This window comes from Balaenoptera acutorostrata, chromosome 17 (genome assembly GCF_949987535.1).
Source record: "Balaenoptera acutorostrata chromosome 17, mBalAcu1.1, whole genome shotgun sequence".
NCBI lineage: Eukaryota > Metazoa > Chordata > Mammalia > Artiodactyla > Balaenopteridae > Balaenoptera > Balaenoptera acutorostrata.
The window spans coordinates 72,832,579-73,402,801 of NC_080080.1; the positions used below are offsets into that span (position 1 = coordinate 72,832,579).

Genomic DNA, 570,223 nt, shown 5'->3' on the forward strand with positions numbered 1-570,223 from the left:
TTTACTTTTGAAATAAATCAGCAAAGGGAGGCCCAATCTGCCATGCGCTCTGAGGGCCCTGGGATCCCACACTGACTGATGTGCTGCTGCCCATTTTGATCTGCACCGAAATTAACAATCAGTCAGCCGCTTTATGAAATATTATCTTTGTTAGCTTTACCACTAACAAAAATACACTTCCAATTTTTCACCCCCACACACTACATCTATTAAAGCAATCTGGGAAATTAGTTTGAGATAAACTGTACAGCAATTTTATTCATAGCTTCCCCGTATCTCACACTGTTAATCTGCATCACAGCTCACTAAATAGTGCCTAATGTTTATTGCATTTAACTGAATGTATACAATTCTGAGGGTACGCCAGGGACCGATTATCATAATTATACATGTTTCTATGGAAACCCACAAGTCTATCAGTTTTGATTCATTATATTGTTATACCTTCTAGCACTTTCTAATTATTAGGTGCCCATAAAAAGTCTCCGTCTTGCTGTTACTATAGAAATGAGCTATAGACAGGCCTCAATTGTTAACCCTTAAAGGACCAAAATCTATAGACTCAGACAGCTGGTAGCTATTCACATAACTGATATAGCTAATAATTTCATCTATTACTTAAATTCATAATTGATTTTATGTAAATTTCTGAAAACATTTCACATGGATAACTCACAAATGATTATCTCAGATTTTATAAAACTGTCCTGACTTTGAGGTTCCCTATCCTATCAGACAGACCCCTTCAGGTCTGACAAAAGACACATGAGCGCTAATGCAACCTGGAATTAGCATACGCCAAAATCTGGAGTCTTTCAGGACCTATTTCTTATTTCATAGTAAAGATGCATTTGCTGGTGTAAACTTAGAATTACATGCTAAGTGATAAAACAGATAACTCAGGGTATTACAGCAAAAACTCAGATGTACTGAGACCCTTTAAATCAAACATCTAAAATGGCTTCAGAGCAATATGGCTATTTAGGTATAATTTAATATTGCTACTTAAATTGCAATTTGTAATTTAATATTTTCATTTTACTTTTTCTCCTATATTCACTAACAGAATCCTGTGAAAATTGAAAGGGACTGAGCAGTTTCATTGTCTCTCTAACCCTCCTGCTATTATAGTTTTCAATTAGAAGTGCCTTTTAATTTAGATCAGGAAAGCTCTCCTAAAGTGACAGCTCGCCCTTCACACTGCATATCTATTTATTTCGGAAGTCAACACACCATTCAATAACCTGAGAACAGCCCTGATTGCTATGCTAATAGTATTCAGAAATATGTCGACACAGATCGAAGCAAGTAAACTAAGGCTAATTCATAAAGTGAATAATAAAAGGCAAAGGAAAGCCTTTCATACCTTCTACTACTACTACTTCAGCTGGAATCTTAAGCTTACAAATTTAATTTTTTTTCCTCCCTTAGGGAAATGAACACTATATGGTAACCAAACTGAAATTAGATTTTACCTAATATTACAGCCTTACCTCTTTGACGCGGCTTGTTTTATTATATAAGGCTGCCATGGGAAGCACAGAGACAATGACCGGGTATGTTAATGTTTGTGTGATCTAGGAGATGCTTTCTTCAGCAGCCTCTTCAGCTCAAAGCTAAATGCATTTTGCTTTTTGAGGTAGTGGGAGGAGATGGAGAGCCATGAGAATTTTAAACGGATGCCCACATGAAAAACAACAGCACATGTGAGGGAACAATTGTCTTCTTATTCCACACCCAAGCCACCAATGTCCATAGCAACTCCCCGCCAATTAGGAATAAATCAGACTGTATAAAGAACAAAAGGTATGGACATTTGCGTGTTGACATTCAAACTCTTAAAAAACAGAGAAGCGATCACAACCTTTTGTTCCCAACTCTTATAACGCCATTAGCCTCTGAGAAAAGTAGATTTACCATTAAATAGAAAATTTAAAGTCAATTAAGAGTAAATTAAATCAGAGAGTTTAAAAACTCCATTCATCAGTATGTGCATATATTACTACTTACATGTATGTGGCCTGAAATTGATTATATTTAATTCACATTAAAATTCGTCTCCTCGCCATAACCAGTTATTGGTTATCCAGAATAATTAAAGTATGTCTGCGTATTTTTTTTACTTACCCATAGAAATTAAACTAACCTTCAATAATAAACATCTTATTTTTCATCTTGTTTATACTTTCATCCCCATGATTATTAGTTCCTCCACCTAATTCAGTAGCCCCCTGCAAAAATCTAAAGAGCTTTTTCATACATTTTAAACCAAGCAAATACATACACTCATTGAAAAAATGTAACAAAATATATGTGTGCAGAAAATATATGAACATTTCTAGATGAGTCAAAGAACTATATGAGAAGAACAATGATACTAGGGCCAAGATTTCACACACTCGATTAATAAGCCTTAAAAGTGACAATAAAAGCTTCTGAAAGCAAGCACAAACCGTTGTGTGTTTTTTGAGAATACCTTAAGATCACTGTTAAGTTAGTGAATCCTGAGGTAAGATGGGGGTCAGATACTGAGGTCAGGAGGGTGATTAGGCAACAAAAGCAGAGACAGTAAGTCGTTCAAGCAGCAAGCCTATTGCCACCTGGGATGTCATTTATTTCCTAGAGATAGAGTTGGGTAAAGTCCCTGCATGGTAAAACCATGAATTAATTATATTCTGCCCCTCCCAGTGAGCATAGAGTGCTCAAATTTTCTTTTGGGGGGGATGGGGGAAAGATGGCTTATCATTCACAGTTGGATGTTAAAATCCCAGAGGAGAAAGCCAATAAAAGCAGCTCCTAGTGACAAAAATCCAGGAGCTGTACCATCACTATCAATCAAACTGAAATGTTTTAGGATTCATATTTATTTTCACCACTTTGTCACTGAAGAAAATGTCTAGTCAACTAGAGAATGTATAAATTCTAGTTTTCTGATGCTTAAAAGAAAGGTGAAAAGACATTAGGGAGCTGTGATTTCCTTCAGTGGAGGGGATTCCTTTGCAGAAGGCAGGTCCACGGTGAGGGCGGCTGATAGACGCCACGGACACTGTTTCTAGCCCCCAGGGTCAGTCTCAGGGGGCCAGCATCAGCCAGGCCCCAGGCGGAGGCCGCCAGCCAGGTTCCGCTCCGTGAGGTGTTCAGGATGAAGCAGGAAGATAATATTTCTGTGGGGCTTAATCAGAGGCCCTTGGGCAGTGGCTCTTTTTCCAGTTTAATTACAAGAAATCAGAGAAGGAAATAGATGGCTTGCTCCCCAATTAGGAACTAGCCAGTAAGTGTAACAGAGTGAGACCAGATAAAACAAATTCTGATCCAGCTGAAGGAAGATGTTCTGGGGAGAAAATGTAGGAAGAGAAAGAAGCCAAGGAGAGACTCAGCTAAGCAGCCAGCACAAGCAAAAAGTGCTCACCTACACTGTCGCTTCCAGTACCCTTCTTGGCCGTTTGTCTTCCACGTCCATTTAACATAGACACATGTGCCTCTCAGCCGTGGATTGCCACATCGCTAGGAGCACTAAGGATCTGGGCAGGAAGACTGGGCACCCAAAATCAAGCCATAAAGGAGCCACTCCCACAGGAGATAAAATGTAATCACTACACAAGAGTATTACAATACTATCAAAGTGTTTTAATGTGTTTATTTTTCTCAGGCCCAATGTGTTATTTCAGAAAATATTATATTGCTTACGCTTGAGGAACACAAAAAGTCAAATATTCTAGTTTCTCCTCTTTAAGCAAATAAAGAATATAGTTCTCACTTTCTCTTTCTCTGTGTCTCTCATGTTTCCTCTCTCCCTCTCTTTCTCCCGCTCTCTAGCGCTCTCTCTTTCACTCTTTTACTTTATCAGTGCATCAGCAAAACACTCATTATTATTCACTCTGGAAGACAGTCGTTTTAAGAGGCTAATCAGCAATGCTCGCGGTTTATGTTTAGTTTTGAATGCTACTTGGAAGTTTAAAAATGAAAAACCACCAGTATCAACACGTGTTTGTTTGAGTCTCACTGTCTGGCTGATAGAAACCGTTCCTTGGATGTTCCACACATAGCATACACGGCACACACGTGTTCCCTACCAGCAAGTAGCTTGCATTCTGTCCCAAAGGCAGGACACAATACTAAACAATTACATATACAAGGGGTTTGCTGCAAACCAGTGTGTCAGCCAGTGTGTGCTCTGTGACTCAGGTAAGGATGGGGGGTTAGTGAGGGTTGGGACTACCAGGGACTTGAGCATGAGCTACAAGGAAGGGTAGGTTTAGCTCGTGGAAGGGAGATGCAGAAATGTATTTGACAAATATGGAAATTATAATCACCTACAGGAAATGGACAGTTTGTTTAGATGGAGAAGAAGCAGGGAAACTAGAGGGTGCTGACTGATGGGTACAGGAGTTTGAGGATTACCGTATTGTAATAGAAAGTCATTAACAATACTTTTGAATAGAAGATGTAGCTGGTGTAGCAGAAGAAAAGTTGGAAATCATGTGCCAGAAGACTAAAATGAGGAAAGATTTTGTCTAAGAAGCCTGTTAGAGACTCTTATACAATACTTCTATAGACATGAGTTTTATACTAGAGTATTCCTGGGGAGAGGAAAAAGAAATGAGCATGATGAAAGAGAAGTAGGATGAACACATTATGGGCAGAGAGGAAGAGATAAGGGGTGAGTCCAAGCCACCAAGGCCAGTCACAAAGGGACGATGACATACTGGCAGAAATCAGTTCTAGGGGCAAGAGAATTCGCTTGACTGTTGACATATTGCTGGAAACTGTGCTGAAGTCCAGCAGGCAGCAGGACTAAAGAGCAGAAGATTATCTTTAAAGAGAGGTCACTAATTTTCACTCTCATAGTCATGCACACATTTTGTTTTGTGTTTTAAATGAGCCAGTAGGTAAATGAATATGAATAAGTAAAAAATGAACAGTACATGTGATCTGATAGCTGGTGTTGTAAGAAAGAATAAACTCTACAAGAAGACATGGAGGGGGCAAATTAAATAAATAAGAACTGAATCTTTTAATTTTCATCCAACTATGGACAAAGGAAGAAGTAAAAGAAAGAAAGGGAAGAGAAGGAGTCGTAAAAATGAAGGGAAAATTTGCAGCAACATGGAAGGACTTGGAGGGCATTATGCTAAGTTAAATAAGTCAGACAGAGAAAGACAAATGCTGTTGTTATCACTTAGATGTAGAATCTTAAAAAAATACAACAAAGTAGTGAATATACCAAAAAAAGACACAGACTCACAGATATAGAAAACAAACTAGTGGTTACCAGTGGGGAGAGGGAAGCAGGGAGGGGCAAGATAGGGGTAGGGAATTAAGAGACACAAACTATTATGTATAAAATAAGCTACAAGGACATACTGTACAACATGGGGAATATAGTCAATATTTTACAGTAACTATAAATGGAGTATAACCTTTTAAAATTGTGAATCACTATATTGTACACTTGTAACATATAATATTGTACGTTAACTATACTTTAATTTTTTTAAAAAGTGAAGGGAAGACAAAGACAAGAGGATGTCAAGAAGAGAGGAAAATAGAACAGTAGTCTAAGGTAGGTATCAAGGCTGAAAGAAGTTTTAGTGACGTTGAATTTGTGTGTGTGTGTGTAAAATAAGAGAAAACTAGACACATATGAAGGCACAAGAGGAGACACCAATGAAAAGGTTCAGGTTAAATGTTTCATTCTTATAAGGACCGGTTGATACTCTCAGGGGCGAAGGCAGAGGGGAGAAAATTTGGGAGAGTTCCAGGAGGACTTTAGACCTGGCAATGGTAGGGGTGGGGGGAGGTTTCATCTACTGAAAAGGAAAGAAGAGAAAATAGGTGATGATCCAGAGATATTTTGAGGTTTGAAGAGATATGTGCACAAAGATATAAGTAGGAAAGAAGAAGGAATACATGCCAGATGGTCTCAAACTAGGAACAAAATGGCTGGGTAAACCAGGCTTTAAAGAACCAACTGAATGAAGCCAAAAAGTAAAATTAATATTGAAGAGTTGAAGGGGCAAGGCCCTAGTATTGCTACTGTGACCAATAGTCACCAGGATTTTTACTGCTAAGTAAAACTTCCATCTGCAAATCTTGGAAGACTACCAGGTGTAACAGTGAGGCAAACAAAACTGTCAGCAAAAAAAAAGGAACTATCTTAAAACTCAATTCAATTAAAAATATATCTTGAGCATTGATTACATGCCAGGCACTATATTAGGTAAGAGCAGGAAAATTTTAATGGAATTCTAGGACCTGGAAACTTGCAAAAAGTGAAAATAAAATTTGTGCTAGTTTCTTAAAACTCTAAAAATGAGCTTCCTCTAACCAGGATGACTCAAGATGACATGAAACTGGCCTCAGATGACCCCTCCATTCTTTTCCATATCAGCTTGTTGGGAGAACTCTGCATATCTAGCAAAAAAAAAAAAAATTTAACGGAGGATTAGGTAAACTAAGATACTACCAATAATAATGCTACTGTGCCACCAAAGCCAGAAAGAAATAGTATTAGTCCATTACTCACTAATGTCCCTCCCATCCATCCCAACGGCTGTAGGTTTTCTCATGACCTACAACAAAGCATGAAAAGATGCACACTGAAATGATGTACAAAGATGTAACAGGCGTCAAGTATTGAATGACCACTGTTTCAGGAACACTATCCATGTCATCTCATTTAATCTTTATATCTTTATGAAGCAGGTATTATCATCCCCATTTTACAGGTGAGGCAATTAAAGCCAAGAGACAATAAGTAACTGCCCAAGGTGACTAAATCAGTAAGTGGACCATCACCAGTTGAAACATAGCTGCATCGTTTTCCAAAGTCTGTAATTTTCCCCCCTATCCTAGTGACACTCAATCTTGGTTGCAAATCAGAATAAGGTGGAGAAGTTTCAAAACATATCAATGCCTAAGCCTCATCACAGGCCAATTAAGTCAGGATGTCTGTGGGTGTGGAACCGGCATCTGGGTGCTGAATGATCTTCTGGGTGACTCTCACGTGTGGTCACCGCTGGGAACCACGCTTCTACATCAAGCTGCCATCATTCAGTCATCTTTCATCCCTCTGTCTTTCTCTGACTTCCTCAGAGTCAGCCTACTCTTTTATTAGTGTTTACACTGGACAATAAGAGCAAATACTATGTCTTAGTGACCTTATATTTTCAAATTCCTGGTTTTCTCATCTGCAATTGTCCCTTCTAGCTGAGACTTTATGATTCTATAATTAATATGGGTAACATGTCTTTTAAATTTTAATGAGTTATATTTATGTCTGTTACACACATAATATGCATTATTCTTAGAAAATTGTTTATCAAGTATTTATTTTTCAAGCACTATTCTAGGGTCTAGGGATATGGTAAGGAAAAGAAAACACAGGCTAATAAAGAGTCAGAATTTGAATTCAGCCATTTAATTATAGGTTTAGTCCTCTTTCTACTTCCTTTTACTCATACAGAGTATATTTATGTAGCTATCGTAAAATTATTAAGGGGGAAGCTAATATAATCCAAGGGTTGCCTATGCAAACATTACGTTTATTACAATATATTCTGTATATGACTCCATCTACTCCAAAACATTTTCCCCACTATGCTCTCTATTCTAATTCTTCTTTTACTATAAAGCCTGAAATTCCCACCACTCTTTAGAAATAGACGTCAAATATAAAAATGATGATACTTCAGTAAGGGTTATTATCACCTGCCAGTTACAGAAGTCCTGATTAAGAAGAGCTTAAACCAATCAGTTCTTTACTACCAAGAAGTCTGAGGACAGGTGGCTATTAACATTGGTTCAGTGGCTCACAGATGGCAAAGCCAGTATCTCTGTAATTCTCATGAGCAGAGTGACAAGATGGTGGCAAGATGGATGCTGCAGTGCAATCATTCACCTCTACGCTAAAGGCAGGATAAGAGAAGAAGGGGCTTTCTGTGTCAGCTGTCTGTCCCTTCCATCAAGAAAGCAAAACATACCCTGAATCCCCAGCTCACTCCAGCTCATATCTCTACAAACCTTGTTACATGATCATCCCTAGCTGCAAGGGAGACTTGGAAAGTGTGTCTTTTCTTGTCTCTTTAGTGATGACTTGAGAGACAACTTCTAGGCTCTAGTCACACATTATTTAGAAGCCATATTTAAAAGGTACTGCATTTGTGAGGGTATGTGAACCATAAGGAGCCATTCAAATTAATTGATCAAATACGCTGAATGTTTCCTTGGAAAGCTCAGAGCTTCAAACCAAGGAAACCCGGAGTTTTTAGACAAGAAGAGGTCGAATGTCAATGATAGCTCTATACATCTGGAAACATCAAAAGGGACTAAGGATTTCAGCACCTGTGACGGGTGGTAGGGGAGGCGGCTGCTCATAAACACGGGAGATCCAAAGAAGGGGTCTGTGGAAAGGTCGTGGAAACATGGACACAGTTTGGATGAGAGCTGGTCCTCTCTCCATGTAAACTGATCCTAATATTGTAAAAGTCATTTCATTTTTAACAGCTTTATTGGGATATAATTTAAATACCATATAATTCACACATTTAAAATGTACATTTCAGGGCTTCCCTGGTGGCGCAGTGGTTGAGAATCTGCCTGCTAATGCAGGGGACACGGGTTCGAGCCCTGGTCTGGGAAGATCCCACATGCCACGGAGCAGCTGGGCCCGTGAGCCACAACTACTGAGCCTGCGCGTCTGGAGCCTGGGCCCCGCAACGGGAGGGGCCGCGATAGTGAGAGGCCCGCGCACCGCGATGAAGAGCGGTCCCTGCACCGCGATGAAGAGTGGCCCCCACTTGCCGTAACTAGAGAAAGCCCTCGCACAAACTGAAGACCCAACACAGCCAAAAATAAAGAAATAAATAAATAAAGTAGCTATAAAAAAAAAGACCTTTAAAATGTACATTTCAATGGTTTTTAGCATATTCACAGATACGTGCAAACGTCACCACAGCCAAGTTTAGAACATTTTTATCATCTCAAAAGGAAGCCTGTAATATCACCTGTCTATCCTTCATCCCCCACCCCTGTCTTAAGCAACCACTAATCTACTTTGTATCTCCATAGAGCTGCTTCTTCTGGATGTTTCACTTAAATGGAATCGTATAATACGTAGCCTTTTGTGACTGGCTTCTTTCACTTAGCACTAGGTTTTCAAGGTTCATTCATGCTGTAAATGCATCAGTACCCTATTCCTTTTTATAGCTGAATAATATTCCATCCTATTATTTTTGTTTATCCATTCTTTAGTTGATGGATGTTTAGGTTGTTTCCACCTTTAGGCTACTCTGAATAACGTTGCCACAAACATTACTGTACAAGTTTTTATGTATATTTTGTATATTTTCATTTCTCTTGGGAATATACCTGGGAGCAGAATTTCCAGATCTATATTAACCATTTAAGAAATTGCCAGAATGTTTTCTAAAGTGGCTGCATCATTTTGCATTTCCACAAGTAGTGATAAGTGTTCTGATTTCTATACATCCTTGCCAACACTGTTCTCTGACTTTTTTTATTCTAGCTCTTCTAGTTGGTGTGAAGTAATATCTCATTGCAGTTTTGATTTGCATTTTCCTGATTACTAATGCTGTTGAGCATTTTTTCATGTGTTTATTGGCCATTTTTATTTCGTCTCTGGAGAAATGTCTATTCAGGTCCGTTGCCCATTGTTAACTGGGTTATTTGTCTTTTTTATTATTGAGTTGTAAGAGTTTTTAATATATTCTAGATACCAGCCTAATGTTAGATAGATGATTAGTGGATATTTACTCCATTTTTTTGTTTTTTCACTTTGTTAATAGTGGTTTTTGAAGCACAAATATTTTTAATTTAGATGTTGTCCAATTTATCTTGTTGTTGTTGTTGCTCATGCTTTTAGTGTCATATCTAAGAATTCACTGCCCAGTCCAAGGTCCTGAATATTTACTGCTATGTTTTATTCTAGAGTTTTATAGTTTTAGCTCTTACATTTGAGTTTTTGATCTATAGCCAATTGATCTTTGTGTATGGTGTGAGGTAAGGGTCCAACTTCATTCTCTTTCATGTGGCTAATCCATTTATTCAAAAGACTATTTTTTGTCTATTCAATGGTTTTGGCATCCTTGTTGAAAACCAGTTGACTGTGGACACATAGGTTTACTTCTGGACTCTCAGTTCTATTCCATCAATATATATGTCTGTCCTTATACTAGTACCACACTGTCTTGATTACTGTTGCTTTGTTGTTAACTTTTGAAATTAGGAAGTGTGAGTCCTCCAATTTTGTTCTTTTTCAGGATTGTTTTGGCTATTTTGAATCTCGTACAATTCTATATGAATTTTAGAATCTGCCAGTTGCTACAATGAAGCTAGCTGGACTTCTGACAGGGATTGCATTTTATCTGTAAGATCAGTTTGGGGAGCATGGCCATCTCATCAATAGTAAGTCTCCTGATGCATAAACTGGTTCTTACCTTGTCAAAGACATTTCTTACTGTCTCTGTGTTTGCCATTGTTCAGTCCCTTTTCACTTTATTGGTCATGTGTAAGCAGAGTATAATAAGGAAACAGAGAATCGAAGTATAGTGGTATGGACAAGGAACCATAATTAAGGAATAGAACATGGTTCCTGTGAATAAATCCAGGTAGAACAGTTTCCGGCAAGATCAAACTTTTGTGTTTGAAGGGAAATCCTAGAGGCATTCCATTCCAGCGCCTCATTTGGGGTCATCTCTTTCTTTCATATGCTGCAGCCCTGGGCTCCCTTTTTTTTCTTTCTTTGTTATTGCTGTGGCTGCCATGGCAACGGTTCACATGGGCTGGAAGAGAGAAGATGAGGCCTCTGTGGAGCCATCATTAGTGCTACTCTGGCCAGCAGGGGGTGCCAAGAAGAGCAGCCACTTGCACCTCCTGCTCGTAAGTGCTCACACCCACACCCAGGAGAGCAGAGGACCTGGAACGAACTGAGGGGTGATGTGTGTACTACTACAAAAGGAGATCTTGAACTCTCTGGAGAGGTTTTTAAAGATTCGTGAGGATTTCACTAGGAATTCATATCAGAACACAATGTATGAGTGATTAAATAGCTAGGAAAATTGAAACTTAAAAAATTTTCACTGCAAAATATGACCTTTCCGGAAATCAGAGATCATCTTCTTATTTTTACTTCTTTTTGCTACACAGATTTAATTTTTACGTATCCTTCACTCAAAAGATTCCCACAGGTTAGCTTCTCTTTGTGCAGAGTGGTTAGACATCCTAAGGAATTAACAAATGTTTATTAAGTTGAATTCAAATGCCTGTTCTCTAGATGCTGAAGGAAATTCTGTTTCCATTCAGTATAGAGCAGTGAATTGATCACCCACCAGTGCTTTCCTAGAACCACAGAATGAAATTTCAAGAGGACACCTGGTCGTTATTTTACAATTCCATTTCATGTATGCATCAGAATATCGTACCCTCACACACGTAAGCAGGCAAGCAGCTATTAAATTAAAATGTGATGCCAAATACACTTTAAAAGAACTGTGGAGAACAAGGTAATGGCCTCCTATCACCCTCCCCAAAGTATTGTGTGGATAGTTATGGATTTATATTTTGGGGTTTATATTATGTGGAATAATTTGCACATCTCTGACTTGTGAGCTTGAAATCTTCAGATCTTTGATGCCTATGGCTGGCAGTTTCTACCTTTGCAAATTCTTTGGTATGCAACCAGTGCTGCCTGATACCCAGAGTTGACTAAATATTTAGCAAATATTCATACAGTTACTCAGCGCATTAATTATTGAACAAGTTTCCACTCGATCATCCTTCTTTTTGCTACAGCTAATTCTCCGTTGCTCCACTGACATCTGTTCTGGGGAGAGGCAGAGAAATAGCCAGCTCAGCAACTTTTATTCCTTTCAAGGTTATGCATTAAAGTGTGAGAAAGCAAAACACCCATGAAAGCTACATCACTGGTTTGGCTGGCTTAGAAGTTTAAATATATAGATGAAACTCCTAATGGGTTTGTGTGTTTTGCTTTTTGAACAAATTTATTTTTAAAGTAACTCTTTAATAATCTATTAACTGACAAAAAAGAAATTCTTTTTTTTTTTTTTTGCAAAGCTAAAATTTTTTATTACAGAACACAGAATATTTTCCACTGAGTAACATTCATAATAATAATTATGAATTACAACAGAAGCCCTGTTCTTGATGAAAATATTCTAATTTTAATGGCTTATTAAAAACATTTATTTAGTTATTGAATATTCAATCTAGTTTATCTTATAGACCTTAGATATTTCTAAATAATGAAAGCCAATACGTTTATAACCACTTAAACTGAAATGTACAAATTCTGTTTTCAGTAGCTTTTTCGTTTTTTTTTGAATTTTTGAATTTTTTTTTTATACAAAAGTCTCTTATTAGTTATCCATTTTATACGTATTAGTGTATATATGTCAATCCTTTAAATAGCTAAAAAATAATTATTTCCATAGAGACTTATTATAGTATATTCTCTTGTGCAGTATTTCATTTTTTTCTATAGCAAACCCAGGCTAACTTCTCTATTCCCATTTTACAGAGCAGGCAGATGAGGTTCTGAGCTACTCACTGATGTTTCCCAAATTCACACAACTGATAAGTGGCCAAATGGGCACTGGAACTTGTGTTCTGTTTTATGTAGTGTAGCATAGCTATGTATATTAAAGGGAAAAAATGGAAATATTTGCTACTGGGATCAATAGGTTTTTATTTTAGCAATGTTTTCATCATTCTCTGTATTCAGAATTGAAATTACATTATGCACAATTCTTCTCTTGTTTTTGATAGGCTATACCCAAAAGAAGTTACTGTTTCCATAAACCAGATCAGAAGAAATGGGGGAGAAGGCAGACCCGGGGATCTCTGTCCCCTCGTTGAGCAGCTGTGCTACGGCACTGGGATAGTCTGGGCCAGGATGAGCAGGTGTTCGGGGATCAAGTGATTGCATCATCACCGCCAATCAGTCATCCAAAAATTCGTAACTTTAGAGAAGACAGTAGAAATAAGATAGGTCGGCGGGGTGGGGTGGGGGGCGGAGGGGCGGTGCAAAGGAGGAAACCGATTACTGTCAATATTCAACTGAGGCATAGTCTTCAATAACAGGATTCTCTTTTGGATCTTTAACATAGAATTTGCACTCCTCGGAAGAATATCATTTGCATCACAGAGTTTGATTTCTGCTTTCAGTTAGATCTAGGTAATTTATATCTCCTTCATAGAAGAACAGATCCCAAGCTACCATGCAGGCATCAGGCATCTCAGCATTTCTATATTCAAATCCAATGCAGAGTTCTCATTTCCACACCCTTTAATTGGGTCATCAAGATTTTTTTTTTCCATCAAACATTCTCAACAAAACATTATAATGTAATATTATATGCTACATCTCTTCACTTTTTCCCTAATAACATTATCATAATCTACCCATTTTGGCAGTCTACTTAAAATCTTAAAACTAGGAATTTAAACAATATTTTTGGGATCACAGTAAATAAAGATTTTGAAACAAAACACTTTAACATGCTTCTAAAGTATCCTTTTGTGAAGAAATGTTTAAAAACAAAAGATTTGCTATACATGTGATAATTAATATCTATTATAAATAGGTCAGGATTTCAAGGTTACTGACCAACCGTTAATTACTAGTGTATTGTTTCAAATAAATAATAATACAGATTATTTACAACATTATCAGCAGATGTGTTCATGTTGTAAAACACGGATAGTATATTTAATTAGTTGTAAGTAATACAAATGCTTGACATAAACTCTTGAGACTTCAGATGTGGAGATGGTTTGTGAAAAGCTTTGAAATCCACTGGCACACGCCATTCTTTCATTCAAGACAAATATGTGGACGAATCAGCAGGAGTCCATTCTGGCTTCCAGAGAGTGCCCTGGAGCTGTCCACAGGAAGGTGCTGGAAAAGGCAGCCGCAGATGGTCCAGGTACACAATTATTTCAGCCTGAAATGCAGCAGAATAATCAGACTCATGTTAGGGTATTGCTACAATGTACATGACCTGGAAACGGCTTCATGAAGGTTTTCAGGGCCACCTTCAATCTCCTCTGATAATTATAAAGAAAAGATTTTTTTTTCTAAGAAATAGGGAGACGATTCACGTAAGACAAGGAATCATTTATTTAGCCTCAGAGATTTAAATGACATTCCTAATAGGTACCTGGCTGAATTGCTAAATAACTGGTATTTTATTCCAGAATATTTAAGTTCTTTATTGAAGAATGTTAAGTTCAGACTCTCTGGATGTTCCTAATATTTCCAAATCCATATTGGCAAATCAAACATCATTTAAAAAATCAGCTATTTACCTCCAACAGAGTTGCCCTCCTAGCACACTGAAAAGAAAGGGGACAAAAGGATTTGTAGTTTTAGCAATATACAAGGACTGACTTTCAGATCCGTGGTAAAGGTCAGGTGTAATATTCAAAAACAAATTAAAAGGCAGCCATTCTATTGGACTCAGAAGATTCCAGCAAGCGTTGGGTACCCATGGGCATTGGCTCAAAATGTGTTTATTGTGATCACACCCCAGATGATTCTGCAAGCACTATTAAGGACCCTATTCACCACCATCCTTCTTGCATTATGTATGCAGTTATTGTTTTGCATTATGCACTATCTAAAATGATACAAAAACATTTTGCTGAAAAATAAACCACTGGTTTTATGCTTAACACCAGGATTACAAAATGTGATGTCATGAATTATTCATATCATTCGATTTAATGTAATCATTTTCTCCCCAGCGCTAAGCCTCTGTGAATGGTGTCCTATGCAGCCACTGTTTTGAAGAACTTAATACGAGGGGGAGAAACACCTGGCATTAACTGACAGTGAATTAGGCTCATTGTCACTTTGGAAAAAAAAATTGTGGTTTAATCTTTGATCTTCTGTACATCCTAATTCCAAGGAGCATTTATCAGCACTACCAAATGAACCAACCTTAGGAATTTATGGAAATACTGACCTCGACGTTTAGACACAGACGTATATAAAAGTGAACATACACATTTGAAATTTGAACTATAGAATGGAATCCATCTTTGTTTCTTTCAAAGCAATAGTGGGATCTATTCTGAATGTGTTTACACTAATAGCAAATAGATTTTGATACACATTTATAATTTATTTAGATCAAATCTTTCAGAGAAGAACTGACCTTAGGACAAAGCATGTTGAGAAAGATAAATACATCAATGCAACTTAGCCTGCAGATTAAAGTAATTTATCTTCAAGGCAGCCCCCCCCTCAAAAAAAAAATCAAAACCGAGAGAAAAGAATGCTTCTGAATGTTTGAAACTCTTTAGAGAAAGTACAAGCATTGGCTTAAAACTGGTAGAAGAAACTTTTAAAACTTTCAGAATCTCCTTCTGGTGGCCTATCTTTGACTTTGAATCCATGTTTAATGAGAAAAGTTATACCAAAATGTTTCTATTACTCTTAAATTAGAAGATGCTTCGTTCTGGGATTGAATATATGGCTATGTTATTAGTGAGAAGAGCAGAAATCCAGCCAACCTGATTCCTAATCCCCGCCCCTTTCAAAGTCCACCTCCCGGACATCTCAAAGTGGTGCTCTCACCTACCCTACCACCCACAGGATGGGGTAGGGAGACCCAAATGATGTAATGAGAAGTAAAACACATCCAAAACTCTGAAGTGATCCACAAATATGAGGAGTTATTACTTAAAACCAAAAATGTCTGTAACCCGTACATGTTTGTAATCTACAGAAGTGTTGGAATGGATACTGATACTTACAGGTATCAGTAAGAAAGTAAGAAAGGTTTAAAAAAAAAAGGAATTGACTTAACAAAAAGAAAAGAACAACATGCATAGCAATTTAAAAATTAAATGGTACCCAAATCTATATGGAATAAGTCACCCAGATAATTAGGAAAAGGAAGGAAAGTTTGTACATAGTGTCAGGCAAGATCACAATCACATTTCCAGAACAATTTTTATCTCTCGCGGCACCTAGTATAGCATCTTGCACATAGTTGGGACTCAGCCAGTGTGGCCTGATTGAAAATGAAGATAGCTACCATGGTCAACCAGTAATTGAACGTTCAGTTTTTATAAGGTCAGTGTAAAATCCGTCAACTGCTCCTCTGTGATAACAAACGCCTGAAAAACTTGAAACTTGGGCTTTACCAAATAATAATTGACAATGTTCGCCGCTTTTCAAAACAGCAATGGGGTATTTTAAGAGGTGCCAGGGTGGGGAGCTGGGGAGTAGCAAGAGAGGCAGAGCAGTGGATGGAAAGTATTCCTTAGACTAATGGCTTCTTTGATTTGTTTCTGTAACATACTCTCTTTTCTACTTAATAGGTAAAGGAAAATTTCTCTTTCCCCTAAATAAAAATTATTAGGCACTTTGTCTATCAATCTTAGAAGCAGGCTTCAACTAGTCTCATTAACATTGTGAACTGGGCCAGAAGAAACCGTGTCATGTTATAAGAGCAGCCTTCCTTTCATTTCAAGAGCACCTTGACCTTCTCCAGCATCCTGTGCTCCTATCATGGTTCTCACAGCTTCCCAGGGGGGCTGTCTGGTCTCCCGAGGGTCCGTGGGTACAGGGTGATCCCCAGAGACAGTCTGCACAGGAAGCCTTAGGGTCAGCTTTTCATTTGCTCACTTACACACTCACGGTTTTAAAACATTATCATGGCTCCAAATCCAAAAAATGTTTGTGCTTTAAAAAAAAAAAAAATCTGGAGAACTGAGAACCAGAGCCGGTGCTTTAAGCCTCTCCGTGAAGCTACAGCCTAATTACTGCCTGCTGCGTGGCGCAGTTAAACACAATCAGTCAGAAAGCCTTAAAGATACAATATCCCTTTTCACAAACTGTCTGCTTGTCAATTCCAAGTCACCCCCCTGCTTTAAATCAACCAACCACAGAGCTGTTATGAACAGCAACTGATTTTCCATGCGGTGCTGCAAAACAAAATCACACCGTATCCTATTTTTAATGGCCACAGTTTTTCAACTACATAACAAGAGTTAGCTGGCACTGCTGAGCTGAACGGTATCAAAAAAATGGGTTCAAGTAGAAATAGCATGGAACCCTTGAAGTGAACAAGTACAGACCCAATTACAAGCACATTGTGATGCTCAGTACCAATTACATCCAAATAACAGTGGAGCAAATTCCCCCTTAACAGTTATATTGTAGACATCAACTTCTTTTATTTTTGTTCCTCTAGGTTACAGCTTGATACTTAAAAGGAAAGAAAAAGGCTGAATCATAAATATTATTTTATTAATACATGGTCTATTTATGCACAAAGGCTTTTCTATGATGTCAGCTTAGAGACACGGTACCTTGGTCACCACAGAGAGAAATGCTCTGCTTCTTTCTTGTAGAGTTCGTGGTCTGTCAGGAATTTCACTTGGGAAAATCAGATTTTCTTCCTTGTGTATTGCTCATTAGAAATGATCTTCCCTCAAACAATACTGTTTTCAATTATTTGAGCCTTAGAGATATAAACAGACACTATCAGGGAATTTTTTTTCCTTTTTAAAGGAAACCTAGCCCCATCTCCACAGTAGTGGGTAAAATTAGGCATTCCATGAAATAAGGAAGCTGCCACTTGGGCCCCTGGGGGTTGATACATGACAGGTGCCTTAATAGCTAGAAAGAAAAAAGAAAGAAAGGGAAATAGAAGAACAAATGAGGCTGAATGGGAGCTGAAGAGATGGAAAAGAAGGTGCAATCCCCAAATAGGTCCTTAAAACCCAGAGACAAGGTATGAGAAAAGGAGAAGCAAGGGAGACCAGATTAAACCAAGCAAACCAAGGAAATGTAGCGCTAGCGTATGTGTGGTGTTTTGTTGACTATCAGAGAATCAGAGAAACGAGGTCCCTTCAATGTCATCCTGTCTACATACTGGGCCACATACTACCCCAGTGGTCACCCTTGCTCTGCTGGAATGTTCTGCTACAGCAGCCAGCGTTCACTTATTCCTTGGGTATTAACTTCACTTCCAATTTCTTCCAGGCCAGTATGGGCTCTAGAGTCGTCTGTAACAGCAGAACACCGGCTGCATCTTTCCAAGACTGGCCACTCAGGCTTGAGGAAGGTAGTAAGAGAAATTAATGATGTCTCCAAGGCTTCAACAACATGCTTCAGAGGATAGGAACACAGTTGTGAGCAAATAGATCCTTCTTTATTTGCCCCGTTGCTCTGCCCATTTTCTCTTTATTCGGAACCATGAGATAGAGCATGTGGCCCAAAATTTCCCACCAGCTTGCTATCCTTTGCTCTTTCCTCTTTTCCCATTCAGTGTGAGCTTCATCCTGAAACATAGCAAAACAGAATATGCACTTTGGGGTGTAAGATAAAATGTAAGTTCTTGAAAAGTTTTCATTCAGAATAAAAGATAAACAAGAGACATGCCACTGATACCAAAACAAGTGTTAGAAAGCTACCAACCATCTCACTTTTAGAGACGAGGAAACTGAGGCCTCGGATGACCATGAATTCTACGGCACATTTGTCATCAGCAAGCAGGGGTGTCAACAGCAGTGACACCTGGCATTGATTCCAAGCCTCATGGTAGCAGGGGGAATGCTATTTATTGTACATAGTGACTCACAAATCTAGGTTATGTGAACTATAAAAAGCCTGACTCAGAACTCCAGAGAGCAAGGAGGTAATACTACTTGAAATATAGGCCATAGATTGCGGTATGAGGATGTTTGTTGGATTATTTTTCAAGGCAACATGATCCAGGCAGCATTGAATACAGTCACATGTCCACTAATGAATAGGTGTCAGGAACTTTATGACATTAACTAAAATAACTTGTGATGACAATCAGCATATATACTTCAGGGCATTTCTGGTGAGAGGGAGGGAGAATCGGGGTATGGCTGAGGTGGAGGCTGTGAGGAGATGAACCTGTGATGGAAATGGGTCTGGGGGCGGCCAGAGAGGGCAGGGGAAGCCAAGGCCCCAGACCCACCAGCAACCCAGGACCGAGTCTCTGTCAATCCCTGCTATCTCTTTGTCCCTCTGGAAGTTCAGGGAGAAAAGTTATAAACGTTTCCATGCCCAACTTCAACATCTCCCCCAAAGTGTTAAAGCAAGTCTACCTTCAGGACATTTGAATGATTTCAACCCTTCCTCCTGCCTTGCCTCTGATTTCCCCAACCTTTGTCAATAACTGACGTTCCTTTAGACACTGAGAGCTGAAATGACCTAAAATGCAAATGCTTGGATGAAGTAATGTTTAATCAGTGAAATAAAAAATAGAACCAATCCATCAGAAGGCAAAGCCTGACTTGTGATCTTTTCCTGTTTTGACGGAGGAGAGAGTCTGTAAACAGTAGGAGGATACTGGTTACCTCACGTACTGGGGAGAAGAAATCAGTTTTAAAAGAGAGAGAGACGAAGACACAGAAAGAACATTTCAACGACAGCCAACACAGCAGGGGTGTGGAAGGAGGCTTAGTATCAAGTGTATTTTAATCTGCAGCTAGGAAAATGGAGTTTTATCCTCAAATGATTTAGGGAGATTTTTGTGGGGATGTTTTGGAGATGTTATGGGGATTTTTATTGTTTGCTGCTTCTGTCGTTTTTAACATCACTTGCTTCCTATAAAGAGAAATTTTTCCTTCAGGGGATTCTATCCCTGTAACTATATTGACTTAATTCTGAAGCACCAATGCAATTAAAAGATGGTTCTAATTAATAGGCAATAGAATGGTTGTATGTGAAAGATTTAAGCAGTTTATGCTTGGTGCACTAAACGAATCTGAACAAAGTCACAAAAGGCATCGGAGCTCCATTAGAATTTATCAGCTGAGATGCTTGGAATATTTTTCACACTGGGTAGTCACACTGCTCCCTGCATTTGGGATTGGACTGAGAGGAAAAATAAGGTCGACATATTTTTCTGTACCGGTGGCAGTAAAACGGCTTCTCATTTCAGCTGAGAAGTGCCAACCACCAGAGCAAAAGTACCTTTACTGCAGGAATGCTACTTCTGACCCGCCAAAGAGAAACCTGATAGCATCACTGTGTGTGCTTTTCTAACAGGCAGCTAGACTGAGTGGGTCAGGCTCTGGGCTTTGGGGGTCAGACTGCCTGCTTTCCAATCTGGCTCTGGCCACTGACGAGATGTAGAAGCCTGGGTGGGTAACCTGCTCTCTCTGCTTCAATGTCCTCATATGCAGAATAGGATAAGAACAACCTTTCTTCTTAGGGCGGTTGTGAATTACATAAGTTAATTGACATAAAGGACCCGCAATGATGTCTTATGGTACCGTGAGCGCTTGATGAATTTTGCATTATTATTATCTAAGTCTGTCGTCACAACTCTGTGATGGTCTTGTAAAGAAGCTGCATGACTAAGCATGTTCCATATTTCATATGATTATATTTTGTCCTGTGGATCTTATAATGCGTGGTCAGGTATGAAGGGAAAGAGGTTCTAAACTCTTATTTCCTAAATAAAGAAAGTTCCCCAATGGAATGCTGTACAAAGCATTACAATTCCACTTTCTCTTCTGTTAATGCCCATGATTTCTGAGCACTTGAAAAAAGATGACCCCTGGTTACCCACAGAGGCTAAACACAGTAAATCTTAGATACTGTGTCATTATCACTTATTTACTTTTAAAAATAACGTCCTTGATATTCTTTCTCCTGCGTGCAGTCTGTATTTAAAATAGCAAGAAAAAGTATTATTTAGAAATGGAAGCATTTAATCCCCTACCTACCAGAGACCATCTTAGAAAAGTAAAAATGGTACAGAGAATTTTGGTCTTTATGTAAGTCTAAGATGAGAAGGTATAAAGTAAGGAGGTAAGAGGGCACCAATGGTAATTTTGCCAGTCTTGGGGCTGCCCAGCTTCTGAACCCTCTGCTTCTGTTTCGAGAAGTCTCCCCTTATTTGGTGCAGTTGTGCCATTTTCGCAGCCATTGTACTGACATGAGTCCTAGGCATTACCAGGAGCCTGAATAGGACGGGTTAGCCAGCGGCTCTGCAGCAACCAGACAGTGGCTGCTGTCATTCCAGGGGCAGCTCCAGGCTCCAAGTTCTGTGGGGTAGGAAGTAAAGCTCGGGGGTACGGTCCCCGGTGGCAGTGGTCTCTCCACCAGAAGCCAATTGAAATGTCACCTTGGGCTCCATTCCTGGCTGCTTAAGCTCTGAGGCTAGTTCTCTGGCCCTGGTGGAGATTCTGTAAACTCCCCAATTATCTTTTTAGTAAATTTCTTTCCACCATACATCAGCCACTGTAAGTTTCTGTTGCTTACAGCTAGGAACTCTGGTGGACTGATAAAGTGGCCAGCGGGGTTTTTTTGAGCCAAACAGTCTCATAAATCTTGAAAAGTATGAATTGAAGTGAAATAACATAAGCAGCTTTCCCTGGACTCTTCTTGATCAGGGCACACTGGAAATCGCACTACTTTCTGAGTGCCAGGTATCGGGAAAGATATTGTCAAACTAGAACTTGATCCTAGTAGGGCAAAGCTAGGATAACAGTGTGGGAAAACCTATCAGTTAAGGAAGGTTCCGAGGCTATTTCTCCAGATTGCTGATTCCAGGCTGGAATAACACAGACCAACTGCAAGCTCCCTTTCTTTCAGTAATCCAACATGATTCTTACGAAAGGGCTACCTTTCCTCGAGTAAATGTCCTCAGGGATTTCAGCATGGGGTAGCAGGTGAGATTAGGTTACATCTGAGGTCCCTTCCCAACACAAGATGCTATTCAAGCTTGGGTGACCTAAGGTGCAAAATATTGTCTGACATCCACTAGCAATAACTTTTCATCTTCAGTACCACCATCTAATATGAAGGAGAGAGAATATTTGACATCACAGGTAAAATATCATGTGTGTTCACCAATTTTTCTTACCTAAGTTTTCAAAATGGACTACATTCAACACCTAGTAGGAACTCAATCAATGCTGCTCTGAATTGAACTGAATTATGTCCACGGCTCCATCCAGCCAGAACATTTTTTCCAATTTTTCAGCTGATCATCCTTACTGGTTCCCTGACTCTGTGTTCACCTTCTCCCTAACCCTAAATTCATTGGCATTGCTGAAATCACTGTGTCTTCTTGGTCTATCCCCTACAGACAAGCACATCTCAGCTTCAGCCTGACCCTGATCACCAACTTTCTTTACCAACTTTTTTTTTCTTCCTTTTTGCCCATCTAGTCCAAAAACCCACTAGTCTCCCTCTGCCCAAGTTCCTTTCTCAGAGTAGAGACTCAGAAAATATTTGTTGTAAAAGAATAATTCACTATCTCATAATGACTTTTTTTTAACACTCATTGGCTTAAAAAAAAGTTTATCATTTTCTGATATTTCCTGATGTTAATGAGCACATATTTTAAACTCTTCTTGAAAAGAAAAAAAAAAAAAACTGATTTAAGATCTTTCAAACATCACTTACATTTGTACTTATTTTTATTTGGGGTCAAAGAACATGCCTAGAAATAAGACTTAAAAGGCTATCTGTGGTAAACGTTCTATAAACTTTGAAAATGATGGCTCATTTTCAACGCTATCGTTCATAGCTTATCATATTCCTAAAATTATGTGATATAACAGTGAGAATTAGCATTGCTCTAGGCAAAGCTTGCAAATAAATGCCTCTTTTCATAACGCTAAATAAATGTGGAAGACTCTGCCCTCTTTATTTAACAAACCAGGGCCACTTTGACCTTACATGAAAAGGTACTGGTATTACGCGATTAAGTAGGGACTTTCCCAGTTTGCACTTGAACATTGGAAGTACTAGTTAAGTGAGGTGTAAGTCTCTCATTTTAAACATTCCATCACAAAATTTAGGTAAAGCTGCCTCAATTCTCCTCACAACTTCCCAGCAAGTAGACTTTAAAAATTTTAGCCACTAAAAAAAGCATTTCTATTAATTTTTATCTTTCTTCCTTCAAATATTAATGAATAGTTCCAGTGATAATTAGCAATTTTCCCTAATTACAGAAAATTGGCACTTCACAAATAGCAAACTCTGATATCTACTATTGTGCCAGTTTTCCTATTAATTTGGAAATTCAGCAATTATCACCAGAACTATGTAGGTTAAAGTGTGTCGGATTCTGGATAAACAACTTAAAATACCCAGCAATACAAGGTTCAGTGTCAAGGAAAGTTCAATATCGACATTTAAAGAAAAAAAAAATATTAGTGACCACCCCTGCTATTACAGCTCTGTGGGAAGGCTTTCCAAGTTTGTTTTCTTTCAGCCCAGCCCCTCAGATGACATCAGTGGCAGAACCTGGACATCTTGCCTCATTGTCAGTTGGAAGAAAACAGCAACAAAAATGTAAATTCTCAAATTGGAAAGCAGCATATACAAAAGTGCTGTATCAGGTCTCAAATGGACATTGTTATTAATTTTCTTTTCTGGAAACAGAAATTCTCCAAGACCTTTGTTGGGTGAGAAATAACTAACACACTCATGCGCTTAATTCCTAACATGTAAATATTTTTACGGAATGCAAACCAATCTTTATATGAACTGTGTTCTTGAGGTTCACCTTGCTGTTAAGAAGTCAGGTGTTGGAGAAGTGCAGTATGTCTCAGTTCACTTTGGAATAGCTTGTTTCATGCTGGCCTCTCACAAGCCCCTAATTAACTCTGGTTAACACTAGGAGTCAGCAGATCGACTCTTACTTTTTCATCTTAATGTGTGTCAGATTACTCTCAGCACAATGTCACTTAGCTTTATCTAGAACAGATCCTCATAAGTTCAACAGCTGAAAGCAAATGCTTGACTAGGCTTCCCAGCTTTCAGCAGTCTTTCCTGAACTCAGCAATTCTGAGACCAAAATTTAGGCTGCATTTGCATGTCATAAAAATAACTGGTTTTTCTGAAATGTGGAAAATTCAGTCAACTGAATCAATCCACAGGAAGCCAAATCAGTTTGACAGATATTTTTTCATTAAATTGATAGTGTTATGTGTGTTACTCAACCTCCTCAAAAAGGGAATACAAGGTCAGGCAACAAGGGTGGTCAGATTTCTGTTAACGTGATAAATAAAACTATGGTTTCCAATAATGCCATTCAGAAATTAAGAACATATTAAAAATCAAACTATGACTATGTTGAAAAACATCGCAATTGATTTTCCACCCTCAGGGAGGGAAGACAAGAGAGGAAATGGACTAAAATTCCAATAAAAAAGATTTAACACACATTACTATATATAAGATAGACAACCAACAAGGGCCTATGTATAGCACAGGGAACTCTACTCAATATCCCGTGATAACCTATATGAGAAAAGAATCTAAAAAAGAATGAATATATGTGTATGTGTAACTGAATCACTTTGCTGTGATTGAAACTAACACAACATTGTAAATCAACTATACTCTAATAAAGTTAAAATATAGAAAAAAGAGATTGAAGTCAAACCAAAACAAAATCTTCCAGTCTTCGGGGGTTAGGAAATGAGGAAATGTATTAGAGAGGGTGAGATAATAGAAGACGTTCTTTCCTGGGATATTGTTTCCAGTCCGCCAGAATTTCGACGTGAGGCAGATTATTTCCTGTATCACACCCTATGAAGAAAAGGAAATCACAGTGGTTCTGCGTTTTCCCTCAGGCCAAGTCCAAACCTTGACACCCTGTAACCCATTCAACCCTGCCTCCTGCAGCTCCTGGTGCCCCCTCCACTCTTCCTCCCCACTCCACCGCCCCCAGACATCATAGCTATTCCTATTCATTGCGCCTTTGGCCAAGACAGCCCTCTCCCCTTTACTCTACTTAGGCAAATCCTGCCATGCTTTCAATCTGTCGGCTAAAATTATGCAGACTATATCAAGCAATGTTTCCTTCAGTGGGACAGTCCAGTTGAACATATTTCCTCTATTCCTGAATCCATTTAAATCCCACCTCTTCCTTGAAACTTTTCCTAAAAACTGCAGGTAATGATGGCCTCTCCTCACTGCGAGTCTTATAATACCACAGGCATTGTACTAGATACTTACTTTGGCACATGAATTTTGTGTTAGAACTTTATTAGTTCACTAACTAGTCCCATTTTCTAATTATTTTTAGGACATGAGACATGTGTCCCTAATCAGATGACAGTGTCCTTCCTTGAGAGCAGGAACAAATCTCACCTTTCTTGTGTCATCCACAAAGTCTAGCAAGTACTTGACAGAAGAGGTTAATGGTTTAGAGAAAGGTTGTGGGGTTGGACCAGAGGTCATTCTAGTCCTTTGTCACTGACCAACCAGCTTATGTTGTACAAATTGCTAAGTTCTTACTAAGTAAGTAGCATTTGTGAAAGCGGTAATAATTTCCACCTCATTTATTTGTTAAGAGGATTAGATAAAATAATCTATAGAAATTCCTAAATGTTGTGGAATATGGGGTATAATAGTCTATGATCATAGTCTATGTCTTATAACTTATATTTGTACTACAAATATTTTTGGTCTTACCTGAAAGCAGAGGACTCACTCCAAAGCCTATTTTACTTTTAAAGTAAAATACTAGAAACTCTGTTTTATTCTTTAAACTAAACACTTGACTCTGGTCTTTCCCTGTGAACTGCCTTCCTCCTCCTTCAACCTCTGTTCTTCCTTCACCTAGGGTGTCAAATCATCCTGGTTTGTCTGGAGTAATGGGGAGTGTCAACACCATTAACCAGCTTGATCTAACTATACTCAACAAGTAGAGAATTCATATTTTCTCAAGAAAACCTGACACATTTAAAAAACTTGATTATCACTAAGATTACAAAGCAATATTCAAAAATTTCAAAGGTTAATACTCCAATCACATATTCTGATCACAATTCTAAAAAATCAATAACAAAAAGAAATTTTAAAGCACCATACATTCGGAACTTTTTATAAAACACTATTAAATAACCCATGGTCAAAGAAGAAATAAAAATGGAAATATAAATGAAATTGTAATAATTAAACTATAATTTTCTAACTGAAAGATAACTTTGGATATAATAAGTGTATCACAAGTTGTGCCATATAATAAAAACAGTGTCTACAGGAAAATTTCGTTTTAAAATTTTTACATTAGAAAAGAGAAAAGCTAAAAACTAGTGTTTCCAATTTAAAAACTTTTAAGTATAATGAAAGATAAATTAAAAAGAAGAAAAGATAAAGTTAAAATTATTGGGTTTCCCTGGTGGCGCAGTGGTTGAGAATCCGCCTGCCCATGCAGGGGACACGGGTTCGAGCCCTGGTCCGGGAAGATCCCACATGCCGCGGAGCAACTAAGCCCGTGCGCCACAACTACTGAGCCCATGTGCTGCAACTACTGAAGCCCACGCGCCTAGAGCCCGTGCTCCGCAACAAAAGAAGTCACCACAATGAGAAGCCGGCGCACCGCAACGAAGAGTAGCCCCCGCTCGCCACAACTAGAGAAAGCCCACATGCAGCAACGAAGGCCCAAAGCAGCCAAAAATAAAAATAAACAAAATAAGTAAATTTTAAAAAAAGAATCAATAGGCTAATTGTTAACACCAACAACCAATATTTAATAAACAAGTAATAAAAGTATTAATCAGTGTGAATATAAAAATAAAAAGATTCAATACAGAAGGTGAACCAAAACAATTTTTTTTAAAGGCTAATAAAGTAAAAAATCTTTACTATGCTGTTTAAGGGAAAAAAAAGGAAAAAATAATAATAAACAAAATTAGGGATAAAATAGTATAGATACAACAGGAATTACAAAGATACTAATGCATAAGAGAACATTCTGAGGGTTTTTTGCCAGTAAGTTTGAAGCTTTTTGTGAAATGAACAAAATCCTAGTGAGATATAATGTATAACTGATTTAGGAAGAATAAGAAAGGCTGAAAAGTCCTATAGCTATTAAAGAAGTTGAAATAGATGTTTTTACAGGTTAATTCCACCAAAGTTTAAAGGTGAATATCTCTTATGTTATGCTTGCTCTCCCAGAAGATAAAAAAGGGGGGATGCCTTCCAATCCATTAATGAGGTTAGTGTAACCTTAATATCAGTATGAGAAATGCAAATTACCTGCCAGATGCACTCACCATTCCGATAGTTTATGTGAGTTAAATCTTTATCTTGCATCATGTGGCATCATAGGACAGTATGCTATTTAAAAATCAACAAGTAAGAGTATAACAATACTATTTAAAATTATGGGCATACAACTGATGAAGCTAACAACAGACACAAAAAAATATCACCTCTGGGGAGTAAGAATAGAGTTGGTGGGTGGGAGAACTTCTTCAGAAGCACTTTTGAACTGTTTGACCTATAATCAAATGATAAATTAAAATGTGTGTTTTACCAAAAACAGAAGAAGAGGATGTATGTATAAGAAGTAAAGATAGCAATTGGAATATAACATATTTCCAGGAATAGGAACAGGTTAAGGAGTGTCTGAAAGTTTAGATCTTATTTTCTTCTTCCATTACCAGGCTGCCTTCTTCACAATTGGCTGGGACAGGGTTGCCATGGAACCAGGGCTTGTATAGTCACAGCATCATGTTTGTCATTGTTCAGACATATCACCATTTTTTCAAAATAGTTATCAAGGCTTTGCCATAAATTGTTACCTCCTTTCCCTGTTTTGTTTTGTGGTTCTTGAATCACTAGAATTATTTGGATTAATGCACGTTTCCTCATTTGCTTCTATAATAAAAAATATAAATATAAATGAACTGATATGTGTAAAGTACCTAAAACATGGTAGACATCTAATAAATATAAATTTTCTTTTCTCTGCTTGGGCTTCTGGACCCACTCATTACTTCTCATTGGAAGATTTAAGGGGGGAGATAGGATCAAATCGTATTTTGTAGACTTCAATTAAGCACTGCCATTTTCTTAAAACTGATGTCCTTTTATTACTAGAGCACATAACTGATATTTGCTATTCCAGAATTTTCATGAATACATAAGCACTCCTTTTCATTTGTATATCCTTAAAGAACTAGTATGTTGGCATTATTTTAAGATAAGATTCTTGAAAGCACATTCAATAGTTTTTGTGGAGTATTTAAGTGGATACAAAGATTGAGAAGCACCCAAATAGTTACCATCACCAAGGATCAAAGTCACATCATCATATTAGGACAACTTGAGAAAATAAGGGATGGGAAAACAGAGTTCTTGAATACTTTTGTTTGGTTGCTCTTATTGCATGCAGTGAAAAACAAATCCTCTTGTGATTCAAACATGAATAAAACATTCTAGATAGCTCTCAATGTCTTCATTACGTATATTGCTGACAATATTAAGTTTTTGTAGCTATTTTCTTAGCTACATAGACGTCTTATTCTTAGCAATGACAGCTAACAACACTCTCTTTTGCAGGGGATAAGTTAAATCCAAAAGGGTCCTGGGACACAAACGATCCCTGCAAATATTTCCTGATGTCAGAAAGATACTTCTCTTGCCCATTTATCCTTGCAGTAGCAAAGTGATCTTAAGTTCCTTAGTTTGACTGGAAAAAAAAATCACCAAAGTAGGGCTCAGTCAAGGGAAAAAAATCATTGTATGTTCAAATATAATACTGCGGTTCAAAACAAAACAGCAAATGTTGGAGCCAGTAACCTTCAGGTCAGATGAAGGAGAGCTGAAGATGAAGAGTGATACTCTCCTTTCTTGCTAAGATTTTGCTATTGCAGAAGATTTGGAGGTGGGATATTAAATTATTTGCTCTACTTTATGACCACTGCATAGTATTCTAGAGCCTCCTATGTGAAGAAAGCTCATGAAAATAAAATATAGAGAAAGAGGTGGAAATGTTGAAGCCTTCATTGAGGTTCTTTAGACTAGTGACCACAGAAGAGATCCCATAGTATCTAGAATTCAGTGCTGCCTTAAGATTCAATGAATAAAGATGTAAAGACAAAAATCCTTATGCCTTCCATTACTGAAGTATTAGCTAATAAGTGAACAAAGACATCAGGATACTCGGCTGAATTTTCCTCATTTCTTCAGGATTTCTGGAATCATACAGATGTTGAAATAACCCTTTTGAATCAAATGTATTCTACTCTATGGTAAATGAACTTCTGCTTAAGAAGTTCACTTGAAAGAAATTTGATGAAAGGCTTGATGTCTTGGTCATCTGCAATCTTCCTCAGTTTATGCACATTGGGCTCTGGATTGGAAAGAAGGACTTTCACAGAGCATGAATCGGGCATCTATACTGTTTTTCACACCCACCTCAGATCTGAACCCTTTGAAAAATAGGGGTTTAAACTAACTTTGTGAAAAAACTGGTCTCAGTAGTCCATAATTTAAAACACATTGTGCTGTAGGGAAATAATATCCTGAGGATTTTTTTTTTAAAGGAAACACACTTCCCAGAAGCATTAGCATTATGCTTGGTTTCCTTCAACGTCAGGTGTCACACTTTATAACGTGGGATATCTCTGCTTACACAGAGCTATTTCAATAAAGTTGTTAAAATTCAGATTGTGAACCCCACTGGTTACTAGCTTATGGAATTTTTATATTTATGTATTCCTCTACAAAAAAAGCGCTTTATTTGTGGATGGAGTGAGTGCTGCCTATTTGTAAAGTCCCAAATGGGTCTTCTTGTGCCAAAGCCTATTATCCTACCATTATAATTCCATGTTTTTGAGTCCTGAAAACTTTTTGTATTCAGAAGTTCCCTATTATACTTGTGTGCACAGCTCTTCAAGCTTATGTTTCTAAAATTGCAGTAGATCTACCACCTGGCACACGCAGAATTGTGTCAAGGGAATGAGAAACTATATAATAAATATGACATCTCCTCCTGGAAAATAAATTTTACTTGAAAATTTTGAGGCAGAAAGTGAAGTGATTTAAATGAAAATTTAAATACATTTTCTATTTAAATATGTATATATATTTATATTGTTGAGGAGAATGCTAAGTGTGTGTGAATTGTTAGGCTGAAACCCAAAACTTCAAATAATTTCAAGGATATGGAGTTCGTGCTAGTGATTTTCATTTGTTTGTTTCAAATGCCACAAAGTACCCAGGTGGCTTAAACACACACACACAAAATATTTGCTTAGATAAATGAAAAGTCCAGGAACGGGACTGGCTTTGGATACAGCTTGTCCAGAGACTCAAAAGATGTCTCCTAGACTTTGTTTTTCTTCATCCTCTCTCAGAATCTTCTCTCCTCCATACTGACTTTATTCTTATAACCAAAAGATGAGTGCCAACCCTTCAGATTTTATATCTTCTCTGTCTTTAATCTCAGGGGGAAAAAAGCAAGAGTCTCTTTCCTAGAAATCTCAGGAGAAAAGAAACCTTGAATCTCACTGACTCCGGTTGGGTCACTGAATGAATCATGGTGGCCAGCTATAGAATTAGCCAAATGTCACACCCACCCTGGAACTTCAACAGAAGTCTATAAATTGAGAGTGGAAGAATCCCCTCCCCACTAGGTAAATTGTGGGATGTTTCCCAGAATAAAAGTGAATCATACCAGGTGGCATGTTTTACACACACACACACACACACACACACACACAAGCATTGCTGTCGCCCTACCTCACCTCATACACACACACAACACCTTCCCAGGTTTAGTTCCATATCTTAAGGGTACGCTGGTGGAAAAGAATCGAGACACATTGCTTTAACTTATCCACCAGCACTTTAGCAGGGATTAACAGCTGGTGAAATCCAGCAATGCTCACTGGCGATAGGACAGAAGTACCCGGATCAGAGGCTTCCGATGCACTGACAGTAGATGCACCAAAGATCCTTAAAAGATCCTTAGCTCCTGAGTTCCTTTAGTGCTTTTCTCACCTAATGACTTGCGGATGGGAGATAAACCTAGCTGACTTAGTCAGCGTAGGCAGAGCTGGAGGAGTGTTTGCAAGACAAGACCTTTTTGAACTCATCTTCAAGGTTGGCCAAGATAGTTGCAAACAGTATAATGAACCATAATAATGACACTGCAGAGAGCTGTAAAGTGCGGGATGATCAATGCTGAGCTCACAAAGTATCTGATCCTCTGGGCAAACCACACAACTGGGAAATTCCTTGTTAATGGATGAACTTTATTTCCCTTCAAATTTCAACAACAAGGGGTTTTGTTTCACGTGCTATAGCACTGCACTATATTTTCCCATGCTCCTTTTTCCCCAAAAGCAGATATCCTGCTCTGCCTCAAGAGATTACATTGAGTTTATTATGAAATTTATTTTCATGTAACTACTTGTTAAATATACATGAGGTAGTGGATTTTGCTCGTTGCCTATTATCCATTCTCCTTTTCTCTTTTCAGGAGAGAATCCAGATTTTATTTAAGGTGGAAATGTGCCCAGAAAAATAAACCCTCCATATTCCAACCTTGATCACAGATAAGGGTGACCTTGGGACATACTTCTGACCATTGAGATATAAGCAGAAAGCTTCTGTGGATTTCTTTCCCACTTCAGTGACTGCCTGACACACAGACACGAAGGTTGAGCTGAAGCAGCCATTCTGTGACCATGTGGTGACACACATGAGGGTAAAACCATGTGTCAAGGAAAGTACAAAGGAGGAAAGAGCCTGGAACAATGATAGAATGTGCTGTACCACCCTGGGTCTAGGCTTAATTGTTAGATGAAAACCTTAACGTATGTTGTATGAAGCCGCTATAATTGACTTTCCTTCTGTTGCAGGCAGCCAAACATGTTCTTAATCAGTAAAGGCTGCTTTTCAAAATTCTGCAAAATCTATTGATTTCTCACAACCATAGCAGAAAATTAGCCCAAAATAACTCATTCCACTGGAAGTTCAGCCAGTTAAATTTCTCCCCATTTTCTTTTTTTCATTTAATTGATTTTATTGTAACTGGATCAGGTCTGGGATGAGGGAAATGGAAATAGCCTTGTTATAGAGAATCAAACATTATAATGGTTCTAACTGAAATTAAGCTTTTCTTATAGGAGAACTATAAATATATGAGCATTACAAGAGCTGACTATACACTTTCAAGTTCATATTTCCTGCCAACAGATTTGATCTTTCACCATCATATAATCCAGATGAAAGGAATCACTTGTCCCATATCAGGCATAATGGGAAATTGCACAATCCCAAGAATATGGGGGCAAGGAGTGCTCCTCTTGGACCAACTAGCAGGTCAAAGGTGACCTATATCACTCCTATGAAAAAATGTGCTTCTCCATGACATGGAAATCAAACTTGATTTTAGACCACATAGTAGGGCTTTCCTCTTGATGTGAAACTAATAACAAGAGCAGCAGTGTTTTTTCTTTTTTCTTTTTATTCTCAAACTGATTGTTAATGAGAAAAAACGCGGAGCAGTTAACAATGCAGCTCGAATCTTTAGTCTTCTCTTTCCAACTCAATCACTGAAATATGACACTCCTTTCATAATATTCTGGCCACCACATTCTCTCTTTTCTTTTTGGCTTCAGAGTCCTTTCCAAAAGGAAACATGCTGCCTGGCATTCTACACTACTCCTAATTTCCAGGTGGAAAAATGAGACAGATGAAGTGACATCTAAAAACACCGGGGATTATATTTTTAAAAACAAGACAATAATTCAGATCTTCTTGCTTTAATTCTTCTCTATATTACCATGACAAAATATTTATCAAAGTTCAAGAGATTACTGATATGCAATAATGACCAATGACTACACATTAATGGAGCTATTCATAATTAACTCATTAGTGAAGTAACTGGAAAAGAAGTTTAAATATAGTGATTTTCACTATTCTGTTTATACAGTATTGAAACAACCATAACTTCAAACACCCATAAAAGTGCAAAACTCTAAGCAACATTAAATAATAATTGATAACTCTGAAATACTGAAACATCCTGAAGTATCTTCCAAATGACCAAAAACAGATGAAATTTTGTTCAGTATAACTTCAGTTTTTTTACACAGAACTGTGTATTTTAAAAACTGTAATCCATGTAAGATATACACAAAACCCTGAACTGACTAGATTGTTCAATGAAGAATACTCCACACTGCTTTGTTGTTATGGACAAATGAGCTTATAATTCAATGAAACCCATTTAAGAAATTCTAATCTATAGAATGACATGTTGAAATTGTTTGTTTTATTAACAAAAACCTCCTATTCCTTTGTAAGATGTTTAATTCCTCTGAATATCATCTTTAAAAGGCCTGACTTGATTGTTGTCAAAATAAACCACAGGTCAAGTGCAACCCTCCAGTGTCCAGCCTATGGGCTCTTCATGAGTTTTGGTTCCGTGTAAGCCACACAATGACCTTCCCATGAGTCTTCCATTGGAGATTTCACAGTCTAATTTTAACAGTCTCCACAAAGTATCCCTCCCTTCTCTAGGCTTTGGGTAGAATGTCAAATTAATAACGGCATGTGGGTGCTTGCTTCGGCACATATACTAAATTGGAACAATACAGAGAAGATTAGCATGGCCCCTGTGCAAGGATGACATGCAAATTCGTGAAGCGTTCCATATTTTTAAGCTGGGACGCAGTGAGAGAGTGGCATGGACATATATACACTACCAAATGTAAAATAGATAGCTAGTGGGAAGCAGCCGCATAGCACAGGGAGATCAGCTCGGTGCTTTGTGACCACCTAGAGGGATGGGATGGGGAGGGTGGGAGGGAGACACAAGAGGGAGGAGATATGGGGATACATGTATACGTATAGCTGATTCACTTTGTTATACAGCAGAAACTAACACACCATTGTAAAGCAATTATACTCCAATAAAGATGCTAAAAAAATCAACAAAAAAATAAATAAACACTGATATAAGGGGAAAAAATGGCAGGTGGTGTTCCTTAGCATAGCCTGCCAAAATGTGATAATTTCCTTGGAAGAAAAGCCATGGGCTGCAATCATGCATCTGATTTGACAGACATTCAAATGGATCCTATATAAAAAGAAAAGGTTGGTGTCTTCTGGAATATGAATGTCCACTTTTAATAAATTCAAACAGATCCCAACATAAACATCTTCAAACTTGATGGGTTTTACGTGACTCATCATTTCATAGATTCTTGGCACCAAATTTCTGGATATTATATAACCCAACCCGCTGCAGTAGGGAGGAAACACCTTGAAGGGATACCCCTGGTATGAAATATGGGGTTTTTGTTAAAATCCTCTATAGGAATAATTATCAATTAGAGGATAACCTGTGAAAAACTCCTCTGAGTGGTTTAAATTTAAAAGATACTTCACTAAATTGCCAGTATTGATGAAAACATCAGTGTCTGTCTTCATGATGTACCTTGCATTGAGGCAAAACTCAGTTACCCACTTAAATGCCATAATTGTTTTCAAGGTCAGATTATTGTATGTGTCTAAAAAATCTTGTATTATTTTGCCATAAAGGAGGTGTTCATCCTCTAAGGATAATGCTAATACTTTGCCTTCCCTTTCAGCCTATTGGGCTAATAAGAAAAATGTAAGAACCTCATATCTCCACCAAGACTTCTTTTCACCCCAAGTAACTCTAATGGCCGGTCTGGCTTTCACATCTGAGGGGTGTGAGGTCACCAGGATGACAAGACGTGCGTTTTGATGAGAGCAGTTCCAATGCTCTCGAAGTGTGAAGTGGAAGTCTTGTCTGTAAATGGGCTCATAGTCATAGAAGTACACCCAGTTCACGCGTTCTATCACTTTGTAGTGGGGAAGACTGAGGTACCACATCACCAGGAAACCCAGGAGAGACAGCAGCAGGAGGCTCCAGGGATCTCAGTGACATCCTACCCGGAAGGGTGGTTAGGAGCGCTGGGGCCATTCACAGAAGCTCAGGAGTACGGGAGCCTCGGGTTCTGGATTTACTTCTTCTGAGTGAAAGACCTTCAGTTTCATCAACTGAACGTTCCGTAGCAAGTGGTAGTCAAAAATAATGCTTGAAATTTCTATTGAAAAACAGACTCTCAGATTGGCTTAAAACTCTGTCATATACTGCTTATAAGATACACGCCTGTAGAATTTCAGATGAGACTAAAGCACTAGCTGAAGTCTTCTGTTTTCCGTATTCCATGCTTTAATTAAAACATTTGCCATGAACTCTCCAGCGCGCCGCGCACCCTGCTCCAACGCGGGCAGAGGGCTGACCCACCCCTCTCCCCACTTTCCAAGGCCATGTTAATACTGACACCTTGGACAAGTCACTTAACATTTCTGAAACTCACCTTCTCTATCTCTAAAGTGGTATTAACATATCACCTATTCCCTAGGTTTGTTATGAGGATTAACTGAGATAATCTGTAAATATTTCCTGGTAAAATATAAGCACTAAAAAATGGAATCCATTATTATTAATTATTATTTAATTGTATAATCTTGACTGGAAAGAAACATATCAAAAGGCACATAGTAAACCCCTAATAGGCATTTATGAATGAATGGTTAACAGTGGTTGTCTAGTTGTTGGGAGTAAGAGAGTTGGTGGTTCTTTTTTCTCTTCTTCTGCATTTTCTAAATTTTATTGAATAAACATATTTATTATTTTATAAGAACATTTGTTCACCTCTCCGTCCACCCTAAATACCTAATAACCAAAATTATATATATTATATAATATTTCCTATAATTTGATATAATAAATATATTTAATACATGTTTTAATATATTTATTTCATATTTAATTTATAAAGTATAGATTTATAACATATCTGAGGCTTTATTTAAAAGACTAAGAGTGTTAGAATGAGGGGGAAGATGCAGTGATGCCTCTGTGAATACAAACACATACGGACGTATACATGCATAGACAGACACAAATTATAACAATAAGCTATTTGAACAAGACACACCTAAACCATGGCATCAAGAGTTTAAAAATAAATATGTAGTCTATAAATAAAGCAAGGATAACAATATTATTATCTGACATATAAAATTCAAGGTGACAAGCATCAAACAGTAAGAATGCAAAGAGCTTGAATTATATTATTAATAATGTGGCCCATTTTTATATGGTAGAATATAGCAAATATGTAATTATGTTGTTGTGTTAGGAATTAAGAATTTCTGTGTACGAAAATAAGGGATAAAAATAAAATGACACAGCAAAAACTTGTAATGCTAAATCTGAATTGGAAATACTATTAAATCATGAACTTTTTCTTTAAAAAGTATGTATTCCCTAGTGCTGTCCACTTAAAATGCCTGAAGGCAATGACACCCCCAGTAGCAATGAGTGCTCCTATATGTAGACTGTGCTCCGTAAATACCAGGGTTCTTTGGATAAGTGGCTGATTACAAGTCTGAAGCATAACATATAGACTTGCCTGAGACATCTTGTTCCAGAACTCAAGGACACTATCACAGACTAATGGGGTTACAACCAAATGACACAGGAATCAAATGAAGGAAGAAGGGACACATGAACACCAAAGAGCGCAAAGTCTACAAATTATTAAATCTACGGAACAGAAAAGCTATGAGTTAAAAAAGGAAAAGAAAAGAAAAGAAGAATTTATAATAGTACTTAATAAAGAGAAAGCCAAAATAAACTCAAATCCTGAACATTATTGCAAATAACTATTACAACAAAGAAATCTAGCTAATAAAAGTGAAAGAGAAGATAGAATTTTAAAAATAATTGGACTTCTGGTTTCCAGTTCCATATGCAAGGAGCCTGGAAGTCACTCCATCATAGCAACAAGTAAAAAGCTGAACAGACTGAAAAATCAACAATTCCTCATGGATTCATAAGAGAGGTTGAGGGCACAGGGGCACAGGACAAATCCCCAACATTGGAGAGACAGATGGGTGAGCATAGGGAGTCACATATAGTCAAGAGCATAAACTGCCACGGGGACCAGTGCCAGGGTGGGAAAACCTCAACTATAATTAAAAAGTTGCTGGAAGCTCAGTGTGGACAAGTCTGAGAGTTAAAAACTTTGGGCAGACCCTATCACAGAGGGATCCCCACACATTTTGTGAGTTTTACCCCCAGGAGCTCAACCAGATTCTCACTGTAAATACTGGAGAAAAATCCCCTCTTGCTTCCAGCGGGGGGAGGAGAAAAGAAAGAAACTGGAAATGAACCACAGTACTCTGGGGTTTTTTTTTTTTAATGGCTAAAACAAACTTTATTTTATTTAATTTTTAAAAATTTATTGTATTGAACTATAGTTGATTTACAATGTTGTGTTAATTCCTGTCATACAGCAGAGTGATTCAGTTGTATATATATACACATTATGTATATATATGTATATACATATACACATTATATATATATGTGTGTATATATATGTATACATTCTTTTTCACATTCTTTTCCATTATGGTTTATCACAGGATATTAAATATAGTTCCCTGTGCTATACAGTAGGAACTTGTTGTTTATCCATTCTATGTATAATAATTTGCATCTACTAATTCCCAACTCCCAATCCATCCCTCCCCACCCCTCTCCACCTTGGCAACCTCAAGTCTGTTCTCTATGTCTTTGAGTCTGTTTCTGTTTTGTAAATAAGTTCATTTGTGTTGTATTTTAGATTCCACATATAAGTGATATCATATAGTATTTGTCTTTCCATTTCTGACTTACTTCATTTAGTATGATAATCTCTAGGTCCATCCATGTTGCTGTAAATGGCATTATTTCATTCTTTTTTATGGCTGAGTAGTATTTCTTTGTATATATCTGCCACATCTTCTTTACCCATTCATCTGTCAATGGACATTTAAGTTGTTTCCATGTCTTGGCTATTGTAAATGGCACTGCAATGAACTGTGCTTAACAAGGCCTATCCTTAGGAGAAAGTACTTAACCAGCACTTAATCTGCTGAGGTATTACCAGACCATAATGGACCTAGGGGAGGAAAATAATCAACTCCAGTCAGTTCTACACTTACACATGGAAGAAGGGAAACACTGAACTCCAGCTCATTCTAGCCATCCTGTCCGACTTAAGGGGAGAGAAAAAACTGAGAAATACTTGTGAGGTTCACAGTCTAGAGGCATAGGCTCAGGTAAGACTGAGACTTAATCATAGGACTATAGAATTATTCCCCTGCAAACACACATTATCACCACATTACTAGGGAACTCTTTACAGCAGTTCTTTTACCCAGTACATCATGTCTGGTTATCAAGAAAACATTACAAGGCATACTAAAAAGCAAAAAACAAAATTTGAAGAGAAAGGGCAAGCGGCAGAACCAGACATGACAAGGATGTTAAAATTATCAGACCAGGAATTTAAAATAACTGTAGTTAATATGCTAAGGGCTCTAATGTAGACAGCATACAAGAAAAGATAAACAGGGGAAACAGAGAGATGGAAATCCTAACAAAGAACTAAAAAGAAACAAAATGAGGAATACATTAGATGGGCTTATTAGTAAACTGGACACAGCTGAGGAAAGAATCTCTAAGGATATCTCAACAGAAACCTCCAAAATTGAAAATAAAAGATAGTAAAAACTTTAAAATAAAACAGAATAGACTATCCAAGGACTGTGGGACAACTACATAAGGAAACCGAAGAAATATCTAGAACAATAATGAGCGAATTTTCCCAAATTTTCAAACTGGTCAGACACCAAACCACAAATCCAGGAAGCTCAGAGAACACCAAGCAGGATAAATGAAAAGAAAATATATCTGCACCTAGGCATATCATTTTCAAATTACAGGAAATCAAAGATAAAGAAAAATTCTAAAAGAAGCCAGAGGGGAAAAAATGTAAGAAAAGAATTATGTTCAGCTTCTCCTCAAAAAACATGCAAGCAAGAAGAGAGTAGAGTGAAATATTTAAAGGGTTGAGAGAAAAAAACACCAACCTGGAATTCTGTATCCTACAAAATTATCCTTCAAAAGTGAAAGATTTCCTCAGACAAACAAAAAATGAGGGAATCTATTGCCAGTAGACCTGCCTTGCAAGAAATGTTAAAAGAAGTCCTTTAGAAGGAAGGAAAATAATATAGGTAAGAAATTCAGATCTATATAAAGAAAGGAAGAGCATTGAAAAAGGAATAAGTGAAAGCAAAATAAAAACTTTTATTTTTCTTATTCTTGGTTCTTAATAGATAACATTTAAAAAAAATAATAATAGCAACAATTACATATATATTTGTAAATGCTTATGTGTAAGTGAAATGAATGACAACAATGATACAAGGGATGAGGAAGAAGGAATTAGGGTAATTTTCCTATTATAAGGTACTCACTACAAGTGAAGTGGCATAGTTTATTTAAAAGTGAACTTGGATTAATTGTAACTATATATTGCAAACTCTAGGGCAAGAACTAAAATAGGAAAAAAAAATGAAGTATAACAGATATGCTAAAAAAGGAGAGAAAATGGGGTCATATAAAATACTTGATTAAAACCAAAGGCAGAAAAATAATGAAAGACAAAAAGAGGAACAAAGGACAAGAGCAACAACTAGAAAAAAGTAACAAATATGGTAGTTATTAATGCAAGTATATCAATAATCACTTTGAACACTGATGGTATAAAAGCGCCAATTAAAAGACAGAGATTGTCAGGAATTCCCTGGTGGTCCAGTGGTTAGGACTAGGGGCTTTCACTGAGGGGGCCCAGGTTCGATCCCTGGTCAGGGAACTAAGATCCTGCAAGCCGCATGGTGCAACCAAAAAATAAATAATAAATAAAATAAAAGACAGAGATTGTCAAAGTGGATCAAAAAACAGGACCCAGATATATGTCATCTACAAGAAACCCAGATTGTATATATTGGATATATATAGATTAAAATTAAATGGATGGAGAAATATCTACCATGCTAACACTAATCAAAGGAAGCAGGAGTAGTGTATCAATTTCTGACAGAGCAAACTTCAAAGCAAGGAAAGTTACGAGGGATAAAGAAGGGCATTACATAACGATAAAGGGTCAATTCTCCAAGAAGACATAACAATGTGTATGCACCTAATAGCAGAGCATCTAAATATGTGAGGCAAAAATTGATAGAATTGCAAGGAGAATAAATGAATCCACCATCATAGCTGGAGACTTCAACACCCTTCTATCACAGATGGAATGATTCAGCAGCCAAAAAAAATCAATAAAGACTTAGTTGAACTCAACAGCACCATCAATCAACTGGATATAATTAACATCTATTGACTGCTTCATCCAACAACAGCAGAATACACCTTCTTCTCAAGCTCACATGAAACAATCACCAAGAAAGACCACATGCTGTGTCATAAAACACACATTAACAAATTTAAAAGAATAAAAATCATACAATGTCTGCTCTCAGACCACAATGGAATTAAGCTAGAAATCAATAACAGAAAGATAACTAGAAAATCCCAAAATATGTGGAGATTAAAAACCACACTTCTAAATAACATGGGTCAAAGAAGAAATCTCAAGAAAAATTTAAAAATATTTTGAACTAAGTTAAAATGAAAACATAACTTATCAAAATTAGTAGGATGCAGAGAAAGCAGTGCTTAAAGGGAAATTTATAGCATTGAATGCATACTTAGAAAAGAAGAGGATGGGAGTGAGGAGGGGGGGAATTGGATGAAGGTGGTCAAACAGAACAAACTTCTAGTTATAAGATAAATAAAGTCTAGCGATGTAATGTACAAAACTATAACTATGGTTAACAATGTTGTATGGTATACTTGAAAGCTGTTAAGACAGTAGATCCCAAGAGTTCTCATCATAAGAAAATTTTTTTTCTTTTTCTTTTGTATCTACATGAAATGATGGATGTTAACTACACTTACTGTGGTAATCATTTCACAATATATATAAGTAATACCATTATTCCATATGCCTTAAACTTACACAATGCTGTATGGCAATTATATCTCAATAAAACTAGGGGAAAAAAGAAAAGAAGAAAAATCGAATATCAGTCACCTAAGTTTCAACCTTAGGAAACTAGGAAAAAAACAAAACAAAACAGCAAATTAAACCCAAAGTAAGCAGAAAAAATAATAAGTATAGCAGAAATCAATAACATTGAAAACAGGAAATCAATAGAGAAAATCAATGAAACCAAAAGTTGATTGAAAAGATCAGTAATCTATAAGTCTCTAGCCAGGAAAACTAAGAAAAAAAGAGAGTGGACACAAATTACTAATATCAGAAATGAAAGAAGGCAATGACTTTTTAGATACAATACCAAAAGCATGATCCATGAAAGAAATTACAGATAAGCTGGACTTCATTAAAATATAAAACTTCTCAAAGTTAGCAGAAGGAAAGAAATCATAAGGATCAGATCAGAAATAAATGGAAAAGAAATGAAGGAAACAATAGCAAAGATCAATAAAACTAAAAGCTGGTTCTTTGAGAAGATAAACAAAATTGATAAACCATTAGCCAGACTCATCAAGGAAAAAAGGGAGAAGACTCAAATCAATAGAATTAGAAATGAAAAAGGAGAAGTAACAACTGACACTGCAGAAATACACAGGATCATGAGAGATCACTACAAGCAACTATATGCCAATAAAATTGACAACCTGGAAGAAATGAACAAATTCTTAGAAATGCACAACCTTCTGAGACTGAATCAGGAAGAAATAGAAAATATGAACAGACCAATCACAAGCACTGAAATTGAAACTGTGATTAAAAATCTTCTAACAAACAAAAGCCCAGGACCAGATGGCTTCACAGGCTAATTCTATCAAACATTTAGAGAAGAGCTAACACCAATCCTTCTCAAATTCTTCCAAAATATAGCAGACGGAGGAACACTCCCAAACTCATTCTATGAGGCCACCATCACTCTGATACCAAAACCAGACAAAGATGTCACAAAGAAAGAAAACTACAGGCCAATATCACTGATGCAAAAATAGAACCCAACAGCACATTAAAAGGATCATACACTATGATCAAGTGGGGTTTATCCCAGGAATGCAAGGATTCTTCAATATATGCAAATCAATCAACGTGAAACACCATATTAACAAACTGAAGGAGAAAAAACATATGATCATCTCAATAGATGCAGAGAAAGCTTTCAACAAAATTCAACACCCATTTATGATAAAAACCCTCCAGAAAGTAGGAATAGAGAGAACTTTCCTCAACATAATAAAGGCCATATATGACAAACCCACAGCTAACATCGTCCTCAATGGTGAAAAACTGAAACCATTTCCACTAAGATCAGGAACAAGACAAGGTTGCCCACTCTCACTGCTATTATTCAACATAGTTTTGGAAGTTTTAGCCACAGCAATTAAAGAAGAAAAAGAAATAAAAGGAATCCAAATTGGAAAAGAAGAAGCAAAGCTGTCACTGCAGATGACATGATACTATACATAGAGAATCCTAAAGATGCTACCAGAAAACTACTAGAGCTAATCAATGAATTTGGTAAAGTAGCAGGATACAAAATTAATGCACAGAAATCTCTTGCATTCCTATACACTAATGATGAAAAATCTGAAAGTGAAATTAAGAAAACACCCCCATTTACCATTGCAACAAAAAGAATAAAATATCTAGGAATAAACCTACCTAAGGAGACAAAAGACCTGTATTCAGAAAACTATAAGACACTGATGAAAGAAATTAAAGATGATACAAATAGATGGAGAGATATACCATGCTCTTGGATTGGAAGAATCAGCATTGTGAAAATGACTCTACTACCCAAAGCAATCTACAGATTCAATGCAATCCCTATCAAACTACCAATGGCATTTTTCACAGAACTAGAACAAAAAATTTCACAATTTGTATGGAAACACAAAAGACCCCGAATAGCCAAAGCAATCTTGAGAAAGAAAAATGGAGCTGGAGGAATCAGGCTCCCTGACTTCAGACTGTACTACAAAGCTACAGTAATCAAGACAGTATGGTACTGGCACAAAAACAGAAATATAGATCCATGGAACAGGATAGAAAGCCCAGCAATAAACCCACGCACACATGGTCGCCTTATCTTTGATAAAGGAGGCAAAAATATACAGTGGAGAAAAGACAGCCTCTTCAATAAGTGGTGCTGGGGAAACTCGACAGCTACATGTAAAAGAATGAAAGTAGAACACTCCCTACACCATACACAAAAATAAACTCAAAATGGATTAAAGATCTAAATGTAAGGCCAGACACCATCAAACCCTTAGAGGAAAACATAGGCAGAACACTCTATGACATAAATCACAGCAAGATCCTTTTTGACCCACCACCTAGAGAAATGGAAATAAAAACAAAAATAAACAATTGGGACCTAATGAAACTTAAAAGCTTTTGCACAGTAAAGGAAACCATAAACAAGATGAAAAGACAACCCTCAGAATGAGAGAAAATATTTGCAAACAAATCAACTGACAAAGGATTAATCTCCAAAACATACAAGCAACTCATGCAGCTCAATATCAAAAAAACAAACAACCCAATCCAAAAATGGACAGAAGACCTAAATAGACATTTCTCCAAAGAAGATATACAGATTGCCAACAAACACATGAAAGAACACTCAACATCATTAATCATTAGAGAAATGCAAACCAAAACTACAATGAGATACCATCTCATACCAGTCAGAATGGCCATCATCAAAAAATCTACAAACAATAAATGCTGGAGAGGGTGTGGAGAAAAAGGAACCCTCTTGCACTGTCGGTGGGAATGTAAGTTGATACAGCCACTATGGAGAACAGTATGGAGGTTCCTTAAAAAACTAAAAATAGAGCTACCATACGACCCAGCAATCCCACTACTGGGCATATACCCTGAGAAAACCATAATTCAAAAAGAGTCATGTACCACAATGTTCATTGCAGCTCTATTTACAGGATCCAGGACATGGAAGCAACCTAAGTGTCCACGGTCAGATGCATGGATAAATTAGATGTGGCACATATATACAATGGAATATTACTCAGCCATAAAAAGGAAGGAAACTGAGTTATTTGTAGGGAGGTGGATGGACCTAGAGACTGTCATACAGAGTGAAGTTAAGTCAGAAAGAGAAAAAACAAATTCTGTATGCTAACACATATATATGGAATCTAAAAAACAAGAAAAGAAAATGGTCAGAAGAACCTAGGGGCAAGACGGAATAAAGATGCACACCTACTAGAGAATGAACTTGAGGATACGGGGAGGGGGAAGGGTAAGCTGGGACAAAGTGAGAGAGTGGCATGGACATATATACACTACCAAACGTAAAATAGATAGCTAGTGGGAAGCAGCCGCATAGCAGAGGCAAATCTGCTCGGTGCTTTGTGACCACCTAGGGGGGTGGGATAGGGAGGGTGGAAGGAAGGGAGATGCAAGAGGGAAGAGATATGGGAACATATGTATATGTATAACTGATTCATTTTGTTATAAAGCAGAAACTAACACACCATTGTAAAGCAATTATACTCTAATAAAGATGTTAAAAAAATAAAATAAAATAAAACTTCTGCTCTTTGAAAGACAGTGTCAAGAGAATGAGAAGACAAACCACACACAGGGAGAAAATATTTGCAATATACACATCTGATAAAGAACTGTTGGCCAAAATATACAAAGAACTCTTAAAATTTAGCAACAGAAACCCAAACATCCCAATTTTTATAAAATGGACCAAAGACCTTAACAGATATCTCACAAAAGAAAATATACAGATAGCAAATAAGTATATGAAAAGATGCTCCCCATCATATGTCATCAGGAAATGCAAATTAAAATAGCAATGGGATACTACTATACACCTATTAGAATGGTCAAAATCTGGAACAGTGACAACTCCAATTGCTGGTGAGGATGTGGAATGACTGGAGCTCTCATTTACTTCTGCTGCAAAAGCAAAATGTTGTAGCCACTTTGGAAGACAGCTTGGCAGTGTCTTACAAAACTAAACACATTTTTATATAATCTAGCAATCATGCTCTTTGACATTGCTGGTGGGAATGAAAAATGCTACAACCACTTTAGAAATATGTTTGGCAATTTTTTATAGTTAAACCTTTACTTAGCATTCAACCCAGAAACTCCACTGCCAGAAATCAAAAGACAAAAAAATGAAAACTTACATTCACAAAAAGGCTTGCCGAATGTCCATCAACTAGTGAATGAATATACAATTGTGGTATATCCATACAATGAAATAGTCCCTGTCGATTAAAAAAATGAATTAGCGATATATGTAATAATACGGATGAATGCCAAAAGCATTATGATAAATGAAGAATCCAGACACAAACGACCACATAGTTTATGATACCATTTATATGACGTTCTGTAACAGTCACATTTGTTCCCCAAGCACGTTTCCATGTCTCTACATGAAATGCACTTTTCTTCCTCACCTGAAAAGTTCTACCCATTATTCATGGTACAAGCCTCCACCAAAATATATCAATCATTTGTTCCTGATGCAACTTTTTGGAAGTTTCAGTTATAGAAATTACTTTTTCAGAGGTTTTTTTCCTCTGTTTTCCCTAGAAAATATAAATTCCTCAAGGACAAGGATCCTCTCTCCTTTGTATTCCTAGTGTTTGGCAATGACTGATACATGGCAGGATCTCAATCCATGTTGAACAATGTGTTTAGTTTTCTGTCTTCCAGATTCCCTTTTGGCCAGCATTTCTATAATGAAAAACAATTCAACTTCAACTAAGTTGACTCTATTTTGATTTATTGGTGGTGTCTAATTATAGAGAATAATCCAAAGAAACAGAGAATATCTTATTTTTTCATATAAAAATATAGTTTTTAGTACACTTTCTTTTGGTCATTTGATAGCAGAAACTAAGTCCTTTCTTCTTCTTTCTTGTTTTCTTGTTTCCTTCCTTCTTCCTTCCTTTTTTTTTGATTGTCAGTATTTCCCTCTAAGGAAATAAAATGAGGTCATATTTAAATAAAGACAGGAAAGATAGAGAAATCTATTTAGTGGACACTGAGAAAATTCTGACAGCTACTGTATGATGGAGTTGGTGATAATTGTATTATCACAGACACATTGCACTGATATTTGAGCCAAATACACTGAGAATAAATACTTATAGAAACATGGTACTTCATTTCTATTTTCAAGCAAATTACAAACTCCAAAAACTTTTTAAGAAAACACCACCATGAATTCTCATTCATTTGTTAGGCTTGATTGCTCCTGAGAAAATAAAGGTTTTGTTTTTTAAGATATAAACATGTGTCTACCTATATAGACATAATTAAGAAAAGTGTGCATACTTAAAACAACATTTATAGGTTAATAAAAGATACTTTCATTTAAGAGCCTTAAGGTAGAAAGACGATGAAATATAGAGCTAGCGACAACATTTAAAATGACCAAGAGGAACAAAAAGAGAATAGAAAACTAAGATCAAATGAATATAAAATGAATTTATAAATACACACACACTTTCAGGGGAAATCTATTTTAAAGGGTAACTTTAATACTGCATAGCACACAGTTAACAAAATAAAATTTTCACTATGAGAATAAGCAAGGAAATCTGAAAATATGGCCTCCCCACAAAGTCTGCTTTGCTAACACTAGTCTTCACTCAATCCATGTGTAGATAGTCTTGGACTGTGGTCTCATAGGATGAGAGGTGAGACCACTAAGGGGAGAAGATTGAGAAACACAGCCTAATACTCATGATCCAAGGCAGCCAGCAATCATTTTTCCCAGGGCCTCCGGAATCCACCACCTCCAGCTTGTCAGTTCAAAAACGTTGCCTTCCGTTTGTTTGCCTGGGCTTTCCCTGCTCTCAAGGACCTACTGCTTCAGCTCATTCCTTTCTTCCTGCCCCCAGACATCTAAAATGTCACTGAACTTTTGCTCTGTGCTCTATAATGGGCTGTTGGAATCTACTTATCTTGCAGCCACCCAAGACAAGCCTCTATGTAAGTTCCCTTGCTTCTTAAACCTGCCACCCGCCAAGCTAGAGTGGTCTGCCTCTTTCTTGGGTCTCTCTTGCCCTTTGGTTCAGAGACTGGTTTCACATGACACCAGGAAGCTCCCGAGGAGGTCGCACAGCAACAGGGGGCAGTTTAACCCATTTCCTACAACTCAGCTGAAATTTCTGGAATGCCAGTGTGAGCCAACCTTGAAGGGCTGGGAAGGTCAGACATAAAGACTGTGATACTTCACTCAACAGCAGGAATCAGACGTTCCTCTAGGAAGTAGGAAGGGCTGGTCCCCTACTTTAGTCATCCAACTTCTTCAGGGAAGAATTCTAAGGAACAGAAAGAATCAACACATTGGAGCTCAGCAGGAAGACTGGGGAGGGGAAAACAAATGCCAAACACAACAGAGAGGATAAAGCCCCAAGGAGGCAGAAATACTGGCAGAGATGGTCACAGATATGCCTATGCCTCATAGAAAATTCTCTTTCTCCACTTTAACTTCCTTCAAAATAAAATATTTGTAGATGTGAAGAAATTTCAAAGTAGCCTGGAGGGGCCCTTGAGATGTTTGGGTTCTTGAGAGGTTCGAACTTCAAGGGCTTATGGAAAGGATTTCAATGACCTGAGGTCTCTGGGTCTCCTGGAACATTTGGGTGAAAAGGAGGTAGAGGCCTTTCTATGGCAGTGAGCTCCAAGGAACATAGTACATCCCAGAACAGAAGCTGGGGCTAACTGCTCAGGATTGACTCTGGTAAAGGGAGAGGAGTTCTCTGAGTTCCTTTTTCTGCTACTCCTGCTTATCTAGAGGCAAAATTTCAAGACAAAAGTCATGTTTATCAATTAAGAAGATGATTTCGGAGTTACCATTTATCATTGCTGCATCTCTTGGGGCCTAACCCAAGGAGAGAGGAACACTGTTTGGGGCAGTAAGGCGCTTTAATAGTCTCCATGCAAATAGTCTCCATTAATAGTCTCATGCAAATAGTCTCCATTTAATAGTCTCCATGCAATAGTCTCCATTAATAGCTTTAATAGTCTCCATTACAAATAATGAAAATGCACAACTTGAATCCTTTAAAGGCCTAGGAGATACATAAATGAACAAACTTAACAATGAATAAAGTCCCCCCAAAATGCCATGAAATGTGTGTTTAAGTTTCTAGTATAAACAAATTCACCTCAATACAAAATACAATGCAGAATATGAATTAGTCACCATTAATCTGGTAACTGAATTCTCGGACAAACCAGCTGCCCAGATGTGCAGCTCCTTCTGGAATACATAACATTCTAACATGAGTTAGAATCCTCATAAATGAGGATGGTGATGAGAAACTGAAAAATGTTCTTCTAAATTTTAAATGAGATAATACAGTGTCTGACATATAGGAAATGCTAAATAAATGGATTTCATTTTCTATAAATTTCTATTCCCCATCACCCTGGACTTCTCCTTTTTGCACATTATTCCTTAATGGCCCCAAATTCCTGATGGCATCACAAACCAATGTCAGAAAGACCCATCACTGGATTATTAGGGACAGTACTCTCTACACTGCTCTTAATGTTGCGCAGGTGGGATACAGATCAGCTGGGGTTACATTTGAATAGGAATGGAGATTCAGAGCACAGATTTAACAGCAAGTCAAAGAATGTCTACCAGAGTAGCTCGTTAATTACATGTACCAAACACTATAATAAAATAGCATCTATCCATCCAGGAAATGTTCCTTTACTTGCTGTTTGAAAGCAATGATTTCCATAGTTGACTTGTGTACAATTATTCCTTCAGTGACTGAATGTCTGTTTAAAGCAGTTCAAGAGCTCAGAAAATTCCCTCTGATGTGACTATAAGGCAGGAATAGTATTTAGGATATTATAAAATTGCCTCTGGTATTCAGGTTCGCAAGCATTTAACAAGCACCCTCTGCAGAGTCAGGTACCACTGGGTGCTGGGAGAATAAAAACAAACAAGACAGGGTAGAGTTTACCTTTAAGGAGCTCAGAGACAAACAAGCAGGTGACTTCAGTACCATGTGAAATGAAGTGTTATGATAGAGAAGGGGCACCAGATCCAGCTATCCTGGGAGCGAGAGGCTGGAGAGGCGACTGCTTATAAGAGGTGATGTATAAGAAGAGTCTTAGACAGTGAGTGACACAGGCCAAGCAAAACAGTTTGGAGCAGAGTAGAGTGTCCCAGGAGGGAGTGGGGCAGAGAGCGGAAACTGGCTGGGGTCAGAGGAAGCTAGTATTATGTAAAAGAGCTTAAAGCTCAAACTAGCTTTAAAGCAAAGTCAATGTAACAAAGGACTTTAAAGGCAGCAGATAGGTACACAGTGAAATATAACTTCTCATCCTCTTCTTCAGATGAAGCTCTACTGTGTTTTGAAAGCAAAAACTATGACTACTTCTCTCTTAGATGTTGTCAGTTCCATTTCACCAAACCAATACAAGGCATAAGAGCAAATGTGATTTGGGACAACTGGCTAACTATTTAGGAAAAATAGAAGACAACTAAACTGGATCCCTATATCACCCCTCATATCAAAATAAATCTCAGGTGCGTCAGAGGTTGGTATGTAAAATACGAAGTCAAAAAATATAAAAATAAATTCATAAACATTTTGTAATCTAGGGGTGAAAAAGTATTACCCTTAAACATGATGAAATGTTTAGACACTACAAAGAAAATGCTTTACAACTTTTCTATGGAAAAAAATACCATAAAGAAAAATTTTAAAAACACGATGATACGAATATTTGTTGACTTATTTGAACAATAATATGGCCAAGACTCTAATATTTGAAAAAATATGTCAAAAATGTAACAAATTTATAAGACCACAATCCCAGTAGAAAAACTGGCAAAGAACATGTGCAACTCACAAGAAATGAAAAACAAATGAATAATAAATCATTGAAAATATTCTCAATGTAAATGTGAATTAAATCTATAAAGCAATTCTATTTATCACCATCCATGTGGGCAAAGGTTGATAAGATAAATATCTTCTAATGTCGATGCTGTTAGAAAAAATAGTCACTAATTTTTACTAGTATTTGGAGTATAGATTATTAAAACATTTTGGGCGTCATTTAGCAATAACTATTAAATTTTAAGTGCAAACATCAATCCATCCACCCTACAAAAGACCTGGCCAGTACTCTTTCGAACTACCAAGGTGATGGGAAACAAGTGAGAAATAGTCACAGACCAGAAGAAAGAAGAAACACAATGACTAAATGCAATTGGTATCCTAAATTAAACTCTGGGACAACAAAATTCAGTGGGAAACATCCCACTGAAATCTGGAATTTAGTGAATAGTAATGTACAAATATTGGTTTTCTTACTTTTGACAACTAATGTGGTTTATTGTATTACCATGCTAATATAAGATGTTAATTTTAGAGTAAACTGGGTGAGGGGTATATATTATCTTGCAACTTTTCTGTAAATCTAAAATAACTCCAAAATTAAAAGTTTATTTAAAAATTTGATTAACTAGCAATTTCATTTCTAAGAAACGTATCCTATAGAAATGCTGCAGCAGGACTTCCCTGGTGGCTCAGTGGTTAAGAATCCGCCTGCCAATGCAGGGGACACGGGTTCGAGCCCTGGTTCAGGAAGATCCCACATGCCTAAGCCAGTGCACCACCACTACTGAGCCTGAGCTCTAGAGCCCATGAGCCACAACTACTGAGGCCACGCACCACAACTACTGAAGCCCACGTGACTGGAGCCTGTGCTCCGCAACAAAGACAAGCCACCACAATGAGAAACCCATGCACAGTAACGAAGATCCAACACAGCCAAAAATAAGTAAATAAATAAATTTATCAAAAAAGAAAAAAAGAAATCTTTGCCATAAACGTCCTGAAGAACATTTAAGAAAAAAAAAAAAAGAAATACTGCAACCAGCATAAAAAAATAAGTATATAAGGATATTCAGTACACATTAATTGTAACTGTAAAAAAAAATGTAGAAAAGAAGATTAAATAATTGAGCTGTAACTATAAAGTGGAATGTTATACATCCATTAGAAAGGATGTGTTCTAGACTTAAAACTACTGGAAAGAAAGTTGTCTATGGTATATTGTTAAAAGAAGTAAAAGCAAGTTGCTGTATACAGATACAGATAGAGAGATAGAAATAGATATTTACAGTTAAAACATACACACACACACACACACACACACACACACACACAGAAGAAATCTGGAAAAATCATGTAATTGGTTTTTGAGAGATAGGAAAGTGGAGGACTGACTTTCTCAGTTTTTCAAATTTTTCCCCTTGAACATTATTAATTTAGTACAACTGATATGTTTCTTTCCAAATGTTGTAATGGAAAAAATAGTGGACAATTAAGAATTAGAAAATTTAGGAAATATCCAGTTTTGCATTGCCATTATATGATCTCGGGCATGTGGCTTAGTTTATCTGGGCCCACCTTTCCCCAGATAACAGGAAGAAGTGAGATTTGATCACCTCTTGATACCTTTCCCAGACCTAAAATTCTATTAGTTTATTGTCTTGAGGATCGGGTGATCCTGCCACTCTAACATCTGTAGAAATTGGTTTAATTAGTTTTACAATGTCTCTTTTAAGAGTTAATAAACATTATCTTTTAGCTGATGGAGGAGGAGGTATGGGGTAGGTAAAAACAGATATATTAACTCATTTACTCAAAGAGTTTTATAAAGTAACTTGGGACTCATGGCCAATTCATAATGAACACAACTGGTTTGTGGTTCATTACCTAATAGTAACATTAGGTTACCTGGAACATTCCTCTTTTACAGAATGGTTTTGACCAATTATTGGACACCATCAGCCTGAGAGACTATATATATACTTTCAGCGGTTAATGGACATTTCAAAGGCACCATGATTCAAACTTTCTTTAAACTCTTTTATACACTTTAATGAGTTGCTCCTAGTCAACCTTGGGCACACACATTACTAAGAAGTCAAACATATTCTTTCCATTCCTAACAATTATATATTTTTCTGAAATCTATTCAGTTATTGCAGGCAGTGTAGGTTTATCAATTACCTCTCCAAGCTGTCCATTATCTATTTTGAGAGTATAATTTGTTTCCCGCATAGAGTATGTGTTAACAGCATGATGAGTTTTACATTTGTAATTAATTTTGAACTGACAAAGAAGGTAGGAAAAATTCTCCCATAAATAAAAGTAATGAATGCAAGTATTTAAACAAAAGGTCCTAGTAACTTCCAGCAACTAAAAAAAAGAAAAAAACTCAATCTTCTCTATCTTTTAAATTTAAAATACCAAGATATTTTGTTCCTTCTTCACGATACTCCAGAGATTTTGAAATTCTAATACTAAAAAGGATAATAAATGACAGGCAGGCACACTGCATTGAATCTGTGAGCAAGAAATTGTTTACTTCTCAATAAAAGTAATAAGATTAGTTTTCCTGTACATGACCAATTGGCTTGTTCACACAAAGTTTTATCAAAAAATCATTTTTCTAGACATAAATTCCTACCCATGATGAAACTAAATATTTTGCTACTCTTAACACTTTTAGAATGATAGAGAGCTTGAAATTAAATTACACTAAATGCCTTTATATTTATTCGGCATTAAACCTTATTTTCTTTACTGTCATTCTGCCAGCGTGATATCATCGGAGTTGAAGAGAGATGCTAATGCTATTTATATTACACTGCACTGTCCTCTAATTGACCTTGTTTGTGCAATGGAATGGCTGCTTTTCTCAAGCTGCCAGCCCTTTATTGCAGCATTTTGACCATGCACTGGTGGCTCTTTGTGCTACTGCTGAGTTCAAGAATCAATACTGCATTCCCCACAGCCAATAAAGGCAGCTGACAGCATGAATTAACTGAGTGTGGCCAGTTGCATGGAGGGCCATTGTCTTTAAGGAAAATCTGGACGTGATTACCAGCCTCCTTCTCTGAGTGAAGGTTTTAATGCAAAGTGCGAGGTTGCTATAATTTAATTTTGGCCTGCTGCTCTGACACGCTCCGCTTTGCCACCTCTTCACAGAATCCAAGCTATAAATGGCTGCAAACCAAAACACATACAGAGACAAAGGCAAATACTCACAGTCATATGATAGCAGTGGTTTCACCTGACTTGGCCATTCTCTTCTGATAGTATCCTTATAACAGGTTCTATTTCTTCAACCCAGTCTACCTACCATAGTCATAAGTCAAGCAAAAGTTAAAAATTAAACTTGTTATAACCTCTATATCTAAATGAAATTTTCCTATGTGGCAAGGTGGAAAAATCTTCATGAAGAACCCATTGCTTTCAAATCGACTGTCAAAATTATAGAAAAATTTGTCTATACTTCCTCATCCACCACCCATGGCAAGATGACTTCTGTCCCCTCTATTCCATTGACCTATTTTCCCTTACAACAAAATCAAATCAATTATTTCCAACTCTTATCTTCTCCACAGTATTTACTATCAAAGACTTCCTCCTTCGTCAAACGTTCTCATCTCTTGGAATCTTGTTGCTTCTCAGTGTTGGTGTTCCTCTCATTTTATCCTTCTTCTCTTCTGACTTTAATGTGGCCCCTCTGTGTACAACCTCATCCTTTTTCATGCCTGTAATTACTTTCAGTTTCCATGTATTGACTCCCAAGTATTGACTATCATCTTCATCTCCAACCTGGTCCTCTTAAGAATTTTGATTGTCCCATCAGTATTTTGAACTCCTCATCTCTCAAACTCAGAACATTATCTCCTTTTGGGTTTTCCAGTTCAGTAAATGACCATCAGTTTCATATGCAAGAACCTGGACCTGTCCTTCACCTTCCACACCGAATCGGCTATCAAGTCCTCCTAATCTACCCCTTATTCTTGCAACCAAGCCATCCCCTCACCTCCATCGTTTCCACGGCCTCTATACTAGTCAGGCTCTCCTTCAAAGGCCTTTCTCATCCATCTCCCTGACTCCATACTTGGCCCTGCCCCTGCCATTGAAATATCCACCCTGAAACTAACCTTATCTTTCTAAAACTCGAATCGGTTCACATTACTTCTCTGTTAAAAAATTTCAAAGACTCCACATTAAGACTTTAGTTACCTCTTTAGCTTCAAGTTTTACGGGGTGTTGTCTTTTGCCCTTTCGCAATGACATGTATTTTGGTCCCATAACTACTAACTCAATGATTTAAATACAAGGACAAGGACCATGGCAAAGACTTACTTTGCAACCAGAACAAAGGAAAACACCTATTAGACACTTGACTGCAATCATTATGCTCCAAGGCTGCAGTTATTGTCTAAGCTTCCACAAGTATGTTAGACAAAGGGAAAACCCACAGAGTAACAAAGGGGGATTTATGTAAGCCTTTAAAAGGGGAAATGACATGTCATTTCTTGCTTTATCAAAAGACCTATATTTCCAGAGAATTTTAGTATTGAAAACATCAGTTCTGTTTATAATAGGCAATGCTCTTGGTTGAAATTAATTCAAGCAGAGTTATTCAAGGGACAGTGTATTATATACAAACCATTTAACTTGAGCTTTAAAACGATTTTTCATGTCTGAGAATTATCAAGATACCGGTCTGGATCAACACTTTCCATAAACTGGAATAAAACCTGTGGTTTTAAAGGCTTTTATTTTAAAGGCAGACATGTGTGAGACTCTTAAAGGCACAGTTTCAGATCTCTTCCCACTCAAAAATTCTGTTGCTATTCATTTTTTTCAGGACAGTTTTATTTTACTTCCATTGTCCCCAAATATCCTACCCATTAAAAAACAAATTAAAGTATAGAATTCTTATATTCCCACTTCCAGAAAGGCTGAAATGAAGTTGGTAATGCTACAGCTACCTAAGCTGCCTCATTCTCCCCAGAATATGTAGCCATCAGCTAAGAAATAGGTGTGTTCAACTTCAAGTCAGCACGTGATGCTCCTTCCAGGATATCTGTAGAAAACATGTTTGTTGCTTTCCTACCCTTCCTCCCACCAGCTCTTTCATCTCTCATATGAGGCACTTCCCTGGCCTGAGAAACTTCAAGGGTTTATGGCTTGGCGGCTCAACACCATTTGAGGGTTCTGTTGAGAGTGCAAGAGGCAGATAAAAGGAAAGCACGCACGATTCTCTGTCCTCCACACCTCGCATGGAGGACAGAGGATTATAGCGTGGAAGGAGGCTCAGGCTGCCTCCATAATGACCGGCTTGCTGCTGCTTGTAATGTAGGAAGAGTTAGTGAACAGCAGTGGGAGGGGCATTTTGTGATACATACGTACATTCACTTTGCCATTAAAAGAAGAGGTAACGTGGTCCAAGAAGCCCAAGGAGTAATCACCAGGTAATGTCTCTAACTCACCCTCCCTTATTATCACCAGGTAATGTCTCTAACTCACCCTCTTGGCATTGAAGTATGGCTACTAGCAAGAAAGAAAGTGGACACAAAGGAGAAAATGTCACACCCCCTTTATATTTGGGAAGGTACATTTGTGTAGCTGCTTCCGAGACTTCAAAGTGACTGATTAAAACCATTAAGTACTTTTGCTCTTGATTTAGTTTACCTAAAATGATTCTTCTGAGCAGCAAGATGATTTTTACCAAGTTCCCTTAATCAAAGGCAACATCCACTGTATTAGATCTGCCTTAAAATATATTTTATAGGATTCAGCATACTTTACACCTTCCTGAAATAACCCTACGTTTTTAACGACAATTGTGGTTGCCCGGCCTTTTGACCTGATGGAAGAGTAATAGCAGCCCAGTTCCCTGAAGTGGTGCAAGTCTGGATGGGAGCGGGGGAATGGAGAGCCGTTCATTAAAGCCTTCGCTGTGGGCCTGTCCGCGAGAATCGCTGTACATCAAAGCCTGAAAATATATACGCTTTTTCTCTCTCGTCGGTAACGTGCAAAAGCCATGTTTATTTGTTAATCTAGTCTCCATCCCCTTACCCTTACCCAAAAAGTTCTGTTTCCATTAATTAAAAAATGTGGCTGCTTTTTGTTTTTCGAACCAAGCCTCCGAGTGAATTATCTGGCCAAAGCAAAAGGCCAGGGGGCCCTCTGGATAATATACGAGAAGGCTCTATGGCATCAGCTGGGAAATCTGCAGCCAACATTGGAATAATCAAAAGTGACCCATATGCAATAATAGCCTGTGTGACAGTGAAGAGGGGACATCAGGAAGCAGGTGGTCTATATGACAGAAGATCAATACTCCTGTAGAGGGGATAAAATAGATTCCAAATGGAAAATAAACTCGTGGAGGATACGTCCAGGAAGACAAGAGAAGAGGAAGGAAAATAAGCCAAACGTGCAGGAAACAACACAACAAAGAGAAAGTGAGGGCATGTGTGAGGCCCACAGCTGATGTGACGATAAAAACTGACTGTGTGAGAGTCGATAGGAATTTGTTTCCCTGGCAAAGAAAGGGGGCAATGCAGGCATTCAGGAGCTCAAGCCACCCAGGTGAGCCAGGATCTTCTCTATGCTAGTTTAATATGCTTACAAAATATCATCATTTGTACAAAGTGTTTACAGCCTCAAAAACTTGGTTTCGTTTAGTGAGGCCTAGTTTTTAGTAAGGAAATGAGGACAACCCAAATTTCACTTCTTTTGAAAATATATTTCAACAAAAAGGGAGATGGATAGAGGTAAACCTAATTTGCATTATTTAGTTCAAAAGAAATGTTGCTTTGATGCCACTGCATATATTTGCAGTGCTTCCTTGCTCTCCTGGGAGCTGGTTTGTATTAACATTCCATTCCTCTTTTTCATTATTGCTACCACATATATTAAAACACACGTGTGCCACACACACACACACACACACACACACACACACACACACAATTAGCTGATAAAACCATAACAGCAACCTCCAGTATGAGAACTTTCTCCAGAATTCAATTCCAAACATAAATACAACTAAAGACTCTGACAAATGTTAATAAAATTTCATTAGCTTAAAAGACAACATTGGAATTTCATGATTCTTTGTTCCTAACGTGGGTCGCGTGAATCCGTGCTTCCAGGGACTCACATTATTCTGCAGTTAGGCCTGGAGAATATTTCAAATCTCATTCAAATGGTGGAACATTGCATTATCTACAGCATCATCTTGATTTCTTCCTTTTATTTTTTTGTAAAGGAAACTCGCAATGCGTTGTTCCTCAGATGCTGGGAGAGGAGTGGGGTGTCTCACTTCCCATCTGCTCATGGGTACCCGAGGAGGGTTTTCCTCCCAACTACTGCAAACCTATATGGAATTCAGAAGTCAAGAACTGTGATCTTCTTACAGAAACAGCTTTAAAAATCTCCAGCTATTCCCTCAATGCAGCAGATGCGTGGGCTACTGCCCAGCTCCGGCTGGCTCTCAAAACTGCTGACACCAAGCCTGAGATTCTGTAAGGAAGCAGCGTAATGTTTACACAGAGCTGCCAGGGTTGATGAGATGCCCTCCTTGGCACGCTCTTCAAGTACATCTTTCGTTCCTGCATCCCCACGTTGCTTGAAACGGTCTTGCTTTCCGTGGCTCTGGGCTCACTCTGCCTGGATGGTGAGCTCCATGAGGGCAAGTCTGTGTGTAATAATTCCGGTATCATCTCTCACAGGGCATGGGACATGGTAAGAACTCTGTGATCACTTGCTAGATGAATAAATAGAATGAAGAATCTTGAAGAAGCCTCCTAAAGGCCAATCACTTCCTGAATCTGGCAGGGAGCTCTGTGTCCCTAAAGGAAGACACATAACTGAGAAGAGCCAACTCCCTTACTGCCTGGAGGGGAAGAAAAGCCAAATAAGCCCTGATGCTGAGGACCCATTTGGACCAGCACAGGGTAGACCATAACTGAGGGCTGTGCTGAGAAACACAGGCTGAGCCCCGCGAGCAGCTCATTGAAAGGGAAGGAAGGTTTTAATGAACTGCCTGGAGGGCTCAGCCTGTGTTTCTCAGTACAGCCCCCAGTTATACCCCGCCCTGTGCTGGTCTTTCTTTCCTGACTGGAACTCCTTCGCTCCTAAGGCTGAATCTCAGCAATGGTGAGCCCTCTCCATGCCTGGAACCCAACCAGGGAGCGGGATGTTGCTTCCAAAGTCAAAACCAGGGTCAAGCTTTTGCCTTTTGACCCTATTATTTTAATTTTGGGTGAGTCTTAAAAAGTCGAGATGATACCTGGATGATTACAGCTCCAGCTCCAAGTTTATCGCAGCCCTAACCTCCATGCCTGATATAAGAGGCCCAGGAGACTGTGGGCCCCTCCTGCCCCTGCCTTCTTCCTGACTGCCCAGCCCCGCTGGCCGAGCTGCCCTGCTGCAGTGTGACAACGCCTGATTCATGGCTGTCTGCGCTCAGGCAGGCAGGGCTTTCGCTGGAGCCTGCACAGCTGCTGTATCCTAAGAAGAGCCCACGTTTTATCAAGTCTTTCCCTCAGGAAGATCACAAACCACGTGATGCCCGAACATCTCTTCATCCGGCCCCGTCCCTTGGGAAGTGAAGACTACACGTAGCCTTAGAGAAAGAGGCTGTCAGAGCTCTAACTAAAATGTGGTTGGCATGTGGAGGGTTACTCTGCCCTCCAACAGAATGCGCCACATGTTTTTCTGTAAGCACAAGTGACTGAATTTATTCTTTATCTGAAAGATAGTTAAAATGAGTTGTCAAACACTTTCGGTTTAGTACCATATTCAAGACTTTTTTTGTTGTTGTTTCAAATGGCTTTTTGCGTAATTAGGACATTCTTAAATATATTAAAAAGACCTTTTGTCTATTTACCTATTTAATAATTTTCCAATTGAACTGTGAGGGGCAAACTAAGGAAGATCTAATATAGAAATGCCTTCTGTATTATTAAACAATGCATTTAATCTCCAGGACTTCCAGATGAATATTTCAGTCTGGGGCAGGTGGATAATGCTAGCAGCCCTCCCTACAATGCATAAACATACATGCATGTGCACATATATGTGCACATATATGCATGCACACACACAGTTATCTCTCTGAGGAGTGCTACAAACTCTGTTTTTTATGCCACGGGCTACAGGATATAACCAAGTGAGAATTATAGTCTTCTGTGGTTTCAGAACAGTATGGAGGTTCCTTAAAAAACTACAAATAGAACTACCATACGACCCAGCAATCCCACTACTGGGCATATACCCTGAGGAAACCATAGGTCAAAAAGCGTCATGTACCACAATGCTCACTGCAGCTCTATTTACAAGAGCCAGGACATGGAAGCAACCTAAATGTCCAATGACAGATGAATGGATAATGAAGATGTAGTACATATATACAATGGAATATTATCAGCCATAAAAAGGAATGAAATTGGGTCATTTGTAGAGATGTGGATGGACCTAGAGTCTGTCATACAGAGTGAAGTAAGTCAGAAAGAGAAAAACAAATATCGTATATTAACACATATATGTGGAATCTAGAAAAATAGTACAGATGAACCTATTTGCAGGGCAGGAATAGAGACACAGATGTAGAGAACGGACATGTGGACACGGGGGGGTGGGGGAAGGGGAGGGTGGACGAAGTGGGAGATGAGGATGGACATATCTACACGACCACACGTAAAATAGATAGCTGGTGGGAACCTGCTATAAAGCACAGGAAGCTCAGCTCAGTGCTCTGTGACGACCTCCTAGATGGATGGGATGGGGGGGAAGGAAGTCCAAGAGGGAGGGGTTATATGTATGCTGATATGGCTGATTCACTTCATTGTACAGCAGAAACTAACACAACATTGTAAAGCAATTCTACTCCAATTAAAAGGGAGGAAGGAAGGAAGGAAGGAAGGAAGGAAGGAAGGAAGGAAGAAATGAAGGAAGGGAGGGAGAGAGGGAGGGAGGGAGGGAGGGGGAGGAAGAAGGAAAGAAAGTCCTTTGTGGTTTAATAAGGTGCTAAATGAGAAGAATCAGAATGTCCCCCTTGATCAAACCCCAGCCTCTATTTGCTCATTCTATCTGGGTTTCAAACGACCCCTGCTTCCCAAAGCCTAACCCCATTCTCTGTGAACCACCTGTGAGGACTTCACCGTGGGGACTCGAAGACTTTGTGGGAAGTGTCAAATGTATTTTATAAGGAAAACTATGTTTTACTCTTTTGAAGCTATCAAACAAAAAAAGAGTGCTTTGCGGTGTCATTTTAATATATGAGCCTAGGGATAATTTACTTAGCCATGTAAGGGAGCTCTCTTGACTTGATTTCCGTGCACACTGATGTTTGCTTGAACCCACCCACCTGCTGGTATATACAAACGGGTAACTTGGGAGATTTTTTTTCTGTTCCTTAATCTATCAAACCCCAGCCTGATTCTTGAAAAAATAAATATTCTAAGAAAAAATTAGGGGAAATATCTGCTTATCTCTCCTTTTTGAATAAAGAACAACAAAAGACAGCATGAGCAAGGGACTGGCGAAATGAAAATGTGGATTTAGAAAACGTTATTCACAATCTGAGTAGCAAAATTCATCCCAGGTGAAATCTTTTCTTTAGAGAAGTGGATGATTTCATTGATGCTCTAAATGCAAATGGTATTAGATATTCAGGCCCTTGATCTAGCCGCCTGGATGGGCTTTTGGATTCTGTAAAATTCATTTTTCTTTACTCTTAAAACATCATTTATTTTCTTTATCTAGGTATGTAAAGGGAAAGAGAAACAAACAAACAAAAATAAAAATTACTGAAGAGGGAACAAAACAAATCATTCCCTAAGCAATAATAGTTGCGGAAAGCGGCCTTTCACATTCACTAACTTCTTTCTCTGAGTGAAAAACAAAAACAAGTTGAATATATTTTCCCTTGAAAGCTGCAAAATGATTTGTATTCTCAGAATTATCAAAGTGATTCTGTGTTCTCAGAAGTATCAAACAATTCACAGGAAAAACCGGAACTACTAACCTATTAGTAATGACATCTTAAAGCCTGAAGGAGAGAAAACTGAGGAGACAATTCTTCTAAACATGTCAGTGTAAGAAAAGAAGGAGACTTAAAATGACCTGTCCATCTTAGAGCAAGATTTTTGAAATGATAATCTCATTATCTCAAAAGCAACTCCGATCTCTAGAGTTTTGCCTTTTTATGCTAAATGTATCTATTTTCACTTAATCTTCCTTTTTCACAAGGTTTAAAGTAAATCTTCTGATATAAAACTGCTGAATTAGACAAATGACATTTGTTTGATTAATGTCTCTCATAAGCAAGGACTCCATGACCTCTGCATGTTTCTGTCAGGTGTCATTTAGGCTACATTTAAATTCAGGCTAGGATCACGGAGACACTGGATAAAGGGTTGGTTTCGCTGTGATGATGTGGCTTTCCTATAGGCAGATAATGAGTGTGAAGTAATTTTTCATATATATGGGATGGGAGAAGGAACAGTGTCAACTCAGAGAATATTTTATTTCAAAAATAAAATAGAATAAGTTTGAAATAAATTCCCCAAGGCTTGTAAGTAACTTTCACTCACCTAATTTGGCATCTGTTTACTTGCATTTATGTACCACATTTGTATTACTATGTGACCCATATTAAACCAATTTAGATTATGGTTGGGGGACGTTGAGCAGACAATTTAGATTACCACAAATATCCTTAATGTGATATTTTTAATCACTAGCTAATTTAAATAGTAACAATTAAGATTGTAGTTATAATCTTTACCTGTTAGGAATGTATTTAGCTGCAGGTAATGAAGTACTAAACTATACTATCTTAACAAAATAGGTATTGGTTTTTTTCCGACAAAAAAGCAAGACAAGATGATGAACTCTGATGTGAGTTGGATAGCTCTAGGATGTCAAGCCAGACATGTTTTCTCTCTTATAGTCACAAGATGGCTGTACAGCTCCAGGCATCACATCTGCATTCAAAGCAGGAAAAGAGGTGAAAAGTGGTGTGAACCACGTCTATTCTTCTATACAAAAAAGGGAAAATCCTTTGCAGAAACAATCTTAACAGACTTCTTAGATTCCTTTGGCAGAACTGAGTCTCACGGCCACCCCTAATGCCCTGGAGACCAGGAGAGCAAGGAAAATGATTGTCGTGATTGGCTTTGGCTAATTACAATCTATATCAGATCCAGGGTGGCAAAGTACATTGCCATTCTGAACAAATGTGGGCTTCTGTTAGAAAGGAAAAAGGAGAATGGATGTTAAGTAGGCAATAACATTGTCCTACATCCATAAACAGAAATCAATAGTTCTCTTGCTTATTTGCCAAAATAGGCAACCTTCAGTCTTCAAACTCAAAGTGTTTGTCCAGCTGACAACAGTCAAGCACATCATCTTGGTATGGAAAGAAGCATACTTCCTACTAATTTCCACAGGGTCCTTAATATCTATCATCAGAACTGATGTTATATGACAGCAGAACTTAACCAAAGTTCAAATAAAATATCTTTCTTTTCCTACTGTTGTTTGAAAAGTGCTTCCTATAGGCCTATGTGTGTCTTCACGCTCCATCTTCTCTACATTTGCTATCCAAGGCAATAAGGAACAGGTTGCTTGGTTTGTTGTAAGATGCCCAGATCATCCTCAAGGTCTTTAAGCGAGTTGACAGAGCATAACGGAAAGTTCACAGACGCTGGTAAAAGACAGACCTGAGCTTGCCCCCAAGTTTCTTCTCTTACTTGCTGCCTAATCTTTGGTAAGTTACTTTCTACTTCATTTTTCTCATCTGGACACGAGTGTAACCATCCCCAACTCATGAGCAGCCACAAGGATGGAACGGGTCACGTAGACCAACGTTCAGGACCCACCATGCTGTGCCTCAACCTCTCCCCCTTAAAAGTGTCACCTCTCCTGGGAGCCAGCAGAGGAGAACCACTGCCCGCTGAGAATTTCAGGATTGGTTTTAAATCTCGCCCTTAAGTCTGCAGAGAAAAAACTTTCATTTCCCAGATTACAAAAGGTCTTTTATTTTGCTGAGATGAAAAATGGATTCAAATCCTTCCAAGTTTAAATCTGCAGTCCTAGAAAACAGAAACCCGACTTGACAATTCTTGGAAGTTGGGGTCTGGAGGCTTCTGAAAACAGAGATCCGGGTCGCTGGGGACGAGGGAGGGGAACAGAGTGACTGGACAGAGGAAGGTGGGGAGGTTCTGAAGCTGTAGTCAAGGCTTCCTTTCCTGCAACCTTCAGCCCTCATTAAAGTAGCTGATCTCTCCTCTAACCGCTTTTTTTTTCTGAGTTTATTTTATATCCAAGCTAACATCAGTTTTACGATTATGTAATAAATGTTATCTGCTTTCTCAAGTGTAAAAATAGGATAATAATAATATCTTTTTCAGTGGAATTATGTGGGGATTAAATGAGCTAATGTAGGTGAAAGTGCCTAGCACAATGCTTGACTCATGTTTGGTCCTTCAAATATATGCATTAAGCATGCGTATGTGTGTTTTCTGACTAGTTACTCATCAGATCTTTCCAAAGTAATTTTCATCATTCTTTGAATAGTTTGGGTTTTTTAATAAATTTCCAACTTTCTTCATTTTATTCATTATAGTCTTTCAGAAGTCTTCCCAAGGGATATAACATACTAACTGATGCTCTGCCTACACTGAATAAACATTTCCAAACCATTACATTTATATTAAAAATCTTTTTTCATCTATCTGCAAATTTTCATTTACAGCGCAGACTGTTAAAATTAAGTCAGTGAGGAAGAGACTTGATGTGACTCTTGTCTAGAAATCATCCCTAAAGACAGCAAAAGCCACTCCTCTAAAGGGAAGTTTTGATGAAGAGACCTGCAGGGCAGAACTGATTCTCATATTAGAAAACTAACACCCTGGGACATTCCGGGTGGCACCGTGGTTAAGAATCTGCCTGCCAATGCATGGGACATGGGTTCAAGCCCTGGTCCGGGAAGATCCCACATGCCTCGGAGCAACTAAGCCCATGCGCCACAACTACTGAGCCTGTGCTCTAGAGCCCACAAGCCACAACTACTGAGCCCGCGCACCTAGAGCCCATGCTCCGCAACAAGAGAAGCCCCCGCTCGCCCCAACTAGAGAAAGCCCACGCACAGCAACAAAGACCCAATGCAGCCAAAAAAACAAAAAAACACAACCTAACACCCTGCCTGCACCAGTAATTCCTTTCCAAACACTCATTCCATGATGGGTAGACACAGCTTTAATGGCAAGTGAACGCTGTATTTGAGGGATTGTTTTTGAAAATTGGAGACCCATTAGGCATGAATCTCATTTATGTAGAACTAGAAAGAGCAGCTCTGCTACTTGCAAAGCATTAGAACAAACTCCTGATCATAAATAAAATAAAAAGTCACACGTAGTGTTTTAGAGCTTAATTGATTATGCTGATTTTGGTATATCTTCTTTCCTGTTCTCCAAACTATTTAAGTAATAAAGTTTTAATTGCTATCTGCACCAATTAAGAGTCCTTGGCAAAATGCTTGAAAGCAAATAATAAATGATTCAAATGTATAAATAAAATGAAAATATGCTAACATAGGAATGATAGACTGTACCTACAGCACACGGGGGGCTTCCCTGCAGGAGAATGGAAGAGTCCCCCTCTTTCTAATATTACCATTTTTTTCTGTAGCAAAGGAAAAGGCAGCACTAGCAAACAAAAATTGCTTTTCACTTTGCCAACAAGCTAAATAGAATGAAATTTCAATGAAAGTGACTGGAAAATGTACATGGTTGATGCTAAATTTGCAAAAATTCCAAAGATATGGGTACAGTTTGTCACAAAAATGATGTTGAAATCTTTTTGTTTTGTCAGAAAAATTATGCAAAGGAAAAAATTGCCAATTTTCCTCCTCCAGCTCTTGTCCTTGCCTATTCTAGAATCTGTTGGCTTTCTGAAGAAAAGAGACAGGAATATTTGTACTTTTAAATCTTTTATTTTGCTAATCGCTAAGTGTCTGCGGCAGCCATGTTTCTTCAGGAGCTTTCATGAAGGTAACAGGCCTGCATCTGTCCCTCACAGCATCAGGGGACGACCAGAGACGGAGCCTTACATGAAAGCCCTTTTTAGACTTCAAAATGCCCCCAAATGTTCATTTCCCTTATTAGCTAAATGCTGACTTAGATACATTTAAATACTGTTTGTGGAAAAGAAAATGAGATTCTAAACTCAGGATCAAAGGGAAATTAGATAGCCTTAAAAGTAAGGATGGAAGATAAGAAAAAACAAAACATTCTTTTACTAAGATTGATAGACCAGGCCTAGATTCAGTCCTTATCTTTCATTAACAACAGCAACGCACCTTTTTTTTTTTTTTCACAGATCAGAGGAGCACAGACTCTTGTCTGAGTCTTCTCTGAACACCCAGCCTTTAAAACGTAGGAGGTCTATGGAAGAAGGTCTGTAAACACATATTCAATGAATGAATGAATGTTCACTAATGAACAGGTACAGGGGCTGAGGTTTTGTGAGTTTTTTTAACTTGCCATTGTTTATTTGTCTTTACGTTAAACGTATGAAATAGGTTTGGTCCTCCATTTTTTATAAGAAAACTAAAAATCGGAAAGGTATTTGCTATATGCTTAACTCTTCCTAAGCATTTCACATAATTATATCATTTAACGTTCCCTACAGCTCTATGGGGTGAGCGCTATTATCCCCATTTAAAAGTAAGAAAATTGACATAGAAAAAAGTAAAATTACTTGCCTAACAAATGAGGCCCACCAAGCAGGATTCTAATCCAGGCAGTCTGACCCCCAAGACCTCACTCCCAGTGTGAATATTATTCTGCCTTCCCTGCTGAGGGCACACAGCAAGGATGCAGTACAGACAAGATTTTGTATCTGACTCTGCTTGATTCCAAAGCATGATCTCTTTGCATTCCACCTCCTGGAGAGTATTTCAAAAGTTGCCAAAATAGAACATTGGAGTCAAAAAGAGTTGGAGGATTGGGAGTCTTGGTAGGAAAAACTGAAGTTGATAAGCCCTGTTTTGGGGTCAGTTTTGCTAAAGAGACAAAGAGGAAGACAGCATTGATGCATTGATGTGAGGGGAGCTGACCAGATCCAGGAGAGAGTCTGAATTCCATCACTAATGAGTGGATGACACTGAACGCTTTAATGCAACTGATCTAAGACTCAATTCCTTAAATGAGAGAATCAAGTAAAAGAGTGAAGCAAATGTTATGCAACTTGGGTTTTATACCAAAGTAAGCGGGACTATGAAGTTAGAAAATGCCACTGTTAGAGAGTGACAGTATGTCTTAACTCTTTTATAGGAACTACTGGCTGTAATTGAAAAGTAATAGACCAGGTCTGGTTTGGTGGGAAGGAGTATATGATGCTCAATTCTGTTTCATTTGAAAGCTCTTTTGAAAGTTAGAATCTTCAGCTGGACCTTAGGGTCAGCTTATTTTTTTAAATTAAATACAGATTGCTCTAGAGTAAAGATCATTCAAAATCCAATCTATTTGTTTTCAAATCAGATACAAGGTATTTTTTAAAGAATGAAAGAATGATAACAATGAAAAGGACTTCAGAAATGCATGTAATCCAACCCTGTGTATTTAAGCCCTGTTTCCTCCAAATGTCTTTGAAATGGTTCAACCATGAACCCCTTCAATTAACTAGAGTCTACTGAATACTCTTTGTGTAACAATAATATTTATTGAACAGTGCTCTGTGTCATATACAGTGCTAAACTTCATTTGGATTATCTCATTAAATTCACACAGTAACCCTTATAAAGAGTGCTTTTATTATTACCATGTCACAGACAAAAGGCCTGGAGCATATAAGGAAGTTAAGGTAACACCCAAGAGTACAGAGGTAATAAGTGCTCAGGCCAAGATTAGAACTGGGTGTCCATAAATCCAGAGCCCATGAAGCTAATCCTCAAGTCGCAGAGAAACTGTACTTGGTGCTGTGTTAATTTGGAAAATTTTGTTTTTGGAAACAATATTCAATTTATGGAAAACTTGAAATAATAAGATGAGTAGCATAAGAATAGTACAAAGAACATCATTATACCCTGTACATGATTCACCCATTAAAATTTTACCCACTTGCTTTGTCATTTGGAGGATAGATAATAGATAGATAGATGATAGATAGATAGATAGATAGATGGATAGATAGATGACAGATTAACAAATTGATATTGTGAAAGGAAAAATCAAAATTGAGTCAGTATTGCTAAGAGAGCTCTCTAAAATGGAGCCAGGAGACCATTATAGAAGTGAGACTTTGCACGTCTCAGCCTAGATGGAATCTGATCTTTTGACTCTCGTTGTCCTAAAAAAGTCACCCAGAACATCTACCAGAAACTCAAGATACTTATCCGACCCTTATCCTAAAATAACTCACAACAGCCTATCTACTTATTGGACCCCCTACCCTCTAATAACTCATGATTCCTTAAGGACAAATGTTTCCCAACTCGAGTCAGAGTTAATCACAATTCTCAGGGCTCTTTGTCTTCATAAGCCCCTCTTTCTCTTCCCCAAGCACTCTTTTGCTTTTACCCTAACCTATGTCTCCTGAATTGCAATTCTTAAGACCCCAAATAAACTCTTTTTTGTTATCTGCAGCTTTCTGAACTGTTTTTTGGTTGACATTACCAATAGATCTATAGATTTATACAGATAGATAAATTAGGTAGGAAGGTAGGTTAGCAGGTAGATGGATAGATGGGTGGGTGAATAGAAAGATAGATATTACTTTATAGATATAGATATAGATACGGTTGTGTACCATTTTTTTCTGAATTCTGAGAGAGTGAGCTGTATATGTCAGGGTCCATTATCTCTATATACTTCAATATCTAATTCTTGAGAATAGGATATTTTCTATCATAAACTACAGTTATCGACTTCAGTATAATTAACATTGGTAGGATACTTTTTTCTAATCCTCTGTCCTCTAATTTTGTCAGTTGACCCAGTAATGTCCATCACAGCATTTTTCCCTCCAGTGCAAGGTCCAGTCTCGAGTCAGTTAATGCATTTTATTATTGTCTCTTTTGCTACGTTTAATCTAAAACATCCTACAAACTTTGTTTTTTATGACATTGACAAATTTGAAGAAAATAGCCCTTTATTTACATTGGGACATTCTTCATTTGGGGTTTGTCTGTTTCTTTATAATAAAATTCAGCTAATGCATTCCAAGTTGGAATAATTCGTAAGTGATATTGTATCTTCCTCAAGTTATCACACCTGGAGGCCCACGATATCCGACTGCCCATTGTTGGTAAAGTTAAGTTGGATCAACCAGAGAAGGTTTGTCTTGTTTCATCATTATATATTGCTACTATATATTTACTATTATACAGAAACTAAATTGTACATAACTATATATATATACATATATATACACACATATATAATAGTCAATATATAGCTATTATGGAGTTAGTATTATACTGGTACTATTTTTCCCCTTACAACTGTAAGTAATCTGTGGGGAGATACTTTAATACCAAATAAATATCTTGCTCCATCAAAATTTTCCCCTGAATCAGTAATTCTTAAATGATCCAATCTTTAGCAAGATGGTTGCAAAATGCTGATTTTCTAACTCCAGCACTTCCTCTATATTTACCAGTAGGCACTTGGGATTCTACTGTAAGCAACAACCCTCCCTTTTCCCTCTTTTATTTGTTTATCCCTATTCTTATTTTTCAGTGGTCTGTTACTGTGCTTAATTGTTTTGGTGCTCAGATTGTCTTAGATGTTACCAGTAGAGGTCCTTGGAGCTGTTTCTGTACCCTTGTAATATGTCCCATCATTTTATTAACTGGGGGAAGGGGGGGAGCTTACTTTGTGGAATAAGAAGATATTCCCAACTCATTTTGTACCCATTGTACCTCAGCCCTAAAAACAAACATTTCTTCAAGGAATCCTAATTCCTTTTCATAAGGGAACAGTATCAGGGACAAGATGCTAGTATGGTAAGCTTTATTTTTAATCTTTTATCATTCTTTAATGTAGAACTTCTAAACTTTTTAGAGCTATCAGAAATCTTCCACTAATTAGAGCATGAACTCTTTCTTATGTATGTGGGATTTTAGTGGGTCTTGAAGGAGTTATAGGAGGATAAGGGAAGGGAGAAATATGGGATAAGAAAGTAATGAAGAGCTTCCTGAATTCCACCCCTAAAATTTTTAAGTGGGAAATACTCAATCTTGAACATCAGGGAACTGGTTTTTAGAATGGTTAAGCTAAACATATTATGAAGAAATGTCATCCCATCTGCTTTTGTTCTATAATTTGTATCAACATTTCCCCAAGTTTGTTCAGTGGAAATTAGTTTTATAAGTTCCTCTTTGAGAAAGGCACTGTGGTCAAGTTTAGGTAATGATGCTTACCAAATATTAGCAAGTTAAAGGCTCTGTTAAGTCCTGCATCAGAGAGACAACTGGTTAACTTTAACCCAATATTGCCACATTTATTTGAACCCCCCAATAACACTTGTTACCATCATTCAGAGCATTACTTGAAAATGTTAATTTGTATATTTGAAGTATAATGCTATTGAGCTGCCTTTAAGGTCCCTCCTCTTGTCCTTTTCTCTTCCGTAGCCCTCTGAGCAGCCTTCTATGATAGCTCTTAGTAAATTGCTTTGCAACCAGTTATTTGCTTATCAAACAGTTCCATTTGACAGAAAGGTCCTAGAAGACAACAATTTGTTGTCCTCAATATTTGCCATTTCTGCTACAGTACCTGGTACTTCATAGGCATTCAAAAAATATATATGCTGTTAAATTGAAGCAGTGACTTGCCTAAGAGATATCAAATTCACTCGAAATTTTATCTTAGCCCAGAAGCTTCTCTTCCTTCAGCTCTACCCCATTCAGTGAATTATTATTAAATTAATTTTACCCTGGAAACTTAGGAATCACTCTCCTTTATCCTTAAAGAATAGATGTCCAGTGGAAAAACAAAGCAATACATAGCCAGTGAGTGTAAAAGTTCATTTACCACTTGGATCAATGACGTTTTAAGTGATGGGTGTGGCCTCCATCTCCATCTAGCCCAGGATGAAATTGAACCCGCTGGGCAGAGCTACTTGTTCATCACTTCACGGTCCTTTCACACTCTTCTAGGGTGAATAAGACAAACAAGGTCCCTCCTCTCATGGAGCTATATTCTAGAGGATGAAGACAAATGAAAAAGAAGTGAACAAATAAATAAACAAGAAAATTCCCCAGAGCCCTAGGCACTTTGAAGACAATAAAACAACATAATAAGATAGAGGGTAAAGCGAGCAGGGCTAAAACTTTGAGGATGAGAAGAAGAAGCCAGGCCTGTGAAAATTTAGGGGCTGAGAATCTGAGAAGGAGGGAACAGCAGGTGTAAAGGCCTTGGGGCAGGATGCAACTTGGAGGGCTAAGCACCAGAACTGGCCCAGTGACAATGAAGCATAGGCATCATATGACATTCTATTGCTGCAGCATGAGACTATCCTTAGCAGCGTCTTGTGAAGGAGGGGGATGAAGGAGTAAATGATAGAGAAAGGTCTGAAAGCTGTTAACAGCAATAAATAAAGGAGGCAAGGTTTTAAAGTTAAGTGATGGACGAAAAGTACAGAATCTAAGTGAGCAACACAGTGGGAAAACAGCACCACTGCCTTCGCTGCTTATCCCTCAAGTCTCCTTGCTGCCTTTCCTTTGCATTCCCACTTTGTTTCTTTCTCTTCTGCTATCAAAGTCTTACCTTCTGTATGTGTCTCCCCCAGCCCATCAGCAGATCTCTCTCCTTTTCTACTTTCGTTCTCCCTTTACCTTTCTTATTCTTCCTGTGTGTCATAGCTTCCCCTTCAGCTAGCCCTTCTCATTCATATTAATTTATTTGACAAACCTTCGCCAAATTACTACTTTAACCAGTCACTCTTCTGAGTACCTGAAGAAAATACTAAGATGAATTAGCTTTAGTGCTCCCTGCCCTCAAGGAACTCGTGGGCTTCTATGGGAGACAGATGAACACATTGTTACAATGCAGTCTGTGCTATATACATGTCCAGACGCATAGACGGCCCCTCATCTTCATATGCCTTCTTCCCTCTGCCTTAAGCAATTATAATATAGCAACAGCCTCCTGCCATTCCTGCTTTTACCTCTCTGCCCTAAAATCTGCTTCACATGCTGCCGTAAAATTAATCTCCCTGAAATACTGCTCTTGCCAATTTTGGAGTAAGACAGAAATGGGTTCAAAATGTGCCCCCCAAAATAAAAACTAAGTGCAATGTTGGATCCTGGATAAGATCCTGGAACAGAAAAAGGGCATCAAGGAAGAAACTAATGAAAGTCAAAGAGGCCCACCGATTAGTTATAATACTGTACCAATGTTAACGTCCTAGTTGTTAACTGTTCTACGGTAAAGTAAGATGTTGACATTAGAAGTAAGATGAGTGGTCTGTAGGAACTCCCCGTACCATTTTTGGAATTTTCCTGTAAGTCTAATATTCATTTCAAATATTAGTTAAATGTTAGTTAATATTAGTTAGCTAATACTAGTTAACGTTAGTTTTTTAAAAAGACAATAAAGAAAGAATACACATCCCTGAAAACGTTCAAGAACGGGAAAACATAGAGTATTTCTAGCAGTGCTGTTCTTAATAACAAAAAACATAAAACCACCCAAATGTCAAACAGAAAAATGTCATCCAAAATAATATTCATACCATAGAATTCAGGATGGCAGTGAAACGAGCGGACGGCAACCACACCCATCGACACAGATGGTTCTCGTAGACATACACCGGGCAAGAGAAGCAACCATGGCGGAATCTGTGTGGCGTGAGCCCAGTTGTCTAAAGTCTGAGAACAGGCAAGCAGAATACCAAATGTAAACCTGTTTAGAGAAACACAGGTGGGTGGCACGTATAGAAAGAGAAGAAATGGGATGACGATCACAGAAGTCAGGCTGGGCTACCTCTGGTACCGAAGGGCGGAAGCGCACTCAGAGAGGAAGTACGTGCTCTCCTCCTCATGGTGCTCACGTAGGTATTTGTTTCATTATAATCCTTCAATTGCACATATACCCTTTATCATCCTTCTGAATGAGGATTGTGCCTGACAGTTTTAAATATATACAAAAATTATATATTATTCAAGATTACATATATTCTCAGTAGGGGAAGGGAAGAATTCTCCTCTAACTTTCTAGGTTCTTCTGGCCAAAGAATTAAATTGACATGAGTCAAATCAACAGGAGAAAATCAAATTTGATTTTGTACGTACGGGGGCTTCATGAGAAAAGACCCAAAGACAAGTTAGGCAAGTGAGGCTTATAGGCCGTCTGAGAGGAGGAGAAGGGGGAATGGGGCTTGGGACTTCAGAGGGAAGGAAGGTGATTCACGGGAAGATGGAAAAGAGCAAATGTTTGGTTCACAAAGGTTTGCTGGGCCACATAGAAACAGTGAGACTCAGAGAGGAATTTTAAGAAACAGACTTTACGAGGTCCCATTCCCCCACTACCCTCCAACTTCCCCACCTGCAGTCTACACACTGAGTTCATATTATACTATAGTTATCTATGGCATCTATGAAGATAGTTCCCTTCCTGGAACAGATCCTCTATCTACATTCCTTTAGGCAGTTAAGGGGAAGGTAAAAAGAATAACTTCCTGAGTCTTCTCTTTCTTAAAACAATCAGCCCCAAATAATCCTCATTATTATTTAGCTCCCCTACGGGTCCAACATTACTGTGTGACTCCAGGCAAGTTGCTTCTCTTGCTTATTTGTTAGTCAATTGATTGTGATGATGACTAAATCAAATGATGTGTAAAGCACTTAACACAAGCTTGGCCAATAGTAAACACTCAATAAATGCTAGTTTACAAGTAAAGATATATATAAATACATTTTTAAGCATATAGCATTAAAAATAATAATAAAAAAAGAAGAAATGGTCTCCTCAAGGCAGAATTAAACCACTTTATTATCATTATTATTATGCTTGTTATTATGGTGTTAAAGTAATAATAGCTAACATTTATTGAGCTGATACTATGTTTCAGGAGCTGTGCTACTTCTAAGGGGATCCTGGATTCTGGATGTTTAATTTTGTAGGTGATTCTACCACAGGTGAGAGTGGATCCCCACTTGGAAAAACAGAGCTCTAGCAGTACTGTCCCATAGAAAGAGGACACAAGTGTTTGAAAATGTAGGTCTTATCATTACTCAATTATGGCAAGGCAAACAGATCCGAAAATGACTGCCATTGAATCTGTTATATTCACAGATCCCAGGAGGAGGGGCAGGTCATTCCATGGGGAGCCACCTGGGGAAGTACCAGGGTCAGTCAGGAGGCAGGGAGTGAGGGGAAAGTGGGTGAGAGTCTTTATTGTGGGTTCCACAGGGAGGAATGGGTGAGGCAGGGCAAGCGGGTTTGGGATTGGCTAGTTTGAATAATTTCAGCTGGCTCTGGGGCATAAGGGCTGTTCCTAGCTGTCTGGTACCTGGCCCTAGGATGATTAGGGCAGGTGGATACCGGCCTGGAGTGTAAGAGTCCAATGAAGGAGGTAGCTGGGGGGTATGGGCTCTGGATTCGTAGCTTTGTATTAATATATGGAAGGTGCTCTTCTCACATGCCAACTTTTACTATCTAGAAATTGGCGAACCCTGGGAGACACAGCCCCTTCGGGGTCAGCAAGGCCCCAAGATGTCAAAGCATCAAATACAGAAACTAGAAAAGGCAGTTGTAAAGCTAGCCACAGATGTAAATTTACATTTCCTAGTAACCAAGAGTAAAAAAAAAGAAAAAAGAAATGACTTCTAAGGAAATGTCTTAAATACTATCATTTCCACATGTAATTGATATAAAAATTATTAATGAACCATTTTACCTTTTTGATACTAAATCTTTGAAATCCAGGATGTATTTTACACTTAACACAGGAGGCGATTTTGACGAGCCACATTTCAAGGGCCGCATGTGGCTAAGGGCTACTCTGTCAGACAGTGCAGCACTAGAGGACCACAGAAAAATTCAGTGAGGTTGACAGAGACTTCAGAGAAATCTCTGAGCATCTGCGGGGGCAGCCGTGTGGCTCATTAAAGTGATCTCTGTTCTCTTACTCCCAACCCCGCCTCAGCACATTATCAACACTGCTCTTGTCTTTTCGGAGCTCCCTCCCTCTGCCCTCCCCCTCAGTACCAGGTCCCCCATCATCGCTGCCATCTCCTCTTTCCCTGTCTCCCTGTGAGTGGTCTCTCCTGGCTTGGACAAAGGAAAGACGCTGCTACGGCTTTTCTCGAGTTACTAGCATAGAAATCACTGCTCCTGGGGAAGGGACTGAGAGTGACCTTGGTGGGGAGAAGGATGCCAGAAGAACTTCCTGAACAGGCTTTGGCTGCCAAAAAATAAAAATTTAAAAAAGATAATCACAGGTTCTGTATTCACTGCTGTATGCACAAAACAACCCTTACCCAACAATAAAACTTCTTTCTTGGTGATTTGGATATAAAGAAAGAAAACTGATGTTTTTTTTTTATTTTTGTTATTGCAATCTATATGTCAGCTTAAGGATCACAAAAGAAAAGCCATAAAATAACAATTTATATTACATTAAAGGGTAAAATTTTTTAAAACAAAGTAGTTTGCTAGTCTCAGAAAACAACTTCAAATCATGTCTGCTTTTTTACTTTTGCCTCTGATCATTTGCAGTATTTACGAGCATTCTTGGTGACATTTAATACAGTTCAAGCAGTTTTAATGCCGAAATGAGCAAGGTCCATGTAGCACTTCTCAACCTAGACATCACATGACAAGCTAAGTTTCTCAAGATAATGTTCCCTTGGTTTCAAGCTCATTCGCCTTTGATCTCTATTTTTTTTTTTAAATAAATTTATTTATTTATTTATTTTTGGCTGCGTTGGGTCTTCGTTGTTGCGTGCAGGCTTTCTCTAGTTGCCATAAGCAGGGGCCACTCTTCCTTGCGGTGCGCGGGCTTCTTATTGCGGTGGCTTCTCTTGTTGCGGAGCACGGGCTCTAGGCATGTGGGCTTCAGTAGTGGTGGTATGCAGGCTTCAGTAGTTGTGGCTCGCGGGCTCTAGAGTGCAGGCTCAGTAGTTGTGGCGCACGGGCTTAGTTGCTCCGTGGCATGTGGGAATCTTCCCGGACCAGGGATCGAACACGTGTCCCCTGCGTTGGCAGGCAGATTCTTAACCACTGCACCACCAGGCAAGTCCCTGATCTCTATTTTTAAGGTATAAATATGACACGCAGGAAAGTGAGAAATAAGGAGCGTTGTCCTGAGCCAGGAATCCTGTGAATACATCTCAGACAGGTTGATTCACAGCTCAGCACACAACCTGAGACCTGAGAGGTGCCCTTGTCTTCACTGTGTTTCCTATAAATAGTGGTTGACTACAGATCTTCACAGAAAATGTCAGCTCCAGTGACATTTCCAGGACTAAGAATTTAGATCTACCTTAACGTCTTCTTGAAATTTCATAAAAGATTTATAAAAATATAGCTACGTCTGGTAATGGCCACTCTAACTTTGGCTAGCATGTTGAAAAAAATTCTTGTTTACATTGTTATTTTCAATCAAGTTACTCCTCATGAACATCTCTGGTAAAACTCTCTGAACTTGAATGAGAATGAACTTGAACTTTAAATGGTCTTGAAAAATATGCATTGCTTTTTCTTATAAAGTAGTACTTAAAAGGCGCATGGGTTATACAATGACACGAAGCAAAAAATAGGGCTTCGTTCTCGGTCTCAATTACTCAAGTGATACAGGACAGAATGCTTCAAGAGATTTCTCAGAAACCCTCCACATCCATGATTTCAAGGGAAATCACTAGTGTGTCTTCAAAACACTAGTTTGCACTGGTGGAATATCTGTCTGATAAAAGGCCACAACCCAGTACAAGGTAATCATTAGGGAGACATTATTATTATTTTGCTAATTAGTCAAAAATCATTGGCTTTCCCGTGGCTTCTTCCTGCTGAGCAATCATTTGATCTCGCTTATGTTGACAAACACGCACGTCACCGATTCTGCTTCATTTATCATTTGACAGGGACAATGTTTGCTTCTTCGTGTGTGAAAAAAGGAAAACTGAGTGTAAGCAAACAGGCAGCAGGAACCAGGAGATAACTCAAACTCGTTTTCTTGTTTAGAAATAAATTTATAAATAAATAAATAAACAAGTAAACAAACAAATAAATAAAAGGGTGCAATTGCTTGCTTCCTAACAAACTAGTTTTTGTGTGCTCTGGCAGGTGCTGACAGAGATTTCATACCTTTAAGAATAAACCAGATGAGAAAGTGAGGAAAATCGGTATACTTAATATTGAGAGAGGGAGTAAGTGAGAACCTAACAAAAGACTGAAAAATCTTAGGAAAGAGTCAAAGATGTGGGATATTCTTTTTTCTGTTTGAATTAATAATATCGAACATACGTTCAGCTAGAAAGAAAGATGAAAAGGACCTTCCCTTTGCCTCTACTTGGTTAAAATATAAGAAAAATGTTACATGCTGTGTAAGACAGACTTTCAGATTCAGTGTGACAATCATTTGAAATTCCAATCAGGCTGCTTAGATTCTGTTACTAAAAAAAAAAAAAAAATTAAATCAGGAACTAAAATAAAGTGTCTAATAATTGCTTTGGGAAAAATATATTTGCTTCTATAGAGGAATGTGTCAGATAGAGCTTAGTCAGTGCAGCCCTGGCCAGTTAACGGGATCAAATGCTTGACTGACTGGTTGATTATTTATGCAGAAATCATCATTATGATAAGAAAAAAGAAGTGGATGCAAGGGCTTCAAGTAAAAGGGCATCTGGAGGTGGCTAAGGGGGCAGATTGGGACAAGAGTGAGGCGAGGAGGGGGCCATACATCCCAGGTTAGAATAAACTGGGAAGACTAGTCGGTTTCTACAAGGAGCTGGTTTGGGAGCCTGATGTTCCCAGACAGTGTCCAGGTTCTATGTTGCCTGTAATCTCAGGTGGATTAAAACTCACTTTCTTCATCTGCAAGACAAAATAGCCATTTCACCCAGATACTGCAACTCAGTTTCAGACCCCAAAATTCTTAAAAATGCAGGTGCTCTTATATGAACATTGAAAAAATCTTAAATAGAAGATTAAGTGGTTGCTGAGATGTGAGAAACACAAGTCAAGGAACATTCCCTATATGTTCTTACGTTTGTTTTTAAAGCATATGTTCAATGACATGGATGCGATAATCTATTAAAGGATCGTGTACTTTTTACTGGCCATGAAAACTCCACTTATATAAATTCCTTTTAATTTTTACTAAATTTTACTCATGGTTTTCATTTGTGAATGTAATTTGTATTAGGGAAACAGTACCAAACTGCATTTCTAAAAAACCTTTCCTGCTACTGAAATTTAATATGTTATAGCTTAACTTCTGTATTCGTTAAGAAAGAGGCATTCAGAATTCAATAGTTTAAACCCTTTCTTTACCAGCATCCCAACAAACGTTAGATTTTTTCATCAGACAATAAAAATATTATTTAAATAATAATAATAGTCCACAGATAATTTGCTTGGCAAATTTTAAGATGTTAACTATGCCACTGCCCTTTTATACAGGAATTTTTTAAAGTGAGGCCATTTCCAAGTTTATGTGATAAGTGCAATCAAGGTGGCCTGGATGTCATGCTTTAAGTTAGAGGAAAGTTATTAGCTAAAAAAGAAAAAAAAGCTCCAAACTTTATTTAAAGTACTTTTCTAAGCCATTTTAATAAACAAAAGCAAATTTACCATGATGAAAGAGTAAGCAAAAACAAAAACAAAGATCTTCCTTTTATTCTCCAGAAGACACAAAGTATAATTTGTTTAGGTACACAAACAACTTATACTTTGTGTCCAGAAGACACAAAGTATAAGCTGAGCTAGCATTTAACTGCTAGCTCAAATGCTTTTGATCTTTGTTAAATGGTGGAGGTTGGCTTGACACACAATTTGTGTATGTATCTAATTCCACCTAAACCTTTTGCCAGAAAAACAAAGTGCCAGGGCCCTTATTTTGCCAGCTAACTGTCCAGAACACATTTTTCCCCTTCCTTTTAACCCATGTTTTTAGAGATAAAATTAACTCCTGAAGAATAAAATGCTTTCTTCAGAATGCTTGACAACTTTACAAAGAGAAAAATCAGTATTTTAGTCACTATTTGCAAATAAAATATTATAATAAAATGCTTCTTCTCATCTTAAATGGATGCAGGATATTATTAGCAAATAGAATATTCAAGGCTTAACTCAAATGATTAAAAACTGTAGCTGTCTCATTAATATAGGATTTTAAGGTAATGGCACAATGGCTCATTGGTTCTTTGTGTGAATAATGTGATCAAATGAAGCGGGGGAGGGGAGGGAGGCTAAAAGACTACAGAATCATAAGAGCTGATTTCCACTGGCCACGAGGAAAACATACGGAACAGTATCCCCACTCTCTTTTCTTCTCCCTGACAATGATTTTGAAACGTTGAAATACAACTTTTTGGCCTACTGTTTGTCAACAATGACGGCTAAGAGGTACCTGGAAGAAGAAATCAAACAATGTGCGTATTAACTTGGATTACTAACAATTTGCCCACATTTCTTTTCCACTTGAAATTATAAGGGTTATATTTTGAGTTTGATTATAACTGTTGTATGTCTCCAGGTATGGTGAGAAAAGGGACACACACACACACACACACACACACACACACATATCTCTGACCTACTGCCTTTGGTTTCTTATCTATCAACATATCATCTCATGTTTGCCCATTTGAATAGCATCTTTGTTCCAGACCCATGAAATTATTTCACACACTATACCAATTAAGTCCCATCACAATTGTTCTTTTCTTAGGAATTATCCCATATTCCAGATCCAAAAGTGAAATCACAGGGAAAAATGAATATTCCAAACAAGAACTAAAAGTGATTTGAAAAATCTCACTCCTTACTCATTATTTTTTCTCAAGTTTTTGGACCATTTTTATCTCTCTCAAGAGTAATGAAAATCTACACACATGCAATAGAGGCTTTAAACCAAGTTACATGAACATGGAATCTGCTTTGTGCAAAAAATAGAAATATCATACCACATTCATTTTAGTAATAATTTCATGCTTTGTCAGCATGTCATCTGTTATCAAAATTGTGGACAAATATCCAGATTAATTTGTTAATCTGTATAATACAAGGCTTTTCTTTTCATTCTTTGTGTCCCAAATCCTATAAAATAGGGCAAAAATAAACAAAAGAAATACACACGTTCTGTACACACAGTGTACAATCTATGTATTTAAAGAGGCAGGGTTTGTCACATAAAGGTAACCATGAAAAACCGACTCAAAGAAAACCAAATCAATTTTCAGTAGACAATGGAACAATTAAAAGGCATCATGACTGAATATGTCTTTCCCACTGCAGCTTGGGATGTATTTTTAGGGTTAAGTGGGCCGCAGTCGAGCCTCCTGAAATCCCCTCATTCTGGAAGGCAGCTTGCTCCAGGGCCTGAGCTGGTTCTTCTTCCCTAGCTTGGTCTCTGCCACCGCTTCGCCCGCCTCCCTGTGTCCAACATCAAAATCACACACCGTCAAGAGGAAGAAAGCCCTCTGCTTCAGCAGTCATTGTGAGTGACGGCAACACACCAGGACGATGGCGAAAGTGCCGGAGAGAGTGTGTTACCTCTAATCACCGGCAATTATCAGCGAGGCCCCCTGAATTCCGCCCTCTGTCCCAGGCCCTGGGAGGGAGCTGCGGTGGTGAACAGAACAGAGGCATTCTCAGGAAACCATTTCATCTTAAGATTTCTATACCATGCATTTTTAGTCTCTTTTTCATGAGGGCTAGAAAGATACCACCTCACATTTGTTTCCCAGTGAATGTCACAAATCTGTTCTCAGACTAAAGGATATCCTTGTCAAGAGAGGCTGCTAAAATCCCAAAGCAGACAGTTAATATTTTTGTTCCATTTTAATTAAATGCTTAAAACCCTCAAGGTACCCACAGTATTCATTCTAAGAGTTATTTATCTAGATAAACTGTATTAGTGTAGGTGAGAGATTATCATTTTATCACATTTTATAAATTACACGTGGCTATATGCCTGCATACCAGTTTCCCCTTCCAGGAGATACTGTATTTGTTAAAAAAAAAAAAAAAAAAGACAGCATTTTATTTTTTTATACAACAGCTTTGAAAACTATGCATAGCACATTTTATTTACAATATAGGTTATGTACATAATTCTGCTGGGTAGAGGTATAGCTGGACAACAAGTGCTATTTCTAACTCACCTGAACAGGCTTAAAATTGCAAAAAGCTGGACTTATGCTTAAAGTTCTTGATAAGGAACTAAATATATTTTCACAGCCTGCGTGCACTCTTAAAGGCAGATCCCGCTGTGGCCTGCTCCGTAAGCAATGCAGTAGGTGTTTGCATATCGGCATAAGATGCTGCAGTGTGGTGGAGGGCTTGAATACTTTCCAGAACGAGGGAGCCTTCATGATTGGTCCAATTGATCACTGCAGTCGCTTGATATTACATGAAAGATTGGTGTTGAAGCATATGGATTGGATAATAATCAGAGTTGTTCTGACATGGTCTATTTAATAATTCAAAAAGGAAAATTTGAAAATGATTCTGCACAGACCTGCAGCACCCAGTTGACACTTTATTTGTAGCAAATGCTCTTTGTGTAGTTTGTGAGCTGTGCAGATTTTCTGTTCGATGTAGTTCTTTTTCTGAAGCATCAATATTCCAAATCACCATCAGCAAACAATCAGACACATCACCTGTCACTGTGTCAGGGGTTGAAATGTTCAGCTTCTCTATACACTGATGTAGCAGAAACCAACATATAGGAAAATCACCATTTATGAATGTGTCCAAAATGCATAGAATAGAGTTAAAGGCTTTGTGGAAGTGATTAGTCCACCTGGAAAGAAATACTTACTGGTAACATTCAAAGTGGTCAGAGTGTTTCTATTTAATGTATCCTTTGTACCACTGGAAAAATCCCGGGTGGGTGGGAATGCAGCTAGATGAGTGACGCTAACCTGCTCTCAGGTGAGCACACAGTCAGGCTGTTTCAATAGTTGGGAAATAAGAGCCAGATGTTCATGGTTCCACATGAACATGTGGAACCTATAAAAAGGGCCTGAGCACGATGGGAGAGGGACAGGCGTGTTTCCACACCCCCCAACTGCTAGCTCCCCCACTCTGCTCAAGACCCCCTTGGCGGGTGCCCTTGCTGGTCACCCTTTTGGCCCCCGTAGCACAACTGCTCTCTCTCCATCTGTGGACCACATTTCCCACACCTGTGACATGGAAATAGCACTACAATACATCATGGGCTTTCTTTCTGACTACTCTAGCCAAAGAAATGATTCAGATGGCCCTGAGGAATTTTTAACATATGCTTTGGAAATACTAAATGGTAACAATTTAAGTTTTCAAAAGCAAAGCCAATCGTTACTGAAGTGCAAGAAATATATTCTTGTCTTACATTATACTGCTGTACTTTTAATTTTAGTCTCAAAAATTAATCACAGCATATGTGCAAGTGCACAATTCAGAAGAGCAACCCTCGCCAATAGGTTTTGACTCCACAAACAAGGGCGGGTCGCATGTTGCAATAACCAAATACCATTTTTAAATGCTAAATTTGTCTCTTAAAGGTTTTGCTCACTAAAAAAATGATCTGAAAGATTTTAATCTTGGAGGAAAGCTGCAATCTTCAGTATGTTTTCTAATCTTTTGTATTTCATCCTAGTAAGAATCAGTACATGCAGTGCTGACGTATACCCAGCCTCAGAATGAGCTAATTTAAATAGACACGCCCCAAATTCTTAGCAGCCACGTCAAAATGCACTCATCAGACACCTGGTTGTCAAAGGTACACGTTTTTCCATGTACAAAATAATCGTATGAACATTTTCTCTTCCCTGAACATGAATCTAAGAAAGACAGATGACAATCAACATCCAACGGAATTTTAAATTGAAAATAAAATTAGCTGATACGAAAAGATAATAAAGTAAGAAAAAAGGTCTATCTTTCTTGGCCTACATGTTCTTCATTCCAATCCCCAAACTACTTATAACCCATCACTATTGTTACTGGCTACAATCAATATTTGAGATGAGGCAATATGATGTGTAATGCCATTTTTTTTTTTTTTGGCTATGCCACATGGCTTATAGGATCCTAGTCCCGACCAGAGATCGAACCCAGGCCCTCGGACCCGAGAGCACAGAGTCCTAACCACTGGACCGCCGGGGAATTGGGACGCCACTTAACATCGCCCAGAGTTATCTTCATTGGAAATAATAAATAAATATATCCGGTTTACATACAGCATGAGGAGCTTCAAAGCATCCTAGAGCACCCCCAGGGAAAGGAGGTGAAATCTGTGCTCCTGAATAAAAACATCCACTTTTTTTCTTGCAAGTATTTCCTACCATCATGAAGCAGTTACATTATGCTCCATCACCACACATGCAAAGCTGTCCTCATGGACTTTGATTTTCTGAAGAACATTCTGGGAGAATTTAATGAACAAGAAGGTTAGGGACACATGGCATTATGATAAATTAAGAAGCCTTGGGACCTGAAATCATAGGTTCTTCCTTTCATTTCTCATCAAAACTTTTACCTCCTGCAAAAGAGAATGTAATCACATGGCCAGATGAAAGTTCACAGATGAGGAAAAGACCACGACCTCTGTATGTACACAGGTGACCTTTATTCCGGGATCTGGGTCCAAATATCTAGATGCTAACAGGAGAAGCTGATTGCATCCTTTCATGGTCTACCCCCCGTCTATCCTGTTCCCTGGCCACTGACAGCACCCCTAACTTGGTCTGCTCGTCTCTCAAATGCATAAGGCAAAGAGACAAAAAAAATCCCTGCATTAGTTTGTTTCATATTTGCAATCTAATTTCATCCTGAAAAGTATTTTATAAGTCAAGCATCATTAACCCCATTTTATTGATGATGACTGTGAACCCTAGAAAGTTAAAATAACTTACCTGGGGTCAGACCTCTGATAAAGTAGTGAAGCTGGGGTTTCAACCTTGAGCTTTAGAATCCAAGTTCTGTGACTTGTCCCCTAAGCAAACAACAGATAATAAATGACAATAAAAGAGCAATGCACACGTCGTAAATTTGGCTAATCAGCATCTTTTGCTTATATATAGGGCAGTCCACTCAATTATCTGTTATCTAATAATTGATTTAAATAACGATTAATAAGTACCATCATGTTGTCAATTATGATTCATAGAACCGAGCCCATGCCGTGAAATAATAATCACAGGAAAAAGACAGAAGAGACAGGGGATTCGTCAAAGGCTTTGTAAACCACTCTCCCCAAGACAAAAGTCAACAACATGGGGATTATTTAATTACATCATAGTATTTCTCTATAGGTGCTTATCTCAGGGGCGGGGCTATTGTCACTTTTCCTTAGAATGCTATTATTTTTATTTTTAGCCTGGCTTCTAAAGTAGGAAATTAGAGATCTCCCCCTGCCCCCAAGATCCAGCCCATCTCTAGCTGTTTCCGGGACAATGAGAAGCATATGAGGCAGCCCATCTGAAACCTTTCTCAATTCTCTATGGGCCACAAGTATGGTGTCTCTAGAAGTTACCTCAATGTATTCAATACAGACATTCCTGGAAGTTTGGATAAAGCGTGAGGTTTTTTTTAATTGAGCACCTTTTTATATTTATTGGAATAGATGACTATTTAAAGAAAAACCCTGTGAATGCTTTCATAACATCAAATACTGGATTTCAAAGTTAGTGGAAAGAGCACAGAGTTTATGGGGACAAGATCTGAATTCAATTTCTGCCTTTGCCATGTACTACCTTTCCAGAATGTCAGTGGTCTCATCCTTATTTTGTTATAGGACTGCTTCAAAAGTTGATTAAAACAGTTTGCATTAATGCACAATATAAACTGTAAATGTACTATGCAACTTAATTATCATCAATATGTCCTAATTTTAACTCATGCAAAAGAGATTGTAATCAAGTGGCAATATGAAAGTTAACATCTTTGATAACTCAGATATTTTTGCGATTATTTTCTCATAGAGAGATACAACTCTTCTTTTGAAATGAAATTGTGTCCTCAAGACCTGAAAAAAACAAAAGGTCTTGTCTAATGCCCCTCTCAACCTCAATCTAAACTAGAACCCCTGTTGTACTCTTTCATAGTGCCTGTAATTTATCTTCACAGCACTTACTGAAGACTCTTTCTCAAAAATAAAGAAAATTAAAGACTATTGGCTTGAGCCCCCAAGTTCCTAGCCTATAAGAAGCCAAAGTATTCCCCATACTTTCTGCTAATCTCAGAGTATTTAATAAACCACAGCCCTTCTGCCCCCCTTAGGCCACCTCGATTTAACCTCTCACTGATCAGGGCAAAGAGAGCGGCACTTTTATAATTTTTCCACAGATGATCCACTGTATCAAGCTTTTCATGAGTTTAAAGGATCGCAGAGCACCTCACAGCTTTCAGCGTTCTTCCCATTTTTTAGTTCTACCTCAACTGTCTCTTCCCCTTCCCCCCATACAGGAAAACTAGTCAATCCCTCCCCTAGTATCCATATACAGCCCCTTCAGTATCTTCAACACCCCCCAAACCAAGGTCTTTTCAGTATTTTTCCAAATAATTCTGATTCCATTCATAGAATAATTTCTACTCCCAGCTATTAATGTAAACTTTTGTGTCCCTGTTGTATTCATCTTTATTTGTATAATCATTTGTTGACCATCTCCCGATTTGGACTGTCAGTTCCATGAGGGACCATATCTATTTTTCTCATCACCGAATTCCTAGCACCTATACATAAGTGCTCAGTAAATATTTGTTGATTGAAATTAATAAATGAGAATGAATAGAATCTAAAGGGGAGATGGGAAAGCAGTAGAAAATACAGTTAATTGTAGATTGACATTGATTTCCAATAAAGTTCTCTTTAGCTGTCTATGCTTCACAAGTGGTTTCCTCCCCATTTTCCATCCTCCTTGAAGAAAGAGGAGGGAGGAGAGGAGGAGAAAGAGGAGGAGGCGGGGAGGAGAGACAAAACAATTTAATGGTCAATATTTAGACTGCATTGGGTTTTTTAACGAAATATCTACTATTTTCCTCAAAGAACTATTAAATGTCATTTCTATTTAGTCTATTTAGGTATATAGCCAATGAATAGGCTTCATGATGGGGATACATTAGCAAGAAAACACTGAGAAAAACTAAAATAATTATTTACAGTGCTGGCATTTCTGAAAATATAGTCAGAGCCTTTTATCATTTTGTGTTAAGCTTTAACAAATAAGAATAATATTTATTGGCCTGAATGCGGAAATCAATAAAATCCCTTTTGATCCCTGTTCTGTTTTAAAGAATTTCCCAATTTCTGGTTGGAATGAAATCAAAATCTGGAGCGGGAGGTGTATGCCCTTTCCCTAGATGATAAAGAAACCTACCAAATGGCACAATAGATTTTAATATTACGGGGAAACGCATCTGCCATTTGGTCGACTTTCATTCTGATGAAATGGTTTGGGGTCAGCGCACAGTTGCAGCTCTTAAATGCAAATGCTGCCTGATCTGAGCACATGGAATGACATCAGCGCCTTTGATGAGAGGATAGAATCAATACAGAGGTCAAAAGTGCACCTTTGGGAGGAGAGCCGCAATCAGGCACAGGGATTCCCCAAGATTACAATTCCCCCGACCAGACAGCGCAGTTGCAAGAGCCTCCTTCACGTACGGGGGCCTCCCTATCTACCACGCAAAGGACGGGCTCGTGAGGGTTTCTCTCTACTCACACTCGTCTCTGCCCCGACTTGATTGGATGATGTTGCAAAGTTTGCCAACAAAATGCTGACATGTAAGACCAAACTTTCAGAAAATCAATACCAAATAATTGCCCAGGCCATGCTGGAAGATAAACTTATCCTGCATATTATGTACCTTCAGTTCTAGAGTGTGGTAAGCCTCAGAGCCCAGGGAGCTAAGCTGTTCTTATTGTGCATAATATACCTTTATATATCAGCAGGCAGCACAAATCATTTCCTTCCCTGCTGCTCAGTACCCAGTGATTCCATCTCGTCTATATTCATTTTTTTGTACAGACTGATGCCCTGAAATGCTACGCTGCTGTCAGTTCTTGGATATCCCTTACCTGGCAGCCAAAGGGAGTACTTAGGAATAAATCTCTTGTCCTCACGGTAAACGTCTCAGGATGGTGGTACAGTTTGATAAGTTTAAGAAACAGATCACAATATCAACCATACTGTATTTCCCATAAAATCCTATCCTACAGAATGCACTTCTCAATTTTTCTACTGAATGGGTAAGTGATGAGGTGAAACAGATACCAGAGGCCCTTTGTTATTGCAATGTTTCAGTAAAATGATTTCTGCTTCCAACAATATTAAAAGTCAAGATATCAGACCAATTATAATACAGCATATACGTTTGTTTATACTTCAGTGACAAGAGCTGTTTTGTTATAAAAATTAGAGCAAGAACCATATAATTCTTCACATTTCTCAACTTAGTTTTCCCCTCCTCCAATTAAAAAAAAAAGATTTCTCTTTTGGGTCATAGCTGTGTGTCTTCTATGCTATTGGTTCCAAAATGTGATTTCAAGCTTAGACAACAAAGCAATGACCTAGGAAAAAGCAGTTCAGTTGCCAAATGTATGAACGCCTAATTCCTACCCCCATACACTCTTGTTTTTATTATTGTGTTAAGAAAAATAGATAGCTAAAAATATTTCAATAAAAATAACAGACATGCCTATTCAAAACTCTTTGGATGCTAAATTCCTGCCAACCTTGTTCATCTCAAAGATATCATATTCCCATTTATAGAAAAATCTACCACAAAATATAATTTGGAGATGCAGGCATAGAATGGGGGGGGGGGGAAGCCAGGAATAAAAAAGAAACTATGTCAGGGTATTTTAGCATGAAATTGGCTTGAACAGGAGGGAAAAAAAGAGAAGGGAGTTTATAATAACTGGCACTGGAATGCATATTCACCTCCTTAGAAATATATTAATTTTACGTGATTGTTCCTTTGCACTTTATGACAGAAAGCAAGGCCCTGTTAACATTAGTCCAGCACCATCTTTAATCACATTAATTCAGTAACATTCTAATTGGAAGATGAAAGACTAGTGTTTTATTTACATAAATATAAATGATAAATGAGCAATTCCTGGATTGAATCAAATCAATACACACTGCATTGTCATGTTGACCTCACTAGCCTTGAGGTCAATGAATGTGTGAATCCTCAGAATAATATCCCATCAAAACCAGAGGCAAATCTCCGAGTCTCCAGGGATGTTTCCATCACTCCTTTATCTACTAGTCTGAGGCTAGCTGATGAATATGTGACGATGTTAGTTGGATGAAATGCAATATTTAGAACAGAAAAGAAGACCCGCCCGGGTGACCCCCTGGCTGGTATCCAGCATGTATTGTCGGCTGCACCTGGTAGGGGTTACTTAGCCGGCTCGTACTCACCAAGTGAGTGAACCACAGATGGGCGTGCTCACACTGATGTGTCAGCTTAGCGTCCTGACTTGAAGGACAAGAATGTAATTTATTAACAACTGGAAACCTGGCACAAATATGCCATATCTACAGCAATTCACTAGAATTTCCTGTTTTGCCACCAAATTGTGCCTTTCTGCCAGGATACTGCAAACCTGTGAAAAATATGTGTTTCTTGTCCTTATTAACAACTCACAATGCAATGAATTAGTGAACATTACCTAAAACGGCCTTAAGAAACTGGACCAGCCTAAGGTATACAGAGAAAAAAATTATACTTACAGAAGCTTATCGAAAAAGAAAGATTACTGTTATATAGCAACTCATAAATTATTATCAAAACTATGCTATCTACAATATCCAAATATCAGAATAAAATTAAATCAACAAATACGTATTGATTATCTACAAATCCAGACTATTCATTAGAACGAAGTTTCAGGATCATTTACTCTCTGAAGGCAATTTATCATCTGATGGCAGATTAACAAACTGCAAAGACTGAAAGAGAGAAAAAGATTCACGGGAAAATACACCAAAATATATATATAATATATAATGCATAAGAAAAGACTGTTTTTCTATCTTATCCCTGAGGCAACTTGAAAAGTTCACTTTTGAAAGCTAAAGAACTATCCAAGTTAAGAGAAATAGCCTATATTTCTGACTGCATGAAACCTAAGAATTAAGGATTAATTTTTGAAAAGATGGGACATAGAAGACGGTTCAAGAGCAGTGTTTTAGATGAAAAGAAATTTTAATATACATTTTTGAAAACACGATGTTTAAAATATTAAGGTATTATTATTAATTTTGGTACAATAGTGAAATTATAGTTGTTTTTATCTTTTTAGAGTATACATTAAAATTATAGGAAAAAATAATATGTCTGGAATTTGCTTCAAAACAATCCAGATGGAGAGAAATGAGGAGTTCTGTTTATGAAACAAGAATAACCATGAATTGATAACTGTTAAAGGTGGTTGATGAACTCATGAAGCAGATTCATGATACTATTCTCTCCACTTTTGTATATGCTTGAAATTTCATACAATCTTTACATGTGTATACAAATATATTTACAAATGTTTTAAATATGTATAAATTATATATGTATGTATACAAATGTTAAGTTTGTATATATGTATATACATATATAAAATTTTATATTTATATAATACACATTCGTATTAGTAACACCTTGAAGTAGGTTTATCTCTACCCAACACTGAACACTGGTTCTCCAGCTTTTTTGCTGAAAGTCTTAATGTCTGTCCCTCTTGCTAAAGTGTTCAAGAGTAATCCATCCTATATTCACTATATGTCAGGCCCAGTGTTAGGTTTTGAAGATTCAATGATCACTGACAGGTTTCTGATTTCATGGCACTTACATTCTGGAGGAGACAGGCGTTTATCAAACACACAAATGACTAAGCAAGAGAGCTACAGATTGTGATCAATACTCTGAGGAAAATAAGCAGAGAAATAAGATAGAGAGAAACTGGAGAAAGCCACTTGAAGGATGGTGGTCAGAGAGTCCCTCTTTACAGAGGTAACATTGGAGCCCAGTCCTGAAAGATGAGAATGGACCAACCATGTACATGCTGGAAAACATTTAAGGCAGAGGGGTTAGTTCAACTGATGATCCTAAAATAAGAATAAGCATGATATATTTAAAGAACCAAAGGTCAGTTTGGTTGGAACACAGAATTGACCACACTTGGTGATGGACTACATATGGGGCATCAGAGAAATATAGACTCTATCTTTATTTCATCTATCTATCATCTATCTATCTATCTATCTATCTATCTATCTATCTATCTATCTATCTATCTATTTATATAACTTTAAGTAACATATATCCTTTATACCCATAGCTATAATACATATATTACCCCTAACACAAATATGTATATTTTTTATCCTAACTATGCAATACATAATTTTAAATTTAAAATACATTTTTATTATTACAAAGGTAATACAAGTTCACTGAGGAAAAATTTTTAAATAAGCTAAAATAAGAAAATTAAATGAGAGACCCATAACCTCCCCATACAAAAAGAGCCACAATTACCATATTATTCTTTTAATCTTTTCCTTTCATATTTTTGAGTAAAATAATGTAAAAAAATATATATAGACAAATTTTAATCTGATTTATTTCACTTAACAATATAGTGTGAATAGCTTCCATCTCAACTATTTATTACAGATTACATTGTGTGGATAATTTATTTAACCCATCCTTCAACATTCAGCAAGTAGATTACTTCTATTTTTTCACTATTATCAGTAACACTGAGATGAACACCCATAGAAAGCTGCGTAAATCTTTAATGATTTCCTTATGATACAATTCTAAAAGTGGAATGACTTAGCCAAAAATCATGCGCACCTTTCAAGGCAAAGTGCTTACTTTTGCTGGAAGAAATGTGCATCAAAAGAAAAATTATTATCTCCACATTATTCAAATCTCCTTTCTGTTTTAACTCTAGATCTTCGAACTTCTACTGTCTGCAGACTTAAATCCTTATGTAGGACTTATTCCCCCAGGATGGTATTTAAGTACAAACTCACGCAGACAGATTTTGATATTTTCTTTTAATAAGATGTATTGAATTCATCCTTCACATTAAGAAAAAAGAGTGTGGGGGGGGGTGAAGGTGTTTGTTTTCTTCTCTTTTATTTGGGGATCATATTTAACCTATGTGATAAATCCTAAATTAACTTAGACTCCTACAATTAGAATTGGGAAGAAACTTAGAGTTTCCTTATTCTTGTTCTTCTCCCCTATTCAATGGAATTTGCCAACGTCCCAGTTAAAATATGGTGCTCAGAAATGAACATGACTTTGTTTCCCGTGATCTGAATATTGTATTTCAATTAATGCTGTCTACAGTGCTGAAATCTTTGTCTACATCCTGCCCTCAAAAAATAAAGGATTTTTTTTTTTTTTTTTTTTTTTTACTGGTTGGCCTTCAATTTTCTCCTAATAATTTCATCTTCTCGAGATTTCTATCCTTGGGTCTGCAGTACACACACTCAAAGCTTACTGCCTCTTATGTATTTTGAAATATTTTGGAATTCTTTCTCTGGTTAACCCTTTGTTTCTCTCTCCTTTTTTCTTTTTTCTTTGTTTCTTTTCCTTTTCTGCAGCTACTCACATGTTTTACTTGTGTTAAATGTGTATATTTGGGGCCATGCTCTCTGGAAGGGTGAAGTACATATGAAATTGGACAGGAAGAGAGTGAACCATCCATTCTCAAGGTTTGTTCAAGACTCTTCTCTAGGACTTGCCCAGAGAACCTTGCCGTTGTTCACCACGGATGAAGCAGCCCTAGTATCCACTTAAAAGAAGGGTATACACTGGCTTTTAAAACAAAATGTAGCATTTTGTTGGGACCAAACCATCTTAAAGTTTGTCATTTGGAACAAAGTTAACTGAGCTCCTCAGGCATGGAGAAAGGAGTTATATGTATTTACATGCCTAGCACTCTCACTAGACAGTGAGTTCCTCAAGTCAGGGGTTCTAGTTTATTGATTCTTCTTCCTCCAGCACCTGAGAAGTGCCTGGAACAAAAGATTACTAGAAATATTTGTTGACTGGGCAATTCATAAGTAAATGGATGGGTAGATTTCACGGCACAAATCATTCATAGTATTTGTAAGGTATGAAGATTCTTTTTCAAATTTGCAATTTCAGATTAAATTAATACATGTACAAACTGTCTGACTCTGCTTTTTACACAGAGAGAACCCCCCACACAATTACCTTTAAACAGTTTACTTTTTAAAATTTTTTGAATTTAAATATAGTTTCTGTATGATATTATATAATTTACAGGTATACAATAGAGGTATTCACAATTTTTAAAGGTTATACTTCCTTTATAGTTATAAAATATTGGCTAAATTCCCCTTGTTTTATAATATATCCTTGTAGCTTATTTTAAACAGTTGAAATGCACAAGCCTACGCTTACTTTTTTGTGACTATCTAAATTTCTCTAAAAACAATCATTGTTATACAAAAGTAACATGTTCACAATGGCTGCTTTGTTACTTTAACAATTTACTTTGAAATCCAGAAACATTTCCTCAACTATTATTTGCTATAAACCATTTGACCTGTTAAGCATGAAATAATTCTGATTTCTTATTTTCAAGTTGTAAGTTTTTTCAATAAATTAAGTAGAAGTACTCTCTATTGTTATTTTTTCTCAAAATTTCAGGTCATATTCAAAATGAGAATGAAAACAATTGCTTTTGAAATTATTTGTATATACTTTTAAGAACATTCTAATAATTCCATCTTAAGTAAAATTTTCTATTTTCTTCAAAGGGACACTTTCCGCACTGCAGAAAGGTTTAGTTTTGTTTTGGTAGGTACTTCTGCCCACTCTCTGATTGTTCTTTCATAGACAGGAACTTAATCTCTTATAAATTTACAGCAATCAATTAATCTCCTCCACCCTTCTCGGTTTATGTGAAGTGCCCCCCAAATAAACCTTTGCTTAGAGTGCACTGTGATACACCTTCTCTCAGGGATTTTTGTTCACAACCCAGATCTCTGTTTCCCAACTCCGAAAGCTTACCTTGGTTATCTATTTCAAAGTCAGTGCATTCCTCCGCACCATACTTTTTAAAATTATGAGTAGATTATGTGCCATCTCATTGTTTATTCACATTTCCAAAGTTTCACAGCCCAAAGATGAAGGATGCAAAAGAGCATATGGTATCACTCTTCGGAGTTGCCGTTGCAACTTTATTAATTATGTTGATAAGTGTGGCTAAGATTTGAAGCTTGGCCGTCTATCTTTTCCATATTTAACACAACGCAAGACGATAGGTTTACAATTCAGTCATGCCATCCTCACCAGGAAGGTTCACAATTCTAAATACTGCTGTATGATCTTAGTGAACTCCTATTCAACCTCTGCTGTCCAGCTCACCATGAAGGATTCTTTGACTCCTGAAGGAAATGTCAGCCATTGATTCCTTCCGTTGTTGAGGTGCACATCTGCCGGCTGGTCACCTTGATATCATGGCTTCTTTCTTATGACGACTGCATCCTGGATAAGCGTGCTCCTTTCCATGCTTCAAGTCCATGTGGTTCTGCTGGGACCCATCACATTTCTTCAGCTGTTCATGACAGACGCCCAAGTCATCGGCATATTCCATTCCCATGGCCTCAGTGATTGGTTCAAGAAGGGGCACAAGATCTAAACCAGGCCAAGGTGAAGGATTTCAGGAATTTTATTGGAATTGGTGAGAAGGAGGTGCGTTTTCCAATGGGATTGCTAAACTGAGGACGATAACAGCCTGGAGCTGCCGGGAACTATGTTATTTATGAAGAGTGCCAGCTGGATAAAGACGCCAAGACAGAGGAAAAACAACCTGAGACAGAGCCAGAGACAGACCAGAAGCTGCCTTGCTTAGCAGCCCTGATACCTTCTGGTTGTCCACAGTCATTGTCAGTGTTATTTGTTAGCAGGTCCATATTATACTCTGCACTGTGAGCTCCTCAGTACTATCACTGACGCTCCCCAGGGTCTTGAATTTGGTTTTCTTTGCACATCTTTCTCAAGCAGGGTTTCTTACATATAAAACACAAAACACACACGGATTTGATGACTGTTTTTCATTTCACCCAAAGATGATGTGATGGTTAATTTTAATATGTTAACTTGAGTGAAGCACGGGGTGCCCAGTTATTTGGCTGAACATTATTTCTGGCTGTATCTGTAAGGATGCTTCCAAACAAAATAGGCATTTGAAGTAGTGGACGCGGGAAAGCATTTTTCCCTGCCCAGTGTGGTGAGCGCCATCCAATCCACTGAGGGCCTGAACAGAACGGAAAGGCGAAGGAACAAGAATTCATCCCTTCCTGCCTGACTGCTTGAGTTGGGACATAGATCTCCCCCTGTCCTTGACACTCTTGCTTCTCAGAACTACTTCAGATTGAGACTGAGTTACACCACTGGCTTTCCTGGGTCTCCAGCTTACAAATGGCAGATCATGGGATTTCTCAGCCTCCATAAAAATGTGAGCCAATTCCTTATAATAAATTTCTTTACATATATAGATAGGTGTATATATATATATGTGTGTATATATATATGTGTGTGTGTATATATATATATGTGTGTATATATATATCTCCTATTGGTTCTATTTCTCTGGAGAACTCTGAATAATACAGGTTTTTTTTTTTTTAATAACTAATACCATTCTAGATGTCCAGGAATGACACTAATTCATTACATACAATGGATGCCTGAGGGCAATCAGGCTTAATTTCCTCACAGATTCTCCCCCCTTGAAAAGGCCTTAATTTTTTTCTGTGGTTTCTAATGATTTCTGTATTTTCATATATAAAAATTTCTCTTTTCTCCCTATACTACCCAGCTCTTGTTTCTATACTCCAGACGCTAGTAAATATATTCAATTGGCCTTTCAAACCCTGGATGTGCAGGTGTGAAGTCATCACACTTGTCCCCAAAAGTGCTTCTCTCCCTGGATTTCCCTTCAGTCAATGTCACCAGAAAATGGCAGTCATTCTAGACTACTTCTTCATCCCATAAATCTCAACTGTATTTTTTCCTATAGATTCTAACTCCTCAAATATTCCTTAAATCTATATTCCCAATTCAATCTCTATTGCCATTGCAGGAGTTAGGCTCATTATTTTATATCCAGACTATTTTAAAAATCTCCTAAAAGTTTTCCTGCTTCCACCCCCTATTTCTTCACACTTATCCTTTATAGCCCTACCAGGAATGTCTTTCTAAAATAAACTCTCACCATGCATTTCTTGTCTTCCCTACTCTGTCAGAGACAGAGTTAGAATTCAAGTCAGGTTTGCCTGTTCTATAACCTATCTTTTCTACGTATCATACTATACTTTCTGAGTTCACCTAGAGTAAGATTTTTCAAACTTTTTTTTAGCTTTGGAGCCCTTGGTTTAGAAAACATCATGCGCAGGTCAAAAATGGAAAACACAAATTAGAATTATTCTGGTTAAAGCAGGGGAAAAAAATACCTCGGAACCATGCCTGTCAGCCCCTTCATGACCTCCTCACATCTCCGCAGAATGGTTTTTTTGCAAATCAGTCACCCGTTTTACAGATGAGCAAACTAAGGCCTGTCAGGATTCAATGTTCTGCCCTGGCACCATCTCTCTTGCCTGCGATTCAGCTTCCTTCCCACTCTATCAATCTGCCTCCCTGAAAGATGACGTATAGTCTATTATTTTAAAGAATTTTATATCATATGTTCATGAACAGGGGAACTAATTTTTTTTAATTGAAAATGCTGAAAAACCTTTAATAAAGCATATAATTCTTTGGTAATGCCAAATGGTCATCTTTCTGATTCATCTGTTTGGGAAGTTTGGTTGGCACTTATCAAATTTTCTCATGGTCTAGATTTCATTATCACTTAATCTACCTAAAGCTTGCTGCTACATTCCACCCCTCTGTAACAGCTGGCTTATTTGTAATGAGCTATTTGGCCTCTGTCTATACCATTTCTTATAGATAAGTATCCTTGAAAAAGCAGAATTTGTTGGTGGCCTTTACCTCTAAACCTCCTTTGAATAATTGTGATTTTTTATTGAGGTATAATTGACAGATAATGTTATTTAGTTTCAGGAGTACAGCATAATGATTTGATATTTGTATATATTGCAAAACAATCACCACAATGTCTATGATTATGGTTATTTTCATGGCTTTCCAGACCTTTATCTAAACTCAACTAATTCTGCCTGATGGGTTGTATTCCATTGCATAACTTTTTTAAAAGACCAAAAGTCTGAATCAAATACAGTTGCCTGTAAGTCTTGAAATGGATTATGTGTGTGGAGAGAGATAGATATATTTCCCACCTGATCTCCTCCACGCCCCAAATTCATTTTATATGCAGAGCTTTTCTGCCTCTAAAATGATCCCTGTGCAGTAAAGGATGGTGAGATATGTAACACAGTATAACATAAACGCTGGACAGTCATGGTTTGTGTGGAGCACTGAGGAATGGAAGGATCCAGGGACAAGACAAAGAAAATGAGGGCCATGGACCAGGGAGATTAGGAGCAGGATGCTAGGAGGACAGGGATGGTCTCCAGGCACCCCTAATCCAGGGTGAGAGAGCAAATGATGAAGGTTCCAGAGCGTGGGGTTAGATTAGCTTAAAGCTGTGAGAGAAAGACCTCGGCAATGAGGATGATTGAGAACTGCGTCAGGTGTGTTGCGCCCTGCAGGGCACCAGCGTCGGTTCTGGCCGCTATGGGTGGCTAAGCACTTGTCTCCTCATCTTCCTCACTCCTCCAGGTTCACCCTGCCGACGCTGTGGGCTGTGGAAGGTAGGATGGCTCACTCAGACTTGGCTCCAAGCGCAGAGTCACAACATTCTTAGGTGAAATGATTACATTTCCAGATGTGAGTCTAAAGCAGCCTTTCAGTAAAATGATGTTTCATTGCAACCCCGGGTTCTGAGGAAATTTTGCCAAGTTCTTCTCACAAAAAGAACAATTTGGCAAATATTTTTCTGTTCGCATCAAAATAAAGTTGCCTATTACAGGAAAGTTTTTTCCTTCCAAAATCTCCTAGAGTGAAAGACCAGCATCTTCTTTTTTTTTACACTGGGAAAGGGAAGACAAATGTAACCCATTTTCCCCCATTCCCAACCTTGGTCAAAAACAACCCCTGGTGTTAAACGTATAGAGGTGCCGTGATAACCAATTCAACATTTTCTTTAGTCTGTGCCTTTGGGGTCAGTAGCTACCAACCACAATCCCTGAGAAATAGCCTGTCAGCGCATCTATTCCAAACCTCAAGGTGTGGGGAGAGGGGGCGGGGAGGAGGGGCTGGGATGAAAATTGAGAGGATGGGCATTCGTGATAACCCTTGATAATACAGTGTTTCATATTTTCTATACAAAGCTCTCATACCCAAAACCAAACTAAAAACCCACTGAAGGAAAGACAAGCCTTCAGAGTGTGTACACAGCACAGGAAATCAATACATACTTCTCGAATCAAAATTTAAATTAATTCGCGCTTTCTTTTAAGACCTAACCAAAATCAAATGAGAGAGAAATCCAAGCTATAATTTAATCCAAGAGGAAATCTTCAACTTTTTTAAACCAACAAAAAAAGAGCATTTCAGAAAAAGGCTTGTTACTAATTATATTTTGCTGACATATGCCAATTACATTCAGCAATATTGTTCTCGCAGCCTGTTGGGTCACGTAACAGCCTGAGAGAACAATGATGCTGAATTAACAACTGGAGTGAAAGCTTTCAAGAATCTCTTACTCAATTAGATGCTGACAAATTTACCTGTAAGTCATAAAGTTTTTTATGCAATTTAAATAGTTTTATAAAGTACATTATTTCACACAGTTAACACAATAGCTCTGAGATATGGAGTCCATTTTTACATATTTAGAACGTTCCTTTCTTATATTTAAGTGACTTAGTCAAATATTTAAGCATATTTTTAGCCATTTCATCACATAATGTATGTATTAAGTTGTCTCTACAAGTCATTTGAAGCTAATGTAGAAAATGTAATTCACCAATTCAATGGCCTTCCAGTGATGTCCTGTTACGAACAAATTATTTAACCTTCAGAAGGCCGGTGGTGATAGATGCTAAAGCAAAGATTAATCACAAATACCAAAATTAAGCCAACAGATAAATGTTTTTAAGCATTCATGACTCATAGAAATATTAACAGTCCGATTGAGGTACCAGAAATAAGCACTACCATATGCATTACAATGTCATTAGGAATGCAGTTTGCTTTTGGAACACAATCGCTTTGTATTAAATTATTATTTTAGAAAAACGGGAGAATGTTTCCACAGCCATTGTACAGACAGAAAAGTAGAGGCAAGAGTTAGGACTGCACGATAAAAGTATCACATAGAAAGTCTCACACAGACTGAAATGCGCTCTAAGAACTTCACCGGACTCTATGCTGACCTCTCCCTTCCAGCGGGGAGTTCAAAGATTGTTCAAACCTCGAGAACACACAGTGACAACAATCTTAAAAAAATATAAGATCAGGATCTTAATACCTATATCTTAGGTATTTTTTGGACTGATCGATTACCTGAATAATCTCCCCGTAAGTACATATATAAGTACAAACTCCTTGAGAAAAAGAGTTATATTTAGCTTGTTTAAATTACAGACAGCAAACATACAGGTTTCCACAGCTATCCGGAAGCTTCCTACGAAACCTTTCTTAAGCTGAAATGGTGAAAGCAAAGAAGCAATTACCTCAGGCCACATCTTGCTAATGGATGCACAAAATAACTAGAGTTAAAGCACAAATGCTCCCAGACCCAGTTCAAAACTATGGCGGCTGGACGCTGAGATGCTGAGTTAGTTTCCCGGGGAAGCAGCTTGGCCGCGCCACACTCGCCGCTCAGGGTGCCCGCTGCCTCTCTAAGCGCTGGCCGCAAAAATAGATGCTAAACTAGATTTTTGCTTTTTTGCCTTTTTCATAGAAGCAAATGTCTTCTTCCAATTTCTTTTATTTCTTTCAGTTAGCAAAAACAGGTACTAATGTAGTTCTTCCGTAAAAGAGAACTTTTGAGAAGCAAGGCATGCCTACACAACATCTCTAATTGAAGCAAGCTTTACCGATTCCATGCGAAAATAATTATGGCAAATTTCTGGTCCTTAGCCTATAGGCTGACTTCACTTACCATAAAAACCATGTTGAGCAAGACATATTCTGACCTTCCTTAAAATTTTATTTTTTAATTATTTTTCTTTTAATGTTATCAAACTTAGCCAACTTTCAAATAATTTTCACATGTTATAGAATATTATTCAAACAAGAATAATTAGAGTCATATTATATATAAAGTCTTCAGAATAGCATAGGATTCCTTTCTAAAACACTCTTGGGCGGCACCAGGAAGAACTGAATAATTTAACAGGAAGTTTGGGAAAATCCAGGGTAGTGATATTCTTTCCCTTTAAAATAAGCATGTCTATATATTCCCCAGTCTCATAAGCCCTTGTAAGTTTTCCTAGATACTTTCTATTTTTAAAAATATGTCGTGTCAAAATCAGCTGAGATTTCCTTTCTATAATCATTTCTCAAAACAAGGATTCTGGCTACTGGTTCAGAAGTCATGTGGATTGTGGGTACCCTCCGCTTAGTCTCATTTACAGGCTCTCTTTGCCCTCTGGTAGATAGGAATAGCTTATGGAGTCCTTACTTGATCGTGTATCTTGACCTTGACCACTGAGGCTTTAGAAAAACACTTCTTGCTTGTGCAAGGCAGCCATTGCTCTAGCAGTTCCTCTTTGCCGCTTGAGAAGGCTTAAGGTCATGAGATACGGCCCCTTCTCTGGACCACTATCTTTGTTTGGCTTTTTCTCTTGAAATTATCTTGCGCTGACTTCCAGACTTGCACTATCATTCATTCTTTTTTGCTCTCTTCTCTCTCATTCCCTCCCTCTTCCCCTTACTTGCGTGCACACACACACACACACACAAACATGCATACACACACAGAGGAAAATCTATATGTGTCAGACATTCAGCAAGGGAAAGACAAAGGCACTGAGTTAATTACCCATCATTTACTGCTGCTGAGAAGAGCAGATGGCAGCAGACGATATGTAAATGGCAAGGGGCAGTGAATTATTCGATTTTTTTAGATTAATCGTCGATGACAAAGGAAGTGATTACAGGCTGTGACATTTATACAAATGTATAAAGTACATCACACTAAAAAATAGAGCTTAATATTATTATGAGGATGTCAGGCATATGAACGCTATTGTCATAATACAAAGCAACAAATTTTACAAAAACCTAAGAGTAGGCTCTCCTTTTACCTTAAAACTTTAGGGAGCCCCCAGATTCTGAAAAAAAAAAAAGAAAGATGAAATCAAGTCTAAATATCATGAAATAGTCCCCCAAAACCTAACCAGATGAAATAAGGTACAAGATATAGGGACTGCACCACAGAGTAGAACAATGTTTATGGGAACATGAAACAAACCGTACTGTTTGCTCACAACAGATCTGGTGCCACATGAGGACAGAAAAGGTGCTAATAAAATACAGGCTAGACGCACAGCACAGGGAGATCCGCTCGGTGCTTTGTGCCCACCTGGAGGGGTGGGATAGGGAGCGTGGGAGGGAGACGCAGAGGGAGGGGATATGGGGATATATGTATACGTATAGCTGATTCACTTTGTTATACAGCAGAAACTAACACACCAGTGTAAAGCAATTATACTCCAATAATGATGTTAAAAAAAAATACAGGCTAGAAATGGAAATTAAAGTTAAAGGTGATGTTTGGCTGTGAGGCCCATTTAGGTGGTGTGGAGGAAGAACAGATTAAAAGGGAAAAGAAAAAAGGATTGTGTTCCTATTGTATCAAAATACTACCTTATCAGACACACACAATCTCCCAATAATTTTCAAGGTTAAAATGAAGAAATTTCTGACCAAGATTCCCTTCTAAGTAATATACACATATGTATAAACATGAGCCCAAGAGCACAGACGACGGGACACACACTCACACACACACACACACACGCGCGCACTGCAGCCTCTTTGCAGGAGGGAAGCCCAGTAGGCTGTATTTTCTGTTGCTTCCATAATTAATTGGTACACGAACAAATCAGATGCTTTCAGATGCTTTCCTTTGCAGATCAGAGAAACTGCCCCATCATCAAAATGTTTTCAATCACCCCGTTATTAAATCTAGATGGTGCTAATATTCTTGAAAAGAGAGGAAGTCGCTGAGGCACATATTTGTTCCCTGAAAGCGTCTGGGCACTGCGGTTCTGAGGCTGCCCCTTTGGAAGAGAGCTTAGCTCCAAGTATCAGCATAGAGAAAGGGGGAGAGTTTAGGGCACATTTATTTATACTCTTCAGAAATACTTTCAAAACATGCAAGGCAAAACAGCACCAAAATTGCCACTAAGTACTTCACCATTATTTATTCTCTGTGGACAATGGGGCCACCGGTGCCTGTGAATGAATGTGTGTGTGTGTGTGTGTGTGTATGAGAGAGAGAGACAGACAGAGAGAGACAGAGAGAGGGAGAGCGGATCAGAGGAAGAGAGAGGGAGAGAGAGCGCGATCGCCCGAGTGTGATGGGGTGGGAGCCGCGGGGGGGGAGGGGTGTTATTAGTCAGCAGCAGCGGCCCTGGATAGAGCATTTACGTCTGTCAATCCATTTCGAATGAACGTGGGTTCAGGAATAAAGTGCAGGCAGAACCGATCTGCCCTGAAGAGAAGAAAAACATAAAATATTGCACAAAGAAAGGAGAATTTCCAGGGTGGCTTTAATAGCATCCCAAACCGGCAGGTGCATGAAGCAAACCATTAGCTTTGTGGGCTGCTTTTAGAAAATATTATTGTTTTTTGGGTTTTTTGTTTTCATTTAACCATACAAAGCAATACTCACAGATGCAAATAATGCTGACGTAGGCCTTGCTGTAAAGAGGATGGGTACACGGCTTCACGACTTCCGTTTTGCATTTTACCTGTACAGAGGCCTTGCTGATATTATATAAATGTATGCTTAGATATAGGTGATTGTTACCTTTAGTGGAAACGGAGCCTAAAATGTAGCCGCCTTATCTTTACTCAGCATTTCATATGTATTTCAATGTAGTCATCTTTTAAATAAAAAGACTGAAATATTAGTCAGGGTTAACCACCACCTGGAAAAGTTATGTAAATATCTGGACCCCACGACAGAAAAGGACAATTATTTTAGCCAAGGCTACTTTTCTATATGTGCTTCACATGCACTCTGTCTTCTGCACCTTCAGGGCACCCAGCCTGTGACTTTAAGTTCATCATTGACAAGTAAAAATAAGCCAAGCAAAATAATTCTCCCTATATGTGAAGAAGGAAATATTCTGGAAAAATTCACATGTAAGAAAAACTTCTAGAAATATGTGTAAAATCGTACAATATTAAAATAGCAGCCCTATGAAGCCAAAGTTATTTGCTGCTACTGAATCGTTATTAGAAAATCCATGCAAAATAATCATTCTTGCTCCAGATAGTTTTGTTTTAAAACAAAACAAAAATTAGAAAACATATTTACCCACAGTGAAAACTGTATCAAAAAGAACCTTTATTTTTAAAAAACCTCTGAAAGGAATATAAATAATTTTTTAATCTTCCTTGGATTTTATTAGAAGTCTCTCTTCCCCAATTCATAGGAAAAGAAAACAAAAGACAAACAGAAATCTAATTGGTAATCAAACCCTTCTACATTAACAGTCAAGTTGCCATTGTGTTTAAATATTTGTTTTAGCAAAATATTTTGTAAATTAAAAAAAACTATTGAAAATGCTTTTATAGATAATCAAACCAAATTGTATTTGCTTGATAACAGATTATAGTAAGGACATATGTTATGAACATAGTATTCATAAACAAGGATTTAGTATTCATAAACATACTGTAAATAAACAAGGATTTGTCTATTAATGTAATCAGATCAAAGTATCATATATAGAAAAATCTTAGCAGGTCAAAGCCATTATAGTGAAAATAACTATAAGCCTTTTAAAGAAATACAGATTATAAATACAGACTATATTAATATACTATTACATAAAAACATATATTCATTATACATAGGTTATATACTAATGGTTAACTTGGAATATTAAACTGTAATCTGCATTTGTATTCAAGAAGATCTAGAACGAAACATTTAGATAGTGAATACAGGCATTTATTAAGATGCCAGCATTTCTAAATGACATTTAGAGAATATTTTAAAAGGGTAATTTTGGAATTTAGGTAAATGCATTTTAGGAAATATAACCAAACTTCAAATTATTTATTTAAATTGAATGTTAGTTATGCCAGCTACATCAAATGAAATAAACATTTTTCAACTAGACATAATAAGATGGGTTAAAAATTTTTAAAGCTGTCTGCTCATGGAATGTAATGAGCCCATGCATTTCAAAGAACACTGAAAGAGATGAGATTAGAACATTAGGAGACAAAGATGTATAGTCCAAAAGTAACTTATTGTTTTAGTTTATTCTTTGCTTTACTTTAATGCATATATTGCAAGCTTCTTCGATCTGAAAATAGAATAAAAAGCTAGGCCTAACATGAAAAAGTAAACTGCATAATATGCATAGGTAAAGAAATATATTTCACTAGAGCTTATTCTTATGCCTTTGTACTTCACCTTTCTAAACAGTATCACTTGTCTTTGTAAAATATTTTACTAACATTTTGCATTTTGCATGCATACACATATATATGCTGTGCATTAAATATTTACAATGCATTTTATGTACATACCACATCTCCTTACACCAACACTAAATCATTTGCCAACAGCAAAGACAAAATGTCTCCAAAGAGAGAATGAATGCAGTAGCTCCTCTTTTCTTTTAAAATGTAACTGAATGAGGTAATATTAATAGTACTTCAAAGCATGGAATATCTCTAATTTGCCTACTTTCTTATTTAGAGATGGTAAAATGTATTTTGTCTTTTGAAAAGAACATCAATTCAGAGAATGATGAAATTCTGTCTCATAAGAGGAGACCTTACATTTAATCTTTGGATGATTCTTCCAGTTCAACTCAACTGACTCCATTTTTATCAGTTCTATTTTTAAGGATAATACAGCATTTACTATAGCAACCTAAACCCAAGTAGTTTTTTCTCACTTTCTTTCTCCACCTAAATCAAACCCATGGGGCCCTCTGCTGGGAGGATTTCAGATTGCATTGCGTTGCCTTCATTTGGAGCACAGGAAATGTTTGGAATGCTAACCTTTTTTATTTTATGTTAACAATTTTTATTTTAGAAGACATAGGACACCAGGTTACATGCAGCTTCCTCAACACAACAGAAAACATTTTGTGTCAAAATAGTAAAATATATAAGCACATGATACCTTTGTTCCAGAAACTCCAATCTGTGCTGCATTAGTTCGGCGGGAATGATGTTAAAGCAGCAGATTCTACTCACTACATTCTTCAGTCTGTAAAACACTTGGATGCTGTTTTCACAAAATGGAATTAATACAGGCATCCTTTGGTTTAGCCTGTAAGAGTGATCTAGAGATGAGAGATACACTCATTCGACAAGGAATCGTTTAAATGGGTTCTAGGAGGTTTTCAAAGTATTAAAATTTTTATACAGTCATTTGCAACAGCAATATTTTCCTATATTTAAAAAAGATATAATCCAAGGAGATGAGCTGCTAAAGGTTATTTTTTTAATATAAGCCTTTGTGTTTAGCACATTGTTAATATCAAATTGAGGAGGAAGACGGTTGGCATACCAGGGTGCCACCTTTCTGGGACAGCTCGGGGCTCCCATATGCTATAGACACCCTCTGGGTCTCCTGTAGGTTTCCTCAACTTATCCGGACTCCTATTTGGTTTCAACAGTGGCACGTTTCTTAACACTTCCCACCGTCCTTATGGCTGCTACCCCGAGCTTCAGCCTCATCTCCCAGAGAACCAACCTCCGGATCTAACACAGCACTGCTTTCTCTAACAGAAACATGACAAATTTTACTTCATCTTTTATAAAGACCATTGTTGCTCCACATGCTAATGGAATGACTTTTATGGGTAATGTGGCTGACCTCTTGGCTGGGTCAAGAAGCATCTTAGTTGGCAATGAGTAACTAATTTTTTAATGCACTGTGTTCATGAAAGTTCCCGCTCAACGCATGTGGCAGACTGACAGATTTGGAAAACCCTAAAAATTACCCAACAATTTACAAAATTCTCAATTTATATGAAATGAAAATGCATACTTCAATCACACTTGGGGGCCAAAAACAAGGTGTGTGCATGTCAGTTTGTCTTTCTCAAGGACCCTTAGCTTATATGATATAGATTTTTAAAAGTCAAACTAATTCACCTCAAAAAAGGCTTTTCGCTAGCCCCAGGCAAAGGGCACTAGGTCTATTTTTTAAAAGACTCAATCATCCCACATTATTTAAGAAGATATCAGAAAGTAGGCCTTAGGAATCTTCTCTACATGAAAGGAAATGTTGATCTTCTTACCCCTGAGCCAACCTAAAGCTTTTCTTTAGAACTTATCCCAGCACACCTCGTCTCTAATAAAACTAGTTGAAAGTTTATAAAATGCATACCCAGATAGATAGATAGGTAGATACCAATACATATTGATATATTTTGAGGGAATGAAAGAAGGAACTTAAGCCAGGGAAACAAAACTTAGGTAGTCATGAAAATAAGCAATGGCCCCTAAGTCAAAATTTGGGAAGGGAATTTGGGAATAAGCTCAGAAAAAAATCAAGACGGCTGCTTTGCTTTATCCTTCTGGCTTTAGCTTTCATGGGACTCTGTCCTGGAATAACTCTTGTGTTCATTTGCTACAGGCATTTATGTATTTTTACCTCATTCTGTAAGGGGAAGGGGAGGAAGTAGAGGGGATGGCTGTGAAGGAGAACGTGACATTGGTAAATATGGGCAAAACCAACCCAAGGTGTTCGAGACAATGAAATTGCAGTGAAGGAAGTCAAAAGAGTAAAGGGCATTTCAAAAATAATTCCAAGACAAATCCATAGAATTAGAAATGGGATTTGGAAGGATGGCCAATTTTCCTAAACTTGAATTCATTTGCATAATCCTGAAGAATTTCCTTCAGTAACTATACGATAAGGATTCCAGCTATACAGAGAAGGGTACTCAAAATTCCAACCAAATGAAGGAGCAAAATCTTCAACCAAAATTAAACTCTGGGGGTTAGTATATATATCTATCAGCCGATTCTGGTCTCTTGGTCTCAAATTCCTGAGCTCAGAGCACAAAAACTGGGAAAAGTGCATTTCCCTGGTTAGCAGATTCACCCCTGCTATCTCCTGGGTGATGAGAGAGATGTGTCCGTGGCCAGCACTCAGCACTGGCAAGTCACTGCAGCCAGTAGATTTGCATCAGCACCTTGGCAGACTTGGGTGTCATTTTTGAACTAGATGGCGCATTCTGAACTGGTGGGCCTTCTAAGTTAGTCCTCTAGAAGGAATGTCTGCAGGCTCTGCGTGTCATTTTTTACTGATTAGGTTTCTTGTGTTGATTTTTAGCCCGACAGTCAAATGGAGGTGCCTTTTTATCGTCTGCATCTTTGCATCTGAATGTCCTCATTTCAAGAAACAACATCACCTTTGGAAGGTAAAGTAAGTAGTTAAAGAATCAGGTTTCTTTTGGGGACACACATTAAGTGTTTCTATGTGAGAAAGCATCACATGCTAAAAACAATTTGCTTAATGCTGCCCCAAACTTCAGATACTAGGTATCAAAGACTGCTCATCAATAATCAAAATAAGAGTCACCAGTGCTTCTAAAGATATGGTTGCCAGGTATAGGCACCTTGTGTCCTCATTAAAACGTTTTGAGAATAAGATCTCAACTGACCATTGTATCAGAGCATCTGATATTAATTTCTACCTGTCCTTGCACCTGGTGACAAAGGTAAGCACTTGAATTTTCCATACTAACAGGATTCTGCAAATACATATTTTAATGTATTTAACTAATGAAAAAAATTGCATACACATACATATTTTCAGCATCTTTAAAATCAGTTTCAGGATTGGAAGAGTTGCCTGGGTCTCTTCTCTTTCAGTGAAAACATTTAGTAAAATCACTTGAGGAAATAAACCATCAACAAGATGTATAATACTGTAGTTTTCAACAGGCTGAATTTCAGCAAATTAGATCAAATTCCATAAATTTGATAAAACATGATAAAAAGAGAAAAATCCATTTTGAAAATTGTCTTAAAATCATAACCTTAGAAATTACTTTATCCAGAAAAAAAAAAAAAACCTAAAGATTTGCTTTCTTCCACTGAGAGTAAAAAGGAATTCGATAGGGAAACCTAATTTTAAATGGCAACCAGATAAACCTCTAAAAATGAATAAAAACATGTCCTAGTGTTTTTCTAAGTTTGTCTAAAGAAATATCCAAGGAGAACATTACTATTTAAACTTCTTCCTTGTCTTTGTGGACTCTAAATCAAACCAAAGCAATAGCATCCCAGGAAAAATCTTCATCACTAAGATTCACCAACAGAATTCTAGAAAGAGCTGGGAGTGGTCCCCCTCCACTGATGGTGTATGATGGGCTCCTGATGCCAGCTCTTTGCGGGTTGTATTAATAGTCCTCAGAGCCTGGATTAATGTTAATTAGAAACACTTTCAGGTTAGGCACTAAACTTTCATCCAGCACCCTCCCATTTTGTAATTTTCTAAATTGCAGAGAAAACAAATATATCTTTGGCTTTTACGCTATCAAGAGAATTTGGTATGTATATATGAGAGCAAGGGTTTAAACTGGAAGAGAATCCACAAGGGCCAACCTTCCTGCCTCTAAGCTCGCTCTCTCTCCAAGCCATTCTGGCATTTTACCAAGCAGATCTCTGTTAAAATGCTTTATTCATCAGTTCACCTTTCTCTTTAAAACCCTCAGTGATGCAAGGTCAAGGGCAGAATCCTTGGCTTGGCGTTTAAGGTTGGGTTGCCAGGTAAAATACAGGATGCTTAGGTAACTTTGAATTACAGATAAATAACAAATACATTTCTTTTATTATAAGTATGCAGTATTTGGGACATAACTTAGACTGAAAAATTATTTGTTGTTTTTCTGAAATTCACATTTAACTGGGCATCCTAAATTTTTACTTGTTAAATCTGGCAAAGAAGCCCTGTCCCAGTACTACTGTCATCTAATTTCCCCACCGCTGCAGAAGCAACCCTCTGTTCCAGACAGAATAGGGCCTCCGTGCTACCGACACCTGCACACTCCCGACTCCGTGCCTTTGTGCAGTGTTGCTTCTGCCCATCACGCCCTCCTTTCTCCACTTGATTAAAACTCTGCTCGTCTTGAAGACCTAGTTTAAACTGCATCATTTCCATAAAATCTTTCTCAATCATTCCAGAGTCAATTCCTATAACACACTGTCTTTCACGTTAATTCGTCAATTGTCTCTGCCCTGTGGTAGCTTTTTTTTTTTTTTTTTGTATCTATCTTTTTCTTTTTCTTTTTTTTTGGCCATGCGCAAAGCTTGTGGGATCATAGTTCACCGACCAGGGATTGAACCCGGACCCTCGGCAATGAGAGCGCAGAGCCCTAACCGCTGGACCACCAGGGAATTCCGTTATCTTTCAAATTTCATTTAAAACCTGGAGTCAGTTTGAGCTTTTCTCCCACTTAGGCTCACATCCTCAAAGAGTTTATACCTGCTGTTTATCTTGTGCATTTGCTCACAGACCCCAGAACCCTGCCTCGAGCAAAGCATACTTTCAGGAAGGGAAGCAGAGGTGAAGAGGGACGCTGGGAGGCGCCACGATGGACTGGAAATTTTCGCATGTTATTTTATTTCATCCTTACAACAGACTGACATTATCTTCTCTTTGCAACTGAGAAACCCAAGACTCTCAGAAGGGGCGAGCAGCTTGCCCACGAGAGCAATAACAGAGGCAGAATCTGAACCCAGGTCTGACTCCCGTGTCAGTGCCCTGTCCCCACCTCCATAAATGCCCTTGTCACTCGCTGCGGCTGCTCTGGCTGCTACCGCTAGGTGTTCAGGGAGGGTTTGGAAGGCTTGGGAAATGAAAAATCTAGGCAGGGCAGCCGAGGTCAAGCAGGCAACTAAGGAACCTTGTAGGAAGCACAGATTGCAGCAGGGGCGGGCTCTGCCATCCTGGGAAAAGCAAGAACAGCTGGGGCAACAGAAGAGAAAAACCCAGTGCATGGGGTGAAGAAAATTAAGTGGAACAGGAGCAGAGCTGACTCCACATTTCCTGGTAACTGAATGTTTGCAAGCAAACAGCAGTCCAGAGCCAGCCCAGGCGAGGGGATCGCCCCACACTCTCCCTGTGGGCTGAAGCAGTTGGGGTCTTGCCGCAGAACAGGGTTGCTGGGGGAAAGGCGGAAAGGGGAGAAGCAGCAGGCAGAAGCCTGGAGTTGAATTCCCAGCAGAAGCTAGGCATTTACGTGCAGTAATTTCCTGTAGGTCAGTAGATTCTTAAACAGCATGAAAGCTCCCGAAAGGTCAGTGAACATTTTAAAAAATTTCAGTCCACATTTGTGCATCATTGCATGCTTTGCTGTGCAAAGCTCAGCAAGGGAGAAATGCAGTGATTCTAGGGTCTGGGAGCCTTACCCTGCCCTATGGAAAATACCATCTAGTAGAGAAAGACACTTTCCTTCACCCACCTGGTCTTTTGGAAGGCTTATCTAATGATAAATTTCATTTCTGTCTCCTTACTGTTTGGAGTCCTCTGCAGTCAGCACGAGTGAGATAAGAACAGAGGAGTTGGATTTTCTCCCTCTTGCTTTTGTGGATTTCTGACATGGAGGCCTCTCATTTTAACATATTTCGTGTAGTTAAATGTGAGCCATTTGGAAGAAGAACATTCCAGAGAACACTTGCCTGCCCATTGAATAGCCTCAGTAGCTAAGGTGAAATGCAAACTGTGGTTGTCAGGATAAGCAATGATTCCCCCACGATGCCAAAGACATTATCATCAACTCAGGATCAATAGACATTACAAAGCAGCGTTGCTTTTATTTTCAGCTTTAACCTTTGAGAAAATCAAGGCTTTGGAATATCGAATCAGATCAGGGCATCAGCTATTGCAGACACAGATACAATTAGGGCATCTGGCCAAACAACTATAAACCTTCTTCGTAAGGTGCCTTAGTTTCCCATCCTGTGTGGTGTCCACACAAATAAAGCATCTCACTGAACAGAGCTTTGGCCTTAACACATACCAAATTGCGTTTACAGTTCACGATTATGGGACATTCCATTTTACATGTGGGAAAACTAAAGTCACAGGATTTATAAACCCTAGATGTCAATTAACCTATCAGTTCTCTAGCCAAGAGGAGTGGCCAAAACTGAACTAAATGCATGAGGTATTATTAGTGTCAAAAGATGTAAAATCTGTAAAATCTCAACCAGCTAAACAACCCTCTGCAGTTGATGAAAGCTTGGTGAGTTAGAGGCCTCTCTTCAGCCATAACCCTGCAATATCCTTACGAAGGAGACATTCAATTTCTGAAGCACCTATAATTTTGCTTACTTCCCTGCTAAGGTTGTTTTTCTGCCCACTTGTCACTATTTCTGATGGCCCAAAAGTTCAGACTTGGGGGATAGATAAGGGATGTTTTGGAAGTAGGACAAAAGTGAATAGCAGTTTTAGGAAGCCAAGCTCCTTGGACAAAGCTCCAGTTTGTTATCTGTTTTGGAAGCAAGACAAATCCTTCAGACATTTCAAGGGCACACAGATATACTGAAATACAAAATCTTGCTAATAAATGACAGCAGCCAGCCAACCACGCTGGCTGGCAAGGGGCCACCAGAGGCGAAGTGATTCTCTTTGAGCTAAACTGTAGGTCAGGTCCTCCCTCTCTCTCTCTCTTTCACTGTCAGTACACACACACACACACACACACACACACACACAGGCACACACAGACATACACATATGCACTCTTTGCGTGTGTATACCACTGAGGTCAGGTCTGTGACAGAATCTGAGATCCAGAGGAATTCATTCTTTTGCCTCTTCTAAGTAAAGATATGGTCATGGATTATGCATATCATAAATAATTTTGTCTGCAGGCCTAGGGGGCAAGAAGGCCCCGAGGAGACCATACTAACCTAACATGCGATCTTCAAGCACATGGAGAGGGGAGAAGTAGGGGTTCTCGGAGAAGATGAAAGGCAGCCGTGTTGTTTATCCTAAAAAAGGGCAGGTGAGTAGGTGATCTTGTGTCTGGTCTCGAGGACACAAAGGGCATTTTTTGGAAGGTGGTGGTGATTAATGGCGCCCCATATTAGCAGAGGGCCCAACAGGAAGAAATGGGCCTACAGACAGAGTTCAGTTAAACATAAAGAAAAGTGTCTTCAACTTCAGGTTGATCAAACACGGAAATGGCTGGCGGGGAGTTGCTCATTCCTGAGTTCTTCAGAAGAAAGTAAGCACTTATCTTCCTGGTGTCTAAAATCATGCCTGTCTGAGAGGACCTCCCAAATGACCACTTATTACTTATTCCAGGTTAATGGTTAGGAAATGAGAATGTGGAAACTGAGTGCTATAGGAAATTGTATTACAACGCCTACAGTATTGACAATATATTTGGTACTCATTTAACACCAGAACAAATCCCATGAGAGCTACCACTGAGCTCCATGCTGTCACTTGCCATGTCAGCTACACTGGACACAGCTCTTCACTTCCTCCTTCTTGAAATCTATCCTTCACTTGGCCACTGGAAAGGCACTTTGCCTCCACCTTATTGGTTCCTCCTTATCGGCCCAGACTCCACATGTGGTCATAGACCCAGTCCTTAGACGGACCTCTTCTCTTCTCTGGCTATACTCCCCTCATAGGTGGTCTCTTCCAGTCCGGTGGTTTTAAGTACCACTTACACTTCCAAGACTCCCAAATTTATATCTCCAGCCTGGACTTCTCCTAACTCCAAACTCATATACCCACCTGAATACCCTACACCTCCTCTTGGATCCCTAATAGAGAGAGAGCTCATAAGATCAAGCTCCCAATATCCCTCCTCCTTTGTCACTAAATTTGTTCATCTCACCATCTTTGCCTTCTCTCTAAATGGCAAATCCATTCTTCCAGTTGCTCAGGCCCAAGATCTTGGAGTCCTTCTTATTTCCTCTCTTTCTCTCCATCCCACATTCAATCCACAGCAAATTCTGTCAGTTATACTCTCAAAATATGCGTAATTTAACCTTGCTACCACCCTGCTTCCAGCCGCCATCATCTCCCGCCTTGATTCTCGCAACACTGTCCTAATTCATCTCTCTGCTTCCACCCTTGCCATCCAAAGATAGTACAGGATCATTCTTTTAAAATGTGTTAATTCATATCACTCTTCTACACACATTTTTCATTGGCTCCAAATTCATTCAGACTAAAGCCCAAGTTGTTATGCTCTGTATTTACCTTGGTCCCCAAGGACGTAGGTGATTGGGTCGGTCTGACCTCATCTTCTATTATTCTTTACCTCACTCACTCATGTCCAGCCATGCCAGCCTCCTTATTAATCTCTGACCATGTCAAGCATGCTCTCACCTCAGGGCCCCTTGCACTTGCCTGGAAATTTCTTTTCTCAGATATACAAATTGCTCACTTCCTCCCTCCTTGCTCAGAGGACATTTTAATAGTGAGACCTTCCCTAACTAACCATTGTATAAAATAGTAACCTCCACCCCAGACCTGCGCCAGCCTCTGCCCAGTCGTTCTCTCTGTGTGGGTGACTGTATAATTTACCAGCCAAAGAGACATTTACAGGACTGAAAGGAGGCACTATTGTGACTACTACATGTGACACATACACCAGGACTTTTCCAGGCAAACACACACAGATGGTCCCTAGTACCTATCACCACCCAACATAGCATTTACTCGCGTGCTTGCTCATTGTTTGACTCTCTCCAGTGGACCATAATCTCCAAGAAGTCAGAAACTTTTTGTTTACAATTACATCCCCAATGCCTAGAAGGTAACCGGCCAAAGTAGGTGGTGAATCACTTACTGATTAAACGGATAGCTGGATGAATCAATACGCCCTATACTGAGTCGAATCTATCAAAAGCTGTGCTATATCAATAATAATTTAAAATATTAGCTAAAATTTTGGAACGCTTACTAAGTAAATGCCAGGCACATATGTGATGGCTACTGTATACACATCCTCATTTACCCTCACACCCACTCCTTTAGCCCCACGTTACAGGCTGAAGGGTGACACTCGGGTTCAGGATCTGCCTGAAAGCACTGACCAGTCTCTGCCTGCGATCCGTCTCAACTCCATCCCTCCCTCCGTCCTCAGGGGGCCTTCCTAACATCCACACGCCACCTCCCAGGCCTTTCCATTGACCCTCCCGCCTGGCACTCAAAGCCCCCGGGGATGGCGCGAGCCTGCCTGCCTCTGCCCGTCACCTGGTGCTCCTCCCCCTCCGCCCCACCCACTCTGCCTGAGACGCTTCCAAGTGGCAGCGGCTGCAACTCTTGCTTTCCTCGCTGATCCTCAGGCTGTGTGAGCTTTTCAGCCTCCTTTTTTTTTTTTTTAACATCTTTATTGGAGTATAATTGCTTTACAATGGTGTGTTAGTTTCTGCTTTATAACAAAGTGAATCAGTTATACATATACATATGTTCCCATATCTCCTCCCTCTTGCATCTCCCTCCCTCCCACCCTCCCTATCCCACCCCTCTAGGTGGTCACAAAGCACCGAGCTGATCTCCCTGTGCTATGCGGTTGCTTCCCACTAGCTATCTATTTTACATTTGGTAGTGTGTATATGTCCATGCCGCTCTCTCACTTCGTCCCAGCTTACCCTTCCCCCTCCCCATATCCTCAAGTCCATTCTCTAGTAGGTCTGTGTCTTTATTCCCACTTTATTCCCACCACTAGGTTCTTCATGACCTTTTTTTTTTTTTCCCCTTAGATTCCATATATATGTGTTAGCATATGACCCATCAATCCCACTACTGGTCATATACCCTGAGAAAACCATAATTCAAAAAGAGTCATGTACCACAATGTTCATTGCAGCTCTATTTACAATAGCCAGGACATGGAAGCAACCTAAGTGTCCATCGACAGATGAGTGGATAAAGAAGATGTGGCACATATATACAATGGAATATTCCTCAGCCATAAAAAAAGAAACGAAATGGAGTTATGTGTAGCGAGGTGGATGGAGTTAGCGTCTGTCATGCAGAGTGAAGTGAGTCAGAAAGAGAAACAAATCCAGCCTCCTTCTTATGCTAAGGCTCCTCCCTTCCCCCTCCCCCTCTTTCCTGCATCTGTCAAAGTCTGCCCTAGTCCATCCTATTTGTCCCATAACATTTCCCAAATCCCCCCAGTAAAAGTCAGGATCTCTCTCTCCCAAATCGGAAAACACGTAGTTGAACCCATTCATTGTTTATTACAATGTGCCTTATGAAAGCTCTTTATATGTGGTTATTAGAGATTCACAGAAGGCAGGGCCGTGCCTAATTCCTCACTGTATCTTAGCAGGGCCTAGCAGAGTACTTGGCTCCTAGGAGGAGCTAAAAACAGTATTGATTTTGCTAGATGTGCTGTGCGTGGATTGTTTAAGAAGCAGTTGGAGATGCAGAGCTGAAGCTCTGGATAGAAATTGTAAAACATTCACATGTAGATGAAAAATACATGTGTAAGTGAAAATTAGAACTTTAAGAAAACAAGTGACAAGTCAGAAAGCTTTAAGCAATGCCATATTTAAGGTAGATGTATAAAAAGTGTGAGTAATTTTTAAGAATGACTTGGTATTCATAATTCTATGTAAATATATACAATATGACAGAGAACGGAATGAATGAAGTGTGTACTGATAGAAATCCCTTCCCTTTTCATGGCATACCTGGGACTGATTTCTTAGCTTTGATCATTTGGTTTCCCCATGAAGTTAGATTTCAGAGCAGACCTCATGAGGCCATCAGAATTCGTATGTAAGAAATATGGGTGCTATTATGTGTAGCTCTAGACCAGCAATGTAAGGGGGAAAACTATACATTGGCTCAGTGAAATCATTCCTTTAAGCTATTGTACAAATTTGTTTGATGCACAGACCTACTTGGGGGAGGGGGGAAGGAGGCTGGGTCTAAAACAAATGAAAAATGAAAATTTAAATAAAATGTTAAAATGCAGCCGCACACAAAATAAATCAATTTGCTTTGGTATATTAGCGGGCATTGACACAACATGTAGCATTATACATAGCTTTAGGATAAGTTGTAAAAATCTTGCAAGTGAATGCATTTTATTTGCAACTTATTTGCAGATCAAATGTGAGAATAATTTCCAAATTTTTGAAAACAGACCACACAAATCTCCATTATGTCGGGACACAGGCAAAGTTTCCAAGGACAAAAAACACCACTGTTAGCCTCACTTGCACCAATACCTGAGCTATAAATTACTTCACAGGCAGTTGTATCATTGAGTTAGGCTGTCCTCCCGCAAGGTTACCGTTACAGTATTGTCCCACTGATGAAGCCAAGGTTTAAACTGGGAAATGTGTGTGTTTGACCAGGTTGATGTGTTCGGGTATTAGCGGCCTTCTCAGCATTATCACCACAGGAGCAGCTGGTGCTTTTCTGGTGTCTCTGTGAAGACCCCATCGCCTGCGTTTTGTTCTACGCATCACTTTCATTAGGGAGCGTATGGCGGCATTTCCCAGGTGTGTTGCCTGTACAAAGGGCATTCATTCTACTGGTGCCCAGGTATTAAAGATAAAGGACCCAAATTACAGTCGAAGCTGTGTGCATGGATAAATGAGTCAGGGAGAGGATAAAGTTCCTGTGCTTCCTGGGTAATCCTACCCTGAATTCCTGAGATGCTTGTATAGACGTTTTAGCCAAGAGGGAAACAGATCGTTGGGTTTCTTTGCCTTGAGAGACATGAGATGCCCCATGAATGTTCTGCCTCCTTCTGTTTATAGGAGAGCCTTTAAAATGCTAAGTTCCCAAGCCAATGCTACAGTGATGCTATTTAGAAGTATATCTAGATGGTAGATGTTGTGGGAAAGGACAGTCTACCCTTTCCCACCCTGGAACATTCACAATAGCCTTCCTGCTTCCAGAGTCTTGAGAGGGAGCAAGAGGCAAATTAACAGCAAAAGCCAGCCCATAGCGAAAGCTTACTGTGGTCCATGAACTGTTGCGAGCTTCGTCCTTATTAACTTATTTAACCCTAATTCAGCTATTATTGTCCCCATTTTACAGAAGAGGAAACTAAGATACATCGCAATTATATAAATGACCCAGGATTACATAGTGAATGGCAGAACTGAGATTTAAAATGCAGGTCGTCTAACTCTAGAACCTACCTCCTGAGCACTTATACTCTGAAGATATTACATCTCCCTACTTAATAAAATTTCAATTAAAATGCAGTATGTTCATCTGCACAATAAAAGCTATTACTTCCTCCTTTATTAAACCATTTTACCCTTCCTCTTCCTTAGTAGGTTATTTGAATTCTCACCTGGATCTGTACTGAGGCATCCTGATGCTTTTAAAATGTATTTTACTTTTGAAAAGGGCAGAGAAGGACACAAATCTTGTCAGCAGTTTTCCAGACTATAGAACAATAAGGGAAAGAGGTAAAGGAAGAAGAGAGGGATTTTTAAAGGTGCTAATATTTACTGAGCGACTCTACAAATTGAAGTAAGATGTTCAAGGCTGTATTAATTTCCTAGGACCACCATAACAAAGTAGCACAACCTGGGTGGCTTAAACAAAAAGAATGTATTGTCTCAAAGTTCTGGAGGCTAGAAGTCCAAACTCAAGGTGTTGGCTGCATTGGTTTCTTCTGAGGGCTGTAAGGAAAGAATCTGTTCCTGGCCTCTCTCCTTGGCCTTGAGATGGCCGTCTTCACATCACCTTTCACCTGTGTGTGTCTGTCTCTATGTCCAAATTTCCCCTTTGTGTCAGGCACCAGTGATACTGGATTAGAGCCCACCCTAAGGACCTCATTCTAGTTTAAAATGAGGGTCTCTATAAAGACCCTATCTCCAAATACGGTCACATTTTGAAGTCCTGGCAGTCAGACTTCAACATATGAATTTGGAGGGACACAATTCAACCCATAAGAAAGGCCACAGAGCTACTAAGAGGTACGGCTGGGATTCTATTTCAGGTTCTTTGATGCCAGAAGATGTTCTATTCATTATCATGCTACCTTGCATTTAAAGACCCATAAGTAACTTCCAACACCAAATTCTGGGGTACTCAGTAATTCACACGAGGCTCTAAACTGGTAAAAATATGCAAAAGGTTTTCTTTCTGAAAGTAAACATCTTTAATTTCTGTCTCTCCAACATCCCTTCCTCCCACTGGAAATAGCACCTCGTGTACCTTCCACTGGGGAAATGACCCTCCCCCCATGTTCTGCTGGCTAAAGACCTCAGCACCACCTCCCACTGCCAGACACAGGGTGAACTCAACTCTCACCAGCATCTCTTTCCCTTCGGTCTGAAGACTGTAAAGACCTGATCCCAGATTTCCCAAAGTTAATATTCCCCCCCCAAAAAAGAAGCCTGAAATCCGATACCCTGAGTACCAGCACATAAAAGCCAAGTAAAGAGACCTAGAGATGGAAAAACAAACAGATCAACAGATAGAGTGACTGAAGTCAGTTACGCTTTCAGGCCCTGGTTTTATTTACCCTGAGACTAGATCTACCCCAGCCTGAGCATGGATGGGTTATATGAGTCAAGAAATGATCCCTTTCTTTTCTTTTTCCTCAAGATAGTTCGATGAGTCTTTTATTCACTTGCCCCCAAATAGTGGCTGGAAGTGAATAAATCCTGGATCTCATTTTTATATATGTAATTGCACCACAGAATTTATAATGTATGAAGTACCATGATATGAAGAAACATTTCAGAAGTAGAATTCATACAGTCCTATTTCAGAAACTAGTTTAACTGTTTGAAAGGTCATAAACTCTATGTTTTCCATTTGCACCATAATCATTTTGACTCATAATTTCACACAGTAACCCCTAGAGCAAACCATCAAGATGGTTAATTCATTTTAAGTTGAAAAAGTGAAAATTAATAAAAATAAATATGGGGGCTACTATCAAACTGCTGCTACTAATGGATATGTTTTTCATCTCATCATTACAGATCATGTGTTAGACCGGAGACTCAAACTATTCTGTATAACGTTTTAAATAAAACTGTATTGCATTCTCTGGAATAAAAAAAATTTCAGAACCCATTTCCAAATACAATAAAACAATTGCTCATTACATAAACATCTTTAATACTTAGTCATATTTTTCTACATTAATCTTGAGCTTATTTACCAGACTCATGCTTTAAAAATTAGTTGGATAATCTGTATCTCAGCAAATAAAGTCAACAATATTTTCTGGAGGAACGGCATCTTCCTCAGTAATGAAAGGAAAACCAACGGCTAGAAACACCAGCTTTAAAAAATTGAAAAGTTCAGATTTCAGGTGAGAAATTTTATATCTGCAATACAAGAACACTTTAAATTATATAAAGTGTCACACGTCTTCTCCCAGGAGTATTCCTCCTGCCAATGTCATATAAAGAAAAAGTTCATAAATCATATGTGCATACCGTGTGCAAAGTGTTGTAAGAATATTTCACCTGCTTTGAAGCAACATTAATTCTAATGGTTGAGGGAAAAAAATAAGACATAGAGGACAAGAACCGTTTGAACCTGATATCTTATATTCTTGGAACTGTATATACTGTCAGTGTTCAATAAATATTTATCCAGTGGCTACATTCAAATAATGGATCATCTTTAACAGAAACATATTCCAAGGTGCTATAGAATAAATATTACATAGACAATAGGTGAATATAGATACAGACAGATGTGGATATTGACACATATATAGATATGTAGCTGCAGATATAGGTATAGCTATAGAGACGTGGGCGTAGATGTACAAGGTTCTAGTTATGTATAGTTTTCTGCGTGGAGTAGACATCTGTTATTTCCGTCTCTCCAGCATCCGTTTCCTCCCACTGGAAATAGCACCTCATTACCTTCCATTGGGGAACGGAGCCTCTCCTCCACTACATGTTCTGGTCAGCTGCAGATCACAGGACCTCCTCCTCCCACAGCCAGACACATGGTGGATTCATAAAGTCTCACCAGCACCTCTTTCTCTGGGGTCTAAGAATTGTAAATATGTGATCCCAGATCTCCCAAAGGTAATGCTCCCTCTTCCCCAAAGAGAAGTCTGAGATTCTGAGCACAACACTCAAAAGCCATATGGAGAGCCTGAGAGATGGACAGACAGAGAGACAGACCTGGTGTGGCTTGAGCTCCATGGTATGCATCTGTTACACTTCCCAGACTGTAGCAAAAGATAGGAAAGGGAAGAGAGAGGTGATGTTTGCAAATGCCAAAAAGGGAATTTGAGTCTTTATGTGAGAGAAAAAAATGTTTTTCCCAAAATTTGGATTCAAGAGTCTTCTACGAAGCATGGAGGGTGTTAAACGTTGAAATGGGACACGATGAAAATTTTTTTAACCAGGAAGTCTTTAAATAAAAATACACTCTTCCTCAATCAGACTTTAGATAAAATAAGGAACAAGATGTGAAAACAGAACTTAGAATTGTAAGGATGGGACGGTCGGGGCAAAGCTAGATACATAGAGGTCCCACGACTCAGTACGCTCTCTATGGAATTCTCCTAAAGCACGCGAAGATACAGGTGCAGCTAATTTAAAAATAAGATGAGTGACCATGTGGATATCTACCTTGCAAAACACAGGAAGCAGAACTGCTTTTTAAAATAAAGAATCTCCAGCATTTGATGTTGGCTAGATATAAATAAGGAAGGAGAAAAGAACTGAGATAATTCACACAAACTCTCGGGAATAACACAAGTGACCAAATAATTCAGGAATGAACTCCCTTCTGGGAACCAGCTCCCCCCCAGATGCTCCCTTAGCCTCTGAAAATAGCACTCTAATTGAGACTGTGAGCCTTCATTTTAAGATTTAGAGATACTTCAACAATATGCTTGTGCCTCTGCCTTTTCTATCAAATGCAACAACATAAAAAAAATAGTTGTTCAGAGTTAAATTATTTTACATAGAGTTAAATCATTCTAACCCCCAACTCTCTAATGCTAAGTAGGGCAATCAAAATACAATTTAATTTTACCAATAATGGCTGTGGTTTGCTATAGCCTTAAAGAGTTAGACATATTAAAGGAACCTAGAGACACGTAACTCTAAAATGTTTAATTATAATATGTGTTATAATTGTCAAAGTTTAATGATTCATATTAAAAAAAAATAAAGTGTCTGTTGCTTCATGGTTTTGAAAGGGAGCCATTTACTAAGTCCCTCTTCTGCCACGTCTATTGATTTATTCCCAGTACACTAGAGAAGAGGCCTTTAAACTGGTTCAGATGATTTTCAGGGGAAACCACCCCTTAACAAACTCCCAACTCTTCCTTCCAAGCACAACACGAAAATTACCAGAAAGAGCAGATTTACTTTGAGGGAGACAACAAAAATATCAGCATGCATAAAATATTCATTTATACCAGAAACCAATGACACTATTCTCACATGATAAAGAGTTGCACTATCAAAAGTTGAGACATTCTCAGTAACCAAGAAGATTATTCAGGATAGAAATTTAAGACCCTTATCTATTCATGAGAAACACACTCGCAAATTCAGAAAACATTTTGTTATCCTTCAACTATAGAGGACAGGTAAATATCACTTTTAAGGTCACATATATTCTATAGGCTGGCATAACACACCATGGTCCTAGTTCCACTACTATTTTTCAGACACTTTTTATTATTTATTTTTCTTTATTCTTTAAGATAAAAATATATAGAAAGACAAGGCAAAATGAAACGAATCCATTAGATTTAAAGAGGTGGTAAAAAATACTTCCATCAAAGAGAGAACTAGAGTCTAAGTAATTGTCATAAAACTGTTCCACATGTTGATAAGCTTTCTTTCTAAACAATTTTTAAATCCTCTTCTAAAACATATGCCATCAGAACCATTTTCAAATCTCCACTAAATTTTAATAATGTGCTTAAGTGTTTAAGAATACTTGGATGTTCTTAGGTAATTATTAGGATTTGAAGGAAGGTTTCTCTTTGCTCTTAGGTCAAACAGAGACATATTTAAGCTCAAAATATGAATATGAAATGGTGATGGCTAGGAATCTGCAAGTAACTTCTCTTTTGAAACAACCTCACTATCCCTGCCAGAGATGGCAGAAATTACACTACCTACCATTCCCGTTGGGCCACTGCTACACGCGGTCTGCCGGTACACAGTGGACCTTAGGAGAGCGACTGACAACACCTACCACTCCTGAAGCCACATACAGGACCTCACAGGTCCCAAGGTAGGGGTCCCAGCCACCCATGAATCTATCCCCCAAAATTCCACAAGGACAAATGACTTCACAGCACAACTCTGAACACCTGCCTATGACAGTCTCATGAAATCCAGTCTTGCTCCTTATATAGTTTAACTAATGATAGAAAATGCAGCATAACAGGTCTTAAACAAGACAAAAGTCTATTACTATCTTAGGCAAACAAAGTCCAGCAGTGGGCAGTTCAAGACTGGTAGGTGGGGAATTCCCTGGTGGTCTGGTGGTTAGGACTCCACGCTTTCACTGCTGTGGGCCTGGGTTCAATTCCTGGTCGGGAAACTAAGGTCCTGCAAGCTGTGTGGCATGGCCATAAATAAATAAATAAATAAAGTCTGAATTCTGAAAAGATATTTCAAAAAAAGAACTTAAACCCAATAACAAAAAAAAAAAATAAACATTAAAAAAAAAAGACTGGTAGGTGGATCCCCCTTCTATCTTTTAGCTACTTATTTCCAGCACATGACTTTACCTCATAGTCCAAAAGGGCTGCTCCAGATCCAGCCCTCCTATCCACATTCTAACCAGGAAGAAAGAAGAGAGTTTAAAACAAAGTTTGACCCTTACTCACAAGGATACTTTATGGAAGTTATATATATGACACTTCTGCTTACATCTTACTGGCCAAAACATAATCATTTGGCCACATCTATCAAGGAAGCCTTGGAAATGTAGTCTTTATCGAAGGTAGCCAAGGAAAATCAGGGGATTCTATTGCTAAATTAAAAGAAAAGAGCTAATATTGAGGGATGAATAGCAGTCTCTGTCTCTTTCCTCTCTTCTAAAACCCTTTAGAATTTAAAAAGTTAAAGGGAGGGTGCTATTACACAATCAGATATCAATAGCCAATGTAGGAAAAATCATAAATACAATGATTTCAGTTTTCTCATTTGAGCATCACGATACACTGTGAAATTATATTTAAATAAACAAAAAAGTCTGTAAAAATCTATTATGACAGATACTTTCCAAAAAAAAAAAGAATCTGTCAAGAGCAAAACTCCACTGAATATATGTGAGTAGGATGGATTTCTAAAAATTGTATACCCAGGAAATTATAAATTATATCCCATTAGAAAAGACCCAACCACATCTAATGCTATAACCAAGAACAAGATATTTCTACAAATTATTTATTGAATTGTTGCTTAATATTAGAAATTACATTTCTGTGAAAATAAGTATATTTTAATTTTATCTGTTTGGTGATCAACTTAAGATCTGGGGCAGATAGCAACACTGAATTTACACAGTGACCAAAAACTGCATTTTTTTCTGGCCTTGCAGTTTGGCTTCATTAAAAAAAAAGTCTCTTCATAAGTAAATCACTTGAGCAGAAATCCTTATGGCATACGATGTATGTAAGATGGATAGTGCTGACGGTTTATGAGAAAATTAATTTGCCAATCCAGCTATGTTCTCAAATTCAGAGTTTAAAAGCCAGAGAGCAAAATACACCAAATTATAAGCCAGAGCAAATAAATATTAAGACATTAATATGGCTGAAATATTAATACCAGCTAAGGTTAGGATCTTTCAAGACAAAATTTCCACTGAATATTCCAAGCTTGATTTATTTCCAGTCGATGCCCCACTAAGGTATGACCTCTCCTAGCCTCCCTTCTACATCCCTAATCTTCAGTCCAACAAATGAATGCTCTTAGACATAAAAATTGTAAAACTCATGGAAGGAGTTAATCTGGAAATTTTGATCAAGAAGAAATAACTTTTCTCGTGTGTGTGATCACTTTGGATTTCTCTGCTTCAAAAAGGAAAAAACAACATTCACGGCAGCACCAGGAATATCCAAACTCAAGCCAAGGCAGGGTTAGAGCAGGTCAATTTCCTGCAAAAAACTTTCAGAATAGGAGCTAACAAGCAAGAACCAGAAGCCAGAGTAAGCACTTTCTGAGCCCCTCTAAACGAAGGAAGAAAATGGGTAGGGACCCCGCATTTGACATATGTCTCTCAAGAGCTAGAAAAACTGTGTCGAAAAGACTTAACTCACTTTTTAGCTGAGGCAATACATTTTGTTTATACATTGCTGTTAATCAATGAACACTTCTGGGTGACTGCTGCTAAAGTTGATTCCCTCACTCATTTACTCCTCCGACAAATAGCTACAATTTGAACACTTAAAATTCTAATCCCCTGAGAAACAGCATGAATGAAACACACCATCCTTGCCTCCATGGAAATTACTCTGTGCATGTGTCTGTCTGTGTGCACGTGTGCAAACGCATACTGCAGAATCTTAGAGAGGAAACTGATATAAGCATTACAAATACTGTATAAAGGGAAAATATGGAAGCTAATTAATCCCTCAAAGGAGCGCCAGCCTGACTTGGTGGTGGTGGTGGAATAGGACAGGGGGAGAGGAGAGACTTCTCAACGCAAGTGACATATACACTGAGACCAGAAGGTGAATAGAAACAGAGAAAAAGAGAAGACAGTTTCAACGTGAATGCAGAGAAACAGTTTGAAATCAATTCATGGTCTGGTGATCCAACTGGTCAATAGAATTATTTTCCCTAACTACTGATAACTGAATATTAAAGGCATTCTTTGCATTCATTCAACAGATATTTTCCTGAACCTTTGTTGTACCAAGCACAGTTCTGGGCAGTGGGTGTCCATAGAAGCGAGAGGAGGAGATGGGACCCAAGATCCTGTCTCTAAAATGTTTCCTGTTGATTTTGGAAGTCAAATTAAAAACATTAAGCATTTAGACAAGGATGAAAGCATTCCATTACTATTCATTAGCGTCACTGACTCACAGGGACACCATATCTCCCAAGAGGCAGTCACCTCTGGTGGTTATGAATACGGACTTAGGAGCCAGGTTGCCTCGCTTCCAATTTTCACTCTGTCATTTATCAGTTATGTGAGCAAGAGCGGAATAATTAACCTCTTTGGAATTCAGTTTTCCCATCTGTAAAATCAGGGTAATAATAATCGTTCCTACCTCACGTGGTGGTTTGAGGATTAAATAAGTTAATACATGTAAAGCACTTAGAACAGTGTCTGCTCCATTGTAAGCAGTCAGTCAGGGTTGCATATTATTACAGCGAAAATTCCAGTATAATCATCCTGGAGTTCAATTCACTCTATGTTACTCTGAATAAAGAGCATTCTGTCAGTCTCGGGGCTTTTATATAACCTTAGACAAGTCACTTTAAACATCATTAGCCCAAGTTTCCTCCTCTGCAAAGTGGGAGCAATAATACCAGCTTCAAAAGATTGTCTTGAGGATTAAATGAAACAGCAGATTGAAGGGCCTGTAGGCTGCAAATTGCTCTGCAACTGTTGCTTGTTGTTATTATCTTGCTCTTTTTTAACCCTCGTCCCCAAGTTGGTGTTTCTCTCCTTAGGAGGAAGACGAAAACAAACACATATACGACTTTGACATAATGTCTCCTGCTTTCCAGATAGGAGAGAGCAGTTAAAAATGAACGCCTGCAAAGAAAGACTGGAAACTAACTTGACATCAATTTATAAATTCAAAAGCTGATATACCTTCAGGGATGAAGAGTAGAAGCAATACCTTTTTAGTGATAGTTTCTGCTTTCCGCGAATGCTGCATTCTGTCTTACGTGAGTGGACATCTGCGTTGTCCTTTCTTCAAGCAGCGTTTGGATAACTGAGAAATCAACGCACCAGCAGCCCCTCACCTCCAAGCTTCATGTGAGCCCCACCTTGCTCCCCATCTGAGAGCTTTCTGTGTGTTGCTTTCCTACGAGGTCTGCCACACCCACCCTTCCTTTGAGAAACACACTCCAAAGAGAGATGCTTGGAGGAGAGGAGAGGGTTGACCCGACAGGCCCGGGAATTGCCTTGGATTCACTTCACTGCCCCATATGGTCGTTGAACACTGACTGTGTGTCTGGCAATGTTTCTCGTCTCTGTGGAATGTGCCAAAATGAAGTTGATAGAACCCCAAGCCCCAAGGGTCTCACAGACTCTAGTGGGAGAGATGTACAAAAACACAAATTATGCAAGTCAGAATTTGGAATCAGTGCTAAAAATAAAAGCGCAAATGAAGTATGGAGGCTCAGAGATAGTAGGGATTTAATCAGACTGGATCAGTGAGGATGGGGCATTAAAACATGGTTCTGCCTTCCCAGAAGAGACGGCATCTCAGCGGAGATGTGAAGAACGAGTAGGTTTCTCAAGTGGAGAAAGGCATAGACAAGAACGCCAGGTTGAGGAAAAAGACTGAGTACATAGACATGTGTAAGAACAGCTTGTGTCCCTAAAACAAGGAGAAGAACAAAGGGACTGGGACATGGGATCTGATGGGGACAAGAAGGAAGAAGGTAATTGAGGGGAACAAATCTTAGACCCAAGATAGAGAGAGCCATAGAGAGGGTCATAAGAAGAAATTGGAATTTTCTGGGCAGATTTTGCCATATTATTTTCTGGGCCAATTTTGGAGCAGTTGTGTGGATCACCCACACCCGGGTCTGCAGAGCTAAATCCCTCTACTCTGGACAAGAAGCCCCAGGGATCCATTTCCTTCTAGAGAAAAAATGCCATCAGCAGAGAGGCTACTGTGAGCTTACCAGCTTGTCCAACACCTGCAGGCGGGACGTGTCCAAATGCTGCAGTAAAGACACTGCACGACTTGGGACCTGGAGAACACATTAAAAAATCAGACTGTTCACTCACTAGGGACAGTGTTACTACCTAGAAAACTGATGGTATGAAGATACCTGGTCATTTAATTCCATGTTAACTAATAACACTTGATTTCTCTGGAATATACATATATACATGTATGTATGTGTATTCATATTTATAAGGGGGCCGGTGGCTGCATTAGAGTATGTTTTTTCTTCCATTTCAGGTGAAGTCTCTGTATAAAATGGAAACAATTACTTTCAAATGCCTCAGTCTCCGAGGAGGAAGGCCGGCTTCCTCCGATCAGCCCCAAGGGGGTCGCTGGCTCCACTGTGGCATTTGACAGTTTTTACTGTTCTTTCCCTGCCTATTCCTACCCCCAAGAAGTTCTAGAATTTGCCTGTGATTTCCTGCCATCTATTCCCCAGGATTCCTTCCCAGAGGAACACACAGAGAGTGGGGCAGAATGATAGGCGAGAAACAGATTGCTGAACTGGCTCATTCCACAGCTGTCCTATTTTTTTTCAAGTAGTTTAGACAAGGGTAAAAGAAGGCAGTCACAAACTAAACACCCACACAGCTTTTTATAATCCTCTGTTCACACTCTCTTCAGAAGCAGGCGAAAATTAAGGTCCCAGTGATTTCAGCTGAGCCCGAGTCAGGCAGGCAGATGTTGCCTGATCAACGGTGTTTTGAGGATTCTGCTTTGAATTTAGAGCCGGAGAACAAGACCTGCCTCTCCCAATCATCGATGTTCTTTTCAAGTTTGTCTTATTCATTTTTGAAATTTGGAGAGGAGGAATTATTTTCATGCCTGTTTTACTGACTGGAAAATCGTAGTCCTAGACGGTGGAGCCAATGATTGACAATTGGTATCCTTGGCACCCTTCCTATTTTGTCTAAGAAATTGGCACAGATCCAGAGGAGTGGGGACATCTGCCGGCCATAACCCACGACAAGATCAGTACATGTTTATTGAGCAGCTATTATTAGGAATCAGAAAGACACAAACCAGTATTTTTTAAAGCTGCTGTATTTGAGGAACTTTTATTCTAGATTAAGAAATAAAACACACATTTATGAAAATTTAAAAGCTAAATAACAATGTATGACTGAAAAATGCTCTCTAGGGCCATCTTTCAGGTGTTCCTAATCACTCAACGTGGAATGTTTCCAAAGTCTCCACATGGTCCCTCTGCTAGCAATATGCCTCCAACGCGGAATGCCTCCACGTTGATTCAGAGGGGTGGTCCCATGAAACAAAGCTGACCAGGGGGGAAAGGCGTTCCCCATTTCTGGAAGTTTGGGGGCCAGATTGCTAAGCGTGGTAATAGGGTCTTCACTCTGGTTCCAGTTTACATCCCATAACTTCATTTCTGTATTCCTTTCCTACTGCTGCTGCTATAACAAATTACCACCAACTAGCAGCTTGAAACAACACAGATTTATGATCTTGCCATGCGTTCTGGAGGTCAGAAGCCTGAAATGGGTTTCACTGGGTTAAAAATCAAGGTATTGGCCGGACTGTGTTCCTTCCCGGAGGCTCTAGGCAGGAATCCATTTTCTTGCCTTTTCCAGCTTCTAGAAGCCGCCTAGACTCCTTGCCTCGTGGTCCCCTTCCACCTTCAAAGCCAGCAACAAGGTCAAGTCTTTCTCACATTACATCACTCTGATACTGACTCTTCTGCCTCCTTCTTCCACATTCGAGGACCCTTGAGATCACATGAGGTTCACCTAGAAAGTCCAGGCTGATGTCTGCCTCTCAAGGTCAGCTGATTAGCAAACCTTAATTCTCAATTACATTTGCAACCTTAACTCCGTCTTATGTAACCTAACAGCGCCACAGGTTCCAGGGATTAGAACATGGACATCTTTGAGGAGGCCATTACTCTGTCTCAGGAAATATTTTCTCCAATTTTCTCAGGCAAAGCCCTCTTTGAACAGGAATTCATTCCTACCACTTTTCATTCAACCAATATTTCTATGGCTATGGAGCAATAACTCTATTATGTTTTGAGTAGATAATGATGAACAAAACAGACAAGATTTCTTCTCTGAGGGAGTCAAGTGGAAGGTCTAGAAATGAAACAACGAATCACACATGTAAAAGTAGGTCGTAAGCTGTGGCGATGCCGTGCGAGCAGGAAGAGCTGTGTGCACAGGAGACGCTGAGGGGGGAAGGGTTGGAAAGGAGGGCTCAGGAAACACTCTTCTGAGAAAGGGATGTTTAACCTGAGGCACAAGGGGGGTTAGTCAGGGGAAGGGAAAGAAGCAAGGGTGGCAGCCAAGCGGGGACAGAGGTTGGTGTGATCAAGGCGCTGACAGCAGCAGTGGACCTGGCATGAGAGCGCCTGAGACACAGCCTTCTGGCTAAAACACAGCCAGACGCGTAAGCTGCAGCCAGACCTCGTGGAGGTGTTTGCACTTTGTTCCAATACAGTGGGACATCATTTTAGTGGTTCCAGTAGGAGACAAATGTAATCCATTTTGCATTTTAAAAAACTCACTCTGGATGCTGTGTGAACAATGATTGGAGGAATCCAGAAAGGGAGCAGGAATACCAGACGAGAAACGTTTGGGGAGAGGAGATGGAGACCGCATTGAAGAGAGAGGAAGAGATAGGAATGGTCTTTCAGGGCACACTTATGAGAGAAATATAGATTTCTGGCCCATGTTAAGTATTCATTTGAAATGATATTGATACATTTGGAGGCAAACCTGTCTGCCCAGTTTATAACGTTCACCAGCGACAATCAACTGCTCAGATGTAGCCACGGGGGAGGCAGATGGTTGGATTTATCCCGGTTTGGGGTTTGGCCAAGAAATATTGTGGATGGAAAATATGGTGGATGAAAACTGGGGCAAAGCAATTGAGGGCTTTTGCAAGGAAGTGATTATAATGATTTACCACTGAATCCTCACCAGATCAGAAGGCAAGGAGAAAATGGGGAGGAAAATAGATGGTAGAAATCTATGGAACGATGCCATCAGGGTATATTTCAACAAGTGAATTAGGAGGAGGTTGATGGGAGAAAATGGGCTATTTCGTTTTGTTATTTTATATGTAGTATCCTTCCTGATTATGGCAACTTCCAGGGTGTGACTATGGGAGGGAGATGGAAAGCAGGAAAGAGTCACTGAAGATGGGTGGTCCAGGAACCGGGAGTTCAGCGAGGGGAAGAGGTCATCTCTGTGGCTGTCTGTGTGATCCAGAGCTCGTGATAAACAAGGAGCTGGTTACCAAGAGATTATTGGCAGACCACACACTGAGAAGAGACAGGTGGTTTTACCAGATGGTACAGGATTCAAAGTAATAGGATGGAGTTGGATTTTTATAAGGTGGAGCAGAAATAATGGCCAGAATTGGCAGTGGGGATCGAGGAGGGCACTGACTCCACACCTCAGCCCTGAGTTACTGTATTTTGAGAAAATAAGCAATGAACCTCTCATAAGAAAACCACACCTTTATGGAACAGCTGGGTGCCAATTAAAGATTCAGGAGGTGGAAGCAGCATTCAGATAAGAGTTTGGGAATATAGGGAAGATTACTGAGTGTGGATAAGAACTCCTGAAGGCAGATGGTAAGACTTGGGGATAAGCAGGGAGAGAGGATTGGATTAGACCAGAGGAAGAAAAAGGATATGACTGAATGATAAGGTTTTTCTGTTTACATACCTCCTTCCCCACTAGACAGTAAGTGTTTGAAGACCAAGGACTTTGTCTTATTTCTTTCTATATTTTAGAATAATACTTGAAATATCGGGTGCTCAGGAAATGTTTGTTGAGAGAGTAAGGCATAATCACTAAATGGCAGTTACAGAGTATAACTTTGATGCTATTCAGAGTAAATAATCCTATGGCTTAGAAAAGCTATGGAGGCAGTGCATATGTACTGCATGATTTTGAGCAAGAACGCATCTAAATGAAACAGCATGAGAAAAACTTTTGAGGGAGGAACATCTGGAAGTAAAAAGAAGTATTCTATGGTCATCTAAGATCTGGTTTAAGAAGTAAAGTTCTTCAACACCTAAGTGGAAATTTCCACGTATTTGATGAAAGAGGAAAAACGGGACACTCAGCAAATGCGAAATCTATTTATTTCCTTATCCATCTTCGGAAGGCTGGATACAATTCTGATTTATTTCAGCGTCACTTCCCAGATCGTCAGAAGGTTTGTGCAGAAGCGGGTTTTCTCCACCACTGATGGAGTACAACGCGGAAAACTCCTCCCTGTCTTAGGCTGTAGGCTTCTCTGCCCCATAAGACCTAACAGGACATTTTGCTCATGAAGATAGCTTCACAGTGACTGGCTGGCCTCACGGATGGGTCACTCAAAAGATAAAACAGAAAATGTCATTGGCTAGGTTAGTACAAAGAAATTAGTGCCAATGGATAATCTGGCAAAGTGTTCAGTGTTGTGGCGATTACAGAAGGGATTAGCATCCACAGTGCAACCTGCAGCCATGTGTCCCTGTGCCCACAGATCTGTGCAGGTTCTTCCAGAACCACAGAGGAAGACAGGCTGCATCTCCCCTCAGTGAGTTTGCACTCCGCTGTGGGAGGAAACAAATGAGAACAACAAGCTCTTAGATACTGAAATAAAGGGAGTGGGTATGGGCTAGAGTGGAAAATAAGTCAAAACTCAAGAATCAAAAGACCTGAGTGCTGGTCTTGCTATCATGTTAGGTCTTTGAACTTGGTCTTGACCAACACAAACTATTTCAACTTCAAAATGAAGTGGTTGCATGGAATGATTTCCAAGTTCCCTTAGAGTTCTAAACTTCTATGAGTTTGAATGTATACTGACAAAGACATTCCTTATTTCTTAGGAATGTTTAGAGAAGCAGGGGTTATCAGAGCTAGGTGGGTTGGTGGAGGTCTTCCCGTCTGTGAAGAAGAGAAGCTGGTGAGAGGGAGAGTTTCATGTGGGCAGTCATGCATGAGCGAAGACTTGAAGCCAAGAAAACTCACGCACAGAAAAAAGTGGAGAGATTTGTGTCTGAAGAGATGCGCGCAGCCTGAGAAGTTGTGGGAACGGATTAGTAAGGGGAAAAGAGTGGCTTGCCTAGTAACTTAATTCTGCAGGTGTGATTCCGTGTTGAAGTTGATTTTTGAAGCAATTCGGAGCCACTGTTGATTGTTGAGGAAGGAAGTGACTGAAGGAAGGAAGAAAGGAAGTGGAAGAAGCTGCTGAGGATGAGAAAAGCAAGGGCCCTTGGGGAAGCCCTGGGACAGGAGAGAGAATCCTCCCCTCCTATCCCCCGCCCTGTGTGACCTTGTGTCCCCTGTCTCTCACCTCCTGCAGCCTGACGACCTTCCTGGGGGAATAAACAGAGGCTGGGGAGCGCCTGTGCACAAGGGCACAGGCTAGAATTCGAGCTTCCTGCCACCTGGACCACAGCTCTTTTCCAGTAAAGCCTGCCCCCTGCCACTTCCCTCACGGAGGCTCTTTCCCCCTTTGTTTCCACGTCTCCGAGAATAGAACGTGTCTACATTTCATGGGTGCTGCATCCTAAGTGATCCAAATAAAGGGTTGGGGAAACGGGTGCATATCACAGCTGATAAGTGTCGCGTGTCGCCGGAAATAATAGAAGGAGAGAAGCAAGAAAGGGCCCGTCTTCCCTCCCTCCCTAACAGAAATCTAACGGGGCTTTGGGGGAGGAGGAGGGTGAAGTCGCCGTGCTGTGCTCCATTAGCATTCTAGCCACACGCTGTCCCATCAGGGGCAACGCTTCCCGCACACACACGTGTTCAGGATATCAGTGTGATGGATCTGAGCAAGGGCCCCTCCAAACACAGTGACCATCTGCTAGGCAAAACATAGGGGTCTGACAAGCAGAAGCCATTCAGACCCGTTGTTGGGCCACATTATTACAGATTTGACAAGGGTAATGAGGGGCTGTCATTAACCTTACATGACAGGTGCCACAATGACACACTAAAGCAAGGACAAAGAGCCCAACTCAGTAAAAAGGCACCTACTTCTCATTTAACCCTGGAATTATGTGATGCCATTATTCCTGACGGAGGCTGGCAGGCCTGGGGTTAATTTCCATTTCTGTGTCTGCTTGTTCTCTTTTTAAAATGTACTCCTCGTATGGCTAAGGCAACTGTTGGGAAGGCGCTGCATTATTTATCACAACACACTGAGTTAGACGCAAAGAACAGAAAGGAGCTACTGGAAAAAAAGGAACAAATAGATTCCACGAGCCCTGGCGTTGGCCGGAAATAAGGCTTCTGAACTCTGCCTGTGATAGTTAAGGTCACTCTCACCTGAGTATGACATTTCTTGGAATTTTCTGCTGGACTTTTACCAGACTTAAAGGAGTAGGAAATAGGAATAGATCATTACTATGGCTTTTCAGGCCATGGACAAACCTGGGGTTGGGGGATGCAGGAGTTAAGATAATAGTTTTGACCATTAAAACATTTAATTTTAGAATCTAACCTTCGGGATCTTATTGTTGGAAATATCCTTAAGAGCATCCCGTGCTTCTGTTCTATTTTACGGAAGGGGAAGCCAAAATCATGAGACGACCAGGTCCTCCCAGCCCCACAAACCCCCAAGGCTGAAGAGGTGACGGCCAAACAGCCCCTACGCTGTCCTGCTTTCCAGAGTCATGCTTCATCCCTGCTTCCTCTTTGATCATTCTGCTTTCATTATCAAAAGGAAAATCTTTTTCATTTGATTATTTAAATCTGCTACTCCTCTGAAAAGCATGCCGGCATGCGTGGAGTTTGCCATGCTACTGTTCGTGAGAGTTCTGTTTCCTAATCCGGGAAGCGGGTTCTGCATAATCTGGCCACTCAAAGCGTTTCTCTCCTTGGTGCGTTCTGTCTGCCTGACGCCAGGGAGCCACAAAAGTCATGACAGCCAATCAGGACGCTTTATTTTAAGTTCAGAAACTGTAATCAAGACGGCCCAAGCCATGAAGCAAAAAAAAAAAAAAAAATTTAGTGGAAAATAGAAAGATCTAGTTTGGGTAAAAGATCTTATTGCTTTAGGTACCACCTGCCTAAATGACACCAAACCAGGGCAGTCCCAGAGTCTGTAACAGTCAAAAGACTCCAAATATCTAGCTATGTTGGTCTAAGATTCAATCTCTCCCTTCTGTCACATGTCCCAACTAGAAAGATGGATGATTTAATTTTTATGAAAGGTACCCAACTTTTATATGGCTCAAACCTCAGCCAATGCCATCAGGTGGGCCTGTGCCTGCGACCGAGGGGTCTGCGGTCCTGCTCTGTCCCTCAGCTAGCATGAGATACCAGGAAATTACTAAATTTCTCTTGGTTCAATTCCCCCAGCTGCGGAGTGAGGAGATTAGATGTGATACTGTCAAAGGTCAAAACTAGTTCTCTTTTGGCCAAACACTTCCAAGTCCACAGCAGAGAAAAGGTTTCTGCTGTTCTTCCAGAACGTTCCAGCAGCTCTTTCTGAATACAATCAACTCAATACGTGGATGAGTTTGAGTGATTTGGGACCTAGGAACAAAAGAAAATGAAAAGAATAAAAGCCATCCCATACCCCTGGGATTCATGTGCATCTCACATAAAAGCATAAAGGCTCCAGAAAGTTCATAAATGGACCAAGTTAGGCAAACGCACGGGCAGTGGGAGTGGATGGTTGTAGAACTGGCACCCTTTGGCTGAGGGAGGACTGGAGTGGAGGCAGAAAGGAGAAATGGGCGTAGTGCTAGAGTAGAGGGTATCCTCTGTAAAGCCACCTCATACTCTCTATTATCTGCCACACAGGGCTCAATAAATCAGTGAGTGAATGTGTGGAAATGTGAGTGTGGGAAATACACACAGAGACCATTAAAACACGAATCTTCTACCTTTCTAGATACCAAACTTCATGACAGCAGAGTATCAACTCTTCCTCAAAAAATTACCAGTGAAAAGTAGGAAGATGTTTGGGAAAAGCCAAGAGAAAGGAAAAATCCAAAATGGGCCAATCTGGACATCAAGAAAAGAAAATATTTAGATTTGACCTTGAAAGTTTGTTGGTATGTTAATATACTTTTTAGCTAGATTGGTGGTGATGTCTTGGTAAGATCTTTGGCTCGGTTAATTATCATAGTTACTGATTCCTCATAATTTCCCTGTGTGGAATCCTGACACACAACTGCAGTTTAAAAATCAAAAGGAAAGAGTTTAAAAACACTGTGAATTTAAAATCAGAGCACTTGTAAGATGTACTGGTTATAGTTAAAAGTGTTAATTTTTACTACAAAGAACACCTATTTTTACTCTTAATTCATAATTTTTAAAGAGTTAAAGCAAAGAAGTGGCAATTTTAGAAGGTACTAGAATAAAATCTCATATAGAAAACCAAACCAGCTGAGTGTAACTTTTTATCTTCTATACAGCTGTATAAATGTCCAAAATTTGTTGTCCTGACCTAAACTGCTAATTTAAAAGTGTTACCTGACAGCCTGTAACACAGAGTATTTTAACAGTTTTCCAAATAACATACTTGTAAATAAAAATTATAATGCACTAGGACAATATTATAATGAAATTTAGCTAACACACTTAAAAATGTACACATATATACTACACAATAAAGCTCACATATTCCAATTGTATGTGTGTTACCTATACACCTAATGTTTATATACCTAATGTATATAAACAATACATTAACTATCTTTTCACTATATTCCGTACGTTAAATGGGACAAACGTTATTCTCAGAATTTGAGAGTGTCAAGTGAAAACAAATCTGGACTTATGTAAGGAGAGACGACTCGAAAGTCTATTGCAGTGGGTGTGGGGGAGGTTGGGAGACTATTGCAACAGGGAGAATGCTCCAACCTTAGGACCTACAGGCTTCTCAAAGTTAGGCAGAAAGGGTTTTTCTTTTATAAGGAGGAGTAAATAAGGCCAGAAAGAACTGGGTGTCAGGAAGTGGGATAAGTAGGTGGCATGATTAGAGAATTGAGCAGGAAATGTCTCTGTGATCAGCCAATTTTCAGGATGGGTCATTAGGAGGGGCTGCTCCACATTTCCAATGCTTGTTTAAACTCAAGGGCAGGCCAAGCTCTAGGGGATTGTAGAGAGGGGAGAAGCCTGGCTAAAGTTTGGTCAAGTTAACAGGTATTTTGTCCAGATTGATCAGTGGGGACAAATCCTTAGCTAATCATTTATAAGACAAAGAATAGGTATTTGGAAGATCTACTTCGGTCTTTGTCATAGATAAACAAAGAGATCATCCCTTAGCTTATCTAAGTCTTATGAAGAAGGAGGATTCTTTGCAGCAACCTCAGGAATGCAAAAGGATAGAGACATTTCTTTTTCTTTTCTTCTTTTTTTTTTTCATTTTTTCATTGTGGTAAATACACATAACATGAAATTTACCATCTTAACCATTTTTATGTGTACAGTTCAGTAGTGTTAAGTACATTCACATTATTGTGCAACCAATTTCCAGAACTCTTTTCATCTGTTGAAACTGAAATTTTATACTCATTAAACAATAACTCCCAGTACCTCCCTCCCCCAGCCCCTGGAAGCCATCATTCTACTTTCTGTCTCTATAAATTTGACTACTCTAGGTACTTGAATAAGTGGAATTATATAGTATTTGTTTTTTTATAACTGGCTTATTTAACCTAGCATGATGTTCTCAAGTTTTATCCATGATGTAGCATGTGTCACAAATCCTTACTAGTTAAAGCTTGAATAATGATCCATTATATGTATATACCAATTTCTGTTTATACCTTCATCCATTAATGGACATTTGAGTTGCATCCACCTTTTGACTATGGTGAATAATGCTGCTATGAACATGGGTGTATACAATAAATATTTCTTAGAGACTGTACTTTCAATTCTCTTGGATGTATACCCAGAAGTGAAATTCCTCAATCATATGGCAATTCTATTTTTAATTTTTTGAGAAACTGCCATACCATTTCTCATAATGGCTGCACCATTTTACTTTCTCATCAACAGTGCACCAGGGTTCTATTGAAGAAAAACAGAGCCTGCTAATAGTTAAAGTGGTAAAAATACATTTTATTTGGGAACTATCACAATAGGGGAAAAAGAGACCTCGGTATAGAACTGGGCTTAATTCTAAACACAGTATGTACAAGTGGGGATTCATAGCCAAGGAGCAGGGTGGGGTCAGTAAATGGAAAATTACTAAGAGGAAAACATCAGGAGAAAGGGAGATTCTGGCTAAACTGACTTGACACAATTCTTGCTGAAAGCTGGCCAGGGTTTTCAGATATCACCTGGGAAATCATGGGGGTTAAGAAATTTGATCAGATATTGAGGGTGATCAGATATCAAGGGTGGGAGATTCCAACTTAACTGATTTAACAAGATTCTTGCTAAAACTGGACAGTGCAGAGATAAACACAGAAACTCAGAAGTTGGAGCCTAGTTGAGTAGAGGCTTCAGAGGAGCCTGATTTTAGTCAAGGAGAGGCTCTTTGTCAGTTCCAATTTCTCCACATCCTCACCAACACTTGTTATTTTCTGGGTTTTGATAGTTGCCATCCTAATGGGTGTGAGGTAGTATCTCATTGTGGTTTAGATTTCCATTTTCCTAATGATCAGTGATGTTGAGCAACTTCTCTGGTGCTTGATGGCTATTTCTATATCTTCTTTGGAGAAATATCTACTCAAGTCCTTAGTCCATTCTTTAACTGGGTTATTTGATTTTTGCCGTTGTTGTTGAGTTATAGTTCTTTATATATTCCGGATATTAACCACAAATAAAGTGTATTATTTGCAAATATTTTCTCCCATTCCATAGGTTACCTTTTCAATCTCTTGACTGTATCCTTTGATACACAGAAGTTTTTAATTTTGATAGTGCAGTTTATCTATTTTTACTTTTGTTCCTTGTGGTTTTGGTGTCATAAGGAATAGGGGGATTTCTTTTTTTCTTAATAAGTCTTTATTGGAGTATAATTGCTTCACAATACTGTGCTAGTTTCTGTTGTACACCAAAGTGAATCAGCCATATGCATACATATGTCCCCATATCCCCTCCCTCTTGAGCCTCCCTCCTATCCTCCCTATCCCACCCCTCTAGGTCATCGCAAAGCACCAAGCTGATCTCCCTGTGCTATGCTGCTGTTTTCCACTAGTTAATTATTTTACATTTGGTAGTGTATATATGTCGATGCTACTCTCACTTCACCCCAGTTTCCCCCTCCCACCCCGTGTCCTCAAGTCCATTCTCTATGTCTACATCCTATTCCTGCCCTGCCACTAGGTTCATCAGTACCATTTTTTTTTTTTAGATTCCATATATATGCGTTAGCATACGGTATTTGTTTTTCTCTTTCTGACTGACTTCATTCTGTATGACAGACTCTAGATCCATCCACCTCACTACAAATAACTCAATTTCGTTTCTTTTTATGGATGAGTAATATTCCATTGTATATATGTGTCACATCTTCTTTATCCATTCATCTGTCAATGGGCATTTAGGTTGCTTCCATGACCTGGCTATTGTAAATAGTGCTGCAGTGAACATTGCGGTACATGACTCTTTTTGAATTATGGTTTTCTCAGGCTATATGCCCAGTAGTGAGATTTCTGGGTCATATGGTAGTTCTATTTTTAGTTTTTTAGGGAACCTCCATACTGTTCTCCATAGTGGTTGTATCAATTTACATTCCCACCAACAGTGCAGGAGGGTTCCCTTTTCACCACACCCTTTCCAGCATTTATTGTTTCTAGATTTTTTGATAATGGCCATTCTGACCAGCATGAGGTGATACCTCATTGTAGTTTTGATTTGCATTTCTCTAATAATTAGTGATGTTGAGCATCTTTTCGTGTGCCTCTTGGCCATCTGTATGTCTTCCTTGGTGAAATGTCTATTTAGGTCTTTTGCCCATTTTTTAATTGGATTGTTTGTTCTTTTGATATTGAGCTCCATGAGCTGTTTGTATATTTTGGAGATTAATCCTTTGTCTGTTGTTTCATTTGCAAATATTTTCTCCCAATCTGAGGGTTGTCTTTTTGTCTTATTTATGGTTTTCCTTTGCTGTGCAAAAGCTTTTAAGTTTAATTAAGTCCCATTTGTCTATTTTTGTTTTTATTTCCATCACTCTAGGAGGTGGGTCAAAAAAGATCTTGCTGTGGTTTATGTCAAAGAGTTTGTTTCCTGTTTTCCTCTAAGAGTTTTATAGTGTCTGGTCTTACATTTAGGTCTTTAATCCATTTGCAGTTTATTTTTGGGTATGATGTTAGGTAGTGATCTAATTTCATTCTTTTAAATGTAGCTGCTCAGTTTTCCCAGCACCACTTATTGAAGAGGCTGTCTTTCCTCCATTGTATGTTCTTGCCTCCTTTGTCATAAATTAGGTGCCCACATGTGCGTGGGTTTATATCTGGGCATTCTACCCTGTACCATTGATCTATATTTCTGTTTTTGTGCCAATACCATACTGTCTTGATTACTGTAGCTTTGTGGTATAGTTTGAAGTCAGGGAGCCTGATTCCTACAACTCGGTTGTTCTTTCTCAAGATTGCTTTGGCTATTCGGGGTATTTTGTGTTTCCATACGAATTGTAAAATTTTTTGTTCTAATTCTGTGAAGAATGCCATTGGTAGTTTGATAGGGATTGCACTGAATCTGAAGATTGCTTTGGGTAGTATAGTCATTTTCACAATATTGATTCTTCCAATCCAAGAACATGGTATATTTCTCCAACTGTTTATGTTATCTTTGATTTCTTTCATCAGTGTTTTATAGTTCTCTGAGTACAAGTCTTCCACCTCCTTAAGCAGGTTTATTCCTAGGTATTTTATTCTTCTTGATGCAGTGGTAAATGGGATTGTTTCCTTAATTTCTCTTTCTGATTTTTCATTGTTGGTGTATAGGAATGCCAGAGATTTCTGTGCATTAATTTTGTATCCTGAAACCTTAACAAATTCATGGATTAGTTCTAGTAGTTTTCTGGCGGCATCTTTAGGATTTTCTATGTATAGTATCATGTCATCTGCAAAGAGTGACAGTTTTACTTCTTCTTTTCCAATTTGTATTCCTTTTCTTTTTTTCTCTGATTGCTGTGGCTAGACTTCCAAAACTATGTTGAATAAGAGTGGCGAGAGTGGACATCCTTGTCTTGTTGCTGATCTTAGTGGAAATGCTTTCAGTTTTTCACCATTGAGTATGATGCTTGCTGTGGGATTGTCATATGCAGCCTTTATTATGTTGAGGTAGATTCCCTCTATGCCCATTTTCTGGAGAGTTTTTAACATAAATCGGTGTTGAATTTTGTCAAAAGCTTTTTCTGCATCTATTGAGATGAGCATATGGTTCTTATATCTTAATTTGTTAATGTGGTGTATCACATTGATTGATTTGCGTATATTGAAGAATCCTTGCATCCCTGGGATAAATCCCACTTGATCATGGTGTATGATCCTTTTAATGTGTTGTTGGATTCTGTTTGCTAGTATTTTGTTCAGGATTTCTGCATCTATGCTCATCAGTGATATTGGTCTATAATTTTCTTTTTTGTGATATCTTTTTCTGGTTTTGGTATCAGGGTGATGGTGACTTCATAGAATGAATTTGGGAGTGTTTCTCCCTCTGCAATTTTTGGAAGAGTTTGAGAAGGATTGGTGTTAGCTCTTCTCTAAATGTTTGATAGAATTCGCCTGTGAAGCCATCTGGTCCTGGACTTTTGTTGGTTGGAAGATTTTTTAATTACAGTCTCAATTTCATTACTTGTGATAGGTCTGTTTATATTTTCTAATTCCTCCTGATTCAGTTTTGGAAAACTCTACCTTTCCAAGAATTTGTCCATTTCTTTGTGGTTGTCCATTTTATTGGCATATAGTTGTTTGTAGTAGTCTCGTATAATCCTTTGTATTTCTGTGGTGTCAGTTGTGATCTCTCCATTTTCATTTCTAATTTTATTGATTTGCGTCCTCTCTCTTTTTTTCTTGATGAGTCTGGCTAAGGGTTTATCAATTTTGTTTATCTTCTCAAAGAACCAGCTTTTAGTTTTATTGATCTTTGCTATTGTTTTCTTCATTTCTATTTCATTTATTTCTGCTCTGATTTTTATGATTTCTTTCCTTTTACTGACTTTGGGTTTCCTTTGTTCTTTCTTTAGTTGTTTTAAGTGTAGGGTTAGATTGTTTATTTGAGATTTTTCTTGTTTCTTGAGGTGAGACTGAATTGCTATAAACTTCCCTCTTAGAACTGCTTTTGCTGCATCCCGCAGGTTTTGGGTCATCGTGTTTTCATTGTCATTTGTTTCTATGTATTTTTTTATTTCTTCTTTCATTTCTTCAGTGATCTCTTGGTTATTTAGTAGTGCGCTGTTTAGCACCCATGTATTTGTGTTTTTTACAGGGTTTTTTTTCCTGTAATTGATTTCCAATCTCATAGTGTTGTGGTCAGAAAAGATGCTTGATACAATTTCAATTTTCTTAAATTTTCTGAGGCTTGATTTGTGATCCAAGGTGTGATCTATCCTGGAGAATGTTCCGTGTGCACTTGAGAAGAAAGTGTAATCTGTTGTTTTCGGATGGAATGTCCTATAAATATCAATTAAATCTATCTGGTCTGAGGACACAGGGAGGGGGAAGGGTAACCTGGGACGAAGTGAGAGAGTGGCATGGACATATATACACTACCAAATGTAAAATAGACAGCTAGTGGGAAGCAGCCACATAGCACAGGGAGATCAGCTCAGTGCTTTGTGTCCACCTAGAAGGGTGGGATAGGGAGGGTGGGATAGGGAGGGTGGGAGGGAGACACAAGAGGGAGGGGACATGGGGATATATGTATATGTACAGCAGATTCACTTTGTTATACAGCAGAAACTAACACACCATTGTAAAGCAATACTCCAATAAAGATGTTTAAAAAACCCCAAATCTATCTGGTCTATTGTGTCATATAAAGCTTGTGTTTCCTTATTTATTTTCTGTTTGGATTACCTGTCCATTGGCGTAAGTGGTGTGTTAAAGTCCCCTACTATTGTGTTACTGTTGATTTCTCCCTTCATGGTTGTTAGCATTTGCCTTATGTATTAAGGTGCTCCTATGTTGGGTGCATAAACATTTATAATTGTTATATCTTCTTTTTGATTGATCCTTTGATCATTATGTAGTGTCCCTCCTTATCTCTTGTAACAGTCTTTATTTTAAAGTCTCTTTTATCAGATACGAGTATTGCTACTACAGCTTTCTTTTGATTTCTATTTGCATGGAATATGTTTTTCCGTCCCTGCACTTTCAGTCTGTATGTGTCCCTAGGTCTGAAGTGGGTCTCTTGTAGACAGCATGTATATGGGTCTTGTTTTTGTATCCATTCAGCTAGTCTGTGTCTTTTCGTTGGGGCATTTAATCCATTTACATTCAAGGTTATTATCGATATGTATATTCCTATTACCATCTTCTTAATTGTTTTGGGTTTGTTTTTGTGGGTCTTTTTCTTCTCTTGTGTTTTCCACCTAGAAAAGTTTCTCTAGCATTTGTTGTAGAGCTGGTTTGGTGGTGCTGAATTCCCTTAGCTTTTGCTTGTCTGAAAAGCTTTTGATTTCTCTGTTGAATCTGAATGAGATCCTTGCTGGGTAGAGTAATCTTGGTTGTAGGTTTTTCTCTTTCATCACTTTAAGTATATCCTGCCACTCCCTTCTGGCCGGCAGAGTTTCTGCTGAAAAATCAGCTCATAAACTTATGGGGATTCCTTTGTATGTTATTTTTGTTTTTCCCTTGCTGCTTTTAGTATTTTTTCTTTGAATTTAATTTTTGTTAGTTTGATTAATATGTGTCTTGGTGTGTTTTTCCTAGGGTTTATCCTGTATGGGACTCTCTGTGCTTCCTGGACTTGGGTGACTATTTCCTTTCCCACGTTAGGGAAGTTTTCAACTATAATCTTTTCAAATATTTTCTCAGACCCTTTCTTTTTCTCTTCTTCTTCTGGGACCCCTATAATTTGAATGTTGGTGCATTTAGTGTTGTCCCAGAGGTCTCTGAGATTGTCTTCAATCCTTTTCATTCTTTTTTCTGCTCCTTGGCAGTTATTTCCACCATTTTGTCTTCCAGCTCACTTATTCATTCTTCTGCCCCAGTTATTTTGTTATTGATTCCTTCTAGTGTATTTTTCATTTCAGTTACTGTGCTGTTCATCTCTGTTTGCTTGTTCTTTAGTTCTTCTAGATCTTTGTTAAACATTTCTTGTATTTTCTCAATCCGTGCCTCCATTCTATTTCCGAGATTCTGGATCATCTTTACTATCATTACTCTGAATTCTTTTTCAGGTAGATTGCCTATTTCTTCTTCATGTATTTGGTCTTGTAGGTTCTTACCTTGCTCCTTCATTTGTGACATATTTTTTTGCTGTCTCTTTTTTTTTTTCTTTTTATGAGTGGGATTGTGTTCTTGTCTTACTAGTTGTGTGGCCTGAGGCTTCCAACACTGGAATTTGTAGGCTACCGGGTAGAGCTGGGTCTTGGTGCTGAGATGAAGACCTCTGTGAGACCTCATTCCAATGAATATTCCCTGGGGTTTGAGGTTCTCTGTTAGTCCAGTGGTTCTGACACGGAGCTCCCACCGCAGGAGCTTCAGCCCGACTCCCAGCAGTTCACTTGGGGGTTACTCCTGTCTCCTTGGGTGTCAGAGTCCCCCACCAGCGACCAGCAGACACCCTAGTTGTGGGGAGACACTAACTCGGCGTCTTCCCACACCACCATGTTGACTCCCAACCGGGATTTCTTAACTATTGCTGCTTTCTAGGAGCAAGGGGACTGAGGTAAAGTTTGACATTGTCAAGAATAATGCTCATTCTTAACTGTTATCATCAATTATCATGGGAAAAGATGTAGCAGAGAATCTTCAACCCCTAACTATAACCTTAACATTCAAAGAGCAGAGTGACATGGTCCATTGCAGTCCAACATGAAGAATCCAGGAGAGCATGCAGGAGGGTTCCCCTGACATCCAGTTCAAGCCCCCGTGCAATCCAATCAGAGGACATGGTCAAGAACTGGGCAAGTAGTTGGGAGTCTAGGAAAGCATGTGATTCATGTGGCTCAGCAACAAACCAGAGAAGAACCACGTGGGCAGGGAAAGCAAGGAGCACCTGGAAACAAGAAGTCACGAGATAGGCAAGATCTAGGCCGAAAGCCAGGAAGTCACAAAAATTTGAGAGCAAAGAAAGGCTGGTGATGTGGGACATTGTCCTACAGGTGGAAACAAGATGAGTAAACCAAAGGAGAGGTCCCCAAATCTCAGCCAGTTCATGTTTGAAGCAGAGACCCAGAGAATCTCCAGGAGGTAGATAAACCATGAAGTCATCTCTTAAGTCCCATCATCAAACAGATGCCCAAATACTTTCTTATTTTTCTGTAATATATTTTAAAATATTTAATTTTTCATCTAGAAATTTCAGTAATACATAAACATGACTTTTTTAAAAAGTTAGGGAGTGATAAAGATACTGTAAAAAGTAAATCACTTTCCCCTCTCCAATCCACTTCCCCTTATGTAGATTCAATCACTAGTAATAGATTCTTGTGCATCCTTTCAGAAAAATTTGAATGCACATATCAGTGTTTCCAAAAGGATATATTTTATATATTACCTTGCATCTTATTTTGTTTATTTAATAATATTTCTTTGAGAATTTTTCTTCATCGTCATATTTGAATCTCCCTCATTGTTTTAACAGATTTTAATCTCCTCACAGTATTCCACTGGGTTTATCATATTTGTTTAACCAGTTACCTATTGATCAACAATTACATTGTACCCATTCTTTTGTTATTGCAAAAGTACTGCTAACTTATATATATATTCTTAGGAACACATGAAAATATGTCTGTATAATAAATTCTTAGAAATGGAATTTTCTTGTCAAAAACAGGTAGATTTAAAATCTGGATAATACCAAACCATCCTCAAAAAACTTTATACCAATTTGCAGTTCCACTAAAAGGGTATGAGTGATTATTGCCCCATCCTGTGTCTATACAGTGTAGTATCAAAATATTTGATCCTTGCAAACGTTATGTAAAACGCATCTCCTAGATTTATTTCATTATGAGTGAGGTAATGCCTCTTTTATATTTATAAAATAACCATATTACTCTCTATTAACTATTTTCTGCCCATTTTAAAATTAGGTTTTTTATTATTGCTTTGAAGGATTATTACATATTAAGAAAGTTAAAAGTCCTATATCTTACATATCACAAATATATTTCCCAGTGTGACTTTGTTTACAGCATTTGTTTAAAAAATTTGTTTTTAATTTTATGTAATTGTTATTTTATGTTTTAAAACTAACAGCATTTAAGTTTTTATTGTTTTTAGAAAGAAAAACCTTTCCCTTTCTATTATTAAGAAAAATGTTTTTCCAAATTTTTAATCTACCTAGTATTGATTTTAGAGTAAGGGGGGAGGCAGCAATTCAAGTTATTCTTTTTTTTCAAATGGATAATTGATTATCTCACACCATTTATTTAATGGTCCAAATTTTTCCTATTTCTGCTTCTATCACATGTCCAGGATCCATGTATATACCTAGCACTGACCAGCTCTTCCAATACAATGATGAATAGAATCAATGATAGTGAGCATCTTTGCCTTATTCCTGATTTTAAAGGAAATGCTCTTATTTTGGTACCATCAAAAACGATGTCTACCAACCGAACTTTTTTAAAAGGTCAGAAGATTTGAACAACTATTTCACCAAAGCAGATATATGAATGGCAAATAAGCACATGAAAAGATTATCAACATCACAGGTAATCAAGAAAACACAAATTAATACAAAATAAAATACTACTATACCCACTAGAATGGCAAAAAACCATCTTACAAATTTGTTACAGGGTTATGTGGAACACGTAGCTCCTGTTATTATTTTTATTATTCTTGAACTTATTCTGAAGACAAGAGAGATCCAATAGAGGTTCTGGCTGAGATGCAACATGGCAATACTTGCCTCTCAAAAAGATAATCATGGCAGCAATGTGAAGGGGACTGGAGTGAAATAATCTTAGAGGTGTAGAGGCCCCAGAGAAGAAAGCTATTAGAAACAGTCCAAAGAAGAGAAAGGAAAGTTTGAACCATGGCAGTAAGTAGTGAGGAAACAAATTAAAAAGTCATTACTAAGACAAAAATTGATAGAGTCTGGTGTATGATTAAATGTAGGATACCAGGATTCCAGAATTAACCTATTGGTAGCACTGTTCTAAAAATCAGATATTGAAATATACATTTCAAAGTGGCAAAATTGTATAACTCTCACATGAGGGAAAATATTAATGAGGTATAGTTCCAATGAATTTTGAAAATTCTTAAAAGATAATCTTGAAGGTTTTTTGTTTTGCTTCATTTAATCAAATATTCAGATAAACATAATTACATCTATTGACTTTTTTCCATTTGTAGTATGTATCACACAATACACTTACAATACAAAATAAACACACTGGCTCAGGAAAAAAAATGCATGAAGGAAAAGAAATTACAGGAAACAATTTTTTAGTTTAAACAGATATGTCAGTTATGTGCAGATACCCTAAAAATGGAATAGAAATTTCATACATTTTGAGCAGGAAGACTGGGTTTGTTTAATATGTTTAGCATATCTTGGTAAATTGAAAAATATATAAAATGGCTCTCCACACGTGCTTAGTGTTTTAGTCTAAAACACTAAAATTTGGAGGGAAGGGGAGACTTCTGTATCTGAAGAAAATAGGCCTACGGGGATAAGAACTGAATTTGTGATACAAAAACCTCCTTGGGACTGATATTTATCTTTTCTGAATTTAAGTTTCCACTTATAAGTGAGAATTATAGTCCCACCCTTCCAACACACATACAGGATTTTTGTGGAAAACAAACAAGTTAAAAATTGTGAAAGCATTTTGAAAATAGTGAAGCATTGGTAAAAGCAAGAATGGCATATGAAGCACTTCTCCAAAAGCGATGGCACCTGTGCATGCTCTTTCTGACTTCAGACTAGCAATAGACTGGCTCTTGGCATTGGATTTAAATGGATCTCCTCAGTTTAAAAGAAGAACCATCAAGGCTGGTTCAATCTTATTTCCTAAGAACTTAAAAAAAAAAATTTTATCCTGTAAAATTATGATAGGATAGAAGAAGTTCACAAATAACCAAACTGCACATGTACTGCATATGCATTCCTTTAAACATGGGTTAAATTCACACACACACACACACACACGATTCCAGATGATCATATCAGAATGAGAAAAGTCATTGTTGAGAAACTTCAGTCTAGACTGTTTGCTTGGCGTGTTCTTAAAAATTCAAAGGCCTTGTGTGTGTGTGTGTGTGTGTGTGTGTGTGTGTGTGTGTGTGTGTGTATGTATTTGTGTGTCAAACGTTCTCCAAATCTGATGACCACAATCAATAGTTGAGCATTAATTCTTTCTGCAAAACTTTCAGGTAAAATATTATGTTGCATTGCCCCACACGCACTCTCCTATATAGGGCCCACACCAGGGGAATGGAGTTACCCATCCAAACGTTTTGAGATCCAAAGAAACTACTGTCCAAGAATTGATTTCCCTTTCTAAGGAATTGACTTTGTCCATTTGAAAATTGCCATGATAGGAATGCTCACTCTGGAATTTGGCCAGGGTAATAGTTTTCACAATTCATCGTCCTACTCTTATGAAATCTGACACCTATTTTGTTAATGAATAAAATAGGTCAGAACCTGAGCATTAGCGCAAATTCAAATGCCAGAACTTCCAGTAACTCAGCATGTTCTTTATATTATTGCTCAGGACTCTGTTTCTAGAATTCTCAACATCGGGACATAAGAATATCTATCAAATCAGCACATGCTACTTTAACCATAATAATTTTAGAAAGTAAAGTCGCCAGGGATCCCAGTCCCATGCTAAACAAGCAAAGCCTATGAAAGGAGTAAGATCAAGGTGCCCAGGAAATCAAGGTGGATTAATTGCCCTAAGATTTGAGTCCTATTCTTAGTTATACAACTTACTGTGTAACCTTTGAAACTTCACTGAAACTTCAGTTTCCAGATCTGTAAAATAGAGATAACATCTTTCCTGACTGCTTCACAGAACGAGGAATGCATCTAAATGCCCTTCGTAAACAGTAAAGCCCTATCTAGTCACAATTACAGTGTATTATTAATGGAAGATCATGGTAAGAGGTGTTTTTGTGCCTCTTGGCATCTACTTGCAACTGTTACTGTTACTTTGTAAAAGGCACATTAGGAAGTGTTTTTTTTCTGGAAATCTGTAGACGTGATAATTTATCCACATCCCCATTCTTCACACTCTGTATGAACATTGCTCAATGTTTCTTCGCATGCTCTGCAAGACAGACTTAGAGCTGTAAATGTGAAACAAAGTATAGGCTTGGGAGATGGAACATCATCCAGACTCCCTCCGATGTAACAGTACAGTAAGTCCCCTGCATACGAATGAGTTCCGTTCCTAGAGTGCGTTCGTAAGTCCAATTTGTTAGTAAGTCCAACAAAGTTAGCCTAGGTACCCAACTAACACAATCGGCTATACAGTACTGTATTGTAATAGGTTTATAATACTTTTCACACAAATAATACATAAAAAGCAAACACAAAAAATAAAGAAAACATTTTAAATCTTACAGTACAGTACCTTGAGAAGTACAGTACAGGACCAGCTACATCACCGCTGCTTTCACGCTTGCTTCCGGACATCCTGGGCTTGAAATAAAGATACTGTACTACTGTGCTCTACACAGTACTGTACAGTAAAGCACACAAAAGCACAGCCACTTGTAGAGGATGCACGCACGTGACAATGTACGCCAGACACGTGAACTTAAGTGACTGCACATGCAAATGCATGTTCACATTTTGAAAGTTCGCAACTTGAAGGCTTGTATGGAGGGGACTTACTGTGTTTATGTTAGGTATCAAACAACCAAATGGATAAGCAGTAGAGCACAAGTTCCTTATTTTGTGCACTGCTGCCTCCAGCATGTACAATAGTGCCTGGCACAGAGAAGGCAATCAAATTTTTCCAAATCAATTCATTAACGCTCTTTTAACTAACGCCGTTGGTACAACCATCTCTAAAGGTCAAATATTTTTTGTAAGCACCATTATATGGCTCTTCTCAGAGCTGTTGTATATATAACATCTCAAGTCTGCCAAAATTCAGGGTTTCCAAAGCAAGAGCACAGGGACCAATCTGCTTGGTAAGTGTTGCATATAATATTTATATATGTTTTATATATAGTCATATATATTTTTTATACATTCTCATATATATGATTTGGTACTTATTGGTACTTAGAAATAAAAACGCTTTTATTAACTAAAAGGTTCACAGCATAAAGTGGCACAATAACTGGAAGGTTTTCTTAACAATAACTAAACAGTAAGAATTGTTAATTTCAAGCTTTATTGAGATCTGCCTGATTTGAATTTGAATTTATTTTTTCCACTTCTTTAAGAAAATTATGCTATAAATATAATGAAGTATTTTGTGTTTGAAAATCTTACAGTGCCTGAATATTGTCAACTTGAATATTGGCTTTTTTGTGGAACAGAATAAATAAGAATTTGGGTTGATTTTGTTTTGATCCCAGAATGTACACTAAACTTTCTTTTGAGAATAAACCCCTTTTATCAACTTGTTTATGGTATTTTGCCTCTTGTTTTAAGACTGAAACTGCAGGGTATGGAAAAAAGAAAAGGAAGAAAACCTTTCCTCATTGTGGAGACTTCACTGAAATGATTTTGATAAGTATACATTTTACTTAGTGCATTTTTGTAGCTCCATAACAAACAATTTTTGTTTTCTCTGTACTCCGTCTCCTCATGTTACAATCTGCAGGAAAGAAAGATGAACCTCAAATCTCCTATTTCTGCGTTACCACCTAATTGTTTAGAAGCTTCAGGACTCACTTACCAAATTAGTATTATTTTACTGTATTCACTGCACTGGAACAGCCAGGATATTTTAATGAACATCCACGAGAGACAATATGGTTTACCAACAGAGTAAAAATCTGGAATCTTAGGTGAGATGCTGTGGCTTTTGAAGCATCGCACTGTACCAATGGCAGGAATTATTTGTGTCAGCTCTGCCAGGTCAGAACATACTTTCCTTTTTAAGACTGGGATCTTGTGGTGATGGTGTCTTTTTTACTTTTAAACTGAGATTAAAATGTTATATTCTCTTTGGGATTGAATCTAAAGATATGCTTGTTCAAATATATGTAGCCCAACTAATCCAAAATCATTTACTTAAATTCCCCCCCCGCCCCACTCCCAGATTGCCTGGAAGTCCAATCTGATTTGTATCTGCTTCTTGAGCAATAGCATTGGGTCTGATTAACTAGGGAACTGGTAGTCTGCCTGTGTGGATGAACAGCTTTTCCTTCATATGTTCAAGAATCAAATCAGAACCAAAATTCAGGTTTGGTTTAGTGACCAACTATCTGAAACTTCCATGAATTAAAAGTGACAAATTATTTCTTCCTTCTCACTGCAACCACTCTGGTCCAAACCTTTAGCATGCCATGCTAAAGAAGTCTGAAAGCATCCCAGCTGGGTCTCACCAGGGTCTCAGAGCTCTCGTATCCATGTGCTAGATCATTTATTCTGCAAACACTCGTGGAGTCTCAAAGAACATGAGGGACTTTAGGGACACAAAGATCACAAGACACAGTCATTGCCTCGTGCCTATAATAGACTGCAGAGAAACGGAGTATGTACTCAAATATTTTTTGAACTGGATCTTCAAGAGAGGGAAAGTGGAAAGGGAATTCCAGGGGAAAGGTACAAAGTGAGCTAAAGTATGAAGGCAGGAAAGATGGGCCATCACTGTAGACAGTGTAGCCATGAAGCCCAACATCACCCACTAGTGATACAGAACCCTTGCTTACATCTGAGAACACCTAGCTTTGCCATAGCCCTGGTGCACAGCAACACAGTGACAAGAAAATCTTACATAAAAAGAACGCAGAGCACTTGCTCAGAGTTGAGTCATGGTGATCTAGTGCTCAGAACTACTTGACATGATCTTTGATATTGATTATTTAATAAAATAAAATTGGGATTTCACAGCTGGGATATGGGGAATGTCTTCCACCTACTCTGGGAAACCTCTTCTTGGGACACTGAGGGAAATTTATTTGCTAAGGTAAAAAAGGAGCAGCTCTGCGTTGGGTCCCCCAGCTTGGCTGTGATGCTGGTTCTCCTCAATCTTCTTGTACCCTTTTCTGTAGAATAAATCTCGCTTTGCAGAGATTTTTGGAATTGTGTTAATGACCTTGTGACAAACAGTGAGTTGTCCAGATGGACTGTATTTATTCCTACCCACCTTCAATCCAAGCAAAATTGAAAGCTCTCTCCTTTCCCTTTTCCTAACAGTTTAACCACTGATTTAATGCTTAACAACTAGGATTGGTAATTTGTTTATGAGTTTCTCGCTCTCTAATAAAATGTGAGTGCCTCCAGGCCAGAAGCTATGTCTCTTCATCTCTGTATCCCCAGAGAATAACACAGACACCATGCACAACACATTATTAAATGTAACTAGTGTGTGCAGAGAACATGTTGGGCATTAGGGGTTAGGAGAAGAAGGTTGGACTCCACCAGAATTCAGGTCTTGCAGGACCCTACAGGCCCTGTTAAGGCATTTGTGGATCCAAGGAAAGTGATCTCAATGGTTCTTTCCGTACATCACCTTATTTCATGTTTCAGTAACACTTTCAGGGAGGTATCATTATCATCCCTTTGTTATAAATGAAGAAGCTGAGCCTCATCAAAATTAAGTCAATTGCCCGAGGTCTCTCATCCAGTAAATGGGGAGTCAGGGCTGGAATGCCGTTCCGTGATACACCAAGTCCATGCTCTTAACTATTACTTAACACTTCAACTCCAAGAATTTTAATTTATGTCATGATGAAGGCCAGCAGGTGAGTTAACTGTCCTCACATGTCAACAGGGACATCTATCTAGATCACACCAAGAATCGGATGTCTCGAGTTGTAAATCAGTAAGTCTCAGCTCTGTTGGATTCTGAGAGCAAGACCATTAAACAGACTCTAAATGCCTCTTCGTACAAATTGGCCCCAGGGCAGCAGAGGAAGCTCCATTTGTTCCTGCCTCCTTGCACATTTCCCATTGAAAACGCACTTCTGACAAAGCCCATAGGTTGTATTACATGTCTATATGGAAGTATAGCATCTTGCCTGACAGAAACAAATGTATTCAAGTATAAGCTCGCAAAACCTTTCCCCTTACTCACCTCCTGAAAGAGATTCTGTTTGTGCTGCTGTGCCAGTGTAATAAGTTGGGAGAAGGAAAAAACAAACTGAGAGGAACTTCACCGACTAAACAAGAAAGGGCGCGATGTAACAGGAGGGCAGGAGGAGGGGATGCATAGTGAGTGAGATTATAGCAGTAGAGGCATCTAGAAAGGATACTGAAGAAACTTTGGTATTGGGTTGAAAAGTATCATCTATCTTACAGCCCCTCAAGAAGAAATTTACCATGTTCTTCAATATTTGGTGGGTAGAATGTTTTTCCTTTGTATATGTCACCTTGGTCAGATGGGACTTAAGACAGATGCAAGAATCCACAGTCTCCATGAACTTCACTTACATCTGGCAGGACCTTAAGGATCTCTCTCATATTTTACTTTAATGAAGCAAGTATGGATTGGTGAAAAAACTAGTCCAAAGTACCACAAACTCAGTGGCTTAAACAACAGAAATTAATTTTCTCATAATTCTGGTGGCTAGAAGTCCAAGATCAAGGAGTCACCAGGACTGTTTTTTTTCCTGAAGCCTCTTTCTTTGACTTGTAGATGGCTGTCTTCTTCCCTCTGTGCTTTTGTGTGTCCTGATTTCCTCTTCGTATAAAGACATTAGTCATATTGGATTAGGATCCATGTTAATGACCTCATTTTCACTTAATAATCTCTATAAAGATCCTCTCTCCAAATACAGTCACATTCTGAGGTACTGGGTGTTAAGACTTCAATATACGACTTGTCGGGGGGACACAACTGAGCCCATAATGCAAAGGCAGAAGCATGACTCATTATATGGGTCTCTGTGTCTGCAAGACAAAAACGAATCAGATGCTCAGGAAAAGCACACGTGCTCCTCCTACTAATGACTGAAAATATATCTCCTGTAGATTCTCAGAAGGAGGTTTCTGAGTAACAGGTGGGAAATTTCTTTAGCAATATTCTTAAGAGTAAATACAGTGCATTTCATAGCACTGTTTCTTGTAACAGTCTTCAACGTAGGTCCGTGGCATAATGCTAAAATGCAGTTTAGTGAAAGTATATCTACAAGCATGCAAATTCACATGATGTGTTGGCTTGATCCCAGAAGAGATTTTAGAATATCCAAGAGAATGGATTAATAGTTCTTGTTATGGAAAACCTCCATAAATGTTTCTCTCACAAGAAACATGTTTCTCCTTTCAGAAGTCTTAAGAGAGAGGCGGTTTGAAGTTTTACTTCCAAAAAAGAACCTGTAGTCCAATTATTCTCTGTTGCTACTTTCAGCGTAGATCCAAATACAGTCAGGTCGTCAGAGCTGGGGTGACTTCTCCTTCTAAGAGGACAGTGCGCTTAGTGGTACGAGCAGGTCCTCTGCAAACTGCCTTTGATCTGCTCCTCGCTAGAACTGTAACAAGGGGCAGACAGCCTCACCGAGCCATCTGCCATTGTACCTCAGCTGTAAACTGGGGACAGCAGCACATACAGGCTAAGCTACTGTGTGTGAACCACGTACAAGAGTTGTAACACTCCACAAGTATGAGTCTTCCTTATGATGAAAGCTAAGGGATTTCAACAATAGCCTTGATACAACTTCCATGCGCTCTGTATATAACCAGTGCCAAAGCAAAGATTCGAATTCAGTTTTCCCTGACTGTACTGCACTGTCGTGGTTCTCAACTGTGAGCCCTGTGACCAACATCACGCGGGGGGCTTGTTAAATTCACATCACAGGATCCCTCCCTGGAGTTTCGGGTAAAGGAGGTCTGGGACGGGGCACAAGATTTTACATTTCTAAAAGTTCCCACACTCCAACCAGTGCCGTGGTTCCTAATCCACCCCCACTTACAGCTGGTGGACCCCAAAAAGTTATGTCACTTCTTTCAGTCTTGTTTCCTTGTCTGTAAAACAGGGATGAAGACCGTCTGTACCTACTTAGTCTGCCTTGGGGGAATTAAAGAGTGCAGAGCCTGGCATGGCCACTTCTAGATCATTCCAGTGCTCTCTCCAGAGCGCCAAGCTGCCGACCTCAGTTTTTGTGTATAACAGAATATTAATAGGAGGTTCTTTCTCTCTCAGTTTTGATTCAAGCCCAGAAAACGGAGCACAGAATGATAGATGCCAAGGACCCCCTCTTCTCATTACAAAGTGGGGTGCTGGATTAACTACTCAGAACTTGTAAAGGAGATGACCAAGCACTCCTTCAGGCTGACCCTGCACAGCAACCCCCTTCAAGGTGTTAAAAGCCTTGAGTTGAAAGACCAAGAAGTACAGATGGCTGTGGGATGTCTCTGTGGATTCCAGGAAGTGATCTATGTATGCATTCCTGTACTTTGCCTATTGTATTCACCAAACTGAGAGACCATCACCTCCAGATCACAGTGGTACAAGTCAAGGAAGGCTTTCCAGGGTTCTTACCTTGCCTCCTCTGGCTCCAACCCTGGAAGAACCAGAGTCAGTCCCAAGAGGGGCTGGTTACCACAGAGAAGAGGAGCACCAGACAGAGAAAGGGAGGAGAAGCCCAACTTCCACTTCATCATGCAGCTTCCCATATGCCACACCTCAAACTGGAGGAGGAAACAGCTGTAACCTCCGATAAAGTTCTGAGTCGTCATCACTACAATAGATTAGGTAATTTCGCTACTAAAATAAGACTTCTTTTATAATTAGAAATACTGGGAGACTTGTGATTTGAACGAGTCTAGAAAACTAATAGACTTACGCAGAATTTCATCCAGGGGCAGGAAAGGGACTAGCTCTCAGAGCATATTTGATGGGAAAATGGGGATGAAAAATAGGCTTCTTCTGAGTTGCACCCTTAAAGTTTTGGTCTTTTAATGAACCACGTACATACATACACCTGCACATCCCATGTCACCGAAGCATACTTCTTGGTTCTGAGACTGTGCTTCCTCTCAACATATACCAGATGAGGAAATATCTTTATTTTAATGCCACTTTCAAAGAAGAAAGACAGGATCATTTGGAGCAGCTCCCAGAAGCCCAAATATAACACCTTAAAAATACATATTCTTCAGTGGCTATTTGAAATATTACGCAGACAAGCAAAATATGTACTGTTTATAGTCAATAAATATAAAAAGTACTTTTTAAAAAAGCTCTAAGAGACTTAGCTTAGTCTAGATCAATCAATTACCGTTTTTAAGAAAAACGTTTTGCTGCTATTGGCTTGTTTTTCCAACCCAAGTCACTAATGTTCCTATTCGCAATCCTAGGAGATGCACAGCTGCCAGAAAACATCTGAACTTGTCAATATACAGAGCAAGGTTTATATTCTCCTTATGCTTTTAAATCATTTTTCATGCCCATCAGTGACATGGTGTAGGTAGTATTGTGAAGGATTAAGTTATGAGAAGCCAGTATTCGAGCACACTCTGAATATTTTACAGTGAGGATATTCTTAGGGCTGGATTGCTACATTATTTCCTGCTTGAAAACATTCCAAACTGCATTGTTTCTCAGAAAATTTTTATTAAAAATCAAGTGCTATTTGTCGTTTCTAACAAAAAAGCATCCATTGTAGCTTTAATTCACCTCTAAACTAAGACACATTTGTATAAAACATAGCATTTTTATCTAGCTTCATAATTGAAATAACTGTTTTTCCAATGAAAAGCAATTCACTGGACTTCCAAAAGCAGTCCAATGAAATTCACACACACACACACACACACACACACACACACAGTGATTCCCAAACTCAATGTGTGATTCTGGCAAATAGTTTTAATAAACACTTTATCACCTGTAAAGCCCATCCCTACTCTACATCAGGAGTTATCTGTACAGGAAAAAAAAATCAAGAAATTCCTATTGCCTCAAAATAAGTAAGAACTATTTCTTTAAAGGGGCTGTCCATCCTCATCCTTTCTCCTTAACTTGGGTCTAATACAATGGTCTATATCTACCCCACTGTTTAAGCACAATTAATATCACAGCCTCGTACATTACAAAGAACGAGAGTAAGGGTTATAGAGAGAAAAGTAGTAGAATTAAAACTAGAATTCCAGTCACTGATAATGAATTTCACTTCCAGAAATTCACTTCCAAAGTTACTGAAAAAAAAAAAAAAGTATAAATATTCCAGAACTGTAAATGTAGATTGTAACATTACATGAGAGGTGATATAGTATGTCAAGCAACTTGGGTGCTAATCCTCACTCTGCCATCATCCACTTGTGAGCCCAGAATAGGCTGTCTATCTCCGCAGAGGCTTTAGAGTTAACAACAATAATGGCTTATCCACTGAGCAAAGCTGCTGAGAGAATCTGGCCAGTTAAGAAAGTGTGGGGTCCTTAAAAAACAAAACAGAATCCGCCCAAACAACAAGGTCCTACTGTAGAGCACAGGGTACTATACTCAATATCCTGTGATAAACCATAAGGGAAAAGAATATGAAAAAAGAATGTCTCTATGTGTATAACTGAGTCACTTTGCTGTACAGCAGAGATGGGCAGAGCACTGTAAATCAACTATACTTCAATTAAAAGACAAAAAACAAAACAAAACAGAATCCGCCCTGGGAACCAGTCAGACTTGAGTTTGAAATCTGGCCGTGCCTCTTCCAGGTCAAGACCTTGGACAAATCATTTCCTCCTGTGCCTTTATCTCATCTAAAAATTGGATCTGGAAGTAATTTAAAGTTTACAGGGTTCTTAAAGGGATTAAATGTCACAATATATGTTAAAGATGCAGTACATAATAGATGTTCAATAAGTGGCAGTTGAATTTATGACTCATCTATGTGAAAGTGTTTGGGGAATATGAAGGCATCTGCATATGCAAATCCTTAATATCACGTAACACATTCATGTAATTAGTCGAAGAAGGACTTCAGTCAGTATAGCTGCACAGCTACATACACTTCTATTCTTATCCTTTCCCATAAACTCTTTCTAGAAGGTCCACTTCTTACATTTTGTAAAAATCCACGATTCCACTTAGTGTTGACCGCTAAAACAATAATGTCTGTCATGAGCTTAACACTCCTTTTACAAATAAAGATGACTATTAATTTCATACAGTCTATCATTATACGCAAACATTTCCTTTCTCTAGCTGCTTCCCTCATAGGTTTCCAATTCAGGGAAACCTCCTTTCCAAACCACAGTGTTGCTCATACTGAACTTTGTCCACAGCTATACTGTGGTTAACATAGTTTCCCAATCAAATGTTTATTTTTAAAATGAATCACATAGACTTCTAACCTCTAAGCAATCCTAAGTAACAGCATGAATGATAATAACTCCCCAAAACTTGTAAGAATCATACACTGCAAATGATGTCTCACAGGGGCTGGAAAACACAACTCGAGCCCATGCCCTTCCCTGCACTGCCTGTTACAGTACCGAGCATTTTCAGGTTTCCCTGTGCCAGTAAAACACTGGAAGGAGGCAGCTTCTGTAATAGGATCATTGGCTAAAATGAAATGAGTCAATCTGATCAATCGAAATTGCACATGCAGCAGAGAGCTCTTAATGGATCTTAATCTCCATTAGGCTGAGCTGGAGGAAGCTGCATCACATTTCAGCCATTTATAGTAGCATCGTGGTCCGTGAGCAGCTTTCAGGGAATGGGAGTACTCATCCTGGGGTGCTCTGGGACAACCATCAATGGGATGGTAAACTCTTGCATCATCGGTGTCCAGGAAATGCTCTGGGGGATACTCTGGAGAACTGTCTCCAAGGCTTATGAAAATTTTAGCAGGAATTCGTGGTGGGTCAACCAGAAGAACATTAGCACATGAAGCTTTTCTGTCATGTGTAATTAAATGTGGTTTAGAATCCCTTAGACATGATTTATAAAACCAAAAGGAACAGCTCCAAGTTTGTTACCAGAGGCCCATAAAGGGTAGGCTATGAGGAAAAGGACAAGGATGAAGCTTTCCAGAAGTAGGCATACTTTGCACATGACACATGGAAATATAAAAAACCTAATGTTTGGATGCCCAGAATGTGAAACTAACTGCCTCTCAATTTAATATATAATAGGGAAAGCTCCATGTGGAAATTCGAAAGAAAAGGAAAATTGCACACAATTTAGAAGACTACCCATTGTACATGCACTTGGAAATTACAGCACAATATCTCCTAATTAATGTTGATTGAGTACTTTGATTTCAAAAATTGAAAAGCATAATACATGGACATTGCATTACACATTCACACACCCTCCCCACAAAGTCCTCGAAGTCAGAGACCAAAATAGAGAAGCCAATAGCAGATTACTTCATTGCTTTTTTTCTTACTCTAAGTAAAGCTTTATGATTATAAATTCCAAAGTCCAGAATTAATAAAAACTGAACTGTCTTGTTCTATGGCACAAATAATTTATCCCAAATGTTTGGGCTACTTAATTGGAAATGTGAGGATTTTTTTCCATATCATATCAATAATTAAGATTCTGTAACATGTCACTACTACTTCTATTATGATAGCACTTCATCACTATAGAACACGGTTGCTCATTTTCACATCTGACTCTCAGCTTGATTGTGCCTAGATGAATTGTGAATCCCTTGAAAGCCAAAATGTCCCTTTTCATCATTTTATGCTCTGTGCCTAAGACAATGGTGATATAAAATAAATACACAATATATTCAATTGACTAAATCTGAGAACAGTAAGTAATTTTATGTACCATAATCTTTCAGTGAGGTAATTAGAAAATACTATTTTTTTTAATGTTTATTGGAGTATAATTGCTTTACATTGTTGTGTTAGTTGCTGCTGTATAACAAAGTGAATCAGCTATACGTATACATATATCCCCATGTCCCCTCCCTCTTGTGTCTCCCTCCCACCCTCCTTATCCCACCCCTCTAGGTGGACACAAAGCACCGAGCTGATCTCCCTGTGCTATGCGGCTGCTTCCCACTAGCTATCTATTTTACATTTGGTAGGGTATATATGTCCATGCCACTCTCTCACTTCGTCTGAGTTTACCCTTCCCCCCACCATGTCCTCAAGTCCGCTCTCGATGACTGCATCTTTATTCCTGTCCTGCCCCTAGGTTGTTCAGAACCATTTTTATTTTTTAGATTCCATATATATGTGTTAGCATATGGTATTTGTTTTTCTCTTTCTGACTTACTTCACTACGTATGACAGACTCTAGGTCCATCCACCTCACTACAAATAACTCAATTTAGTTTCTTTTTATGGCTGAGTAATATTCCATTGTATATATGTGCCACGTCTTCTTTATCCATTCATCTGTCGATGGACACTTAGGTTGCTTCCATGTCCTGGCTATTGTAAACAGTGCTGCACTGAACATTGTGGTACATGACTCTTTTTGAATTATGGTTTAGAAAATACTAACTATTTTTAAAGGTCTGAGAGACCTTTAGAGACATGTCAAAAGATCACCTTGACATGACAAACTTAAGTAGGAAAAAAGCCAGATTTGTGGATCATCTGGGTACTTCCACCATAGAGAATATAATGACATCTTATGAACTTTTCAGGTATGCTGCTTTATTGTCTTCAGTTACAAACTTTAAAAACTAAGTCACAAAGTCTTAATGTGTTGGATTTTTCTAGTAAATAAATATGCTGAGAATGATGAAAAAAAAAAAAGAAACCTAAGTAGCCAAATGTGTTTTATTTTCTTTGCAACTGAACACAGACAGGAAAGAAAGTGCGTTACATAAATCAATTATTGGTGTCAGAAGGACTACCTAATAATTTACATTTTTAATTATCTTATTCTTATCTATTAATTGCTGCTACCCATGGCACTTTCAAAACAGACAGTCTTATATAAAGTGCCTACCACACACAGTAGGGACTCGAGATGCACTGTGGAAAGAAGACATACGTGAGTCTCATTCCAAGAAAATAATGGAAGCAAGCACCCAGCTTCCTTAGGTGCCAGACCGTAAACAGTCTGGGTCCCGACACTTCAGACAACCTTTCTTTCTGTTTTAAAAATATCACTCTGACCTCCCTGGACTATCAGAATGTCTTTACCTGCCTCTAACAACTTGCAAACATGTTGTTCAGTCATCTGAGAATTGAGGGCAGACAGGAGAGAAAGTGCTTTTGGTAATGAAATTATTGATGGCATAATACATTTCTAATAATTGTCATTTTAAAGTATCTTATTATTTATTACAAAAATACCAAGGTTAAGTCAAGTGAGAATTTTCCAACTCTTTAATTAATCTACTCTACTCGATTTGATAGTACTTAACTCATCCTGTCTTTTGGGAGAAGTTTCTTCTTTGTATATAATCTTGATCTTAGATAGGCTTAAATTGGCTTTATTATACCACTACTTGGAAGAGGGGAAAAGAGAATTTGCCAGTGTATGTCCAGATTTAATAAATATGATTGCCTAAAACCTAGCAAATGTACATTTTATTTGATACCACCAAAAGATCCTTTAACCAACAATTTCTTTCAGTAAAAAGAAAAAAAAAATTCTAGAGTGCAATAATTACAATAGACCCCAGTGGGAGGTTTGGGCTCAGCTGTAAGGAGCAGTTAAGTGCAGGTTCTGAGATACTGCGTGACTTTTGTGAAAGGAATGTGGAAGTGCCTGTCTCTATCAATGACTGGACAAGTCACTCCATTCAGCCATCATGGTCTCTGCATTTTGCAGGTTCCAGGAACTGGCCCAACTGGGAGCCTGGAACTCCATCCACTTTAAAATATCTGATCAATCATTATCTATTAGAAAAGATGACCCCAGGAGAAGGTCTCTTATCAAGGAATCTCTTAAGAATTTATCTTAAGTAAACACAATTTTTAAAAATTATGTATTGTAATTAGCTCCAGAGGCATAATCCCTTTAGGAAGAGCGTGAAATAGAGTTTGCCTTGTCTTCCAAAAGAAAAATGCTTTATCTGTTCAAAACAATAGGCCTATTAGACTACTAGACATTCTTTTCAAATGACATGGCAGATTAATTCTAAACAAATGTTAGGACATTTTTTTTCCCGAAAGGAATAACTTTATGAGGAGGAAGAGGGTTTTAGACATAATTTTCTCACTGTGATCAGTTTTATAGAGTGTTTTATCTCCATGAAATATCAGATCAAAGCAATTTAAGACAATTTATGAAATTTACCAATCTATGACAGCAGCAATATTACCTGGTGGTTATGGGCAGAGACTCAGGAGCCTGATTGCCCTGCTTTGAATCCAGAATTCTGCAGTTACTAGCTGGGTTAATGTCTCCATTCTTCAGTTTCCCATCTTTAAAAGGAGAATAATAATAAAAAATATGTATCTTCTAGGTTTAGGGTACATAAGATCAAATGAGTTTATATGTATAAAGTCCTTAACACAGTGCCTAGCAAGTTATGAGTACTATTCAGAGTTAATCATGATTATTATTGTGAATAATAATGCCAGTGGGTATACAATCTGGGACAGTCATGATTTTAGAGGCTACTCTATCTTGGTATTAAAGCCAAAGTCAGAATCAACAAGAATGTTTTCAAATACATGTAAATGTTAATGTAAATGATATTAACCATGGTTATGTCTGATTTCCTCCCTGTCTTATTAATTTATATCCAACAACTTGGTACAGCTAACAGATATACTGAATATATGACTTACTGCTCCCCACATACACATATGCTACAAGAGAGTATACTTTGATGGGGTTCAGGGTAGGCCACCCCAGAATGTGCCACTTTGACATGTGGATTATTTTGAGCTGAAGACAATCAAGGCCCAGAAAACTGAGGAAGAGCTTTTACCTCCCCCATAACTGCCTAAAAGAACTTAGATAGAGGGACTGGTCCAGGAAGAGAACTATCACCAGAGATAACTACAAAAAATATGGACTAGGAGTGGTGAGCCGGGGGAAGCTTGGCAGGGCCTGGAGACCAGTCCTCTCTGTGTCCCACTGTCTCTGTATAGCACGGCAAACATTTGTTTACAAAACATGTGCTCTTCCCATCTTCCCATAAATTGCCCTCCTCCCTTTTGAAGTCCCAGACCTCCACCCCTCCTCCTGAGCTCAGGATGGCATATAAGCCTCTACTGTCTGACTGGCCTTTGGATCTCATATTCTATGGGGCCCCTGTATGTACATAATTAAATTTGTGTTTCTCCTGTTAATCTGTCCATGTTAATTTGATTCTTAGGCCAGCCAAAGAACCTAGAAGGGAAGAAGGGAAAAGTTTTCCTCCCCTACAAGTTCTTTTAAAAATATTCTAGTGATATGTTTTAATTATCCTACAAAAGCGATCCACTTCCTACTTACTTTCAGGAAATGCAAATCAGTACCAAACATCAAAGATAAAAGCAAACTCACTGAAGTGAAAGGCATTTCCTAACATTAATTACATTTCAATTAACTCCATCAATTTTAAGTGACTCCACACAGCGCATTAATTCTTTCAACTATAAGAAAATGCCTTTTACAGTTAATTTTATTCTGTCTATCTTATCAGGATGTAGTTCCTTCTTGGACAAGATGGTCTGTTGGTAACAAATGTCTTTAAAATTGTTTCATGCTAAAATGAATTCCCTCATGCTCTAAGGACTCTAAGATCCAAACCAAGGGGTTGTGCAAAGGCTGGAGAAGATTTACGGCTCTTCTTGGGGAAATCACTACCCTTACTGCAGGTGTCTCTGCAGCCACTGGGGTAGGTTCAAGGGGCTAGGTCCCCTGCTTAGGAGAAAATAAGAACTGGATTCTTAAGCAACTAGATGAGAATATCCACTTTGCTGCCTACACATTTAGTACATAAAGTATATGGCCCTTGGTTAACCACAGAAGCACAGAACACCTGCTCTACGTTTAAAGAAATTGATCATGATCTAACTGTAAGCCAGGACTGCCCAATGGCTTACTCAAGTCATCTGGTACTAAAGAGAATGTTCAAATGGGCATCCAACTCTCTAATCAATATTCCCTAAATTCTATCCCTATATTAACGTACATGATCACAAGAGAAAATTACTCAACCCTTGATGATGAATTCAAATATTCTGCTAAGTTACAATTTTATGTTACCACCAAAGCTTTTGTAGGTCAAAACAAGGAGCACTCTTTTGAAAACTGTCTGTGGCTTTTACAGAATTATAATTGAAAAAAGCCTTCCGCATTTCATCCAGAGTGCTTCAGGAAAATACACACAAAATAATACTCTCCCTTGAATTTAGCTCAGGAAAAAGTTGCTTTCTACAAATCCATGTACATATTTTCTTTGATCAGACAATGAGAGCCATGTGCCTCAAGTGTTTCCCTGGGTGCCCTGACCACTGGGAAACAGAGACTTAATTCATGAAAAGTGCCAGTGCTGGGCATAGTAAACACTCCGTGACATCCACCTCCTATTATTAGCTATTATTAATCATTATAATCTTAGTTTAAGTGCCAGGTGACATTTCCTACTTGCTATAGATGGTCTCTGTTCTAATTTTATACCTGATTACCCTGTTTTGTATTATTTCATTGTATCAGCCACCTCAAAATAGACAAAGTGTAAGTTCAAATTAAAATTTTTAAAACAAGTAGGAATTCAACACAGTATTTCTGATTCCAGTAATGGTATTTGTGAATCAAGTAATGTGATCCCAATAATTTGTGATTTCAATCATGTATTTAAAACTTACAAATTAGTGCTGATGACGGAAGTATAAGTAAGGCTGAGATTGAAGAGGATGTTAATTTTCCTACCACAATGAGAATACTGGCCCAAATTCAGTGTGTAACTATAATTTTCCATTTGTAGTTAGGTATAGTAAATTCTCAGTAGGTCAAATTAACTGGGAGTTGTGGAGAAAGGCTAAAGTAATGAATGGAAAGTTTAAACTATAGAACACATAAATAATGTAGTCATATTATTTTAAAAATCATGAAAGCAGAAGCCAAGTGAGTCCAGGTGGGAGATGGTGACAGGCTGGATGCAGGTCATGCGGTGGGAAGGAGGGCTGAGTGCAGAGGAGAGTTTCAATAAACAGAGGAGGGTACCCGCGTGCAGGAGGCTGAGTGGCCTTGCTCTGAACTCCGGGAGGCGATGGCAGGCAGATGCAATAGTACAGGCTGGTTGGAACTGAGATGGAGTCAGTCCAGATTTCTAGGAGGGGGGCAGTCTCTATCCAAGCTGGAAATACAACCTTTTTAGGACATTATATAAATCTTTATAATTTGCTCCCATTTCAGTCACTGTAAATAGTCCTGAAATCATGGGCTATTGAAGCAGGAAGGAACCCCATAGACCAAACAGCTAGAAATTTCGTTTGGCAGCTGAGAAAACTGCAGTTCGGAAAGGTTACCCAAGGCCACACAGCTGGTCAGTTAAGCAACCAATACTTAATATCAGGGTTTCTAATTCTCAGTTCACTGTTCTACACCCTGCTGTCCTCCTTGATAGGATAACCGAACGTCCCTATTTGTCTGGGACTATCCTGGTTTTAAAATTGAAAATCTCATGTCCCAGGAAACCCATCAGTCCCAGGCAAACCAGGATGGTTGGTCACTTTAATGGAGGTATGAATTATGATTCATATTCCTAGAATTTCAAAAGAGTAGTTTTCATCACTCATCTTACCAAAATTCTCCATGCAACAGCTTGTCCAAAACAGCTCCAGAATTAAGAGTGGTGACTTTATGTCATCATGTAGAAGAAAGAGTGGTGAATTTATGTCATAGTGGTAGAAGAAAGAGTGGTGACTTTTTGTCATCGTGGTAGAAGAAAGAGTGGTGACTTCTTTTTGTCATCGTGGTAGAAAGGAGGAGGAAGAACCTCTTCATTTCCAGTCTCACTTGTGGCTGGAATACCTGCTGTTAGTCCCAGGTTACGCTATCAACAGCCTCCCAACCCCTATCTTTTTGGGGCTACCAGATCAGGTAAAATTTATGGAGGGTCTGCTTTTCCCAACACCAACTACATCTAGAAAAATATTTCAAAAGGTAAAGACAGAGTGGGATTGGATACAAGCCAATATTTTGCTCCCCTACCCCAGCCCATTACTGCAGAAAAGCGCGGACTGGTCTAAAAGCATCAGGCAAACAGACGTACAGACTTAGAGAAACTCAACTGTCTGCTTCCCTCCAAAGTCACCCAGAAGCAAAAAGTAAGCCCTCTTGAACACTCCAGTTGGGGCACACAGGAAAGCAAACTGCACGGGCATCTGCTTTCCTGGGAAAAAGGCACAGAGGACACCTGGAAGAGCAGGCTCCTATCACCCAGCAGCAAAAGACTCGAGCGGAGCACTGTGATTTCCACCCTGAAGGCCTTTCAGGCCACTCTGTGCTGGTCTGGCTCTGCCCCTCCTCTGAGTCACGCTGGCCGGCACCGTCCCTGGCAGCCCAGCTCTGCCTCAAAGTCACGGCTTCCACCAGAGATGCAGCCCCTACAGCTGCGTCCCAGGCAACTCCAAGGATCTGAGCATCCACTTCCAACCCTCGTGTGGAGGGTGGGAGGAATTTTAATTTCAGCTTAAGCTGCCCTGAGTTTGTCAAAAAGAAATGCCTCCCGAGAAGATAGACAGTGAGGGGAATAGCACGTCATGCTTGTTCCTGGATTCACCACCTGACACAGAGACCTTCCTCCTGTAGGGAAATGGAGAGGTTGTTTTTTCTTTCCCCCTTTTCCCCTTTGATTTTGTTCTGAAGGAGCTTATGCAAAAAAGAATTTTTTGAATCAATTCCATTCACACTAAAGGAACCATGATATCTTACTTTTTCCTTTACTTTTTTACTTTTTTTTTTAAAAAGAAAAAAACCTCTTTTACTGAGTCTACATGAAGCTAAAGGATATGGAATCAAGCCTTCTCTCTAAAGGTTGCTTCTCAGAAAAGTTTGTGATTCCTGGCAATGATTCAGTAAAGGTGCAGCACATCATATAGCTTCCTTTAAATTTCTTTTTTTGAAAGTCCGTGGGAGTGGGCAAAACACCAAAGCGTGGATCAGCCTGGCTCAAAATAACATGAATTACAGCTAATGCACTTTCTGTGAATTGGAAAGATAATAAAATTTCAATGGGAAGACTCTGGCTCCATCCCCCCTAGATCATTGTCAATCTCCCATCTGAATACTCGCATCTCTGAAGCTTCTTCTTCTTTTTTTTTTTTTAACATCTTTATTGGAGTATAATTGCTTTACAGTGGGGTGTTAGTTTCTGCTTTATAACAAAGTGAATCAGTTATACATATACGTATGTTCCCATCTCTCTTCCCTCTTGCATCTCCCTCCCTATCCCACCCCTCTAGGTGGTCACAAAGCACCGAGCTGATCTCCCTCAGCTGTGACAAAGTGAGAGAGTGGCATGGACATATATGCACTACCAAACGTAAAATAGATAGCTCGTGGGAAGCAGTCTCTGAAGCTTCCTGGTTGACTCAGAGCCACAGAGGCTGCCTGCCTTCCCCTGCTTTTGCAGACTGACTTTTCTACTGAGCACCTGATGTGATACATCAACATTATCTCCCCCCAAGGGTTTAATTCTGTGTTTTTTGTTTGATTTTGTTTTGTTTTAGGAAGTCTCTCTGGAAAGAATGCTGAACTTAAAATGTGAAGACCTGCATCCAGTTCTGCCACTAATTGCCTTGAATTTGAGCAATTTCCTGAGCCTCTCTGCATGCCAGTTTCCTATCTAGAAAATAGCAATCATGACATAATTATACAGGTTTATTGGAGACTCACAATGGCACAGGTGAAAGCGCTGACACACAGTAGGTGCTTAGATATTTATGCAATGCTTCAGAGAAACAATCACCTGAATAGAAAATATTTTTTGTGCCTATCGCCATAATAGGTCCGCAGAGCAGGGCTCAAAAACAAGACTTTGACCTCAAATAGACTGCAATCTCAAAATAGCTGCCATCTATTGAGCACCTGTTAGGTGCCACAGGCTAAGTATTTTAACATACATTGTCTTATTTAGTTCTCATAACAACTCTATGAGGCAAACATTATTATACCCTTTTTGCAGGTGAGGAAAAGAAAGCTTAGAAAAGTTAAATATACATTTCCCGAAGTCACACAACTTATAAGTGGCAGTGCTGGGACTAGAATAAAGGTCTGTCTGTTTTCACACTGCCCTCCAGTGCAAGCTGAGAAATCCTCAATCACATGCACACACAGAGAGACGTGATCATATTCCAGAATGTTCCCCGTTCTCACTCAGGACTCAGAGGGTTAAAGAGAAGATTACAAAATGGCATAAACAGCTGGTTCCAAGGTGCTAGTTGCTCTTCTGTGATACCATTTTATTTGTCCTCTGCAGCTGTACCAGAAAGTTTTTGTTCTCTGAAGGAAATACTGAACTGAAAAGATAATTGGTATTCAAGACACACATGTTTTCTACCAGCAAATAAGAAGAAAGCACAACAGTATTCTTGAAGGATGCTGATTTTTTTGTGTTTTGCAATTCTGCATTTTCAAAAATGACATCTGTTTTGCGAGTGACTAAAATCTCTGGAGGAAGAATTTGTAAAAGGAAATAAAATTGTGTTTCTGAACAGTTTACTCCTTACTGCCTTCAAATGATATTTGTTTAGTTGGCCCATTTTCCCCAAAACATTGTCAAGGCAGAAGTTTTTCTATTTCCTCGCCACATTTCTGACAGGTATGAAATGAAGTTCCAGTGGCAAATGTTTTAAAAGTTTCTTTTAGCACTTTTTTGCCATGTATCAAATCATCCTTTCTTTTGAGCTTTCCAAAAAAAAAAATGTGCCTCCTAGGAGCATAAATGAATATAATGCATTGCATTTATATCACACGTTCTAGGAGGAACTCAAAAGTATTTTACTGTCTTCACTTTTCTAGGCTGTTTATTTTTGCCAGTGCATCAACAAATACAAAAGTTTGAGAGAACCATTTCTTATTCATTCCCATCTCTTGATTTATCACTTCCTATTCCATAAATTTCCAGTCTCTACGGCACACAAATAAAAAGATGCAGTAGCTCATGTAGTTTGTCAGACAAATCCCAGTTTTAGAGAAGAATGAATATTAACTAAGGTCATCTAAGGAAGCACCCACTGCAAATGGTGCTGTGTCGGGTTGAACCCTCACCCTCCCAGATCAAATTGTGGCCACTTTGCAAGAATCGCCTTCCTAACCCCAAACATACACCACCTTCCACGTTGTAAGTGGCAGAATCAGCACCCTTCAAGGTGGGCAGGAACTCCTCGGCGGTAGGTGTGAGTCTTCCTCCTCCTGCCTTTGCCCAAAATTTATGGAGCCGTCCATCGCAGAGAAATGAAATACAAATGAATCTTTGGGAACATCCATGAGGCAGAAATCTCCCAAGTTGTCCTGACAATTTAGTTCTCATTTATCTAATCCCATAATTCACAAACTGTAAACCCTGTTTGTTCAACATTTCTTTCTCCAAGTTTATATGTGTCATTTTTGTTGTGATATCTTAGTCATACACACTTCAACTTGCCTTGGATTTTAGGCCTTGACTAGCCAAGCACACCTGCCTCGGTATTTTCTTTCTTGCGCAATCCTTCTGGCCCTTTGGTATCTACTGACTTTATGTTTTCTCTGTGCAAGTACTAAAGCAGACATTCCCAGGCTACTTCACATATAGGATGGCTCTATCATTACAAAGCGTGAAGAGATCAAAGCTACAGATAGGGAAGAAATAATATACCTCATTCTTGGAGTCAAAATTCTCACTGGCAAAGGCCAAACCGAATGCAATCACCAAATGAGGCTCACAGATACAGAAATTTATATACAAATAATAAAAGTAGCATATTTGTCAGGAAACTCCTAGACATAATAAGAGTTCTGCCATGCCTGATGATCTGGGGTCAGGACCCAGGTTAGGCATCATTCTCCACCTTTTTAATCAGTTCCTGATGTCACCATGAGCCCCTTCACATGACAAAATAGACTCCACTAGCTCCCCATCACTAAGATGGGCCTCCCCACAGAGCTGTTCTGCTGGAGAAACCCCTGAGATTGGAAGCTCTGGTACAGCCTAAAGGACAGGTCCCACACGTTCTAAGTCACTGTGAACCATGGCAACAGCTAAAATGGGTACAGTGAACTTGTTCATTTGTTACCTAATGAAACTGGGGTCTGCTTACCTGTGTGCAGGAAAGCCAATCTACTGACACCAGGTTCTGGTGCAGGAAAATGCAGTGTTTATTGCAAGGCTACACAAGGAGCATGGGCAGCTAATGCTCAAAAGACCTGAATTCCCCAGTGGATTTCAGGGACGGGTATTTAAAGGCAAGGTGAGAGAGGCGAGTTGCAGTGTGTGTGATCAGCTTGTGCACAATTCTCTGATTGGTTGATGGTTCCTGATTCAAGACTGACTTCCTTGAGGAAGCGATGACTTCACTGGGTTTTGAAAAAAATGAGTAAGATGGAGGAAGAAAAAGGGAAAATTTTCTGAACAAAAGGGGCAGTTTAAGCAAAGTCAGGATGAAATGTTAACAATCTGCAAAGATACTAAATTAGTAAGCATGAGGTAGTACTGGGAATTAGCTTATTTAACAAGCATCCCCTGAGTAATTCTGATGGTGGTAGATCCATACTTTGGTTCTATGGTAGAACCATACTTTGAAAAAAATCATTCCACATTCTAGTTCTCGAAGAACTTACTCAGAAATATTTGATAGTGGGTAAAATGCATCATTCGGCTTGGTGAGAGAGGACAAGACTCTTGTGTGGACAGGTCTTTCCTCTACACCCCTACCCAAGTGATCTGTCCAAAATATGAATCTGATCATGTTACCTCTCAGCTTATAAGCCTGCAGTGACAGACCACTGCCCAGAGAGGAACACCCACAGCTTTAGTGGAGCATCCCTGGCCTCACATGAATTGACCTTCCTCCCTGGCCTTGCCTCTGGCTTACTGTTCAAACTCCACCTTACAATTACATTAAACTCCACACCTTCTGCTGCTTTTTATAATTGTTACAAAATTACTAAAATTTAAAACATACAGAAAAGGCTTTCTATGGAAGCTATTCAATTAAGTAAGATTATTGTTCTTATAGAAACATAGGATCAATTCAAGTGTTAAGAGTGGAATACCAGAGCACTTTCCTTCCGTCTGTGGAAATGTTAAATGGTCTCATAAATAGAAGTAAACCAAAAGAGTTCAAAATTCTGAGAGAATGTTAGAAAATATCTCATGAAATGATGAGACATTCTATGCAATGAAGTAATAATGATGAACACAGAAACAAAAAGCATGCTAATCTCCCACCCTAATATGTACACATACATACATGAACAGACACACACACACACACACACACAGAGATGTCTTATAACACTGGAGGGCATCCTGGAATCTATGCATCACCAAAATATTCAGTGATAAAGACATTTTCTTCCTGGCACATTAGAGAGAGAAACTGAGACCAGACAGCTAGTAAGATAAGACACACTCTCCCTTCAGGAGCACATGCCGCTTTGGCAAACACAAATATCACTCACTCACACACACATGTACTCAAGCCTGTGCATAATTCTCTTGACAACTCCAACTTATAACATTAGCATATGAATGGCGAGGCTTACAGTGATATTCACCCGCCAAATGTAGTTTATAATATAAATGCAATGAAAAGTATCTGAAAGATTACTCTTTGCTCTGAATTGAGTCTGTCAGAGCCTGTATGTAAAATATATGTAATATCTGTACAGAACCCAGTGTAAATATATTCTTCCTGCATGCTCCATGGAGAAAAGCTGAGATGGTTAGGACAGTACTAAATTCATACTTCCTTTCCAAATAATGCATAAAATAAATGGTTCCAATTTCCTAGCTTTATGCATGTGTATCTTCCCCTGTTTCCAATATTTCATGTTTATTAGGCTAAATGTGATTTTTTTCAAGGTCTCTCTGTCTTCATTTTGTTTTTGTTAGATGTCCTTTTCCTAGCTGCCAAGAATTATTCACAACTGTAGGAGAAAGATTTTACAACTGGACCCATAATCTACTCACATGAGAACCAGAAATTACTTAGTGTATGTGACATGTCTTTGCCAGCAGATTATAAGCTCCTTAAAGGGAACGACATTGACTTGTTCCTCTTTAAAGTCATGCCATCTTTTAAGTCGTGTGCCTAAAAAAGCAGCAGTGTGTCATCTCACGTGACTCCGCAGGTTGTCTGGGCGATTCCTCTCATGCCCTCACCTGGGTTTGCTCATATGGCTCCATTAATCTGGAAGGGCTGGCGGGGCTCAACACTTCCGGCTTCACTCACAGGTCTGGCAGTAAGTGCTGGCTGTCAGGTGGGCTTCCTCGGTCCTCTTCCTCATGGCCTCTTGGTCTCCAGTTGGCCAGGCAGGCTTCCTTACACGCTATCTGAGGGCAAGGACGCAAAGCCTCTCACTGCCTTCCCCCAGAGGTCACACAGCATCACTTCCACCAATTTTTATTGGTCAAAGGGAGTCAGCGGGCCCAGGTACGGATGAGAGGAAATAGGTGCCACCTTGTGGTGGGAGGACTGGCAGTTAGCCGGCCGAGGGGCAGCATCTGGGACGAGAGGAAGCTTTGTAGCCATCTTTATAAATAAGTTACCACACCAGCACAGGCCTAGGACACATACAGTGATGAAAAACTACTTGGAGAAGCGTTCATTCATCCATTTCTTCACTCACCCATTTAACAAACAGTTCTCAAGTGCCTACAGTGGTAAAGCCATAACTTTGGTAGGCTCTGGAAACAGAAGGAGCAACAAGGCAGAACTAGTTCCTTTGTGGAATTTATAAAGAATAAATGAGGGCTTCCCTGGTGGCGCAGTGGTTGAGAATCTGCCTGCCAATGCAGGGGACACAGGTTCGAGCTCTGGTCTGGGAAGATCCCACATGCCGCGGGGCAACTGGGCCCGTGAGCCACAACTACTGAGCCTGCGCGTCTGGAGCCTGTGCTCCGCAACAAGAGAGGCCACGACAGTGAGAGGCCCGTGCACCGCGATGAAGAGTGGCCCCCGCTTGCCACAACTAGAGAAAGCCCTCGCACAGAAACGAAGACCCAACACAGCCAAAAAAATAATAAATAAATAAAATTTTAAAATATATATATTGTTTAAAAAAAAAGAATAAATGAATGAGTGAGTGAGTGAAAGAAAGGTGATAGGCAGCTGAGTGGAGCTTGCAGATATATGGCTTCAAGTTCTAGGATCCCTTCTTAGTTAAAGGTTTATGAACTTTAAAATGTCTGAATCTCTTATTGGAAGTGGGGAACCCCAGCCAGGAAACTATCAAGGGGCTAAAGTCAGAGTTGGATCCCAAGAAGTTGGGGCTGGAGCCATGAATTTCTATTGACGGCAACATTGGCTACAAGAGCCAGAGGACCCTGCTTGGTTTTAAACATGAGAGACTCCAGTACCACTGTATCAGTCAAGGTCTGGCCAAAGAAGCAGAGTAAACTATAATAGAGAAAAGGCAAGGAGAAAAGTCTTAAGAGAACCAGAAAAGAGTGAAATCTGGAAATTCAAGGAAAAGGAGTGGTTTTTTTTTTTTTTTTTTGGCCACACCATGGGGCATATGGGATCTTAGTTCCCCAACCAGGGATCAAACCCACACCCCCTGCATTGGCAGCACGGAGTCTTAACCACTGGACAGCCAGGGAAGTCCCAAAAAAGAGTGTTTTAAGAAGTTAATCACCAATGTCAAATGTGATAGATCAACTGGAAAAGAAATTACTGAATTTGATAATGTAGAAGGTGATGTACAAAGGTACAAAATAACGTCCTCCAAGAGGCTGCTGCAGCTAGTATTATTTGACTAAATAATATTTAATTTTTAAAGATTTTTTTGATGTGGACCATTTTTAAAGTCTTTATTGAATTTGTTATAGTATTGCTTCTGTTTTATGTTTTGGTTTTTTGGGTTTTTGGCCTAGCTCCCCAACCAGGGAGAGAACCCACACCTCCTGCATTGGAAGGCGAAGTCTTAGCCACTGGACCACCAGGGAAGTCCTGACTAAATAATATTTAGAATGTGTTCATTATATCCATAGAGGACTCCATGTTGAACAGGACTATTAATAATTTAAGACAGCTCATAATGTAAAAGTAAACAGTACGTTTAAAAATGGCCAGCTTAAAAATACATACATACATACAGACATATATATGAGACAGGTACAAGGCATACACATAGGTACCAAACATAAATATATAACTGTGGGAAATAATTAGATAAGCATAAGTAAAGGAAGAAAAATATTTGGGAAATATATCATTTTCAAATCAATAAAACTGTTATTCTCATAGCTATTGCTCTCACGTTTTACTAGGATGATTTACTAGGATATCAACATATGACCCCTAAGAAAATAATTTTTTTACTATATGTTAATCAATGCACAGTACGTATAAGGGAAAATAAAGTGGCTTAGGATCAGTTAACTGCTTTTATTGACTATGTAGATTATTACATCAGGTCCAGTGTCGTACACACAGGACACTGCGGCCATTTCCCGCCCTCCAATTGTTCATACTCTATTAGTTGTCTAAATTTTCCAAAACTTTCAAGTTTAATTTCTCTGTCATCTTTGAATTTTCCTCCAAATAACTTTCTCTCTACAAATTTTAAAGGCCTGGAGTTTTTGGTTTGGGGGGGGGGGTTCTACATTTTGAAGACCGATGGAGAAGGTGAAGAGATAGGAGGGATAGGAAAGAAAAGAGGAGATGCCACATCAATGTAGAGACGTCAGAAGAAGCCCTTTGGAGACTGAGGCTTACTTGGCCTGGACCCCAGCCCACCCTTCAGCTGCTGAAAGTCTGATGATTGCCCCACATTCCTGCCAATCTCCAGAGATTATAGCAGAAGGTCCACTTGCATCATTCTTACAGTCTGTCTTGTTTTCTTCCACGCATCACTCTGGGCATGCAGCTCTGCCCTGTCACCGGTTTCCACTATTCCAAGTCCTTCGTCAGTTTTTTAAAAAAAATTATTCAAGATACATGTGGTTGTTGGGATGTGTCACAGTCTCCAGCCATCATCTCCCTCCCTCCGCTCTCTTGCTTCCTCTCCTCTCTGGAGCATATGCTGGACCTTAACTCTCACCCTGCAAGTTCTTCCAGGCAGAGCAGACTCCCTTTTCTTCCGAAATCCTAGCACCAAAAGAGGGGTGGTATTGTGCTTCTCCCAAACTTTCTTACACAAACTCATTGAGGCCCTTAGCAGAACCAAGGCCTGAACACCAACAGGGCCCATTCTCCCTAGAAGGCAGATAAGTTAGAGGTAACATGTTCGTCACAGTTAGTCTTTTGCCATAACAGTATGCCAGAGTTCTGTGGTTACACACCTCACTCCAGGTCAAATCCTCTCTCCTAAAATGTAATAAACCCCCAGAGTGAAAATCTAGCAAGAAGAAGTTAGTCTTTATAAAAAGCATCAGACGTGTTCTCCACGTGTGTCTTTTATAAGCATTCCAATGCAATTTCTCCAAGAAAATATACCTAAGCAACCAGAAAATGTTGGAAATCTGGAAAGGGAAATTAAAAGGTCATGTGCTTCTTACATTTATTTCCTGAACCCTCAAGTATGTAAATCAGGCAAGAAGTGAAAAACAGCAGGTCAGGCTCCCACTTCTTCTATTGAAATGTTATCACAATTTAACAAATTAGAAAAGGGGCTTGCCATGATATGCTAATGACTTCAAACTAGGAAGTGTGTGAGTTTCTAGACTTTGGGAAAAGCTCATTACGCCTTTAGCCTAAGAAAAAAGGTCATTTTCGTCTCTCACATGAACTAGACCGTTCCTTATCCTTGCCCATGTCCTGTTCTTGTATGCTTCAGGAGCTCTCTCTACAGCTTGGTCTTATTTTCTCCTGTAAGCCAAGCTTTGTATTAGCTTCCCTGCAGTACATTTTTTTACCTTTGTCTTTTGAAAAAGAGAGAACGTATCTCCATAGTCACCTTTCCCTACGCTCTAACGCTCTACCTATTAGGATCATAATGGTTTGGGACACTACGATATAAGATGTGATTTCGAAAAGGCTTCTATTAGGGTAAGAATTGCTGCCTCAGCCACATTTTTTACATGCCATTATTTTGGGAAAGAGTGATATTACAACCAGATAATAAGTATGTATTTGGGCAAACACCTGTGCTGTTTTTTGAAGCACTAATCCCTTAGCTTTCTGAAAATGAAAAGTGCTTTCTTCCAGTCTTTCATTGTGTCCTTAGTTAGACCCCCTTCTTCCTCCTGAATATTAGTGTTTCTAAGATTGTAACCACAGGGAAGTGGGCTTCTCACTCAATGCTCTATCCTTCTATAGTCTTATCTAAAAGTGTGTGTGTGTGTATGGGTGTGGGTGTGGGTGTATGTGTATGTGCTGTGTTGTATGTGATAAAGTCTAAGGCTCAAGGGAAGTAAAAGGCTTGAGAAATAAATTTGAGAAGCATCAACTGAAAGAATTGAAGTTAAATAGACTGTTTCCTCTAACAACAGAAGAAAAATACATGAGAAATCAGTAACAAAGTATATTTAGAAAATTCTAAAAAAAATTAAAAATTAAAACACTTTTAAATAACCATGAGTCAGGTCTCTAATATGCCTACAAGAGACTCACTTTAGAGCTAAAGACAGACACAGACTGAAAGTTAAGGGAGGGATAGTTCATGCAAACAGAAATCATAAGAAAGCAAGGTAACAATACTCATATCAGACAAAATAGACTTTAAAACAGAGGCTACAACAAAAGACAAAGATGGGCATTATATAATAATAAAGGGATCAATATAAGAAAAAGATATTACACTTGTTAACATATATGCACCCAATACAGGGGTACCTAAATATGTAAAGCAAATACTAACAGACACAAAGGGAGAAACTGACAATAATACAATAATAGTAGGGGACTTTAGCACGCCACTTACAACTATAGACAGATCCTCTAGACAGAAAATCAATAAAGCAATGGTGGTCTTAAATGACACAACAGACCAGCTGCACTTAATAAATATCTATAGGACATTCCATCCAAAAACGGCAGAATACACATTCTTTTAAAGTGCACATGGACCATCCTCCAGGATAAATCACATACTAGGCTACAAAACAAGTCTCAACAAATTTAAGAGAACAGAAATTATATCAAGAATTTTTTCTGACCACAGCAGTATGAAACTAGAAATCAATTACAGAAAGAAAAATGAAAAAAGAGCAAACACGTGGAAACTAAACAACATGCTAGTAAAAACGAATGGGTCGGGCTTCCCTGGTGGTGCAGTGGTTGAGAATCTGCCTGCCAATGCAGGGGACACGGGTTCGAGCCCTGGTCTGGGAAGATCCCACATGCCGCAGAGCAACTAGGCCCGTGAGCCACAACTACTGAGCCTGTGCTTCTGGAGCCTGTGCTCCGCAACAAGAGAGGCCGCGATAGTGAGAGGCCCATGCATCGTGATGAAGAGTGGCCCCCGCTTGCCGCAACTAGAGAAAGCCCTCACACAGAAACGAAGACCCAACACAGACAAAAATAAATAATAAATAAATAGTAAATAAATTTTTAAAAAATTATTAAAAAAAAAAACCAATGGGTCAATGAAGAAATCAAAGAGGAAATCAGAAAATAACTTGAGACAAATGAAAATGGACACACAACACTCCAAAATCTATGGATACAAAAAAGACAGTTCTAAGAGGGAAGTTTATAGCAATACAGGCCTTCCTCAAGAAAAAAGAAAAATCTCAAATAAACAACCTAAAATAGAACTAGAAAAAGAACAAACAATAGATATTTTTCTGGAGAAGATATCTTTCTTCTCTTCTTGAGAAGATATTTTTCTTATAAGCACATGAAAAGATGCTCAGCACGGCTAATTATTAGAAAAATGCAAATCAAAATAATGAGATATCACCTCACACCTGTCAGAATGGCTATCATCAAAAAGTCAACAAACAACAAATGACGGCAAGGATGCAGAGAAAAGGGAACCCTTTTACACTGTTGGTGGGAATGTAAATTGGTGCAGCCACTATGGAAAACAGTACAGAGTTTCCTCAAAAAACTAAAAATAGAACTACCATATGATCCAGCAATTCTGCTCCTGTGTATATATCTGAAAAAAAAGAAAACACTAATTTGAAAAGATACATGCACCCAAATGTTCATAGCAGCACTATTTACAATAGCCAAGATATGGAAGCAACCCAAGTGCCAATCAACAGACAAATGGATAAAAAAGATGTGACACACACACACACACACACACACACACACACACACACAGGAATATTACTCAGTCATAAAAAAGAATAAAATTCTACCATTTTCAGCAACATGGATGGACCTAGAGAATATTATACTTGGTGAAATAAGTCAAAAAGAAAAAGAAAAATCTTTAACTTGAAACCTTTCTACAAAGAAAATTCCACGACTAGATGGATTAACTAGTGCATTCTTCAACATAAGGGGGAAAATGCCCTCATTTTACACTGATTTAGGAAGTAAAAACGAGAAAACACTATTCACTATATTTTACAAGGCAAGCATAAATTGGATACTGCAATCTAACAAAGACATTAAAAGAAAGAAATATCATAGACCAATCTCTCTTCTGAACACCTGTGTAAAATTTATTTATACTAACAAATAAGTCACAGCAACATACAGAAAGGATTACATATCATGCCAAAGGGTGGGGGGGGGTCATACCAGGGATGCAAGGTTAGATTAACATCATAAAATTAATCAGTAAAAATCACCATCTCAATAGAATAAAGAAAAATTACATGGTCATCTCTAAATATGCATTAAAAACACTTGACAAAATTAAACTTCCCAACAGTTACATTAAATTTAAAAATTGAACTGAGTAAAATGAAAAGAAGTCTTAGCAACTAATTATAATATGATAATATAATGTGAAAAGCACATTTCCAAAAAAGCAAAGATCATAATAATGATAAAATGAAAGCATTCTCTATGCAATCAAAAATGAGACAATGATATCTTCTGTCACTTCAGTACAATCATTCACTGGAGGAATTAACTAGTGCAATACGACAAGAAGAAGAAATACACATATAAAAATTTTTAAAGGAGTAATAAAACACTAATTGTTGAAAAACATATTATTATATATTTAGAATACCCAAATGAATATACAGATAGTAACAACAACAAGAACAGCCAATAGCCACAATAATCCCTGGGGAGGGGAGAGAATCTTATTTCCAGAGTTGCCATATTATATCATTTTAAATATCCAGTTATAAAGAAATAATTATATCACATGCAAATAAATAAGAAAATATGGTCCATATGTGGAAAAAAGTTGTCAATAGCAACTTTCTCCAAGAAGACTAGTTGTTGTACTTACTGGACATCTTAAGACTTTAAATCAGCCATTTTAAATATTATCAAAGAACTAATGGAAACCATGTCTAAACAACAAAAGGAAAGTATAAAAATAATATATCACCAAATGGAGAATATAAGTAAGGAGCTAGAAATAATTTTTTAAGTAACCAAATAGAAATTCTGAAGTTGAAAAGTGGAATAACCAAAATGAAAAATTCATTAGAAGGGCTCAACAACAGATTTGAGTGGGCAAAAGAAAGAATCATTGAACTTTAAAACAGGTCAATTAAGATTTTCAAATCTGGGGAACAAAAAGAAAAAAGAAAGAAAAACAAATAGTCTCAGATACCTATGGTGCACCATCAAGCGTATCAACATATGCTTAATGGAAGTCACAGGAGGAAAGGAGAGAGAGAAAGGAAAGAAAGAATACTTGATAATAATAACCTCAAACTTCCCAAATTTGATAAAAAATATATAAATCTACATATCAAAAAAGCTCAACAAGCCCAAGCAGGATAAACACAAATCCCTACCTAGACACATTATAATCAAACAATTGGAAGGCAAAGAAAGAATCTTGAAAGTAGCAAGAAAGAAGTGATTTATCATATACAAGGGATTCTCAATAAAGTTAACAGCTGACATCTCATGAGAAACCATAGAGGCCAGAGGACTGTGATGATGACATACTCAAGCGCTAAAAGGGAAGGACTGTCAACCAAAAATTTTATAACTAGCAAACCTATATTTCAAAAATGAAGGAGAAATTTAGACATACTTAGATAAATAAAAAATGAAATAATTCATCACTAGAAGACCTCCAATATAAGAAATTTTAAAGGGAGTTTTCAGGTTCAAATGGAAAGACTAAAGAGTAATTCAAAATCACATGGAGAAATAAAGCACACCAATAAAGGTATCTAAATAGGTAAACACAGGAGTCAGTATAAATTTATTATTCTAACCCTTTTTTTCTCCTTTCTTACTTAAAAGATTATTGCATATAGCAATATTATAAATCTGTGTTGAAAGGCACACAATGTATAAAGATGAACTTGTAACAATAACAACACAAAGGTGGGAACAAACTTCTACAAGAACAAATTTCTTTATATACTATTAAAACTAAGTGGTATTAATCCAAATTAGATTATTATAAATTAAGATGCTAATTGTCATCTCCTGGGCAGCCACTAAGAAAATAATTCAAAAATGTATAGCAAATGAATGACAAGGTAATTAAAGAGGTATAGTATAACAGGCTAGAAAATATTTAACACAAAAGAAGGTAGTAATGGGGAAATAAGGGACACCAAAAAAAGATATGAGACATAGAATTCAAACAGCAAAGCAGCAGAATTAAGTTCTTTTTCATTAGTAACTACTTTAAATGTAAATGGATTAAACTCTCCAATCAAAAGGCAGAGATTGGCAAGATGGATTTTTTAAAATGATCTATATGCTGTCTATAGAGACTCACTTTAAAGACTCAAACAGATTGAAAGTGAAAGGATAAATAAAGATATTTCATCTAAGCAGTAAACCAAAAGAGAGTTGGTATGACTGTATTAATATCAGACAAAATAGATTTTATGAAAAAAATTATATGAGACAAAGAAGAATATTATATGATGATGAAAGGATCAAACCATTAAGAAGATACAATTATAAATGAATATGCACTTAACGAGATATCCCCAAATCACATGTAACAAAAACTAATAGAATTGAAGGGAGAAATAGACATTTCAACAATAATAGTAGAAGACTTTAATATCCCACTTTGAATAATGAACAGAATAACTAAACAGAAGATTAATAATGAAATAAAAGACCTTAACAACACTTTAAACCAGCTTGAGCTAATAAACTTCTATAGAACATTACACCCAATAACAGCAGAATACAAATTCTTCTCAAGTGCACATGGAGCATATTACAGAGTAGAACATACTTTAGGCCAATAAACAAGCCTAAATAAATTTAAAAGAATTGAAATTATACAAAGTACAGCTCTGACCACAATGGAATGAAATTTACTATTAAAACAGTAGAAAATTTGGGAAATCCACAAATATATGAAACTTGAACAGCATACTCCTAAATAATCAATGGATCAAAGAAGAGATGACAACGAAAATTAGAAAATACTTTGATATGAATGAAAACAAAAACACAACATGCCAAAACTCATGATATGCAGGTGAAGTAGTGGCTAGAGGAAAATCTATAGCTTTAAATGTCCATATTTTTAAAAAATAAAATCCTAATTCATAACCTAATTTTCACCTAAAGAAATTAGAAAAAGAAGAGCAAATTAAATCCAAATCAGACAAAAGAAAAAAAAATAGTGAAAACTAATGTAATACATAATATGAAAACAATTGAGACAATTAATGAATCCAAAAGTTGATTCTTAAAAATTATCAACAAATTTGATAAAACATTAAAAATGTTGATCAAGCAAAAAAGAAAGAAGATGAAAAAAACCAAAAACTGGAATGAAGGAAGGGACATTACTACCAACCACAGAAATGAAAAGGATTATATGGGATTATTATAAACAACTCTATGCCAATAAATTAGATAATCTAGATGAAATGTTAATAATCCTAGAAAGATGGAAACTACTGAAATTGGGAACAGAAATAGAAAATCTGAATTAACCTGTAACAACTAAAGAGATTAAATCAGTAACAACAAAAACACACAAACAAAAAAACAGAAAACAACAACAAAAAAACCTTCCTACAAAGAAAAGTACAAGATAAGAAGTCTTCACTGGTGAATTCTACCAGACATTTAAAGAATACCATGCTTTAATAAACCTCCAAAATACAGATGAGGGGGGGATGCTTCCTAATTCATTTTATGAGGCCAGTATGTATGACCTTGACACTCAAACCAGACAAAGACATCACAAGAAAAGAGAACTATAGAACAATATCCTTTATGAATATAAATGTAAAAAATCCTCAACAAAATCTAAATCCAGCAAACTATAAACAGGATTATATGCATGACCAAGTGCAATTTATCCCAGGAATGCAAAGCTGTTTAAACATATGAATATCAAGCAATGTAATACACCACATTAACAGATTAATGGACAAAAACCACATGATCATCTTGATAGACAGAGGACAAGCATGTGACAAAATCCAAGGCCCTTTCACGCTAAAAGCACTCAAAAAACTAGGATTAGAAGAGAACTTTCTTGACGTGATAAAAAGGGATCTACACAAAAATCCACAGATAACATCATATTTAACAGTGAAAGAATAAAAAGTTTCCCACTAAGATCAGAAACAAGACAAGGCTAGCTTGCCATACCCATTCATCATTGTATTAGTTCTAGCCAAGGCAATTAAACGAGGAATGGAAATAGAAGCATCCAAATTGGAAAGAAAAAAATAAAATTTTCTCTACTTGCTGATGAAATATACGTACATATCCTAAAAAATAGAGAATAATAAATTTGTTTAGCAAGGTTTCAGGATACAGGATCAATATACAAAAAAAATCAACGGCATTTCTATATTCTAGCACTAAACAATTAAAATGATGTTAAGAAAATTCCATTTAGGGCTTCCCTGGTGGCACAGTGGTTAAGAATCTGCTTGCCAATGCAGGGGACATGGGTTCAAGCCTTGGTCCAGGAATATCCCACGTGCCGCAGAGCAACTAAGCCAGTGCGCCACAACTACTGAGCCTGTGCTCTAGAGCCCGTGAGCCACAACTACTGAAGCCCATGTGCCACAACTACTGAAGCTCGCACGCCTAGAGCCCGTGCTACGCAACAAGAGAAGCCAGTGCAATGAGAAGCCTGCGCACCGCAACAAAGACCCAACACCACCAAAAATAAATAAATAAGTTTTAAAAATAAATAAGCAAAAAAGAAAATTCCATTTATAAAATATAAAAAATAAAATACTCAGGAATAAATTTAACAGAAGATGTACAAGGTTTGTACAATGAAAATTTCAAAACACTGTTGGAAAAAATGGATATTTTGAGGAAGGTAATGAGTGATAGAGTGCACTTGGGCAACTTCTGGGTTGTTTGCAAGTTTTTACACTGTGATATAAATAGTAGAAACACAGGTGTATTTAATTTGTAAAAATTCATCGAGCTGTACACTTAAGATTTGGGCACTTTATTGTGTGTATGTTATGTTCCATTTTAAAAGGGTGATAAAAATAAAGAACTAATCAAATCATAGTTTATTTCTATTCCCATTATTAAACACAATGCATTTAAAACAGGAAAGACAGAAAACTACACTGCAAAGAAGATATAGAATTTTTAAAAAGATGGGCTAATAAAGTGTATCCCACAATGGAAAATGAATTCAAGTCACTGGGTCAAAGTAAAATACATCTTAAACTAATAAAGGGTCTGTTAATATAAACTTGGAGAATGATAGTAATTATGAAGAAGTTGTAGAAGACTTGAATAAGGGAGAGATTCTGATTTTCAAAAGGAAAAAAAGGTAGAATCCAGGAATAATTCATTTAGAAAAGTGATATTGGTCTCTATCAAAAATCAAAAACATCTTGGTCTCTAATACCATTCTTTACCAAATGGAAGTAGTTCTCTTCAGAGAAATGGCTAACTCCAGGCCTGTGGCAAGCTGGGAACAAAATCAACCTGGGTTACCCTGTGAGTCCCCAAATGTTCAATGTTAAAACAATCACCACCAACAACAAAACAGTAGTTATATGTCATGAGGATATGAAGGAGCGCCCACTGGCAAATCTTGGACAATTTAAACATCAAAATAATTAAGGACAGTAATTAATTATAGACCACTGCAAAAACAGAAATTCATGAGTCTATTGATAACAAATAGACAACTAAGTATCTAAACAAATAAATAATGGAGAAGACAAAGCTCTTGCTTACAGTACAATTTCAAGAGCCAATAGGTAAATGTGATTGGAAAGCTGTAGTTAGAAAATTACAGTTTAGCACCATTGGAATAAAGATTGTTTCAAGCAAGAATTATCAACGGATGCTAAATATAGGGGAAGTTTTTGATGAGGACCAACCACAATAGTTGCATAACCTTACAGTGCCTCCCTATAGATTTCTAGTAGTTGCAAGAGAAAAAGTAGTAACTATACAGTGACAAAGTAAGTAACACCTTTACGCAGTAATCAAAATTAACATCACCAATGAGGGGCAGATGGACATTGTGTATGTCTAGAAGCAACACTCTCAGAAGGACACAAACATCTCTTCTGTTGCATCCTGGAAAATGTAACCTAATTTTAATCATGAGGAAACTTTGGGCAATCCCAAAATAAGAGAGGAAAGGATGTCGAATTCTTTTAAAACTGCCAATGTCATAAAAAATTAAAAAAATCTGTGGAAAATTTTCCAGATTAAAGTAGATTAAAGAAATATAACTAAATACAATAGCTGATCCCAGATTGGATTCTTTAATAAAAGGAAAAAAAATTTAGTAAAGGACCTTACTGGAACACTTAACAAAACTGGAATAATGACAGTAAAATAATGGTATCAACGTTATTTTTACTAAAATTGATAGTGTGCAAGAAACACAGAGAAAAATGTTATTTTTACTAAAATTGATAGTGTCCAAACAACAGAGAGAAAAAGAGAGAGAGGGATTGATGATTAAATAATAAAGCAAATGAAAGCAAATGGGGTACAAGAGTAAAAATAGGTCAGTCTTACTAAAGGGTATACTGGTATTCTATGTACTATTTCTATTGTTGTAATTTTTCTATGAGCTTCAAATTGTTTCCAAATAAAAAGTTTTAACACTTAAAAATCAAAATAAAATCTATAAGTTATAAAACTAACATTAATTGAGGGCCTCCACGTTCCAAAAATTATTTAAATATCCTTTTATTTAACCCTCACAACAACACTGTCCAAATAATTTAACAGGCTTAGAAAAATTTGGCCTTGGTCTTTTTTTCTCAAAATTTTATTTAATTCCTTGATTAAATAAGTAAAAGGAACACTGGTCAAAGTTCTTTGTGATATTTGATTTTGGTTTTGAGTGATGGATAGTTTTTACCAACAGGATTGCTGCAGATAGGAGTGGATCCAGATTTCGTGGGACCTGAAACCTTTAGAAATGACAGAAGAAAAGACTCTTCCAGAGTGCAAAGTTACAACACAAAATTAAGTATTCATTATTCATTAAATAATAATTATTTGCTAAGTAATCATATTTAACAAGAATGAAAAAAGAAATCACAATAAATAAACTTTAAAAAACTGGTAACTACCAAAAATATCACAACAACCAGAAAAATAACATAATATTTATATTAATTTGCTACCTGACATAGCTGTGTAATACGATTTTCCTACAGGTTTTTTGGCTACGTACTCTTGAATCACTTCTTCATATGATACTAATTTTGCAATATTTTTCTAGAGAGAGCAGAAAGATATTTCAATCTTCTATTGATTTAGTTGATCGAAATTTGTTTTTCATTATTTCTAGTGTAGAAAGATTCCTTTGATTTCATAATTCCTTTGACATCATTACTCTTTATGTCACATAAATTTTCAGTACTATTGCCAAACTTGGGGAAATATCTTTCAACTTATTTTCTTATGGAAGACCTACTCACTATAGTACAACTACAAGTTTGTATCTTAAAAACACAGGAAGTCTGATAAATTCTATTTTGTGTAAGTCCATCAAAAAAGACAAAATATATATGTTGTCATAATTGTATATATTCTATTATCAAGTATATATCTGACAACAGTTTCTGGTTTTTTTTGTTTTTTATTTATTTATTTATTTATTTATGGCTGTGTTGGGTCTTCGTTTCTGTGCGAGGGCTTTCTCTAGTTGTGGCAAGTGGGGGCCACTCTTCATCGCAGTGCGCGGGCCTCTCACTATCGCGGCCTCTCTTGTTGCGGAGCACAGGCTCCAGACGCGCAGGCTCAGTAATTGTGGCTCACGGGCCCAGCTGCTCCGCGGCATGTGGGATCTTCCCAGACCAGGGCTCGAACCCGTGTCCCCTGCATTGGCAGGCAGATTCTCAACCACTGCGCCACCAGGGAAGCCCCAGTTTCTGTTTTTTTTAAAAATAAATTTATTTATTTATTTGTTTTTGGCTGCATTGGGTCTCCGTTGCTGCGCGGGCTTTCCCTAGTTGCGGGCGAGCGGGGGCTACTCTTCATTGCAGTGCACAGGCTTCTCACTGCGGTGGCTTCTCTTGTTACGGAGCATGGGCTCTGGGCACATGGGCTCAGTATTTGTGGCTCGCGGGCTCTAGAGCGCAGGCTCAGTAGTTGTGGCACACGGGCTTAGTTGCTCCGCGGCATGTGGGATCTTCCCGGACCAGGGATCGAACCCATGTCCCCTGCATTGGCAGGTGGATTCTTAACCACTGTGCCACCAGGGAAGTCCCAACAGTTTCTGTTTTAACTGTGTCAATAAGAACAAAATCATTACTGCAGTTATACATGGATGATTGAAAGAAATTTCCACAGTGTAGCTTCTAGGTCTAGGATCTATAGTATATGTCATATTGATATACAATCTCTGACCTTACAATTGTGTTTTAATGCAGGTGAGTAGGCCCAGGGGAAAGAAGAAAGATTTCTGGAACTCATTTCTACATTGGTCAGCTTGAAACAACTATACATATATGTGTCCAGTTGTAATGCATGAAATGACTCTAAACCACATAATTGTCTCACTGAATCCAAACTAAGTACATTCCCAACTTAGTTCCTCCTTAGCTCAGTTCCAAAAACATCCACAGCCATTCCAAACATGAGGAAAAACACAAAGGTTAAGACAAAGGGGAAAAAGACAGTAAAACATCTCACTTTTGTAAAATTACAAAGTGATATGACCATATGAATATACTGCTAAGGCCCTCCCAGGGCCTTGAAGGGGCCCATGCAAGAGAGGGCCTTGAAATTAAAGCTTTATTTAATATATACATCCCTGGCTTCAGGGCATCTCTTGGCAGAAGAAATTGACAGTTTCAGCCTGAACCCTTTCATTGAGTCTACTGTCCGATCTAGTAAACTATCAACTTGGTCTAATAGCTTGTTGCACTATTAGGGGCATAAATTCAGCTCAAGGTGGGTGACCGTCCCATTACACTCATAAGACCAATTCTGAGAATCAAACTTTTGAAGGTTACTTGTTTAACCCGGAAGACATCCAGAGGATAGTGACCAGGAAAATATAAAGACTCAGAAGAAGAAGAGTTATTAGAATTTGGGTATTTAGTATGTCAGAGATGACTTAGGGAGGAAAGACCTTTTGCAGAATGTGATAGGGGCTGTCATACGGATGAGGAATTGAACCTGCTCTACATTCTTTGGAGCAGACGAAGGACTAGGGTGTGGTTTGGAGACTTAGTGCAAAAAATATATATAGAATATCTCATGAATAATGCTTACGTTGATTACATGTTGAAATGGTAATATTTTAAACAGCTGGGGTTAAATCACATGTATTTTTTTCACCTGTCTCTTTTTACTGCTTTAATTTGGCCACTAGAAATTCTAACAGTATATATATATATATATATATAGCTTGCATTTGTGGCCCATGTTATGTTACTATTGGATAGCACTGGTCTAAGCTTTCAGCCCCACCAGGATAATCCCTAAGCCCTCAAAGCCATTGCAATTTTACCAAGAGCTGAAGCACCAAAGCCGTTTCATATTTAGGCAGCTTTGACTTGAAATTCTCTTTTCTTGAATTTACTGCATTTACTGTACCTGGTTCATTGGTGTCACTTGGCTTTTTCTTAAATCAGGAAAATGAGCTCCTATAGTGTTCAAAAATAGTCCAATAAAGATATATTACTGCCTCTTTGCTCAGTAGGGGTAGATGGGGCATAACAGGATGTCTGACACTAGCAGGTTTATACAGTAATTTTTTTCTTATCAGCTACTTAATGAAATGAATTTCTATCATAGCATCTTTTAAATGTTAATACTCTTACAGCTGTCTTCAAAGACCTATTTTGAACTAAATATGTTATCAATCAAAATACTCATTAAAATTCGGTGCAAGCTTATGTGAAGAGAGAGATTAAATCATTGAGGCATCTGGGCCTCTTATTCCACTAATGTGACCTCATTATATCGTAATTTGTTATTACAGAAATTTAATTTTCTGATGCCATAGAATTACTAAGGGTCTTCACATTTCCCAGATTTTCATCCACCCTAAGTGCAAACTTTTTCAGCATTTACTGGTTGGGTCCTTGGGTATTTTCAAGATTTGTGCTTCTGACAGACAACAATGTGTAACCAAAGCAAGCAGTGCTCCCTGGTGCTGGAGGGAGGTGATGGTTCCAATCCCTAAAGGCGCCTGGAGAGGGTGTTCTCTCTAATGAGGCAAGAAAATACCTTGAATTAGCATTTCATTGTAGCCACCATTAATAGATGTGGATCCTTATTTTCACACCTTTGCACTTTCTACCTTATCTCTTAATGGAATCTTCCTTCCATGGAGGTGTGATGGAGTCAGAAGCACAGAGAGGGTTGCTTAGAGGGCTGAGCAGTTTGCCCACCCACCTCAGAGAGTCTGAGGACAAAAGAAGGTAACGTGCAATTCCTAGTACAGTGCCTAGCCAAAGTAAAAACCAAAACAATCCAAGTTCCCTTCCTCTCTCCCCATCACCTTAATCTAATCATTCAACCAAACATGCTACTCGGTTTTCCCTGCTGTTTAAGGAGAACCCAAGAAAAACCAAAAGGAGAGACAGAACACCCTGAGTGTCAGGAATCAAGAATACGATATTCAAAAATTTGGTCCATTTTTCCTATGAAGACAATTACCAAAATACCATAATGTAGAAGAAAACTCAGAATTTCATCTGAAAACCCTGTCACCTTTAACTCATACACCTGTACCTATGTCCAACACTGCTTTCAATTACAACAAAATGGTCATTCTTTTCATCTCTAATATTGTTTCTCCTTGTTACCTTCTCTCTTAAAAAAAAATTACCAAGTTGCCTAATTGCCATGGCCAGGGATGAATTCTGACCGGATCCCAGAACCCAGAGCATTCCCTTGTGATGGTCATTGATTTAGTGGCTTAGTTCCTAGTGCTCACACAGAAAGACTCAGAAAAAAGGACATAAGTTGCCCATCAGATCAACAGCCTCTTAGCCTCAAGTCATTACATCTTTTATGACAGATGTGAGCTGTCAGGAAGTGGGTGTTTCATTTTACTCTCCAATTCCATCTACTGTCTCTCCTACTATTCTCCTCCTCTGGCGCCCTGTCTCAGCTACACTGGCCTCCTTCTTCTGCTTCCACAGCCAGCCTCCCACCACAGTAGGGTCTTCGCACATCCTGTTCCCGAGGCTAAGATGCTCTTCCCCCAGATTCCCACATGGCTCACTCTCACACTCTACAAGGCTTTGCTCAACTGTCTCAGCAAGGCTTTTCCGATGACCTAATAGCAAACGAAACTCCTTCCCTGTCCAGTCCCACCCCCCCATCCACTGCCCTGTTTAATCTTCTGGATAGCGTCTATCACCATCTGACACCCTCCATACTTCACATGTTGTTCATTATTGTCAGTCTCCTGGGCTCAAGGGTGAGGTCCACAAGGTAGGGGCTTTGGGCAGCTTTTTTGCTGTCGTGTCTCAAACACCTCCAAGAGTGTTTGGGACAGAGGACAGTGGGTAAGTGAATGGAGAGAGCATATTGTCACGGATTTTTGTCATTTTGTTGGAGTACATCAAATAAGAGTTAGTCACACAAGGACATTATTTTTAAATCCATGCAATGCATAATTTGGGTGACTTGATGTGTACACACATGTCTGTTTGTAAACGTGAATATACTGCAGTCTACATTGGTGGGTTGTCGTGGTGCCCCTTCTTTAGGCCCTGAAAAAAAACAAAGGGCTCTGAATTCACACGACTCTGAATAACAGATGACAGACTACTTTCCCACTGTTTTATGTGAAAGAATAAAAGAGAAATATGTAGGAGAAAAAGCCATTATAGAGTGAAAAGAAACGCCTGAGTCTGCTCGGCACAACTACCACTAAGTGCAGCAGGATCCCAGGAAAACAGAGGAACTCTAGATGGCTGGTGATGACAGCTTCAAGTCCCTCCCAAACAACAATGTCTGGCTCTCACCTCCCAAAACTTCAGCTTTGGAGATTCTAGAGCCAACACAGGAGGGAAACTGTGGCTTCAACATTAAATAAAGAAAATGAAATCCCTCAAAGCAAAAGCATGACATTTCTTCTCCACACCCTCTGTTTTTTTGTCCTCTATTATTTGAGATCAAGCCTTAGCGCGAAACCAAAAAAAAGAAAAAGAAAAAAGTAAACAATTCTTTGCAGATAACTTGCAGTTCAATAACCTGATAATTATTCATTTTGGCTTAAAGCATGCTTGTAAATATCATTTCAAATGAAGCACTGACGATTTTTAATCAATGAAAACTGACATTTGTTGAAAAGGCTTTCTGAATAATTACCTTGCATTCTTATTACTAAAGCAGATTTAATGGAAAATCAAAACAAACGATATTAATTACATTGTAGCCTCGTTATGTATTAATAGGTTCAGAAACCAAACACTGAGTGTCTTATAGAGCTGGGTGTAATATTTATATGAAGCTTTATGATGGAAGCCAGCTTAATTCTAATGCTTCCATTTTAGTGCTCTGACCTTCTGCTCTCTGGAAGTGTGAGTTTGATCTCAACTAGGAATCCATGTTTCTGGCATCAACATTTTGGGCTCATGCCTGAGAACCCAGAATGTCAAAGGAAGTTGACTTTCTCATGCCAAGAGACATGAGTTGCATGATTGATCACCTACCTTTAACTCAGAGTCATTATTGAAACACTTCCCTTCTGGCTGATGAATTTATAACCTCAAGCAAAGGAATCTCACCCTGTGACTATGCACTGAGATCTGCTATTATCTTTGTGTCCAGCAAGCAACTGAGCCAGTACCAGCAGGAGCCTGAAAATGAGGACAGTACCACAGGAGAAGGGATTTCCTTAGGTCTTCATCTCCTGTACTGGCTTTTAGACCATCATATCTTTACATTCATGTTCAGCTCTTTCATTGTAATTAGAAATCAGCAGGTGGGTTTCCTAGCTGGGGAAACTTTTTAAGTTGTACAATACCTCTGAGAATCAGTTTTTGCATCTGTAAATTGAAAATAAAAATAATGGTTGCTGTAAAGATTATATAAAACAGAATTATTATGAAGATTAAATGAATAATCCAGAAAGTGCTCAGCAGACATGTACTAGGCTGTCAAAAAATATTAGTCACTGCGGGGCTTTCCTGGTGGCACAGTGGTTGAGAATCTGCCTGCCAATGCAGGGGACACGGATTCGAGCCCTGGTCTGGGAAGATCCCACATGCCGTGGAGTAACTAGGCCCGTGAGCCACAACTACTGAGCCTGCGCGTCTGGAGCCTGTGCTCCACAACAAGAAAGGCTGCAATAGTGAGAGGCCCCCGCACCGCGATGAAGAGTGGCCCCCGCTTGCCACAACTAGAGAAAGCCCTCGCACAGAAACAAAGACCCAACACAGCCATAAATAAATTAATTAATTAATTAATTTTTTAAAAAAGGCAGATGCTTGCTTTTAAAAAATATATATATATATTAGTTATTAGTCATTATTATTAAAGGCCCCTTCCAGTCTCGACGTTCTGTGACTACTCAAATGCAATATGGAAACCCTACTGTGAAAGTCTAAGGAGACTTATTACCTCTTCAACGTCTTACTCTGGCACAATAGCCTTCTGACCTCTAGGCTTGCAGTAAAACACTAACATGAACAGTATGGACAAGTACAGAGAACTGAGTAAAGTTTAGACATAAAAGTCCTCCCTACCAGAATGTAGACCACACACAAAGCAGGGAGAGTTCACCAAAGTAGGTAGAGTCAAGACAATACCATCATCCTTGAGGGCGACTTTTGCAAAATCTGAATCATTCATTCAGCAAAAATTAAATGCGCCAGTAAGTGTTCTAGGTACTGACGACTCCGCAGTAAACAAAAAGCCAAGGCTGTCTCGGGAAGCTGATGTTCTGGTTGGGAGAGAAAAATGGGTGGAGAAGAAAGGAGCGGGGAGTGACACAGCGCCCTCCATCCTCCTAACAGCCTCCTCGGAGCCTTCCCTGAGTTCTCCGTGTCTCCACTGCGCGTGTCAGTCAGCATCAAACTGCCGTTGACTTGTTTCTTTCCTATAAATCCTCAATCATCCCCCTCCTCTTCAATTCCACCGACACTTTCCTCAGCCAGGTCTATATCCTCTCTAGTCTTGGTTACAAGACCAGCGCCTTAGCAGATCTTCCCGCCACCAGTCTCGACAACCACTGAAATGCCCTTTCCTCTTTTGAAAAAATTCTACTCAGCCTTCAAGTCCCAACTCACATGTCACCTCGTCCATGGAGTCTTGCTCAAAAGCCTCCTCACCTCACATTCTAACACAGGCAGAACTAATCATACGTGCTCTGTAATTTCTTAATTTGGTCGCCCTTCCAGTTGTAGCTCTGCTAGGCTGTAACAGAACCCGTTCACTCATTTGATAAATACTTATTAAAATCTGTACCCTAGATCTGGTCCTGTTATAGGCACTGGAGTTAAAACACTAAATGAGACAAACTAGGCCCCCATCTCAGGGACCCAGTGGTTCGACCTCCCTCTCCTTGAGGTTGGAGGTCATGTCTTATTACCTGAGTGCCCTTGGTGCATGTCCTGCATTCAGGACTTGCTGAACGTTCGCCTCATCGCCAGAATTTGATTCAGAGAGAATAGGTGTTGGCCAGGCCCAGCCCACCAGATTCTATGCCAGAATATGACACCGAATTCCCCAGTGTGGGGGAAGGTCCCTCATTCCTTTCTCTAAAACAGAGAGGAAACAATACACCTCCCAGAAGAGTTCTTAGTGTTTACCCTTTCATCCCATTACTTTTAATTATATGGGGAAAAAGACATCCACCTCCTTTCATAGCAAACCAAAATTCCTTTAATCTATAACTTAAGGTAAAATTGATCATTTTCTATCATCTACAAGTATTTTCTTTAAACATTATCCTATTAGTCATTCAAATAAAATAATCCCTAAATTTTCCTGTCAGAAGAATTGCTATCATCATATCAGATAATACAAGCACACAAGTGTGGCAGAATGAAAGAGGAAGGCAAGATCACAGAGCTCTATAAGGTTTAAAATTTTCATTCATTCAACTTGAAGGCTTCTGTATAACCAGTACCATTGTCAGATACTAGAAAGAATGGGTGCTAGTGAGGGAGGAGCTACTTTCAGGGAATGTATTATTAATGAGATAATTATTATTACTAAAATGAGATACATTAGTGTTGTCTTAGTTAGTTTGGGCTGCCATAAAAGAATACCATAGATTGGGTGGCCTAAACAGTAGAAATTTCTTTCTCATGGTTCTGGAGGCTGGAAGTCCAAGAACAAGGCCCTGGCAGATCCAGTGTCTCGTGAGGATATTCCTCCTGGTTTGCAGATGGTCATCTTCTCATTGTATCCTCACATGGTGCAGAGAGAAACAGCAATCATTTCTCATGTCTCTTCTTATAAAGGCACTAATCCCATTCATGAGGGCTGCACCCTCATGACCTAATTACCTCCTAAAGACTCCATCTCCAAATACTATCACATTGGGGATTTAGGCCTCAACATACGAATCTGTGGAGGACTAAAACATTCAGCTCACAGAAAGTATTATTAGTAACATAATAAAATGAGCATGAGAAACTATAAAAGGACCACATACACTAAGAGAGTTAGGCCTAAACAAAACTTAGAAGTAGTGGAATAATAATGTCTTACATTTCAAATATATCATCTTTGGCCAGACCATCAGTTAAGTGAGTACCTGAACTACTATACGCCTCACCTGAACTGTGCTTTAGCATCATTCCATAAACAAATATTGAGAGAACTTACGAGAAACAGGACTTTGAATCTGGCTCTTCTATTTATTTTAGGATTAATTCGTTCATTCCATGCATTCATTGGACATTGTTGACATTGATTATATGCCAAACATTGTATCCAAGGCCCTGGGAATAAAGAATTAAAGTATCATCTGTTCCTTTAAGGAGCTTATAGTTTGGCGTGAAGTCAGACAAGCAAAGTATTATAACCCAATGTCACAAGAGCTATGCCAGACTTCAGTTCTGAGGACTCTGTAATCTCTTAAGACAGGCACCAAGCCTTGATGAGGGGATCAAGGAAGGCTTCCTGGAAGAAGGGAGAGCAGCATGGAAGGAAAATCAGACAGAAGGAACCAGAAGAGTGAAAGTACAGAATCCTAGAAAAGTATAAAGCAGTTATACCAAATGGCTGTTACAGGTGTAAACGAGGAAGAGAGAGGTCAAGGATGAGAGAACCAGTCACTGCATCACATGGTTGCCCCTTATGAGAATCCTCAGGAAGAATTTCAACCCTGATATCAGGCAGTTATACCTCTCCTGAGCTATTGATTGACGTCATCTTGGGAACATGACAAAGTCTGCATGCTCTCTGTCAACAGTACAGAACATTACTGGCGTGCTCTGTTCAGTACCTTGCCTGGGACTTGGCATAAAGCAGGCACTTGACAATTTTAGTTGAATATTAAAATAAACTTTGGGGCTATTAGTCTTGGTTTCATCTTACCTTCCAACATGATTTTCTTACCTGATGTTTGTATTTTTATCTCTATAAATCTTTGAAAGGAGATGAGCTATAAAGAAGATAATTACATTTAAAAATACAACTTACTTTCTTATGTAACTCTGTAGGTAAATCCAAAATTAAAGTATCATTTTAAAGATAAGAAAATTAAGGACTTGTGATTCTGGCCAAAAAGGTATAACAAGGACTGTATTTACTTGAAATGCCTCCTACCCTAAACACCAAAAATACTGGAGAAAAAATATGAAACAACAGCCTTTAAGGCATCGGCTATCAGGCAGTGAAGGGCAGTGATCCCTGGAAGACTAGAAATTAATGAGGTGAGCCCCACCACTGCTTGAGGTTACTTCCTTGAGAGAAATTTCCAGGTCATGGAGAAGGGAAAGGGAATCAGGCAGAACCCAGCAAACTCCCTGAGTTGAGGAGATGGAGATGAAAGTCTAGAGAACAAAATGGCTAGAATTCGAAGAACAGAGCACAGGCGAGGAGAGAGTTGCACAGAGAGAAAATTCCAGTGATCTGCAGAGGCAGGGTCCCCTTGATTATTCATCAGAGCACTGCTCAGCTCACGCATGGAAGGAAACTACTCCAGACCAGGGAAAGAACCAGTCGAGAGGATTAGAGGGAAAAGTACCCAGAACTTGCATAGAGCCAAGAACAGTGCCTGTCTCCCTTCCCCACCCCCTCCCCCAGTCCGACCGGAAATCCTCCTGATTCACAGGACATCAAGTAGAACACTCAGAAGGGTTTTGCTTCAGTAATGAGGTAAAATTAACTCTAGACAAAATACAGCTGTGGACTCACCTAACAAAGCTTAAAAGCAAGACCTGAAAGGATCAAACTGCATCTAAATAACTTAAAGGTGTCCCAGAACAAAGCTCAAGATGTGTAGGAATAAAAGACTTGGAGCCCCAAAAAGACAAAATTCACATCCCATCAAAACTGAACAGGCAAAAAAAAAAAAAAAAAAAAAAAAAACTGAACAGGCATGCAAAAAAAGCTAGAAAACAGAACTCATAATGAGGAGAAAAATCAATAATCTAAAGTGACCCAGAACTGACACATGTCAGAATTAGCAGACAAGGACGTGAAATCAGTTACAACAGTATTCCATATGTTCAAGCAGCTATAGAGAAATAAAGCGGGATGGACAGAAAAAGATCCAAATCAAATTTCTAGAGATGGAAACTACAATGACTGAGATAAAGAATATAATGGGTGGGATTAACAGCAGATTTGAAAATGGAGAAAAAAATATTTTCAAGAATTTGAAGACACACTAATAGAAACAACCCAAAATGGAACACAGAGAGAAAAAAAGACTGACAAAAATATGAACAGAGTACCAGTGAGCTGTGGAACACCTTTGAATGGCCTCATATGTGTGTAATTGGAGTTCTCAAAAGAGAGGAAAGACAGCAGGGAGCAGAAAAAATATTTGAAGAGATAATGGCCAAATTTTTGCCAAACTTGAGGAAAATTATAAACCCACAGTCACAAGAAGCTTCTTGAGACCCAAGCATAAAAAACATGAAGAAAACTACATCAAGGCATATCATAATCAACTTGCTAATGAGAAGGCAACTAAAGCTCAGAGCATTTACCTGAAGTCCTTTTCAATGGACAAGATTGCACTGGGTCCCTTCACATTGAGCAGATTTTAATCATATCTTAAAGAGGTCACAGACATGGATTGGCAAGGAATAGATCAGAAGTGAAAGCAAGAAGGAAAACACTACTTGGGAATGAAGGCAGAGATGCTGCCATAGAACCCTTAATAAAATATGTAAACACTTCATGCACTTAGTCAAGGTAAGGAGGCCTTGCCTCTGCAGGCAATGAGCTCTGCCAGCCACACTGGGTGTAAAGCCAGTGCCAAGGGCCACAGGGTATGTTTTCATTTCACTATGTCATTACCCCATTTCTTCAGTCTGCCTTCTTGTTCTCAGGTCTTAATTTTCAGCTTCTTGGGATTACTGTCTTATTCATTGTGGTGGCTGTTTTTTCTTTTCTTTTTCTTTTGGTCACTGGATTTTCTATTGTTGTGAAAAATAAATGCTAGGTAAATGGGCTGTGTATGCTGTGTATCATTTCCAAAGCTTATAAGATAAAGAGGTTTATCAATTATCTTTCCTCTTCTCTTTTTGTACTTGTAAAGCAGAAATTCCCCTACTCCTTTACATACTTGAAGATGCTGATTCTTTCAGTATTTGCCTGATGAGAATCCTTGTTCCCTTGTGTTTCATAAGGAGTCTTTTAGTTTCCTAGCTTCATTTTGCTTATTTTGTGATTTCATCTATCTTCTCTTCTAAATAATAATAAATTAAGAGAACAAGTGGTAAAATTTGGAATTAAATTTATTATTGGACTAAGCACACTTCTAGGAGTTTACCTTCCCATCTTCCCTTCCCACTCGACAACTCCGAAATATTGTTTTTACTTAAGTTGAAGCACTTAAAATATGCTTCAGATTTTATTCAGCTAACAATTATTCTACCCTATTATGCATAAACACTGAGCTACAACTATGTAGCAGGTATGAAGATGAATGGCATTGATCCTTCCCATAGGAAGTCCATAACCTAGAGGCAGTGAGACAAGACAAAACTAAACAAAACCCAAACCAAATAATAATAAGTACTTTCCTTATCAATGGGTTTTCTTCTGAGTAGTTTGTTCAGATACAAAAACATACACGGCAAGTTATAAAATCCTTGTTCTAAACCAACTTAGTGTTGGTTGGGGCAGAATTCAGACCTGTACTCATGAAATCATGCACATATGTGTGTGTTTTCAAATAGTGTTTCTGAAATTTCAGTCTTTTTTTTTGCATATAAACTCTGTAACCATACAGCAAAAGTATGATATACCCAAAACAAGGAAACAAACCAAAAAACCCTTTATCAGGACTACTTTAAACCTATAAAACTTAGAAACCTGGTAGTAGTCAGCAGGCCATGAGAAATGAACATCTGATAGTCCAGAAGTTTCTAATTCTGGAAATAAACTTGGCTTTAAGTAATGCAGGTAATACTTGTGTATCTGCTTATCTTTTTCTATTTATAAAAAAATTTGAAAGGATGGTGGCGCCCAGCAATTATGAACACTTGTTCATAAAAACATGAACATAATTCATGGTATTGAGATAGATGTGGTTTGGAGGCAGACCATCCAGAGAAAGACAGGACAGCTTGCCTTAAAACCCCTTCTTGATCGCCTCACTTCCTGAAAATTGCAAAGACCAAATAAATAGCGGGAGTGTGCACTAACTGAGTATAGAAAGTGAGGAAGGTGTCAAGGAGGGCGTCTCCATTTATTTCACAGTCATTCATCCTTCCCATTCCTCTGCAGAGGCCCCAGGCAGGTCGATAACACAGCCATCAGAACCCGCGTGAAGATGGCTGAACAATCAGGACGGGTGATGCCAGTCCGTTTGTGAGACTCAGCCAGGAAAGGATGGAGCCTGAGAAGCAGGGCAAGAGAGTGTGCACGAGGTCTGTTCTCTGGCCTTGGAAAAGGAGCTCTCATTTCAAGGTGCACAGGGATGTCTGGGAGCCGAAAGAAAAAAGCCGCCTAGCCGGGGAAAGAGCCGTGAACAATGGGGTAACTAGGAGGTGCCTGGGGAAATTTATTTGTTATTTCCTGAAGTCAGAAGAAAAGGAGTCGCAGGAAAATAGCTTTATTTCAGCTCCTGAATTGTTTTATGGGCGATTTCCCTAGAAAGATTTTCGTTTTCTCCTTCGGAACTGTTCAGCACCCAAGCTCTCCCAGGATTTTCTCATTTCCATCCTAACAGGAGTGGATCCTAACACTCCTGCAGTTAAAAGCCCTCTCCTCTCCGCTTCAGCATCTAAGTCTTCTATCATTCTTTTGTTACAAATGCTCTGCCAGCAACAGAAAAGAGTCTTTCTAGAAATAGCAAGGGGATGAATATGGGGGTGGGGTGGAGGAGTGCGGGGAGAGAGACAGAGACAGAGGCAAGACAGAAGGGAAGGGTAGACGGAGAAGAAAGCAGTGCAGGGAGAGCAAGTGGGAAGCCCCAGCCTCTGAGGTCTTCCTCGGGCTTTTGTTGCCTTTCTCCCCGGCTGGCCTTCCTGAGAGCCGCAGCTCAGGGGACGGCCGCCTGCTGCCGCCAGTGCTGCCAGAGCTGCTCTTTCTTTCCTTCAGGCTCTCCTCACCATCGTGATGCAGTCAGGAAGTCAGGCTGCCCTGTCAGACCTCATCTGCAGTCCTGTGAAGACGGAAGGAAATCACTTCCATTGACCCCCTGGCATATTTATAGGCTCCATCTTTTTGCTGAGGCTGCTGGTCATCACCTGCCCCTCCCCGTGTTGTGCTTATTCACACCCGTGTGCGACGGGAGCGTTCATCAGGGACCACGCGCCCCGCTCCCAGGCTGCCAAACCTACCCAATTACTGAGGCTGGAAGGGACCGGAAAAAAAAAAAAAACAAACACAACTCTCTGCTGGGCCAGTTCTCGTTTGTACCCTCTAAAAATCAGACCTTCTGACTCTGCACGCTTCCCCTGTCCAATCTGCACGCTGACTTTGAACCGGCAGAGCGCTCATTATCCTCCGTTGGCTGTGTCTCCGAGATCCCCCTTTTCTTGTTAAACAATGAGCCAGAGACGCTGTGTTTCTTTCTGGAGAAGCGGGGGAGAGGATGCGAGTATAGCTGCTACTTCTCGCCCTGCTTGGCTTCCTCTTCAGATGTGCAAGTTACGCAGCCCTGTTCTTCTGAAGGGCGGCTAGCGCTCTGATCCCGTGCTGCCCTCTATCTTTCTGATTCTTGCTAAAGATGTTGCAGTTTCCTTTAATAAGTGATTTGGAAGAAACCATTAAAATTAGGAGGAAAATTGTGTCGTGTGATTTAAAGCCATGAGAGCTAGATGCAGACATTCCCTTAAATGTTGACGGACGAGAATGGCAAATTGTTTAAAAGTATGTGTCTCTTAACACATTAATTTATTTAGAGCTTTTTTTTTTACCAATACTTTTATAATTTCTATTTCTCTTGATGTATCTCATTCTTCAGATTAGAAAAGGAAGCAAAGATTAATATTATTAGACCTACTACCTTAGCCTGCAATGTTTTTTGAAGCTCATTACAATAGAACATTTATGAATTAGGATTTTTTAAGTTATGGAAAGCAGAGTTGAAGAAAAGCAACAAAACCTGCCTGGGACACAGAAAACCTGGATTCTTGGCCCAGCTTTGCTTCCACCTAGAATCATGACCTTGTAAGTCATTAATCACTCTGGGCTTTAGCTCCCATATCTGTGGTTCTGTCTAGAGCTAACACTTCCATACTTACAAGCAGGGGACTGAACAAAGGGAGCCTGGCCAAATGACCACTTGATTAATAACCAAGCCATTTGTGAGAACGGGGGCAAAGGTTGATTTCTTCCCTTATCCCCATGGACTAATGCATAATAGCTAGTGAGGCTGCAGCAGCAACATACAAAGCATAAGAAAGACACCTAGACCAAGCATCAACTATATAGGGTGTGTTGGTCCCTACTTAACCATTTCTCAAAAAAAGAGAGAGAGAGAGAGAGAAAGGGGAGACTGATTTGTAGCTTTAGCCAATTTCTGTGGTATAAATACCCCCATCATGGTCAACTTGAATCTATCAACTTGATTTCACTGATGGAAGAGTTAGGAAGAAATGCTGAAAACTTGACTCAAGAGCCCTTACAATGGTGCTCCAGCACAACGCAAGTTCCACCGGTGCACACTGCTACATGCTCAGCCCATCTACCCCCAAGCCCCACCTACCCCTATGCTCCCCACAGATCAGCTGGGCTTTGAGTAGGGAACTGGGAATGGTGAAATTCCAGTGAGAGCCTGAGATATAAGATGAAGACAGTAAAATTGCAAAGAAAAGCTTGTCTTCACAGAGAGGTTTTGAATACTTCTCAAAAATGTGACAGAAAATCCCCAAAAACAGAAAAGAGAAAAGGGATCTTATGCCTCCAGTCTTTCTGGACACATAGTCTGAAGATACCTTAGAAGAAAATTTCTTCAAAGGTTTATGTAAATTTTGCATTCTATTTTGGAACTATCTAGGACTATTTTAATATAAAACTAATATAAACATTTTAAAACAAACAAAAAAAGATTTTATATACCCCCTAGTGTATCAAAACATAAGTCAATAAAAGACTCTAAAATCAAACCACAACTTGAAGGGCTTGGAATGGCTTTCTAAATGAAGGAAGGAAGAGAGGGAGAGAAAGAGGAAAGGCAAGAGAAAGAAAGGGGAAGTGGGCAGACAAAACAAACTACAAACTCGATAAAAACACTAAAGCATGGAAGAAGACTTGGCTTGGAAGGAGATACCACAGTTGTGAAATTCTTCTTATGACTCAGCTCATCATCATTCTCCATGACAAAAAGGTTCCAAATTTCTGTGCTCTTTAGCTCACTAGAGAAATGAACACCTTCTTATTTAGGCTAATGCCTATTTAAGCAAAATTTGAAGGTCAGCAGAAGAGGTGTTATAACAGCCACCAAAATGGGTGTGTTAACAGGAGTAAGTTGAGAAAGACCACGATGATAGAGACCAACAAGCACAGACACTGAATTATGAGGACGTAATAGCTTTGGTTTAGAAGAAATTAACATCACATGGGTATTGACTCGCTTAGAGGGAAAGAGTGAGCAGTAATCCAGAGGCTCCACTACCTCAGTGGGAAAGGGAATGTTTCAGATTATTTGTACAAATGGGTCAAAAATTTCCTGAATTGATATCGGACAGCTCAATTTAATCTCATAAATATTCATGGTGTACCTGTGAGTACAAAAATCCCAAGTGGAGAAGAAATTGGTGCAGGAAAAGGGACACAGACCAGGAAGTGTGTCCAAAGATAAATAAAGACATGATACACACCCCAAAGAAGTGAAGACTATAGCAGGGGTTGCTACCTAAAGCACAAGGAAGAGTGACAGGTGTTATATGAGAGGTAAAAACACAGTGCTTGTGTAATAACTTCCAGTGGGGAATAAAGAAATGCACTGTGAACTGATTCTATTTCTATTTCATAAATTCTTTTTTTTTCCTATAAGTGGTATACTTTGCTTATGCAGAAATGAGGAAGTCATTTTTATTTCAACTAGATATACCCAGTTCACCACATTTTTTCTTTTCTCAAGTATCTTTCAGCACGGAAAAAGGACTTTTTATGCATTGCTAGCTAAGTCAAAAGGAGTTTACAAATAGCCTGCCTCTCTAAAGACCTTGCAAACCAATTTTCAGTGATGAGCTCACAGAGCTGTGTGGTCAGAAAACTCTTTTATGTACCTCCCAGTGCTGAAGGGAAGACTTTGCTTTCAGGTTCTAGCCAAGAGTCTAGAAACAGTTATTAAAGAATTATTTTTTACTAAGGGATATAATTCTGAACTTAACTTTAAAAACTTGTTAACATCCTATTAAATTTACCTGTCATTTTAAAATTTAATAACGCCAATCTAGTGTTTACTATCAAGGATAGAGGACCATATGGAGGCTGGTAAAGAGAACACTACCTGGTCCACAACTTGGTTGACCTGGGAATTCTAATACCCTTTATGTAATGCCACCTACACTACTCAAAGCCCAACACCTCACAGAAATCTAATAAACCTGATTGATTAGTCAGATGTGCAGCCAAACATCTAGATATTTTGAAATTTCAGGTAACTGAATTTTGAATTTTCTTTACTTTTAACATATTCTTGGAACTGCAGCTAAGAGCCAAATTCCAACCATCCATAGCAGATAAAGTAGCAAACGCATTAACTGTGAATCAAAACATGCGCTTTGAATCAGCCTAGAGAGGCCTGTAGTGTCATAACAAACATAGACTCTGGGACTAGACTCCTTGGGTTCAAATCCTAGCTTCCCCCATTCTTTTTTTTTTTTTTTTTTTTAAACAATATCTTACACTGTTGTTTTCAACTTTTTTTTTTATTATTATTTATTTATTTAATTTTTTTATTTTTGTCTGTGTTGGGTCTTCGTTTCTGTGCGAGGGCCCTCTCCAGTTGCGGCGAGCAGGGGCTACTCTTCATCGCGCTGCGCGGGCCTCTCACTATCGTGGCCTCTCTTGTTGCGGAGCACAGGCTCCAGACGCGCAGGCTCAGTAGTTGTGGCTCACGGGCCCAGTTGCTCCGCAGCATGTGGGATCTTCCCAGACCAGGGCTCGAACCCGTGTCCCCTGCATTGGCAGGCAGATTCTCAACCACTGCGCCACCATGGAAGCCCGCTTCCCCCATTCTTGAGCTGTAAAGCCATGGACGGCTTACTAACCTCAGAACTTTCCTGCAGGGGAGGCTTTGAAGATTAAGTAAAGGTCTGCCATATATGGAAACCATCCTTCAGCAGTATGTATGTGCAGCTATTGCTATAGCCCTGATCCACAGCATTTCCAGATCTTTCTATTCCCCCAGTTACACATTTCCCTAAACATGTACCCTGCTGTAGTTAGGCTATTAATGAAAGATTTTTTTACGTTTCCAAGCCTTGTGAAATTCCAAAGAACAAAGTTGAGTCAATATTTTAGAGAACGACATCTGTGATAACACTTAACGAAGTTTTCCATGTTGACCCATGGACCTCAGGCAAAGGTGAAAGAAGGAGGTCATTGATGAACTTTAGGCAATCTGTGACCCTCTCAAAAAAATTTTATGCAGAAATGACTATGCCTCCATGGACATTGGAGGAAATTTCCATGGCTTTCAGCAGATGTGAGAAAAGACCCAAAAGATGACTAAAAAGCCCCTGTATGTAAAACAAAATACCACTGATTTTTTTGATTCAAGGCAACCTTAGAATTCAAATAGAACCTAATCCAGGTATTTACCCCTGATCTTTATGTGCTTGCCACCATTTTATGTTAGATGGCAATTATTATATTTACGCAACTTGTTTTCTTTAACTTGCAGTTAAAACATAGATATGCAAAGTACTATCACACCCCATCTTAAAACGCAAGGTGGGCTTCCCTGGTGGCGCAGTGGTTGAGAGTCTGCCTGCTAATGCAGGGGACACGGGTTCGAGCCCTGGTCTGGGAGGATCCCACATGCCGCGGAGCAGCTGGGCCCGTGAGCCACAATTGCTGAGCCTGCGCGTCTGGAGCCTGTGCCCCGTGACGGGAGGGGCCGCGATAGAGAAAGGCCCGCGCACCGCGATGAAGAGCGGTCCCCGCACCGCGATGAAGAGTGGCCCCCGCTTGCCGCAACTGGAGAAAGCCCTCGCACGAACCGAAGACCCAACACAGCCAAAAATAAATAAATAAATAAGAAAAAATGTTAAACTTTAAAAAAAAAAAAAAAAAAAAAAAAAACGCAAGGTTATTTATACTATGTTGAACTTAACGGTTACTTTCATTTAGAATTTTTATTACTCCCCTTTCTACTTCAAATGTTTTTAGAGAAGCATCCCATGAAGACATAGAGGGATAGTAGGAAGAACAGGGGCTTTGGCATCAAACAAATGTGGGTCTGAATTCCAGCTTTCCCTCAGAGGAGAGACAAGAAACCTGCCCAAGAAAATGGCTCGGAGGAATGCTGTAAACTACGTAACAGACAAAGTACAAGACCCAGGGACACAGTGGACATGCAAAGGTGGTTTTCTTCCCCTTTCCTTCCTCTTCCTGCCCTCTATCCCATAAGAGGAAGTATTGCAAGTTTGAAAATGGCACTTACACCACAGACTCCGACAAACTGAGTATAATCACGTCTGGTTTTATTCATTACATTCAGAAGCATACATCCCCTGGAAAAAGGATGAGTGGTAATAAATAAATAAATAAATAGCTTTTAATGTTTAAGTGCAGTAATTTGTTCTATAGTGAATTCATGTTAATAAAAAATTTTAAGTGTACATGGAGATCATAAGAATTATCAGTGTAATATTACTGAAAATGACCAATTCTCGGCCAATTATTTTGTGTGCCCTCAGTGAAAAATTTTATATATTTATTTTTAAGTTATTTCTACATAAACTCATATCTTTCCCATAGGTGCATTTTTTTTTAAGAAACAGATCTTTAGTACAAAAACATTTTCAAAAATATTTCTAACACTTGAGTATTGGGAAAGATACATGGTAAAAAATGTCAGTGACTCAAGGCTTCATTTCCTGTTTTAAACCCAACTCTTGTCTCCTCAGGACCAAACTTTTAAAGCTGCCTCAAAACTTAAGTCCATAAAGGAAAACTGATTTTTTTTCCATGAATTTATTTATTTATTTATTTATTTATGGCTGCGTTGGGTCTTCGTTGCTGCGCGTGGGCTTTCTGTAGTTGCGAGCAGGGGATATTCTTCGTTGCGGTGCACAAGCTTCTCATTGTGGTGGCTTCTCTTGTTGGGGAGCACGGCCTCTAGGCGCGTGGGCTTCAGTAGTTGTGGCGCACGGGCTTAGTTGCTCCGCGGCATGTGGGATCTTCCCAGACTAGGGCTCGAACCCATGTCCCCTGCATTGGCAGGCGGATTCTCAGCCACTGCGCCACCAGGGAAGTCCAAGAAAAACTGATATAAAAATTTTAAACTATCAACAGTATTTATTATGATAAGATAAAGCAAAAACAGGGGGTACTAATTACCACAGTGACACATTCTGAGCTAGCCGATAAGTAGAATTCAGATTTCTGGTTCTCGAGGAAATAGACATTAGATTTACTGCTGTTAAGGAAGCAGTTTCCAACGTTATTTACATTGAGGGATCAGTGACAGTAGCATTTTATGGCTCCCTAAGACGAGACCAGCCCAGGACCTAGCAGCAAAGCAAAGTATAGTAATGGGTCTTATGGGGATGTTCAAGGGACTAATAACTCCAGGTGGTCTTAGAGGTCGTGGAGAATATCGCTTCAGGCACTCTTGGGAGGAAGCAGGGCTGTGCAGCTGGTCCAGCGTTCAAGTCCTCTTCACAAACTGCACCAATACGGGTCCTTGTCACCCCTCAGGGCAGCCCTGTGGTGAGCAATTATTACATCCTGTTCTATGGATTATCACCCTACAAGTAATTTCTCAATGTTCTCATTAAGTGGTATCTTGAAAGCGACAGACTCCAGCTAGGAAGGAACAATGAGAGGCACTACCGGCAAACGGGGGCGGGGCGGGGACAACAGTTCAGCAGAGGCCGCTATGAGCCCCTCACCCACCCCATCCCAGCCATCCCTCCCCTCCCCCTGCCCTTCAGGGAAAAAAGCCTTTGGCTACTCTTAAAAACTCGTGAATGTAAGAGTAATACCAAGAAATACCAATGAATTCTTCTTTCAACTTCTAGGTTCCTGCATGTGAATTCTGGTTCTGCCTCTCAACAATTACATGACTTTCAGATTATTTTTCTTTGGGTCTCAGGGAAAAGAAGACCTGCTTCTTAAGGCTGTTGCCATGATTAAATGAAGTAATGTATATGAGGTACCTGGGCCAAATGCCTGCACATGGAATGGACCCAAGAAACGGTGGAAATGTGAATATTTTACATTGACTGAGTAGCTTCTCCAGGCTGGACCCTTTGTGAACTTTCTCAGCCGTCCGACAGGGAGTGTGAAGGAGCTTCTAACTAATGGCCGTGTCTGACGTTCAGCCTTCAGAATTCAAAACATAGAAGTGCCAGCCCAGCCTTTCACTTATTCTTGAACTTTTTGTCTGTCGGGCTGCATGTTAGGGGATGGAGATACAAAAATTAAAAAGGAAATCCTATATGTATATGTATAACTGATTCACTTTGTTATAAAGCAGAAACTAACACACCATTGTAAAGCAATTACACTCCAATAAAGATGTTAAAAAATAAAATAAAATTACAAGGGGGAAAAAAAAAAGGAAATCCTTGCCCTCATATTTCATAAGCAAATGGAGGAAATGTATATACTAACTGCAAAAAGGGATCAAATGAATAGGAGAGGAGATTATAAAAGAGGAATCATAAACATTATCTCACATGTGACTGTTTTCTTTTCCAAATGGATTTCCTCTCATGTTTGTTACTCTATTATTTAACACACGATTCTGTTAAGTGGCTGCATTTTGCCAGCTCCATAAATGGCATTAGCCTTGGAGCAAAGTGGAAAATGCCAGCCCCATGCAGTTTTGATCTGTCCCTGATGGTGCGACCCATCCGTTTCCAGCATTTCAGAAGGCTGGTAGGGTCCCTCCATTGTTATGGTAGACTAATGGTACGGAACTGGTAACAGGACAGCAAGAAGAAAAACCCCACACGCACCGGCTGTGGTAGATGGGCACTGCCAAGGCCCCATGGTACTGCCTCTGACACCCGAGGGAACAGATACAGGAGGGAAGGATCTGGGGGGTGGCTCAGCTGTACCATGTAAAGGAGATGACGGGGAGAGAGACCCGTCCAGCCATATCCCAGTTCAAAGTCAGTTGCTCCCTGACTGAAGCACAGTCTAAGGAACCTGCCTGAGATCTCAGCAACAGCTTTCCCAGCTCCGCACCAAGTGGGGCTAAGAGCTTAGTCCAGACGTTCTACATCAACCTCAACTCTGATTATGCTTCTCAGAGTGGGTCTGTAATGACATGCAGGTCTAAAGAGTAGCCAACTTTTAAAATCAGAAAGCACTTCAGTCTCAAAGGCTTAAAAATCGTGTGATACAACTGTTTACTCAGCACACATCAGGTTTATCCTCAGGACAAGGCAATGACCTGCCATGAAAGACACGATTTAAACTGTTTCTTAGGCCCAAGTACTGTTTGCAAAACGCTTTGGAGACTTCCTTATACATATAAGCTGGAAAGCCAAGATAAGCCCATGTTTATAGCATCCGAAATCTTAGCAAATATTCTAGCCTGTGAATTACGAATTAGCAAGATTTCATTATTTTTCTTTAAGAAAATGAGAGGCATCGGGTCCTGCAGAAAACCTTAACAAGTCCTTGGAACTATGGCATTAAAAAGCTTCTCAGTATTTATAGAGCTATATGTGGAGAAAGATCAAGGTCGTGAGGAAGCACACCATTTAAAGGAAAAAAAGCACAGAGAATAGCAGCACTTTCCTCTGAAATATGTCCTATGCTTTGTCCCCCAGTGAGGAAGCAATTATCTCCATCACCTATGATGTAGCATGTTCTACTTGCCCTTCTAAATAGAGGAAAAAAGTACTTAAATCTGAGGTTTATCTTCAGCATTCTTTCCCTGCCCCATTTAGCATCCTTCTGCCACCTCTTGGAACCCCGAGTCTCTGGAACTACTTTGGTTTCCAACAACCAGACCTTTTTCCTCAACATCCTCATACCTGCACTTGCTTTTGTCCCATTCTGCTCTTCTAAAGGAGCTTAGAATACAGAGGAAAGGAGGAACCGTGGGCTTGAGATCAGCTGTCTGAGTTTGAGCGGTGTGAGGCCATAGATGCAGTCCAAGCATCAGTAGTTTCGAAGGCTTCCCAGGCATATTCAGCTGCGTTCAGAATTAACCTGGTGCTAACTGACGGTGTTAATACTCAGCTAGAACTCCTGCTAGAAAGCAAGTACAGAAATCCCTACTTTCCATCAACATCAGTTTATTGTGCCACCCAGTCTAAAGACGAAGTGTCCAAGGATGAAGGTTAGCACCTCGTGGCAAAGCTGCCCATGTGTTAGTGAGTCTTCAGGACATTCTCAGACCTCCTACTCCATACACCCAGCAACTGGTCCTAACTCGGGCAATACCTGAACTTCCTCTTGTTGCCAGTGAGACTAAGGGACAGAACAAGATAATTCAGATGCCACAGGGGCTACTCATTTAATATATGCAGAGTTGAACTCAGGTATGATCTCATAGATCTAAACCTTTTCCAACTGACTAGGAAAGAAGAGTCCAGTAAGCTAGGTTCCTCCCTAAAAGTAGGGCACTTCTGTTTTCAAAGGACAAAAATACTATTCAACTCGCAAAATAATATGCTTAAATAATTTAGATGAAAAAATAAAGCTACCCATATCACCCATATGAAGCCCAAAGAATCACTTGAGAGGAGACTGGTCAGTATATAAATTTCCTGATATTGTGTCTTATCAAGAGAAACATATTCAGGCAAATATATCACCAAGCCACTTCTGGAAAACAGCTGCTTCTTCCAAATAAGGAGTAGGCTTCCAGCCAACCATATGGAAAACATTCATTAAGAAAAACAAAATTCTCTCACCTTCACCTCCAGACTGAGCCTTCTTGCTATGATTTACAAATATGGCTGCACATCCAAATGAGCTGGGACTTTCTTTTGGTGTCCCACCAAAATTTACTATATAATAACAATATCTGAGTGTGGCTTTTGGGAATCTGTATTATTGAAAAGTTCTTCATTCATTCAAGAACTAGAATTGGGATAACTGAGAGGATCTGAGGGGAAAAAATTAAGTTAGGTCCACACCTCACATTGAAACAGGCTGAAGTCGATGGATGCCAAACTAAAAAATAAATAAATAAAACCACAAAGGAACAAGCAAGAAACTATGTGAGAATTCTTTTACCATTTCAGAATGGGAATAGCTAGAAACTATGAAAGAAAAGATTGGTTAATTCAGCATTATAACATATTTTAAATGTTGTTATAAAAACTGTTGAGAGAGATAGATAGACCATAAGAAAGTCAAAAGATATACTGGAAAAAAAAGTTTAACGTATATGACTTTTAAAAATTTGGTCTTTCTAATGTAAAGGATTCCAACAAATCAATAAGAAAAAGCCCAACAACCCAGTAGAAAAATGAGCAAAAGATTAGAATAAATAATTCACAGGATAAGAATAGGAAATGGCTCATAAACATATGAATGTATTATTTCTATTTTTCATAATAACAAAAAAGTAAATTAAAACTACACTGAAATATCTTTTCATAGTCAAGAATGGTAAAAATCCCAAAGTTTGATGACACTGTTACTGAACAAGGCATGGGGAACCACTTTGCTCTCTCAAGTGGAGTGTAAATTAAATATCTGTGGAGAACAAGTTAGCAACAGTAGTTGATGTCATGTGGCCTAGCCACTCTCTTCTCTTCTATAGGCACACTTTCAGGCATATGACAAGATATATGTATAAAACTGTTACTGCAACATTGTTTGTAATAGTAAAATATTGAAATTAACCCAAATGTCCATCAAAAAAAGGGTCTGTTTTATTAAATTATGGCTTAACCACACCATGGAGTACCTGGCTGCCATAAAAGAAGATCAGTGAAGTTTCTTTATGTACCAACATGTAATGACATCTAAGGAAACAAATAAAAACGCAGCACAGTCTGTATACTGTTGTACTATTTGATTTTTTTTAAAGCAGAGGGAGGGGTGCACTGCTTTTCCTTGCTATCTGATCTTTCAGTCTCTGAAGAGTCACTATAACAACTGCCAAACTGTTTTATTCAACATTCCCTATCTAAATTGAAAAGCTGCTATAATGAATCCATACACAAGCACCCACAAACATTATGCACGATTCCAGGCAAGATTAGAGCGAGCGGCAATCATGTCTCAGGTATACTCCAGATAGAACGGAGTCTCAGCTGATGCTGTCTAATCAAGTTCTGCTTTACTGTCATTATCTTCCCCCACCTGAAGTAAAAAAATATCTCCTAAAAGTAGAGAAGGAGAAAATAGGTGAGCCAAAGAGATATAGAAGTGTCCACACATAAGAAGAAAAGTTTGAAGTGATAAAGCAGATGGAGAGAGGAGATCTCAGCAAAATGCAGGTTCTGATTGACTAGGTTTGGGTCTGGGTCTGAGATTCGACAAAGCTAACAAGCTCTCAGGTGACGTCAGTGCTGCTGGTCCTTGGACCATATTTCGAGTAGCAAACTTCGTTATTGTGTACTGCAAGTAAACATACTCAATAATGAGCTCAGTAAGTGTTAAACATTTAAGTGCTTGGTGTTTTATGACGCAGACATCCTTGCTCAATTAATATATAACAATTGGATAAATAAATTGAGGTTTCTAATTGCCTGGGAATATATTATTTTTTCCTTTTAAAATAATGGATTATAAGCTCAAGTTATCTAAAAATTTGTAATCCAATAGGTTTTCAGAAATTTATATGTATATGCACGCCTGTATGTTTATTCGCTCTGATGTGAGTAAAATAACTCTGAAAGGCTCTGGAAGAATAACAGGTTTAACACTGAGTACGTGGGAAACATGAATAGTATGTGAACTTTATTATATTTCCTTTTATGCCTCTTGAATTTGAGTCATATAAATACAATATTTATTATTGAATAATTTTTTAAAGTGCCCCTCCTGAAACTGATGACCTCTTGAAGTTGAATGGAAAGGAAGGAGAATTCATGCAGGTCTAAACCTACAGAAAGCTTTTCCAGGAAAGACATGGCGCTGAACTGACCCTGACCAATTTGGAATACTTTCAATCTACACACAGAAGGAAATAAGTGTACAATGGTTGTGAATGAGAGTTTTGTATTTTTCCAATAGCCTTTTGAAAGACACTCGTTAGAGTTATATAAATATTATATAAATTTTAAATCACTTTATAAAGAAAGATATAATGAAAAGAAATGGTACTCTATCCACCACCTATCCATCTAGGATGGATCCACAGGGGAAACCATTTCTAATATTTTCTTCCTATGATTACATCCATGCTGACAAATAGTGTGTTTCCACACCTATTTATAAATTCAGGAACTGTACGCATTAATCATCACTCCCTGCTATGATGAATTAGGATTCGGCTCACCTTCCATCACTCCTCACCTCCTCCCATCATCACCTTAAAATGGTTATATCACTATTTTTTTATGCTTTCCAGCTGTTACGTTCATAACTGTAAGTAATGTTTCCATCTTTATTTTGTACTCTATCGACTGATACAGTGTCTCTTGACCCCTCCCTCTGTCTTATGAAAATATTCCTGCCTCCATCCTTCCTTTTAGCTGTCTCTCCATCTCTGGTCCTCCAAACACTGGCATCTACGTTTTACATCTCCGAGGTGATCATATTTACGTTCCGTTTTCAATCATAAATATGTAGTCCATATTTTACCCTAAAAGGGTTATCCTACACATTGAAATTTAATGCAGTGTTTACTTAATTATGAATAAAACTATCATTTGCCGTAGAGCCAACAGCATAATATAATTATATTTTATTTCTTGAGCAGCTTTTCATTTTTCCTAGTGGTCCTAACTGGTTTCTTATTTCCTCCCATTATTTAACATTTTCATAATTTTAAGACCTCATGATTTTTTCCTAATATTTTCATTTTTCCTCTGTAATATCATGTCATATTTGTCCACCGTCTCTTCCTTCCCAGAGCCTGCCATTTTCTGCGGCAATCTGTACCAGTCTAGGCTTGTAACACAATTCTCTTCCTAAACTTCCCCTCTTGTTGTCCTGGGTTGTATCCCCACCATCTTAGCAGGTCTTCTGACTAAAGGAGAAGCTTCTGGCCAAGAGATTTTTTCCAGCAACTACAATGAGACACTCTTCAGCCTACCAAGGACTTTTTTGAGGAAAAGGACTAATAGAAAAAGTCAAAATACCATATTCTATGCTCTTTTTTTTTTTTTCCCTGCCTCCAGGATAGCAATATGCCTTTTTGAGAAGATCCCTAACTTGATGATTCAGATAAGGCAATTTGGAACTTGATTTTAATTTAGTTATTTAACTCATGCCAGTTGTGATTTATTCTGTTTCATACTGAAATACTGTACTTTATTTTTCTTTCCAGAATTATTTGACAGACACTAAATAGAACCTTTTTTTTATAATAAAGAGTGCTTAATTGTCAAAGGAGTAAAATATTATACATGGACAAATGACTAACATTTTACTATATTTTACTAAGGTGCTCTGATTCTGCTTCCTTAATAATGACCAATTTTTTCAGAGTCTGCTTCTTCTGAACCTGTAAGATGGGGCAGGGGAGGAGAGCTATGATGATTCCCCAACTTGATTAACTTTTTTCTCTTCTTGACAAAGTATTGTGTCATGATTATGTACAGCTCTGATTCCATTTAAATATCTGTGTGACAAATATTCTGCAGAGGAAGAAGAACAGGACTTCAGTAATATGACTAACTCAGCATACATAATTTGTTAATGTAGTTAGTTCTGATTCAGAAGTATGAAATCCTCAGAATTAATGGAATGCATAAAAGACAGACAGTCTAACTTTTACTTTTCTTATACTGGTTCAATTTATTCCAAATCCTAGCCTTTTTATACAGAGGTCAATATCTTGAAGACATTTGATGTGCAAATGGCTTATTTTATTCATTTTAATTTGTAAAATCTGACCTCGAAAATTTGTTTACAGAGCTCACTGTCCTATCTTTTCTATTTGCTTAGTGAATATTTACTAAATGTTTAGCATTTATAGGTTCCTCCTATTTATCTGGCACAGTATGACATTCTTGGAGGAATCAAAATACTTAAAATACTAATACCTCACTCCAAGCGATTTTACAGAAACATAAATGTTAATATGAAACAAAAAAAATATTCCAAACAGTGAAGAACCAAGAGCTACATTATGTGGCACAAAGGACTGTGTGGCACTTAGAGAAATCTGAAGGAAACAGAAATGAGGGCTGGGCACCCACATAAGGCTTAGTGAACACAGATGAGACGTGAAGAGCTGCTTGTCGGTCATTCTGATGCAAACACTTGAAGCCAGTTTATTGACTATGAAACACAAAATTTCCCACTGCATCTGGAACATTATTTAACTTATTGGGGTATGTTTTCTTTGTCTCTGTATGATGGGAATAAGATAAAAAGATTCATGCTTGCTTCTGTAAGTTGACTGTAAAAGTCAACATTTGTGTGTGTATATGACTTTAAATAGTGCCTATCATTCTAACTAAAATTCATGCAAGTAAAACTCTTTATTCTTTTCAAGTAACTTGAGCTCAGAAGGCATGATCATTTTAGAAGACGTATTAATAGTATCCTATGACCAGCCTAATGCATTGGAGATGTCATCACTCAAGGCAGGCTGGGTAAGCTTATTTTAAATTTTTTTTTTTTTTAATTGTATAGCTACTTTATTTATTTATTTATTTATTTTTGGCTGTGTTGGGTCTTCGGTTCGTGCGAGGGCTTTCTCTAGTTGCGGCAAGTGGGGGCCACTCTTCATCGCGGTGCGGGGACCGCTCTTCATCGCGGTGCGCGGGCCTTTCACTATCGTAAGCTTATTTTAAATACCAGTCCTGTGGCCAAGAATTTATGATAGAGGATATTTCACTTAAGGAAATAGGTATTTCCTGGCAACTTTGAAGACTGAAAAGCAGAAGTACTAAGTTGAACCATACGAAACTGACACTCTGTAGGTCATAACATCAGCGATTGTCTATGGTTCTCTTTTCCAGTTGGGTTCTCTTGGGAGCCACCACCTATATATCAGACTCCCCCCAAAAATTACACCTAAAAAGGAAGAGCTACTTTTATTTCTAAAATCCTAATATTTAAAGTTGGGGATTGATAAATCATCTCCAGAGCAATCAAAACAGGCAACAGACCCTTTCTAAATTCCATGAAGTTTCTTTGAAGATTTCTTTGTGGATCTCTTACCTCAGCTAAGAATAAATAGGTTAAGAATATGTGTATTGGGTTTTCTGTAAATTGAATAAGATCACTTATTCTGGGCCTTTTAGACTTTCATATAGGAAATAAGGAAAAGAGGACAGAGAGAGAAATGTTTGTCAGCCTTGACCCAGAGTTCTTAAGACAAAGAGGCATAATATACTGAGGTCTATTCAAGCTTTGGCTTCTCCACAGATCATTACAACCAAGATGCCAATTAACACTAATGTGATAGTGGCTTGTATGACGTGGACAGCTGGCCACTCAAAGATACACAAGGACCACCTGCTCATGTAACATAGGCCACCAAACAGGCACCAGATGGTGACAACATTTGAATGTTATTACTATAGTCACTTTCACCTCAGCTCTATTTGAACCGGACATTAGGAGAAAGAGCTGTAAAATTTGCATTTGATTTTTAAAACAATATGGTTCTCTATAAATCTCACATGTATGACTTACTTGAGACCAAAGAATCATCCCTGGGCATTGGTGGCTCAGAAGAAAGTTCTGCATCATATGGCAATTAGAAGCAATTGGCTTAACCAAGACATACTATTCCTGCTGAGATGCCCTTCTGGAAAGCGTGGAGAAGAGAAATGTGGAAAAATCACGGACAGGGAAAGACTTGACTGAGGTGATGGAGTTGGGGGTTGGTAAAAAAGTGAAAAATGGTTGTCAGAAGAGGCAAGTGCCAAAGCAACAAGAGGAGCCAAAACATGCCCAATTTTTGGCCGCATATCCCAAGCCCTTGAAATTTGCTCCTGGCTATACAGATATTCAAGGAAAAACATTCTAGAAACTTTTAGACATGCTTATTGCCCCCCCCCACAAAAAAAAGATGTAAATACAATTTTTTTCAATAAATATGCACTAGGAGTTTGAAAGAACATTCAAGAGTTCAAATCATTTCCCCAAACTGTGGAAAATGTTCTGCGAAATTGACTGATGCCCTAAGCATGGAAAAATAGTTATGAGGTAAAACTTGGTTAACAAATTCTGGAAACATAGTTTGTACCTTGGACAAAGAGTAATCCATGTTTGTATGTCATAGGGAGAATAGCGTTCAGGTATCATGCCCAAATCCTTAGTAAAGAAAACAACACTGTCTAAGGATCTAGACATCACATATAAAATTGTCTAGCAAAGTATACAGCAATCAAAAGACCATAGAGATTCCACTAATATTACTGCATTATAGACTGATGTGGTCTCTACTTATCTATGAAAAAAATCAGATTCCCATTTCCCTAACGACATAGGTGACCCTTGTTGAAACAGCAGCCAGATGTCCAATAAGATTTCCTGAATTTTGTAATGCAACAAACTTAGCAGGTGGTCCTTAGTCTCTAAATCAAACTGTTAGGGCTTCTTGGGGGTGAAGGGTGAGGATTCCTAGCTTAGGAAAACAGGGTCAGTATGGAAAAAAAGTCTGAAAAAATCTAGAGAAAGCAAAAGATTAGAGAAAAAATATTGGTAAAATTTGACAAATGCATTTCTCAGTATTATGTCAAACATGTTTACTGAGCAGCACAATTAATAAAAAATATTCTGTACTAGAGCCCCTAATTATTATTCCACACAGGACAGAATACCTCTTCATTATGCCTTTTTGAATTGATTGTGTACATCAAACAGTCGAGATATAAATAAAATATGCCTGCATGCATAATGCCCTCACATTAAAGCAGAAGGCAATTAACCTATGATTTCTCATTAATTAAATTAAACAACCTTCTAAAAAATGTCTAAAATCAAAACAGATTTCTTTTAGTGTAGATTTTCTCCACAGTGATGCAGAGAAGCTGTTTACCAAATTTATCACACCAATAAAAAAAAATGCTGTTTCTGATTTTATCCCAGGCTTGTCTCTAGTTTTCTCCTGAGGTTCCAGTCTCATTTAGCTAAATCTGATTACAATGTCAGGGTTTTATTTTTTTTCCTCTGTCTCTAAAAATACCTGTTCTCATCAAGATTTTTTTCCTATTAAATTGTCCAAACACCTTCTCCCTGAGCTGGATCCATACCATATAGTGGAAAACTCAAATTATTTGGTGAGTTTGCTGGATTTAGATAGCTGAAGCACAAAAATGAGATACAAGAGGGCATAATGGGGCCCAAGGACAGGGCAGCCCTCAGCAAGGCTGGAAAATTCTCATTACCTCCTGTTCAAGCTCCTTCCAATTCTCCCTCTCCTTCCCTGACTCCCAAGTTACACCAAGTTGTTAGGTATTTCAAATTTCAGTAGTCTCCCCTCTACAGAGTATTTTCATTTTAAAACAGGTATAAAAGGATATGTTCCACCAAGGAATATATCCTTAATAATAGAAACCTTTTGTTTTGCTTTTCTATAAAGTCCTTTGCAGATCCCCTAAAATCCCACTATATTAAGAGAGCACGTAGTCAGAGATTGCCTCCACCTAAAGCCTGCACTTCTTAGCACACAATCGGGTGCTAAAATTTTTCTTAAACATCATGCATTGATTTCTTAAACATCAATCCCTTCTCCAATGGGCAAAGTATATATATATATTTACACTTTTTTTCATATCCTGAGGATCTGTCTGAAACAGCGCTTTCACATGGTAAGTCCTCAAAGAATGATGCTGTACTGAACTGAGCTGAAGCCTCGGTTCACTCCTTTCCCCAGTGAATCAGCTCCCCATCTCTACTACCACTGGGTGCTAGTGACAGCCTTTGTCTTCTAGTTCCCTGGATTAGAACTGTGAAGATATCCTTCACTCTTTGGTCACCTTTTCTTAATCCCTTTATTGATTTCCTCATGAGGTGCTATCATCTCTTCCTCAAAATGACAGGAAGAAATGATGACTCCCTTTTTCTTGATTCCAACGACCACAGCCTAATACAGACACATTACTTTGCCCTTAGAAACGTAAGCTTTCCCAGACAGCCCTCTAATCCCACTCACTGCCTCTAAATTATCCCTCTACGATATACGTTACCTGTACTCTTTAACAACAAATCTTCCTTCAGCCTTGTTTTGCCCTTGACCTCCTCCTCACACACGTACATCAGCTGTAAAGCACACAACGTCCATTGTCTGTTTAACAAATATCATCACCTTCGCTCCTAGTAGAGCCCCGGATTTCGTGTTCTAAAGGCAGGAGAGAGTCTATACTCTTACAAAAGAACCACCCTTCCTCTGCTCTATGATTGGTCTAAACCAGCCAGTTTCTGGCCAATGGGCTTTAAGGGAATGTTTCTGGGGAAGCTAATAAAATCCTCAATAACATGGCAAAGCTTCATAAGGACAAAATACTATACCTCAGTCTCTTCCTTACTGCTTGGAATGTGAGTGTAAGGTTGTGACGCCTAGACCTATACCAATAGGTAAGAACAGTAGATCAAAAGAACAGAAAACCTCGGGTCCTTGATGGCATCATTGAGCTGGGAGCCAACTCTTCAAGACTTTTTGTTAAAGAATAAGAAATTTAAATTTAGTACATTTAATTTAGTTGAAAAAGATCAAAAGAAATTATTTTACTATACAAGGTGAATCTGCAAAAAGACTCTGTAAAGCATTGTTCTTCAATGCCCCGATTTGGGAACCCACTGGCACAGAAGACCATGAGTACTCTGAATACTATGTAGCTTCATGATAAATTCTTTGGGAGACTGATAACATACTGCACAGGATTTAATGTCAGGGTACACACAATCTCTGATCCAACAAAGGCATCTGAGAAATTCACTAAGCACGTATTTAAACAATTGAATCTGTCATGTGCATTCTGAGAAGTCCCTGAAGAAGAGTAAGCCTGACAGGATACAATGGCATTGGAGAAGCTATTATAGTCAATTCTATGAATCAGGTACCCTGATTCCCCAAGGCAATTTTTACAAGAGCGGGTCAATGGCTTACATTTAAGGCTTTGTTTTAAAAATGATACGAGGGATTTGAGAAAAGGTTTCCTTTTAGTTACAATACCTTTTAATACTACATTAAAATAAGACAGGTGCTATTGATACAAAGCTACATTTTGATAAAAGAGGATTTTTATGATAAATAAATCTTAAAATGAAGTACTAATCCAATTTTTACTGCAGACCATCATAAATAGAACACAGTATGCTGTGCATAAAGAAATGAAAAAGCCTACTAAAAAGGTCTAAAGTATTAAAGTAATGTGACTGAGTTGTACAAATCTGTACATATGATTTTAGTCACGTCAATGTAGTCATCTTGTATATGGTGTGAGAATGTAGCCCAGTCTGATTCTCTTCCATGTAGCTGTCCAGTTTTCCCAACACCATTTGTTTAAGAGACTATCCTATCCCCATTGATTACTCTTGGCTTCCTTGTCAAACACAGGTTGACTATATGTGTAAGGGCTAATATTCCCAGGCTCTTGATTCTATTCCATTGGTCTACGTGTCTGTTTTTATGCCAGTACTGTACTGTTTTGACTACTATAGCTGCTTTGTGTCAGTCTCAGCCTATCAACAGCAACTTTATCTGCTAGGAATGCCTGAGGGCACTTGGGCCCGTGCTATTTGTGGTGAGCCCCACAGTGTAGCGGCTGGACCACTCTTGTGGTTCTTATTATAGGAACCACAAGAGTAGGACACACTGCAGCAACAACCATCAGGCAACTTGGAAAAAGCAAAGGTTATTATTCACCAATCCTGGAGGGTACCTGGCACACCTGGGGCCATACCGCAAACTCATGGATTTGGAGGGAAGGAGAGAAAGCACAGACCTGGGGTTCTGCCTTTATTCGTGCGTTCGCTATTTATTGGTGAATTTAAAACATAAGAGCAAGAAGTAAAGTACAGGAAGGGAGAAGCAAGTAATCAGTTATCTAGGTCACCAAGGGCTTTCTAAAAGGGAAACTTCATGGATGAGGTAAGCCTGGCCATTTATTTACTTTGTTGTGTGGATGGCCATGTGTTTATTCGAGATGAACGTCTTTGAAATGGATGTCTTGGCAATCAAAAGCTTAATGTCAGTCTCTTCAATTATAATCAAAAAATTGCCAGATATTTCACTAAAATAGCTTAGTAATACAATTTAAAACCAGGAAGTGTGATGTTTCCAGCTTCTTCTTTTTCAGGATGTTTGGTTATCTGATGTCCTTTTTGGTTCCATATAAGCTTTAGGATTGTTTGTTCTATTTCTGTGGAAAAATGCCATTGGAATTTTGATAAAGGATTGAATTGAACATATAGGTGGCTTTGTGTAGTACGGCCATTTCAATAATATTAATTCTATTAATCTATTAACACTGGATATCTTTCCACTTGTTTGTGTCTTCTTCAATTTCATCAAAGTATTGTAGCTTTCAGACCTGTTAGTGTTTGCTTAATATATTTAGGTGCTCCAATGTTGAGTGTATATATACTTACAATTGTTATGTCTTCCTGATAAATTGACCCCTTCATTATTATATAATGATCTTCTTTGTCTCTTGTTACCATTTATAACAGGCCTAAAGTCTGTTTTGCCTGTTATAAGTATAGTTACCCCTGCTCTCTTTTGGTTTCTACTTACATGTATTATCTTCTTCCATCCCTTCACCTTGAGCTTATGTGTGTCCTTAAAGCTGAAGTGAGTCTTTTGGAGTCAGTATATAGTTGGATCCTTTTATAGTCATCTAGCCTCTCTACGTCTTTTGATTGGAGAATTAAATCCATTTACATTAATAGTAATTATTAAGGGAATTCCCTGGCGGTCCAGTGGTTAGGACTCTGCGCTTTCACTGCTGAAGACCCAGGTTCTATCCCTGGTCAGGGAACTAAGATCCCGCAAGCCATGCAGCATGGCGAAAAAAACCCAAAAAACCAGAGTAATTATTAATATGTAAGGACTTACTAATGCCATCTTATTAATTGTTTTCTGGCTGTTCTGTAGTTTCCTTGCTCCTTTCTTTTTACCTTGCTGACTTCTTTTGTGAATTGATTTTCCATGGTGATATGCTTTGATTCCCTTCTCTTTTATCTTTTGTGAATCTACTGTAGGTTTTTGCCTTGTGGTTATAATGAGGCATATACAAAACATCTTACAGATATAATAGTCTATTTTACATTGATAACAACTTAACTACAATCACATACAAAAACTCTACCCTTTTGCACCCTCCCATAATTTTATGCTTTTGATGTCATAATTTACCGCTTTTTATATTGTGTATTCATTAACAAATTATTGTAGCTATAGTTATTTTTAATACTCTTGTCTTTTCATCTTCATAATAAAGTTAAATGGTTAACACTCCACCATATTACAGTATTAGGGTATTCTGAATTTGCCTATGTATCTACCTTTACCACAGTGTTGTATAGGTTCATGTTTTCATGTTACTAATTAGTGTCCCTTCATTTCAGCTTGAAGGACTCCGTTCAACATTTCTTGTAAGGCAGGTCTCGTGGAGATGGATTCCCTCGGCTTTTGTCTGTGTAAGTCTTTTATCTCTCCTTTGTTTCTGAAGGATAGCTTTGCTGGGTAAAGTAGTCTTGGTTGACTTTTTCTTTCTTTCAGCACTTTGAATACTTCATTCCACTCACTCCTGTCCTATAAGGTTTCTGCTGAGAAATCCACACTGATAGCCTTAGAGGAGTTCTAAGTTACAAGCTTTTTTTCTCTTGCTGCTTTTAAGATTCTCTCTGTGTTTGATTTTTTTGTCAGTTTTATTATAATGTGTCTTGAAGAAGATCTCTTTAAGTTGACTTTGGTGACTTAAGAACTTCATTAACTTGGATATCCAAATCTCTTCTCAGATGTGGGGAATTCTAAGCCATTATTTCTTTAAATAAGCTCTCTGCCTCCCTTCTCCCTCTTCTCTCCTTCGGAATGCCGATAATTTGTGAATTGGTCTTTTTGATGGTGTACCACAGATTATATGACTTTCTTCTCTCTTTTTCACTTTTTGTCTTTGCACTCCTCTGACTGACCACAGGGTGAAGAAGGGGGTGTGTGGGTGAGGCAGTGTACTAGGGGTGCCCGTGGGCCAGTCAGGCGATCCACAGATGAGGCATTTCCAGCGGCTCACGAGTAGTCTTCTTCATGCAATCTATGATACAGTTAGTATCTGTGTCCCTTTAACATCCTCTGAGAGTTCTATATGCTGCTTTCCCCACCTCTATTTGCCCCTCAGTCATGTAGCTCACGATTCAGTACTCTGGATGGGGTGGAAGAGTAATGAACCTTTTGGCAGCATGCTGCAAGAGACTTGAGCTGAGGACAATCTTTCCTGGCCCTAAGCTGTGCCACCTTGGGAGAGGGTGATACAGATAAAGTCAGACTGTTCCTCTTACCCACTCCAATGTGTCCTAACTTGTATTTCTTGTTGTTGTTGTTCTAATGGAGTCCTGAAACTTCTTCTATGGAAACCTGGACTTTCACAAGGACTCTCTCATCTGTGAGTGACTAAATCAGTGTTCTCCAGGGGCTACCAGACCATGGCCAATAGAGGCTGGAGTTGGCTCACAGGCCACTGCAGTGTCCACACCTGGGACCAAAGTCTGTCTGCCTATTCCTGATGTGCTGGTAGATAAGACTTCTCCCAGGTTCCTTGGCATATAGTGCTGGATCCACAGTGCCTGGCTCCCTCAAAGGCACTTTTGTCCATGGATGGATGACAAATTTTTGTTGTTGAGGGAGAAGAGACAAAAATGAGGGACTTGTTAGGCTGCCATGATGCTTATGTTACTCCTGACCATTAGATTTTAGTTGACCTTCTGTATTTATCCTCCTTCAGGAAAAGAATGTACTGACCATGCAAATGTAAGTGTTTCAGTTCAGTGTCAATTATATACCTTGTTACAAATATCAAATAACTCAAGTCAAATCTAAATGGTGAGCACACAAAAAAAGTTGTGAACAAAGATGAAATAAGGGCAAGTAGTGCAGCATCTAAGGAAAATTAGAATCAAACCTGGAATTAAATTCTAGCTGTGCCAGTTTATAAGCTGTGGGACCTATGTATGGTAAGTCACTTGATCTCTCAGAATCCAAGTTTTCTCATTTACGAATGTGAATATTAATACAGTATGGTATTGTTGGGAAAATTAGCAATGATATATTTCTAATCCAAATGTCAGTTGAGATCACCCTTTCCTTTTCATGCTGTGATCTCTGGAAACTCCAGTCCCCAAGATGCTTTGAGTCACATTGGGGCTTAAACTCTATGGTCCTCTCTCCTTCTAAACTCTTGTTTCTGCTAAATCTTTGATCTCTTTCACATTCTGCCTCCTGTATCTTCCTCTTTTTTCTAACTGTGCCACCTCAGAGCACAATCTTTTTCCTCTGATTTTTCCAAATCATCCAAGGCATTTATGCCTAGTAGACACTGACAGAGTATTAACAGATTTAAAAATAAATATTAGAAATGCTATGGGCTATTTCCTGTTCCCAGCCAACTTTCCTACTAACATTGCTCCCTCTCCCAACGTTTTCCTCAAATCTCCTTCCCTACTCCCAACCACCAGTTTGTTTTATTTCTTTTGAAAATCAGTGTGTTACCTTTGCTTCTCACTCCCAAGGACATTCTTGTTATGCCCAGAGAGGATGATTTTAAGAAGAACTTGGTGGGCAGCATTTAAAGTAATGTTGTTTAGCTACATTCTTAACATGCCTGGAAGAGTAGACATTCAATTAGTGGTAGTTGTTATCATTATGTGTATAAATCGCCAAGGTAATGACCTTGAAATGCTATTCTCTTTTGAATATATATATTCTTTCATGTTTGTTAACAAGGCAGTCCCATTATTTTATGGTCACCACTTACAAATCACCATTCCAGAGGCCACAGAGGATAATTCAATACTTTTGGTTTTTAGAGTGCTGAAAAATAACTCACAATCATTACTTTTTCAATTATATCCCAACAAATGGACATTTTTTTTTCCTTGTTTTGCTCCAACAATCACCTAATTTTCTGTGTTAGATGTATTCTGCTTTGGTCTTTAGAAAACCACCTCTCTGTACTCTCAGCCTTTATGCCTCCTCTTGTATTGCTGACACCAGCCCCACAGCCAGGGTGTATCTTGTGATCTAGGCTTAGAGAAACAGTACATTACACTCCCTGGCTTCAAACATAAGTCAGGGATGGACACACTACCAAAATCGAATGAATCAGACCAAATGAGACAATTCTAGATGCTTCTAGGAAAGCCAACTGTAATGGTTAATTTTATGTATCAACTTGATTGGTGTAAGGGATGCCCAGGTATTTGGTCAAACATTATTTGGGTGTGTCAATGAGAATAATTCTGGATGAGATTAACATTGAATTGGTAGACTGAGTAAATCAGATTGCTCTCCCTAAGGTGGATGGGCCTCATCCAATCAGTTAAAGGTCTCAGTTGAACAGAAAGGTTGACCCTCCTCTAGTAAGAGAGAATCCTTTCTGCCTGACTGCCCCTTTGAACTGGGATATCAGCTTTTTTCCTGCCTTCAGACTCAAACTGAAATGCCAGCTCTTCCTGAGTCTCAAGCCTGCTGGCCTGTGATGGGAATGAAACCATCAGTTCTCCTGGTGCTCCAGCTTGCTAATGCACCCTGCAGATCTTGGGACTTACCTGCCTCTTGTCTTGTAAGCCAATTCATATGTATATGAATCATTTCTCTGGAGAATCCTGACTAATACACCAACTATCCAAGATGGACCTTTTATAGATATATTGTTATTGTCAAACACACAGATAATTTTTCTGAAAATAAAGCCAACACAGCAGAAAACTGCACTGACAGGCAGAAAGAGAAAAAAAAATCCTTGTGGTCTTTCCTTGAGCCCTTGGTCAAGCAAAATTTGAAACCAACTCTATCCCTGGGTTTTTTCTGTTACACAGCAGAATAAACTCCCTTTTTGCTTAAAGGGCCTTTCTATGTCTTGTAACAAGAATTCTAACTGATAGCTCATTTCATCCAAATTGGGGATAAATAAATACAAAGAAATACATACACTCATCCAGATAAAAGTAAATGGAAACACGGAGACACACAATAAATGGAAAAAGTTTACACAAAGTCACATGTAAACCAAGTATGCAAAAGTACATGTAATTAGCTTCTGGGGAAAGGTCCAAATTCAGGACCTTCCCAATGGCTAATAATTAATAGTTGTGAAATTTATAATGTCCATGAAATTAAAGAAGATCAATTGCATAGGAAGACCCCAGTTTCCTGATTCAAGAAAGGAAACCAAATATAATATTAAGATAGTCATCAGATCACAAGGAAAGAGAGCAAAATAAGAAGAAAGGAATGAAAAAGAATTACAAAAACAACCAGAAAACAATTAATAAAATGACAATAGGTATATATTTATCAATAAAGATCCAAGAATTTTATATTATAGAGCATGTCTTAAATCACAGTATTTTGGAAACTTTTCAAATAATATAGGACTTCTCATAATATATAGCATTCACAGAATAGCTAACTTTTAACAATGTAATTCCTTAGAGAGCTCTAAAAAATAAATTGGTTGAAAATATACCTCTGTAAAAATGAATAATTTGATACAAGATCATTGGATATAAGCCAATTAAATGCTGGAGGACGTCTGCTAAAAATGATAATTTGTGATTTGAAGTTGTTGAATGATGCATGTTCATTCTTTAAGACAATTTGATAGCAAAATCCATTGTCTGTAACCTAACATGTGAAGGAAAACCCATACCAGTGATATAGAGAATACTTATCTTTTTATTCTAAAAAGCATTAAATCTATTTCATCCACAAGCAATTTCAATTCATTACAATATCAGGATAATAAAGAGGAAAACATAGGCCCATTATACACTAGCATATTTTCAATGAGGATATTATCAAGTGGGAGAATGGTACCAACTGACTCATTTGTGAATGTAGTTTCTTTGTGAGCCTCAGTATGAGAAGTTTATGTTGATTTTATATGACTTAGTCTAGTTAAAAAACTACTACAGATCACAGGACAGAGGCCTAAATAAAGTTTTTATAGGAATATAGCCACACCCATTCTTTTATGTTTTATTTATGCTGCTTTTGGGCTCCAAGAGCAGATTTGAGTGGCAGAGACACAGACTCTATGGCAGTAAGACTAAAACATTTACTATGCGTCCCTTTAAGAAAAAGTTTGTGTACTTGGGACTTAGTTGATAACTGAGAACTGCCCCTGGGTCCAAGTGCACTATTTTCAAATCTTAGACACTTTTATTCACAAAATTACAATGTGAAATTGTGGGTAAAAATTGTCAATATTGAATGAGTAAAACTTAAAGCCTAGTTGTTCATCATGTAGAATACTGGCCAAAGGAACACAGACTTGAAATTAGTTGGGAGGGAAACTAGCATAGCATTTAGAAGACATGCCTATTTAATCAGTGGACCTATAACATCAGGTAAAGTAGAAGATTACCTTTTCAAAATTGAACAGATTAATTAATGGACTAACAGGATGAAAATAGAGGATTACTTGCTGAAAAATGAATAATGAACCTATAACATAGGGTGAAGTAGATTACTATTTAAAAAATGAAGAGATTACTCAATGAGCACATTCAGATGGGACTAAAATCAGACCCCACAGTTTGCAAATAAACCATAAGAACTGCAGGGAACTTAAAGTCTTCAGGAGGTATTCTATTTAATTTAAACTCTTTAATCAATTATTCTAAATGAACAACCACTATTTACAGTAATAAAACCTGAAAAAGATTTGGAGATTACAAAGGTCAAGCTGTTCTCAAAGTAACTTCCTTTGTTGTATTTTATAAGGGTTCACTTAATACATGTGCTTACTATCTCAGAGTTGTGGGCACCATCCTTCCTAAGAAAACTCAGGATCTGGTATAAATAGTAGAAATAAAAAAGTAAGTATCTATAGGGTAAAGTAAGAAAGAGCGAAAGAAAAGATAAATGTGCTCCAAAGAAATGGGATAAAATCAACATCTCTTAGCATGAATGTTGCAGGCCAAAACTCATCTCATTTATGCTTGAAGAGAGAATATACCATACCTGTCATCTCTCTGCTTGCTAAGCAGGAAATGAAGCTGGCCAACTAACACATATGAACTCTATTCACAGAGCCCAAAATCAACTTTCTACTCACAGCAGAGGCCTGTTTAGGAAAAGGCCTACACAATGACAGAAGAACGCATGCTAACCATCTATATTAATCAACCTAGTCCCTCATAAGTAATTTTAAATATGAATTAATAAAGAAGCACTGCCCAACATTTGAGGAAAATCAATAATGTGAAATAAAAATGAAAAGGTAAATAAAGAAAATGAATAAGTTTGAATGAAACAAGATTATTTGGGAGAACAGAAGAAAACTTTTTTAAATTTTTAATATTTAATTAATTGATTAATGAAAATGTATGATACCCAAAAAACAAAAACAGACTGCCATCTATTTTTTTAAAAAAATCAAAGAACCAAATAAAGAGTTCTTAGAAGTAAAAATATGATTGGTAAAAAAATAAAAAATAGAAATAGGAATAAATAAGTAAGGTATCTTCCAAGCATTGAACAAAAAAAGACAAAAAGGTAGAAACACAGAAAAATTTGACTGTCATATAAGATGGGATGAAAGGAAAAAACTTCAGAAAGAAAATAGGAGGGAGTAATCAAAGATATAGTAGAAGAAAAATATCCCAGAGCTGAAGAAAATTACTAGATAAGAATGGTACCACAAAGATTATTGAAAAAGTCTTATACCTAGACACATTCTAATAAAATTTTAAGTATTCCCAAGATAAAGAGAAAACCCTAGAAGCTTCCAGAAAATGAAACCAAAAGCAAGCAAGACTCATATTGCTACCAAATATCTCATTCAAAATACTGGATGCTAGAAGAAATGGAACAATATCTTCAAGGTTCTGAGAAGGGGATTAATATCGACCCTAGAATTTCATGCAAACTATTAATAACATGTGATGACAAAATAAGTGCATTTTCAAACACAAAAAATCTCTGAAGGCTTTTCACAGATACATCTAATGTGAAAAAAAAAATACTTTAGAGGCAATTGAGCAATATTCAATTCAATGATTCAAAAAACACTGACAGCTAAAGACATCACACACACACACACACACACACACACACACACACACAAAACAGAAGGAATTGGGAAAGAAAATGACAAAATTTTGAACATTTCCTTTTCTGTGGTTGATATCTTTCTTCTTGGTTGTTCATTGATACAGTATTTAAAACTAACCTAAAGACGAAGTCTAGAATTCTTAACTATAGTTATAATATTGAGTAGAAACAATAATATCATTTTACATAGACATGAATCAAAAGATAGTATCTGAAGTTAATTATGAAATACTGGTTTAAGTGTAACATCTAAAGTTATAAATGTATATGAATAAAAATAATAATATATAATTATATATAATAAATTAAAATTATGAGTAAGGAGAAAGGTGTGAGAGTAATAGAATTAAGTCAATTTCTCCTTTTCATACTGGGGTAAAAACAGATGCTATGCTAAGTTGCTGAATACAGAAAGAAATACAAGATTTAAACACCAGAAGAACTAACAATAAGAATTATGAAAAGTGGTTATATCTGAAAAGTGGAACTGGAGTTGAATGATATAATGGAATATTTTTAATTTCATACTCTTTTGCATTGTTTAAATTTTTGCCAGGGGCATATATTACTATAATAATATTAGTAATAATAAAAAATAATTATCCCAAGTACTAACCATGATATGGATTTCTAGCACCTCACTCACCATATTCAAACATGGAAAATACAATCCCAGAATCTATATGTATTCCCAGATATGAGTGCCAAAAACATCATAGAAGGTTTTGAGATTTTTAGAAGAAATAATATTTTTATAGTATAATTTAAATATAATAAGAATTCAGGTGGGACCTCCTGAGTTCCATCTTGTTTACCGTATAGGTCACTTTACCAGTGTAGTTTTTAACTTCCTATCAGTTTTTGTCAAGCCAAGAATTAAAACCCTGTGAAGTAGGAGCATCAGTTCCTCTTTTGAGGCAACCAAAACAGCATTCAGTAGGTCCTAGGACACCAAATAATCACCAATAAAATTCAAAAGTCCCAACCATTTCACTCTTCTTAGCCCTTTAATCCCAATAGTCCAATTATGAGTACAAACAGGCCCTAGGTTGAAGTTAATGTAAGAGGAAATTGATCACTTTCTAACCAGTTCATAGAATCCTTCCTAAGTGTAGCAATAAGCACAGAGGAGGTAATTATAGTTCTGTTTCCCAGATTTCCCCTAGGGCTCTGCTATGCACTTCCATTCAGCAAGATCAGTTTCTGTTAGTAAAGAATTATTCATCCATATGTATTCAACTCACCAAAGGAGAACAGTCCCAGAAATGCAATCTCCTCCTTCTGCATTGGCTCCCAGTAGAACTCTACCAAGCCTACTCCCAGACCAGTCATTCAGATGTCCAGAGACAAGTAATCTCTACCATGGAGATGCCTAAAGTAAAGAACAGTTGAAAGATTACCTAGCCTGTGTGAACCACGTACAATTTCAGGAAATGCATCAGGATTTTTCCATGAGACACAACATCAAGTAGTTCTGAGAATGAACAGAATGGCAGTAGTTTGCTTGCTTTTATGTTTCCTTCTAACATTTTGCCCTCAAAACAAAAGGTTTAAAATCATGGCTATAAAAACAGGTTATTAAAATTGAGATGCTCTTAAAACCTAGCAGGAAAGCTGACTCCTCCAGATTCTTATACATGGAACCCCAACCAACAACATTTCAGGGAAGAAATTTTAATGAGTGGCAATTTTCAGGAAATCTAATGAGAAGAATACAACTTTTTTCTTATGATATAGTAGCTCTAACACTACAGCTGTTGTGGGTGACTTGGCCCCAATAAAAAGGGGCAAGCTCATCAAAACAAGATGTATTATATGTAACTATTTGGGACAGTATACTTTCTTTTTTTTTTACAACATAATACTCAGACTGGAGTGTGTCTCATGGTGATTTATACAGAAAGACTTCACGCAGGGAAAGGGAGGTCAAGAAATGGATGGAACTAGTAGTTACACTAATGTATATATTGATATTTCTCAAAACTCATCTAATTGTACTCCTAAGAGCTGTGCATTTACCGGGTATAACGTTTACCTCAATTTAAGAAGAAAGACATTGACTCATCCTGACGTTTTAAAACCCCAGGAAGGTGAGGGCTTAGAAAGGCATTGTTTTACCTGTGAGCAGTCCTCTTTTTGAACAGTTCCAGTATGTATGAATTTCAGTTACCACGGTTCAGTTAAATAACAGCAGTTCCCTGACATATAGTTCAAATTTCAGTTGCCACAACAGACTACCTAATTGCATAAAGTGCAAACTTCATTGTTAGCCCTTCAGTCCACAGATCACTATGTAAATAATGGATGTACTCATGATTGATGACCCATCATGTCACTTCTTTCAAAGTCTGTTGGTGGCTGTTCACTGAGCATCTGTTATTCAGTTCACACAAGCTTGTAGTTGTGTTGCTTCCTTGTCTTTTAGTGGTAAACTCTTAAGACATTTTATGAAAATGAATACTTAAAAGAGAGAATTAGCCAATAAAATGAAAGTGCAGCAAAGAAACAAAAAGTGGTAACACTTGGAAGTGAAATTCGAATCAAACGTCTATTAAAAAAAAAAAGGAGCTGACTGGGAATATTGACACTGCTGCCCTTCAAGAGACCCTAGATATACAGCTGGAGGAACTGAGTGAAGGCCAACACCTTACCCACATGAATGATAAAAGCACTTGTGACAAAAAAGATAAAGGTGTCACAGAGGAAGTGACACCAGGAAAAAAGTTCACATTAAAGGAACTCTCAGAGATATTTCATGACATTGAAAGCACAACAGTTAAAATTCTGGGGGCTTCCCTGGTGGCGCAGCGGTTGAGAATCTGCCTGCCAATGCAGGGGACACGGGTTCGAGCCCTGGTCTTGAAAGATCCCACATGCCGCGGAGCAACTAGGCCCGTGAGCCACAACTACTGAGCCTGCGCGTCTGGAGCCTGTGCTCCTCAACAAGAGAGGCCGCGATAGTGAGAGGCCCGCACACCGCGATGAAGAGTGGCCCCCGCTTGCCACAACTAGAGAAAGCCCTCGCACAGAAACGAAGACCCAACACAGCCATAAATTAATTAATTAATTAATTAATTTTTAAAAAATGCTGGGAGCTGGTCCAAAGGAGTGTGACAATTCCCAAAGCATAGAAGAGATGCTCACTCCATACCATAAGTTATATGACAAGAAGAAGGCAACCGCCTGCTGTGTTATGTCTTCATAGTGACTTAAATGGTACTAAGATGCCAATTAATTCAGACTTCTGTAACAAACATTAAGCAAATACAGTTTCCTACGACAAAAAGTGAGTCGTAACTCTGAGGTGAAATTGTTTAAAAAAAAAAAAAAATCAGCCAAAGTAGAACTTAACTAGCCAGGATTTAGTTTAGTGATGACAAAATACAGAGGCAGTATGGTGACAAAGGACCTTATCTCTTCCCAATATTAATATATGTATGTATATGTGTGTGTATGTATGTACACCACTTGAGGCCATATATATGTATATAAATGTGTATAGACCTAATATATTTGTATTTCTGTGTGTATATATATACAGATACATGGCTTCAAGTGGTCTGACTTGCAAATACACCCACTGCTTGCTTACCCTTATCTATAAAGATGTAAATGCCAGATCAAGGCTGTGTGTTCCTGTAGCACGTAAGTCAACAGTTTCTTGTCTCTTTGTTCCTGCTCTTGATGCTGTTTGTCTCTGTCTTCAACAAAGAAATAAGGAATATGTGCATCATTCAGTGCACCTGACAAGATTTAATTAAAGACTTCACTTCAGGCTTAAAAAAAAAAAAAAAAAAGAAGGCAACCACTTTTCAATCTATTTTTCTTAAGTTTTTTACAAAGAAATAATACACCTTAATTCTCAATGTTTCTAATGTTTTAAATTACAGTGTTATAAATATTAATTTTACTATTTTTTATTTTGTTATGCATTTCCAATCAATAGTAAGATAGTTTTTAAATTTTTGACATTTTGAAGGGTAGAAGAACAATTGTAATTTTTTCATTGATTTTTAATTTTTTTAAATTTCATTGTGGTAAGAACACTTAAGATGAGATCTACCCCTTAACAAATTTTTAAGTTCGCATTACAGTCGACCCTTGAACAATGCAGGGTTAAGGGCACCAGCCCCCTGCAGTCGAAAATCCACATATAACTTTTGACTCCCCCTAAACTTAACTACTAATAGTCTATGTTGACTGGAAGCATTACAAATAATATAAACAGTCGATTAATACATATTTTGAATTATACGTACATGTATCATATACGGTATTATTATGATAAAGTAAGCTAGAAAAAAGAAAATGTTATTAAGAAAATCAAAATTAAGAGAAAATACATTTACAGTACTATACTGTATTTATTGATACTGTAAGTTTATGTCATCTGTTTGCAAGATGAATCATCTGTCTGTCACTATCTACATTAATACTGTCTTATATGATACAAAACATTATATGCTCTATGTATTACGAACACTCGACATCAAAAATGAAAAGATAATGTGAAAAAGAAATTCATATTTACTTATAGGTATACCAATTCATGCACTGATAACAGCATTTGTAGCAGCAGTATAATTGCTTTATGATAGCATACTGTAATCAATATAATTGTTTCACAGTAGCCTAGCTATACCTAATGAATGAATTACTATAATATTTTTATGGCATAAAATATTATAGTCATATTCATAATACAGTATTGGAAACAGTGTAACACTTTTTAAAAAACTTATCTGTCATCATAAGCTGATACACAGTTTCTCCAATTATAAGGGAGAGAGGCATACTATACAAAACTGTTTCAAAAATTCTTTGAAAGCAAAGTTATAAAACAGTAAGGAAACTAACAGGTTATTAACTTTATATTAAATATCTCTCACCTTATGCCTACATAAGGATAGACTAGTATCTACATATATATTATGCATTCATGACATACCTGACTTTTTTCAATATTTCTAGGCTACGTGGTTTGTCTATGATTTTTTTCAAATTGTCTCAAATCTCCAAAAAATTTTCCGATATATTTATTGAAAAAAATCCAGGTATGAGTGGACCCATACAGTACAAACCCATGTTGTTCAAGGGTCAACTGAATAGCACTGATGACTACAGGTACCACGTTGTACAGCAGATCTTTAGTATTTACTCATCTTGCTTAACTTTATGCTCATTGATAAACAAGCCCCCATTTCTCCCTCCCCCCATCCCCTGGCAACCACCATTCTACTATTTGAGTCTATGATTTTGACTATTTTAGATACCTCATACAAGTAGAATCATGCAGTATTTGTCTTCCTCTGATAGCTTATTTCACTTAGCATAATGTCCTCAAGGTTCATCTATATTGTCACATATTGTAGAATTTCCTTCCTTTTTAAGACCAAATAATAAGTATTGTATGTATATACCACATCTTCTTTATCCATACATACATCAGTGGACATTTAGGTTTCCACATCTTGGCTACTGTGGATAGTGATGCAATGAACATGGGAGTGCTAATATGTCTTCAAGAATCTGATTTCAATTCTTTCAGATAAATACCCAGAAGTGAGACTGCTGGATCATATGGTAATTCTATTTTAATTTTTTGAGGAATGTCCTTTCTGTTTTCCACAGCATCAGCACCATTTTACATTCCCACCAACAAGCTGTGAGGATTCCAATTTCTCTTCATTCTAGCCAACACTTATTGTCCTTTATTTTAATAACAGCCATCCTGACAGGAGTGATGTGATATCTCATTGTGGTTTGGATTTGCACTTCCCTGATGATTAGTGACATTGAACATTTTTTCATATACCTGTTGCCCATTTGGAGGTGAGAGACACATACTAAAAACTATAAAACACTGATGAAAGAAATTAAAGAAGACACAAACAAATGAAAAGACATGTCTTGTTCATGGATTGGAAGACTTAATATTTTTTAAATGCCCTTACTGCCCAAAGTGGTCTAGAGATTCAACGGAATCCTTATCAAAATCCCAATGGCATTTTTTGCAGAAATAGGAAAAACAATTCCATAAATTCAAATGGAACCACAAAAGACCACAAATAGCCAAATCAATCTTGAGAAAGAAAAACATAGCTGGAAGCATCACATTTCCTGATTTCAAAGTATATTACAAAACTATAGTAATCAAAATGGTATGGCCCAGGCATAAAGCCAGCCATGTATGAAACAGAATATAGAGCCCAGAAATAAATCCTTGCATTTATAGTCTACTGATCTTCAACAGTGGTGCCAAGAATACAGTATGGGAAAAGGACAGTCTCTTCAATAAATGATGTTGGGAAAACTGGATACCCACAGGCAAAAGAATGAAATTGGACACCTATACACAAAAGCAACTCAAAACAGATTGATTTAAACATAAGATCTGAAACTGTAAAACTTGAAGAACGCATAAGGGAAAAGCTTCATGACATGAAGTCTTTCCAATGACCTCACAGATATGACAGCAAAAGTATAAGTAACAAAAACAAACTAGTGGGACAACATGAAACTATAAAGCTTCTGCAAAGCAAGGGAAACAATCAACAGACTCAAAATACAACATATGGAGACACAGAGAAGGAAAACCAGAGTCCTGCCTCCTTTCAATACTGCTGTTTTCCACAGCCCTGCACCATGTTGGAAATATTCTGTTCAAGACCTCTTCTAGACTCCTAGTGCCTGGAGTTTTAGTCACCTGGGGAAGCAGACCACATGCCACAAGCCCTGATGTTTTCCACCTACACCATGTCTACCTGAAAGTTCCTCAATTATCACTCTCACCTCAAGATTCAACCCTAAGTATTGGGATTGAGTAAAACTCTGGTACCTGCCCTACTCTCATGTGACTTCCTTTACTTCTCATTATCTCTCAGGTTAGACTCAGGCTTATCTTTATACAATAATATCCTTTTGCTAGGAGAATAGGTCTTTCAGTGAAGAATTCTGGCATAAAGTTTTATTTTCTCTACGCTCAGGGAAGAAAACGACCAATCGAAGACCACCAACCTCGACTGTCGGTATGCTATAGAAATCTAAACAAAGCCCAGATTTTAAGACAATCCTGTTGCAAAGTCCTCTATTGGATATTTTATGGTGACTATTAATGCCTTCTCTTCGTATCCCAGTGGTAGCATTCCCAACATCCACCCCAACCCCTACTTCTACCTCATACTCACCTCCAGTAAGATGGAGGGCTCTATTTGAATATGGAGATCATCTCATGATAATGCAAAAGAAAGGGGACATTAATGTGCTTCAAGTATTATTTCCCTTAAATGAAACAGATGTGATGATGAGAAACTCCCCCATGCCAATAGCACATGAGCGCTGTCTACAAGAAGATGGCTGTGGCGCAGAAAAGTGTTGTTGGCTTGTGAGTTCCCTGAGAGGACCATGACTTTATGTACATAACACTAGAAAAAAGGGGAGATCAACTGAATGCAGCCAAAAGGGCAGTTTAAAAAAAGGAGTTTGAGACTTCCCTGGTGGTGCAGTGGTTAAGAATCCGTCTGCCAATGCAGGGGACACAGGTTCGAGCCCTGATCCGGGAAGATCCCACATGCTGCGGAGCAACTAAGCCCATGCACCACCGCTACTGAGCCTGCGCTCTAGAGCCCACAAGCCACAACTCCTGAGCCCGTGTGCCACAACTCCTGAAGCCCGCGTGCCTAGAGCCCATGCTCTGCAACAAGAGAAGCCACCGCAATGAGAAGCCCATGCACCGCAACGAAGACCCAACACAGCCAAAAAGTAATTAATTAATTAATTATTGAAAAAAAAGGCGTTCAAGGAGACTTCCAGACTTCCCTTGTAAGGAAGTTTGTCCTTGCTGCTTCCACTTTGCAGAACTACTATTACATAAACAAATTATGAGAAATAGCTAAAATCTTAGAAAAGTTTAAAATTAAAATTTACACATATATAAAAACCAATGAAGGCTAAAAAATTAATTTAAAATTTGAAAGAAAAAGAAAATAATTAAAAATGGGGAAAAGAAGAAAAAAGATTAAAATTTTAAAAGGCTAAAATAAGTAAGGTTAACCAAAGGAAATAAGAAATATAAAGCTATCAAAAATCAGGAGCAAATAAAAGTCATCACGTGAAAATTTTTAACTAAAGGAAGGAAAAGTAACTTTAAATTTAAGAGAAAACAGAAATTTGCAAAAATAATTTGCCATGCTGGGTTACATGGCACAGATCCCCCCATCGAACTGAAGGAGTTTCTCCCCCAGGTCCTGGGAAAGCTGTCTGCCAACCACTCAGCTTCAGCCCTCTCAGATGTTTTCTTCTACTGAAGAGAGCCACTGTGCCCTAAGACAGCCACATCCATCGTGGGGATATAAATCATTGTGGGGAGACAAAGCCCAGGCAGATCCGGTCATGCCAGCTTGAGACAACTCTAACCAGCCATCCCAGCTTCAGAGCTCATCATGAATACATTTAGTCATTGGTAACACACATGAGCTTTAGGCAATGTGGATTTAGGGGTCTACTAATTCAAAAAAAATTTAGGGCTATAGTGGTCTAGGATATCTTGAAAAATCCCCTGAAAGTAAAGGACAAATTATTGAATATTCCACAACAAAGAAGGAAACACTATGCCTGGTAAAACTCTTTGTGTTCTTGAGGCATGTTGCACCTGAAAATACAGCTGCCAAATGCCATGCAACACAGATGGCTGCCAGATTTGAGGGACCTAGAGCAAGAAAAATCTCTCCAGCAGGTTTAGGCTGACGTACTAGCAGCCCTGATGCATGAGCTATGCAACCCAGAAGACCCTATGGTGTTAGATGTATCAATGCTGGGGAAGGGTACCATGTGGAGTTTTTGGCAAGTCCTCATGGGAGAATTACAACATAGACCCCTAGTGTTCTGGAGCAGGGCTGTGCAATCTTCAGCAGAGAAATGTACACCTTTTGAAAAATGGTTCTTGATATGCTGATTGAATCCTGATAGGGACAGAATGTTTAACTATAGGAGAACAAGTCACCTTGCAGCCTGAACTGCCCATCATGAGCTGGATTCTATTAGATCTACCAAGTCATAAAGTCAGACTGGCCCAGCAGCAATCCATTGTGAAACTGAAGTGGTATAACTGGGATTGAGCATAAGCAGGATATAAGACCAAAAGCAGCCTGATGGGCAGATAGCCCAGAACCCCATGTGTCCACCACAGTGGTCCCTTCCTCAGCTCATAACAATGGTTGCATTTGTGTGGAGGACTGAAGAACGAGAAGACAATGAAACGCGTTGTTATTCATGAGTAAGTCAGCTCAGTATTTAGATTCAAGCTGAAAATGGATGGCAGCTGCACTACAGCCTTACTGAGAAGTACCCTTAAAGAACAGAGCTCAGGGGAAATCCTCCAAGTGGGCATATTCTGAGGCAGTGCATTTGATCAACCACTTAGAGTGGAAGGAAGAGTGGCCTGAGGTTAGCCCAGTATTTATGTGAACTTACGGGCAGTGGCAAATGCCTCAAATGACTGGACAGTTGTCTAGAAAGAAATAGATTGGAAGATCATGGTAGAGGCATGTGAGGTACCAAACAGAAGAAGACACAAAGTATGAAGATCTTTGTATCATGCATGTTAACAGCCATCAGCGAGTATCCCACCATGGATGAAACACCAAAACACCTAAAGAACACAAAGACTTAGCAAACTGACATCAGTCAGTCTCTGACATGTATGAATGAACAGCTGATACTATCCACAGGCCCAAGAGTATGGGTTCCCACTTTTCAGCACTACTGTAGCTTTTCCAGCTACTGTATGTCTAACCTGTCAGTAATAGATACCAATGCAGAGGCTAGGGTAATCTAGAACAGATAATAGAGGAAAGAAATAAACATCAGTTGTGTACTCAAAACCAGATGTATCATCAGGGTCCACTACCTTTTCCTTACACGTTTTGAATAGGTTCCCTCAAGAAAAGAGACCTAACAAACTCCTGGAAGAGCTACTCAAGAACTTAACTGGTAGATACAAGTAGTGTCTTCACGTAAGTTCTTGAAGCAGCTCCTCCAGCAGTTTGGCAGGTCTCTCTTCTTGGTCTTGAGTCCTGTGCCTTAGTACTAAGTTGCAAACCACCCAGATCCCCCATTACAGACTGAAAGATTTAATCCGCCTAGCTGCAGGAAAGATTGTTGGCAAATAGCTTCCAGATGTCAGCCCTCTCTGGGGAACTGTTAGTTCCCCAGGAACACCTGCCTTAGTGTTTCCCACGGGTAGCCTGTATTCCATAATTCATGTATATGACTGGTATAAAGACCCAGCCAGCTTGCCTCAACTTGGGACAACCCTGAAGGATCATCCCAGATCTTCTTTTTTTTGTTCTACTTTTTAGTGATTGGTACGAAGACATAAAACTGTAAATCATCTTTTAGGTTTTCCTGACCCTCATCTTCAACATCCAATGAGTGCTTCCTGTCTACCAGACCCCATACCGAGTGCTTTACCTGCGTTGTCTCCTTTACACCTCGCCACTGCCCTCTGAGACAGTGATTGCTCTTATCTGCATCTACAGGTAAGAAAATTCCAGTTTAGAGGTAAGAAGTAAATTTCCAAAGTCATACAGCAACTAAATGGAGAAAACAGTTTCAGACTATCTGCTCTAGAACCAAATCCTGAGCCAAATCTCTGTATGCTTTTGCATCAGAAAAGCCAACACGTTCCTATTTTTAATTTTGCATCCTCACCCAGTCACTTTTGGAAAGGAATATTAATTATCCAGAAGCAATTTTAAAGAAAATGTTCCTGCTTGCCACAAGGAACAGAAGTTCATTCAGGTTACCTCATCTCATGCATGGTTAACATGACACATATGCTGTCTAATAACAGGATCTCTTAGACTCTAGAAAGAGACATACAACAAGACCTTTTGAAGAGAAAGAAATTAGGGACGAAATGAATATTTAGGATCCAAGAAACTCCAAAAGCCAGCTTATCTTGATGCTTTTCAGCTACAGTTTGTTGATATTTACTCTAGCATTTATCAGTTGGCATGGCTTAGCTCTTTCTCTGATTTTTCTTCTTTCTGGGTGTATCTCTCCACTTATACTTCTTCGACTAACTCCTCTATCCCCTCCCCCTATCTCTAGGTCAAACTCCTGAGGGAGTAAAATCATATTTGAGTAGAGCTTTCAAGTCAAGACTTCTTGAATGCTTTTGGCTACCTGTAATTGTGTGCCCTTGGGAAGTTCCAGTTCAATCAAATGTGGCCAGGGTAGGGAAGACTGGACATTGCAGATATAGGAAATGACCACCTATGCCTAAAGACGTTCTGGGAAAGGTGCCTTCAGCCAGCAATGGACAGTAGGGAAGTTTCCCTTTGAAGGAGATTGACAAGGCAGGCCTTTTCAGCTTCGACGATCCAGTATGTTGTGGAGGACTTGTCAGGGATAGAACACACATTTAACACTTCACCACTAGAGTAAGGCTTTTCCCCACCCATTAGAAGAAATGACCTATTTCTCTCTGCTATAATCCCTACTAGTTGCTGCTTCAATGTGTGAGACAGGCCAGGACTTCAAATGTGTTTCTTATGGGAGCTTATGGAATGTGACGACTGAAAGACATCTACTCCTGGATTTTCCTCTATGGGAAATAGGACATGATGAAATAGTCCAATATCAGAGGAATGATATAATCAGATCATCGTTTGCGAAAGTTAGTCTTGAATATGGGGTTAGTGAGATATTGAAGCAAGAGGAACTGAGAGACAGAGCAGTAAAGATGCTTTGCCAGAGTTTACATGAGAGATATTGTGGGTCTTACTATGAAAGAGGCAATGGGAATGGAGAGAAGCATAAGCCAGAGGTATTTTATAGTAGGTAAAAATTAAGGTGCTAATGACAATGAGATAAGGAGTGGAATCAATGGCAGGAGTGAGAGATGCCAACTATGACATGAAGATTGGTGATTTTAGGGACGATGGGGCCTGTAGTTAAGGCAAGAAGTACAGGTGGAGCAGAGGATTTTTTTTTATGGGGAAAGGATGACATATGACACATTTGATTTCGAACATGTTGCATTTGAATTTTCTTCAAGTGATCCATGTGGAACTTTCCAGAAGGAAGTATAAATCTGGATTTGGAGCTTAGAATAGAGATTGGAAATGGTCATATACATTTGGCAGCATATGGTCCATTCTAGCCCTTCCACTTTGAATATTACTTTCAATAAAGGAAAACATGCCAAATAGAATGTGCATTTCTTTCTGTGATCCCCAAAATAGACGTTATCTCTTTTTTCTTATTGCTTGCAGCATACTGAATTTCCGAGAGAAAAAAAAAAATCCCCCAAGATTACATACTAAATGATTTCATTTGTATAACATTTTTGAAAAAACAAGAATATATAAAATGTTATAAATGAAGACCACATTAATGGTTTCCAGAAGTTGGGCAGGGGGTACTGGAGGGAGGTGGGTGTGGTTATTAAAAGGGCACCATGAGGGAGTTTGTGGTGATGGAGCTTGACTGTGGTGGTGGTTCCCATCAACATGCACATGTGATAAAATTACATATAACAAAACATACACACACACATAGGCACAGGCAAAACTGGGCAAATAGAAATGAAAACTGATGGATGGATCAATGCTGATCTCTTGGCTGTGATATTGTATTCTTCATTTTCAAGACGTTACCATTGGAGAAAACTGGGTAAAGGGTAAATGGGATCTTGGCATCATTTCTTATAACTGCATGTGAATCTACAATTATCTGAAAATAAAAAGTGTAATTTTTAAAAATAGAAAGGCAAGATTATTCTGAGGAAAAAAAGTGTGTTTTCTCCTTATTTTTCCTCCATTTGCTTCCTTAACTTAGGAAACATTTGTGGCAAGCTGGTGGAGACAACAGCATTTAAGGAGGAAAGAGTATCCCAAAGTCTAAGAATAACTTGCCCTCATTGGGATAGAGCAGGGTGAGGGAATTTGAGAAAAAAGTAAAGAGAGAAGGAGATTGAAGAGTTCTCAGCACTGGATGATTGCGACAAGAATAAGGGATGTTTATTAAGATGCTGGCTGCTGACCAAGGAATGCCCAAGAACAAGGGCCAGCATACTGTACAAAGCAATGCCAAAGTACCCCCAGCATTTTTATAAACCCAGACAAAGGGACAGGGTGCGCATCTAGTGAATAGTGTTATTTGAAGGAGGTGCTCTCCCACCTACATTTAGAGAATGATGTTAAACAGAGCCATCTTAAGACCCACCCCCTGCTCAGCCCAGCTACAGTACCTTTCTGTTTCTTTAGCATTCATCTTAATCCTATAGAAAGTCTACATTTTTGTTTTTCCATCATCCTGTATGCTTTTTGTTATTTAAACCTCCTTTGGACATTAGTGGATTCCTTATAAGACTGGTGCTCAGCAGAGAGACTTCTTTGCCGCCACACTGATTTCTTTATACACCTCTAACTTTCATAGTGCATGGGGACCATGAGTATTTTGCTTTCTGAAATTCTATTTGGGGGACCTTCTACCAATCTGAAGCCACATTCTTCTCTATAATCACCCACCAACAAACTATACTCTCCTCTGATTTTGTTTCAATTTGATTTCCTTGACACTAATTTATACGTCTGATTATTCTTGGAATTGCTTTATTTTTTTTCCTTATTATGAAATCTGAGATTTCTTGTATTACTTCTGCATCACCAGTGAGTTCTTCCTTCCTGACAAGAACTGGCTCCAAAGTTCTGCATGTTACAACTTCTATCTTCTTGGAGAACAAAGTCTCATCAAGTCAATTGAAGAGTATATCAAAACCATGCTTTTGGCAGAGTAAGGCTTTTCAGCAGATGTCTGAATAGTTCAAGTTTCCTATAACAACCAGATCATATCCCTGCACCTGCTTTATAATCCGTGTGAGAAATGCATCATTCCTCTCCCCTAACTGCCCAGCCATCCACAGTAGTGACATCACATGTTTCCTTCTCAGTTTACCCTTAACCAGATGTTCTCAACTGTGTTTCCAAAATTAGGCTTATTAACTTTCTTCTGTAGGAAACTTCGATACTCTCCAGCCATTTCTGTTAGGTGTATTTTTCTTGTCAATGCTTAAGGTCACTTTCATTGCCATTTATGGTATTGGTGATTGTTATGAGCAGATGTGTATCAATTTGTGGTAAAAATCTTCAGTTATTTTATTACTCTATGCAACAGTATGTAGGTACCTGTAATCATAAGTGTCAATCATGGCCTTCTTATTTACTTTTCCCCCTGAGAGGCAATAAGTCCTCCCTCCTCTAAAGGAGAAAGCTATACCACAGCAGCAATTATTGATGATATCAAAATGTTACAGAGTTCTTTGAGGACATTTTCTTCTTTCCCCTCAATTTTCACTTTTTAGATGCCTTTTCAAACAGGTTGGTGGGGCTCCTGTAAAATATGTTCTTTTCAGGCAACTGCCCAATGAGTCAGAATGGGCTGAATTTCATAAAATGGTAAGAAAAATCATTCTCATCTGAATCATTGTTCAACTTGTTTGACAGTGAGCACACAAATTTAAATAACAGAGAAAAAAACTTCAACTCTCCCTGTGGCACCAAGTAACTGATTCTGAGAGGACAAATTGTATTATACGGGTGATGCAGGAATTTTTTTTCTTCTGGCTGCACCACACAGCTTGCAGGATCTCAGTTCCCCAACCAAGAACTGAACCCAGGCCACGGCGGCAGCTAGTTACTAGACCACCAGGGAACTCCCCAGGAATTCTTAAACAAAAATGTTTTCATTGTTTTTAGCTCCCCTTTTGTGGGTTTTTTGCCTTTACATTTTGCACCTTGCTTTATGAGTACCAGCATCATTGTACAAGTTCCTCGCAGATGTTAATGACCCAGAATGATAAGCCTTTAGTATAATCTCCACTCATAGCTTCTTCATATCATTCCAAAAGATATTCCCAAACATTCTAGTTCAATGATTGTTAATATAACACAAAGTGATTTGTAGAGTTTTGCTTGGGATGTTCCTGTGCTTGTTTTAAACAACATTTAAAAGAAAAAGTTAAAAAAACCTTTTCTGTTAGTATTCACAATTCCATAACAGGTGTCTCCTTTGTCATGCAGCAGTAGGGGTGCAGGTTCTACAATGAGAACATTGATGACATCCAGATAAGGGGGACTGTCTGCTTCCAGAGAGGAGAGTCCCCTTGGTGACCAATTTCTTCCCAAGAAAGTCGCAGGACAAGCAACTGACAGGGAACCCACTGGCCTGAGTGATCAGGCAGCTAGTATGTAACACACTAGCAGTCCAGGTCACCTGTTTTCACATGTGGCCCAAACACAAGCAGAGGAGAGAAGCAAAAAACAGAAAAATGTAAAGGTCAGAAATAAGGTAAACACAACCTAAATTGCAATGAATGAATGCCAGGAAAAGCATCAAAATCAACAGTGCAATACAAGGTAAGAAATACAACCACAGGAGACAGAACAATTGCAAGAGAAGAAAAAGGAAAAGGAAATATAAGAGGGCAAAATTACCAGGGAGAGGTAACAAAGCTATTGTAACATAAGATTTAGAACGTAACACTTTTTCAATATTTAGTTAATATTATTTTTAACTGTATAAAGCAATAATAATGTATGATGTTAATGGAATTTAAAGTATATTGTGACATGGAAGCAACCTAAATGTCCATTAACAGATGAATGGATAAAGAAGATGTGATATATATAGGTAGGTAGACAGATAGATAGATATAGGTATGCATATAATGGAATATTAGCCATAAAAAAGAATGATATAATGTCATCTGCAGCAACATGGATAGACCCAGAGATTATCATATTAAGTGAAGTAAGTCACACAAAGACAACATATGCTATCACTTACATGTGCAATCTAAAATATGATACAAATGAACTTATTTACAAAAGAAAAACAGACTCACAGACATAGAAAACAAATTTACAGTTACCAAAGGGGAAAAAGGGTGGGGGAGGGATAAATTAAGAGTTTGGGACTTGCAGATACAAACTACTATAGATAAAATAGATAAACAACAAGGTCCTACTGTATAGCACAGGGAACTATATTCAATACCTTGTAATAAACCATAATGGAAAAGAATATGAAAAAGCATATATTGTGGGGAAGAATGAAATGTACAAACATATGACAAAAGTTACACAAATGATAGAGTGAAAGTGATCTAAGATTCTTTTATTATTTGGGAGAAAAGTAAGAGTTTTTATTAACATTAAAATTTGATGTCAAGAAGCCTCATTAATTTCTAGGAGTAATCACTAAAATAATAGCAAACAAGTATAGACTTCCAAATTAATAAGGCAGTGGTAAAAAAACCAAATGATTTGAAAAAAATACTCAAGTCAAATGAAAGAAAGGGAATAGAATCAGAGAATAGGCAAAACAAATAAAAAGCAGATAGATGGGAGAAGACCTTCAAGATGGCGGAGGAGTAAGACATGGAGATCACCTTCCTTCCCACAAATACATCAGAAATACACCTACATGTGGAACAACTCCTACAGAAGACCTACTGAATGATGGCAGAAGACCTCAGACTTCCCAAAAGGCAAGAAATTCCCGATGCACCTGGGTAGGGCAAAAGAAAAAAGGAAAAACAGAGACAAAAGAATAGGAACAGGACCGACCTCTCTGGGAGGGAGCTGGGAAGGAGGAAAAGTTTCCACACACGAGGAAGCCCCTTCACTGGCAGAGACAGGGGGTAGCAGGGGGGAAGCTTCAGAGCCACGGAGGAGAGCGCAGCAACAGGGGTGCAGAGGGCAAAGCGGAGAGATTCCCGCATAGAGGATCGGTGCCAACCAGCACTCACCAGCCCGAGAGGCTTGTCTGCTCACCCGCCGGGGCGGGCGGGGCTGGGAGCTGAGTCTCGGGCTTCGGAGGTCGGATCCCAGGGAGAGGACTGGGGTTGGCTGCTTGAACACAGCCTGAAGGGGGCTAGTGCGCCATGGCTAGCCGGGAGGGAGTCCGAGAAAAAGTCTGGAACCGCCTAAGAGGCAAGAGACCATTGTTTCAGGGTGTGGAAGGAGAGGGGATTCAGAGCGCCGCCTAAACGAGCTCCAGAGACGGGCACGAGCCGTGGCTATCAGCGTGGACCCCAGAGATGGGTATGAGATGCTAAGGTTGCTGCTGCCGCCACCAAGAAGCCTGTGTGCAAGCCCAGGTCACTCTCCACACCGCCCCTCCCGGGAACCTGTGCAGCCCGCCACTGCCAGGGTCCCATGATCCAGGGACAACTTCCCCGGGAGAACACACGGCGCGCCTCAGGCTGGTGCAACATCACGTGGCCTCTGCCGCCGCAGGCTTGCCCCGCATTCCATACCCTTCCATCCCCCCGGCCTGAGTGAGCCAGAGCCCCCGAATCACCCGCTTCTTTAACCCCGTCCTGTCTGAGCGAAGAACAGATGCCCTCAGGTGACCTACATGCAGAGGCGAGGCCAAATCCAAAGCTGAACCCCGGGAGCTGTATGAACAAAGAAGAGAAAGGGAAATCTCTCCCAGCAGCCTCAGGAGCAGGAGATTAAATCTCCACAATCAACTTGATGTACCCTGCATCTGTGGAATAACTGAATAGACAATGAATCAGCCCTAAATTGAGACGGTGGACTTTGGGAGCAACTGTAGACTTGGGGTTTGCTTTCTGCATCTAATTTGTTTCTGGAATTATGTTTATCTTAATTTAGTATTTAGAGCTTATTATTTATGGTTGATTTGTTTAATGATTTGGTTGCCCTCTTCCTTTTTTAATTTTTTATATATATATATTTTTTCCTTTTTCTCTTTTTGTGAGTGTGTATGTGCATGCTTCTTTGTGTGATGTTGTCTGTATAGCTTTGCTTTTGCCATTTGTCCTAGGGTTCTGACTGTCCGTTCGTTTTTTTGCTTTTTTAGTATAGTTTTTAGCGCCTGTTATCATTGGTGGCCTCGATTTTTGGTTTGGTTGCTCTCTTCTTTCATACTCTCTTTATTTTAATTATTTTTAATTTTTTATTTTAAATAATTTTTTTCTATTTTAATAAATTTATTTTATTTTACTTATTTATTTTCCCTCCCTCCCGCCCTCCCTCCCTCTCTCTCTCTCTCGCTCTCTTTCTTTCTTTCTTTCTTTTTCTACCTGTCCTTCTGAGCCATGTGACTGACAGGGTCTTGGTGCTCCTGCTGGGTGTCAGGCCTGAGCCTCTTAGGTGGGAGAGCCGAGTTCGGGACACTGGTCCACCAGAGACCTCCCGGCCTCACGTAATATCAAACAGCAAATGCTCTCCCAGAGATCTCCATCTCAATGCTAAGACCCAGCTCCACTCAACAACGAGCAAGCTACACTGCTGGACACCCTATGCCAAACAACTAGCAAGACAGGAACACAACCCCACCCATTAGCACAGAGGCTGCCTAAAATCATAGTAAGGTCACAGACACCCAAAAACACACCACCGGACATGGTCCTGCCAACCAGAAAGACAAGATCCAGCCTCATCCACCAGAACACAGGCACCAGTCCCCTCCACCAGGAAGCCTAAACAACCCACTGAACCAACCTTACCCACTGGGGGCAGACACCAAAAACAACCAGAACTACAAACCTGCAGCCTGCAAAAAGGAGACCCCAGACACAGTAAGTTAAGCAAAATGAGAAGACAGAGAAATACACAGCAGATGAAGGAGCAAGGTAAAAACCCACCAGACCAAACAAATGAACAGGAAATAGGCAGTCTACCTGAAAAAGAATTCAGAGTAATGATAGTAAAGATGATCCAAAATCTTGGAAATAGAATGGAGAAAATACAAGAAACGTTTAACAAGGACCTAGAAGAACTAAAGAGCAAACAAACAATGATGAACAACACAATAAATGAAATTAAAAATTCTCTAGAAGGAATCAATAGCAGAATAACTGAGGCAGAAGAATGGATAAGTGACCTGGAAGATAAAATAGTGGAAATAACTACCGCAGAGCAGAATAAAGAAAAAAGAATGAAAAGAATTGAGGACAATCTCAGAGACCTCTGGGACAACATTAAATGCATCAACATTCGAATTATAGGGGTCCCAGAAGAAGAAGAGAAAAAAAAGGGACTGAGAAAATATTTGAAGAGATTACAGTTGAAAACTTCCCTAATATGGGAAAGGAAAGAGTCAATCAAGTCCAGGAAGCACAGAGAATCCCATACAGGATAAATCCATGGAGAAACACGCCAAGACACATATTAATCAAACTATCAAGAATTAAATACAAAGAAAAAATATTAAAAGCAGCAAGGGAAAGGCAACAACTAACATACAAGGGAATCCCCGTAAGGTTAACAACTGATCATTCAGCAGAAACTCTGCATGCCAGAAAGGAGTGGCAGGACATATCTAAAGTGATGAAAGCGAAAAACCTACAACCAAGATTGCTCTACCCAGCAAGGATCTCACTGAGATTTGACAGAGAAATTAAAACCTTTACAGACAAGCAAAAGCTAAGAGAATTCAGCACCACCAAACCAGCTCTACAACAAATGCTAAAGGAACTTCTCTAGGCAGGAAACACAAGGGAAGGAAAAGACTTAAAATAACAAACCCAAAACAATTAAGAAAACGGTAATAGGAACATACATAGCGATAACTACCTTAAATGTAAATGGATTAAATGCTCCAACCAAAAGACATAGATGGTTGAATGGATGCATAAACAAGACCAGTATACATGCTGTCTACAAGAGACCCACTTCAGACCTAGGGACACATACAGACTGAAAGTGAGGGGATGGAAAAAGATATTCCATGCAAATGGAAATCAAAAGAAAGCTGGAGTAGCAATTCTCCTATCAGACAAAATAGACTTTAAAATTAAGACTACTGCAAGAGACAAAGAAGGACACTGCATAATGATCAAGGGATCAATCCAAGAAGAAAATATAACAATTGTAAATATTTATGCACCCAACATAGGAGCACCTCAATACATAAGGCAAATGCTAACAGCCATAAAAAGGGAAATCGACAGTAACACAAGTATAGTAGGGGACTTTCACAGCCCACTTTCATCAATGGACAGATCATCCAAAATGAAAATAAATATGGAAACACAAGCTTTCAATGACACATTAAACAAGATGGACTTAATTGATATTTATAGGACATTCCATCCAAAAACAGCAGATTACACTTTTTTCTCAAGTGCCCATGGAACATTCTCCAGGATAGATCATATCTTGGGTCACAAATCAAGCCTTGGTACATTTAAGAAAATTGAAATCATATCAACTATCTTTTCCAACAAGGACGCTATGAGACTAGATATCAATTACATGAAAAAAATCTGTAAAAAATACAAACACATGGAGGCTAAACAATACACTACTAAATAACCGAGAGATCACTGAAGAAATCAAACAAGAAATCAAAAAATACCTAGAGACAAATTACAACAAAAACTCGATGATCCAAAACCTATGGGATGCAGCAAAAGCCGTTCTAAGAGGGAAGTTTATAGCTATACAAGCCTACCTCAAGAAACAAGAAAAATCTCAAATAAACAATCTAAACTTACACCTAAAAAACTAGAGAAGGAAGAACAAACAAAACCCAAAGTTAGCAGAAGGAAAGAAATCATAAAGATCAGAGCAGAAATAAATGAAATAGAAAGAGAAAACAATAGCAAAGATCAATAAAACTAAAAGCTGGTTCTTTGAGAAGATAAACAGAATTGATAAACCATTAGCCAGACTCACCAAGAAAAAGAGGGAGAGGACTCAAAACAATAAAATTAAAAATGAAAAAGGAGAAGTTACAACAGACACTGCAGAAATACAAAGCATCCTAAGAGACAACTACAAGCAACTCTATGCCAATTAAATGGACAACCTGGAAGAAATGGACAAATTCTTAGAAAAGCACAACCTTCTGAGACTGAACCAGGAAGAAATAGAAAATATAAACAGACCAATCACAAGCACTGAAATTGAAACTGTGATTTAAAATCTTCCAACAAACAAAAGCCCAGGACCAGATGGCTTCAGAGGTGAGTTCTATCAAACATTTAGAGAAGAGCAAACACCTATCCTTCCCAAACTCTTCCAAAATATAGCAGAGGGAGTAACACTCCCAAACTCATTCTACGAGGCCACCATCACCCTGATACCAAAACCAGACAAAGATGTCACAAAAAAAGAAAACTACAGGCCAATATCACTGATGAACATGGATGTAAAAACCCTCAACAAAGTACTAGCAAACAGAATCCAACTGCACATTAAAAGCAGCATACACCATGACCAAGTGGGGTTTATCCCAGGAATGCACGAATTATTCAATATATGCAAATCAATCAATGTGATACAGCATATTAACAAATTGAAGGATAAAAACCATATGATCATCCTAACAGATGCAGAAAAAGCTTTTGACAAAATTCAACACCCATTTATGGTAAAAACCCTCCAGAAAGTAGGCATAGAGGGAACTTACCTCAACATAATAAAGGCCATATATGACAAACCCACAGCCAACATCGTTCTCAATGGTGAAAAACTGAAACCATTTCCACTAAGATCAGGAATAAGACAAGGTTGTCCACTCTCACCACTATTATTCAACATAGTTTTGGAAGTTTTAGACACAGCAATCAGAGTAGAAAAAGAAATAAAAGGAATCCAAATCAGAAAAGAAGAAGTAAAGCTGTCACTGTTTGCAGATGACATGATACTATACATAGAGAATCCTAAAGATGCTACCAGAAAACTACTAGAGCTAATCAATGAATTTGGTAAAGTAGCAGGATACAAAATTAATGCACAGAAATCTCTTGCATTCCTATACACTAATGATGAAAAATCTGAAAGAGAAATTAAGGAAACACTCCCATTTACCATTGCAACAAAAAGAATAAAATACCTAGGAATAAGCATACCTAAGGAGACAAAAGACCTGTATGCAGAAAACTATAAGACACTGATGAAAGAAATTAAAGAGGATACAAACAGATGGAGAGATATACCATGTTCTTGGATTGGAAGAATCAACATTGTGAAAATGACTATACTACCCAAAGCAATCTACAGATTCAATGCAATCCCTACCAAACTACCAATGGCATTTTTCACAGAACTAGAAGAAAAAATTTCACAATTTGTATGGAAACACAAAAGATCCCAAATAGCCAAAGCAATCTTGAGAAAGAAAAACGGAGCTGGAGGAATCAGGCTCCCTGACTTCAAACTATACTACAAAGCTACAGTAATCAAGACAGTATGGTACTGGCACAAAAACAGATATATAGATCAATGGAACAAGATAGAAAGTCCAGAGATAAACCCACACATATATGGTCACCTTATTTCTGATAAAGGAGGCAAGAATATACAATGGAGAAAAGACAGTGTCTTCAGTAAGTGGTGCTGGGAAAACTTGACAGCTACAGGTAAAAGAATGAAATTAGAACACTCCCTAACACCATACACAAAAATAAACTCTAAATGGATTAAAGACCTAAATGTAAGGCCAGACACTATCAAACTCTTAGAGGAAAGCAAAGGCAGAACACTCTATGACATAAATCACAGCAAGATCCTTTTTGACCCACCTCCTAGAGAAATGGAAATAAAAACAAAAATAAACAAATGGGACCTAATGAAACTTAAAAGTTTTGCACAGCAAAGGAAACCATAAACAAGAAGAAAAGACAACCCTCAGAATGGGAGAAAATATTTGCAAAGGAAGCAACTGACAAAGGATTAATCTCCAAAATTTACAAGCAGCTCATGCAGCTCAATATCAAAAAACAAACAACCCAATCCAAAAATGGGCAGAAGACCTAAATAGACATTTCTCCAAAGAAGATACACAGATTGCCAACAAACACATGAAAGGATGCTCAATGTCACTAATCATTAGAGAAACGCAAATCAAAACTACAATGAGGTTTCACCTCACATCAGTCAGAATGTCCATAATCAAAAAATCTACAAACAATAAATGCTGGAAAGGGTGTGGAGAAAAGGGAACCTTCTTGCACTGTTGGTGGGAATGTAAATTGATACAGCCACTATGGAGAACAGTTTGGAGGTTCCTTCAAAAACTAAAAATAGAACTACCATATGACCCAGCAGTCCCACTACTGGGCATATACCCTGAGGAAACCATAATTCAAAAAGAGTCACGTACCACAATGTTCATTACAGCACTATTTACAATAGCCAGGACATGGAAGCAACCTAAGTGTCCATCGACAGATGAATGGACAAAGAAGATGTGGCACATATATACAATGGAATATTACTCAGCCATAAAAAGAAATGAAATTGAGCTATTTGTAGTGAGGTGGATGGACCTAGAGTCTGTCATACAGAGTGAAGTAATTCAGAAAGAGCAAAACAAATACCGTATGCTAACACATATATATATGGAATCTAAAAAAAAAAAAAAAAATGGTTCTGAAGAACCCAGGGGCAGGACAGGAATAAAGACACAGATGTAGAGAATGGACTTGAGGACACGGGGAGGGGGAAGGGTAAGCTGGGACGAAGTGAGAGAGTGGCATGGACATATATACACTATCAAATGTAAAACAGATAGCTAGTGAGAAGCAGCCACATAGCACAGGGAGATTAGCTCGGTGCTTTGTGACCACCGAGGTGGCATAGGGAGGGTGGGAGGGAGACACAAGAGGGAGGAGATATGGGGATATATGTATATGTATAGCTGATTCTTTGTTATAAAGCAGAAACTAACACACCATTGTAAAGCAATTATACTCCAATAAAGATGTTAAAAAAAAAAATTACCCAGATACCCTTTTCCCAAAGGAAAAAAAAAGCAGATAGATGGTAGATTTAAACTCAAATATATTAAGATGTGCATTAAATGTAACTGGATTAAAAAGTTTAAATTAAAAGACAAAGCCTGTTCACCGAGAAATAAAATGTATGCTGTTTAAAAGAGCTATCTAAAGCATAAGGATACAGAAGGGCTTAAAGTAAAAGGCTGTAACAAGATATACTATGCAAACATTAATGAAAACTATATGAGGTAGCATATAAATAACACACAAAATAAAACAAAGAAAAAAGGCACTAGTAAGATAAAGAAGCCCCTTCATAATGATAAAATGTTCAATTTACCAGGAAAATATAATAATTCTAAACCATACTCACCTAATAGCATAATCCCAAAACAAAACAAAAAGTAGCAGAAATGCACAGAAAAATTAATTCATAATTAAAGTTTAATTCACAATTAAAATGAAAGAATCTTAGTATACCTCTAGAAGAAGCAGACAAAAGTCAGTAAGGATACAGCATATTTGAAGAACATGATTAATAAACCTGAATCATTGGGTGATATGCAACATCCAAACTCAATAACTGCAGAATATATTTTCTTTTCAAAAATACGTGAAACTGCTTCAGAGATAACAATAATACTCGACCATAAAGAATTACAATCTCAGAGTATATTCTCTGATCACAATGTAATTATGCTAGAAATTGATAAGCAAAAGATATTCTAAAAATCCCCCATATGGTTTAATATAGGAAATATAGTTCTAATTAACAAATGGGTCAAGGAAGAAATCATAAAGATAATCAGAAAGTCTTTGAACTGATAGATAACAAAACTAATTTATATACAAACTTGTGGAACTCAGGAAAAAAAACAGGATTTAGAAGAAAATTTCACTAAAAATGGCAAGAACCTTGTACCAAAATTTTTGAAAATTTACATGAAATTGACAAATTATTAGAAAAACACAACTTAAAAAGCTGACATAAAAATAATAAATAGAATGTAAAACATTCCCATAAAGAAAACTCCAGGCTTCACCAGCAAGTTGTTCTAAATATTAAAGAAAGAAATAACTCCAATCTTATAAGAAATCTTCCAGAGATCAGAAAAAGAGGAGACACTTTTCAAATAATTTTACAAGGTCAAGATAACCTTGGTCCCAAAACTCGACAAGGAAGAATAATTGCAGGCCAATCTCACTATGAACAGAGTTTCAAATATTCCAAATCAAATATTAACAAATTGAATCCAGCTATACACAGAAATAATACAATATGAACAACTTTCATTTGCCCCAGGAAAGTTGGGGCAAAGTTATTTTAACATTAGAAAATCCATGTAATTTAGTGCATTTACTGAATGTTATGATGATTTGCACAGAGGCAGAAAAGGCATCTGATAAAATTCAATATCCTGTCAAGATAAATATTAGCAAACGACCAAAAAAATATCAAGTATTCTATTTAATGGTGAAACATTAAACATTTCTTTCTGAGATTGGGGAAGGACAAGAATGCCATTGTTATTTCTATTCAACATTACGCTGGAGGTCTTAGCGAGTGCAGTAAGATGAAAACAGAATGAAAGGTAAATGGATTAGAAAGAAACCAAACTTTCACTATTCACAGATGACATGTGTGTATAGCAAACTCCAAAAGATTCCACTGATTGTTAGTTAGATTAATGAAGGTGTATCAAGTTAGCCTGATTCAAAATCAATGAATAAAAATCAACTGTACTGGCAGTGTTCTGTTTCTTTACCTGGGGACTTGCTATATGTGCATCTGCTTCTTACTGATTTGTTAAGTTGTACATGCATGTTTTGTGCACCTTTTTTATTAACCCGTACCCATTGCTAGTACCCTAAAGGTGTCATACTCTTCCTAATAGGTTCTACCAGCTTAATAGAGAGGGAAAAGGTAGGTAGCACTCAGCCTGAAAAGCAACAGTATACTTATATGAAAACATTTAAAGCCTTACTTAATGGACACTTGCTTCTGATGCTCAGGATCTGGCTTAATTCCATTCCTGTTTTACTGTTTAAGTTTCTTTTTAAAGCAACCATTTCCTTTGTATCGTTTACAACAGACCCTGCAGAACTATGACAGAAGCTATTTATCCAACAAATCATACTATTTCCCTTGTAGATATTTTACCTTAAAATAGGCATTTACTTGGACAATTCTATGTACCTAGCTTTCAGTCAAAGAGATCTATATATTACACTTGGCCCTTGATGCATTGATTTATACATTAGCCTTTCCCTGAAGGAAACGGTCGTTCAGAAGGAAGGAGCAATTTGATAAAGCCTATACAGCAAGTCATTGTAAATAGAACTGAAACATTTTCTTAGAGACAAAGTAGAACAATTTCTTTTCAACCTCTGATCAGTAGATAAAAATAAGTTGGATATAAATTTATGGGCACAAACAAGCACTATTTGATCCACTTACTGCTCGCTGCACTGAACACTGTTAAAATCCACCGGAAGCCCAAAGAGCCATTAGCAAAGGGTGGCAGTCACAGCACCCCTGTCATCGGGCCTAAGAGCAGAACAGAAACGCAGCATCAGGCCTCACGTAGGGAAATGGTTTAGAACTCTGGCAAAACTCCCATGCTCCTAGGGTACCTGCTTCCTCTTAAAAAAACATCATGCACTTTAAATACCTGAACCACTTTTCATCTAAAAAAATACCATCCACTACTACACGGTTATTGTAATAACCTATATTATATGTACATTAGACATTAGAAATACAAACACTGACATTCTTTGCCTTACCTGTTACAGCACAAGAAACCATAAACGAGTCTGTCAAATAACAAAAGGCTTTTGTTAAACATCCCAAAACTAATCTGTCATTACTCTGCCTGTCAAGGGAAAAAAAAAAGTCCGAAAACACAAATTCATATCATTTTCTATTAACCAACTAAAAATAGAGGGTAAAATGTAATTCCACTAGAAAAATGAATAAGTACTTGAAAACCATCACATTCTATAAAGGTCTAGCTTTTGGAAACTGTAACCCTGTCATTAAATTATTTCCCCAAATCCATTCACACAGTCATGTGCTGAGTCTAAGAGGAGGAGGAAAGATCATTTTTTTCCCCAAATTTGGTATCTAGCTTGCTAAAAAAAGACAAAGGCACATTTTATCATCCTGGAAAAAGTGACTTCAGTGAAGCAGATAAAGTGTCTAATAAGGCCTAATTATCTCATGTTGTGATTCTTTTTAAATCACTTTTAACCTCAGGAAGAATTTTAATTATCTTGTATAATAAAGTCTCTCCTTATTTCACCCCCTCTAGGAGAAAAGACATATTAAAGCTTATTTTTGTCAAAAGATAAGAGCAGTATTAAGTTTAAATTGATGTCATTATGAAATATTCGATATCAGGATTACACATTTCAACTTCAGTAATTATTCGAGCGGTCACAAAAAGAGTATCATTGCACCACCAGCTCCTAGAAAGGCCATCATTGCTATCAGCACGCCTGTGATACACCAGGGATGGTGGGGGAGAGGAAAATGTGTTCTTTCTATTCCAGTAGAGTCTTGTGATTCCAAGGTTAAATTATTGAAGCAGTTTGGGAGGTACTTTTTAATATGATTTTCAAAAAGTTTTCTCCTCATTATCAACTCTTTAATAAACACTTCAAAGTTTCTGTGAGCTTCTCTACTGGGAAAAAATATTAATTCATGAGTTCTTCTTCCCAAACATACACTCACTTCTCTCACTGGGATTCAAGAACTCAAGAAGGAAATGTTATGCAAGGTCTGCATATGGAGAGACAAAGTTTCCCTTCTTCTTCTTCCTATTTCTCCTACAAATACAGCCCCTGCATGCTGGGCACAGAACCTCTATCCTGCAATACGATTCTGGCATGAGGGACAGCCTCTCCGACTCAGGGAGGGCCTCTGAAACAGGGCATTAACCTATTTCTCTCCTCTTCCTTCCTCATCCACATAAAATAACAATAGTTAGTGTTGACTAGATGCTGGGCACAGTGATAAGCCCTTCCCAACACATTTATCTCATTCACATTCACAACTCCACCCCCCTCTACTAATGAAGTAACTGAGCCTTAGAAATATTTGGTGGCTTCCCCGACATTACACAGCTAGTGGATGATGGAATTTGAATGCATCTCTGTTTCAATTTACAGAATCTGCTCATGTAACCATCACACCAGTTGTAACACACTCCTTTATTTTGACAGAATGGAGGTGACTGCTTTCGTCCTTAATATAAGGATGCAATTTGGATATTCATGATGTCTCGGAAAAGCATGGAATTTTTCACTTACTTGTATCTTTATATAGTTGTCTTTGACCCTTGCCACAGAAATGTATATATATATTCCATATATATATATATATATATATATATATATATATATATATATATGGGTGAAACTTTATAGCAAACTGCTGGTATACTAAGCCTCAAGTTAAAACTCATACTACAGAATTAAACATGAGCAGAATCCAATTACATCAAATTTTACTTAAAGGAACTCAACTTCTCTTCAGCTTACTACAATAGAAGTCTGTGTCTTATTCTGGTCAAATCCTATTGGCAGTGTATAGGGGATGGGAAAGAAGCTCACCTTCATGCATTTAGAGGCCCAAACTGTCAGGGACTCTTGATGTCTTGCAAAGTCACCTTAGGTGCCAACCTCCAGCCTGGGGTCTTACAAAGAAAGAGTAGAGGACGGCAGGGAAGGGTTTTCTGAGACAGGCAGAGAAGTACCCAAAGAGAAAAGTGAAGAACTGGGCAAACAGCTAGCCAGTCTTGTTTACCTTAGGTATACACAGTAACATAAATTAGGTAAAAAATTGTGATTAGAAGAGGCAGGTATGGGTATTCTATGGCATGGACTGAAATTTCATTTTTTAATGTGATTTTTTTTTACTATCTTTCAATTTTATTAACTATTGTTTAGTCTGTATCCGTGTTAAGACCCTTTAAATACTCTCTAGAAGAAAAGAGAGGACTATAATAATTAATAAATTAATATTAATAATAATATTGAATAATATCCTATGGGATCAAATAATAATTTTAATATTAGCAAACATCTACAAAACATTTCTTATATGTCAGGTACTATTCTAAGTATTTGACATATATTAACCCATTTGACAAAATCACTATGGTTACTCATTTATTATTAATAGGTAAATAATGCTGCTTTAATCTGTGTTATTCAGTTTTGTCCTGGGAAGTTTAAACCATTGTCTCATAATCTTTTTTGAAGTCTTAATTTGATTAGGAAGCCTATTTTTTATCTTCAACACAAAGGTAAACATCAGACAAGCTTAACTATACAATCGGTTAAAACACAGAATGCATGGTCTTCTCCCAGAGCTTATAACACAGTAGGTCTGGGATGATGCCCAAGAGTTTTCAGTTTCCCTAAGTGACTCTGATACTGTTGGTATAGAAAAACTGAAAGGACTTAGTTTGCAAGGGTGTAGAAGCAAGGGTGTAGAAAACCCTACCTAAAGAACTTAGACCATTGGACTCTTCAAGGAATACAAGAGAATGGCTTACGAGAATGGGTAAAATTCTGATTTTGATTAGAATCATAGAAAACAATGTCCCTGGATATTTCTTATAATAAGATTTCCAAAAGTTGTGTAAGCAGACAAGGCTTCAGTTAAAATTATGTCACACTGAGTTTGTATGTCTCCGTAGAAATTCTGCCAGTGTGCTTGGTGGGACGTCCCAAACCCCTTCTAAAAAGAAAAATTCAGAGATTTTAGGGCCACCTGGTATTTAGCGCTACCTCTAAGAGAGAAATGAGAAGGCAACCAGGAAGAGCTCTCACAGGCAATCCATCTCTCCGGCCAGGAGGAAGTAATGCTGAGACAATTAAGAGAGATGGGGCGTTCAGGAACAATGCCCGAGGAGGGTACCGCTTACAGCCCACCCTCACAGCCAGTATGGGGTGGATACAAGCAGAATAAGGACCCCATTCCTCAACTCTGGACTGCTTATGACTTTGTAATTTGAGAAGAGGGCAGAACATGACATGGTGATGGACGCCCCATTCCTCTGCCTCCGTGGATGATATTGAGTGGGACCTCTTCCATGCCAGAGTGAATTTCAAGGCCTCCACAGAACATGATTGTACCTGGGGCCTTTTAAGTTCCCACTGTGAGATCAGTGTGTAGGACATTTTTCTAAAATGAACTGCTACATGTTTTGGTCTCTGCTCCTGATTCTCACTGCCTTTGCTAGACTGGCTATTTTTAAAGTCCCGTTTTAACCATGAATGAGCAACTCGAGTCTACCTTCCAACAGGGAAAGAAATTACTATTGTTGTATCAAAAGCAGATCTTTTCCTGTTCCTCTAAGATTATGTTCGATGGGGAAGGACGATAAGTTACTCCCTCCTCTCCATTCCTTCCATCTGGGAAGGAGGCAGCACAGACAGAGATGTCACCAGCAGCCACAGGGCCATAAGCTCAAATGTGTAACAGAGCTCTGTAAGAAAAGGAATCACTCCCTGAGAGTCTCTCAGTATCGTCGCGCCCCCAAGCATTTCTGCTTGAGAAAGGAAGAACAGGGTACGAGCTGTGAGAGGGCAAGGAGGAAGCAGTCCATTCTAGCAATTCTGCCATTATGATTTCACTTATTCATTCAGCAAGTGTTGACCGAAGGCTACTATATACCAGGGCCGTGTTGGACTCTGGAGACACATGGGGGAAAAGACACACACAGATGGTCCTCTCATATACTTTCTATTCCAGCAGGAAGACCAGCTATTAAACAACGACATGCATGACTAACTAACTGTGATTCCAGTGAGGCCTGTGAAGCATGGCTACAGCCTGGGGAGCTGAGTTGGTCCAGGGATCAGGGAAAGCTCCTTGAGGAACTGACACTTAAGCCCTGAAGGATAAGTGGAGTTCTCGGCTAAGAAGGATTCAAGTAGGGAAAAGAGCTATTTGAAGGCCCAGAGGTGGCAGCGTAGATGGCGTATGTGAGGAGCTAGCCAAGGGCTTGTGTACATGCAATAAAGACGGCAGGACACCAGCAGGAGACAGGGCTCCTGGAAGGTTCATATAAGGCAATCATGGGCCCACAATTAACCGTAAAAGGTTCTCCAAGCATCAAGGACTTTGTCCAGAACAATCAAAGTACTGTCTTCCAATCCACCTTTTTTAAATCCAAAGCATCTGGTGCAGTGCTCTGCCAAAGGTGTCCAATGAATGTCTGACGAATAATGAATAAATTAATCAAAAATGTAAGCATGTGTATAAAATCTATCTTTCACACACTGGAATTTGTGCTTTGGTCCATTTGCTGCAATATTGCGAAATCACATAAGTGTCTGGGCTTCCTGAATTTGAAAAGGCAGCTTAAAATAATTATTGAATTCTGAGCCTCTATTCTCTCAAATTAATTCCCAGTACAGCATACGTGCTCTTAACTAGCTTTTCTGTCCAAATAAAATCAGAGTATTTCAAAAGACATATTGGGGCATTGATACCACATCAGATACCAGAAAAATCTTAAAATGTTTATTTACAAAAGTCAGAAGAGAGAACAGTATCATAAGCAGCTGAAAACAATATGGACGACAGAATGGAAGACTTCCTACCAAATTTCTCCACTCTTCACACACATTTTTTCTTCATCTATCTCCATCTCTAAATGTATTCAGCCAAAAGCTTGAGAAATTTAAAAGCAAGTTGTATGTTTTAGACAGTAGATGCTTCCTCATTCTTTCTATTCATGTTTTTGTTCATCTGTTCATATTTACTGAGTTGTACATCAGAAGCTGTGCTGAACACAAGAGATGCAAAGATGGATGTAACACAGTCTTTACTATCTACACCTCTTATTAGGAGGTGCAGATAGATAGTAAGTGTTCAAGTGTCTCAGGTAGGGAATTTGGGTCTGGGGGCAGTGGAGACACCAAAGAAGGAACAGCCAGTTTCTATCTGAGGTGGGGTAGCAGTGGGGAACCTGCTACAGAGAGGTCCAGACGAGAAAGGCTCACAGAGGAGCTGACATTTTCCTAAGTCTTGAAAGGTCCACTACCCAACAAGGGACACAGAGAGGTAGCATTCCAGACAGAACCACCAGAGCAGATGCAGAGAGATGGGAAATAGCTTGCAATACTCAAAGAACTGGGGAATTCCCTGGCAGTCCAGTGGTTAGGACTCCACACTTCCACTGCCGGGGGCCCGGGTTCAATCTCTGGTCGTGGAACTGAGATTCCGCAAGCCATGCTGTGCAGCCAAAAAAAAAAAAAAAAAAAAATTACTACAAGAACTGCATATAGTTCAGTGCAGAAGAACACGGAGTTCAAGCCAGAGCACAGAAACAAGTCTGGTTGTGGACATCTTGGATTGATGAGAAGGCAGCTACTGAAGAGGCTCACACAGGGAAGTGATAAAGCCAAGCATTTTCTTTCCAAAAAACAAGCGTAAATAATAGATTACAAGGTGGGGGAGGGATAAACTAGGAACTTGGGATTAATAGATACACACTACTATATATAAGATAAACAAAAAGGACCTACTGTATAGCACAGGAACTATATTCAATACCTGGTAATAACCTATAATGGAAGAGTCTGAAAAAGGATAACTGAATCACTTTGCTGTACACCTGAAGCACTGTAAATCAGCTATACTTCAATTTTTTTAAATGAAAAAAAAAAGAATGCATTGGACTAACACTGGCATTGGGACATTTATACTGAAGAATACAAAACTAAATAATGCATTCACATCTCACAGACATTTTTCTCCCTTCTTTGACATTACAATTCCTGGAAAAAAAACAAAGTTTTTTAAACATTTTTAGTTTTTTAAAAACTAAAAATGTTTCTACTGTATGTGAAGAAATTTGGAAATTTCTCAAGTCCAAAATTCTTAATTCCAAAAAAAAAACAAAGAAACAAAGAAAGAAAGAATGGATTATGAGGAATTTAAGACTAGAGGCAATTGTCTAGGCAAGAAGTGTTATAAAGTTAGAACTGACAGAATTCAGTTGGCTTCCTGAAAACCTAGGTCTAAAATAAAAGGAGAGTCAACACAACTTTTACTTTTCTACTAACACATTGGTACCTTTGTATAGAATTATTCAAGGCTAGAGTTGGCTGGACTTAGATGTCATCTAACCCAGTGCCCTTAATTTGCTAAAGAATCTGAGACCCCAAGAAAGAAAGGTCACAGAGCCAAGCAGGGCAGAGTAGACTCCGGTGTCCTCAATCTGAGCCAGGCGTCCTAAGGGCACCCGTCTCTTCATCTCCCCCCACTTTATTAGTTAATCACTTAGTGACCAGCTATCAAATGGTACTACTAGGATCCTATTCCAAGGAACTACACAATGAATTTTTTTATAATACAAATCATCATTTCATTGTGTATTTTACACTTTCTTGTGTTTATGCATTATATTGTGCAGCCTAAAATTATTTTTTAAACTGTTGAAAGTCCACTTTCTGGGAGACCCAATAAACTATGACCAGTGTGAAAAACAGCGATCATTAACATTTGTAACTAATCCACATTCATCTTCGGTTTCTTGGTTGCAGTGATTCTAAGGGAGTCTTTTGCACCATGAAAATTACAGGCCTGTGTTTGAAATCTAGCTCTGCCACTTGCTAGCTGTGTGATCTTTAAAAAGTCACCTAACCTCTCTGTGCTTCAGTAAAGTAGGCCGAATAATAAAACCTATCTGATAGGGTTGTGGAAGTCTTAAATGAGCTAATGTTTTAGAACACTGCGTGACATATAGTAAATACTACAGAAGTATCAGCATTTATCAGTATGGATAAAAAGGTTCAACTAGCCATGGGGTGGTCCAAAGCAGGACCCTACCAAAGACAAGGCCTATCTGTGATTACATATCACCAGAGAGGTTTATCTCTAGCTGATTTCAGCCTTCCATGAGTCTGTTGGGATGTCCCATAAAATCAAGTTAAATTTAGGGAATTCCCTGGCAGTCCAGTGGTTAAGACTGCGCTTTCACTGCAGGGGGCCTGGATTTGGTCCCTGGTTGGGGAACTAAAATCCCACAAGCTGCGTGGCCAAAAGTATTTTTTTAATTCTTTAAAAATTTAAAAATCAAGTTAAATTTGAAGGAGGTGATTCTCCCTCTGTCCTCGTTTGTGATTGTTTTCTTCTGACGTCCGACTCTTCACATGTTATCTTTCCTCATTAAGGAAATAGTGAGGTACTATTTTGCAAGAATGGTACTACACTTACCTGAAAATATCACAAACCCTGCTGAATGTTTTCTAATGATGCTGCTGCATTTCTCCAAATAATAAGAAATCCCTCCTCACGTTTTCTGATCCTGCAATCAAATGCTCATTTTTATTGTTTTAATAAGACATTCCTATTCTTCCAATAATAAACACGCACTAAGAACACATTATGTGGGGGACACTCAGCTAGGTGTTAGGAATACACAGACATTACCTGTACTCAAGGGAATCACATTATTCCCTTTTTTGTTTACTTCACTCCCATCCATAGAGTACCTGCTGGGAGCCAGGCCCTGTCCTTGGGAATGGTGTCTAGTGGTGAGTGAAACAACACAGACTCTGCCCTCGTGGAGCATCAAGTCTATTTTATCTATTACACAGGTAATAAACAGGGAAACAGACAAAGAAGCACAAAATTACAAACCGAGAAAAGGCTTATGAGGGCAAAGAACAGGTTAAAATGACAACCTTCTCGCTCCTCCAAGGAAGGAGGTCTGTGTAAATAGAGTGGGCAGAGAAAGCCACCAGGAAAAAGGAAAGTCGAAGGTGAAACCAGCCCAGCAGCCTGCCATACGGAGAAAAGAGGAAAAGATGGTCGAAGCTGAGGAAACAATGATTGAAGCCCCGGGAGGGAAACAACTTAACGAAGTTCAAGCGGAAGTAGCCCTGTGTGGTGGCTGGAGTGAAGGCAGGACGATACCACGTGAGACGTAGGGACGAGCAGGGACCACAGCGTGCAGGACGTTATAAACCATGGCCAAGAGGGTGTGTGTTATTCTTAATGCAACAGGAAGTCACTAAAAGATTAGAAGAAGTGATGTGCAATTTACATTTTGTAAGGTTCTGGTGGACACTGTTGGGGAATGCAGTTGGAGGGAAGTGGAGAAATTCTGATTCATTTGGAAGTAGAATTGTGATCTCACTGATGAATTAAAACTGCAGGTTGAGGAAGAGGGAAGAATCAAGGATGATGCCCATGCCTGTGGCTCAGGCAAATAAGTGAATCGGGATGAAAAACACAAAGGAGGGACTGGTTTCATGAGAAAGAAATCTGTTCCAATTTTTTGGTCTTATACGGAGAAACCCTCTTATAAATAACTACCTTACAGGAGTTAAGTCCTAATAGAGTTTCCTATCAGCAATCCGGAAGGCTGCTTTGTGAGATACTCTGACTCATGCTGAATTAAAAGCAGAGAGTGTTACTCTCATCCCTGGCTCGCTTCCTGCTCTGGACAATGGGCATCCATTATTAAATGTGTCTGGGGGAGTAACCCTAGGTGTTGACAGTAGCCCGAAGAAGCTTCACCTCCCCTCCTCCTGGCCTGAATTTTGCTTGGTACCAGTGTAGGTTGTCCACAAATGCAGCTGAATCCTTAATGAACCTGATGCTAGAGCACGAAATGGACAGCCATCTTAGAGTACCATATGAGCTGACATGTTGGTGTACCTTAGTAGTTAATGTGGCCACCGCAAATGATTAGCCTAACTGAGTGTAAGTGAAATGAGGAGCCTGGAGACAAGGTCAAGGCCCCTCAAATGATTAGTCTAACTCAGTCATGGCATTCCACTCTCTCGCCAATGACTGGTTCAGGGATAGGCATGTGACCCAATCCTAGTCAATTCTAGTGAAGGAAAAACTGAGGGCTCTGGGGGAAATGTGTCTTGGTCCCAAGAAGAAAACACAAGGAGAGAGAATCCTTTCTTTGTCCTGTGGACATTGCTCTATCAGGAACTTCTACAGCCATCTTGCTCAGAATGGCTAAGGAGGAAGCCAATGCACAGAGGAAGACAGAGCCCACACAATGCACACGAGCGGAGCAGGAGCCCCTACTTCCCTGGATCCCACCCTTCCTATCCCAGGGGATAATCAAGTTCCTCATTGCTAAGCCAGTCTGAGTAGGGGTTCTCTTGCTGACACTAAACACATCCTTACTAACATACGAAGGTCCCATATCAAATCGCTGCACGTTCAAAGTCCATGAAAAAACAAACCCCCTCAAGGGTTCTACTGTATATTTTTTAACGCTGTACATACCTAATTTTTGAGAAACATGTAAATTCTCTCAAAAGCTTATAAATCAAGTTGTGTAGACAGAAGATATCTGGCAAAGAATTAAAGTACTTTTTAATAATGTTTTCCGTGGAATAGAACAGTTTTCAAAAGAGAAATAAGTGGAGAAAAGTCACAAATTTCAGTTGTAAAGAAAAGGCAAAAACATAAAAGTGAGAACATGTTGAAGACCATACTTTAGTAAATAACCCCTGAAAGACAAAAATAAAAGAATCTACAATAAAGGTTTCTTTCTCTCTCTTCTTGATTTATTAGCTACTAAGTCAGATGAAAAGTAGAAACAGTACTATTGAAGTTGAGAGGGGAGAATTATTTCGAGGACACCTCTGATGTTGTAAACAGCGGGGAACTGTATGAGCATCAAAAACGTCTTTGGATGGCAAGTTATGGAGAGAAAGGATTTATTGAGCTTTGTGGCCCTCACATCCCGAAACAAGTAAATCACAAGAGCAGAGAGAGATTAGCTTGGATCACGAGATCAACAGAAGGTATATGAAAAAATTGTATTTCTTGAGCAGCTGAGCACTGAGGACCCTGAGAACATGAAAGACCTAGACCAGAAACAACAATACCCTTAACGGGAGAAGACTGCAACTGCACGATTCCACTGCCACACGTCACAGGACGTCCCCGGGATCCGTTCCTTACCGGCTACCTCTCTGTGAGGAAATTTCAGCTTGAGTCATCTAAGTCAGTATGCACATTTTAGATTTTGGTCACTGTGAAGCTACTCTAACTTCCTGGTCATTTATTAAAATGTCAACTCAGATATAAACATTAGGGTACTTAGAATATTTTTGAAATATTTAACCTTTCACACACATAAAATTTTTCAGATTTTTCATCTTCCAGAAAGTGAGCAGGCCCCTATGTTTTCCCTTTTGAGATGAAAAAAGAAAAAATTTTTTTTTCAACTCATTCCCCAGTTTCATACTATTTGTAGTAACGCAATTTATTCTTTGAGCAAGTTTCCCGATAAACTTTGTCAAAGGGACCCACATGAGTGCTCACGTGTGTATAAATATACATGAAGATGTGATTCACTGTAAGCTAAAATATGAAAAGAACAGATTTACCTAGCAAGTAAATTCAGGGATGTCTAATCACTTTACAAAATTACCCATTATGGGAGCTCTTTAAATACCGAGTTTCCATAACAAGTTTTTATAAAATTATTAATTCATAAACATCGATATACATAACCTGGCACTGCTCTCTCAACTCCGTGGGCTTCAGCACAGCCCCAGCCCTTGAATGACATGGAACACACATTAAAACCTCCATCGCCTGTGCAACTGACTATTGTCCTTCAAACGTAGCTAAACACATTTGATTTTTTCCCCCAAGGTAAAGAGGTAACTGTGAATACGGCCAAATAACCTAGACTGTGAGAAGTGATCCATTGTCAGACTGTCTTGGCTTTTTTCCTTGGAATCATAACAAAACCACGCCTGTTCTCTCCTGGAAAAAGCAATGAGAACCAACATGCCACGTGATTGTTTCGGAGGAGAAATGAGATGACACTTGGCTGGGGGCTTCTCCTCTCTCTGCAGGGATATTCTGTTTCCCACAGTGGGCACGACCTGCCTAACCCCCGGCCTGTGGGAAGCGGGAGCCCGCTGTCGTCCCAAGTCAGAGGCGGCAATGGCAGCCGTGCAGGGGAGGGGGCGTTGATGGGGAGCCCACCAGGGAGAGGCTGTCATCGGGTCCTGAAGCTGTACAGGGCAGAGCAAGGACACTGACCCTCTGGAGCCAAGGTGGGAAGCATCCCCTCCCAAGGCCAGTGGGACTTCTGATGCCACCACAGGGGAGCCAGCTGTGCCCATCACAGCAGAGGCCACCTGTGAGGACACCTGAGAGGCCTCCCCTGTGAGAACACCTGTGAGGACACCCACAGAAATACCGAGAAACACTCTGAAGGAGACTCATTTATATAAAAGGAGCCAGTGGGAGATCTTACAGCAGTTATGGATTCAGGCCTTTTCACTCAGCCGTTCTCCTTTTCTGAAACGTTCTTCCAGGCAGACACATAGCTTGCTTTCTTACCTGCTTTGGGTCTCTGTTCAAGTATCACCTTATCAAGAAGTTCATCTCTTTCATCTCTGACCACCTTTCTTAAAATAGCAATACACACAAGCAATACCCATCCCGTACCCTTACTTTAATTTGTCCAATGCACTCTCACAATCTGACGTATTGCATATCTTATTGTTCAACTCTTTCCACTGGAAGCTCTGCAAGGTAGAAATTTATGTCTACTTGTTCACAGTTTTATTCCCAGTACTTAGAGGAGGGCTCGGCCAAGAGTAGGCCCTCAATTATTCTTTGTTAAATAAGTAACTAGGGCTTCCCTGGTGGCGCAATGGTTGAGACTCTGCCTGCCAATGCAGGGGACACGGGTTCGAGCCCTGGTCTGGGAAGATCCCACATGCCGCGGAGCAGCTGGGTCCGTGAGCCACAACTACTGAGCCTGCGCGTCTGGAGCCTGTGCTCCACAACAAGAGAGGCCGCGATAGTGAGAGGCCCGCACACTGCGATGAAGAGTGGCCCCCGCTTGCTGCAACTAGAGAAAGCCCTCGCACAGAAACAAAGACCCAACACAACCAAAAATAAATATAAAAAAAAATAATAATAAGTAACTAAATCTACCCCACACTGTGGTCTTGAACCTTGTCGTCACCCATAACAAACTGTTCCACTCCCACACCTCTCTCCTCCACTGACGTGTGCAATTTCTCCCACCGCAGACATTCTTCAAACTCACCACGACTCCTTTACTTTCTTCCAACCATCAACTCCATCCTCTAAACCAAACGCTTTACTTCTCTTGGCTCAGCCTTCATTGAACGTCATCTCGATAGCATTTCTTAGTGCTCCGTGTGCGCTGTCCTGTCCTGCTAGCCCAGCCTGGTGGCCCGGCTCCACACTTCTCTGTGACTCACCCCGCAGCCAAGCAGCGCGGCAGAGAGCCACACAACAGAGCAATGAGCCGATTAGACGAAGCGCTATGGCCAACCTCACAAAGGTCCTCAACACTCCCACGCTAATTCCTTCATTTTCACCAGGTAGTCTCTCCTCCTAGTTTACAGAGAAAATAGAAGCTGTTAAGATGGGGAAGCCATCACCTTTTCAAAAGCAAACACACAGGCCCACTCACCTCTCACACATTCCATCAACTTTCTTATCAGCTTGAATCCCATTCTCACTTATCTTCTGAGGAAATTCCACTATCAACTATCCTTGTATATTTGTCTTTTTTCCTAGGATCTTATATTAGTTTGTGAGGGCTGCCATCACAACGCATCACAGACTGGGTGACTTATCAGAAATCTGTTGTTTCACAGTTCCAGAGGCTGGAAGTCAGAAAGTGTCAGTCGAGCTGGTTCCTTCTGAAGGCTTTGGATCATGTTCCGTGCTTCTTGCCTGGCTTCTGGTGGTTTGCTGGCAATCTTTGGCGTTCCTTGGCTTGTAGAAGCATCAGTCCAATTTCTGCCTTCATCTGCACGTGGCCTTCTCCTTGTGTGCATAACGCTGTGTCCAAATTTCCACTTTTTAAAAGGACGCCAGTCATACTGGATTAGGGCCACCTTACTCCAGGGTGACGTCATCCTCACTTCAGATAAGGTCACATTCTGAGATACTGGCGGTTAGGACTTCAACATATAAATTTTGTGGGGACCATTCAACCCGTAACAGATCTACATCCTTCCCGATGGCTTTTCAATATGCTTAAATCTCTCCCTTTAACAAAAATCAACAGGGTCCACATTTCATTCTGAATTCTGACCCTGTCTCTATTCTTTCCTAACAGTCATTTCTTTTCATTGTTTTCTTTATCTGATGTCTCTATTTCTTTATTTCCCATTCTCTCTTTGATTCACTCCAAACAGCTCTCCAATAGCTCCCACAAAGGTCAACAGTAGATAACACAATGGTTATTTTAGTGCTCAGCTTATTTGGTGCTCCAGAAGCATTTGACAACACCAAACACACCAACTTTCTTAAAATATTCTCCTCCACTGGGGACTTATCACTACCATTGCTTTGACTTCATCTTTCTACTCACTTTTCCACTTCCTTCGCAAGCTAGTCACCTTCTAAGCAGCCTGTAAGCAAACCTATAATCTTTCATCTTTGCTCCTGGGTCCTCTCCTTTTTACACTCTATACTCTCTTTCTAGATGATCCCATACATACCTATGGCTTCGGTTACCTCCCAGACAGAGGTAACTTGGAAATTGACCCGGCCCAGGTCTCTCCATGGTTGCCAGACCTGTGAATCCTACTGGCTACTTGCTTCTTCTTGAATGTCCTAAACTTTTGTCAACTTCACATTTCTAAAATTGAACACAAAATCTTCACTCCATCACCGTCACTAATAGAGCAGTCCTCCTCTTGTGTTCTCTGCAGGGATGAATTCAAACATTATGCAGACTTGACTAAAGGACCATATGCCAAAGCTGTTACTTCTTCCTTTAACTTCATGTTGTCCTCCAACTCAATTGCGTTTAAAGTACTTATTAAGCATCTAAGATTGTCGCTATTCAAAATGAAACATATTACATGCAAATATTCATTAACTCTCATAACAATTCTGTAAGATAATTTTATCTATTCCCATTTTGCAGATGAGAAAACTGGGCTGAGAGAAGTTCCCTTACAATGACCTAAATAGCAAATGATGAAGCCTCATGTCAACCTAGATCTGACTCAGAATCTGGACCGTTAGCCACACGACTGAACTGTCACAATCATAGCATATATTGAAGTCATCAGGAGAAAGCAGAAAGCCGCATTTAATCCTGGTTTTGAGGAATGAGAGAAAATACGGATTGAGAACTGAGCAAATCATGCCATCTGAGCAAAGTGAAGATTATAGTGACCCTGACATATGAGAGAGACAGCAGAATCCATTCCAGTGGACCGGAGTCCCTACTGCAGACTATTAAATAAAAGTGAACATATAAGCTAGGGTCATTAAATGGAATTTCTTGAATGTCAGGCTGAGAAGTTAAAACTTGAACCTCTAAGCAGTAGGAAATCAAGAGCAAAAGCATAATGATTTCGAAAAGAGGAGGACAATACAGTCTGTTTTTGTTTCCACTGCCCTTTCTGATGGCACTCAGATCTCTAATAGCCATTCTGGGTTCAGTGAGGACATAAACTCTTCCTTCCTGAGTTATAACTGACACCTCATAGATGGTCACAGTAATGTTATCCCAGCAATCACCATGCATTAAAGGTGGTTAGGCTTTCAAGAGTAAATTTCCAGATACTTGATAAGATTATACAAATTATTTAGAATAGCTGCTTTCTCGGACCCAGTTGTCTTCTCTTTTGTATATTAACGCACCTTTTTCTCCATCAAAGATCTATGCCAGAAATTAATCGGGAGAGTAAAAGATAAGGGTGTGGGACCAAGTAAAAGATAAGGGTGTGGGAAAGTGCAGCATTTATTGCAGGGCACCAAGCAAGGAGCCCAGGTAGCTAATGCTCAATGGGACCTAGTACATCTCCCATTGTACTAGGAGATGGTGATAATGCATTCCTCACGACGACTGCTCACGTCCAGCTTCCAAAATGCCTTATTCTTACATCATGGCTGCGTATCAGGAGATAAACTAGTTGCCCCACAGGAAGATTGAGACCATTCACTGATTAGAATACCTAAACTGGGTCAGGAATTTGCTAGGGACTGGAGACCTACGGAGCCAAAGGGTCTCTTATCCTCATCGAGCTTCCAGTCTGGGGGAGGACCGACACTGGTCAAATAAACACAAACATACACATTGATATTGATGAGGACTCATATTATATAATTCACTTCAATATAACAGATGAGTTAAATGAAAATTTGTTTTGTTTTTTGTATGCTATAGGCCCTGATGTGCAATCCTGAAACGTGATTCATTTGCAAAGGCCCTCAAGCAAGTTATTCAATTTCACCAAGGTTCAGTCTCCTCATATATCCAATGGGAGTAATAGTAACAAATGGGGAGTTTTATAAACATAAGTGAGATAATTTATGTGAAAATGCTTGCATTGTGCTTGATACATACTAAATATTAAAATATGTGAGCTACTGTAATTCTTAGAGCCTCTTAGGAGTCTGCATCTTTCCTGCTGTGGGATATAGAATCGGATTAGCCAAATAGTTCTTAACTGCAATCACATCAACAATGTTTTGTGCTAACAGTGTATGCTTACAAAATATCTCTCACAGGCACCGTATAACATTCTGGAAGTAGGGAAAGAAGATGGTAGTTTTTAATCTAGTAAGGGAAATAGATGTGGATACAGATCGAAATAGACATAGATGTACAGACCACAGTGGGAGCTGGACTTGGTAAGTGTGGGCTGGAGATGGAAAAAGCTAGACGGAGCATGATACACATTAGAACACCGCAGTGAGAGTTATCTCAATGGTAAAAAGCCTTAACCTGAATCTGGAGGCAGGACAGAAGCCCAGGTGGAGGCAAAAGAGAAGAACAAGCAGCAAGGAAACACTTCAGCTCCACCCCAGCCTCCTGGTGGAGAGAGCAGCCTAACCAACGTCAACCTAGAAAAAAAATACACGTTGCAAAGAATGCTTCCATTAAAGGCGCTATGACAACGATGATCCTAGCTTCTTGACACCAACTTCAATAGAGATGCAAGTAAGAGACATAAAACAGCCCTAGGTCTCAGGTGGTTAAGATTTCTTTACATCTCAGAGTTGTTATTTTTAAAGTCTCAGCCTGAAAACTGACGTCCCCACAAAAACCTGCAACTAAACGTTTATAACAGCTTATTCATAATTGCCAAAATGTGGAAGCAACCAAGATGCCCTTCAACAGGTGAACACGAATAGGTGAAGATGAATATCACGATGAGTAGATGAAGACATGGAAGAGTTTTAAATGCATAATCACTAAAAGGAAGAAGCCAATCTGAGAAGGCTGTATACTATAGTATGGAGACAGCATGATTCTAACTAGATGACATTTTGGAAAAGGCAAAACTATGCAAGTTACTGAGCCAAACTTGGGTCCACTCACCCGTGCACAGTAAAGCCAATCTACCGACCCCAGGTTGTGGTGAAGGAAAGTGCAGCATTTACTGCAGGGCACCAAGCAATGAGCCCAGGTAGCTAATGCTCAAAAACCCCAAACTCCCTGGTAGCTTTCAGGGAAAGGTCTTTACAGACAGGGTGAGGGAGAGGGATGCAGGTTGTGTTATCAGCTCATGGACGTTCCTCCGACTGGTTGGTGGGGAGGTAAGTGGGAGTCGGCATCATCAACCTTCCGGTTCCAACTGGTCTGGGGTCTACGTGCTTGTGGGCAGCAGACAGTTAACTTCTCCCACCTGGTGGGGGCTTCAGTACCTGCAAAACGGCTCAAAGGCTCAAAGCTCAGAATATTATCTGCAGCTCTTGAGGAGGAACTAAAGGTCTCTGACTTTGTTTAATGGCTAAACCATTATTACTTTGCCTTACTTGACTGCTTTCCTCTGTTTCTGCATTTTCTCACTTCTCCAATTAAATTTATTCTTTGGACCTTGGGGAAGGCCTAGGAAGCTAAAGTTATTCTACAAACAAGAGGCAGGTAGAGGACATGGCAGTGGGGAGGTGGTAGTCTGTCCCAGGAAGGCCCCATAGGGTTCTACTCAGTTACCTGGAGACAGTAAAAAGATCAGTGATTGCAAGGGCTTTGGTGGGAGGTCGGGAGGGATGAAGAGATTGGAGTATAACTGATTTTAAGGCAGTGAAACTATTCCATATGATATTATAATGGTGGGTGCATGTCGTTATATATTTGTCAAAACCCACAGAACGTACAACACCAAGACTGAGCCCTAATATAAACGATGGACTTAAAGTTTAACGATGTGTCAGTGTGTGTTCATCAGCTGTAACACAGGTACCCTCTGCTGGGGGATGCTGAGAGTGGGAGAGGCTGTGTATGTGTGGGGAGGGGATATACGGAAATCTCTGCACTTAACACTCAATTTTGCTGTGAATCTAAAACTGCTGTAAAGAAGTCTACTAATTTTTTTTTAATCCCCAGTGGATGAACACTGTGTAGATAGGTGACGGGTGTGGGAGGGAGGCTTGTTTTTCCTTGTTTATCCTTTTCAACCTTTCGAATTTTACATCATGACAATATATTTCCTATTCAGTAAATAGTTTCTTCAAAAATTAAAAGGGGAAAATACATATCCACATCAACGGTATCTGTTTAGTTTACAAGTAATTAAGTCTAAGTTTACAAGTAATTAAGTCATACATAGTCATACATGGAAACACGTGGAAAACATGATTGGTCATCCCGAGGTAGCTCTGCAGCGTCGTACCCATCTATCCCTTAGAAAGCAGACACAGCAGTGAAGGGATTTGCCCCAAGACTTTTATCTGACCAGAAGGATGTTTCCTCTTCCTCTTCCTGCTATTTCACTGCTTCTTTGTATTGAAAAAAACAGGGGTTTCACAAGATGTTCTAATCTGGCTCAAAGGCAACAGATTGTTCAAAATTAAGAAAACGTGAACCAGCTATATGGTTTGGATACCTTCACCACTTAGAAATTATAACTGACCTTTACACCTGATCTCTGGCCTCTGCCTCATGGTCAAGCCTTGTCATTCAGCCAGGTGACAGGGTTAAAGGTAATGCCACAACACTTCTGGCCTCCCAACACCCAGGCACAAGGGTGCCCTCCCAGGGACTGGGATGCTTCCTAGTTCACGTTTCCACATAAGGAAATGGCTACTGGAGGTAAAGAGGAGGGATGACGATAATAGCTGATATTTATTGCAACTAACGTGCAAAGCATTGCTCTGAGCACTGTTCCAGTATTAACTCATGTAACCCACTCAACCCTGCGAAGTAGCTGCAGCTCCGTCCCCACTTTATAAGGAGAAAACGAATATACGTAGAGGTTAAGTAACTTGCCGAGGTCACCCAGAGATGGAGTCAACAGACAAACTCTGGCAAACTGTGATCACTCAGTAGAGAATGAATTTGCCCACACTCCCCGGTACTTGCATTAGGATTTAAAAATAGAGGCCACAGCTCTCAGCAGGACTCTGGAGTTGCTCCAGCTCAGTGCTCTGAAGTGTTCTGGGGAAGAGGAGAAGCAGCCTGAGATCCGTTCATTCTGTTCACAAGGCGAGCAGCATAGTCTGCTGGGAGGTCTGAGCGTGGCGTAGTTTTCGGGACCTTAGAAGCCAGGCTGGGATCTCAGGAACCAGCCCCACATCCCTTACTGGGATCTGCGTGCTGCAGATCCCCAGGTCCAACCTCAGGAGTGATCCAGAAGCCTTAGCGATCTTCAGATACTCCCCGAAGCAGCGAGTCTCCAGGTGTGGTCCCCAAGTAGCATCATCACCATCACCTGAGAGCTTGGTAGAAATGCAAATTCCCAGGCCCCATATCAGACCTCCGGAATTAGAATCTCATAGCGGGGCCTAAAAGTCTGTGTTTGAACAAGTAATTCTGGGTGATTGTAACGTGGGTCAAAGTTCAAGTACCACTGCCCTGCAGGACTCCTATATTTGATCTGTGTCTTCTTTCCCCAGAGCGCCCCCTTGGACAGTAATTTTCTGGGTATCCTTGGAATCACCTGAGCTCTCGTGATTCTGGGACCACCCACCTGTGACAGTAGCACATAAACAGAGTCAGGGGTAGGGAGAGGGAACCTAGGGCTCTGACTTCCCGTTCTCTTTTCTAACTATTTTGAAGGAAAAGAGAGAGTGATGATTTCTCTTCTTTTGAAAATGCCAAAGGCAAGCTAAATCATCAACACGTTCCTTTTTGACAGAAAGGAATCACGTGGGAAAGTCTCTCAAGCTTGGAGTGATTTATTCTGCTCAAACCCCAAGTCAGCCCAGGAGCCCTGGCCATTTCTGGCAGTGGTGAGAGTTCCAACTAAATCAAATAGAGCGCGATGCCTGCGTGTGTGGACGTGCTGAGTCTCTCCTGGACACTGTTTGGAAACCCACGACAGAAAATCTCATGGAACCTTCAGAACCTTCCCTTTCTCCTCCTTCTGTGTAGACGTGTTAAAAAGATGTGTAAGTGATTGTTCTAAGAATCTGTTCCACCGGCTCCAATGCAGGAAGCTGCAGATGCGGCTGCTGTGTGATAAAGGAAATGGTTTCTGGAAGCCCAGCTCCAGAGGACCGTGTTCCTCATGCGCCCTCTTGTGGCCACTTAGAGATAATGCAATCAGGTGAGGCCTCGGACTGTGTTCTTCCGTTAAAGCTGCAATTTAGGGAATTTGAAATCTCAAGAATTCAGGATTTGGAAAGCTTGTCTTTCCATAAATTATGCTTGCCTTGGGCCTTGTGGAAACCTATAGAGCTATTCTTCCTAAAATGACTGTGATGGTCTATCCCAACTAAAGCTGTTTTGCAAAGAATAGCAAATAAGTATCAGCTTTTTGTTTAAAGAATGTATACCGGGGCTTCCCTGGTGGCACAGTGGTTAAGAATCCACCTGCCAATGCAGGGGACCCGGGTTCGAGCCCTGGTCCGGGAAGATCCCACATGCCTCGGAGCAAATAAGCTCGTGTGCCACAACTACTGAGCCTGCGCTCTAGAGCTCACGAGCCACAACTACTGAGCCCACGTGCCACAACTACTGAAGCCCACGCGCCTAGAGCCCATGCTCTGCAACAAGAGAAGCCACCGCCATAAGAAGCCCGCACACCGCAACGAAGAGTGGGCCCCGCTCGCCACAACTAGAGAAAGCCCACACACAGCAAAAAAGACCCAACGCAGCCAAAAATAAAAAAAGATTAAAAAAAAAAAAAAGAATGTATAACAATTAAGGAGGCTGCAAGTAGAGAGAGGATAATTGAGTTACCGTTGGCTTGTAGCTGTGTTTACATGGGCAAAGCAAAGTGCAAGAGAAAATTTAGATCATTTGTAGGCTTGTTCATCAGTTAAACCAAAAACAAGCTGTAAAAGAAATTAAAGATACTAATTTCTATCTAATAATAGATATTAAAGCATGTATGTATGGAGACTACACATGTTTGGTGCGTGCCAGCCCTGCACAGCCTCCAGGACGAATTCCTTCCTGCTGCTGGTGTGGTTCTGAAATCCAGCGTCCTCCCCGTGGCTACACTGCCTTAAGCTGGGAGAAGGTGACGACTTTCCTTGGCTCCCAGGGGGGCTATCCCAGGGGGGATATGGCACTGTCCTCTCCCCTGGGCCCTTGTTCTTCACCTGAAAAACACTTCCCTGCCCCCCTAAGCTCTGAGAACGTGAAGGCTTTGCTACTGGTGCATGGAAGTTTAGCAGTGTTATGTGCCTGCTACATTCTCTTCTGGCTTTAGGAAAGAAGCCTGCCTACAGTTACAAGTTTCCAATAGAGAGCAACAAGATCTAAGTGCCGTGCAGTGTCTAGCTAATCACCTCCACAAGTAGATATTAATGAAAGTTTGATAAAGGGAAGATTACATTAATTATTCAGTTTTTCTAATTGTCCAGAAATAAAAATGGGTTGTCGGCAGCTAGACAAAATTTTCCAGAACAAGGAAACGTGGGGATGAATTAGGGGATTAGGAAGCACATAAGATTTAGGACAGGGCAGCTTGACCTTGGCACTCCTCGGCTCTCTGAGTTGAGTAATCCTTTGTTACAAGGGCTGCCCTGTGTCTTCTGGAATGCACAGCAGTATCCCTGCATTTACCCGTCAGATGCCAGTAGCACCCCACCAGTGGCGATAACCCAAATGTCCTCTGATGGCAATACCATCCCCAGTTGAGAACCATTGTTTTGTGGGGATGAGGCTGGTAGCAAAATTATTAAATATTGCAGTTGATGAACCAAGATGAGACAGAAGATGTCTTGACTATAGGGCACCATGAAATACAGGAGAGCAAATGGGCTTTGGGGTTAGTAAGACCAGGGCTCAGATTAAATGACAGGACCTTAAGCCTCTTTTTTTTCCTAAGCCTCAGCTTCATGTATGTAAAATAATGACAATAATAATATAACAATGGTAATTAAGAATAACATTGTTGAGAGGTTAAATGAAATAAAGTTCATAAGGGATCTAGTATATTGCTTAGTATTTAACAAGGTCAGTAGATAGCAGTGTCTTTTCCTTATCTCCAGAAGTTTTTAGAAATAAAGTATAGCTTCCTGGGGTAGTTTAAAAGAGTCCTGGGAGACTGGCATAGGTGGGGTGGGAAGAGCCTTGTACCTGGGATGCTTGGTGAATAATGTCACCCTCCCTTCCTTCTGAAAGATTCTCCCTGAAATATAGGCTGTGCCTATTCAGAACTGAGGGCAGTGCAGTGCATTAGCTCTCAGGATAAATAATCACAAAGGGCAGCAAAACAGATAAGAGCATTCCAGAAACAGAAATATTTATGGTCTTTAAATGTTCCACTTTGGTCTCTATTTTTCAATCAGAAAAGTGCAAAATCATCCTTTTAACATGGGGAGTAAAATTCTTATACTTTGATGTCAATGAAACATTCTTGGCAAATTTGAAGGAGGGGATGTTTGTCATGTTATTTGTGTCTGACACACATCCCTTCTTGAATAATGAATGCTGTGTTTTCAGATTAGTCCTATAATGCTTCATGAAAGCCTTAAGTAACTCTGTGGAAACATCTTCATTGCCCTTCCTGTTCCTTACAGCTTTAATTAAATCATTTGTTTACCTCTTACATAAATTACCTGAAAATAAAAAAGTGTTCAAATGATTTAAATTTCCCACACGGTAACAATCATGGCATTGGTAATTTATTCTTGAATTTTATCCCACTAAAGATTAATTCTCCTTTTCCCAGAATCCCTGAATCCTAATCTGTTCACATGTCTGATTCTCTTTTAACATTCAAGACCCCTTGTTTGAAAACGGGGAGCCTGGGAGAAGACTGAAATTCCCCGTTTTTAAACTTTATCCACGTCCTCACCACTGTCACAAATTGTTCTAGGTGAAGCTAGATGAAATTAACAACATATGACTTTTTTTTGACCTACAAAAATGGCAAGTTCACATGGTTTAAGTTAAAATTCTATCCCAATTTCTCTTACAATTCTGCTCATCCAATGTCACTTTCCTCATAGAGTTTTCCACAGTAGCTGCTACCCTGAAATGATCTCCCTTTCCTAAAGATGCCTACTTTGCGATAGTACTGTTGTTGATCCCTTATTACATCACTTTTGAGGGTGTTTCCCTTGGAGAGAGTGTAAATTGCAGAATTCAGCCGGGAGAGCTGTATTTGATTCTTGAGTCTTCTAAGTACTTGCTGGGTGAGTGGAGGTCAGCTATTTGGCCTTCCTAAGTCTCAAATTCCACTCTTGTAAAAGAGTTGTCTTAAGTATTGAGATAATAAATTTAATATTTTACATAGTGTCTAAATGCTTAGTAAATGGTCATTTAAAAAAATGATTGGTAGCTGTATCAATGAACTCCTGACGCCATGCCTTATTCACTGCAGCCTCCCCATAGGGGTTCAACACGTAACAATAACAACAATATAATAATGAGTAGGCATTTACTTACTTACTTCAAGTAGGCACTTACTCTACCTAGTACTTTGCTAAGTATTTTCCTTGTATTTATCTCATGTAATCCTCACAACAATCCTGTGAGGTAGATACTGTTAATATCACCATTTTGGAGATGATTAATTTGAAGCAAACAGAGATAAGATAAATGGAACAGGGCCACACACATGGAGGAGCCAGGGCTGGAACCAAGGTAATCTGACGTCAGAGTCCCTAATCTGTTCGATATCTCCCTGGTGATGCCCTAGATCTACTGCAAAGGCCTCAAAGACTTCTTTCTACTTTAAAGAGTCCATGATTCCAACGTGATAGTCTTGGAGCACTGTCATTTTTACTCACTTAACTCATCAATTTTCCCACTTTTTTCTTTGTCCTATTAACTGTTTGATATTTCATTTGGGTTCTAAGTAACTAGAGATTTTTGTCAACATAGCTGGGCAGGACTAAATCATGGTTAAAATTAAGAGTTCAGTTCATTTTAACAATCTACCCCCTCGATGTGACGTACCATGTGAGGCACTCAACAAACATATATGAATACCATACAGTACTTTGCTAAAAGTATTCATAGCAGTATCATATGAAAAGACTAAACTTAACATTTAAGAGCTGATGCCATGGAAGACACGAACATAACTGAACTTGGAGAACCATCTCAACAGATATCACATAACTGCCCCTGTGTGTCCAGCCAGCACTTTGTGAGGTGCCGTGGGATCTAAACAAAAGTACAATGACTCTTGACTGCAGAGACCACACAGTCCTGTGAAGACAGCGACACTCACATGTGCAGTCAGGTGACTCTGCAAATCAGCATAATCATTCCTTTAACAAGTATAGATTAAGAACCAACTACCAGGGCTTCCCTGGTGGCGCAGTGGTTAAGAGTCTGCCTGCCAGTGCGGGGGACACGGGTTCGAGCCCTGGTCTGGGAGGATCCCACATGCCGTGGAGCAACTGGGCCCGTGAGCCACAACTACTGAGCCTGCGCGTCTGGAGCCTGTGCTCCACAACAAGAGAGGCCACGATAGTGAGAGGCCCGTGCACCGCGAGGAAGAGTGGCCCCCATTCGCCGCAACTAGAGAAAGCCCTCGCGCAGAAACGAAGACCCAACACAGGTAAAAATAATAAATTAATTAATTAATTAATTAATTTAAAAAAAAAAAAAAAGAACCAACTACCAGCCAAGCCTATGCTGGGAACCGGGACAAGGGTAAACAGGTTAGGCCTGGCCTTGCCCCCATGAATTGAACAATTTGGGGGAATACATGACAGATTTTGTGGGAAGGATAGAAAATAAAGTCACAGTTTAGAGAGCTCATTGAGGACTACAGTAATTGGAAAAGGCCTCTTAAATGAGGGCAGGATTTGAGTTTGGTCCTCAGTAAAGGATGGTAACATGTCACCTAGTGACTTAATTCCCAAACACGGCAATCAACACAAATGCATAATGTGGTATCATAATTTCATAATGGTGGTAAAAGACAGCCAGTGAAAGATGATTACACCTTCACAATGTGCATTCATATTCACATCGTCCTTCACAGCATTTTAAGATTAACATTCTTTTTTTTTTTTTAATTTATTTTATTTATTTATTTTTGGCTGCGTTGGGCCTTTGCTGCTATGCGCGGGCTTTCTCTAGTTGCAGCGAGCTGGGGGCTACTCTTCATTGCGGTGTGCGAGCTTCTCATTGGGGTGGCTTCTCTGGTTGCAGAGCACGGGCTCTGGGTGCTCAGGCTTCAGTAGTTGTGGCACGCGGGCTCAGCAGTTGTGGCTCGCGGGGTCTAGAGCGCAGTCTCAGTAGTTGTGGCACACAGGCTTATTTGCTCCGAGGCATGTGGGATCTTCTCAGACCAGGAATCGAACCCGTGTCCCCTGCACTGGCAGGCAGATTCTTAACCACTGCGCCACCAGGGAAGTCCCTAAGCTTAGCATTCTTATTTCATTTACTGAAAGAACTAAGGCAAAATGTAACCTCAAATTTGAAAATGCTCCTTGCAAAGATTCTTATAGAACTATGTTAAAAAGCCAAAGTTCTACACTATAGTTAAAATTGAGGTGTTTTCCTTTCAATTCAAAACCTCAATTTTTAGACCTTAATATCTTGGACTTTTCAACCACAGGCAGTGGGAAGTTGGTTACAGAGAGTGGTTACTATGAAGAAGGGGGCTGCTGACAGCATACTTCTGAAGTCCAACTGTGGCCTGTCATCTTTCAGTGGTTAAGGAAGCAATCCAGAGAAAAATATGTTGAGGGATAAATTGCTAACTCAATCAAGATGAATAACCTGGGCAGGTCAAACTGTATTTTTTTCCATTTCCCTTAATACTGGTCCACAGTGTGAGTAAGAAGCCCAGTTATATTTTCCCCCATATGATGGTTTAGAAAAGATTTCCACAATATAATTCACATGGTATCAGGGATTATCTTTTTATGTGCAAACTAAACAAGATGAAATTATGTCAGCACAAGTCTCTGAAGATAAGATATGTCAAAAAGATAAATTACATAATTTATATTTGCACTCCTTTGCATTTTAATATTGTTATATTCTTTGCATTTCTAATTATATTTGCATTTTAAATATTGAATTCATTTTTAATTTCAGGGGTAAAATGATATAACTAGGAATGGATGGACATGAGACACTTTCAAATTCTTGTCTTTGCCACAGCTGCAGTCAAAGACTTCTTTCCTTCCCATGATCCCCCAGTACCCCAAAGACCAGTATAATAAAACTAATGCCTAGCTGCTTACTAATACGGTACCTCTTACTATCGTTCAAATTCTCTCTCCCGGCCACGTGAGCAAAGTAGACACCTCTGCCCTGTGACGCCACGCCCCCTTGCAGGAGACGTCACAGGCGCCTGCGCCTCACCGTTAGGCTTGCTTACGTGCGCGGACGTAGAAGTTCTGGATCGGCCAGCACCGCCTGTGGCCAGCCCTCTGCCGTGAGAAAGCCAGCCACGCCTCACATCGGGCTGCACCCTGACCCCGAATCCAGAAGCGAGAAGACCTAAGGAGCGGAGCCGCAGACGATCTGCACCGCTGAGCAGACCTACGGTCTCCACCAGGCTGACTCCACGGCCCTCGGTGCTGGCTCGCAGGGGGATCCTTCCGCCCCGGGCCCTGGCTCACCCCGGCGCCTGCTGGCTCCTGTGGCCCAAGGTGACTTCCCTGTCACCAGGATCCAAGGGAGCGCCTGCCACCCCAGGCCTACAGTGGCCCCTGCCATCCAAGGTGGCTTCCGCGGCACCAGGCTCCCAGTGGGCTCCCACCAACCCAGGCCCCTGACCCACCCCAGCGCCTGCTGGCTCTGGCAGCCCCAAGTGATTTCAAAGAAAACGAGCTCCCAGCCCACCCAGGCAGCTCCCGTGACGGATGTCTGCCCAGGGACTTTAGCCGACCCGGGCTCCCAGATCACCCCTGAGCTGGCCAACCCCTGTGGTACCAGCCTCCTGGCAGGTTCCCGAGAACTCGGAATGAAAAAGAGTAAAGAAATTCTGCATGCGCTACAGGACACCATGAAAAGAAACAATCTACACGTCATTGGAGTCCCAGAAAAAGAACAGAGAGAGGGAGAAAGCACATAAAGTTTATTTAAAGAAATAATGCCTGAGAACATCCCAAATTTGGGGAGAGATTTGGACATCCAAGTTCCGAAGCTAATTGGCCACCCAAAAATTTCAACTCAGAATGATCTTTAAGACACATTAGAATAAAAGAAAGATATATTATAATGAAATTATCTAAAATCAAAGATAGAGAATTTTTAAAGTAGCAAGAGAAAAAAATTCCTCACATAAGGAATTCCACAAGACTATCAGAGGATTTGTCAACAGAAATCTTGCAGGGCAGGAGAGAATGGGATGATATATTCAAAGTGCTAAAAGAAAAAAAAAAAGTCAACCAAGAATACTTTCCTTGGCAAAGCTATCCTTCAGAAATGAAGGAGAATCTATGAAACAGAAAACAGAATCACGCACACAGAGAACAGACTGGTGGTTGCCTAGGGGGCGGGGGGTGGGAGAGGGATGGATTGGGAGTTTGGGGTCAGCAGATGCAAACTGGTATATATAGAATGGATAAACAACGAGGTCCTACTGTAGAGCACAGGGAACTATATTCAATATCCTGTGAGAGACCATAATGAAAAAGAATATGAAAAAGAATGTATGTATATGTATAACTGAGTCACTTTGCTGTACAGCAATAATTAACACTACATTGTAAATCAACTATACTTCAATTAAAAAATAAAAATTGAAAAATTTTTTTTAAATTTAAAATTTAAAAAAAGAAATAATGAGTTTGAAGATGAATAAAAACTAATGAATAAAGTGGGGAAAAAAAGAAATAAAGGAGAGATCAAGATTTCCTCAGACAAAGCTAAGGGAAATCATCACCACTAGACCTGCCTTTACAAGAAATGCTGAAAGGAGTCCTTCAAGCTGAAATGAAAAGACACTAACTAGTGACATTAAAAAAACATCAAAATAGGGCTTCCCTGGTGGCGCAGTGGTTGAGAATCTGCCTGCTAATGCAGGGGACACGGGTTCGAGCCCTGGTCTGGGAAGATCCCACATGCCACGGAGCAGCTGGGCCCGTGAGCCACAATTGCTGAGCCTGCGCGTCTGGAGCCTGTGCCCCGCGACGGGAGGGGCCGCGATAGAGAAAGGCCCGCGCACCGCGATGAAGAGCGGTCCCCGCACCGCGATGAAGAGTGGCCCCCGCTTGCCGCAACTGGAGAAAGCCCTCGCACGAACCGAAGACCCAACACAGCCAAAAATAAATAAATAAATAAATAAAATCAAGTAAAACTTTAAAAAAAAAAAAAAAAAACATCAAAATATAAAACTTACTGGTAAAGCTAAGTATACAATCAAATTCAGATTACTCTAGTACTCAATATGGCAGTGTGATAATCAGATAATCACTTAACTCTAGTATAAAGGTTAAAGGACAAAAGTATTAAAAATAACTACAGCTACTATAATTAGGTAATAGATACACAATATAAAAAGAGGTATATTGTGATATCAAAAACACAAACTTATGGGGAAGAATGTAAAAGAGTAGAGTTTTTGTATGCAATCAAAATTAAGTTACTATCAGCTTAAAATAGACTGGTATACCTGAAAAATATTTTATGTAAGCTTCATAATAACTACACAGCAAAAACCAATAGTAAACACACAAAATATAAACAGAAGGGAATCAAAGAATATCACTATGAAAAATTATCAATTCACAAAGAAAGACAGCAAAGAGGAAGACAGCTAACAGCATACTCAACAGTGAAAGGCTGAAAGCTTTTCCTCTTAAATCAGGAGCAATACAAGGATGCCCACTCTCACCACTCCTATTCAGCATAGTACTGGAAGTCCTAGACAGAGCAATTAGGCAAGAAAAAATAAAATAAATAAAATAAAAGCCATCCAAAATGGAAAGGAAGAAGTAAAATTGTCTCTTTCCACAGATGATATAATCTTATATGCAGAAAACCCTATAGACTACACACATACACACACACACACACACACATACACACACACACAAACCTGTTAGAACTAATTAAGGAATTCAGCAAAGTTGCAAGATACAAAAGCAACACAAAAATCTGTTGCATTGCTGTACACTAACAATGAAACAGCTGAAAAAGAAAGCTAGTGGCAGGGCAGAAATAAAGACGCAGATGTAGAGAACGGACTTCAGGACACAGGGCAGGACGGGGAAGCTGGGACAAAGTGAGAGAGTAGCACTGAGATATATACACTACCAAATGTAAAATAGATGGCTAGTGGGAAACTGCTGAATAGCACAGGGAGATCAGCTCGATGCTTTGTGATGACCTTAGAGGGGTGGGATAGGGAGGATGGGAGGGAGGCTCAAGAGGGAAGGGATATGGGGATATATGTATACTTATAACTGATTCACTTTGTTTTACAACAGAAACTAACACAACATCATAAGGCAATTATATTCCAATAAAGATATAAAAAAAAGAAAGCACCCAATTTACAATAACATGAAAAAGAAGGAATAAATTTAACCAAGAAAGTGAAAAAAATCTGTATGCTGAAAATTATAAGACATTGATAAAAGAAACTGAAGAAGACAAATAAATAGATCCCTTGCTTATGGATTGGAAAAATTAATATTGTTAAAATATCCATAGAACCCAAAGCCATCCATAGAGTCAATGCAATCACTATCAATTTCCAAGAGGGTTTTTCACAGAAATAGAAAAAGCAATCCTAAAATTAGTATGGAATCGCAAAAGGCCCCAAATAGCCAAAGTAATCCTGAGAAAGAAGAACAAAGCTGGAGGCATCACAATTCCTGATTTCAAACTTTATTACAAAGCTATGGTAATCAAAACAGTATGGTACTAGCAAAAAACAGACATATAGACCAATGGAACAGAATTGAGGACCAGAAATAAACCCACACATATTATTTGTTCAACTAATATTTAACAAGGGAGCCAAGAATACTCAATGGGGAAGGGAGATAGGGCAACAGGGAGATGTTGATCAAAGGGTACAAAGGTTATGTGGGATGAATAAATTCTGGAGATTTAAGGTACAGCAAGGTGACTATATTTAATAGTACTGTATTATACTTGAAACTGCCTAAGAAAGTTAGTCTCAAGTGTTCTCACCACACACACACACACACACACACACAAAATGAGATGATGAATGTGCTAATTAGTTTGATTGTGGTAATTATTTCACAGTATATACATAGATCAAAACATCATGTTGTATACCTTAAATATACACAGTTTTTATTTGTCAGGTACACCTCAATAAAAGTAGAAAAAAATAAAAATGAAAATGAAAATAGAAATCTTTCAAGTGTTGACAGCTACAGGCTTCACAGTACTTGGCATGCTAACAAAGCATGAACTACTCCCATCAGATGGTGAAGATAAAAACATCATTAGAAGCACATCAGTAGAACTGTAACCAGAGATGAGGTTTGAATTAGTGGAGGAGGGAGAAGAAGAGGAAGAGAAAGGAGGAGGAGAATTTTAAAAGTAAGATGAAGGAGGAGGAGGAGAAGTAAAAGAAATAGACACAAAGAAGGAAGAGGAGGAGGAGGAGGAGGGAGAAATAATCACCTATATCTCAGCATCCAGAGAGAAGCGTAGCTAACATTTCGGTGTCAGCACATACACACAAATACACACACACAGTAACTTCAGCACTTTTCCTAAGTTGGCAGGTGTACAAAACTTAGACGAGAGCCAGTAGGTTATAACCATGTCAGGTTTGTCATAGTCATGCAGCATTTAGGAAGATGTGTTTAAGAGTGAAATTTAGGTCCAACTATGAAAGAAGGGAAAGAAAGCAGATGGGTGAGTGGTATTTCTAGGACTTGTCAATCTCTCAGGAATCTTGAAATAGACATCATAGAAGAGAGGGAACTGGCTGAGAGGATTTGAGAGCATCAGTATGGAATTAGATGAGAACAAAAATGGCCTTGCAAATAGGAAAGTTGATAGAAGGGAACACTGTGATAGAACAAAAGAAAGTAGATTAAAACTAGGGGAAAAGAAGCTTAAGATTTTAAAATATAGTCTCCCTTAACAATTAGTTAGAATATGTAAAATATATATTACTTTTAAAATTGGTAGGCATGATACTGAGACTGCTTTGGGAGTGATTTGACACACGTATATCATGAAATAATTATTACAATAAGATTAGTTAACACCTCCATCTCCTCATATAATTATCATTTTTTGCGGTGATAACATTTAAGATCTACTATTAACAACTTTCAAGTACACAACACAGTATTGTTAATTATAGTCACCATGCCGTATATTAGACGTCCAGAACTTATTAATCTTATAACTGGAAGTTCATACCCTTTGACCAACATCTCCTCATCTCCTCTGCCCACAACCCCCCAGTAACCACCATTCTACTCTCTATTTCTGAGTTCGCTTTTTTAGATTCCACACGTGAGATCACACAATATTTGTCTTTGTCTGACTTACTTTACTTAAAATAATGCCCTTGAGGTCCACCTATGTTGTCCCAAAAGACAAGATTTCCCTCTTCTTTATGGATGAATATCTATTTATTTACTTATATAACATTTTCTTTATCCATTCATTTGTCAATGGCCACTTAAGATTGTTTCCATGTCTGGGCTATTGTGAATAATGCTGCAATGAACATGGGAGTACAGAAATCTCTTCAATGTCCTGCTTTTCTTTCCTTTGGATATATACCCAGAAGTAGGACTGCAGGAATCATATGGTGGTTCTATTCTTAATTTTTTGAAGAATTTCCATACTGTTCCACAGTAGCTGCACCAATTTACATTCCCACACACAGTGCACAAGGGTTCCCTTTTCTCCACATCCTGTTATCTCCTGTCTTCTTGTTCTCTCTTGTCTTCTTGATGATAGTCATTTTAACAGGTATGAAGTGGTATCTCATACCTGTGGTTTTGATTTGCATTTCCCTGATGATTAGTGATGTTGAGCATCTTTTCATGTACCTGTTGGCCATTTATACGTTTTCTTTGAAAAAATGTCTATTTAAGTCCTCTGCCCATTTTTTAATCAGATTGATTTGGGGTACTGAATTGTGTAAGTTCTTTATTTTGGATTTTAACCCATTATCAGATAGATGGTTTGCAAATATTTTCTCCCATTCTGTAGACTGCCTTTTCATTCTACTGATTGTTTCCTTTGCTATGCAGAAGACTTTAGTATGATTCAATCCCATTTTTGCTGTTGTTGCCTGTGCTTTTGGTGTATATCCAAAAAATAGTTGCTAAAATCAATGTCAAGGAACTTCATCCCTATGTTTTCCTCTAGTAGTTTTACAGCTTCAGGTCTTGCTTTTAAGTCTTTAATCAATTTCGAGTTCATTTTTGTGAGTGGTGTATGTGAAATAATGGTTTTATTTCCTTCTTTGCATGTGAATATCCAGTTTTTCCATACCATTTATTGAAGAGGCTGTCTTTTCCCCATGTGTATTCTTGGCACCTTTGTTGAAGATCAGTTGGCCATATATGTGTGGGTTTATTTCTGGGATCTAGAATAGAGAATTCAGAAACACTTGCAAGTTTTATGCCTAGCACCCTACTACTTACTTTGATCTTCCATGTTTGGTACCAAGAATGCTGACCAACTACAGCTCTGTATAGGGAAAAACATCCAGTATTCCTCCTGGGTTTATCCTTTATTCTCACACTCACAACACTTCTACACTTCTAGTCACCAAATGTGTGTGGGGTTTTCCCACACCAAGCAATTCTCTGTTACACGAGCTGGTCAATTCTGACACTATCTACTAAAGATAGCAGCAGAGTCCACAGGTTAAGGGCTCAGTCTCATAAGACTGTCTCCCCGTCTCAGATGCCAGCTGCAAGTAGTAGGCCCCCAGGTTACCCACAATTTCTGTCTGACTTGGCCACAAATCAGAGGTTTCCATGACCTCCACCCCTTGGATTTGATTTTTGCTAAAGCATCTCACAGAACTCAGGAAAACACTTACTTACATTTACTAGTTTATAATTAAAGGATGTGAAGAGCCAGATGAAGAGATATGTAGGATGAGGTCTTGGGAGGATCCCAAGCAGGAGCTTCTGTCCCATGGGGTTCGAGTCCGTCACCCTCCCAGTACGTGGATGTGTTCACCAACATGGAAACTCTCTGAGTTCCATACTACTGGGATTTTACGGAGGCTTCCTCGCATAGGCATGATCAATTATTAACTCCATTTCCAGCTCCTCTCCCCGATCTGAAGATGGGGCGGGGGGGGGGTGGGAGGTTGAAAATTCCAAACTTCTAATCATGGCTTCCTCTTTCTGGTGACCAGCCCCCATCCTGAAGCCATGCAGAGTTAGCTCACTAGTACAAAAGACGCTTCAAACCCTCCAATCAAGGTGGACTTTACATGGGCTTTAGGAGCTCTCTGCCAGGAACCGGGGTCAGAGATGAAGAGATAGGTACATAGATAGATAGATAGATATAGAGAGAGAGATTATATAATCTAGTATCTCACAAGCTCCTTTACACTACTTCAGCTCCTTGGGTACCAATTCCATACACAGACCTGTCCTGTATTAAGTGGATATAGTGTTGGAGATTCTAAAATAAATTTGTATCTCCAAATATAAAAAATAGATATAAGAATAAACAATTGATGACCCTCACATCTGATCAAAATTTCAAAACTCACCGTGTTAAGAACCAAGCTCTGTTTTGAAAATTGATCCTCAGAGGAAAAAAAAAAAACCGGGTAGGGGGGAGATTCTGAGCTGCTGGAACTCAAACTGGAGAGACTCGATGTTAATAACTGAAGACTTCCTTCCCACCAAATCTATATCTAAGGGGGAGAGCAAGAAATAACGATGATTTTGAAGCTTTTGCAAAAGCAGAAATCCTATCCCTAAGCAGTTCTAAACAGAAGTTAAATCTTGAACAAATATAAGAACTGAATATAACAATAAAGAAGTAAAGTGCTATGACCATTTGCAGAATGGAAATATAAGGTCCTTCTCTCCTCCCACATTTGTAAGAATCTCATGTTTTCACAAACCTCAAAATTCTGTGGAGAGGGTTTAGTTTACTGATTTTTTGTACTTTAAATAGCACTTGAAATGCTTTTTTAGTAAACAAAAAAACACAATGATTTTTTTCTCTTAAACAGTGGCTGTCCTTTTAGGTTTGCTTTCATCACTTTTAAAACATTTAAATGCCAAAGTTTTGTTATGATTTTGCCATAATTTTTTCAAATTTATGTTCCTCCAAAATTATTTTGAATGTGCAATGTGATAGTTAAGAAAGTGGGTTATGAAATCAGAACTGTCCAGCTCTCCTGTAGCTTGCCATGATCGTATAGTGGTTAGTACTCTGCATTGTGCAATCAGAACTGTGTTAAGTCCCAGTCCTGACAATTAATATAAAAAACTAACATATGCCCCTATGCCTAGGCCGTTTTTTTTTTTTTAACCTGGATGGATATAAAATAGTACATGTTCCATAACATTGTCATGAGTATTAAATGAGATATTGTCTACGAAGTGCTTAGAACAATGCCTGACAGAATAAGCTGAAGATTCTTGAATATTGTGGAAATGTTTATTAATTGTGTAAAAATTAATTTCAGCTAGGAGCAGAGTGTGCAAACATAGCATTTGGATACTCAATAAATTCTGTAGAGGGAATGCTAAGGAAATACCTGCATTGACAAATGAATGAAATGTTACACAAAGTAATGTGTTGATGCTTTTCCTACTCTCCCAGGCAAGGTTAGAGCTCCCTCCTCAGGATTCCCTCAGCATTACAAACATGCTTTTATCACAGGACTTAACTGTGCTGTCCTCTGGGTCAAAGACTGTCTTGTGTCCTGTTTAGGTCCGAACCCAGAGCCTGGCGCTGTGTCTGAGTCTTCATAATCTCTCAATAAATCTTCCATCTAATGACTGAATTTCAATTCCTTAAACAAAGATTAAGACTCACGTGTAACACAACCTCTGTCAGAATAATCCCCTGGCCAAACTTTGTTCCTGAGAGGAGGAGGGGTGCTCTGAGAAATGCTAAAATGGAAAATTTTTAAATAAAAAAAGGTTCATAACCTATGGCCTCAGTTATTTATTCAACAGTCATTTAACAGGCACATACTGGGTGAAAGGTACTGTAAAGGATACAAAAATAAAACAAAATAACATTTTCCTGCCCCAGGAGAGCTTATATTTGAGTAGAGAAAATAATATTTTTACATATATCACTGAAAGTAGCATATAGTAAATTCTGCATAAGCAAGTTTCTTTTAAAAGGACGGATTTCCAACTCATGTGATAAGGCTGTCCATCCTAAGAAAGGAAGTATTTAGGCTGGTTGTGGAAGATAGGTAAGGGCTCAGTGGGGCGGGTGGAGGAAGAAGAACGAAGATGGAGAAAGGGCATGTCAGAAGAAACAGCAGGAGCGAAAATGCAGAGAGAGGAAAATGCAATATGCGTTTAGAAAAAGTCTAGCTTCCAGCTGTACTTGTAACATTTGTTGCATGAGGGAGGCAAGGAAGCCAGCTTAGGGGTGTACTGCTGAGAAGCCTGAATGCCAGCCTGGACCGTGTTCAGCGATTTAAGAAGATCCATGTGGTGTCGTGCGTGGAGTGGTTTGGAAGGTAGGAAGGAATCTGGTGTGAAAGCTCAAGCTCAGGTCATTAATGCCAGAGCAAGGAATTAAAAGGAAGAGAATTATCTACAAGGTCAGATAACTAATGCTTGGCAACTGACTATGGGCCTGAGAGCCCAGCGGAGAGGAGGCAAAGATGACTTATCATCATTAGGTAGTCAGCCTCTGGCCAGGAGATAAAGTATTCCTTCCCTGTGACTCACACATTTCCAGAAGCTACTGATTTCCTGGAAATTTTTATTAAATTTCTAAGTCTTTCAACAATAAATTTTTAAACCACTATTTTTACCACTTGTTCATGTTGTAGTGTCTCTATGACAGATTTTAGAGCAGAGATTTTCTTTTCCAACTCCTGACATGAATCGGACCCAACATGACCACCCTTGACTAACTGGTCTCCAAGTCTATTACCTCAGTATGAGCTGCTGTCAACGGTTTTGTCCTAGACGGCAATAAATGAATGGTTAGATGAGTGGTTTTCTGGTAAATAAGAAACTTGTGGGTATGTTCGTACCAGTAAAAGGCAAGATCTGTCATACTGATGACAGGTTTCCAGGGTTTACTCCCAGTAGGTATTACTCACTGCAGCCCGGGGAGTGGTCTCTGGTGCATAACAAAGGGGAGGGTGACGTAGCTAATTCGCAGAGCCTGAAGCCACATCTCTGGGTTAGACTTCTCTCCTTAGCTCTCCTCTTTAACATCTAAATACCTATTTAAAAATCTCCACCTAGGTGTCCCACATGCACCTCAAATTCAGCATGTCCAGAAGATCATTCCTCCGTTGTCCTCTACCCAACACCTTCTTATTTTCTTGTATCCCTTGGCACCTAAGTCTACAGCCATGTTGGTCTCTTCTCCTCCTCTCCTTTTCTCCATAAAGGAGCCACCTGCTTACCCTATACCTGGACCCTCATCTTTAGTCCTGTTTTACTGCCTTTGTTCCTCAACGCTTGCCTAGGACTTCTGCAACGACAAACAAGTCTCTTGCCCTCATTCTGTCTCCTTAAATCTATTCACTATATTAGGACCAGAGTTATTTCTTCAAAATGGACATTTAAAAGTGTACGATTTTGCTTTAAACTTGTCAATGGCTTCCACTTTTGAAAAAAGATAAAGTCCAAACTCTTCAATTTAGTCTTCTGTTGCAGCACTTACTACATTGCATAGTGACTGGTAGCACTTTTATCTGAATCCTCTAACACATTAAAAGCTTCTAAATGTTTGTGGGATGGAAAAAATGAAACAGTACTCAGTGTATTTTTATGATATTATTTCATTCTCATGAAAACCCTGTCAGATAAATATTGTTCTTCCCATTCCACAGAGGAAGAAGTTAAGAATCAAGAGGATATTTAGCCTGTTGAAGGGACATGGAGAGTAACGGACAGACATTGGGTTGAAGAGCAAGTCTACTTGGCCCCAAATCTCAACAGCTCACTGTTCCTCCATACTGCCCTTTATTTGTATTTGTTGTCTTCTAATCTTTGTAGCTACCCTAGGTAAGCCTGAGACACACCTTCTGCTAAAATTTGTGTGTGTGCATATACATGTGTATTATTAGATTATGAGCTCCTGAAATTCAAAAGCCATATTCACTTCCAGCATAATACCTTTTATACACGCCTTTAGTTGGTTCTTAATAAATGATTTATTAAATTAAATTAAATAGTGCAATGGTAAAGGTAATTTTGTTATTTTAGGAAACAATGAAGCTTACACCAATTACAAAGCATAAAGTGATTTTTAAAGTACCATTTAAGTACCACTCTATATGAGATAAGTAGTATATAAAGAAAAAAAAATTGCTGTATGCATTTACCATTTGTAGCTCATGAATTTTAACTACTAAAGAAGACAATATGTCTCTAAAACCTTGGTATAAGTAATAGCCCAATGTTCTCATGGCAAATTTTTTCAGTTATATTATTAATAAGATTTCACTTTGCTTTGGATTCAGATAGTCCTTGGCCAATAGCATTATTCAGTCTTTCATCTTGAATTCTCTATATAGAAAAATTTCTTTGGGATCATAACCCTTACCAGTGATGGAAACTTCCAGGTCAGGTGAAGTGGTAAGTTCTAAGAGAAGGAATCTCACAGGGGGTCTCCAACTTTGCCAAGATGACCTTAACTCCACATTGATAAAATATATCTGTTGTGATGAATTCTAGAAGCCATATTTTTGTGACAAAATTTTGAAAAGTTAAAAAACAGATAGGGAAGTAGTCTTCATGGAAGCTGAGTCATCTGAGAAAGGGGCTGGAGAAAATGGAGATATATAACCTGGTGATAAAATTAGGAGGAATATTTACAAATATTGCTGCATTCAAATATTTGTTATCTGAATGATATAACATTTGAATGACAAATAACAAACTATCTGAGTTTGCTTTGTGAGTTCACTGTGGGGCATTTAACCTCTTTGGCCAAAAAAGGAAGTATGTGTTTGTTTATTTTAATAGAAAACGTGGATCAAAACATCCTTTCCCTAAAATAATGTATTATAATCCTATTTGTTTGACTATGACTTTCTGTGAAACATACATGTTAAAATAGTGAGCATTCTGGAACATCACGGCAGACTATCTATTGGTTATTGTGGAGGATAAACCATTTACTTTGTGGAGTTTAAATGGTTTTACATGCATATTAATTGTAATAAACTATGCCAAATCAAAAAAATGTGTTATTTGAATGACACTGAGATACGGTGTTCGTAGAATATACAGAATTACCTACCTTATACTCTTTCTCTAGAAATTGGCCCTCTTTTTCCCCTTTTTCCACATGACTGCAGCAGGAATGGCCGTGTTCATATATGACACAACATACAAACACAGATTTGTTCAGAGGTGAACAAATCTGATTCAACCAGAGCAATAACCGGCCTCTCCAGGAATTATGGAAGAGAGAGAGAGAGGGAGAAAGAGAGAGAGAGAGAGAGAGATGAAAGACATGGAAAGAATCTTTGTGCTTTTGAGTCTCTGATTCCAGATCATTCCTCAAGCCTAATGCATTTGTGCATTTCTGTCCTTGGGTCCCATAGGAAAACTCTGCATCTTTCTTATTAAATTCCCCTTTATGCTTAGGCTAGTTAAGGTAGGGTTTGGTTACTTACAAATGAAAAAGTCCACATTAATACAGTTGTGACATGGAAAAGAAATTGGACATTCTTATTGTTTCCATGGAGAGATTAAACAAGGACCAAAGTACTGAGGTTATAAAAAGGCAGACATCACTGAGAATATATCGGAGAACTTTATAATAGTTCAGAGGAATCCGTAAGTGTGTTGCTGAATGAGCTTTCTATCCCTAGAAGCATTAAAGGAAAGGTTGGCTCTTGATCTGATACAGACGTAGTAGCGAAGATTTCTGACTCCCAGGAAATTGGACGAGATAACCTGTTAGGATCTTTCCAACTGTGATTTTCAATGAGGTGTTACAGCGATACGTTATCACTCATCTTCAGGTCCCCTGGTACCCATCTCAAGTATGAAACTATGTTCTCTCACCTGCGATTATCCCAATGCTCACCCCCCATCTCCAGGAGTTGAGCTCTACTCTGTCACCATGCTAAAAATTTAGTGCTTGGTGAGATGGCATATGACAATTATAAATGTCAAGGTGGTTGCGGGAATAAGAAAGAATTGCTAACCTGATACAGGGAGACGAGTTTAACAGCGGACAGTACGGGAGTCAGCCAACAAAGAGGCTGGTACTTGAATGAAAACGATGGAGGAAGAACAAACTCAAGGTGGCAGCGAGGCTCTGCCAGCTCCATGCAGTTCACCCAACATTCCCTGCATCGAGGCGGTGACTGGCTCATTACAGGAGTGCAATCAAGTCACTGAGTGGATGGATGGATGGAAGGATGACTGAGTGAGTGAAGAGATGAAGCAGTCAAGAAATTTAGGCAAGAAAATACGAGAGGAAACTGAGTACAGAAATTTCAATTAACTTACAGAGCTCAGCACAATCAGCTGGAAAACCACCTCTTTAAGCCTGAATTGTGTGCATCAGGTCTACTCTGCACTTTCAAGGCTCCATTCACTTGGTTTCAGAAGTAACTGTTCAGTTTGACCACTAACTAGAGCCCTTACTGCCTTTCCAGATTCCAGAAGTATTCTCCTCACAGCCACAAGCAGATTCTTCATCACCACGGCTCAGACGCATTCCCTCAGAGCCTCAGACTCAAGTTAACCAATGTTACTTCTCTGTCCTTCAATCTGAAGCAAACTTTAAGTGGGAGAGTAATCTCTGAACAAAACAAGAGGTTTGAAAACAATTTTGATGGTTGGAAATAAATTAAGGTGCTTAAAGTGCCCATTAAACTCAGCAGAGCTTGAGTCGTGCTGGCAATGATAAAGAAGCCAGGCTCTTTGGAATCTGAAGACTCTCGAGTTACGTAAGCGACCTGAGAGTTCTGGGAAGAGAAGCCTCAGGGGGCCTTGTTGAAGCCCCTCACCCAGGGGCTCTGAGGACGGAGATGGCGGGCTGCTCCCTTCCCCAGCCCCTTAGTCCCTCTTCACATGTTCAAGCTCTGTTGGAGGGATTAGACTCCTTCTCTCTCTACTTTCAGAGCCTTGTCCTCCCTCTGTCCCACTTCTTGCCTGGAAGTGTTGGTGCTCTGAATGCCCTGTTACTGGGTGTATCAAGCTCCAAAGGTCAAGGCAAACAGAGCAGAGCGGTTCCTGTGACCACAGACAGCAACCTGCTCCTCAAGCTCTCCTGGAGGCCAAGACTTGGCTCGCTGCCAGCTTATTTCTCCCTTGATTTTTTTTTTCTTCTGATAACCCACTCGTGATTTTAGGCTAATCAGGCAAAATATTAGCTCCAGTGTTGTGAAGAATTTGAGGTGGGGTGGGGTTATTTTGTTCTGTTGGATCCAGTTCACAGGAGGAATTACATCCACAAGTCATATGAAAGGGAACCCATATCTTTTACTTTTGTGCTGGTAAAGGATTGACTCACACGTTCCAGGAGAAGAAACAGCCCCCTTAGAGCATTAGCTGCATAACCCGTGCTCGTACCACCAACATGAACCAGCATGACTCACTGAAGGAGTGATTTTTTTTTTAAAAACTCCTGAGGTGGCCATGTCAGTGCCTTCGTCTTAGTCCTAGATAAGTAAAGATTCTGATTATTTCCATTTGATACTGTATCTTCCATCCACTTTACCACGTGGTAGTTTATTATTAATTCATAACCAACTGTGTCTCAAAATTAAAGTAAGAAATTTTTCATACATGGATTTTCAGATTCTTACTGCGTGCTCTGACAATCACATGAGGTCCTGTGTCATAAAGTGACACTCACTAGTCACTAAACATGTTAACTCAGAAATCTCAGTGGCTTCACACAGTCAAAGTCATTTCTAACTCAAGTACAATTGGTGAGAGGGGTGCTTGTCTGCCAGGTGCTTGTCATGCAAGGACTCAGGCTCCTTCTCACTTGTTGGTCCGTTATCCCTTGATGCTTAGGGGTCCTCTGATGGATCTCGGCATCCAGCAGATGAGGGCAGATGGAGAAAGAGAGAAAGCACGGACGTTGCACGTGAGGCTTGATGGGCCAGGTCTGGAAGGGGTATACTTGCTTCTGCCCACGAGCCATCTCCTGCAGCCTAGTAAATGGCTCCCCTGATACCATGGAGGCGGGGGCATATAGCAGCTCTTTGTCCAGGGGGAAAGGAAAACGGGGTTGAAGAAAACTAGCCAGCCTCTGGCACATCTAACTGCTGAAGAGTAATAATAATCCAATATTTCTGAGTACATACTCCGTACAAGTCACTGTGCCAAGGACTTGAAATTCATGACTTCATTAATCCTCTCAAAACCCCGAGAACTAAGTCTCATTCTTACTATTACTAGCCTATAAAGGAGGATTCTGAGGCTGAGGAGTTAAGTCATTCAATCAGAGCCACACTGTCATCCACGGCGCAGAACTGGGATTGGAGCCCGGACACACTGTTCCTGGAGTCATGTTCTGCATCCACGGTCAAGACAGCCACGTCTCCAGTTGCCGCCCCCCACCGTCCCCCTCCCACCCCGTCGTCCTCTGCGGGGTCCGCGCCCCAGCCCCGTGACTCCAGTGTCAGTCACTGCCTAAGCCGCCCCTTCTCTCTGCTCCTGCTGTTACTGACCAATTTAGCAGCACTGACTAGTCCTCGTTTCACATCAAACGACAGTAACAGGTTTTTTAGAATGAGCAACCCACCTCTAAACCCGCTCGGAGGGGAGCCTAAGCCCAGTGGGTCCTGCTCTGCTTCATGGGGCAGGCATGATATATACACAACCTGTGATTTAATTTTCTGAGCAGTGATCCTGTTTTCTACCTCTTGAATCCCCTTCTGCAGAGAACACTTACATTCTCTGCACGTCTGGCTGTCACAGATCAGTCCTCCCTTTCTCTGTTTTCTATATTCTTTCTCCCTCTCTCCCTTCCCCCTTTTCCCCCACCAATACACACACACACACGTGCTCGCACACACCAAAACCACAAACAAAAACAAATAAAAATTCCATCTGGGGCTGGAGAGAAGGTCTGCAGTATTTTTTCAATCCTCCAAATTTCCAAGGCCCAAACCACATACATACGGACTGCGTGGGTACAAACATGAAAAATAATAGAAAAAGTGATAGAATCATATTCATTCTAACTGCTAGGACCTAGGTCCTCTGGAATGGTTCTTAAAATTTTGCAAATGGTGTGGAACCAACGCGGAACAACAGAAATTAGAGAGGAAAGGGAAAAAGTGGTTGCGGCTTTTGAACGAATTCCCCGGCTCCCATCCTGCTCCAAATAAAGACGGTGGAGCCTGAGGCCATGCAATTTCAAACCAGTAAAGTGAGCCTGGAGCATTCTCCTAGGAGTCCTGAAATTCACGGCAGGCTCAAGGCAGATCTTTAATGGATTCAGTTTTTGGACTCAAATGCAATAGGTGAATTCACTTAGGCTTCTCTAAACCTTAAGCTGTTAAACAGGCAAGAACAAAAGCTTACCAAAAGTCTCTTTCAAACTGCTCTCAGCTGCAAAACATTTTTTTTCCCAGACAAACCTCCTTTTGGAGTAATAGCCAAGGCTTCTCTGTTTAAACTCAAGACATGATTTTTAGAAGCCATGTTTTGTTGTGAAAATACACCAGTATCATACAGTAGGTTTTGTGTGTGTGTCTGATTCTCTTTATACCGTTAAAGGGAAAATGCACCAGGCTGCTAAAGCAGAATTTCAGCTGGATGTGTTTCAGGAGGAAACCGTCATAACTGCCTTAAGTAGACAACACCCTAATACAGGCATTAGATAACACAATTCACTGAAGGAAGGAAAGAAGAGAAGGCAAGCCTTTGGCAGACTGTTCTTTAGTAGAGATACACGCCCTGTGAGCCCAAACTACTGCCATGGAAAGATTGAAGGGATCTGTTCATAAGGGAGGTCAAAATGTAAAATCAGCCACCTCTGAGGAGCCTCTGGTGCATATGTACGGAGCCCAGCAGTTGCTGGTTGGGTTCTGCTCTCCCCAAGCCAGAGACGGCTCATCGTTAGACCAGCTGGGGCCAAGAGGCGAAGCGGTTGAGGACCCTGGCAAGAATCCAAGACCCGATTCAGAATCTCAGCTCTGCCTCTCACTAGCCAAATGACCTTGGCGAGTCACTTTACCACGTGGTTCCCACCTGCAAAATGGGAATAGTGGTAGTACCAAAATCACAAGTCAGTTTTAGCAAGAGAGATGCTGGTGTGTCTTGTGTGTGCTCCACTCTTTAGCAAATGGAATTTAGCAGCAAAAATTTATAGAAAAGTGATGTGAAATAGCACTGGCCGACTAGAACACGGACACTTCCATTGGAGCCAGCCTGGGGCCCTGAGGAGCAAAGGAAGGAGAGTGATGGCAGAGACGTCCAGACACACGTGAGATCTGCAGTTTGGTGAGGATGAAGAAGCAACTGTTGCAAATGATGATTTGAGTCTTGTTTACCCACATTTCCAGTGTCCAGAATATGGCAGAAATATTCAATAAATGCATGGAGAACGCATGCACGAATGTATGCATGCATGAGCACTACTGTTGTAAATGTCTCCAGCCAGCGTGCTAGTGGCCAAGACGTGGAATGTCCACCCACTGCGGTAAAGAAAGCCTGTGGGAATGGTGAGACTGTATCTGGCAACTTGAATCTATTTTATAAATTCTCCAGAGCATCAAAACGTGTCTACTCTTTGAAGAAAATGTATTGCTTGATAAACACCCAGTGATTTTTTAAATGAATAAATGAAGATAATCAAACCTGATTTCATCAGTACCTATGTATCTAGCCTTCTCTCCCCAGCCAACTCTGTCCACCAAGCTAGCTGAGGGCGCTTTTCTCATTATGTCCTGGAGCTGAGGGATCTGCTGAGTGGAGCTAAAAACAGGCTGCCTTTGCTGTTGCCCCTCCTCTCCCAGCCACCGGCCAACAGAGATTCTCTGCAAAAACAGGAGAGCTGCAATGCAGTATTTCCTCTGGAACTCTGAGGCTGAATTAAAGATTTCAGACATACAGTGAAAGCATATTTGTTTTCAGTGTTCAGATGCAGTTTCAATGGTAGCTGTTGAAGGAGGCGGATGAATTATTGCCAGCTCAGCAGCACTTTATGGAGCTGGCCGATCAGAATGGTATTTTGCTGAACTAAATTATTTGAGGTCCCCTTGAAAATGATGTAGCTCTTCCCCAGAAAGAGTCTGCTGCTCATAACTCTGACCCTTTAGTACCACTGCAGGGGGCAGAACTGGAGAGAAGAGCTGTCCAGCCCTGAACCTTCCAGACCCAGGAAAAGAGTACTGAGAAAGCAGCAGCGTGGAACTCACAGCAAAACAATGGGAAATTGCAGGCCACCTTTCCTTTTTAAAGGTCATTTTTCTTACTCCTACTGATGCTAATCACAGAGATTCTGATTCCTCACTGGAGACTTGTGTTATTCTGTACAATATTTCTCCTGGGTCCTATCTCGCTTCTGCACATTGTGTATTCCAGGGGATGTATTACTGTCTTCTGGTCTTCAGTACATTCTTTTTTCTTTCTTGCCTGCCCTCTCACAGACTTGCCACTAAATTCTCTGGTCTCAATGTAACAGAAATCTGTCAACATCAACTAACAGACTACACCTTGGTCGCAATTCCGAAGTCCAAATTAATTCTTAGAAATCAGAATAGAGTTAAGGTTAAAGACAGGAACTGCAGTGTTAGAGCTAAACGTCCCGGGTGAAGTGTGAGGGCTGGAGAAGGAAAACACAGCGTCCCTTGCCCACTCTTCCGTAGAATTTTATGGTCCGGGATGGAAAATGGAATCTGGTTCTGCACTTTGTAAGGTTGATATTCAGGACCAATGTAAGATCTCATTAACCCTCCTAGCCCCTCAGTGAGCCCCTCAGCCAGCAGTATGAACTTGGCTTTATAAATATGGAAATGGAACACCAACAGGTAAAGAAACACAGCCAAAACTACCTGCCAAATTAATGCAGGAGACAATACCGTGTGTGTGTGTGTTGTGTGTGTGTTGTGTGTGTTGTGTGTGTGTGTGTGTGATGTTTGGATTTAGATCTACTGTTAGGTTATGTTGCTTTTTGTCCTCAGTGAATTTTTTTCTTCCTTTTCCTGTCCTTTTAAAATTATTTGAACATTATTTTTGGCTATATCTCTTTGTATTATACATATTTACATATATATGTAAACTTTCGATAAGACTCTTACCAGCGTCTGACCATTTCTAGAAGTTTATGCAATCTAATTAGAGAGTAGAAGGAGTTAAAAGGTCTTCCGGAGTTAGTCTTGTCTTCTTCCTTTCCAGCCGACTTCATTTCCCCTCTTCCGTCATCTCATAACTGGTAAACCCCATCGAATCATTAAGCCCTGTCTATGACATTGCCACTTGGTTAGCTAATATTATCCTGCACTCAGGGGTGAAAATGTTGCATCTTTAATTATCCTGAGCCCTTTCTGCAAGCAACTAGACTCTTTCATTCCAGAACATTCAATTCTCACTCCTCTTTTTGTAATGAATATATAAAAAGAGGATTTTCACAAAAACCAAACAGCTTCCTAAATAAGCTCTTTGCTCTCTTCTAGGGAAACTGCTTCAGCTGTGGGATACTTCGAATGTCCTTCTCATTTACCACTCCTGAACTAATTCATCAGTGCTCTGTGAGAGCAGCCATATAAGGGTCAGAGAGGGAGGGAATATTGTCCTTCACCCCGGGCACCGCGGAGGGGCGGCGATGGCTTAAACTAACTAGCCTGTAATAATACTGGCAAATGTATAGGGTTCTTTTATGAACAAGGTAATGACCATCTGAAATGGTCACCTTGACTTCTCCCCTGTCCCTCAATCCTTTAAACCTATTATTATGAGACAAAAGACATGAAATATCTGATTCTAAGAGGCATGTAAATCATTTGTACAGAGATCATAACAGAGCTCTGCCCACACACAGTGTGGGGAGGCATGTCCCCCGATGCAGACCACTGATCGGCTGACCATTTGCCAAGTTTGGGATAGAGCTTGGCTCAGAGCCCATAACCTTTTTCACGAAACCTGGAGAACTGACTTCACCCCCACGGCATGCCCTTGGGAAAATCAGTCCACACTTACAGCAAGTAGGACCCCGTGAGTGCCAGTGGAAAGGAGAGGACCGAAGGCAAGCCTGCATGGCCTCAGCAACGCTCCCCAGAGGCCTGGGGGCATGGGGAGGGAGGTGGGATGTTTGGGGGGTTGAAGACTAGCGCAGGAAGGGCAGCCTAAAAGATAGGCAGGTTTGGGAAATGTCTGAGAGTATGGGCACCAATTATCCAGGGGATAAACAAACTTCCTGACCTTTGGTGGATAAGGAAAATTTGTGATTTTCCAGCCTTGGAAGCTCTGCCAGGAATTTTTCCATCCCATTTTTATGGATGAATCTCAATCCTGCTCCTTCACTTTGATCCAAAAGGTTTTTTCTTTTTTTTTAAATGTTCTAAGAAATGAGGGTAGCCACCCCTCCCGTGGCAAAATATTCCCACTAAGATATGTACTACTCTCCCTAGCTGTCTCCTTCACCCAGGGAGATAAGACAAAGCTTATCTTTACTTCAAGGTTCAGGCAATGTTTGTTACAAGCTGAAAAACAGAAACAAAATGAATTTGCAAAAAGGAAAGAAACATACCATTGTACTGGCATTATAAATTTTTCAACTATTATATTTTGTACTTTACAATAAGTGGTTTTGGGGTCCCATCTGAACACATACAATTTTTTTTCTCCCTGGAAAATGGGCATAACTCCCACTTGAATCAACAGAGATGTCAGATAGATAACGTTCCCATTCCTTTCACTGATTTAGATTTGCTGTGCCCGTAACTGCTTTCTTTGGAGAAAAAACAGAAGGGGAAGATAGAAGAAAGAAAATGAGTTGAGAAGAAACGGAGAAAGAATACAGGAAGGGAAAAGCATTACAGAACAGTAAGATCAATAAAAAATAAGCAAGAGAAAGAGGATAGGTAGATTACATTTTCCCCATATGGGCACTGACAAGAAAACCAGGGTTTTGTGTCCTGGAAGTGTTGGTTTCCCAGATAATTAAGAATTGTTCTCAAGAATTCCCTGGCGGTCCAGCAGTTAAGACTCAGGCTTTCACGGCCATGGACCCGAGTTCGATCCCTGGCCGAGAAACTAAGATCCCACAAGCCGCGTGGTGCAGCCAAAAAAAGAAAAGAATTGTTCTCAAAACTAATTTCAAAACAGCATTACACAAGGTTTAATACAAGCTCTACTCTGAGTAGAGCTGCAGCAATGAAGGAAGTACAGAAGATCTGTACTCCCCAAACAGTGGAGGACAGGGTCTCCCAAGGAGGACTCTGACCTGTGTACACAGCCCTTCTGGGGCTTGTAATAAATCTAAGAAGGATCCCTGTGTGTGTACCTAAGGAGTCTAGACAGTAAGTACTAGAGTTTGGCAGCCTTGGCAAAGATGCTCATGACTGAGCAAAAACAGAAGAGGAGGCACAAGCTTTCAGACAATGGCAGGCAGGCAGAAAGAGACGAAAGCCTAGGAGACTAAAGCCTTTTTTTTTACAAACAAGAAATGGGGGGCACAAAGGGGCTTTTGTACCTGGGAGGGCCCTACAGGGTCCTGTTGGGTTTCAGCCCCCCCTTTTCTTTGATACCCCTCAATCTTGAGGGGAACAGGGGCATGACAAGAATGGGAATAAAGTTTTGGATAGAGAGGTTAATCATAAACTCAGCAGGGGAACTCAGTGTCGGGGGGACTCAATTTCAACGTGAAATTTAAAGTATAGTTTGGGGGTCTTGAAAAAACAAGTGAGGCTCTCCTGATCCAACAAAAAAAGGTTTCCTGACCCTCGTCTCCACTGTTACCACCAGTAGGCTAGGACTCCTGGGTGGAGGGAATGAAAAAAAGCCTAAATGCCCATTCGGTAATGTTCAGCAGGTCAAGGTGGGATTGGCTCCACCCTACTTCCTGACAGTCCACTGCAGGTAGCAGGGAAAGGATTAAAGTGGGACTCCCAGATTGAAGCTGAGATCTACTTCCTCCTAATGTGGGGAAATCAGAGGCTGAGGAGAAGAATATGATCCTGAGCCCGGAAAACATTATGGTTAGTTAATTGGATCCTGAGCTGAGTTTTATTTGAAAATCAAAAGAAAAAAAAATGTGGCTTTTTTTAATGCCTTTAATGCCACAGAGCAAATTTATTCCATACTTATGGCAATATAGGCATGCAGAATACATACAGAAAACAACATAACACAAATCCTCTGATCTGGAGGAATAAAGGAGTACTCAGATATGAAGAATAAAATGAATATTCAATTGAATTAAAGACTATCTGGTCTTAAACAATCCTTTCATTTCTCTGTGATTTAATTTTTCACTTCTCCTTGGGAGAAGTAATAGTTGTTATTAAAAGAAAGAAGTATTATGAGAAAAGTTTATGTTTAAATGTTGCTTCTACACAGGAAGCGTTACATAAAAAATTTTCTTTCATATAAGTTCTCTAAAATGCCTACAACACCATTTCTCCAGGAAACTTACTGGGCAGAGAAAGTAAACTGTAACTGAAACACCAAATAATGTCTGCTAAAAGAGCCATCCACCACATAAAAACAAACATCCATTTCTACAATTTATTTTATCGGAATGATTTAAACTCTAAATTATTTTGGACCACTAGTCAAGTTTTAATTCCAAATTTAATTCTTCTCTAATGTGTCAAGTACCTGGCGTAAAAAAGAACAATAGCTCAGGTAAGAAATAGGAAAAGTGTATCTAATTATTAAAGATAATATTATAATTATTTTTTTAAAGGAGGCAAGTTAATTGATTCTTACATTTTATTCTCTACTCAGATTTTAGTTCTTTATTTTTTTTTATGTTTTTATAACCATAGATTGTGGATTAATCTATTTAAATGGGATAGTATTTCACAGAAAATGGAGTCCTCATGAATCCCAGAACTCCTTACCAAGATGAAAGGCTGTGTTAATAAAACAGTATTAAATTACTCTGCAATAGTAATTGCTCTGCTTCTTTCTACCATAGTGAATGGTAATAAAGGAAGATTTCCCCACACAAACGTCCACGCTATTTCAAAAAATGAGACCATTGGCTTGATTTAAAATTTGGCTGTAGGGCCTACCAGTTCTAATTAACATAACTAAATCTTGATTTAGAAAAGAGATAGAAAGAGGTTAAAAAAATACAGCATGTCCTAATCAAATAAGAAGATAATTCAAAGGTCTTCATTTTGCCCATGGAAATGACTGCCAGTTGAGATACATAAAAGAAAATTTAATCAAGTTGATATAATCTAATATATAGGAACTGACTTGAGCTTCATAACATAAAAAAGTTTTCTCTGATTCAGGCATTCAACACATTATGAATACCAGGTCAACAGAATCAATATCAGTAACTCCAATCCTATATGGGTATTTTATTTTTATTGAAGTATAGTTGACTTACAATACTGTATAAGCTTCAGATGTATAGCGAAGTGATTCAGTTTTATATACATATAATATTTCTCAGATTCTTTTCCATTACAGGCTATTACAAGATATTGAATACAGCTCCCTGTGCTATACATTAAGTCCTTGTTGTCTACCTGTTTTATATATAGTAGTTGTATATCTGTTAATCGCCTATATGGGTATTTTTAATCGTCCTAAAATTTTTCACTGTAGCTTTTTATGTTAATCAAATAAACAAATGAATGGTAAGTTATCAGCAAAACAATGGCTATCTTCTTAGAAGCCAGAGACTCATGAAGCATAGCTACAGAGGAGATAGATATATAGAAAGCAGAGGATACTTGGCAGTATGTATACACCTTAGATGACTCACTGGGATAATTTATTTCAATTTAGATGTCTTTTAATTTTGTGGATTCACTCTGAGCTAGGAAGAATTTATGGATAATTTCATTTTGGTGATGACATGAATTAAGAGTTGGAGGGTGGAAATATTCTAATATGAATATTTAGAGTATTAGAATATTCAGAATATTCGAATATACAATATCCTAATATGAATATTTAGAATCACTAAGTGATTCTAGGTGGTATAGTGATTTCCAAGTTGGCTAATCAAGTAATCTTCTGAAGAAATGATCTGGAAGAAAGGAGACTGAAGACCACCTGAACCCAATAATCCATCTAATAGCAGAATAACCAGGCGCTATATAAATCCTAACAGTATGAATCATGAAAGATACATCATCACCTGGGATGTATTTTACCAAGAATGTTTAACTTAACTCTAACCAAGACATTAGTTCTAACTTTAAGTTTATAGGAAATACAAGAGATAGAACAAGTTAACACCAGACAAATCCAGAATATGGGACACTCCACAGAATAACCTGTTTTATTTTTTCAATGACTCAATGTCATTTAAGAATTAGGGAGAAGGGGGACATCCCTGGATGTCCAGTGGTTAAGACTCCACGCACCCACTGCAGGGGGTGCAGGTTTGATCCCTGGTCAGGGAACTAAGATGCCACATAACACATGGTACGGCCAAACACAAAAATTAAAAAAAAAAAAAAAAGAATAATGGAGAAGAAAATTCCAAATAAGACACTTAAAAGATACAACGACTAGAGTCTGTGGGTCTTTTTGAATTCTGGTTTACCAACCATAAAAGACATTTTGGAGACAAATGGAGAAATGTAAATGTGAACCAGTATTAAAAGATAATAGGACTCATTGTTAATTTTGTTGAATACAATAATGTTACGGTGGATACTTTAAGAAATGTCCTTATTTTTGCGGGCTGCACATGAAATATTTAGATGTAAAATGACATGTCTATAATTTATTTTAAAATATCTTTATAAAGATGGGGCTCAACTTCCAGTAATGGTGGAGAGGTGAGATGATAACGTGACCCCCAGAGATAACGACTACAAAATACTGGCTAAAATTTAAATTCGGATGATTAAAAAATCTTAGAAAGCATCTAAACACAAGCAAAAGCAACAGGAAAGTTTGACTGTGAAAAAACTGCACCTGGAAAAGTTAAGAATTTTGAGTCTGTGGCTATTCGATCCATGGCTCTAGCCAACCTCCACAGCTATGGCTGTTGAACTGCAGTGGGAACCACAATAGCCTATTTTAGCTAAAGGAGCCACAGACTGAGTTCAGGCTTGGAAAGCAACTGGAATTTTAAAGGGGAAATTTTAGCAGCAATAGAGCCTCAGAAGGAGCGAGACGAAAATTCAGAGCAAACTGTACAAATCCCTGGCTGGCAACTAAACTATGCATAAGACCCTGGTGGGAAAAGTATTCAGAGACTAGAAAAAAATATATTTTTGAAATTTAAACAGAACCAGAACTCTAAATTTGGTGCTTATCTAACTGAGGGCATTCCCCAACTATGAGTGGTTCAGCTGAAGAAAGCTGAATCCACATCAGTCAGAAGAATGAGAGAATAGAGCCTGAATCAGGTAGAAACTGGGGAGACAGGGGTCATAGACAAGAAAAAATCACAGAAGCAAGGCAGCACAGAGAGGGTGAGCTGCACCTCAAAAAGGATTTTCTTGGCTGGCTGCCACATTTTATAGCTATGGGGATAACTACAAGGGACAGGTAAAAGGGCTGCATTTGGAAGCCTTAAAAACAAATAACAGCTGTTTACAGAAGAGACAAAGTCTACAGTTTGAATCCAGACAGGTGTTCACCTACTAGAACAAAAACCCAATAATACACAGGAGAACATGACAGAAGCCAGAATTCATTACATTTTCTATAATATGTTGTTTCAGTGAGAAATTAGTACTCATGCAAAGAATGAAAACTGTGACCTATATTCAGGGAAAAAGGTAGTCAGAATCTGACTCTAATTTGGGCCTGATGTTGAATTTAGCAGGTAAAGACATCAAAAAAGTTACTACAAATATATTCAAAGAATTAACAGAAAATATGTTGGAAGAATTATAGGGGCTTCCCTGGTGGTGCAGTGGTTGAGAATCTGCCTGCCAATGCAGGGGACACGGGTTCGAGCCCTGGTCTGGGAAGATCCCACATGCCGCGGAGCAACTGGGCCCGTGAGCCACAACTACTGAGCCTGCGCGTCTGGAGCCTGTGCTCCGCAACAAGAGAGGCCACAATAGTGAGAGGCCCGTGCACTGCGATGAAGAGTGGCCCCCACTTGCCACAACTAGAGAAAGCCCTCGCACAGAAACGAAGACCCAACAAGCCAAAAATACATAAATAAATAAATAATTAATTTTAAAAAAAATTAAAATGGAAAACTAGAAAATACCTGATTACCACAGAAGAAAACAGAAAAGAAAGAATAGAGAACAAAATGTTGATACAAGTAAGACCAATAAAAAACAAATAGCAAAAACGGCAGACCTAAAGCTACCACTTCAATAATTACTTTCAATGGGAACAGACCAGATACTCCAATCAAAAGGGAGAAACTGGGACTTCCCTGGCGGTCCAGTGGTTAAGACTCCATGCTTCCACTGCAGGGGGCACAGGTTCAATCCCTGGTTGGGAATTCTGCATACCACTATGCAGCATGGCAAATAAATAAATAAATAATTTTTTTAAAAAGGCAGAGATTGCCCAACCAGATATAAAAGTAAAACCCAACTATATGTGCTCTATAAAATATGCACTTGAAATATAAACACATTAAAATTGAAAAACTTTTTTTTTAAATGTGTTATTATGGGATTACATGAAATCATGTGAGTGAAACTTTTGAAAATTATAAAGCATTATAGGATTTAAAGAATCTTTCATTCAATAAAAATAGTGAAAAACTAGAAAAAGATATATAATGCAAAAAGAAAGCTGGAGTGGCTATATAAAATCAAACAAAATAGACACCAAAACAAAGAGTACCACTGTGGACAATGATAAAAGGTTCAATATATCAGGAAAAGATAACAATTATAAATATGTATGTGCCTTACAAAAGAACTTCAAAATATATGAAGTAACGGACGTAAGGGGAAAAAACAGACAAATCCACAACCATCATTAAGACTTTAACACACATCTTTTCTGTAATTTATTTTTAAAAACTAGGCAAGAATATCAGTATTTCTGATAGAAGGTCTGAATGATACTAACCACTATCTTCACCTAATTGACATTTTTAGAAAACTAAACCCAGAAACTGCAGAACACCCACCTTTTTGAAGTGCACATAAAGCATTCACCAAGACAGAGTATATGATGGGCCTTAAAACAGGTCTCGACAGATTTCAAAAGGCTGATAACTTACAGAGTATGTCTTCGGAACACAAAAGAATTAAATTAAAATTAGCAAAAATAAAATTTTTAGAAAAACTTCAAATATCTGAAAATTAAGCAACTCTATTCCAAAAAACCAATGGGTCAGAAACAAACACACAAAAATAAAATTAGAAAAAATTTAACTAAATGAGAATTTGCTGTGACGTGTAGCAAAATGATTATTTAGAGGGAAAATATTACATGCTTATATTAGAAAGGCACAAAGTTCTCAAATCAATAATCTAAACTTTAATCTTCAAAAAACTAGCAAAAGAAGAGCAAATCATATCTAGACTAAGTAGAAGAAAAAAAAGATAAGAACATAAATCAGTGAAATAGAATATAGAAAAAACAATAGAGAAACATCAATGAAGCCAAAAGTGGTTCTTTTCAAATATCAATAAAATTGATAATCTAGCTGAACTGATCAGGAAGAGAAGAAACAAATTACCAACAGAGAGGGGAAATATCACTTCAGATCTTACAGACATTAAAAAGATAATAAGGAAATAGTATGTACAACTTTATGCCAATAAATTTATCCAAACAGATTAAATGAATACATTCCTTAAAAATAATAAATTATCAAAGCTCTCTCAAGAAAAAGTCGACAACTTTAAAAGTCTGTACCTATTAAATAAATTAATTTCTCTGTGCACAGATTCTGATTGTGAAAAGTCTTAAGTAATCTACTACTAAAACCAATAAGTGCATTTAGCAATGTCACAAGATACAATATACAAACATTACTTGTATTTCAATACACTAGCAATAAAAAATTGGAAATTAAAGTAAAAATAGTACTATTTACATTGAATAAAAAATTATGATATAGTAAAGCATAAATTTAGCAAAATATGTGCTATACTTCTCCACTGAATACTACAAAACGTTGCTGGGAAGATTAAGGAAGCCCATGTAAATGCAGAGAAATACCCTTTCAAGAATCACAAGACTCAGTATGTTAAAATGTCAAACCTATCCAAACTGATCACCACAATACCAATCAAAACCCCAGCAGGCTTTTTTTTTTAGAAACTGACAAGCTGATTGTAAAAATTTATATGCAAATGCAAAGGACCTAGAGTAGCCAAGTGATTTTGAAGAAGAACAACATTGAGGACTTACACTACATTATTTCAAGACATATTATAGAACTATAGTAATCACAACAGTTGTAGTATTGTCATAAAGGATAGTCATAAACATCAATGGAACAGACTAGAAGGTCCACAAATAGTCCTACAAGTAAATTGATTTTGAAAAAGATACCAAAATAATTTATGGGGAAATGATAGTCTTTTCCAACAAACAGTGCTAGAACAATTTGATTATCAGATGCAATTTAAAAAGATATTGGACATTCATCTAATATCATTTACATAACTTGAAACGGAAAATTATAAAACTTTAGAAAGAAAACACAGGAGAAAAATCTTGCTGATCTTGGCTTAGCCAAAATTTCTTTACTATCAGCCCACGCGCTGCAATGAAAGGTGCCACGTGCCGCAGCTAAAACCTGACGCAACCAAAAATAAATGAATAAATTTTTTAAAAAAATTCTTTACTATCAGAAAGCATCAACTACAAAAAAAATTGATAATTTGGAATTTATCATAATTAAAAACTTCTGCTCTTCAAAATTGACAGTTAAGGGGCTTCCCTGGTGGTGCAGTGGTTGAGAGTCTGCCTGCTAATGCAGGGGACACGGGTTCGAGCCCTGGTCTGGGAAGATCCCACATGCCGCGGAGCAACTGCGCCCGTGAGCCACAACTACTGAGCCTGCGCATCTGGAGCCTGTGCTCCACAACAAGAGAGGCCGCGATAGTGAGAGGCCCGCGCACCGCGATGAAGAGTGGCCCCCACTTGCCGCAATTAGAGAAAGCCCTCACACAGAAACGAAGACCCAACACAGCCAAAAAAAAAAAAAAAAAAAAAAAAAAAAAATTTGACAGTTAAGAAAATGAAAATACAAGCCACAGACTGGGAGAAAATATTTTCAAAATCCATATCCAATAAAGGACACACTGCCAGAATTATATAAACAACACTTAAAACCCAATAATAGGATTACAAACAACTAAATTTCTTAAATGAGCAAAGAATCAGAAAGACACTGCACAAAATATGCTATACAAGCGGCAAATAATCATGTAAAAAGATGTTCAATATAATTAGTCATTAGAGTAATGCAAATTAAGATACCACTACACACTCACCAAAATGGCTAAAATTTAAAAGATTGACATAATCAAGTACTGGTGAGGATGTGGAGCACCTGGAACTCTCATTCATGACTGATGGGAATGCAAAATGGTACAGCCACTTGGAAATAGTTTCACAATTTTCTATAAAATTAAATACACACAGTATGACCAAAATTCTACTTCTAGGTGATTAGCCAAGAGACATGAAAAAAAAATCTACACAAAGATGTGCACCCAAATGTTTATAGCAACTTTATGCAGAATAGGGGAAAAAAAAAAAACCTGGAAATAACCAAAATGTCCATCAGCTACAGAATGGGAAACTTCGGTATATCCATACAATGCAACACTAATCAGGAATAAAAAGAAAAGAATATTGATAAGTTCAACAACATGGATGAATCTCTAAAGCATTATGCAAAGTGGAAGAAGCCAGACATAAAATACGATCTACCTTATGATTCAATTTTTGTGAAATTCTAGAAAAGATAAAACTATAGAGGAAGAAAAGAATTCAGTGGTTTACTGGAGTTTTGGTGGAGGAAAGGAATTGGCTGGAAATGGCCATAAGAAAATTTTAGGGTGTAGAATATTCCATATCATGAGTCTGCTGGCTGTCACGTGTCACGTGACTGTACATATTTGTCAAATCTCGTAAAATTATTCACCTAACATTGAAATTTTTTTATTGTATGTAAATTACACCTTAAAGAAAAACCTTAGGATCCATAAAGTTGTATAAATCTAAAACATGAAATAAATATAGTAAATGTTAATAAATTGTTAAATCTGTACGATGGATATATGAGGCATTACACTCTTCTTTCTCTTTCTCTGTATTTTGCAAATTTTCTTTGCAGAAATATTTTTAAGGAAGATGTTGATGTGATGGGAACATCATGATGGTGAACATCAAGAAATTTTTTTAAAAATCTTAAAAGATTTCTTTCCTATCAAATGTAGCCACTACCACATATAGTGGCTCTTTGGCATAAGTTTACAACCCTGGCTAAGACTGAACTGCAATCTCTCTTGAGGCTACTTTCACTGCCTTGAAAAATAAAGTCTCAGGAACAAAGAGAAAACCAGTAGTAAGATCAGTGGTGCTATTTTCACAGAATGAACAATTTCTTACTAGCTCAGACTCCTTTTTGCTTTTTTCCTTTCTTTCTTTCTTTTTTTTTTTTTTTGGTGCAATATTTGTTAAAAGCTTTTTTTGGTGTTTTATTTATTTTGGGTAGGTTTCTTTTTAGCATGGGAGTTCACAGACCATTTTCCATTTTTATTTCCTTTTTAATTGATCACTTGGTCATCCTACTTCTAGAAAATGAAGGAGCAAAAAAGAACATGTTTCACTTCTCTCACTCTCTAAAACAGTTCTAAGAAATTGAGAGAAAATACTAAGGCTGATATTTAGCGATTATTAAGAGTCTTTGTTTTAAAAAAAAATTCCCTGAAACTCTATGATATATTAAATACTCACTAAAATTAATGAGAATGCTTTTATTCTTACCTGTGAAAAAAAATTTTTTTAATGCATGGTTTAGATAGGAAAATTTTTAGTCTTGCAAGTGTTCTGTAAGTGTTAAGAAGTCTGGAGGGACCATATGAGAGAAAGTGAGAATGTGGAGAGCTGTGTGGAAAAAAAAAATAAAATTGTTAAGAATATGATGGGTAAGAAGAAAAAAGGATATCACAGCTTTTCTGCTTCTCCCTTTCTATCACAGCCTTTCACTAATGTTCTCAAGTGAAACACTCTTCTGAAAGTTTAAACAAAATCAATATTTTCCTTCATGTCAAATACATAAAAGCATATTTTCAAAGGCAGAATTTTCTAGTTATCCATTTGTCATGGTAGAAATGATCAATATTTGATGTTAGGGAGAAAATCATTTATTTCTGTCCATGTTTTCAAGTAAACAGTTTTCGTTTTTAAAAAGTCATGTTGTATATATGTACAATTATCATTATTTCTGTCATCTTTCTCTGACCTAATAAAAGGAAGAAAGGGAGGAAGGAAGGAAGAAAGGAAGGAAGGAAGGAAGGATGGAAGCGAGGAAGGGAGCGAGGAAGGAAGAAAGGAAGGAAGGGAGGGAAGGAAGGAGGGAGGGAATTTCTTCTAACTTATTTACTATGGAGAGAGTTAACTATAGCACTTCCAACATTAGAGAGACAATAAATACTACTACCTGAGAAATGAGGAAGACTAAGAGAATAGCTAAGACTGAAAGTCTCTCAATTTAGTCTGTGAATTCCCACTCAATGTCACTGAATCCTGTTAGCAAATGATTTTACTATAATGTCTTAAGCACAGGGTAAGCATTCTTGAATTCTCTTCAGAAATCCGTCACTTGTACCCTGAGGCTGTCAATATCTAACAAACTAGAAATTCAAGGGCCACTCAGATAACTTTTTCCCTTGACAGTAACCAACCACTGCTATCTTTTACTTACCTCCTTTTACCAAACAATATATCACCAAGAGAGATATGGGAATTCCAACATCAGGGATTTCATATTTGAGTATATATACTGTCTTTTTATTAGATAAGTATTTACCACATGCTAATATTATCCAAGAAATTGCAGAAAAATTACATGCAAGGCACATATTTTAAGTGTGTTATCCACATGTAATTTACAAGATAACATCAGAGATAGTTCATCTCACACTACGATAGAAAAAAAAAAAAACTAGGGGCTTCCCTGGTGGTGCAGTGGTTGAGAATCTGCCTGCCAATGCAGGGGACACGGGTTCGGGCCCTGGTCTGGGAAGATCCCACATGCCGCGGAGCAACTAAGCCCGTGCGCCACAACTGCTGAGCCTGCGCGTCTGGAGCCTGTGCTTCGCAATGGGAGAGGCCGCGACAGTGAGAGGCCCGCGCACCGCGATGAAGAGTGGCCCCCACTCGCCGCAAATGGAGAAAGCCCTCGCGCAGAAACGAAAACCCAACACAGCCATAAATAAATAAATTAATTAAAAAAAAAAATCGGCTGTCCAAAAAAAAAAAAAAACTAAATATTTAGTAAGAACACCACACAGATGGCACTAGGCTAGGCACTGTCTGACTTACAGAAATGTATAAGACATGGTTCCCACCCTCAAAAAAAGCACTATTTCATTAAAGAGAAAGACTTAAAGACATAAATCTCCAGGCAGCAGTGTAAGAGAAGCCATGGGGCAAACCCATGACTAGATGCCAAAAGGATGCACCAATAAAATGCAGTGCTCCCTCGGAGGCAGTGAGTACAGTAATTTGCGGAAAATTTTGTGCAGTGACTTAGCGTTAAGTCAGCACTGACTGAAAATCCACGCTTTTTGAGTAGTTTGTCATGCTGAGAAGGACACAGAATTCAAATTCGTCCTGCTCTGGTGTGAACTCAGGCTCTGCCATCTAGAATCTCAGGTTCAGCATTCATAAACTGGAAATAATACTTTTTCATTCCCTTGTTGTGAGGATTAAATCAGACAACATAGAGAGAATTAATCTCAAATACACAGAATATGATTTTTTAAGTTGTAAGCTATTTTATTTGCCATTGTTATTGGATTTTAAGTACTGACTGTGGGATTCCTATCCCTTGGGAATCTGCTTATCCTAGACCCAAACCCCAGCTCCCTAGCTGTGCAAATTAGAGAAGTCTTCCCATGATTGCTCTAGGATTCTTTCTCATGCTTCTCACCCCCATCAATCTGGGCATGAAGCACAACCAATTCTTCGCCCTTCTTCTAGATTTCCACGTTAAAATCCACTGGCTGCTAAGCACAGGCTGTGCCCAGGGATGGCATGGGGAGAGAAGAGGCGCAACATCCCAAACTTCCGAAGTTCCAGTGTCCAGTTAGAAGTCCCTCCAATAATCATGCAAGCTTAGTAGTAACAGCCGACTGGTCTACCAAACGTAGCCTCAAGCCAAATCCCTTCCTCTTGGCATTTTTTTCCCCTCAATCTATCCTGTATATGCTGCACCCCGCTAGCTACCAGGGGTGGGTTTGCGAGTGGTTCCAGCTCTTATTTTTGTGGCCATTCTCCCCTCAATGGAAGCAAATTGAAGGTTCCGATCTCCAACCAGGGCCCTGCTCAGAGGAACACTGCTCAGACCTCACCCTGAGATGCACCTCCAGTTGCCCAGGTCTAGTCCAGGGAATCAAGTTTGCTCTGTCTTATTCCCCAAGAGCTTGGTTGCCTCTTTTTGGCCCTCTTATTATTAGTTTCACTAACAGCAAAAATTTAAGGTTTCCCATAAATGTACTGGAGCTTCTTCACTGGTAAATGTTTCTGTAAACGTTTCATACCCATAGCCCCAAGTTCTAGCAGAGCCTGATTTTTTCCAAATGACATTCCATAGTAATTTCTGGTACACTTTGCTGCAAAAACATCTTAAATGTGCACACGTATGAAGAAATCTTTTCTCCTAGTATGTGGTCAGGAATTGACTGAAAGAATATCCCAGAAACTTCTAGTTTACCAAATATTGAATACATTGAATAGCAGACATTCTGCCATAGAAACAGACCCTGGCAGACATGAAACCATGTAATGTCAGACCCAACAAACTTTAACTGCAGCTGCGTCTCCACCTCCAAGGCCTCTCATGCTATATCATTTCAGTGGCATGTTTTAACAACTCAAATTACCCTCTACTACCTGAGGCACCTAAGTCTCCAAAATGTCTCCAATTTCTGGAACAGGATCCCAATTATCTGCCATTTCCCAAAAGCTTAGGAATATATTTTATTTTTAAGCTTATGAGACATGCATGATATTTATGTGAATTTATATGAAGTTTGGGCTTATAAATTTGTGTACAGAGCTATAATATCTTCACTGCTTTTCTACTCTTTCCAAAGCAACAATGATATAGCATCTGATTTCCATGGCTCTCAGTAATTTGCTCATATATGCTGGAAATGTTTCTGTTTTTAATTAAAATTAATATTGTACCAGAGATGGTCTTTTCTGTATTACACATATCATATTTGAGCAATGTATTCTGTATATACAGACACCCCCTGCCATTCTAACATCAACCTGAATTCTGTTATTGGACTTATTTGGTATGGCAGGCTGATGTGCTGAGGGTCCTGAAGATTGTCCTTATGCTCCATGATTTGCTGGAAGGACTCACAGGACTCAGGAAATCTGTACACACTGCTACAGTTTACTGCAGTGAAGAGGTACAGATTAACATCAGCAGGGAGAAAAGGCTCAGAGGGCAGAGTCCAGGAGAAACCAAGCACAAGCTTCCAGCTGTCCTCTCCCTATGAAGTCATGCACAGACAGTATATAATTCTCCCCTTAACAATGTGTGACAACCCATGCTAAGTGTTGCCAACTTGATCATCTCACCTGAGTCTTTGTGTCCAGGGATTTTATTGGGAGTCTACCACATAGCATGCGGCACCTGTATGACTGGCCTTAGCTACTCAGTATGCAGCCCCCCTCCTCCAAGAGGTCAAACACATGGTACAGTCCACAGCCTCAGGCATGCCAAAACAGGTGCTCACCATAAATCATATTGTTAGCACAAACTATCTCCTGTGGCCCAAGATCTCAGGTATACAAAGAAACTTATCAGGTAGGATACGCCAAGGACTCAGAGGTCATCTTCCAGAGGCCAAGCCTAGGGTCAGTTCTGAAGACGCTGGGAATGTATAGGGTTTGAGCAACCCAGACCTGCTGAGTTCATCCTTTCCTGTACAGCTGAATAATAATTCCCAAAGATATCTTGGCCCTCATTCCTAGAACCTGTAAATGTTATCTGATATGGCACAAAGGACTTTGCAGATAAGGTTAAGTTGAGAATCTTGAGACGGAAAGAATATCCTAGATTACCTGAGTGGATCTTAAATGTAACCACAAGCACCTCTATAAGATAGAGGCAGAGGCAAATTTTACTACAGTGCGACAGAGGGCAATATGCCTGAAGCAAGATGCTGAGGTGCTGGCTTTGGAGATGGAGAAAGGGGCCACAAGCCAAGAAATGCAAAGAGTGCAACAAGAAGAGGCAAGGAAAGGAAGTCTCCCCTGGAGCCTGCAGAGGCAGCATGGCCCTGCCAACAACTTGATTTCAGCCCAGTGAAACCAATTTCAGACTTCTGTCCAGAGTTGTAAGCCACCGGGCTTGCAGCAATTTGTTACAGCATCCATAAGAAACTGATACAGTTGGGGACAAACCTTTGTAATGAGATGGCTTTGGCATTTCATTTACTAAACCTTCTTAGAAGTCATTCTTTCATTTCATTCAGCTCTAAAAGAGTGAAATATTATAGCAGGATGTCAGTATATACATGAACATGCATGCACACATTTAAAATGCAAATGATCATAAGTACAAAACATTTCAAGAATTTGAAAGCCCAAAGAAATAGCAGGCAAGCTACCCTAAACCAGATGGCTAACTAATGGATTCAGCAGTTGTCCTATAAGGATATTAAATTCAAATATCAAAAGCTGTAATATCCTGAGTACTGTGACTTGAATATAAAAAAATAATTGCAAACACGGAAATGAAAAAAAAGCAAACTGGCATCACATGAAGGGTAAGATAATCAAATGACATGGGAAATATCAATGAACTTTACTGGGTTCCAGGTCTGAATTTCCATATTCTATAATAAACCTTAAAGCTACTCAAACTATCTTATTTCCTGTTTTTATAGATGATAATATGATCATCTTCTGCCTTTGGTGATTTCCCCAGCTTCAATTAACATACACATTTACTCCTCTGTGAATGTATACTTTTCAGTTCTGATTCACATATACATATTTTAACCATTAGGTCAGAACAGGGTTTTTTTCCCTCCAAGTATATTGGTAAATCTTTGGAGTCTTTTTCTCACCAATCAGATTTACCTATATATAATTATATTTATTTTTATAGTTCATTAATTTCTCTTTTAGTCATGATGTAAGCCAGGGTAACAGTCAAATAACCAGCACGATTTTCCTGAGCTCTATTTTTGTGGTAGATAAAAATAATTTTTTAAATTAAATTAAAATAATAATTTTAAAGAGTTAGGAAAGATGTCTATCCAATCTCTACCATTTTGTGTGTTCATTGTGCTATACTCTGTAAATTGATTATCATAATATACTATGCACATTACACAATCAAATAGTGACTTCTAAACCATCAAAATGTGTAGAATAACTTTAGAATCTACCACACTGCATCAAATTGTTTGAAAATTGATAAGCCATATATGGACTATATGTCTACAATGAATAAAGCAGAATATTCATTTGTGAAGAACAGTCCAATTTATGACCATTCACAGTAGTTGTTCAATAAACGTTAGTTACATTCACATGTTAATATACTTTAGTAAACATCCACTCTGTCATGAACTTTATAACCATTTGTGTCAGAATAGAGCTCAGTCTTCATTATGCCCACTTCATTGAAACTTTATGTAATAAATTAGGAAACAACGGTGTCAAGAGATTAGGTAGTTTGGCCAATTCTCTCAGCAAGTTATTAGCAGAGTCTAAACATGGTTACAGAGTTTAATAAAAATTCTTACACATACTCCCAATTTATCATGAAATACGTGAGAATATAGTTCCCATTGATAACTCTTGAGATACAAAATGTTCAGGTTTTCTTTCTCCCTAAATAAAAGATTGGAGAATTTTTAACAATCTAGACCAATTCATGTTTATAAAAGTCATGCACCAATTGCTACATCAGATATATGAGTCTAAATTAAATCAAAGTATTAATATTTGATCCAATTAACTGGAGCTCAAAGAAGATAGTCAATCTAAGTAATTTCGTTTCTGTAAAAATTTTTCAATTAATTACCATAACTGTTAGCCAAAATATCAGATTTCCTCTGAATAACTGTAGCTTTGGGGACCTGGCCAGAGGTTGTGGCATCCTGCAATGCTTTCCACACTGATGACTGGCTCTGGGTATCAAGGGAAAATGCAACTCTTCTCAGAGCTCAGCTGGCAGCTCCTACTCAGACGCATAGAGCCATTTCTACTGTTATTTCCATGGAAACCACTAGCAACGTAGCTTAGTGAACCAAGAACCAGGTATGAAGCCTCTCAGCTAACTGTACTGTGAGTTCAATCTCTGATGGACAAAATGAGGGTCATGTGGTTACTTGAAACCTAATATCCTCCATAGTGACCAAGACCCAGGTGAAGATTTTATATAATTAAACTGGTGTGAAGGTGGCCCAAAGCCTCCCTTTCCCTACTGAAGGACGGCTGCTTATAACTGCCAGAGCAAGGGCTTTACAACAGCTAAAGAAGTAATAGCTATAGTCTTTTGTGTGACTATATCCAGCCTTTATATGCTACTTTATTCGAAAAAGACAAGTAATCACATGGATTCTTACTTCAGTTCTATGAGTACTATTATCTGCACAATTATTTAACATTTTTAAAACGAATTTTCCATTTACATTAAAATTTCTCACTTTAAGTCAACAAAAATAGAGTTCCCAGTTTGTCATAATCAAGTCTTTAAATCAGTTCTTAGTCCCTGAGTGCATATGACCTGACACAGATACGAAGGGGACCAGGAAAATTCACACCTACATCATGGTCACTTGAGGTGACTGCTTCATCCTCGAAGTATTTACTGAGCACCTACAATGTGGCATGCACTATGTCGCGTGCTAAGGATAGAGTGGGGGTAAGAAAGACCTAATTCCTGTCTTCAGGGAGTTTCCAGCCTACGGTATTCCGTACTATGGGTGACCCAAATCTGCTGATTGTGGGACAAAGTTCAGTAAAGTAACCATGTGCGTAGAAAAAGTTGCCTCTGTAGCTGGGGCTGAAAATTATCTAAGGTAGTTATCCTTCTAGTTAACCCATAAAACATGTATTGCTTAGGGTAACTAATGTTAGCTGTTAAAGAAATAAATAAACCCTGAAATCTCAGCTCCTGATTTACCTCCATGGGGAAGGGTGAGGGCGCTCTGTTCCATGGTGTTCCTCGGCATCTAGGCTACTACCACCTTGTGGTTCCACCCTCCTCTAGGGCCTTGGAGTTTTTATTCATCAAGTAAAGAGAGTGGGACGATTCGATAGACCAGGCCTGGAACTTGGGCACATGACTTCTGTCCACATTCCAGTGGCCAGAACTCAATCTCCAAGTCACACTTAGCCCCACCAAACTCTAGGAAATACAGTCCAGCTGGTGCCCAAGAAGAGAAGGAGAGCATCCTCTCCCTCTCCCCACCCACGCCAACCCACAAAGTTCTCTCCATTCCACCAGTGCACTGGAAAGAGAGGGAAAAAAGGGTACAAGAATTTTTCTCAGCTTGGCTGGCAGTGAAACACATGACCCACTCAAATTCCATTGTCAGAACTCAGTCTTGTGGCCACATTTAACCAAACGAGATCCTGAAAGTTTGAATATCGTTCAAACTTTCAGGATCTCGTGTCCAGGGGTCGACCACAGGCACTGGGATTACTCGTCCAATCTAACACAAGCTCCCTTTCAGTCATTACTAAGACAAAGAAGAAAAGTGCACCCTTACTTGTTCACATGCATTTCTTTGGCTGCCCCTATGGGATTCTTCCTTTCAGAGAGTCCTTGAAGTCTTTTATTTTTCCATTTTAAATAAGAAATTAGAGGACTCAAAAGGTAAAAATCTTGAATAAACTGTAGTCTGATAGCTAACCCAAAGCACACTTGTAACTAAATTTTAGATCTTCTCATTCACAGTCCATTTAGTTGACTTCTATTAAATACATACTGTGTGCAGCACTGTGCTAAATATTTAGGGAATAAGAAAGAAAGAAAGAATAATGCAGCAAAAAAAAAAAAAAAAAAAAAAAAAAGAAAGAAAGAAAGGCCTAATACTTCCCTTCAATGAGCTTTTATTTATTTTTAAGAAATAAGATATTTACATAAAAGAAACATATATACATAATTATTTAGAGAAATGCATGCAATTGCACATAATGTGATGCTGGAATCAGAACAGGGACTCCAGGACAGTGTGTAGACAAGAAGGAATTGTGCAGAGAATAACTCCCAGGAAGAATTTCACTGAATTTCAACTTGAAATCTATAGGATGTGGATGAATAGAGAAAGACAGAGGACTTGAAGAGATGATACTGAGGTGGCAAGAAAGCATGAGCAAAACTCCATTCTGAACAGCGAGGAGACAGGTGTGACTAAGGAGAACCGGTACTGGGAACAGGAGAAGTGGGGAGACCTCATTGCTGGTGATTCTGAAGACATCATCTCTAAATGATGTTAGAGAACCACAGTAGGGACTTGACCTGGCCATCACATGCCTGTCCAAGGGCTGAAGAAATACTGCCCTGGCGACAATATGTAGAGCACCCTGCAGAAGGTAGAGATGACTGACAGTGGTCAATTCAGTGGACCTTGACAGAGACTGAGGAACAAGAAGATGAGAGACTGAACAATAGCCGTTCTGGAGAAACCTTACAAAGAGAGAGTGAAACATCCCTTGACAAAAGAATCTTACATTCATGAAACAACATACAAAAAAAACTTTAAGATGTTACAGAATAAATGCCCAAACCAATAATGTAGCCTAACATCCCCTACATGGTGGCCCACTTCTAGTAAATCCATGTATTCGTGTCCTGTTTACATTTTTGTGGTGAGAAGAAATTATATTACTACCTACATAAGACCCTGTGCTCTTCCCTCAAGACAGTAATTTTTTGGCAAAGAGATTAAGTAAAGCCACAACCCTACAAAGAAATGCAAGACTACACACATTATCTCTTACAGGCAGGCAGTGATGTTTGTAATACACTAAGGAGATATCTTCTCAAAAGAAACAGATGTTCTTAGTTGACAATGGAAATGTAAACAGAACCTTATGGAATTTTCTCCTCATTTGGCTTATTTATTTATTTATACACCGCCTTTGCTAAAAAACAAATTAGACAAGCTTAGAGAGGTAAAACAAGATAAAGTAAAAATAGGTGATGAAATCAGGTCAGAAGAGTAACACAAGTAGAAAAAATAAGATAGAGCCAAGAGTAATGTTGACACTTTTTTTTTAATGTGATAAAGCTCTATCCACTGGTTGGAAGCGAATCCAAAATCTGGTTCTGAACTTTATGCCCAAAACAGAATTGTTTTCATGATAACACAGTGTTCATAATACAAAGCATTTACTCAGAAGAGACAACGCCATGTCTAGATGTAAGAACCCAAAAAAATTTCTCTTGTGGATTCTTAAAAAAGAGGTAACAATTATTAATATTTTGTATTGGTCGGAACTCTTTCCATTGCAAATGATAGAAAGTCTGACTCAAACTGGCTGAAGCAGAAAAGAGAATTGACTGACTGGTGTACTGAAAATCCGAAGGGTTAACCTATGGTTTCAGGCATCGCCAGATTCAGGTGCTCAAGTACTGCTGTGAGGGCTCTCTTCCTATATCTCGGTTCTGCTTTCCTGTGTGTGGCTTTATTTTCAAGAGGACTCTCCCCACTTAAAGGCAACAATGGGCACCAGCAATTCCAGATACACATTCTACCAGATTAGCACCTCTAAGAGGAATAGAGAGCCCTTTCCCAGTTGCTACAACAGAAGTCCTGGGACTGGTTCTGGTGGTCCCAGCTTTGGTCACATGCCTCCGTCTGAACCAATCACAGTGGCCAAGGTAAGGTCCTCATGTCTCATGGGGTTGGGGTGGATCACTGCCATCCAATCCCCATGGACTCAGATCGGAGATGAGTGGATCCTTTAAGGGCTACTGGCCAGGCTAAGTCGTGTCTCCTATACATCCCAACAACATACTTCTAGAAAAATAGTTAAGTATTTATTTAATAAGGTTGTTTCTTATACATTTTCCTTAATGGGGTTAATGCTCTGACACCAAAACTCTACAATTCTATTAAGGTCACTAGAGTGCCAGCTAAGCACATACCTCTCTTTTGGTATGGCTTAGTTGGGTTTTCTGTGTTAGGTTTCTGGAACAAACTAGAATTCACTCAGATGGTTTAAATAAATAGACTTTAGGAAAGCAGTTACTTATGAAAATGTGGGCAGGAGTAAGGACGCATATAAGAGGTACTGAGGCACCCAGAACAGAGCAGCGTTAGGAAGTTGTTAAAGGGGACATGATTTTGCCAGTGGGTCTGTGGATTTGGAGCTGTCCAGTGAGAGCTATGGTTGTGGAGGAAAGTACTTGCTCCCAGGAAGCAGCCGAAAAGCCAGGGGGAAGTGGGAAAGAAATATCTGAGATCAATACTGATCCCCACATTGAAATCCAGAACCATTTCACCTCAAGAGACGCGACTGGAGCAGAGCTTCAGAACAACACCGTCCCAGTGATACATCCATCCACCACGCAGCATCGTCACTTTCTACTCCCACAACCCTCAGGTACAATAATGGTTAGCCAACTAAGTGAGACCCTCTGGGAACACCTGAAGGAGAATTCCTAATGGTGACCTTGCTGAATCTTCTAGAGTTGAGCATGGCTTTGTTTAGCTCTTACTAAAAAAAAAAAAAAAAACAGCTCTCAGCAACTTGCTTACCATCCTCTTAATTTACACTATTACCCGCTGTATCATATGTAACACCCTGAGCATCACAATTCAAATTAATCCTGTCAGTGCCTTGAAGCTCAACACGAACCAAGAATCCTCCTATGACTCATGCCACCGGACGAAACACCTGACACAACTCCTCAAGGCAAGCTTTGCATGGTGAAACCTTGAAAGGAGACCAGATGGATTCTGGACACAGACTCCGCTCCCACACTGCTCCCAAATGCCAGCAGTGGACAGCATTCTCCAATGGGTAATGAGTACCTCTAGATGTGAACTCCACCTCTATCAGATGACCCACCTTTCTCTTTCCTTTCTAAGGCCTCCTCCACCCCTTTACCTTCCCCCATCTAGGGAAATCCTTTCAAGTCCCAGAGGATGAAAGCTTGCTTTTATTTGTTATGTATTATGGTCTAGCTCAGAGTTGTCCAATTCCAGTCATGGTAGAAATGATCTGTAATTCTGAGCTATATATACAGTAGCTTCCCTAGCCAAGTCTGGCTATTGGGCACCTGAAATGTGCAAACGAGGAACTGACTTTCCATGTGTTTAATCTTAATTCATTTAAATTTAAACAGCTACATGGCCATGAACTAGGGGCTACCAAAAGGACAGGTTTAGCTCTTGATACTCAAAAACTAAGAACTGATTTCCTTTTATTTTTGCTCCTGATTCCTTCTGATTTCCCTTTTTTTTGAGGTTGGAAAACGAAGTGGTTTTTTTTTAATTTATTTAATTTTTATTTATTTTTGGTTGTGCTGGGTCTTCGTTGCTGCACGCGGGCTTTCTCTAGTTGCAGTGAGCAGGGGTTACTCTTCGTTGCGGTGTGCGTGTTTTTCCTCGGGCTCCAGCAGTTGTGGCTCGTGGGCTCCAGAGCGCAGGCTCAGTAGTTGTGGCGCATGGGCTTAGTTGCTCCACGGCATGTGGGATCTTCCCAGACCAGGGCTCGAACCCATGTCCCCTGCATTGGCAGGCGGATTCTTAACCACTGCGCCACCAGGGAAGCCCGGAAAACGAAGCATTTTAATAGTCATTTCAGATAATATGGACATTCTTTTTTGATATTACATAGCTTAACAAATGGTAGTTTCTTAAAGATCAGTTGCAATGAGAAATCTGAAACCATACCTTTTGTACTGTTAACCTTAAAATTTATTGGTTTATCTTGCAGTTTGAATTGATCTTTTACCCATGTGTGATTTTGTAACATCGTGTATTGGTCAACTGGAAAATATTGGTTCACTAAGTTATACGACCGTTCCAACTGTATAGCGGAAAACTCCACCGTATACTCCTGCGTGATTAAGAGTAAAAAAGACAAATAATGTCTTTATAACATTGTAAAAACAGCTTTGGCTTTCTGTACTCTCTAAATGGGTGGGTGGGGCTCTCCACACCTACTATGAGAACAACTATCCTAGGATGGCTACAGCCAACAGCTTCTGAAAACATAAAGGACCTTTAAGGTATCATTTTATGGCAAAATAACTCAACTGGATGAGTCTACAGTTAAACATAAAATGTATTTCAAGATTGTGAACACACTTCACAAATAAAGAAAAGCCTAAAGAAAATAAAAGTCACTTACACTTTAGTCTTCTAGAAATAAACGTGTTACTATTTTGGCCCACTGGCACCTCTCCTTAAGGGCAGGGACTCTGTTTTATTGATCTACAAATTTCAGATCTAGCACAGTGCCTGGCCCTTACAAGCACTCAAAAAGTATTTTCTTTTTTTTTTTTTTAAATACCATACATAATTTTGTACTTAATTCTTTTTACGTATACTGTACATAATTCTCTATCCTTTTCAGCCAGCCTTGCAGTGGGTCCATTTCCCCATATGTATTCTTTAACGACTGTATAACATTAAAAGTTATAAGCTCAAACTCACTTAAAAAACCACAACTTTGCTTTAGCAAGGAGTAAAAATTTTGCAAAGAAATATAGAAATTAAAGATGATACAAATAGATGGAGAGATATACCATGTTCTCGGATTGGAAGAATAAACACTGTGAAAATGACTATACTACCAAAAGCAATCTACAGATTCAATGCAATCCCTATCAAACTACCAATGGCATTTTTCACAGAACTAGAACAAAAAATTTCACAATTTGTATGGAAACACAAAAGACCCCGAATAGCCAAAGTAATCTTGAGAAAGAAAAACGGATCCGGAGGAATCAGGCTCCCGGACTTCAGACTATACTACAAAGTTACAGTAATCAAGACAGTATGGTACTGGCACAAAAACAGAAATATAGATCCATGGAACAGGATAGAAAGCCCAGAGATAAACCCATGCACATATGGTCACCTTATCTTTGATAAAGGAGGCAAGAATGTACAGTGGAGAAAAGACAGCCTCTTCAATAAGTGGTGCTGGGAAAACTGGACAGCTACAGGTAAAAGAATGAAATTAGAACACTCCCTAACACCATACACAAAAATAAACTCAAAATGGATTAAAGACCTAAATGTAAGGCCAGACACGATAAAACTCTTAGAGGAAAACAGGCAGAACACTATGATATAAATCACAGCAAGATCCTTTTTGACCCACCTCCTAGAGAAATGGAAATAAAAACAAAAATAAACAAATGGGACCTAATGAAACTTAAAAGCTTTTGCAAAGCAAAGGAAACCATAAACAAGACGAAAAGACAACCCTCAGAATGGGAGAAAATATTTGCAAATGAAGCAACTGACAAAGGATTAATCTCCAAAATTTACAAGCAGCTCATGCAGCTCAATATCAAAAAAACAAACAACCCAATCCAAAAATGGGCAGAAGACCTAAATAGACATTTCTCCAAAGAAGATATATAGATTGCCAACAAACACATGAAAGAATGCTCAATATCATTCATCATTAGAGAAATGCAAACCAAAACTACAATGAGATATCATCTCACACTGGTCAGAATGGCCATCATCAAAAAATCTACAAACAATAAATGCTGGGGAGGGCATGGACAAAAGGGAACCCTCTTGGACTGTTGGTGGGAAGGTAAATTGATACAGCCACTATGGAGAACAGTATGGAGGTTCCTTAAAAAACTAAAAATAGAACTACCATACGACCCAGCAATCCTACTATTGGGCATATACCCTGAGAAAACCATAGTTCAAAAACAGTCATGTCAGGGTGAGAGAGTGTCATGGACATATATACACTACCAAATGTAAAATAGATAGCTAGTGGGAAGCAGCCGCATAGCACAGGGAGATCAGCTCGGTGCTTTGTGACCACCTAGAGGGGTGGGATGGGGAGGGTGGGAGGGAGGGAGATGCAAGAGGGAAGAGATATGGGAACATATTGTATATGTATAACTGATTCACTTTGTTATAAAGCAGAAGCTAACACACCATTGTAAGGCAATTATACTTCAATAAAGATGTTTAAAAAAAAAAAAAAAACGTCATGTACCACAATGTTCATTGCAGCTCTATTTACAAGAGCCAGGACATGGAAGCAACCTAAGTGTCCATTGACAGATGAATGGATAAAGAAGATGTGGCACATATATACAATGGAATATTATTCAGCCATAAAAAGAAACGAAATTGAGTTATTTGTAGTGAGGTGGATGGACCTATAGTCTGTCATACAGAGTGAAGTAAGTCAGAAAGAGGGAAACAAATACAGTATGCTAACACGTATATATGGAATCTAAAAAAAAAAAAGGTCATGAAGAACCTAGGGGCAAGATGGGAATAAAGGCACAGACCTACTAGAGAATGGACTTGAGGATACAGGGGGAGGGAAGGGTAAACTGGGACAAAGTGAGAGAGTGGCATGGACATATATACACTACCAAATGTAAAACAGATAGCTAGTGGGAAGCAGCCGCATAGCATAGAGAGATCAGCTCTGTGCTTTGTGTCCACCTAGAGGGGTGGGATAGGGAGGGTGGGAGGGAGGGAGATGCAAGAGGGAAGAGATATGGGGACATATGTGTATGTATAACTGATTCACTTTGTTATAAAGCAGAAACACACCATTGTAAAGCAATTACACTCCAATAAAGATGTTTAAAAAAAAAAAAAAGGGACTTCCCTGGTGGCACAGTGGTTAAGAATCCGCCTGCCAATGCAGGGGACACGAGTTCAAGCCCTGGTCCGGGAAGATCCCACATGCCACGGGGCAACTAAGCCCGTGCGCCACCACTACTGAGCCTGCGCTCTAGAGCCCACGTGTTCCAACTACTGAAGCCCAGGCGCCTAGAGCCCGTGCTCCGCAACAAGAGAAGCCACCGCAATGAGAAGCCCACGCACCGCAACGAAGAGTAGCCCCCGCTCGCCGCAACAAGCCCAACGCAGCCAAAAATAAATTAATTTTAAAAAAAAAAACAAAATTACTGAGGGTAAACGTGGATATCCTGGCTGTCATCACAAATTCTAAAACTCTGATGATTGCAGTCTTCATATGAATTCTTTTCAGAAAATAAGTTTTTGCAAAAAGAGAGTGTATAACACATACATATAATTCTTTAATTTCTAATCTGGATTAAAAATAAAAAGAATGGGAGGTTTTAAAAAAAAAAAAAATGTAAATGGCATGGGTCCAGAAGGGCTCTAGGGCAGAAGATTGGGGAGTGGGGTCGCTCCGCCACAGACTCACCGGGCCTGGAACACCTGGACACGGGCCACCGCGTTGGGGAGGGTCCCGGGACCACGACCCGTGGCGCTTTCTGTGGAGATTTCGCGGGAGACGGACATGGGGAATATACGGCCCAGCTCCGGCGCCCCTTCCATCCGCGCAGCTGCCTCGTACTTGGCGGGACACCGGAAGTGGAGACAGTTCTCGCGTCTACAGCCCGGCAAGCTCGCGAGACGCCCGGAAAGACTGAGCATGCGTGGACCGTGCGTGCAGCCCGGCAGGTGTCCCGTCGTCGCGTCGGGGAGAAGTCAGAGGTCGCGGGAGTGTCCCGGCGCCGGCTTTCCGGGGCAGTCCGCGGCTTTGGACTTTGTATCCCAGCAAATAAAAGTGACTCGAATCCAGGGCAAAGGGTGTTGTGTGCCGTGTAAGGTTGACTTGATTAGCCTCAGTACTGGGACAACATTCTGGCCCCTCTCACGTGTCGCTTCCTAGTTCTCCCGGGAGCATCTCTCACCGTAGAAATGAAGAACTTAGCAGAGTTGAGAAGGCAGAGAGAAAACATCATACCCACGACTGCACATCGCTTTTCCTGTGCATGTTCCAGGTAAGGAGGTGCTTGAACCCCATATGATTTTGTGGGGTCTGTCTGGGTGGCATAGGCCCTGGACTGTCTTGGAAGCTGATGGTTGTGTGCCCTCAACAGTGATGCTGAAGGAACAGCAGCAACAGTCTTGGACCTGAAGAGGCCTATGGGGCAGGAACAAAGGATGGCCCAGCAGTGACCTTCATAGACCATCTGCCAGGAGCAGGTAAGTCAACAGTTGCCACAATGGAAACAAATGTGGACAGATGACAGCTGCCAGATGTCTCCCCTCTGTCCAGTTCCGTGGCATCATTTAAATCCCCCAGAGATATGATGGAACCAGAGGGAAAAGGAGTAGTCCAAATAGGTTGAAATTAGGTTTTAACAAACCCCAACAGATTAGCACACAAAATTAAAATTTAGTTTTATCTATAGAAAAATGAGTTGACATTTATTCCTCACCTAAGTTTGTGAAGTGTTATATTATGATAATATTATTGTTGTGTATATATAATATATCATATATGTTATATAGATTATGTATAATATATATTCCCCCAGAAGTACCCAGTGAGAGTGGAGTTAAAAATCTATGCAGTATTTACAGTAACCCAACTCCTCTTTAAAACACCTAATAGGTTACATTATTACATCTAGTCCCAGATGTAGCCATGAGTTTCTAGCTCCAATGAAGAAAGGTAAATTAAACTCACACTGGAAGACTAAACTGCACAAACACTTAGAAGTTTTCCTGACTTGATGGAAGGGAGAACAATACCTTGTTTTAAATCAAGTTTGAATAAGTCTTGATTTATTTAACTAGAAATCCGTCTCTGCTTACTACTGATATTTAACTATGTTCATGTTGCTGCCTTAGTTTAAGCATCCAGCAAGTTGCCTCTAACATCCATCCTTTTGTCCTTGTCTACCTGCTTTTTACTATGCTGGCAAAGCAGATCAGACTCAAGAAATTAGTGAAGTTTGTCTTCGAGTCTTCCCAATAGCACATCTACCAGCAAGCACCCTGGTACCCACTCCCCACACCCCGGTGTAACGTGAGGAATCTAATATGGGCTAAGATGTTAGAACACTCTGCCAAGGTGACATGCATGCAGGGTCCCCTGTGCCTAGTGCCTTAATCATGAGGGTGGAAATGTCAAGTGCACCAAAAGAATGCAGGGAGTCGCCGAAGCTCAGTGGAGACAACAGACCTAAACAAGAGGTCCAAGTACATCACTTCTAATCTGACACAACCACCAACTTTAAGCAAGCCACTTAATCTTTCCAGGCCTCAGTTTCCTCATTTGTGAAGAGCTAAATAAACTCTAAGATTTTTTCCAGTGAAAAAACTGGATGATTCTGATTTCATCTGTCTACACATGTGTATGTATGTGAGTAAATTACAGTCACTTACTTCAAAAATATCCTGTGCCATTTCTAGGATTTGTCTTATGAAATATCTTGTAAAGCCACAATAGTAAAGAGTTTGCTGCTAGTGCAGAAATAGGTAAGCAGAACAGAACAGAAAGCACAGAAATAGACTCAAAGATATAAGCTAAAAGCTAAACATTGTTTAATCACTGAACATGTGCCAGATACTGCACTTTGCTTATTATCATTATTCAACTTATCACTTAGTCCCTGCAACATGATAATTGATGTAAGAGAGTGATTTATTGAGAAAGTCGTGGGTGTCTTGTTATTTGTTTCCTTACCTTGTTATATACTCCTTGGAACAAATCTAAAGGGTTTTTTTCACCCTTTTTCCATCAGAAGAGTTAGCAGGACCTGTGTTGCCAAATCCTACCCAGAGGTTATAAACCAGTGACCCACAGTGCAAATCTGGCTTTCAGATGTAAAACCCACAGTGTGATTTTTTTTAAATATGTTAGTTGCCAATATTTTAAAATAGGGATGTTTCACTTTTTTAAAAAATTCCAAATTTTCATCCTCTCTTGAAAAATCAGAAGACTGTGCAACACTGAACATTTATTTCCAAACAAGATCAGCAACACAGAGTAGCAACTGCCCCTTTAGGCTGAGCACGTGCTTGCAGTTCACCACAGAAACTCCCCACTCTCTGCTCACCTCCATGTTCCCACCTAACTGGCCCCTGAGGGCATTTCATTTTGCACTTTCTGATCTCCTTACCTCCAGCAGTAAGTTACCAGCTTCTGTGGTTTAGGCTTTGAAGGGAAGCAACGTGGATCTCCTCAGACTGGAGGGTATTTGTGCACTGGGGGTCAGACAGGGAGGCGTGGCAACCCACCCTGGGTGGTCGTTAGGTGCAGAACACAGGAGCCTGGGAGACTGCAGTTTCCATGGGGCCATGAGACCCAGACAGCTTTGGGGGAGCGCGTCCAAAATACCAGAACCTCCTGAGCGGATCAGCGAAGGACTCGGTACTAAGCCTCAGGGACCGACAAGCCTTGGCAGTGTCTGGGGTTGGTGCCCTCCTCGGAAGCTGCTCATACTAGAGGAACCAGATGGGCCCAGGCAAGTGGGATGGCAAGCCATACCCGTCCACGTGAAGACACAGCAAATGATCAGTACCTAAAGGCAGTGCCCTGGGCTGTGAAGAAAATGGCATGTTCTCCTCCAAGAGACTCCTTCCCAAGGCCTTTTGGAGCATTGAGGACTTCTTTACCCTCCTGCAGAACTGGAGAGTGCCCACGAGAGCAACTCATCCTGAACCTCCCCCGACGTTTAGTGGGTGGGCAGGGGTGGGGCTGGGGGAAGGGCTGGCGTCCCTATTTTCAACAAGCTTCCCTGGAGATTTGCCACTCGGACTGGTTTGGGATCCCTTGGACTAGCCATTTGTTCACTAAAGTCCCCTACAGCTCAAAAATTCCATGATCCAAAGAGTTCTTTTGCATAAAAAGGTGTCCATGGATGGGGAAAGGATAAAGGATGAGAAGATTAGTGCAGAGCACATGGACTGATGGGAAATTGATAACCATGAGGTCCCCTACCAGGGTATAGGTCCAACATAGGAATTCTCTTGTAATTTGCCGATATATCAGTGCTATCATCAAAACGAAAGAAATCTTTAATTCACAAAATGGTCTGTACCTCATAAGCAGTACAATGCCACTAGCGGTAGAGGACATTTGCCATTAGGCCGCCAGGTACAAGCAGGTGTTTCCCCATCCTGGTGGCACCTGATTTCTTTTTAAGGCCTTACCTTTCCCCCAGTGGCTGTGGCCTCAGGACACAGGCTAGGCTGCTTCAGCAAGAACTTGTTTAAGGTTGATAGAGGTTTATTTCTGTCTTACAACATTTAAATTATTTCTTATATAACATAGAAGTTATATGACATAGAACTTATTTCTTATATAACACCTAAGTTATTTCTCACTTATAACATTCGAGATGGTGGTCCAGGCCTGAGTGGAGGCTCAGTGGTTTTGAGCACACAAGCTCCTTCCATTTTTTGGCTTTGCCAACCCAAGGGTATGGCCCTTGTCCACAAGGTCAAAGATGACTTTCCACAATCTTTACATTCAGCTATAAAAAGAAGGAATGAGAAAAAGGGAACATGAGTACCTTCCTTTCCTTTTAAGGGTACAGCCCAGAAGTTGCACAAACCATTTTTGCTCATATGATCTCATTGACTAGAATTAGGATACATACTTTTGTATGAGAGAGGCTGGGAAAAATGCAGTCTTTAGCCCAGCTAAAACTTTTATTACTAAAAAAGAAGAGGAAAGCAGACAATGGGGAAACAGTTACAGTCTCTGCCACAAAAGGAAAATCCCCGGTTCCTGCCCTCCATTAAGAAATTCAAAGGGCCCCATTCTTCATTTACCAGCATCAAAGCAGCCAGGAGTTGGGCACGTAACTAAGAATGGCCAATTGAATGATCTCTCTCAGAGTTTTGAATCTTGAGTTAGTGAGGCAAGGATAGAAAGTTAATTGGGGGCCATATATTGTAGTGCCTGTGTGCTGACCCAAGTTACTGCTAGGAGAATGTTGCCATACTATTTCGTAAATCCTGGGACTCTGTGTGCCCCTGCCTGTCCCCAAACCTGGCCTCAAAGCCTTCTGTTGATTCTACAGCATCCTTCTCCACACCTACCATATCCTGATAACCTTTCCAGTAAATTTCCTTTTGCTTTAGTTGGCTAGATTCCATTTCCATTGCTTTCAGTGTAGAACCTTGAAGACAGAGGGTTAGCCTCAGCGTAGGGAAATGAAAAATCTCAGGCTCAAGAGGTTGGATAACCCCTGATGTGTGCTCTCAAAACCCCACACAGTGGAGCCTACGGGTCATGTCATTATGCTCCCTGTTTTCAGAGACCTGGGGCCTGGTCTAGAATCCATCCTTCCCATTGTACTCCCCATCTGTATTAGTTACCTAGTGCTGCATAACAACCCCAAAGTTGCACAGTTTAAATCAACAAACATTTATTATCTTGTAGTTTCTGTGAGTCAGAAGTCTGAGTGTCACGTGGCTGAGTGCCTCTGGCTCAAGGTTGCTCATGAGGGGACAGTCAAGCTACCAGCCAGGGCTGTGGTCTCATCTGGAAGCCCAGCTGGTGGGGAGAAATGTGCTTCCAGGTTCATTCGTGTCGATGTCTGCAAGCCTCAGTCCCTCCTCCTGTGGGACCTTCCACAGGGCTGCCCACAGCATGGCAGCTGGTCACCCCCAGCTGAGGGATCGAAGAGAGAGCAAGAAAGAGCACCCAGAATGAAAGTCACAGACCTTTACCACCCAGTCTCAGGAGTGGCATCCCCCTATTCCTGCCGCCTCCTATTCGTTAGAAGTGCATCACTGAATCTAGCCCACACTCGGGAGGAGAGGATTACACGGGGCGTGAACACCAGAAGGCGGAGATCACTGGGGCCTGCCTGCCACACCAGACCATCATTCGCTCCATATAAATAAATCATAATCGAGGGCTGAAAGTATGATTCTTTTTTTTTTTTTCATGAAATGGCCTCAAAATGTTTAAGTGACTATTTTGCTTTCAAAATACCAGGCAGCAGTTGTCAGGCAGAACCCACCACTGCCAATTTTTTTTTTTTAGTGTACTATAATTTAGGGTGCACTGCCACAACTGCTATTTTATATGATATCCCCAAGGATATTTTCAAAAAGACAGTTATATCAATTTCTTGAATTTTGTTATTATTATTATTAACAATAGTAACAACCAAAGGAGCAAAAAGAGGTAATGTGTCTCTTTCTCCATTTATCTTATTTCTGTCCTCTATTATGATCTCCTTGGCTGCCATAGTAGCTTTCAAAAAGCTAGTTCAATTACTGAAGTACTACCCATTAAATTAGAAATGATGGGTTTGCCAAAGAAATCAGCTATTATTTCGAAATAAAAAGCATAGGCAAAGATACTGCTCACTCTCAATGAATTTCCAGAAGTCTTAACACCTTTTCAAAGCCATTGTGAACAACAGAACTAAGTTGATGCTTTTGAAATCTAGCGATTTGTTAAAGGCACAAAAGTGACAACACCTGTAAATAGCTAGATTTTCTCAATTATCTAATAAAAGAGCTTATGTGCAAACAAAGTCATGTTTAAGCATCTTTTTGCCAATTGTTCAAGCCCTGGAGTCCTCGTGACTTTCCATAGCTTTTGACTAAACAGCAAGATGAGGTCTGGGCACAAACCCTGGGAGTCTACCTCTTGGGGTGGCCAAAAGCAGTGGGAGGTGATGCAGGGTCCAGAAAATGTTTGCAAAATTTTATTTCAATGCGTAAAAGAAAAGGAAGGGGAACATTTATTGGCAGGATGCTCAGACTTCCCTTTGACAAACACATTATCTCATTTAATGTGAGCTTAAATGTCACTTTTCTCAAGGAAAACACCCCTCACCACCCTCCCTGAAGGATCTCCAACACCCCTTTCCCCTTGTTCTCTGCCACACACCCTATTCGTTTCCTTCATAGCACTTACTTTAATTTTAAATATGCATTTCTTTGTTTCCTTGCACGTGTGCTACACTAAATTGTTAGCTCCACTCACACCACAAGGCAATGCAGCAGAGAAGCTAAGCCCACGCACGGGCCCTGAGACCAGGCTGCCTGGGTTCTGTCCTGGACATGTCAATCACCAGCTGTGTGCCCTCCACAAGTTTCTTAAACTCTTTGGGCTTTACTCTTGCCGTTTGTAAAATGGAAGTAAAAGTAGCCCCCTTTGCTGTGAGGATTTAAGTGAACTAATGTAATCATCGCTGGAAGACCACGTGCCACTTAGAAACTGTTAAGGTTTGAGTTATCATTGAATGCCTCTCTTGGGGCTCAGTAAATATACGTGAATAAATCCATTTCTCACAATAGTTCTACCAAATAGACGTCATTGTCTCTAGGTCCACAGATGAGTAGACTTACTGACCAAACCTCAGAAGTCAGCCAAATTCACATACTAGTTAGTAGTCCTGGGACATGTCTGTGCAACGCCAAGCAATCTACATTTCCCAGCCCAAATTACCTAGTTTTGTGTTACCCTTCATGTTAGTTTTATTTTCATTGTTTCCTAGCTTTCAGTGAAGGTTTCCAGCCTTACATTAACTGTATTAGGGCGTATTTACAGGAAAATCACTCACTTATGCTTGAGCCCTAGTGTAAAACCAGGCAGGTGGTGCCCCTGCCGGAGGCCAGCAAGGGTTCCCCAGGGAGGGGATCCAGGAGACGAGAGTTGGAGTTTCAGGATCCAGGCACCCTTCCCCCAGGGTAAGGTTCTTCTACCTCCAAGGCAAGTTTGGATGAGCTGGGCCTTTTCTTTATTGAGGACTCAGCCGTTTGCTTTCAATATTTTTGCTAATTTTCCCAAGAATCCTACTAATAGGTGCTATTATTCTCATTTTACAGGAGAGACACTGTGGAGAGGTTGCGTAACTGCCCGGTCCCTGTGCATCGCAGCCGTGGAGCAGGACTGCGGCTGAACTGATGGCGAATGCGCTCTGGGGGCGGAGCCCCGCAGCTCTGAATCCTGGCCCACCTTCTTCCCAGCTGAGGCAAGGTATTTACTATCTCTGAGTTTAGCTTTCTAATTTGGAAATGAGAAGTAATAATAAGTATCTCATTGGCTTGTTGTATAATTTAAACGAAGTCTGTGCATGGAAAGTGCCTCGCATACTCCCTGGCGCACAGTGTGCTGGATGTAGGGGGTACCAGGCGAGGCTGTGGATAGTGTCGGCATTGCCACCGTGAATGCAGTGATTCTTCACGCATAAGCTGAGTTGCCCAGATGGACAAGGGGAAGGTGGGAGAGAGGCCGTTCTTACAGAAGGTGTGGCCTGGGCAGGCATGGAACGGATGTGCTTGAGCAGCATGGCTGAAGGAGAGGGGGCGGGAAAGATTGGGATGCTGTGAAAGCAGAGTTTTAAGTGGAAGAGAGACACAGGCAGATTTGCATTTTTTTTTTTTTTTTTTTTTTTTTTTTTTTTAAATACGTACTTTATTTATTTATTTATTTATTTATTTATTTTTGGCTGTGCTGGGTCTTTGGTTCGTGCGAGGGCTTTCTCCAGTTGCGGCAAGTGGGGGCCACTCTTCATCGCGGTGCGGGGACCGCTCTTCATCGCGGTGCGCGGGCCTTTCACTATCGCGGCCCCTCCCGTCGCGGGGCACAGGCTCCAGAAGCGCAGGCTCAGCAGCCGTGGCTCACGGGCCCAGCCGCTCCGCGGCATGTGGGATCCTCCCAGACCAGGGCTCGAACCCGTGTCTCCTGCATTAGCAGGCAGATTCTCAACCACTGCGCCACCAGGGAAGCCCCAGATTTGCATTTTTAAATGTTGCATCGAGCTGCAAGGGTTGAATCAGAGGAGACAATAGAGGCATAAGGAAGACCAGGACCCAGTCCACGGTGAACATCTGCATTGCGTCTGGGCTTGCAGACAAACAGCAAGATGGGATGCAACTTCCAACCCAGGGTGGGGGGCAGACTTGACAGCATTTGACTGTAGTCTGAGCGGGCTGGAGAGAGAGGAGGCGAGGAGCCTATGTGTCTAGCAAGGTGACCAAGCAGATGGACCAGCCATTAACGCAAATCAGACCGTCGGAAGGAAAACCAAGTTTTAGAGGTGGGGCAGAAAATGAAGAAATTTATCAACAAACGTAAAGCACTTAGAGGGCAGATAGCAGACAGCTGAGTCCTTCAGGATGAAAGATCAAACCTTGGGTAGACAGTCATCTTCTTGTGCTTGTACGCAAGCAGCCTGACTCCACGCAATTTCCTCAGCAGGGCTCCCGTCCCCTCGTACCTGGGCACGGTGCCTGGCACCCCCGCAGCATGGATGGCAGTTAGGTTCTCAAATAGGTGCGCTTCCTTCATTTGAGCATCACAGGAGCTAGTTGGCTTGTGTTTAGGGCCATGACATGAGAACCATGTGTATGTTTAAACACTAGACTAAAAGTCAGCGTGAAGAGGTGCTCGCCCTCCAAGAGCTGCCGGGACACGAGATGCCGTGTCCCTCCCCCCAGGACACACCTCTGTTGAGTTGAAACCAGGTAGACCTGTCTAGTCAACCCAAGTGGTTATTTCTCTCCCCTATTTCTCCCCATTTTAATTTGCCGAGTGAGAATAGTTGGACTCACATAAGTTAAACATACGATGTGAGTCCTCTATAGCGGTTCAGTTGGTCTTTAATAAACTAGTTAGTAAGTGATTAAACCTTCTCTAAGTTTCATGTGCTTCCCCAAATTCGCCCCAACCGGAAGGTCATGCTGTGTGGGAACCCAGAAAATGGAGTCCTACCAGCCAGTGGGCTTTGAACTTCCTTGTTTGCCTATTCCTTGCAGGAATTTTGAAAGTTTATATGCCCCTTGCATATTTTTTAAGTTGATATCAAAATTTTTTCATTATTAGTTTAAATAGTTGCAAAATGTATAGTTTCCAGCGTAGTGTAAATAATGATTTTTTTAAATAAAACTGTGAGATCCCTCTTTCAAATATACCCAGTGGAACGTAATACTGTATGATTTGGATACCCTTCCTTATCCATCTCCAAAATGGACACTAACAAGCTCTCTTTAACAGTGAAATTTCTTATATTATTCCTTTCCTCCTCATATACTTATTTCCATTCCGCTGCACTTACAGAATTCTATCCTAATGTAATATATTTTATCTGTAATGATTTTTTATTATTTTATCATAGTATTCTACTAAAAAACTGTATACTGAAGTTAAACTTTATCATTTTCTGTGACTACATAGTTCTAAGTGTTAAAGGTATTTTTCTTTCAGAATATTATCAATGTAAATATCACCATTGATTACAGTTGATCAAAACAACATAAAATACATTAAATAAGTGGATTAAATGTCATTAAACTTTACAAGCTCCTATCCGTTTCCTATTGCTGCCATAACGAATGACCACAAGTGTAGCAGCTTAAAACATCACATCTGTTTTCTCACTGTGGGTCAGGAGTCCAGGTATAGTGTGGCTGGGCCAGTTCCTCTGTTCAGACTCTCAAGGACTTGGCAGGACTGGTTCCCTTCTGGAGGCTCTAGCGGAGAATCCATTTCCAGGGTCATTCAGGTTGTTGGCAGAATTCGGGTCTAGGCAGCTGTGGAGCTGAACTCCTATTTCCTTGCTGGCTGTCAGCTGGGAATCACTCTCAGCTCCTACAGGCTTCTCTCTGGTCCTTGCTGGGAGCCCCCTCCATCTCGAACCAGCCGCTGTGCAATGTGTCGTTCTCACCCTCCACATCTCTTCTGCTTCCCTTCTTCTGCTGCATCTCTCTGACTGAGGCTTCTGCCTTCTGCTGCTGCTTTTAAGGGTTTATGTGATTATTGGGTCTACCAGGTAATCCAGGACAATCTCCCTATTTCAAGGTCAACTTATTAGTAAATTTAATTCTGCAAAGTCTCTTCAGAGCAATACCTGGATTCGTGCTTGTTATTAACCAGGGGTCAGGGACCTTGGGGGGAACATCTCAAGAATGCTGCCTATCACAGTAACTTCTCAACAAAAAAACGTCTAGTGAGATACATGAGGCCATTTTATTTTTTCAAAGAAATCATGTGTTTGTGGATGGATATTACTCACAGGACGAGATAGGATGAGATATGTTCAACATAAATTATATTTCTGTTTTTCATTTTCAGATATGCAAGTGTTGAGAAACTTTGTCCACATAAATAAGCAAGTGGGAACAGAAGTTTTGTTACAGAGATGTCAGATGTCTTTAAACCCCTCCTAAATTATCCTCCAAAAATATCACGAAGTGATATATCATCAGAAATCTTTTTTTTTAAATGATCCATCAACTAAAAAGCCACTGAAAGTCCCCTTTAATTCTGTAGAAAGCAAAGAATTAAAAACCATCTGACTTGCAGTAGGATTCTTTACCCAATCATCCTTATTCTCAATTTCTGGGACTTACACCAAAAAGTGTTTACAAGACTTATGGAGTGACTTTACCATGCTTATTACTCTTTCACTTATGAAGATAATGGAAATAATGTTTTTGACACAAACAAGCTTGGGGGGAAAAGAAATGTTTTGTTCCCCAGCTGTGTCTTACTATGTAAATAATATTTTTAAATTAAGTACTCAAATTCCAGAGGTTAGAATAGTCCCCCCAAATAACCAAAAACCCACCTCAACAGAACAAAGGGCAAGGCTTCTTTTATTACATAATGAGTACCAAGAAAAGATTCAGAAGTGGCTTAATCACAAAATCTGTGTTAACCTACAATAAGAAATATTTTTTCTCAGATTGTCGACAGTAACAGTAATAGATAGACTTTTCAACACCCTCCCCCCAAATTAAAAAGAATATCTCGACCAACAGGCTAATACGCAATTTCAAAGGCGATGTAAGCTCAATAAAGAATAACAGAACAAAACAGAAATAGATTGTTAGGAATTGCATGGGATCTGTTATACAGCCCAGCCTCCTCACTGCATCCTGAGAGGTCACACAGCACCAAAGCCAGAATTCTTCCCTTAGCTCACCTTACAAATTAACTTTCACTATCTCAAAAATATCCCTGTGCCATTTATCAATTTATTGCCTGCCTCATCTGCAAAATCATCCTTCATTGTCTGCTCAGCAAAAATTGTTCTGGATCCTTTAGTTTTTCTCTGCCAAGTGTCATGATATTAAGCTTTGCCAGTAGACGGCACTGGAGACATATTACGGGAGGAAGGGGCTTTCTTGCCTATTCAGGTGTGCTTTCTAGAATGCTCCTAAAGATGCCGTCTTTAGGTGGCATCTCTGGCACTCAGCTCCCGCGATACCTGCAGCCTCTTCGGGACACAGTTCATGCAGCACTGCCAGCCCGGGCAGTACCAGCAGCCAGCAGCTCCCGTGGCATCCCTCTCCAGTAGCTTTTGTAACCTGCTGCTGGAGAGTACCTCCAGTGAGGTACCTCCCAATCAACAGAGTCCCTGCTGTCCGATAAGTTCCAGAGGGGGCGTTTCCAGCCACTTCTACCAGAGCAACACCTCAGTGACTTCTCTGCCAGTCACTGAACTATATAGCCATGCCTTCTCCAACAAGGACTGGATCTCCAGCTGGGGGTCAGGGCGAGGTCCTCTTCCTTGGGTACCTGCACTCAGCCTCAGGAGTAGTGGCTGCTCCTTACAACCGCTATTCCTGCGTTCTATGACATTCTCTTTACTCCTTACCAGCCAACCTTTTGTAACTCCAATTCACTGTTATTTATATAATTATATATAATTATAAATAATAATTATATATAATTATAAATAATTATATTTATATAATTATAATTAATAATTCTTTACATTAAGATTTCCTTGTTCAAATTTCCATGTGGTTTCCCTCCTCTGCTGGGACCCTGATATAGCCCTAAAATCAGACACCTCCAAGAGAACTTCCCTCAGCTCAGCTAAAGGCAGATATGTCTCTAAGTTTTACAGAGAAGGAAATTTTTTTGAAGATGTTATAAGTTTCTCTTTTTAACAGATCACATTATCTGAAACAAATTAATATTATTTGTAGCAAATTCCCTTATTATACATGATAAATAATCCCAATCCATTTAACCTTTCCTCACGGGCTCTCATTGATTCATTCAGCGCTCTTCACTGGTCTTTCAGGATCTCCTAAATGTGAAGAGGGATTCTGTAATCTCACGACATGCTGCTGTGCACGTCTGTTACAATAGTTACATTTTCACAAGTTATGAAAAGTGAGAAACATGCTGATGCAGGGGCTTCCCTGGTGGCGCAGTGGTTGAGAATCTGCCTGCCAATGCAGGGGACACGGGTTCGAGCCCTGGTCCGGGAAGATCCCATATGCCGCGGAGCAACTAGGCCCGTGAGCCACAACTACTGAGCCTGCGCCTCTGGAGCCTGTGCTCCGCAACAAGAGAGGCCGCAATAGTGAGAGGCCCGTGCACCGCGATGAAGAGTGGCCCCCACTTGCCACAACTAGAGAAAGCCCTCACACGGAAACAAAGACCCAACACAGCCATAAATAAAATAAAATAAAATAAAATAAAAATTAAAAAAAAAAAACATGCTGATGCAAAGGTAAAATCGTTTTAATAGGTAGAAAAGGCACTCTTTCTTTCATCTTTCTTTATTAAAAATGGAAGTGTGGAAAGCAGAGGAGGAAAGAAGAGAGACCACAAAATGTTAAGCAACCTAATCAAAAATAGAAAAGAAGCTGGTAATGAATGCTTAAATAATAAAACGACAACATGAGAGTGAGAATAAGGGCTCTATCGAGCCTTTAAATCTAAATTCAGACTTCAAAAAAGATTCCTAGTTGCCCTTGGAATTACCTGAAGGACCTTAAAATATATAACCCATCATTTGAATTAATCCTGCTTTTGCTGTTGTCTTCTGAAACAAGCCCAGAGAGTTCTTCAGTACTTCAAGGTCATTTTCTGCAGCAAGGGCAATAGAATTCTGCAGCCAATGTAAGTCGATTCAGCAGCTGTAATAACAGGAAGCCATCTGCAGCCCTGCATTTAGTATGCAAATGAGAGAAAGCAAAGGTCTAGCATTCGATGAAAGATCTTAAATTTTGTACCTCTCCCCTCCAGTTTTCTATCTGTTCACCTGTAGTAAGATCAGATTCATTCCTTCCTTCATTAAATAGTTACTGAGTATCTGGGGAAGAAAGACACGAACTTGAATGATAGGAGAAACCTGCTCAGGCCACTTTATGTTTTCTTATTCCCTTGATCTACCAATGCCCTTTTGGATTTACTTGCCTCCCTAAAAATCTGGGACAAGTCAGTCATATATGAACTGGAGCTGAGTAGTAGCTGCTGCCCCTTTAAACCGTCCCTGTTTCCCCAACTCCCTTATCTCTTACACACACCTGCTCCACTCATTTACATTACTTACCTTACCCTGCAAGCATTCAAATTTACAAATTGATGCCTTAGAATAACTGAGAGGATTTTCAAAGGAGGTAAATGGGAAAAGAAGATTCTAGAGTGTAGACAAACATGAGCAAGATTAGGGATTTTCTCCCCATTCCCACCTCATCCTAGAAGGAGGTGTTCCCTGGCTGAGAGGAGAAACGAAGAACGATCTGCTGGTCAGAGAGCAGCAGGGATGCAGCCCAGCTTCATGGCCATACCACTAAAGAGGAGAAGCCCCAGACAGGAATGGTTGGTTGTGAGTCTACGGTCAGGAAGCACTGAGAACTTCACCGAAGCCTCTACATCCCAAGGATGGTGTAGAAGTAACATAAAGCTGCTGGAGATGCTGGGGCTAGAAGGAAAGGGACACAGCTGCTTGTCAGCAACCTGTAGTAACTAGGTCATACCCCAAATGGTGACTCAACTCTAGAGAAGGAAGGGAGCTCCAGGGACTGATTAGGTTTTCCACGAGCCTGGTGTCAATAGAAGAGGGACACAGAGACAGAAATACGCTTGAGGTGTACAAAAATATTTAAGTGACCACACTCGCCCATTGGAGTTTGTGGACCATTATGAAAATTTCACAGAGGATCTAAAAATAACTAAGTATTCACTTTGAAGCCAGGAAGGGAAGTGGCTCTGAGGACAGGACATGGAAGCCTGAGCTTTATGTATTTAGATCAGTGCAGTCAGGTCATTTTGGCTGTAGTACAAAGGTCAAGATGGGGCCTGACAAGATCAGATATTGGAAAGGCAGCCAAGAGTGTGACCATGGAAGATATAAAAGAGAAAGGAGTTTATCCTGCACGCAGGAGACATAATTGAACAGGACCCAAGATGTTGAGCCAGTTGGAGTAGGTGGAGAGGAAATAAGTTCAGTTGTAGACGTGCTGACTTGGAGATGTCTCTAGGACATCCAAGTGGCAATATCCCCAGATATTAATGTTGGATACATTAATCTGGGACTTGGGAGAGAAATCTGGGTTATCAGTACATACGTGGACATCATCAGCCCATAGATGGTAACAGAAGCCGTGGGGGTAGGTGGAATCATTCAAGGAGTGTGTCAGGTAGAATAAGTTGGGAGAGGACCTTGAAGAAAACCTAATTACAGTGATGGTCAGAGAGAAAGGACTCTGCAAAGGAGACTGAGAAGGAGCTTCTAGAGAAGAGGAGGAAATAAGAGAAAGCATCCTCCTGGAAAACAAGGGAAAAGAGATTTTCAAGAAGTTGCTAAAAATCTCAAGTACAGAGGAACAATCAAATAAGATTTTTTTTTTTAATGTGTATACTGAGTTCCGTGACATGAAGCATGGATTTTCAGGGCGAGATCAGTTTCAGCTGATGGTGGGCAGGCATCCTTTTGTTGTGAGTTGAGGAGTGGGTGGGCCGTGAGGAAGTGGAGACCGTGTGTGCAGATAACCTCCAGGGGATTTAGCTATGGAACGGGGGAAGAAATGGAGCTACAGCTGGAAGAAATTTGGAGGTCCAGGAAGGGTCACTTTTAAGATAGGAGAGAACTGAGTATGTTAAAAGGCGTCAAGGGGGAAAATGTTTGAAGATGAAGGAGAGGACTTTTATTCTTTGATTTTATTAAATAAACATTTATATAGCACATACTTATCACTTTACCAATATTAACTTATTTAATCTTCATGGCAAGACAGTGAAATAAGTAGTGCTATTATTACCCCAGTTTTCAGAGAGGGAAACTGAGGCTTGGGGCAGTTAAGAGGCTTACCAAAGTCACACAAGTACTAAGTGCCAAAACTGGGATCCAGTCCCAGGCAATGTCTCCAGGGCTCATGCTCCTCTCACAGGTTGGTGCTAACTCTTGAGAGGAGGGGGTAGTCAGGTTGAGTTCTGGGAAGGCAGGAAGAGTGGAATCCAGGGTGCAGGTGAGGGATAAACATTAGACAAGAAGAACACCTTGTCCTATTAACAAGAGGCACAGAAGGGACGGGAGAAACACAGTTCATCTGGTAACTTCTGTTTCTTTTTCTCTAAAGTAAGAGATACCGCTGTTTGCTGAGATGAAGGTGGAGACAGAAGGAGCATGCATTTGGGAGGAGTAGACAGTGTTTAGCCATGTGAACAATGGGACAGCTGGCTGGAGAAACACTCAGGCCTGGCTGCCTGGCTATGCCGACAAACCAGCTGCGGTCGGGAACCGTGAATTCATGGTGGTCGTAATCAAAGCAACTACATCATTTGCAGGGCCAAGTGCAAAATGAAAACATGGGGCCCCTCCTTCAAAGAGCAGAAAAAAGGACTCCTGAGCATAATAAAATATACAACTTTTTAATAAAATAGATAATAACTAATGAAAAAAATAGATAATAACTAATGAGAACCTGCTGTATAGCACAGGGAACTCTACTCAGTGCTCTGTGGTGACCTAAATGGGAAGGAAATCTAAACAAGAGGGGAGATATGTATACGTATAGCTGATTCACTTTGCTGTGACGTAGAAACTAACACAACATTGTAAAGCAACTATACTCCAGTTTAAAAAAAAAATACAACTATTTTTCCTTTCTTCCGCTGTCTCATCTAACGTTCATCTGGTCACATGCAGAGCAGACACATTGCTTCCAAGAACTAAGCAGGAAGATAAGCCTGTGGATTCTCTTCTGGAAACTCAGATGGTAACTGAACTGGTCACACTCATCTGTGTCTCAGGTGTCTACTTGGGAAGTTCCCATCCAAGTCCAACAGTGATTAGTTCACATTTACTTTACACCATTTTAACCATAAAATCAGCTTTTATTCTCAGACAATTTTGATAAACTTAATCCACCACTGGTTTCCACTGTGAAGGAAATTCCTTCTGGAACGTTCCCAAAAGTCATAGTTTACAATATACTAATGATAAAGGAGTCGTCATTGAGGAGGAAACTTCTGATCTAAAATTCTCAGAGGTTCTGCCCAATTTTAAAATCTCTTTGAAACATTAGAAAAGAATTGACGAGTGGAAAGACCTCTCTGGCGTCGTTTCATCTCCATGCTTCCTCTGTGGAGTCTTAAAACAGACACGGAAGAATTTGGGTTGTAGTATCTCTCTTTGAAATTGGCAGTGAAAAATTAGTAGTTATGCAATTTAAACTAAAAAAATAGCTTTAAAAATTATAGGCCCTTTCAAAATTGATTGAATTTGAAGAAAAATGTGTATCTTTTTATTACCTCTGAACTCAAGGATACTGAACTGAATGAACACCTATATTGAACCGAAAAGAGCAGTCTATTTAAACTATATGAAATAGCTGATTTTCATGGCTCTTAACTAAAAATTCATTTCCCTCACTCTTAAGGCTAAATCACATTCAATTCTATTACTCTATGGAATGATTGTGACTTGAAGACTTTTATAATCTAACTTTTACTGATGACCTATATGCTTTAAGAAGCTGAGCTGCTTTTTCTCTAAGAGAAATGGCAGTGGGGTTAATCTAGCTTATTTGAAGGGCTACTAACTCCCAACCCCCATGCAACTTGGCTTAACACAGACCACTGGTATAAGCATTACTCTTAGAATCTTTGAACTGGGTGAGGCTTTAGAGATCATCTAATACAATGTTCCATTTGCTTCATGAATTTCACACACTTGCAAATGAATGATTCTTTTTCGAAATGTACAACAAGGTATAAAAAATAGCCACAGAGAACCAGAAGTACATGGTTGGATATGCGTAAATAGCAAGCATCTTCTACATCTAGTGCGTAGAGGGAAATCGCTTGTGTTTTTGTCAAAGTTCAAAGGATATGTTCATAGTCAATTATTTAACTTAAAACGCCGCATTGTGACCCAAGTCAAATAAGTCAGTATTTATTACATAAGTACCAAATTGTACCAAGCTAAACTATATAGGCCATCATGTGAAAGGTACAAACTAATATGAGTCCACTGATATTTTCCCAAAGAATAAAAAAGAAAAGAATATCTTACTTCCTACCCCCTTTGTAGAGAAAAAAATGCTTGGTTTCAAATAATATTTTTGTTATAGCAATCTTCACCTTTTTAATATTGATATATTAAATGTCAAATACAGAACAATCTCTAAATGTTCAAGACAGAATCCCAAGCGATGATATTCCAAACATCAACAGTTTGCAAACAGTTGATCACTCTCCTTCTGAAACAGTCTTCACTTGCCCTCCGACACCACACTCACTTGGTTCCTGCTCCCCTCGGGGTGCCCCTTCTCACACCTGTTACTAGTCCTTCCTCATCTCTCAACTCCTTAACTTTGAAACTCCTCAGGACTCTTTCCTGGACTTCTTCTCTTTTCCACTTGTTCCCTCATTGATCCGATCCAGGCTCATGACTTTAAATGCCATCTGTTCACTGGAGCACTTAAATCTCCAACCCAGAACCCTACCCCGAACTTCAGACTCATATAGCTAACTACCAACTTGGTATCTCCATTCAAATATCTGATAGACATCTCAGATCTAACGTACACGGGATGGAGCCTCGAAACCTCCTTCCTCTAGAATCATCCTCGTCTCAGTTGTGGGCAGTTCCATCCTTCCACATGCAAAGTAAAGACCTTGGAATTGTCTCTAACACTCTCTTTCTCTAATACTTCATATCCAGTCTGTCAGCAAATTCTGTTTACCTTCTCAATAAGAATAGGATCCAACCCCATCTCATCACATCCATCACTCCCACCCTGGTCCAAGCCACCATCAACTCTGCCTGGATTATTGCAATAGCTTCAAAACTGGTCTCTCTGCTTCTACCTATTCTCAACACTGCAACCAGAATTATCCTTTTCATCTTATCTGGTCTTGCTAATCTGTGTCTCAGGTGTCTACCTGTGAAGTTCCTATCCTACTCAAAGAGTGAATACTTCAAAGTTACTTAAGTCAGGTTATATTACACGTCTGCTTAAAACCCTCCAGGGACTGCCCAGCTCGCTCACTCAGAGTAAGCCATGCCTCACGATGGTCCTTAAGGCCCCGCACAATCTGCCTGTACCTGGGTACAAACATACACACACACATACACACACACACAGCATTACTTCTCTGCTGTTATCTACACTGGCCTCTTGGTGAGTCTCAAATATTCAAGAAATGCTCCTGTTCCAGTAGTCTTTCACTGACTGTTCCTTCCGCTCTTCCCACATGTTGACAAGACCCACACTCTTACATGCTTTGCTCACATTTCACAGCGTGAGTCTTTAGTGATCCCTCGATTGAAAGTTGCAATAGCCTCCAACTCCCAGAACTCCCTAGCCTTCTTCCTTGCTGCTTTCTCTTTTCCTCATCACTTATCAGTTTCAAATATATTTTATGTTACATATTGAGTTTATTATTTTCTTTCTTGCCCACTAGAATGCAAGCTTCATGATGGCAGGGATTATCTGTTTTGTTCACTGGATATCTTTAGTAACAGTGACAATACCTAGCAGTGCTCAATAAATGATTGTGGAAGTGAATTCATATATACACTTTAAACAGCTAACATGGTATTAGATAACCTTTGGGCAATTTTGTTTTCTTAAAATTAGATGCTTTTACAATTATAATCCTTGATTTTTTTACTTATGCATATTCTAAAGACTTCTTTCAGCTACACACTGTGAAAAAAAAGATAGATATAAGATAAAGACTAGACCTTAAAAAGGTGAATACCTTTTTTTTAATTTACCTTGGTTCAATTTTGTACCTCTACAGAGATCAATGAATTGGTTTTTTTCTGACCTTGGACAGAATTTTATATATCAATTACAAGCCTTTTCCACCTTTAAAAAGTTTAGTTCCTATTGAACAAAAATATATGGAAGTATAAGGTCACTTGCTCTAAAGGTTTTATTTAATAAAAGACAGTCATGAAGATTGATACAGTTAATGTGGATTTGGTTTACTTACAGACTTGTTCCAGAAATCTCTCTGCCAATCAGTTTAATAGAATTATTGTGATTTTATAGAGTGTATATTGAATATTTGAGCTTAAATCAAGTGTGTTGTGCAATTATCTAAAAATCAGTTGACAAAGTATTTGCATATTACATTCACTGCCAGGTATTATGGAACCAAGGGCAACAAGATTTTACTGTCTGTCTCACATACACACATGTGTGTACACACAGGCACAGACACAAATATTTTGAGAACTTTTACTACAAAAGGAAAACATTTAATTCCATTTTTGAAGAGAGTAAAGACAGGGAAATGAATTACACATTCAAATGCAGAAAGGTAATTAGAAGCAGAATGGGACCGTTATCTGACTTTGAGTCTAGTGCTCAGCCGATGACTAGAAAAAGCACTGTTCTTTCAAGAACGATATAAAGAATAGACAGTGTCAGCACTGCTCCCACTACTTGCCATCCACTCATAGCTCACAAACACAGTGGTCATAAAATTATAAGACAGTAAAAATCTGGGTGGCTGCAGTAAGAGGAGAATTTTTGGAGAATTCAGAAGTGGAAATCTCAAAGAATTGATGTGTTCTTTGGGGTTGAAGGGAATTTTTCAGGTAATGTTCAGTCTAGAAGTTGGTTTCTTCTACCCCTAAAAAGAAGAGATTTGCATAGTCTAGCCTTCTCCACCACAGGACATAGAGAGGAATGATCCTCAGGGGGGAAAAAAAAAAAAAAATGACGTCACTTCTGCACGTGAGCATCACTGAGAAAGAACACTGAAGGAAAGCAAAGCTTATTTTCCTGTAATGTAGGTGAGCTAACCCAAAAGATCAGGTGGCCAAGTCATCCACGTGAATCAAAGATCTTACCCAGTATCAAGCTTTGCTAATAGTTGCAAGAATACAAGTAGCTAAGATGCACAAGCCACAGCAAGGCGAGGTCTGAATCCCACGTACAGCCCTCCAGGTCTTTACTTTTTGGATCAGTTGCATCCCCTGGCTCAGCGCAGTGAGTGAGTTCTCCAGGTAAAGTATGGTTTTCTCTCTTGGCAGGGAGCATTCCAGGTTATGAAATATCTCTGAATAATATCCAGAAAGTTAGACCTGTGACATTTTCTAAGAAGCCGTGTCACATAAATTTTTAGATTCTAGGTTTGTTTACCATAAGCATTCTAAATCAGACATCTTGCTAAAATATTCCACAGTTAAGGACTCTCCTCCTGAAAAACACCATGAATTAAGTTGGCTTTTAGCATTACCAGAATATACACCTCCTCACCTGTCTTCTTTCTCTCTTTCTTGGGCATTAGCAAAGATTCTCTCCGTGACCAAACTCTAGTCAGCCTCTTCTGAGCTCTTTCTCAACTAGACCTTGACTTTTGGACTTCTGTGTTTGTCTCTGAATTGTCCTATTTTAGCAAGAATCCTGCTAAGTCAGTTTAACCAGAAAACCTCCCCCCTTCCATCCTCCATATTTGATCACCTTTGATATCTATTCAAATTCCTTATCCTTTACCATTCCCCAGGTGACATTTGATCACACTGGCCTGCTTTCAGCAAGAATCCTGCTAGGTCAGTTTAGCCAGAATCTGCTTACTCCGGATATTTATTTCCTCGTAGTAATTTTCCACCCGTTGACCTCCACCCTGCACCTTGGTTGTGAATTCCCATTTTTCCTTGTTGTCATTGGGATTGAGCCTGATCTCTGTGCCTGGCTACAAAACCCCGTTGTAGTAGGTCACCCTTGAGTAGAGTCCTCCGTACCGCCTTTATCGAGCGTCATGAATAATTTTTTTCTTCAACAGCATCCACCCTCAGCTCCCCATAAAGGGAAAGAACTAGATCACAGGCTGTCTTCTTCCTCCCCGGGTTGATCTGTGTGGTCGCAAATTAGAAATAGCAGTGAGTATTACTATGGCAATATAGTTAATAATCACCCCGTCCTTATAGTGTGAACCTTAAACAAACGTAGACAAAATATCTGGCAATTAGATACTACTACTTGCAATTAGTACAAAAGTTTTGATATAAGGGAAGAACTTTCAAAGCCAATTAACACAGGTATGAAATAGCATGACAGATCAGTAAACAACTTCACAGAAGAAAACCAAATGTGTGGTCTTGACAGAACCAACACAAAGCTGATGCTCCTGGCCTCTCCACTATATATTACTTGTAATTTGCTGTCTACAAAATTATGCTTAAATATTTATTAATTTGTATCTGTTGTGTGGGTTCTAGTTTTCTCAAGATGTCTTCTCATTGTCGTTAATATGGTTCAAATGTAATGACCCCCCTTCTGGAATTGTTCAGCTGAAACCAGATGATTTGCCACATTTGCAGCATCAAGATTATGGTACCCAAAGTTGGTTTTAAAAAGTAATGCTGTCTTGCTGCTGGAGTGCAGTGAACAGTCTACACTCTCATTGTTTTTTTGTTTTTATTTATTTATTTATTTATTTATTTATTTATTTATTTATTTTTGGCTGCATTGGGTCTTCGTTGCTGTGCGCGGGCTTTCTCTAGTTGCGGCAAGCGGGGGCTACTCTTCATTGCGGTGCGCGGGCTTCTCATTTCAGTGGCTTCCCTTGTTGCGGAGCACAGGCTCTAGGCGCGAGGGCTTCAGTAGTTGTGGTGCGTGGGCTCAGTAGTTGTGGCTCGTGGGCTCAGTAGTTGTGGCTCGTGGGCTCTAGAGCTCAGGCTCAGTAGTTGTGATGCACAGGCTTAGTTGCTCCGTGGCATGTGGGATCTTCCCAGACCAGGGCTCGAACCCGTGTCCCCTGCATTGGCAGGCGGATTCTTAACCACCGTGCCACCAGGGAAGTCCCCACTCTCATTGTTTTTATAAAGTCTTCCCAGGCAGCGTATGGAGCAAAGTAAACACACGAGGACTTTGTCCTTAAGGAAATTACAGTCTAAAATGGTCAACAAACAGAAAAATCAACAAGGTGACTATTCCCACTCTGACCCCACTGAGCTGTTGGATGTCATTAAAACAAATCATTAGTCTACAGACAGATGTACTGTGCTGGCTCACATAGACCTAAATCCTGGCTCTGCCATAACTCTCTGTTGGACCCTAGTGCACCACTTCCTTTTTCAGGATCTCAGTTTTATCATTCATGAAATAAATGAAATTTGGATTAGATGATGTAGAGGCCCTTTCAAAGTCTAAGTTCATGGAGGAAATACATACAATAAATGGACTGAGAGAATTAGCATCCCTGATGTTGGTGTTATGAGACGTGTCATTAAGTCCCAAGAACTGAGTGCAGCACAACGTGTATTTCATTTGGAAAATTCATATGACTCACTGCACGGAGAAAGGATTTGAAGCATCTTGACTCTAGTGCTTCTATAAATATAATATGATCCTGGCTCCTATTTTGGTCCCCAGGTATTTGAATTCTTGAGTCCTGGCCTTAGCCTTGTACTCAAAGGCTATTTAGGTAAAAATGTCCTAACAAGCTTTATGCCTCTAGTTAAGTTGCATACAAAAATGGCTTGTTTGAAAGAAAAGCAAACATCATTTCAAACTTTTAAAAGGAAAATTCAAAAATTTCAGAGAATACAGTCATGTTTTCTGGTCAAGGCACTCCCATAAGGAGCTGGACAATTTTTGTGAGCATTTGAAGGTTCGTTGTCAGAGTACCACATGGCACGGCATTCTGAAGACCAGGGCACTACCTTCTCTAGTCACCGGAGGCTTCTTCCCAGCCCTGACCAGAGTGAAAGAGACTACTATGATGAGTGAAATAAGCCTGGCACAAAAAGACAAATGCTGTGTGATCTCATGTACGTGTGGAATCTAACAAAGTCAAACTCATAGAACCAAAGAGTAGAATGGTGGTTCCCAGGGGCTGAGGGGGTGAGGGAAATGGGGAGACGTTGGTCAAAGGGTACAAACTTTCAACTAAGAGATGAATAAGTTCTGGAGATTTAGTGTACAGCATGGTGACTATAGTTAATAATACAGGATGATATACTTGCAGTTTGCTAAGAGAGTAGGTCTTAAGCGTTCTCACCACACATACACAGAAAAAAATGGCAGCTGCGTGAGGTGATGGGTGTGTTAGTTAACTTGGTGGTAATTATTTCACGATGTGTACACGTGTCAAACCAGCACCTGTACACCTTAAATATATACAATTTTTATTTGTCAGTTATTCCTCAGTGAAGTTGTTGAGGGGGGAGAGAGATTATTATTGAGAAGCCAAGATGCTAAACCTTGAACCTGGCAAAGCCTAAGCTGACTGCATACGTTAATGTAATTATTTTCCCGAGTCTTCCATAACTCTAAAATTAAAGAGGGGAGGGGAAAATCCAGTTTGAGTCTTTTTTTTAAGCACCTCATAATGGCAGAAATATTTGAATTTCTTAACTGGTGCACAAGCAAGGAGAAGAAAACGAGATGGGTAAAGATTTAAATTCAATTCTTTTCTTCTATTGTGTGAGGCTACAGCATCAGCAACTGGCAATTGAGAGAAGAGATACATCATTATACTTATTTATAGCATTAACTACTTTACATTCATCCTCACAAGTGAAACTGTAAAAAAAAAATTATAAAGGGAGTATGTGGTTCTTTCATTAGCTTGTCTGTAATACTGGATTGGTCCATAAATTAATGTGTATGGGGGGGATAGAATTCAAAGCTCTGCCATTGTAATTACAGCTCTTTAAATATCAAAAAACACAAAGAAAGATTCCTTTTGAAAAGCCTACTGACTCTCTTGGCAAGACACTATTAATTACTTGCATAAATCTGCAGTTTGTACACCCAGAGCTATGGGTGACATTATATTACATTATCCGAGCTTTTAACAGTCCCCACTGGTCTCAGCATGTGTTTCTTTAAATTCTTGTTTACCAAGCGATCCCTCTGTAAACTTCAGCCTCCTGCTCAGAGGGAGGGAGCAGAGCTCTGGGACAACAGGTAGATTTGAGTCCCTCGTATTGTCTATAACTAACACAATTCAATTAGAGAAACTGTACCAGGCAAATTATTAAATTAGGCTGGAGATTGCCATGAGCAGTAATAATATCACACTCTGATTTAAAACCAAGACATTTAGCTTCCGTAAACAAACTGTTTATAAACAAACCACATGGGCAAGTGGAAGATACAAAGTGGGCCTCGGATCTAAATTAATAGCTAAAGCCCTAGAGAAAGGACACTAGAGAACCTGTTATATCTTCAAAAATATTTGCCTCCAAATTTCTAGCCTTTATATATAAATTTAATCAACATTTCTCTTCTGAACATCTATCGCACAGGAAAGCTAATAGAATTAAAATCTGGCCTGTGGCTCTATATTTTTGCAATAAATACAGACTCTAGGGAACATCCTCCAAGCTGCTTTGGAGGAGAGGGGAGAGTGTGTTACATGATAAAATGAAAACCTAAATTCAAAACAGCGAATGTGTCCCCTGCGGTGCCCAAGTGCCAATTTCCAGCTTTAGCCATGCCTGAGCACCCTTGGCAAAAGTTTTTTAAAGGAAAATGGGTTTATGACCAAGCTGAATTGGCCCACGTCGTCTATTTGGGGAGAGAGAGTCAGGAAAAGCAAACAGAATGTCACAAACTAAACTACCCGGAGAGCCTCGCACCCAGGAGAAAGGAGGGGATGCTCTTCCTCAAGGCCAAGGCAAGCTCAACACGGTGGGAGTTGAGGCTCACTCAAGTCAGACCTTTGCTATGACTGTGAAGTTCAAAGATTCCAGGACTGATCTCAGAGGTAGCCCTGCTCTCACAGCCGTGAAACCTAACATGACACCATTTAATAATACAAGTTGTTGTATTCCTCCTAATGACCAACAAGCCAATTAATTATAAGACTTGGCTGACAGCCAATTCTATTGATATCGTGAAGCTTGTTCATGTAATAGAATGGAACAGCTCCTTTACATCTTCTCAATCTTTCATACTTCTAATCCCATCGATGAGCACAGGAATAGTTTGTAGTTTGGAGACACGGGGGAAAGTCAAGAGCACGCAGGTATGTGTGTCAGTAGGTAAATTCATGTGAGTAGACTGAACCAACAACAGAGACTATAAGGTAAAAATGGGTGTCATCTTAAGCAGATGTCATATATTTGTTAAGAACTTGCTGGAAGTATCCCATTGCCTCCGGGAGAAAGACTGCAAAACTTGCAAGCTGAAAGCTATTTTGTAGATATTCTGATACAACTCTTTATTTTACAGACAAGGAAACAGAAAGAGAAGGTACATGATTTTTTAAATTTTCACAAATAATTAGTTGGTAGAGTTAAGCTTCAAACTCCTATTTATCTCTTACTCAAGGATCCTTTTGCTATTATGCTTGAGAGTAAAAAGTACAGATAAGTGAATATGTATTTTCCTTAAATCTAACAACTGCTTTTTGCTGTGGTAGCCATGGTCCAGCTAATTAAATATAACAAGAAAAGAAATTTTAGAACAAACATAAAAACAAACGTATTATGTGGGAGATGTTTTAAAGAATGTTTGCCTGGAAGGTGGATTAAGAATCACAAGCTGGATCATGTCACTTTCTTACTTAACACATTTCAGTGATGGTCCTTGACTTGCAATGGTTCGACTTAACGATTTTTTGACTTTACGATGGTGCAAAAGCAATAGGCATTCAGTAAAAACTGCCTTCAAATTTTGAATTTTGATCTTTTCCAGGGCTAGCAACCACCTACGATCCTCTCTCATGACGCTGGGCAGTGGCAGTGAGCCACACAATCATGAAGGTAAACAACCGGTACACCTCCAACCATTCTGGACCCAGACAACCATTCTGATTCTCACTTTCAGTACAGTATTCAGTCAATTACATGAGATATCCAACACTTTATTATAAAATAAGCTTTGTGTTAGAGGATTTTGCCCACCCGTAGGCTCATGTAAGTGTTCTGAGCATGTTTAAGGTAGGCTAGGCTAAGTCTATGATATTTGGTACATTAGGCATATTAAATGACTGTTCAACTTATGATGTTTTCAACATAGGATGGATTAATGGGGCTGTAACCTCATCGTAAGTCAAAGAAGGTCTGTACTGAGATTCAAGCTCCACTGTGACCTTCAAGACTCTGCCCTGGGCTCTCTCTCCAGCCTTCTCCCATGCCCTTCTTCTCCTCCTCCACTGCATTCCTAGGTCATCGGACTCCTTTCTGTTGGTGGTTGTCTCTTATCATCTCCCTCCCTAGATCATAAGCCTCATATTTGTCTTTCTTGTTCTTCATTTTATTCATGATGCCTAGAACAGAGCCTAGCATATGGTGTGTGTTCAATAAATTTGTGTTGAATAAATGAATGAAGTCAAGCATGTAAGAATGCTTGGAAAATTTCTAGGATGTAAAGCACTATTAAAATGTTAAGTATTTCTTCATTTAATGTTTAATGCATTTGGAATCTGATACTTTCACACAGTTTCTAAGGGACAGATTTATGGCCTAAAGCTGCACGCATTGTATTATACAATGACATCTGGATGAGCCAGAGTAATTAAAAATACACTACTTTAATCACCTATCACCCAACTCCTCGTACTCACCAAACTGAATATTCTTAACTATACCTCTTATTAATAAAAAAGAGGGCTATTTCATGTCCAGTAAACAAAAATGAAAAGGCATGACCATTCACCTCTATTATCCAGTCCCTGGTTGGAGGGCAGGATACTCTCAAATCACACACAGTCATCCTCTGGAGACAGATGTGTGCAATGGCAGATATGATGTCATTGGTCCCTCTCTGACCATTATTGACTGAGCTAAATTTCTGCCAAGGGCCTCTCTAGAAAACGTAGCAGGAGCCTCGGGGCATTATCCCAACAGAAAACCTGGGCCAACCAGGTCTCCAGCTCTGATGGGGATTGGTCCTTCTACAGACTTACTCCTCACCTTCAGAGTAGAGGAGGCTGCCCATCGGCACATATATAGCAGATAAAGTCTCTATACTCATGAAGTTTACATTCTAATTAGGAAGACAGAAAAATAAATAAGTAACTATATGTCAAAAGTGTAAGTGCTGAAGAGAACAGAAAAGGGGAAAGCAGGATAGCAGAAGGGTGATGATGGGGCTGAGGCGAAGGAACCGGACTACATGGGGTGGAGGTCAGGGAAGGCTTGAACGATAGGGTAATATTGACTAAAGACTCTATGGGTGAGCAATCCATGCAAACCCCTGTGGAAATGATAATCTACACACAGGGAACATGTGAGTGCCACTTTACATATGTGGGGAGCATGCTGCATTAACTATATTTTCTTATTTTCTGTATTCTTGAAGCTCTGGCATCTAGAGCCTGCTGATCCTGGAAAGACTGACCCCCACCCCCACCCCCACCGTGGGGTTAGCTAATTCCTAGAGATAGCAAACCACTCACTCCTGGAACATGCATTTCATATGCAAACCAGCCAATCCAAAGCTGATACCCCAGCCACCTCCTTGAATGGGCTTTTACACTCAGGGCCAACATTCCCCTTTCCTAGTCATGCCAAGAGCACGTATCTGACAACTAAAGACAGCCCCTGTACCCCAGAGACCACTAAAATTACTCAAACTGGCCAATCCTAAGCATGCTTACCCTGCCTTGCTGTGCTTTTCCCTGCAGAAACCCCAGTAAAGGCTTCTACCCCTGCTTTCCCCTCACTCCTCTGCCTCCTGGATGGCCCCGGTGCTTCCTTGTGTGGCCCTTCATGGCCTGTGGTGCTTCTAGGGAACTGTGAGTAAAAACTGCTTCCTTCATGACAGTCATCTCCATGTCTGCATGTCTTGCCATGCCAGATTAAAACAAATCTAAGGACTTTTAAAACACATGCCTAGTGTGTTCAAGGAGCAGCAAGAAGGCCAGTGTGGCTGGAGCAAAGAAAGTAAGGGGATTAGGATGAGGAGAGAAAATAGGAGAAGGAAACAAAGGAGTAAGTCATGTAGAGCCTTAGATACAGTTATAAGAATGTTAGCTCTTCTGCTGGGTGAAATAAAGAGCCAGTGAGAGATTTGAAGCAGAAGAATGACATGATTTGACTTTAATTTCAACATGAGCAGTCTGGCTGCTATGTTGATAATAGACTAAATGGTAGCAATGGCAAAAGCAGGGAAATAACTTGGGGATTTTTTACAATAAACTAGGCAAGAGGTGTTGGTGGCCTGGACCAGGATGGTCATAGGGGAGATAGCAAAAAATAGTTGAACTCTGGATATAAATTCTTTTGAAGGTAAAGTCAGTAGAATTTGCTGATGGATTGATATGGGTGTGAAAGAGAGAGAAAAGTCATGGATAACTGCAAGGTTTTGGGTATGTGAAACTATAAAAATGTGATTGCCATTTACTTAAAAGGTAAAAAACTGCAGGAGGAGCATATTTGGGGTGGGGACGTGGGTCACAAATTAGGAATTCATGTTAAATTTGAGATGCCTAATTAATTATGTTTAAACATAATTAATTTTATGATTAACTTGCAGCAAGCAGCATTAGGTACAAGTATATCTTATGTAAAGAATGATAAAGTAATTTCCCATGTTAGTGAGACTCACATGGCAAGAAACTGAGGGTGACCTCCAGCGAACAGCCAGCTAGAAACTGAGGCCCTGATTCCAACAGTTCAAAGGAACTGAATCTTGCCAACAAGGCTGTGCAGGACACACATCCTTCACCAGTCAAGCCTTCAGATGAGACCCTAGTCTCTGCTGACACCTTTATTGCAGCCTCATAAAAAATCCTAAATTACAGGACCCAGCTATGCTGTGCCCATATTCCTGACCCACAGAAACTGTAAGATAATACATGTGTATTGTTTTAAGCTGCTAATTTGGGGATAATTTGTTATGCAGCAATAAATAACGAATACAAGATCATTAGAATGAATGTATACATAAGAGAGAACTGAGGTTTGGCCCTGGGCTTACCACTGTTCAGAAGTCAGGAAGGTAAAGAAGAAGGTACAAGGGGATGGAGGACAGTCAGGGAAGTAGAAGGGGAACAAAGAGACGGGAAGACAGAGGGGTCAGTGAAGAGGGGGAAGTGATCAACCAGTAAATGCTATTGATGAGTCAAGTGAGATGAGAGCTGAGACTGTGTCGCTGGAGTTGAATGCTGAGAAAATACAGTGATACTATAAAAAGAATAGGGCAAAAAACATATTTAAAAACTTAACTTCTTTTATAAAGATAGCCAAAATTTCACAGATGGGGTTTCCTTTAAGTCAGATATAGCTCTATCTATTCCTGCTGCTGCGGTTGATCATAAAATTCTAACACTGAAAAAGAATTTAGCGACTTTCAACTTCAAATGTCTCTTTCATTGATGAGCGCAGTGAGCTAAGTGAATTATTCAGGGTCACATAGTTAACTAATAGAGGAGTTAGGAATCAAAATGAGAGCAAAGGTTCTTGACCTACTGCTCTTTCTGCTACATCACATTCCTTCTTCGATTTCCTACTGCAAGGTGGATGATTAAAAATCCTAAAATGCTGTATAGCAATATTAAGTATAGCTAACCTCTCTTACCCGAAGTCTGATTTATTTGTGCTCTCCTATGTTTAAAAGTTTGTAAACATCTTATTAAGAGCAAGTCTGTGGGATATTCTTTAAACCATTGAAAGAATCAACATGTAAAAGACACAGGGATACTGATGTGGGAGGTGGCAGAATTTAAATTAAAAGCTCAGTAAAGCCAATAAAATTATTTTAGTTAAAACAACTGCCAATGATCGCACTATTTTAATGAACATTCTACAAAGTTAGTCTTTAACATATAGAATAATTTGCTTCAGGGCTTCCCTGGTGGCGCAGTGGTTGGGAATCTGCCTGCCAATGCAGGGGACACGGGTTCGAGCCCTGGTCTGGGAAAATCCCACATGCTGCGGAGCAACTAGGCCCGTGAGCCACAATTACTGAGCCTGCGCGTCTGAAGCCTGTGCTCCGCAACAAGAGAGGCCGCGATAGTGAGAGCCCTGCGCACCGCGATGAAAAGTGGCCCCCACTTGCCGCAACTAGAGAAAGCCCTCGCACAGAAACGAAGACCCAACACAGCCATAAATAAATAAATAAATAAATAAATAAATAAATAAATAAATAAATAAATAAATAAAATTTAAAAAAGAAAAAATAATTTGCTTCAGAACATTTTCCAGAAATCATTATCTTGCTTATTTAATTATTACTCTTGTTTCCATTGTATTAAAATATTGGCTCCATGAGAGTGGGGATCTTACATGTCCTGCTCACTTCTGTTTCTGGGTACATATAACTGTCCCTGGAAACCAGTAGAAAGTAAGATATATTTGAAGGATGAATGAATGTTTGAACTGGGCCTTGAAGAACATAAGTGGAGGCATGTAAAGCAGAAGAAAAGCCATGGACACGGGCCTGGAAACATAAGAGTTCCTCACGTGTTTGAGGATGGGAAGGGGCTCTGGTCCCTGGACAGTGGATGATTGAAAGAAAATGATGGGAAATGTTAGAGTGGAGCCAGCTCGCATGATTCTTGAATGACCGGTGAAGAGTTCTGGCCTCCATCCTGAAAATTCAGAGGACCCTCCAGAGATTATTGATAGGAAGAGTAATAAACATCATGAAACCTGAATTTTAGAAAGGACTTGTATTTCCGTGTGGACGAGAAGTTGAGAATGAGACAGGAAGGAGGACAGTTTATTAGAATGCTTTGGATTGGTTTTTAAAAACATGTCATCTGTGTGCTTGAGCTACAACCGTGATCAGGACATCTGCCCTCCGGGAAATGACAGTCCAGTGGGAAGGCAAATGCATAAGCAAGCTACTGCATCTCAGGGTAATGAGTGTAATAGATGGAGAAAACCCAGAATGTGGTGGGTGCATAAAAAGGATTCTGAGCTCAACTTTAGTTGCAAGTGACATCTATCGTGATGGCAAAAATATGAGAAGTATCAGCAGTGTAGGGGGCGTGGTCTAGGAAAAGGGAAGAGCATAGCCCAGGAACAAAAGGTCTGCTGTCCCAGAGGCGAGAAATGTTGCTCCCTGGACACACAAAGCAAGAAGGCAGCAAGGGCCATTCAAACCACAGGAGCATAAAGATTCTGTTAGTGGGCTTCCCTGGTGGCACAGTGGTTAAGAATCCGTCTGCCAATGCAGGGGACACGGGTTCAAGCCCCGATCCGGGAAGATCCCACATGCCATGGAGCAACTAAGCCCGTGCGCCACAACTACTGAGCCTGCGCTCCAGAGCCCACGTGCCACAACTACTGAAGCCCCAGCGCCTAGACTAGAGCCCGTGCTCCGCAACAAGAGAAGCCACCACGAGAAGCCCACGCACCACAATGAAGACCAGCCCCCTCTCGCCCCAACTAGAGAAAGCCCATGCGTAGCAATGAAGACCCAACACAGCGAAAAATAAATAAATAAAATAATTTATTAAAAAAAAAAAAAAAAAGATTCTGTTAGTGCCCACACCAGTGGGGAGGGCATAGAATATTTCCAGAACCCCATAACTTTCTTGCAGGCCCTTTTCCCAGTCTGAATGTTGCATCCCCACTCCCATGCCCGCCCCCAGAGGTAACTGTTATTCTAACTTTCATCATCACAGGTTAGTTTTGCCTATTCCTAAATTTCATATAAGTGGAATCACAGAGTAAGCTCTATAATTTGATCTGGTGGTAGTTACACAGGTGTGCATGTACATAAAATCACACTGTACGTTTAATATTTGTGTGCTGCAGCGTATGCAAGTTATATCTCAATTTTTAAAGCAAGGGAGGAGGAGGAAAGGAAAAAGCACAGATGACTCCTAGGCAGCGTTTCTCAAGATTTCCAACAGAACCCCTTAGAAAAGGGATTCCATGTTCAGATAAGCAGGGAAATCGAGTTAAAAGCATTTTCTTCTGCAAATCTTCTCTGAGCTTTTACTACAACAGTAAGTATTGTGAATCTCCAAAGCGGTGATAAATAGCCAGACTTTCTCCAATCTCTTCTTGTGGAGTATCTCTCAGGACTCAGATATTAAGGAACTCACTTTGGACCAGCCCTCTAACCTGTACATGTGGGAAATGGATTGTATGACAATGGAACTGGTTCGTGAGGGAAATGATCTCCCGGGCATACTGCATTTGAGATGCCGGTGAATCCAGCAGGTACCAAGAGTCCAGGAGGCAGCTGAAATGCAGGAATGGTGCTCCAAGAGCCTATAGGCCTGGGAATATATTTTGAACTCTGATATATGGTTGAGGTCTGGAACTCTGTGGGTAGACATGGATTACATCCCCCAGGAAGAGATATCAGGTGAGATGCTCCCAGGACCCAGGGGGCAGTGGGGCAGAGGGAAAAGGGACAGGAAAGTGACAAATAAGGAGGAGTTGTGGGATAATAGGGCTTCCATCTGGATGAGGCTGATGCAGCAGGAGAACGTGCCTCCTCCCGGCAACAGTACAGGTCCAGTGCCTTCAACCCCATTTCTCTCCTTTCTTAAGCCTTCTACTCAAAACTGTCCCCAAACAACCAGAACTCAGAGCTCCTTAAGTGTCTTTCAAGGTTCTCCATAGGGATCAGATTTTACAGGATTCTTAACCTAGTGAGAAGAGAAGCCTAGTATTCAAAATACAACATTTACTCTTTTGAGGTGTTTATAAATTGTAAACACTTGGTTCTAAAATAAAAACACTTCTTCCAGTGTAAAAGTTGGTTTTCAAAAAAAAAGACGTACAATATGAGTGTGGTTTGTTTATATACCTTGTTCTCAAAAAAAATACAAAGAAATTTCATTTGAATTAAATATGTTATATGCCTAGTACTACTTAATTAATAATAGTTCTACCAATGGTTGTACACTTTGCTTTCATTACTAGCAGATATATCAAGATTTGCACATAGAATACCACAAAGGTGGATTTAGATACAGAGTTAAAAGTTAAGCAAAGGAAAAAAGAAAACTAGTCAAGAAGAGGCAGCAGTGAAGTGAAAATAATATTGCTAATATTTTATGAAAAATTTAGAAAGACAAGATTTTGTAAATACCAAAGAGACAACCAATAAAGATCTTGTTTCTTCCATCTGACTAATCTGGGAGCAGCAGAGAATATCGTTCATTTTAACCATCTTAAAAAAATGATCTTATAATATTGCCATCTGTTGGCATATGACAGATACAGCAATCCAACAATGCAGATAATGAAGCAAAAATACGGAAAATAAGGGACAGATGTGAAAAACTCACACACTCATTTGGCTTAGTGTTTCAGTTCTGTAATCTCCGAAGCCTTCCCAGTGACACAAATCTAATTCCTGGATGCAATATCTTGAAATGTTATGCTATGCAGCAAGCAGTGTGCCCATGACTTACTGAAGATCCACTCATTCCAACACATCATGTGTTCCCTCATCAATATTGGGAATCTTCTATCCAAAACTCCATTTCTGTCATCAAGGGAGGGTCCATGTAGGTATACATAGGTGTATATTACACTGAATGTATTTATCCATCCTTCTAAAAATGGGCCTCACTGACGTTTGAAGTTAACTTTGACAAGAAATGCAAAAAAGGCTCTCATCCATGTGTTCTACATACCATTCTGAGATCATTCACATTTTTGATTGGCAGAGAAAAAATGAAAAGTAATAAGAAATATTAACCAATTCCTGCATAGTGTATAAATCTGTTCATTTAAACACCAAATCTCCTTTTTACCCTTTTAAAATTTTGGACCGTAAGTTGCCTATTCAAACATGTTTATTTTAAAATGTGATGAAATAGGGACTTCCCCAGCAGTCCAGTGGTTAAAACTGTGCGCTTCCACTGCAGTGGGCCCCGGTTTGATCCCTCGTCGGGGAACTAATATACTGCATGCCACACGACGCAACCAAAAATAAAAAATACAATGTGATGAAATAAATATTTAATTGTTTCACAACACTTGCTGCACCCTTGCCAGAGCATCACAGCTTGCAGCACCCAGGGATTGAACCTGGGCCCTGGAAGTGAAACTGCCGAGTCCTAACCACTGGACAACCAGGGAATCCCCGCCAAACACTTTCTATACACCTTCACTGTTGAAGGAATGTTGTGAAGCTCAGTGTTTCCCAATATGGAGCCCACAAACCACAGGGAGTCCTCAGCTGCATTTTTTTCCTTCCCCCAGCTTTATTGAGATATAATTGACAACATTCTGTAAGTTTAAGGTGTATAAGGTGATGATTTGATATACATATATCTTGTGAAATGATTCCTACTCTAAAGTTAGTTGACACATCCATCATCCCACATAGTTACTATTTTCTGGGTGCAGTGAGAACACTTAAGATCTACTCTCTCAGGGGGGACCTACACTGTGGAGGAGTAAGATGTGGCGATCACATTCCTCCCCACAGATACATCAGAAATACATCTACACGTGGAACTGCTCCTATAGAACACCGACTGAATGCTGGCAGAAGACGTCAGACCTCCCAAAAGGCAAGAAACTCCCCACGTACCTGGGTAGGGCAAAAGAAAAAAGGAAAACAGAGACAAAAGAATAGGGACGGGACCTGCCCCTCTGGGAGGGAGCTGTGAAGGAAGAAAAGTTTCCCCACACTGGGAAACCCCTTCACTGGCAGAGACGGGGGTGGGAAGCTTTGGAGCCATGGAGGAGAGCGCAGCAACAGGGGTGCGGAGGGCAAAGCAGAGAGATCCCTGCACAGAGGATCAGAGCCGACCAGCACTCACCAGCCCAAAAGGCTTGTCTGCTCACCCGCCGGGGCGGGCAGGGGCTGGGAGCTGAGGCTTGGGCTTCGGAGGTCAGAACCCAGGGAGAGGACTGTGGTTGGTTGCGTGAACACAGCCTGAAGGGGCTAGTGCGCCACAGCTAGCCGGGAGGGAGTCTGGGAAAAGGTCTGGAGCTGCCAAAGAGGCAAGAGACCATTGTTTCGGGTGCACGAGGAGAGGGGATTCAGAGCACCGCCTAAGTGAGCTCCAGAGACGGGCACAAGCCGCGGCTATCAGCATGGACCCCAGAGACGGGCATGAGACTCTAATGCTGCTGCTGCCGCCACCAAGAAGCCTGTGGGCAAGCCCAGGTCACTCTCCACACCTCTCCTCCTGGGAGCCTGTGCAGCCCACCACTGCCAGGGTCCCGTGATCCAGGGACAACTTCCCCAGGAGAATGCACGGCGTGCCTCAGGCTGGTGCAACTTCACGCCGGCCTCTGCCACCCCAAGCTCGCCCCGCATCCGTACCCCTCCCTCCCCACGACCTGAGTGAGCCAGAGCCCCCAATCAGCTGCTCCTTTAACCCCGTCCTGTCTGAGGGAATAAAAGACACCCTCAGGGGACCTACAAACAGAGGCAGGTCCAAATCCAAAGCTGAACCCCAGGAGCTGTGCGAACAAAGAAAGGAAAGGGAAATCTCTCCCAGCAGCCTCAGGAGCAGCAGATTAAATCTCCACAATCAACTTGATGTGCTCTGCATCTGTGGAATACCTGAATAGACAACGAATCATCCCAAAATTGAGGCAGTGGACTTTGGGAGCAACTGTAGACTTGGGGTTTGCTTTCTGCATCTAATTTGTTTTGTGGTTTTAGGTTTATCCTAGTTTAGCATTTAGAGCTTATTATCATTGGTAATTTCTTTATTGATTTGGTTGCTCTCTTCCTTTTTATATATATATATATATTTTTTTTCCTTTTTCTCTTTTTGTGACTGTGTATATGTATGCTTCTTTGTGTGATTTTGTCTGTATAGGTTTGCTTTTACCATTTGTCCTAGGATTCTGTCTGTCTTTTTTTTAGTATAGTTTTTAGCGCTTGTTATCACTGGTAGATTTGTTTATTGCTTTGGTTGCTTTCTTCTTTCTTTTTCTTTTATTACTTTTTTATTTTTTTATTTTAATAATATTTTTTAATAACTTTATTTTATTTATTTTTCTTTCTTTCTTTCTTTTTTCTACCTTTTCTTCTGAGCTGTGTGGCTGACAGGGTCTTGGTGCTCCGGCTGGCTGTCAGGCCTGAGCCTCTGAGGTGGGAGAGCTGAGTTCAGGACATTGGACCACCAGAGACCTCCCGGCCCCACGTAATACCAAACAGCGAAAGCTCTCCCAGAGACCTCCATCTCAACACTAAGACCCAGGTCCACTCAAAGACCAGCAAGCTACAGTGCTGGACACCCTATGCCAAACAACTAGCAAGACAGGAACACAACCCCAGCCACTAGCTGAGACGCTGCCTAAAATCATAATAAGTTCACAGACAACACAAAACACACCACCGGACCCAGTCCTGCCCACGAGAAAGATAAGATCCAGCCTCATCCACCAGAACACAGGCACTAGTCCCCTCCACCAGGAAGCCTACCCAACCCACTGAACCAACCTTAGCCACTGGAGTCAGACACCAAAAACAACGGGAACTACGAATCTGCAGCCTGCGAAAAGGAGACCCCAAACACAGTAAGTTAAGCAAAACGAGAAGACAGAGAAATACACAGCAGATGAAGGAGCAAGGTAAAAACCCACCAGACCAAACAAATGAAGAGGAAATAAGCAGTCTACCTGAAAAAGAATTCAGAGTAATGATAGTAAAGGTGATCCAAAATCTTGGAAATAGAATGGAGAAAATACAAGAAACGTTTAATAAGGACCTAGAAGAACTAAAGAGCAAACAAACAATGATGAACAGCACCATAAATGAAATTAAAAATTCTCTACAAGGAATCAATAGCAGAATAACTGAGTCAGAAGAACAGATAAGTGACCTGGAAGATAAAATAGTGGAAATAACTACCGCAGAGCAGAATAAAGAAAAAAGAATGAAAAGAACTGAGGCAGTCTCAGAGACCTCTGGGACAACATTAAATGCACCAATATTCTACTTATAGGGGTAGAAGAAGAAGAGAAAAAGAAAGGGTCTGAGAAAATATTTGAAGAGATTATAGTTGAAAACTTCCCTAATATGGGTAAGGAAATAGTCAATCAAGTCCAGAAAGCACAGAGTCCCATACAGGATAAATCCAAAGAGAAACATGCCTAGACACATATTAATCAAACTATCAAAAATTAAATACAAAGAAAAAATATTAAAAACAGCAAGGGAAAAGCAACAAATAACATACAATGGAATCCCCATAAGGTTAACAGCTGATCTTTAAGCAGAAATTCTGCAAGCCAGAAGGGTGTGGCAGAACATATTTAAAGTGATGAAAGGGACAAACCTGCAACCAAGATTACTCTACCGAGCAAGGATCTCATTGAGATTTGACAGAGAAATTAAAACCTTTACAGACAAGGAAAAGCTAAGAGAATTCCTCACCACCAACCCAGCTTTACAACAAATGCTAAAGGAACTTCTTAGGAAACACAAGAGAAGGAAAAGACCTACAATAACAAACTCAAAACAATTCAGAAAATGGTAATACGAACATGCATATCGATAAGTACCTTAAATGCAAATGGATTAAATGCTCCAACCAAAAGACATAGAGTGGCTGAATGGATACAAAAACAAGGCTATATGCTATCTACAAGAGACCCATTTCAGACCTAGGGACACATACAGACTGAAAGTGAGGGTATGGAAAAAGATATTCCATGCAAATGGAAATCAAAAGAAAGCTGGAGTAGCAATTCTCATATCAGGCAAAATAGACTTTAACGTAAAGACTATTACAAGAGACAAAGAAGGACACTACGTAATGATCAAGGGATCAATCCAAGAAGAAGATATAACAATTGTAAATACTTACGCCTATTCTTCTCAAACTCTTACAAAATATGGCAGAGGGAGGAACACTACCAAACTCATTCTACGAGGCCACCATCATCCTGATACCAAAACCAGACAAAGATGTCACAAAAAAAACTGCAGGCCAATAACACTGATGAATATAGATGCAAAAATCCTCAACAAAATACTAGCAAACAGAATCCAACACCACATTAAAAGGATCATACACCATGATCAAGTGGGATTTATCCCAGGGATGCAAGGCTTCTTCAATATACGCAAATCAAACAATATGATACACCATATTAACAAATTGAAGAATAAAGACCATATGATCATCTCAATAGATGCAGAAAAAGCTTTTGACAAAATTCAATACCCGTTTATGGTAAAAACCCTCCAGAAAGCAGGCATAGAGGGAACTTACCTCAATATAATAAAGGCCATATATGACAAACGCACAGCCAACATCATTCTCAATGGTGAAAAACTGAAACCATTTCCACTAAGATCAGGAACAAGACAAGATTGCCCCCTCTCACCACTATTATTCAACATAGTTTTGGAAGTTTTAGCCACAGCAATCAGAGAAGGAAAAGAAATAAAAGGAAACCAAATCAGAAAAGAAGAAGTAAAACTGTCACTGTTTGCAGATGACATGATACTATACATAGAGAATCCTAAAGATGCTACTAGAAAACTAATAGGACTAATCAATGAATTTGGTAAAGTAGCAGGATACAAAATTAATGCACAGAAATCTCTTGCACTCCTATACACTAATGATGAAAAATCTGAAAGAGAAATTAAGGAAACACTCCCATTTACCACTGTAACAAAAAGAATAAAATACCTAGGAATAACCTACCTAAGGAGACAAAAGACCTGTATGCAGAAAACTATAAGACACTGATGAAAGAAATTAAAGATGATAACAAACAGATGGAGAGATATACCATGTTCTTGGATTGGAAGAATCAACATTGTGAAAATGACTATACTACCCAAAGCAATCTGCAGATTCAGTGCAATCCCTATCAAACTACCAATGGCATTTTTCACAGAACTAGAACAAAAAATTTCACAATTTGTATGGAAACACAAAAGACACCGAATAGCCAAAGCAATCTTGAGAAAGAAAAACAGAGCTGGAGGAATCAGGCTCCCGGACCTCAGACTCTACTACAAAGCTACAGTAATCAAGACAGTATGGTACTGGCACAAAAACAGAAATATAGATCTGTGGCACAGTATAGAAATCCCAGAGATAAACCCAGGCACATATGGTCACCTCATCTTTTTTTTTTTTTAATATTTATTTATTTTTTGCTGCATTGGGTCCTCATTGCTGCGCACGGGCTTTCTCCAGTTGTGGTGAGCGGGGGCTACTCTTTGTTGCAGTGTGGGAGCTTCTCATTGTGGTGAATTCTCCTGTTGTGGAGCACGGGTTCTAGGCTCGCAGCCTTCAATAGTTGTGGCACGCAATCTCAGTAGTTGTGGCTCGCGGGCTTTAGAGCGCAGGCTCATTAGTTGTGGCGTAAGGGCTTAGCTGCTCCGCAGCATGTGGGATCTTCCCAGACCAGGGCTCGAACCCCTGTCCCCTGCATTGGCAGGTGGATTCTTAACCACTGCACCACCAGGGAAGTCTCTATGATCACCTTATCTTTGATAAATGAGGCAAGAATATACAATGGAGAAAAGACAGCCTCTTCAATAAGTGGTGCTGGGGAAACTGGACAGCTACATTTAAAAGAATGAAATTAGAACACTTCCTAACACCATACACAAAAATAAACTCAAAATGGATTAAAGACCTAAATGTAAGGCCAGACACTATCAAACTCTTAGAGGAAAACAGGCAGAACACTCTATGACATAAATCACAGCAAGATCCTTTTTGACCCACCTCCTAGAGAAATGGAAATAAAAACAAAAATAAACAAATGGGACCTAATGAAACTTAAAAGCTTTTGCACAGCAAAGGAAACCATAAACAAGACCAAAAGACAACCCTCAGAATGGGAGAAAATATTTGCACACGAAGCAACTGACAAAGGGTTAATCTCCAGAATATACACGCAGCTCATGCAGCTCAATATCAAAAAAACAACCCAATCCAAAAATGGGCAGAAGACCTAAATAGACATTTCTCCAAAGAAGATATATGGATTGCCAACAAACACATGAAAGGATGCTCAACATCACTAATCAATAGAGAAATGCAAATCAAAACAACAATGAGGTATCACCTCACACCAGTCAGAATGGCCATCATAAAAAAATCTACAAAACAATAAATGCTGGTGAGCATGTGGAGAAAAGGGAACCCTCTTGCACTGTTGGTGGGAATGTAAATTGATACAGCCACTATGGAGAATAGTATTGAGCTTCCTTAAAAAACTAAAAATAGAACTACCATACGACCCAGCAATCCCACTACTGGGCATATACCCTGAGAAAACCATAATTCAAAAAGAGTCATGTACCACAATGTTCATTGCAGCTCTATTTACAATAGCCAGGGCATGGAAGCAACCTAAGTGTCCATCGACAGATGAATGCATAAAGAAGATGTGGTATATATATACAATGGAATATTACTCATCCATAAAAAGAAACAAAATTGAGTTATTTGTAGTGAGGTGGATGGACCTAGAGTCTGTCATACAGAGTGAAGTAAGTCAGAAAGAGGGAAACAAATACAGTATGCTAACACATATATATGGAATCTAAAAAAAAAAAAAGGTCCCGAAGAACCTAGGGGCAGGACAGGAATAAAGACGCAGATGTAGAGAATGGACTTGAGGACATGGGGAGGGGGAAGGTTAAGCTGGGACGAAGTGAGAGAGTGGCATGGACATATATACACTACCAAATGTAAAATAGATAGCTAGTGGGAAGCAGCCGCATAGCACAGGGAGATCAGCTCGGTACTTTGTGACCACCTAGAGGGGTGGGATAGGGAGGGATCTGCAAAAGGGAGGGCATATATGTATACGTATATCTGATTCACTTTGTGATACAGCAGAAACTAACACACCATTGTAAAGCAATTATACTCCAATAAAGATGTTTAAAAAAAAAAGTCTACTCTCAGCAACTTTCAAGTATATAATACAGTATTGTTAACTATAGTCACCATGCCGTACATTCATTATATGCCCAGAACTTATTCATCTTATAACTGTATTTGACCAACATCTCCCATTTTCCCTACTCCCCGGCCCCTGGCAACAGCAATCTATTCTCTGTTTTGACGAGTTTTGTTTTTGTTTTTTTTTTGGATTCCACATATAGGTAAGACCATACAGTATTTGTTGTTCTCTGTCTGTCTTATTTCATTTAGCATAATGCCCTCAAGTTTCATCCGTATTGTCGCAAATGACAGGATTTCCTTCTTTTTAAGGCTGAATAATACTCTACTGCATTATTACAGTGTATTTATCAGATTTTCTTTATCCATAGGTACTTAGGTTGTTTCCATACTTTGACTATTTTGAATAATGCTGCAATGAACATGGGATTGCAAATACCTCTTCAAAACAGTGATTTCCTTTCCTTTGGATATATACCCAGAAGTGGGGTTGCTGGACAGCTCTATTTTAAGTTTTTTGACAAACCTCCACACTGTTTTCCATAGTAGCTGAACCAGTTTACATTCGCACCAACAGTGCACGTAGCTTCCCTTTTTTTTCCACATCCTCACTCAGCTGTATTTTTGATAGCATGAGGATTCCTAACAGAACATATAAATTTTGTGCCTCTGTTAATAGTCTTTCAAAAAGTAATAGAAGCATATTTTCCACGATATGGATAACAACCTTATGACCTAATAGGAGCAAGAAACCCTGTTTTTCCTTTAAAAGGATCTGTCCATTACAAAAATTTGAGAACACTAGTAAAGTACCTACCTTAGCATTTGTTTTTATGAATGTGTCAGTACCAAGTTGCTTTGCATCAAAGCCTAATGTAAAATCAACAGAAGTGAACTTAATCTGGAAATCCTGCTTTTTTAGCCAAATGACATCAAGAGCTGCAAGACAAAAGGCTTTACAGCAATTCATAGGGAGAAAAGTGGCAGAATTCAACTATCACAGGGCTTGTGATAGGAGAGTTGTGCTGATCACAAAAGCTTTTACACCTTTAGCCATCAGCACCCTATTCACACGGGAAAGAGTAAAGCAACAATATGTCTCCTATACTATCAAACATATACTTAATCTTCAGCTTGTGGAAATTTACAACATTGAAGAAAAACAGTTCACATCCATAATAAGGATCCAAGAATCTTCTCCCCCAGCCTCCCACGCATTAAAAGGGTTACTGCTGTTCTCAAGCTTGAGAAAGACTTGTGTCAATATTAGGACCACACCTTTGGGACATACCGGCCTGGTTTCCCCCAGGCTCTGGCTCTCACTAGCTGTTTGATGTAACGGAAGTTCCTCAACCCCAGTAAACCTGCTCTCCACTTGTAAATGGGAATAACAAGAAACCACCTTATAGCTCATCAGAAGGATGAAATGCCATCATTTGTTTAAATCACATGTGTTTATAAAAGACACAGCATGGAGCTGTTTTAGAGCAAGATCTCAATATGTTTTCGTTAGTTATTTTTCTTATTATTGATTCCTCACAATAAAGTGTCAAGGTAGAAATTATGGAGCCTGTTTTACAAATGATGAAACTGAGACTTAGGAATTTCTAGTAACTGCTACACAGCCAGGAACTGGTCTGAGGGCTCTGGAGCCTGGAATCTGTCCGTTCTACCACGCTGCCCCTCAGGCAGTAGCCCAAGAATTCTCACGCTGTGGCTGAAGATACACGGGCCCAGCCAACGGCCAGCACCACCAGCTAGAGCTTCCTGTCCTTTGTTACTAGAATCTGGGCCAACACTTCTGACTGTGGCGAGCAGAGTTTACCAGACACGCGATTCCCAGTGATAATCTTAGCAAGCGCAGCTCCGTGAACAAGACAGAAGTGACTGTTTTCGTGAAAGATAACAGCTCTTCCTCCACCTCCTCCTCAGCTTCCTAGGGCTACAGGAACCACAAGCAGAGGGGCAACGTCTCACCTCCCTTCAATCGGATGGCACTGAGATAAGGAAGCACGAGCACCCAACATATGTTTCCTGTTCCTGCCAGAGAATTTTCCTTGTTATCTATTCCGATTAGAGGCTTTGTGGTTTCCCTTACCAGAGTAAAAGTAAATCAGTGTGGGGTTTTTCTGTTTCTTTTTTGGAGAGGGAGGGGGAACCTTTCCTATACCTTGATGTACCCTCAAAAGTCAACTGGAGAAGCAAACGGATGGAAGGGTCGGGCGCGTAATGAAGGCGGCGGCTCCCACTCAGACGCGACACAGTATTCTCTGCACACAGGGAAATAAATCTCTCTAGACTATCAAAGGTGACACGCCTGCAGTAACAGTCAGTCCTTTTTATTTCCTGTCATTAAATGTGCCCTGCATCAGTGTAATATGTAATCATTGTCCATGAAATGGATGCCTTTAGACTGACTTAGTTTCAGTGAAGGAGAAATAACACAGATGTGTGATGTGGAGTTATTAATGGGGATGAGGGGGAGGGGGATGACGTGGTGTTTTTGAAGTGTCCTCCTTTGAAGAACGAAAGGCCGGCTGTATAAAGGCCTTGACCACAATCAGCGAGCAAGGACTCCACAGCCATTTTTTAAAATAAACCCTTGCAACGTTATCTTTTATCTTCATCCAGTTTCTGAAGGGTTCCTGTTAGAGACCTGAGACACAATATGGACTGGGAGACCCATACCATAAACACTCGTCTTTGCTCCCATGGACACATGGAAGTTGGAGGCTCGCCAGGGTGATAAGGTCCATGCAACGATCCCTTCCTCCGATGGTACCCTGCTCCTACCCACGCTGTCAGGTCCAGCTTCCTAGAAGGTAAGTCACAGCTCTGTGACACATTCAGTCCCTATTTATGTGAGCCTGTGTCATGCCAGGCGCTGGGAAAGGCGTATGAAGGGTACAAGCCCCAAGGAGCTTGCCGTCAGTTGAACTGGGCTCTGCACTAGCGTGTGGTAGGTGTCGCAACAGGATTCAGTGTGAGGATGGACCAGCAGGGTCCTTCCCAGGTGCTGTTGAAACGGAGCTGAAGAAAAGAGCTTTTGTCCCCTCCTAATATGAGCTCTGAAACAGGAACCTAAGAGCTGCCAGCAGTCATACTGAAAAGGCCAGGAAACACTTGGCTGGAATAAAGCCAACACACCAAGAGAAATCAGGACAAGTGATTGAGGCAAAGTCCAATGCACTAGAGTCCCTGATTGCAGGTGTCCAGGACTAGGTCACCTAATCCTATGAATTCCCCACTTTGGCCTAAGCAAGTTCAAATGTGATTTCTGTTCAATATGAATTTGCAACCCAAGGGTGCTGGACAATGTAAGTGACAAGTGGGCCCATCAGGGTATCCAAGTCGGTATATTCAGCAGGCAGCTGGCTGGGTGCAAGGTTCAAAGATAGAATCTAGGATAGAAAGATCGGTTCAGGAGCCATTAGCCTATAAAAGGTAACTAACTTCATGAGAGCAAACAAGATCTTCTGGAAAGAAGATATAGAGTGAAAAGATAAGAGGACATAAAACCAAACTTCAGGAAACAGACCTATTTAATGGACAAAGAAAGATGAACTAGAAAGGAGATGAGAAAGTGAGCCAGACCCCAGGTGGCCTCTTGGAAATGACCGTTTCACTGAGGAGGACGGATGGGGCCACCAGCTCGAAGCATCCTGGCTTGGCCGGGAGGCAGATGCCATGGCAGACTTTCCACAATACTGTCAGGTGGCGGGGGTGCCCCGGGGTGGAGAGGTGACACCTGCTGCCTAGCAAGCAGTGAGTTCTTGGGTCTTCTCTGCGGATGTAGTGAGCAGTCCAGGCTGGGGTGGAGAACACAAGGGTTTCTTGCTGGTTTGGGAGAGTCGGGGGGACATTTTTGTCTTAGTTTTCTGCAAGTTCCATGAAAATGGTTCTCTTCAAAGCCCATTGTATCTGTCATGGTTTCCGTCTGTCTTATAAGCAAGTCATTCCTTTATTTGGCATCTCGAACATCCCAGCCATTAAAAACCCCATGTTCTCTGCACTGTTTGGCCAGCATAATAGCTGGCAACAATTCAAAGCAAAGAGTTTTAACCTGACGGCGTGGAATGGATAAATGAGGGTAGGTCCTTTGGTATGTACTCTAATCGCTGTATTGCTTTTTTCTATAAAACAACCCATAAGCCTTTAACCTTTAGAGAAAATGAAAAAGGTTAATGTTTGGGGGGAAACTGACTTCTTCATTAAGTCAATATGTCTGAGCTGAGTATGTTTTAATAAACCTTCTGATTTTTCTTGAGGAAAAAAAAAAAAAAGACTACCAAGCACTTGAGTAAAAGCCATTCCAGAGACATATAATCAATGTTCCCCTCATCAGGAGTGAAGTGATGGGGACAGATGGGGAAGAAACTGAGGAGGGCAACAGGAACAAGACGGTTCTAGAGTTACTCTGATTCTACGACTAGTCATGCAGCTTTGGGCAGGTTGTTTAACTTTACTGAGCCTTGGCCTCCTTATCTATAAACACACGAAAGATAGACTGTAATTGTGAGCTACAGGCACACCACACCTTTTGCAGAGGTCTTGATAATTATTAAGATGGACTGACCAGGATAGTAAACCCACCCACTCAAGGACCCACTCAGGGACCTCTCAGAACTTCCACTGAGACTTCCTAAAATCCTTTTGCATAAGTCCAACTAGGCTTCCTTTAAAAAAAAAAAAATGGTGGGACTTCCCTGGCGGTCCTGTGGTTAAGACTCCACATGCGGGTTTCATCCCTGGTCGGGGAACTAAGATCCCACATGCTGCATGGCACGGCCAAAACAAAAAAAAAAATGGTGACAAGGACTTTGGGATCTGTGGTAGGTTCTGGGAACTTCAGCGATCCTACATTGCAAACGCCCTCAACCCCTGAAGGGAAGGAGGGGTGAATTCCCCCTTAAGGGATACTGTGGTGTGTGCGCCCGGATACCCTCCTTAGGACTGAAGCACATCTCCGTGCTGAGAGCTTTGGTGGCAGGCAGCACTCAGCCCCAGGCCCACCCAGGAATTGCCCCTAGTTAAGGAGAGCCACGTGGCCGAGGTCACACTTCCCCGCGCAGGCTGCATCCGATGACTGGCTGGTGGTTATAAAGGCCAGAAGGCCGTCCCTACCTTAGAGCCCGGCTCTGCTGCCTTTACCGACCTCCCCGCATCCTGCCACACAGGGATTGATCCCGAGGGTCCACCCTGGAGAACCTCCTGCATCCAAATCTCCATCCAGAGCCTGTTTCCTAGGAAATCCCAGCTCAGTTACCAATATTTAGAAAGTATATTGCTGATGAGAAGGAAATGCAGACAGACAGGCGTTAGGAGTGAGTGATTGTCTAATGTGATCCGAGATATTTAGGGCACACAAGAAGAACTTCTGAGTGGTATTTTTCAAGTGCACCCTGGACCACTCTCAGGAGACTTAAAACCTGAAAAACCCAGCACCCCTTTGGAGGACCTAGTACCAGATTTGTGTGAGTGACAGTGGTCATAATGGACAAACTTCCAGTTATGGGTCCTGGGGATGTAATGCACAGCATGGTGACTATAGTTAATAATACTGTAATGTGTATTTGAAAGTTGCTAGAAGAGTGGGTCTTAAAAGTTCTTATCACACACACCAAAAATATGTAACCATGTGTGGTGCTGGATGTTAAGTAGACTTGTGGTTCCTTCTGCAGTGTATACAGATATCGGATCATTATGTTGTACCTCTGAAACTGATACAATGTTATATGTCAATTATACCTCCGTTTTTAAAAACCTCTAAAGTGAAGCAGAGAGTCTGCTCCCAACTGGCCCTGGTTGGAGCCACAAGTCTCTCGAGTCGAGAGTGGCCCTGGAGGCAACAGTAGAGTCACTTAACTGTCACTGAGAACAAGAGTGCCACTCGGGGACCGGCCAGGGACACTGAGGAGAGCAGGTGAGGGCTGGGGCTTGAGGGAGTGAGGTAGACATTGGTGACATCAGCGTTCACCCCTGGGCAGGAGGCCTAAGGCGACTTTCCTGTACACGGGGGCCCCATTCCACCTATGGCCAATAAGGAGAAGCACAATGTATATACTGATACTTCCACAAAGTGAATGTGAATTGCGCAAAACTGAGGCAACTTGCTTCTACACAAAGATTCTTGGGAAAAAAAAAAAACAATCAGTCCATTATCCTAAATAGCTGAAAAGTAATTTACTTTTTCTTCTTTTTTTAAAATTTAGTTGATTTACAACTATAGTTGATTTACAGTATTGTGCTAGCTTCAGGTGTACAGCTTCAGATTCTTTTCCATTATAGGTTATTACAAGATATTGAATATAGCTCCCTGTGCTATACAGTAAACCCTTATTGTTTATCTATTTTATACATAGTAGTGTGTATCTGTTAATCCCATACCCCTAATTTATCCCTCCCCCAATAATTTACTTTTTTACCTTAGTTTCTGGGGGGAAAAATATCAAAACTTTTGAAAGTTCTCTTTGCCCATTTTCTCACCTTTCTACCCCCAGCCTCTCGCCTCTACTCAAGCTCCTGAGTCTTGAACTCAAGATGCTTCCTTCTCTCTCCTGCTCCTTCACCCTCTCTGTATCTTTCTTTTTCCTGCCAGTGGTTCCCTAACCTCTCAAATGTACCTCGCTGCACCCTCTCACACTTCCCCAGTCTGTGGGTGTGTGTATGTGTTTGGGGGGGAGAGATGCCTTACCTGTCACCCCAAGGCATGGGACAGGAGGTCCTGGCCTTTTACTGCTTGTGACACAGGGTCCTTCCTTCCTCACAGAATCTCAGCAGCAGCTTTGCTTACATTCCTGTCATACTAGATGTACTACATTTAAAACTGTCCTTTATTTCAAAATTACATCCTCTTTACCTTTTGGTTGTTAAAATATCATATCTTTTATTAAATGATGGTAACAGTAGATGGTAGTTTTTTTTTTAAGTACTTGACTAAATAAAATGTCTGCAACCTTATATCAGCCTTCAAAACTTTCTTTACATTTCACAAGTCCACTAAACCCAGAACTCTTGGAATCACTATAGTAAAACAATATGCACACCTGAAACTAGTAATTTTATGTCAGTTATACCTCATTAAAAAAAAAGACAATATGCAGAGAAAGAACACAAAGCAGAAAGAAGGAAGCACTGGGGACTGTCAGTCTGCAAAACGTTGACTGCTATCCCTCTTGGAAGAAGAATTTGAGGAAAGATTAAAAAGAACAGAAAGGAGCAAGGGGGATAGAAACATCCCAGGCAATATACGAGGGCTCTTTGCATACATTTGCATACATGATAACATGTAGGTGTTCACACCCCGACATTACTGATGATGAAACAGGTTCACAGAGCCTAAAGAAGGTGCTCGAGACAACCCAGCAGGGGGTGGCCCAGCGGTGTGGAGTTCCCCTAGTAGTGGGGACAAGAGCGACATCCCTGATGAGCAGCTCGGTTTTAGAGACAGCGGAACTGATGGCGGGGTCCTAGGACACAGTATATACGACCCCCAAACAAAGAGCGGGGAGGAGAAAGTCTGCCCTGTCTATCCTCTAAGGACAGACAGGGACATTCTTCTGAGACAGAAATCAGTTGAAGGGCCTTAGATATGGAGCCAAGCAAAAAAGGGATTATCATCCTTAACTGACTAAATCATCTACGCACATCCACATAGAGTCACACGGAAATTTAATTCCCTGCCCACCAAGTGTTTCTGCTGTGTTCTCACACTCAGACCTTTGCCTCAAGTTATCAATAGCTTTTCTTCCCTTTCTTTCTTTTTAACTGAGCTAACTCCACCACTGCATCCTGACAGTATAATTAGCACTAGCCTTGGGAGAGGAATTGTTCTGCATTAAAAAATAAGTATTGTAGACAGGTACTTTCAGATCTTCTTGCATGGCTGAGGAAGAATCAGTACACTGAGCGTGAAGTCAAGACAAGTCAAAGAACAAAGGAAAAGGAACACTAATGAATTCTCAGATGTGTTGGAAACCTGTTCAGTCACAGGTTTGACAGTAGATGTGGAGTTAAGTGATTTTTAATTTTTTTAATTGTAATTTAAAATTGAATATAATCCAAGAATGCTGTCATTTCACAAAACCTCACTAATGGTTACACAGGAGGGACACAGTAACTCCTACCAAAGGGATTCCCTTAGGAATCAGTCTTCTAAGAGTTTGAGACAGAGGTGATCCTCCATAAAATTATGCATCTATTTTCCTGCATGTTTTTCAAACTGAGCTGTTTAAGTCGGTCAGGAGGGCCAAATCGTCATCTAGGAAAGTAAGAAAGAGTTAGAGAAGTATTTCCTGAACAAATATTGTAATGTCTTTCTGTAATATCTGAACTTATACATAAATCAGTCTAGCAGCTCTGTCAATCACAAAATGAGATAGGTTACAGGAAAATGCTTGGTCGATTATTCAGAACTCCTTTGATGTGATATATTATTATTATCATTATTATTGCTACTTCTACCATTACCATATTTGAATTTGGTATTGAAACGTATAATAAAATAAACACTAATTCAGACTAACTGGGAGAGAACAGCCTAAATTATACACTGTGTTATTAAAATGTAGTGTTATTATCGTAAAGTCCGCAGTCTAAATTAAAGCTCCTGCTAACAAGCGCAACCAAATACAGTTTTGTCTGTTCTACTTCAAGATAAGAACCATTTGTACTTGAAATTACACATTTATATGCTATAATGAATGTGATAGATTCTTTAAAAAAGAATCTATCCTGTTAATTATTGTAAACATATCTATATATTAAAACCTCATTAATCCAGGCTTCCAGTAATTCAGAGTTTAATCTCATTTTCCCTATGCCAAAATGAAATATACCTTTCTCTCAAGATAATGTAAAGGTATATTTCAGTAGAGCACAAGCTGAATTAGTAAAATTTAAAAATATATTCTCTGAAAGATTTTATTTGAAAGGCTTTCAAAATCCTGCATTGCTGCCATCTGGTGGCCAAAGTCATTCTCTACAATAATTTTAAAATTAAAACTACCTATAGAGAAACATAACAATTTGAACTCTACCAATATGGGTATGCTGTTGCAAATTTAAATATCTTGCCATAAAGTAAGTGCAAGTAGAGATTTAGATAATTCCCTGTAAAAATGCCCATTTATATTTGTGATATGCCCAAAGAAATTCTTCAAACATGTTCTGTAGTGGATTATTAATTACTGTACAGAGCAAGGTCCCTGCCTATGAATACAACCCCAAAACAATGAGGAACAGTCTCTGTAAAGGCTGCTTCATGTTCTTTTTTTAGCATAATATAGAGTTCTTAACAGTTCATGGGCTTTTGAGTTCTATTGCCATAGATTCAAGCTGTACCAGGTACTGCGACTTATTAGCTAAGTGACTCTTGGTAAATAACATAGTTGCTCTATATGCTCTATACCTCATTTTCTCATCTGCAAAATGGGGACAATTGCATTTATCTTTCAGTTTTGTTGTGAGGATTCACTATGGATATTATAAGCGTATAATTAATGGTAGCAATTACTAGCATTTCTGTCCTAAATGGCAACACAGACGAGACTCAAGGAGAAAGCAAACTTCTTGTTTGGACTCTAACCCTAAATTTTCAGTCAGTTTCTACCTAAAGTGCAAACCAGTCGCCAACTTTCTACCCTTCCCATGTAAACACTTAGGAGGAGTTTCTTCGTAACTGCTCCTCGTACTGTGACTTTGGCCTCTTGAAAAGCAAATATTTCTTGGTATTCTCACATAGCCAAGACTATAAGGAATCCACACTCAAACATGGGGAAAATGGGAAACAGCCACTGAATTCAACCTACACTTTTAAACTACTTCCTTAAAGGGCGGAGTTCTCAGCCGAAGGCACTGCTCCCAGTGACCAGTGTAGAGGGGCGTTCTGATTCTGATAATTCGCCACCTGTCTGAGCATTCTGAAGCAGAAGAGGGCACAGTCTGGACATCCAGCTGTTACCCACCTGCTATGCCCTCAAAGAGGTAATTTGCTGCCCCCTTCCCCCCAACCCCAGGCCTCCCTGTTCTCCCAGAGCGAACATTGACTCATCAGATCTGGTTTCTGAAAGGACTTGACTCAGATGTTTAGCCTTAGGTTGTTATCTCTGTGTTAAGATGCTTTGGTAGCAGGAAAACAGCATGAGAGGTTTAATCATATTGATGTAGCACAGCCAGCAACTGCATAACCCCACCCAGGACCACCTGGCCAGGCTCAACCCTCCAAGCCCACACATGAACTTTCATTAAGTGTCATATGTATGCTTGTGTGGCTCATGGGCTGGGTGATAAAGATTGGTCAGGAATGAATAAGTAAAGACATAATTTTTATTTTCAAGAAACATCATGTCCACCTTGGAGAACCCAATAGTAATAAGGGAAATACTAAAAAATTGCCTTAATATAATGCAGAGAGTGCATGGTTCTTTGCAACAAGGAGAAGGGAGAGATCAGAGCACACCGACATGATTCTAATCTTTGAGTGTCTCTCACTCACAGTAAGCGTGATTATCAGGCCTCGGCACCCTTCCGTCCGCCATGTAGTTCATCCCATAGTTCATCCCCTACTTGGTCCCCCAAAAAGTGAAGTAGCTAAATCATTTAAAGAATCTTTTCTTGGGCTTCCCTGGTGTTGCAGTGGTTAAGAATCCACCTGCCAATGCAAGGGACACGGGTTCGATCCCTGGTCCGGGAAGATCCCGCATGCCACAGAGCAACTAAGCCTGTGTGCCACAACTACTGAGCCTGCACTCTAGAGCCCACGAGCCACAACTACTGAACCCGCGTGCCACAACTACTGAAGCCCATGCGCCTAGAGCCCGTGCTCCGCAACAAGGGAAGCCACCGCAATGAGAAGCCTGCACACCACAACGAAGAGTAGCCCTTGCTCGCTGCAACTAGAGAAAGCCTGCATGCAGCAACGAAGACCCAACACAGCCCAAAATAAATTAATTAAATAAGTAGGAAAAAAAATTTTTTTAAAGAATCTTTTCTTGATCAACTGTTACTATGTACATGGAGCCTCTGAAACAATCCAGCATCATATTCTTGTTCCAGGGCGTGTAAACAGAAATTGGTTTATAAATTTCAGTTAATAAGCTTGAAAACAAACTAGAGAGGGATTAATGCACAATTCAGATTTGTCATAATCAACCCCTAGATGTGAGAGTCTAGACAGGCAATAATAAAGATTAACAATCTTATCAGGATTATGAGGCAGCAAATTATTGGAAAAGATATCTTTGATTTATTATAGTCATCAAAGGAATTATTTCAGAGCTGTAGAAAATGATGTAAGTCAAACTCCAGAAGAGACAAGAGTCAATTGTTAACCACTAAAATAACTTGTTTCTTGGTATCTCAAAAATTATTTGAAAACACAACAAGGAAATTAATTTGTCTATCTTGGAAAGAAGGATATGTAACCAAGTTATCAGCACATATTTATAAGAGCCTGAGCTACATCAGACCACATCATGTCTTTGGACATAATTGAATGAGTACATAGGAGTACCAGAGTAATAATAATCTATTTACACCTTAACAAAGCACTCATGATGAAAATCCGTGAAAGGTCTACAAATATATGGATAAAGGAACGAAAGATGAAAATCCATAAAAGGTCTACAAATATATGGATAAAGGAACTAAAGATGACATAGTAATTAACAAATTGGTTTCTAGAAAAGCTTGGATAAATAACAGTACTGTTTCTTATTACCTTTCTTCTTGAGTTCCAAGTGGCCACACAAGGACTTTTGGCGCATCCCAACTTCATAAGCTAAAAGATTTGTCTCAGAGCACCTACACTCTGAAAGCATGTGATACGGAAAAGAAAAGATGTCGTGGGGAAAGAGAGGTGCACTGAAGGGAGAAATCGTGGAATGCTCTGAGCACGGCACAGAGAATTTAGAAAAGTCAGATTGTGAGGGAGACTCACTATCCTAGTTGACTGTCACTTTGCCATATCCAGCAGGACACCACTAAGTCATATAAATACTCTGAGTTTGTTCCTTCAGCCTATCATGCCACTCACTCTCAATGGTTGAGACCATATGCCCCACTTTGGTTACTATAAGCATTAGAATGTGAGTTCCATTAGGGCAGAGGTCTTGTATGTTTTATCAACTGCTCTATCCCTAGTGCGTAGAAAAGTGCTCAATACATAGCTGTTGAATGGATGGTAAATATGATCAATAAACTCATTGAAATAATCTGTCTGATGGGTTCAAGATGAATACTAACTCAGTAGCTTTTCTCTGCAGAAATAATAGCACTTACAAATACAAATTGAAAAAAATATTCCATTCACAGAAGTGACAAAAACTACAAAGCAGTAACAATACAAGAACAGCAGAGATATGAAGAACAGTACAAATATGACTAAAAGACATAAAACAAAATTGGAACAAATGCAAAGATATAACATAGTTGCATAGGAAGACAATAATAAAAATGTCAATTCTCCCAAAAGTAATAATGTAAATCAATGTAATTCTAAGTATCCCAAAAGAATCTTTTATTTCATTAGGATCATCTTGAATTTCATATGGAAGAATAAATATCTGCAATAGCCAAGAAAACTATTTAAAAATCTAATGACAATGGGAGATGTACTGTAAAGCCACTGTAATAAAATCATTATGGTATTGACATGAAAATATAATAAAAATAATAAATCAATGGAATAAAATAGACAATCCAGAAATAGATCCCAGTGTATATGTCACAAAGGGATACATTAATTTCACGAGTAATGAACTGATTCATTTCAAAAGCATAATGGCATAGCCAGTGCTCCATAAGGAGAATGTAAAAGTGGGTGGGCCTTTACTTACACTACATACCAAGTCATCTCCAGGTGTATACAAGAGTTATCTGTATAAATAAATAAGATAGATGAAAGTGTTTGCAGAAAATGTAAGAGACTGCATGTATAATCTAGGTATGGAGAACATTTATTAACCAAGTGAGAAAAACTGAAAGCTGAAAGAAAGAAACAAAAAAACTAGACAGAGAATGAAGAAGGGAGGAAAAGAAGATTTGACAATACAATTTTTTTCATTAGGGTGAAAGTGTCATAAACAAAATCAATAGATAACACAGGTAAGCAGTACTTTGGTGGGGGAGGAGTCACAACTTTGAAGATTGACAAAGTGTTATCATCTGTAATGTGTGAAAAGTTCCTCCAAAACAATGTGCAATAACATGGGAAAAGATATAAAAATAGGCAGTTCACAGAAAAGCAAATCTGAGTGACCAGCACACACATGAAAAGATTTCAGATTCACTAGTAGTCAAGTAAATGCAAAAAAACCCCCAAAAAACTAAAATGTAACAATGAGCTATCACATCCAGCAAAAATTAAAGTGCAATAAATGCCTACTACTGACAAAAATGTAGGGGGAAAGGAGACTCATACTACTAGGTGAAATGTCAATTTTACTGTCTTTCTGGAAAACAATCTAGCAACACCTAATAAAATTTAATAGACTTACCCCCTTTGATGGAGCAATTCTACTGGTAATCTATCACATAAAAATAAAGGCACCTAAAAATATCTACAACTATGTTTTTTGCAGTACTGTCGATATGGTCACAAACTACAAGCAAAGTGGCTGTCTATCAATCTGGGGGATGCTTGAATATATTAAGATAAAATTACATCATGAAATAATTTGCATCACTTAAAACAACCGTTAGAATGATACTACATACTTGAAGAGAGTTCCTTGAAGTTTTCTTGAGTGAGAAAAAGAAAATGCATAGAAGTAGGAATAATATAGTGCCATTTTTAAAAAGAACTGGAAAATGGCCTTCTGTGTGTATACATGTGCATACAGAAGTGTATCTATATGTAGCTTGTTTATAATTATAGAGCATGGAGTAAAACACATTCATAAGGGGTAAGGTCTGCCTGATTTAGGGAGGAGCAAAGGAGAGAAGCAAGAGGAGGCAAACAAAGGAGAAAAACATACTACAGCCTCCCCAGATTATGATGTGATTCCATTTAAGCAGTTACATTAAATTATATATATACATATATATATGTGTGCATACATATAAAGAAACATACTACAGCCTCCCCAGATTATGATGTGATTCCATTTAAGCAGTTACATTAAATTATATATATATACGTATATATATGTGTGCATACATATAAAGAAACATATTACAGCCTCCCCAGATCACGATATGATTCCATTTAAGCAGTTACATTAAATTATATATATACATATATATGTGTGTGCATACATATAAAGAAAAACATTTAATTTAAAAAATTAAAAAGTGAGAAAGGGAAGGAGGAAGAGAGGAGAAGATGGGAGGGGTGGGAGAGGGGAGAAGGAGAGGGAGAGACAGGGAGATAGAAGAAATTGGCTTCAGTGATCAGCATTTTCAGACTTACGTCACATCAACTACTTCACTTACTAGTGACTTAAGACTCGACCTTGACAGCCTTCAACAATATCAGATATTTAAACCACTTAGTCCAAAATGGGAGTGCATTTTTAGTTTTTGTAATTTTTCTTTTCTTTATCCTTCCCTCCTCCACTTCTTCCTTTTTTAAAAACAAGAACAACCCATTGGCAATGTTGAACATCGCCTACATGGCTCAGAATCTTACCTGACTACATTGAAATCTTTTAAGCTGATATGCCTACAGACTGATTTCCTAAGCTTTTTGTAGTATGTGTGAAATCTCAGATAATCTACTGATGAGAGGCTTCTCCTAAAAGCAAAACTACCCAGCTCCAAGAAAAGCTTGCTTCTGCAAAACAACAACAAAAGCTTCCATGTCTTCTGAGTTATAAAAGACAAGAGGCTATGTTTCCAACACAGAAGAAACAGTTTCTGAAACACCTTAATAAATCTCAGTAATTGTTAGCACACCATCAAGTCAAGCAGAAAACAAAGAAGGATATCAGTTTCTCAAAAGATCAAGGTCAATAAAATTGGTTCCAGCAACCATTCAACAATTTATAATGAGATCAAACTTGTCACCAAATATCTTGGGAAAGTAATTACAGTGGATGTACTTTGAGGCTATGGGTTAGCATAAGGCGTCACCGAGGAATTAAGAATGATGACAGTATTAAAGGTTTAGAGAACAATGGATGAGGAACACGAATACCAGGGAAGGAGGTTTTAACACAGACATTGAGTCTGCAGACTAAAATTAACTTGAATTCAGGTTAGTATCATTCAAATAATCTATGTCCATTAAAATTTTATATTCAGCCCTCATCTCATCATTCATTCAAGCTGCCTCCCTCATCTTTTCTCTGCTTTAGCAAGAGTAGAAGACTCGACTAATACTAACCCCAGCTTCTTTTTGTTGAGCCCCTCTTCTAATAGAATCACACTTCATATCATATCTCAGTTAAGCATAATTGCAAGTTTGTGAAATAGGTATTTATTTCACCATGTTAAGATGAGGAGACTGATACTTGGAGGGGTACAAAGAATATGATCAAGGTCAAACAGCTAGTAAGTGCCACAGCAGGGATTTACAGCCATGGCCAGCTTCAAAACCCGTGCTTTTTCTGCTCCACTGTCATGTGTCTCTTGTTAAGTCAATGTTGTCCTGGAGAGAGCCTAACACAGAGAACCCACCATATTCACAGCCATAGTCTAGCTTGGAGTCACTGACTCGGTATTATTCGTACAAGGCCATCGTGGTTGTTAACATCTGTGGGATGGATCTGAAGACGCAACTGCCCACCCCCATCAGTTCATCTTCCTTAGACACTCATCTAGTAGGAGGACACTTGGTCCATCTGCCCCAGTCAGTGTATGTCACCCCACCCTTTCCCCACCAGCCACTATCAATATCTCAGACTCCCAGGACTTATAGACAAGTGACCTCAGGGAATTAGTCATGACCCAACTCCATATTGTCTTTTCTTGGGGAAAAAAATACACATTTCCTCCTCCTAAGCTCAGAAAATTTCATGGGAAGAAGAATATTAAAGGCTAATGGGTAATTAAAATAAGGTTACAGAATCTTATCCCAGAGAACATCATGGATTGTGGAGTGCTCAGAGATTCTATGAGCTAGAGGTCTCCAGGCCAACATGCTCACTTTGCAGCTGAGGAAACTGGGCTCAAAGAGGTGACATTACAAAAGGTCCTCAGTGATGCAGCCCTGCCTACCTTTCCAACCCTAGCCCATGCCCCTCTGCCATCTATCATGTGCCAGTTAGAGCAGAGCAGCTAAGTGCAATGGACAGATTGCATGTTTCTGTTCCTCCATTTCCTCGTTTTCAAAACAGGGATAGTTCACCTTTTGGTCCTTCAACACATCCTTACTGAGATTCAACAATACTAAGAACTTTCTAGCCAACCTCACAGGGTTTATATGAGGATTACTTCATTAGAATTGATTAACGAGGCTTAAATTCCATGTACAATGTACAATTCTTAGGCTGGTGAGTGCTATATAGTAACTTCTCTGTAAGTTATTAGTATTATTATTTCCTTATCTCACCACTACATCTTTGTACATGCTGCCCTGTCTGCTTGAAATGCCCTTCCCCAGCTTATTCATTCTTCAGGCCTCAAAATATCACCTCCTCTGTAAAGCCTTTCTTTTTTACCAGAATAGTAACTGGTTTCCTTCTCCTCCTCTCAGCTCTCTTTGTGCATACATCAATTATAGAAATATTATATAATACTTTGTCCCATATCTGTCTTCCCCCATCTCCACTAGACACTGAGTTCCTTGAAGGCAAATGGGGATGGTGTCTTATTCATAGCAGAAGCACCAACATTTAGTGCAATGGCAAGGACAAAATCGATTCTCCATACATGGATGCTGAAGAAGTGAATGGCCTGCCTGAACTTTTAGAGTCAGTTGGTCATAGAACCAGAGATCCCTGGTCCCCTGATCCTGCCCCTTGTGCTTATCTCTCTACCATGCTGCTTCTCTGCATCACTGGGGAAAGGGGCCACAATATGCTGGTGTCAAAATACTACAGAGCAGCCAGTACTTCTCAACAGGCCTACGTCAGTCTGGGTCCAATCAGGAGACAGAATCTACACAGCAATTTAAGCAGGGGAAGTTTAACATGAAGTTTAACATAACTACACTATGACTTAAGGGTAATTATAATATGTAAGAAAACTATATAAGAGAGAGTACCCAAGGGAAGACAAACATAGGAGGTGGTCCCCTCCCCAAGGCTGGGGTCCAGATCTCAGTGGAGAAGGAAGAGTTTCAGGCCACTAGTTGGCAGACAGATTTGTGGGCCCACAATCACAGGGCAAACAGGAAGCAGCCTCTGTGACACAAGCAAGCTGTGGCTGGTGGGCATGCCCATGAGTGTGCAAGGGGGGAGGGGCACCAGTGCGGGTAAGAGGTCTGGAGTGCCTAACGTTTACATCAGGAGAGCTGCAGGAGACAAACCGGTGACAGAGGGAGCAGGCACGCAGAGGGAGGTGGGGTGCCAGTGTGGGCAGAGGGCCTAGGGTGCAGTGTCTGTGATCATCAGCCCAGGCCAGGGGCGCAGGATCGTCAGAGAACCATGCGTCTGGACTCATGGCTGGGGCAGAGCACCAGTGAAGTTCTCACACCCACACTGCTGACAGACAGGGTAGGCACCAGAACCAACACAAAAGCCCATTCCTTCTGCAAACTCCTTCCGGTGCCCTCTATGAGAAAGCTTAATATGCTCACTATAAAGGAAAAATGTTTAAAGTTGGCCTGTCCATTATGACAGAGTAGATATTGAAAGATGAATTTGGAGCTGACGGGCATTAAATTGATAACTGGCACAAAGCCTAAATGGAAATTTCAGAGTGCGATAACTGCTTATGCTAATTTTTTAAAGTCCATGAAATTGCCAGTCAAAAGTGAACAACAGGTTGGAGCTGAGGAATAATGAGATAATACAGATAAAGGTGTAGCACAAAATATACTTTCAACTAATATTTTTACCTAATTCCCTTAATATTATTATAAAAGTTTGCTATATGAGTTATCTATTGCTGTGTATCAAATTATGCCAAAAATTAGCAGCTTAAAACAACATGTACTTATTTGCTCATAGTTTCTGTGCATCAGGAATCTGGGCCCAGCCTGATATGGTCCTCTGTGTCAGAGTCTCTCACAAGGCTTCAATCAAGGTGTCATCTTGGCTGCGGTCTCATCTGAAGGCTCAACTGGGGAAGGTTTGCTTCCAAGCTCACTGCGATGGTTGTTGGCAGGACTTGTTCCTCAACAACTGTTGGACTGAGGACCTCAGCTTTTTAAAGGTGATGGGCTTGAGGCTACCCTCAGTTGCTCCCCACATGGGTCTCTCCAGCTTGTTTATCAGAGCAAGCCCATGAGAGGAGCCAAAGAGAGTGCAAGCAAGACAGAAGTCACAGTCTATTATAACCTCATTTTGGAAGTGATGTCTCTCACCTTTGCCATTTTCTGCTCATTAGGAGCAAGTATCAAGTCCAGCTCACACCTAAAGGGAAGAGCTCCCACAAGGACAGGAATACCAGGAGGTGGGGTAATTGCAAGCTCTGTCAGAAGTTGTCTGCCACATTGCCTTTTGCTTTTCATCTCTCACTGTATTCCCTTAAGAATGTAAAATTAATGCATGAAATTATATTGCTTAAAATCCCTATTAGAAATCTAAATATGTTACTCTGGTGGGATAACATATTTAAAAGATCTTTGGTAATGCAGGAAATGAACACAAAATTTTTAAAAAAAATGCTTTACGATTGATGCGCTGGCTACCAAGCACAAAATCTTCCTCAATTTAGACAAGTTCAGCCATTTGAAACCAATTCTGAAATGTTTCAAGATTAATCCCTAAATTAATACATTGTGCAGTCATACACACTTGTAAATTCTTTCTCAAAAGTTTAATTAGCCATTCTAATTTTATATTTATATTTATTGTATTCATAGCTACCCCAAATAATTGACTACAAAGCACAATTATCGTAGTGAAAGAGTATTTGTTAATACACAGTTTTGCCCACCAGTGTCCATATACGCATGTAAGGGTCTTACATTCTAACAGTTTACATTCTAGAAGATTTGACCCTGATGTGACTAAACATAGCTATGGCAGCGGTAACAGAACCTTATATTGCACTTTCTTCGATATTCACAGCACCCTTGCAGGACCAAGACATCCTGCACTGATAGGACTTGCTCTGAAATGGGAAAGTTAAATGATAAATATATAAACAAGTAAGTGCTAAAAAGGAAATCAACATGGTTATGTAATAACTGACAGAGGTTAGCTTATATAGAGTGGTCAAGAAAGGCCTTTTTGAGAAGGTGATCTTTAACCAAAGATGTAAAGAATGAGAATGAATTAGACTTCCAAAGAGCTGGAGAAAAGTGTTCCTGGCAGAAAAAAGTGTAAGTACAAAGACCCTCTGTGGCAAAGGGTATCTGCTTGGAAGCTGATTCTTTCCTAGCTGACCCTCCAGATGAGAGCCCAGCCCTGACCCACACCTTGATTGCTGTTTCATGAGAGACCCTGAAGCAGAAGACCCAGCTAAGCCATGCCAGATTGCTGATACAAAGAAACTATGAATAATAAATATGTATTATTTTAAGCTACCAAATTTGTAGTAATTTGTTACCCAGAAATAGATAACTAATGTAGGGCCTGTCTGCAAAATGTCATCATTGCAGTGACACTCAGTCCCCTGAAGGGAGAGAGATTTACTTCATGTCTCAGGTCACCTACTGGTGGCAAATAACTTGAGAATTCACATAGGCCTCTTGTGGTACCATAAATGTCTACTGAAGCCCCAGCCAGGTAAAGGCAATTGATCTTGATCTCCTTAGGCCAAAGGCATTTTAAAAAAGGAATCAGCAATATCCTAGCTGACATTTCAGGTGCCACCAGTTTTGATACACAACATGTGGGATAGCCAGGGCTATAACAACTGAATTCAGTGGCAGTAATCCACCTGAAGTGTCCAGCCCCCATTAGCCTTTTCAATAGCCACACTGAACTGCTATAAAGAACTACATCTCTCAATACCTCTGTTGTCTTAAAGTCCTTAATCATGGCTTTGAATATGTGTATTTCTATACAGTACTTCTATATCGCTTTTGTTGCATAATGTGGATGGAACTGGAAGCCTAGTTAGTGCCTTCATCCCACCATCATCCTTCTACAAGCAGTTCCTCTCCATTGGGAAAACCCTCTTATGCTTTATAAGCATTATCAGCAATGAGAGCAACAACGGTGCCTCACAGGGGTGAGACAGCCCCATCCAGTAAATGACAGTGTTATTAAATGTCAGTCACTTCCCTTCCACATTTCACTCCTATTGTCAAATCCAGCCAATTGAATGAGTGGCACTCACCCCACAAAAGAACCTGAGAAGATAGACAAAAGAGACATCAAAGTTTGTACCCCCAGCCCTTGCATTCTATCCCACTGTACCCTCAAATGGAGTATAAGGTCTTCAGTTCCTTCTAGGGTCAGTTCCTTCTTGGTCTCACCCTTAGCCTACCTTTTCCTTATAGGCTGTTAAAGCAGGACACAGGAATGCAAGGTCAGGCAGCTCCCTGATCAGTTCTCTCCAGTAGCTGGAGGTCGATTACCATGGAGGAATTTGGCTCTAAAGAGGCACTTTCTGTTTCAGTTAGGTGGACAGCTGCCTCCTGGAACCCACTTCCCCCAGTTGCTATATGGGCCACATTTCTCCAAAGCTCACCCCATCCATCTCTCCTTGGGAAGTTCCTGTTAATCCATCACCATATTGCCTCATTGCTGGGCTCCTTGGAAGGGGGGCTGGTTTTCGTCCCATTCTTGGGTTTTGATTCAGATTGCAGAGCCAGTGCTTCGTCTAGAGGGTGGGAAGGTCAGTGGTTGTCCTGGGCAGAGATCACAGCCTCCAGCATGGGGACTCCAGTACCAGCAGCAAAACCAGTGGAGTTCTCCACGCCGAGGGGCAGAGTTTGAGAACTCATCAACTATTCTGTAGGAACAGGGCTCGTTATTCGAGGTGCCTTTTTGGTCCATTGTGCAGCTAGTCTGGAAAACCTGTAGGTCTTGTGCTTTGAAGAGCTTACTCCATGGCATTTCCAGGGATTTATCAGCCTGGAGGAGGTCTCCCTGTGTTGGCCATGATGTAGTCACTGAAACAGAAATCCAAAGCCTTTCTGTGGAGCATGATTCTGGTCCAACTAAATCGTTTGCATAATGGCTCAAGGCACTGGCCACGTGTGAGACAGCCTAGCTACTGCCAGTCACCCTCTTACAATAGAACCTTTCCTTTTCTCTTGTGTGACACACCGGCTGAGTTTCTAAGAGCTTCCTGCTAAGAAATATCTCCTTTAACTTCTCTCAAAAACTCAATAATTTCTTTCTTAGTTCCTCTTTCACCACTGATACCTTTTCATTTACAGCTAAAAGAAACCCACTGGAACTTTTTATTCCGCCTGGCAATCCCCTTACCCCAAATGAGTTGTAAGTATGACTCTGCCGCTTACCAGCTGTGTGATATGGGGCAAAGATATTTCATCTCTTGTAGTTTGAATTTCCTCACCTCAGTAATAATATATTGATGCCATCCTTGCAAGGATGTTGCGAGAGGTATAGTGAATGTATGCATTAAGCTCTAACCACAAGTTCATTAGGTGTATTTTCTATTTTCCATATTTTTTTTTGGTCGCACGGCTTGCGGGATCTTAGTCCCCCGACCAGGGATCAAACCTGGGCCCCCCTGCAGTGGAAGTGCAGAGTCCTAACCACTGGACTGCCAGGGAAGTCCCCTATTTTCCATACTTTTGCAGACAAGAATGCGGCCTGCTAGATCAGTAAATAAAGGATGTTGCGGCCATCAAGCCATCAGCCATTGTAGCTCCCCTGACTGTGCACCCTGAAGGGATTCAGGATGGGTAGAAAGAGGATATTGGCCCTAGATGGTTAAGGTGCATATCAAAGGAATGATTTCAGTGAGCCCAGACTCTTGCATCTTCCCATACAGAGAAAAGCGCTAACTCATTAACTTGAGATGCCTGGGTTTCTTTAATAAACGGTCATCTTTGATGTTCTGATTGCCTGGTTTTTTCTGCCAAAACTCCTGCATATCCTGGCTCCTCCCTGACCTCTTTGGAGGAGTCCCTCAGAGCCATCTGAGAGGATGTCTTCCAGAAAGTCTGCTGAATAAAACATAATTTTCAACTTTCAGGTCGTACATTTTTTTTCAGTCGACACTATCAACTTTCTGCCAAGTTTTCAGCCACAGGTAACTTGGGTCACCTCTTCTCCAACCTCCAATGACGATTTTCTCTCTGTCCTTCCAGGTCTCACTAACAATCCCCTTGAGTCCCTTCCAGATTCTACCCATCCCAAAGCCAAACCCATAGGTCGTAAGTTTTTGTGATAGACTGTAATCAGGAGGGGAATGAGACTGAAATTATTTAGAGGTTTCCCTTGGACATTGGGATGGATTGGACTTTCTCTCCATGTAGTGTCATGTGGTCTCTCCAGGGTGGCCAGATTTTTTATATGGCAACTTAGGGCTCCCCAAAATGAAGCTTCCAGACCTTAATGCTTACATCCACAGAGGCAAGTGTCACTTGAGCTGCCTTCTGTTGGTGAAGCAGTCACAGGACAGGACAGATTCCAGGGGAAGATAAACTCTAACTCCCAATCAGGGGCACGACAAAGGAACTGTGGCCATTTTTTTTTCATCCCAAATAGGCTTATTGAAGAGGTACTTTCGGAAGTATCTCCTCCCAGGTATATAACTTGGCATCTTGACTTGATTGGCAAAAGTTTTGGCCGTAGTGATCTGGGAGAATCATCTGACCTCTTTGCTGAGCTCCGGGCTCTTGCTAGAACAATGCATTTCATTAAGAACAGATTTTGCTACTGCTATTTTATGCAGACACATTTTCACTGACTCATTTCCTGGGATAACAATCTTAGCTATCAAGAAAAGGAGACCTTTAATTTGCTCTTGGCATCGGGGGTGGGGAGGTAGGTTTAAAACAGATTAAAAGCAGAAGATAAAACAACACATCTCTTGTTGCTGATAAAAAGCAAAGTGTCAAAAGAAACAAAGCTGAAACCAAGCACACTTCCAGCTTGTTGCTGAAAGGAACTAAAGGAGACGGGCAGCACTGAATTTTTATAGGAGATATTTCTGACATGTATTTCACTCACCTGGATACATCAGCTTATCACATTCATGCAGTACCATGTTCCAGAAACATCTTCTAAATAAGTGAACTCTGCCAGTAGCATTTATATCTTTATGGAACAATCAAGTTGATCTGTGGTTCTTGCCATCTAAATGTTTCCCAAGAAGCAAAAGAAAATGTTTGATTATACCTCATTAAACAAAATGACATAAAATTAGATGCTTGGGAAGATTATCAGACTTGGGCAAAAATCATGGATTCATTCGTTCATTCAAAAATTTGCATTGACAAGACGCTGCCATAGGACAAATGCTACTTACAATTTCAAAAGAAGGCATCATAAAAAGCAGTATGGGCGAAGTGCCTTTAAAGAGAAGTCACTCATAAGAGGGGGTGACACTGTTAAAATTGTGAAACCACCCACTGTCTCTGATGCAGGCTGGTGCTGCCCTCAGGAGCAACGTCCGCTTAACTGCTCTTCTCCGCTCCATGCTGGCCAGACAAAACTCACACCAGTGGTAGTAGAAACTACCTATATAGTTGATTTGAGAATGCCAAATTTTCAGGCTGAGTTTCCTATAACTGTGCTCTTCCTAATATAGTGCCTGGATGTCACCATTGGATTCACCTTGGAGGCAAGCCACTAAAGGACCACTGGACACATGGCAGCAGACTTTGGTATTAAGCCACAATCAAGATTGTCCATCCAAATAGGTAGCTGAGGGCTTCCCTGGTGGTGCAGTGGTTGAGAATCTGCCTGCTAATGCGGGGGACACGGGTTCGAGCCCTGGTCTGGGAAGATCCCACATGCCACGGAGCAACTGGGCCCGTGAGCCACAACTACTGAGCCTGCGTGTCTGGAGCCTGTGCTCCGCAACAAGAGAGGCCACGATAGTGAGAGGCCCGTGCACCACGATGAGGAATGGCCCCCGCTTGCCACAACTAGAGAAAGCACTCGCACAGAAACGAAGACCCAACACAACCAAAAAAATAATAAATAAATTAAAAAAAAAAAAAAGAATAGCTCTTTAAAAAAAAAAATAGGTATACAAATAGGTAGCTGAGAGAGAGCACAGCGTGAAGTGAATGAGACACAGAACAGGTAAAATTCGATACAGAAGTCTAGAGAATGATGTCATGCCACAGAAGAAAAACCTGTGTAAAAAGCATTACTACTTTTATTTGACAAAGTAGCAAGGCTATGAGAATGGAGAAAACAATCTCCATTCTCTAAAAATTCCCTGTTACCTCTTATTGAACACCTATATCTGCCTGTCATCAGATGAGCCTTCGCATAAATTCACTCTGCCCCTCACAACAATCTTGCAAAATGGCATCAATATTCCCACTTTTATGTGAAGGAGCTCAGGCTAAAGGAGGTTAAATATGTTGTCCAATATCACATGGCAGGTAAAGGTTGAGTCATGATTTTACCCAGTTCTGCCTGACATCGGAACCCCTTCTGGTTCAACTATACAATCTACCCCAAGCAGAGAGGAGGATTCCAATTGGGTGACCACAGAGGAACACCATCTAAAGCAGACCCAGGGATACATGAAAGGCTTCAGGGAGACACTGATGCTGTGATTCAATCTGGGAAGGTCAGTAGATTTATTCATTTGTTTGTTTTTTAATTTTTATTTTATATTGGAGTAGAGTTGATTAACAATGTTGTGTTAGTTTCAGGTGTACAGCAAAGTGATTCAGTTATACATATACATGTATCTATTCTTTTTCAAATTCTTTTCCCATTTAGGTTGTTACAGAATATTGAGTATAGTGCCCTGTGCTATACAGTAGGTCCTCGTTGGTTATCTATTTTAATGCTCTTTTTTTTTTTTGCTAAATTTATTTATTTATTTTGGCTACGTTAGGTCTTCGTTGCTGCGCACGGGCTTTGTCTAGTTGCAGCGAGCGGGGGCTACTCTTCATTGCGCTGCGCCGGCTTCTCATTGTGGTGGCTTCTCTTGTTGCAGAGCACAGGCTCTAGAGTGCACGGGCTTCAGTAGTTGTGGCACGCGGGCTCAGTAGTTGTGGCGCACGGGCTTAGTTGCTCTGTGGCATGTGGGAGCTTCCCGGACCAGGGCTCGAACCCGTGTCCCCTGCATTGGCAGGTGGATTCTTAACCACTGTGCCACCAGGGAAGCATGTTTTAAATATAGCGGTGTGTACACGTCAATCCCAAACTCCCAATCTATCCCTCACCCCACCCTTCCCCTTTCATCTGCATTTAAATTATGTTCTTAATTACAAGTATAAGCTCTCCGTAGATAGTTCAAACCAAAGAAAGGTATAAGACAAAAAGCAACGCCTCTCCTCTTTCCGCCTCCACACCCAGAAAGGCTAGCACCATACTTCAGAAGTAGCCATTGTTATGAATGTCCTATGTATATTTCAAAAAACTTCAGCTATAAAATCCTTTTAAAATTGCTTAAATTATGTATTAAAATTATATGTGAATCTTTTATTTCAATTAAAACTCATGGTACAAATCATATGTGCCGTGAGTTTTTTTAATTTAAGAAAATTCATCACCATCTTCTCACGTCAGCATTAACGGCTACCTAGTGTTTCATTGTTAGGAATTCCACCATTTACTTTTTAGACCAACAGACTTGTTTCCATTGTTTAATTTGCTATTACAAACAATACTGCAAGGAATATCCCCACATCCCCACACCTTTTTTTGGGGCACTTATGCACAAAAGGAGAAATTCCTAGAGGAGGAATTCCAAGTTGTGTTGAAAAAATGAAGACGATGGCTGAAGTGGGGAGGGTGGGCTAGGAGTGGGGAGAGCTCCGAAGCTGAGGGTCCAGCTAGGGGGCACAGGGCCAGCAGGGACCAGGGCGATCGAGAGCAGGAGTAAATCATACACATGGGCATGACCTAAAGAAGGTTGTGGAGAAAGGCCCGAAACAAACTTTTCCCACCTCCCTCCCCGTCACCCATCCACACACTGCACAGGCCACCCGCGCATGCACACGGCGTGTCTCGTCTAGGTCAACCGTGCCTCCTCATAATGAGGGTGTTTCACAAATGCTGTGAATTTCAAGCCTTTCAGGTCTCATATCATACAAGCAATCCCTGTAAGACTTTGAGGCCCAATAGAAGTCTCCGGGAAGCCAGACAAAAGCACAAGTTAGGACAGTGGCTTGTAGAACAGCTGATCCTGATGACCCAGATTTACACTAATGGAGTAGATTCATTTCTAAAATTACCACTGTAAAATTACCATGACTTTTCTTATACCAACTACCTTTACAGGAGTTTGGGGGATGATAAAGAATGGAAGGGGGCCAGATGATGGAAAAAAATAAACTCATTTTTTGCAGTCCTCCAAAGTGCATATGTATCCTCCAATATAATCAAACTTTTCCTGTCTGTTGACAATTGAGAAAATCTAAGTCAAAATATTATAGTTTAAAGAAAAACCTCAACCAGGGCAATGGAAAATGTAATCAAACCTCAATAGCTCCCTCTGCTGTCATTTTATGTAATTAAAAAATTTTTTTTGTTTTCTTTTGTAATTGCTCAATTATGAACCACATTAAGCTGGGCAGTACAGAAGTTAGTTGATAAAATCCTTACTACTTTGTCTGAAATTGGAAGCATCACCCCTGTATCATGAATACAGATTCTCTTATGGTGGAACATTTTTCTATATGGTAGAGGTATTAGGGTAACTTAAAGACGTAGCTACATTTCTGAAGTGAAAAGTGATATATATGCTTCAATAACAAGGAAACATCAGTCTCTAAAAATTAGACTCATTTTTTTAAAACAAAACTTTTAACAATTCACTTGTCTAGACAGCGTTGGTCCTGTGAAAGCTGAAAAGCCCACCCATGGCTTTGAAAAGGATGTGGAAGATCTACAGTTTGAATGCAGAGAAGGAGACAAACACCAGGCCAATTAGGGAAAAAACAGGCTCTTCCACTTGAGGAGCCAGCACTGCAGGAGAGAGGAAAGCGGGGAGCCAGCGCTGACACACGCTGGAGGCTTCAGGATGCCCCGCAGCGCGCATTCTCGCTGGAGGCCCCAAACAAGCCTGAACGAGGACTTTTCTCACTTTACAAACAAGAAAACAGAGGCGTTTAATTGTTTGGTTGGTCAACAGCTATGGAGAAGGTTTGGGCACGGATTTAGAAGCATTTGGCTTTGAAGTGGGAGCTAGAAAATCTGGGCTCGGAAGTCCTCGTTCTGTCATTAACTGGGACCCTGGGAACGTCATAGCATCCCAGCCTGTTTCTTCCTCTATAAACTGAAAGATGTGAGTCAATGGCCTCCCAGGTCCTTCCCAGCACTCTTGACCATCGCAGGGCCAGTCACATTCTATTCCCCCACTTTATCTGACCCAGACAAAATCCAGTGTAAATGACAATCAAAGGCAATTTTGGAAAAAAAGAAGGAAAGGAGGGAGGGAGGGAGGGAGGGAGGGAAGCTGGCGGATCTCAAAAGAGCAGCCAAATAGAATACTTGAGATGGATGGAGATGTGGTCAGGCAGTCAACATGCCCCTTGGTAAGGAAGATGAAAGTCACATGGCTTTTTTTCAAACAATAATTAGCAGCAGCAACTTTTTCCTACTCTTTGCATCACCAGTTCATAGACTGACTTCTGGATCTCAAGCAACGAAGGCCACCATCGCAGCATCGAGAGCAAAGGCTCCATCCATCCCAACCCAGGTGCAGATGGGAGGCGTCAATGACTCACTCAACCGGTAGCTATGGAGCAGCTTACGTGCCAGACAAAGTCCCTTCCCTCCGAATCTCACAGTTTACAAAGACAAAGCCATACATAAGGGGCTTCCCTGGTGGCGCAGTGGTTAAGAATCCGCCTGCCAATGTAGGGCACACGGGTTCAAGCCCTGGTCCGGGAAGATCCCACATGCCGCGGAGCAACTAAGCCCGTGCGCCACAACTACTGAGCCTGCGTGCCACCACTACTGAGCCCGCGAGCCACAACTACTGAAGCCCGTGCACCTAGAGCCCGTGCTCCGCTACAAGAAAAGCCACTGCAATGAGAAGCCCGCGCACCAAAACGAAGAGTAGCCCCCGCTCGCCGCAACTAGAGAAAGCTCGCGTGCAGCAACGAAGACCCAAAGCAGCCAAAAATAAATAAATAAACTATTGCCTTTAAAAAAATTTTTTTAAAGAAAAAAGCGATACACGAACACTTCTGGATGAGTGCGATGTAGAGGGTAAGAGAATGGAGTGGCAGAGTAACTGATTCAGCTGTGGTGACCAGGGATGTCCTCGCTGAGGAAGTAAACCTAGCGGAGCCCCGTAGAAGAGAGCAAATATCTGATGCGGGCAGAGGACGGAAGAACTCGGAAGTGGGAATGAAACTGAAGTTTGTGGGAAGAAAGCAAGCCAGTGTGGCTGGAGCACGGGGCCAGGGCAGAAAGAAGGTGCTGGGAGCTGAGGCCGGAGGGGAGTCCGGGCTGGTTAAGGACACGAGCAGGACGGCCGACCTGGATGGGAGAGAAACACGGCTGAGCAAAGTGGAGAAGGGGAACCCCTGCTCGCTTGCCGTTGTCCCTGCGTTTGTTACGGCCGCCTCTGCTTGCAGCTTGGTAAGTTAAAGCGGTGGTGCGGAAAGAAGAGCAGAGGAAAAAGGAAGCGAGAGGATGCTGAGCCAGGTCAGGACAGGCAAGCAGGACCAAGGAGAAAAGCAAACATTCCCCTGCAGATATCCCCACACAAACCCCTTACAAATACAAATCAAAGCTAATTTGAGGGCTTCCCTGGTGGCGCAGTGGTTGAGAGTCTGCCTGCCAATGCAGGGGACACGGGTTCGAGCCCTGGTCTGGGAAGATCCTACATGCCACGGAGCAACTAGGCCCGTGAGCCACAACTACTGAGCCTGCGCGTCTGGAGCCTGTGCTCCGCAACAAGAGAGGCAACGATAGCGAGGGGCCCGCGCACCACGATGAAGAGTGGCCCCCGGGCTTCCCTGGTGGTGCAGTGGTTGAGAGTCTGCCTGCTAATGCAGGGGACACGGGTTCGAGCCCTGGTCTGGGAAGATCCCACATGCCAAGGAGCAACTGGGCCCGTGAGCCACAACTACTGAGCCTGCGCATCTGGAGCTTGTGCTCCGCAACAAGAGAGGCCGCGATAGTGAGAGGCCCGCGCACCGCGATGAAGAGTGGCCCCCGCTTGCCGCAACTAGAGAAAGCCCTTGCACAGAAACGAAGACCCAACACAGCCAAAAATAAATAAATAAATTAATTAATTAATTAAAAAAAAAAAAGAGTGGCCCCCGCTCGCCGCAACTGGAGAAAGCCCTCGCACAGAAACGAAGACCCAACACAGCCATAAATAAATAAATAAATAAATAAATAAATAAATAAATAAATAAAGATGAGGAGACCTGGCCACCTGAGACCGTGCACACACCTTAATCTTAAAAAAAAAACAAAAGAAAACAAAAAACTAATTTGAGCGTTAAACCACTCATGTTCTTATTTCTGTAGGCAATAAAGCAGCGGATAGGGTAAGGAAATGATATGAAGTTACAGGACAAAAGTTCAGTGTTAACTAAAAGCTGTGCATCAATAGATCCCTTGTAATGAAGATGTTAACCGAGATGTGTGTTGGACTTTCTGTTAGTAGATCATGAAGGAAAAGATTGGTGTGTGTCTGTAGGAAGGTGGGGGGCTGTGTACCCGTGAATGGTGGAGAGTTTCCCAACGGGACCCAGAAGATCTTAGGACAGCCATTCACACAGGGGACCAGGAACACACGCAGTCCACCAGCAGTGTCCCCAGAGCCGTGGTTCCCAGGGGGCGTCTGCAGTGACAAGGTTATACTCAGAATCATACCAGGACTTTTCACTCTCATTCCCTCCTGAGTGTACAGTCCAGTTCTCTAGAGGATTACATACACAAGAAAGATGAAACTCCAGCTGCTATTAAATAAAACAATAAGCGCTTCAAAATTTTTCAGTGTTAGTTTCCAGTGTGGTAAATATTGATAAAACCCACATGAACAAAAGCTCTTTGGGTTACTCAATCATTTCAGGGTAACAGGGTCCTGAGACTAAAAAGTTTGGGAACTGCTGCCCAATCTGTTAATAAATTTGAGGTTATTAATATTATATATTATTGTATTATAAATATGATGGAAATGTCACAAGTATGATATTGATTGGTGATAATTTTATTATTAATAAATTAGGGGAGTTCCATTAAGACTAGGTACCAGGACAATAGATCCAAGCATCAAAACCATCCAAGAACCACTCTGAGGAAGTAATCTGTCTAGCATTGGGCCTGTGCAACACTCCTGAATGATGTAAAAATAGATCTACATGATGAAACATTGGAGGCTTTCCTTTAAAACAGTGAAAGTTGCGCTTGCATCGTGAATGGATGTTTCCTCACCAAACTAAACACAGGAACTGAAGAGGAAGAAGAGGCTGTGTCTATACGTGAAAGAAACTCAGCATTAATGTCTTTTTTTATATCTGAACCTTTGTCAGAAAGCTGTTTAAAATGTCTTCTGTGAAATCTTTTTAATCTGGTTGAAAATAAATACAGATGCAAATAAGTAGTTTATTTCTACACACACACACACACACACCCTCACATACACACATATGCTACTGATATTCATTCCTTTGGTTTTTCATTTGGTTTTAACACATGACCTTTCAACTATTGCCTGGAAAGCTGAAGAAATTTGAAAAAAAAATTAAAAAAAAAAAAAAGGAAGAACAAAAACAAAGAAACAAGCCAAGGCTACATAACTCTAAGACAGGTACTGAATATCTAACTTCCTCTTTCTCAGGCCCTTTTTTCCCCTTATTAACGGAGTAATGGCAGGGGTGGGAGGGGGAGGACCATCAATTTACATAAGCTCTGTGCCTTTCCAAAAGAGGAATGGTTTGACTCAAGACTTGACATGGTTTCAGTTGGCTTTAAATTTAGATACAAGAAATTATTAGTGGGTACATTTCTTCTCTCCAACATTTCATACAGAAAACGTTGCTCATAGTTTAGATATTTGAAATAAATATGTAAGTGCTGGCACATTATATTTTCCAAGTGGTATGAATACTTCTTTCTCTTTATTACATTTATTTGCAAAGATATCCTAGCAGCTTATTATTACACATGGACGCATGCCGTCATGTTAAGCTGTTTAATGCAGAAGGAAAAAAGTTTTGGGACTTTAAAAAGAATAATTTAGGTTAAAACCTTTAAAATAAAGTGTTAAATAATGAAAGAGATGTCAGTTAACAAGTGGATTCATAAGTGATACAAACAAACTTTGCACATTTTAATTTAAAACACAAATACTTCAGGAATTCCCTGGAGGTCCAGTGGTCAGGACCCTGCGCTTTCACTGCCGACGGCCCAGGGTTCGATCCCTGGTTGGGGAACTAGTATCCCACAAGGATTTGATTTAGGTCCAAGACTTCTCTGAATAAGAATCATGTCTTTCTTCTCTGAACCATACCTCACCCCTAAGGCACCATCTAACATTTCCCACTGGAGTGAGAACTGAAAATACACTTGCAAACTACATGCAAACTTCGACATTTTAATGATTTTCCTGCCAAGTTTTTACTGTTTTCTGATCTATACGTAATTGGACAACTCACTTTTATCAGGTATTTCCAAAGAAGTCAATTTCGTTTTCATAGCAACAACTATCAATCACATTTTATCAGTTTATGTATTTAAATCTCATAATAAAAGAAATAAGCACAACTGGAATAAACAAGCTTAGAAAGAACCACAGATGACACTGGTAAGCATACATACATGGGCAAACTAGACAACAGCTCTGAGATGCAAGCACTGACTGTGCTGTAAGCACTGGGTTCTAATATGGTTGAAGCTTAATTTGTAAACTTTTTACCTCGAAATACAGTCTTGAATATATACTAGAATAGTTGGAACTACTATCTGTCAAATACCTTTTCCTTCTAAAGTTGTACGATATCATGAATAGTTGGAACTACTATCTGTCAAATACCTCTTCCTTGTGAAGTTGAAATATGGAGGTAACACATCCACAGTGTTTCCATTTTGAATTGTTACTAAATATTCATAGTGAGCTCTTATAATTTACTAATACACTTAAGTGGCATTAATATTAAGGGGCATTTGTAACAAGCAAAGCAAAAAATTTCTTGATCTAATTTTCATCGTTGGTTTAATTTTCTTCTATTTTTCATAGATTTTCTTGTTGTTCCTCCTATTTGCTTTCCTTTTGGTCTAATTTGCCTTTGGTTTTGCCATCTGCTCAGCTCTAGCAGGATAAACTATGTCATTTGATTTTTTTTTAAAATAAATTTATTTATTTTATTTTTGGCTGCGTTGGGTGTTCGTTGCTGTGAGCAGGCTTTCTCTAGTTGTGGCGAGCGGGGGCTACTCTTGGTTGCGGTGTCCAGGCTTCTCACTGCGGTGGTTTCTCTTGTTGCAGAGCACAGGCTCTAGGCACCCAGGTTTTAGTAGTTGTGGCTCGCGGGCTCTAGAGCGCAGGCTCAGTAGTTGTGGCTCACGGGCCTAGTTGCTCTGTGGCACGTGGGATCCTCCCAGACCAGGGCTCGAACCTGTGTCCCCTGCATTGGCAGGCGGATTCTTAACCACTGCGCCACCAGGGAAGCCCCTCATTTGATTTTACTTACTTTGAAAAAGCATGGCTGACAGTCACTGGAAACCCCAGAAATCAAAAGTTGCAAAAAACGAAGATAAATGATAATTTAACAAAGCTTTATTCAGGTAGTGCCTTTTGTCAGGATCTCAATCACACAACAATATGAACTGAAAGTAATCAACTTTCTACAACCTCTAAACTGCATCTAAGCAGTAAAGATTACTGTAAGAAATATTCAATGGTAATCAATAAATTCTAAATTTTCCATAAGAAACAAAAGAGAGCAACAGTTAACAATCGGAAGGCTTGCCGTAGGCTCAGGGATTGTGCTCACCACTTCATATTACTTCATTTAATCCTTGTAGGCTCCATTCTCATTCCTTTACTTTTTTAACTGATGAAGAAATCTAGGCTTGGAGCCTAGTGGACCCAGATTCCATTACAGGTTTATTAGCTTCCGAAGTCCACGCTCCCGGCCAGGATATGATGCAGCAGCCTCAGAAGTATTTCAAAAGCATTCCAGCAAAAAACAGAGGCAGAGCTATTTAAACCACCTTTTAAAGGAATGCATCATTCTAACCATAATACACTGTTTAACTCCTACCTTTGGTTTTTCAATCCAGTCAAATCTGAATGACTAACTGTTCTTACCTATACTCGTAAGATCAGGATATTTGGCCATCATCTAAATTTTCTCTACTGATAAACCTTCAATCCCTTTACTAAAATCTCCACAATTAGAGTCCATTCAGGGAGAGGGTATGAGTCTCTATTAGAATTCCTCCAAAATCCAACTATTCCGTTGAGAAATGAGGAAAGAGAGTGGGAGGGGAGGGAAGTTCTAAAGAGATAAAAGCAAAAAGGACACACAAGCCTGCCAGGATGAGACTGTGTTCTAGTAAAGCAGATTCCTGTACTCCTCTTTACAAATACAAGGATAAGGGAGAGCAAAATTGCCTACTCAAGTGTGTACTGTGACTTCCTTCCAAAGTACAGTGTGGAAAGGAGGGAAAAAGGGTAACTTCATAATGGAGAAACGTGACACTACCAGAGCCAAGTGGTCAGTCCACATCAACAGGCATATGTTGGTGGTATGCATCCTTGACATGATGTGATGGAAATGGCAACTTTACCTATGTGGTCTTCCTCCCAAAAACTCATAACCCCATCTAATCATAAGAAAGATATAAGATAAATTCCAAAGGAAGAGTACTCTACAAAATATCTGACCACTACTCCTCAATACTGTCAAGGTCATCAAAACCAGGTCTGAGAAACCATCGCAGCCAAGAGGAACCTCAGGAGACATGACAACTAAAAGTAACGTGGATCTATCCTTGATGGCGTCCTGAACGAGAATAAGGACAATTTGGTTAAAAAAAAAAAAAAAAAAATCTGAAAGGAAAATAAGCGATCAATATTGGTCCATTAATTACAACATATGTACCAGACTAATGTGAGATGTTAAGAAGAGAGGAAGCTGGGTGCGAGGTATATGGGGACTCTCTGTACTGTCTTCCCGACTTTTCTCTACAACTGTTCTAAAATATAGTCTCTTTGGAAAAAAAAAAAAAGGATAATGTAAAACGGCAGTAGAATTTAAAAAAAAAACAAACTTGGACTGGATTTCTTTGGGACACACCTTCTCTTGATTCTTTTTACCAACACTGTGGAAAAGATGAAGATTTTGAACCACTAGACTTCAAAACTCACTAAAGGGAAGTAATGGTTATATTTTATCAGTCAATGAATAAAATACAATTGGAGGTATTCAGTACTTATATTCTGAAATAAACAAAGAATGACTATCACAAATTTCACTGGTTTCCAAACTTATTTTTAAAAGAACATTCATTATTGCTAGAATAAGCCTACAAAGCTATATAAATCATAAAATTACAAAAATTCAGAACTGCAGAGAACCTAAGATGCATTCTATGCCAATCTCCTGAATTTACCAAGTGCGCTAACAACAAAGGAAGTGATTTGTTCAGTGTCAATCTACCAGTTAGAAGTAACTATGTAAGTCTGGTCTTTCCAACTCCCAATTCTAAGATCTTCCCCTATACAATAATTCCATTCTGGTTACAGATGTGTCAGAAATAGCCAATGATGTTTTAAAATGACATTCAGATATTTAAACCTCTAAGTGTGTTCTATGTAAGGGGTATTCTTTGAAGCGGCCCAGGGTGGCAGGAAGGGATGCGGAACTCCCCCAGTGTTACGAACTCTGCACTCACATCTTCCTTGTACACTGACTTTTATAAAGACAATTTTCATTTACATTTAGTTGCAATGTTATACAAGTAACTCAAAATATGGAGTAGAAAAATTCTGAATTTAGTGCACAATTTATAAACAAACTGTATTTAAACTGCCACTACTACCTCTGGGTGATCTACAGGGGAGTTCTGCCCCTATCATTGCACCAAGAGAAATGAGGAAAGAATACACATCAAGATTACGCAATGACAAGTACAACTGACCCTTGAAAAACACAGGGGTTTAGGGGTGCTGACCCTCCACTACATACAACTTAAAGTCGGCCCTACTCGCACACGGTCCCTCCATATCCGAGGTTCCTCTGTATCCACGGATTCAGTCAACCTCAGATTGTGCAGTACTGTGGTATTTACTACTGGAAAAAGTCTGTGTACAAGTGGACCCATGTAGTTCAAACCTGTGTTGTTCACAGATCAACTGTTCTGTGATTAGAAAGCAAATGACCTTGAATTGCTCAGTTAACTTCTAACTGCAAGAATATTTTAGTTCCTAGAATACAATTACTAAATCTAATGTCACTAAGCAAGATAAAGCCAAGCCAGTAAGAATTAGGGTCCCAACTAAAAATGAGTAGCCTCAAATATAAGTACGCTGAAGAGATGCAAACCCTCTTTAGATGCTGCTGCAATGTGGGACACTGGGGTGCCTGTAAAACTGTGCCCTGATCGCAGGCTAACAGTGTTGTATGCAGCACAAAACCAGAACTCTTTGGTTTCCCCCATCTGAACGAGTGCCTTAGAGAGCCTGGCAATGATTATCAACGCACCATTCAGAGTCACCACGATCCCATCTCCACAAGCTCTATCCAGCCCAAAGGGTAACGTACACACTATTAAAAAGCATTCCTTGGTACCAAGAATGGGGGATTAGGGTTATGAGACAGCTGGTGCCAAGACTTCCTATTAAGCCTCTTTTCTCTTTTGCTCTAAGTTTAGCGTTAAGAACATGTAATTCAATAAGCTCACTGGAGTGGATAAAGATTAGGATAAACTGTGATCCTTCCTCTCTTTAATTTCCCCACTTAATTTCAAATGGCCAACTAAATCGAATGACATAATCTATTTGTACTTGAAAGGTATGTCAATCAGGAAATTCATAACAGAGTTGACAAGAATGTTATGTTTTCTGGAAGGCAATCTGTATTTATAAAGATAAAATGGAAAGAACACAGATATGAGTGAACAATTTTTATTGAAACCCTCAAAGATTAAAGAGGACCAAATGGTGAGTTTGGGTACCATAACAGAAAATCTCACCTAACTGTACCATCATTCACAGGAATGAACAAACCCAAACACGACAAAATTTAAATTCTCATGTAATTGCTACAAGTGAATGTAAATGAACTAATCATTTTATCATAACCTTTCTTTAATCATATGAAAAAGAAGGGAATTTACATGGCATAACAAAAGATATGCAAAACTTAATGAAACACAATTCTCTTAAAGTTCTCAAACTTATTTTTATAGGATGCAGAATGCACTTGAAATGATTAAATGACTTAAGCTGATTCTTTTTTTATTGCAAACTGTTTTAACATCAGCTTAACCCCCATGCATGGTATTCAAAAAGAACACAGCTTTTGAATTAGAAAGATCACTTAAGTTAAAACGAGGACTGAACTTAGGAAAAGGCTGGGGTTTCTTCTGAAAGGAATCTTCAAGTACCAATATGTATAGAGAAAGAATACTAATTTTGGTTACATTTTCCCCCTTACTGTTAAATATACAAACTATATAATACCTTTCAAAATAAAACACCCACATAAGATAACTTTAATTAAGAAACATTCAAACCAGATTTTGGAAAAACATTAAGCAAGAAATTTACTGGGCCAATAATGTCTTAATTCGTGATTACTCAAAACACTGGATCAGTCTCCTGCTCTAGAGCCCAGTTTCCCTCCCTCTTGGTCCCTACAGTTAAGAAACCTTCCATTAGCTGTGCTACTGAGACAACCTCTGATCATCTCACTTACAGGAAAAACATTTTGCTGAACACTGACAGACCAAGGAGGGAGAGAGAGTAGGCACTCTGAAGAAAATTTAAATGAGGAAAAAAAGAAATTTACCAATTGAAAAGTTTTGTTTTGTCTAGTTTTTTTCCCCAAAGGAATGCTGCACCCATTTCACTTAATATTAGAAATCCAGGTTAAAGGCACTGGGATGTACTCCTCACCATGAGTAGACTGCTGAGTTACATTTGACATTTCTGAGTCTGCTATTGCAATTAGCCTGCTTGCTGAGTGTTTCCGTGACATCTCTTACACAGAAACCTAATGTAAATTAAACAAGTTTCAATCTGTGTATAATGTAACTAGTTTTATAAAAATATTCAGAGTTGCTAATGAAGCACCAAGAAGAAGAGAACCTCAGAGAGAAGACTCAGATCCTTTCCACAAGGTCACCCCTGTCCAGTTTTCTCTAACAGGACCTCCAGAGTGACACTGGTCCTCTCTGACATGTCCTACCTATATAATTCTAGGGATGTAGAACACTGCTGTGGTGACTATACCCATATGCCAATTTTCATTACAAATAGTTACGAGACATGTTACAAGATTTCATGGCTTACTCTTAAAAAAAGGTAAAATAGGTGCAATTTTCCTTTAAGAAAGTCTTTATTTTGTAATATACTATTAACATTTTGATGTTCCCTTCAGTAAACACTGATAACTATCCTGGGACTACCAAAGCACTGTGAAGTAGCTACAATTTAGCTACAAATACTGTATCGGTTTTCACTTGAATACAGTATTTGTACATTTTAAGAAAACATTGTACAAAAAAAAATCATATAAATGAAAGCCTCAAAGAAATATGTCACTAAATTTTTGAATCGAAGTGACCAAAGACCATAGTAAATGAAAACATTTCTAAACATGATGTAAACATAAGTGGAGTAATGCAAAACATCAAGGTACTCAAATCTACTGTATTGCTATTTTCATCCTTAACATATCTTTCTACATAGCTTTCTCCTTTTGGAACAGTAATATAAGGGGCAGCACATTATTTCATAACCATGTGCCATCAAATCAGTTAATACAGATGCTTGACACATAATTATACAAAATCAATTTGTTTCAAGATACAAAATTAATGTTGATATGTAATTAATGAAAAAAATAGGATGTTAAAAAGATAACTATAAGAATACCCAGATATATGCTGTATTCCCATTTATATAGATCTGATCAATAAAACATCAACACATTCACTTAGATACTGATTTAATCCATGGATCAAGGCCATATTTTCAAATATTTTAAGGATGCCAGGACACTGCAAAAGCTGGAGAAAGGAGCTGAGGAACAATATATGCTTGCTAAACAAGAACTATGTTTATTTAGCTAGTGAATACCTAGAGTAATAAATTTTTTACTTCATGATAGCAATCAGGCTCGCAAACACCCAGAAATAAGAATTGAGGGTTTTAAATGTAGTTATAAAGGTCATAAAAAGTCTGATTAGACTGAGGTACATTACTCAAAATTTTGAGATTCATTAAGTGGTAGCAAACAAAATAATTCCTCAGACAAATGCACATTTTTCAGTATACATATTATTGGGGGAAGGAGGGGAGAAGAATGTGCATTAACTGGTGAAATCCACCAAGCTGCATATCAATATTCTGTTACACCAAACAGTTTGAAGACAAGGGAAATGTTCTAATATAATCTCAGATTATGTTTCATTTGGCTAAAATAGAGCATAAGGTTGCTTTGCCATATTAAAAGTTTACTACAATAATTTTCACATAAACATTTAGACTTGAACTCCAGGACTAAATATGGCATGATTATTTTGCTTTTAATCTGTCAAAGAGCTAAAAATTGACAATTTAAAAACTACAACAAAGAAAAAGTTGAAGCAGTGTGACTCTTACATCATTGAACCACTTCTAATGGTTAACTGTTAGTATTTAACAAATTCAAAGAGTTAATGAATCCTTGCATTCATTCAGTCTTCTGTGCCTTAGCTAGGATGCATAATTACAAAAGACAGCAGATACTGGTAAAAGCTTCAGGACAGAAAGTGCTTGACGAAGTTACAGTTCTCAAGTGTGTTTGGTGAGAGTATAAGGGCAGATGCGCTGATGAAAACCATTACAAGAGGAGTCAGTTCTGTGTTAGAGTTCAAAGATGTCACCTTAAGCAGAAAAAAGCTTTAATAACGTCTTCTTTGACTTATTAGGCATTTCCAGAGTCTACATCATTAGTGTTGTAATTCTAACAGGACATCTTCATATGGTTATTGTTTGTTTCTATTTCTCTCCTGAAAGAAAAGCACAAAGACCTTTAACAAAACACCATCATTATTTAATGATTTAAACTATATGCATTTATAATGTAAACCATCTCCATAAGAAGTTCTTGACAAATACTAATTTTCAAGTAATTAGCTAAAAACGATTTACTATTACCTATACACACCTTAGAGGGATTACCACAAACCATTTTAAAATAAAGAAGTCCAAACACAAAGACGTAGTTCAGGAGATTATAGGTCCTCTCCACAGCTCTGTTTTCCCACAGAATTTTGTTTAGGTGAGACTATTACAATAATGTCTTTCTAGCCCTCTCACTGAGTTTTTGATCATGAGGTATCAAATAGACCAGAAGTCCTCTGAAGCAACTTGAAAACTACTGGCCGAGGTAGGGTTAGAAGGAAAAGAAAAGAGTTGCATTAAACTGCATTAAATTAAGCTTTCAGTATTAACTTAAAAAAAAAAACAAAAAAAAACTTTGAATCACAAGCTTCCTCCATATCCTACTCTCAGATTCAGCATAATTTTTCACATGAAGAAATATTAATAATACTTATTATTATAGTTTCTTTTAAGAAAGCAGAAACCCCTTGAACAGAAGTTAAGCTGAGTGATGTTTTCATGATGTTTATTAACCAAATTATCCACATGTAATACTTATCCTTGAAAAAAAGGATGACTAGCACTCCGCATGCCTATCAAGTGCATGCATTACGCAGTTTGTTTGTGCCATCTGTTTTAATGTGTCATTCACTGGTTCTCATACTGTAGCAAGCATCAGAATCACCTGGATGGCTGTGGAAACGCTCACTATTGGGCCCCAAAGGTCTGAAGCTGAACTTGTGAGTCTGCAGTTCTAACAAGTTCAAGGTGATCCTAACACTGCTGGTCCAAGGACCACACTGAAAGCCACTTGTGTCTAACACATTGTAAGACTCTCCATTTGTGGTTTCACTACTCCCACTTTTCCATAAGTGGGAGTTTATTTATTATGCTCCATAATAAATATGTATATACTTTGCCAATGGTCAAATTAATGTCCCATCCCCTGTGACACCATCAGAAAACTGTATTTTAAATTCCAAAGAGGGGACTTCCGTGGTGGCGCAGTGGTTAAGAACCCACCTGCTAATGCAGGGGACATGGGTTCAAGCCCTGGTCCAGGAAGATCCCACATGCCGCGGAGCAACTAAGCCCGTGCCTGACAACTACTGAGCCTGCGCTCTAGAGCCCTCGAGCCACAACTACTGAAGCCTGCGCGCCTACAGCCCGTGCTCCGTAACAAGAGAAGCCACCGCAATGAGAAGCCTGCGCACCGCAACAAAGAGTATCCCCCGCTCGCTGCAACTAGAGAAAGCCCGGGCACAGCAACAAAGACCCAACGCAGCAATCAATCAATCAATCAATTTATAAAAATAAATTCCAAAGAGAACTTTAAGTTCTTTGTTACTAAAGTCCTTTCTTTTTCATCTTTATGTATTCCTAGAACTAGAATAACAGTATTTAATACAGAAAGCTAACAAATAAATGCCCTACTACACGATAACTACAAATGAATTATTTCATACACCCATAAGCATCAGTGAGATATTCCTAAAGAAAAAAACAAAAATGAAAACAGACAGACAGCTAATTAATCATGTTTCAAAAGGATAAACAAAAACAAAAATCCAACAACATAAACAAAGGAAAAAAAAGACAAAAAAAGAATTTGGAACCAGGAAGCTGTAGTCTAATTTTACAAGGGCCCTAAAGCTTTTAAAAAACCAGCCTAAACATAAAGGAAATTTATTTCTCAGCTGAAGGAAACAGATTTGTATGAGAAATGTTGAAGCCTGCTTTAATTAGCTGGATATAAAACACGGTATTACAAATGAAGCAAAAAGTGGTAACAGCTCCCTGCTTATTCCTCCCCATCAAATGACTGATCAAAACTAGAGAAATTCATCGACTCCATGAAAAGCCCCAAAACTACAGAAAAAAAGGGCAATACTACTTAAGGATAAGCTAGAGAAAGAGAGGTTTAACCTGAGGGAGATGATCAGGTACATGAATGAGGACCATGTTTTATTTAAATAAAGGTTAGAGATGCTGTTTCAGTTTGAACTGTAATCAACTATGGCCCCTTTAACTGAGTCAATAAAATATATAGTTTAAATCTGTGTACATAATGCATAACTTCTAACTCGGTGGACAGGAAAAGGAAAATTTTAAAAACTCCTTTCCTGTGGTAGGACAGGAAAGGAGGGAGAGGGGAGCTTGAAAGATCTAGGTGAATTAGAAAGCACAAAATATAAAATGGCAGAAATACACATTTATATCATTTATACATTTTTATCAAGCAATCAAAAAATGGAGGTTCATTAACAAAAACACAAAAGAGCTCAAAATTAAAAAAAGAAATCTAGTTACACATGATTTCCAAGAAATTAACCCTAAACATAAGGACACAGAAAGCTTAAAAACAAGCCAAATGAAGACTTAGTCAACTTATATTAATATCAGATAAAGTGGATTCTAAGGCAAAAACCACTAAGGCAAAAACCACTACATACTGAGTAAGAAACATTTTTTATAAAAAGCTATAACAGTATTAAACTAAAAATACAACTTTACATATATTAAAATTTTCAGAATTACAAAGAAAACCTGACAGGTTCCTAATTATAGCAGGAGAATTTAACACATTTCTCTTAGTAATTGATAAAGCAGACAAGTTAGTGAAAATAAAGATTGAATATACAGAATACAGAAAACTGAGCTATTCAAATAATTACAGGGTACACAATGAACAACCACAGAAAGGAACTATATGCCAGACCAGAAAACCAATCTAAATACCAAAGAGTCAGTATCATACATATCACATTTTCTGACATCAATTTTAACAGCAAAACAGGTAACAACAAACAAAATCTTACCACATTTGGAAAATCTAAAACACATTTCTAAAAAGTCTCCCAAAAAATCATAACGAAAATTCAAAAGTTTTTACACCAGTACAATATAAATATACTAAATCTAGTAAGCCCTGAAAAATAAAATTAGAAATTTACATGTATAGAATTTAAAAAAACATTTTTTTAAAGCTGAAAAATAATGAGCTCATCATCCAACTCAACATGTTAGGAAATAAGTAGCATTGAGTCCCCCAAAGTAAAATGAATGAAATAAGACAGCAGGAGAAAATAACAAAACAGAAAACAAAGAGAGCCTAAGAGACCAAAAATAAAAACTGGTGTTTGGGGGGTAAAAGAAGCTGACAATAGAAAAATCTCTAGAAAGACTGATGTAAAAAACAGAAGCATAAATAATATCGTGAAGACTCAAACAGCTAAAAAAAATTAAAATACTATTAATGCCAATATGAAAAAAAAGCTTAAAACAGCTTCCTAAAAATAAAATTTACCAAAACAAATTCAAGAATAAAAAGAAAACTTGAAGACTTATAATAACTAAAGAACTTTAACCGGGCTTCCCTGGTGGCGCAGTGGTTGGGAGTCTGCCTGCCAGTGCAGGGGACACGGGTTCGAGCCCTGGTCTGGGAAGATCCCACATGCCACGGAGCAGCTAAGCCCGTGAGCCACAACTACTGAGCCTGCGCGTCTGGAGCCTGTGCTCTGCAACGGGAGAGGCCGCGACAGTGAGAGGCCCGCGCACCGCGATGAAGAGTGGCCCCCGCTCGCCACAGCTGGAGAAAGCCCTCACACAGAAACGAAGACCCAACACAGCCATAAATAAATAAATAAATTTATAAAAAAAAAAAAAAAAAAAAAAAAAAAAAAAAAAAAAAAAAAAAAAAAAAAAAGAACTTTAACCAACAATTAAAAATCTACCCCAAAGAAAAACTCCCAGGCTCATGTGGTTTCACAAGAATTCTATACTTATACCAACTGTTCCAGAGACTAGAAAAAGGAGTATTTCCTGATGTATCTTGAGGTTGGCAACACTTTGATACTACCTTCAGAAAAGCAGGAGAAAACTGAGTCCTGTCTCACTTGTCACAGAAGGACCTCTTAAGGGCTGTTCTGATGGTAACGGAGTGTATCGAGGAGCAAAAGTAGAAGCAGGAAGGCCAGTAAGGAGGCTAGCACAATCATCATCCAGTACAATAATAATAATAATGGAGGATGGAGAGCTAGTGGAAAGTGTTTAGATTCTGGATCTATTCTGAAAGCAGAGCCAACAAGACTTACTGATAGATTGGTTAGATATGGAGTGTTTGCGAATTAGTCCAGTATTATTGGCCTCAACTGGAAGGGCGGACAGTGGTGGCCTCTACAAAGAGGGAGAAGGAAGACTCTAACATTCGTGATCGTTCTGCATGACCACACTATAACAAAGAACTACTTTAAAAAGATTCCAGTGCCCACATTTGCATTTGATACTTTATTGTGTGTCAAGTTTAAGAAAAGAATAGATGCAGTCTAATAATATAAAAGCTATTCATCTGTACCAAAGATCAAATAACCTCAAAGTGTACTATAAAATGGAAGAGTTAGGAAGAAGGTCAAATAGTGAAAATGGTGGAGGACAGTCATAACATGTGTTAGTTTAGGTGGTCCAAATGAGAGTAAAAACAGGGTTCTAAGACTTAAGACTAATTCATGCTTTGAGCTGTGATTTAGTTTCAGCAAAATAACATCACTCATCACACTAAATTTTTTGTTTATGTGCAGTTTTATTTTGGTTTTAGAGTTTTCACTTAATTTTATGTTTAAGTAATACAAGTAATAAAATTACAAGAAAAAAAGCATAAAGATCAAAAAGAAATAAAACGGTCTCTATTTGCAGATGATATGATCTGTTAGGCAGAAAATCCTAAGGATGTTCTATTAAAACTACTAGAACTAATAAGTGAATTTAGCAAGGTCACACAATATAGGACATTTCTATTGATATAAAATTGTAGCAAACAACTGGGAAGACTGAAAATACAAATTACATTTACAATAGCAGTAAAAATCATATAAAATACTTAGAAAAAAATTCAGTAAGAGCCATGTGGTTTTCAACAGTGAAAACTACAAAATTTTACTGAGAGAAATTATGTCTGTCTCTCCAAGATCTCTGAGTTCTACAAAGAATGGGTTATTGGGGCTTCCCTGGTGGTGCAGCAGTTAAGAATCCGCCTGCCAATGCAGGGGACATGGGTTCGAGCCCTGGTCCGGGAAGATTCCCACGTGGCACGGAGCAACTAAGCCCGTGCGCCACAACTACTGAACCTGAGCTCTAGAGCCGCGAAACACAACTACTGAGGCCTTGCGCCACAACTACTGAAGCCCGCACGCCTAGAGCCCGTGCTCCACAACAAAAGAAACCCACACACCGCAACGAAGAGTAGCCCCCGCTCGCCACAACTAGAGAAAGCCCGCACGCAGCAACGAAGACCCAACACAGCCAAAAATAAATAAAATAAATAAATTTTAAAAAGAAGAAGAGCTATTTATCTTAAGTGGCTTACTGGTAACCTTTAATATTTATCTGTTGAATGAATAAGGGAACAGTTAAGAAAAGAACACACAGGCTCTAAATATATGGTGATAAAGGTTGACTAGAACACAAGATATATGCTACAATTCTCAGTGGGGGGTGGGAGGAGCGGGATGTCACGACTTCTCTGGAACCTAGTAACAAGTTCTTAAAGCCAAGCGAAGGAATCAATATGCAACCGTATTTTGGAGTGAGATTTTGGACTCTACGATAAAATGAAAGTAATAAAATTATTATACTCCAGATTGTTGTTCAAAAGTGGAACTGTCCACTTGTAGCTTTTTTACATCCTAGGTATATATATATACACTCATATCTATATACTACATATATATACACACACATATATATACATAGTATATATCCTGCAGGGAACTGGTTCCAGGACCCCCGTGGATATCAAAATCCGAGGATGCTCAAGGCCCTTACAGCTGGCCCTCTGTAACCATGGGTTCCGTATCTGCAGGTTCATATCTATGGATATGCAGGGCTGACTGTAATCATGCATTTGTTGCTAAAGAAAAATAAATAACTGAAATACCATTCAATTTAAGGATGACTGTTCACACCATAATCGATGTGAAACAAATCTCTCCCAAAGATCTATGATTAACCCAATAATCCATCTCCTAAAAACTCATAAATTTCTTTATCAGCATTGGAACTTAACATAGCCACTATTAACTCTCCTATGGGGTGCCAAGATAAATCTGAGGGGGAAAAAAAATCAATGTTATAAAATGCTAATTAAAGTACCTCTTTTCCCAATTCTGGCTTATAAAGAATTATTTACTAAACTCAGAACAGAGTATTACTATAATAAAAACAGAATCATCTTGATTATTCAAATATCACTCAATGTCTTATCATAGAATTACTCACTTAAATACGTAATATAAACTTATTCTGTCAAGTGTGATACATCCTGGGCTACAAACTGTTTTCCAGAGATATATTCTTTAAATTTTACAGTGAAGATGAAAGGAAAAGATTTTATACACTGCATTTGCTTCTGTTCATCATAATCAACTCACAAACAGACAACTACAATCATAGAAGAGTTTACCGAAGGGTCATCAGATAGAGACTTCAACCATTCTTGATCCTAAGAACTGCAATCTGATTAATGGGAAAGCATTCAACTAAATGTTCCACTTGAGAAAAAAGAAGTATAGAACTGTCAGGAAAATGCTTACTGCTAACTACAGTAACTACTACTAAAATAACTACAACTGAAGTAATTTCTTGTATATTAGCACAAACTTGATTACTTTGAGACAGACCTAAACATCATCTCGTCTCAGAATCAAAATAATTCCAATTGTGAAAAAAATTCTATCAGGGACTAAACTTTACTCTTTGGAAACGCTCAACGACACAAAATAGCATAAATGACTAAAATACACAGACGGTTCTGGAAATTAAAACTATTTAATACGGATTTTATTACAATTATGCCTTGCTTGTTTCTGCATAAGCCGTAGGGCTTCATCTCTTTCTAAGGGACTTAGGTGAATGCCATATTTTAGAAGTTCATCTCAAAGTTGCAGGTACCTGAAAACACTAATTGTTCCTATATGGAATTTAAAAAGCTATCAAACTAAAAATCTCACCTCAGACTGTTTACTGATCAATAAGGATTTTTAAGAATGAAAGAATACAGTAGAAGCTAAATGACGCACATTCAGTACAACAAAGGTAAAATTTCAGTAAAAGGTTATCTAAATAGTCAAAAGTAGACTCTATGGCTATGCAGACTACTCGAATTTATACTGGACATAATATACTCAAGACATTAGCAGTTTTTTGTTTTATTTTCCAATCAAACTAGCTTTATCGTTAGAAGTAATACATACAATTGCAAGTTAAAGTAAAAAAGTAAAGCTCCCCTATCCTCCTCTAGTCTTTTCTATTTTAACTTCCTCTGATAGGTTACCACTGAAAACTTTAAGTGGCATACTAATATATACATTTCTTGACTTGTCAATTCAGACACTATCAATTGCCATTGTATATGATGAGCAATTTATCACAGTGAACGTTATATTCTCCTCTTCCCCCTCCCTACAACAGAACTCACTCTATCTTTAGTTCTGGTGACTGTCCTTATGACTTTGCCCACTCTGCGCCAAGCATTAGGTGCTAAGGATTCAGCAAAGAACAAAGCAAGTCCTGCTCTCATAGAGCATCTCCAAGGTCAGTGCTTCCCAACCGAGGGCTCACGTCGTTTGTCTAAGACCACAATGCCATTTAACAGACGGAGGCTTACAGCCTGAGGTCCACTGTATACAATGAGAACCTTCTGACTCAAAATGCATACGGAGTCCCTACTGATTGTTCTAGTATAACCAGCTACCACGTGTTATCCTTCTTGAATTCCTTTTTCATTCTGCTGAAATACCTCTTCAAGTTTCTCATGAAGGATATGTAGCTAAGCTCTTGTACACCTGAAATCTTTATTTTGCACTCCTCCCTCACAGATATAATTCGACACTCATCTTTAAGAACATAATTCTATGCCCATTCCCCTATACTACAAAATATGATTTTATATATGTGTCCAGAGTTGTAGATGACAGACTCTCCTTCCTTTGTAGCTTACTTACAGGTGTTTTGCTTGGAAAGCTTGTCTCTTTATCTTATCTTTTTTATCTTTTACAATTTTAAATAATCCTGCTGGTTACTCAGTGAGCCCATCATTCTGAAAACATGTATCTTTTGGCTCTGGAAATTTTTCTTTAGTCGTTCTTCCAGTTAGTCCAACTGTTTCTTCCTGTCCTCTTTTTAAAGACTCCTTTAGACATAGTGGACCTCCTCTCCACCACATCTTTCACGCCTTATGTTTTTCATCTCTATTATTCCACATTTGGAAATTTCTGATTTGAAATTCCAGATGATTAACTGGATCTAAAACATTAACATTTTATTAATCCACTTGCTTAAAAAGAAACATTTTAAAAAACTGTTGACAATCCTGTTTCTCATTTCCAAGAACATTTTCTGGTTTTCTTTTCTTTTTACATGTGAATCCTAACAAATCAAATTTTGTTGTATAAATTATCTTCTGCTCTCTGAAATACCTATTTCTTTTAGAGGATTTGTCTCGGTTTTTTCATCAAGCTTGAGTTTAATCAAATATATCAAAATTATGTGTTCAAATCTAAGAATGAAGAACTATACAAACACTGCAATAACTGGCATGGATTTTTCCTGCAGTTTTAAGTTTCACGACTACCCCTCACTCTAAGATAGAGAGCCTGACTTTCCATGTTTTATATGACCAGACAGGATATGTCTGGTCAGCTCCTCCATAGGCTGCTGTACTGGCAAAGCAAGCTGGGGAATTCCTCTCTGCTAAAATAACCAGAAAAGGGGCAAGAAGACAGTCAATAAAAAAGACCCAGCAGTGACAAGATGGAATTCATTTTTTTTAAACTTCTTTTCTGCTATCACAAATAGGCTGAAGAACTTAAAGAAAAAAATGAACACAGTAAGAAGGGAAATGAAAGAAAGCTACAGTAACCACAAAACTAAATGTAAAATTTTAAACTATAAAACTTCTATTAAAAAGTATACGAAAAAATTTTTCCACACTTGGGGAAGGCAAAGATTTGAAGTCAGGTTAGTATAAGCCTTCTAAAATAGTTCTTATTCAAAACTGTTTTGGTTATTCTAATCTTAGCCTGGATCTTATACTACAAAAAAAGATTAAAAAAAAAAAAAAAGGCTTAAAGGACACTCTGGACCAACTGACAGAATATCACGGTTACATGAGAGAATATCCTTATTCTTAGGAAATATATACGATACTTTTTTGGGGTAAAGAGCCATGGACGTATGAAACGTACTCTTGAATTGCTCAAAAAAAACATAAAGCAAGCATTTTTCCTGCTGATTGCATTTGAGTTGTTCCCTGTTATTTAGTAGTATCAACTGTGCTCCTAAGAACATTCTTATATGTATTCTGGGGTATGCGCGAAGTTTCTCTTCGGTATAGATATATATCCTGGAGAACAACTGCTGAATTACAAGGTACTGAAACGTTCAGCTTTGTAAGAAAATGCAGAACTACCCACCCACATGGCTATATCAATTCAATGCTCCCACCTGCAACTGTATAAGACGTTTTGTTGTTATACAGTCTCTCCAATACTTGCTATTATCAAATTTCTTAATTTTGCCAAATGAGTGGATATAAAATATTTTCTCATTATAGTCTTGATCTGCATTTCCTGAATTATTAAGACTGAATATCTTTTTACACTTATTACCCATATTTATTTCCTCTCTCATGAAAGGATTATCCATATCTTTTGCCCATTTTTGTAGTGGATTATTTTTTTCTTAAACTGATTCATAGGAGTTCTTTAAATATTCTTGACAACTGTCTTCGGTCAGTTATGTTCAAATTCCTCCCAGTTCCTAACATGTCTTTTTACTTTCTTTAAAGCATCTTTTGATGAACAGATTTTAATCTAGGCAAATTTTTATCAATCTTTTCTTTTATAAGTAGTGCCATTTTTTGTCTTGCTTAAGAACCCCTACTTTACCCAAGGTCTCTGAAGGATGTGCACCTGGGAAAATGTGACCTCGACATATCGGAAGCTTTGAGGAATTTCAGCTGAATACAAGACAGATGGGGTCACATTAAAAGAGAACATAAATAATGACTTGCAACTCCTTTTACTTAAAACAGAAAAACGGCATAACCAGTGAAGGAAACCCTAGCAAACAGCACTTATTTACCCTTTCTGATGGAGCCAAGGGGGGCCTAGAACAGACGGGGGCACATCCTTCATCACTGGGGTGCCAAGAGTATTTGAAAGTAGTTTTGCTGGAAAGCCAAAGTGCAAACACAAGCGCACCTAACAGGAAATCTACAAATGAATATCTACAATTTCTGCCTGGACAAGGAGTTAACAGCTCCAGAAAGAAAACAGCAAGAACACATGATATCCCAAATGCCAAACAGTTAATAAGCAGGGGAAAAGGTTTCCTGACATGATGGTTTCAAACTCAAAGGAAAGTCAAATTTCACCTACTAGCATGTCCATTGCACTGGCTCTCCCTTCTCACTCTTCACAAGCTGATGAATCACTTAACTGGTAAAGTCAACATACATCATGGCTCTCCCTTCTCCACATTTGCCATGGAAAGAGACTATGCAACTAACACCAAGCATTAAAGCACACACACAAAAACAAACCTATCTGGGGGCAAATACCTGATCCGGATGATTCTCTGCCTGGTTTAATGATGACAGAAAAAAAAAAGAAAAGCAAAGAGTCTTAAAATATTTGTTCACAAAAAAAGGATACTAACAAAACTATAATGAGTTCAGATAGACACTGGGGAAAGATAAAATACAAAGGGGAAAGAAAAGATAGTTTGGGGGGAATACTGTACCTTGATAGTGGTGGTTACACAAATCTACAAATGTGTTACAATTCACAGAACTGTACAGCCCAAAAAAGTAACTTTCACTGTATGATTTAAAAAAAAATTTTTTTAAGGATATATACACAAATATTTATAGGAGCTTTATTTACATTCTTCAAATCTGAAAGCAACCAGATGTCCTTCAAAGAATGAATGGTTAACAAACTGGTAAATCCATACAATGGAAAGACAGAATTAAAAGGAACAAAGAACTGATACGCAAAGCAACATAAACTGCAAAGACATTGTGCTGAGTACAAGATGCCAGTGTTAAAAGATTACACACTGTAATTTCATTCATGTGAAATTATGGAAAATGCCTTATAGAGAGAGAGAACAGATCAGTGAATTACTTACTAGTGGAGGGGAGCACTTGACTAGAAAAGAGGCAGCAAAAGGTAATTTACAATTTTACTGTATGTTAATTTAAAAAAAAAAGAAATTAAAGAAGATATGTAAGAGGAAGGAATTTAAAAATGATAATTACAGGAAGCAGAAATAAGCTTTCAACACTCATCTTTGTGCTCAATAAAATCAAGATGAGAATGGCCAAGAGGGGGAAAAAAAAAAATCAAAGTGGACTCTGGAACAAGGGATTCAGGTAAGAAAACAACAGTTGTGAAGGGAGAACTGGATGTGGTAATGTAAGCAAACTAACGCTGTCATTGAAAAATACAAAACCTCACAAATCACTGAACCAACACAAAGTAAATCAAATCAATGACATGGACATTCAATTTTGAGAAACTCTCAAAACGCAAAGAAAAATAATGAAGATAAGAACCAATGGCATTCAAGGACAAAGATTCAATATATATTTTGACATTACTAGGAAAAAGAAAAAAAAACAAACTTGGCCTACAGATGAAAGAATAAGGAAAATTATAAGAGACCCATACTGTGCACATTCCATATACATGTTCACATAGCAAGAATAAATTTTGTGCACACAGACAGAAATAGTTATTTCCAAAGAAAGAAAATTTAGGCTGGCCCCAGACTTCTCCATAATATAAAACTATAAATAATAGACTATAAATAGAAAACTATAAAACAAAGCCTGAATGAAAAGACTGTGACCCAAGATTTCTATATCCAATAAAACTGTTGTTCACATATCATGGCCAAAGAAAGGCATTTTCAGGATTTAGAAGCGCTTAATAAATATATTACGCCAAATTACTCTTCCTAAAAAAAAAAAAAAAGATGGTAATAAAACAAGCTAGGCTCCAAATTAAAATGTCAAAGGTGGGTTCAGACACATTATAAAAACACTGGCAGTAAGCCATGAAACAATTTAAATGTAAAATTTTTAAGTTTAAAAATATAAAGTTTAAATCGTTGTATATATGATTACAAAACATAAATAATTCCTGAGACAATTATATAATAAAAAAAAATAAAACTAAGATAAATTTTCAGACTGGGTAGAGGAGAAGTGTGGAAAGACGTACAAGGTGACCTGTTCTGGGTGATGGGAGAAAAGAAAAGTTGAATCATTTCTCCTGATTCACTATTTGTAAAGGCTCTTACAGTGGGACAATCTACTCAACTGCTGAGCTTCAAAAACTCAGAAGCTACTCTTGATCCTCCTTTTCCCCTCACTTCCCACATTTAACCTGGAGAAAACTCAATTATATTCAGCAATTCACTGGAAAGGTTGAGCAGGGCCTTTAAGAGTCATACGTATTATTCCAAAGCAAAGTTTCTAACAACTCAGTGCAGCAATCACTAGCACCAGAATCACCTGAGGTGCCTGTAACACTACCAGGTCCCTTATCAAATATATCAGATTTTCCCTGAGTGGGTCTCAAGAAGCTGCATTTTCAGGGAGAGCACCCTAATTGATATTTATATGCCATAAGGTTTGGTAGGATCATTATTTCAACATTATTCAGCGGTGAGGATTGTTATTTGAAACAGTTCCCTCTTCTGTACAGACTAAAAAGCCACAGGATACTCAGGCTCACACACACAGAAACGAATCACTGATGTTGTACATACAGATAAAGTTGAAGTTCGTGCTTTATCTTAATTTCTACATAGAAGCTTTCCATAGTAACCAACATAATTTACTGGAGAAGATTCTAACTTAAGCCCTGCTTCATTTGAAATTTAAATGTATTGTCTATGGAAAAATCTGCTAGTTGCCTATTCCATCCATTCTCTTTCCCTCCTAAAAATAGAACTCTGCAATTTACTTCTGTAGCTTGGAACAGAAAATATTCCTCAGCCTGTCCTGCTCTATGGGCTCTGTGATCAAATCCCGGCCAACCTGACGCAAGTATAAACAGTGTGTAACTTCAGGATACATCTCCCTTAGAGTCTCACAGTGGGCAAATAACAGAATTGGAAATCAAATTCTGCCGAGCTTAAGTCCACTTCTCAATTCTAAGCTGCCTTCCTATAAAGTCAAATCCTTACTATATTTTGTACAAGTGCTTTAAGTGTACAAGTTATGAACAGGCTTCAGGAATCTTGGGGGAAAATATCTATTTATCATAAATACAAAATGTGTAGTACTCAAACATTTATTTAAAAGCTGTTTGTCTCAAACTCCAAATACATTTTCCCGTAAAATTAAAGTTTAAGATTAGCGACTAGAATCCCTAGCCAGTTCTTAAGTCTGCTTAATTACAAATGCAGAACTCAGGGCTCTGATAAAGCATAAAGACCCTTATCACCTGAGGAGTATGAATAGGCAGGAAGCAAATTCAGAGTAAGGGTTACCTTTGGAAAGGCATCCGAGGCCTTCACGGGGGCTCTGCAGAGTTCTGTTTCTTAAGCTAAGTGGCTGGTTGCCTTCAGAGTAAAGTTCTTAAACTCAGAATATAATATTAAAAGGCATTAAAGATGTCCATCCATACACACCACCCCAATAAAAAGACCCTACACACAAAACTCAGTGTACTCTTACCCTACGCATGGCTTCCTCCTCTTCTTGACGCTTTTCATAATGTGCAAAGTCATCAAAGATTGAGGTGGTGTGCTTGAAAGTAGCAATTATTTTGAGCACTTGCTTAGCTTTTTCTAGGGGTACCTCTTGGGTGTCCCTTGAATTGGTAACTGGCTTGTTGTCATTATTTTCTAAGCGAATGTGCCGTAACTGGTTATTGGGAACATCTTTGACAAAGATCCACTTAACTTCAAATTTGCCCTTCCACTTGTCCTGAGACCAGACACCGGCATACGCGTTGTAGTCCACAACAGACTTCATCTCGGCCACGCCGCAAAAATGTCCACTGCCATTCACGCTGAAGAGCAAATAGAGCGGGCCCTTCCCATTCAGGGAACGGTACGCGGCATCCAAACGCTTGTTACCGTGCTCAGTACTACACCAGATAGAGTACTTAATGGAACGGTGTATGTCATCCTCAGAGTAGCTTTTAATTATAAACACCCGTCCGTTCTTCAGGTTCCAGTCAAAGTCTTTGGGATTGTAGTTGTTTATGGCCTTTAGCTTTTCCAGCACTGGATGCACTTCTACGCTGGCGGGCGAAGCACTGGCAGCAACAACGCCTAATCCAAAGTTCTCACCTCCCCCGCCACTGTTCTGGTGGAAGCCCGCCCCCCTGTTCCGAGGAGCCAGCCAGCGATTCTGCAGCGGCTGCGGCTGCGCTTGGTGAGGCTGGGCCTGCGGCTGCGCTCCCGGCTGCGGCGGCGGCGGCGGCGGCGGGGGCAGCTGGCCTTGCACCAACGGAGGCGGCTGAATTAACGGCTGAGGCTGCTGCACTAGAGTCTGAGGAGGCAGAACTGGCTGGGCTGCTGGAGCCTTTACCACTGACCCCTTCTCATCCCAAGTTCCAATGTTCATGTTGTGTTTTATAGGAGGTGGTGGCACGGCGGAGCCCCCAATCCCCACGCTGCCCTTGGGTTTGAGTTTCGGTTGAGGTTTGGCAGGCTTTCTGGCAATGGCAGCCCAGGAGGTTGGCTTAGGCGCCGCGCTGCTAACGGGGGGCACACTATTGGCGGCAATGCTAGTCATACCACTGCTGCTCAAAGCTGTTCCTACAGTTTTTGTCACTGCGGCTGTCAGGTCACCACCAATTTTCAGTCCGGTCATGCCTTGCTCAATACTGCTAATGCCAGGCACCTTACTTAAGGTATCACTGCCAAACCCAGCCGGTCCATCAGTAATAGCTCTACCAAGAGAACTCGGTGGATAGCCGTAACTGCTACTGTAAGCAGAGCTCTGTGTGGATTGTCCCTGAGATCCACTTGTCCCCCATGTAGAGAAATCAGCATTACCAGGAAAAAAGTTAAATCCATGTTGACCAAGAAATGGAGGGGTATTTCCTAATGCCCCAGGTTGACTAAACACACCATCTGGTATATAATGATGTTCTCCATTACTCATTTGTCCATAGGTTGTCAGATATGGCATAGGTTGGTCTCCAGCTGTGGACCATGCTGCTTCCCCAAGAGAGTATGGAAATCCAATGGACGGAGCATAGTAACTAGGCATGTATGGATCTGACATTGGTGGATAGCTGTTATTCTGGAAAACAAAAGATCACAGTCAGGAGCGAAATCAGATTAGCGGGGAGAGAGACATCTGAAAGATTAAGATCAGATAGTTTTAAATAAATGGAAAACAGATGCACCTGTTCCAGATAAACAAAGTTAAAATTTCAAATCCAGTTTTGTCAAGGAAAAACTTTACTGATGACTCTTTTTATTTTATCTGTAATGAAATTACAGGGTATTTTTTTGCGGGGAAGGTGGGTGGGGGGATAGGGTGGGGATTATTTTTGTTTAAGAGCCAGATCCTCTGCGCACGATTTAAAAATACTCTAATTTCTACAAAAAGCTGATATATAAAGTTTGCAGAAACACTGATTGTTAGCTTTATTTTTAGCAACTGATGAACAAAAAATTTATGTGCAAGGATTAAACAAACATGGAAACTATGCCAAATAATAGAGGAATTACAGTATATCTGTATGATGGAATCCAGTTCAGCAATTACATTTTGTACTTTCATAAAGAAAAACTAGAATAGAGAAATGTTCACACTCTGAGAGGAAAAACAAAAAAAGATTCAAGATTATACTTAGAGCATGATCCATATTTGTTTGTTCTGTTTTGCCTTGCTTGCTTTGAAAAAGAAAACAAAATCCTAATGGTTTCTTAATGGTTGGTTACAGGTGCCTATTTTCTAAATTTTACATAACAAATTTATCACCTTCCTGATCAGAATTTTAATTTAGAAATAGTAAGTTCCTATCATTTTTCCCAGAATTACTATAATTAAATTGGCCTTTATTTTGAATAAAATTAATCATCCATTTAGTGATTTGCCAAAAATCAAAGCTTATTAAAGAAAAAAACTCAAATTTGTTACTAGCCAATGTAAAAAATAAAATATTCTACGGATTTCTTTTGAAAGTAGGTTTCTTATGCCAAAAATATGTCTGATACAGACGGCCCTCCAATCCACAGGTTCTGCATCCATGGATTCAACCAACCATGGAGCGAAAATATTCAGGAAGAAAGAATTCTCCATATAGTTCCAAAAAGCAAAACTTGAATATGCCACACGGGCAACTACTTACATAGCACTTACATTGTATTTGGTATTATAAGTAATCTAAAGGTGATCTGAAGTATACAGGTGGATGTGCATATGTTATATGCAAATACTACACCATTTTATATACAGGACTTGAGCATCTGTGGATTTTGGTATCAGCGGGGGTCCTGAAACCAATCCCCTAGGGACACCAAAGGACAATTGTAATAGATTTTCACTCTATGATTTAGGTGTGATTTTTAAAGCCTTGGACAGAGCTTCAGAATTTGTAAAATTAAGCAAGATGAAAAAACTAAGCTGATATCTAGTCAAGACAATTTGTATTCCCCTCCCAAGGGTCAATACCATTTTGAAGGCTGATTATTCACTTTATTTACATAGACATTCTAAGTTCCCTGGAGCAAAGTGGAGAATGCAATGGAGCAAAGTGCAAAATGGAGCAAACCCATTCTGGTTTTTTTGGCTGTCACTCTCTTGGGGTTATTCTGCCACTGCTTTCCCACTCAAGAAAGTATATCAATATAAATATGTGACAATTACATCACAGATACTACCTGGAATTCATTTTATTTTTTAAAGGCCTATTATTGAAAACTAAAATGCTTTACTATTACTATTAAGTTACTTGTAACATACCTTACAACTATTAAAACTGTCCACTGTACATAAGAAAGCTAGTTTCATATTTTGCCTTTTGAAATGACTGATATAATTAAATGAAAATGACAAGAGAATCAAATAAAGACTGCATTTAAGTTAATAATTAGACATAGATTTACTGAGTGTTTTCAGTAAAACTTGAACTTAAAAACAAAAAACAACTGTGTCAGCATTATTTAAAGAAAAAAAATGACTTTAAACACATTTGATATTAAGTATATTCCACTGTATCCAAAACTGGAAATATATGTGTCAACCATTTACTAATTTAGTTGAACATATTCTTTAACTATATTGGATAATTATTAACCATATTTGAAAATATATTCAAAGAATGCTCACAATATTAGTATGAAGGAAATGAAGCCTGAGGGAAGCTCAAAGTCACCAACAGTGGTTTTCAAAGAAAAAAAAAAAAATTCTTGAAGAAATGAATAATGAGTAAGCTTCAGTAGCCATGGATATATATACACACACCTGTGTTTATAATTCAATCACCAAATTATTTATTGAAAGTAAAAGTATTCATAGTACTTCATACTGAAGTCACTGTGAGAAAGCCCATTTAGCCAATATTAATGAACATACATAATCAAGATTTCTTTAATTTTTAAATTTTTTTGAAGTTATTAAGGTTTCCCTTTATTACTTTTTTAACCAAACACTTACTGAATGCGTACATTGTGAAAAATACTGATATAAAATATTCATTCTAAAAGAAAACCTACAGTTAAAGACATTGCACAGGGAAGTGAATATATTCCACATGAGGGAAGAATAAGGAAGCTGAGTTGAATATGGAGGTAATCAGTTTCAGTTTCAAAGTTTTAATTTAGAATGTTGGCGTTGAAATCTGGACTTAGTAAGTCTTTACCTGGATGTGGGAGTGGAAAAACAGACAAGGCGGAAAATTTTTAAGTTCATTCGTCATGATAAAGTGTTTGCAAAATCACACTCGTAACTTATGTTGAATATTCTTACTTCACCCTCACAAATGCTGAATTTTGCACAACAGTTACACATCAGGTTCCTAATTTGTCTATATCCATCACATGATTCAGGGATCAGCAAACTGAAGAGCCAAAGAGCAAATATTTTAAGCTCTGCAAGCCAAATACGGTATCCAGTTGCAGTCACATATTCATCTTCTTTTAACAACCCTTTAAAAAGCTGCTAGCTCAAGGGTTTCCTCAAAGAAAACAGGTTTTGGTCCCTGGGTCTGTCAACCCGGTTTTAATAGATTATCTAATATATACTGATTCCTATTAAAAAAAAAAAAAGCCCCCCCCCCCCAGCTATATTATTAAATGGGTAACAAATTTTCACCAATTCTGCCACTTCTGGGGCTGGACCAGGTCCACACCCTTTTGCTGTGGGGCCTTTTATTAAATATCTTTTCAATTTTTTTTAAATCATGGGTTTTACTACTTCACCCCCTAAACTACTGATTCTGTCAAAACGGTAAGTTTAAATTACTTTAAAATGTGCTCCATCAATCACAAGGGCCTTGTCAAACAGTCAGCTCAAGCTAATGAGCAGAGACGCACTGCTGTCCCTGCCTGACTACAGAGCTGTCCACAGTGCTTCCATGCTACCAGCCTAGAATCCTTGAGTACATTGGATAAATGGCCTGCTTTCTTCAGTTTATCAAACAATGCTATTTATTTCCTAATTCTTTCAGTAGTTTTAGCTGAATGAGATGTTTTTTCCTCAGCTTTACGAAAGTAACTTAAGCAGTCTCCTTCCAAAAGGCAAGGGTTTTGGTTTGGGTTCTAGTAAGAACAAAGTTGTAGGAAACTACTAAAGTTTAAAAGTAAGATATGGTCAACACATTTTGTATTAGCAGAGCTTCGATTATAATTGGAAATATTTTTAAATGTTTTGCTAAATGTCAGATAAATTTTTAATTGCTAGCTAAGTGGAATGAAGGGGAACAAAATTTCCACCTACTGATGATGGAAAACAGAAACTCAAAACTTTCTTTCACCTTTTACTTCAAACCTGGTGCAACGACGTACAATCAATTTAACAGTTTATGTCCAAATAATCACTTTAAAATAGTTTATTCATAATTCTGAAATTGGTCAGTAACAGTGAAATTTTACTTTGTTGTTTAAAGATATATAACCTTTAACAAAGTGATATGAAATGCTTGGCATATCCTTCTTACTCAAAAAACTAACTGAAAAGGGGAAAATAACAATATGTACACATAAAAAATGATATAATAATCAATGGATATAATTAAACATACTTGTAAAGTAACAGATCCACAAACCCTTTACCTAGAGCATAAACTTAGAAACGCAACCTGAAGGTGGATGTGAAGCCACGAGGTAACTAAATTCTAATCCCAACCCAGTACTTATCAGCTGTGTGAAGCCAATATCAAGTTACTTAAAACTCTGAGTTTTCTCAAATATTAAAAAGAAATAAAGATAATGTACCTAGGACACAATAAATATTCAATCAACAGTCGTTATTCCCTACTTTTGCAGTTTCTATGTCAGTGATCATCAGATCATTTAATTTCTCTAACCCTGTTTCTTCGTCGGTAAAATGGGAAAATACCTGCTGCTCTAATCAATTACATATCTTTAAAAATGTAGTTAACTGCAAAGTGCTATACTGAAGTATAGGAGTTAATCTTGTTTTAATTTGAAAACTAAAATACAGAAAAGATGAAAACTTCTTCCTTTGAATTTCAAAATCATTTGTAATTATCATTTCTTAGCCTTGTGAGTCAGGTCAATTGTTTTTCTATTATCTCAAAGAAAACTTGAACAACACTAAGAAAAAATTCATGATTACTGTTCTGACCTGAGGACACTTTAATACAACTCAATTATAACTGAGTCTTTCAGTTATAGTAACTTAATACCTATTTTTACTTCATAAATATCCAAACTTCCAAGATAGAACATCGTACAATGTCGTAGAAGTTCAATAATAAATGGTTGAGGTATTATTCACCAAAAACAGCACGTCTGCATAGAAAAACAGAAACTGTTTTCCATTAAGAACCTGAGGTACTTCAAACCCCAGAACTAACTACTAGATTAACAAAAAGTTAAGTGAAGTTTAGTATACTTTTAATGTTTATGTACATTTTCTTCTATTATTTTAAAAATATTACTGTACTTCTCAAAAAGTAAAATACATGCATATTTAATCACATAGATGTCATAAGAAAAAATGTATCATACATTATACTCAATTAATCTGAATATTTCATCAACCATACTTCTTCATTCCCTAATTCTAGCAGTTAACCTAATCTACTTATTCAATGAATACTTAATGAATGCCTACTACATGCCAGATACAGTGCCAGTCAACCTAGAATCAACCTAGAATCCTTGAGTACATTGGATAACCTAGAAAATAAGATAAAGAACATGGAGAAAATAAGATAAAGAACATGCTCTCTGACCTGGAGCACTTCACAGGTCTAGTAGGGAAGACATATTTACCCTGCAATTTGATAGGTATTGTTACAGAAATAAGAACAAAGCAAAACAAAAGCTCTAGTATAAAGAGGAGGGGGCAAGTAACTGGAAAATCAGAAGACTTCATGAAGTGACAGACGTGAGAGTCTGTGTGTGGTACATCATACATATAAATGGAAAGCTTGAGATCATGAAAGAAAATATTCAGAAAATACTTATATTTTCAGAAAATAAGTCCTATTCCCTAAATAAGTTACATGGATAAAGTTGACCAAAGATGAGGCAGGGGGGGAAGTGGAGCCATTTTTATAATGAATATATCCACTGTGGTGAAGCTTTGATAAGTCTTTAACATGACGACGGCAACAGACTTGGACTTTAAGAGGACTGCTGAGTGGCAATATGGAATTACCAGTTAGGAAATCATTCCAACAGCAGAGATAATGAAAACCTTACCTAAGGGCAGTAATAACAAGGACAGAAAAAATCTGTTACTGTCTTAGTTCTCTATACCTCTTCTCTGATAAGCATGGCTAGGAATTTATTTCCCCATATACACAAGCAGACCAATTCAAACTTCATTTTTTCAATTTATTCTTCAAATTTATATGCACAAATTACACAGCATCTTTAACAGTACCAATTAAACCTGAATTTTTAATCAACTTAATCATCAGATTATTCCGAGGAACTATAGAGAATTTTAAGTCCTGAAGGACATACATTTACTTTTAAAATTACTATGAAAATTATTCCCTGAGAAATTGAGCATGAGAAAATACAATATGCTGCCACAGAAGTACAAGGCCAACAACCTGTTTTTAAAGCATCCCTGGGTTTGATTTGATTTAGATCTAAGCATATAAAACAAACATTAAAAACTTTTCTAGACTAAAGAATATCATTTTTATTATTTATAATATTAAAATCAGATGAAGGGATTTAATTTTAAAAACACACTGTATATTCAGTTGAAAAAATTTTTAATTAACCAATTATTTCAGCTAGGTCAGTACAAGAAACAATAAATACTTGCATAACTTTACATCTGAAAATAATCACGTTAGATATTTCATCAATAAATCCACTTTTCACTAATCGACTTTAAAAGGTCAATTTGTAAAAACTTTTCTATTTTAGCTAAGTAACTACGATAAATTTAAATTCTGTACAGCTTACCTTTAAGATTTCAGATAATTTTCAATTCTGCTCTCCAATAAACCCAGTTTTCAATATTCTAGTGTTAGTATTCTTTAAAAGGTAAATAAATATGTATCCTGGTTAGACAATTATTTTTAGTTATTACAGAAAGATAATTGCTGAAATCCTATTCATCAGCACTGGCAAGGAGAGGGAGGTAAAATATACCCGTACTGGTATTAAACTTTAAGACTTCTCTTTAAAGAGCACATTACATTGATTCTAACATCAGTAAGTGATTTAATTAATACAAAGTATAAGACCTTCCATTTAAACATCACATTAAAACAAACCTTTTATAGATGTTTTTGCCCCAACATAAAGAAACGTCTATGATTCAATTTAAAAACTGGGTTCACTATGGTAAATGCCCTTATAGTCTTAAAAAATAATGACTTTCCAACACTTTATGTGAAATCTTATGCAGAATTCCAACATATAAAACACATGAAAAGCAAAGCACAGCTCTGGCTGCTGCACGGGTAGGATCCAGGTTACCCTCCCCCGGTCTCCCCTAGGCAGACCTGAAGCATCTCTGTGGAATGCCAAAAAACCAATCTTCTAAGCCCCTGTGACAAATAAATTATGAAACATCTGTTACCAAATAAAACGAGAAGATTCTTACAGGTAGCAATTCTCAAACATTTATAATCCATTAAAATTTCTTGAAAATAGAGTTTGAACAAGTCAGTCAGAGAATATTCATACCATACCCTTGTCTTAGAAATTCATTTTACATTAAAATACAAAAAGTATAAAATCAAGTAGCAAAAAAACAATTATGTAAACCAAATAAATTTCCCAAACTTATCTGATCATGGAGATCTTTTTAGGAGAATATCTACTATACCTCATTATATCAGAATTTCTCAAAAAAGTTGGAAACACTACCATAGGGATGTTAACTGAGATTACTGTATGGGACCAAATAGAACAGAATATATTTCTTTCAAAACTTGCACTACACTTCACAACAAATGATCTTGCCCTATTTTCCAGTGATACATTCTTTCACAACCTTCAGGTGGAAAGTAAATTTGTTATTGAGATCATAAAGGTAGATTACATAAGAATGAAATGAACTTTTTCATTTTTTTTAAAGTAGCCAAACTTTCATAGACTTTTATCACCCATTTTTAGTCTTTCTTATTTATTTATTCCCTCCCAACATACGCTAGGGATGTAGATCAACAGATAGAAGGGGGTGGTTAAAGAGAAATACATGTAGATCAGGTTGAACATAACCATGGCTCTCCAAAGTCCTAAAAATAACTGTACATTCCACAAATTGGAAGCTACTTTTTTTTCACATTTTCTCTGCAACTGCAAAGTTCTGTAACAATATTTGGTTCCTTATTCTTTTATAAGTTAAAAAAAACTAGGTTAAGATTTCAAGGTACATTTTTCATATGTCTTTTTATAAGCAAAACAACAAAGCAGTTTCATTCCAGAATGTTCTCTCTAAAGAAATTGGTTAATAATGAAAGGTTTTTTTTTTTAAATTTACTTCTAGTAGTGACATTTTTATTAACAAACAGAAAGAGATGCAGAATTGGTATACAGAGACTAAGAAATACCATTCTTTTTTGCCAATGTTTAATCTAAATTATTCCTATATACAAAATCACAAGATTATCTGTGAAAAATTCAAACACAGAAGAACCTCAAAAGCAACCAGTTATTTGATTTGATGAAATTCTCCATGCCTACAATATATAAGCAAGTGTGTTTATAATATCTTTAATTCTATTTCTTATGCTACCAGGTTACATACCAGGTTATAGCATAACTTTAATTATACTAACCAAAAATTTCAGGCACAAACTAGTCCTCTCCCACAAACTTCTAGCTAATTAAACCTTATAATCTGCTTTAGCTATGAAGATATGGCAGCAGCATTAAAAGATTAAATTCAACAGTCAAAAAAAAAAATCTAACCACAATATATACAAACGTTCATCTTCCTATCTCTGTATTTCATAATCTAGTTCCAGCCATCTCCAATTTCCAAAGAACTCTCTTGTGCCAAAAGCCTGCAGCTGCTGTTCACTATTATGTAGGCACGCTGGGTTAATTCATGTTAGGGTTCGCCTCATTCAACTAAAATACCTACTTTAAAAAATCAATTAATACTAATGTAAGTTTAATTTCCTAAATATGTGACTGTCACACTTACCTGATTTGTCTGGCTACTCAAGTATGGCTCAAAATCATCATCATTTACAGCATCTTTTTGATGAATCGAACCGTTTTGTACTGAAACTAAAAAATATGTTTGTATTAGATGTATTGTAATTATCTTTATGAAACTCACAAAATAACCTAATATTTTCAATATTTTCCAAATCAAATCGGAAACTTATCCTGGGTTCTTTGTTCTTTTCATTTAAAAACCCCCTTTAGAATTAACTTAATTTTGGATACAAATATTTATGTGCCACCAAAAACTTACAAATCTTGTATATATAAGCCCAAGATTACATAAATACAAAGTATATATACACTTCTCATTACTAAAAACATAACGTAAATATCCCAATTTCAACACTGTGGTAAGCAGTTAAATTAAAATGTTGGAAGGGTTTGCTAATGCTGTATTTGAATCTAAAATAACCACTTTAAGCAGTGTTGTTGACAAGATAGATTTCTGAATGTTCTCTACCTTTGTTAAATCACTTTACTACTCAGTCCAATAAAGGTAAATAAATAACCTTGTTTGGTAACCGACATTAAAATAAATATCTTAAATGTCTCCAGTTAAAGAAAGTGGCTAAAATTCACTTGAAGCAATATCACAATAAATAAATATTATCATAAAAAAATCTAAATAAAAAGGGCCTTTACTCTAAACAAAAAACAATGAAGACTTTCACAAGAAAGTATAAATAAAACTAAGACACTAAAGATAACCATGATTACTCTTGCAACATACGAGAAAACCAGTCAGAGTGATTTATAATGCCATATTTGTTCAGAGATCACTTCCATAAATGCTCTATATAAAGCTGTTGTTCTGGACACTGTCTCAGTGCTTTTGAGCACAGACTCAAGGTAAAAAGATCCTGGGTTTGAATCCCAAGTCCAACACGGAGAAGCTGGGTGATCTCTAGTTAGTAACTTAGCCTGTCTAACTCTGACTACTTCTCTATTCAAGGAGGTTATTAATAGTACCTACCTCATCTCATCTGAGTATTCAATGACAGTATTTAATAATCTTGGATATTATTATCACATAAAATATTACAAGATCCAAACAGGACTAAAAATTACTTTAGGACCACATAAACAAGCTTATGACTAATCGACTAATCTCTTGGAAACAAAATAAAGCCCCTCAATACCTGAAGATTTATTGCTTAAAAATACAGCATTTTTAAATACAATACTTAAATATAAAATATTATAAATTAAGGTTAGGAGCAATGGATTTACGTTGTGTGTTCTTCTATAATATCATAACATCTTTATTTTCCCTAATTATTCCAATGAGTTCAGAGACCTAAATGAAATATACAAGTTGACAGAGTCATGGGAGCAAAGACAGGTAAAACCCCTTAGTTCTTTGCCACCCCCTGAGTAGCAATGATCGCTCAAAAAAATACTACTCTGTGAAGCCTTCAAAGTACACCTCTCATGATTCTACACTGCCCCTCAGAGACTACAAGAGAAACCTCAAGGTCACCGTGATCCTGGCTCCACTGAGGTGGCTTAACTGCATTTGATAAGGAATGCATCAATGCCAGAGTTGAGCTAAATGTGCTCCCCAGAATTTAAATATGCAACAGCCACTAGAAACAAAATTAAAGCGGAGGGTACCTTAGGTTATATCAGGTGGGCTAATCATTTCAGCCCAAGAGATTCTAACATATCTGTTCTCCTTTACCACTCCTCTATTCAAAAATAGTTATGCCTGGTCTATTACCTCCTGAAAAAGAATTCTTCACTACGCGCCTGGACTGGTACATATTTGTCACTGTTACATACGTATTTGACAGTATCTGAAACAGCTACCCATTTCAAAATTACAACTATTATCTCTTGTATTCATTAGATTACCAGAAATTTAGTCCACACTGCTAAAACAGTAAAAAAGTACCTCCTTAAAATTTATCCAAATATATATTATACTGCTCTTCTTACTCATCTTCTCTGTTCTATCTTTTCTTCTAATTCTAAGAGGCTGAGACTAAGAAAATATTCTCATACACTAAGTAAATACAGTCTATAGTCATTTATAATGATGCATTAAAATGTCTAAGTCCTAAAAGATTATTCAAGGACTATGTCAATCTAAGGAAAAAATGTTTTATTTTGTTTTAAGTATTTCACGCATACTGATAAGCAATTTGCATCAAATTAGAATCTGAATAAGAAGCTAGCCTTAGAGTTTCAGAAGCATACCTTTCTTAAAGAAATTCAATTGTCTTAAAGACTTCAGGTTTTGAACATTACTTAATGACAATCTAATGTCTTGGAGACTGAAAGCCATTAAATAGTAATGAAATCCAAGCTAGTCCCATAGTCTGTACAAGTTCTTCAGGGAAAAAAGAACAGATGACTTACATGATTCTTCGCCTGTTTCCTCTGCTCTATGAAGCAGAGTCAAATCAAGATAGAACATGGGCCTTAGGAGCCAGGTGATTCTTTGCTCTGGTCCTGACTACATCAAGTTAGGAAAGTCAACAGATCTGTGCATCATGTTTTCCCACCTACAAAAACAGCGACAATACCATATACCCTCTATCTCCTTATAGGAATGTTTTGAGGATTAATAAAATGAGGCCTAAAATAACAATAAAGTGCTTTGCAGTCATTTCCCGAGGGGTTAGGGGTAGGGTGGGGAGAGGATACAAAAGATATTGCCAAAATACAAGGCATTTTCCACGACTTTTCTGAAACACTAAAAGATAGCCAAATTCAGCCTAATTCTTTTAAATTGCAGTACCAAACAATGACTATGTCCCTCTGTTGGGAGGGGCAGGTGAGGAGAGGAGGGAAAAGATAAATTCCTTTCCATATATTTGCCTATTTATAAACTTAAGGAATAGGAGGAAGCAGGCAGCAAGGCCTGAGGCTACTAGAAGCAGGGGATCTGACACTTTTATCTGTGGTGCCTGCAGGGAAAGGAATGGTACACTTTTATTCCAGCAAGCAAAAATTCCACTTGTTAAATAAATAAAAGTGATATGAAGTCAGTTTTAAATTATGGGCCAACAGGTACATAACTATCCTTAAATTTCTACTGTCCTTCAGTACTACCCTGGCCAAGGATAAAAGAGTTCTAATATTTAACATAGGGACAATCTATTAAAAAGAATTCAAACTTATAAACAAGTAAACCTAGAAGTATTACTTATACTACAAAAGCATTTTTGCCTTACAAAGAGATTGATATAGAATTCCTTTTAAATTTTTGCTCCTTTAGTGCATTTAAGGACATACAGAAAAATACTTAGTAGAAAATCAAAGACACTGAAGCCAGGTGTTGGGCTAATGCTGTCAACTGAAGACTATTAAGAAAGGAAATACACAGTCCCTGAAATCATATTAAGTCAACTAAAAAGGATTATGCTTTCAGAATTCTGATAATTCCTCAGGGACATGCATTTTTCATAAGGTTGGTAAGTTCTGAATTCAAGTTTAATACTCATATTCTTAGAACACTGGGACTGTAGTTCAAGAAAAATAACTTTGCTTTCTGCTTCATAAAAGTAAACAGAAAATTTATAAAACAATTTTACTAGCTTGAAAACCAAGTCAACTAAGGCAGAGTAGTTTTTCTTAAACACACATATAGCTACCTGTATCAGTTCACTGGAGCTGCTGCCTTTTCCTTGTAATTCTCAGAGGCATAAAAATACAAGTAATGTGTATGTGTATTAGTACACTTGTAGTATCTACCAATTTAAAGCAGCTTAAATGATTACCAATACTTTTAGGCCAACAGAATTTCTCCCTCCTGTCAGGTCTTAGGCAATAGTCTTCCTGCACCTTAACAATAAATAGATGAGGTGAGGCAGCAATTATCATGGCTACTAGAGCAATGGACTATTTTAACTACAACAACCCTGGTAGCATACAATAGGATTTATGGCTAGAATTGTTACTTATATTTTACAGAGAGAGGGAAATTCTGACCAAAGGTGCAATGTGTTCAAGCTCACTTGGCAAGTCAGCAGTATGAGAACACAGGTCTCCTAGGAATCCTAGTACATTGTTCTATCCATGGATGAAATTATGAACTGAAGAGTAAGGGGGAAAGTAAGAAAAATTTCTTGGAATAAACAACTATCCAAATAAATACTTTGTATGTGTGTCTAAATACATCTAACAGAGGTGATACAAATGGATTAAAAAAATTTTACTAACCAATAAATATTTATTTGTAGTTGATACACAATTTTGTTTATAGAAAATTTATCTCTCTGATATCAAAGCTGTCATGAGGATATACCTAAGTGAAATAACTGTCATAAATCAAACTTACAGTAATACAGTAATGGCTTACAATGCTGTAGATGCTATTTTGTTTTGTCAAACAAGTTAAGTACTTCATAGAACTTGCACTTACCTTAAAGCAGGTAACACAAAACACTTAGCATTTCAAATAGCCTTGCAAAGTGCCACCTCCCCAAAGATCTAGGATAAAATAATTTATGCTAGGCAATAATGACCAGATTGCACATATATATACTTCCTAATGGGCAGACTAACAAAAAAAGAAATTAATGGATCATTCTTTTTAGATTTACAAATAAATTGTTTAAAACTCACTTAAAATAAATCAACAATATCAAATTCTGAGCTTTGTGCTTACACCACAGAAGATAATTCTAATATTAAAATTAAATTCTAAAATTTAAAATTGTTGTTCATATACATCTTTAATCAAAATAAAGCAATGAATTTGTTACCTAATACAGTGCCATATAACTAATATGTAAAAATTCGCAAAAAAATTGTACTACAACTCAAAAGAAAATTAAGCTGTGCATACAGAACCCATTCCTTTCAAATGTGCAATAGCTAATAAAAACCCTAAGAACATAAGGAGCACCAATAAAAGACATTAAACTTCACATCTAAAAGGCTACTGTAGCTCTTGTTTTGTAGGTAATACTTCACTACAGAAATAAGAAACAGGAAGCATAATTCTATTTAGTCTAAGTTCAAGCCCCATTACAAAATGTAATAAATACATAGTTCACTGTAATGTTATTTAATTGGCACCGTCCCAAGAAAGCAGTTATTGTTCTGCCCTTACTAATGTCACATGATTAATGTCATGTTTCAGCTGACTGTATGATTCCATATTAATAAACACAAACCACACTAATTTTTTTTTAAATGCTTGACTTTCAGCAGTACTTTTTTTTTTCTTTTAGCTAAAGAGTAAATCATAGAATCCTGGCAAGAACCTCACAAATTATTTCCTTCCCAGTCCTTTCTAAAGTACCATATTGAGTCAAACCTTGCAAGACTACAGAGCAAGATGGCATGCTCTGTTCCGTTTTCATCTCTAACTGGCTACTGCCTCAATGTGACCGACTTCAACAGAACCAGTGACTAACGGTACACTTGCCACTACTGGGACACACAATTCTATGTGGGCCGCGAGTTCCCACGTAAACCAGACAGGAAGAAAATGTCCACTTATCTACACACATTGGGAGCATCTGTGGCAGAAGTCACATAATACAGGCTGTAAAATTAAAGAAATGTCACTACATTCATAACAATACCTCCTTAAGTGAAATGCAAGCTAATAAAAACTGTTTCTCGCATCACTTTGGTTTCTGTAAAAGTGGCTTCTAAGCAAGGACCTACCAAACTTTCGGACAGCATTTGGCTGCCTTAGCCGAGACGAACTGTTTCTCTAATCCTACATTTCAAAAAAACAAAAACAAAACAAAACAAAAACAAAATATCAAAACCAAAAAGGCCTCCACCTAGTTTAAAAGTAACATCAAACCAACAATGAGAAATAAAGGTAAAAAAATATCCGAACTCACCTTTATTTCCTTGCCCTTTAGGTCTCTGTGTAGCAAGATGAAAGATGTGGTAATAAGGAAAAATTTAAAAAAAAAAAAAAAAGAAAAAAAAAGGAAGAGAGGAAAAGCGTGTTAATCAGAGACGTTATCCGAGACAAGTTATTTTAAACAATCCGCGTAGGAGTGAAACCCACCACATCCTCCATCGCCACCGACCGCCCACCCGTGCCGGGGCTTCGCCCTCCGACCCGCCACTCGGAAGCCGTCTCCCAGCGCTCGCCCGGGGTCAGCCCCACTTCTGCCGCCCTCAGGACGCGTCCGAAGGCCCCGTAGCGCAGTCCTGCCTCCACCCTCCGCGGCCCCCGCGGCCGCCCGCCTGGACCGCAGGCTCCGCGGCCCGGGCGCACGCCCCGGCTCGGGCGGCGGGACCGCAGCCAGTCGTGCCCGGGGCACCGTTACGGGCCCGGCGGCGGCGGCGACGGGGAGGAGCCGGAGCCCCACGCGAGGGTGGAGCTCCGGGGCTCGGGCCTTCGCCGAGCCTGCGGCCTCTGCTCCCTCACCTGATCCACGCTAGTGGCTGACATTCTTCACCGCAACCCGAGAGCTGCTGCTGCTACCGCCGCCGCCGCCGCCGCCGCCGCCGCCTGGGCCTCTCCCCGTGCACTCACAGCAGTTGGCTGCCGCCCTCGGCCGAGAGACTCTTCCAGCCGCCGCCGCCGCTCGCTAAGAAGCCAGAAAGAGGGCCTCGCGCTCGGGAGTCGGTGGAAGGGGCCCGTCTCTTCCGCTTGCACGCTCTCCTCCCCTCTCGCTCTCCGCTTCTCGGGTCCACAATGGCGGACAGGCTCCCTAGTCTCACTTCCGCTCTGAGCCTCCCTGACCTTCCGCTCTCCACTCTGACGTCCGCGCTCACCTCGCTCTTCCTCCCCCACCCTCCCGCCACAGGCCTTAGCTCCGCCTCCGCGCCCTCACGTGATCTGAGACGGGCCTGAGCGGCTGACCCCTCGGCGCATGCGCCGCGTACGGAGCGCGCTTGTGCGGCTGGGAGCGCCAGCTTTCCGGGGCGATTCGGTGCCTTCCTTCTGTGCCGCTCGGAGGCCGCCGGGCGTGCGTCGGGCGGCGGCGGCGGCGAGCCGGGCCGGAGCCGGAGTCCGTTTCATTCTGGGCGGGAAGTGGGCGTGGGCGGCAGGCGGGGGCTGCCCGGGATTGTAGAGCCCGGCCGGCGGCGCCCTCCCGGCGGCGGAGTGAACGTTGGTGGGTAGGAACGCCGCGGCGGGAGCCGCGCCCGCCCCTAGGTGATCGAGCCGCGGCGGCCAGGCCTCCACCGCGGCCGCCCGAGGCCGTCCAAGGCCACGTGGGCGGCGGGAATGAGTCGGCGGCCCTCGGGACGGAGTTGCTGGGCGAACCGCGAGCCAGCACGTGCAGCGAAAGTAGCTGGGTTGCGGCTCTGGGTGCCGACACTTAAAAGCACATAGGAGGTGCCCCCGCAAGTGTTCGTTCTCTCCAAACCTCAGGAGCATGGTAGGAATAACTCACATTAACCGTCACCTCTGAAGTCAGACTTTACCCTCCCCTGACGTTGATTTTGATGAATGAATAAAGTTACCTTGGGAAAGGTAAGCACAGTTGCAGGATGTTTTTTCACTCCTGAAAGGACAGACGTTTAAAGGTTCAAGAGAAACTGGTAAAGTTACTTTTCTGCAAATTGGCAAAACCAAAGGAGCTGATTTGCAACATTTTGAATGGTTGGTTGAAACAATGTCTTTGCAATAAAGGCAAAGGTTTCTTAGACTCTATGTAAAGAAATAACTTAAATGGCCAAATCCTTACTTTACTTAAAAGCCATCGGATAAGTGATAGTTTATAAAATATAAAATTGTTAAGTTATAGGATTGACTTTGTGTTTAACAATGTAACAATATTTTAGAAGCAATGAATAGTAGAAGTGAATCTTATCTCGAGAGTCCAGCGTTTCATATACATCACCAAGAGGCATTTTGCAGGTCTGCTTAGCTCCCCAGGCGCTCCCATTTTGCAAGTCCCAAGTGGGACTCTGCCTGATTCTCAGCTGAGGCTGAATGCTTTTGCAATTCCCCGGGACCCCCCTGCTCCACCCTACCCCACCCTTCCAGTTGCTGCTCTTAATCTCTCCAGTCTGTCCACCCTCACTCCTTACAGACCTTAGCCTGAAAGAGTTTGCTACTACAGTACCTGTTATGAGTGGGGAAACAAACGGAGGGTATACAAGAGGAAGCATGTGAAATCTCACAGGCTTTGTCTTCCAATCTTAATTATCTTAGTTAAAAAGCATGGCTTTGGGATCCAAACCAATCTGAGTTTGAATTACAGCTGGGCTAGATGCATTAGTTGTATAACCTTGGGAAAGTCACTGAACCTTTCTAAGCCTTAGTAAAATAAGGTCAGATATGGATAATTCCTGGCAGAGCTTAAGCCCTCAAGAAGCAGTGGCCATACAGGGCTAGTTTCTGGTTCCTTTGCTAAAGAATTCCCGGAATGGTGGTAATAGCTTACATTTATTCATCACTACATGTCAGGCACTGTAATAATCATTAAAATCCTCAGTGCATCGTTGGGCATTAAGTGCTGTTAACAAAAACTGACACACAATGAGGTTAAGAAAAGTGCCTGAAATAACACAGCTGATCACTGTGAGAGCCAGGATTTGAACACAGGCAGTTTGGCTCCACAGCTTGTACTGTAGCCACCATATAATGCTGCCTAATGACATGTTCTGGTGAGTGTCTGTTCTCTTTATGTCCCCCAACAAACTCCTTCCTTCCATATTATCCTAACTAGCCTGGAGGTCTGAAGTTGCAGAATGCAGCACTACCTACCATGAGATGTGGCCCATTTAATATTAAATATGTTTTAAGTACCTGTGGGAACTACCTCAGATCCTCCGCACTGCCTCCAGAAGTGTGCAAACTCTAGCTGTAGAGTCTAGATTCTAGACAGTGCTTCCCTCTTCCGCAGGGCCGCAGGCATCTCAGCCTTCTAGTGAACACCCCTCTTGTCACAGCTTGGAAAGGAGAGGGCAGGCTGGATTTCAGCCCCCTTTCACCCCTCAGCCACCTTGCTGCCTTTATCCAGTGAGCTTCCACTCTGCGCAGCGGTAATAGTGGGCCCTGCACTTCTGCATGACACTTTGTATCCGTTCCAGTTAGGTTCAGCTGCAGGTGATAGCAAGTCCAAGATAACGGGAACTTAAAAGACAGGTCAGTTTTTCTTTCATACAGAAGAGGTTTGGAGGGGCTTCTCTGGTGGCGCAGTGGTTGAGAATCCACCTGCCAATGCAGGGGACATGGGTTCGAACCCTGGTCCGGGAAGATCCCACATGCCACGGAGCAACTAAGCTCGTGTGCCACAACTACTGAGCCTGCGCTCTAGAGCCCACGAGCCACAACTACTGAGCCCGCGTGCCGCAACTACCGAAGCCCGCACGCCTATAGCCTGTGCTCCACAACAAGAGAAGCCACTGCAGTGAGAAGCCCGCACACCGCAACGAAGAGTAGCCCCCTCTCGCCACAACTAGAGAAAGCCTGCGTGCAGCAACGAAGACCCAACGCAGCCAAAAATAAATAAATTAAATAAATAAATTAAAAAAAAAAAAGCAGTCTGGAGGTAGTCAGTCCAGGGCTTGGGCTGCTGTCACAGAGTCAGGTATTGGGCTCCTTATAGCCTGTTTTGCCACCATCCTCATGATAACACTTCCACCTGGGGTCCAAGATGACTGTTCAACTTCCAGCCATCATAGTCATTCCTACCAGCAGAAAGCAAGGTGAAGAAAGGCCCCTTTCTCCCCTTTAAGGACATTTTGTAGCAATTGCATTTCCCACTTCTGCCTGTCTCCTAACTAGGACACAGTCTTATGAAAATACCTACTTAAGGAAACTTGGAGGATATATTGTGATGTATTCTGGTTGGCCGTGTGCTCAGTTAAAAATCAGAAAGTTTACTACTAGGGAAGAAGGTGACGGTGGATAGTGAGAGACAAATTATAATAAACTGTGTGCATAGTAATTACCCAGATTCACTTCCTTACCTAGAAGCATTTAAACTTCTCTTTGAATTTTTGCCAATATTTAAGACAAAATTTCTAAGGCTTTTTGTTATCATTAAGTAACATAGTATAAGTGAACCAAGCATGGAAAATTCAATGTGAGGGTTGATTGATGCATTTTTAGAAGGAAGGAATCCTTAAATATCATGCTTAAGGTAAAACTAATAGCTGAGCAGAACAGTGAATAAACCCCTCCTCCCACCAAAAAGAAAAGTAAACCTGCTTTGAAAGAGAAAGGTCAGTCAACAACTTTTTTTCATTCTTGTGTATACTACAGAGAAATTTACAATGACAGGAAGAAACAGAAAACATCAAGTAGCCCTAAGGTTTCCGTAAACAGGTGTTTTGCAGAGCGTTTCCCTAGTAACAGCATCTCTGGGGAACTTAATACAAATGCAAATTCTGGGGACACACTGTATTTACCAAATCAGAAACTGGGTGGGGAACTTCTTTATTTTGAAATAATTGTAGATTAACAGAAATGTTGCAAAGATAGTACAGAGAATTCCTTTGTATCCTTCACCCAGCTTTCCCTAATGTTCACATATTACTTAACCAGGTATATTTATCAAAACTAGGAAATTGACATTGTTACAGTACTATTACCTACAGACTGTCCGAATTTCCAGTTTTTTCACTAACGTTCTTTTTCTTTGTCTCCCCCAGTTTTTGAGTTTCTTCGTCTTGTCTCGTGGTCTTGACACTTTTGAAGAGCACTGGGCAGATATGTTTAGAACGAACCTCAAATTGAGTCTTTCTGATGTTTCCTTCCTCACAAGTAGGTGGGGCTCGTGGATTTAGGGGAACAATACCAAAGGTGAGATGCCTTTCTTATCACATCATAACAGGGGGCATGTGACATCAATATGACTTACCACCGATCATGTTAATCTTGGTCATTTGGTTAAAGTGATGTCTGCCAGGTTTTCCATGGCAAAATTCCTATTTTCCACTTTCCATACTATAGTCTTGGGAGGTGAGTCGGGAAATCCAGCCCACACGCAAGGAGAAGGGAATTAAAGCTACACCTCCTGGAGTATTTAGAATTCTTGTGCAGAGAAAGTTTGTCCTTTCTTCCATATTTATTTATATCACTATGGACTCATGGATATTTGTTCTTTGGGTTATAATCCAGTACTGTCATAATTTATTTAGTTGCTCAGATTGTTCGAAGCTTTGGCCACTGGGAGATCAGATTGATTTTTGCCATACCCCTGTTCTTTTTTTTTTTTTTTTCCCCAAGCACTTCACTTTGGAGCACAACAGCTATTTGATACATTCTAATATTTACTACAGGGAAATTTACAATGACAAGGAAAAGGCAACAGAAAACATCAAGTAGCCATAAGGTCTCCCTAAAGCATCTCAAAGTATGGTCCTGGGATAACAGCATCATTGCTACCCGGGAGTTTGTTAGAAATGCAAATTCTCCAGGGCTCCACCCCATAGTTACAAAATCAGAAACTCTGGGCTTGGGTCCCAACAAGCTATATTTTATCAAGCTCAGCAGGTGATTCTGAGGCACACTAAAGTTTTAGAACCACTGCACCTAAGCTTCCCCAAAGATCCAGGTCAAAAACCTACCCAAAGAACCCATAAATTCTGTTACTAGCCTTGGTGAAAGAGTTTCTGAAAAACTTCTGGGTATTTGCATTAAAAATAAAGCAGACAAGGCATGGACAGATATTTCACCAGAGAGGATATACAGATGGCAAATGAGTATGTGAAAAGATGTTCAATGTCTTTTGCCGTTAGAGATATGCAAATTAAAATCACAGTGACGTATCACTACACACCTATCAGAATTACTAAAACGAAGTGACCGAATGCTTGCAAGGTTGTAGAGAAACTGCATCGCCCTTACACCGCTGGTGGGACTCACGGAAAACAGTTTGTTTCCTATAAAAGTAAGCATGCAACCACCAATGATAGTTGGATTCTTGAGCACTTACCCCAAAGAAACGAAAACTTGTGGTTGGCTACATGATGGCTTTGCCGTGAGGCCCACATCCTAGTCCGTAGAATTTGTGAGTATGGTACCTTATATTGCAAAAGGGTCTTTGCAGTTGTGATTAAGTTAATGATCTTGACATGGAGAGATTATTTTGGATGGTTCACGTGGGCCCAATATAATCAGAAGGGCCTTTATAAGAGGGAGGCAGAAGGGCCAGAGTCAGAAGATCTTGTGATGTTGGAAGCAACACTTGGAATGCCGCCATGAGCCAAGGAACGCCAGCCAACTCTGGAAAGAAAGGCAGGGATCAGATTCGCCCCTAGAATTTCCAGAAGGAACTCAGACTTTTTTTTTTTTTTGGCCATGCCCCATGGCATGAGGAACTTCCCTGACCAGGGATCAAACCCTTGCCCCCTGCATTGGAAGCTCCAAGAGTCTTAACCACTAGACCACCAGGGAAGCCTGGAACTCAGGCTTCTGATCTCCACAACTGCAAGATAGCAAATTTGAGGTTTTTAAATTAAGTGTGTGGTAATTTATTACAGCCACAATAGGAAACTAATGCACTTTTGTGTTCGCACAAAAACCTGTATGCATATTTTTATAGCAGCTTTATTCATAATAGCCCAAAACTAGGTGTCCTTCAGTGGGTGAATGATTAAACATTCTGTGCTATGTCCACACCTGGAATACTAGTCAGTAATAAAAGGGAAGGAACTGCTGATGGACGAAACAACTTGAGTCTTACGGTGAGTGAAAAAAGCCAGTCCTGAAAGTTTACATGCTATGTGATTCCATTTATATAACATTCTTGAAATGACAAAATTATAGAAGAAGGACAGATTAGTGGTTCCCAGGGGGTTAAGGAAGATTTGGGGGCAAAAGGGAAGTGGGTATGGTTGTAAAAAGGCAACGGGAGGGATCCTCCTGGTGATGGAAAGTTCTGTCCTGACTGTATGGACATCATTCTCCTGGTTGTGACATTGCTCTGTAGTTGTGCAAGATGTTCCCAATGGGGGGAACTGGGTAGAGAGAATACTGTGTCTTCTGGATGATTTCTTACAGCGTATGTGAGTATATAATTATCTCAAGATAAAAAGCGTAATTTTAAATTAGCAGTCACACCTCTCAAAAAAATGAAGCAGACAGGAAAAAATGACATGCCTCTTATTAAATGAGATGATGTACAAAGGATTATTACAATTTATTTTATTTTTGAAGACTAAAGATATGGAAAACTGGCTTAATGTTAAATGAAAAGGGAGGAGCTAATCAATATGGTTCCAATCTTTCTGTTTATGTGTAAAAAGACTGAGAAGAAATCAATAAAAATGTTAACTCTATCAATTTATGTGGTTAGTTCCTTCTTTGTAACTTTGTTTTCCAGATTTTTTACTCTTAACAGTTTTGAAGAGTTAACAAGAATTTACCTGTAAGATAGTCATGGATGAAATGGTATATGTCTGGGATTTGTGTCCAGGTAATCCAGCTAGAGAGAGAAGAGGAGGAAACGAGGCTGGCTGGTGTTGAGTCTGGGTCCTAGGTACCTGGGGGTCCGTTTACTATTCTCCCTTTTTTAGTTTTCCGTAATAAAATTTTAAAAGAATTACCTTATTTTTGTTGTTGTTGTTCATTAAAAACAAGCAAATGTACAGTCGATTCTCATTATTCTTGGTATTCTTAGCAAACAATGAGCCATTGCTCCCAGGGAATCACAGGGTTAGGGTCCTGCAAGCCTCTAATCATGACATTTTTGTCAGCCAATCAGAACATAACCTTGTTTTATTTTTTTTTATTTCTTTATTTTTTTTTATTTTTATTTATTTATTTATTTATTTATTTATTTTAAAAATATATATTTATTTATTTTTGGCTGCGTTGGGTCTTTGTTGCTGTGTGTGGGCTTTCTCTGGTTGCGGCGAGCGGGCGCTACTCTTTGTTGCGGTGCGCGGGCTTCTCATTGCAGTGGCTTCTCTTGTTGCAGAGCATGGGCTCTAGGCACATGGGCTCAGTAGTTGTGGCTCGCGGGCTCTAGAGCACAGGCTCAGTAGTTGTGGCATGCAGGCTCAGTAGTTGTGGCTCGCGGGCTCTAGAGCGCAGGCTCAGTAGTTGTGGTACACGGGCTTAGCTGCTCCGCGGCATGTGGGATCTTCCTGGGCCAGGGCTCAAACCCATGTCCCCTGCATTGGCAGGCGGATTCTTAACCACTGCGCCACCAGGGAAGTCCCTAACCTTGTTTTATTTATGTTTCATAGATGCTGTTGATTCGCTAACATTGAACTCAGGGCCAACAGCACTGAACTCATGCCTGAGCAGATTTACCTAATGCGCGTATTTTCTCCTTAGGGCACAGCACGGCCTTCTTGCTCTTAGGGACACTAGATAACATTCAGCGCTACAGGTGGGGGCCGTTTTAAACAGCAAGATCAGCAACAAAAAGCACAAAAATGTGATAATCGGCACTTAATAGACTACAAAAATGATGTATGTATACAGTATGCTAGCTGAAACAAGAAGAGAGTGTGTAGCCGTGTCAGACCTCAGCAGGGAGCGTGTGCCTCCTTTAGCAAATCAGATTCCCCCAATCTGCCCACATGTACGTCCACCATCTCAGAAGCGCTGGAATATTGATCTGAGGGTTACAAATAAATGTTTTTTTAAGTTTTATTTTATTTATTTATTTATACAGCAGGTTCTTATTAGTCATCCATTTTATACACATCAGTGTATACATGTCAATCCCAATCTCCCAGTTCATTCCACCACCTCCACCCACCACTTTCCCCCCACAAATACATTTTAAGTAGGCATATCTGCAAATACAGAATTCAGGAATAATAAGCATCAACAAGTTAAAGTGACAAATATAATGATTGACACAATATAAGTGATAATTAAGTGTTCCTTTCTCTTTTTGTAGGTACAGACGAAGATGCTGAATTATTCAATAAAATTTGATATGTGTACTGTGGTTCTCATGTTAGTGAGTTAAATATATTAGAAAGCAATGTGCAGATGAAACAAATGTCATCTGTAGTTGGGTATAAGTGGTGGTGGGGTTATAGAAAGTTGGACATAACCTCCCAGCCGGTGAGAAAATTAGATTTAACTTAAACGTTTGAAAATTACAACATTTGGGGGAGTTCCCTGGTGGTCTAGTGGTGAGGATTCAGCCCTTTCACTGCCGTGGCCTGGGTTCAATCCCTTGTCAGGGAACTGAGATCCCGCAAGCCATGAAGTGCGGCCAAAATAAATAAAGTTACAACATTTTTGTCAATACTAAATCCACCATAAGCTGGAAGACTCATTACATGCTATTAAATGAGATTTGTGCTTCCCTGAATTTCACAAATGCATCAAGTAAAATACTTTAAAAGGAAAACTATTCACTTTAAGGTGAAAATGTTGAAGAATTCCAGTTTTATTCTGGTTTTTCCAAAGTGATTTTTTTTAATTTATTTATTTATTTATTTTTGGCTGCGTTGGGTCTTCGTTGCTGCGCACGGGCTTTCTCTAGTTGCGGTGAGCGGGGGCTACTCTTCGTTGTGGTGCACGGGCTTCTCATTGTCGTGGCTTCTTGTTGCGGAGCATGGGCTCTAGGCGCGCAGGCTTCAGTAGTTGTGGCACGTGAGCTCAGTAGTTGTGGCTCGCGGGCTCTAGAGCGCAGGCTCAGCAGTTGTGGCGCCCGGGCTTAGTCGCTCTGTGGCATGTGGGATCTTCCCAGGCCAGGGCTCGAACCTGTGTCCCTTGCATTGGCAGGCAGATTCTTAACCAGTGCGCCACCAGGGAAGCCCCAAAGTGATTTTTTTAAATCAGGAACTTCAAATGGAAAATATTGATGTTTCTGATAAATCTAGCATAATGAAATTAGATTTAGGTTGTAAAAGAGTACAAAAAGACGATGCTTGTAAATGTCATTCAAAAGTCAGAAAAATCACTGGATCTTTAAAATGCTGAATATGTTCATTAAATCTTGTTTACTAAAACTAAGTGTATAAAGCTGAAACTACACTAAAAGACCTCTTTTTTGGTAAAAATATTGTTTCCCATTAATTAACAAATACTGAATGCCTTCTATAATTGATGCACTTTCTGAGGCATTTTGGGGGGATGCAAATCAGACATTGCCCTTATCCTCTAAAGAACTTTCCTAGTTATGAAGATAAAACCTGCCCTTATCACCTCAGTTGGATAGTGGTTTACCATTTTCAGGAATGTTTTTGCATCTGTTCTTAAATGAGCACATCTCAATCCTCTGAGGCAGGACAGTTAGGATGTAATCCATTCATAAGAGAAGAAAGTTAGACTTAGGTTGTAACAGTACGTGAAAATGATAGAACTGGAATTAGAACACAGACCTTTCAGATGGTTAGGGCCAGTCTTCTAATCAAGTTTTAGGCAATTTTTTAAGGAAGGTCTCTGCTTTTTCCAAAGAGTAAAATTCCTGTGCCAAGTGCCATAGGAGTTTTATGAGATCAACAGAGGTTGCAGAGTGGATGGCATTTACACGGGCAGTGAAGAAAAGTCTAGGTAGCGGGAAAGCAGCAGAGCGTGGAAGCAGGAGCTCGGCGGTGGCGTCAGGAGGTGATGGGGGAGTAGGAGCGAGAATCCTGGGTGTGCTGACTTGTGAAGAAGGGCTGATTCCCCAGGCCACCTTAGGACTCTGATGGAAAACTCCACTTACTCTCACCCTCTCCCTTCCCCACTCCCAGTAGTGCAACGGGACTAGACCAGAGAGTGCTGTCCCGGGGTCCCTGGATCGTGGCTGGTGAGAGATGAGTTACCGCGGGCTTCAGCCCAGGGTGGATGTGGAAATAAGTAACTGCCCTCCCCGCCAACTCCAAACCCGAGGGAGTGCCCTTCTCTATCGTAGATGTGGTGGCCACTGTCTCAGGCGGCAGGCAGGACAGTCCTTAGGGAAGAAAAGGATCAGGTACCTCAGGCGCAGGATGCAGAGGCCAGAGGGCCAGTGCAGAAACGAGCTCTTCCTGCCACTGCAAGAGTGGCCCTACGTCGGTAAAGGGAGAGGTGATACGTGGGTGATGGTAGTGGTCCACACGTGTGAATAGAGAATTACAGACTCGATGGCTGCAGATGGTTTCCTTAAGTACCCACAGCACAGGCAGTTGGGGGTCACAGTTCCTAATTCGGTCGGGGGTGCTCAGTATTGTGATCCCCACTGTTCTTACAGGCAGCGCCCACTTGTTGGAACCGTCATTTCATTTGTGCAGGATTCTCTGCATACAATGCCCTGTTTGTTTCGGCTGCTGTAACAAAGTACCACAGACTGGTAGCCTATACGTGTGTACAGGAGCGAAATGTATTTCTCACGGTTCTGGAGGCTGGAAGTCCAAGATCAAAGTGCTGGCACAGTTGCATTCCAGCCAGGGCCCTCTTTCTGGTGCATGGCCTGCAGCTTCGCCGTGTCTCCACATGGCAATAGGGGCAGGGGTCTATGTGGGGTCTCTTTTATCAGAACCCTAGTCTCCTCTCAAAGGCCCACACTTCCTAATACCATCACATCAGGCATTAGGATTTCAACATACGAGCTTTGAGGGGACACAAACATTCAGACCTCAGCATGCCCTTCACCTGTTAACAGTTTTCTATTCTTCAAGGCCCTACCGTTACTTTTCCCCGTAACATCTCGAGTCCCACCCGTCAAGATTAATTGTCCCCTCCTCCAACCCCCAGAGTACTTTTTAAACAATAAATGATCATTATCAGCCTGACTCATAAGTACAATTAATTGAGTGCCCATTACCTGGCTGATGTGTGCTGGGTCATTTACATGTGTTATATAACTTAGCCCTCACTGCAGTATATCTCCATGTGGCACATGAGACAGCTGGCAATGGAAATTTTAAGTCACTTGCTTAAAGAAATTGGGCTAATCATATATTGGTTTGTAATGTGCCAAGAAACACCGTCACGCTGGTTAGTAATGGTGCGACAAGAACTCGGGTGATGAGGACTCTGGAATAGAGACTGCCGAGGAAGGCTTCCTAAGGTCAGCTAGGCATATACAAGTAGTTAAGAGGGCAGGCTCTGGAGAAGGCCCACCTGAGTGTGCATCTCGGCTTTTGCATTTACTAGCTCTGTGGCCTGTGGCTAATTCCTCACCGGCTCTGTGCTTTGGTGTTGTGCTTGCCTCTTAGGGTTCTTGGAAAAATTAAGTGAGAGAGAATTCTGTGGAGTGCTTGGCACTGTCCTTGGCAGATAGTAAACATTCAATAAACATCAGCAGTTATCATTATCATCATCATAATTATTATTAAATATTAAAAGGTACCAAGATGTGTGGCAAGAGCTCCAGAATTTTACTAAGAACATCTGGATTCATGTCCCATGTCTGCCTCTTTAGAAAGCCTGTCTTAAACAAGTATTTAACATTCTCCATTCTAATTTCTTAATTTTCAAAATGAGAAAAACATATTAGGGTTCTTTTGAGAGCTAAGTGAGAAATCACACCCAAGAATACTTGGTGAAACTATCAAGTGCTTCACAAATATGTTGTATCAATAGTATATATTATGAACTAATCTTTAAATATTTTGGAGCATTTTATACACTGCTTGCACACTTAGGTTTAAAAACATTACTAAATCCAAAAGTATGTGGCTAATGATGAAAAATATGAGATATTTACTAGCATCTTTGTTCTTCTCACTTTATGAGATGTTGATGACCAGTTGTTAGTTCACTGTATACAAAATAATGTCTCTGCTGTTTAAAGTACTTAGAACATTCTTATTGTAGGTTGAATTATGTCCCCTGAAAGATAAGTCCTAACTGCTAGTACCTCAGAATGTGACCTTATTTGGAAGTAGGGCCATTGCAGATATAATTAGTTAGAATGAGGTAGGAGTAGAGTGGGCCCACAATCCAATACAATTGGTGTCTCTTATAAGAGGAGACCTGGAGAGAAGGCCCCGTGATGCAGGGCGCAGAGGCAGAAGTGATGCAGTTTCAACCCAAGGCCTGGTAAGGATTGCCAGCAGACCGCCAGAAACTAGGGAGAGGCAGGAGGGATTCTCCCTTATGGGTTTCAGAAGGAGCACAGCCCCACGGACAACTCGTTTTTGGACTTCCAGCCTCCGGAACTGTGAGACAAAAGAATTCTGTTGTTTTGAGCCGCCCAGATTGTGGTACTCTGTTACAGCAGGCCTAGGAAGCCAATATAATACCTTATGAATCTCTTTCAAGAATGTTCGATAATCTTAATTTTTAAAAAATAAGAGAGTTATTTTGGAGAATTAAAGAACCATAAAGTGGAAAAGAATAAAATACTATCTTAGACCAATACTATTCATGAGTCCAAAAATCTATGAGAGGCAACGAAAAATAATAAGAACACATGGGTTTTTCAGTCATATGTGTCTGGCTTCAAATTCTTGCCAAGCCACCTAATAGCTGTGTGAACTTTAGTTAAAATGTGCTCATTTCCTCATTTAAAAAATGGAATCATCATGCCTATGTCACAGGGTTGTTGAGAAGCGTTTTTCCAGCACCTGGGGCCAAGCAGGGACTCTGGTACATTGTAATTCTGAGTAGATGCCAGGGGATGTTCTGTCCAACAGCCTGGTGATTGTAATTTACCACAATCTCAGATTAAGAATTGTAAATAATCCCTACATTCCCCTTTAGTAACTCATCACAAATATTCCATTCAGGAGTCAAATTTTTACTTGTGAATATGAAGCAGAACACTGATTTTGCAATATCTGTCAGTATTCATCCAACCCTCTCTCCTCTTTCTCAACATTTCCTTTTTTTTTTTTTTCAAGTAAAAGGAATTTAATCACATCTTCATTTGTAATTAAAAAACTGGAAACAGCTTACACATCTGATAGAAGCAGGTCATTTATTTATTTATTTTTTTCAAAGAAACAAAATTTTAATTTTATGTAAATTAGAAATGGCAGTTCTAAAAGTCTTAAAGAAGATTACTGTGCTTAAAATTGTAATTACCCTCAAATGCAAATACATCACCTTAATTCTGAAAAGTTTATTTGCTCTCTCTTCTTAAATCTTATATATATATATTTTTTTTCACACACACACACTGTATTTTATTTTTACAAGAGATAAAGAGACTGACACCAAGCATTGTAAATGGATGACCACAACAAAAGCAACAATGATTGCAATTACCAAACACGAAACTCACTCATACTATGTCATAATATAGACATTCAGTCCAGTAATCCTCCACTGTAACAGCTCCTTTACTTTGCAGTGAAAATTGATTTGTATATTCTTTGCCTCTGAGTCCTTGTGGGATTTTTTTTTTTAATTCAAACAGAAAGTCACAAAAATTATAATCATCCTCATCAGTTCACTCAGTCCCATGTAATTATTTTTTTTTATCTTGATCTTTTGTTAGCACTTTTATGAGTTCATCAGTTTTTCATTAGAGTTCTGAAAATTCAGTTCAGCAGTACAGTCAGTTACCAGAAACCTGTACTTGTCAGAGTCTTTTCCATGAATTCCTTGAAGATGAAACCCTTTTATAGGAACATATTTGCAAAAGCATCAGAGTACGCCCAGAACTGTCTGTAAATGACAAAAGACTTAAAAATGTCCACAGTTAAAGATTTGATGAAAGTTCATAATAATGCAATTGACAAGGAAATTCAGTTATTTCTGAGATATACATTTTAAAGTAATAACTAGAATTATGACTTATAACATTATACCAGAACATATAAGATTTTTAGCAATTTCATGTAATGTCTGAAACATTTATATTAACATATTTCCATACAAATAACCCAATGAAACTTTAGTATTAGTTGTTTTGTTTGTTTGTTTGTTTATACTGCAGGTTCTTATTCGTCATCACTTTTATACACATCAGTGTATACATGTCAATCCCAATCGCCCAATTCAGCACACCACCATCCCCACCCCACCGCAGTTTTCCCCCCCTTGGTGTCCATATGTCTGTTCTCTACATCTGTGTCTTAACTTCTGCCCTGCAAACTGGCTCATCTGTACCATTTTTCTAGGTTCCACATACATGCGTTAATATACGATATTTGTTTTTCTCTTTCTGACTTACTTCACTCTGTATGACAGTCTCTAGATCCATCCACGTCTCAACAAATGACTCAATTTCGTTCCTTTTTATGGCTGAGTAATATTCCATTGTATATATGTACCATATCTTCTTTATCCATTCGTCTGTCGATGGGCATTTAGGTTGCTTCCATGACCAAGCAGGTCATTTATATTGTACAATATGCAACTTATTTGAACAATAATATGGGACTATATGACATGGTACTGTGATATGTATATGTGTATATATTTACACATTCACATGAATATATGCAACAAATACACATATATTTAGGATACAACTAGAACACATACAGCCCAAAATAGCATTGAGGCCTTTATTTGAACAATTAAAAACAACTGTGTTTTCATTCGAGAGAAGCCATTGTAGGGGTAAAGGAGCAGAATTCAAGAAGAACTTCAAGAAGGCTTTAACATCTGGAATCAGGTGTCATGATTTCATTAAGGTTAATACTCCCAAGTCGACCCTTGTTATAAATTGTCCAGTCTCAACATTTCCTTTGTCTTCTTGGTTCTTTATCCATTTTAAAGCAGCACCTAGGCGCTTCTGTTTGTACTCAGGGAAGGAATGTAGCTATGGGGCGGGGGTGGGGCGTGCTGACCTTTGAGTTTTAAGGATAAAAACTAATGAATTAATAGACAAAAGGCTGGGGAGGGAGCATCAAAACGATTACAGCTTCCCCTCCTTCTTCCACAGCCTCAAACAAGAATCCCCAAGGCTGAGAGGGGTCCTGAGTGTCCAGATGAGAGGAGCCTGGGAGGGTCCCAGAGGAGAGCACTCTCCCCGCCGAGTGAAGAGTCAGCGCATCCCAGGTGGGGTGGAGGTCCCAGAGCCAGCAGCTCCAAGCTTCAGCTCTGGGGCAGACCCCTGGGCGTTAGCGGGACCCAGGGGGAGCGGCTGCCTGGAGCACCAAGCAGCGGAATGAGTCCCACTCATCCCTGGGAATGAGACCCAAGGACGGAGGCAGAGAAGAGCAATCCTAACTCAGAGGAGTCGTGGGATAGGAAAACGACAGTCTCCAGGGGAACCTGCTTGGCCTAATCCAAAAGGTCCAGGTGGGGAATTGATATCTCAAGTGATCGAGGGTCCAGATGACATTGAAGAGAAATGAGCTTCATCTCAATATCTTGGCTTTATGCAAATATTAGGGGAAAAGAGGGGAAGATACTGAATTGACGACAAAATTTTTGCCAGCCTGGTAAAATGATGCCTTGGAATAGAAATTGAACTGTAGTAATTCTGCAATTTCTGTGTGTACATTTCATGCACGTATGAGTTTGTAGGTGCAGATTCTGGCCTAATATACCTGATTTATCAGTTTGAACTATAAAGCTCAATTTAATCCAATCAATGTTTATTGAGTGCCCGCCATGTGGCAGGCAGTGTTCTAGCCCACATGATGTCTACTGTCCAGTTGGGGTGGTGGGTACTAAAAAGTAATTGCAAGTCAAATAAATGTTACCAAAAGGGAAGTTCGTGGAATCACATAGCAGAACAATTTAGACTATATAGCGGTATGGTAAATGCCTCCTTGAGAAAATTACGCTTAAGCTGAAACATGAGAAATTAGAAGGAATACGCCCAAGGTGAAATGTAATCAGGAGAAGAGTGGTAGAGGGAAAAAAGGGAGAGCCTGTTTCAGAACTGCGAGTGACAGGCGGCACGGTTGGGGCATAGAAGGCAGAGGGAAGGATACTAGTGCTTCGGCTCAAAGAAGTTTTTAGATTTTTATGATATTATTTCTTTGCTAAGTAAGTTGGCTGGAAAATCAGATAATGCAGCATATTTAGGTCTAAAACCAGGGGGAAAGTCTAGCCATTATTTAAAGTAGCATTCTATCATAATGCCCCAAATTCACTTGAAATGACTGATAGTTCTAGAGTAAAAATATTTTCACTCCTACACCCTATGCCTATTTCTAGACATTATCTGTAGTTTCATAACTGTGTCCAGATGGGGGTTCTCTTAAGGTCATAAAGACTGTGTGCTCTTGTAACTATGTCACTATCTTCTCAACATGTTATGGTGTTTACAAGTGTAAATGAATTCAGAACTTTATACCACTTCCATTGGAACTCAGTACATTTCAAATGTTCTTTTGATCAGAATCTGATCATTTATTTCACTTCTGGGTTGGCAGTCTCCAACGACACATTTGTTGTGTTACATCTGTGTGGGCTGAAAATTTACAACTTAAAATGCATTCTTGCTTTAAACTATTATAAATGGTGGCTTCAACGAGGATATGCATCCTGTAGTATTGCTGAATTAACTTATTCTGCATTTGACTTTTGATTTGGCCCACTTGTGGTTACCTTACAAAGCATCCATCCCCTTCTTTTTGTTTCTGTTATTTCTATGCTTTTTTCCTCTGCATTGCACACAATGTCAGTCTACCAAGCCCTATCTACATCACCTTCTGAATGTCCCTTTCTCACAATTCCCATGCTACTTCCTGGTTCAGGCTCTTAGCCTTTCTCACTTTGACTAATGCCTCCAAATTGCCTGCATGCTCTCTCCCATCAACAACCCTCCATCCTGCTGCCAAAGTTTTCCATCTTGTTGCCAATCTTTCCTCCTTAAAACCCATCTCGGTTTCCCTTCACCCAAAGCAGCTGTCTCCAAATCTCAGTGAACTCACACCCTTAACCGGGAAAACAGTGTGGAGCATGCAAACCCAATACGGCCAAATTTATTTCTTATAATTTATGTGTTTGTGTTATTATATTAATATTAGGTCTACTATAAATTGCATCACAAGAAGAACAATTTTAAATATAAACTAAACTGAAAATACATAAAAGTTACAGTTTTTCCTATACTCCCTTGAACTCCCAGGCTCACATATACTCTACCTTTGAGCTACAATGTATCGCTTAGAATTCTCTCACCTACCACAGTCACTCTCTTTTTTTTTTTTTTTTTTTTTTTGGTGGTGCGGCATCGGCATTTTAGTTCCCCCACCAGGGATTGAACCCGTGCCCCTGCAATGGAAACGGGGAGTCCTAACCACTGAACCGCCAGGGAATTCCCACAGTCACTCTTGACTCTGTATCTTTGCACAGGTTGTTGCTTCTGCTTGGAAATTCTTTTACACTCCCACTCCCCCCAGCCGTTCTTTGCCTAATTCATACCCATCCTTCAGGGCTCATTTGCTTGACTATCTTCAAGGATACCTTCCTGGATCCTCTCAGACAGGATCAGATACCTTTCTCTGTGTTCCCATAGCAACCTGAGCATCCTTTATGTAGGCTGTGTCCCTTACTAGTCATTAAGCTCCTTGAGGATGAGGATCAGGGATTTCATCTTCATGTTATCATTGCCTAGCACAGTACTCAGTACATAGTGTAACATTACTATTCAGCTGAAAATAATTTGTCAACGGTAGTTTGGTGGAAAGCAAGCTGGACGACATGTCATTTTGGTCATGGTGGGGGGCTTGTAATGTTTTATGCATCTTTAAGAATTGTTGCCCATTTTGCTTCCCATCCCCCCCCGCCCCCCCCCCCCCCGCCGCCAGGAACAGGATTGTACTTTTTTATACTAATTTATTTTCATCTAATTTTAACTGCTCTCCACTATTAGTCATTTCAAAAATTTGGTACAACCTAGATGTTTAATAATAGGTAAATTGCAAAAAGTACACATGATACTAGATTGTAGAAAAAATACATATGCTCTATGTAAAAGAATCTTGGAGGATATATTCTAAGGTATTAATAAACATTTTATTACAAAAGTAGGTTTGTATTATTAAAACACTTCCTGCTCTTTACAGAAAATCAGAAACCACAAATAAAGAAATAAATTAAGAAACAGTCAAAATGTCACTGTCCTAGAGACAGCTGTTAGGTGAGAGAGGATGGGGGGAGAGAAGATGTATATGAGTCGATTAGGGACGGATTAGGAAAAGGGTCGTCTTGATTGGCCTTTTGGAGGGAAGCACAGAAAATCAAATTAATTTGGTGGGAATACGAGGGATCGCTTGAAATAAATGAGGAATTCTTTTGAAGTAGCTAAACCTATCTTCCTACCTCAGATTAAAGTGCAGTTTATTCATTTAATTTGCTAGCCCAAAATCTGGACAAATTAAGCACACGTTTATTTCCAGATTTATTCTCTTCTACTTCTCTATTGCAGCCAAATTATGCTTCTCATTCTTCCCCTAAACTTGTCCCTAATGTCCTCTTGACTTTATGTCTATGAACAAGTTATTATTATAATGAAAGCCACCAATCATTGTCTATTGAAGTATGTCCACCTTTCAGAGCTCACCTGAGCTGCTTCCTCCTCGGTGAAGTCTTCTCTTCCCAGCCCACCCTTACCACTCTACTGCAAGGAATCGCTTCCCTTTGAATCTCTGTAGAGCCCTTTTTTGGTTGATGGCCTCTATATTCTGGTTATGGAAAGGGAACAGAGCAGAGAATTTGTACTCTGTGACAGTACTTTTTAAACTAAAAAGCATTGTACAAATATATGTTATCTCATTCCTAGAACTAGATTATAAACCCCTTTAGGGCAGAGATTATATTTTATTCAAACTTTTGTCTCAATTGCCTAACATAGTTATTTAATAAATATTTGTTAAATAACATATAATAATTCTTTTCTGCTTTCCCTTGTATCAATTCTTTGGGAGCGGCCATGAGTTTTAAAGAAAGGCTTCTTGTCTTTGTTTACCTCTTACCCACTAATTTTGCTAAAGGCTCTGTGCTGATCGTGAAGGAGATTGAGATACGCATCTTTTTCATTGAGTTTGTGAGGTGTTGGTATATAAAGCTGTTTATTTCCAGGCATAATACTCTTTGATGAGCAGCTGATGAGGCATTTTCCCGGGCCTTTACTCTTGGACCAGTTACAGATCCGTGGTCAGCACAGGTGAGGGATGCACGATGTAAGGCCTTCTGTAAGGTTCTTAGAATACAGGCAGAGCTACCCAGACTAGAGGTGCAGACACTAGTCCTCTGGGTGGCACATTCCAGACACCTGCGCTTACTTTGGAATATCAGCTGCATATTCTCTCATACCTCAGATCTTACCAGAAGGATTTTCCTTGACTTCAGTTGTCATAGAAGGCAATGAATTTCTTCCATGCCAGCATCTCAGAATATCTTGTTGTTACATCCTTTACGGACAGGTGGAGCCCAGCATAAATTGAGGATGCCTGGCTCTCTCATTCTACCAGCTGTTTCTGGACCATATTGGACTACTAGACAAATAACACACATTTTAGTCTTTAAAATGCGAGTTCTCAGGGAGGAAGCTTTGAGACAACTCAACATTAGATACAGAATTATATTGTTAGACAGATTTATTCATCAGAAAATTTCTTTAGACAAGTGCATTTATTCATTCATATACACATTCATTCATGCATCTGTCTTTACAGAAACATGTTTGCTTTGGCAGAGACTGTTCCTTTCTGTTCAGAACCCATTTATTGTAGTCTTATTTTGTGTCAGACCCCCCCGCTAGCTTCTGAGGTTAGAGAGTTGAGTGAATTGCAGCCCTTGTCTTATGGAACTTAGATAGACCTTCAGATATGCCCAGGAGCTCACAGCGAACTGGAGAAGACAGATCATTGTAATACACCATGAAATGTAGGATCGTAGACACAGAGTGCAGCAGCAATTCAGAGGACTGCAACATTATCTCAATCCAAGAGAATCAAGGAAAGCTTCACAAAGCTGGTGAGAGTTCTAAAGGATAAGCAGGGATTCACCAGGCAAATGATGGGGGTGCGGGCATTCCAGGCACAGGGAACAATCTGTGAAGTGGCACAGAGACAGACGTACAGTGGTGTTGAAACATCGGGGTCCTAGCATAAGGTATGAGTTCCTCGGGACGTGCAAGATGATCAATTGGAGTACCAGGTACTATATTAGAACTTCTATGGAAAGAGAAATATGAATTAAATCTACACTGAAATGCCACTTCCCTGTCAGATTAGCAAAAATCCAAAAATTCTACACTCTCTTTTGATAAGGTTGTAAAGAAATAGGTGCACTTTCCACTACTGGTGGGAATGTAGATTGGTACAATATATAAGAAAGGCAGTTTGAAATATCACAAGTACAAACACACATGCCTTTTGAACCAATAATTCCTCTTCTTATATAAATATATAGATAGATATAAAGTTATGCACACTTGCAAAATGATACATATTTTGTAGGTTTTTCATTGTCGCCTCATTTATAATACTTTTGTGATTCATTCATGTTATTGCAGGTATTGGTTTTTCATTCCTTTTTATTGCTGAGTAGTATTCCATTATATAGATGTACCACAGTTTGTTTATCCATTTACCAATGGTTGGGCATTTAGGTTTTTTTTTCCAGATTTTGGCTATTATGAATAAACATTCACCTATAGATCTTTGTGATGTTTTTGTTCTCTTGAATAAATAAGTAGGAATGGGATTGCTGGGTTGTATGGTAAGTATTTGTTTAAGTTATAAGAAACTATTGAACTGTCTTCCTAAAACAGCAGTACCATTTTGCATTCCCACTAGCAATTTATGAGAGTTCCACTTGCTCTCTATCCTCGTCAGCGCTTGTTACTGTCCGCCATTTAATTTTTGACATTCTAGTAGCTGTGTAGAGGTATGTCATTGTGGTTTTAATTTGTTTTCCCTAGCAATTAATGAACTTGAGCATCTTTTCATACATTTGTTGCCATCCATATTTCTTCTTTGGTGACATATCCAAATCTTTGTGACATATCCAAATCTTTTGTCCCTTTTGTTAGATTGTTTGTTTCCTTACTATTGACTTGTAAGCGTTCTTTATATATTTGGGATATACATCTTTTTATCAGATATGTGGTTTGGAAACATTTTCTCCCAGTCTGTGGCTTCCTTCTTTTAAAAAAAAAAATTTGTCTATTTATCTACTTATTTATTTTGGCCGCATTGGGTCTTAGTTGTGGCACATGGATCTTTGTTACCACATGCGGGCTCTTCATTGCAGCATGCAGGCTTCTCTCTAGTTGTGGTACACAGGCTCTAGAGCACGCGGGCTCAGTAATTGCAGCATGCAGGCTCTCTAGTTGTGGCACGTGAGCTCCACAGCGTGTGGACTCAGTAGTTGCAGCATGCAGGCTTAGTTGCCCTGCAGCATGTGGGATCTTAGTTCCCTGACCAGGGATCGAACCCACGTCCCCTGCATTGGAAGGCAGATTCTTTTTTTAAAAAAAATAAATTTATTTATTTATTTATTTATTTATTTTTGGCTGCATTGGGTCTTCATTGCTGCGTGCGGGCTTTCTCTAGTTGCGGCGAGCGGGGGTACTCTTCATTGCAATGCACAGGCTTCTCATTGCGGTGGCTTCTCTTGCTGCAGAGCACAGGCTCTAGGCACGCAGGCTTCAGTAGTTGTGGCTCGCGGGTTCTAGAGCGCAGGCTCAGTAGTTGTGGTGCACGGGCTTAGTTGCTCCGCGGCTCGTGGGATCATCCCGGACCAGGGATTGAACCCATGTCCCCTGCATTGGCATGTGGATTCTTAACCACTGCACCACCAGGGAAGTGCCTGGAAGGCAGATTCTTAACCACTGGACCACCAGGAAAGTCCCTGTGGCTTTTCTTTTTCTTTTCATACTAGTGTCTTTCAGAGACCAGAAGTTTTAAATTTTTGTCTAATTTATTAATTTTGTCTTTTATGATTCAAGCTTATTGTGTCTTATATTACAAATATTTACCTCAACCAAGGTCATAAAGATTTTCTTCTATGTTTTCTTATAAAAGTTTTATAGTTTTAACTCTAATATTTAGGTCTGTTATCCTCTTGAAGTTAATTATTTGCACATGGTGTGTATATGTTAATCTTTAAGGAAAAAAAAAGGTCCAAGTATGATGACCTTTATTTTGATGTGACTATTAGTATTTCTCCACCTAGTGCATACTTAAAAACACTTACACATTTGATCTGTCAGTTCATATAATTAAATGACGTTTTAACAAGAAATACAAAAGCAGTTTTTTTTTGAAAAGAAACAAAAGTATTTTGAAAACAAATGTTTTGAAATAATCATTTAATTTTATTTTTGAAATAGATATAAATGTATCTCCACACACTTAGAAAACTTGGAAATAGATTTTTCTAACTTCTTTTAAAGTTTTCCACTTTAAAATGAAGCACTTCAGTGAGATCCAAACACTTTTTTAAAATTTGAAAGTACAACACCTTCTAATTACCTGTCAAGAACAGTTAATCAACATTAGGAAAGGTGGAAGCTACTAACTGATTTTCGATAAAAACCTTTGAAAAAGTGGATGGAATTGAAAACTAAATATTGGATCTACATATCTTTGTGAAGTATCTTTTTTTTTTTAACAAACAGGTATCAAAAAAGCTGAACTTACAACTTAACTTTTGGATTGCTATTGCAAAAAGTGATAACCCAAGATTTTTAAAAATGATTATGCATATTCACTTAGTAGTCATCAAAAATATTAATAGTAAAAACAAAAAGAATTTTTGTATCAGTAATAAAATAATTTTAAATTATTTTTATATCACACTTGCTTGTCTATATTTTATAATGTGCATAATTTATAATTATATAAATATATTATAATTAGAAGTATCCTTGAACAAATCACTCAGTCTCTCTGGATTCCTATATTCTCATCTGTAAAATAAATGGTTTTGCTTCCAGAATCTGCTTAACTTGCTTGAAAATTATTTGATTTTATAATTCTATGCCTAGAGATTCCTTTTTGGCCTGTACATCTACATCTTTTAAATGATACTATCATCAGGATTCTTCCACATGTTTAAAAACGTTAACGACTGGACTTCCCTGGCAGACCAGTGGTTAAGACTCCATGCTTCCACTGCAGGGGGCCTGGGTTCTATCCCTCTTCGGGGAACTAAGATCCTGCATGCCATGCAGTGTGGCTAAAAAATAAAAATAAAAAATAAAATTTAAAAAAAGTCATTAAAAAAATTAAAGACCTATATTTTCTTTGTAATTCAGACAGCTCAATTCCCCCTGCCAGAGGTCAATCCCAAAGTTACACAAGTATCACTTGAGGTAAAAATTAATTCTTTTCCCCCCACTGGGGAATACTGGTGAAAAGACCAGTTCGATAGCACCACTAGCACCACTGCAACTGGGGAATGAGAAGAGGGATTTTCTTAAGACAGTAGAGGGAAAAAAAGGAAGGAAAGAAAAAATAATCAGGCATGGGGAATGACAGGAATTTATTTCGAAGAAAGGAATGACAGAACCTGGTGATAGGTTGGGTATAAGGGACTTTGTAGAGAGAAGAGTTAAAGGTAATTTAAGGGATTCTAGCTTTGGAGATTAGGAGAAAGATGGTATTATGAACAGATTTATGAACATATTAAAAGGATGCCGGTTTGTGGCAGGAGAATGTTGAGCACAGTTGCAAAAGTTAAATTCGAAGTAATTTTGGTACATCCAGTTATGATTTTTCTCTCCTTTTTTAATTAAAAAATAAATCACAGATTATGGGAAAAAATAGATGAATATCCCTAATGGATAAAGAGCATGTACAAATCAACAGAAAGAAAAATACATTTCCAATAGAAAAATGGGCAAAGACAATGGCCAGCGATTCACCAAAGAAGACACCTAAATGACAAATAAATGTGAAAAATGCTCAACCACATAAAGCATTTAAAGATTGTGAAATTAAATTAATAATTTAATTTAATATAGATTATCAGGATAGACTTTAGCCGTAATGATGTTGCTTCTTTGGAGAAATGGTTCTTTTCTCTTACAGAATTAGATTTGAATGTGCTTACAATGTACTTCAGAGCTGTGACTCTGTGCTCTGGCTCGTGGAAGTGAGAGCCTGAAAGGGAGAGAGAGCCTGGCTGGAGCAAAGCAGGTTGATGTGACGTAACAGGTGGTCCAGAAACGTGATGAGAAGAGCTGAGAGTTGGAGGGATTAATGATGACTACATCAAGTGAAAAATATGATCTTTTACAAATTGAAACGATAGATCTCGTTTCTGAAGATGAAGAAAAAGTGAGATATATCCTCCTAAACCAGCTCTCCAGGAATCCATTAACACAGTAATCCCAGCATATCTGGAGGAGTTGAGGAAGCACCAGATAAATACTGAAAAGCACGAAAGGTGCACAATCTTAGGTACATGAGTACAGAAGATAAAGTTTGTAATGTACACGCATATCCAAGAAATGGAATTTGGTTTGAAAATCCTAGAGGATGCCCTAAGAATGCATAAGAGAATGATAGATCCTGTTAAAGAAAAAAACCTCAGGAGAAACAGCAGAATTTCTCCACCTCTATTTGGAATCTATAGAAGAAATTAAGGAACAAAACAATGATGAAGAAACCATTTCACCAGCTTCAGGACTTGTGTATTTTATGACAAGTCTTAACTTCGTAATAAGTAGTGGCAGTTAATTTTCCTTCTTATACTGCTGATTATTTATATGTCTTTAGTGACTACCTGCTATTCTAACTGAATGAAGCTTAGAATTCTAGGAGTGCCTCCTCATTTTTCAGGCTGAAATTTCTGAAGCCATGTTAACATACTACACAGAGTGAAATTTCAGGGCCTAAAGCTCTTAATTATATATGCTTTGAAAAGAAATTTTTAAAAGAATTCTAATGAGAATCTGAACCTGACTTTCAGTGTACTTTCTTGGATCATCTATCTCCTTGGAGAGGTAGTAACCTTCATTCAGAGCGATGTTTTATTAGGATTCTCAATTTTCAAAGCGGGCGTCAGACTTCTGAATTGTTTGATAATGTGTGAGTCTATTTAAATGACAACACAGAAAATCTATAGTTCAGGTAATGGTCAAGCATAAAATATTAACTCACTGTTTGCTGAGATGTTGTCAATGTCCTAGCTGAGAGAAGAAATGTTTTGGGAAGACTGACTAGAGAACTTATGCTCTATAGTGATGCTGGGGTGTGCTGTCCAGACCCCCCGTAGGCCTGCGGAGCTCATTTCCGCCGCTGCCCACACTCATGGCTGCTGACGGCTCACGGTCCCCTCCAGGAATTGCCCTCAGCGGAAGCCGCTTTGCCCGAGGTTGCACCACCTCCCTGAGACAGCTTGCAGCAGTTACTGGTTGTGGTGGGGCACAGACCTCCTTCCCTCACCCCTGAAGCTCCCTCTGGGCCTGACTGAGGCTTCTCCAGCAGCCGCATTGTGGTTCACCTTCTGCCAGCTTTACTTCCCCAGTGGCCCTTCAGGTGCTGCTCCTGAGTACAATCCTTAAAAAATCTCCGGCATGCAGATTGCCCCCCAGATGCTATTTCCAGAGAACCTGAGCTAAGACGTACTCCAGATACTCTTTCAGATATTTCAACTCAATCCCTGGGTCGAGCTAGATCATAAGAAAGGTGGCTTTCTTGGTAATTTAATATCGGCCAGTGTAGAATTGCTTAGTTTAATTTGCGTGGAGGGGTCTTACATCTGCCTTTGAGGAGTGACGATAGAAAGAACAGACAGCCCTGTGAAGCTTGTCATTATTTATTCTCGAAACTATCATTATTTCTACGATTTCATTTCTAGGGAGTTTATCCTAAAGAAATAATTTGACTTGCATGCAAAGCTAAATAAAGATAAAGATTAACAGTGTATAATAAGGGAATATTGGAAACTATATAAATATACACCATATATAATTACTTAAGTTTTAAAAACACATGTAACAACATAAATAATCTCATTTTTAAATGCCCTAAATATATTCATAGATGAAGTTACCTGAAATTTGTCAAAACAGATCATGACATTAGATGTAGATATAGTAATTACCTACATAGATGTAAAAGTTGAAGTTACATCATTCTTACAACTCCTTAAAATTATATATATTTGACTCATTTAATTTTAGACAGATTCTAATGTATATAAAAATTGAACATTTTCTTGAATAGATATGTTAATTTTTAAACAAATTTTACTAATGTTGTTTGTAATAAAGGAGTTTTAAAGTTTATGGGACTTCTCTGGTGGTCCAGGGGTTAAGAATCCGCCTTCCAATGCAGGGGACGCGGGTTTGATCCCTGGTCAGGGAACTGAGATCCACATGCCGCAGGGCAACTAACACGCCACAGCTACTGTGCCTGCACACTCTAGAACCCGCATGCCACAACCAGAGAGCCTGCGCACCGCAACTACTGAGAAGCCCACGCACCGCAACGAAAGATCCCACATGCCACAACGAAGATCCCATGTGCCACAACTAAGACCTGACGTAGCCAAATAAATAAATAAATAAATATTTTTTAAAAAAAAGTTTAGCTGTGATAGCCAGTTATTCTAATAACCTTAAAATGAATTTCTGGCACAACTGAATTATTTCATATCTATTTAGTTTGTATCAACAAACAAATATTTAGTATTCATCATCTCTGTATATAATATTTTTTAAACATCTTTATTGGAGTATAATTGCTTTACAATGGAGTGTTAGTTTCTGCTTTATAACAAGTGAATCAGCTAGACATATACATATATCCCCATATCTCCTCCCTCTTGCATCTCCCTCCCACCCTCCCTATCCCACCCCTCTAGGTGGTCACAAAGCACCGAGCTGATCTCCCTGTGCTATGCGGCTGCTTCCCACTAGCTATCTATTTTACATTTGGTAGTGTATATATGTCCATGCCACTCTCTCACTTTGTCCCAGCTTACTATTTTATCTACGCTGTCATTTATTCCTACCAATCTTACAGATTCAACTTTATTCCCATTTTACTGAGAAGAAATTGACCTTCAAAGAATTTTAGTACTAGCCTGAGGTTGAATAACTAGTTCACGGAATTGTTCAGACTCAAGCTCAAGGCTAACTTTTTCAAATTTTTTGCTCCTACTCATCTTCCAAAGTAGAGGCTCAATTTACGTGTATTTTTAGTGGATTCATCCGTGAAACAATGTTACAGATTGTGATATTATGATTTATAATAAATGTATAGTTTGGTCTTTGTCCAGGGTTCTAACTGCCAAAACCCTTGGAATTTCTTGAGTGATAAGAACAATGGGAGCATCTTTGTTCTATTTGGTCTCTTGGCCTCAGTTCCTGAAATTGCTTCAGAGCCATAAAAATGGAATGTGTGTCTTGTTACTCATAACAGGGCTCTTTCAAGCACAACTGAGTTTATGTCAATGAGGTGACTCTTGGAAATCACCTAGAGATGGGCGTGCTGGTTGCCAGGAGAATCAACCATGAATAAATCATGGAACTTTCACTCCCGATTTCCAAGGAGGAGAGAGAGGCTGGAGGTTGAATCAATCACTGATATCAATAATTTAATCAATGATGCCTGTGTAATGAAGCCTTCATAAAACCCTCCAGAAGGAGGAGGTGCACAGAGCTTCCAGGTTGGTGAACCAGATCGCTTCCATGTGCCACAGCGCTGGCCCCAAACTCCAGGAGGACAGAGCTCCTTTGTGCGGGACCTCTCCCTAGGTATCTCTTCATCTGGCTATTGCTAAGCATCTTTTAACATCCTTTGTCATAAATTGGTAACCTACTGAGTAAACTAGTTTCCTGAGTTCTGCAAACAACTCTAGCAAATTAATCAAATCTGAGGAGAGGGTCAAGGGAACCTCTTATTTATAGCCAGTCAGTCAGAAGCACAGGTAACAACTTGGACTTACGATTGGCATCTGAAGAGGAGGGTGGTCTTGTGGGACTGAGCCCTTAACCTGAGGATCCTGATGCTGTCTCCAGGTAGATATGCCAGAATTGAGCTGAACTGCAGGACACCCAGGTGGTGTCCAAGATTGCTTTTTGGTGGAGGGAAAAAACCCACACATCAGAATTTGTGACCAGAATTATTATATAGATAAATATTTAATAGCTTGATGTAACCAAAGAAGCGTTAAATGAAACCAGTACAAAAATATAAACTCTATTTTAAAATATAAATATATATACAGACATAGGAAAAATGTTTAAAATGATATACATTCTTGAATGGTGGAATTATGAATGACCCTTATCCTAGTATACTTTTTCTTGGTTTTGTAATATACATAAAATGAGTATGTCAAATTTATAACTAGAAAAATTGGATTTTTAGTTATAACTATAAAGCTGCTTCTTATTTTTAAAAGGAGCATATCAGTCTCCCAGATCACTTTAGGATGTGCAATTTGTGTTGAGCTTACTTTTAATGAATCCTAGTTCACTTTACGTTTTTCCTTGTTTCCAAGACTGTAGAAAAACCAATTGATTTCTTCTAAAGTTCCACTAGGTGGTGCTACAGTGGAATTAATCATGGCTTTTTTTTTCTTTTTTTTCTTTAATCCACTAGCTCTCAAACTTTAGATCCTGTTTTGGAATTCCAGGCACTATTCATTTCCCCCAGTCAGTCTCTTCATGATGCCATTACCAGTTAACAAAAACAGATCACCTCACTGCAACTCCAGTGCTGATTTAATGTGATATTAAGGAGGTGACGTCTATTAAATATGATAGAAAATCCATTGATTTATGCTGAATGGTAATATAAGCAATGGTCTGTTGTAAACATTAAACAGACATATATCCAACCTTGATAACCATGAGTCCTTGGAGATAACTGGAGGTATCTGTACCATATTTTGTGAACCACTAATTTACAATACAGGACGTTAAGAAATTTGGATTGTTAATTTTCCAATTACCAGTCATTCTCAACTTTCAGATCTTGAGCCACAGTAATCCAAAATAATGGCAGGCTGATGATTAAATGCATGCTATTATGTATGGCATTTAGAGCAGTCTGTGCAAAGGTCATAAGTGTTCTGGCCCAGAGGTCCTTTATTGATGAGGCTCAGTAAATTTCTCCTTTTGCTGCACATTTGTCCCCCAGCGATCTTTCTGGCTCATGGCTTCAGACATCACAGAATTATCTCATTCTAATAATATATGCTCTTTAGCTTTTTTTCCTGGTAATTTTGTCAATAAATGTCATGAGTTGTAATACTGTGCCATTAGAAAGATTTAGCAAAAATAAGTCACAATTCGTTACTTGTAAATAAATTTATGTAGTAAAAAGAAAAACCCCAATTTTTTTTTCCTGTGTAGGGAAAAACCCATTTCTTCCCTACTGTGTGTTTCTCTCCTGTGTGTCTCCTTTCCCACTCTCATCAAACACTTCATACCTGACACTTCTGGTCACGAAATGTGGGTCTTTTCCCCAATAACAAAAAGCAAGTCTTTGGGATGCCAGCTGGGTGTCCTATGATTTAACTAAACTCTGATCCTATCGACCTGGAGGTAGGTCAGATCCCACAGGTTAAGGGCTCAATCCCATAAAGACTCCCCTCAACACACACTCACAGTCACACACTTCAGATGCCAGTCACAAGCCCAGGTTATCACCCGTGCTCCTGACCAAACTGGATATAAATCAGACGTCTGTTCAACCCCCTCGTCAGCTTCCATTAATTTGCTAGAGCAGCTCACAGAGCTCAGGGAAGCACTTACTTACATTTACCATTTTGTTAGAGGATATGATAAATGATACAGGTGAACAGCCAGATGAAGAGATGGACAGGGTGATGTCTGGGAGGGTCCCAAGCCCAGGAGCTTCTATCTTCATGGAGTTGGGGTGCATCACCCCCCACCCCGGTGCGGATGTCTTCCTCCACCTGGAAGCTCTCCGAAGCCCCTCCCATTGGGATTTTATGGAGGCTTCCTCACATAGGCAGGATCAATTATTAACTCCATTTCCAGCCCCTCTCCCTTCTCTGGAGGATGGGGTGTAGGGCTGAAATTCCAAACTTCTCACCAGGAGCCCACTCAGAGTCACCTCCACAGAACAAAAGGTGCTTCTAGTGCCCTTATCACTTAGGAAGTTTCAAACATTTTAGGAGATTTGCGCCAGGGATGGGGTCAAAGACAAATAATAGAACAATAGGTGCTCCTAGTATTCTTATCACTTAAGAAATTACAAGGGTTTGGGGAGCTCTGTGCCAGGAACCTGGGACAGAGACATACATATATTTTTTTCTATAATCTAACACGTAGTGTCTATAAAAGGTTGATGTGGTAAACTAAATAATGACCCCCAAATGTCCACATTCTAATCCCTGGAATCTGTGAATGTTATTTTATATGGCAAAAGGGACTTTGCAGTTGTGATTAAATTAAGGATCTTGAGATGCGGAGAATATCCTGGATTTTCTGGGTGGGCTTGATGTAATTACAAGTCCTTATAAGAGGGACACAGGAGGAGTCAGTGGTAGAGGAGAAGGCCACGTGACTATGGAAGCAGAGATTGGAGTGATGTGCTTTGAAGATGAGGGAAGGGGCCACGTGGCTATGGAAGCAGAGATTGGAGTGATGTGCTTTGAAGATGAAGGAAGGGGCCACAAGCCAAAGAATACAGGCTAGAAGCCGAAAAATGCAAGGAAGTGAATTCTCTTTTAAATTTTTTTTAAAATTAATTAATTTATTTATTTTTGGCTGTGTTAGGTCTTCGTTTCTGTGTGAGGGCTTTCTCTAGTTGTGGCAAGCGGGGGCCACTCTTCATCGCAGTGCGCGGGCCTCTCACTATCGCGGCCTCTCTTGTTGTAGAGCACAGGCTCCAGATGTGCAGGCTCAGTAGTTGTGGCTCACGGGCCTAGTTGCTCCAAGGCATGTGGGATCTTCCCAGACCAGGGCTCGAACCCGTGTCCCCTGCATTAGCAGGCAGATTCTCAACCACTGCGCCACCAGGGAAGCCCCGAATTCTCTTTTAAGAACCTCCAAAATAATGCAGCTCTGCAAACACCCTGACTTTAGCACAGTAAAACTGATTTTGGACTTCTGGCCTCCAGAAATGTAAGAAAATAAATTTGCATTGTTTTAGGCCATTAAGTTTGTGGCAGTTTGTTATAACAGCGATAGGAAATTAAAATATTGATACTTGTATATCTGATTCTTGCTGAGTTACCTACCCCTATTAATATAGCATTGTTGCATCTATTTTGAAATCCTAACCTGCCTATTTTATTGTAATATAAACATTGTAATACATTGCAAAAATATGTGCTACTTCTCATGGATTTATTAACTAGTTCAATTTTTCTGGAAGAAGGTTTAGCCACATGTATCAAGATATTTTAAAACGTTCATACCCTTTGACCCAATAATGCTAGATATCTCAGGAAATAACCATAATTACATAGATTTTATACAAGAGTGGGCATTGTAAGAATATAACCAATATTAGAGGAGATATTAATAAAAGAGAAAAAACAAACAAAATAAATACCCTGCTTTCAGTAATGAATAAAAATAGTGTGGCAGAAGGTTGACAAGAAGTAGAAGACTTGAGTATATTATAGCTCAAATAGATAAATAGACATCAATAAAACACTCCACCCAACAACAGCAGAATATACATTCTTCTCAAGTGCACATGGAATATTCTCCTGGATAGACCACATGTTAGTCCACAAAACAGGTATCAATAAATTAAGAATATTGAAATCATAGCAAGTAACTTCTCTAACCATAATGGAACCAAAATAGAAATCAATAACAAAGGGAAAACTGAAAAATTTACAAATCTGTAGTAATTAAACAACACACTCCTAAACAACCAATGGGTCAAAGGAGAAACCATGAAAGGAATTAGAAAATACTTCGAGATAAATGAAAACTAAAACACAACATACCAAAATGTACGGAATGCCTTGAAAGCAGTGTTCAGAGAGAAATTTATAGCTATAAATGCTTACATTAAGAAAAGCAGAAAGATCTAAAATCAATAATCTAACTTTCCACCATAAGGAACTGTTCTAAGGAACTGCTGTTCTAGGAAGAAAAAAAAAACCCAGCAAACTAAACTCAAAGGTAGCAGAAGGAAGGAAATTATAAAGATTAGAGTGAAGATAAATAAAATAGAAAATAGAAAAACAGTAGAAACAATCAATGAAACTAAAAGTTTGTTCTTTGCAAGGATCAACGAAATTGACAAAAGTTTAGCTAGGCTAAGAAATAAGAGAGAGAAGACTCACATTACTGAAACCAGGAATGAAAGATGGAACATTAGTACATATCTTACAGAAATAAAAAGGATTATAAGTGAATACTGTGAACAACTGTATGCTAACAAATTAGATAATCTAGATGAATGGATAAATTCCTAGAAAGACACAAACTGAATCAGAACTGAATCAAGAAGAAACAGAAAATCTGAATAGGTCTAGATCAAGTAAAAAGATTGAATTAGTAGTCAAAAAACATCCCACAAAGAAAAAGCTCAGGCCCTGATGGTTTCATTGTTAAATTCTATCAAAAATCTAAAGAATTGGGCTTCCCTGGTGGCGCAGTGGTTGAGAATCTGCCTGCTAATGCAGGGGACACGGGTTCGAGCCCTGGCCTGGGAAGATCCCACATGCCGCAGAGCGGCTGGGCCCGTGAGCCACAACTGCTGAGCCTGCGCGTCTGGAGCCTGTGCTCCGCAACGAGAGAGGCCCGCGCATCGCGATGAAGAGTGGCCCCCGCTTGCCACAACTGGAGAAAGCCCTCGCACAGAAACGAAGACCCAACACAGCCAAAATCAATCAATCAATCAAACATACGCATCTGATTCAAGATCCTCATTAAAAAAAAAAAAAAAAAAAAAAAAAAAAAAAAAAAAAAAAAAAAATCTAAAGAATTAATACCAACTCTTCACAAACTCTACTAAAAAATACAATTGGAGGGAACACTCCCCAATTCATTCTTTGAGGCCTATATTACCCTGACATGAAAACCACACAGACATCACAAGAAAACTAATGACCAATATCCCATTATGAATAGAAATGCAAAAATCTTCACAAAACTACTAGCACACCAAATGTAGCAAAATATAAAAAAGATTATACCCCGTGACTAAGTGGACCTTATCCAAGGAATGCAGGCTTGGTTAGAAAATCAATTAATTAGAAAATCAATTAATTAGAAAATCAGTTAATGTAAAATACCATTCAAAGTTTTGATTGTGTAGACTAAACATTCTAATTTCTAAATTGAGACTATTTTGGTGACATTAAGTGATCACAGAAATTTTATTAACTGGAAATGATCAAAAAAATTTTCCAGGAGCAGAGGAAAAATTTCAAATGGGCATATTGTAAAGTCACTGTGGGACACAGATATAAAGTTTCCTTCTGATTAACTTCCTTGAGCCCTGCTTATTCAAGGCATTGTTTACACGTATTAATTTTTTTTCTATTATAAATTTATTTCTATAATGTTGGCTTGCGGGATCTCAGTTCCCCAACCAAAGATTGAACCCAGGCCACAGCAGTGAAAGCCTGGAGTCCTAACCACTAGGCCACCAGGGGACTCCCACCCATTGTTTTATAACAGCTTTATAGAGAGATAATTTACATATAAGATAATTCACCTATTGAAAGTTTTCAGTATGTTAAGTATATTCACAGAGTTGTGCAACTGCCCCACTATCAATTTTTTGGCAGATGTTTCATACTGACTCTTTCCTTTTATCTGCATGATGTACACCAGGGTCTTCCAAACGTAGCATTTAACCTTTGGGCCAAATAATCACCTGTTGTCCCACGCATCATAGGATGCTGAGCAGCACCCCTGGCCTCTGTGCACAATGCCAGTAACACAACACTCACTCCCAGCTGTTAGAACAAAAAAATCTTCAGACATTGCCAAATGTCCCCAGGGTACAAAAACATCCCTGGTTGAGAAACTACTGATACAGATGATGCATTCTCCTCCAGCTGAACTCTGCCCCCAGCTCCTGTTTTTGTTTTTAATGGGCTGTTTAGACACAGTTCAGCACATGACATGGTCTACTTCACACATACTTCTTTGGTGACCAGTGTCCTCAGGTAGCCCCTCTTGGACAGAATGTAAAGCAGTTCCAGGCCAGCTCTTTCTCACAGGTGCAGCCCAGATCTTGTCCTTGGGACGCACCTGGCATCTTTTACCCTCACAACCTCAGAATGGGAATGCCCAGCCACTCTCCTCTCTTCTTACCCTGAGAGCAGCTGCCCACAGGTCTCTGCCCTGTGTTTTCCAGTCAAGAATCAGATACGCGTCTACTAGGTCGCCCTAACCGCAGGGGCGCCAATCATACTAGCTCTCAGAGGACCTCACTGAACTTGCTTAAGGATAAAGTCATCTCCACTTTTGACCCTTTTATACCCTAGATGAGGATAAAGCATTCAGAAGTTAGGAGCCAGTTTTCAGACAATGATTTTCATATTCTGACAGAGCAGTTTGTCTTACAATTCATTTTGGTATCTGATATCTAAGTACCTTAGGATCTAGTAAACTTACACTTTATCCTTCTGTTCCACATTTAACAATGTTGCAAATGGTTAAATAATGTATAGTGTATTTCATCAGGTACAGTATTATGTAACCATTACGAATATTGCCCTTTGAAGAAATGCTCACAACATAATGGTGATTGAAGAAAAGGCTATAAAGTCTGTTTTTACCTTATAATATTAACATTAATATTAAAAATATATATTTCTAGACAAAGAGTAGAAAGAATTATAATTAATTATTATTTGTGACAATCTCTAGACGGCAGAATTCTTTTTTATAATTTTTTGTTTTCCTCAAATTTTCTACTATAAGCGTGTATTAGGTTTTTTCGTTTTTTGTTTTTTAAAATATTTATTTATTTATTTATATACTTATTCTTGGCTGTGTTGGGTCTTCTTTTCTGTGCGAGGGCTTTCTCCAGCTGCGGCAAGCGCGGGCCACTCTTCATCGCAGTGCGCGGGCCTCTCACTATCGCGGCCTCTCTTGTTGCGGAGCACAGGCTCCAGACGCGCAGGCTCAGTAGTTGTGGCTCACGGGCCTAGCTGCTCCGCGGCATGTGGGATCTTCCCAGACCAGGGCTCGAACCCGTGTCCCCTGCATTGGTAGGCAGATTCTCAACCACTGCGCCACCAGGGAAGCCCTAGCGTGTATTAGTTTTTAATAGAAAAAAATGTTCTATGAAAATAAAATGTGCAAAGTTTATTCACATTCACATTCTCTTCCTCTTTTAATTTAAATATTTTTACAACGCACTGCACAGACTTCCAGAAATTTTCATCTATTTCTTCTTTTTCAGAGAGCTTCTCATTGCCTCAGAAACAAAGTCCAAATTCCTTCGTGTGACATTCCAGGCCTGTCACCAGCCTCTGAGCCCTGAGTCCATCTGTTCCTTCTGTGCTCTGACATGTACTCGCGCGGTGGAGACCTTGCAAACCTTCCTTCCTAGACTCCCTCGGCAGCTGGCTTCTAGCAGCTTCTGCCAATGAGATACTAATGAAGAACAGGCAGGTGGGGGTAGAGGCAGAGAGACTGCCTTGCTCTCCATCGTATCAGTATCCCTGCAGCAGCAGCAGTCGGCTGTGGAAGAGTGTCTTCAGTGGCACCGTCACCCACCGGGCAAAGCCTCCTCTTCAGCCTCAGCACCAGCCCTCAGAGCCCACTCCACGGCCCTGACACCCGCGAAGGGCCCCTTCCCGGTGCTTCCAGCACTGCGCGTGGCCCCGCCTCGGCTCCCCAGTGGGTCCAGCACCAGGCAGAGGACTCCTCCTCCGAGAGCCAGCCGAGGTGGCACGTCCCCATAGTTCTGGTCTGTGGTGACACCACCTAGTCTCCTTATTCCTCCAGTTTTAGGGGTGGTAGGTGCTTCCTGCAGTTACTAATTTCTGGATTTCTTTTCTATGTAAATTTTTTTCCTGGTTTTATTGAGATATGACTGACATACAGCACTGTAGAAGTTTAAGGTGTACAGCCTAATGACTTGACTTACATATGTTACGTAACAATTACCACAATAGGTTTAAGCATCTCACATAGACACAAATGAAAAAAGGAAATATTTTTTTCCCTTGTGATGAGAACTCCTAGGATCTATTCTCTTAGCAACTTTCAGATATACCACACAGCAGTGTTAACCATAGTCATCATACTGTACGTTATGTTACTTCATTCTTTTTTTTACTCTCTCAGTTTTTCCTACAGCCGTGCAAGGAATAATCCGCATTAAGTTGCCTGTATTTGAAATGCCTAGAGTAATGTCCGTTTTCCTGACTGGTCCCTGACATCACTCATCACACCTGCTTAAATTCCACTGGCCAGAATTCAGTCATGTTGCACCCAGCTCAAGAGGAGGTGTCCTGGGAGATGTGGTCTAACTGCTCCCATGTCCAAAGAGAACACGATCAGGGTGGTCCTGGTACCAGTGGTCTTTCCCACATTGCCTAGTGAGGCACAGAGTAAGTTAACTATGATGCAAAACTAGACAGGACATTTTTAAAAAACCAAAAGAGGTATAATTGTCTAAAGAAAATCTAGGTATATATAACAAAAGACCTGAAATGAGCTTATTTTTGAATTAGACATTGAGTGTAGCTCTAAATTTCCTCAAAATGAAGGCCTATAAAGGGAGTTCCCTGGTTGCCTAGTGGTTAGGATTCTGGGCTTTCACTGCCGTGGCCCGGGTTCAATCCCTCGTCGGGGAACTGAGATCCCACAAGCCACGCAGCGTGGCCAAAAATATATATATACTGAAAAAAAGTTAAGGCCTATAAAGAAAGGTATGCGATTGCAGTTTTTAAAGTATATTCGACAGCCTAGATAAGGTTTGTCCTGAAATGAAACACGAGCGTCATTCATCACATTGATCATCATATAGTAAATATTAGAATACACAAGAATCATAATTTGAAACTGTGACAATGTGTTCATAAATCTTCTGCTCAGTTCTGATCATAAGTATTTTCATTTTAAAAATATCAATTTTGGGGGCAATAAATTTGAATTCTTAGATTATTTTCTAATGTTCAAGGCATGTACTACCTGTGTCCATAGGAAAAATAAAATATTCAAAACTTGAATAAATGATATTATACTTACATATATTTTTTCAAGAATAATATTGGTCAATAGCAGGATTTGGAATTTTCAAACTGTTACTATTTCTATTAGCTTAAAAGTTTTTTTCAAATTCCGTGTCTGGGTAATGTGATCTATCTACAACAAAAAGCAATTTAATATACTGTTAATTTAGAGTCAGTTTCTAAAAGGAGAAGGACAGATCCCCAACATTTGTGGCCCTAGAGTCTAGAAGAATTTCTGGCACATAGTAGGTGCTCAACTGTTTACTGAATGAGAGACAGTCGAATCCAAAAATGTTAAATCTGTGATTGCCAGTTGTCTCCAACTCTGCCCTGTTTTTAGATAAAAATTAGGTCATATCATATTAGTACCTGAATCTTCCCTTCCCGCAAAAAGTCCTCCCTCCAACCAGGTATTTCAGAGAGGCCAGGCAGGTATTACACACACTCACAGATCAGGGGCAGCTGCCCTCACTGTGTCTCTATTGGCTCAACCAGACGATCGCTGCTTCAAGCACTCTGTCTGAGCGTCTGGTACCCAACCCCCAGGTGTGCTCTGGGCACATTCTCGTTGCCACAGTGCCAGCCTCTCATGGATAGCACAGCACGGCCAGCCCGCCTGGGGCCGGAGCCAGGAGGATGCCTCCTCTCCCATTTGTTATGTCCAGTTAGAGGGACCCCACAGCAGAGCCTTGGGGATTTAACTTTTAAATATTTAGTGAGAAATCTTGGAGTTCGCCACCCTCAAAATGAACATTCTTTTAGATCTTTGTACTCTTAAGCAATTATTTCCTCAGAATGTCTCTGGGTTGAACTGCATGTCCTCTTTTTTTTTTCTTTTTTTCCCCAGGACATTTTTCAGGGCATTTTTTTTTCAGGAATGTGGATTGCCAAACGATCTGGAGAGGTTGTGCCAGTTTACCCTCCCACCAGAAACTTAGGTTGATTTCCTAATGCCTTTATCAGCAATCATTTACATCTTCCTTTTTAATCAATTCCAACTAGATATATTCAAAATAGTACTTCATTGTTTTATTTTTTTTGATTACACTCTGCGCAAGCTTCTTAGAGATGCATGAATATCAAGTTTCACAGAAATGCATTTTGGAAACATTTGAATTATGAAAATTCCAATTTCACATAGTACAAAAACTGAAGCAAATAGTATTTGAAGCACTATTTGAACTTGGTTAATTTGCATAACTGATTTCCAGAACTAACTCACAGGGCAAGGCTAAGTAAACACTCTCTGGAGTTGGTTTTTGGTTATTTACAATGCTGGGTAGTGTACTAAAGGCCACCATTAAGTAAACTGACTGTGGGTGCCTGATTGCCTCGTTCCTCCTAAATACTTCATATACAGACATTTATTCCTGTTTCCAGAATGAGGCCACCTATATAAATAATTTTCATGTAACAGGAATATTATGTATTAATATTTATCTATGAAACAAGACAAATTAGCTTTTTTTTTTCCTATTCTTAATCTGATGTTAAATAATAACTGTAGCACAGGAAATGGCTTCCTTCATATAAAACTCCTTTCTCGGGACTTCCCTGGTGGCACAGTGGTTAAGAATCCACCTGCCAACGCAGGGGACACGGGTTCGAGCCCTGGTCTGGGAAGATCCCACATGCCACGGAGCAACTGAGCCCGTGCGCCACAACTACTGAGCCTGCGAGCCACAACTATTGAGCCTGAGTGCCACAACTACTGAAGCCCGTGTGCCTAGAGCCCATGCTCCGCAACAAGAGAAGCCACTGCAATGAGAAGCCTGCACACTTCAACGAAGAGTAGCCCCTGCTCTCTGCAACTAGAGAAAGCCCGCGTGCAGCAACAAAGACCCAACGCAGCCAAAAATAAAATAAATATAAATTTATAAAAAATAATAAATAAATAAATAAAACTCCTTTCTCAATTGTCATTCTGCTGTTGTCATCCTGCTGGCTGGGGCTGGGAGACCACTAGAAGAAGCAGCTTCTCATCGTGTTAATTAAACATACCACGGGCTATGTAGATGTAACTACTTATGTTCATTTTACTTTCTACCTTATAGAAGCACTTTCACAACAAAGATTTTTACATTTCCCAATGGATATTATGTTAGCCATATAGATGCTGTCACTGAAAATATTACAGGAGAGAAAGCAAATTTTAGGTAGATGAAGTTTATACCTAAGATAGTATGTAACCCAATTCTTTCATTTTTTAGATAAGGAAAATAGCTTGAACAATTCTCTGTCACTTAAGTTTTGAAATAAGCTGTTTTAGCTTAGTGATTCCAAAGTAACGTTTCATGTGATCTTGTACAGTGCCTACACACAGAGGGCACTTTATAATTATTTGTAAAATGAATTACTACTGCTGGAAGATGTTTAAATGATTTCTCTCAAAAAGCCTGCCAATGAACACTCTATTACATAAATCACAGCAAGATCCTTCTTGACCCACCTCCTAGAGAAATGGAAATAAAAACAAAAATAAACAAATGGGACCTAATGAAACTGAAAAGCTTTTGCACAGCAAAGGAAACCATAAACAAGACCAAAAGACAACCCTCAGAATGGGAGAAAATATTTGCAAACAAAGCAACTGACAAAGGATTAATCTTCAAAATATACAAGCAGCTCAGGCAGCTCAATATCAAAAAACCAAACATCCCAATCCAAAAATGGGCAGAAGACCTAAATAGACATTTCTCCAAAGAAGATATACAGATTGCCAACAAACACATGAAAAGATGCTCAACATCACTAAGTATTAGAGAACTGCAAATCAAAACTACAGTGAGGTATCACCTCACACCAGTCAGAATGGCCATTATCAAAAAATCTAGAAACAATAAATGCTGGAAAGGGTGTGGAGAAAAGGGAACCCTCTTGCACTATTGGTGGGAATGTAAGTTGATACAGCCACTTTGGAGAACAGTATGGAGGTTCCTTAAAAAACTAAAAATAGAACTACCATATGACCCAGCAGTCCCACTACTGGGCATATACCCTGAGAAAACCATAATTCAAAAGACACATGCACCCCAATGTTCATTGCAGCACTATTTACAATAGCCAGGACATGGAAGCAACCTAAGTGTCCATCATCGGATGAATGGATAAAGAAGATGTGGCACATATATACAATGGAATATTACTCAGCCATAAAAAGAAATGAAATTGAGTTATTTGTATAGAGAGTGAAGTAAGAAAGATAAAAATACCGTATGCTAACACGTATATATGGAATCTAAAAAAAAAAAAATGGTACTGATGAACCTAGTGGCAGGGCAGGAATAAAGATGTAGATGTAGAGAATGGACTTGAGGACATGGAGGTGGGTGGGGGAAGCTGGGGTGAAGTGAGAGTAGCATTGACATATATACACTACCAAATGTAACACAGATAGCTAGTGGGAAGAAGCAACATAGCACAGGGAGATCCACTTGGTGCTTTGTGACCACCTTGAGGGGTGGGATGGGGAGGGTGGGAGGGAGATGAAAGAAGGAGGGAATATGGGGATATACATATGCGTATGGCTGATTCACTATGTTGTACAACAGAAACTAACACAGTACTGTGAAGCAATTATACTCCAATAAAGATCTATAAAAAGAAAGTAATCAAGATTTTCTGTAGTCTACTCTACCACTTCTCCATCTATTTTTCTTTCTCTTTTCCTTTTTCTTCAATGGTCCTAACTGTAGGCACTGGAACTGCTTCACATTTTGGTCACAGATATGCCCTGCTACCACTGTACCTCTTGGCTATTAGGAGCCGTCTCTCATGGCCATCTGGGCTCCACGTTGGTTCCATTTTCACTGAGTTTAATGGTTATCAATCAAAATCAATCAATAAACATTCTTTTGTGCTTATCTTATAAGAGTTTTACCAGTGCAGACCTAGCCAAATTGGACTCCACACCCCATATAGCTCACTTCCAAAAAAGGATGCTATAGCCATGATACTTTAGCTATGTCCGTGACCTCTCACTGAACTTTTTTTTTTTTTTTTCTTGGCCACTCTGAATGGCTTGCAGGATCTTAGTTCCCCGACCAGGGATCGAACCCACACCCCCTTCATTGGGAGCATGGAGTCTTAAACACTGGACTGCCAGGGAAGTCCCTCTCACTAAACTTTCTGCCCTATTTCAAAATAGCAGATGCTAATTACTAAGAACAAGTAGAAAAACGTGTTAAAAAAAATTGAAAGAGAAGAAAATATGCTATATATACTCTTTCTTCTACTAGAGAAGACTGGCTTCCCTTGTAGTTTTCATTAGTCAGAGCTCCAAGTAAGGCTTTGCACAGTCTACATCTTTTGACTAGTACTTTCTTCCTGATCTCCCCCTCTCGCCCTCACCTGGCATACTTTCCCAATGCATCCACTAAGCCCAAGCAAATGTCCCCTCTTTATGAAGCCTTCCCAGATCCCCTAGGCAGAGTCAGGAAGGCGTCCTCCGTGTTCTCTACAGCACTTTCTCTCTACCTCTTTCATGACAGTTTTCATGTTGAATTGTAAGCCTTTACTCCGATAGCTTTCCATCTCACTCCAAGTAAAAATCAAAGCTTGGAATCTCTAGCCCTCATTTAAGTAAGTACCATAGCTTATTTACTGGATTCTGATGATTTATTCCACTGGTTTCCCAAGCCTGCTCCACGCCCCCTCACCCCGCCCCCCATCCCTGGTCCAGGCTATCCCTGGTCCAGCCTCCTCACCTCTTGCAGGTGTTGATTCAAACATCACTGTAGGTGCTATCCTTCTTCACAGCTTTATGTTTTCCCAGAGCACTTATCACCACCTCTCATATTCTGTTTTATTGCTTATTTATCTCATTCCTTGTCTATCTCCCTCCACAAGATTCAAAGCCCCCAAGATGAGGATTTTGTCTGTTTTGTTTGCTGGTGGACCCTCAGTACCTGGAACAAGTTCTGGACACAGAAGCTGCTCAATAACTATTCTTTTCATGAATGAAATGGCAGTCTCTCTCACCTGCCACTGGACATCTTAAAGGCAAAGATTTGGTTTTATTTGTGTGATTCTAGTATTTACCTGTCGCATACTATATATTCAATAATAATTCGTCTCATGGGTTCCCCCTTGGGGAAACAGGTCAACTCTGGGATAGGGCAGAGATCAAGAAAAGACCAATTTAACGACCTTTCTGCCTTCCACATCACTTTTCTGCTCCGTCTTCATTACCCAGGATCACTTAGATGAGGTCACATAAGGACTCTGGACTCTCTGTTGAGGGACTAGACATGGTAGTGAAGCATAACAGAGGAAGCATAGAGCGTTTAGAAAGATTTTTTTTTTGGCACTTACTAATCATTTATTGGTATATGTCACTAACAGAGTAAAGTGCCGAGAACTGAGAAGACTTTGCCTGGATTGAGAGGAAGGGGAAGAGCAGTCAGTCAGTGAAGGTGCCGTTTTGGGATGTGTATTTTGGAAACCACTGTTGTAACACAGTTTGAGGTGAGGAGTCAGTGTGAAGCCTTAATGGAAGGGGTAGGGAGAAGGGCTCCGCGGCGAGTCTGCCACTGAGACGTGAAGTGGTGGTTCTAAGGCTCCTTCCATCTCCAGGACAAGGAGGGAAGGAAGGAAGGGAGGGAGGGAGGAAGGGAAGGGAGGGAGGGAGAGAGGGAGGGAAGGGAGGGAGGGAGGGAGGGAAGGAAGGAAAGAAGGAAGGAAGGAAGGACGGAAGGGAGGGAGGGAGAGAGGAAGGAAGGAAAGGAAGGGAGGGAGGGAGGGAAGGAAGGAAGGAAGGAAGGAAGGAAGGAAGGAAGGAAAGAAGGAAGGGAGGGAGGGAAAGGAGGGAGGGAGGGAGGGAGGGAAGGAGGAAGGAAAGGAAGGGAGGGAGGAAAGAAGGAAGGGAGGGAGGGAGGGAAGGAAGGAAGGAAGGGAGGGAGGGAGGGGAAAAAGCAAAGTACGCTAGCAGACTATTATTAAAACATCCCAACCAATCACTACCAGCTGAGGCAAACAAACTTTGTCATTTTTCCCCTTGACGTCGAACACCAGTGCCTTCCTCACTGGGAAGGCTGGGGCTCCGACCTGGAGCTTGCAGAGCGCTGAGCACGTCGGGGCTGCCACGTGGTTCCGCGTAAGGGGCGGCCGGGCTCACCCCTGCAGGCGGGGCGGGCGGGCGGCGTGCGCGGGCGGCCCGCGGAGGAGGGGCGGAGGCGGGCCCGAGCTCTCCCCGGGGCCCGGGCCGCGGCGGGAGCGGGGCGGCGGGCATGGCGGAGGCGCGGCCGGGGCCGGCGGCTGGGGCGCAGCTCAACGGGCTGCCCGACCACTCGCCGCTGCTGCAGCCCAGCCTGGCCGAGCTGCGGCGCCGGGCCGGGGAGGCGGGCGCTCGGCCGGCGCGGCGGCCGCTCAGCGACGCCTTCCTGCTGCGGTTCCTGCGCGCCCGGGACTTCGATCTGGACCTGGCCTGGCAGGTAAGGGGTTCTCCCCGCCGGGCCGCACCCGGGGGACGGGCCGGGGAGCCGCGGCTGGGCCCGGACCCTCGCCCACGCCCGGCTCGCCGGCTGGACCTCGGCGGGGACGCGCCCCGAGCGCACCGCGCGGCGGGAGCGGGAGCTCTGCGGATTCCCGCGCTGGTCCTTCCAGTTTCTCTGGGTCGTGGAAACGGGGAAACCTCGAGAAAAGCTGGAGCCTTCTAGGGAGAGGGCCCGTTTGACCCCAAGCGCTGGAACTCTGCCCTGCACGCGTCTCCCGAACCTATAACGTTTGGGGGAAATGCCTCACTCTCCGCGGCAGAGCGGGTGAGATCAAAGAAAAGGACAGCTGAAAAGTGGGAAGCCTGGAGTTATTCCATCTTAGCAGGTAACTCGACGTTTGGTGGGGGAAATGAAATTGCCAGTAAAACTGAAGATCTAAAGCCAAATCCTAGCAAACGAGTATTATTAATAGTAATACTGAGGTGTCAAGACGGGAAAGCAGTGCAGAGTGTTTTGAGTGGGAGGATGGGGATGAGGCGCTTCTTTTGGGGCTCCAGGTGTGTTATCGCAGCTGGTTGCGAGCAGGGTGGTGGGAAGACAGGAATCAGAAAGAGGGGTACGACCTTGAGTTCTGGCACTCTGGACTCAGCATCCTCACCTGTTAAATAACGGTGAAAGGGCCTCCCGCGATGACTGGTTTCCAGGACTGAACATTAACCAGTTTAACGGAACAGGACGTACCCAACACAGAGCCTGGCACGTAGGAAGCGCTCAGCAGTTGAACTTGATCTAGCCCTTTCTCCAAGTGGCTCGCTCAGTGTCACACGGCGAGCTGGGGGGCAGAGGAAGTATTATAGTGCAGAGTCCCAGCCGTCTCAGTATGAGAATTTTTGTTGTTGGTAACTAATTTTTAATTGAAAAAGTAAGAAGTACAGACGGTAAAAAAAAAAAAAATCCATAAATAGTAAAGAATGCAAAGTAAGTTCCTAAAAGTAACTTTCTAAGGGAAAAAATTCCTCACCCCAGACCTTAGCTTGCCAGCCTCCTACCCAGTGGCAGTTACTGTTACCTGCCTCTTACCTTTCCAGGTGTGATCTACAGTCACACAAGCATGTGTATGTGTTTTACATTTTGCCTTTTTAACATAATTTATCATAAAGATGAATCTGTTTCAGCATGTGTCTTATTCTTTTGAGGGCTGTGTACTATTGCACTGTCTCAATTTATTGTATTAAAATGTATTCACCAGTCTCCTGTATTGGACACAGGAGTGGTCCTCAGACATTGGCAGTGCTGCCGTGCATTCCTTCATCCAATGATTATTTTTTGAATTTCTACAATTTGCTTGGCAGTTCACAAAACACAGAAACCAAGACAAATAGGGTTTCTTCCACACCAACTGGGTATTCTAGTATGTCTTTGTCATTGTATCAATACAAAAATAGGAAAATCCTTATAGGATAAGTTGAACTTGCACAATTGCTGGATGAAGGGCAATGTGCATTTTCAGTGTTGATGAATAGACCAACTGTCCTCCAAAGTGTTTGCACTTATTTTATCACTTCTGTATTATCAATACATAATGGTGTCTTTCCCCATATTATCACCCATGCTGTGTCACCAAACTTTATGATCTGTGTGTCAACCGGCTAGGAACTGGTTCTCATTATTATAATAATATGCATTTATTTAATTACAAGTGAGGTTAATCATCTTTCATATATTTAACATTTTAAAATTCCTTTCCAATTAACTGCTTGTTTTGCTATTTTCTTCCATGTTGTTCACATAAAATATAAAACATTTTATTCATATCTTCATGTATTAAAGAAAATAGGCTGTTGTCCTAGTTTGCGGTTCGTCTTTTGACATCGTTAATGCTATTTTCTTTCTGTGAAGAATTTTAAAGTTTTTATGTAATCAAATGTATTGATTTGATTGTTCTGTGATTGCTTCTAGTTTCATAAGCTCTTCCATTCTGCAAAATTTTCTCTAGTAATTTATGACTTCTCTTTTTTATGTTGGAGTTGTCGATCTACTGGACTTCATTTTGACATTAGGAATGAAATAGGAGCCTACCTATTTCTTTTCTTTTATCAGATGGCTACTAAGGTGTCCTCATACTTAGTCAGCATCTACTAGATATGAAGACAGAATCTCAGGTCCAATGAAAAGTGTAGCTCTAATGGGGCATTAAACATTTATAGGTAACTAACAATTAAAAGTGTATGATTTACAGGGCTTCCCTGGTGGCGCAGTGGTTGATAATCTGCCTGCCAGTGCAGGGGACACGGGTTCGAGCCCTGGTCTGGGAAGATCCCACATGCCGCGGAGCAACTGCGCCCGTGAGCCACAACGACTGAGCCTGCGCATCTGGAGCCTGTGCTCCGCAACAAGAGAGGCCGCGATAGTGAGAGGCCCGCGCACCGCGATGAAGAGTGGCCCCCGCTCGCCGCAACTAGAGAAAGCCCTCGCACAGAAATGAAGACCCAACACAGCCATAGACAAATAAATAAATAAATAAATTTTTTAAAAAAAGTATGATTTACAGATTTCATTTTGGTTACTTTTTTTTTTTAAGTTTTTAAAAATTTATTTTATTTTTGGCTGCGTTGGGTCTTCGTTGCCGCGCACAGGCTTTTCTCTGGTTGCGGTGAGCGGGCTTCGCATTGCGGTGGCTTCTCTTGTTGTGGAGCACGGGCTCTAGGCGCACGGGCTTCAGTAGTTGTGGCACACGGGCTCTAGAGCACAGACTCAGTAGTTGTGGCACATGGACTTAGTTGCTCCGCGGCATGTGGGATCTTCCCAGACCAGGGCTCGAACCCACATCCCCTGAATTGGCAAGCGGATTCTTAACCACTGTGCCACCCGGGAAGTCCCCATTTTGGTTACTTTTTTTAAGTGATGTCTACTATGTAAAAAATAGATAACTAATGAGAACCTACTGTATAGGACAGGGAACTCTACTGTTATCTGTGGTGACCTAAATGGGAAGAAAATCTAAAAAAGAATGGATATAGGTATATGTATAATTGATTCACTTTGCTGTACGGTAGAAACTAACACAACATTGTAAAGCAACTCTACTCCAATTAAAAAACAGTAATGTCTAGGGCTTCCCTGGTGGCGCAGTGGTTGAGAATCTGCCTGCCAATGTAGGGGACACGGGTTCGAGCCCTGGTCTGGGAAGATCCCACATGCCGCGGAGCAGCTGGGCCCGTGAGCCACAATTACTGAGCCTGCACGTCTGGAGCCTGTGCTCCGCAATAAGAGAGGCCGCGATAGTGAGAGGCCCGCGCACCGCGATGAAGAGTGGCCCCCGCTTGCCACAACTAGAGAAAGCCCTCGCGCGGAAACGAAGACCCAACACAGCCAAAAATAAATAAATAAATATTAAAAAAAAAAAAGTAATGTCTAAATAGAAGATGAAATAAAATTTACCTCTAGCCTCTGTGTTGTATATTTTTTTCCTGTATTATTTATTTTCCTGAATTGTTTTCATTGCATCATGTCCTGGAGGAGCTGGCTAGCAGGACTGTGTCCAAATCTACTGGATAGGAATCAAGTTTCTGTGAACTCTTTGCCCTATTTTTCTGCCAACTTGAAAGGAAAAAGGGAGAGTTAGAGTATGAAACTGTTTTTTCACTTTCCTCCACAGAGGCAGTTAATTCAATTTACACTCCTTTATTTAAAATATGAAAGCCCTATAGTTTTAGTGTGTGACGAAACCTTGATAAGTCCCTCAGTTTTAATGAAGTTTCTCATGATTCTAGTTTTTGTATTTGAAGTTATAACAAATTAGTGACTTTTGTGAATTCTAATAGCTTTGGGAGTGCCAGCTACTTTGGTAAGTAGTGTTTACGTGGATTATCTCATTATTTTCTCATTTTAGAAGAAACTGAGATGTAACGAGTAAGTAACTGTCCTACATCGCAGTTATTAAGGGGTAGAGCAAGAATTTGAACTTGAGCTGAACTCAGGGGAGCCTGCACTCTCAAGTGAACTATACTTACCCCATCTGTTTAAAACAACCAACTGTTAACCTCTGTCTGTTCTATATTTCTTGTGAATATATAGAATCTTATCTTTCACAAGTGAATATTCCTCCTTATATTTTTGCTCTACGTGATACGTTTTTTATTCTTTAATTATTTTTATAGTTTTCCCAAATACTTCAATGTTTTCAAAGTTCCACTGACGCTCCCTGCTAATTTCCCACTAAATGCAGCTTCTTTTGTAAAATTCACCGTATCCAGTGTCAGTTTCAGACTCCACTCTGCTCCTGGTAGTTACTACCCTGAAGCAAATGTGTCATTTCTTCCAGTTTAGTTTTCTTACCAATAAAATGGGGTAACAATAGTTACCGCTTAGAATGGTCGGGAGCAGGAATTGAAATGATGCCATTAAACCCTAGAAAAGTGGCACAAATATGGTTGTAATTTTGTTGGAAAGTACACGAAAAATGTAAGGAGAAACCTACTCTGTTACAAAGCAGAGTTAAAATAAGCTGTAACTTTTTATATTTATTTATTGCTAGTGGTGGTACAAAACAGGTGCCTTTCGGTAATGAATATTCACCCGCAGGCAATTTTTTTTCTGCTGTGGACTTTATGTGGTTTGTTGGAGAATTGCTCAGTAGCAGTTTACATCATTTACGTAATTTATTTATGTCAACCAGACTTTTGAATTTATTTATCAGTGGAAAAGTAATAATCAAAGATCCAGGTGTAGAGCCTTCCATTTGCAAAAGTCAAGTGTCAAAAGTATGAGGGCAATTTGTGCATCTTTATGAAAGTCATTTTTTTCAAGCATGTGGATCCAGCTGGTTTAATCATGTATTAATTTCTTCTTTCATTCAACACATGTACCTATCTCCTAAGTGCCCAGCACTCTGCAGAGATCAATAAGCTGAGGAACCTGCCTCTATTCCCTAAAAGATCCCTTTTTTTAAAAAAAATAAATTTATTTATTTTTGGCTGCATTGTGTCCTCGTTGCTGCGCAGGCTTTCTTTTGGTTGCGGCGAGCGGGGGCTACTCTTCGTTGCGGTGCGCGGGCTTCTCATTGCGGTGGCTTCTCTTGTTGTGGAGCATGGGCTATAGGCGTGCGGGCTTCGGTAGTTGCGGCACGCGGGCTCAGTAGTTGTGGCTCATGGGTGCTAGAGCGCAGGCTCAGTAGTTGTGGCGCATGGGCTTAGTTGCTCCGTGACATGTGGGATCTTCCCAGACCAGGGCTTGAACCCATGTCCCCTGCATTGGTAGGTGGATTCTTAACCACTGTGCCACCAGGGAAGCCCCAAAACGATCCCTGTTAATGGAGCTATAACTTTTATTATTCCATGGGAAAACAAAATTGTTATTTCTGTATTGGAGCTCCTATGCTGCTTCTGGTGTTTTTCTTGAATTAGAATTAAAAGGACTAGTTTTCCATCCGAGGGAACTATGAAAAAAGTAATGAACACTAAAAATGCTAGTAACACTTATTCTGATGCCCCCTAAGACAGGAGAAGGAAGAGAAATTCATCTTATAGAATAGAATGAATATATCAGGATCTACAATGTGTCTTCTGTTTTTACTGCTTTTGGAATCTGCTATTTAGGTCACCAATAATTTCTTTGTTGGCAAATTTACTGACTTTTTTTCTTTCTAACCTCTCTGTTGCATTTAACTCTTAGTAACATTCTCTTTTTTTTTTTAACAGTTAGGGAAAGTTTCTTAAACGCAGAAATGACAGGGAGAAAGAAAGAGAAAGAGAGGGAAACAGTATCAGAGAGAAAGAAGCGAGGAGCAGAGCAACACAGATGCCTTTCCCTCCCTTCCGTACATTGTGGGACCAGTTCTCCTGTGGTCCAACCAGAGTCTCTCTTCCTCCAGCCACTCCCAGCCGTTCACGTCCCCCAAGGCTTGGAATTTCACCCTTTACTTGCTTTTTTAAACTTGTTTTTGCAGTTTCTCCTCCAGAGCATTACTACTTCGTGATTACAGTTCTCATAGTCATTCCCTCAAATGCAAAATTTGTCCTTTCCTTTCATCTGAACTTTGATTCCACGTTGCTAATAGATCTCTTTAAACTCAAAACAAATATACTGTCATTTTAGAAAAAACTGAGAATGCTGAAAATCATGGAAAGGTAAATTGAAATATAATACATTTTAACTGTGTAATTTGATGTCAGTATTCTCCACAATACACTGGCAATGTTTGTATTATTTGTAAATGCAGAGTAACCATTATTGGTGGTTTTTTTGGAAAAAAAAGAAAATGCGGTTCTTTCAAACCATATTTTGCTAAGACCTAATATCCAGGCAGACTGTTCCACGGGCTCTCCGAGTGCATACCACCGTTAACAAAGTCGATTTTTGTTGTTTTCTGTTAATATGGGATAGAAATGTTCCTTTCTATCTTTTTCCTAGGAGAGAAAATAAAAACCAAAAATTTTTAGTTATCTTTAATATAAACCTGCGCTAAAAACTTGGATGAGCAGTTAATCTAAATAACTTTCCCTATTAAGAAGGCTGACCACCCCTCGTTATGCCCATGTATGCTTTACCCAGAACCCTGCAAGACACATGTTGAGAAAACATGACTCAGAGGAGTTAAATACATACCAAGACCGAATGGATAGTAGGTGGTGGAGTCAAGGTTTTCCTGAAGCAGCAGCAGCCTGGGAATCAAGCTCTTCACTACATAGCATGGCCTGTATGATCCAGTTGTCACCAACCGGTGAGGTCCAAAGAGAGCAGGGATTTTATTCTGCCCACTGCTATACCTCAAGTGCCTCACTAAGTGTGTGGAACATGGCAGATGCTCAAAAACATTTGTAGAGTTAATTCATCTGATTGATTTCTTTTCTTCCTTATTCACAAAGACTAAAGGTGGATGTTTCAACCTTCTATTGCTAAGCAACAAACCAACCCCGAATTTAGCAGCTTAAACCAGGGCTGTTTATTGTAATGCGCCACTTTGGGCAGGGCTCAACGGGGATGGTTCGTCTCTGTTCCACGTTGCATGAGATGGGACCATGGCTGAGGTCAGGCTATCTGAGATGGCCTCTCGTTGTCCAGGGCCTCTCTCTGCAGAGATTCATTATTTAATAATCCTACGTGGTGTCTGGATCCCAAAAAGCAAAAAGAGAAGGTCTCAGGCTTCTTAACCAAGCACGGTGTTACTTCCGTCAAAGCGAGACGCGAGGCCAGCTCAGCTTCAAGAGGAAGGAATCAAATGGACTCCGCCTCCTGGTGGAAGGAATGACGTGCACACCAGGAGGGGAGGCGTTGTTGACAGCTATCTTTGGGAGACTCTTTACCACAGGAGACAAATAAAAATTCCTCAACTTTGAATTTGTGACTGACTCCTATCACCTGAGATCCTGCATGAAGTGTGCTTTTAGTTTTTACAGCTAAAAAGATACCCCAGGTTAGAATCCTGACATAATAGATGGCAAGGGCCCTACATAATGCCAAGACTTTCCTGTCGCTCTTACAAAATGCTTACCATGTATGCTATCTGGAGATAATTTTTATTTTATTTTCCAGTTACTAAAAAACTACTATAAGTGGAGAGAAGAATGTCCAGAAGTAAGTGCAGATCTCCATCCTAGAAGCATTCTTGGCCTTCTGAAGGCCGGCTACGTCGGCGTCCTGAGAGCCCGAGACCCCACCGGCAGCAAAGTTCTGATTTACAGAATTGGTGGGTCACACACAGCACTCCCTCTTTTTTATTTTTCTTGACTGCCATATCGGAAGCTTCCATGAGTTCATATTTAAGAATTTAGCTTTTTAGGTTTTAACTTGGGTTTCATTTAGTCTTTTAAAAAATTTTTTTTAATTTTTATTTTTTTATATTTACTTGGCTGCGCTGTGTGGCATGGGGAATCTTAGTTCCCCAACCAGGGATCGAACCCACGTCCCTTCCGTTGGAAACCCGGAGTCTTAACCACTGGACCGCCAGGGACGTCCCTCATTTAGTCTTTAATGTCCCCCAAATATAATAAAACTGGCCGTTGTGAGAAAATTATCCAAAACCAATGAAAATCCTACTTCCATTCTTCCACACAGTTAACTATATAAAATAAGAGGAAAAGAAAACAGAGAAGAGAAATAGGTGGAAAAGGTAAAAGAGATCAAGGTAAAGTGTTTCAAAAATTCAAATGAGAATTCTGAACTATAATAATACAAGCTCCACGAGAGCATAGGTTTTGTCTGTTCTGTTCGCTGATGTTTCCCAAGCACCGAAACCAGGGCATGGCACATGGTAGGTATTTATGAGATATTTTTGGCGTGAGTGACAGAGTGAACCGGCGGTTGGGTCCTGCCCCCGGCTGAGGAGGGAGGGGCTCATTCTCCAGGTGGAGGAAGGGGAGGAAGGGGCCGTGGGAAGCAGCACCCGGGCAAGTGTTGAAGAACCCCTGTTGCACGTTCCCTCTTTCTTTTCACTGCTTCCTCTTTTCACCCCGAGGTCCTCCTAGTGTTTCCTGGAGGCTGGAAACCTATAACTTCTGCCCCTCCCTTCGACCTGTGTGTGATTAAAAATGGCACGAAACGGAGGGTTCACACTGTCCCCAGCATCCTTTCCTGGTCCGGTTGGAATGACAAAGATAACCAACATTTCATGAGCAGAATCTTATGAATTATCCTCTTACAGAAACTTTCACATCTATAAATATTCTAGGGAACTTAAAGATATTTATAGATTTGCCTTTCCTGCCCGCTTATAGATAAGATACCTGCCTATAACTCAGCACTTGGTTGTCTTGCAAGAAGATCCTGCATTTAGTTCTTGAAAAGGTAGCAGAAGACTAGGTAGAATGATTCTGTTTTTTTCTCCAGCTTCTGTGTCAAATACAACGGGGTTAATCGTTAAGTCGTTGTCTGTGAACCCGTCATTACAAGGGCTCTTCTGTCCTGTTGTTGCCTCACCGGTGTTATAGGAAGTTGCATGAGGTTCCCTGAGTTCCTGAGGGATAGAGTTGCCAGATGTAGCGAAGTATCTGTGTTTTATGTAGCAAGTGAAACTGTTTTATAAAAACTACAGAGTGTCCAGTTACATTTGAATTTCAGGTAAACAATGAATAATTTTTTTTAGTATGCATGGGGCATACTTAGACTAAAAAAATATATCCAGTTTATCTGAAATTCAGCTTTAATTGGGCTTCTTATATTTTATCTGGCAACCCTACTCAGGGGTCCCAGGAGCACGAGACTGAAACCTACAGATGATTCCTTCTGCGAGTATCCTGGCTCTGCACGCCTGGCTGGAGGTTTTTTGGGGTTTGCTTATAAATGAATTAGGGCATGTTAAGAAGTAAAAATGAAACCTTAATAGTGAAAAAGCAAATGTGCTACTTTGATCAGAAACACCTTAAATAATAGAAGTCAACAGTCTTCTATTGTTTAGCGAGGGCCTCTTTTTCTTTTCTTTTTTTTTTAACATCTTTATTGGAGTATAATTGCTTTACAATGGTGTGTTAGTTTCTGCTTTATAACAAAGTGAATCAGCTATACCTATGCATATATCCCCATATCTCCTCCCTCTTGCGTCTCCCTCCCACCCTCCCGATCCCACCCCTCTAGGTGGACACAAAGCACTGAGCTGATCTCCCTGTAGCGAGGGCCTCTTGCAGTTATTAATTTATAAGTGTACTGTTTAACTCAAAGAGATTTTAAAATCAAGAAAACATATCAGTTCAGTGACGGTCAGACAGGAGAGTATGCAGCAAATCTTCTGAGTGTTGTGTAGAATAACATGTTACTCCAGGGCGAAAGGAGAAACTCAGAAGAGTTTTATGAATGAAATGAAAGAATAGGATAAATTTATATTTATAAATTTTCTAAATTTAATTGAATTAATGGGAAGAACTAAAAAAAAGGAAATCTGTGGCAGAGCTTTTTGGGTAGAACGTTAGCGTCACTCCTTCCCTGGTACCATCTCTGGGCAGTGTAAGCACTGAGAAAATGCACAGAACCTTTTCCTCCAGTCCAGCAGGACAAGCCAAGGTGAAACTAAGTTTTTGCCATTATTGGCCTATAAGCCAAAGGGTATAATTTTATGCTTTTTGAGACTCACTACTGTACTACAGCAGCAAAAATAAAATTTAGCAGCGAGCATTAAGTTTTGACTGATTGGTTCTTAGGGACACAGGTTCTGGGGCATGCTGCCTGGGTCAGAATCCCAGCTCTGCTACGTCTAGCTATATGGAAAGCTGTGCAGCTGTAATTCCATCTTCTCATCTCTCAAATGGGCATAGCAGAAACTTTCCTCGTAGGGTTGCTGTGAGCATTAAACCTTGCAATACAGTATACATAAAATATAATTAGAAAATCACCCGGTATGTACTAAGCACTCAATAAATGTTAGATAGTTGCTGGAGAAGGAATTAAAAATGTACGGCAGGTTTTTCTTTTGCCTTAAAGGAGCTTAGAGTCTAGACCAGCAATGTCCAATAGAACTTTCTATGATGGTGAAATTGTTCTCAGTAGCTACTAGCCACATGTAGCTGTCGAGCACTTGAAATGTGGCTATCGCAACTAAGAAGCTGAATTTTTATTTTATTTACTGTTAATTAATTTAAATGTACATAGCCACATATGGCTAATGGCTACTATTTGGACAGCACAGGTCTAGACAACTATGTTGGTGGGCTCAGAAATTTAGGTCAGTCACTGTTTTCTGAACTGCAGACTTTCAGTCATTCTGTTCATATTTTGCACCATTATAGCTTTCAGCCAGTGTCTGAAGTGGTACAGTATACGTGAACTGGTTTATCCATGGATTGATTATTCAAATTCTTACCAGGAATCTGAGGTTTTTAAAAATAAAGGGCAATTCCATTGTACCTTTCTAGGAATACTTCTAATTATCCCTTCTCTTTCTTCATCTCTAGATTTTTCCTTGCTATTACACACTGTCCATTAACATTTAAATCTGTTAGGATCAGCCATCCAAAAGCTCCTTAATCCCGTAAGTCCCTCCAGCCTCCACCCTAGCCGTCTCCCCACACCTCTTATTCTCAGGCACATTTTTAGAGTTAGTGATATTCACCATCCACATTTTCTCCCAGGTCCTCTCAACGCCCCCTGGTCTGGTTTCACTGCCACCTCTCTGGTGAAATGACCTTAGCAAATCATCGGTGACCTTTTCACCAAATCTAATGGATGTGTTTAGTGCTATTTCACTTGACCTCTTTACACAGCAAACCTCTTCCTCTTTTTTGAGATATCTGCCTCCCTTCTCTGATGCCACATTCTCCTGGTGTTTTCCTCCAACTTAACTGTTTCTTCTTAGTCTCCTTTGCTGGCAGTACGTACTCTACTGTAAATTCTGAAATTCCTTAGGACACCGGCCTCAGCCTCCTCTTCTTAAGCTACTTATCTCTCTACCATAACAGAGAAACATAAGTCCATGGTACTCCCGGCTATAGACCTAAAAGCACAGAAACTCTTGAGATTTGTATCTTCACCCCCATTATCTCTTTGTTCCCAAAGCTCCATACGACCAGTTCCCTATCTCAGCTGTATCCAACTGGAAATCTCACAGTCACCATTCTAACATGTTCAAAACTGCCTGTGATCCTTCCTTGCTGAACACTTTTCTTCCAGTGTTTCCTAACTCGACAAATGGTACCACCATTCTACCCAGTTGTTCAAGCCAGAAACTTTGGTATTTTTAGAATTTTACCATTCCTTAGTCATGAATCTTTTTTTTTTTTTTTTAACCCTTCATCCTGTTAGGTATTGCATGAACCTTGTAATCTGAAGATTTGCATCTTTTTCCAGCTTTGGAAAAATTTTCTCTGCTGTTACTATTCCTTTCTTCTCTGTTCCCTATTCTCTGTATTATTGCCTTCCAGAACTCTAATTAGTTGGATTTTGAAACTTCTGGATCTAGCTGCACGTCTGTTAACTTTTTATTCATCCATATTGACTCCTGGGTCTTCTGTGTTGAGATTGAGAGACTTCCTCAGCTTGATGTTCCAAACCATTATTCACTCGTTGGCTGTGTCTTTTCTGACATTCGTCCCATCAACTGAGATTTGCTTGAATTGTCATCTTTTTTATTTCCAACATCTCAACTGATTCTTTTTCATAATAGCCTGTTCTTATGACAATAGCCTATGGTATCTTTTTTTCCCTCACTGAAACAATTTTGTTTCTTTTAATGTTTCTTGCTTTATTAGCTGTTTCCTTCAGTTTTAGTGCCTTTGTCTATTGAGTTTGGATCCTCTCTTCTTTGTGTGTCTGTGTCTTTAAAACTATTAAAAGTCTTAGTGGTTGCATATCTTTTTTAAAGATCACCTGCTTGCCTATCCATTACTGTCAGTTTTGCATGACGTGGCCTGCCCCAGGACTGGTGGGGGAGGGGAGAGGACAAGAGCTCAGTAGCTCCTCTTCTTAGCACAGGTATTTGTTTTTCCTGGGTGTGGGGAGCCGGCTACCCGAGTGCTTCCCTGACTCGGCTTTCCAGGCCCACACTACTGCTCTAGCCTATATGCACGTGCCTCTCCTACACGCTGCTCGTCACGGAGGGTGTCAGAGAGACCCACCTGCCTGTGTGCTCCTCACACGTTTCCCTTAGCAGCAACCTCTGTGGTCACGATGGGGCCCTAGTTACTCTTCATAATCCAGAGCCTTGCTTTTCTCATTTTCAATACTTTCGAGCGTGGAGCATACCCAGAGGCATTCCCACCTTCAGCCACAGCTCCATCCTGCATATTTTGGGCTGTAGTTTCATCTGGCCATCAAATCCAGGCTGCATTTCTTCTCTTATTTTCTCCGTGCTCTTAAGAATCTGTTCTTTGCTAGGGATTGGAGGGAGGGAGGGAGGGAGAAACAGGCACGTGTTCTTGGACCACCAATTTGATCTGTTACTCACTTCATGATCTTTGTACGTGTTTTATTTCTATTGATCCTTTAAGTCTAAAAAGAATTCATTTCCTTTTGTAAATCTTTCTGATTCTTTACACAGTGCTGAGATATGATTTTTTATATATTTTTTTAGCACACTGGGACCCAAAAGTTTTCACAGCTTATGATGTGTTTCGTGTAAGTCTAATCACATCCGAGCTTATTGTACAGGAGGTAGAAACACAACGGAATGGAATCAAGGCTATCTTTGATTTGGAAGGCTGGCAGTTTTCTCATGCTTTTCAAATTACTCCATCTGTAGCCAAGAAGATTGCTGCTGCTCTTACAGTAAGTGTATATTTTAACTGTTCGGGATAATACTTTCAAATAATAGATACAAATTTAGTTATATGTTAAAGAGAAGGGATAGTACATTTATTAGAAAATTAAATAAAATTTTAGAAATGATACATAGAATTCAATAATGGTAAGAGGAAGTAAAGTATTAATTCAAAAAGAACGAATGTTGCAACAAACTGTTGAAAATATGTTCAAAATTTCTAACCACAGAATTCATATATTTAAACAATAATGTGGTGATTTTATCTTTCAGTCACTAAAATTTTCTTCCTAAATTAAAAATTGACTCAAAAAATAATATTTATAGCAATCATACAACAAAATGTCACTTAGGTTTTGGTTGATATAGATTGATACGTTCTTTCTGGGAAAAAAAAAAAAAAGTTTTAAAAATGGCCATCATCTTTGACCCAGTCATCCTACTTTTGGAAACCTAGCCAAGGAATAATCTTAAATATATCAAAGACTTTGTGTATAATAATAATAGCTTACTATGTGCCAGGTACTTTGCTAAGTGTTTCAAGTGCATTACCACTTAATGGCTACACCAAAGCTTATGACATATGACTATTAATTTTTCCATTTTACAAATTATTTTACTATGTCAGAGAGGTGACATAGCAATGCCCAAGCATACACATTTTGTCAGCAGTGAAACAAGGATTCCAATCCAGGACATCCGAACATAAAAGCTGTACTTAGAGCCACCATTGCTTCTATACATAAAGATACTTACTATAGCATCAATTTTTTTTAAATAAATTTATTTATTTTATTTATTTTTGGCTGTGTTGGGTCTTCATTGCTGCACGTGGGCTTTCTCTAGTCGCAGCGAGCGGGGGCTACTCTTCGTTGCGGTGCGCGGGCTTCTCATTGCAGTGGCTTCTCTTGTTGCAGAGCACGGGCTCGAGGCGCACGGGCTCAGTAGTTGTGGCTCTCGGGCTCTAGAGCGCAGGCTCAGTAGTTGTGGCGCACGGGCTTAGTTGCTCCGCGGCATGTGGGATCTTCCCGGACCAGGGATCAAACCCATGTCCCCTGCATTGGCATTGGCAGGTGGATTCTCAGCCATTGCACCACCAGGGAAGCCCCCTATAGCATCAATTTTTATAGAAGAAAATTAGAAACAGCTTATTTGTCCAGAAATAGGAAAAGCGTTACTTAAATAATGGTACATCCATTTGATGGATTATAGCATCCGTATTAAAGCTCACAATGTTTACAAAAATTGTATTATGTCAGTGAAACAAAACAGGGTGCAAAATATTTAGAGAGCATATTAGCCATTATGTTTAAAATAAAATTATTCATAGAAAGAACCTGAAAGGAAAAGTCACAATTGATAACACATCTCTAAAAGCTATGTGCAGAAAAAAAAAGAGTTTTGCATGAAAGAAACTTGGCAGGAAAAATCTCTATATTAACAACACATCTTTGGGTAGGGAAACTACTGGTGAGGTTTTTCTTTGAATCCTTAACATTTTAAACCTTAGAAAAAAGCCGATATTACTTTGATGTGAAAGACTTATACCTGTGTCAAAAGTTTAAAAGTGTGTGTTTATTGTACTATTCTTTCAACTTTTATGAAAGTTTGATTTTTCTTCCTCAAAATAAAAATTTGAGGGGAAAGGTTAAATATCCAAATGACTCATTGATTTTTCAAAAGCACATTTATATGTGATTGGGGAAGATATTTTCTGTGTCCTGCTTATGAAAGGTGCAGGTATTTCTTAAAATACTTTGCTTAAACTACAAGGTGAAACCTTTTTAGAGACCTTTTCTTAATCTAGGGACAGTGAACTATAAAGCAGGCTATTGTGTTGATGGCATAATTTTGAAAATAAAATCACACTTTAGGCATTGCTGTAAGTTTAGCAAGTGTTCAAAGAAGGGGCTTGTCGATAGGAATTACATATTGATCTATGCTTTGTTATTAACAAGACATTTTCTTTATTTTCAAAGGATTCCTTTCCATTAAAAGTTCGTGGTATCCATTTGATAAATGAGCCAATAATTTTCCACGCTGTTTTTTCCATGATTAAACCATTTCTGACCGAAAAAATTAAGGAACGGGTAAGTAAAACATATTCAAGTCACTGTTCTTCTGTACCAAATGTTCCACTCCTTTGTTATTTAAAAATTGCTCTTATTTCCGCCCCTCCCCCCAACACACACAGCATTGTCCCAGTGTTTTGAATATTTATCTAACAACCCAACTACTTTTATAAAATTTGTTTTTAGTTTTGAAAAATCAAGTTAGTGAGGCTGTGGAAAAACTGGACCTCTAACACATGGCTGGTGAAACTGCAAAATGATATATTCCCTATAGGGGGCAGTGTGGTCACAGTTATCAAAATTACAGCCTTCACATTTCTGGGATTTTTATCCTACAGATACACATGCTCATAAACAAAATTACATACACAAGAGGATTCATTGTAGCAAAATATTGGAAACCACCCAGTTTTCATCATGAGGGAACTGGTTAAATAAACTGTGATGCATCTACACAATGGAACACAGTAAGATTTGCAGGATGTATTGTGAAGGGAAGTAAGAACATGCAGAATAGCGTTTATACTATCTTTTGTATAAAAAGGGAAGAAATCAGAGTCTATAGTTATATTGGCATAAAAGTTATTTTTAAAGGATATGCAAGGAAACAACCAAAGTGGTTACCTACATGGAACAAAAGAGAGGTATGGATGGGGTGGCTGAGGATAGGGTTGGGAGCAAGACATCTCACTGTGTATCTTTTACCTTGTTTTGATTTCTAGCCATGTGAATGTATTATCTATGTAAATAATAAATATGCTTAAATTAGACATGTGTAACTGAAAACCATAGTACCCAAGGTATGTGACTTAATGTCATGTTAGTTAAAGCAAATAGATTTGATGTTTTTTACCTATCTTGCGGAGTCTTATCTCAGGTGAATATCTAATATTATTACTTGGGATTTTTCAAGTGTTGACAATAGAGTGTGAGTTCCCAAACTGGCAACCACTCTTCTGCATGAATCTGTAAAGGATAATTTTTAGAGCATTTATTTATACAAACGTTGGCAACATCTAATGCATGAACACAAACAGGTTTTAAAGGCTTTGACAATTTAAATCTCAAAAACTATTTAAATAGAAATACTGGTAATGTGAGTGATAATAGCATATTTGGAATGTTACAAAGTATATTCTTTCATACTAAGAAAATGTAACATCTTGCATCTGGTCAGAAAATGACGACCCTAGAGCTTCTTTTGAGGTTTTCCAGTAGGTATTTCTGTCTGTCTTCAAGAAGAACCGCCCCTACGGAAGATTCTTTTATTTTTATAAAAGCTGGGTTTTTTTGTTTATTCTTTTTTTCCTCTCTTCAGTATAGCTTGACAATAGCTGGCCATCTTCTGTTGAACGCTGAAAGACATAAAAATAAGTATTTCTATTTTGGGTTATATTCTGGACCAAAAAAACGAATACAACAATAAACTGAACCTAATAAACAGGAGAACATGAGCAAGAAGAGAAGAAAAATTTTAAATTGAGAAGTTAAGTGAAGCATTTCAATGAAAGTTAATTGACATGAAACAGACTTGCCAAAATGAGGAGGGCAGGGAGGACCAAATCTAGCCACTTTCTCCCTTTATACATTTTGGCAGTACTCTATGAATGATTTTATTTCTCCCTTCCTGAAGAGATAGTTGAATTTCTTTTCAATTAGCTGGTACTATTTTAAACATTTCAGAAAAAAATCAAGGATTGGGACTGCAAGGTTCCTGAGTGCAAAAAACTTGTTTCATTCATCTTTCAGTCTTCATATCCTAAGCATATAGTAGGTGCTAATTAAATGATTGTTGAATGTACAAATGAACCCTAGCAGACGAATAAAGGTATTTATGTATTTACTTTTAACAAGATGTGCTTTTAATCAAAGGTTCCAAGTCTTTATCTTAACTTCAGGACATTATATGATCAATTTTTATAGTTTAAAATGTTCAAAAATGTAAAGTTCTCAACCATCATAATTTCTTTTAATTTTTTATTAGCCAAGACTGTCAACTGTACCACATAAATTATTCCCTGCGTACCTGATTGTGTGCTCAGATATATGCTTTTATTTAATATGAACTAATGAAAGGAAGAACATTTTTATCATCTACAGAACCATCCCAGGATATTCGATCTTTTGCTAAGAATCACCTGTAGATTAGGGAATAGAATGTATAAAATGATTTTATTTAGAGTTTTAAAAATCTACTTTTGAAAGAAAAAGGAATAGCTTTTTGTAAATATTGAATAGTTATAAGGATGCAAATATAAGAAAACAGTAAGATGATCAGATTCATAAGCAGCACAATCTAAACATAAGTAAAATTATTAGCTTCATAAGCAGAAGAATAAAGGATGTATCAATAGTATCTATACATGCGCTCCTATCTTAGAAGTGATGAGAGCACCTTATCTTGCAGTGTTGATTTTCCATTGGAAATGCATCTGATATACTGAGAGGCAGAGGGCATACCTTCTAAAACATTTTGGCTGTTTCAGATTCATATGCATGGGGACAATTACAAACAAAGTTTACATCAGCATTTCCCAGACATTCTTCCAGTGGAATACGGTGGTGAAGAATACTCCATGGAGGACATTTGTCAGGAGTGGACAAATTTTATAATGAAGTCTGAAAATTATCTCAGCAGCATTTCACAGACCGTTAAAGGAGAAGAAGTTATTTAATGTGAAAGACTTCCTAGTTAAAAATACATGAGTAAGATCCTACCTGGTTATATGAATGAAAGAAAAAGAATCATTAAACTAATGCTTTTCCGATTGATTTTTTTCAATGTAAAAATCTTCTAACTTGAGCAACATGGGTATTTGGGAAATTTCTTTACTTTTTAAATATCTTTTCTTTACCTTTAAAGTAATTAAATATTAGTATACCTTAAAAGCATAGAAGAGGTTCCTGATTTTTGCACTTGGAAGAAAGTTATCTCTAAAGTACCTTTTCATGTACACTTTGGTGTGTTTCTCAAAAGTTTTATTTTAAACAACTTTTCTGGTCACACTGGTTTGATTATAAATGAATAAATAGTCCACTGAAAAGAAATATTAGCACAAATCAACCGATTATAAAAATCTATTCACACTCATTTTGGGTGCGTGTCAGATAGACTATAATTCAGATTAAAATCTGAATACAGTTTTATATAGTTATTTCTGTGGGCCAGCAAGGTAGTTCACCTCAGGGAAATTCTATTTTACCATATTTGCACAATAGAAACTTTTGATTGAAGAGTCTGTACGCCATAAGCTCTTATGTGTAGCATCAATAGATCTCTATGAAATTATTCATGTTGATATAGTTAACTACATAGAGATTCAGAGGTGGAATAATATTTGGTTGCCGTATACATGGACTCTATTTTTAATTGAACAGTAACACAACTACACAAGGGAAAGGAAATGTTTACATTTTAAAATCACTGTCAACTACATCTGGAACTTTTCAGATTATGCATGAAGAAATTTGGGTTTTACTGTATTATCAGAACATTCTAGCCAAATCCTACAATTCATATTTACTTTAAAAAAAATCAGGAGTTAAAACGTGCTGTTTGTACTGTAGCTATGTTAAAGCATATTTCATTTATTGAGAAAGATATGTCAATATAGCTTTCAACTTATGACAATTTTTATAGTATTTTATAATTTTTAAATTTTATTTTAAACTTAAAAATGAAAGAACACAGTGTACAAAATTTGCTAAACATTTTTTAGCTTAGTTGGGTTTCAACATTAATCATACAATAGTATCTTTGTGAAAGAATATGTAAAGGGTGTTTTTCTTTATAAGAAAATTATTCTAATCAGATGAGCTGATACTTATGATTCTCTGTACATATATCTGTGAAAAATTGAGAGTGATTGTGAATGTTCTTTAGAGAACGTGTTTGATTTTGATTTAGCATTGGGAAGGTAACTTTACATTATAATTTTAATTTAAAATATTAGATCATGCCTGTTTTCTAAAAAATGTTAAAATCTTCTTTACAAAATCACAAAATTTAAAATTGTATAATTAAAAATGACAGCAGAATAAAACTATTTAAAAAGTATAAATAATAGCAACAACAAAAAGTTCTAGTTTGCCCAATTTTTATTCCTAGAAGGTTTACATCACAAAGTTCTACTTCATTCACATTTCGGTGCTTAAAACACTTTCTTCTGACTCTGTGAAGGAATGATTACTTTAGCACAAGAATAAAGGATAGTATTTTAAAATGTCTTTTAAATATGATTCATTGATGATGTTACTAACAGTAAACAGGATTAAAGTAAGTCAATCAATAGAAGTACATTTCATGATAGGACTTTGAATTTTTTATGAAATGCAGCGATTCACTGAAGAACATTAAAAGAACAATGTAAAATGAACAGGCAGTTTTATAAGGCGGCAAGATAAATAACTATTGAATTGTCTCTATTACTTTACTGTAATTGCACCAGAGATGCCTTTTAAAAGATTAACTCTAACATGTGCTCATTGTGTTACTGAACTGCCCGATAATTTGTTTTAATATTGTTCAAAACAAAATAAAGATCTTTTTCACACAAACCATAGCTGTTTGTTTTTCATTTTTAAGTATGAATATTAGGCATTCTTTTTAAAAAACTGCTTTTCCTCACAGAAGAGGTTAAGAAAAAAGTATCGCATCTAGTTGTCCATTACAAAAACGCCAGTGTTTTCTTTAAACGTTTCAATTGCAGACTGGTTTTCCTGCCGCTCAGGTTCAATACCATCTTCCCCTGTCTTCTTGTGCTGAAAGGGACCCGAAATTAATTTCATAAAACTAAGCCATGCATACTTCAGAAGTTAAAACTTCTAAGTGAGAAAAGCCAGAGTGTGTCACTAAATCAGATAATTGGATGCTGAAACTGCTGTGAGCCCAGATCATGATTTCATTTGTCAAATTATATTTTTCTTACAGAAATAACACTTAAGTCCTGGAGCAAAGAATATCTTTGTCTCCCACCTAGATTAAGCCAGTAGCTCACGAAACAGGTCAAACATACGGACAAACACAAAACTCAACAAACTAGTAAGGTGGTGTTGTCTGAAACACTCCCTCCTGGCCTTATGTGATGAATTTTGCCCCGCCTAGATGCTGTGGAGGAATTATGAGTTACAAAGACTGAACTAGAATGACGGCAGTAAAATGAGGACTGGCAGCGGTGCCTCCCCACGAACGTTCTGGTTGGCAAGGGCACGTCCCGTCCTTCTCCCTCCCCCAGGGCTAGCACTTGATTGACTGCTCGCCTCTTCTCTATCCAAGTCAATCATATCAGTCTATTAAATATCTACTTTTGATAACACTATACATTGAATTAAGTACTATAGTGAATAGCAAAACTAACTGGATGCTACCTAGAAGAGAGAAAATACTTATCCAAAGTAGCCAGGTAGGACTTCCCAGGTGGCACAGTGGTTAAGAATCCGCCTGCCACTGCAGGGGACACGGGTTCGAGCCCTGGTCTGGGAAGATCCCACATGCCGCAGAGCAACAAAGCCCGTGCGCCACAACTACTGAATCCCACATGCCTAGAGCCCCTGCTCCGCAACAAGAGAAGCCACCCCAGTGAGAAGCCTGCACACCACAACGAAGAGTAGCCCCCGCTTGCTGCAACTAGAGAAAGCCCGCGCGCGGCAAGGAAGACCCAACGCAGCCAAAAATTAATTAATTAATTAAAAAATAAATGGATATTTAAGAAAAAAAAAAAAAAAACCAAAATAGCCAGGTAAAGTGCAGTACAGGTTTCTCCTGGTATCTGAGAGTAGAGCTTTCCTACCAAACCTTGCTTAAGCCAAAATGGGCTAACACTAACGGATGCACAAAATAAACAGAGAGAAAGCACAGGTGCTCATAGACCCAGTTCTAAAGCTCTGGATGCTGGATGCTGGATGCTGAGGGTGGTTCCAGGAAGGAGCTTGGCCGTGTCACTCTCACTGCTCTGGGTGGTGCTGCCTCTACAATGGCTCAGGGCAAAACAAACACTGAGCGCTATTTTGGCTTTTAGCCTTTTTTTGTAAAAGCAAAAATCCTTGTGGGATTTCTTTCGGTTAGTGAAAACAGGTACTAATGTAGGTTTCTGCAAAAGTGAAGCCTTTCGAAAAGCAGCGGATACCTGTAGAGTGGAAGAATCTTTAGAGTGGTTGCAATAAAGTGCTTTAGGACTTTAACAGAAGGAAAGATCATTTCCACCCAGGGATCTAGAGGATGTGTTTTTAGCGGAGGTACTATTTGAAGCACAGCCTTTAAGAAGAATTGACTCCCTCAGAGAGCAATCAGAAGTGAGGAGAGGGAGGCTAGTCCAGGCAAAGAAATAGCATGAGCAGCGACTCAGAGATCAGGAAGAGTAGGTCATGTCTGAGAAATCGTACGTAGGCCTATATTTTTGGAGGGAGGGCAATGGTACAGGAGCGTGGGCCTTCTGCCTAGAAGGATGCTTGGGAAACAAAATATGGGAAGCCTTGATTGTCAGCTGAAGGGCACTCAAATGTATGAATTGCTTATTTTGTGCCAGACCCTATATTAGATTCACATACATGTGTCATTCAATCTTCGTGGAAAAAAAAGAAGTAAGTGGCATTATGCCTGTTTTTACAGAAGAGAACTCAACTCTGAAAGTGTCCGTTCCTTGCTCAGAATCACAGGGCTAGTAAATGCCAGAATCATACTGAACTCGGCCAGCCAAGCTGTAAAGTCCACGCTCTCTGCAACGCCACCATGCTCCTAATAGACCCAATTCCACAGGCCACAGGGCTCAATGGCCACCAGATTCTATCAGTCCTACCTGAAAATATCTGACCATGACCCATTTCTAAGGCTGATCATCTCTCATCCTACCTGCTGTCATAGCCTCTGTTGTTGGACTACCAGCTTCTCACTGGTCCTGCCTTTATATACCCCTCCACTGCTGCAGTTATTTTTCTGCAAGATTTCATTCTCTGAACTTTCGCCAGAGCAACACTGCACGCGGGTAAATTACTAATTGGCACCTGAGGCCCTTCACAATGAGGCCCAATCTGTTTTTCCATCCTTAAATTGCAGGACTCCTAACCCCACCTATACGCTAGGCACAACAACCTTTTTTTTTTTTTTTAATTGGGGTATAATTGTTTTACAGTGTTGTGTTAGTTTCTACTGTACAGTGGAGTTCCCTGTGTTATACAGTAGGTTCTCATTAGTTATCTATTTTATACATATTAGTGTATATATGTCAATCCCAATATCCCAGTTCATCCCACCCTTCCCTTCCCCCCTTGGTGTCCGTTTGTTCTCTACATCTGTGTCTCTATTTCTAGGCACACCAACCTTTTCCAAAAATATCACCCTTTCTACACAAGACCTCTCAGAATCAGCAGCTAGGGGTGGAGGGGGGAAGGGGCAAGGGAGATGAAGTGTGTGTATTTTGTATTCTGGCCAAAATTCCTCAGAAATTACTCTAATCCCTACATTGTTCTGAGACAAATTATGTTTGTTTGACAAGATCAACAAACACAGATCTTTCTCTTTTGCCCAAACCTGCTGACAAGGTCTCCAATTTCCTGCTCTATGTCTCATTAGTAATTAGCTATGATTAGAACCACTTGTCATGACTGGTTAGGCAAGGTTAGAACTCTTTGTCCTCCTGAAATGTGTTAACTGCGGAGAAAAACATTTCCTGCTCAGATACCTGACTGAGATCTCCCCTGCTTGCAGAACAACCCCCAGAAGCCACTGTTCACCCCTTTCCATGAAGGTCTAAGGCAAAACCTCCTGAGCGACACACTCTGATAGTCAGATCCGGGCAGCTGTCTATATTGCAATAGCCAGAATAATCAACCTCTTTACTTGTCCAGTTTTTGTTGTTGATAGAAGCCACCCAATATTCCCTGACAGGTAGGCAGGTGCCCCGTCTGGAGTCAACAGAGAAGTTCTGGGGAAGGTTGTGAGCAACTGTTTTACCTCAGCTTGACTCAGCCCCTGGCCACAGGAATGTTATACAGAACTGATGTGTCTGGGCCTCCCTTGGCTGACTCTGCCCTCACCCATCACTGTGTCAGACTAACTTTACTCCTGCACACCCAACACACATATACACGCAGTACAGCACCAATGAAGAAGACAACAATTGAAGTAAAAAATACACTGGAAGAAATCGACAGGAGATTAGACAATACGGAGGACTGGATCGGCGACTGGGGAGACAAAGCAGTGGGAACCACACAAGCTGAACAGAAAATAGAAAAAAGAATTTTAAAAATGAGGATACTTTAAGAGACCTCTGGGACAATATCAAGCATACTAACATTCTCATTATAGGAGTTCCAGAAGGAGAAGAGAAAGAGAAAGGGGCAGGAAACTTATTTGAATAAATAATAGCTGAAAAATTCCTTAACCTGGGGAAAGAAACAGACATCTAAGTCCAGGAAGCAAAGAGAGTCCCAAACAGATGAACCAAAAGAGGTCTACACCAAGACACATTGTAATTAAATAGCAAAAATTAAATATAAAGAGAGAATGTTAAAAGCACCAAGAGAAAAGCAACTACTTACACACAAGGGAACTCCCGTAAGACTATCAGCTGACTTCTCAGCAGAAACTGCAGGCCAGAAGGGAGTGGCATGCTATATTCAAAGTGATGAAAGGAAAAATACCTACAACCAAGAATACTCTACCCGGCAAAGTTATCATTCAGATTTGAAGGAGAGATGAAGAGTTTTACAGACAAGCCAAAGCTAAAAGAGTTCAGCATTACTAAAGCAGCTTTACAAGAAATGTTAAAGAGAATTCTCTAAGTGGAAAAGAAAAGGCCACAACTAGAAGTATAAAAATTATGAAAGGAAAAAAATCTCATTGGTAAAGGCATAATACATTAAAGGTTGTAGATCAACTACTTATAAAACTAGTAAGAACATTAAAAGACAAAAGGAGTAAAATCATCTATATTCACAATAGTAGTTAAACAATACACAGAACAAAAAGAGGTAAAATTTGATGTCAAATACATTAAAAGTCAGGGGAGGGAGTAAAAAGGTAGTGTTGTTATAATGCATTCAAACTTGAGATCATCAATTTAAAATAATTATATATATATAATTCATATATCTATATAATATATAATCATATATGTGTTTATATATGTGTAATTTATACAATAATATACTTATATGTATATGTGTGTGTGTGTGTGTGTGTGTGTGTGTGTTTATATATAAACTTTATGGTAACCACAAAACGAAAACTTACAGATACACACAAAAAAGAGAAAGGAATCCAAACATAACAGTGGCATAATCATCAAATTATAAGAGAAGAGAGCAAAAGAAGAAGGAACAAAAAAGAAATACAAAAAACAACCAGAAAACAATTTTAAAATGGCAATAAGTACATACCTATCAATAATAACTTTAATTGTAAATGGATTAAATGCTCCAATCAAAAGTCACAGAGTGGCTGCATGGATAAAAAATCAAGACTCATATATAAGCTGCCTAAAGAGACTCACTTCACATCTAAAGACACACAAAGACTGAAAGTGAGGCGATGGGAAAAGGTATTCCCTGCAAATGGAAAAGAAAAGAAAGCTGGGGTAGCAAACTTACATGAGAAAAAACAGACTTTAAAACAAAGACTGTAACAAAAGACAAAGAAGGCCATTACACAAGGTAAAGGGATCAATCCGACAAGAAGATATAACAACTATAAATATATATACACCCAACATAGGAACACCTAAATACATAGAGCAAATATTAACAAATATAAAAGAAGAAATTTATAGTAACACAATAATGGTAAGGGACTTTAATACCTCACTTAATTCAACGGACAGATCATTCAGACAGAAAATCAGTAAGGAAATACTGGCCTTAAATGACACATTAGATCAGATGAACTTAATAAATATATATAGACCATTTCATCCCAAAGCAGCAGAATACACATCCTTTGCAAGTGCCCATGGAACGTTCTTCAGGATAGATCACATGCTAGACCACAAAACAAGTCTCAAAAAGTTTAAGAAGATTAAAATCATATCAAGCATCTTTTCTGACCACATAAACACAAACACATGGAGTTTAAACAACATGCTACTAAACAACCAATGGGTCAACAAAGAAATCAATGTGGAAATAAAAAAATACCTGGAGATAAATCAAAATGGAAACAAAATGATCCAAAATCTATGGGACACAGCAAAAGCAGTTCTAAGGGGGAACTTTATAGTGATATAAGCCTACCTCAGGAAACAAGAAAAATCTCAAATGAACAAACTAACCTTACATCTAATGAGCTAGAAAAAGAAGAACAAAGAAAACCCAAAGTTAGTAGGAGGAAAGAAATAATAAAGATCAGAGCAGAAATAAATAAAATAGAGATTAAAAAAAAACCAATAGATAAGATCAATGAAACTAAGAGCTGATTCTTTGAAAAGATAAACAAAATTGATAAACCTATAGCCAAACTCATCAAGAAAAAAAGAGAGAGGGCCCAAATAAAATCAGAAACGGAAGAGGAGAAGTTAAACTGACACCACAGAAATACAAAGGATCATAAGAGATTACTACGCACAACTATACTCCAATAAAATGGACAACCTAGAAGAAATAGATAAATTCCTAGAGATGTACAATCTTTCAAGAATGAATCAGGGACTTCCCTGGTGGTGCAGTGGTTAAGAATCTGCCTGCCAATGCAGGGGACATGGGTTCGAGCCCTGGTCCAGGAAGATCCCACATGCTGCGGAACAACTAAGCCCGTGTGCCACAACTACTGAGCCTGCGCTCCAGAGCCCGTGAGCCACAACTACTGAGCCCGCGTGCCACAACCACTGCAGCCCGCATGCCTAGAGCCTGTGCTCCGCAACAAAGAGAAGCCACCACAATTAGAAGCCTGCACACCACAACAAAGAGTAGCCCTTGCTCGCCACAACTAGAGAAAAGCCCGCGCACAGCAACTAAGACCCAACACAGCCAATAAATAAATTAATTAAAAAAAAAAAGAATGAATCAGGAAGAAACAGAAAATATGAACAGACCAATTACCAGTAATGAGATTGACTCAGTAATAATAAAACTCCCCCAAAACAAAAGTCCCAGGCCAGGTAGCTTCACAGGTGAATTCTACAAAACATTTAAAGAAGAGTTAGGTCCTTCTCAAATTATTCCAAAAAAATTGAAGAGGAAGGAACACCTCCAAACTCATTCTATGGTGGATTAAAGGCTCAAATATAAGATCTGAAGCCATAAAACTCCTAGAAGAACATAGGCAGTACCCTCTATGACACTGGTCTTGGCAATTATTTTTTTATCTGTCTCAGGCAAGAGCAACAAAAGAAAAATAAACAAACGGGACTACAGCAAACTAAAATCTTTTGTATAAAAGAAACTATGAACAAAACAAGAAAGCAGCCCACTGAGTGGGAGAAGATATTTGCAAACAATATATCCAATAAGGGACTAATATCCAAAATATATAAAGAACTCATACAAACTCAACATCAAAAAACCAAACAATCCAATTCAAAATGAGCAGAGGACCTGAAGAGACATTTTTCCAAAAAAGATATTCTAATGGCCAACAGACACATGAAAAGATTCTCAACATCACAAATTATCAGGGAAATGCAAATCAAAACCACAATGGGATATCACCTCACACCTGTCAGAATAGCTATCATCAAAACAATGACAAATAACAAGTGTTGGCAAGGATGTGCAGAAAAGGGAACTCTCGTGCACTGTTGGTAGAATGTAAATTGGCACAGCTACTATGGAAAAATGTATGGAGAGTCCTCAAAAATTTAAAATAGAATTACCTGGGACTTCCCTGGCGGTCCAGTGGTTGGGACTTCGCCTCCCAATGCAGGGGGTGCAGGTTCGATCCCTGGTCGGGGAGCTAAGATCCCACATGCCTTGCAGACAAAAAACCAAAACGGAAAACAGAAACAATATTGTAACAAATTCAATAAAGACTTTAAAAATGGTCCACATCACACACACACACAAAAAAAACAAAACAAAATATAAAATAAAATAGAATTACCATGTGATCCAACAGTCTTACTTCTGGGCATTTATCCAAATAAAACAAAAATACTTCTTCAAAAAGATATATGCACCCCAATGTTCACTGCAGCATTATTTACAATACTCAACACATGCAAGCAACCTAAGTGTCCTCTGATAGATGAATGGATAAAGAAGATGTGGTATACATATACAATGGAATATTACTCAGCCATAAAAAAAAGAAATATTGCAATTTGTGACAACATGGATGGATCTAGAGAGTATTATGCTAAGTGAAATAAGTCAGACAGAGAAAGCCAAATACTGTATGATCTCACTTATATGTGGAATCTAAAATACAAAACAAACAAAATGAAAACAGACTCAAAGATACAGAAAACAAGCCAATGGTTGTCAGAGGGGAGGGTGGTGGAAGGGCAAAATAGGTGAAGAGGGTTAAGAGGTACAAACCTCCACTTAAATAAGAAATAAGCCATGCAGATGTCATACACAGCATAAGTAATAATATTGCAATAAATTTGCAGGGAGACAGATGGTTACAAGACTTACTGTGGTGAACATTTTATAATGTATGCAAATATCAAATAACTATGTAGCACAGCTAAAACTAACATAATATTGTATATCAACTATATTTCAATACAAAATTAAAATAGAAGTCTTTTCTTCTAACTCCCATCTATGGGTCTCCTATTTTACCCTTCTTTTTAGATTATTACATATTTCTGCTTCTTCATATTTTTAGTAACATTTTATGTTGGACATTGTGTTTAACTAATAGAGGCTCCAGGTAATACCTCCCATCAAGTGATGACTCTTCCTTTCTTTTGTCAGATAGCATGAAAGGCAAGTAAATCCAATCAGGTCTTGAGCTGGGTTGCAGACTTAGGAGGATTCTGTCCATCTCCGGTTCATTCCCATTCTTCAGGATTGGTCCACTTGGGTTTTTGATTGGTATCTTGGATATTTTCTTTTTCTTAGCCTTGAAGATTCTGCCTTTTGCAAATCTAAACTTAGTTCCTACCCTTTGCAGTTTCAAAATATGGCAAGTGTCTGGAAGTGGAGACCTGTTTTGTGTTTGTTTCAGGCTCCCTCCCCCTCCGATGGGAATTTATCTCCAATGCTCTGCAAGACAACTGAATGTTTCACTCCCTTTCCTACTCAGCCTTCCCAGTCTCTGGTACCATTCCAGAACTCAGCACATGTCACATGTGCTGGGATACAAGCATGTACTTTATATTTTCCAATATTTTTCCCAGTTCTGCACAACTACAAACAGTTCCCCTGATTTTTCTTCTGGGCTAAGTAGTATCTCTGTTTGGGTTAAGATATATCTCTATATTTCTATCTTATCTATGTGTATATGTATAGATATTTACAACTTATATCCCATTTTTGTCCATTTCTGTTCTTGGGCTGTAAACTTCTGGTCTAGATTTGATATGTACACAATATTATCTAACACTTGCTTAAGGATATTTAATTTTAATTTGGAGCTTGGTCTTATGGTTTTGTTTGCTTGTTTGTCTGTTTTCTTGAAGGAGAATTTTCATTAGGTGAAATGTTACCATTCACCTTCTCTGTTTTCTTCTCAGAGTAGTTTTGTGTTGGTTTGATTCTTTTAAAAATAGGCCTTTTGGGGAATTCCCTGGCAGTCCAGTGGTTACGACTCTGTGCTTTCACTGCTGTGGGCCCAGGTTCAATCCCTGGTCGGGGAACTAAGATCCCACGAGCCGCATGGTGAGGCCAAAAAAAAAAAAAAAAAAAAAAAAAATAGGCCTTTTGTAGACCCTTCCTAGTTGAAAGGGTTTTATTGTGCCAGTACAGTGAAGTGCAATTCCTCTAACAGACGCTTTTAGTGGTGGCAGCTGTGTGTATGTGGAGGTGAGGTGGGGTTGCTGGCATGACTTCTCTTCATTTTTCCCCTTACCTCCTTCTTTCCCTTCATCGTCATGCTTTTAAAGGACACTACCCCCTTGTCAATGCAGTTGCATCCCCCTCAGAAGCAATGTTTATCTGAAGCTGCCACCTCTGGCTCCTTCCTGAGAGCCAGTACTATAACCTTCCAAGACCCAGGTTGTGTTCAGTCTTTTGGCACTTAATGTTTGACATTTTCTCTCAGGGTTTGATTTTGCCTATGCTTTGTCTATATCATCCACTACTCTTTCCTCTTTTTCCAAGATTCTCTGAAGCCTTGCATCTTCTACTCTCAGCATCTAGAGTCTTGCAGCAGTGGAGGAAGCCTTCTCCTGCTGGAGTTTGCTACTTACCAATTTTCTGGTAATTTGATGTCTGTGATACCCTCCAACTCCTAGTATCGCACGAATCATGTGTAACTTTATTTGTACTCTTTGTACACCTCATGGGTTTTTTAAGATGTGTGGACAGATTCTGGTTCAGGTAGTTGACATAATCCTCTGGACCTCAGCATAACTTATCTGTTGTTTCATTTCTTTAAAATTAATTAATTAATTGATTAATTTTTGGCTGCATTGGGTCTTCGTTGCTGCGCACAGGCTTTCCCTAATTGCGAAGAGCAGGGGCTACTCTTTGTTGCAGTGCGTGGGCTTCTCATTGCGGTGGCTTCTCTTGTTGCAGAGCATGGGCTCTAGGTGTGTGGGCTTCGGTAGTTGTGGCTCGCGGGCTCTAGAGCGCAGGCTCAGTAGTTGTGGCATACGGGCTTAGTTGCTCCGTGACATGTGGGATCTTCCAGGACCAGGGGTCGAACCTGTGTCCCCTGCATTGGCAGGCGGATTCTTAACCACTGCACCACCAGGGAAGTCCCTCTTATTTCTTATTAAAAGAAATTTAACTCTGTTCATAAGCAGCTCCAACTTATTAATTTTCATGCATCATAATTATCTATTAATTATACAATTTATTCATTCTTTTATTGATAATGATATAAGTTGCATGTAATAATTCACTATTACAAAAAATGCTACAAAGAACGTACTTGTATATATTTATTTGTTCACACATGCAAGCCTTTTTCTAGGGTACATACCTAAGTCTAAAAAGTGTTTGTGTTACAGAATATGTGTATCTTCACCTTTACCAGATATTGCCTAATTGCTCTCAAAAACAGTTGTAATACTTTACAATTCTACCAGCAGTGTTAAGAGAATTCTTATTTCTCTACACCCTTGACTTAAGTTCACATTTTTGTCATTCTGATGGATGTGACATATTATCTTGTCTTTAATCTGCATTTCCCTGATGACTAGTGAAGGTATGATTTGTCTTTTCATATTCTTTTCCAATTTTTCTATTAGGTTGTTTTTCTTCCTTGTTGATTTTAGTTCTTCAGTATGTGCTAGAAATGAACACTTCTGAAATTCTGTATTTTGTAAATATACCTTCCAAGTTTGTGCCTTATCTTTAATTTACTTAGTTACATAGAAGTTTTCAAATTATGACATCATTAAATCTACGATTTTTTTCCACTAAGATGTCTTTTTTTAAAATATAATGTTGTATGAAATCCTTCTGACCACCGAAGTCATGAACATACACTCCTATATTTTCTTATCAAAGTATAATATTTTGCCTTTTACATTTACATCTTTACTCACCTGGAATTTATTTTTGTATTTTTGCCAGGTAATACTTTAACTTTTTCCTATGTGGAGAGTCAATTTCTCCAGTACCACAAATTCACACTTACAAAGGTTCTGTTCAATCGTGTTTAAAACCAGCTGAGAATGTAGGGCTTTTCTCATCTTTAACCGCACCCATGGAGCTTATCACTCATCATGCCCTTCTACAGCAGCATTATTTTATTGCCAAAACAGACTACATATTGCATTCACTCTTCTTGAAATACGTTCTCTCCACAAGTCCTGTTCTTTTTCCTTACTAAATTGTAAACTTATGAAAACATTGTCCAATTCGTCTTTGCATCCTCCATACTTGGCATTGAGTTGATTTTCAAACACTCTTCAATTTTATTCTGAATTTGACCCTTACAGGTGGGAACGCTCACCTAGTATAAGCCATATCTTTATATTTTGGTTTTCACGCAGAAAGAAAAAGCTGTCTTTCATCTACTTTCCCACCAAAATATGCCTAGTGTTTCTAAATCTCTTTTAAAATTTTAAACAGAAACCTCAAAAAACTTCTAATGACTAGGAACCCAAGTCATCCTTTCTGCCCCGTTTGTAGGACAGTCTGCGCTTGGGGTCAACAGCGAAGTTAGGAGGCACCGTCTGCGGGCCTGGCCTGGCCTGGCCTTGCCCCTTTGCCGCGATGCCAGCAGTGGGCCGACCCAGTTCGGAGCTGGGGCGATGCGTCCGTGGACGTGTTCGCATCCATCGTCCTTCCCTCGTCTTCCCTTCGTATCGTCCATAAGCCTCGACCCTGAACACAAATGGCAAGATGTGGAAATTACCTCCCAAGTCACCGTCCATCCTTGTATGGAACGCTGGGATGTCAAACTTGGCTGCCAGCCTTCCTAAAGACGATTTTAGCAGCTCCCGACGATTTTAGGTAGGAGCTGCCGATGGCGCAAAGTTCTCAGGCGACTTCTAGAACCTCTCGCCACCTTCCCCTGCTGCCAGGTTACCATTTCGGTCAGGCAGAGACCCTGCGGTTCCCCTTCGACCGCTGGACCAGGCGCCCCAGTTAGTTCTGGGTGACTTAAGGTCACGTCCAGAAAACAACGGAAAGGACAGATTCGAGGACTTGGAGACCGCCCCGTGCCCGCCCGGCACTTCCCCGAGTCTCTGCAGGCGCGGTGGGGCAGGGCGGGGGCGGGGTCGCGGCGGCAGCACCGGCGGCGCAGTGATGGGGCGAGCGGGGCCTCTGGTACCCTGGAGCCCCCGGCCCCGCCCCGGCCCCGCCCCGGCCCCGGCCCGGCCCCGGCCCGGCCCCGCCCCGCGGCAGCCGCGCGCACGCGCCGGGACAGCTTTTCCCATAGGCCCCTGCGGCGGAGCACCGCCCCCGCCCTAAGGCCCGGATCGGCCAGGAGTCCGCGGTTAACTCACTTGGCTGCGCGCCGGCAGTGCCTTTGAAAGGCGGCGGGAGGCGGCGAGCGCGATGGCGAGCTTGGGTCTTCTGCTGAGCGTGCTGGGCCTGGTCCTGTGCGGGACGGCGAGCCTTGGGCTGTCCGCTCCTCCCGCCCCCACCTCCAAGAAGCCCATCATCGGTGAGGAGGCGCCGGGGGCCGGGGGCCGGGACCGCGGTGGGCGCTTCCAGCAGCTGCGCTGCGGCGGCTGCGTCCTGTCCTGGAAAGACCCAAGTTCAGGGTTAGGATGTGTGCCTTCCTTTGTAGCACAGGGGCCAAGCCATCATTTGGATCGTGCTGAAATATAGCTAATTAATGCCTCGTTGATTTCCTCAACTCCAAGGCTCTTAAAACTGGAAGGGAGGAAGGTGCACTGTGAAGAATCCTGCGGATGGTTTTCTTGTTTGTACTTAGCTGGGAATTTCTACTGATTAAACGGATTCTGTACATTCATTATCTTTATTAAAATTTCACTGGCTGAGGGCGCATTTCGAGGAACGATGCATTATAACGTATAAAAATCGAATTGGCTAGATAATCAAGAAATTATGATATACCTTGGTCTTTGTCATCTCCAGCAGAGGAGGGCAGCAGCGGCTGGTGTGATCCTAATGGCAATTCTATTCGGTGTTAAAGTAAAGCGTGTCATTTTTCGTTTTCGACAAATGTATGTTTTAAAAAGAGAGTAAAATCAATTTGCATTGCCAGAATAGACATTTGAGACTGGGCAGGGGAAAGCAACCCAGGAGAAATCAGCCCGGATTTTAAATTTGCAGAAAGTAGCTTGTGTGTGGACAGTTAAGATGGTCTCATTTTAGCTGTAGTGTTATGCCTTTCATATTGTTTTTTGTTTGTTTCCCCGCCCCCCGAAGATGGGCACTGTATTGTGTAACTAAATAGAAAGTAGATGAGCATTTTTTCATGTATATTGGTAGTGCCCAGTTTTCAAATGTGTTGTGTATCAGTATTTGGAAGTCGGAATGCCTTATTTTATAAGCTATTTAAAATAGTGGTTAGAATCTCCCAGGGGAATTAACTCAAAGTATAATCTCATGCAGTGTGCTGGGAATTGTGGGTGCAGAGGGGAGGGAAAAAGGAAAGAAGAGGAGTGATTCTTTTCCCTTTGCTCGAAACAGTGGTTTCTGGGAAACAAGTCCAGGGTCAAATATAGAAAAAGTAAGCTTTTGGTTTACCCTGATCAGTTAAGACAAAATAGTTAACTGAACACCTGTGTGCAAGGCACTGAGTTAGGAGTGAAAAGGATTCCAAGAAAAGAAGCCGCGAAATTCATGAGATGGCCTCAAAGTATGGGTAGAATTTTGGTCCCATTTTGAGGGGCGGGGAATATAGCCGAGCTCTTGTCCCAGGATGGGGAGGGGGCGGGGGGGAAGTTGGTGGAACTTACCTACTCTACTGTACTTTTCTCCTTTCTGGTACCTTGTGTCCACATGTGCCCAGCCCGCCTTTGTGGCACCCCATCCTTGCCTGCCCTGCAACGACTCCCATTTTCTATGACGCTCCCTAATTCTTTCCCTGCCAACTTACTGTCCTTAATAAGGGCGATCTTACTGCTCCATGAGGAGAAGAGCAGTCTTACTGAACAAAGTTTGGCATGTGGCATATATGTTAACTGAGTGCCTGATGAATACCAGTTATTGTAAGAAGCTGGGGATACAGGTGACTGACTGATAAGGACGGAGGTGGCCTCCAGAGACATTGAAGGTGTTCCAGATGGTGAAGTAGTGAGCGATACAGGCACAGGTATTCTCTCCGGAGAGATGTGTTTTGATGTGTCCAGGATGCCAGTGCCGTGCTGGGGCTGAGGTTTCAGGGCTAAGAGGCAGCCAGAGCGGTAGGTGGGCCCGAGCATCAGGGTCTGTAGAGTTTGTGAAAGTTTAGGAACCCATGGAAGTGCGCAAGCAAGGAGGTACCCCCTGCTGCTTTGATCTCTCTCTCTCTCTCTCTCTCTCTCTGATTTCCTTTCCTGTCACTTTGTCCCCTTGCCAACACAGGACTCTAGTCACAGGCAAGGCACTCCTTGCAGTGGGACAGGCGCAGAGCTGACTCGGGGTCTTTGCACTTGCTGTTCCCTCACCCTGGAACCTTTTTCCTCCAGATACCCGCATGTGGCTGACCCCCTCACCTCTCTGAAGTCCTGCCGACAGTGTCACGTTCTGCCTTCTGAGAGAGGACTTGCCTGGCCACCGCATTTAAGAGACGTTCTTCTTTCCTATAGATTGGACCCTCCCTTCCTTCTCCAAACACACACCTTCTTCTGCTGCTTTACTTTCCTTCTCGGCTCTTACCACCAGCCATCACACTATTGTTTACCCTTTTGATCTTGTTTACTGTGTTTCCTCTCTTCTCTCCCTTCCGCACACTGGCATTAAAGCCCACAAAGCAGGGATTTTGTTTGTTCAGTTCACTCATGTGTCCCCAGCACCTAGTTCAGTGCCTGGTATATAGTATGATTCAGTAATATATGCCAAAACAGTGAATGGTGATATCATCAGATTTCTTTCCATGTGGAGAACTGGTTGGAGTTGGAAGGCAGCTGTTTAAGAAAGGATGCAGAGAGACCTTTTAAGGGGCTATTATAGTAGTCTGGGGTCGGGGGGAACGCAAGATATTAGTTGCTTGGATTAAGGTGGTGTCGATGATGTTGGAGAGAGACGGATAGAAGGTATTTTCACTCCTTTACTTTGTTGTCAAGGAAACAATGTGCCTTAGAGGGTGTGTGTGGGAAGGGAGAGGCCTCCTTCGAGATTGAAGGATCTGCACTCTGAAGTTGACTCTCTAGCTTTTGTGGAAAAGGCTGGTGCTATTGTACACCTACTTTGGGGGCTTATTTGGCCTCCCTAATGAGGCAAGAGAGAAGGCTACTTAAAACTCGGATCAGCCTCCACTATTCCTTTCCCAAATTCTGTAGATGTGCTTTCAGGAGAAGCTTCATATTTAATTCTGTGAATTAAATGAGTAAAGTAGTGACATTTCTAGGGTGATGTGTTTCAGTTTCTGAGCAGGAAAAAAGGAAATTGCTTGAAACTGAAACTTTTTTTTTTGTAATTTAGGAATATTAATGCAAAAGTGCCATAGTGAGAACATGAAAATCCTGGGAAAATACTATATTGCTGCATCCTATGTAAAGTATCTGGAGTCCGCAGGTGCGAGAGTTGTACCCATAAGGTATGATTCGATATTTTTTACACTGAGCAATAAAAACTGCAACTGCTGTTTTATCTCTAAAATTATCTTTTATCTCTAAAATGAATGCTTTCTCTCCTGTGATCACAGCATTCAAGTGTGTTAACATCACACCTGATTTTTGTCACACATCTAATGCTTAGGAGTCTCTTATTAAGTCGTTTAAAGTATGAAGCTCTGTGCGTCTTTGATATCGTTAGACATGTGGCATGTCTATTAGACAGAGAATGAAATGAGTTACCTTTACCCCAGAAAAGGTGATCCTCATCAGACATCATGAAAGTAATGGAGTGAAAGCGTCTACAGCTTCACCAGCTTCATCCCGTAATATTAGGATAAGGAAACACTTAGGGAATCAAGGAGTGTTCTAGAAGAGGACTTTTAAAACACCTTTGCGCTCTACTCTAGAAGTTTGGAAATGACTAATACAGCAGTGTTGCTTCAGTATAAATTACAGGTATTGCAATTTTAAAGGAGGTACATTATTTCTGTGATATAATGACCTAGCATAATAAAATGATTCACATCATATTCATGACATGACATGATAATAAATGATGCATGTCATTTTGATTTGGAAAGAGTTGAATTTTTTAACAAAAACCTTGTGAGTATTGATATTATCTTATCATCCAAAATTAGTTATATTTTAAGGTCTTCCAGCACCCTCACCTAATCCATTAGAAGTGATTTCACACACAAAACACAACTATTTGCTCTGGGCAACTTGTTTTTGTAAATAATTTCCCATTAAAAAATTGTAACAAAGAAAAGTACTGCTCAAAAAGAACATTAATACTAAAAATGCAAATATTACAATTTTGAGAATGGTATCACCAAATGGTTTTATGTTTAGATTCATAAAGATTGTCTTTTTGCTTGATCTTTTACATTTAACTGTCTCTACTCCAAGATGAACGTTCGCTTTTGACATTAGTCTTCAATTTTTTAGTAGCAGATCTGGTTTTTCAAATGAAATCTTATTTGGAACCCAGATAACAGCAGCATTTTAGAGCTGAGGCAGAGGCTCTGGACAGTCCTTAGGACAATGTTGCAAAGTTTTGATCCTGGAAGCTTTTTCTGCAAGCTCTTCTTTTAGGACATAGTGCTGATAACACAGGTGGGAGATGGAGAGTAAAAAGGCGGGTAGGCCAGTTCAGAGATGGCTGCTAGGTGTGAGTAGGCTAGGTGTGAAGTGAGACGGGCTTGGCTTAGAGCAGTGGTTGTAGGGTCGATGGGTAAATGTTCTTAAAAAAAAATCAATTAAGACCTGACGAGTAATAGAATGAAAGGGCACAGGGAGGAATAGATGAGAATGACAGAAGTTTTGAAATGGGAAGTTTTGAAACTAGGGAAGTTTTGAAACTGATGATTTGTAGAATACTGGGACTTATGACTGAGATACTGAAAATGTGACTGTCAGCATTCAGGTTAATTTCCAGCTTGGGTTCCCAAAGTTCACTTTAAGGTATATTGCTCAGAATTAGAATCGTGTGATCCTATAAAAACAATGTAACACATGGTGGCTAAATTCCCAGAGGAACCTGCAGAGGATTGCCTAACATAGAATGAGACAAGTGATCACACTGATAACGTTGGATTCCTTTCTGAATTTCGGATGCTGGGGACCAACTTCTGCAGTTCAGAGGGGAGAAGGAGGAGGATGGGAGGCCTAGAGAGCATCCCGGAGCAGTTGAAGAAGTTTGTCTTCGGTGTCCTTCCTCCTTCTGTCTGCTGCCTTCGCCCTCAGGTGCCCGGTGCACTCAGCTTATAATGATCTCCCGCCGCAGGACTAGTGAGACCCGCAGAGCGTCCCGCACCTGAGGGCCGGCATGTGGTTGCCCACAGGCTGCTCTTGGTTTACGAATGTGTCTCATTCATGCAGTGCTTAAAATATGTACACGTCAGAAGACTTCGTAAGAGTCTGAATTTTTGGCTTCCTTTTTGTTTGAAGGCAATTATCTGGAGCTCATTTTAAACGGAGCACGTGCTCTCCATTGGCAACAGTGCCTGTCACTCCTTTTCACGTTGCTGAAGCTGTGTCATTTGCCATCATTACCAGACTTTTCGCTGTTTTCTTTAAAAAGAACTTATTGAGAGGGTCTTTTGTTTCAAGAAGGTCTGATAGCATGGAAGCACCATCTGTGTTCAAAGAATGTGACCTGGTCTGTTTTGCCTGCAAAGCCTCTGAGGCGCTTGAGTTTGTGACACCCGCTGCCCCCAACCAACAGTTAAGCCCCTTAATAGTGATAAACAGGGCCCGAAAATTCAGTCATGGACGATGGGGGAGCCGTTGACTTAGAATGACTGAAGTGACCGGAAACAGGCTGCATGGCTAGCTGGTCGGAGCCCCTGCAGCGCACCTGGGTGATCTGAATCCGTTCTGGTTCCTGGTGGTGGTAGTTGCCCATCTGCTTTAAATATCCACGGGGAAGATTCTGGGTCCCTGCTGGTTCCTTCTTTGTTGGCACAGCCTGGGGAGATTGAACTGGCAGAATACTGGGACTCACGTGTCATCTTCCTGTCACTTCCCGGCTCCCAGCCACCTGCCCATTTATCCTCCATTTGAGATAGTGGTAAGCACCATGCAGTGTCACCCACTGCTTTGCGGCTCTCTGCCAGAGGACGATGATTATGAATTTCTGAACAGCACAGCTCATTTGGGCTTAGAGGAGAGCCTAGAGGAGTTTTCTGGCAAAGCACAGCTACGTTCTGGGCATCATAGGTATCTCCTTAATAATGGGAGAAGTGTCCTAATGCCCCCTAAAACTTTCCTGTGGGGCAGAAATGGAATGTAGTTGACATTTGCCTACTTCTTTTTCGGCAGGTTGAGAAGGCATTATGCCTTTTTATTCTCTTATACAACCAGAAGACTGCTAAACGTAGGACAGTTCTTGCAAGAATTCATAAATAGGATGCTCTTTTCCCTTGTTCTTTCATTCTGTCAAACTTCTGGAAGAGTAACCTGTCTTACTGTGACATAATTCAAGGTTGTAGCCAATTGTCACAGACTAATCCCATGGGTTTTCTCTGGAGAAGGGAATAAAATCATCAATAACGTGGTGATTGTTAGGAAAGCGTTACCAGATGTTTGATGAAGGGAACTTCAGAATAATTACCTGGGCAAATTAGGCCCATCTGTAGGGACCTGCATGTAGTCTGTACCACCTAGATCTGAACTCTTCTGACTTGTGAATACACAGTAGTTCTGAGACCTTTGCAGTTGGTGGTAGGGGTGGGTTGAAGCAGGGACTTGGCATTTATATTTTTTGCCAAAGCTTCCTGTGGTTAAGATAGGTATGCTAATAAATCTCTTAGTCTTTACTTAAAACTACTGAATATCCTTACCTTTTTTTTTTTTTATCTTGGCTAGCAGAGAAATGACTGGTACCCAAATCTCATGGTCTTTAATGTTTTGCATATTAACACATACCTCACAATATCAGATTACATTAGACCAGAGGAAAACATGTTTACCTGTCTGATTAGCAAAACAAGGATATAAGTATCTGGCTTTCATGTAGTTTGAAAAAAAATGCCTCCAGGAAGGCAGAGAGGTAATATAGTCCAATATTTAAGAATTATTTTTCACCCGGCTTTTAAAAATTAATGTGGTGACTTCATTTAGAGGCTTACTTTTCTTCTTAAGTTTTGGAAATGGATGTTTTGTAATTATTTTTATTGTTTTCAGGCTTGATCTTAAAGATGAAGAGTATGAAAAGCTTTTCAAATCTATTAATGGGTAAGTTGCCAACATTGGTTTAATATAGTGTATGAGGTCTAAGCGATGCAAAAAAGTACATATAAATTTAACACATGTTTCTATGTAGCTATCTTATGCTGGTGTAATATTAGTTTTCTGAGTTGAGAGGTGCAGAAGTCCTGCAGAGAGAAGGCAGGTTAAGAAATAAATGTTACACAGTAGACAACATACAATTTTTTTTAATGTGCGACATAGTCTTTATTCTTTTAATGCTTGTCTTAAATGTTTTGAAGCCACTTTGGAGGCCGTGGCATACTGCTTGCTTAGGGGATGTATAAGTCTTAAGAATGAGGATATTAATTGGTTATTTTTCAGAAGGTGACTTGAATAGAACTTGGAAAAAAGTTTTATATCCTCTAGCTTCATCGCAAAAGATATGATTGCTTAGCTAGCAGAAAAAAAAACCTCTTAATCATATGAAAAAATGTGCAACATTACTCACAATTAGAGGAAAGCTAATTATAGCAATTAAAAACCATCAAGTTAGCAAAGAGCAGAAAATGTGCTAGTACTCTGTGGTGAGGGTGTGAGGAAACAGTGTTCTTATCCTTTACTTATGGGAGTTGTTGATCCAAATAATCAATAAACAATTATTAAGGAATAGAAGAGAGTTTTATTTGAGCCAAATGGAGGACTATAGCCCAGGAAGAAAGTGCTCTGGAAAAACACGGTTTTATATCTTGACAGAACAAAGAACGTACATCAAACACAACAGGGGTACATTCCTTCAAGGTTTTGACAGACAGATTAGCACATATACAGCGAGTCAGCATGACCTTGGTGTCTGGGAAGGGAACCTTATCTTTGAAGGACTGCTAGCATGGGCGTCATAGGAAGGGGAGACATTTATCCCTGTCTTCAAAGTGGACTTTTTTTTGAAACTTTTGGATAATGCATTATTTTCTTAGTGGTTAAAGCAGTTGTACAGCACTTGTTTGATACACCATAAGATAGGCTGTTCTAGTTAGCGTAAAGTTCAAGCCAAATCGTGTGTAAGCCGGGATGATGTCCCCATACCTCAATAGGTGAAAATTTCTTCCATCAGGGTGTAAGTTATATAGTCTTTTGGGGGCAGTTTTACAGTATCTATTGAAATTAAAAATGCACATACCATATGACCCAGGAAATCCTTCAGAAGGAATTTTATTTTACAAATATAATCACCCCTTTTAACATATACACACTACTATATATAAAATAGATTACCAACAGGGACCTACTATATAGCACAGGGAACATACTCAATATTTTATAATAACCTATAAGGGAAAGTAATCTGAAAAAGAATATATATACATACATACATATACATACACATATGTATAAAAAAATGAATCACTTTGCTGTATACCTGAAACTAACACAACATTGTAAATCAACTATACTTCAGTAAAAAAAATTAATAAAACTGAAAGAAAAATATAATCCCCCCTTATGTGAAGACTTAGGCCCAAACATATGCATTGTAGAATTGTTTGAAATACTTTGATTTAGAACCCATCCAACAGTCCATCAGTTGGGAATTGGATAAAAAAATAGACTATATGCATATAATAGAATATTATGCACAGGTTAAAAATGAGGCTATCTATAGAGGTTGCCCTGAATCACTATTGTTCTGTGAACCACGTGATAAGAAGCAAGGCACATAGTGGTGTGTATAGTATACTACCATTTACTTTTGTTTTTAAAGTTGGGGTAAGGAGATATGTATAACATATATGAGGTCAACACAACAAATTTTAATGGTGGTTATTTCTTTTTTCTTTTTTTTTTTTTAGAGAACACCCATCTTTTTTTTTTTTTAATTAATTAATTAATTTATTTATTTTTGTTGCAGTGGGTCTTAGTTGCAGCAGGTGGGCTCCTTAGTTGTGGCATTTGAACTCTTAGTTACAGCATGCATGTGGGATCTAGTTCCCTGACCAGGGATCAAACACACGTTCCCTGCATTGGAAGGCAGATTCTTAACCACTGCGCCACCAGGGAAGTCCCATAATGGTGGTTATTTCTGATGAGGAGTGGGATGGAGGGAGTCTATTTTACTGTAAAGCTTTTATAAAAAGAACATATTAAAAATTTTAGAAAACTGTTCATTTATTACTATTTTTTTTAAAAAAAGCTATGTTCAAAACAGGCGTTTGCATTCAGCTCAGTTTGGATCAGTAAATATTTACAGTAAGGTTAGTTCAGTTTAGTGAAACATTTACGATGCCTGTTATATGCAGTGTACCTTGGCATGGACAAAGATAAATAAGTCCAGGAGAGAGTATATGGTGGGACCTCAAAAATATACAGCAGACAATGAGCAGGACTCTAATGCCACTTCAGAAGCACCTTTATTGAGCCTTGTATGCAGTTTTTATTTTGGGGGGCGGCGGGGCTTGCAGAGGTGAAAAGGCAGAGCCTTGCTTTGAAGGAGTTTGTCAACCGAGACGGACAGTCAAGTTTTACTTTATGAATGGACTTTGAGATTAAACATACCAAGTTTGTTCAGAGGCAGCTTTTTAAATACTTAGTCAATGAAAAGGGAGAACTGCTAATGAGTCTTCATTAAGCCACTTTAAACTGTAGGGTTTTCTGCTTGGTTTTGTGGCAGATGTTCTGCCTTATAGTTTATATTTTTCCTACTAGACCATGATCTCACTAACAGCAAAAATTACCCATCTTTGCCTCTGTGGGCTAGTACCTATTATGGAATGAACACAGTCTCAAAAGTGATATTTCACATATCTCAAATTCATATTTAAGTATTTTCAAAAATTTTAATATATTTAATCCAACCTTTGTAATCTCTTTTGAATATCGTTAGTTACTTTAAGAGGTTTTTAGAGTTAGTTTAAAAAGTTGATATGAAAACTTAAATATTTTTCTCTCTTTTGAATATCCTTAGTTACTTTAAGAGCTTTTTAGAGTTAGTTTAAAAAGTTGATATGAAAACATAAATATTTTTCTATCTCTCTCCTTTATGGGTAGAGTAAAATAAAGTCAAATGTTTGTGACTCTCCCCTTTTTTTTCCTAGAATTTTTTTAGAATGGTAATTGTGTTCTTTTTCAAAATTTTCTAACACCATTCTTATTTCTAAAGAGATTTCAGGGTAATAATAATAAATTTAAAATTCCATGGATATTTAATTCTAGCCTACTATATTTTTATGACTAGTTTGTTCTTTATTGTTAAAACAGATTTTTTTTTTGTGAGCTAAGCCTGACTCATGATTATGGACCTGTAGTTGATTTTGGCATCTCTGATCATCTTAACTTAAACCTAGCTATACTTGGAATTTTATTTCTACTTGATTTCTAGCTGTGTGTACTCTCCTCCCCTCCCCCCATTTATTTTACTTTAATTTATCCACACTCTATTTCAAAAATAAACTTGTTTATCCAAGAAGTTTGGTAGAATATGCACAAATGCATTGTTAACTGCAATAGTTTACAAATGGGTGGGATTGTAAATATTTTGTATTTTCTTTTTGCCTAATTTTTCTCATTTTCTCTAATGATCTTGCTGCTTACGTAATAAGGAAAAATTGTTTTAAAATAAAAAGATTATTTATTTTCTGGGAGTGGGGAGGGGTTGAAATGCACCGTTTGATGTTGTTTCAGAATCCTTTTCCCTGGAGGAGGTGTTAACCTCATGAAGTCAGGTTACGCCCACGTGGCCAAAATATTTTACAAGTTGGCCATACAGGTAAACCTCAGTTATTTCTTATTATTCCAGGTGAGTTTTTGTAATTTTCCACGAGGATAGTTCTTTTTTTGAGCACATGGTAATACTTCCTGCACAATTACCCTAGTCTCGTCACACCTTTAACTTTTGCGGTGCCTGTTCTTTTCCAGCCAGTGGCAGCTCTTGCCCATTTTCTCTGCGCTTCATTTAATTCTGGGCTCCAGGGAGCCCTCAGTGCCCTGCTGGCCGGCCCTTTCTGGGCTCATTAACGTGAACCAGGCCCTCATGGTGGCTGAGTAAGCTGTCTTCATTATGTACTGGGCATTGTTCGTGTGTTGTGTTTTTCGGGGTTTTTTTTTTTTAATTATTTTTTTTTGGCTGCGTTGGGTCTTTGTTGTTGTGTGCGGGCTTTCTCTAGTTGCGGTGAGCGGGGCCTACCCTTCGTTGCGGTGCGTGGGCTTCTCATTGCGGTGGCTTTTGTTGTTGTGGAGCACAGGCTCTAGGCACGTGGGCTTCAGTAGTTGTGGCATGCGGGCTCAGTAGTTGTGGCTCATAGGCTCTAGAGCACAGGCTCAGTAGTTGTGGCACACGGGCTTAGTTGCTGTGCGGCACGTGGGATCGTCCCGGACCAGGGCTCGAACCCGTGTCCCCTGCCTTGGCAGGCGTATTCTTAACCACTGTGCCGCCAGGGAAGTCCCTGTTCATGTGTTGTTAATTCTCATCTCCGTGCAGTGACTTGCAGATCCTCTCGATTCCTTTGTAGTCTCACACTGCTCCTGCCTTTGCACCATAGCTCAGACCCTGGCTATTTCTCCCCTGAACTGTTAACAGCAATTTTCTAATTAATCTTGCTGGTCCTACTGTCTCCCCCGACCTTAAGAATTTCCTTAAGAAACTGCTTTTAGCATATGAGATACTTGTTTGAAAACTTTTAATGGCTTGGCTCGATGACCCGTAGCCTTTTATAGTCTTTGAGTCAAGATATATAGTGTGTCCACAGCTCACCTTTTCCAGACTTTGTTGTGCAGGTAATTGCAGCCAGGCTGGTATTTCCATATACCAGGAGGACTCTGTGTCCTCCTACTTCAGATCTGCTTAGGCTATTTCTTTCTACCCCGTCCCTAATTTGTGCCTTAGCCAGCTTTTCAGAGAAGCCCAGAGGCAGAATATCTTGAAGTTAGCTGTTCATGTCTCATCAGGTTGCATGGCTCTGACACCCTTCGAGGCATTCCTCATTTTATATCATATGGTTCCATGTACTTAGGACATGCTCAGTGGATATTTTTTGGAAAAACTAGCGAACAAAATTGAAATTTTATAACATGAGTGATTTAAAATGCATTTGGAAAGCATATATATGAACATTATAAAGCCACTCTTCCTTTGCATATAAAGACTCATGTAACTGGCTTGTTCAATTTTTTTTTAAAAAAAAGGGAGCCACCTAACCCATAAGACCCAAAGGCCTATTTTAAAAAAATGTGATTAGGGCTTCCCTGGTGGTGCAGTGGTTAAGAATCCGCCTGCCAATGCAGGGGACACGGGTTCAGGCCCTGGTCCAGAAAGATCCCTCGTGCCGCGGAGCAACTAAGCCCGTGTGCCACAACTACTGAGCCTGCGCTCTAGAGCCCACGAGCCACAACTGCTGAAGCCCGCGCACCTAGAGCCCGTGCTCCGCGATGAGAAGCCCGCGCACCGCAACGAAGAGTAGCCCCTGCTCGCCATAACTAGAGAAAGCCTGTGCGCAGCAACGAAGACCCAACACAGCCAAAAATAATAAATAAATAAAAATAAATTTTAAAAAAATGTAATTAGCTACCTGAAGGTTTCAAAGCAAAGAGAAAAGCTTAGCAACCTTGAACTTCCATTTAGCTGTAGCCACTGGGGTCCACAGGCCCTGATGAAGAAGCCCTGAGAAGTGACTTCTGTGAGATCTATTCGGTTCCACTCTGTGTCCTTTGCTCTGCTGATCACAACAAACAAAAGACGTGGTCCCAGCAAGGGGGGATTTAACATTTAGTTCAGAAATCAAATTTGGTGCATGTGGAAACAGAGAACAGTTCAACCCTCTTTTGTGTTTATTGTAAGTGAATGCAGTAAGACCCTTCAACATAACGTTTACAATTCTAACTTCTAAAAATAAAATTTTTCAGACTTGCATATAAAAGTATTAAAATCCTATCTTGAGATAGGAAGTATAGGAATTAATGCTGTTCTATATTTTTCTCATTGAAGAACAGAAAAAAACTCCCTAACAATTTCCTCATTTAAAATGAGTTACTGTTACATTTTACAGTCTATGCAGGAAAACCACTGCTTTTAGAAAAGTTACAAAACCCATTTTTGTAACTATCAGCACATATGGGTTTAATCTTTGGTTAATCAGAAAGTTCAGTTGCTGGAATCTCCCCCAGTCACACTGGTTGTTGTGATTTCCTCTGAAGAAACCCAGTACATTTGTACTTTTTTAGTTGACAACTTTTACTCTCTGAAATTTTATTTTACTTTTGCTTGCCGACTGTTCCTTTCCTTCCAGATCATGGCTTTCACCTGATTTTTTTTTTTAATTAATTAATTAATTTATTTTTATTTTTGGCTGTGTTGGGTCTTCGTTTCTGTGCGAGGGCTTTCTCTAGTTGCGGCAAGCGGGGGCCACTCTTCATCCCGGTGCGCGGGCCTTTCACTATCGCGGCCCCTCCCGTTGCGGGGCACAGGCTCCAGACGCGCAGGCTCAGTAGTTGTGGCTCACGGGCCCAGCTGCTCCGTGGCATGTGGGATCTTCCCAGACCAGGGCTCGAACCCGTGTCCCCTGCATTAGCAGGCAGATTCTCAACCACTGCGCCACCAGGGAAGCCCCTAGCATTATCTTTGATATTTACAGTCCCTGAATGTTACATGTGTTGTTTGGTAGTTGACTGGCAAATGTCTGTATCTTTCCCAGCACAACTGAGTTTGGATAGTTTGGTTAATTAAACCTGAACTATTACGTGGGAGCTTGATCTAAAGAGAGATTAAGTGATAGCCTACTGATAGAAGAGAGAGTAAGTGATAGCCTACTACTATTGATCCTGGAAAACTCCTTAGAAATCCATGTATACCTCAGGTGCCAATCTTGTATGACAAACCAAATGTATAATTTTTATTTTGAAAAGTTTGAGTAAGCTTAGTTTTCTCTTTATTCTGCACAGGGTTTTGGTAATGGAGACTATTTTCCCACGTGGGGGACCTGCCTTGGATTTGAAGAGCTTACGTATCTGGTCAGTGGGGAGAGCTTATTAACCCTCACAGATACTGTTGGAATTAAGATGCCACTGAACTTCACTAGAGGTAAGAGTTCTCTTTTGATCCTTAAAAAACTATTAACTGGGCAGGGTTAGTAAGTTGCAAATATCAGAGTAAAAAAATGTTCATAACATTTGTTAATTTTTAAATTATTTACACAGGCTGAAGATGTGAATGATCACTTTTTGTACTGAGTTATAAAGATGACTTAAGGAATTTTGAATGTTGATAACTTTTTGCTTCTGGTGACGTCAGGACAGTGCATGATTAAAAACTCTAAAATCAGACTTGGTTTTGAGTCCTAGCTTTGTCACTTCTGCCTTGGGGAATCATTTAACCTCTCTTAGCTTTAATTTCCTGATTTGTAAAAGCGTTTACCTCTTAGGATTTTTTTGTGAGGATTGAATAAGATAATGTTTTCCAGGTACTGTGATAATCACTTTGAATATTACCCTAATAAATGTTAGCTATTATTATTATAGTCAGCATTTTTCCCTTGGCTGTGTATTCTGTTTCCATCCCAGCTAGGGTGCACTGCAATTCCGTTCTAGTGCTAACCACCCGGAGTTAGCACAGACTCCAGTTAAAGGTTATCTCCGTGACTAGACTGCCCTTGTGTCAGATACCAGCCACAAGTCACACCCCCAGGCCACCCGTACGTCTGATCAGCTGGCCATGAATCTTGGGATTCCCACAATCCCCCTCAGGTTTAATCATTAACTGGAATGACTCTCAGAACTCAGGAAAGCGCTATGTTTGCAATAAAGAGTTTTACTGTGAAGGATACACATGGGACAAGGCCTGTGAGGGAATATAGGACTTCATGCCCTCTCCCTGTAGAGTCAGGGCACGTCACCCTCCTGGTACATCTATATGTTCACCAGCCCTGTAGCTCCGGTGAGCTTTGGTGCTCAGAGTTTTTATCGGGACTTTATTGTGAAGGCGTGATGGATTAAATCATTGGCCGCGTTATTGAACTCAATCTCCAGTCCCTGTCTCATCCCCGGAGATCAGGCTAGCTCAAAGTCAGACCTACTCTAGAAGTCCAGTGCATGTCCATTGCACTACATAGCCAGGTAAAGTCAGACCTGCTATAATCACGTGGTTAGTTTTCCTGATAACCAGCCTCATCCTGAAGCTGTCCAGGGGCCACCTTGTGTCACCTCGTTAGCATTACAAAGACACGCCTATCAGTCAGGAAATTCCAAGGGTTTAAAAGCTCCCTGTCAGGAACCCAGGACAAAGACCAGACAAGTTCTTTATTTACCAATCCGTGTAAATAGATAATGATTCTTGTAGGTTACTTGATTTCTGAATCGTCAGAATTGAATGCTACCAACCATTCCTGTTCGTTCTCATAAGGATTTTGGATAGAAAGTAGTAGTTGTTATACATTGAATCTATAAAATGCTCTATACTTTTCAAAGCTCTTTCTCACATTATCTCACTTAATTACTGTAAGAATCCTGTGGGAAGTGTATGTATTAGGTCAGTCTCTTTTGGTTGTATGTGGTTAAAACCGAGTTTATACAAAAAAAGGAATGAAACCTGCTGAAGTAAGGTATCAGTGGATTTTTATTATCTGGGGCTCTGGGATTCTAATGGAAGCCATTAGCATCCTGAATGAGGGGTTCATTTAGGGACAGCTGGCATTAGGGCCTTGAACACCATCAGGATTTTCTTATCCCTTTGCTGGTGTATGTCTGTGTCAGACTCCAGAGCCTTCATTGAGGTAAATTGCTTCTTTTGATCTATTTAGTGAGTAGAATTATCTTGGCCTGGTTAATGTGTTTTCCTACGTTGTTGGTATTTTTAACCATTTAAGTCCCAGATACCTTTGAAAATGTGTTAAAAGTTCTGGGTCCTTTCCTGAGAAAACAAATATATACACATGTGGAAAATTTTACCTGTTTTTCAGCGCTGTCTAGAGAACTCATTTTAAAATCCTCTGCTTACTCTATGGCTAGCCTGCTCATTATCACATCTGAAGAATTTTAGTTATTTATGTTACAATTCTAGAAGAAAAGTACTTAAGTATGGAACATATTTGGAATTGTGTGTTAAACTTATTTTGTGCTTGACTAGAATACTTCTGTGGAAACGTATGTGTTTGCATATCATTTAGTCATCTTGATTATGTCTTAACAATGGCCTCTCTCTGGCTGTAGATCAGTGACTTCAATGGATTTTATTTTTTCTGTGTTTAAATTATTTCTTTTTATGCTTAAATTATTTCAGGTCCGTTGCAGAGCAGAATGTTCCAGAATTTTCCTGCTGACTTGTTGCTGTCATTAGCAGTAGAACCTCTGACTGCAAATTTCCACAAGTGGAGCCTCTCTGTGAAGGTATCACATTAATAACACAATGAAATTAATGCATTTAGATTTACTACAGAAGTAATTATTTTGTTTTTATTTTTGTACTTTAGAATTTTACAATGAATGAAAAGTTAAAGGCGTTTTTCAATATATTAACTACAAATACAGATGGCTATACTGAGTTTATTTCAACAATGGAAGGTATGTATCACTGCAGATGTACACTTTATTTTACTTATTATATTTATTAATTTTTTTTTATACACATTACCCTGTATCACTTTTATTTATTTATTTATTTATTTATTTATTTATTTATTTTTATTTATTTATGGCTGTGTTGGGTCTTCGTTTCTGTGCTAGGGCTTTCTCTAGCTGTGGCAAGTGGGGACCACTCTTCATCGCGGTGCGCAGGCCTCTCATTATCGCGGCCTCTCTTGTTGCGGAGCACAGGCTCCAGACGCGCAGGCTCAGTAATTGTGGCTCACAGGCCCAGTTGCTCCGCGGCATGTGGGATCTTCCCAGACCAGGGCTCGAACCCGTGTCCCCTGCATTGGCAGGCAGACTCTCAACCACTGCGCCACCAGGGAAGCCCTATTTATTAATTTTGATTTTATAGTTCTCTTATGAATAAAATCATGTTACTTTGGGGACTGAAGTTAGAAGTTAGGGCATTTTTGGAGACAGGAGACCTGTTTTGCCCATGTTCCAAATCAGTTGTGGTTTACCTGGGTCACCTTCTATGATAGGGTGATGAAAAAGGGAAGTGAAGAGTAAGGGGAGAGTGGATGAAGAAATAAATGGAGAAAGCGATTTCTATTTCTAGCAATACTGCAGATTAAGTACATGCTCCAGACAACAACAAAAAATGTGATTGACATACAGAAAAACATCTTCCTAAGTAAATACATTGATGAAGTGACAGTAAGGGTATTCAGGCCCCAAATTGCAGGAGGTAAGTGGAGTATTTAAAGCAGCCTTATTATTGAGTCAGGAGAGCTTGAGATGAACCTCAGGAGCCCCCTCCCTGGAGAGTACCCCCATGGAGCGGGACCCGAAAGGCTGGACCCTCAGTGAATCCTGCCTGCAGAGCTGCACCGAGAGTTTGCCATCCTGAACCGTAGCGCTAAGGGGGTGGGCTGGTAGATCAATAAGCCTCGAGTGTTTTCATGACAGGCCGGTCTAGTGTGGCCTGCGCTATACTGACTGGGAAGTTCGGCACATCTTAAGTCAAGAAGTGTGTTTGAAGTTATCTCGGACTGATAGTGCCTCAACGTGCCTGGCAGAAACAAATATCAGTAGTTCTCTCTGGAGGAACCTGCATTTATCCGGGACTTTTAAGAAGTTTCCATCTGAGGTTTTAAGGAAAGTGATTGGTTCATAGCCAAAAAAATCACAAGTGCACAAGGAAGCAAAATACCTTGAATGAGAGCTTGCAGAAGCAGTAGGTGGTCTTTGAGCTGGTGAGACTGATTAGTGCTACTGGCGAGGCCCGAGTACTAGACTGGAATCACCTGGGACGAAGCGGAAGTGGTTCACGTTATTCACAGATTGTGGCCATGTCACTGGCTGTCTTGTTGGGGGAGGTCAGATGTCTGAAGGTTCAGAAACGACCTCCCCGGAATTCTGGGGAAGGCTGATGGATCCAGTCTGAAGTGAAGCACTCTGAACTTATCTCTCTAACCCTGTTTGCCCTCCTGTATTTCTTACTTTAGTTGACAGCGTTGCCATTGACCACATCATCCAGGGTTGGCTGTCCTTGACTTCCTGCCCTCATCCTCCACATCTAAAAAGTCCACGCCACTTTCTACTTCCCAAGTCCTTCTTGGGAATTCTTCTTCCCGAATCTCTCTATTCCTCCTGTCCGATTTCAGCATTAACCACCTGCCACCTGTGTTGCCGCAGGAGCTCCTAACTGTTCCACAAACCTGCCTTCCAGCTGGTGACCAGCAATCCCCGAGATTCCAGTCTGACCACATTGCCTGGGGAGAAGGCTCCTCAGTGGCTCTTCAGCACTTGGAGGATGGAGTCTGGATTTCCCAGTCGTTTACTCATGGTCTCCCCGCCTTCATCGCCGGCCTGGATTCCGTGCACCCTGTTCAGTACACACAGCCCTCCACAGAGCAGCACTTCTTGCCCCTGTGCTTTTTCTTATGTTCTTTCCTCTCCACTGAAAAGCTTTCCTTCCTCCCCATTCCCTTCTGCTGATGACCTCTTAGCTAGCTTTAAGAACTCAGGTTAGTGGTCAGCTCCCGGAGGCCATCCCTGCCCGTTATCCTTTCTCTCCACATCCTCAGTGCTCCTGCTTTATACTTGCTCTGCACTTCCTAGGAATGTCTCTTTGCACTTATTTCCTCATGTTCTATCTTTCCTCCTAGGCTAAGAGCTCATTGAGAGCTGGGACTGTGTCATTCTTTGTGTTTCCAGGACTTTATGGAAATCTCAATAGATGTTGAATAGATGAGTAATTATTTAAATGAAAGAGTATTGGCTTGGAAATTAGGGAATAGGACTTCCTGTTGGTTCTGTTCCTGGCTATGTCATCATACCAGGCTCATTTGAAATTTTTATCTTCTGAAAATTTCCTGACACCTACTAGATAGAAACACTTGAGATGCTCTTATTTGCGCATTTCCTTCCTGTTCTTGATATTTTGTTCTAAATTAGTGAGCCAGGGCGCATGATTCCTAGAGTTGTCAGGAACCTGCATTGATCTTTTAGTGACGCAGTTTACAAAAAAAGAGTAAATCTCAACTTGTTTCTGAATGTCAGTGTGTATCTCTGTCCTATCCATTCACCTATGTATCTATCTGAAAAATCTTTATTACAATTTATCACTTAGGGTATTTCTTTTTTTAAATAAATTTAATTAATTAATTAATTAATTTATTTATTTATTTATGGCTGTGTTGGGTCTTTGTTGCTGCATGCAGGCTTTCTCTAGTTGCGGCGAGCGGGGGCTACTCTTGGTTGCGGTGCGCGAGCTTCTCATTGCGGTGGCTTCCCTTGTTGCGGAGCACGAGCTCTAGGCGTGCGGGCTTCAGTAGTTGCAGTGAGTGGGCTCAGTAGTTGTGCCTCTTGGGCTCTAGAGTGCAGGCTCAGTAGTTGTGGCGCACGGGCTTAGTTGCTCTGCAGCATGTGGGATATTCCCGGACCAGGGCTTGAACCCGTGTCCCCTGCACTGGCAGGCGGATTCTTAACCACTGCGCCACCACTTAGGGTATTTCTTATTCTAAATAATACTTTTCATATCTCAAAGAAATATATTAGAAGATCTGCCTTTCAGTTACCTGTGTGTAACAGTTAATTTCCTGGTCATCCAGCCCATGGGTCTCCTGCTGGTGGCATCACATGGGGTTCCAGACGAGAGGAAGAGAGTTTGTCACAAAGAAGGAGGGGGGAGGGGCACAGTGGGGAGGGATGGAGTAGAGTGACCGGAGCTGCTTGCTGGTAGGTTCTTTCCTCTTGTGAATCTAGACTGAAGAAGGCTAGGATAAAATAGGTTTCCTTCTTCTGACATGATCTCTCTCAGCAGAGTCTCACGGGATATGAGGACAATGCCCTTTTCCCTAGATATCTCTACTTTTGGATAATTCATTTCTCTAAGTATTTTCCCATGGTAGTCAGGGTTATAATTTCAAAGCAAAAATAATAGAGGGAGAATTTTTTTTTCAATTAAAATGAGGAAAGGCATATGTGAAGAGAAAAAGAGATGAGTATAGATATTTCTCAGAAGGTAAATATTACACATATTTTTAAAAAATTATGGAATTTTAAAACCATATTTAGAAGTAGAGTAATATAATGATCCCCTGGGTACCTTTCTCTAAGCTTCAACAACTATCACATTTATGTGGCCATTCTTGTTTCATATCTATTTTCTCCTCATACCAGCTTAGTTTTTAGAGTAAATCCTAGGGATCGTATCATTTTTGTATATAAAGATATTTAAGAATTCTAAAAATAAATGAAGTACATTACCAAAAATCTTTCACACCAAATTTAAACTTTTAAAAACTATTTAAAAATTGGCACCATGAAACCATGAACCTTGCCATAGACTGAGAGAGAGAGACACAGTTTAGCCTGAGACTTACATAAAAGGACACTAAAGATGCTGGCATAGTTCATGCTCATGTGAATGTCATTATAGGAGGGGATGAAAATGCGGTATGAAGTGGGGGGAAGAGAGTTGTAGAAGAAACGTGTGACTAATCAGATGTGCACTTGACTGTTGAGCTGGGATATATTCAAAGGCTCAGTTATTTCACTCTACTCTGATCACCTAGTAAAGCGAATCATATTTCAAATTATAAAAGGTTGTAAGTCAGTGAAATATTGTATTGTGAACTTTCACATTGACTGTGAACTGAAATTGTTTGTGTCTGAGAGAATGTGCACAGTTTAATTTTGTCTGACATTGGGTGTTATAAAAATAATGTTTTACACAGGATGTAAAACATAATTTAATTGTAAGTAACATCCTAGACCATTGTTACTACTTAATACTCACCAGTCTGTGTTCTTTGTGCAGGATACCAGTATCCAGTATATGGTGTCCAGTGGCATCCAGAGAAAGCTCCTTATGAGTGGGGAAAATTAAAAGGCATTTCCCATGCGCCTAATGCTGTGAGGGCTGCATTTTATTTAGCAGAGTTCTTTGTGGCTGAAGGTAATATGGGGCAGGGGTTATAATTTTATCACCCTAGTGTGGTTTTGAAGGAAATTGCCCTCATCTGAACTTCTGTGTACTTTTACTCCATAAATGTTCTGTAGGTTTAACTTTTAAAAAAATTAATTCATGTGAAAGCCCTGAAATTGAGATATTAGTCATTCAAATCAAATCAGGACAGTTATTTCAGTTAACAGTATTGTATACTCTAAAGTGGGCTGATTTCTTGAACAACAGCATAAAGATTGTTTTGTTTTGTTTTCTTGAGTACTTTTTTTTTTAGATTCCCCTCCAATTACTCTTCTTAGGGGTAATGATTTAATTATGACATTCTCTGAGAATTAGATCTTACTTTTCCAAGACAGTTGTGTAAATTGAATCTATACTCATCGGTCTGTAGTTTTAAGGCTGCCTGTCTGTAGGTATTGGCACATTGGAGAAAGTTAATACGCTTTGCCTGCTTTCTTATGATGAAAACACAGGCATAGTCATGCTATGTTATGTTTGTGGGTAAATTGAGAACTTGGTTATAGATGCTTGAGTTTTAGTTGAGTGATACGGGTGTAAGACAGAGCTACGAACACAACTTGCAAGGGATAGGGCGTCACTCCGGCAAGTCGCGGCCCCGGGAGGATTTCCGTGAGCTTTGTTTGCATCCTCGCTTCACGCTTGCCCTGAGGTTTTATCAACCCTCCGTCCACACTCGCAGGTAAAGTGCTTCCTCCTGAGTTCACTGTGGTTGAGAATTGTGCTCAGTTGAGTGGGTTGTTTCATTACAAAAACCCCAAGTTAAAAAATAAGTTCTCGCATGTGTAGTATTAGTCCCAAGAAACATTTTCATGCCGTGTGTGTAGGAGTGAATGAGAACAGCAGAGAGCAGAGCAAGGCTTTCTGCAGCAGTGTCACAGGCACGGCTACATGGCCTTCATTTTCCAATATCCCTCTTTCTGAAAATGCTATGGAAGCCTGTATTTACTTTATTTTGACTTTAGGGTAAAGTCTGAGCCCTCACCCCCTCACACCTAAAGTTTAGCCATGCGACTTCTTTGTGCCTCCTTGCTTTTCAAATTTCTGCCTTACCTGGGGGAGATGCCTCCCTTCTCCACTGCCTCAGCTTTGCCAGTTTCTCCATCCTCTTGAAGCGTCTTCCTGATTAGTCTATAAAAACTTCTGTGTGGTTACTAGACAAGACTTCTTTTCTTTTTTTTTTTTTTTTAATTTTATTTATTTATTTATTTATTTTTGGCTGTGTTGGGTCTTCGTTTCTGTGCGAGGGCTTTCTCTAGTTGCAGCAAGTGGGGGCCACTCTTCATCGCGGTGCGTGGGCCTCTCACTATCGCGGCCTCTCCCGTTGCAGAGCACAGGCTCCAGACGCGCAGGCTCAGTAATTGTGGCTCACGGGACCAGTCGCTCCGCGGCATGTGGGATCCTCCCAGACCAGGTCTCGAACCTGTGTCCCTTGCATTGGCAGGCACATTCTCAACCACTGCGCCACCAGGGAAGCCCTAGACAAGACTTCTTGAGCGTTTGGACCTTGCCTTGTGGATGTTGCCATCCCCAGGCCGTGCATCAAGCCATGCACACAGTAGGTGTGTAGTAGGCGTTTGAATGAAGGGGGAGTGAGCACCACGTGGGGTCTGGTGCAGGGTAGGCACGGCTGCTGTCGGGAAGGCTCTACTCCAAATCAGGTGCTGCTTTATTTGGGGAAAATTTGGTAAGACGTTTCTCCTTTTTGCTGGCATTGTCCCACTTAATAATGCTGATTATAGGAAGAAATATTTTAAAGTAGGCTTTTGAAAATTGTATCCTATCTTTTTAAAAATTAACACTTTCTTTTTCTTGCAGCTAGGAAAAACAATCACCATTTTGAATCCGATGTTGAAGAGGGCAAAGCACTAATTTATCAGTACCGTCCAGTTTATACTGGGAACATTTCTTCGTTTCAGCAAAGTTATATATTTGATTGAAAGCCTTCAATGTGTTAACAGAGAAATTTTGATTAACTCCATGATTAAACTGTTGTAATAACTTGCTACTCATGACGATAATAGAAGGCCACAGAGATTCCTTTTCTATGATGTTACTGGCTCTGATTCTTCATTCAGTATATTTGACTATTTATATCACATTTGATAATCAGTCAGTGAGACAGATACATAATCTGAGTGTTTTTCATGGAAAAGCTTTCTTTTATCTGAAGATTAGAAAAAAATAAATTTATTGAAAATACAGATATTTTATTTTTTCTAACTGATTCTGGAAATACATACCACTCCCTACCCATCCACCTACCTCATCCTTGCTGAAGACTCTTTATTTTTTTATTAATTTTTATTGAGTTATAATTAACATACAACATTATATGAGGTGTGCAACATAGTGATTTGATATTTGTATACATTATTAAAATGATCATCACAATAAGTCCAGTTAATGTCACCATAGGAGATCGTTACAGTATCATTGACTGTATTTTCTCTGCGTATATTACATCTTCAGGACTTAACTTATTTTGTAACTGGAAGTTTATATCTCTTAATCTCCTTTACCTACTCTGCCCTACCCCCTACCTTTCTCCCCTCTGGCGACCACCTGTTCGTTCTCTGTATCTATGACTGTTTCTGTTTAGATGTGTTTGTTCATTTGTTTTATTTTTTAGATCCCACATATAACTAAAATCATTCAGTATTTCTCTTTCTCTGTCTGACTTATTTCACTTAGAATAATACCCTCCAGATCCATCTGTGTTGCCACAAATGTCAAGATTTCATTCTTTTTTATAGCTGAATAATATTCCAGTGTGTGTGTGTATACATAATGGAATGTATATATATATATATATGGAATATATATATACATACATATGTGTATGTATACATATGTATATATGTTTGTATATATGTATATTTATTGGGTTGGCCAAAAAGTGCCTTCAGTTTTTAAGTAAAAATAAAAGACACATTTTTCATTTTCACCAAGAACTTTATTGAACAACATATTCACCCTTTTATTCCACTACCTTCTGCCATGTTTCAGGCAACTTCATAATTCCATCTTCCCAGAACATTTTATCTTTTTGAGCAAAGAACTGTTTCAGGTACCTTTTACAGTCTTTGGGGGAATTGACATTTTTTCCATTAAGAGAATTTTGTGAAGACCTAAATAAATGGGAATCTGAAGGTGCAATGCCCAGTGAATACGGCAGATGAATCAGAACTTTCCAGCCAAGCTGTAACCGTTTTTGCCTGTTCCTCAAAGAAACATGTGGTCTTGCAGTAGCCTGATGGAAGATTACACGTACTAATTCCGGGCGCTTTTCGTTGAGTGCTGCTTTCAGTTGGTCTAATTGGGAGCAGTATTTGTTGGAGTTAATCGTTTGGTTTTCCAGAAGGAGCTCATAATAGAGGACTCCCTTCCATTCCCACCATATATACAACATCACCTTCTTTGGATGGAGACCGGCATTTGGTGTGGTTGGTGGTGGTGCATTTCGCTTGCCCCATGATCTCGTCCGTTCCTCATTGTTGTACAGTATCCACTTTTCATCGCCCGTCACAATTTGTTTTAAAAATGGAACATTTTTGTTAACGTTTCAGTAGAGAATCACATGGGGAAATACGGTCAAGAAGGTTTTTTTCCGTTTAACTTAAGTGGAACCCAGACATCAAAACAATTAACATAACCAAGCTGGTGCAAATGATTTTCAGCGCTTGATTTGGATATTTTGAGTATGTCGGCTATCTCCCACGTGGTATAACGTTGATTGTTCTCAGTTAATGTCTCGACTTGATCGCTATCAACTTCAACTGGTCTACCTGACCGTGGAGCATGATCCAGTAAGAAATCTCCAGCACAAAACTTCGCAAACCGTTTTTGACGTGTTCGATCAGTCACAGCGCCTTCTCCATACATTGCACAAATCTTTTGCGTTTCAGTTGCGTTTTTACCTTTCTTGAAATAATAAAGCATGATACGCCGAAATGTTTTTTTCTTCCATCTTCAATATTAAAATGGCTGCACAAAAATTTACCAATTTTGCTAGGTTTTTTTTTTTAATGCACTTTGATATGACAGCTGTCACGTTACAATCTAATAAAATTGTTTTGAATGAAGTTAAAGACAACTAAGTGCTACTAGAGCCACTGTAGGCAGCAAACCGAACGAACATTTTGGCCAGCCCCAGTATATGTATATATATACTGCATCTTCACTCATTCATCTATCCATAGACACGTAGGTTGCTTCTGTATCTTGGCTATTGTAAATAATGCTGCAGTGAACATGGGTACATATATCTTTTCAAATTAGTGGCCTTTGTTTTCTTCAGATAAATACCCAGGAGTGGAACTGCTGGATCATATGGTGGTTCTAATTTTAGTTTTTCGAGGAAACTCCATCCTGTTTTCCATAGTGGCTACACCAGTTTACATTCTTTTTTCTTTCTTTTTTTTTTTTTTTAAACTTAGGAATCATTTATTTCTGGAATTTTCCATTTGGTGTTTTTGTGTGTTTTTCTTTTGTTTTTGTTTTTATTTATTTATTTTTGGCTGTGTTGGATCTTCGTTTCTGTGCGAGGGCTTTCTCTAGTTGCGGCAAGCGGGGGCCGCTCTTCATCGCGGTGCACGGGCCTCTCACTATCGCAGCCTCTCTTGTTGCGGAGCACAGGCTCCAGACGCGCAGGATCAGTAGTTGTGGCTCACGGGCCCAGTTGCTCCGCGGCATGTGGGATCTTCCCAGACCAGGGCTCGAACCCATGTCCCCTGCATTGGCAGGCAGACTCTCAACCACTGCGCCACCAGGGAAGCCCCCTACATTCTTTTTTCTGCACATCCTCACCAACACTTGTTCTTGCTTGTCTTTTTGATGACAGCCATTTTGACAGGTGTGCGGTGGTGTCTCACTTGGTTTTGATTTGCATTTCCCTGATGATGAGTGATGTTGAGCATCTTTTCACGTGCCTGTTGGCCATCTGTATGTCTGAAGACACTTTAAATCCTATCTCTAGTTCACTGTGATGTATTCCTCCTCTGAGTCTCTGGAGTAGTGCGTGTGTGTGTGTGCGCGCGCGCAGGCGTGTACACACATATTTCTGTTTCTGCTGTTTCAGTTCTGCTGGGTATATTTTAATATATTTCTCAATCTGTGTTTCCCTCTTCCACCCCTCACCATCCCATATACCCTCACAAACACTGAAATTTAGGCATTCCTTGAGGACACCCCAACAGTTAGAAGAGAGGATTTTTTGAGCTGTTTCTGACACCATGTAGGTATCTGCTGTCCTTATTCTTCCAGAGATGCTGCTGGAGAAGGGAACATGGGAAGCAGAGAGAGTGATTGGGCAAGATGCTGGAGGAGATTAGGAACGATTTTATGTACAGAAAGATAGGAGCAATAATTTGAAGACACTGAGGTAAACCGTACGCTTTGGGCAGTAAGGCTGCACAGAACATAGAATCAAAGGGGGTTCACACATTTAATCAGTTGAAAAGACCTTAATGGGAGTGTGGCAGATTTAGTTTTTGTCTATGAGCACGAAGATTCCTTGGTAAGTCTTGACAGATGTGCCGTTTCTGGCTGATTTCATGTCTTTCACCAATAGAAAAAGGTAGTGACACTGTTCTTACACTGCCCGGGCTCTTCCCAGGCCGTCTGTTGCAATGTTGTAGGTCTGCTTGTCTCTTAAGTTCCCTAGTAGCCCTGAATCCCGACTGTATCGTTAACTCGTGGTGCTGAATCATCCATCTTCCTGCCCGCGAATACCGGCTTCTCATCGCTCCCAAAGGTTCTCACTGCACTCCACCGATGATGGCCACAAATGCAGGAAAACGTGAGCCATCTTTTTTGTTCTTCACTCATGTTAAGTTTTCCATTTTTGCCAACCATGTGTGTTTTTTGAAGTCTTCACGCTGGAAGCACTTTATTCCAAGAATGGAATCTCTTGCAAAGTTGGCAACACCCCTGCCTTCCCCGCGCTACCAAGCAGAGGCTCAGCAGGCGGCCCGAGGGCCAGTGAGGAGAGCTTCCCATTCGGGCAAGGTGTGTCTGTCCCTGGTCAGCTTGGCTGGAGACGGACCCAGGGCAGCTGGACGTCGCTCCATCAGCAGAGCCAAGCGAGGACGGGCATTAGAAGTGCCTGTTGATGTTACAGAGCAAGTCAGGAAGTCCTGGGAGGAGACGGGCGACCACTGCCAGAAGACCGCCCGACGCATGGTGGGAGCCTGGGACAAGGGTGCCAGCGGCCGGAGGCCTGAAGGCCGGGAGATGGGTGTTGCCACCCCACCGCCTTTGCGTGTGTAAACCGGCGGTGACACTAGCTGGAGGAGTAAGAGCCAATATGCGGGCCCACGTGTGGCTCAAGCCCAGGGGTTAGCAGATCTCCCGTTGCCCAGATCCCTGAACTTGTCCTGTGCCCATCATGAGAGTCACTTAGAATCAGCACGTCAAAGGACTTCCCTGGTGGTCCAGTGGTTAACACTCACCGTTTCCAATGCAGGGGATGCAGGTTCGATCCCTGGTCAGGAAACTAAGGTTCCACATGCCGCGTGGTATGGGCCCCCCAAAATAAAAAAGAATCAGCATGTCAACAACACCATTCTCTCCAGGTGGCCCTCCTGGAGCTGTGCCGTCGGCATGAATCCCAGAGCTGCTCAGGGCATCTTGCTGAGCCCAAGGATGCTGGGCAGCACCTGGAAGGGGAGAAGTGGGAGGCAGGACCCGTGCAGCTCTGGCCAGGCTCAGAGTGGCCTGCCCGCGTGGCCCTGCCCTGGCTGGGTCGTCCCCACCGGCGGCTGGGGCAGTGCTTATGAAACGCTGAGGTGCGTGCCTCCTGGGACCGGGACCCGCACAGGGCCAGCTCCAGGCGTGGGGTACCCAGCCCAGAGAGCACTTCTGCCTTTGACCAGTCTCAGGCACTGGAAAGGGGCTTAGGCAGCTTGGAGGAAGGTACTCCACAGCGTGGAGACCCCTGATGGGCCAGGTCTGAGCAGGGGCTCCACTTGCCTGAGTCTGAGGGTGATACTGCCTAGCTCAGGGCGGGCCCAGGGACAGCTGCAGCTGAGAGGGTAAACGCTAAGAAGTACTAGGAAGTTTGTTTCTGAGCACAGAGTATGGATGCCACACCGCTCACCGTGCTCGAAGAGGACATCCCTTACTATGCCGGCACCTTGCCTTGAACCAGTTCACGCTTGCACTCAGCTTCTCCTGTTCCTGGAGGTGGCTTGTCAGCCGAAGCTCACTGGTTACCACTCCTGGTGTCGAGCAGTGCTTTCCAAACTTACGTGCATCAGAATCACCAAGATCTAGGGATCTCATTAAAATGCAGATTGTGACTCAGTAGGTCTGGGGTTGAGCCTGAAGATCTGCACTTCTAACCACCTCCCAGGTGACGGTGATGCTACCAGTCATTGGGTCCCCCTTGGAGTATCAAGGACCCAGACCTTGACGCAGGAGAGGAGCAGAGGCTGACAAAGTGTGAGCGAGGGAACGCGTGTGGACCAGGAGAAGGAAAAGGAAGAAAGAACAAAAGGAGACGGGAGTGGGTAAACCTGGGGCGTCCTTTCTACACATAAGAGACACCGAATGTGCTCCCAACAGCTGTCCACGTTATTCCAGCATTTCCCATTTTCTTTCCCTCGTGGAACATCTCCAATGGAACGGGAACGTGGGATCTGAAGGACAGTCCCTCACTTCTGTTAGAATAGGCCAGCTCTTTCTGACTGCCCACAAGTTGTGTAACTTGTAGCCTGGCACACGGCATTTCAGGAAGGGATGTTGACTGTCTCCATTTCCAACTGCAGAGTGGGAAAATCCTCGGAACCTTGTCCGGGTGAGCGTCCGTGGTGAGGACGGTCCTGTAGCTTCTGAAAGCCCAGTGATAACGCGCACTAAAGTATTTAGGCCCAGCACCCGGCACATAGTAGGCCTTCAGGAAGTTCCCCTTCCTCCTCTGCAGTAATGCGACAGCCCTACATATATGCTGGGAGCCTCTATCTTGCTATCAGAATAGCAAGAAAATCTTTCTCATATGGGAGGAATTAAGAGAAAAAATCTTTTGCTCCTTAGAAACAGAAACCTTGTTATTATTAGCTTGTAGTTTTATTGCACTTAACAAATTTCCTTCTAAAATGAACAGTTTTTATTCCATATAACATTTTCATTCTCATAGTTTAAAATTAAATGGAACTATTTTGCAGTAATGAATCAGGAACACTAGATGTCAGGAGAGAATCAGCTAACCTGATGTTTAACAGGTTGTGTTTACGTTCAACTGTTTAGGATAGTAGATTTTGTTTATTTATTTATCTTTTTTTATTAATTGAAGTGTAGTTGATTTACAGTGTTGTGCTAATCTCTGCTGTACAGCAAAGTGACTCAGTTATACACATATATCCATTCTTTTTTTCATATTCTTTTCCATTATGGTTTATCACAGGATATTGAGTATAGTTCCCTGTGCTATACAGTAGGACCTTGTTTTTTATCCATTCTAAATGTAATAGTTAGAATAGTAGATTTTATGTAGCTCATGATTCCGTGGGTCTGCTGGGCAGTCCTTTGGTCTGGGCAGGTAGTGAGTTAACACCCAGATGCCCTGCCTGAGACCCAGGTCCTTCTGGAGCAAGCCTATGAGGCACTGAATGCATTGAGAGGGGGTTAATTCACTTCTGCATCTGTGAACTGCCTTTGTCCAAGTGCTGGGCCAGCTAGCCGCTGTGGCCCTTTTAAAACATTGAGATAGAACTGATCTGATAATTTTCTTCAGAGGTATGCTTTGATCCCCTTCTCTTCATCTTTTGTGTATCTGCTGTAGGTTTTTGCTTTGTAGGTACCATGAGGCTTACACAGAACATCTCATATTTATAACAGTCTCTCTTAAGCTGATAACCTAACTTTGAACACATACAAAAGCTCTACATTTTTCCACTCCCCCTTCTCACATTTTATGTTTTTTTATGTCACAATTTATATCTTTTTATATTGTGTACCCATTAACAAGTTGTTGTCATTACAATCATTTTTAATACTTTTGTCTTAAGGACAAGTACTTTTGTCTTGAGTTATAAGTAATTTGCCCACGACCATTACAATGTCAGAGTATTCCAGATTTAACTATATATTTACATTTACCAGTGAGTTTTGTACTTTTACATGTTTTTCACATGCTATACTTTCATATATTTTCATGTTACTAATTACCATCCTTTTATTTCATCTTGAAGAACTCCCTCTAATGTTTATTGTATGGCCAGTCTAGTTGTGATGAAATCCCTTAGCTTTTGTTTTTCTGTGAAACTCTTTTTTTCTCCTATGATTCTAAAGTACAGCTTTGCTGGGTAGAGCATTCTTGGTGAGCAGTTTTTTTCTTTCAGCACTTTAAATATATCATCCCAGTTCCTTCTTGCCTACAAAGTTTCTGCTGAACAATTTGCTGATTGTCTTATGGGGGTTCCCTTGTGCATAATAAGTTTTCTCTTGTGCTTTTAAGATTTTCTCTTCGTCTTTACCTTTTGAAAATTCAGTTACAACGTGTATTGTTGTGGGTCTCTTTAGATCCATCTTATTTGGAAATCTAGGGCTTCCTAAATCTGGATATCTGCTTCTTTCTCCATTTTAGGGAATTTTTCAGCTGTCATTTCTTCGAATAAACTTTCTGCCCCTTTGCCTTTCTCTTCTTCTTCTGGCACCCCTAGAATGCATATATTGGTCTCCTTGTTGGTGTTCCAAAGTCCCTGAAGGTATTTTTACTATTTTTCATTATTATTTTTGTTGTTGTTGTTTTGTTCCTCTGAGTGGATGAATTCCACTGCCCTATCCAAAGACAAATTTCACTAATCCTTTCTTCTGCTTCATCTAGCCTGTGGTTGAATTCCTCTATTGAATTTTAGTTCCATTATTATATTCTTCAGCACTATGACTTCTATTTGGTACTTTTTATTTTTATTTATTTATTTTTTGGCTGTGTTGGGTCTTCGTTTCTGTGTGAGGGCTTCCTCTAGTTGCGGCCAGCAGGGGCCACTCTTCATCGCGGTGCGCGGGCCTCTCACTGTCGCGGCCTCTCTTGCTGCGGAGCACAGGCTCCAGACGCGCAGGCTCAGTAGTTGTGGCTCACGGGCCCAGTTGCCCCGCGGCATGTGGGATCTTCCCAGACCAGGGCTCAAACCCATGTCCCCTGCATTGTCAGGCAGATTCTCAACCACTGCGCCACCAGGGAAGCCCTCACATACATTTCTTATTAGGATTTTTCTTAGCTATTTCCTTGTTTATTTCTATTTCTCAATGGAGTTTATTAATGTACTTTCTTAAATGGAAATTTTTAAACATATGTCCCTTAAACTCATCAGAATAGGATGTATTTTAAAAATCTTAATAGGATTTTGTTTTTTTCTTGTGGGTGTGGTGAGGGCTTGGCGTACTGGCATTCCACTGACATTTGTCTGTGAATTTTGTGCCTGTTCTTTTTACTAAGCCATTTGTTAATTCTAGTAACTTTTTAATTGATTCCTAAGGGCTGATCATATTTTATTATGTAATATATGTATACATAAATATCTGTAATTATATATTATGCATAAATATAATATAGTAGGATTATGAACTCACATTTTCTTTGTATACATATGTGCATATATGCATTTTCCACATTCTATGTGACGATTCTTTCCTAGAAATAAAGACTGGAATGTGCATGTTAAAGTAAGGAGGGCTGAATCATTTGGATATTTAAATGGTGCAATTAAAGTAGCATGGTTAAGCTTTACAGACTCCTACTTTACATAAACAAAAGCATGAATAAAAGCATTAGAAGTGATGGAGTGATCACAGTACGTGGTTTTCTGGTTGGCGTTGCCCCAGACCTGCTATTCAGAGGTAGCATCACATGTGTGTGCATTATTGCTGCTCTGGTACTACAATTAAGCTTTTATCTTTTCTTCGCTTTCAAACAGAAAGGTCTGACAAACTATGTAGTGCCTTCAGGGCCTCTTGGAAGCCACACAAATGATGCCCTGTACAAATGATGCCCTTGTGTTGAACTGTACTTTAAAGAAAGAACTGATGCTGTGCTAGTGAACTTGTGTCAAGATATTACAGCTCAGGTCTCATCACTTCTCATTAAGGCCTCGAGAATTCTATGAACCTTGCCAGTCTCTACCTTGGGTCATTTTAACGTGTTTCCATTCCAAAGTCTGGCTGCTAATTTTGATTTTTTTTTTTCCCCTCTGTAGGAGTTCCTGAATTGTTATGGCATAAAAGTCATTTACTTTCCCCTTCATAATAGAGAATTTCTGTTTTAGAAACTTTTTATTTTGAAATAATTTGTCTTAACAGAAAACTTGCAATTATGGTACAAAGAATTCCCGTATATCCTTCACGCAGATTACCCAGTTGTTAACATTTTACACATCTGCATTATCATCCTCTCTTTCTCTGCTTTGTGTATGTGTGCGTGTGCGTGTATGTATATGCACACACACACACACACACACACATTCTTTTTTAACTAAATGAGATTAAATAGCAGGTGTGTTGCCTTTTACCCCTAAATACTTCAATGTATAATTCCTAAAAACAGGATTTTTTTTTACATAATAATGTATAATTATCAACATCAACAGACTTTATTAAAATGTTGCCAATTGTCCTGCTATTGTTCTCTATAGCAAATGAAAAAAAAACGGGGGATCTGGGATCTAATCCAGAATCACATGCTGCATGCAGTTGTAATGCCTTCTTAGTCTCCTTTAATCTGTTCCTCAGTCTTTGACTTTCATGACCTTGAATTTGTGAAGACTGTAGGCGAGTTGTTTTGTGGAAGCTTTCTTTAATCCTAAAAATCCTAAATCTTCAACTAATTCCAAAGGTATGACCTTTAATTTGCAATTGAGTTCTTGTTATCTTAATTTTCCCAGATGTAACCTGAAGACATTTACCTCCTAATTATGATAAAAGAAGTCAATGTACAAGGGCAGAAACATGGGGAGGGAATTGACATTTGCTGGGCACCTGCAAAGTCCCTGGACTGGGCAGCTGATACACATTTCATTTAATTAGCACATCCATCATGTAGCATAAATTATTATTATTATTGCTACTACCCACATTTTGCAAATGAGGAAACAGATGCTCAGAGATTGTAACCTGCTCATAAGTAAGATAATGTTGAGAGTAACACTGAATGTAGGCATAGAACCACAGTCCTTAGAAAGGGGAACAATTCACCAAGTAAAAGGGAAATTCAGTGGAAGTCATCATATGAACGTTTAATTTTTCAAATTCAACTACACATAATCAGCAAAAACAAACAAAAAAACAGCCAAACCCCCAAAAACTGTAATGATGAAAAAAATCGCAGGGTGACAGCTCAATCCCTCCTCTGTAAAGACCTCTAACAACGAACTCATCTGACTGGTGCCCACAGAATCCAACCACTTCCGACCATTGTTGCCATCACTTCTGTGGTCAAAGCCACCCCCATCTCCTCACCTGTCACTTGTTTCTGCTTTTGCTCTCCCAATAGTCTCTTCTCAACAAAGGAGCCAGACTGATTCTTTTGTATCATTTTTTTTTTTTTTACAGTCCGCATGTAAGTGATATCATATATCTGTCTTTCTCTGTCTGGCTTACTTCACTTAGTATGATCATCTCCAGGCCCATCCATGTTGCTGCATATGGCAGTATTTCCTTCTTTTTTATGGCTGAGTAGTATGCCACTGTATATATGTACCACATCTTCTTTATCCATTCCTCTGTCCAGAGGGATTCTTTAGAAACCTGGGTCCCATCGTATTACTCTTCTGCTCAGAACTCTTTGGCTACTTCCTAAATCACTCAGAGTAACAGCTGACCTTGCGCCCTGGCCTCTGAGGTCTCAGGGATCTGGCATCATCTCCATCTTTCCCGCCCTTCCTCACTCCTGCTGCCAGCTGTGCTAGCCTCCTTCCTGGGTCTCCCCCTCCCAGCCGCTTCCACACCTGACCTTTGCCCTTGTGCTCCCAGGTCTTGAAATGCCCTTTCCCGCAGAGCTGCTGGCTCATGCCCTACCTTCCTTCCTCCCTTCCAGTCTCTGCTTAAATGTCACCGTCTGAACGAGCCTTTCCCGATCACTCTACATAAAGCCTCCTCGCTTTCCCTGCTTTCTTTGTTTCCACAGCACAGAAAAGGATCTGATGTAGTTTTTTTTTTTTTTTTTTTAAATTAATTAATTTATTTTTTATGGTTGTGTTGGGTCTTCGCTTCTGTGCGAGGGCTTTCTCTAGTTGTGGCGAGCGGGGGCCACTCTTCATCACGGTGCGCGGGCCTCTCACTATCGCGGCCTCTCTTGTTGCGGAGCACAGGCTCCAGACGCGCAGGCTCAGTAATTGTGGCTCACGGGCCCAGTTGCTCCGCGGCATGTGGGATCCTCCCAGACCAGGGCTTGAACCCGTGTCCCCTGCATCGGCAGGCAGACTCCCAACCACTGCGCCACCAGGGAAGCCCCCTGATGTAGTTTTATTTACCTGCTCACGTCATTATTCTCTGCCTCATCACCTAGAACGTCGCCTAGAACTTACATGACGGTGAGGACTATTTTATCCTCCATCACTGTCTGCGCGTGGCTAGTGCCGATTAAATAGCCAGTGAAGAGCTGTGTGTTCAATGCTGAAAAACTCCTGACGGGGCTGAACTTGGGTGTGCAATTCACAAGTACCGGACTTCAGGGGTGAAGTACAGTATTTTAAATGGAAATTTTGACTATACTTAACTTTTGCTTTATGCACACACTTTACAACTTCATCCCCTGAGTAAGAGTTGACTCCACTATAGAAGACCATGGCTGTGTGGCCTCTTTCATAAAATAAATAACAAAAACCTGGCAACCCAAAGGTCTTTAAAGCCTCTGACGACAGTAAGTAAGTGCTGGTGTTAAGGGCCTCAAGCATCCAATATACTGAAAAAATGTACTAGGCTCATAGTTTCAATTTTATTAATTCAATCCCCAAAACATGAGACTTTCTTTTTTTTTTTTGAATTTTTGAATTTTATTTTATTTATTTTTTATACAGCAGGTTCTTATTAGTTATCTATTTTATACATATTAGTGTATACAGGTCAATCCCAATCTCCCAATTCATCCCACCACCACCGCCCCCCTACTTTCCCCCCTTGGTGTCCATACGTTTGTTCAAAACATGAGGCTTTCTTGCTTCCAACTCAAAACCCTTGTCAGCCCAGCACCATACACAGAAAGGAACTCCCTGAGGAGTAATAGGTCTTCAGGTGAAGTTTTCATTTTAGTTTTTTATGAGGCTACGGAGGAGGGGGCGATTGCACTTTCACAAATACGCTAAGATTTCCTACCACTCTCCATAGACACCGTGCATCATTAAAGCTCCTGAGTTACTCCAATTTCCTTTCCTTTCTGCTCCTGCAAGCTCTCCCGGACCTTGCCCTCTTCCTCCTCGGTCACCCGTCCTGTCCCCAGTCTTCTTTCTTCCATGTGTCTCATGACATTTGTAGATCAGTCATGACGAATGTAGATCAGTGTAGCTTTTCTTGGTTCTCCTGGCAACAACCTGCTTCCACACTGAGCACAACAAAGGGTGAGAAGTGGGAAGGAGGGTTTTCCTCTCCCTCGGACACGGGCTGAGCTCCTCCATCGCTGGTAGCACAGTGAATTCTCTCTCCGTCTTAGCTGAGTTCAGTGCCCCTGGCTCTTGCCCTGCAGCCTGCACCATTTGAATGAACTGAAGAGCACGGAGGGCAAACATCTGAAAGATCCACTGCCCACGATTAGGCATGCAACAGGCTGTGCCTTTGCCATGCCCATCTAACTGTGGTTCATTTGTTTAATATTAAAATACTCTCAAATCTACATAAACCATCTGCTTTTCCTCCAGGTTCACTGAGCCCTGATGCATTAAGCATCTGTAACACTACTTCTCTTTATGTCATTAAAATTGGGTAGGTGCTAATGTAAATACCAATTGGAAAGCTTGAGTCGTTTCTCAGATTTTTCAATCATGCTGTTTGCTGTATTACTATTGTGGATTAGTCTACTTTTGGTACAATTGCACAGTGTCATCAAAGTCCTACTCTAATACTTAGATCCCAAATGAAAGATTTAATGGCCTCAGTTAACACCCCAGTGACGTGGGTTTAATATTATGGTTCACTTGTTTTTGCTGTTTACTTTCCTGAGCTTCAGCCAAACTAAAGAAACAATGAAAACAGAGTCCGATTGCCCGTGAAAGAAAATGCCACCTTCCTCAGTAAAAAGAAAACCTGGGTTCTTCTAGGTTGGTACCTTAGGGAAGGACTCTACACTTGGTGCAGAAGGAAATGCAGACCCCATGGCTCCTCTGCTCTTACCCACGTGATGCCTGAGTCACACTGGCTTCAAGGACAAGTCCTGCCCTTGAACATTCTCACTCAAAGGAAGAGCTGGGGCCTCTTCTCCCAGTAGCCCATGGCACGGCTGGTTTAAGATCAAAACCTTTTGTTTATTTATTACCAACTTGAATTTTCCTGAACAGATTATAAAAGGAAAGTCTACAAAGTCTTTTTTGTTGGTCTACCTCCCCAGCCACCCAGCCCTCCCTCCCCAGACGACCAGTGTAACTGATTTCTCTATATCCTCTATGCTGAGTCAAATACATGATAGGATTCCTCTCTTCCCCTATCACCAACATGATAGAACACTGCACACACTGCCACAAGTGGCTCTGTCCCTTGCTCTGTCTTGGAAATCCTCCAACACACAGAGTTCCTCTTTCTTTTCTGATGGCCACGTAATAACCCATTGCATGGCTCTATCATAATTTATTTAGGCAGTTTCCTACCAATGGGCACTTGGGTTGTTTCCAATCTTTTCCTGTACCAAAATGCTTCAGTAAAAACAGTGAAGAACTTTTTTACACATATGTGGCATCTGTAGGACAACTTTCTAGAAATTGCTGGGTCAAAGAATAGGTGCATCTTTAATGTTAGTATCTAGTGCCAAATTTACACTGATATTTTAACTTACACTCCTCCCCAACACACACAAGTAATGTATGCATTCAACAAGATTTTACAAAAGGCTCGGTAGTAATGTAAGGAGATAAACCTAGTGACCTGATTTTAGATAGCATGGTTTATGAGCTGTGGCTCACTCTTCTTTATTTTTTTTCTTTATTTTTATTTTTTTCGGCTGCACCACGTGGCTTGCAGGATCTTAGTTCCCCGACCAGGGCCCCCTGCAGTGGAAGCACAGAGTCCTAACCACTGGACCACCAGGCAATTCCTTCACTCTTCTATACTTTGTGATCCATTAGAGCAATCCTTACTGACTTTTAACTTTGCTTGTACAGAGCAGAACCTCTCAGTGAGGTAAGGGATTTTTTTACCCCCTCACCTACCTCACATCCTTCAGCTTCTCTGAGCCAGAAGGTAACACAAGATGCCTTAGGTAATACAACTCAGGGAATAGAAAGCACAGTATTTTTCCCATCTCCATCCTCCCAACGTCAACATCTTGCCCAACTAGGTCTGATGCCCGAGGCTGAGCAGGAGCTGTAGGTAGGTAGCAAAAGCCTCGGGGAGACCAAAGGGTCCTGGAAGGTAGAAAAGGGGGCAGGGACGAGGGGGAGCGCTTTCTCTGCTGACGGGAGAGGGAGGCTCGATGGGGTCCCTGGAGTATGTTGTGTATGACATCATTGTTGACCTGTACGGTATTTTAGGAATGTAGAAAGATTCAGATTAAGATAGTCATTATTATTCTACGGGAGCTTAAAATTCAAGGACAATTTCTTTGGCTCCCAATTCTTGAATTTTCTTAAATATTGGTAAAATTCTAATACAACAAATACCCGTTACAATGAAAACAAATACTAAACAAAACTATTTTTAATAAAAGATGCTGTGGCAGAGTTTGCTATATGTTCACTATATTCCACTTCCTTTTCCTTCTGGGCCAGAGCTAGATTCTCGTCTCTTCTTTCCTTGCTGTTTGGTGGGATCCCCGTGACTAGGTTCTGGGCTGAGGAAAGTAGGCAGAAGTCCCGTGCACCATTTCCAGGCCTGGCCCCTAATAACCCCACCGTGAAATCATTTGTCCTTTCTTTTCTTCTCCGTTTGAACAGCTGGAGGCAAAAGACTCCCAGGCCTTAGGCCATGGTAAAACCAGAACACAGGATGAGCCTGGGGTCCTGAATTCTGTTTTCTTTCTTTCTTTCTTTTTTTCTTTATTTATTTATTATAAAAGGAGGAAACTTTTTTAAAAAATTAATTTATTTTTGGCTGCGTTTGGTCTTTGTTGCTGCGCATGGGCTTTTCTCTAGTTGCGGCGAGCGGAGGCTACTCTTTGTTGTGGTGCGTGGGCTTCACACTGCGGTGGCCTCTCTTGTTGCGGAGCAAGGGCTCTAGGCGTGCAGGCTCAGTAGTTGTGGCACGTGGGCTCAGTAGTTGTGGCTTGAGAGCTCTAGAGCACAGGATCAGTAGTTGTGGCACGCGGGCTCAGTAGTTGTGGCTTGAGAGCTCTAGAGCACAGGATCAGTAGTTGTGGCGCACAGGCTTAGTTGCTCCACAGCATGTGGGATCTTCCCGGACCAGGGCTCGAACCCATGTCCCCTGCATTGGCAGGCAGATTCTTAGCCATTGTGCCACCAGGGAAGCCCCCGAATTCTGCTTTAGAAGAGCAACTCAGGAAAACCTCAGTTTTGTGCCCTCATTAGGTGGATGTTAGTTCTCTCCTTGGATTGGTCTCTGCTGGCAGGTTACTGTAACATCAAGTATATATGTGCTTCTGGGTAAGAAGGCATGAAAGTAGGTATAGGATTCAACTTCATTGTATAGCTTTCCCCAATTTTAAATAAAAAATTTTATCCTTAATTGGTAGAAGGGGTCAGCTAAATCTTGATGAAACCTCTTGAAATGAAAAACAAAATACAAGTCTATTCTGTGTGTTAGAAGATACTTCTGAGTATAGTAAACTGTATGTCAGTGGCCCCAGCCCTTGGACCACAAGGGTTAGAGCTGAAGTGAGCCAGGACTGTAAACTGTAGGTTTATTCCTAGGTATTTTATTCTTTTTGTGGCAGTGGTAAATGGGAGTGTTTCCTTAATTTCTCTTTCAGATTCTTCATCATTAGTGTATAGGAATGCAAGAGATTTCTGTGCATTAATTTTGTATTCTGCTACTTTACCACATTCATTGATTAGTCCTAGTAGTTTTCTGGTAGCATCTTTAGGATTTTCTATGTATAGTATCATGTCATCTGCAAACAATGACAGTTTTACTTCTCCTTTTCTGATTTGGATTCCTTTTATTTCTTTTTCTTCTCTGATTGCCGTGGCTAGGACTTCCAGAACTATGTTGAATAATAGTGGTGAGAGTGGGCAACCTTGTCTTGTTCCTGATCTTAGAGGAAATGGTTTCAGTTTTTCACCATTGAGGACAATGTTGGCTGTGGGTTTGTCATATATGGCCTTTATTATGTTGAGGTAAGTTCCCTCTATGCCTACTTTCTGGAGAGTTTTTATCATAAATGGGTGTTGAATTTTGTCAAGAGCTTTTTCTGCATCTATTGAGATGATCATATGGTTTTTATCCTTCAATTTGTTAATATGGTGTATCACATTGATTGATTTGAGTATATTGAAGAATCCTTGCATTCCTGGGATAAACCCCACTTGATCATGGTGTATGATCCTTTTAATGTTCTGTTGGATTCTGTTTGCTAGTATTTTGTTGAGGATTTTTGCATCACTGTTCATCAGTGATATTCGCCTGTAGTTTTCTTTTTTAGTGACATCTTTGTCTGGTTTTGGTATCAGTGTGATGGTGGCCTCGTAGAATGTGTTTGGGAGTGTTCCTCCCTCTGCAATATTTTGGAAGAGTTTGAGAAGGATAGGTGTTAGCTCTTCTCTAAATGTTTGATAGAATTCCCCTGTGAAACCATCTGGTCCTGGGCTTTTGTTTGTTGGAAGATTTTTAATCATAGTTTCAATTTCAGTGCTTGTGATTGGTTTATTTATATTTTCTATTTCTTCCTGGTTCAGTCTCTGAAGGTTGTGCTTTTCTATGAATTTGTCCATTTCTTCCAGGTTGTCCATTTTATTGGCATATAGTTGCTTGTAGTAATCTCTCATGATCCTTTGTATTTCTGCAGTGTCAGTTGTTATTTCTCCTTTTTCATTTCTAATTCTATTGATTTGAGTCTTCTCCCTTTTTTCTTAATGAGTCTGGCTAATGGCTTATCAATTTTGTTTATCTTCTCAAAGAACCAGCTTTTAGTTTTATTGATCTTTGCTATTGTTTCCTTCATTTCTTTTTCATTTATTTCTGATCTGATCTTTATGATTTCTTTCCTTCTGCTAACTTTGGGGTTTTTTTGTTCTTCTTTCTCTATTTGCTTTAGGTGTAAGGTTAGGTTGTTTATTTGAGATGTTTCTTGTTTGTTGAGATAGGATTGTATTGCTATAAACTTCCCTCTTAGAATCGCTTTTGCTGCATCCCATAGGTTTTGGGTCGTCGTGTTTTCATTGTCATTTGTTTCTAGGTATTTTTTATTTCCTCTTTGATTTCTTCAGGTGATCTCTTGGTTATTTAGTAGTGTATTGTTTAGCCTCCATGTGTTTGTATTTTTTACAGTTTTTTTCCCCTGTTATTGATATCTAGTCTCATAGCGTTTTGGTTGGAAATGATACTTGATTGAGTTTCAATTTTCTTAAATTTACCAAGGCTTGATTTGTGACACAAGATATGGTTTATCCTGGAGAATGTTCCATGAGCACTTGAGAAGAAAGTGTATTCTGTTGTTTTTGGATGGAATGTCTATAAATATCAATTAAGTCCATCTAGTTTAATGTGTCATTTAAAGTTTGTGTTTCCTTATTTATTTTCATTTTGGATGATCTGTCCATTGGTGAAAGTGGGGTGTTAAAGTCCCCTACTATTATTGTGTTACTATCGATTTCCCCTTTTATGGCTGTTAGCATTTGCCTTATGTATTGTGTTGCTCCTATGTCAGTGCATAAGTATTTACAATTGTTATATCTTCTTCTTGGATTGATCCCTTGATCATTATGTAGTGTCCTTCTTTGTCTCTTGTAGTAGTCTTTATTTTTTAAAGTCTATTTTGTTTGATATGAGAATTGCTACTCCAGTTTTCTTTTGATTTCCACTTTCATGGAATATCTTTTTCCATCACCTCACTTTCAGTCTGTATGTGTCCCAAGGTCTGAAGTGGGTCTCTTGTAGACAGCATATGTATGGGTCTTGTTTTTGTATCCATTCAGAAAGTCTATGTCTTTTGGTTGGAGCATTTAATCCATTGACATTTAAGGTAATTATTGATATGTATGGTCCTATTAACATTTTCTTAATTGTTTTGGGTTTGTTTTTGTAGGTCTTTTCCTTCTCTTGTGTTTCCTGCCTAGAGAAGTTCCTTTAGCATTTGTTGTAAGGCTGGTTTGGTGGTGCTTGATTCTCTTAACTTCTGCTTATCTGTAAAGATTTTAATTTCTCCATTGAATCTGAATGAGATCCTTGCTGGGTAGAGTAATCTTGGTTGTAGATTTTTCCCTTTCATCACTTTAAATATGTCCTGCCACTCCCTTCTGGCTTGCAGAGTTTCTGCTGAAAAATCAACTGTTAACCTTATGGGGGTTCCCTTGTATGTTATTTGCTGTTTTCCCTTGCTGCTTTTAATATGTTTTCTTTATATTTAATTTTTGATAGTTTGATTAATATATGTCTTGGCATTTTTCTCTTTGGGTTTATCCTGTATAGTACTCTCTGTGCTTCCTGGACTTGATTGACTATTTCCTTTCCCATGTTAGGGAAGTTTTCAACTATAATCTCTTCAAATATTTTCTCAGACCCTTTCTTTTTCTCTACTTCTTCTGGGACTCCTATAATTCGAATGTTGGTACATTTAATGTTTTCCCAGAGGTCTCTGAGACTGTCCTCAGTTCTTTTCATTCTTTTTTCTTTTTTCTGCTCCCTGGTAGTTATTTGCACCATTTTATCTTCCAGCTCACTTATCTGTTCTTTTGCCTCAGTTATTCTGCTATTGATTCCTTCTAGAGTATTTTAAATTTCAGTAACTGTGTTGTTCATCTCTGTTTGTTTGCTCTTTAGTTCTTGTAGATCCTTGTTATATGTTTCTTGTATTTTCTCCATTCTGTTTCCGAGATTTTGGATCATCTTTACTATCATTACTCTGAATTCTTTTTCAGGTAGGTTGCCTATTTTGTCTTCATTTATTTGGTCTTGTAGGTTTTTACCTTGCTACTTTGTCTGTAACATATTTTTTTGTCATTTCATCTTTTTTTATTTTTCTCTTTTTGATGGGTGGTGTTATATTCCTGTCTTACTGGCTGTTTGGCCTGAGATGTCCAGCACTGGAGTTTGCAGACATTTGGATAGAGCCAGGTCTTGGTGCTGAGATGAGGACATCTGGGAGGCCTCACTCTGATTAATATTCCCTGGGGTCTGAGGTTCTCTGTTAGTCCAGCGGTTTGGACTTGGAGCTCCTACCACAGGAGCTCAGGCCCGACCTCCAGCCTGGGAACCCAGATCCCTCAAGCTTCGTGGTGCAGTTAAAAAAAAAAAAAAAAGAAAGAAAGAAAGAATAAAAGGAGCAGTACTGTATCAACGAATAAAAAGATAAAATAAAGTTAGAAAGACAAAAAATATATTAGGAAAAATAAAACTATAATTGAAACAACTGCAACAAGGTAAAATAAAACCACAACAGAAAAAAGAAAAAGAAAAAAAGGGGAGGGGGAAACAAGCCAAAAGGAGCAAACAATAACAAAGTATAAAGAATAAAATAAAATTAGAAAAATAAAAGATTTATTAGGAAAAATAAAAATATAAAAGAAAGAACAACAATGAATCAACAAGGTAAAACAGAACCCCAATCTAAAAAAGAAAAAAAGCCTTGCTATGGGGGTGGAGTTTAGGCGGGGGTGGAACTAGTTATTACTTTAAAATGTATATCTCAGAAATAACTAATTTTCTTGTCAACTGCATTATTATGAACTTTCATCAAATCTTTAACCATGGTCATTTTTAAGTCTTTTGTCATTTACAGACAGTTCTGGGTGTACTCTGATGATTTTGCAAATATGTTCCTATAAAAGAGTTTCATCTTCAAGAAATTCATGGAAAAGACTCTGACAAGTACAGGTTTCTGGTAACTGACTGTACTGCTGAACTGAATGAATAAGCATTTTCAGAACTCTAATGAAAAACTGATGAACTCATAAAAGTGCTAACAAAAGATCAAGATGAAAAAAAAAATTAATCACATGGGACTGAGTGAACTGATGAGGATGAGTATAATTTTTGTGACTTTCTGTCTGAATTAAAAAAAAAAAATCCCACAAGGACTCAGAGGCAAAGAATATACAAATCAATTTTCACTGCAAAGTAAAGGAGCTGTTACAGTGGAGGATTACTGGACTGAATGTCAATATTATGACATAGTATGAGTGTGTTTCATGTTTGGTAATTGCAATCATTGTTGCTTTTGTTGTGGTCATCCATGTACAATGCTTGGTGTCAGTCTATTTATCTCTTGTAAAAATAAAATACAGTGTGTGTGTTAAAAAAAAATAAATAAATAAAAAATAAAAAATAAAAAAATAAAAAGAAAAAAGAAAAAAGCCTTGCTATGGGGGTGGAGTTTAGGCGGAGGTGGAACTTAGGCAGGGGCAGGGTTTAGCATGGGGCGGGACCTAGGCGGGTGGGGGAGTGACTTTGAGCATTGGGCGGGGCCTGGGCTCAAGACCCACATAGCTGGCAAAGGCCCTGGGGGAGGGGGGGGTGAGCCCAGGTGGGGTGGGGCCTCTGCTTAGGACCTGACGGAAGGGGAGAGGCAGCAAGTGGAAAGGAGGGCTCCTGAGTGTGGAGTTCCGGAATTTGGAGGTAGGGCCCTGGGTGGGGTCTGTGGGTGGGGCTTAGGTCCAGCCCTGCTGTAGGGGGTCTCAGAGGGGGTCTCCGAGTGTAGAGGTGGGGCCCTGGGTAGAGGTGTAGGGGCCGGGCTTGGGCTCTGCGTGCAGGACGGAGGCTCCCAGAGCAGAGTATCAGGCCCGGGAGCCCAACACGCTTCCCAGTGCCTGGTGGCCCCGTTCCCTTCTGGTCCTTTGCACCCCTCCCCCACCATTTCCCCCAGGGTCTCCCCCATCCCCGCTGGACCCCTAACCGTGGGTGGGTCCCGCTGGGTGTAGGAACTCCTCCCCTCCCCCAGCCGCTCCTCAGTGGTGCAGGTCCTGGAGTTCTGGCCTTTACTTTTGCTCCCCCTTCCCTCCCTCCCACTCCCTCAGGACCCGCATGGCTGGAGGGGGCCTCGGTGGGCAGAGGATCAGGCCCGGGATCTCAGCAGGTTCCCAGGGGCCCAAGTAGGAAGGGGAAACCTGGCCACGCTCCTGTTTGATCCTCTGCCCTCCCAGTGGTTCCCCAGTTTCCCGTGCCGGTGTGGGATCCCTTCCCCGCCCCCAGCTGTCCCTCAGGGGTGCCAGTCCCCTCCCGCCTCCACTTCTCCTCCCCCTTCACTCCCCCCACGCCCCACGTCCTACCTGGTCTCTGGGGGTTCCTCCTGTCCCCTTAGGTGTCCGTGGTCCCCCACTGGTGCCTGGTAGGTGCCCTAGTCACGAGGAGATGCGAATTCCGTGTCCTCCTAGCACAGCATCTTGACTCCACCCGGAAAATACTGTTTGAAAGCAAACTTAATGAAGTCATTTCTACATCATCTGGAAGCAGAAATATCTTTTATGATTGAATTTCTACTTCCAACACATTGACCAATGTCGGGGATTATTATGTGTCACGGTGAGATGAACAAGCACGTACTTTGCTCTGCGTGGGCATAGGTGTATCCTCAAAGGATGAAATGAAATGAAATTTCAGCCTAAGTAAGAGGCATAATGCAGTGCCCTTGTTCTTCACCAACCATTTTGGTTTTTGAAGATGCATGCAGTTCCTAGTATTTGCTGGTATTTGTTACCCGAAGAGGTAGCACTGGAGGTGACTTGACTTACCCATGGGACCCAATGCCCTTCAGTGGTTTCCCACTGGACGCAATCTCCACTTGCACTGACCTACAGGGCTCTGAATCTGGCTACTCCTCCCTGCTCCCCACCTCCCAGCCTTTTCTCGTGTCTGTCTTCCACACTCACTGTACTCCAGCCACGGAGGGCTCCGTTCAGTTCCTTGCTGGCATCCACCTCTTTCCCGACTATAGTCTTTGCACTTGCAATGAAATCAGAGGTGTCACCTGGCCACTCTGTCCAAGATAGGGCCTCCTTCCACGCCCTTCACTCTCTACCACATCATTCTGTTTGTGTTTTCATGGCACTTATCATAATCTGAGTTTATTTTTAATGTGTTCATTGGTTTTCTTCAAGTTTGCATACCATGTGATTATTGGATTTGTCTTTGCTCATCAAAACGTGAGCTCCTTGAGGGCTGCTAGAGACCAAGTCCCTGGAACTTCTCCTTTGTCTTTAGGAAATTTTATAATTGCAAATGACTATTGGTCAGCATTTCTTCACCTTCTCTGGTAAGAAAGATAACTTCCCAGACAAACACTGGTAAATGTTAGCTGAAGTCCCATAGAGCTGGAGCAAGGATCTAGCTGGCTCCCCATACTGTAACCGTTCAAGACATAGGGAATCATAATGTGAACCCCTTGAAAGGAGGAATCGTGTCTGTTTGGCTCAGGGCTAACGCCAGTGTCCGGCCCAGAGCCTGGCACGTTATAGACGTTCAATATCTACTTGTCGAAAGACTGAGTAAATAAAACTGCAGTAAGATCATTCCTCTGGGTGAACCTGGAGGATCTCAGAGGATGGAAGAGGTGCCAGAAGACTGAAAATGGGCCATCAATGTGAGAATTTTCAAGTGGAGGAAAGTATATTTCACGAATCTTAAACTGATGAATTTAGTGAAAAATCCCAAGTAAGACACTAAGATATGACTTATAAAATCTTGTAAAAACCAACTGTGGTCTTTAAGAACTAATATCAATTCAGATCAGATATATTATTTCTTCTTCATAAAATTAATATATTAGACTACACTAGAGAGATAGGAAAGTGAAGAATCTGGGTTTCAGAATGGCACTCTATCTAAAAGTAGTGCATCATCCCAGATTCTAAGGAGGCATTTGAGGACTGGCTGATGGGAATAACGTGATAATTTGGCAATAATCACTGTCTAACTTGCCTTATTCAACAATTTGTAGCCTCTGGATAAAAAAATCGTTGAACATCTGTAAGTCACATGAATTTGAGAAGAATAACCAATAGTTTGGTTTAAAAAATCAGAATTTAAAATGATATAATCATATTGAAATGATTGGCTGAATCTAACAAATTAGCTTTAATAGGAGTCAATGTAAGTACCTGAGATTGAGTCCAATAAACCTATTGGACAGATGTAGGATGGGGAGTTTTCACTTAAAAGTAGGAGCATATGGGGGGAAAACCTCAACCTTATGACTCTAGGTGATAGAAGAATTAGTGGGAATGAACAGGGTAATATGACTGCCAAAAAAGCTAACGTGATTCATATTTATAAAGCGCTCATAAAACTCACAATGTAGTAGGTGTAGTTAGGGTTCAACATGTAATTATGGAAGCAGGATCAAAGTTCTTAGAGTATAGAGAGACCGATTCTGCCTTGTAGATTTGGAATCTTCCACATAGTAAGTGCTCCATAATTGTAAGTTGAGCGGGTTTTTAGTGGGATAACGTTTGACTTGAGTCTTGAAGATTGAGTAAAATATATCTAGCCTTCAAGACAATAGGAGCATTCTACAATACTTACAGAAAAGGACTCCCATGAGAAAGCAGGGGAAATGTTTGGACAAAAGCATGAAAGAGACATGAAAAAGGGTGTAGTAAGAGGCGAGGCTGGTACTGTAGTTTGGGTCAGATAATGGAAGATCTTACGTACTAAGCTTAGGAGTTTGGATTTGGTTTTTTATTCTATTTCACGATTTTAAGTAGGGTGATAATGCTCAGATTTGTTATTTTAGAAATATATTGAAAGCAGAGTTTTTGGGGAAAGGTGGAGGGTCTAAGCTCCATTTGGAGGCGGTTAAATTAGAAGATGATGAGGGCCAGAACTAAGGCAGTGGGAGTGGAATTGGAGAGGAGGGGCTAAGAGATGATATTTGAGTTATTTTCACACATGTGAAAAACAGCAAAAAAATAAAATTCAACATATGCTTAGAGTAGGGAAAGGATATATGCTAGTCTGTTGTTTAAATTCGTAGCCATGATTAGATTATAGGAATATCTTATCAATACATGATTTCTATGTGTCCAGCTAGGCATAGGAATTCAAATTCCCATTTGAGGGAAAAGGCAATAAGATTAGCAATTTAAATTTTTCTTCATTTTGCTTGTAAGTCCTTGGGTGCTCTGAGGCTAGACTATATTCCAATTTTTCTTGATAAATGGAAAAGGGGAAAGACTTATTATGTTTTAGGTTGTTGTGCTTGCATCTCTAAGGGTAGAATCTGGATTATACCACTGAAACAAGCCCCTGCCCCCGCATTTTAAATAAACTTACTTTTAGATTACAGAAATATTGCAAAAGTAGAGTTCCCATGCACCCCATCACCCTTCCTTCTTTTTTTTAGGGATGAACCGACTGTGAGCTGCTAGTCAGTTGGTTCATTCACTGTTCTTGGGGAAGCCCGATTTGGAGACAGAATCCCAGGGCACAGGCTTCAGGCCAGGTGTTTAGTACTCTGCTAAATAGTGTAAATAACAGTATTCTCTTAAATAATCTCTGTGGAGATTACTCTGATGTTAAGGAGATTTTACTCCCTGATTGGGGTGAGGTGAAGGTACTTTTGGTAACCCGACCCAGAAACAGTGCCGAAATCAACAGTGGGCGGGTCTTCCTGGAGGAAGGAGGGAGCAGGCGGGAGTTTAAGAAGGGAGGGGCCGGCAGAGACCACCCCTCCCCCGTGAAGGTGAACTCAGAACGACTCTAGGCCCGCTGGTACCTGAGATGCACTTTAAAAAAAAAAAAAATTAATTGATTAATTAATTTATTTTTGGCTGTGTTGGGTCTTCATTGCTGCGTTTGGGCTTTCTCTAGTTGCGGTGCGCTGGCTTCTCATTACAGTGGCTTCTCTTGTTGCAGATCACGGGCTCTAAGCACACGGGCTTCAGTAGTTGTGGCGCAAGGCCTCAGTAGTTGTGGCTCACTGGCTCTAGAGCGCAGGCTCAGTAATTGTGGCTCACGGGCTTAGTTGCTCCACGGCACGTGGGATCTTCCTGGACCAGGGCTCGAACCCGTGTCCCCTGCATTAGCAGGCAGGTTCTTAGCCACTGCACCACCAGGAAAGTCCCTGAAATGCACTCTTAAGCTTTTCCCTTCTGGGATGGAATCGCCTTATTTATCATCAAAGCTTAGTAAAATTTATTAGTTACAAAGGTTCGTTTCGGCTTTGCTTGGGAAATAAAAAGACAGCCTGAGTTCCTGCTTTGGAGAGAGGTTGCCTGGAGAGGACTGCGGGGACGAGAAGTTACAAGAAAGTTAGAGTCACTGGCAGAGCGGCCCAGAGCAGCTGTATGCAGGGAGCCCACCCAAGTATCACCTGGGTGCATTGGAGGAACATTTGAACACTCCCCAAAGATGCTCAGAAATTCGTGAAGAGATTGGGTTTCCTATAGTCACGTAGCCTGAGATGTAACTTTTATTTGTGTATGAAATAGAGGGCTTTTCTAATTTTACTATAATAAATACACATTGGAATGGGGAAAAAACTTATTAAAAACAGTAGTCATCTTTTACTTCAATGTACATTTTTATTCATAATTGAAAAGAATAGTCTATTATACTGCTAATTTATTGTAAGTGTACCCAAAGTAAAAGGTCCATAGAGACATAAAAAAATGTATGCAGTTTCTATTAAATAACACTTTCTGGTCACTTTAGAATATGAGTATAATATACAGATATTATATGCACAAAAAATGTAAAAAGGAACTGTGAAAACAAGTCTTGTTACCAGTTTGTATAAGAAAAAAGACATTCCTTTTTCACAGGCTACCAACATCATATAGGATGGTTCCTAACAGAATTCGACTTTTTCAGTTGATTCACCTGGTAGCTCAAATATGTGTAAGAAGAGAAATTAATGTACAGTGAAGTCACTACACAGTGTTAGGGGGCAGTAGAAATTCATACTGGTACAAAATATTATTCAAGATTTTTACATGAAGTTGTAGTGTTGAGATTGAGACACATCTTGGTTGGCAAGTAATCTAAGAATCGTTCAAGATTGAAAGTTTTGTTTAAAATGACATTTGTTAGTAAAAATGTTAAAGGTTAAAAACATGTAGAAATACACAGGCCATGTCCTTCAGTCCTCTTACCAGTAGATCCTTGCCTTTGTAGAGTGAAATGCTTTAGGTACTTCCAATATTTTCCATAAGATGGCAGAGTTGATATTACAAATGTGAGAGCAAACTTTCATTCAGTTGGTCACAGTGACAAAAAGACTTAGAGGCATTCTCACCATTTAAATACTGCTACCCCGCTTTCAATAAATAATAATAACAATACTGAGTTTGTTAGAAACAATACCAAAGAAATAATTACATGTCGTGTAATCCCGGCAATTTATGCCATCTTGCATAGGGATTGCTTTCATCATCGCACTGCTCCTTTACTGAGTCCCCTTACTTGTCTGCTCTGGGTTTTATTTAAAAGTGATCCATCAAATTAGACCAGGGGTCCCCACCCTCCAGGCTGCGGATTGGTACTGGTCCGCGGCCCATTCGGAACCGGGCCACACAGCAGGAGGGGAGCGGGCAGGCGAGTGAGCGAAGCTTCAGCTGCCCTCCCTGTCGCTCCCCATCGCTCGCATTAGCGCCTGAGCCATCTCCCCCCAACTCCACCCGCGACCCATCCGTGGAAAAATTGTCTTCCACGAAGCCGGTCTGCGGTGCCAAAAAGGTTGAGGACCTCTGGACCAGACCCTGTGCACCACCCTCGGATCATCAGAGGTGGAACAAGAAAATGTCTGTTGATAATCACGTGAGTGAGTAGTGGCCACGATTGCTTTTGACTTCGAGGAGCTTTGAATGTGAATTCAGAGGCCCTTCAGACTTGCTTTGGTTTGTCTGGGATGGGTGACTGCAGTTCTGGCATTTGTTATTCAGGTCCTGAGCGGTAGGGGGCGCATTTTGTCCATTTGCCCTTTCAGTCAGAGTCACAACAGAAAAGATGGTACGGGTTTGGCCAGATGGACGGGGCAGCCTCTGGCCTAGCGAGACCTGGGTATCATAGAGTGAACAGATGTCATTTCTAGAGGCCGAACCCAAGGAAAGCAACTTATTGACCACCTGCAAGCTACTAAGATTTCTCCTGTAAACTTCTCAGGGCAAAGGTGTGTATTTGATTTGTTTTTGTCACTCCCCCAGCTTCTGGCACAAAGTAGATGCTCACTGTTTGCTGAATCACTGGGAGAGAGAGGGAGGTTGTGAATGGGCTCTCCTTCCTCCTCCTGGGGTTGCTGGGGCCCAGAATCTGGAGGAAGGACGGCCCTAGCCTCTCCCTTCAGGACTGGCTTGTACAGAGCAGCAGGTTCAGGGCGGTGAGGTTAATACCCCTCTTCACAACCGACTGTGAGCTCCTTGTGGGCAAGCCCCTTATATCGCTAGTGCCTGCGCAGCCCCTCACACACAGCAGGCGCTGAGCAGGGTGTTTTGAAAGGAAGCAGCAGCAGCCGTAGCTAGACACCGGGTTGGGGGGATGCTGGCGCACAGTGTGGCTTCAAGACGGTCATTTAATCCCGTCTCCCTGGAGGAGCTGGGGTACCAAACGCTAGTGTGGTCACCACCTGCACAGAAACTTCAAGACCAGTAGTATCTTCTGGATATTGTCAGTATTACACATCCAAGTGCAAACCAGACTTATCCATGAATGAAGAAGTAACAACACATTCTAGTTTGCTGTAAGCTGCTATTATCAGGAAAGAAGAGATTTCTTTTCATAGAGCGCTGATAAGCCAAGAATGCGCCAGGAAGAAGTTTGCTTTCGCGAACGGAGGAGGAGGGTAACACTTCCCATGGAAAAAGCATGCTGCACTCATGCTTGCTGCAAAGGCTTCCCCTGTCTGTGAAACATCCCAGGACTTTGATATCTTTGCAACTGAAAAAATCAGAGCATTCTACTAGAAGAGATAATTTGGCAACTACAAGATGGAGAAAAATTTATCAAAGGGGAAAATTCCAGAGAACTAATACCAAAAACCACAATCTTGAAAATCTATTCATTTTTTCCCCCGAGAGAGCATCTCACTAGAACATGACTCCTATTCAGAATATTCAGGGAATGTCTTTGCTATTACTGATACTTTAACCTTTAAAATACCTAAGCGTCTTTATTTTAATCATTTTGGATGGTTAGGTTTCCAAAATCAATTTTATGTACCCAATTATTTAAGAAGAGCTTGTTCACCACGGGGCCAATGTATAAAGTTGTACAGGTTACACAGGGCACAGTAATGCCACATTTAAAGGGTTTCCATTCGAATGATAGACATTGAAGATCTGGATGGTTATTTGAAAATTTTTCCAGTAGATGATGAAGTGTCTAATTTAAATAAAAATCGATAATTTAATTTTAGGACAAATGAAAGGACCGTATCTTGATTAAGGGGTTCCTGTTCCTAATTTACAGTAAATGTTTTTATTGATAATCTGGATTTATCATTATATGAGTAAAATGCTGTCCTTTGAAGCAATACAATGTCACCCACAGGCTCTACTGAGTGTATTCATTCTCACCTTAAATGTCTCCAGACAACTGTGCTATAGATTTCTATATTAGTTTTCTATCCCTGTTCTTTTAGTTACGGAGAGTATGTTAAATTATTGTAAGTATTCCTGCATATTGAAAGTATTCCTTTCTAACTTTCTGCTTTTTAGTCTGTCATGTGATTGACAATAATATCATTAAGATCATTAGAATTGTGTGCAAATTAAGAGTTAATAGGATTTAAACAGAGGGCTGAAGAACTTTTCTATGGGAAAAACTCAGGAGTTTCAGAGTGTGGACTTTATAACATTTATTGGGATAGTCAAAGACCTTTTCTGTTTGTTGCTTGGTTCTCAGTTCTGTTGTGGGTAGAGGTTGCCAGGAAGCAGAGTTCTTGTCACATATAAGGGAGTCTCAGAAAACTTTGAAAAGTAAGCACAACTGAGAAGACAATGTTTTCTTGTCTTTCTACCTACAATGGCAGAAATTCCTTAGTGTTTTCAGATTGGGAAGGTCTCATGGGGAGTTCTCACCTATACATTTCTACCATGGGATGAGAAATAACTTTATTATTCGGAAAGAGAATAAAACATGCATTTAGAAAGTTAATACTTTCCACTTCAGATGTTCCCCTGAGGACTTAGAAGTATTTTGAAGTGTTAACACCCAAATTCCCTTTGAGTTATATAGGAGGAAATTGGAATATCTATGTCTTTATGAGAAAACGAGACGTAGCCTTATTACAGTTGTCACCGATGCTAATAAAACCCTGTGCTGCTAGCATCCATCGTACGACATCTTAGATTTGCAGGGAAACTTTAATGAAAACTCTCCACTTTCTTAAGAGGTTTTAATTATCATGCGGCCCCATATTTACAGATATGGAAATGTGAAGATCAGGCAGAATAAAATCAAGGAGGGTTGCCGGCCATGGGCCCTGAAACAAAAGAGGAAAGAATAAAACAGGATCAGAAGTCCTCCTTCTTGACCCTCCCCCAAAATGTCCTTCTCGACAAAGATTAATGGGACCAGTGTGACTCAGGCTCAGCACTTTAGAGCCAAGTCTTCGCAGGCCTAGAGCACAAACAGAACTTCCCAGAGGGTCAAGCAATTTTGATTTCTGGGTGAACTTTAGATATTTGAGTAAGGAATGGCTTTTCTCTGTGATGTTAAAAAAATCCAAAGATCAATCAGTTGATTTTTTTCTTAATTCACCACACTAAACAAGTGGTTTAAAAATAATAAATAAAATGGAATTAACGAGCTTTGCTTGCCCTATAAAAACAAGTTAAGCATGCCATATGAATTGCCCCAAATTCCATTCTCTAAAATTACTTAACTTGGTGCTCTATAGATTATATTTTGCTTTAAAATGTTTAGCACAGGAAACTAATTCTCTTATTTCGAGTGATGGCAAAAATGAAAAGCTATAGAAGGACCTAAATAAATATTTACAGGTATTGGTTGAATAAATGGGTTAAATGGGACAGTTTAGAATAATAAACACCCTGGACAATGCAAAGAGGTGTCTGCACAACACAATGCAAGTTATGATGAAGGAACCAGAAAGCTAATTACCATTCATACATAGAATAGTTGTACCATCATGATCTGAGTGCAGTAGGAATGTTGCAAGGGTGAGGCTCTTGATTTCACTTTACATAGGAGACCCAAGAAAACTATTTTGTAAAAGTGCATTCAATGACTGCTGTTTTAGGTTTAAAAGAGATTTAAGATAACAGAAGTGCAAGAGAGCAATTCCCTTTAAAAAAAAAAAAAAAAAAGAGGGCTTCCCTGGTGGCGCAGTGGTTGAGAATCTGCCTGCCAATGCAGGGGACACGGGTTCGAGCCCTGGTCCGGGAAGATCCCACATGCCGTGGAGCAAACTAGGCCCGTGAGCCACAGTTGCTGAGCCTGCGCGTCTGGAGCCTGTGCTCCGCAACAAGAGAGGCCGCGACAGTGAGAGGCCCGCGCACCGCGATGAAGAGTGGCCCCCACTTGCCCCAACTGGAGAAAGCCCTCGCACAGAAACAAAGACCCAACACAGCCATAAATAAATAAATAAATAAATAAAATTTAAAAAAAAAAAAAAAAAGAGGTTTAAAAGAAATGAAATTATGTAAGGCAGTTAAAAGATGGCTTGAAGCAATTATTTACAAAATCATTTCCTCACGAACAAAAGTCTTGAGAAGAGACTGATTATCTGGTAATTAATAGCAAACTGTCTGCTGGCTGACGAAAAAGCATGAGAAGGCTCGACTGGAGCAGACAGAATTATGTTTAAATCACGAGTCAAGAAAGAAGAAGGCAGGAAGGACTGAGTTGTTCTGTCTTTTAGGAAGCAAAGAGCAGTGATCTGAGGTCTGAGATGGTTTTTTGTCCTGAGAAGACAAAGTGGCAAGAGGCAAGCCCACTGGACAGGACTTTCTGATGCTCAGATCCAGGAGGAGGGAAGGGAGACAGGGAGGAGCCACCAGCAGGAACCCAGGTGAAAAAAATCACAAGATTGCCGTCAACAGCCAAGGGATGGGTCAGTCCAGACTCGTGACAGCTGATGGCCACCAAATGTAGAGAAAAGAAGGCTGGACCAAAAGCTTGCCCAGCAGACCGATGGGACGAGGGACAAGCCTTTGCAGCTACCGGCCTCTGTCTCCTCATCTCTGAACCAAGCAAACCAATTGTTGAGGTCCTTTCAACACTACAATCTTGCAGAGAAGGAACACATTGTCCCAGGCATCTTCCTTGTTTTAATTCTCGCTCCAAAAAATAATGTTACACTATTTATCCTTCAGGGAAATGGGCCACAATGGTGCATTTTAACAATGTGATTTTCGAAAAGGATGTACTTAGTGAAGTGTGTGTGTAGATGTGTGTGTACAGCATGGATAAGTCACCCAATCTTATCTCAGTGATCAGTGTCAGCTGCCAGATTTGCAGGCACAAGGTGCGAGGAGAATATAAACAACCCTTTTCAGTGATGAAAATCACTTCATGGGATATTGTTTAATGAGTAATACCTGGAAGGTTTCTATCTCTGTTGCTCTGGCTCTGTCTCCCTTTCACTCACACACACACAAACACACACACACACACACACACACACACACACACTCACAGAACCTAGGAGGAATATATGATAAAATCTAATTACAAAAGCAGGTTACGATTTCCCTCAATTGTATGTTTTCTTAGAGAAACGTACTATCAAGTAGTTTAAAATACACCCTCCCCTCCGTATCCACGGGTTTCCACATCCATGGATCTGGGGTGTTGGTGGGGGGAAGTGACTGTTTTCATTGTTTGTGCCGCTTTATTTAAGGAACTTGAGCATGGAGGATTTTGGTTTCCGCGAGGGCTCCCGGAACCAATTTCTCACGGATACAAAGGGACGACTGTACTCATTTGGCTCTAGCCAATATTATGTTCTTAAAGAAAAACAGGTGAAAGGAAACACAAGTCTAACTTTTACGGAGAGAAAATAACAGAAAAGGACCATATACTTTTCGCTTGAAAGTCCTTCCCCACCTCCCTAAGCACTGATGTCCACACACGGTTGTTGAATTGAATGAAAAGAAAATAATGACACTACTGACCAATTCAGAAGAAAAGAGTTGAAGAGTTATGACCACAGAAGAATTAATGCACTTTTGTAGCAGAGCAGTGAGAACCAAGCAATACATTAGATTGGTTCTTGAATTTTCAGTTCAATTTTCAGAGAAGGAAAGTTAAAATATACTCTGCAGAATTATGGGAAACATTGAAGTATCTTGTGTCATAGATTTACATTTTTCTTTCTAAAAAGAAAGGCGGAAAGATGAGGTAGAAATTCTCATTTCACAGAGGTGATAATCAATTCCTCACAGTATTGAAGAATATATGTATTTTTCTATAATGTATTATAATTAAAGCAAATGAAAACATTATTCCAAAAACTCATGCCCACTAGTTTGAACCTTGTGGCAGAGACTGCTAAGCATTCTTCAATATACATTTCTCTTTCTTACTAAGAAATGAAGCCCCTAAATTTTAGATGGGTACAAGGCCACCATGAATAAGGACTACAATTTCCAGCTTTCCTTGCGACTAAATTGGGGGTGAACCAAGTAGTGTGTGCAACTTGTGAGACACATCCTTAAATGAGAGAAGCACCCTTCTCTGTCCCTTTTTCCTCCTTTTTAGCTGGAATACAAAAGCAGTGGCTGGAACTTTGGCAGCCGTCTTGAATCATGATCTTGAGAATGGCAGGGCACATAGTGAAGCAAGACAGAAGGAGCCTGGGTCCCTGTCTCTAGGGAACCCAAATCCACTTCTTTGCTATCTCCAGAATTTTGAAATATGAAGAGACATAGACCTGTATCTTATTTAAGCCACTGTCATTTTTCTGTTCTGTCACTTGTAGGTAACTCTAAGCCTAACGAATATAGACTGACAACGTTGTCTGCCAAAGCAATTCTATGAGAATAACTAGATAGATTATTGGTTTCTTCAAACTGTTTTTAAAAACTTCTCTTGAGAGCAAAGGAAAAGCATGCCGTAAATGGAAAATGGTCCAATGTTTTCAGTTACTCAAAGAAACAAGAACAATAACCCCAAGTTAAGGATTGATATGTACAAATCTAAATTAGGTAGAATTTCACATTTAAATTCTTCCCTCCTTCCTCCCTCCCTCTTCTTCTTTCTCTTTTTTTTCTCCTTTCCTCCCTCCTTTCTTTCCTTCCTCTCTTATTTCTCCTTCTTCTTTTTACTTAATTTAGTTCTCAGGTTCAAGCCAAAGAATATTTTGGATTCTTCAACTATTTCATTAAAAATGTTTAGTATTTAATGTGCTACTTGCTCTTTATATGCTTGCAAGTCTAAGGAAGATGATTCATTTACCACCTGACACCAAACTTTTCTACAAATATCAACATTTAAGAAGCTTTTCCTACCTTCTAGAAATGGCATTTTTCCCTTAGCTCTCAATAAAGAAATTAAGCTTTTTCAGGATGAAAAGAGAAATGCTGCCCACAAATTGCAAATTTTTTGAGAATTCTGTGTTTTGAAGAATTCTTTATTAATAAATACATTCTTCTAATATTTAAGATATATCTGCTCCCTTTCTGCACTACACACTATGCAGTTACGTGAGTAGTGATTCCCTGTATTAGCTTAACTTTTGGGCATAATATCCTTGAGTTATGGGCCTATTTATCACGAATATTTGAGCAGCGTTCATAGATAGACTATCAATCAAAGATTACAGATGACTCTTAAATGGGAGGAAACAAGAAAAACAGACATTCAAGGTCCCTAAGTTTGAAAAGATCAATTATTGGTATTGTTTCCTACTTAATTCAGTTATCCATTGAAAGCAACTACTACCTTGGGCTAAAAGGTCAGGTCAGAACATTTGAATTCTAATCAACTGTAAAAGTTCTCCTAGTTACCTACTACAGTAACTCAGAAATGATAAGCAAGTATTTCCTTCAAGAAATAATTAGCCAGAATGTTTATACCATAGTGAATCCACAATTTGGGACACTATACATTTTTAAATTAGGTATGAAACGAAGATCTGTTTATCCTTGGCAAGATTCCTTTCTAATTTGCAAAGATTGAAAAGAGCAATTTTGGTTTTCACTTGCTTCTCAATTTAGCAGTCACGATGGTTCTCTCCAGATTTGCAATGTACATTTCAGCTGCTGTTGATGAAGACAAACTCCTCTCAATCACGAGCATCCCATCCATTAAGTTAGACAGATGGCAGCCCTGCCATATTTTGTTAGATCCAGCCTCTTGAAGCTGGCTGCTTCCCTTATTTAGGTCTGTAGGAAATAGCAAGGCTTATTTTTCTGGAGGAAAAAAGAAAGAAGGATGCTAGGCAGGATGTCAAGTTATCTTCAAAACAAGTGAGGCAACAGCCCCTCAGATTGGAGTGATATGGACGTAAGTTTTTGTTTCAGGGACACATACCCTCACACTCTATGGCAGGTGGAAAGCTAAGATACTTGTGGATGTACTAGCTTAGAGCTTTTCCTAAGAGACGTTCTCGATTTCTCTGATCTAGGCTGTTCCACACCCCAGTATGTATTCTGTCCCTTGGGAATTCTCTAACAACCCTCTCAACCACTGTAATTCCATTGCTTAACTTTTGCTGCTTTGAAGGTAATCCAGGCTGCCTGTGACTTCACACACTTTTCTTATCTTTAAGAAAAGTCATTGACCAAGATAGAAGACACGGCCTGGGGCAGGGTTGGGCAGGGTTCACAAGGCACAATGCCAGGATGGTTCAAAGAGGAAAAAAACTGTGGTTTTAACTTTCCAGTCTCCATTCCAGTCAGCACTAGGGGCTCATGGGCACTGGGGGACCCATCTCCAGCTTAATCGGGACAACGTCTGAGGAGAGCTCTTGAACCTGGAGTTGGACCATCTTTTAGGATGAAGAGATCGTAGCAAATGAATACAGGCTAAAAATAAGAGTTGCTCTGACCAGACACACACTTACATACAGAGAAGCCAAGATTCAGCAAGAGTATAGATATAGTGAACATGTTTTTGTCGAAAACCCTGCTGCGTGATGCACGGTGCAGCGTGCATTCCCTAAAACAGGAGGCAAAAGCTGCAAAACCTGGAAACTCTCACTTCTAAGAGGCAGCAAGCTTGACAGTGCTATGGCTGCTGAGTGTTACTGCACAAGCCTACGCTTCTTTTCATCCCTTGGTCTTAAGTAAGCAGAACCTCTAAAGACTGGCCAGGAAAAGGAGAGGCAGGGAGGAGCCCAGTGGGAGGGAGAGGAGATGGGAGACCTATCTGACTTGTTTCTGATGAGTGGCAAATTTTCTGGAACTTTAGAATTATCATTATGGATTGCTGGGATTGGGGATTGAAACAGTTATAACTTAAATGAAGAAAGATGAAAAACTAAAAACACACATACCATATTAAGTAGTTGCCTATATTGAATATCCATAGAAAGATCACTAATGTGAGGATTTCCTCCTCAAATCTGCAGTTAGACAAGATCTAGGACTCTGCAGTGCATTGTAGAAGTATGTTCAAATTTATATGAAGGTAAAACAGCAACACTAGTTAGTGTGGTACTGTTTTGTGAAGTGTTTACTGTTTTGTTTGTGCGTGTGTGTGTGTGTGTAATGAAATGACAGTTTAAAATATTTAAATGTTATTTTTACTCTTCTGTCTTATTGATTTTCTACATTTTTTATATGCTATTAGTTTTCTCCCTAATAATATGTATTCGTCTTGGAATTTGAATGTAAAAGTTATTTTTAAATTAAGAAATGCAATGTTTAGTGTATCCTATTTCTAATCTCTTAAATATGGGCAATTTTTTCAAGCTACTTTTTAGAAAACTTGGAAGAGTTTGGGGCTTGCATGGGCTTTGTGCAGCACTTGAATGGGTAACAAGAGCTCCGGACAGGATCCAACTTGTTCTGACATGACAATGGTAACTGCCTCTTTCAATTGTGGCATACTTCACAGTTTACACAGTATTTTTTATATTTTCAGCTAATCCTCACCTTACCCTTGGGAGGTAGGGATTGTTGTTCTACTTTACAGATGAGGAAATCTCCAGGACCGACATGTCTAACACTGCCCAAGACCACAGTGGTGGGCTGGAGACCCAACCGTCTCCCCCTTTTGCCCTCCGGCTTCTCCTTCCTTCAGTCATAGCCTGTGCCCTCTGTATACAGCAGGACTCTGGACAAATCACCAAATCCCCTAGGCTCCAGCCCCCAACTGTACAAGCCGGCTTGGACTGGCCCTTCTCCCCAGTCCCTGCTACCTCCTCTTCATTTTGAATTTGGGTTTATTCAGTGGAATGAAAAGTGATGGGATTCAGTGAGTGTCAGCCGACTGACAGGGTA

At 39.5% G+C, this 570,223-nt stretch overlaps 3 protein-coding genes, 4 long non-coding RNA genes, 1 other non-coding gene and 1 pseudogene across 13 annotated transcripts; 5 read left to right on the top strand and 4 right to left on the bottom strand.

Annotated features, from left to right (window-relative positions):
• Window positions 1-6,359: 6,359 nt before the first annotated feature.
• LOC103014873 (UDP-GalNAc:beta-1,3-N-acetylgalactosaminyltransferase 1-like) lies at window positions 6,360-34,790 on the bottom strand (annotated as a pseudogene).
• LOC114236155 (U6 spliceosomal RNA) lies at window positions 33,366-33,468 on the top strand. Its single transcript, XR_003622167.1, has one exon. It is a non-coding gene; the product is annotated as a U6 spliceosomal RNA (small nuclear RNA).
• Window positions 34,791-46,867: 12,077 nt separating the features above from the next.
• On the bottom strand, window positions 46,868-315,378 carry LOC130705567 (uncharacterized). Its single transcript, XR_009005850.1, has 7 exons — window positions 315,277-315,378; window positions 312,540-312,612; window positions 225,870-225,997; window positions 82,729-82,808; window positions 71,397-71,566; window positions 69,695-69,863; window positions 46,868-47,111 (listed from the first exon to the last, which is right to left on the bottom strand). It is a non-coding gene; the product is annotated as an uncharacterized LOC130705567 (long non-coding RNA).
• Window positions 216,132-268,539, top strand: LOC103015241 (uncharacterized). The gene is made up of 4 exons (XR_449843.2): window positions 216,132-216,441; window positions 217,920-217,991; window positions 235,024-235,163; window positions 265,330-268,539. It is a non-coding gene; the product is annotated as an uncharacterized LOC103015241 (long non-coding RNA).
• An 85,812-nt stretch (window positions 315,379-401,190) lies between the features above and the next one.
• On the bottom strand, window positions 401,191-434,957 carry YTHDF3 (YTH N6-methyladenosine RNA binding protein F3). Of its 5 annotated transcripts, none has more exons than XM_057531743.1 (6): window positions 434,614-434,957; window positions 434,075-434,099; window positions 430,626-430,771; window positions 428,239-428,324; window positions 418,138-419,718; window positions 401,191-404,296 (listed from the first exon to the last, which is right to left on the bottom strand). In XM_057531743.1, the coding sequence occupies exons 3-6, from the start codon at window positions 430,681-430,683 to the stop codon at window positions 404,273-404,275; spliced, it is 1,749 nt and encodes a 582-aa protein (XP_057387726.1). In that variant the 5' UTR covers window positions 430,684-430,771; window positions 434,075-434,099; window positions 434,614-434,957; the 3' UTR covers window positions 401,191-404,272. The 5 variants fall into 5 exon arrangements, with proteins under 5 accessions (XP_057387726.1, XP_057387731.1, XP_057387729.1 ...); XM_057531748.1 differs by lacking the exon at window positions 430,626-430,771 and adding an exon at window positions 432,634-432,701 and having other exon boundaries at window positions 434,614-434,956; XM_057531746.1 differs by lacking the exon at window positions 430,626-430,771 and having other exon boundaries at window positions 434,614-434,955.
• Window positions 434,958-435,109: 152 nt separating this feature from the next.
• LOC130705505 (uncharacterized) lies at window positions 435,110-452,493 on the top strand. Its single transcript, XR_009005773.1, has 3 exons — window positions 435,110-435,666; window positions 438,798-438,948; window positions 449,867-452,493. It is a non-coding gene; the product is annotated as an uncharacterized LOC130705505 (long non-coding RNA).
• Window positions 452,494-477,389: 24,896 nt separating this feature from the next.
• Window positions 477,390-498,225, top strand: TTPA (alpha tocopherol transfer protein). Of its 2 annotated transcripts, XM_057532172.1 has the most exons (6): window positions 477,390-477,453; window positions 478,000-478,418; window positions 485,955-486,108; window positions 491,416-491,609; window positions 493,581-493,691; window positions 494,992-496,153. In XM_057532172.1, the coding sequence occupies exons 2-6, from the start codon at window positions 478,215-478,217 to the stop codon at window positions 495,097-495,099; spliced, it is 771 nt and encodes a 256-aa protein (XP_057388155.1). In that variant the 5' UTR covers window positions 477,390-477,453; window positions 478,000-478,214; the 3' UTR covers window positions 495,100-496,153. The 2 variants fall into 2 exon arrangements, with proteins under 2 accessions (XP_057388155.1, XP_057388154.1); XM_057532171.1 differs by lacking the exons at window positions 477,390-477,453; window positions 494,992-496,153 and adding an exon at window positions 496,160-498,225 and having other exon boundaries at window positions 478,159-478,418.
• On the bottom strand, window positions 491,622-510,530 carry LOC130705533 (uncharacterized). Its single transcript, XR_009005812.1, has 3 exons — window positions 510,082-510,530; window positions 505,478-505,573; window positions 491,622-495,028 (listed from the first exon to the last, which is right to left on the bottom strand). It is a non-coding gene; the product is annotated as an uncharacterized LOC130705533 (long non-coding RNA).
• A 95-nt stretch (window positions 510,531-510,625) lies between these two features.
• Window positions 510,626-533,839, top strand: GGH (gamma-glutamyl hydrolase). Its single transcript, XM_007168565.3, has 9 exons — window positions 510,626-510,837; window positions 513,768-513,882; window positions 517,592-517,642; window positions 521,273-521,357; window positions 524,525-524,663; window positions 526,857-526,963; window positions 527,047-527,137; window positions 531,471-531,608; window positions 533,454-533,839. The coding sequence occupies exons 1-9, from the start codon at window positions 510,729-510,731 to the stop codon at window positions 533,573-533,575; spliced, it is 957 nt and encodes a 318-aa protein (XP_007168627.1). The 5' UTR covers window positions 510,626-510,728; the 3' UTR covers window positions 533,576-533,839.
• Window positions 533,840-570,223: the final 36,384 nt, after the last annotated feature.

Coding starts and splice junctions, on each gene's coding strand:
- GGH (XM_007168565.3), top strand. CDS start 510,729: ATGGCGAGCTTGGGTCTTCTGCTGAGCGTGCTGGGCCTGGTCCTGTGC. Junction 513,883..517,591: donor GCGAGAGTTGTACCCATAAG/GTATGATTCGAT, acceptor TATTGTTTTCAG/GCTTGATCTTAAAGATGAAG. Junction 524,664..526,856: donor GCCACTGAACTTCACTAGAG/GTAAGAGTTCTC, acceptor AAATTATTTCAG/GTCCGTTGCAGAGCAGAATG.
- YTHDF3 (XM_057531743.1), bottom strand. CDS start 430,683: ATGTTCTATCTTGATTTGACTCTGCTTCATAGAGCAGAGGAAACAGGC. Junction 419,719..428,238: donor TGAGTAGCCAGACAAATCAG/GTAAGTGTGACA, acceptor TTTGTTTTCCAG/AATAACAGCTATCCACCAAT. Junction 404,297..418,137: donor AGGAGGAAGCCATGCGTAGG/GTAAGAGTACAC, acceptor CTTTTCTTTCAG/GAGAGAAATAGAAACAAACA.
- TTPA (XM_057532171.1), top strand. CDS start 478,215: ATGGCGGAGGCGCGGCCGGGGCCGGCGGCTGGGGCGCAGCTCAACGGG. Junction 486,109..491,415: donor AGTTCTGATTTACAGAATTG/GTGGGTCACACA, acceptor ATATTTTTTTAG/CACACTGGGACCCAAAAGTT. Junction 491,610..493,580: donor AGATTGCTGCTGCTCTTACA/GTAAGTGTATAT, acceptor TTATTTTCAAAG/GATTCCTTTCCATTAAAAGT.